The 576,716-nt window shown below is 46.5% G+C and overlaps 2 protein-coding genes across 2 annotated transcripts in view; one reads left to right on the top strand and one right to left on the bottom strand.

The window, feature by feature from the left end:
• The first annotated feature begins 20,728 nt into the window (after positions 1 to 20,728).
• Positions 20,729 to 249,748, top strand: BRI3 (brain protein I3). The gene is made up of 4 exons (XM_069645653.1): positions 20,729 to 20,951; positions 21,100 to 21,329; positions 118,560 to 118,668; positions 248,817 to 249,748. The coding sequence occupies exons 2-4, from the start codon at positions 21,155 to 21,157 to the stop codon at positions 248,947 to 248,949; spliced, it is 417 nt and encodes a 138-aa protein (XP_069501754.1). The 5' UTR covers positions 20,729 to 20,951; positions 21,100 to 21,154; the 3' UTR covers positions 248,950 to 249,748.
• A 209,619-nt stretch (positions 249,749 to 459,367) lies between these two features.
• The window catches only part of BAIAP2L1 (BAR/IMD domain containing adaptor protein 2 like 1), a 1,517,181-nt gene continuing 1,399,832 nt past the window's right edge, over positions 459,368 to 576,716 (bottom strand). The window contains exons 13-14 of the mRNA XM_069645654.1: positions 523,775 to 523,815; positions 459,368 to 460,841 (exon numbers count right to left, since the gene is read on the bottom strand). Of these exons, the coding sequence (XP_069501755.1) occupies positions 460,766 to 460,841; positions 523,775 to 523,815 (117 nt within the window). The 3' untranslated portion in view covers positions 459,368 to 460,765. The remainder of the gene's footprint in view (positions 460,842 to 523,774; positions 523,816 to 576,716) is intronic.

The following is a 576,716-nucleotide window of genomic DNA, read 5'->3' on the forward strand; positions in this document are numbered from 1 at the left end:
GATGAAGATGGGAACAGCATGATTCAGGGTCACCATGAAGACAATGGACATTCTCTATTACTCCTCTTCAAACCGGGTAATTAAGTATACCTGCTCCAGTGGACATACCTTCCTTCTGAATACCATCCAGGTTTTTTTTATGCCATCAGTTTTTCCCCATGGGCTGCGCATGGGAAACGTCATTCTTGTTGCTTACTGTTCCTCAGTGCAACGACAATGGTGAGTTCCCGGAACAGACCCTACCTCTTCAAAAAGAAGAGAACACCTGACAAGACCACTGCAGAGCCTTCTGGGTCTGACCTCTCATCCAGTGACAGCGGCACTGAAGCACAGGTGAGACCTTCGTCGTTTGACACATGGATATAGGCCTCAAGCAAGGCTATATATTTGCCTCTATTTTATTTGACTTTTATATCAATGATATCAGCCTTGCATTTGAAGCTGTATGTTTGTTTCCACCTAAATTAGGCTCTAGAGAAATCTCATTCCTTCTTTACGTTGATGATCTGGTGATTCTAGATAGGACGCCGATTGGATTACAAAGAAAACTACCGCCTTGGATACATACGCAACAATGAATCACCTTACCATTAACGCTGAAAAACCTAACGTAATGGTGTTTTATCACAACATGGTTAAGAATAACTTTAAATTCAACTGGACTCTCGCACAGATATCGCTCTCACAAGTCCACCAATACAAATACTTGGGTATGAATATAAATACTCACATCTCAGAACTTCCATATAAACTAGAACTGAGAGTGAAAATGAAAGTACTCACTGCGCAGGGACAGGCAATTCTGAAATAATATGCCACATTTTCTTATATGCCAGCACGGTTATAGTACAAGCAAGAGGTAGTCCCAAGCATTGTTTAAGGAGCACAAACTAAATTACCAAAAAAATGTCCAAACTGAAATCTCCTTGAAGGAGTTTATTGGAAAAAAATTCTAAACCTCCCAGCAAGCACTCCTATTGCCGTGATTAGGTTTGAGCTAGGATTATCGTCTCTATCATCCATGGTCTCATGGCAAATGCTATCAGCTACAGAAAATTGTTGCTAACGGAGAATAACCATGTCAGGAATCGAACTCACATGCAGGGTCTCGTTAAGGGTCCTACCAGTATTGCTTCCCCTGCAGCAGACGCACAAATAGAAAATAAAATGCCTCCTAAAAAACCCAGTATCTCATCATCCTATTCATTGCAACGAAGAGCCCCATTTTTGGTTTGTTACTTATTGCCATGGCGAAGTGTTAATCTAGTCCCAACACGTCGCTACGCCGGTAGGAAATCACATGATACTGGTACACCTGAGGATGGGCGAATAAAGCCTGCCCCCAGGGCACAATCCGGTGCTTCTGATTGAAGTGCTACGGGCTCGCATTCTGTTTTGCTGTTCTTCGACTTCCCATTTTCGACCTTTGCCTCATTCACTGGATTGTCTTGTTTAGCTCTCCCATCTTGATTTCCCTGATCTGGTTTCCTCCACGTAAGCTGCCCAATCCATTTCTGCTTTACGGACTGCCTTGCTACTCGATTTCAATACCTGCCGCTGCCCGCCAGATCGTAGACCCATTTCCGCATTTCGGACTGCCTTGCTACTCGATTTCAATACCTGCCTCTGCCCGCCAGATCCTAGACACATTTCCGCATTACGGACTACCTTTCTACTCGATTTCAGTACCTGCCGCTGCCTGTCAGATCCTAGACCCATTTCCGCATTACGGAATGCCTTGCTGCATGATTTCAATACCTGCCACTGCTCGCCAGATTCTAGACCCATTTCTACACAATGAAATGCCTTGCTATACACTAAAATCCCTGCCATTAGCTGCTAGTTTCTTGACCTATTTCTGTGAACACAGTTTCTGTAATCATAGACTGCCTTTCCACGCACAACCACACAGTGGATTCATCCTTTCGACCTCCAGAACAGGAACTACAGTGGGAAAACACGGAAAGGACTAGAGACGCTTGCACTGAGTGTTTTTCCATACATAGGCGTCCTCGTGCCATCGGGGTAGGTGGTTTGGATTCCTGGTCCTGGTACTTCAAGGAACTATCAGGTGTCCTTGTGCCGTCGGGACAGGACAGTGATTTACCGGATCTGGACTTCGGACTTCAGGGATTGACCTTGTCAACAGTGGTAAGACTCCTTCTGTACCTCTCTATCTTCTTTAGCCACTATACATTGCTTCAGTTCATTCATTGTTTGTTCTTGTCATTGGGTACTTAGGTGATTAGTCATCAGTGACATCTTAGGGATCATTTACAACTTAAAGGAACACAGACAGTTCTCAGTCTCACTCCGCTGAACAGTGCAATAGTGACAGGTGTTCCAAGTAATTCAAAGAAGGAGGGATTTCTCATGAGTCCAATGAGTTTAATAACGAAGTAGCCTGACACGTGTTTCGAGTCATCACCGACTCTTCATCTGAGGCTGAAAGTTTCCAGACCTTGCCTAACCAATTAAGTATATCGTGGCCAGTGCCAGATGCACTCTCTCACTGCTTCGCAATTGCGGAACTCTGTGCAATGCTGCTGAACTGAATGAAATGAAAGTAAGCCCACTCACCTGGAATAATCGGCTCGGTCCCACAGACCAGGTTGGTTTGCCTTCACGATTGAGGGTGGGTTGTACCCACATTTTTCCATAGTATTTATTGTTCTTTTCTTGTTTCTCTAGTTGGCGACTCGTGCGTGTGTGTCTCCTCTTCCAATTATTTGATCCCTCTGTCTGCTAGTATTACACAGTAGAGGTGTACAATAGTGGGAAGACTTCTTCAGCAATTTACTAAATCATTGTTCAGCGCTCCCTCCACGCTGGTTGCTATCAGTGTTGAGTCCTAACAAACCCCCCAACTCTACTGCCATCAATTAAAGCGATTCTAACCCCGCTTACAAACTCACCCCTTACAACCAGGGAAGATTAATGTAAAAATATCTCAGAAGAGGCGGATATTTCATCTGATCTATTACCTTTTTGCCCTGACAGAGCTAAACTAAAATTATGGCGTTGGGATTGGCAGATAACATGACAATTGTCTATGTCATATGAGTCATTTAAAGCGGGAGCTTTCATAAGTAAGTCTCTAAATGAAGTTCCTGCATATGTAAAAATATTTCCTGATGCCACATATGTGCAAGCTATTTTAAGAATGAGATTGAATCTCTGGCCTACCAGAATCCAAGCAGCTAGATATAATAAAACTCTACCATTAGACAAAACATGCAGATTCTGTAAGCTTATTCAACATGAAGAGACTGTACAACATTTACTAACAGAATGCACAGCGTTATTAGAACTAAGGTTGAACGATTATTGTAAGCACTTAAAGGATTTTAAATTGATGGACAAAGATGATATGTGGAAATATATATTTAACACCACAAAAGTATCAGTAAACATTGCATTTTTATTTAAGTTAAATTTAGATCACCACATCAAAACCTGATTCACAGTAGACATACTTGCACTATATTCAAATTACAATCTAGAATTCTATCCCTTAAATTGTATGAATTATATTTATATTGAACCTAACAATCGCTTCAGGAAATTATTAAGCTGACCAAATTTTACCTTGAATTGTTTTTAAGATGCCAGGTGTATGCACTTTCTTGTACAGGAGATACTAAGCTTCCAAATACAGGGTTTATTGTCTTTTAGACTATAAGAATGATTTTACACGCCTCACCTACTGTTTTAGTTAATATACAATATGAGTTTTTAGATAACTTTGAATGACTTTAGCCTGCATGAGCAATATTCTGTAGACGTTGGAATTTTAAAGATAGGTTTTAGCCAGGGCTCCAGATAAGGCGAGTACTAGGCCTTTTTACGCATGAAAATCTTGTAAATACGCCAGATTTATTATTTTCCTGAGTACTTTACACACAGGTTTAGAGCAGAGGGCAGTGCAAAGGTCAGGTTACTTGACAGAAACCAGAAGGCTTCTTGTGATTTTTATCTACATGGATGTAATTGCAAGCCATCTCTGAAACAGAATGTATTTCTCTAAAGCCTTTCAAAAAAATAAACTGCACACTAATAAAAGGAATGGTTTCTTTCCATTCAGCTTCAGAAGCACTGTGCATGTTTTCCTAGAATTTTAGGATTGTATAATTAATAAGATGGAAAATTAAGCTGCAATTGAGAATTGTTATTTTTTTAACAAGTAATGCTTTTTTTCCAGTGAAAGCAACGCAATATTGCACAATTGTATTTTTCAGAGTTCTGCTGCTGTGTGCATAATCATGCAGAGGCAGATAATTTTTACACTTCTAATTTAATTTACAGTCTAATTATTAAAACAGTGTGTAAAATGATGACTATACACAGTCTAGTTTACATCCATTCAACCTTGCAGTCAATGGGTACATTACTATAAATGGTCAGTGGCAACAGAGTCTTTGCTCAAGGGTGAGTAATTGTCATTACACTGGTCACAGGTGTTCTAGCCTCTCAAATCTTCAATACTACAAATAAAACATCCAAAACCTGACTCTCAAGAAAGTGCAAGCGCTGTTCAAAAACAAACAAATGAAAGTTACATTGGTAATTGAAATAGAAACTCAGCAAAACCTGTCCCTGTGATAATCCAGATAGGTATTTAACTTCATGTAGCGCTTCATAAAAGGTTCGACATACATCTAGGTACTGTGATCATCATACCTGAGTCGATACTCAGTTAACCAACCTCTGAAGGATGTTAGCCAATAAAATAGCTCAGCCGGTTGAACACTCATTGCTGCAATCTCTGCGTGATCTGTGGGTTGCGGGTTCAAATCACGTCAAGTCCAACTCAGCCTTTCATCCTTTCTAGGTCGATAAAGGAGTACCGACTTTGGTTTGGTGGTAATTGTGATAAATATGTTCTATGTACAGCGCTTTGCCAAAAGAGCTATATAAATAACCATTTGACCACTAGATTAGATATAGAATTTAGCATGGAGTCCTTGCCTCTCTGCAATGTTGTATCATAACATTGGCATACCATTAGGTAGTAATAGCTTCAGGATATTAGGACTTTCATTAAACATGAAAAGACAATTCTGCTATCGAATCTCAAAACACACAATACAAATTCATGTTTGCTTTACTATATAATTGGCTAGGTTTTTGTGATTTCACTTTTAAATATATACAGGAGAGATCAAATGGCCAGAAATAATGAAAGGTGTATTCCTTCACAATGCAGAAAGCTGCCGCATAGTAATGATTTCCATACATTTTTTTTACACGTCTGCTGGATGTCGCATACATTTTACTCTCTTGCGAAGGAGACAAGTCATAACTGCTGAACCCATATGCATGCATATTTATAAATTGCCGATCGGATACCCTCACCCAGAATAATTTGTCTCACACATTGTTTGTCAAGTGTTGGCAATAAAAGGCTGTAGGTTTTATTGTACAGATATGGTTATGCAAATACAATAATCACATATCATAGATAATCACAATACTTTTGGGCACCGGGCCTTGGGGTGACCCCCTCTGGCCCGTGCCCGTCTTCTCATGTCCCACGACTTGTTGTGGGCACCGTACAGTGCCCTGTACTTCTTTTCCTTTGTTCTTCTCCCTTATATGTAGGCTGTGAGGGTTTGGTGGTAAAGAAGCAAAGGTTTGGAAGGCACTGAGTAAACAGTGCACCTCCTGTGTGTTTGGGTCCCCGTTCAGGGTCCACAAACTGATTGTGTTTTCTCAGAGCATGCTGCTCTGCATTTATAAGACCCAGGGGAGCCCTGGGTCTTTGATATGTATAGTAGTTGGGGCTGTTATGTTTCAACCCCTGGCCGGATAACCGACTATCTGACCCCCCGGGGGGGCAGGTCTTTGAACCTGATCCCTGCCTGCCTGTTGGTTTCCTTATGTGCCTAGCACCTTGCTGCATGAAGGAAAGGGTGAGGTGATTGCTCACACCTCACCCTTCCTCAGCATTGTGTTGTACAGACTGCGTGTCTCTTTGACTTGAGGGGAGGAGAGGAGCAGAGAGGGGGAGAGGTTGGGCTGCCCCTCTCCGGGCCTGCTGATGGTAACAGCAGTTACCCTGCCTCGCTTTGTGAGGCACTGCAGCATTGCCCATTTTTACTCTCTTAAAATCACATTTACTCTCAAAGTTTAAAAATAGGGAGTACAATACTACCAACTCAAAATCTTATCTGGAGCACTGCTTTTAGCGTTATACTCAAATTCTCACTTTTTAAAATGTATAGAACTTAAGAGAACAATCTGTGATACTACTGTAAAATTCATTCTAGATATTCGGAAAAAATTTAAATAAAAACATTACATTATTACACTGCTTTGAAATTTATATCGCAATTTGAATTTTAACCTTGCATATGTAGTAAGAATCACTCTCTATTTTTATCATATGACTAATCTGTGATAATATTTTGAATCCAATTCATCTACTTAAAAAGGAAAAAATGTGTGAATGTCTAATAGAATTATTGTCGAATCAGAAACCTTGTAAATTGAAAAAGTTTTAATACAACTAAAACAATAAACTTGTTTTTCTTTTATTCAAAATAAAAATAACAAAACCCCGAACTTCTTCCTGCAAAGGATGGACTCGGCGGGAATCGAGCTATGCACAGAGAAATTCACATTTCAGACAGATACAGTGGAACTTCGGGAATACACCACTTCGGCTCAAGGTATAAAGGCGAAGCTTTACCTACTCAAGGCCATGAAAGGCAAACAAAGAGGAACACAAGCCGTTCTTGAGCACTCTGCGAAGTTTGTATCTTTTTTCTCAGAAACAAATGACCCACTTAGAAGGGGAAATACTAGCTCACATGGACCTCGCTAAAAGGGAAGAATTTCAACCCATAAAAGAACAAATTGTGAAAGCCCCTCCCTATTGTAACGCTCACCTGATTCTCGCAGAGGCGCCGGTCTTGACTGGGCGACTACCGTATCTCCAAAGGTGATGTGTAGCACCCGGTTGGCTCTTGGGCTGGACCTCTGTGCACTGTATGCCTGACGTGTAGAGTAAGATGTCTGCAGATAGAAAATATGGGGTTAATGAACTGGGGTTATTGGGGTGTCCCTATCTCTTTCCTCTTCTCCTCTCCTGTAGACCCCCAAAGGTTAACGCTCTCACCTTAGGTAAGTGAATGCCGAGCTCTCCATCTGCCTCGGGGCAGGGTGCTGTAACCAGTTTGTTCACTGGATAGGTAGCGCAGGCCTCTTGACTTCAGAGGACTGCTGTCCGTCGTTTACTGCACGAACGGTAAGTTTTGAGTCATTCAAATGTCTTTAAAGTCTTTAGTAATGATGTCTCTTGTTTTGCAGGGTTCCGACGATGGCGGATGACGGGCTGAAGTGAGTTGAAGATGGAGCCCGTGTGATGAATAGAAGCGCCTGGAAGCACGTAAGTAAGCGCTTGTTGCCTGCTTCACGATGCGCTCTAACTGTCTTTTTATTTTGCAGGTACGAGTTCGGAGCGGCTGCAGGGTGCCGGAATACCCACTGGATTAGATGTGGAAAGGAGTAATGGCACGTGAGTATTAAAGTTCCCCAATGTCTTTAAACGCACCTTGTTTTGTCTTTCAGATGCGGGATGCAGCGCCGAAGGCCTCCGGAGCGTGCGAAGAGTTGGTAAGCTTTTGTCTTTCAGATGCCGGAATGCAGTGTGAAGACCTCCGGAGCGCACGAAGAGTAGGTAAGCCTTTGCCTTTCAGATGCCGGAATGCCAACCTGTTCTTTCTTGTCTTTATAGGTGTTGCTGAAGACTGGATTCAGGATGGTAAGCCTTTGCCTTTCAGATGCCGGAATGTTAACCTGTTCTTTCTTGTCTTTATAGGTGTTGCTGAAGACTGGATTCAGGATGGTAAGCCTTTTTCCTTAGGCCCAGGACCGGATGCAGAAGACACGATGAGCGTTCTGCTGCAGAGGTTGCAGAATAACGCAAAGCAAGATTCATCCACCGGGTGTGGTTTAAATAGCCTCCTGTAGTGATTCGGTGTCTCCTTCCACAGCCACGCCTAGGTAAGAAAAGAGTTCCTGCTTTCCAGAAGAGTTCCAGTGTTCTGAATCTAGGGAGTGGCTCCAGCCCCACCCAACAGGAAAAGTAGTTCCAAACAGAAGGGGATCAGAGGCTCAACTGGCAGGCAAGTAAGCAGCATGGTCTGCTGCAGGTAAGTCCACCCAAGCATTATGAGCCCAGCGCTTCCAGCGCTGGGACTGGGCATATTTATGAGCCTGGTGCCACTGGCGCCAGGACTGGGTCCAAAAGGTCCCAATTGGGACTGGTTGGCACTCGGAACCTGGGTTATGGATCTGCTTCCAAGGGAGTTGGGAAAACCCTGACCTTTTGGAAGCAGAGATCATGACAGTACCCCCCCTCAAGGCCCCTCCCAAACCGGGCTTCTGCGGGGGTTTTGGCTTGTCAGGAAATGTTCGGTGAAATCTTTTGATTAGGCGAGGAGCGTGGACATATTCAGCAGGTTCCCAGGATCTCTCTTGGGGGCCGTAGCCTTTCCAGTCAATTAGGTAGAATAGTTTAGATTTGGAGATCTTGGAGTCCAGAATGCTTTTAACTTCAAACTCGAGTTCTCCATAAACTAGGATAGGTTTTGGAGATTTGGTTAGTCGGGTTTGAGGTTGCACGGGTTTTAATAGAGAGACGTGGAAGACCGAATGTATCTTCATGTGCGGGGGCAAGTCCAACTTGACCGCTACTGGGTTTACTATGGTAGTGATGGAATAGGGACCAAGGTATCTTGGGTTGAATGTGCGTGGCCCTTTTAGAGATAGATATTTGGTGGATAACCAGACTTGATCCCCTACTTGATAGTGAGGGGCTTCCTTCCGATGTTGATCTGCTCCTTTCTTGTATTGTTCTTTAGCCCTTTGAAGGTGAGAAACAGCTTCCTTAAAGGCTTGGGTGATTGTAGAATGCAGGTAGTCTACTGCTGGTGTTTCAAGATCTTGGAGGGGATCCAACTCCGAGATTCGAGGGTGACTGCCGTACAAAAGAAAAAACGGGGTTTTCCCAGTTCCCGAATGGACAGAGTTATTGTAGGCATATTCGGCTATCCAAAGGATATCTTTCCAAGTTTTTTCAGTTTGTTGCAGCATGCAGCGTAAATACTGTTCCAGAGTTTGATTGGTCCTCTCGGTTTGTCCGTCGGTCTGAGGGTGGTGACTGGTCGATAGTCTCACATCAATTTGAGCCGACCGACAGCAACTTCGCCAAAAATGAGAAATAAATTGACTACCTCGATCCGAAATTAGAACCGAAGGAAAACCGTGCAGTCGGACGATGTTTTCGAGAAATTCTCGGGCCAGAGTTGCTGCTGTTGGCAAGCCTTTGAGCGGAATGAAATGCGCCATCTTGGAGAATAAGTCCACGATTACTAGAATCGTATTGTATCCGGAGCATGGAGGTAGATCGGTGATGAAGTCCATAGAAAGCGTATGCCAAGGGCGAGGCGGGATGTCAATAGGGCGTAAGAGGCCTGCTGGTCTTTCCTTTTGACTCTTGTTTTGGGCGCATACTCCACAGGACATTATAAAGTCTCTGATATCTTTCTTCCAAGACGGCCACCAGAAGTAGCGCTTGATCTTTTCTGAGGTCTTGGCCATACCGGGATGACCTTCCATTAAAGAGTCGTGATAACAAGAGATTACTTTTTTCTGTAAATCTGTGCTGGGTAGGTATAATCGTTCTTGGAAATATAATAAGTTGTCCTTTACTGCAAAGTCCTTTCCCTGCAGATGCCAATTCTGTATGTCTGCTGGAGTTACAAGTTGCCTGGCTTTATCCTTAACTTCCTCTATGGATTCGGTGGCGATTACACCCAGAATTCTTTGTTCGGGAATGATTGGTACAGGTTTGGGGTTGATCAAGTGTTCTTCCACTCCCATCCGAGAAAGGGCATCAGCTTTACCGTTCTTTGTACCAGGTCGATAGGTAATTATGAAGTCAAACTCGGCAAAGAATAATGCCCAACGGAGTTGTCTAGAGGATTGGGCTTTTGCGGTTTTCAAATATTGCAGGTTTCGGTGATCCGTAATCACAGTAACGGTGTGTCGGGCCCCCAGCAGGTAATGCCGCCAAGCCTTAAAGGCAGACTTGATAGCCAGAAGTTCCTTGTCAGTAATCGTGTAATTTATTTCAGGAGGCGAGAATTTGCGGGACCAAAATGCCACGGGATGCAACTGATTGGTTACCGGGTCCTTTTGTGATAGAACTGCCCCCATGGCAAGGCTTGAAGCATCAGTTTCCACGATGTAGGGGAGTTCGGGGCGAGGGTGTTTTAAGATTGGTGCAGAGATAAATTTAGTCTTCAAATCCTGGAAAGCTTGTTCCGCCTCGGTAGACCATTCAAAACGTTTGTTTTTCTTTAACAAGGCAGTGATGGGCTGGACTATTCGAGAGAATTCGGGGATAAACCTGCGGTAAAAGTTAGCGAAGCCTAACATGCTTTGCACACCTTTTACGGAGGGTGGTGATGGCCATTTGAGAACTGCATCAACCTTCTTCGAATCCATACGCACTCCGCCAGGTGATAATATGAATCCCAAGAATTCAACTTCAGTCACGTTGAAAACACATTTTTCCAATTTAGCGAAAAGTTTGTGTTGACGCAATCTTTCGAGGACCATTTTCACGTGTTTCCGATGTTCAGATTCCGATGAAGAATAAACGAGGATGTCGTCAATGTAAACAACAACACATACATCTATGAGCTCTCTGAGGACATCGTTCATAAAATATTGAAAGGCGGCCGGGGCATTGCAAAGTCCGAAGGGCATGACCTGATATTCAAATAGCCCATACTTGGTGCGGAAGGCCGTCTTCCATTCATCGCCCTCTTTTACTCGTACCAAGTGGTAAGCTCCTCTAAGATCCAGCTTTGTATATATGCATGCTTTTCTGACTTGGTCCAGGAGTTCAGGGATCAAAGGTAACGGATATCTATTCTTAACGGTGATCTGGTTCAGGGAGCGATAATCGATACAAGTTCTAAGGTCTCCTTCCTTTTTTGGAACGAAGAACAAAGCTGAAGAAGCAGGGGACTTGGAAGGACGAATAAACCTATTTGCCAGGTATTGATCCAGGTATTGTCGAAGGTGAAGGTTCTCAGGCTCGGTGAGGGCATAAATTCTACTACAAGGAGGAGTAGATCCAGGTATCAGGTCTATCTGGCAGTCATAAGACCTATGAGGAGGTAGAGAGTTAGCCTGATCCTTCCGGAAAACATCTTGGTATTCTAGGTATTCGGGAGGTAACTGGGGAGTCTCTGAAGAAATTGCGGCCAGTGCAACACCAGGTGGAGGGTGACAAGTAGAGACACATTCTGGAAACTGGACCGTTCTTGCTCGCCAATCGATCAGAGGATTGTGTTTCTCTAACCAAGGTATTCCTAGAATAATCTGAAACTGAGGGGCCTTGATCACATCGAACACGATCTTCTCATGGTGTCCATCTTGACTTACTAGCGTCACCTCTTGAGTGGTATGCGTTACTGGCCCGGAGGCTATCTCCGTACCATCCACCGTAGTAATGACGTCCTTTACAGCCTTGGGACAAAGAGTTAGATTCATCCTCAAAACCATTTCATGATCCACATAATTGCCGATGGCACCGCTGTCGACGTAAGCTTCAATTGCATGTAATCGATCCGGATTATCAGGGCTAATGAGGACCATAGGTATCACGAAATGCGAGGTCACGGAACTGGTTTTCACGCTCGGCAAGAGGACCTCTATTCTTGTCGGCGAGGTCGTTTCCCTGCTCAGAGTTTGTAACTTTGGTAACTGCAGCTCCTACTGCCTTCTTGGCAGGTTTCACCGGACAGTCTCGAAGAAAGTGCCCTGAGTTTCCGCAATATAGGCATAATTGCAACTGTTTCCTCCTTTCCCACTCCCTTTGTGTTAGAGGACCTTTCAGACCCCCTATTTGCATGGGTTCCCCGGAGTCTACTCCTTTGGAAGGAGTTGGCGGTTTGGAAAATACTCGAGCATCAAACTTGGAACGATCGGCCTTCCTGTTCTGCAGCCTGTGATCTATTTGAACAACCAAGTCTATATAATCCGAACAGTCTTGTGGGGGATTCACTACTTGGGCTAAAACGTCTTTGAGCTCTCCACGTAGACCTCTATAAAACAGCGTAATCCTTTTGTCCTCAGGCCATTGAGTTTCCACTATTAGTCTATTGAAAGATGCAATATAAGCCAAAAGGTCTTGATTACCCTGTCGCAACGAAAGAAGTTCATTGTCCAAGGCCTGCCCCTGTGAATGTCTTGCGAACAGTTTTTCCATACTAAGCTGAAAGGCTTGAAAATCATGGAGAACCGGATCATCTTGATTAACTAGAGGGATCGACCAGTCTGCCGCATTGCCACTAAGGTACGAAAGTACAAAAGCTACTTTTGCTTAATCAGTTGGAAAGGCTGCTGGCCGGCATAAGAAGTGCAACCGGCACTGATTGATAAATACTGCAAACCTCTTTGGGTCACCAGAAAATCGTTCGGGCGGAGCCAGAGGTACATTCCCAGGTAGATTGATCTGCACTGGATTCATAGAGGATGTTGAAGGAAGATTTGCCCCTGATGCGGGTAACGGGGTCTGTCCGGCTTGTGACTGTAGCACTTGTCTAGCAAGATTGTCTGTTCTCTCCTTGGAAATAATTAGTTCCCTTCTTAGAGCATTCGTTTCCTGACGAGCTGCATGCACTTCTGCCCTTAGTTCCCCAAGTAACCGGGCTAGGGGGTCAGTATCCGAGGTTTCCATAGCGCCTGGACGAGAGTTTTGCGGTAGGCTTTGCGTTCTGTAACGCTCACCTGATTCTCGCAGAGGCGCCGGTCTTGACTGGGCGACTACCGTATCTCCAAAGGTGATGTGTAGCACCCGGTTGGCTCTTGGGCTGGACCTCTGTGCACTGTATGCCTGACGTGTAGAGTAAGATGTCTGCAGATAGAAAATATGGGGTTAATGAACTGGGGTTATTGGGGTGTCCCTATCTCTTTCCTCTTCTCCTCTCCTGTAGACCCCCAAAGGTTAACGCTCTCACCTTAGGTAAGTGAATGCCGAGCTCTCCATCTGCCTCGGGGCAGGGTGCTGTAACCAGTTTGTTCACTGGATAGGTAGCACAGGCCTCTTGACTTCAGAGGACTGCTGTCCGTCGTTTACTGCACGAACGGTAAGTTTTGAGTCATTCAAATGTCTTTAAAGTCTTTAGTAATGATGTCTCTTGTTTTGCAGGGTTCCGACGATGGCGGATGACGGGCTGAAGTGAGTTGAAGATGGAGCCCGTGTGATGAATAGAAGCGCCTGGAAGCACGTAAGTAAGCGCTTGTTGCCTGCTTCACGATGCGCTCTAACTGTCTTTTTATTTTGCAGGTACGAGTTCGGAGCGGCTGCAGGGTGCCGGAATACCCACTGGATTAGATGTGGAAAGGAGTAATGGCACGTGAGTATTAAAGTTCCCCAATGTCTTTAAATGCACCTTGTTTTGTCTTTCAGATGCGGGATGCAGCGCCGAAGGCCTCCGGAGCGTGCGAAGAGTTGGTAAGCTTTTGTCTTTCAGATGCCGGAATGCAGTGTGAAGACCTCCGGAGCGCACGAAGAGTAGGTAAGCCTTTGCCTTTCAGATGCCGGAATGCTAACCTGTTCTTTCTTGTCTTTATAGGTGTTGCTGAAGACTGGATTCAAGATGGTAAGCCTTTGCCTTTCAGATGCCGGAATGCTAACCTGTTCTTTCTTGTCTTTATAGGTGTTGCTGAAGACTGGATTCAGGATGGTAAGCCTTTTTCCTTAGGCCCAGGACCGGATGCAGAAGACACGATGAGCGTTCTGCTGCAGAGGTTGCAGAATAACGCAAAGCAAGATTCATCCACCGGGTGTGGTTTAAATAGCCTCCTGTAGTGATTCGGTGTCTCCTTCCACAGCCACGCCTAGGTAAGAAAAGAGTTCCTGCTTTCCAGAAGAGTTCCAGTGTTCTGAATCTAGGGAGTGGCTCCAGCCCCACCCAACAGGAAAAGTAGTTCCAAACAGAAGGGGATCAGAGGCTCAACTGGCAGGCAAGTAAGCAGCATGGTCTGCTGCAGGTAAGTCCACCCAAGCATTATGAGCCCAGCGCTTTCAGCGCTGGGACTGGGCATATTTATGAGCCTGGTGCCACTGGCGCCAGGACTGGGTCCAAAAGGTCCCAATTGGGACTGGTTGGCACTCGGAACCTGGGTTATGGATCTGCTTCCAAGGGAGTTGGGAAAACCCTGACCTTTTGGAAGCAGAGATCATGACACCTATGCATGCAACTGTTCCACCCACAGCTCAAAGGATATACCACAGTAGATGCCAGCGCATATAGTTTGGGAGCTACATTGACTGAAATGCTAAATGACAAGGACAGTGTTCTGGTTTTTGCAACAAAACCCAATAAACGAGCAGTCATTTAGTAGGACATGTTAGTTTGTGCATGGTGGCACAGTACTTTCTCACCTACACTTGGGGAGAAAATTAAATTTGGTCATGATTTCACACACTAGTAGTCCATCTCATCTCCCCAACTCAGGGGGCACCAAGATTTCCGATGCCTGGTTAGCAATTCTTGCAGGAAAGTTACAAGAATACAACTTTGAAATCCAACATGTGCCTGGCTGGTGTTATGGACAAGCAAACTGACTGTCTAGATTACTAGACCCCCAAGAAAGCCGCACAAACATTCCTCACAGATGAACGCATTGTGTACACTCAGACAGACTTGTGAAAAGAAGAGACCACAGTCCTGAGTGAAGGAAGCTGGAGGAATTTATATGAAAACTGCCAAGAAATTAGAGCTGCAAAACAATTGACTGTAAAAAGGATTGCATTGTGAACAAAACTTTTCACCTGCATTTCGTGCCTACCCCCAAATAGCAGCAGAGCTCACTGTTAGGAATGAAATTGTATTCCCGAGACAAGGTAGGACTCCCAACGGGCATGAGGATCATCATAATCGATCAAGGACACAAAGGACCTCAAAACTTCACCTTCATAAAAAGGCTTACAGGAAGCATATTGGTGGGCTTAAATGGACCAATACATAAATACACAATAATAAAGCACAAAAATACAACCGGTAAGTAAATTAACAAGTTTAGCTCCCCTGAAGTGGGAGCAAAATGGCACTTCAGATACTTAGTAAAGGAGCAAAAAGACAAGGTTATAAGAATAGACAGGCCAAATACATTCATAGGCACGGCAAAAGGTTTCAGATAACTACAACCAGCAATTCAATTTGTATGCCTGGCCCAAAGTCAGTGGTTCAGAGTCTTTGAATAGGATAGCACAGTTCTGGTAGATTACGGTTAAGTCTTTGCCTCAGAGTTCAGAAGAATTTGGGTAGGCAAAAAGTTTGATGACTGTTTAAGGAAGGACAAGCCTTCGGAGTTGAGGAAAGTTCCACAAACTTTCGCGATGGCCGAAAAGATTTCCGGACCGCGTTTGCAGAGTACCTTGTTAATGAAGAAAAGCTGTAGCTGAGGCAGTTGTTCCTGGCAGTTCCTGCAGATCTCGCTGTTCCTGAGCTTCAGTCGTGGGGAAAAGAAGGAGGACGTCAGGAAGTTCCTGCACTGCCCAGGGTGGAGGCCAAAAACTTAGCAAGACGTTGGTTTGAGGTGTTAGTGCCTTAAAGTCCACAAGCTGGTTTCCTTCCCTCTGGCTATCCGGTTTTCAACAGCACTCTGATGAAAATTCGACCAGATGGGGAGGGTGTCCAGGTGGCTTGCGAGTTGGTTGTTCCCACCAAACTCAATGGGAAGAAGTTAACCTTGAAGGGCTTCTCTGTCGATGGAGTTTCAGGCAATTCGGACCTGCTGCAGGGCTTCACCGGTCGTCCAGGAGTTGTAGCGTTCCTCTTCCTTCAGCTCGTATTCGGTTCTTTCGTTCCAGTGGTCGACTCTGCTTTCCAAGTCCCAGAGACCTGCTTTTAAACAGTTTCCCCTCATTCATTCCAGCCTGGCTGTCACTCACACAGCAAGGTGGCTGTCCTTGCCGGACACCCAGCCGGCCAATCACGCCAGAGTGCATTCAGGTTTCCTAGGAGACTAAGCACAGGGAGTTTCGGGCACCTCCCTCAGATCCTGTCCACCCCAGACACTCAGGCGCCAGAGGAGGGCTTCAGCACTGAAGCCCGCCAAAGACCAACCAAGAAAGGGACCAAACCTCGTTTGGCGCGCAGAGAAAAACACAAGAAGGACTTTTCTTAAAAGAAATGGCGAAAAAAGATGACCAGAGTCCGTTTTTACAGATAGGTCTCGGGCGCCATATTGAAAAACATGGCTGACCCGATTTTTTAGCTACCGTTGTTAGCGGTCGGAAAAAATCATGATAGTTTGATCTGAACTACTGCCACCAGCCGTTTCAAGTAGGAAAAGGTAACATTTGACTGTTACATGAGTGTTTTACTCAGGGGAATCTAGGCAACCACTCCAGCACTCTATTGGAGGATAGTGTGTGGTGGGTTTGTAAATTTAAAGAGACTAGTAAAGTCAATTTAACTTTACATGCTCTGGGAGACAGTAGTCAGTCCCAGAGAAGGTATTTAAACCTTGGGAAGTCTGAAAGAAATTCCTGTGTCACTGCACTGAAGGTGCTGTGTGACACACAGAAAAAGATGATGCCTATGGAGTTGTTTTAAAACTCCATAACCAAAGAACACAAAAGTAGAACACATTGAAAATGAAAAGTTCAAAGCCCCAAAATATAGCAAAAGAGCTGGAGGGCTCTAAGGTAGAGGGAATTTAGCACTTGTGTGAGAATTCTCCCTAACACTCGCGCCCCCCAGACTAAGGTACAGGAGGTTCTAATCCCCACCAGGATGGATCTCCTGTTGTAAGTCAGTTAAATGGCCTGCTGAGTACACCAGCAACCTTTTGTAACCCTTGCTATGAAACTTTCTATCAGTGGTTTTCCTTTGTAAGCTATATGACCTACAAACCTGTGGTGCTACATCTCTCTTCTTTAAGGTATAGGGGATCTGATATAACAGTCCCTCAGAAGTTGTAACAACCTCTGAACCTACAGTAGGCTTTTTCAAGGGGTCCTTAGAAAGGAATCCCTTAGATCTAGAGGGGCCTCCATGGTTCCTCACCATCTCTCTCACAAGAGCAGGTTGGGTCTCAGGTATCTTGGTTGGAGGGGCTGTGGTCAAGCAAGGTACATGCTTCCACTTTCTCTGAGATCTGGTTTTACCTGGCTTAGAAGTTTCTCTCCTATCATTAGGATTTATACTTGAGTCTTCAGTAGAAGATCCAACAGTCTTAAGTTGTTTAACCTTAGACCTATTGTTCCTGGTTTTCCACCAGCTTTGGGAATTACCAGTTCTCACAGGCCTAGAGACGGGTCCAATTTGTCTATCCACCGATGCTGGGGGGGGTCAGACACTTTACAACTTGATGGGCAATGATGGAGCTTGGTTGGGGCTCCCATTTCCCTACTATACTACCCTCCGATTTGCCTGGGTTAGATGCCATTTTACTGACACCAGGGTTTGCAATGGGGGTCTCTGTAGAGGTTCCCACAGGCTCAGAGTGGTCTCTTAAGGTTGCCTCTCTAGCTATTTTGGTTTGGTTCTGTTTCCTCTCACTGGGAGGCCTGGGAGTACTGGATACTACTCCTAGATTGTAACATTAACAAAGGTTTCCGTATGGACTAGCCAACCACTCAGTGCTTATCCAGTAACAACAGAAACAAAGGAGTGTCCTACCTTGTCTTTGGAATCAGCTTGGAGAGATAGAGAATTCACCTGCGTCACCCTCTCCTCGCCTCTGACGCGGCAAAAAGAGGACGCCGCAGGGAAACCCTCGAAGGGGAAAAAAAACCTGTGTGGCTTGTGAGCGTAGATTGTAGGTTGTGGTCTGGATCCCACTGGAGCGAGGACATGTAGACTAGAGGATTGACGGTTCCGCCTGAGTGACACTAAGACAAAAAAGAGGATTATTGCCGATGTAGTTAGCTACGGCTGGTATCCCGATCTAATAGAAGATATACCTTTCCTGAGTGCAGAAAAAGTTGTCAATGGGAACCGGAGACGAGAACCTGGATGGATCAACAAGCCAAGGGAGTTCTGGGACAAAAAGGGAAAGAGGTAAGTGTTTGTATCGAAAGTGGATAGAAAAAGGAGAGGAGGTTCCTATTTTGTATTACACCTGCCAAGCCAATGTGTAGCACGGCTCGAGACAGAAGTGGGAACCCGGAAGTGTCTGCTGGGAATTCTAGTTCTGGTACATGCCAGATGAAAGAAATGACAACCAAAAAGGTGATAAACAAAGACGAAATGTTATGAATAATGATGTAATGGACCTAGAAGAAGGGTCGATGTTGAAATATAAAGAAATGTAACCATAAAGCAGGATGAAAATATGCAAACTAAGCTAACACCTGTAAATGGGCTAGGAACGCAAGAAGCTAAACAGTACTGCTTGCTATGCTTAGTAGAAGAAAAGAGCGGCAAGCGCCATCTATTTCTCTACCTCAATGAAGCAAATTATATAAGTGCAAAGCCACTTTATATAAAAGCAGATATAACCCAGGCTGCTAGTGGTCAAACAAGCCAGTATTCGTGTACCAGCACAAAGCCAGACGAAAGAGCAGAATCGAAACTTAGCAAGAAGCAGCTCTTGCCTGGGAATTCAAGGTCAACCCAAGTAAGGGAGGAGAGCGGCTACTTCGAAGAAACGAAACTTAAAGAGCATAACAGCCTGCCTAGTGAAGGTTGCGATAAGGAGGCCCAGGCAGGTGGCAAGGCCGAGGGGGAAAATCAAATGTGCAAATAGAAGGAAAATGAAGAAGATTCACGGTGTACTAACACGTGACCAGCCAGGCGCAGGGAGGTACCAAAGTCTGATGTCACCCAAACCCAGAGGATGCCATAACTTCTCCTGATAAGAAGCTACAGTTTCGAGGCCATCCTCTGCCAACTAATTGACGCATAGCCCTAAAGTACTGATTGATGGAAGGGAGGCAGGGTGAATCTTGGGGCATACCTCATTTGGGTGATCACTCTGCGTGCTGCTAATTAAAGTAGAGATTTATGCCTAGGGGTGTAACCCACCGAATCACAATGGATCAAATAATCTAGGGTCCTATAGCTAGCAGAACCAATGAGACGTTGTACTTTTAGTGACGTCTGACACGACTGATGTCGCGGGATGGGCGTAGACGCCCACCCGATAAGAGTTATCCAATCCTCACACTCTGTTACCATATACAGATATACCACCTATACTTAAGTTACCTTTTCCAACCAATAGAATTGCATGACAAACTTTTGAGTGTTACACGTCAATGATGACGAGTTTTGGGTATAAAAGTTACTGTTTGCATGAAGTTCGGGGAGTTGAAGCGAGACGGGCGATCGCATCACTGCTGAATTCCATGTTTCCCCGTTTTTTTGTACTTGTGACTTCCTTTTGCCAAACCATTGAGTTGTCCTTATTGATTGGTGTTGGAGTAAGGGAATCCCACACCCCATCCACCTCAAGGTGCAGCTATCTCGTCTTAAAGTACTCAAGGGTGAGCTCTGATCATATGGGCCCATCAGAGGGCACTCTGCCCTCCTGTACACAGGAATACACCCAAAGGTGATTGGCTGGCTGGCTGTCCTTCGAGGACAGCCACCCTGCTGTGTGAGTGACAGCTAGGCTTGAATGAATGGGAAAAACGTGCATAAAAGGCTAGGTCTTTTGCAAGGAAGGCAGAGTCGACCACTGGACGAAGGAACCGAAGAAGAAACTGGAAGAGTAGCTCCTCCTGGACCGTTGGTTTGCCCGGTGAAGCCCTGCCACAGTGCTGCAGCTCAGAATTTCTAATCAACTAGAGAATCCCGGAAAGGACAACCTCTCCCCTTGGGTTGGTGGGCAGAGCTCCCTCCCAGTGACCAGAAAACATCCCTTGAACATTTGAGGAGTTCAGAATAAATGTAGAGGGGTCTGAGAAGAATGGGCATCCCTCCTCCTGACCCTGAAGTGCCCAAAAGCACACATCCTGAGATGTCATTTTAGAATTCTGAGTGTAAATAATAAAGCCTATGATCAAATAATTGCTTCCAGTCCTAGCCTAGCTATATACATCTAGTTGCATCGTCAACTCTAAAACGTACTCTTTGCACTAGCTTGACCCTATGACCAAGAATACACGTGACTTCTATTCTGTTGCCCCGTGACTCTGGCCTACCACAATTTCATGCGATGTTACTGGGATCCATACTGCGCAGAGCTGTCATTTGTATATTAAATGGCAAGAACTTTACAGGTTGCATTACAACAGTTTCAGCTCATGAATAAGCCGACGAATAAGAAATAAACTTAATTTGGTTATACCACGCGAATATGAAATACACTCAATGTGGTTATACAACTGACGTGTACGTTGTCTCAACAGAAACTTCTTATGTTTTCAGACACTGTTGCTGTTATCCAACACCCTGGGTCATGGTTGTAATTTTAGGGCGGGGATAGGGGTGTTTGTCCCCCCCCCCCCTAACGTTCATGGCACACCATGTTGTGCCCAGTCATTTGCGGGGGCACCTTTTCTTCAGATGTCATGTCCCCTCAACATTTTCAGCAACGTTACTCCACTGCCCTGGGTTAGGTTCATCACCCCATCACACGTGCTGCACGACTTTACGCACACTTGGCGGTGTGCTGGTTGTGTCCTCACATGCTGCAGCGCCACTTTAATGCGAGTCCTTTATTTGAAAGCCCGCCTATTGTAAACACGCACGCTGCTGACCTCAAACACTAAAGTCCCACGCGCTCTGCAGGGTGCATTGCGCCTTTAAGAACGGCTTCCCGACCTGGCAGCCAGCCCCGGCTCGGCAGCCATCACATGACTGCAGTCTTGTGACTGCCTGGGTAGCAGAGCACAGCCGTTTCCTTCGCTAGTATTGGGAGTTTGGTGGGAGTTTGTAGCTGCCGTGGAGCGGGGCAGCGAGCAGCAGGTGAGCGCGGTGGGCGAGGGCGTCCCCGGGGGGCTGCGTGCGGGCCCCAGCGGCAGCTGCCCACTTTGGAAAGTTGCTGAGATGTGTGTGTATGCGCGTGAGGCAGTGCCCTGACGAGTTTCGTTTTCTCTTTGTGTGTCTCTCACAGGGTGAGCCGGGAGTATCCGTGAAGGAGGCAGCAGGTCGGCGCTGCCCGGAGGAGCATGGACAACAAGCCCCTGCTGGAGCAGCGACCCCCTGCCTACAGCCCGGCTGCGCAAGAGGGCTATGGACAGCAAGGCTACGGGTCCATTGCCCCTCCCCAGCCAGGGTTCCAGCCACCTCAGCCCGGCTTTCAGCCACCTCCTCCGTATTCCTACCCCAACGCTGCGGCTTCAGGTGAGCTTGCGTTTCCTATCTACTTGGCAAGTAAATATGTTTGGAGCAACCAGGTATTTCCCTTCTCAGTCTTACTTGACACTGGGACATCTTCAGCCCCAGTCTCTCTTCCCCCCCCCCCCCCCTCCTGCCCCCACCAAGGGCGCCTCATTCCACTACGTCAAAGTACCACCTTCCTCTTTTCAACAATACCCCCACCCCCAACAGGTACGCACTTAAGTCATTACTCTTTCGGGGAACCCTGTTCCCTCAAACCCTTCTTTCACTCCCCCCCCCCCCTCCCTTAGCTTAATTTTTAAGCAGCATCTTTTTTGTCGTTACTCTATTATGGAAAAACTATAACGGCCAACTAACTGCCAGTTTCGTTTTTACTGCAAAAGGGTTATATACTTTTGTAAACTCTTTCCACCAGTGAACACGCTCCCTTTCCCTTTTCCCCCCACTTTTCCAGGCGTCAATTGTTCCAAAGTAAAAGAAGGAATCTTAACTCACTTGGGTTTGCATCACAATGTGCGAAGGATCACAAATGCTTTCATTTAGTGATTGTGCCTGCGTATTTTGTTTATTGCACCTTCCCATGCATTGCATGTGTATGCATTCAGCATGCCACCTTGGGCATGTAAGGGGCACTTGTGAAGAGGCAGGTTGGATTTGATTAATACTTTGGACTTTTTGGCAAGCCTAGTGTCGGATGCTTGCATTCAGAGCTACTTAGACGACCCATGCAATTGACGAGCGACAATTGGGTAATTTAGTGTGGCAGAGTTAAGTATTCTGGTGGTGTCGTTTACTCTTGATGTGTCCTGTGTGTGGTATGTTTTATTTTTTGGGGGGCGAGGGGGGAACGAGACTGATCGCCTAGACCTGTGACTGTTTTGGTCAAACTGTTTCGGTCAGGCTTAATGCTGGTATTGTTGTGCTCATGTAACGGGCAATTGTGATTCTTGTGATATAATATATGATATGGCATTTGTAACGCGCCTATATGTGGTTTTTTAACAACTGTGTTTGAGAGTACAAGTGGTACGTATTGCCACGCCCAGGCTGTTGCATTGGCCATAACGTTTGCACTCTGCGTTTCCAAGCTACAACTTGAGGAACTGACTGTACTCTAGATGGGGGTGTGGTGGACCTCTTTAATGAAGGGTGCCCCATAGTGCGGTCCCCAGGGGGCTGGGTCCTGGCCACGGCTCCCAGGCCGCGCTTGGCATGGCCCGGCTCCCACTTCAAGGCGCCTCCGATGCATCCCTTCACCATTCTTGTGTATTTTTTTTTATTTTTTTCTTTCTTTTTCACCACTGGATAATTTACAGGCAGCAGCGCTGGAGACCCTCGTTGCCAGTTGTTATAGATGCCGGGGGTCTTGGCCCTCCTCATTGATGAAGGGGGGCCCCTTGGGCCCATGGTCTTTAATGCATGTGACCCTGAACATGTGACTAAGCGCCAGCCCTGTGGCTCATTGCTGTGTTGCAACATCCCATACCAAGGGTAAAATTCACACAATAACCGCTAAACTTACACTGTACTTGTGAATCATCTTGAAGCCCTACTATAGACACTCTTTACAGGGGGTCCGCTACCAACGTTTCGGTTGTTCAGTGCATCATCTTGTGAGTGATGGTGGGTAACTACTTGACCCACTTGCAGCTCTGGCAAAGGCTGACATGCTATTTGTTATACCCGGGCCTACTTTAAGCAGAAGAATCATATGCAGGATCACACGTTTGCGGTATCGCTGCATTTTAAACACGCCTCATTGTTGGGATTTTATACACTGGTGTGTAAACGAGCACCTCTGGAACTTTCACTGTCAACTTTTAGTCCAGCAAAAGAGTAGGGAGCGCCCCATTAGCTGACAAACCCACACCGGGATCCAAATTGGCTGTCTTCTCACCAGCCAGTATCTGCCCCCTATGGGCTGAGCGTGCAGGCCACCACTAAGGAGCAGGTGGAGGGTCTTCACAGACCCCCTATTCTCCCATTGCTACCGGATGGTTCTTCCAGCAGGCCTGGGTGGTTCTTTCTCCTTGCGGCAGACAGTCTGGACTTTTTTGGCCCCAACTCTCCCATGAGGGTGGGGGCAAGGAGAGGATGGTCTTCTCGAGTCCCCCACAGGTGGGGGACAGCTGACGGCAGCAGGCAGGACAGCGCCTGGGTTCCAGTGTTATAGGGTTGGGCCCTCCTTGATTAAGGGGGCCCTATCGTTCGGGGCGGCCCGGTGGGCCAATTGTCTTGTATGCCACTCGATGTGGCAATAACCACGCAACACCAGTAGGGGACTGCAACTGCTGAGCAGAAGCCCACTCGGTACCTTCATTGGTGTGGGTCACATGCTCATGCGTGTGGCTCAGCACGAGCTCGTTGCAAACTTAAATATATATATTTTACATTGTGAGAATGTTTTTAGTGCAGAGGACAATTCTAAATTGTCGTTTTCTTTAACAAAATGTTTCTATGAATAAAAAATGAACGTAATTTGTATAAAATAGTAGGAGTTGGGACCCATCATTGGTCTTCAATGAACACTGCCTATAGTCTTGTTTGGGACACCTACATGCAATTCACAGTACAGCGTGCCTTTGCCTTGGAGACCCAAATGCAGAGTAAGTAAAGTAACGTGCTTGGTCTATGCTTTTAAAATGGCAGAACAGTGTGTAAATGCAGCAACACAGTATACCAAATGTAACAAGCTCAGCCCTGGATATTAGAATACAGGCCACAGCATAAACAAGGCAATGTACTCGGTCTGTGCTGTTTTTAAATATGCAGAACGCAATATAAATACAACACACTACGAGCTACGCTTTGTGTGTTCATCTGGGATATTTAAATGGAGAACGTAGCATAAGCAATGTATTGAGCACTGTCGGACACCTGGATGTAGAATGCAGTGTGAGCAATGTAGCGGGCTCTGTCCGGTCGCTAGTGCGTGAGAACAGCAATAAAAACGCAATGACTTCTGTCAGGAACTTGGATGAAGAATAATCAATGCAATGAGCTTAGTCTGGGAACACCTAGGTAGAAAGAAGTGTGCAGGGACTGTGATGCCTAGATACAGACCACAATATAGGCCAGGTGTCTGCATCCTTTGGCTCTCCAGATGTCTTGGATTACAACTTCCATTAGCCCTAGCCAGCACTGTCCATGTTACGGATCATGGGAGTTGTAGTCAGAAAGCTATGGCTAGCCACAGGTTGCAGACCACTGATATAGGCAATGCAAAGGGTTTTGCCCTTGGGCTAGGTTTAGCATGCAGCATAACTGCTGGAGCGCCCAAAGGCCGGCACAGTGTAACCTAGGCAAAGCGCACTGTCTGGTGGAGCATAAATGCAGCCGTTGCATGTCCGTTTGTCGAAAGACGTTTTTTTGAAGTATTTTCCGATGCCAAAATTACTGGGGATGGGAGACAAATCTCATTTGATACATTTTTTATTGGGGGGGAATCCTTCCACCCCTACATATGTTTTTCAAAGTAATATCGGTGTCAACAATGTACTTTTAAGAAAATGATTGTCTGCAAATCAATGCAATACTGTCTGTCAACTTTTGGCTCTCCAAATGTTTTGGACCACAACTCCCATCAGGCTTAATCGGCAAAGTCAGTCGTGGGAGATCAATGGAGAAATGGTCCACAACATCTGAAGAGCCAAAAGTTGCAGACCCCTGGTATAGGCGATGCAATGAGCTTTGTCAGGGACGTCTAGATGAAGTGAACGATTAAATGCAAATGCGGGGAAGCGGTGCAACAATATTTGTTTATTGCATTTGTTATACGCCCAAACACAGAGGTGTTACGGCGTAGGTTACATAAGTCTTGAAAATCTGGTTACAGTACAAAATAAGTTACAGAACATAAGGACAAAGCAATACAATTGAAACCACAGCAAGATAAAGGTACACTTGAATCAGTGTTTCCAGTGAGAGGAGCAGCTCCAGATCATACTGATTTGTGGGTACACAAGTGCGGTTGTAGTAGTGTGGTTGGTGTAGTGTGACTATTCACAATATGAGCTCTTAGAGGAAACGCTAATAAAGGGTGTCCATTGCAATGAGTGCAAGAGCAGTATGAAAGTACAGCATCATCCTTTGTTCAGCCTGGGGTCAGAGACTGGTGCATGGCATGGGTGCCAGGCAAACATGTGTCACCCTTTGCCTGCTGACTGGGCAAGGCTGCCTTGGGAGTTTCAGATCCCTGCCTAAACGGTCACATGACCCGAGGAGCCACCAGTCTTAAGAGGAAGGAAGTAAAGGTGGGGAGGAAGGAGGGGAAACCAATGCACAAAGAGGGGGGTGGGGAGGTGTCCTGCCATTCCAACAGAGACGATGGCACAGTTCAGCCAGATTTATAGGGTTTAACTCCCTGCCTAATCATAGAATCGGCAGAAGAAATGTGCAAGCAACCTTCACAACTCCCTCAGATCGGCCAACCGAAAAACCTGGAGGCAATCCACTGGCACACAGCCAAAGACCACTAACATCCTATATCTCCTGATGCATCACCTGAACAAGCAACTTTGACAAGCCGACAAAACTGCAGACCAGATCGAAATTCAGAGTAAGAGGTCACAACCTTAACCAGAGTCACAACCAACTTGCCACAACCACAAGCTCCTGCGTTCACTAAACCTTTTGCCACAAGATCACCAGAAACTGCAGCAGCACTCCTGAACACGTTGGGGGGGGGGGGATGAATCTGACCCCAAGAAGAGGGGAGGGGGGAAAGATGAGTCTGACCCTGACCCCAAGAAGAATCTACTGAGCTTCTTTGAAATCAAAAGCCCGAACTAGTGAGGCATGGTCAGCATTGGAAAACGTTTTGGGACTTTTTTTTAAAAAATCAAAGATCATTGTCCAAATGTCCTCCGTGCTGCTGGTGCCAGAGGAACGAATTGAGATGGCAAGCGGAACTAGGCGAAACAGTTCCCTGCAGTGTGATTTTTAGGATCAACAGAACACATGAGTTGGAAATGTATCAATCAAAAAACCTTATTAACTTGGTCCAAATGGGTGGGCTGAATACCTATATGGCCCTAAGATTTTCAACTGAAACACAAGGATAACTAAATTGAGATTGGGATACTAACAATTGTCTGGGTGTAACTTACGGGATAACTTCTCCTTCCAGTATTCCCCATCGGGGATCCACGTCCCTTTTTGACGTACGTTTTTCCAACGTAATTTTCTACGAGGAAATTACTATATATATATATATATATATATATATATATATATATATATATATATATATATATATATATATACACCAGCCCTTATCTCGATGTTGTAAAATCGCATTCACAGCTTTTCAAATCCATTAATTCCGACAGAGTTGCGACATGAACCTCACAGTCCAAATTTCTTCTCAATAAAACATTTCTTTATTCCATCTATCCATTAAATAAACATTGTTGCACCCATTACCCAGCCAAGTTTTTCGGGAGGCAAACAAACTGACGCGTTTCGCCACTCCTGGTGGCTTGATCGTGTATATATTTGGGGTTCCCCCACCCCAAAACCCCTTTCCCTATATTGTTACCCCAACCCCCTCATTGCCCCTTTGGACCCCTTACCGCCTATATATGATTATGTGCATCAGTAAAACACAGTACCCTAATTTCACATTCAGTTTCTGATATATAGCTCCCAGCTTGTTTAATTCTCCTACGGCCCCACCCCTTTCCCCACCTTTTCATCGAAAATGTCTAGTTCCATCTGTTTTCACCTATACCTGCGATTGTTTTCCCAAGCCCCCCCCCTCCCCCTCACATCACGGGCCAGATGTGAAACATTGTAATGCACTTGTCCCTGGCTTAAAGGTGTGTGTTTTCTTCACCACACCCCAATTTTCGTTCAGGCGCTGTTATTGTAACCCTACAGCCACTGGTCACCCGCCTGTGCTGTAGTTGTCTGTTCAACAGTAGGAGCTCTTTAAGTATCCCCCCCAATTTGGTCTTCCTTAGTTTATTGAAATGTAGCTCAACATCTCTCCTCCAAGCTGGCCTGTCCCAGTGTCTGAGATCGAACCCTCAGCTGGTTTCCAGATTGTTTCCCAAACCAGTCATCCATGAGGTCTGGTTTCTTCTCTATTCTGAAAGACATTCCTGCTGCTGTAACGCACTTCGCCAAAAGTGTCCTGTTTTTCTTCTAATCTCTCCAAAATATGCATTGTCATTCATGTCAATAGAAATCTCTAGTCGAACCAGGATTTTAATGTTACGGCAACACCTGTGCAACAGGTTGGCTATAAAAAATCTCCCATACAAGTATGCTGTATATGGTTCCTAAGAGAAACCACTTTTGGGCCAGATGCCTTTTCTAAATTACAGTTGTTTGATATATCCTTAGTGGGTTAATGCACCCGATGCAGAGGTCTTTTATCTCAGGTTGGAAACACAGCAGGTTAAACAACCATTCATCCCCCTGAGGTCCTTTTTAAAATATGGTTGAATAACCCCTGTGATACACTGCGGCTTGAGTCATGTAACGCCTGTAGCAAACATCTTGGCATCTAGTATATTCGACACCCGCACCATAAACCCGTTTTTCAGTTTTAACCAAAAGCACAACCAGTTACTTTTAAAACCTTAGCCTATATCTTCACCTAAAAAGTGAAGGCATGGGGTGGGTTAGATGTAGGGTGTAGTAGCAGGAGAGATAATAAGGTGGTAACGGAGAAAGAGGTAGTATCAGAAAGAAAGGTGACAGCGAGGGGATAGCAATAGATGTGCAACAGAAACAGTGTTCGAGTGGCGTTTATGGGTGTAGAGGCAGACATGAATAAGGACATTGTGTCTGGAAGCAACAGAGACAAATAAGGGAAATGAGTATGAAGCTGCATTGCACAAGATCGTAATAAAAAGATACAATCGGTAACAGAGTGCAGACAGCATTTTCGGGTGCTTATCATAGATTGGAAATAAAAGTAAGTTCAACCATTTTTCAGACATTGCAGAGTGAATTAAAAGTGCCATCCTAAATCTATAAAGCTTTTTGTCCAATAATCTTTTGATCTTCTGCATAACTTTTTTTCAACTAATATTTTATGCGTACACTATCCCAAGAAAACCTTTGAGACTTTAGCAGCTCCTGGGTCAGATGAATAACTCCTGGTCAGAGGGAAATCCTTGAGACACAGGAGCTACTTTCAGCTCCTGCTTCTTGAATCTGAATTTCGACCCCTGAACTTTGAGATCACAGAACGTAGTGAGAGTGATCACTGGCCTCTTGTCCTCCATTTGAATGGCGAAAGTTGGCAAATTGGGCTCGAGGACAGGCATAGTAGAAGCCTGGAAATCGGGACAGGCAGGACGTAGTATTACAAGGGTTAACTTGGAGCACAGTACTATGATTCCAAAGATATATAATTTGTCACCGCCATAGAAAAGTTGTGCAATAACCTTGCCAGGCAATTAAATCTTGGAGCAATTAATTTAATTACTTGAAGAATTATCTTGGTGTATGAAAAATTAATTAAATTAATTGAACCTCAGGTCACGGAACCTGGAATAGAGCTGAAAGAAAAGGGCACTTAAATCTAGTTGGTTTGACAAACAATACAGAAAAGATGAAAAGTCTCTTAGGATGTAGGTGGAATATCAAAGGGGCAAATGGGTTAGAACTGCGTACCTGAAACGCCAGCTTTTGGAAGCTGATAACGGGCAGTGCAGAATCGAAAAGTACACTGATACTTGGATGCATTACTAAAAACATCTGGCAAAATAACTTTGAATTTCTATACGAGGAAACTAGCCACTTCTAGATAATGCATTTAAACGAAGGATATCGAACGGGACTTGTCCGATATTGATCTTTCATTTGTTAGAATTTCAGGCTGTAATAACTTACCCAAAAAGCAGGGGAAAGCCTGCAGGCAAAATCCCTGTTGATTTAAATTGGGCACCAATCTTCCTGCCGCTCTTTTAATATTATGACTGCTATAGAGAACGTGCCAGACACATGGAAAATGCCGGAAATGTACCCATCTATAAAAAAGAAAAAGGCGGGTGAGGTGACCCTGCTAATATCACCAAATCTCACTTTTGGGATGCCCCAGGAAAGATGTTTGCAAAAGCACTCCTGGGGCACCTCTTAAGTGTGGTAGAGAAAAATAACATCATAAGTCCCCTAAGTCACCTAAAGGTCGTCTTTCAAAAGGATAAGAGTACAGCGGACCAAAGCTTCCAACTCTTCCTAATCACTGAAGTGTATTACGTTATGGAAGGGCCTGCCTGTATGCTGTATTTGTTGACTTAAGGACAGTGTTCAACAGAGTGCCCAGGGAAGTTATCTGGGGCACACTCATGGATGCAGGCCTACCAAGGCAGCTCCTGAAAGCAAGCCTTTATACAAATAACAAGGCAGCAGTGGGTTGGAGCCTAGTAGGTGAAACAACCAACAATTTCCCAGTACAGGGAGGAGTGAGGCAAGGCTGTGTGCTGACCCTGACTCTTTGTTATCTCATCAACGGCTTCATTAAACCCTTACTCCTTCTTAAAGCTGATCATTTTTAATTTCTTCCCGCAAATTGGGCACCGACTGTATGCCTATTTTATTATTTGCAGATTATGCAATTTTAATCTCCATGACCCCAGTGGTCTGAAGAAGCAGCTTGTTGCCTTTTTAATTAGTGGTGGTGTAACATGGGCCTCAAAATTAATCTAACATAGACGAAAGCCATGGTTATCCCATGCATAAAAAGCCCCCTAAACTTAACATGACCCTAGGTGGTGACAAACTAGATCAAGTGACCAATTAGGATTACCTATGCCGTAAATTTACTAGAATTTGTTGCAGAAGTGGAGCGACCTAGCCATGCTATATCGAGGTTCGCCCAATCACATGGTAAAGGAGCTTTGACCTCAACATTTAGACATATATGAAATGCAGGCGGTAATGGCTGCAACTTTTGGGGCAGAGCTGTGGGGCTATTCAAAAGCATCTGAATTGGCTGCTATTGAGAATAAGAATGTTATATCTCCCTAAGAGTACACCAAATTCACTGCTACACGAGATCAACCTGAATTTGATTACACTGTGTAGCATACTTGGGGTTTCTCCATACCTCCCGAAATATAGAGATGGTAAACTTGATATTCTATCACAGAATGGAGGGTCCATCACTTGCTTGCTAGTTTTCTTCTTCTCTCTAGATCCCTCTGTCTATGCCGGGGCTTGCCTTGTGTTCTTCTGCCCCTCAGGGGAGCTGGTAGTCAGCACTCCTACATCAAACTTGGCCAACTTCTTTGTACCAACTTCGCTTCAGCCTTCTGCACCTGCCCCGCTGCTTCCTTTTTTCCTTCTCCTACAATGATGCACTATGTTTTCCTGAATCTGAGCCAATCCCTTCGCTTCAATCCCTACTACCTGGTCTTGCTCATCCTTGGGGATTCCCTTCCGTAGAATATGATAAAATATTCTTGTTGCAGGGCTCCCCTCTCTCCGCCCTCTGCATTACTTGAATCTGGTTTATATACAATGCAGGGTTTTCATCTAACTTCATGGTATGGGCCATAATCAAATTGATATCTGGCGTCAGCGTATGCTGACGTTAACGCAGTCCATACTCTTGCTCGACAGTCATTACTGTGCTCCATTATGATTCATCTGTACCCCTGGATACCCCACCTTCCTCCATATGTCAGCTGCCTTTTCTCCAAGCAGCGAGGCAAATACCTTTCATGCCCCTCCACTGCTAATGTAATCCCTGCAGTCTGTTTTCTAATGCATATATCCTTTTACCTGCCCCCACTGTAAGTGAGGTTAATGCCTTCATTAAATTGTCTGTCCATGTGTGGCCAGGGCACATATTGTGACCGCCCATGTCCCTTGTGTAGTAACTGAAGTTGTGTTCTAGCCCATTTTAACCTGTACGGTTCTCCCTCCTCTCTTGCCTTTTGCTACAGCCATTGGACCTGGTCGTATCTCGGCCTCCTGATTCTCTCCCTGCTCCTTATCCGATAACCATTTGTCTTCTTCCTCTGCGTCTCTGGCCATTGGAGTCATTATCTACTTTGACGGCATGCCATAGACCCTCTGATGCCCCCCAATCAGCATTGGGGTTATCTTAACTTGCAGATACTTGCACATCCCTAATCGAATGTCACCTGCTCCCCATTCGTCTGCATCAATCGTCCCTCCCCCTGAGCTGCACTTCTGTCTCTGTTCTGTGGAGCGCCATTTTTGAATCTCTGTGCCCCACTTTCTAATTCTAAATGAGACTCGTGTAGCGTTAGCCACGGAGTCGCTACAGTGGGAGCTTCCCGCCTTGGTGCGGGTTGGGGTACATACTAGGGGTTGGTATAACCTGATTCAAAATGCCCATATGCAGGCGCGGCCATGGGGATAACACTAGGTGTAGGTTTTACCTTTTTTTTTGTATTTTTTGTTCCTCTGGGGCATCCTCTAAATCCTCAACCATTCTCCAGAGTTCGAGGAGACCCCGTCTACTCCTCAACCTTCTCCCTTTATGCTTCTCAGCCAGGTATGTATAAATATGTTCCAACCCATACCTGTTATTTGAGCCCTCTTCAGGCCACGGCTTGTACATTTCCCCCTTTTGTATCCGTGACCAACTCGCAATGGTACTTGATCCTTTCCTGGTACCACAGGAGCGTGGTACACCTACTCGAGGGGGGTACTCATAGCTCTTCCTACTTCTCTCCTTACCAAAAATACTTCTTTCTTAGATAGCTGATCCAGCGGCACCCACCCTGCACACTCCCTGCGTCCCCTCTCAGTGTACCCTCAACCCATCACTGCCCAGTCGCACACCCCTATTCAAACAACTGAGAAACCATTGCCCCTCGACAGTTCTATGTACACATTAAGGGTCTGATTCACAGAAGCGTTCTAATGGCACACTCCCATTGGAACACGCTATGTGAATCGGGCCCTAAATCGCAATACCCAAAACATCGTCAAAATAAAAACGTATTTACACAATGGTTTAGACCTTTCCTCTGTCTCCTTGCCTCGACGAGGGAATTTTCCCTCCTCACACCACCTTGCATAGGGCTCTGTGGCCCTTTTTTATATAATGGACCACTACTCGACTTGCAGCGCTGCCTTCCATCTTGTAGGAGGGTATCCCCGTTTCCTTTCTTCTCTTTTGTCACTGTTCTACTACTTGGGCAGTCCTCCTTTCCTCACGTCAGAGGAGATCCCTCTGGCCACTATTATAAAACCAATATATCGCCACGTAGTCTGCTCTCTCCACACACTCGCATACAATAAACTTCACATTTCTTCTCCCCTGCCCCCCCTGTTTTCTCCCACAAAGGTGCACTTACGTCTATGCATTCTCCTGAGCGCCTCTGATTTGGTCCTCTTCAATCGCCTGCACAGCGCCCGCTTCAAGAACAGACCGGCCTTCTGGCAACACGGCGCCTGCAAACCTCCAAGTCACGTACGTGGGACTTATCACTGCAGATGGGCCCCGCCGCCCAGGATGTGAGGGGGGGGGGGGGAACTGCCAGCCTCGCAGAGATTCTGGGATCACGTCGGGGGAGGGGGTGTTAGGCCGAATCCTGTGCAGTGCCCTTAGGGACCACTACACACAATTAGGACTACAAGTGGTAGTACAATTTCACCTTTGGTACAAGCCTGTACTACACAGAAAAAGTGGTAGCAATGGCTGAGCAGCCAGACATATCTCAAGAGCAAATGAGCAGTAGTAGAGATTACACAAAGGACTACAATTACCGTGACTCAAGCAAACACTGACTCAAGGTTTCTGGTTAAAAAGTATAAGTACATTTATATTTAAACCATCTGTTCACAAAACACTTCACTTCTGTTAAATTAAAACCACAGTCCAAATATACTACACACAACCAGTTCCCCTTGTGCAGATCAATTCAAGTTAAGTACATTGGGATTTGACAGACCGGTGTTGTGGAACAAAGACGTTACCGTGGGTTACCGTGGGTTAATATGCGATCACTTTTTGACAGTTCGGTCTTACGAAAGAAAGGAGTACCCGCGAGAAGAAATGTTACCGAAGTCAAACACACTTAGCACATGAATTAACACAAGAGACTAGGGGATAAAAATTATAGGCAATACTTTTGTCAAGGCAAATGGAATCGGAGGATACTTTCTAAAACGTAGATAAAAGTAAATAGGCCTGTGCCAGTGTCAAATGGAACAGGGGTCCTATTGAGGATCACAAGGTTACAACAGTTCACGATTCGAGATTGCCAGAAGTACTTGGATATTGTCAAAAGGGAAGCAAAAGTTATAAGAGGGAAGGAAGACCAGGACAAGCCTTTGAGGAAACAAGGGTTCACCCCAATTCCTCGAAGGTGGACACAGTACCTTATTCGTTTGAAGAAAAGCTGGTGCTATGGCAGTTGTTCCTGGTAGTTCCTGCAGACTCACGGTTCCCGGAGCTTCAGTCGTGGGGACAAGGAGGACGTCTGGAGCGATTTGCACTACCCAGGGATGAGGCCAGCAGCAGCAAAGCAACAGTGAATAAAAGGTGTGCTCCTTTAAAACAGGAGAGGCTCTTCAGATGGCTATCCGGACCACTACAGCTGTGTGCAGCGATTTCGACCAAGAAGAGGATCCTCTGGCTGTTGAAGGTGCGCTGGTTGATCCCACCAGGCTCAAGGGAAGAAGACTCTGGACTGTATCTTCTCTGTTGTTGAAGGGTAGGTAGCTCAGGACTGCAGCAGGGCTTTACCGGGACTCGGGAGTTGCAGCATCTGTCTTCTTCTCCGCTTTTCTTCAGTTCTTGCAGTTCCAGTGGCGACTCTCACTTCTAGCCCAAGAGTCCTGCCTTTTATGCCAAAATCCCCCATTCACACATCCTGGCTGTAAATCACTCAGGAGGGGGGTTGTCCGGCCCGGACAACCACCTCAGCCAATCGACACAAAGTGCGACTTGGGTCTCCAAGAAGACCCTGTGCAGGAGGTGACTAAACCCCTCCTTCACATTCAGCCGACCTAGACGCGAAAGGAGGGCTTCTGGACAGAAGCCCGCCAAAGGTCGGTGAACAAAGAAGGCAAACCTAGTTTGGCACAAAGTAAAACACAAGGACTTTAACAAAAAGAAATGGCGATTAAAACCTGACCGGAGCCAAACTTATTTGGTCCAGCAGGTTTAGGTAGAATAGCCTAAAACAGAACTATATATATATATATAGATAGGGTAGGTACCACTGCCACCAGCCAAGTCTTAGTGTTAAGGGAGTGAAACAAGGTTAAAGGACTACATAAAGTAAATGGCAACTTGACCGGTTTCTGGGGGACAGTAGTCTGCCCCAGAGAAATGGAGTCAGTGGTAAGTCTTGGAGACAACCCGGTGTCACTGCACTGAAGGTGCTGTGTAACGCACACAAAACGTTGGGCTCATGGAGTGGTGTGGCTCCATAGCCCAAGATCACACAAAGTAGAAACACACAATGCAAAAACATGTAAGAGTGGGAAAACGGTTCACTCTTATCAGTTGGAAAAAATAAACCCCAGAAATCCAGCAAAGCTGCTGAGGAACTCACTAGGTAAGGGAAATTAGCCATAAATGAGAATTCTCCCTAACAGGGCTGAGATCACCAATTTGGTAGGATGAATGACCCAAAACCCGACTGATGAAAACCATCCCAAATAGGCCAAATTAATGCACTGTCTGCAAGGAAAAAGGTCTTATTACATGCAAAAGTATCGGACAGTTCCATAGAACCGAACTAACACGGAGCTCCTCCCACCCAAAGAAGTGGGAAAAATGCAAATTAACAGAACTATGCATTAAAAAAAAATATTAGAACATAGTCCTGCACACACCGATACACCATTCTAATTTCCTCTATAGTCCAGTACCCTATTGGTCGCACATTATCTGAACAAGTGAACTACATCATCGTCACTTTGAAACTTAGGAGCGGTTTAACTGCCAGGTACATTGTTACAATAATACATTTCTTGACCATCATGTGATGTCCACACCTGCGTCGGATCCTGAATAGCAAGGTCAACTCCGATTTGATAATACAATGGCCCTCCCTGTTACACAATACACTGTGGCATGCATAAATAGCTCCCCATCTTGGTTGTATTTATTGGTATCACCTCTGCTCCTCCCATCCCAAATCACGGTACAGCCCTAGCATGTCTTCACCATATCTCTCTGGGAGCCCCGGTGCCCATGAATGATGTGATCTGTGCACCACTCTTATGTCTGAATTTTTGTGTATTTTTTCATCCCTAGAATGCAGCGCCTGCAGTTCAAATAGGATGACTGCTCTTTGGGTGAGGCAGTAGTGCTCTAAATCTTCACCCAGCCTCTTGGCATCAAAGAACCCCTCCCCCCCCCCCTGCCCAGCTTGTATGGTGCATATTTTCCAGGCCCCAACATCCCCTTCCCAGCTCCTTTGAGCTATGCAGCTTGACTCGATTAACTGTTATTGACACAGCATGGCTGCCTGTGAACATGACATAACTTGTCTCAGGACTAACTGGACACATTTAGCCTGTTTCTCATACTTTCAAAAAACGCATCCTGTAACATGCTCTCAAATCCAACACGGCGGAACTCCGGATACCTTAGCACCTGTACCTCGCCTTTCCAGCAACATGCCTACCTATGTCTGCTACCTGCTCACACGTCCCTTGAAACAAAACACCATACAGTACCGCTCAACGCAAGATCCATCACCCTAACTTCAACCTCTGCAACCTCAACATAAGTACATTATTGCTCTTTCTGTATGGCTATATGGTGTCTCAAAGCTAACTAAAATGGGTACATGTGCATTCTGCCACGCCCAATGAGAACTGTTAACACTAGGACACCTGCTTATGTTTTTCGGAGTCTAAATCTCTTCGCCTGACTATGACATTGCACTTGCATCCCAACAGAAATAAAACGACAGAAGGTCACCTAACCTTGAGAGAATGACTGAAAACCTGGCTATTCAATGCACAGAGAGCCGCACCCTGGACCCAAGGCAATCGTGGGATGGCACGGATCATGGAACTGTCAATAAAACTACACGCCCTAATCCAAAACCTACTAACCACTCCTTGCTCCTCTCCAGCATACCTACCACATACCTCAAATACCCAGACCAGCCAGCCATACTACACACCAGCCACAAACAACCCAGACGCTGGATGTTACCCCTCCGGACACCACAAACACAGTGCACACAATCCAACCAACCGCACTCGGAAAGCCAATGCGCACAGACCCCAGTGTCTCCAGTTTCCTCAAGCCTATCCCACTTCTCTCAATGATCTAGCCCACCCACTTTGTTTCAGAGCCACATGAGTGCTGTGAGGTACCAGAGGCCGCCTTCACTACTTTTCCCTTGGATCCTCCTCTAAGGTGACCATGGAAAGGCCATCGCTTTTGAATCCTGAGCCTGGGGGTGGATGTGCGAGGGAGGATTGCTGGGGCGTAGGGAACTTGGGGAGTGGACATCCTTAGGTGAGACATGGTATCCCCCTTTCCCTTTTCACAGTAAACACACTATCCCACAAGCCTTTGTAGGCTATTGATCTTTGTTTTAATTCCAGTAAGCCAGAGATCCTTCCTATCGATACACATGTTCTGTTTCCCTCCTTCACTCTGGCTGAACTCGAAGGGCTCGCCCCCCCCCCTCTCCTTCCGTAGAGGCCAGAAACATTAGGGTCATCAACTCCTCCCTCTCCTTTACTCTCACATCCTCGATCTTGCCATGAAGGCCCACTTTTACTTCACCTCCTCAGGGGCATTCTCCCTTTCCTCACTCGCCTTCCACCAGAAGCTCAATGTTTCTAGAGCTCTGGTCCTCTGGCTAGACTACTGTAACAGCCTCTTCCTCAATCTGCCTCTTTCTTCGCTCCATCCTCTTCAACTAAACCAGAATAGGGCTGCAGGATGTATCCTTGGCCTCAAGCCCAGGGACCGTATCTCTCCAGCTCTAGAATCTCTCCACTGGCTCCTGGTTGTTGCAGGGATTAAATGCAAGACCCTCTGCATTATCCACAAGGCTGTTTGGGGCCTGGGACCTCGCTACTTGCAACTCTCACTAAATACCCTCCTTCCAGATTCCTGCAATGTTCTTGCTCCATATCTCTGCTGATCAAATTCTTCTCCAAGCAGAGAGCAGGGGGCATCTCTCTCTATCGTTCTGCAAACCACTTAAGACCTTTCTCTTCTCCTCCTTCCCTATGCCCCTCCTGTGCTAACCATCCCCTTTGTTGCTGTGATTGGCGGCCTGGTCCCTCATGACTCCAATAGGGTCCTGGCCAATCGCCCAAGGCACCTTTCCCTGCAGTGCCCTCTGGGCCCATACCCGCCTGTCGGTTGGCTGCCTCCGCTGTGCACTTACTTGTTGCCTCCCCAACGTGCAACTCTAGCATTTATCCCCACCCCATCTCCCTTTTTTTTTCTCCTTTTTGCACCTGCACCCTCTGAATATCACAAGGCCCAGTAGGACTGCTTTACTTTCTATTTACTCATTGTCAATTTCATTGTTTCTGTTCCCTTCTCTTCTGACTTGTGGCGCTTTGAAAGTATAAGTGCCTTTTATAAATAGCCAATGAAATAGTCGTCCCTTTCCATTTTCTTCCCTCCATTATGTCCCCCAGAAACACCACTGTAGTGCTGGGATGAGGAAGAGACCAATTGGGAGAACACATCTCATTTGACTGATGTACACACATCTGAGAAAAAACAGAGTTCTACGTGCTCTTTTATTAAATCAGACTGGTCCAAACGCCACTCTGGTACTGGGGCGAAGAGGGCTATGGAGGTATACAGGTGGAACAACCGGGCATGTCCACCTATTGGAATACACCATAGTCTGGCAATTGGACCCAACGACCCACACCATGACACCCCTAATTGAATAGAAGGCTTGCCGCCTGCAAGAAGGGAGCTGGAGACCAAGGTGTCGTGAGCAGTGTCGGGCAGGAGAGAGACATGACCGGGCTGTGAAAGGGTCAGGAGGTCCTGCTACCCTCTGGAACGTGTCGACGCAGCAGGAACTGTGGATCTCCCATTGACCCAACTCCCCACTGGAAACGAGGAGAGTGAGCGGTGCTCTCTGTGAATGGAGAGACAGATCGGGGAAGCCGGAAAGCTGAAGGAGTGTTGAGAAGCCTTTGCGAAGGACTCCGAGCACAAGGAAGCGGCCATGTGCGACCGGTGAGTGTAAACCTGGGAAGCACTCATACTGGGGCGCTCTGGTAACTAAGTCCTTTTGAATGCCAAACGAACTGCCGCACAGAATAAAAAAAGTTGAGCATTTATGAATGGAGTGTTTGAAAGGTGATGCAAGTGGCAGATACCACAGAATGTATTGTGTTAAACAAGTATTGGCAAAGTCAAGATGATACCAAGGAGAGTATGACAATAAGAAACCAAGTATCGGCCCAAAGCAGACCCAAGTGCCAGAGGAATATAGAAAAGTATAATATAGTGCATAGTTGGATGCACCCTGCATATTGTCTGACTAATTCTCCATTCTATGCCAATTACAGCTCCCATCTCCTCTACAAAAAGTGCATGCACCTCTGCGTACTAGAAAGTGTCTGAATGTCCTATTGAACAAAACAGAGTACTCTGATGACCCAGAGACACTTATTGAAATTTATAACAAGGAGATAACCAGTATGTTAAACAGCTTTGCCCCATTGAGAACTAGAATAGCTAGAGATACTCCTAATAATCAGAAATGGTTTTCTCCGGCCCTAGTGAAACTTAAAGCTAGTAAGACATATGTCTGGCTGAAAGATAAAACCTCTGAAAATCAGGCAGCATGGAAACTTAAGGAAAAGGAGTAGAAGACCATGATTATAGAAGCAAAGTGCAGTTTTTATAATGATCAAACAAATCAGGCTGGAAACCAAACAAAATAACTTTTCCAACTTCTTAGATCTTTGGGAGGGGGGCACGAAATAGATAGTCCCTAATCCCATTATCAAACCCACAAAGGTGACTGTATAAGAAAGAGTTCAAAAAGCCTTCTCTGATAAACTGCAGCAAGCGCAAAAAGACCAGGGAAGAGCTAACCAGGCAGGAACTACATCCAACAGTCCAGATTTTAAGTGGCAATAAGGAAAATGAGGAGGGCAGTGTAAATGCAAAGGTAGTACCCCAGTGTCAGGGGAAACCCCCTGTGGGTTTCGGGTTGTCGAAAGAGGACTACTGCAGAAATTCATAACATTATTAAATGTATGCATCCCACTAGCTGCCCAGGAGAACTCCTTCCCTCCAAGATAATCTTGGAACGTAAGGAAATCCTTGCACTGTTCCTTTGTAGGTTTGGTAATGCTTCATTTCAAACAGGTGTCATTCCGCAGTCTATAAAAGATGTGGCAGTTACCGGTGGGTTCAGACCCAAATGATGCTGCAAATCTTAGACCGATTACAAATACTCTTTTCGTCCTGAAATTGATTGTAATTGAACAGTAGCAACTTTATCAATCTCTTATTTCAGGTGCTGGCTTTCTGCACAAAAAGCAATCTGGTTTCCGCCGTTTTCACGGTACTTAGAGTGCATTACTGGATTTACCGACAAGTATGCTATCCAAGATAGAGCTGAGTAAATCGGGGCTGCTTGTATTAGATTTATCGGCGGCCTTCGATTTACTTGATCGTAAGATTCTGCTAGATGGGATGGCCACTGTGGGGGGGCCTTTCAGTTGAGGTGATTGCATGGCTAAAATCATTTCTCGAGGACCGTCTCAAGTCCATTGGGGTGAAAATGCTTCTAAAATTGAAATCCCTACATGTGGAGTCACTTAACTACGTAGACGACTTCCATTTGGCACAAGAGATCAGTGGAAACTATGAAATCTATCAGGGAAAGCTGGGTTTAGTCTATCAGACCATCAAGGACTGGATGACAACTAATTGGGTATGCCTAAACGCAGCAAAGACTGAGCTCGTGATCTATGGGTCCCAGCATGCCAGAGATAGGTGGAGTCGGGCTTTTGCGAGTTTTATGATTGATGGCAGTCAGATAGCAGTCATGTCCAAAGTGAAAACTTTGGGCCCTTACCTGCAGGACAGCCTAAATAGTGGTGCCCATAATGAGGAAATGGTGAAAAACACTAATTACCATCTTAAAGTGTTACAACAAGGTGCCCCCTTGGTCTCAAAAGAAAATTGTTAAACTGGTCCGAGCGTTGATACTCCCATGACTGGACTGTTGTAATGCTCTTAGGTGGGGCAAACAAAGAAGACATCCAGAAATTGCAAAAAGTGCAGAATGCAGCAGTACGCATTTTGCACCAGATGAGTCGTGCTGAAGCTACTTCTGTTGCCCGGAGGGAGCTGCATTGGTTGCCTCTCTGCAAGGATCCGGTTTTAGTTGCTGACTGTCTGCCAGAGATGTGTCTTTGGAGATGCCCTGACGTTCCTCAGAATAGGTTGAACGTTTATCGCCCCAAAAGAAATCTTCGCTCCACCAAGGCCTGTTGCCTGGAAGTTGACCGCATAAAAAGAGCCCTTGTAAACGGTCATGCTTTCCATATCCTAGCAGCGCGGGCTTGGAATGACCTGCCGGAACCTCCTTTATAAGGAAGAAAATCGCTTGTCTTCCAGGAAATTGCTCAAGACTAAACTGAGTAACATCCAAATATTGCTGGCTTTATGATCTTTCTCTTTCGGGGCGCCTGGATGCCTTCAGGTTTTGGCGCGATGCAAATTCATTAACACAAGGTAACGCAACCTAGTGGCCAACCAAGCCACGGAACAGTGTTGGAAGAGTGCGACACTGGGGAATCTGCTAAACCTCACTGTCTGATGGAAGCAGTGGCAATTGTTGATGGAAGCAGTCAAGAATGGGTGTTGGTTGCGTGACCTGTAATGGGTGGACCATGTGGTCCGACAACTGCACCTAGACAATGCCCTGCGTGCAAAAGCCAATGAAAGCTTGTGAATTTGAAGTCAAGAAACCAAACTGCCTATATGATCCGGGGGAAAAGTATTGATATGAAAGGAGCTGGGAAGTGTCGCAAGGAACTGTTTTTGAAAGCTGGGAGATATGTCATCTTGGGTAAGGGAACCCCGATATTTTGTGAAATTTTTTGAACCTGGGGGTGGGGGGGGGAAGGGGAAGCTGATAAGCCAAGAGCTGGAAGAAGCACTGAACTTTCTTATGAACACCAATTCATTTTGATGCTGACATCCCTGTGCATTGTATACTGTTAGTAGTGAGTGTAAGTATAGGTTTTGGACACCGACATTTGATCTGGACTTGCTGACACAGACTATACTTGGTTTTCTTTTAGGTAGGGAAATCTGCCTTCACATAAGGCAAGTTAAGCTTTACCCCATCCTGCATTTTAAGTTAAATAAAACTTTTGAGAACAAATTTGAATCTGTTGTCGGTGTCTTCTTCATAATGCCTTCACAGTGCCTAGAGACCATGCAAATAGCAGCGGTGCATGCTGTAAGGAAATCATAGTGGCAACAGCAAAGACAAACACAAGTGATCACACTTAAAGGGTGTTTATTAAACTATGCTGGTTGGAATAACACCTAATCAAAAACTAAATCTAAGATGGGAGTAAGCGTTGACCATCAAATGGATATAAGGCCGTTCTAGTGGAGTTTTCCTATAAAAAGGGCCTATGCTAAGAAACCGATTGCCAAACCTTAGAACAATACAAAAGGGGTGTATGGTGGTTTTCTAGAAAAGAAAGCAGTGTTGACAAATATGTTGGGATACAGCAGCTTGGGTCTCCCTTCCCCACTTTTGAGCCCGGGGCAAGGCGAAATCCTGGAGCACAGTACACTCTCGAGCTTCCCCAGCATGAGACGACAGTTCCACTTGCAGTTATCAGAGCCGTCAATGGCCAAGTCTTGTTTCTCTTGAAAGTCTCTTGCCTTCGAGGGCCTGACTTATTGAAATAATAAAAACAAAGTTTCCTTCAACAAAATGGTTTCACTTGGGCTTCACCCCTGAATCCCCCTCTTCCGGGCGCTGACCCATCTTACTTTCAGCCTCCGTCCACCAGGTTCACTATGGCTTTTCCTTCCTTCACAAATCTTAATGTCTTTTTAAACTGTTCCAGTGGACATCCCTCGACCAGGTTCGCTCTTTCCAACTTCACATCCACATCTACTTTCAATGCTCACGGGATTCTTCCCTGGTTTTCTCACAGTTCTTAGGTCAAAGGCTTTCGGCTGTACAGAGATTATTTTGCTTGACCTCCTGTATGATCACTTGCTCTTGGCGGCTCTCCTATGGCCTTCTGGTATCTGTAGTTTTACTCAGACGGGGATGGACCAGAGTTTCTCAGGGCCACACCCACGTGGTGCCAGTCCCCTTCTGCAGCTGGTCTTCCCTTTACAGTGTTTACAGTTCTTTTAAACTTCTCTCGCTTTGACACTATGCGATATTTTTTTTTTTTTTTTTTACCACAGCCCAGTTCATCGGCTCTCCCCTCGACTCACTGGCTGTGATGAACCGCTTGGCTTTCCTCTTTACTGGAGTCCAGGCCGGTACCACAAAAGCAGGAGTCTCCCTCGCTTCGGCTTATCAGTGTCGATACGCTCTGTGTACCATTCACATCTGCTGCAGCACACTTGGGCTATTGTCTTCTGCCTTATGATTCTTTCAGTGGAGGGTTCACAGGGTTTTGTCGAAGTGCAAGATTGCGTCTCTCCTTATCAGCCTCTCGATGTTTGCCGCCTTTCTCCTCCTTTTGAACTGCTGGGTCTGGATAGCTATCTTGTTGTGTGGTGTGCCTTGCTCGTACTGTGCTCTCCTGCTCCGCCTCGCCTTTTATCCCTGTGGAGAAGGGAAAGGGCCGTCCTATGTGTGTGTGATTCTGATCAGTTGCCTGACCCCTGTATTTGGACATGTCCGGTAAATGGCTCTGGTGTTAGTCCGTTCTGTGGTGTGTCGTGCAAAGTGTATGTGTCGGAAAGGGGGGGACGGAGAGTCGGGGGGATGGAGGGGGTAAGGGATGGGCAGTGGGTTTGAAAATCCTACCTGGTAGGATGGGGAAAGGTGTTTTAAAGAAGGTGGATACCACGTCCCATCCATCAGCGTCCCACTCCCTGTGGAACCCCCCCCCCCCCCCCATCCAGGTGGACCTCCCTCACTGGTCCACCCCCAGGAACTTGATCCAATAGCAATGGTCGTGTCCTGGCCACCTGGATGCCAGATCTCTGGGGACTAGCTTGGGAGACACTTTCAGATTTCTCACAATGGTGTAAATCAACATAACCTTACATTAGGTTTGAAGGGGACTCCTCCAACTAGTTGAATTAAATCCAAAGGTAGCTACTGGTCCCAAGGCCCTTCCAGAAAGGATTGCTGGAGTTGGCCCATGCTCCCCTTACTGCAAGGTGAAGGGGGCTTGAAAACACAGACAAAATGTGTTCAGAGTCTACTGTGCCTGGAGTATAAGTGCACGTTAAATTTCCCATGAAACCATCCCAAGGCAATATACCAAGGCAGAGTTTGCAGATGCGCCTTTCAAGGTGTCATTCCATCGGCTTGGCATGAGAGCTTAAGTATTTGTGCAGAGATACCCGTTACTACTTTAGTCCACCCCCTCATTACAGTGGCTGGAACCACATCAACATGATGGTCCGATCATAGCTTTGTGGGCGAGGGGGTTGATATTGTAAGCCGCTGCAGGCTGAGAGAATTGAACACGCCCTTTGTTTAAGAGTGTTTTTAAGACGCCCTTTGTTGATATCAATGGGAAAGTGATTAGTTCTGGAGCCCTCAATTATCCTATCTTTTCCAGTCCACCAATTATAAATGGAGGTTCAGATTTTCCTCGCCACACATTGAGCCAATTAAAGAAAGGATTGCAATTCTCCATATCTCGTGGGAATGTCCCCATTGTATCTACTCTCCCAAAATCATGACTGTTGGATCAGGAGTAACCGAATATCCTGAAATATTTCGAATGGTGCCCACCACCTCCTAGTAAGTATCGGGCAGGACCACCAGATACGTAATGGGTCACCCCTCCAACACTTGGCAGGGGTCTGGAGAAATACGGCACAGAGCCTACTACGTGATGTGTACCTTCTGTACAATTATACCATGCCTCTTTCCCTGGCACTGATCGATCAAAGGAGTTCATTTCATACAATATCCATGATCACAACGTAGGATCCCATATCCCTTGCCCAATAAGCCATGAAGGCACAGGAATTATTTTCTTGCGTGTCGTAAGTAGGATGTGCAGAGAGGAAATCGGACTTGTTTATGACTGCTGATCAATGAGTTTCTGAAATGGTGTTGGAGCTCTGATGGCCAGAGGTTTAATTGAGGAATGGCAGATGAACGAATCTGCTAATGCTCCATTTGGGTCGGCTTCTGTTATACCCAAGTGTCCTTGCATGTTTTTAAAATGACCAGATCTAGCCCCGGGATATGAAACCCCTCGATCTGCAGCAGCTGCCTTTACCGTTTATGGGTGACCATGGTGGGTTATAACCAATGGGAGTGAGGGCAGAAAAGTTGTCAATGCCGGTTATTTTGTTTTATTTAAGTGATCTATATAGCTCCTGTAAAATTACTCATATGTACATTCTCTGGTCTATTTTTTTTATCCAACCAAATAGGTAATGTTTGTCGGAATATTCCTGTTGCCACTCGAATACTGTTCTAAGTTGGGCAGCCTAGTAACCCATTTTCTCCCCCCTGCCCCTCTAATCCCCCTTATCTTTAAATATTTCAATGCCACATTTCAATCATCTGAAATTCCTTTGTCGGTTATCATTCATGTTTCAATGATTTGCCTTTATACAGTAATATATCGGTAATTAAATCCAGGTGATTTTCACCCTTCAATCCTTATTTTTTGCAGCGTTTACTTCAACTAACATTTTTCCCGGTTATTGCTGCATTAGCAATCCTCCATCTTACTTTTAGGCCCCACATCTCCTAGCTTTTCATGCCTATGTTTCTATACCAAACTATGTTGCACAAATGTCACGTTTGTGGGGGCACTGATTGCATACATTTTCCTACGTGGTGGATCCACAGCAAAGGAAGCTACCTGTTTATTATAATACAGCAAATAGCCAAGATTGTTACCGTGGGTGGGAGGGGTATATTATCCCCCCCAATCATCTGGTTGAGCCATTGGGGCTTGTATGGGGCCAGCAATGAGGCAGGCACATAGTTCTACTGTTCACAACATAAGCCCAATTTATTAAATACAAATCTTCCACTAACCAAAGGAAAGTTCCTCTCTGTAAAACTAAAGTAAGGCTTACCTTGTGTCCAAAATACATCTGACACTCTAACTAATCTGTTAGATCAAAAAGTACAATAGAATATTTGTTTTCACTTCAACCAGATTATGGAAAAACACAGATGTTGAATTTCAACGAAACAGTCCTTGTCTTCAGGGTTCAGCTTCCCTTCCCCTGGACTGGTTCTGCAAAAAGTATTTGAAATACTCTATACTCTGTTTCACCTAAGTTCCAATAAAGGTGTTGAAAATGTCCTGGATATTCTTCTTAAGATGACAAGGCAAATGTTATTTCTACAATACAGGTTGAAATGTACTGAAAGACGGTCTTTAGGATGGCAAAGCAAAATGTTCAGGTTCAACAGGAAACTTGACATCAAAGTTTATTTTAAAAAAAACACTGGATTTCCTGTTGTACGCCCTGCCAGGAACTTCTCTGCTGAAATATCCAATTCAATAAAGACTAATGGGGGGGGGGGGAAACAATTTTCCAACACAACATTGAATTTCCTGGTATAATTCCCTGCCAGGAATATCCCCACTTTTACTCTCACAGATCCCCTGGTCTACTCTCCTGCTAGCTATCTCTTTCATCAACCTTTATTACAGTGGGCCTCATTAGGAGTTTGTCGGTCTGGAAACAAGGGTGCTGGTAAACTCACAATCACCCTTTTTCTGGATTGGCATACTCGAGTCTGCCTGCCGGAGCCGCTGTACAGGTCTGACCCTGCCGGGCGCAGCAGCCACAGTAGGCAGACCGGTCATGGAAGCACCGTTGGCAACAGTGCCGGTGCTTCCGTCCTATGGGACTCTGTGGGAATGGGGACTTATATTTTACCAGCGCCTGACTTCCCGGGCCACCAAAGTTGTAATCTCCCGGTGGCACCGGTAAAATATTACGGGTTTGGCGGCAACCCGCCGCTAGCACCGGCAGGGTTACTGCCGGACCCGTAATGAAGCCCACTGTCTCTGTTCTCAGCAGTGCTTGTTCCAGGTTTGCCGCAACTGAAATCTCAGGTGCACAACTTTTGTCTGTTTCTCTCACTATCTTTTGGCTTATGGCAATGCTGGTTCTGGGATTCCCCCAACTGACTTCTCTTATCACGAGAGTTGTACCATTTGGTTGGTATTAAAAACTACTCAATTGTCCATGTGCCAGTGAGAATGCCCTGGGGTCACCAATAGAAAAGGGTCAACTCACCAGGATCTCCAGGCTTCTCCGACTCTTGGTTCGTTGTAGCGGCACAGGCTTGCTTTGGGTATGACATCGGCAGCTTGTCAAACCCCCTTTCAGGTTCTCTGCCCGCTTCCTGGCTCCTCGCCAATACGCTTGCTGCTTTCGGGTTTGACAGCGTCGTGGACATCCTGTCTGTGATTTCCAGTTCCTTTGCACTTCCTGGAGCCCTACAATCTCCAGTGCGGAGTATATGTCCTGAAACATTTTAACCTTCAAGCCCTCCTAGGCCATTACACCTTTCTTGCTCTTTTTTTAAAATATCAGTTTTGTCACTAAGGGTTCTTACTACTTACTTGGACTTCCTGCTTAGCTGCCTCCCTCCGCCTCATGCAAGTTCTGCAGAATGAGTTTCACTTTAATCATTCTAGCTCCTTAACGGAGTGTTTTTTTTTTTTTTTTTTTTTTTTTTTTTTTTTTTTTTTTTTTTTTTTTTACGGGCCCCCTCTCTTTTTTCCCCACTCTCTATTTTCCAAGACCTTGAGCTTAAGACTTAGTTTATTTGCTTTTTTTGTTCCAGCTCTTTTATCCTGGTTTCCGAGCTAAGCTCGTATTTCTGCTGATGTGCGATTGCTCTCTAAGGCCTCCACGCGTTCCTCTACTTTCTGGACTCTTCCTTTTTATTTCTGACAGCAAGCTTGATCTGCCCTCAAGGGGCTTTAGTTTCATGCAGGATATTTGTATCAATTTGTGTACCCATGTTCTGTACAGAACCCTGTTTATTATTATTAATTATATACATATAATTGGTTATTTATAACTCTCTTAATACTGCATAGGTTTCTAAGTGCGGACCCGGGACTTGAACTTGTGTTGCTCTGCATTGTCTTGCTTCCAAGACAAGCGCTTTGCCACTGAGCTATAATACGTATGCCTTGTCCACCAAAGTGAATTGCTCTGCTATAGTGCGAGGGGAGAGTGGTAAAAAGGTGCAAGAGATGTCAGACCCCATTTTCTTGATGTTCATTGAAACTTTTTTTGAACTATTTCCTCTGGGGCCCGGTCTACTCTCACGTTCCCCCATCGGTACCCTAGACTGAGTGCTTGTTGTGTCCCCCGACAGGTAGATACACCCCTCCCTCCATTTATTTTCATTATTTTATCTTTGGTTTAAACTGCTTTGTTTCCTGGATCCCTCCTGCCTGCTATCCTTCTCTCCAGGCTTGCTACGCCTCTGTTTCTTCGTCCTCCTTTAAAGGGGAAGTTCGCTCAGGAATGTTGTTGTCCCAATTGTTTGGGCCATGTATTTTTGAGCATACATCGATAAATCGTAAGAAATTCCAATGCATCTGAGAGGCAACGGGGGCTGTCTCCACCAGTGACCAAGGCAGCACCGACAGAGTGTCAAAACTGCCTGAGGCTGCACCAGTGCTGCATGGGCAAGGGCTAGGAAGGGACATGGGGCTGGGTCACCCCATCTACAGGGGCAATGACGCACCTGGGTGGGGTGGGGGAATGCGCCTACATGGCGTTTACGGCTGCGGGAACGCCATGGGACATCTGCGCAGCTTGCACTCTGGGTAGCTTGCACTCGCCCGTCCGGAGGTGGAGCTCACCCATACTCGGGGAGCCGTCATCCACGGCGCTGGCTCAGTGGACGCACTGGTGTTGGGAGCCTGAGGGAGGAGTTGTTCGGTTCCTCAGGTAGGGCAATGCCGAGGTTCAGGACGGAAGCTGAATAAGGGGGCAGGCTGATTCAACAGGATCCAAACAAGCAGGGAATAGCCGTGAACATCCCCGATTTGGTCCTGGGACAAGCAGGATGTAAGGATAAATACCATAATGGTAACGGAGGTTTTGTTCACTTTTGCAGAGTGCTGAACAATGGGAGGAGAGCAGAAGCAACTTGTGGGCCTACCCGGGCTCGAGCAAATGGGAGAAGACTAAGACCGTTTGCCCCAAGACTTTTGATAGTGAAGTTACTGTCCAGGACTTTGATTACCATCTTAGTCTGAATACCCTTAATTAAAACTATTATTTTTGGCATCCATCACCTGCTTCTGTCGTTATTCTTATAGCCTCTTACCTTAGTTTTTCTCACATGTTGTGACACTGATGGGTCGGGTACTGCCATCTTGTGCTAAACTTGGCCGTTGATCCATCACCCTAAGCCTCACAGCAGTAATTAAGATCACCCACCCCTCAAGCTTTCATCGGTAGTCAACACAATATGCTCCACCTACTCTCATGACATTCGTGGACAGCGTAGCCAAATTACCTAACGCAAAACCAGGAAGATCCACACACCCATCCAAGCACAGCTCGACGAAAAGGGGAAATCAACCTATACTTTGAAGAAAATAGTAAGGAATGGAACAAGTGGTTATATTTTTAACATAATGCTCAAAAACATTGAAACCCTTTTGTAAATAGAAGTGATAGCCAGAAAACATGGCATGCTTCACATTTTCTTAGAACTGTCAACTTCCATCAAATATTGCCCATTCCCTTAACCGATTAATCCCTGTATTTGCTTTGTGTAGTCAAAGTTCTGTGTGTTTAAACCTAATGTACTCCTGTTCCATCTCCGATGTTTGATCGCACATGGTGTTCCGTTAGTGAGAATAGTCCTTTTACTTTGAAATGCAATACTTTTCGATCTGCACATATTCGTACACTAAAAACGGGTATTACTACCAGCACAAATGGACACACTGTTGCCTGACACTCCTCCCAGAATATTGATGGTTATTGTCCATTTTCTGGCTGACAAACCCGTCCACTCGAAGTTTGTATCCATGACAAACGCACATGCCCAGGATGTACAAATGTACATTTTGGAATGAAAAAATAGATCTGTACCCACTGTCACACTGTAATATATACAGTACATAAATGTTTAACAATTTACAGTAGAATGGTCACGTACGATGTGTAGTCTTTGCGTCAAAATGAACATTAATTCTGTACATCGTTAATCAAGCATACAGCACTTGTCGCAAAAATATTATGTAAAATGTTGCTTACATTATTTGCTGATTTTCCTTTGTATCTATGTAAGCATGTGTAATCTTTCGAACGACTATCTCGAAAAACTTTCTTAAATTCCGTTCATTATAGGGGAAACTTATCAATTGTTTGTCTATTGGACACATTGTGTCCTTCACATTTAGTACTGGGGATTCTAGGTCAAATATAAAAGGGACCCTTAATTGTGTGTTTTTGGCTTGCCAAAGGAAGGTTTAGTTATCGGGAGCAAATGCCCCATAAATGAAAAATGTTGTTTTCTACTTTAGACTGCAAGCTGTGCAGTGGCAATAACGAAATATTTAAACTATTCCACATAACAAAAGATTAATTTCCATTCCAATGGTGTCAATGCGCCCTGCTCCAACCCACTTTGGGCTACTTCAACACATGCAGTTAGGAGCAGTGCGGAACAAGGACACCACACATTGCTGTGTGCTCATGACCGCCACCAGTCGTGTGCCCTGGGCATGTTTGTATTGTTTGTTATAGATCCCCAGGACGAAGGTCATCCTGCAGCAGTGGGAGTGGGGTGCACAGCTGTCTGTTCTGTTTATGACCGGGCTAGGTGGTGATTGCATTACTGTTAGTTTTTACAACACGTACCAGTCTTCAATGTAAAGTCAAGCACTCCCTCGCAGCGACACTCAACAGTATTGTGCCTGTACACACCCAAGTCGTCTCACTTTTCAAAAAACAGAATTCCAATACACACCATGAAAACATGCTTTTCCACCTCGAACCCAATACGACTTCTGAAATTCTGTTCATCAGTTGAATCATTTCACTATTGTGACAATGCCACCTTTTGCAACATTACTCAATGCACCCTCTTCCCAACACATAAGCATGCATTGCTGTTCGCTAACTAGCTATTCACTACCCACCTTTAGTGGAGATCAAACATGCACAAACCTATTTTACAAATCCTCTCGGACATAGAAAGAGATGGTTACAGCATGAAATACAGATGCATGGATATTGATGGATGCAAAGTGGTGGGTTAATATAGAAACTGCATGGGCGGACTGGGAAGGGGGGCACAGGGGCAATTGCCCACCAGGCTGGCTGGACTCTTGCTCCAAGGGCCAGATGTGTAAATAAAATAAACAAAATCTTTCAAATTCCAGCCTGCCTATGATGATCTGAGTTTTAAAAGGCGTGTTGGCTTCTCTTTTAGATGTAGTCAAGCAATCATCTGGATTTCAGCAATGTTGCAGGCACACCTAGCTGGCATCCACAGTGAGATGAAAATTAGCATAGGCCACAGGCGCATGTCCATACTGCACATTGGCAAAGTATGCATTTAAATGACATGTATTCTGTGACCCTGGATGTTAATGTTGGTTAACAATGTGGCCCATAAACCTTTGGCCTATTGTAATCCGCAGCCCCTTACTTGCCAAGGAAGTTGCACTCCAAAGCTTATGAGTTTTTCCTTGCTTTGATTCTGTATGACTGCTTCTCCTCTGCTCTGTTGAGCACTTTTAGTTCATTGCAAAAAAGAGTTTAAAGCACCCTGAATAATAATCATGAATATTAAGTGTGGTAATTTGTGGTACTCACTTTTTGGGCATGGTTGAAAACACGCACAGAAAGATGTAACAGCGGGTATTGCTTATTAGGATAATACCATTGCAGGTCATATTTATGCACAGAAGTCAACACTCTCCCATTTAGGCATTTCCTGTGAATGTGGACATTGGCGATGCCATCCTTTTTGTCCTTTTCCATAGCCCTTTCTAAATAAGTATTTTGAAGGAAAGCGCCAGTGCTTACTTTAAAATACAAATGCATCTAATTGGTCACTGTTGACCCCCCCCCCCCCATTCCCCTCCAACAACCTATCCAAGGAGGACTCCATCACAGTCCCTTCTGCTTCATGAATTAAAATATGCAGCTTACTAAGAAAGTGCAACATGTCAGCACAATAAGTGCCAAGTCCACTCAGTGTCTTTCGGTATGTTGTTCAAGTGAAGTCCCCATAGCTACAATACCATCAAGTACCCAACCACAACTTTTGTCGTGTCTGGCAGAGGATGAATGGCAAATACAGATGATCTACCACGGACCTGTGAACCAAGGCAAGGGAAGGGGGTGATTTACAATCAGTCACTGTGGGCAAGGGACAGGGTTGCGTGCCAGGGAAGGGAAATGAGAAGAGTAAAGGCATGGCACAAAAGAGTAACAGGTATGAAAGTTAATTGTAAGGAAATTGGGTGTTTAGGGGCATCAAGGATGTGGTGCAAAGGAAGAACACCAGTAGTTGATGGAAATTAGGGTAAATGAGACAGAGGTTTAAATCAAGAAAGGTTGGTCAGTAGATTGAGTGACTGTTGCAAAATATCTATGCCTGACTTACTGGCCAGTGAAACCCCCTTGTGTAACTCGCTAGACTTTTTCTTGTTCTAACAAGGTGATGTATGCGTGCATTCTGAGCATATGTTTCAATTAAGACTCCTCTTAATGACTCTTCTTAATGCAATGTGACTGAGAAGTAATGGCCTTCAAACTTTACAATTAAATGCATCTTGAATGCTAAAATCCATACATTGTCAGCCTTTATGCTCTGTGTTGTGAACGGCCAGACCATAATGCAACAAGTCCCCCCAGCCCCACAAAAAGTGAGTGCACTCATTAACTCCAATGGAATGTTTCACCAGAAATTAGCGTATTTAGGTGCGTTCTGAAAAAAGTGGGAGTGTGGCTACTCTCTCCACACACGTATCCTCAACTTCAGCCCTGTCATAATGTTCGATTACTTTAAAGATTGAATTTTGTCAACGCATTGTTGTATTTCTTGTAACAAACATTTTACAGTGACCTTTTACACATTTTTTTTAAATTGAAAATGTAAACAATTTGATCTTAACTGACTTTTCCATGATTTTTCTAAATTGATGATTCTCATTCTATCAAACAATGATATTGAGGCACACAGATAAAAGGTCATTTAAAACAAATTTATGAATACATATCTACATCACAAACATTTAAAAAAAAAATTATATTTCTACTATTATACAATTACATGTTGTGTTTGATAGATTTTCCAAGCATTATACAAACGATTAAAACTTGCTTTGGATACAATTGTAAAGACCACAACACATCATTTGATTCTTGAAGTCCACCTTCCAACAAGTTCTGTGGCATAGACGGGCCCTCGGAGCATAATCTGGTGCTATTCTGTGTATGCATGGCCAGCACAGTCCATGTCAGCTCTTTACCAAATTCAAGGCCCATCTGCCTGAATGTTGCCTTTGCCACCCATCGTTTTGCTGCTTTTTGTAAACGACCTGTTGTAATAATGAATCACAAAGTTCCTGCAGTTTTGGCTTGTTCCCTTCCAACGTTCTCAGTGTGTGCTAGTACAGCCAACCTTGTTCTGGCCTCCATACCGTCTATGCTGCAATGCAAACTTTTAGGCCTGTACGTTAGCCACATATTATGAAAAACCCTCCATATTTCCAGTGTGGCAGAATGAGTCCCTTCATGTCTCTTGCAAGCGTTTTGCCGCACACCATCTGAGTTGTGTGCGGAGGGGAGCCTGGCACCATTACTCTACTGCTCCTTACTCAAAGGTCCATGTTTGCATTCTGTGAGCATTTTTCTTTTCTTCCCATTGTTTGAGCAATGGTGCAGCATTGAGCGTCACTTTGAGCCCTCACAGGTTTTGGAGCTCCACCATGGTTGCTAAAACTGTGACCAATTTAAAACTTTTTTTTTTCTTTTTAAGTACATTTTCAGTAGGCACTTTTCCAAGGATAGGTTGAGCGGACCATGAAAATGTGCTATGTTGGTGGATGCAGCTTCCTGTGATATTCAGGTTGGTGCCTTGACTACACACGTAAACTTCACTAATAACTCGCCACAAATCATTCTACGTAATTTATGATTGCATTTAATCATTTTGATCTCTAGCAGGCAGCAGTCGAATAAAAGGTATTTTGGGTCCCTTAGTAGCCAGTTGTCTTGAAGTACAGTAGTTTGTGATTCAAAGGTGGCGGTCAAGCCCTCCACGTTTGGAACAGAAATCCTGATCATGAACAGCTTAGTCGCTCCATTCCAAAGATGCCTTGGTTATTTCAATCTGATATTTCCAGACTTTCAGAATGTATTGGGAACATTATGGCTTTCTTTCACATTTTTTTGAGGGTGTTGCTTGTATGAGCGCGTTTTAAACTAATTCTGAAACGTGGTCTGTCTCTTCTGTGGGATGTTTTGTGCTGTAACAATGATCCATGGCCACTGTCTTTGGGTCACTGGTGACCCTGAGTCCAAATTGCAGCAACTGGACATCTGCATCCCGACACTGAAGCTTGAGACGAGCATGCTGAGCCTCAAAATGTAGTTGCTCCCAAGTGACATTGGTTTGGCAAGCCACATCAGTAGTTTGTTGTTCCAAGTCTTTCTGCTCCTTTTCTTCCTAGGCCTCTAATCGATTAAAAAAATAAACATGCTTAATTGAAAGCACACTTACCAGAAGATATGAATTTCAGCCTCAAAATATAATATGAATTTAAATTCTGTGCAACCCCTTTTTAAAAGCCTGTTTGTTATTTACCCTTGTTTTTGTAGTGTGCCTTGATACAGTCCATCTTGATTTGATGACGTCATCAGCCAACTGAAAGAGAATTTTGAAAATGTATAAAACAAGCATTTTACTCTTCCATTTCAAGATACATATGTACAATCACAAATTGAACCTAATTTGCATATGAAAAACCATTATCGCATAATGGAAATTACATGAAAAGAAAAATAAATTTGTATACCTCGGACGTATGTATGCGTCTCTTCCGCTTCAGTAGTGCACTACTTGCACATCACAAATTCAACGCAGTACTTTAATAGTTAAACAATGTAATGTTAAAATGTTTGTTCTCAAAAAGTTAGAATTTAGCTTTCATGATTATCGACTTTAGAACATCCGTTATACATGGGGGGGAGGGGGAGTAAATCACTGAAACATTTTTTAGTGTAAACATTTATGGCGATCTAACATTTTAAAAAAATATATCGCAGAGTTCGGCAGTGAGTTCAGTCTGCCCCAGGTCCTGTTGGTGTGAGGAGCTGCAGCGACTGTTTGCATTTCTGTTGGACCAATCCCCATTTGGTTGCTGTACCTTTAATTTTTGAGGCCAACCTACATAAACTACTGCCGGCGCGGAGTTGGGCAGTGAGTTCAGTCTGCCCCAGCAAAATGACACGTGGTGGTCCGGTCATTAATGCTGCCGCGGCACCCCAAAAACGGCGTTTGCCATTGTCATCTGGCTGCCAAACGCGCCATAAAGTGCTACAGCTGCATCGGAATCTGATTGATGGAGCGGAGTCAGAGGTAAGCAACAATTCCATTATTGAAATATGTTGCCCCCTCCGCTAATGACATTTCTGTAATATCAACATTAAAATTCTTAGCAACGGTGGTAGTAAACAAGGCAGCCCCGTTGCATTTCACGAGCCACAGGATGCTCACGCCTTAGATGCACAAGCGAATTATGATCCTCGACAATAGGCAACCGCGAGAACTACTGTCTGCTCTATCACGCGGGCTCCCAGAAACGAGAAACGCTCTCGGTTCCAGTCTTACCTTCGCCGTCCGTTTACACTGATGCCAGCAAGTCTCCTTTCGATGTAACTGACTCTGAACTGCTGGCGTTGCGCCTGGAGAGCAAGCTTGGTGCCGAAGAGGTTACCGCGATGCGCACAAAAGCTGCAGATTCAGTCAGCGTCCCTCACATTCTCAGTTGTCCAACTAATGTCCTAGTTGATGACCACCGCCCCACCAGGCTGCAAGTGGGCGCGTGGTCAGCACTGCAGGCCAAATTATCGAGCCTGACGTCTTCACATTTCCACAACCTTTCTGCTCGAATGAGTTGGCTCCAACGCCACAAAAAAAACATAGAAAGCAATGAAAACTGTTCCCAGACTCCATCCATCTGGAGAATTAACGCCGAATTGATAGCTGACCCAAGACCCATAAAACGGCTGCATGTTGATGGATTAAGGCCCAAGGACTTACCCGCAAAAAAGCTTGCGAGGTTGGATACAAATAATGAAATGCCAAAAAAAGTGGTAAGTGGCTTTGGAAGCTCTGTCGCCCCAGCGAATACAATCTCAAAAAACAAGGAGCTGCCTGCATCTGAGTTAGCCGCGAGAGAGACTTGAAGAGAGCTTCACTCAAAAATATGGAAAGGCTTGTGATATGATCCTCTGACAACAGAATGGGTCTGAACTCTCCGCTCTCAAAGACGAGCACGCCACAAAGGAAAATAATCTGCTGGAGGCAAAATTGCTAAGGAGGATAGAAGGAAAACAACATCATATTCTAAAACAAACGAGACTCCCAAAGTGAGCATGCAATCTTCCAACACCTCGGCTGTACATGACCGTGACTCAGACACAGCTTCTAAAGAATAAGGTCCATCTATCTACAGCTGCCGGCTTTCAAATTCATAACGTTCTAGCAGCAACATCCATTGCCATGCTCCCATTCATGAAGTTGTACGAGGCCATGCATGATTCTCTAAATGACCAGATCTCATTGCTGGCCGCAATAAATAGCAAACTGCAAGAAGGAAACGTTATCGCAAAACATCACCCAGAGACTAGACTATGTAGCCGACGCCTCACGATGCTGGCAATCGCGTCTAAGCGATATTGCCAGACAAGAATCTAATGATAAAGCTGATCTTATGCTGGCTGTCATTGAATGTACAAAATGGATGCCACACAATATGACATCCAAGCACGACTCCACGGCCGTCACGGCACATAGATCAGCCGAAAAAATGCCCACAAAGAAGCCAACGTTAAAATCACATGGGCTACATGACACTCCCAAAGAGCTTCCATCTATTGAGATCATCGATACGCAAGTTGCAATAAATTCTTCTGGCCCCAATATAATGTCCACGAAACCAGTGACATCAATGATCGCTCCTGCCTCAAAAGAGGGAATTGATCCACTGCATTCAGAGAAGACCACCCCAGAGCTAGTTCCAACGTGCTCTGCAAAGGATGCACAATTGATTGATTGATGATGCTGAGAAAGAAAATTCAAATGAAACTATAGAATCAAATACGAGGGACTCTCAAGCATCTCCCATTCCAGGCCTGCAAGACCTGACCACCAAATTATCCTTTGGAATATTCAGAGGGCAAGCAAAAATTATAAAGGTACTAGAAACTACAACTTGAGAACATTCTAAATGAACAAAATGATGTGAACTTAAACTGTTGCAATATTAAGCTTTTACACAGCATACCCACTCTACGTACAATCGAATCCGACGACATTGCAGTCGTTGAATACATGTCAGAGGCACGACTAGACTGAGTTACTCTTCACCTCAAGTCAAAATTAATTGTCAGGGAACTTCTTGACGCCAAAAAGACCTGTTGTTCTTTGGCTTCGATGTACAGTACTTGGAGGAAGGTCCATTTCATCAAAGTAGTTTGAATTCAAGTCAGCTCGTCCAAAGGAGCGATGAACAAAAACGTGCAGATCTACGAGACCAGTTGAGAGCTTCACCTGCGCCTGTCCAAACAGACCCCTCAAACTCATGATGGAACTCTCAAGGGCAGAAGAGAGGTAACCACTAGGATAAGACCCCAGCAAAGACTGTTATCCACCGTTTGTCATCTTGGAACACAAGAGGCTTTGCCCACCTATTCAAAGAGAAATGGCCACAATTAGACAAATGTTCGCTTGTATGTTTACAAGAAACCTGGCTCGGGCACAAACCCACAAGTGATGGATACACATTACTGTTAATGCAGCTGGTAAGAATGAGTTAGGTTGACCGTTTGCTGGGCTAATTACGATGGTTAAAAACAGTCTAAATTGGACCATTGTAAAGGCCGTAAATCCGAACTTGTTTACTCCAGCAACCACAGTAAAACTCCCCATGACCAATGAGAGTCCTCGGTGCCACTTGCTAATCGTGTATTGGAATCCAGCGATGATCTCCCCCCCCCCCCCCAAAACAGACTAATAGTGACTGTCACTGCATCAATTGATGAATGCCTAATTATTTACAACGGTCCAATAATATGTGGTGATCTAAACTACTCTTGGGTTAAGGAGCGAAGCCCACTCTACAAAACACACTCTTGACAAGTACTCAATCATTAGACAGAGGTGTCCGTTGGATGAAGGAGATGACGATAAGAAACTGCACTATGTTAAACGGATGCACAAATGGAGATATCCCAGCTGCTCCCACGTGGCACCGTGGATCCAGTTCCAAAACACTTGATTATATTTGGGTGTCAAATTTTAAAAAGCAAAAATCACTTACTTGACAACAGCAAAAACTTCAAAAAGCGATCATGATGCTTTAGTGATGACGTGGCATGAGATGGAGATGCCAAGCTCTTAGGTCAAATATACGGAACCCATAACAAACCACTCGGGTTCAAGGTTGAGAATTAACACCAAACAACTGAACACGTTTACTGAAAAATACGTGACCATCCCTACACTGGCATCAAACACCAACTACAGCCAGCCGTTGATGCAGTTCAGAGTGGAAAAACAAATCAAAGGACACATCAAATATCCAACAGACATTCCTTTAGTGCAATTCTTTACCAAGCAAAGAAACAATTGCACAGTGATCTAACGAAGATAAAAAAAAGGTAAAGGAAGCGACGTCCAAATGAAAAAACGACAGCTTCAATGTAGAAATTGGCTGAAAGCTTTTAATATCAAGCGTAACCAGGCGCAAGCGGAAACTATGCTGCAGCTCATCATGCAGAAAGGCACGAGATTGCTATGGGAAATAATCCACACTGGCTCAGTAAAAGCTGCCTACAACATGGCAAACGGGGTAAACGACGCAAGATGGGTCTTCTACTACACAGCTGTCTTTGACTCAGAGTACTGCATGCCCCATACCAGAGATTGAAAGTACCTGCAATTGGCTCATCGTGTTTGCCGCATTCCTGCAAAAGAAAGTAGCGCTCTGGGCCGAGTAGGCAAAGGTAATCGACAAACACCAAACAGGTTTCACAAAGGGGGTCGGTGTCGAAGTGAATTTGATCATCTTAAACGCCATAAAACTAGAATCTAGGAATGGCAAAAATGTGTTCCTTGCCTTCATAGACTTGAAACAAGCCTTCGATACATCAACCGCCTGAAATTATGGGGGAAAATGACTATCATGGACATGTCCTCCGGAGATACTGCAACCTATTATGGCACTACATTCTAACACTTCCTTCCGTGTAAGATTGAACGCAAAAGGTGATCTATCTGACGTAATCTTTACAAAGAGGGGAGTTAAACAAGGCTGCCCATTGGCAGCTTTACTGTTCAAACTTTTCATATCGGACTTACCCTTTGCTTTCATGGAGCCAAGGACATTCCCCCCCCAAAGATTAACAACCATCATGTTTCCTGGGTCGCGTATGCTGACGATATTGTCCTGTTGGATACCGCACAAATTGGGCTGCAACGATCGTTGGGTCGTTATTGCAATACTTTTGAAGTGAATCTATCAGTAAACACAAAGAAATCAAAGATCATGTCAATTATCAGAGGATGCTCACGAAGTAAAAAAAACTTCAGCTGGTACTTAAACAAGTACTATCTAGGAGTGCAATTCAACATCTCAATACGTGAATGGAACTGGACTCAAGAGTTAATGCGAATAACAATGTTCGCCTTGCAAGGACTGAAACTGCATACGGCAAATCTGCGTTAAAACCGTTACACTCCTTCCACTTGCAAAAAGTTGTACCGGCCATAACGTTCGGCAGTGAAGGTGGATGGAACATACCTGCAGACATCTGGTGTATGTTAAAGGGTACATTTTGGCAAAGTGCTACGTTTACCACAGAACCTCTCAATAACAGTGATCCGCTATGAACTGGGCATAGATTCATTATACGGCACAGTGCTGTAGAAGGCCATTTCTGCATGGCGTAAAATGAGAATGGTTCCAGTAGCCGGCCCTTATGAAATTCTACAAAAAAGCTCTTAGACCAACACGTCGGATCTAATAAGCATGTGGGAACAAACTTTTTGCGATCTGCAGATCTGACGTAAGAGCTTGTTATAAAAATGCCACAAAGAGCCAAAACAAAATTGCAACGCTGGAATTGGATTCAGATTGAGGACAAGCGAAAAAAAGTTCAGATCTATTCAAGATCTGACGAAACCCCCAAGTACTTATGTAAATTCCCTTCACGACATCATCGCAATCAATTTATGAGACTGCGCTTCAACCTCTACAAGACCAAAGCAGTTCTAATGATGAGGCGCGCATGTAGATACTACAAGAATGCAGTGGAATCAGCCAAACGCCTGATAATTGCCCAGCTACTAAAATCCTAAGGACGTTACATCTTGCAAGCTACGCTCCAATAGACCACAACTTAGAGCGGTGGAGCTATTTAATCACTGGAACAAATGCACGGCCAACATGTGCAGTGATAAATTATATGGACTCCATACTGCCAGAAATCTGACGAGGTTTCGGCCACACACAACAAGCAGCAACATGGACTGTTAAGCAAAGGATACATGTAACTGTGTAAATAAAGTTTGTTCTTTTGTATACTAAACTAAAAATTACAATAAAAAAATAAAAATAAAAGATATTAGAGGTGAGGTTCCAAGATGTCACAGGGAATTGGTGAGATCATCCTGCAAAACAAAGTGTCTACATTCTTGACTATGAACATTATTGACTATGAAAGTATGTTGCATTGTTTTTTTGTATCTATTGAGGTTCAAGGTAGGCAGCAACAGTTTATTAACAAATACACATAGACCTTTCAGCGAGTGGAAGATTCCATGCAATCAAAGTGTTTGTGATGATTACAGTCATTGTTGCAGGTCTGTGGGTGCATGACACAGGGTTGCTGATTGCTTTCTAATTTGTCAATTATTAATTGTAAATAAATTATCACTGTCCTTATTACTTTTGAAAACAAATTATTATTAATCAACAATTTATATCATTCCATGAAGTACAATGCTCATCCTCCTGACCAGTTGCTATAGAAGAATAGTATGTTTCCTGCATTCCCCTATATCAAAATAATTGTTACAATAGTGATGTAAGATAAATATAGCAAGAAAATGTAGTCTATATTGTGATATGATCCTACATGCCATTATATGAGTAGCAAATATAATAAACAATGATCAATATGTTAATTGACCTTTTTTAAATGTGTTGTCGCCTCTGAATAAATAGTATAAAAAAGGAAAGTGGAATGAGGTTGATGTTAGAAGTTGAATCTGTCCTTTTTCCGATTTTATATATTCATATGTGTAAAATAGAAAACGTAATTTAGTATTTAAATTTTATGCACTGCAAAATAAGTTTACGTGCATGCCGGGTGGCTTCACCATTTGGATATTTGATGTGTCTGTTCTTTGCTCCGTGGTAACTGTCTGTACTTCCATCATTGTGGTCTACTTAAAGACAGACGTGGTAATCACCAGATTTACCAAAATGACCAATTTTCAGAGGACGCTATTAAGTTTTTAGAAAAGCTTACATTGCACTAAAGTATTTGTGTATCCTTAAAGTAGGGGTACATGAAAGAGAAAAATGTAAAAGCTACTGCATGTTGTGTTGCAATGGAAAATTGGGCAATAACCTATTGATAGTAATATTAAAAAAAAAACTCCAAACCTTTCATCATGTTACCTTTTGGCACACTATTTCAATAGATTGTGTGATCGTTTTGGTGACCTATGTATGCACCCCCCCACTGAATACATATGAACATACATAGATATTACAACACGCACTACTCTCCTGATTAGGCATGTTTAGAAATTCAGTTGGAACTGCATTGGGAAGTAATTTGCGAAGGCGCCTGGGGCAAGGTTTTTTATTGTACTTTTGATGTTTCGTACATATCTTCTGAGAAGTGCATGCTACAAATTCGGAATCGATTGCCCCTCGTGTCCTCCAGGACGTCCTTGGCTCTTCTTTCAATCTCGGATACTCAAGTCCACAGTTACACAACCATGTTCTTATTAACGTAATGTACTTCGGGAAAACATGTATCACTGTACCAGGAGTTTTAATGTAGGTGATATTGGGGCAACCATAAATGATGCATGACGGCATTGTTTGATTTTTCCAGAATATGTTTGTGTTCGTTCCTACCCACCAAGCCCCCTTGCGATTGCATGGTCACAAGTGCAAACTGCCTTTTGATACAGTCGGGGGAAATGGATATGGCGAGCTCAGAAGGCCCTGAACCTAGTAAAAGGACAGTGACCTATGCTGATTGCAGGAATGGGGACTTCACAGCGGAGCTGGGGGACACTGGGTCTGGGGTGACCATGTGGTCAATGGCCCCCATACTAAAGAACTCTTAGGTGTACATTGTATTCAGCACCTTGTTGGTTCCCACCCAGCCCTATTGTGCGCGCACTGTCATGGGTGTGAACTGTCACGAAGGGGTGATGGATTTGGATGAGGGGAGTGCAATATGTCAGGAACCTTGTTAAAGGACCGCAATCTTGCGTGATCTTCTAGCATACATATATAAATATTCGATATTTGGTTGTGTTGGTGACTTAGAATTTAGTTTTAATTTTTCATATGGCCTCATTTATTTAGTTTGGTATGGTTGATGGTATTGTCAAATTACAAACTGTACTGATGTGGTTGAGGTACTGTCTGTATAAATCCCCTGTGTTGTCCGGACTCCTGGGAAATTTCTCACGAATGGCTCAGACCACACAGGCAGGTATTACTTGCCAAATCCTAGTCTTCCATGAATCCCATGTAAACGCTCGATGGGCCACAAGCCTGTACTATCTGTGTACGAGATACAGAAATAGTTTACTTGAATGAATCCAATACTTGTATGTATTTTGTTTGCGCTGTCTACTTAAAGGTGTAAGGCATTGGTATGCTTAAAAAAAGTGCCTTTTCAAGTACTAGTACTTTGGCTTTCTAGTAAGGATAGAATTGTGAACGCTCATTCCAGCAAAAAAGTTTGGAACATAGGGAAATACATTTTTTCGATTTAAAGTGAAAGAAATGTAATTGTTTGGTCATTTAAACAGAATGTTGAATTCGTTGGCTTGAGATTACAATGAGAAATTTCTTTCAAATATAAGATTCTATCGTCGGTGATCCATCAAGGTTATAATGTTGTAGGAGACAACATAAAATGTAAGCAGTCTAGGTTGTCCAACATACAACTTATAAAGAGGAAAAGTACTCATTACTTGAATTTACGAGACATCATCATTTGCAACACAGATCTTGTAAGGCAGGCTGCCGTGAAGTCATGCAGCTGGCTGATGCATAGTGTTGTCTCTTTTTTTGGCTATGTAGGCCAAGCAGCCAGAGTTTTCTCTACAAAAGCAGTTGGAAACGTCGTCCATGCGACTGGGATCAGGATCCAGTGATTGATCGTCACAAATTTCATCTGATTCCCTATCAGTTCAGCTTCTTTCTCTTTCAATCACTTCCTCTTCTGAATATTGGGGCTCGTACAGATAGGGCTGAATTGTTGCCATAATTACTGAATATTGAAGTATAAAATCAACAGTGAGAAAAATCATGTTTGTTTGTATAAGTAATGAAGGTTTTATCTTGTAAAAGAATATTTAGAAATGGCCATGCTACAAAAACCCATTGTGCAAAGGCAAGAATAATGGCACAAACTTTGAAATTTCGCATTGGCACATGTAAAAATATAATTTTAATATGGTTTGGTAAAGATAAGTGTTTTTACAAATTCATTTGAGGTAGTGCAAGTACCTGTTCTCAGTACGTTGCTGAACAGAGCAAAAAGAAGTTGTAGAGGCTTGGAATGAAATAGACTGACACGAAGGAAAAAAATTCGAGTGTTGTCTGATCAGAAAGGGTTTTTTAATACTTATCGAGGAAAGGGGCATCTTGACGTTTCCTTGAAGACGCTTTATAGATTGCGCACAGAGAAAGTTGACATGAGACCTGCATTAGCGTTGTAGAAAGGGGCGTAAGCCTCTAGTGATGTCGGCTTGAGGGGCGGGTGATCTGAATTACTGCTGAGGGCACTTGAATTTAGGGCGATGGATCAGGTTTAGCACAAGATGGTGTTGCTTGAACAGTCAGTTTCGCATGCGTAAATGAATGTAAGATGTAATATGTTTTTTTTTTTTAATTTTTTTTAACAATCGTATGCTCAAAAATGCATGCTGTATCGATTGGGATAAAACATTTCTGAGTGTACTACGACCAGTGCCTGCTCTGTGTCAACTGCAGAGATGGGCAGGGGGACATCCTGTCCTATCAATGATTCCTCTTTAATGCAATGATTCGGTGGCTGTTTCATTTGGTAAGGGATGGTGGGGGGGGTTATGGTGTCAAGTGTTAACCTCAAAGTGTGCTTCCTGCACCTATTATGCCCCAGTGGCATCTGCAGTTCACATTAGGTGACTGGAGCACGGTCTCCACCCCTGGGACCTACCATGAGTCTCTGGTTGCTTTTGGGGTAATTCTTGTGAGACTTCGAGGCTCCACGTTCAGGCTGACATCTTGTCTGCACCCACTGGTTGTCTTCTTGTCATATTTAAAGTCCTGGAAGCAAAGTCTGCCTTTGCTTTAAGGGGCCTACAATAGCTTAATGGAAACGCAGGGTCTCTTTCAATGCCCACAAAAATTGGATCCTGCAAAGCTGGGAGAAAAGAGGAGGGGACCAGGAGAACCTGAAGGAGATGAGTAGTGTTCCCTCGGCCGCTGTCTGGTATGAGCTAGGCCTCTGATCACTTAAATATCACGTCCTTTGAAAATACTTCTCCTTTTACTATAAAATGTTATGCTCAATGAATGAGCCCTCTGTTTACTAATTTTAATGAGAGGTGATACATTTGTGTGTGCTTACTACTTCCACTGAACCTTCGACTCCATGAATCCCTAACAATCTTTAGGAAAACCTTTAAAACGTACCTTTTTGTTTAGTATACAAGTCATGAGTTTTTCAAACCCCCAGCAACATTGCGACAAATGGATAGAGGAACAGCCTGAGCCCAGATGCATTGGTGCTCGGTCCCTCCAAGGGTATGTGCGGTACAAATCAATCGTACTCTGATCTTTGTACTTTATTACTTTGTGACTTGGGGCTTTCAGCAAGAGAACTTGTTGATAACCTGACAAAAGGTAAAACAAATTCTTTTTAGACCAGACTGGGCTTTAATGACCATTCATATGCTTCTCTTAAACACCCGAGACTTTATTTTAAACCAGCTGGCGCAATAGCCCCATATCTTACTATTTATCCACATCGATCCGTTAGACTTTTGTCAGATTTAGATGGAACCTGATCTTCAGTAGGGAGATATTAATTTGCTATAAAATGTTATCTATTGATCTAGGCCTCAGTTGTTTCTGCAAATTAAGAAATTGTGTTAAGACTTTAGAACACCTAGTCATTTTTTGCTCTGAAATTCAAAGCAATCGTGAACTACTTTTTTTTTTATTTTTTTTATCAGTGTTGGCTTTGGAGTCGCATGATTCTTTGGCAATTTTGCCTTGCTGGCTGAACCATCTCGTTTACAGGCTTTTTAATTTTATTGAAACTGAAGTGTGATCTAGATGTTTTTTAACTGATATTTTTAAAGGTTTTTAGCATCCAATGTGTTTAATGATTCTTGTTTTTTTTGTTTATCTGTTATGCAAAATTGTAAATGGAAGGTTATGTTTCGTTAAAGCTTATTACATAACCATATAATAAAGAAAAAGAAAGGGAGGGGAGAGATAAGTAGAGAAGGATGTTAATTTTAGGGCCCTCCACGGGGCCCACCCAAGAAATTTCAATAGGTCTCCACCGGTGCATTTCAAAATGAACCTACCAGAAGGGTGTTAAAGTTTTCCCCCATACGTTGGTGTTCTAAATAAGTAATCTAAAACGTGAGTTTAAGAAACAATCCTTGCAATGCTGCACCCAAGTTGGGTTATGGTGCTTGGGTCTGTCCCAAAAGCACACGTGGAAAGGCAGAAATGTTGATCTGGGAAAGCCCCTTTATAGGATAACTGAAGTCTTTTCGAATGTGACATTCTCATAGCGTTAAATACTGCAAATTGCCTCGAATCAAATATGACTGGTTTTTACGGTATAAATGGCCCAGTTCGTACTGCAAGACCTTGTATCAGAGGAAGTCCTTATGTTCCCTTTTTGATTCTTTATCTTGAAGCAGCATTTTCACCTCATTCAGTTTTGTTTGGCTTGAGTAGTCAGTCTTGAGTCTTCTGCCTCCAATAAAGTTTGAGGTTATTGTCTCTGAGGTGGTTCTTCTAAGGGGTCCTGCAAAAGTACAAAGCACTGGTAGAACAGCTGCTCTCATAGAACAGCTGCTCTCATCCAACTGGACTCCAAAAGCAACACATTTCCTACTATTTGGTGTGAATGACTACTGCTCTGCAAATTGTACAGTGATGTGAAGTGGTTTCTAACTCTTACTAAAACAGCCCAATCTTAAAGGTAGCATGGGCTGAGGGCAGGCCTGTACGCTCCAGATGGTGAGACAGCTCAGAAGCATCCAATCAACAATACTAGAGTAAACAGATGGAAAAAAAGACCTAAAGGGATAGACCGAGTAATTTTTATAGTAAATAAAAAAAACGTTGTTTAGAGCGCGGTCCAAGCTCTAGAGCAGCGTCGATTGTAATGGACCTTGGTTAGGTGTTTTTGGAAAAGGCATGTTTTGCTAGGTTTGAGTTGTGGGGGCATTCCGAGCCGACACCGGGATATAGTGCCAGAGGGTGGGTGCATGACAAGAGAAGGATGGTTTGCGTGTCCTCTTTGCGTACAAGGTGTGATTCATGCCAGATGTTCGATTTGCTGTGCGAGGATCCAGTGCCACCAGATGTGGTGCTTGCCCACCAGGTACGCTGGTGTGCTAATCATTGATTTGTAGATGGTACATGCAGTCTAGAACAGTATCCTGGCTTGGAGTGGAAGCCAATGTAGTTTGCATAGGATGGGGGTAATTCGGTCAAATCGCTGTGCTCCTGTAAAATGTGGTGGACTGCTTTAGTGGAACCAAGAGAGCAGCTGGGAGCACTGTCAGAAGCACTGTCAGAAGAGCATTTTCTCCATCAGTGTGCGAAACCACAAGGGCCTGCAGTACGGTCCAGAAGTCCTGCAGCGAGATTTCTTTGGGGTTTTTTTTTTTTCTTTGAAGGGTAGAGATTCTGAGCTAGCCAATTTGGCACGCTTTGTCCGTTTCTGGAAGGACTGGCTGCTGTCAATGGTGAAGCTTAAGGATTTTGCAGAGTCTGAGGTGTGGATCAAATCCTTCTAGGTTTATATCATTGAGCCATTGTTGGACAAGTTGCTTTTTAGTGGGCGGACCGATGAGGACGAATTCAGTCTTGGATGGGGTTTAGTTTGAGGTAGGCAGTCGACGTCTAGGACTGGATGATGGCTAGGTAATCGCAGAGACAAATGATGTACTGTGCGCTATTTACTCATGTACAACTGAGGATCATCCGCATATTTTTGGATAGCTTTATTGGGTGCTTTGACTAGAGTGCCCAAAGGTTCCATGTAAAGGTTTAAAAGGATTGGTGATGGGATGGAGACTTGAGGGAGGAGGCCTGGAGGTGGTTAGAATGCAACAAGTTCATTTGTACTGCCTGGTGTCTGCCTAAGAAGTAGGAGGTAAACCAATTCAGGACGCTGCCGGGGAATCCCATCCTGTCAGCAAGGAGGGAGCGAAGGATGCAGTGTCAAATGCAGAGGTCAAGAGGGCTAGGAGGCATGAATCGCACTTATCTATGATTTGGAGGTCATCATCCACCACCTGAATGATGAAGGTCTGAATGCTACACTTGGGGTCAAATTCGGACTGTCGAGTTGTTTGATTCTTGCAAGTAGTTGCGTATTTAACAAACATCCCACACCCCTAAGGAAAAGCGCAGCTGATTACCTTTTGAAGAAAAGGGCACTCTGGGTAATAATGGTGGTCTTGGGTAGAGGTGGTCCTGGGTAGATTTTCTGTTTACCAATTTCAAAAATGTTTTTAAAGGTATAAAGTTGGGTCTTAAATATCACTGTGGCCCAGATGCCAAGGCCAGTGGAACAGTGTCAGCTTAATATCTTCTCAGGAGCTGGTCTTCTGGGTGCTTTCCATTGGGTCAAGGGGGTTTGAAGGGAGTCTGCAACACAGTGCAAAAGTGGCAACGGCCCAAAGGTAGGGACAAGCAGTGGAGCTGGTATTACAGCAGTTTGCATGTTCGGCAATTCACTTCAGCGTTGATGTGCCTTGACTGGGCCAGACCGTGCTTTGTGGTTTGGTACGCGGCAACAAAGAAGGTTGAAATGGGTGGTGATGTGTGGTTCTGCTGGCACGTAGTCCTTCGAACACCCTCAAAGCGGGTCAACACTACAGACTGAAACAAATATAGCTTTTCATGACTCTGGTGGTGGTGAGACCCTTCAGTATGTCTCTATGGAAAGGTGTGTCCAGCGTCACCTTTCCCAGCCAGGAATGTTGCCAGGGACACTTGCAGATGTGCACATTCTGCAGGCAGAGTCCTTAGTAACAATTTCCAAGCAATAGTCCGATTTCTCCAGCAGCAGGTCATTTAATATGTTCCCTCTAAAGTGGATAGGGAGAGGGTATGCACCCTCCTTAGAATTCCTAACCTTCAATCCAATAGCTGGGGTAGCCTTTACCCCATCAAGGTTCCAGCGAAATACTCCTGATTTGTTCCTCCAAGATGATTAAGCTAATGGGCTTGGGGGGGGAATGGGTGGGGGGGTGGTCTCACCCCTTTATATAGTAGTTTGCCACAATGAATCTGTCCATGCCGTGCTGCTTGAAGGCTTGCCTTTTGATGGCACCTACCACAGGCGCTTGTCTGCAGGAAGGTAGTATGGGGTTGCAGCAAGGCAAGATGGCCCAGGCATTTTCAAGACGGTTCGACTCTTGTTCAGTTTACAGGTCCCTTCCTTAGCAACTCCCTGCCCTCAACTGTTTGAGATCAGAGAATTGCCCTTCTGTTGTGACCCTCCCGTCTTATTGCAGAGATCCCTTTTTTTAAGTACCTGGCTTCACCCCTGTCCAGTGAACAAAGGGAGGGGCATCCAGGGCTAGGCCCAGTCAGAAACAGCAATACACAAAAAGATCTCCGACAGCTGGAGAAAACCATATGCATTTTGCCAGTTATGGCTCACATGCCACTATATCAAGCTACATCTAGTTTTAAGATTACATTTAGCAGGTCTGCTACCCAGTCACAGGCAGATCCAGTTGAATAGATATTGAATCATGGAGCCCTCTTTATTTCATTTAATGAAATCCCAGCAGGCTGTTTCAGGACGGAACAGGTTACTGTAACGCTCACCTGGTATCCACGGGGACGTCACTCAGCCTGTTCTGACCTCTTACGACCTCGGACCCTTCCCTGGAGTCTACTCGACTGGAGACTGGGCCTGAAACACAGGATTGGTAGAGTTTAACTCCGTATTGTCTGTGTGCTTGAACCCCTTCTTCCTCGGGGTCCAACCCTTCCCACAGCTCACCTTGTTTTCTTGGAAAGTGTGCTCTCCATCTTGCTTTCAGCGCAGGGGCGCGTTGATTGATGCGGGCTGGTTGCTGCCTAGTTACTTCACTGACAAGAGTCCGACAGGTAAGTATGAGTCTTTTGAACAGTTCTCTAGCTTCGTTATTTTCCTTCCTTATGTGATGGCCGGCGTCTGGGGATGGCGACGTGCTGCTGAGATGAGTAGCGCTCGCTGAAGGTGAGTGAGAGCGTGATGCGCGATGCAACCCTTTTGTATTTGTATTGAACTGAGTTCTTTTTCTGTGTCTTTTAGGTGCCGCGACGTTTTCAGCGTGGATGTTGGTTATGAAGAAATGCGGTGAGTAAGCGAGGTATGCGGCGCCTCTAGATGTTTCCACGCTAACCTGGAGTGTCTTTTCCCTCTTGCAAATGGATGAGAAGTTCCGGAGACAGAGTTCCCCCAGAGCGGCTGGGATTCAGGTAAGCGTTTGAAGCTCGTACAGTCTTTAAAAAATAAGCAAAGATTTGCTGAATGCTTACTAATGCCTTTTTTCTGTTCTTTTCCCTTTACCTTAGGAAGCGGCGTGCCAGGGAGGGAATGACACTGCCGAAGATGCCTGCAGAACAGAAGGAGTGATGAATGATGGGCAGAAGGCTGTTCCTAACGGTGTTCTTGTTCTTGCAGGAGCTGAGCGCAGAAGAAAGATGCAGGCCTACTGTAGACCGATCCGAACACGGTGAGTGTCACGCTGCAAGTGCAGAAAACACAAAGCATGTTTCTCAGCCTGGGTGTCGCTTAAATAGTCTCTGGGTATCCCAGGTGTCTCTGGGTTGAACCACACCCAAAAGACTAGACGGCACATGTAGTTCTGGGAACCGAAATATGTGGGGGCAGCCATCGTGTCCCCATCAAAGCACTACAAGTCCAATCCCCAATGTTATCCTATGGGAGTGAGTAAGTCTGGTGCCACAAGCGCCAAGTCTGACTCCAAGTGGGTCTTTTGGAGGGATGGAGAGGCCCTTGAGGGCCATGTAGGTGATCGTGGCCTTGCTCCAGCCTGACATCTTGGAGGGCTGGGGACATGAGGGGCAGGAATCATGACAGTTACTCGATAGCTGCATTATCATTGGGATATTTAATATTATGTAGCACAGAGCTTTGGGAAGCAGCAGAGCGCTTTACAATCCTGGGGTGGGACTGGGGGTTGAAACAAGGTTATGGAGCAGAGAAACAAGGTAGTGTTGATATAAAAGGGGAGTGAGGGCAATTGCTAGCAATGGATAACAAGTAATCGGGGGAGTAAACCGTGGGTAATTGGATCACCCAGTCTCAGGTTTGGTGGAGAGTGAACTGTGTATGGACCTTGGTGTAGGGGGGTGGTCTTTAGCTTGTTTCTGAAATGTAGATGTGGGGGGGTGCACCTGGTGGGGGTCTTCAGGGTGACCGCCTTTTAGATGATGCAGCAGGATTTGAAGATGATACAGGCTTGCAGCAGGAGCCCATGCAGTTCAATTAGGGTTGGTGAGAAACAGTTTGATCCGTCGTGCTGCAGCATGCAGGACGCATCTCGGGGGAGCCAGGTTATTTGCTGGAAGGCCTTCCAAAAGGGTATTGCCACCATCCAGGTGGGAGAGGACCAAGGCTTGGAGAGCAGATCTTTTTCTGGGATGAAATGCTTGGTTTTCTGTAGGAGAGGAAGTTTGTACCAAGCAGTTTGTCTTCCTTGCCATGTGCTGTTGAAAGGAGGGGTGTCGGGGAAGGTCAAACCTAGGGTACTTGGTGCAGGTAGCCAGCTGAGGTGTGAAGCCCTAGAGGTGCATAGCAAAGAATCTGGTCTGGATGTTTGGGATTGCTGGTGAGCAGTAGGAAATCTGCCTTTGGGCGGGTGGGGAGCTTCACTTCAGCACTGGACATGCTCGATTGGATCAATGAGGCAGCCCTTAAGCCTGTAAATGTCTTCAATGGAGGATATCTTGAAGTAGAGCTGCGGGTCATCTGCTTATTTGTGAATGTTGAGTGGAGAGAGGAGGCTGCCTTTCCATGTATAGATTGAAGGTCAAAGGGGGAGGATGGATACTTGCAGAACTCCACAGGAGATGGGTAGAGTTGGTTATCTGATTGAATCCGTTAATACAAAACATGTTGATTGGGGCTTTGTGTTCCCTGTGTGGCCCAAAATTCTACGGAAATGTCAAATATGAAAATGGAGCCATGCAGTGATCACATACATCACCCTTTTCTGCATCCCTCTACTCCCAGCCATCCCTTTACCCATACATACTTGTCTGCCGCACACCTACCTTCTTTCACCGTGCCTCGACTCTTCCCCTCCCTGCGATGTCCGTTCCCTATCCCTAACGTGGGTGTGAACTGCAACCACGGTGTTTGTGTTTTTTTTTTTTTTTTTTTTTCATATTGTCCCCCACAATTCTTGTAATGAAAGCGGGGGATACCTGGGCAGCCTCTGAACCCATTATACCTTTCAAGGGGAGCAGGGGACACCCCTGTAACCACCGCTCCCCTTGTTCGGTATAATGGGATTCAGTATTTTGGTTACTGCCAAATGCCCAGTAAAAGTTCAAAAGAAATTTCTCTCAGTATTCTTTCCCAATACCTCGATTTGGAAAGGTACGATTGTGCTCTACTGTGTCAAATGCTGCGGAGAGGTGTAGGAGAAAAGGGGTGCAAGAATGGCCATCAGGGATTTTAAGGGCATTGTCTATCGCCTTGATGGTAGCCGTTTGTGTGCTGCATCTGGGTCTGAAGCCATATTGGTTGGACTGAAGGAGGTTGTTGGATTCGATGTGTTGGCGTTGCGTGGCTACTGCTTTCTCAAGGATTTTACCTAGGAAGGGATGATGGGGTGGTAGTTTCTGAGGTTGTCAGGGTTTAGTGTTGGTTTCTGGAGAAGCCAGAGGATTTGTCCGATCTTGAGGGTCGATGGGAAGTTGTCTTGAGTTGAGAGGTTCATGGTTGTCGGGGGGGGCGGGGGGGGGTGTGTGTGTAACGGGTGGAGGAGTGCGGAGTGCTTCAGTTGGTAGTGTCTTGAGTATGGAGGCAAGGAGGATATGTCTGCATACAATGTGGCCTTGGGGGATGCTAGAATGGCAATGAGATTCCCCATAATGGTCTTCCATATCACATTGTAGTTGCTAGCATCAGTAAACTGGGTCCACCAAACGCACGCAAGTATACTATACTTTTTAAGCATGGCGTGTTTGGAAGTGCTGCATGTTTAGCAGGCTAACTTTCTGTAAGAGAATCAACATTTTGCATGGGGAAAACTCAACAAATAAAAGCTCCTGATGGAACACGCTTCCAGATGGCATTCTGTCCCAAGATGTTTGCTGTTTCACTCTGCGCAATTGTCCTGCGACTTATTTTTGTGTGCTTCTCAAACGTTGGGGATGTCAGATTTTCGGCACATCGATCTTTTTGGAACTGTTTTTGTGAGGAATTATTGTCTTGCCTGTAGCTGAAACGCAGCTTCTGGATGAGTACAAGCAGAGGGGCGAACCACAAGGTACCAGCAGAGAGCACATACTCTGCTGTCATCGGTGGGCACTTTTTTGCATCACTTATTAAAGTTAATCAGATGATGGAATGTATCCATTTTTCTTCCCAAACTCGCTCTGCATGCCTCCGACTCTACCCCACTGCCCTGTTTGCTGAACTTTCTGGCTCTGTACCCTTGCTGGTTCTAAGGTTAGAAAATGTTTTCTTCTTCTGAGTCTATCACTTTCCATGCGTAGGCATGTGGCATGAGATTGCAAATCTACTTGGCTGAAGTGCCTCGTGTGCTCTTTGCATAAAATGTAAGATATCACCAGCTAAGCAAAGGCTTCTTGGTACCCTGAATGTTGGGCTGACTTGGAGACACCACATGTTCTGATTGCATTGCCTCGGTGTGGTTCAACAGTCCTGTTGGGAGAAACCATTTAGATTAGGCATTGGAGTAAAGGCCAATGCGGAAAGCACTGGCCTTAAATGAAGGTGTCCCAGTAGTGTGTCCGGCTGCCCGCCCGCCCCGCTGATCCCACAAGGAGTAGTTTTAGCTAGTGGGACATTGTCACACCAGTTGCAGGTAAGGCAATCGAGCATCCACACATTAGTTAACCTTGGGGGTTTAATGGCCACTCCTGGAAACTTCTGCACACATCACAAACCGACCACCTAGTACATTCTATTCTGTCCTAGATTCTGCACACTTCCCTCTTTATAGTCTGACAATCCTGTTTAATTTAAAGGCTCCTCAGCGATTAAGGAAGTTGGAAGCAACGCTCCTCTATTCTTTACTAAACCCAGCAAGTTCCTGTCCACAAACTGTTTCTTTGGTTTAGTCCGGTTCCTGGCTATTTTCTGATTGGTCAGGGGTCCTGGTAAATGGTTGTGGGAGGTGACCTACTCTGAACCTTAACTCATGACTGACACTTTAAAACAGGAACTACAGTAGGGCCGTGCATAAAGTAAATTCTGGATTGGTTGTAAGACCTATATAATTGTACATGAAGCTCTACAAAAGGGGTGTGGTAAGGCAGCTCTAAAAATGTGGCAATGCAGATGCACGCTCACTGAGGGAAAGGGCGAATAGTATGGGCTAGCTTGGGGTAAAATGGATTCTGTAACCTTTATGTTGGTGTCTAGTGCAATGCATAACTTCACCTGGTTGTAAATTGCTGCCATTTTGGCAATTTTCCAAATTCGCATTGTATTCTTTTTGCTGTATTTTATTATATACATATATAGCCCTTCGGGTTTTTCTTTTCCATGTTTTTTTAAATTAAAAGGCACCACGATAGAGTGTTCAAAGCAAGGAGTTGTGGTCTGGTTTATGGCATTGCACATTTCAAAACTTTTTCTACCCCTCACACTTCTGGCGGGGATAAGTGGAAGAAATACATGCATTTGTGTATGGACTAGAGGAATCCAATGGTGAATTGCTATTGCTTTACTTGTATCCTTATCGGTGGCTGAGGACTGCTTTTAGGTCATTGCCTTTTAGTAGCCATAGGATTTTGATATGGGTTTAGCCCCTTCATTTTATTGGGTTGACGATCGCATCACAAGACTACTGGCTTGCCAATTCCGACAGCACTGTGTGAGCATATGCTTAGCTTTTCTGTGCCATATTTTAGATGGCTGTTTGTATTGCTGGTTAGCAGTAAGCTTTCTAATCCTAGAAGTGAATGGGTGAAAGAGTAAGTTGATTCTATTTAAGTCATGCCATTATTTGGTATGTCTTGTTTTGACTATACTATACATTTATTTTAAAGCTTACATTATTGCTACTAGAGAATACATCAGGGCAAATGGGTGCACACATTTTGAGTATAGTGAAACCATTGCAAATACTTGTTTTAGTGCTGTGTATCTGAGTTTTGGTCTTTTTTAATGTTAATAAGTTGCACAAGGCTAATGGGTTTAAAGATGTCTTTATTTTTTTTGGGTGGTTGGCTAATCTATCTGGTGTCTTTTCTTGTCATACAGTGGAGACTCTGGCAGTCTCTGGATGTTTGCCCCAGTATGAAACTGTTGCCTACCGCAAAACCTGCCATCTGATTCTAACCGCCTCTTGTGCTGGAGGTTAAGCTCAGGCAAGCTGGGTATCGTGCAAATCCTTAATCAACGTCTTTCAGAAAACTCTGTAGGAACAGTGTAGCACTCTCAAGGCAATGCTCCAAATGTATGAAAAAAGATATATATATACACATTTAATGCATCAACAGTAATATAGGTCAACAATGTAATGGTTTCAACAAATACATTTAAAATAGTTTAAACATATCAAACCATTCAATGCGAACAAACGTCGGGGTTCAAGTCATGAAAACACATTCATTAATTGTTCAAAAGATTCTGCACACAAAAGGAAGTCTATCCACTTTAGCTGTCCCGCAACACTGCTCAATGTTTTTCAGGAAAGCCAGTCATTGGAAGAACAGGCACCTCCTATAAAGCATAAGACCAGCTCAATTAAGGTATTAGGCTTTCTATCTCTCCTGGCCTCTCTCAGCATGGCATAAATTAGTTTTCAAAAATTGATTGGCAGAGTTTGCTAATTAATTTTTTTTTGATTAGCAAACAGACCCATTTGACTAGCAGTTTTGTATTGCTATTGTTAATGTCACAAGACGTTATTTGTACCCGCGACATGACATGAGCAACAATACAGTAGTTATGCGTACCGCTGAAATAAGACATTAGTGAGAGGAGTCAAGCCTTGCCAATTCTTTACATTTCAACTAGACCTGCAGGTCGGGTAACTTGGTTTATCTATTCAGCCTAAGAGCAATGCACTCGACCCATAGGAACGGAGGACAACAAATTTAAAATGCAATTTCTGTCAAATGGTGCATGTTACTACAAACCCACTATGTTTGGCACACTGCTGCCTCCCAGAGGCCAGTCATGCACAGTGAAACTTTTATTTGATATGTACTGCAAATGAAGATGTTCAATGTTTCAAACTTCTTTTGTAAACGTAACTCGCCCTTCATAAAATGTACTCTACTATGCGAGTGGGCGAAAAGACTTTCCGAGCCATAGATGAGTCTGTAAAAGGTTAGCTGCATGAATGGACACAAATAGATATGATTAAAAAGGCTCTGAAAAGAGTTTGGCCAGTTGTCTCCCACAGGTGGTAATATATAATGCAACCAAATAATACAATCGTAAGCGTAAAGCAAAGCGCGCTCTGGAGGATAACTACAGTTAGGTTGATTCTTGTAAAGTTCAGTCGCCCGAAGGCGTCATGGCGCTGGGAGTGTTTGGTATTGAAGTAGATCTGTAGATATACAGACTGGATTGAACTACTGATCACTACTTTGCATAAGCATCTAGTTCGCTTTGTGTATTCATTAAGTAAGAGGCAAGAAAGAGACTAAGCAGAGTGCATCAAGGAGTATGGGTTCGATCATGGGTTGAGCACCAGTTTCAAGATGTATGCAACCTGCGGGTTAGAGAACAAGGTTTGCATCAAAAGCATTTGAAGATGTGATCATGTGTATTTTCAAAAGTATTCACTCGTCAATATGGTGCATCTTTCCCAACAAAATGAAATATAGTTGACACTATGACATTTGGATACACTAACCTAACCATTACTGTAAAACATGGAGATGATGCAGTGTTTTACAGTATCAATACTGTAATTGGGCATATGTAACCGCTTACATTTTAGGAAGGGAATTGCATGACTATCTTTAAAAAAAAATAAATAAAGTTGACACATCTTTTTGCCAGACAGGATATAGAAAGCTTAATAAAAGTATCATCCTGATTACTTCTTGATTGCAATTATTTGAAAAAGAGAAAAAATTCCTGCGTAGCACTCCCACACATGCCTTTGGCACTTGAGTGGAGGAGACGATTACTGCTGCACTTTCTCTGCATTGGCACTTGAAGTGAACAGAGAAAAGAGGGTGAAGAGAACACCAAGGGTAAGATCGGAATGCAGGGCGAGCTGTGCTTTCATTGAAGAGGGCAACTTAAATAGCTAAATTTGCTACACAAATCTCCATTTGATTAGCAAACCTACAGAATTGCATAGCAAATTGCTAAGCGACACTGCTTATTTTATGCCTTGCTCTGACTACGGCCATCATATACAGGTCACCTGGTCAGGTTGCTCTCTGAATCGGCTGATCTCTCCTTGCCACTACCTCAGGGATTTCAACATTCACTTGGACTCCTCTGACCACTGTGGGCCTTTTCGCAACCTTTGCTACTCTCTTTATTCTTCCCTCTGGTCCGACTCAGCTGGACACACCTTGTATGTTCTCATCTAAGACATCCCCCCTCTCCAACTATATCACTACTCCACTCTCTTGGACTGACCCCCCCTTTTCCTTTCCTCTCACCTGAAGCTATGTGTTCTCCTGACAAAACCTACCCCAGCAATGCCACCTTCCTTCGCAGTCATTCAACCTATGAAGCGGGTGTCGGTTGCTGCTTTTTAAAAAATTTTTTGCCTCTTCTTGCTCCTCTCCTCCTACCCCTTGCAGCTGACTCCCACTCTGGCACAGCCCTCTCCAATCTTCATCTGTCTCTTATGCTCTCAATAGCCTTGACCCTTTCATCAGGATCCACCTGAAGCCTGCTTCAAACTGCAAATATTAGTATGACTCCAACCTGGCCGCTCTGAAACGCAAGTGCAGAGCTGCCGAGCGGAAGTGGAGGGCTTCGGGCACATCCTCCGACAAACTGGCCTGCCACCTGCAATAAAGACTTAATCGTTTCCAAGAAGAGGATACACATTCAAGCCAGAGTCTCCTTGGCCTCTAAGAGCACGGCCAAACCTTTTCAAATCTGCAAGGATCTGGCCAATCTGACTGCAGTCTCTAAATCTCCTGTTCCTTCCCAGGCCCCCTCTGTATGGCCCTGGCATCTCATTTCACTACTAAAGCTCAGGACCTCCTGTCCACGCTATCCTCCTCTCCATCTGTGTCAGGCCCCCTCCGGCCACCTTTCCTTATTCGCTCCCTCCTATCCCTCCTATAACACCTAATATGTTTCGAGACCTGTCTGGTCTAAAAGTTTCATCCAACCCGGTGCTTCTCTTCTCCTCCATAACCATTACTGACAACATTGTTTCCGTTGCTCCAGCCTTTGCTGATTTCTGCAGTAATATCTTTGCCACTGGATCTTCCCCCTCTCTTCACACGCACTCCCTTGTGCACCCCCTTCTGAAAAAGCCTTCTGCTGATCCTCCCTGCCTGGCCAACTATCCCGATTTCTTTCCTGGGCAAACACCTAGAGAAACTGTCCATCTCTCAGCTAAACATCCACACTGAATCTGCTGGTTATCTCCATGATCAGTCTGGCTTCATATCTGCCAGAGGCACGGAAACTGCACTCCTGAACTCGCATGAAGATCTGCTCTCCAACCTTGACTCCAGCTCTCATTCTGTTCTCATGCCCTTTGGTCTCTCCTCTGCCTTTGACACGATAAATCACTCCACCCTGATTAACTGTCTCAGTGCGAACCTTGGCATCACTGGTCAGGCTCTGGCGTGCTGACCTCCTTCCTCCTGTACCGACCCTCCCTGTTCCAACTTGGGTCCTTTCTCTCCACCACCTCTTTCCACATGTGGTGTTCCCCAGGGCTTTATACTCGCCCTGGCTCTTCAATGTCTATCTGGCCCACCTGATCTCTACTTTCTCCTCTAACTTTCAGTGTTATTCAGATGACGCACTCGCTTTCAGGCTACCCTTACCCTCCTCTCCCTCCTCGCTTGTTCCTGACGGTCTATCTGCTATTCGTGGATGGTCCGCTTCTAACAACCTCTGCGTTAACGCCAGTAACACAGAGATCCTGCTCATTGGGACCCCTGCTCCCGCCGTTCCTCTCTCCGTCTGGCTGTCCTCCTTGGGTCTCTTCCCCTCACGCTCCTGTGAGGCAAACAACCTTGGTGTCCTCTTCGATTCCACACATCACGGACCCTGCCAAGAAGGCCCACTTTCAACCGCACCTCTCAGAGGTATCCTACCTTTCTCACCTTCCCCCAGAAGCTCACTGTCTCCAGAGCACTGGTTCCCTCCAGACTGGACTACAGCAACAGCCTATTTTTCAATCTTCCTAACTCTACTCTTTGCCCTCTTCAACTAATCCAGAACAGGACTGCAAGACTTGTCCTTGGCCTCAAGCCCAGGGACCGCATCTCTCCAGCTCTGAAATCTCTCCACTGGCTCCCTGTGGCCGCGAGGATCAAGGCCAAGACCCTCTGAATCTTCAACACAGCTTTCTGGTGCTGTGGGCCTATCTATATCCATCACTCTCTTCCTAAATACTTTCTTCTAGAGCCCTCCACTCTTCTACCTCAAACTCTCTGCAGGTCAGACGTTTCTCCAACAGAGTGGGGTGTAGATTTCACTCCTATGCAGGTGCCTCCCTCTGTAATGGCCTCCCTGTCCCGCTCGTCCTCACTAGCATGGTTGCCCTCAGATTCAGTGTGCCCCCCCCTCTCCCTGACCAGTCACCCTGCACTGCCTGCTGGCCCACCCAGCACTTCCGGTATGGGACTGCACCAGTGTAGTCCTCTGCCATACTTGCACTTAAATAGAGCCCTGCTGCCCTGACGGCAATTTTTTGTTGGTAAGTAATATAGAATCAACCTAATACACCACTTAAAGAAATGGTGTGATCTCAATCGGGTAATGAATGAATGAATAACTGAAGCCATAATGATGCTAACCAAGTCAGTGAAGTATCTCGAGCTTTGGCACATTTCCGACCTTCCAGTGTTTTTCCTGGCTTCATTAGCCTATACCAAAGCCCAGAACCCGGGCGAGACCCAGTTTCATTGGCGCATAGGGGTTGGCATTTTGCAAACCATTATTTAGGGCTTCCACTGGATGCAAGTAAACAGGCTGTATCTCAGTGGAGGAAACCAAATTGCTATTGCTCATTCGCCCAACTGATCACATCTCCTATATACCTTTCCCATGACTATCCCACTAGGACCACATTCTATCTAGCAAGTCTGCAATCTTCTTGCTAAACAGTGAGCAACTCTTCTGCAACATCAAAGTAAATTACCTTGTTCAAAACACTTTTACTCTGATAGGCCACCCTCTGAGGTTCTACTTTCCTAATCTTCCTTGACGTCAAGTAGTTGCCTCCTTACTACTCTAATACAACAATATCTACACTGCACTCAAAGAGAAGTCTTTACACTCACTATAGCAAGTCCCTAATGCTTCTTCCATTTGGCCTCTCACGCCTGAACTGCAGTCCCTACATCATCATGCATTAAAGGAAAGCATTCATTAAAACTGCCATTCTGGAGTCCATCTATTGCCACACCCTTAATGCTACCATCTTCTAGGTGCTGTAGCTCAGGGGGGTCTGAAACCTGATGCTCTCAAGGTGTTCAGAACTACAACTGCCATTGTCCCTCACAGTTGACTATGCTGGCTTTGGATGATTGTTGTAATCCAAAACCTCTGGAGAGCCAAATGTTGGAGTGACCTGCTTTGGATCAACAGATATTCTATTCTTCCACCTGTCCAGGTATGATGATTTTAGCGAGAAATCTATATGTAAAAGGCTCCACCTTATGATACTCCATTCTTCCAACTACCTGTTCTAGTAGACCTTGGAAATTCTGTAGGCGAGTAAGGACTATTCTTTCACTTAATGTACTGTATCTGGCGTTCCATTCACTGGTTAGATGCTAAAGAATGGACACCGGGGTAACACTGCTGATGTTTATTATACGTTTCCATGCCCACCCTCCCCGCTTCTTGATTCTAAGGTTACCTTGCAATGTGGCTAACTATAGTGTATAGCAATGTTTATTTCCCAACTAGATATCACTACGTACCAGAGAACAGAAAGTAATGTGCTTGGGACTCCTCGCACTTGGACAAGGCTGCCCAAATACACTGGACAAAATGACAACCTGTGCTTTTGCTGTTCGTGCATATAAATGGCCGTGGACTCTCGGCTCGTGAGCACTGTTTAATATTAATATCCACAGGCAGGAATCCTAAGCAGCTGGGTTTAAATTTCAAAAGTTGCTGCGTGCGTTGAACTGGGTGCTTGTGCCTCTAGAAGACCATGTCTGATCCAGTCATTTATTGTCCTGATGTCTTAAGAGGTTGGACTCTGCATTTAATCCATTCAAGAATGGGTAAATGAGACCACGCTAGCCACTACACAACCACATCCTAATTCTTTGCCCGCCTCGTGGTACAAAAAGGTGAACATATGTCAGCCATCTTGGGGGACAGGAGTGAAGGAACAACCATTTAGCAAAAGCAGGTAGCTGGTGGTGGAATGCACGACAGTGAGTATTAAAAGGACTACTCATTGTTGGGATTTCTTGCTTATAACAGTGGCTTTCACTGGGGCTAGCCTTTCCTCTTCCTCCTGGCGTAACTGATATTGGGGGATCTTAGGTGATCACTCAGACAGTTTCTCCATTCAGAGTGTACACTACTAAATGATCATGAAGTCAATGGACAAACTGGGCCAAAAACTGGGCCAATAACTTGTTTTGAGGACAAATTTAAATATTTCAGTCCTTCTGCTGTGTTGATCGCACAACTTCAGTGTTGAAGGTCAAGGACACTGTATACCCACCCATCATTGGATGGGCATAGGGACTCAGCAAAAATGCATGTTTGTCAGCGACTGGACCCAGTGTAACCGATACAGATTTAGTGATGGGATGGGGAGGTGGTACAGTGAATTAGATGCCTTCAGCATTGCTGGCGGTAGAACACGCAATAGTTGGTAAGCTTCCAGATAGTATAGCTAACCTAGTAGCTCGGGAGTCAACTACATATAATTATAATTGTTCATTTATAACACGCTTAATTCCAACCCGTGGTTTCTAAGCGCAGGATTGGGATTCAAACCTGTGTTGCGCTGCAGTGTCTTGAGTCCAAGACCAACTTGTTGCCCCGGAGCTATCCTTCCTCAATTTAAACCCTTTCAAGGTCCGAGCTTGCAAAATCTACTTACCCAATCGCGTAGTTGACATTGTATGATGGTAGCTACCGTTTTCTTTGTGCTCTACCTTGCTGGTGAATATGGGTTGTTTGAGAGTTTGATTTGCCGTTTACTGCAAGCAGTCTTTTTTTTGCCATAAATGGCAAATACACTGTGCATGGCTGAAGTCTGGATGGCAGCATTGTGCCAAATGGGAAGTTTGCTTATGGCAACATACATCATTTTACAGAAAGCTCTAGTACATATTTTCACCAGCCGCCAATGAGCGAATGTAAAATAAGGAGCTCTAAAGTAAGGACTAGTGGGATTCTTTTATGAATTTGCAAGGCCTGCTTGCTTTAGTACAAACAGGGTCCTCTTTCTCAATGGGTATTGAGAGATTAATGAATACATTTTCTCTGTCTTAAAACCAATATTTAGTCGGAGTGCCTTATCTTTTTACATGAAAGCTGGTGCACTTGGATTAAGGAACTGGAATGGGGGATGAGAGTAGGGGTATTTTGCTTAATTGGGGCACTTGTTCTATCATTGACCGACCTGCTTACAGTAGCTACAGGCTGTGGGGCTGCCGAGACCTGTTCATATGTGTTCTGCACCCTTCCCCTGCCTCTTATGCTCCACCCTGTCATACTTCCTCTCTGAGAAGCCTTCTCTGTTACCAAATCCCCCTTTTCTGAGAGGTCTGCCTTTGAAGAATTTGATTTTCAACTACTTGGGCGTTTGTTCTTTTCTTCTTGGTGCAAAGGAGTGATTCAACACCTCCAACTCCCATACAGGCGTAATTGCATTTCAACACCTTTTCAGTTGCTGTTGCAGTTTTAATGGTCCCTTGGGCCACATGTTCTTGTGCAGTGTCACGTTTTTGCAGGTGTCCGGTTAAAGGTGTGAATATAAAAGGTTTGAACGCAATAGGATCGGGTCAATAGGACCGAAAACAAAAGGTTTGAATTTTTTTTTTATAGTATATATTTTTTTGGGTTTCCGTTTAGGTAAAAGTGGTTTTTACCACAAAAAGGGATTGTGGGGGGAAGGACTCCCTACCCCCCCCCCCCCCCCGTGCGGGACCCCCCAAAACATTTTTTTCAAACCTTTTTGTTTTCGAACCTTTTGATTCGAACCTATAACCACATTTGCATGAATGCTGGGTAGAAGCAGCCTTCAGCCGGTCCAGGATTTCCGCTGGAGATTTCCCTTTTGTTCTGTTTGCAATTGATGATCCTGCATCTTTGCTTTCTTGGGTTGTACCGCGTATATTGCATTTTAAACGTCCCTCTCGAGCTCCTACCAAATTGGGACCGATCCCTGGATACCAGGGCACTGCCAATTGTGTCACTGAATAAGTTGCTGGGTCACTTTGGCAGGCATAACTGCATGCACAGGTTTGGTCATGTCTGCCCATGAGGGATAATGGCATTGGATAACTGCCTCTGTGGATCTGTTTCAGAAGTCCTTTACAAGGGTTGAGGCCCCATGGTGAACACTGGACGTATGCGTTAACTAGGTCTGTCATTGTTCCCACTTTTATCTCTGAGGGGCTTGAGTCATTGGTATTACTCTGCAGTTGGTTTCCCCTTGAAGCAGAAAATGGATGGGATAGAATCTGGCCTGGGGACGGCGTCTCATTTGGATGATGGCCAGGAGAACCAGTCAAGAGATGCTGGTACTGAGAATGAACATTCTTGAGAGGTTATGGAGAGTGGGGCAGGTACTGGGCAATTGCTGAGCACGGTGGGGCTGGGAATGTGTATTAATAGACTGAACCGTATGGTAGGAAGCAGTGTGCTATGCGCTAGATGGAGTGGACGGAGCAGATTGCTGTTTGGGTTGCTTATTGATGTACACATCAACTTTATTGTCCTTTTTCCTTATTCAGCATAGCTTTAACAATGGAGTGTGAAGCGGAGCGGCAACTAGCCCCTAGTATTGGTCAATTTTTGCCCTTCAATCTCAGATTCTTAATTGTATTTATTTTGTCTTTTAATCCCCACAATTTGGAGGCAATGTGAGTGCCTGTTTCTTCTTCGTACCAGTCAGTTTCCCATTCTTTTGGCCAGCTTTTGCAGTGTTTTTATTTTTGTATTCTTTTTTTTTTTTTTATTGAGGCATGCCATTCATGCAAATGCTTACATGCCCTGTGCTTATCTGTGCGTATATTTGGTGTGCATGAAGTGTGCTGTGTCCCCTTCGGAGGTATGGACAATTTATTGAACTGGACTGTTACCGTCGCTCTTGTTAGCCCTACAACTTGGTGCGACTTCGCCAAAATCTAGAGTGCCCCGTTTTCAACTATTACAACCACACACAGAAAAAGTTGGACTCTTGCATTTCTGTGGTTCTGAGTGGGGGAAAAATTGGGCTGAGCATGGGGAAACTCTTTAGATACCCTGAGAGGAAAGAAAATCCCTGCAGGCACGTAAGGGATGGAAAGAAAGCTGTTTGGTCATAGTGATTCCACCAGGTCCCCCTTGCTTGCAATACCCACAGCCTGGGTGGGTTGTCTGCGTAGATGAAAGCCAAGGTCGTCCCAGACCAGGACAACTTTATACATGCGATCTCCTTGCCTAGCTTCTAGGTATTGGAAGCAGACTATACACCAAACGTGAATGTCGGGGTTTACTCACCAACCTACTGTTGCCACCGACTGCATGCATTTACCTGACTGTGAACCTTCTGCCTTGTGGTATGTGCACATATGTTCCTGCCCCCTTCCCCACCTGGCCAGGCATGACCCTTACAGATCATTCCTGGATCATGTGACTTCTTATCTAGTTAGAATGTCTCTCAAACCCCCATAACTCTGCCTCACCCCACAACTGCACTTGCTACATCATTAAAATGGTCCCCTTTGTGGCCCAAAAGAGAACACTTGTGGTCAGCCTCCCGTTGACTCCACCCCACTTCCCATTCAGTCTGTCATTACTTTCCTCATTAGTCAGTCTTCTCTTTCTTGCGTAGCTATTGCACTGATCATGTGATGGACTGTAGTAGCATTGGGGCTACCAGCCGCCTTTCTCCCATACTGGGTTGAATGTACTTTTCGGCTAGTCCATGTCCATCCCACAATCCTCTATTGTTTAGAGGTCCAAGTACCACGCTGGTTTCCAGCATCAGGGATTTAATGAGGAGTCACTGTTTTTTATCGTAACACCAGCCCCAATGGCTTTACCTCATGGCAACGTACCATTGTAAGGTCTGTGTGTTTCCTCTAAATGTCCCAGCAATTGTAACGGCTGTGGTCTCATTCAGTTAACTATTGTGAAGCCTATTTCAAGTGTTAATGAATGTCTGAATAGAAACTTTAGTTGGAACTCTAGGACAAAGCAACCCAAATCGAAGTAACCTAAAGCGAGAATGAGCCTGTTTCTACTGAAGTAATCTATTTAAATGAAATATAACATATAACGTTAATGATACATTATATTTATGTGCTAAGTGTAATCTTCCAAATCAATAAAATAATCCTAAATACTTGCAGGAATTTGTTATTGAGAGAATATTAGCGGCAGACATTTAAATAGTGTTTAACGAAAAAGAAAAACCGATTTTTTTTTTTCTTTTTTTTTTCCGACAGCATTGCAAGAGCAAAACATTCATATGCTGGATTTTGTCAAATGTTTTTTTTTTTAAAAAAAAAAAATAAAATAAAAATGTAAGCGCATCAAAAGACAGTATACAGCCTGAAACTGTTTTCTGCTGTGAACTCTCATCTTCTTTCGTTTCTGTGTGTCCTTTGTCTCAAACGGGGAAAACCAGCTTTACTCATTTTTCAGGAACGTGGTTGTCACGGAAGAATTTTGCAATATCAAACCTGGTATTTATTTCTGGAACAATGACTTCTTTGGTTAAGAGCGTGTCAAAGGAGGCCTGCAACTGTTTGCTTCTGCTTCTTGTTACGGTTTCTTGGTGCTGCGTTTGAAATTGAGGGAGGTTGGAAGCTATTTAGCTTGGCTCTGGGCCCTTGGGGCATTACTTATGCGGTAAAGGGCTGCAGGCTCGGGACTTATTGTTTAAGTAACAGCTTTTTACCAGAGATCGTAAGCCCATCATCTCACTACAGTTTAAACTGTCCAGTACAATTGAAAAGAGAAATGCTTTATCTGTCGTTGGCTGGCTCCGCCAAACCAGATCTGTGCACCCCCCGCCCCCATCCAATAGCAGTGGGCAAATGTGTCTCCCTTGTAGCAGAAGTGTTGACTTGATGATTACTATATAGAATAATCTGCTGGAATGTTATGGGGGTTCCACATGCATGAACTATTCCATGGGACGACATTCAACCATGTAAACGCCCTCTATGCTACCAATTTGAGCTTCTCTGGTGACCTGATCATAGTTGAAGGTGTAAACTTAATCTCCTAAAGAAATTGTAATAGTGTTTAACATAATTGGAGTCAAATGAATACCCTCAAAAAACTTTACTTGAACCCATTTGCGCATCCCCATACCCACCAGAAGCCCCCTACTGACTGGTAATTCTGAAGTCACCAACACATTTTGTCACTGGATCAATCCTTTATTTAGGACACCAGCAGCAGTCACATAACTGCTCCTTCCTCCGACTCCCCAGCTCTCTGCCCTTCCTCGTACCTCTTTTGGAACCCTCCCCACTTTCTAGATCCCACAACATTGCTAAAATGCCACAAAACATCCACCTCCCCAAAAGCAGAATTTTAGAAACCAAGAAAGCTGCGAAAAGCTAAAATGCAAATTTGTGTTTGTGTTTCTGGAGCAGATAAAACGGAACAAGGCGCACAAGAATGTGAAACGCTGTGATATCTAAAACATCATGAACAGTTTGCTACGAAACATTTTTATGAGAACCTAGAACATATCCAGTGGATATGCATGAAAATCAGATAAATGAACATGATCTGCAAACCAACTTAACAATGAATTTGATATATTTTCATAACATAGTGTCTGGTTCAAACGGGTGCACAATATGCAATAGATTATTTCATAACATCTCTGGTCCATGTATGTGCTCTGCGTATTGTACAGCCCATGTCCCTCACATCAACATTGCCACTGACATCATTTTCTTCCCTCTTACGCTACCATAATCAGCCACACTCTTGACGCCTTTTATCACTACCCACGTTTCTCACCACTTCGTCCAAATCTTCTTCCATCCACACATCAATCTTCCTTTTCATCCAACTTCAATCTGTTTTTCATTCCATCTCCATTTACTTAATCTGTCCATATTGCAAACTGGCAGGTCCGTTAGAATTGAAGACGGTACAAACTCCTCTTATCCTTACTAGATTTTGAACCCCCGTCCACGTGAGGCACCCTTTTTATTATTATTTTTTTTTTAAATGTATTTTACTCGCACAGTCTCCTGGTTTAAACCTGCAACCATTATAAATTCTGACTTTCCTTCAAATCTTATCATATTGATTCATTCAGGATGTAAACTAGTGTTTGGTTCCCTGCCCCTCATAATGGCAAACATTGATTTTCCTAAATCCTTACATACTGATTTTCTCACACACCAGTTTCTCTTAAATTGCTTCTCTCGCATTCTTATTGTTTCTCACTGCTTCTACCATCACCATATTGCATCTTTCCACTCTCCCATTGGTTTGGGGATGATGGAGTTACACACATTTCCACTCAATACCAACTTTGAGTGCATATCCTTGCATTTCCATGCGCTTGAAGTGTACACCATTGTCACTCAGTATTTTCCTCAGATAACTTTATTTCTGTAGTGTCAACTTTCTTGAGCCATTTAGCCTCAATCCACCCTGAACAATGATATATCTTCACTACCAGAAATCTCATTTCTCTCCCAAGTCTGTGATATTGTCCTACAATATCTACCCCCAACTGTTCCCTAACTACATTGGGCCTTCAAACTATCTACTTTCTGAATGTTACAGCTCTTATCTGAACTCTGGCACATCCTACAGTTTCTTACAAATCTCTCCACCATTAAATCCATGCCTGGCCAACAGTACCTTGCTCTCACATTATGTTTAGTTATGGTAAATCAGGGATGCCCCTCATGAGCCTTTTCTATAAAAACTCACCTCAATTCTCCTGATGGCACCAATTTGTTGTCACTTCTTATAACTCCACCTTCTAGGGCACATTCCTCCCTGACTTCCCAAAATGGTCTGCACCCTTCAACAAAGTAAACTGCTCAGCCACCTACTCCTAGATAAAACCTCCTGAACAGCTGCCACCACTTCCTCCTCTTGCTGTACTTCACTCTCAACTAGCAATCGTGAAATTAAATCAGCTATTCTATTTTTAACACCTGAAACATACTTGACTGTGATATCATAATCTTGTAATCTTACACCAAGTCTTACACAAACCCTTCACTGTCAACAATTCTACCAGTAGTCCGTACACAAAATAGACCTACTTCACCACACATATATGCGAAAGTAATTTATGCCCCTTCACCTGGCAAAAGCTCTCTCTCAATTACAGAATCTTCCTTCGCCACCCTTGAAGCATAACAAATGGCCTTATCCTGTTTATCTTCAACCTGAGTCAACACTGCACCCAATCCTACACTACTTGCTTCTACGATGAGTACTGTTTTCCTACCAACAACCCCCTCTCCCCCCGAGATTAATGGCATTACAAATACTATCCTTAATCTCTCAAGCCTCCATACACTTTTCATTCCAATCAACTTTCCTAACAGCTTCCGTATAGGTTCTGTGATGCTCGCAAAGTCACGTACAAACTTGCTAGAATACTCGCACAGCCCTAAAAACGATCTTGCACCATCCTTGTCCACTGGACAAGCAGCATTTCTTATGGAATTTACTGCATCAACTTTTGGTCGATACCCTTTACCACTTACTATATGACCTAAATAATTCACTTGCTCTGAATTTACATTGGCTCTTTTCTACTTTAAGACCCGTATTTGATGTAGCTCCCAAAGATAGTAGTCCTGTAGGCATGTTCAAACGCTCCTCCACTGTTACCACCTCCACCAGTGCTTTGGTAGTTTCAGCACTTAAGAGCGAAATATTTTGAAATTTGGATCGGACTGGTAGGTGGTTTTTTCCCCACACAATCTAGAGCCCTGGGCTTTCCCTTCAGGCCTCCCTCACATACCCGAGCGCCTGACCTGGGATGCTATGAAAGGCACACCTTTTTGTATCCATTTAATTTGCCAGGGCATTTATTTTTAGCTTTCCGAAGATCGTAGGTGGATTGTTTTCCCTGAGCCATTGCAGGCATGACACCTGTGTAAGCTGCAAGGTACTGTGTGTGTGTGTGTGTGTGTGTGTGTGTGTGTGTTTGTGTGTGGCCCTTGTTTGCTAATATCCTTAGTATGGCGTTGAGGCCTTTACTGGTAGTTCTTTGTGCACGCATCATGTATCCCAGTAATGCAACTATCGGAATCCATGAACTGAGCCCCCGCAGGGATGGAATGGCTTCCGCTGCGCCTACATTGTCCTGTTCACTCTGTCTTGTTCGGTTTACTATCGGTGACCGAGACAGCGTGGTTGCGTACGATCTGCAACTTTGACACGCTGCAAACACAGGACTTGGGTTCCCTCCACTGGCGCTCGTCCTGGTTGCCAATTTGAAGGATGTCACTGACACGTTTTGTGACTAAATTAATCCTTTATTTATAATACCAGCAGAAGTCCCATAACTGCCCCTTCCTCCCACTCCCCAGCTCTCCCTTTAAAACCCTCCCCATGTTCTAGATCCCACGACAATGCTTAGCTACCACAACAAATTCCTAAATACTAATACCCTCCATCACCAATCTCAAGTTTGCGATGCATGCCAGGGGCGGAAGGGCTCGACAAGAGCCTCCAGTGGATGTCTCGGGAACCAGTTGCAACCTCCATGAAGTATGTATTCACAATAGCTCAGTAGTTTTCCATTTGTTGTAAGCCCCATGCTGTGCTGACTTTCAGTCTTAACTGGGGAATGACTAGAGGCGCTCTGCTTTGCGCATGTTGTAAGACCGGAGGGGGGGTGTCTGTACTCCTGCTCTCTGTGGTAAAGGAGAGACGCACAGGACCCCAGCCAAGATTCTCTATATTTGTAAACTTGGTGAGAAATCAAAGCCTAGCTTCTCAGGCGGTGATGCAGGCTATTTCTTACGTACAGTGTAGTCCCCAGGCATCCACAAAGGAATGTCCACACACTGCATTAGTTAAAACAGTCTTTTATATAATTAAGGTTCAAGGTTATATACACAATTCCAATAACTCACTTTGTGCTCAGTTAATCTACAATGGCAAATATATACACAGTTCTATGTGGTGCCACAATTGCTATAAGATTTCATTAAAGTGAATCAACTGGACTTAGTTTAAATGTCACACAAATCAAGTAATAGAGAAGCAACACTAGACATAGGAGGAAAGCAGTTGGTTGGAACAGTAGGCAGAATACTGATCCCCCCCCCCACCACCAGACACAGTTCTGTGTGAGGATTCCAAAGATATCTCGTACAAGCCCAGTCCATACATTGTTCACAAGAGTATTATTCCTTGTAAAAAGTTCTACAACCCCAATGTACCTGGAATAGCAGAGTTCGACGTCGGGTCGTCGATGGATCCTTCTTGAGCGGTTCCTTTTAAGGCCGGAGCCACTGATCGTTGCGATCCCCCGAGGAAAAAGGGTGAACGCTGTCATTGCGGCAGCAGCTTCGGTTCTTGCGGTGCTCGTTGACGATCGGTCAAATGTCCTGCAAGTTGAGGCATGCAGTGCACCTCGACGACGAGTGTTCGTTGCCGCAAAGAGTCAGTGAAGCAATTTGGCCGTCACGGCTGGCTGCAGTAGCTTCGTCGTGTGAGGTCTTCAGGTGGTGGAAAACACACCAGCGGATTATCCTCGGTCGTCGGCATCCGTGACTTTCTCCGGCAGGACGAAAGTGGTCGACGAGGATGAGCAAGGGAGTCCTTGTATCAATGTTCTTAGGCAAAGGGAGCACTGCGGCTCCAGTCGGTGACGGTGGTTGGCTCTCCGGTGCTTCTCTTCGTTCTCCTGGCGGTCCCCTTCTCTGTTCGGCAGCCTTTTCTAGGTCTCTGTACCAGGGAGCTTTGGCAAAGATCAGCTGGTACGCGATTGTCACCAGCTCGGGAAGAGGTCTCCTAGCCAGGTCCTTTCTTGGATCAGTTCCTTGAAGGCACAGCAGCTTTCAGATTAGCGAAGGACAGTAGCAGCAGTTCTTCTTCCAGTGGGCTTCAGCTTCTGAACGATTTCTAGCAGTGAGAGGCCCCCAGATATACTGTTGATCTCCCATTCACTCTGCTGGGTCACACTCTGGCAACCAATCATTCAGAAGGGCATTCAGGCAGTCGGGCAGCCAATTAGATGCATGGTGCATTCCGGCCATTCGTCTCCATCCAGACACTCGCAACACAGAATGTGGAGTCGGACAAGCACTCTGCCATTCATCACTACACACTGCATTCATCCCAGTTTTGGGCAGTGTTGTCTAAGTCATTGTGTCAAACACCAGATCCTAGACACTCATAACACAGAATGTGTATTTGTCACACTCCATTCACCCAGGTCTCACCCCATGGGCGTACCCACAACATAGTCATTGGGAAGGCTCCAGCCAGTCTGGCCTGGACTTCCCCCACAATACCATATATGGAACTTCCACCCAACAGCCGTTATGGCTGTTGGGGAAGGGACAGAGTCGGGGCTTCCTGGGACTTCAGGAAAAGTAAGGTAACAGGCGATAGAAAGCAACAAGCCACAGGGGCCATCTTGTTTCCTACCAGGAATCCCTTGATTCCAATGATGAGGCCTGAGCATCCCAAAATGGAGGACGCTTAGGGCACCTGTCAGTTCAGCACATAGCTGCCTCCAGCCCGTACCCTGCTCTGTGGGGCCACACACAAGTGCCCAAAAACATACACTAGGAGTACGGGGTCATACTCGCATCATAGGTGCCATAAGGGTACCCCCTGGGTCTGTTCACCAAACCAAATACAGGAAGAGCCACACCACCAGGAGTCCCACATGAACTCCTGCACGGAAAACAAGACCTAACACATGATGAGCAATAAAGGACAAGGATTCGGTGGCCCTGTCCCTCCGATGCATTTCCAGCATCACACATGTCTCCTTTGCAAAGTTCACAGCTAGTCTTTGATCTGAAAACAGTGATTTCTGCCTTCCCAAATTACTTTCTTCTTTACCTGATTGAGCATGGACTATTGAATTCTGTACTTGTGACTTCACCCCTGAATGCCTTCCCTTGATTTGTGAACCTGCAGGCTAGTGTCTGTCACGTGAGTCTTTATGCAAAGGTTCATATTTCCTTTTCTGTCCTTGCAGGTGGCCTTGGGCAAGATATCCTGGACCCAGTAATGGCAGATGTGTGCCTCGGAGGGGCTCCGGGTGGTGGTCTAGAAGCAGGAATGTGATTAGCATGCTCCGCCAGGAAATTATGGGACATGGGTGGATGACCTTGAAACACTTGCTTGAAATTCTATGAAGGATTCCATCCTGTCAATGCAAATGTACTTGGCAAACCAACAAATACTTTGTTGGGACTGGCCTTTGATATCCTTTCTTAACTATAACCTCTTGTGAAACATAGTTGTGGCTATCCAACATGGTGGTCTACCATACCCTCTATATCCTCTGTGCTTTCCAACCTCAGACATGTGGCCAGTTTATCCACCTGTACAGAGGACTTACCCCCTCACAAGTATAGCATAATTGTGCCTGTATTCTCTTGTAGGGCCCCTGGGATTGTCACACATCGACTTGGGTCTGCTGGCATAGGAGGCTGGGTGAGGGTTGTCTGAACCTGCAAGAGGTGTATTGCTGTTCCCCAAACCCCCCCCCCCCCAACCAACCAAAGCCACCTTTCTTAGCACGATGTGTGAAGCTGTCCATCTTTGCCTGATTTCCTGTGATTTTCTTCTCTGGTGATGAGTCTTCTGGCTGAAGTAGAACGTGGATTGAAGATCTTTTTGATGGCCAAGAATTATTCGCACAAATGAACTGTAAATCTGCATGCAGCTGGAGCTAAAGAGCAAATTGTGGTCTCTGCTTCTGGACGATTGGTCACCACACCAATCCAGGGCTTGACTGGAATAAAGATGAGTTGCACCTCACGCAAGATGAGGAATAGTGCCCTACTCCACCTGCCAATGGTAATTGTGAGATGGTGCATGGGAGGGGGAGAGGGAGTCCAACTCGCTGCGCAAACCTCAAAAACTGAGTCCTCCAGCCATGGCTGTGCCCATGCTGCCCCCACTGACTGAGGAGCCGGGATCACCACCTCTCTTCTACCAATGAAAGGAAAGCAGAAACAGTACTTTACTGAGGCCAGAACCTCGTCTCCAGCTGTGCTCACAGATCGAACCACTCTCGGGGCTTCTCTACCGCCAATCACTGCAGGAGTGGGCCCACTGAACATCCCCCACACACCCCTTCCCTGGACACCCACATCCCAATCAGCAGCTATTGGAAGCATTGCAGCCCAGGAGCCAACTCATCTGTCAGCTATACCGGATAAGCTCAGCTGCTCCCCAGACCGCTGCCATCCTCTGCTCTCGCTGCAGGCAGTATTCTGGGGTGCTGTGGAATGGCGTTTGCTAGTGGCGTCAGGATCCACGCTCTTATTCAGTCAGTCACCTCGATCGCTGCAGACCAGACCACGCCACGGTTGGTTGTTTGTGATTTAAATTCACTGCTGTACTCCAATACTGAGCCATAATGACAAGTTCCTTAGGCCGTACTGGGTGGTAATGGGCCGCTGCCCGAGTTAACTAGGGTGTCTGTAGGTTATCCCCAATACGTTCTGGGTAGCTAATCTTTATGGCCATTATCACCTCTGGTTTGAGTCTCGGGTGTTAATAGGCCATTGTTTATTTGAATAAAATTGGCAAAGATGTTTTAAAAGAAATGCTAGTCTAAGGTGGTTGCCATGGAAATGGTAGCGAGGCTCCCATCTGAGCCCCTTTTCATTTTTCATGGTGGCAGTCTGACATGAGTGGCACTGCTACTTCAGGTAAGTGGGAGGGAGGAAGCAGGAGTGGGGAGGGGTTAGCAGCAGGTGTGCGATGGCAGATCTGATAAACCTAAATCTATATAGTAGCCCTACGATCCCCATAAAATCCAGTCCATAGCCCACAAAGTATTGGAGATTATTTACATAGCTTTCTTAACATCACATGAATTTATTGTGCCATGCTAATAATGCATTAACGATGGGTGAGGGGGAGATGAAGTAAAGCACAGGCCTGCATCATTACTACCTTGATAGTCAGGCAAACATGAAGTGGGAGAATTTGAATATTCTTCAATGGCAAATCTATAGTAACTAGCATTGGCAAAGCAGATTGACCTGGAAATCGTGTCAGGCAAAGTTGGGTACTTTACACTAAATGCATAAACCTGATACCAGTTTGCTCTCCTTACACGAATAAAAGGCAACATCTAAGACACTCTGAGCAAGGCGGAACACGAGTACAAGCAGAATTTCCTGGGGCGAGGGCACAGCTACTGGAGCAGAGCAACGGACCAAGGGACGAGAGCAGGGGGCCGAAAACTCTAAGGGTTCCCTACTGGAAGTCGTTGCCTCCGACAGACCGCGAAAGACACGTGAAGGACAGATCCCACAAGTGAAGATTGCATTGTGTTTCAAGGACGCCAGCGACCCTCCCGGGTGAAAGGCAAAGTTGGGGAGGCGAGGCCAAGCCTGTGGTACGAACCTTGGCTTGTGAATTGGAAATAGCCAAACAAAGACGCGCTCACAGCCGGTGAGTTGTCAAGTGACCTGAGAGACTGGTGTGTGTTAAAGCGAATGAAGTAGCAACATTATATCACAAGTGAAGGCTGTATGTGTGAATGAGACGTGAAGAAAGGCAGACCTGTGAATGAACTTTGAAAAGGCAGCTGTGAGATCAGCGATACCAAGTAACTGAGTGGTCTGCTGAAAGGAAGTAGCCATTTCGAAAGTCTCTGTGAAAGGTAATTGTTTGAATTTATAATATGAACAAATACCAATAGTAAACGTGAACCTTGAGTTGAAGTGGTCCTGCGGTGGTCTGTGAAGAGATCCACGCACATCCGAAAGTCTGACTTCCGAAAGGGGTACGAGCCCGATTGAGGGAGACTCGAAGTACAATAAGCTTGGGGAAGGGAGCCCCCTTGCAAGTTTGTGTTGAACTGTGACGTGAGGGGTCCGAGCACGACAGAAGAGGACCTATATAAACTTTACATTGGAATACATTTTGAAAGTCAAGATAGACTTTAACGTGGAAGGCCAGGTTGGCCTCAATCCACGGTTTGGAACTGCTTAGTTTTATAAACCGAGCCAGACTGTGTTATCCTGCCTAAAAGGACAGCCTTACTCCGTTAGAGCTGGTTCAACTACTTTTATTCTTTTGAAAAGTGTTATATTTTTTTTACTTTTTTTTTTTTTTGTACAAAAGATGGGGCAGGCATTAGGTTTTTGTTAGCATAGGCCGTTTTGATTTGATGGACTCTACTCCAATAGGACAGTTTTTTGTTTATCATTTGATGGTTCAGACTACTCCATCTTGGTTATAGGGCAAAGTAGGAGTTTCTCCAGTCCCAACATTTTCAAATAAAGGTTTCACAAATTGTGTCTGTGTCATACTTGTCATACCATGCTTTCCCTACAGTGGCCACTAAGAAAAAACTGAAGTTCAGATTTCTGAGAAGTAGTTCTAGAGGGAAAGTTAAAGACATTGAGGTGATGTTTAGAGGCAAGAGAATTAAGCAGTTGCCCAACATCAAAGAATGGTACAGTGGGACCTGGAGGGCGATAGATTGAGATGATGCTGAGTGAGGCAGAGCATTAGTAGAGATGGTGAATTCAAAAGAGTAGGAGAGGATGTGGCATTGGAGATTTGTGAGGCATTGAGAAGAGTGTAGGTGTCTGACACCTCCACCTCTGCCACTCAGTCGAGGAGAGTGAATGAAGGATAGTTTGGAGTCTTGTAAGGCCCCCAAGTGGTGGTGTCAGATGGTGAAATTCAGGTTCTTTGAAATCAAGAAGGTCTAGAGGAGGAGAGCTGGAGTGAAAGCAGTTGGTGATGAAGGAAGTTTTGTTACACACAGACTGGGCATTCCAGAGCGCACTGTTCAGTTGATGCGGTAAAGAGTGGAGCAGTTGAGTCTGAGGAAGAGAGGCGAGGTGGATAGGTGTCAGAGGAGGTATAGTTAGCGTCTTGGCTCTGTTTGCTGGAAGAGCGATTGAGTAGTGGGAGGTTTGGGTTTTATAATAGGGATAGGAAAGGGAAGATGTTGTAGCGTGATTACAGAAAGCATAGGGAGAGGCAAGCAGGAGGAGTAAATGCATTTTAGGTGAGTAGCACAGTGTGAAGAGACAGTACAGTAGTTGGGAAGCTCGAGGTGCTTGCAGGTGCAACATGGAGAGAGTCAAAATCGCAGCGTACAGCTCACATTCATAGAGGGAAGATCTGACCTGAAAAATGCGGCCCTAGATTGCCCGCAGGCAAAAGGACTAGTTGACAGGGCACAAAGGTTTGTATAAGGGAGCATTCAATGTCCCTGGCCTCGAACAGATCTGCGTGACACGATGATGGAAGCACTGGTGGCACATTGCCCCGAAATGCCCTGTTGGGAATCTCCTTTTCATTTAATGAGTGGTAGTAGGGCTGCATCTACACTGGTTCCATCATGGCTCTCCAAATTAAAAGAACACTAATCTTATAAGCCATTGTATAGAGGAAAAAAAACAAGACAGACGTCCTTTTTTATGATGAAAGAGGAGTGAATAGAGTTCACTCCTGTGCAGGATGAGGACATGGTAAACCTCTCAAACTATACAATAACAAAAACTACTACAGAACGGTCTGTAATCCAGAGATCCCTTTGGACATAGGAGTTCGCCTTCAGATAACTGCACATGCAGGAGATGGAGTGTTTCTTGTCATAGTTTAAGATCCATCATGCATGGTGAATGTAGGGAGCAGACTGGAGGCCATGGAGGGGCTCTGCACAATACAATTTTCTCTCTGAAATTGAGAGAACCCGAGGCATTGAAATCGAGCAGAAGCCTGTGTCTCCTAAGCTTGCAGCTAGGAGCAGGATCCAGAACTCCAGAGGCTGTTGCAGAATTCTCATTGCATGTATACTGACTAATGCTGCATGTACTTACTGAAATGGATGTGGTGGAGGAATGTAATGCACGTGTTGTATGCACATTTACAAATGGAGACCTGTGGGAAGTCTTTTGGAGAAAAAAAAATAATATTTAAACACTTAATTTTAAGCACTTGGTGGAAGTAACATATGACACAAACCCCTGTGTCAGTGCATATGAAACCACTCTGGTCACATCCTCCTGCTTAATTATCTGCTTCACCCACTATCAGTTTTGGGATTAGCAGGCACCCACAAGTAGTCCTGAATCTACCCATGTCTCCTTGGGGCAACTTTTAGCCAGCACTATTATGTAAACCTCTTCCATCTCGTTTGCCCAAAATACATCTCTCATCCACATCTCCACCGTGGGTGGCACATTCTTCTTCCATTTCTTCAGGATGCATCTCTTGGCTAAGAATAGACCCGTATTCAAAAACCTATGTTTGGTCTGTAAGGAACTCATGGTGAAGTATAAAGGGGGTTCGAACATGAGTAAGTAGGATTACAAGGAAATCCATCTATTGCTTACTACTAAAAAACATTTTATTTTTATAATACAAAAAATCTATATGAATTTAAAACTATGTTTAAACAGTTCATAATCAATAACATAATTAGTTAACTTCTAACCCCAAACAAACCTAACCACACACTTCTTTCAGTCCTTCATCCCTATTGTCTATAATGGCAACAAAAGCTCCTTTCTTGTTACTTTGGTATTATAACTCTTATACCAATATCACAATGATTTTTCAGAATTTCCAAAACGAAATGTCAATAAAGGTGTTTATCAGTTCATGTTTTTTTGGAATAGTTCTATAATCGTCGACATATGTTTTGGTCGTTATGGAGTTTATACTCTCTCCCCCCTCGTTCTCGACCTTCTTCAGGACGTTTACAAAGAACTCGTTGACTTTTTGCCTCAGCTAGACTGACATGGGTTCCTTTCACCTACGCATATAATGTAGGAGATGCTTGAAAGGTTAAGTGGAGTAGATCCGTCACTAGGACCACCTTGGCGATCTCTTCACCTTGGGTCTGGAGCGCAGTCCGCACTGGAGTAATGGCTCACTTCTGCTTCTTATTTTTATTTCCAACAGGTATGTCTCCTTTGCTTTTATATTGCTTCCAGAGATCGTCTGTATCTGGGGATTGCTCATGTGGACACTCCTGTTGTTCATACAAAGATGTCGGGTACGGATTCCTATCACCAATTGCCGGCTCTCGCCTGGCAACTTCTTATTTCTTCCCGGCTCGGCTCCACGTCTGGACTCGCAGCTGTTCTCATGGAACTCATGGTGGCAACAGTAAAGACGGACACAAGTGATCACAATTCAAGGGTGTTTATTCACTGAAAGTGGGTGAGATAAAAGTCTGATCTGAATCTACAGATGGGAGCCAGCTTGGACCATCAAATGAAAATAAGTCGGGCCTAGTGGCGTTGTCAAATAAAAGTGCCTATACTAAGAAAAACCTATTGCCAAACCTTGCACTGATTACAAGAGTGTGGGATAGGATTCATAAGAAAGAAAAAAGTGTTTACTACATCCTGACACATTATTTGTGGTCTGTCTTCCTTCCCCACATTTTGAGCCCGGAATAAGTTGGAACCTCTGAGCACAGCGCACTTCTCGGGCTTCCACAGCACGAGACAACAGTTCCGTTCTCAACCTTAAAGAACCTCGATGGTCCCTTTTTCCTGCAAAATGTTTCTTGCCTTCGAGGGTCAGAAAAATAACAAACCAACCTTTTATACAGTAGTTAGGTTGATGATTCACTTCTGGGCGCAGACCCTTCTCAATTTTCAGCCTCACACTTTCGGGTTCACTATGCTTTTTCTTTGATTCACAATTCTTAATGTCTTTTTAAAGAATTTTTCAGGCTTCGCCCCTTTCTGTCGGCATCCCTCTGCCGGGTTCACTCTTGTCAACTTTTGCTAAACAGTTCACTGTGGACATCCCTCGGTCGGATTCACTTCTGTCAACAGACTGTTCATAGGGACTTCAGGTTTCGTCCCCATTTTATCAGCATCCATCTGCCGGGTTCACTGTTGCCATCTTTATTGATTGTGCCTTTCTCATTCACCTGTCGGTCAAAGACTGTACAGCGGATTTTGCAAGACCCGCGTGTGACCACTTTGACTGTTCCTTTGTGGCCTTCGTGACCCCTTCTGGTATTGGCAGTTTCAACAAAAACGTGTTTGACCAGAGTGTCTCGAGAAAGCACCCACGTGGTGCCGGATTCCTCTGCAGCTGATCTTCCCTTTTCTTAACAGTTCTTTGAACGTCCCTTAAGTTGCTACTTTGTGGCTTTTGTTCAACACAGTTCAGACTCTATTGGTTCTCCCCTCGTCTCGCCGTCTGTGTTGAATCGCCTGGCTTTTCAGCATATCTGGTGCCAAGGCTGGTAGCACGGTAGCAGGCGCCTACCTCGGTCCTGTTTATCAGTGTTGGCATGCTGCGTGTACTGTTGCCATCTGCTGGAACACACTTGAGCTATTGTCTGCGGTCTTGCGATTCTTTCTGCTGCGGTTTCCCGGGTCTGGATCGAAAAGGGGAAGGTCGCGTCTCTCCTTGTCGGCCTCTCTATTCATTTTATTTTTTTTAAACCTTTTTTTTATTGGTTTTTATACTTTACCTCAACTTACAAACTGTTAGTCATCACAAACATTTCTCACTCAATTGTATAGCTACACCCATCCCAGGCCTACGTCGCACCCATCCCTCCCCCTCCCTCCTCTTTTTATCATCTCACTTAGCTACAGTATCTTCATATCCGAGGGTCTCTACTGAATCTGGAGCATCCTGTTCAGAGAAGGCTAGATCTGCTATCAATTGACTCCACATCTCCACTCCACCCTCTCCTTGTTCAGTGTACCTACTTATCGCTTCTTGCCACACCAGTTTCCGCGTTGGCCCATTTTAACAAATCCCTCCACCTGGTCTGCACTGCAGGCCTGGTTTTTGCTTTCCATCCCATCACAATTCTACGTTTTGCTAGTATATATGCTAAGTCCCTGCGTTTGCTCGTGTGTTTAGCCAGCTTAGGGCTTGGGAAGACCCCCAACAGGCAAGCCATGGGGATCCCACATCCAGAGTAATCTCTGCTTTTAGCAAATGTTTGGGCTACCTCTACCCAAAATCTACTGATCTCTGCGCATGCCCAGAACATATGCACAGACCTCCCCACACTTTGGGTATGTCTATCTCTGCTGGATTAAACTTGGCTATTTTATTCAGGGTCAGATATGCATTGAGTCACCTATAATTGGATCTATTGTAGTCGTGCATTCCTCGACACCTTTTTTGATATACCCCAGAGCTCTGCTCCACATCTCGTCCGACATTGCTTCCCAATTCTGCTTTGTCTGTTCTACTTCCTTCTCCACTTTGTACATCAATAGCTCATATATACGTGAGACTTCATGTCCCCCTTCCGCCACATCGTAAAATGTCTCTATAATTTTGTCCATCTGTAAGGACATCTCAATCTCTGGCCATCTACATCTTGGGCCCATCAAGTGTCGGAAATATGTGATGTTGCCCCGGTGCACCCCTGTGTCTTCCATTAGCTCCCAAAAATCCCTGGTCCTCCCTTATTTTAGTATTTCTCCAGCGGTTGCCACCCCCATGGGTTCCCATCTCCTTTTAACGTTTAGCCTAGTTTGTTCATCCACCCCTTTCAGTGGTATCTGCGGAGAGTAAAGTGTTACGTTCCCCATCAACTGACATGCTCTGCGCCACATTGTGCAACCCAAATGCATCAATAGGTGCTCACTGGTTGTGCACGTATCGGGTAACCATATTACCTCGTTTGGAAAGAACGGAGTGCTTGCTGCCCTTAGTAACCGTGATTCAGGTGTTTGTCTATCCGATAGCCATTTGACAAAAAATTGCAGCGCGCTAGCCATAAAGTGTACCTCAAGTTGGGCAGTTTTATTTCTCCTTGCTCGTATGAATTCTGGAGCTTCCACAAAGCTACTCTGCACCTCAAATTGTGCCATATTAAGATCCTGCATATGCTATGTAATTTCCTAAAGGAACGTTTTGGATATCACAAACAGGATATAATGTAAGAGTCTCGGCAGCACCAACATTTTCAGTAATGCTGCGCGCCCCATCATGGACAACGGAAGCCTCGTCCAGAATAAGCAGTTTTTAATCTTGCTAACCGCCTTCTCCGTGTTATGTATATGTTCTATCTTGGGGTCATGGTATAGGTCCACCCCTAAATACCTAATCGCATCTATTTCCCACTTAATTGGTAGCACCAGCAGTTTGTGTATGGGTTTCCCCAAGTACTCTCCCAAAGGGTATAGACTCGATTTCTGGGGGTTAATAGTTATACCCGACAGTGCTGCGTACCATTCCAACATGTCCAGAACATACTGTATATTCTTCCAGGTGCTGCAGGTACAGCAGCATGTAATCCACGTATAACCAGATCAGATGCCCCCCCCCCGCCTCCCCCGAGGTACTTCTACCCACCTCACCATACTCTTCCCTCAAATAGACTGCCAGTGATTCCAACGCTAAAAAGCTTCAGAGACCATGGGCATCCCTGCCTCGTGCCCTTGCGCAGCTGCCACTGCTCCGAGACAGTGGAGCCCGTTTTGACTCTTGCTACCGGCTCATCATGCAGCAGTTGCCCCCATTTAATGTATGTGGGCCCAATGCCATATTCTTCCAGGACCGCTAGCAGCCAAGGCCATCTGACTGAATTGAATGCTTTTACTGCTCCAGTGATACTACTGCTACCTCTTGTGTCTCTCTCCGGGTATAATCTATTATGTGATGAAATCTCCTCAGTTTGTTAGTAATATTTCTGTGTGGGAACCCTTCTAGGATACGCAGAGTACGTTGAGCCCAGGGTCCTCCAACTCCATTTCTGTGCTAGTGTGTCCTGTCTCTCCTTCGTCAGGTGGGTTTCCTATAGGAGTGCTATGTCAATTTTCTGGCGTCTCAAATATGTCATAGCCCAATTCCTTTTAATATAGCTATTCAAGCCTTTCACATTCCAGGTTACTATTCTGAGTTGACCCATATTCTTTAACCCCTTTTACTTCCATCTCCCCCTTAGCACTTCTACCATATGCGTATCCGTAGGCTTCCCTTCAACTAACCCGACACCCACCCCTCCCCATTCCCCAACTGTTCCCGTTCCCAACATTTGCCCAGCTGCAGCTCCAACTCTGGATCTCGGGCATCCCCGCATCTCGCTCCTTTCCTGGTCCAATGCCAGTAATCCGAGTGCAGCAGGAGGATACTGAACTACTAGTATCCTAACTAATCTAACCGAATTTGGGTGACCGTGTGCTTCTTAAACTAAGCAGCACCTGTGTCGCCTGCATTAAGCGAACTGTGCAAAACTCCTTTGCTTTTCGGCTTAACTGTCTGTCAGATTATTCAGATAGCTCGCCTGCTACCCAAGAGTACATTAACCACAGACCGCAAGTTCACTTATAACTTCCACTTCCCATCTGATCTTGTTTCTCCATTGGCATATTCTGCATGTCCATCCACTTGCTCAAGTCCTCCGGTCTCGGAAAAAAAAAACAGTACTTATTTATATAGGACCATCTTTGCTGGATACAACATGTACTTCGGATTAGTGGCGTGTCACCTCCTTTTGACGTCCCCATAGTTCATCCTTTGTTTCTGCACCAAAAGAAGTATAATCTGGGTATGCTGTTATGGATGTCTATGCTCGGCTGATCGTTCCTCCTTTTTGGAAGTGTTCAAGGATTCTTTCTGTCTTTTAATTGATTATCTTTGCAATTATCGGCTGGGGTGGGGCTCCGGGGACTGTCCTCGTCACAGCCCTGTGCGACCTTTCCACTGTAAAGCCTTGGGTGAGTGTTCCAGCTTTTTTGTTTTGTTTGCAGTAACATGTCTTCTATGTAGTTGGTCAGGTTCGGTCCTTCCTTGCCCTCTGGGAGCCCAATTATCTAAGTTATTTCTCTGTGCCCGCCCTTCTGCTGTTTTCGAGATTCCTCACCTGCTGCTTCATTATGGAGACTTCCTGGGAGTTTTCATTGCAACTGCTTGCATTTGCTTTTACCTCCTTTTCCAGCACCCCTGTGCTTTCTGACAATGCTCCGACGTCCTGTCTCAGGAGACTCACATCAATACTAATTGCATTGATTTTGCATTCCAGCGTCTACTTCAGCTTCGCTATGGCCTACAGTATTTTTTTGGTCCATTCTCACCGGTTCTTCTCCTACCTTTTGCCTCTTGCACTTATTTTGTGTTGTCCGTCATCTGGGCCGGTTTGGCAAATGTCTATTGATGACAGTCTCCTGTTTTGTTTTGTATTTATTTAGTTTATATAGCGCTCTACTCAAACGCTGAACATTTTAACAGCATGATACATATAACATTATAACAGTCGAAGCAAATTACAGTTCTGAATCAGTCCAACTAAACAGTAAGAAGAGCAATTAAACTGAACGGAATAGGGAGAGTAGTGCAGTAGGATTGAGGGGGAGGGGTGAGGAGAAGGAGGAGGGAACGGAAGGGGAAAGGGTGAGAGTGGGGCGGGAGGAGAAGGAGATGATCAAGGGGAAAAAGATAAAGGAAGGAGGGGAAGCAAGCAGGGGTAAGGGGTTTAAAGGCGGGGAATTGAACAAGTGTGGAATGAGAAGGTAGGAATGGAACGGATTGAGAGAGGTAAGGGGTTCCAGTGCAGGGGAGCTAGGAGCGGAAACAGGAGGGGGCACAAGGGGATGGAGGAACTGTGAGAAGGAAGTGGTCAGCAGAACAAAGGGAGCGGGAGGGGGTGTAGAAAGAGAGGAGGGAGGAGATAAGGGGGAGCAAGACCATGGAGAGATTTAAAGACTAAGCAGAGGAAATTAAATTTAAGTTGGGAGTGAAAAGGAAGCCAGCCAAGGGAGGAAAGGGAAACTGAGATGGAGTCACGAGAGGTAAGGAGACAGAGGGTACGGACGGCAGAATGGTAGATAGATTTGAGGGCGGCGAGATGAGAAGTAGGTAGTCCAAAGAGTAAGGAGGAGCAGTAGAAGAGGCGAGAGAAGATAAGAGGAGATTGAAAGTTTAGTAGCATGAAAGGTGAGAGAGGGGCGGACTTTGCGAATATTGAAGAGGTGGTAGCGAGAGGTGAGGGAGTTATGGTGGGAAAAAGAGGGAGGAGTCGAAGTGAATGCCTAGGTTGCGAGCGTGGACAGAGGTAGGTAGATTAGTAGGAGGAAAGTGAATGAAGGGTGAAGAGTTGGAGGGGAAGAATACGACTTCAGTCTTGTCAGTGTTGAGGGCGAGAAAGCGGGAAGACATCCAGTTCTTTATGGCAGTAAGACAGAAAGAGTTTCAGGTGGAGGTTGGTAGAGAAGGAAGAGCAGGAAGGACGAGCCAAGTATAGTCAGCATAGAAATGGTGGGAAATGCCGAACGAGGAGATAACTGGGGCAAGGAGGGAGGTGTAGAGTGAGAAAGGGAAAGGGCCAAGCACCGAACCTTGGTGTACGCCGTACTCCAGAGGCTGGGTTGGAGAGTATCGGCCTCCCCAGGAAACAGTAAGAGCGGGAGGAGAGGTATGAGGACAGCCAGTTAAGAGCAGAGCCTTTGAATCCAAAGGAAGAAAGTGTTGAGAAGAAGGGGGTGATCGACAGTGTTGAAGGCAGCAGAGAGGTCAAGAAGAATGAGAGGATTGCTTAGTGTCGAGCGGAGGGAGTTAAGGATGTAGGCAGTTTCAGGAGAGTGTTTAGGACAGAAGCCAGATTGAGAGGGGGGTAGGAGAGAGAAGTTGGTTACAAAGGATGAGAGCGGGGTAGGCGAGGCGCTCGAAAATCTTGGAGAGGAAGGGGAGAGGAGAGAGAGGACGGAAGTTAGAGTTGAGAAGGGGATCAGCAGAAGGTTTCTTCAAAATCGGGATGATAGTGGCGTGCTTGAAAGAGGGGAAGATAGCTGAGGAAAGGCAGGTGTTGAAGAAGGCAGTTAAGTAGGGAATAAGAAGAGGGTAGATCTTCGGGATAAGAAGGGAGGGAAGAGGGTCAGTTGGAGCAGACGTGGGGTGGGCTTTGGAGAGGAGGGTGGAGTCGTCAGAAGGGGAGATCGGCGAGAAGTCGGACATGCAGGATGAGGGGGGGATAAGTGGGGAAGAATAAGAGGAGCAGTTTATTTATTTTTTATTTTTTTTGTTGAAGGGCAAGAATCTTGGAGGAAAATAAGTTAGCAAAGTCAGAGGGAGAAAGGATAGAAGAGGTAGAGGGATCAGGGGTAGGAGGGGAGAGAAGTCGAGAGTTTGGAAGATGCGGCGAGGGTTGGAGGCTTGGGAGAGGAGAAGGTTAGAGTAGTAGGAGTATTTAGCCGAAGCAAGACAAGAGTGGTAAGAGAAATATGAGGTTTGGTTGGAAAGTGAAGGAGAGTCTCTACGTCAGAGGAGACGCCGCATAGAGAGAAGTTGAGGAGAGAGCCATGGTTGAGAGGGTATCTGGGTTGGACGGAAGAAGGAAAGGGGGTAAAGGAGATCAAGAGAGGAAGAGATAGAAGAGGAGAGACTGGATATTGCATCATTGGCCAACAGTGAAGAGAAATCTTGGAAAGAGGGGCGAGGAGAAGAGCAAGTGTCGAGAGGGAGGGATCAAAGTTGCGAAGGTCACGCCATGAAAACATGGAAGGAGAGGGCATAGTAGAGGAAGGGTGAGGAATGGGAGTAAGGGAGGAGAGTAAAGCATGATCGGAAAGATAGATGGGAAGTGTAGAGACGGGGGAAGAGGGGTAGGAAGAGTTGAAGATGAGGTCTAGAGTGGACCCAGAGGAATGAGGAGAAGTAAGAGGGGAAAGGAGGTAGGAGTCGAGGATGGAGTAAATGGGTGACGAATGAGGGGGAGAAGGGAGGTGAAGATTAAAGTCGCTGAGTACAGTTGGAGGAGAGGGAGAGATGAGCGAAAGGAGATGATCGAGGGCATCATAGAAGGAAGAAATGGGGTCAGGGAGTCGATCGATGATTAGGAAGGAGATGGGGTGAGGAGAAGAAAAAGATTTGTAAAGAAATTTGAAGGAAGGGAAAGAAGGAAGAGATGGTGAGGAGCTAGAGGAAAGGTATTTAGGGTGGAAGAGGAGGCCAATACCTCCGCCATGGCCAGTAGCATGAGAGATATGAGAGGACGAGGAGGTGGTTAGGGAAGCTGGGACAGTAGTGTTGTGAGGGGGATCCAGGTTTCAGTTGGACATAGGAAATGAAGGTTGAGACGAAAGAACATGTCTAAAACGGCTGTGGTCTTATTGCAGATGGATCTGGCGTTACAGAGAGCAATGTTTATGAGGCTGGAGGGATGAGCAGTGGTGGGGGGGGCAGTAAAGATTAGGACGGTGAGAGGGTAGGTGTAGGACGGGAAGAGTGGGGGAGGGGATTGAGGGGAATGGGCATGAGGAGGGAGGAAAAGGAGAAGGGGGGGGAGGGAAGTGAGGACAAAACGGAGGGGGAAGAAAAACTAGGAGTAGTGCAGGAAGGAGTAGCAGAGGAAGAGAAGTTAGGTAGTTGGTTTTATAGAATGGCAAGATTAAGGGACTATGTAGGCAAGAGGAGGCCTCTGGGCTGAAAGGGTAAGCGCCCCAGGAGGCAGGTCAGGGACTGAAGCTGGGGGTGGAGGGCCTTGAAGGTGGGAGGCGGCCAGGGACAGGTGATGGGATCAGATGAGACGAGGAGCTGAGATGATCTGCTGCTGTTGAGCCTTAGGATGGTGAGAGCAAGGACCAACGTAGGCAACAGTCTAGGAGATGATGGGGAGTAAGATGGATGGAAGTGGTCAGTAGTTGGTAGTGGCTTTAGAGTCCAGACAAACCTGGACGTGTTACAGCCCTGGCTGAGACCGCTGTGGTAGGGTTGGGGGTGGTGGGTGGGAGGGGCCTAGTCACTGATTAACTAGGCGGCAGGTGGCAAGCAAGGAGGTCAGGCCGGGAAGTAAACGGGACCAGGCAACAAGGACCTAGCAGAGCCCGGGATGGAGAATTGGTGTGCACTGGTGCAGTCAGACCAGTCGGCTGGAAGAAGGCAAGGCCGGGCCGGGTAGAATCGGGAGCAGTTGGATGCTAACTGTGCCCTTGCTGGTGTGGGAGTGGGAGGAGGCTCAGCAGCAGAGGCAGTTTGGTAGGTAGTAGGCAGAGAATCAGGCCATGCAAAATCAGAATGAAGAATTGGTTGAGCCCACGCTGGAAAGGAGGTGGGAAGAGGCTCTGCTGCAGACTGTGCGGCAGGTGGCAGGCAAGGAGCCGGGTAGGGCAGGAGCAGGCTGCGTGTGCATGGTTGAATCTGCTCTGATCTAGGAGCGTATGGGGGTTCGGCAGCAGAGTCTGTGGCAGGCGGAGGCAAGGAGCTAGGCGGGGCAGGATTAATTTGATTTAGATGTCATTGTAGTACCCCCTTGCTCCGCAGTGCCTTTTTTTTTTTTGTGTTTTTTTTGTGCCACCCTTCCCAGCCAGGTACTCCTTCTGTAATTGACACAGCATTACGACTGTACTTAATGCTTGGCTCTGCCCAGAATGCTTTCCTGCCAGGTATGGACTGGACTACTCCGGTGGGAGACGGTGATGAACTATTAGCACCGGGTTCACCTGTCCCATTTCGTAGGCCTGCTCAGCATCACTGGAGCCTCTGTATCCACAAGCACCCTGACAAGTTGTTGACCCCCCCCCCAGTACTTCTGTTTACCTGCTGATGTGGTTGCTGCAAGTCTCTGAAGCAGCTGGGGGCCCTATGGGTATTAGTATGGTCGGTACTACTTTGCCCTTGTAGACTGCCGCCCTTCAGGGCCTGTCTTGTGGCAGCTGTGGTTCTAACAGGCCCAGCTACAGTCTCAAATTGCTTGGGCTTTGGCGTCCGTCTAGCTCTGCAGGGACATGGCTCCATCAGCTGTGCTTGTTGCAGTCGGACGATTTTTTGCTCACTTTTTGATTATTTTCCGAACCGTACACAGCTGCCTTATTCTACACTGCAGTTCTTAAATTGTCTAAACGGTCGCGGCTAAGCCTCCATATTACATCATTTGCCACGTACCCAAATTCAGCTCTGGTCTTCCTTCTGCTCCCACTCGCTGTTTCTAACACTCCAGTGACCTTGCCCCCCCCCAGCAAGCGTCTGGTGTCCAACAGCTCGTGTAATGTTTCTTTTGCATGGCAAGCCTACCCATGCTGTGCCTCTGTCCAGTTCCAGCTGTAAATGCAAATTCCTTCTGTCCTGACTGTATGCCAGTTTCACAGTTTCGGAAGGCCCGCTTGCTACTGTATCACCTATCGCCTTAGATACAGTGTTCCAAACGTCTTCTGTGGGATTACGCTAAATGCAAATTCCTTCTGTCCTGACTGTATGCCAGTTTCACAGTTTCGGAAGGCCCGCTTGCTACTGTATCACCTATCGCCTTAGATACAGTGTTCCAAACGTCTTCTGTGGGATTACGCTACAGTGCCGTATGCTTTCACTGGGCATCAGCTACTTAAGTAAAATACCTCGCTTCGTGTCCATTGTTACTTCGGTCTCGGACTTTGCAAGCTCTATTACGCCTGAGGCCGTGCGCAGATGTCCAACATCCCATATTTCCTCTGTGGTGGTGTGAGCTATATTTATTTTCACTCTATGTAATGCTCATCATGCGCGACACTCCGGTGCTCCAAACCTGTTCTCCCAGATCTCCTGCACCTATGTCTCTGCTTCGGAGCCCTTGATCCGCCTTCCTCTCTCCTGCTGTTGGGGCCTCAGTGCCCTCCAGCTTTATGCAATGCCGCTTTATCACTTGCCTCCTCTGCCGATCCTTCTGTGTTCTTCTGTATTCGCCGGTCGGGGTCTGCTCTTATCTACCTGCGGGGCACCTTTTCTCCTTCGTTTCAGCTGTCCTCCGGCCAATTCCTTTGGTCCTTGTCAGCCGCCATCTTGTTTGTTCCGCCGCTTGGGTTTTGCAATCTTCTATTAGCTGTTGTTTTGCTGCTTTCCACCTCGGATAGTCTATCGTAGCACGCTCCCAACTTCATGCTTCTGTGGTTCTAACGTTGCGTTGAATGGTCGGCTCGGATCATATTAAATCGTCAGGATCATTGGAGGATCCACAGGAGCGCCTCGGAGATGCGACCTATTCTGTGGCCATGTAGCTACGTCCCCTAGTCTCGACATTCACTGCCTCTTTCCTCCTCCTTGAACTGCTGTGCCTGGATAGCTGTCTCGTTTTGCAGTCTGCCTTGCTCGTAGTGTGCTTTTGTGCTCCACCTTTTATGCCTGTCTGGAAGGAAAGGGTTGTCAGGTGTGCGTGATTCTGGTCAATTGCCCGACACTTGTATTGGGACATGTTAGGTAAATGGCTCGGGTGTTAGTCTGTTTGTGGTGTGCGAAAGTGTTGGAAAAGGGCAAGTGTTTTGGAATATCTTATATGGTAGGAGGTGGAAAAGGTGTTGAAAGAGGGGGATACTGCGCCTCACCCGTCAGTGTCCCACTTCCACTCCCCAAGGACCCCATCCAGGTGATCCTCCATCACTGGTCCATCCCCAGGAACTAGATCCAGTAGCGATGACTGTGTCTTGGCCACCTGAATGACAGATCCCCGGGGACTAGCTAGGGAGACACCTTCAGATTCCTCACAAGTCTCTGCCATCTTGCCAGTGTGTCCCAGAGTCATTTGGTGCCAATGAGATCTTAAGTTGCACCATTTTCAGTGCTGTGACGCACATTGGACCAGTAATGAGCCAGTTTAGGACAAGACCATACCATATGAATCAAGTTTGCATTCTCCGAGCTGCATTCTGGCAATTTCCCTCACAATCTGCATTATTTGCGATGGGCACAGTGTAAGCGGTTGAGGACTCTAAATTTTGCTTAATACAATTTAAGGTTAAGTGAGATTCTCTTGGTCAGTCCACACATGCTCTTCTGTTGAGCATCGCAGAAGTCCCAGCCTATACGCTTTTCTTTTCTTAGGGTTATTTACTATGTACGTAAAGATTGACTGACTGTGTGGGTGGCTCTGCAGGAAAGGTCAACCAATGGGCCTTGAATGCGCAGATCATGCGTTGATGATCATTTAGTTGCAGAGGGGCCGATATCTTGAGTCCTGTGTAATCCATGTCGTGAAGTGACCCTCACTGAACATGTCTCCCAAAACACGTGTGTTCGCAGTCTGCCATGGCTTCCTTATAGCCCCGTCCATCGTATGGAGTAACCAGGCAGAGCTGTGGGAGGTCAAAGAAAAAGCCTATTTCTGACAGGTTTCTTTAACCCCACATTTACTTTCTACAGGCAGGGTCTAGAAGCTGCTTCTATCCTCTGGTCCCCACCTCACCTGTTCCTAACCACTGTGCACACCTGCCCCACACAACACCTGCAAACATAAGGGTTGATTAAAACGTCTTTAAAACTAGGGTTACACTCTAGGCAACTTTTTCAAAATCTATGAGGGCAGCTAACATTGGGTGCTGCAATCCGCTTTTTAAAAAAGTCTAGATGGGTTTGGCGTAAGTACCATGTGAGTACCAATATACATATGTAATGTGTTGGGTGTGCTCGTCTGCTTCTGTATGAATGAAATGTTATGTGGCTCGGTGAGCATGGATTGTTGGCGGCAGAGCTTACATGTGTGGTCTGTGCTTGGCAGTTGGGAGAGAAGCTGGCTCTGTGAAAGGCTGTCCTGTATGTGTCCACTGCTACAATCTTGTCTTGTACATGGAAGAAGGCAAACTTGCTAAACAATTAAACGAGTGTCAGCTGGCTTAATCACAAGACTGTTATAACTGTGTTTCTTCTGCTTTTTGCACAGTCTTTTCCCCTCTTAAATGCATTGAGATTGTCCAGGGTTATTTCCTATTCCCTTCTGTGTCTTCATATACAGCTGTTAAAAATCCATTGTTTTGGCAGAAGACCTATAAATTCCGAATGTAAACAGTGTTTGCCAAGGTACATGCCCGGCGTGGGAATTAAGATAGAACCCAAGACATTGGAGCTGCAAGCAGCTCTCAGCAATATATGCCATGAGGACTGCCAAAGCAGGGCCCTCCAAGGAGCATGAGGAAAAAAGGGTATCACGTAAATCCCTATTTCTGAGGCTTGTGCAATCTGCTTAGATTCACATGCTGTGCATAGGCCGACATCTAGTGGAAGCTGCAGAGTATTAGTTTGTTTTTTGAAACTCAAAGGGGCGTCTAACTAGGGCGTGCCAGTAATACTATCCCTAGTGACGTTCCATGTACCCATGATCCCTCATGCGTGTAGGACCCTTAGATTGTTTTTTTCTGCCATACTAGGACACATGTTGCGGAGTTCCCTTGGCATTTGCCTATTACACCAAAATATTGATTAAATGATCTACGTCAGCGAAGATTGAGGGAACCAGCCGGCGAAAACTACACGACGGACCTTGGGCCTTGGAAGGCCTCTGGCCTCGGTCCTGTAAAAGTAGGGAGAGTGGGGGTGGTCATAACTTTCCCACATTTATTTCCTACATATACAGAGCCTGCTGCCAGATTTACACATACGGGGTGTACCCCTTTCAAATTCTGCCCTAAGTGTAACAGGAAGTTTCCCTGGGTAGATTGGCACAATATGTGCAATCTGTGTCTCCCACGAGACCATCCAGAGGCTGTGTCGAGATTGTAAGCTCTTCAAGCCAAAGACACTTAAGGACCGATCGAAGCTCTGGCCCACTACGCCAGGCAGCTAGAGGCCATGGACGTCGAAGGGTCGTTCAGCGATCGCAGAAACGCTGATGTTTCGGACGGCGAGGGCAAAGGGGTGACTTCAAACACCCACGCGCAAGCCCCTGACCTCAGAAGACTGGCCAGCTGCCCAGTTATGGGGACAACACCCAGCGGCAGAAGCGCAACCCATACCACTTCTCTAAACACATCCGCCCCAGCTGTGACTCGACACGCGTGTTGAGCGATCGGCAACGGAAGGCACTGAGCAGTCCAATGATTCTGTGTTCCCTGGGCGTTCACGATTGCCACATAACAAAGACCAACAGTCCGCGGTTTAAAAAGGTGCTGCACTTCCAATAGTTGCTCGATCGTCCAAAGACTCTATGCTCCCAAGTCAGTGTCTAGCGTCTACTCCCGAGATTTGGCGCCCTCCTACTACCTTTGAATCTCGACACAAAGCGTCAAAGACCGCCTCCGAACCTCAATCCGAAGCGTCGAAAACCCTTGCAAAGCCCTAAAACCTTCGGGAAAACATTCCTCTAGTCACGGGAAGGGGGAGAAACACAAACTTCAGAACACCATAAAGAAAAACCGAAGGCTCCCAAAGTGATGGAGAAGTCCAAGGTCCCTGACACTATTCCTAAGAGTAAAATTGTCCCTCCCACTCCTCATGATATGGGCATGGATGAGGAACCTCAACAGGAGAAGTTTATTCCCAGTTCCAGGGAATGGAACTCAGCAGATATTGATAGGGTAATGAGAAGGCAGACCCTGATTATTTCGGTAGCTATGCCAACACACCAGCTACCTCCACCCCTTCGGGGTCCAAGGACTCTGAACCCCCTACTAAAAGGCTCCACCCTGAGGCTCCGGCGCAAGGATTGGTTTCAGACTCTTTGCTAATTGAACCTTACCATCCAGAGTCATATGGAGAAGAGACACATATGCTGGAAGACCAGACAAGGGTTTCTTATTGGGATGACGAGGAAGAGGAACAGGAGGATGAGGCAGAAGCTTACAATATTGACTCCCCAATTCCTAGAGACCCCCCAGTGAATGACTCAGCGATTGATAATTAGCCACTCCCCAATGAGATACTAGCTAAAGCAGCAGCTTGTTTTCAGATAGACACACAGGGTGTCCAAGACGGTGAGGACTTTGCGGAAGAAATCCTAGGGCACAAGAGAGCCATTACCCAGGCTATCCATATATTAAAATCAATCCAGCGAAGAATTGATCCCTAGCTGGTAACCTCAAACCTTACTTGTGCAGTCAATCCACGAGTGGAATAATTATTCCGGGCCGCACCCTCCGATCCCATGTTTATAAGGGGTCAATTAAAACCAGACTCATGGTGGTAAGAACCACCAGAAAGAGGGCAGGTACACCACTAGCTTCTTCATTAGCACCTCCCGATAAGGAGCGCAAAAGGATATATATGTTCTGGGTAGGAAAGTTGCCTCAACAACGTCAGCCTATCTGGCACGTATTGCACCACTCTTTTAGCAAGCTATAACTGCCATCTGTGGGAACAAGTAGGTGCTCTAGTAGCCTCTGCACCTGAACCACTAAAAGGCCAATTGGCTCAAATTGCATCAGACGGAAGGTCCGTATCTGGGTGCATCCTTTAAACAAATTTTGATGCAGCAGATAATGCAGGAAGATTGATAGCCGAAGGCACAGTAATAAAGTGCCATGCTTGGCTAAGGCAGTCGGGGTTCAAACCCGAGACCCAAGCCACGCTTATAGACATGCCGGTAGAGCCGAACGTTCTATTCGGCAGGGCAGTGGAAGAGGCACTAAAGACAGCTAAAGATGAGTACGAGACCCTAAAATCTGTCGCCCAACTCACAAACTCCCAGGTCAGAGGGGAAATAGCTTTTGTCGTTTTTGTGGCCAAAGCTCCCAGAGGGGTTCCAACTAATGCCAAAATCGAGGAACATCATGGGGCAACATTAGCGCAGGGGCCGCACTAGGGGTAGAGGCAGCCCCGCCAGAGAGGTACGCCACCTAGTAAACGGTGACGTTCCACTTTGGGTACCCTCACATGCATCCCTAGTAGGGGGGCGCATTTCCACCTTCACCCACTCATGTGAGGGGATCACTTTGGACAGATGGGTGCTGTCCAGTGTCTGCAGGATACTATATAGAAATATTAGCGCACCCCCACGACCATCCTCCAATAGAGAAGGTACACTTGTTGGAGCACCAGAAAATCCTTCTCGAGTAGATCACCACTCTACTTATAAAGGACGCCATAGAACTCATCCCAGGTAAACGGGGGTATTTATTCAACGTACTTCCTTGTGCCAAAAAAAGATCTAACAATGCGCCCAGTATTAGATTTGCGCCCTGCAAACGAGTATGTGAATTCACAGAAATTCTGCTTGACTACACTCCAAGAGGTAAGGTATTCCCCCTACTAAAAAAGGAATTACATGGCAACATTTGATATGAAAGATGCCTATTTTCATATTTCAATGTTCCCAGCGCACAGAAGATTCTTGCGTTTCAAAATGGACATCCAGCACTACCAGTTCAAGGTGCTGCCCTTCGGTATAGCCTCGGCTCCAAGGGTATTCACCAAGGTACTGGCGGTGGTGGTTGCACACCTATGCAGGGAGGCAATCCCAATGTACCCTTACCTCGACGACTGGCTCATTACAGGGGAAACCCCCGTAATTTTCAGACTAAACATTCAAAGAATAATCGACCTTTTCCAATTGGGCAACGAGAAAAAAATCAAGCCTGGTGCCAAGCACCTCCAAAACAGTTCCTAGGAGCTGTCCTAAACACCCAAGAGGGGTTGGCCTTTCCATCCGAGGAAAGAATTCGGAATCTGTTGCTGCAAATTCCTCTCAGGCCGGTTGCCAAATAAGGGTGCGCAAAGCAATGTGTTTGCTAGGCATGATGGCATCTTGCATTTACCTAGTTCCCCATGCGCGCCTGCGCATGCGACCGATGCAGGAATGGTTGGCAAAATAGTGGTCTCAAGCAAGTGGTCAGTGGGACGATCGATCTAGTGGTCGTTTCGCCAACTCTAGTACAGAGTCTTCGCTGGTGAACGAGAGAATCGTACGAAGGGGAAACTATTCTACGATCCAGATATGCAGGCCGTCGTCAAAACAGACTCCTCCTTGGCAGGGTGGGGAGCTCACTACCTTCACCACACAGCTTCGGGTCTCTATCACACAGTGGCTCAGAACCACATCAGTCTGCAGTGGAGTGCTTCGGGCATTCAAACCACTCCTATCCAACCTGTCAGTGCAGATCCTAACAGACAGCACAACGGCAATGTTTTACTTAAAGAAACAAGGGGGCGCTTGTACGCCAAATCTGTCCAAGCTTGCCCAGAAAATTTGGAGATGGGCACTCAAACGGAAGATTTACCTGTCATCCCAACATGTTCCAGGGGATCTCAACTCGCTAGCAGTTGCTCTGAGCAGGGATCCCCTTCCAGTATAACGCAAGTGACCACTACACGATGAAGTCGTAGGAGACCTCTTCTCTCAGTGGGGTTTGCCCACTATAGACCTATTCGCCACAAGCGAAAACGGGCAATGCCCAAACTTCGCATCCAGGATCTCTCAGCCAGGCTCCAAGGGGAATGCCCTATGTATGAATTGGTCAGGGATGTTTTCCTACGCTTTTCCACCAACCCCTCTGAGGAAGGTGGTCAACAAGATCCACAGGGAACCGATGACGCTCATCCTAGTTGCTCCTATGTGGGCGAGACAACCGTGGTACCAACACCTACCCAAATTGGCAGTGTGTGTCCCCATCAAACTCCCGTGCCGGTACAACCTACTCTCCCAGCACAAGGGCCTAACAGTGCATCCTCAGCCCAACTCCATTAACTTGGCAGCATGGTTCCTGAAGTCATAGTTTGGACATCTCAATTTACCCCAGAGATTTATGGATATCTTGAAAGAGTCAAGAAAACCTAACGCAAGGCACTGTTACTATGACAAATGGAAACGATTCGTCATTTGGTGCCAGAATAAGCAAATCGACCCAGTGGATTGTACTCCTTCCAATATTGTCACCTACATGCTCCACTTACTGGATGCAGGGTTAGTGTTTAACTCACTTAAAGTGCATCTGGCTGCTCTCAGCCTACACCACTTCCCATAACAAAGTGTCATGGTGGAAAGTGCCAGTTGTCAAAGCATTTATGGAAGGGGTTAAAGGACTCCACCCTCCATCTAACCCACCACCAGGTTGGGACCTTAATGTGGTTCTTGCTAAGCTCATGGGACATCCCCTCTCCCCCCTTTGAGCCCATGCACAAATCTAGTCTCAAACACTTGACTTCTAAAACTGCCTTCTTAGTAGCCATCACATCCATAAGAAGGGTCAATGAAATTCAAGCTCTGTCAGTGCAGGATCCTTTCTTTACTGTTCATAAGGATAAAACTGGTTTTAAGCGCTCACCCTAGGTTCTCGCCTAAGTTCATTTACAAATTCCATGTTAACCAGTATAGTGAGCTACCGGCCTTCTTCCAGGAGCGCTGCTGAGGTGAAACTCCACACGCTAGATGTGAGGAGGGCGGTCCTCTGCAATGTAGACAAGACCAGACCGCTAAGAAAGACCAACTGTTCATCTCCATAGCTCCAGGCAGAGAGGGCGATCGCGTCTCTAAGAATGCCATCTCTAAGTGGATAGTCGGATGTATCCAACTGTGCTGTTCCCTTTCAGATAAAACCCTGCCTTTTTTACGCTGAGGGCCCACTCTACAAGAGGTACTGGAGCCACTCTGGCTTTCATTGCAAATGTACCCCTTGACACCATTTGCAAAGCGGCTACATGGAGCTCTGTTCGCACCTTTACTCAGCACTACTGCATTGACACTCATTCCAAGACAGATACTCAAGTGGTTCTAAGACATTTATTTGCTCATGACCCTTCTCACATCCCACCTCCTCCTCCTAACACTGCTCGCTAATCTGTGCACAGCATGTGATCTAAGCGGATTCCACAAGCCACGGAAGGGATACATTACTCACCGTAATCGTATTTCTGATGCTTGTATTCACATGCGCCCGCCCTTCCTCCCCTCTGAGAGAAGGTGCATGGATGCTTGTAGTCTTATCTATCTTATCTGCTTGGATACTCTGTATTCGCGCGCTACTCGATATGCTACCTCATGTCAGAAAAAATACAATCTGAGGGTCCTACCCACGTGCGGGATCATGGGACACACTAGGGAAAGTATTACTGGCATGCCCTAGTTCAGCGCCCCTTTTTCGAAAAACAAACTGTAATACTCTGCAGCTTCCACTAGATGTCGGCCTATGCACAGCATGTGATCTAAGCAGATACAAGCATCAAATACGATTACGGTGAGTAATGTAGCCCATATATGGTCGCCGGGAAAATGTTGTGGCGATATTATATAGGTGACCATATGTATAGGGGTTGCGGGGGTGTCCCCCGCTCCCCATGAAAAATAAAGGGTTTGAGGGTTGCAGGGGTGTCCCCCCACATGTTCCATGTAGTAATGTCCCCACAAAAAAACGGCCATTTTTCAGTGAATTTTTTTATATTTTTTTTATTTTGTTTTGGCATGGCGATATTTTTTAGGGGATTTTATTACATGGAACTGAAAAAGGTAGTCACTGAGTAGGGGGTGGGTATCTGACCCCTTTGTGAATGAGTTACTCCGAAACAAAAGGCAACATCTAAGTTTCTTAACCACCTGGTCGATATCTTGAAAGCGCCTCTCTCAAGGCAGACACAAGACTTCTCTTGACGACCATATGATGGAGGGAATAAACAGACCGTTTTGGTACTGAACACCACTAAAGGGCTTAGCAAATATACCCAAGTGTTTTTTTTTTGTTTGCTCCCCTTTTTAAAAAAACATTCTAGTTGCATAGAGTGCTGTTAGCACAAATGCTCCATGAAGCTGGTAGGTACTGATCTAGAGTTCAGACACCAGTTCAAAAAGGAAAGCCCCACAAACAGTGCCAGAAAATGGGTGCAAGGCAGGCACCCACACATGGCAATGACCAATTGGCAATTGATAGGCAGGCATTCAATTGTGGTGATGAAAATCCCAAAATCAAGACGTTTGCATCAAAGCAGACCCCCAGCCACAGAACTGATGGGAGAACACATATGTAGGGCCCTAAAAAATTACATCCCGACCTCCTGTCCCTTCCAAACAAGGGATTGTTTCATGTTGGAACACAGACAATCTCACACCGACCCAGAGGGTTTTCCAGATTCGGTTTACATACCTTTCTTAAAGCCACTCATAGGCTGTAGCACAAGGCAACATCACAAGGGTCAGCCCCCACCAACACAGGACACTTATCATGCAGAAGAATGGGCGCAAAGACCTGCTTTTTGAATAAATTGGAAAGGTTTTGCCCAAAACATTAACTGCAAACGTGATTGCTTCTAAAAATACCTCACATATGTTCGTAATCAGACTTCGCTTTATCTGGGATTTGAACCTACACACAGGCTCGTGCTACCACCAATTTTGCCAATTTAAAAATGCTTGGTTAAGCTTCTAAACTAAAAGCTGCTTTCATGGGAGGAAATAAGGAAAATGTGACCGTTATGTCATTTTGCCTCTGGGCAGTCCTTGAAGTAAAGCTAGCATCGCTATATGGATGGTTTGCTGCATTCATGAATGCTACAACCTTTCTCACAAGACTCTGCTCAACACAAAGGGCTCATTCTACCCTGGCACAAGGGCTTCACTAGCCTTAATGTCCCAAATCCCCCAAGATGTTTGCATAGCTGCTATGTGGGCTTCAGTACAAAGTGCCATTGTATTGATCCACTAACCAGCGTAGATGCTCAAATGGGTCTGGTAGTTCTGTGCAGGTTTTCTACCAGGTCACATGCACACCCACAGCCTTCAGCACATACTGTTTGCTAACCTTGCTAACCTATGCATAACATGTTATCGAAGTGGATACAAAAGACACAGGACGCATGCTGCAATATGTGTAGTGTGGGATTCTAAATGGATACAAGCACCAAAATGACCACTACTAGGGTAAGGCTTAAAGCATAGTATGTGTAAATATGCTTTTCAGACTGTATAAAAGATGGCTTTTTTAATGCAAGTTTTATTCTTCGTAAATGGGTCCCAGAGGCTGCTTTATTCACCTGACCTACATTAGAGTCCTAGATTTGCAACTTTTTTAACCAGTATTTTTTTTGTTTTGTTTCAGGATATGCTGCTCCACTGCCACATCAGCCTTACCCCAGCACGTACACAATCATTCAACAGCCGGTGACTACGACTTCTGTTGTAGTGGTTGGAGGATGTCCTGCCTGCAGGTACTGCGCAGATGTGTTTTATTTGGCGACTATTCATGTGTTTGCTTAAAGACTAGACGTTTTCTTTTGTTTTAAACAAAATAATCATTTTATTGGTTTTTAAAGGCGTTTAGTGTAGCCTACACATTGAACATTACAAAATAAGCAACAAAGTAAGATAAAGTAAACAAAACACAGATCCTGCACCATCAATTGATGTAATACATTACATTATACCCATAGCATATGACCTTCTCATATTTGGCTATTATACAGAGGTTATTAGTTTGCTGTGCATCTTCGCACTTCCAGCTTTTTTGGGTTTTCCCGGGGCATCCTCTGGCATTATAGATACTGTTCCATTGACCTACAAATGTTCACATCTGTTAACCACAGTTCATATTGCAGGGTTACATTGGACCCCCATAGCTCTGCTATATTGCGTTTGATTAATCCTGTGGTCGTCGAAAGGAACAATTTTTCAAAGCGTGCCATTTCTCACTCCTCATAATCCATCAAAATCAACTTGGGGTCTCTAGGGATTGTGTGACCCACTGACTAGAAGATGGTTAAGCGTGTTGCTTTATGTTTTAATTCGCCCAAGGATACAAAGTTAGGCTCTTGTCAGCGAAACCAAAATGTAGACAATAACTGCAGATATATTTTTCTTTCCAGAAGACTGTATTTGCGGCCTTGTCCACGTCTTGACTCCAGGATGCGTACTTCCTTCTGGCTTTGTGAACCTCCCCTCACCTGGTCTGCTTTCTTTCTTGTTGGCAGTCCAGTGTCCCGCATAGCTGTTCAGTAGTGTGTACTTCACCTGTACTTTTTGTTTCCTTGACCCCTCTGTATTGTAAAGGTCAGACGTGGAACAGGTGGGCAAGAGGAGGGGAGCACAGACTCTGCTTTAGTCTTTGAGCCTGTTGAGGGCAGCTCATCCAAAAAAAAACAATTTTATTTTCCCCCCACCCTGTGCATAGCATGGGATTTCTCCAATCTTCCTTTTGTCCTTGGCTGATATGTTCCAACAACTATCACCATCTGGTCATGTGACAACTATCCACTACTTGACAATCCCTTGTAAGGCATGTGGCTGCTGGACTGCCCATGAGGTGTGCCAAATACCATGCCCTGAAATAAACATACAAAATAAAGGGGCTATTTGCCATTGAGGGGCATTTGCCATCGAGAAAATGTATACGTTGGCACTTTACAATGTAAGAGTTAATAATAGTAGCCAGGTAAGATGGAAGCAAATTGGGGAGGTGGCACTTCCGGAGAAGGTGAGGCTACATGTACTGGTCTTTGTATAAGAGGGGAAAAATGTGAAAGGTGTAGGTGTGGCACGAACAGCAGCAACAGGGTTTATGGTAAAAAGATCAAGGCTCAGGTTCCAGAATGTGTTTTGATATAGAACACAGTTGTAATAAGTGAATGACATGTTGGACCAGGCTAGAAAAATAGGGGATTTAAGGAAAATGCTCTTCGTCGAGGGAGAGGGCTTCCACCAACAGTCTATACCACCACAGACCTACCGTGACAAAACTCTTTGGGAGGTTGAAGATCACTCTTAGGAATTCCCAAAGCACATTAGTAGGAAGTGGCTACAATGGACTGAAACGTGGTAAAGCTCTGTGATTGCAGTCTCTAGATCGCTTTCTCAAAAACCTGATGTAGAAAATGCAGCGCCAGGTTGTGCAACGTGGTGTACGTCCGTTCTCGGCAGAAGCCAGAAGAGACTTTGTGGCCTGGCAAAGTTAAGTGGTGGTGGGAGGTGGATGTGCAGAGAGGACCCTCCCCGAAATAGATGTGTGTGTGTGTGTGGCAAGACTGACCTTACAGGGGGCAGCCTTCATGGGCGGTCTTCCACATCTGTCTTTTGGTTTTCAGTGTCAGACCCTGAACCAAGCACTGTACGCAGTGTGTACGATATGGAATGTCGGAAGTAGCCTTCCCCTCACGCTCCCCAAAATGCAACACAGTCTCCAACATCTGTCTCGACTCTGGTCAAGGCCTTCCTCCAAAAGAGAACTATAGGAGGGGTCCTTACTCAACCTGGATTCTTTCCCCAGAAAAATTAAAGTCTGACCTATCCTGGCCTTGGCTGCACTGAGCAGTGACCCCCCCCCCCTCTAACCTACCTGCTGCCTACCATCCCCTAGCGGAAGCTGATCTCCGTTGTTCTGTGGCCCTGAAACATCACCAATACACTTACTCCGCTCCAGTCACCACATTTGTATTCTGGATGTGCCATTGATGTGTATCGCTCAGGCGGACCTCCATTCGCCTCTCTAGCACAACCTCCTCCGGCCCCAGGCAACGTAGGCTCTCGCCTTACAGAATTGTGCTCTATTGCTGAACAATTGACAGGTGTGCCACTCCAAGCAACGGGTGCCCCCTACTACAACGCCCTCTCCTGGCCCTTGTACTCGGCTTTCAGCTCAGCATTTCTGCACTGGCGTGGCTTGGTGAGACCACTTGACATAGTTCACATTGCACCAAAACTAATAAAAAGGGGAAAACTGTTGCTCCCTGAGCAAGCTTCTCTGACCTTGCGCTCTTATTGCCCACTCTATTTGGTGCACTGAATCTGTGACCTGCTTGTGGCTTGGCTGTATTCACTGCGGTGGAACTATTCTGGCAGTGTATCCACACCCCCTTGACACCTATGGCCTTGCCACCCCCCCCCACTTCCCCCTCCAAAGCTGTCTATGCAAATGCTGATTCCACTGATCTGCTCCACCAACCCTCGTCTCCCCAACTGAGGTGCTTGTGGTGGATCTTCCTCCCTACCTCTACGTCACACAACCTCCTGGTTAGAAATACTCACATGAGATGCCTCCCTGAGTGCTCAGTCGCCATCCTCCATGATGGCCAACAGATCCAGGAACACTAATAAAACTGGAGCCGTGGAAAAATTCGCTAAAGTCACCCCAAGGTCTGACTCGGCCCTCATATCAGGCGATCAGGTGGACGACACGCTGAGGCACCTGCCACAGGCATGATGGTTATGATAGAATCAATGGCTAGAAACTTTGCAGCCTTCCATGAAAGCTGGACGAAATCAACGCTAACGTGGCGTCTCTCAGAGCCAAGCTAGACCAGCAGGGAACGAGAATCACGGAAGCTGAAAACAGGATCGGAACCAATGAGGACAATATTGCTACATTTCAGGGCACTGTGTCCACTCTGGTCACTGATATGAAGTCGGTTAAAGCCAAATGTGACGATCTCGAATCCATATCACGGAGAAATAATATACGTATTGTTGGAGTCCCGGAGAACGCACTGAAGGGACGGCTCGAACTGGCAGTTGAGAACCTTCTGAAAGATCTACTGGGCAATCCTGACATGTCTCCCTTTTTCAACATTGAAAGGGCCCATAGAGCGCTGTCACCGTGCCCCAAACCAGGAGACTTCCCAAGACCCATAATTAAGAAAATTCTAAGCTTCAAAGACCGTGACCAGATTCTCCGTCTTGCACGTGAAAAGGGAGAGCTTAGAATGGAATCGCAAGTGATCAGAATTTTTCCCGACTTCAACTGGAGTGCAGCAGGAGCGTCGCCAATTTCTTGGAGTTAAAAAAAAAAGAAAAAAAAAAACTCAGAGGAACATCACTTGCGCCATATATATTCTCTGCACACTTGAAGTTCATTCAACAAACTGTATTTCTTTACGGTGACATCTGAAGCAGTGAAATTCATAGAAGCACCGTTCCCCTACAACCTCCTGCTGACGACCTCATGGGCAACGATTGAACTCTAAACTTGTCCGTATCCTCTAAATGTCATACTTGTATGTGAATCAAGAATCTTACCAGACATTGGTCTCACCTACAGTTAACCCTGCTTCCTTATTCACCCTGCTACACAGCTCCGCTGTACACATCTCACCTAGCATCCTGGGGATGCACACTACTGAACTAATTCAATACTGATCTGTTTATCCTTTCACACTCATTGTTTGTTGTTTAAAATGCAATGTTCTAATGTTTCGTCGACAGGCCCCTATTTCCCACTTAAAGATGTAGGGGCATGCACTACACGACCGCTAACACTGCTCGTTTTGTAACGGAAACATTTGGTTCCAAGCGTGCTAGTGCATGGCAACGGCGCACTGCACTGCGATTGCACTGTTATTGGATACACCTTTGTTGTGGGTTAGCCCCAGTTGGGCTTTCGGACAGGTTGGGCCAAGTTGGGAACGGCTCAGCTGTCTGCAGTTAAGGGTGGTGATGTTCACACTGCTAATCTCGGGTTGGTGGTGAGGGAGGGAGGGAGGGAGGGAGGGAGGGAGGTGGGTGGGAATGGGGTGTTACTTAAAAAAGGCACACAAGGTTGCACGGCATGTGCATTGAAGGGCCATGATCGCACCTTCAACTCAAATTTTGGGAGCGCTCACTATTGCTGGATCTGGGATGTTCACTAAACATGTATTGCAGGATTAGATATGTCACTGAAATGGCTACCGTCATAATGTCCTGGAACATCCGTGGATTAAGCAATCATACCAAGGCCCGTAAGATCATGGCCTATGCTAATGGGCATAGCTGTAAGGTACTGTTACTACAGGAGACGCACTCCAAATGCCACATGCCAAGGACCATAGCCCCGGCATGGGGCCCCGCTAGATTCTTCACTTCCTATTCCACCCAATCCAGGGGCGTTCTCACGATGATCCATAAATCAATTAAATTTAAATTACATAAAAGCTACACAGACCCTGAAGGACGCTATATTCTAGTACACTGCACACTGGTTAACAAAGAATATCTACTTAACACCTACTGCCCCAACGTAGACTCTCCTCCTTTGGCACTATAACCGCCATACTGCTGGGCTACATAGGAATTCAGATTATGTGGGGAGGAGACTTGAATGTTATTCTAGATACTGTTCTGGACAAAACCTGTACTGCTGCCCGAGCCCTGTCCAGTGCTGCATGCAGGTTACATGGCCACGTTCAGACACTTAACATCTGTGATGTCTGGAGGACGCTACACCCCCAGTGGCGGGAGTACACCTACTACTCGTCTGTGCATGACAGCTCGTCCAGGATAGACCTGTTCTTTGTGTCAAGGGAAATTATGGGCAGGGTGGAGGGGTCCCGGATCCTACCTCACACATTGTCGGACCATGCTCCAATTACATTATCTGTGGGGCTGGGAATACCTAACCCGACATTCAGCACCTGGCGTTTTAAATCAGAGGCCTTCAAAGATATTGTTTTCAAGGCTAAATACTGGCTGACATTGAATCTTTCTTTGAGCACAACTCTCTTCAGGGCACGTCAGCTGCGTTTAGGTGGGACGCCTTCAAAGTGTATATTAGGGGAATGTCTATGTCCTGGGAGGCTGGGGTACTGAAAGCAATCCGTCGCCCTTGGTCGCTCCGAAGCCAAACTGAAGCAATTGGAGCTGCAATGCTCCACTGGTGCTGACCCCGCCATACTCGCCCAAATCAGCGATTAACTCCAGACATACAACGCACTTGCCACTAACTAAGTCCAATAATTTAGCCGCCCACAGGCTGCCAGGAAATATGGCGTGGGGGGGACAGACCGGGGAAAACATTAGCGGCACTATTAAGAAGGGAATCTGGCTGAACTCAGATTGCCTCCATCAAAGATGAACATGTCAACGCACAGTGGGCTGGCAAACAAATTTTAGATGCGTTCACCGAGTTTTACAGGTGCCTCTACTCCCAGCCTGGCGAACACACCGAACAACACATGCGTGAGCTTCTTGACCAGATCCCCACTACAGAAATCTCCTACCCGGGACCAGCTGGACTCCCAATCACATTAGACGAGATAGTAACGGCCATCTCAGACTTGCCAAAAGGTAAGGCACCGTGCTCTGCCGGGCTCACCACTGAATTTTACCAAGAGCACATCGCCATATTAGCCCCCAGGCTGCTTGAGGTCTGGGACGAATCACTCCGTGTTTCTATCCTTTCCCCTTCCATGCGTGAAGCTGTCATGGTACAGCTCAAGCCTGGTAAGCCCGACGACGAATGTGGGTCTTATAGACCTCTCTCCCTAATGAACCTTGATACAGAAATCTTTGCTAAAATCATTGCGTATCACTTTCTGCCCATCATGTCATATCTAGTCCATGAAGACCAAGCAGGCTTTGTCCCTGGGAGTACCACCTCCCACAATATCAGAAGATTGTTTAATGTTATGTCCCGTATAGACCAGGATGTGCAAGCTGTGGCGGTCATGCTGGATGCTCAGAAGGCCTTTGATATGGTCTCTTGGAGTTATATGTGGCTGGTGCTGGAGACAATGGGCGTCGGCCCAAACATGATTGGGTTCATCAAATTACTATACACTTCCCCTGTGGCGCGGGTAAGAGCTAATACAGTGACATCTGACCGTTTCTCACTCTTCAGGGGTACCCGACAGGGATGCCCCTTCTCCCCGATTCTTTTTGCTCTAGCAATAGAGCCGATGGCGGACTATGTCCGTGCACGCCACACCCGCAAGGGAATGAGAATGAAAGATAACCCCGAATTTATATCCCTATATGCGGACAATGTTCTAATATGCATCAGAGATCCCACAGCCCATCTTGACCCTATACTGAGAGATATCAATCGCATCGGCACCCATTCCGGATACACAATTAACTATTCAAAGTCTGAGATCTTCTCGCTTACTAAATCTACCCAACAACCCACCACCGAATACTCCCTTTGCTGGTCCCCGGATGGTGTCAAATATCTGGGTGTTCAGATATCCCTAACCAAATCCACCTTGCTTGCCGATAATTATTCGGCGGTTGCGCAAACAGTCAAGACTAAAATCTCACGGTGGCGCACTCTTCCATTATCCATGGCTGGTCAGCTTTCCCTCATTAAAATGATTTTACTTCCCAAGCTCCTTTACACTTTCAGTAACGTACCTGTATGGCCTGAGAGGGAATACTTCGCCAAACTACACACATTATGTGCACAGTTCCTCTGGCACTCTGGCGCGGTGTGCAAGTTGACTGACATGGCGCTTCCATACAAACAAGGGGGACTCACGGCTCCGGGTCTGATACTCTATTGGACTGCGGCCCAGGCCCAACACGCCACTCATTGGTACCCTGGCTCTCCAATGCGTCTGCATGTCAAATTGGAGCGACTGGCAGCCGCTGGCATCAACATAATGTCCCTCATACTGCATCAGCATTACACACCTGACTCTTAATGATCCAATCAACACAATCCTTCATGCCTGGACACGCTTGCTATATCTGACAACTGAGTCCTCCCCGTACTATAAATGGCTCCATGTGTGGGCCTTCCCCGGCCTGGAACCCACGCACGACACCGCTTTGGCCCGACACTGGGGGGGCGTTGGGGATATCAGGCGCTGTCTGACTTCTACCTCGAAGGCAGGTTCATTGACCCCCAAACATGGAAATAAGGGCACACCAGATCCGCCGTAGAGACCCTAAAATATTATAGACTTGGCCCTCATTTCCAGATGAGGCCCCCCAGATAATCCGGCGATCGCATATATTGCTAACTCTGGCGGCGTATCCTCACTATATAAGATCCTACAGGACACTACCCCATTTAAGCTCTCAAGGCACGCGATGAATGGGCAACTGAACTGGGCCTAGAAATATCCGACAGGGTCTGGGAGGGAAATGTTCCTACACACCAAAAAAGCCTCCCTCAATTTCCGTCACCGCGCCATGAAATAGAAACTTCTAAACCGGCTTTATAATACTCCATATAGGACTTCGAGGTTCACCCACACCACGGTGCACCCCTGCCTCTGTTGCGGGGCGGAAGAAGCTGATCACTTACATATGTTTTGGATCTGTAATACTCTGAATTTTGGGAAAGCATTTTAGAAACACTCTCTAATTACTGAAACTGTGGTTGATGCTGATCCTTTAGCAGTTCTTTTTGGAGCTTGGAGAACAGATACAGACGTTTGGCTAAATTTCTGAACATAAGTTGTATGATAGCCAAAAACTGTATACTCCAGAGTTGGAAATGCTCCCTGCCCCACCAACCCGGTTTTTCAGAAATGGTTGTGCTTGCTCACTTGGTCACGAAACTGTGAGGAAGAATACCTGACCATGGGCCCCCCCAACCTCTCGCCTTAAGAACATCTGGGTTGAATTCAATACGTATCTTAACGTGAAGGTACACCAGGGCCTGGACTGTCCCCACTCCTACATCATGAACTCTTATTTCCTCTCCTCTCCTCTCGTGACCCTCTGTTGACATTGCTGTGATGAATGTATTGTGATCAATGTGTTGCTCCACGTTAGGCAGAAACCTGTGCAGTTCCCTCTGGGACCACTGCAAAAGTTTTAAGACTACAGGTGGTTGGCAGTAAACCCAATTGGTAGCAGTCTGTACCACCCAGATTTACCTGGTGTATACAGAGTATTCACAATAGGTCAAAAGAACACAGTAGAACAAGCAAACACTGACCAGAGCTTGGTGTAAAAGAGATCATTATTTATTTAAAACCACATCTAGTAAAACACACTGGCACTAATATCAAGCAGTTCAAAAACATGGTCATTAAAAGATATACACTCCCTTCAACTATTAGTTAGTTAGACAAGTCTTGAGTAAAGCAACACTTATTTTCAGACAATGCTGAGCGCTTAACGAAGATGGCACTCTAATCAATCGGTTTACAAGGGAGAGAAAGGCAGAGCAAAGATGCAAACAGATCCCAACACTTTCGGAAGAACACAGTAGGGGAAGAAGGCAGGTTAAAACCGTAAAGTCAAAGACAACAAGGCAGGACCCACTTAGAGGCTCCGGTCGAAATGTGTCCAAGGTCACACGGTTCAAAGTGCCCAAAAGTCTCGCAATAAGTTCAGAAAGAGTTGGACCAAAAAGGAAGGAGCCAGTTAGATGGTCAAGGCGGCCAGCCCAGTCCAGAAGGTTAAGGGATTGTTACCTTTTAGCAATCTTTAGAAAGGGAGGCCTGGCGGACACGGTACCTTAAAAATGGTGAACGCTCCAGCGGGGGCAGTTGTTCCTGGCAGCGGGTGCAAGTCAGTGTTCCTTCCGGAGGAAGAGAGGATCTCGTCGTGGAGGAAAGCGGGAGTCCGTTGCACTGCCAGGGAAGAAACCAGCCGCAGAGTTCTCAATTAAAAGGAGCGGTCCTTTTATTCGCGGTCCAGTGGTAAGTGGCTATCCGGTTGCCGGGGTGCTTGGCACGGGCAATTCGACCACAAGACGTCCTGGGATGCGAACAAAGAAGGTAAACTGGTTGTGCCCACCAGTCAGGGGAAGAAGACTCTCCAGCAGGGAGATCTCCTCTGTCGTTGGGAAGTGGTGAGTTGATTCAGCAGGGCTCCACCGGTGGTGGCGTCGTAGCAGGTCGGCTCAGCTTCTCCCTCATCGGATTTTCAGGTCCTGTGGCGACTTCTGAACTTCCAGTCCAAAAATCCCTGCTTTTATGCAGCACACCCCCATTCACTCAGCCTAGCTGTCAATCAAACATGCTAAGTGGTGAGCCGGCCGGCTCACCACTTGGGCCAATCACACCAGGGTGTGACTTGAGTTACCAAGGTAACTCAGTCCAGGGTGCCTAAACCCCCTCCCATACCCCCTGTGGTACCCAGAGAGAGAGGCACCACTTTTGGATGCTTCTGTGGAGAAGCCCACCAAAAAGTGGAACAAAGGGCTCGACCTTTGGTTTGGAGTTACAGAGGCGAACACAAACGCCATTTTAAAACAGAGTTCTGGCAGAAAATACCAACCGGTGAATTAATATTAAATAAACCGGCGGTATGTTAGAGGCTATGTTAAAAAGTATTAGCCTCGAACAATGGGAAAATCACATAGAGATATATTCGCGGTTGAATATAAAAAGTAGTATCCACTGCCACCAGCCAAAACTCGACGAGGGGGGACGGGACAGTGCCCCCTCGAATAACAGACCCCGGGGCAATCGAATTGCCCCTACCAGTACGTCCACAATATGATGGTTTGTACTGGTTCTGTTAGTAATTTGGGACTAGTAAAGCCAATGGTGACTTTACATGCCCTGGGAGACAGTAGTCGGTCCCAGGGTATGGAGTCTATGGTGGGGGGGTCACTAGGACACCCCGGTGTTACTGCACGGAGGGTGCTGTGTAACGCATATAGGAAAAACACATGAGACCCTATGGAGTAAAGGACCCCATAGCCCATAAAACACATTAACATTCAAAGGAACACCACAAATCATGTCCAAAAGTGGGAGAAAGAGTCTCACTCTTGGCAGGAGAAAGAAAAAAAAACTCCAGAAATCCAGCAAAGCTGCTGGGGGACTCACTAGGTTAGGAAATTCAGCCTAAACAGAATTCTCCCTAACCCTCCACAATATACCTGTTATACACATCTGTTGCCTTAATGTATGCGCCTACTGTGAACCTCTGCAGTCAAAAATAAAAGTAAAATGTTTGCGTCCAAATTAATAAGTGCAATGGCCTGATAAGACCCACATCGAGTTATATCCTTAATAGGCTTGGGGGGAAATATCACTACTTTTGCCTCCTCCATGGTCTGGGAAATGCGTCATGTGGCTTCAAAGCAATTAAAGTGAAATAAACACTGGGATCAATATATCACTAAAGGTTTTATAAAATATTGCCGGGTAACCATCCAGAGCTTTATTCATTGGTAGAGGCTGGATAGCTGCCGACACAGCTTACGGGGTAATTTCCCTTTCCCCCTTGATCGACTGTGACAAGCTGGCAGAGCTTAGATAAGCCTCCTGGGATTCCCCGCTGGGACAGTCCGTAGAGTTTAGTGCAGAATAAAACTGTAAAGGTCTGCACAACATCCTCCGAGGAGGAGCTAATGGTACCCAATCTAGTTTGTATCGAGCGCATTACACCCGCTGCTTCTTTCTTTATCTGCCGTGCCAGCATGTGGTCGGCTTTATTCACCTTTATATAATACTGCTGCCTCATATATAGAATCTATTTTTCAGCCTGCTTAGTTTGTAACCAATATAATTGTCCCTTAATATGTCTATATTTCCTTCTGATTCTCTGTTTGAGCCATCACCCCCTTCAATTGTTTCTAATTCGTCTTGTAATAACGTTAATTGCTTGTCTCGCTGAGCTTTCTTTGCTATAAACTCCCCTCTTGGTCGCCTTAAAGGCATCCCAAACCGCCCGTCCTGCTTTCCCAGGGTTTTATCTATATCGGAAAACTACTTAATTTTATCCTGAATTGAATCTCGTATCACTGGATCTTTAAGTAGTTTAGCTGGGAATTTCCAATGCCATAGCCCAGTTCTGTCTTTTTAGTTTTGTATACTTATTGTTAAAGGGCCATGATCTGAGATTTATAGGCCCCAACTCCATTCCCTTTACTTGCCCCAGCAATGTACAGGACACCCAAATCTAGTCCATCGTAGAGGAAAGATCTATGGACGTGTGAATAAAACGTGAACCCCCAAGGCCCTTTTTGAGTTTCCCTCCAGGCGTCCACTAAGGCTAATCTGCGCACAATCTATTTTAGCGCTTCTATTTATTTGTGGGTCCCAAGCAATGTAGAAATTCCCTGTTAATATTACTGGGTCCACCGCAAAATGTTGTAACCTTGCCAGAGCTGCCCGCAGGAATCCATCCTGCCCTGTTTTGGGCGCATTAATGTAGCTATCGTGCAACGCTCACGCCCCCATTGAATATGGGTAAAAATAGATCTACCTTCTCGATCAGCCACCATCATACCCAGTTGTAATACCATCCATTTCCAGAGGGCTAGAAGGACCCCTCCCGTTTTTCCATAAGCATTGACTTGTAATACATGGGGATACCCCCTAATTCTGTCTCTTCCCCCTTTCGTATATGGGTCTCCTGGAAGGTCACTATATCCGGTTCCCCCATCCCAAGAAATCCTCCACATTGCGTCTTTTAAACCGGTGAATTCAGACTCCTAATATTCAGTTTCAGCAGTTGGAACCTTTGTTTACCCCCCATTATTTCATTTTGGCATATCCTGTCCTGTGATTGCTGCTGTTCCTCTCCTGTCCTCCCCAAACTCTCCGATCAGACTCGCCTGCCTGGCCCCATGTGACCAGCCATGGCCCCCGGAGGTAACCAGTGTGGGTCTACTAGGACACATACCATCCCCTAATTCCAAGGACCAACCAGGGTGTTGCCGCCTCCTTCCCCTGTGTCCGCACCCTCTGACCCGCACCCCCTCGGGTGGTAAGATCTACTTTGATGGGATCACATTCCTCACCTTCTCCGTCTGTATGAGGCCCACACCAGATCTGGCCAACCTAATTGTCCCCACAGACAGGGGTCCCCAAATCAGTTTTGTTTGGCCCACTCTGGGCCCCTTTTCCGTGCGATGACTCTGAAACTTTCCCCCATTCCCACTTCTTCCTTTTGACCGTCTCTCGTTGTGGTCTCTGTTCTTGTTGCTCAGTCCAATAATCCTCCAGGTTCAAGATCTGAAGTCCCTTCTCACTTGTAGTAATACAGTGACGACCTTCCCAGGAAAACAGTAGTCCGAAAGGAAATGTCCATCTGTATCTCACTTGCGCCCGGATTAGTGCTTTAAAGACCAGGCCTGTCTGTCTCTTCATAAGGGTGAAGCTGTAGTTCTGTGCCATTGACTTTGATGGGACTTGCCACTCTGGATGCGAACAGAATTTTCTTTGTATTGCTGAAACGCCACCACCACATTTCTTGGTCTTGCACCCGGCTCCCCCCCTTTTAGGTCCGACGTGAATCCGGTCTAGGGGAACCTCACAACCTGCATCTAATTGCTGCAAATCGGCGAGGACTGATTGCATTGCGTCCTAGTTCTATCCCCAAATGCTTCTGGTAACTCTTTAACCCTAATGTTAACTCGCCTTGTGCAGTTTTTGAGGTCTTCAGCTTGAATCTCGAGATTCTGTGGAGCCCCTAGCGAGCTGTTACACCAGAATGTCCCTCTTGCATTTATATTCTGCCAGCTCCTGGATAGCATTTTCAGTCTCATCAGTTTGTTCCCCTAATTCCGTAATATCTCACCTCACCTCAGCAAAGACTGGGACAGCACTGTTCTTGGTTTCAGTTGTGTCTGCAAAGTTTCATTGACCTTATCGCCAAAATCCTTGAAGCATTGTTGGAACAATTCTTCCCGCCTGGGCCTCAATCAGAATCGGCAAAGCCAGTCTTTTCTTGCATTTGGAGGGTCTGCTCTTCCTCTGGCCCAGTTTCCCCTTCCTTTCGCCACACCTTCTGCAGCACACCACCTTGCTGCTTCTTCACCACTTAGGGAGTTGGGATCCCTTCTTTGGGTTCTCTAGCTTTGTCCTGAAATGGGGAGCTTAATCCTTCCCTTCTAGGCAGTAATCTTCAGTGCTAAGCCCAGTTCCGCTGCCCAATACCTTATCTAGCTTATAGTCGGCCTTAAATCACGGGCCATTACACCTTCTCACAGTCTAGGCCCTCCGATGAGACCCTAACGCAGTCTCTGCTTTAGATGATAATGATGGGCACCACACTACTCTCTCCTCTTTCATCTAGCCTTAGGCATGAAGCAGCCAGTAATGGTCTGCTCACTCTCTATCCTGTGGCAGTACATCCATTGAATGTCGGGAGGGGTGTGCGTGAGGGGGGGAAACAAACTGCCAGTCAATCTCTCCTGTTATCTTCTCACCACACCCCCTGATTCAAGATATCCAGGGTCAATGTTACTGACCAAGGTGAGAGCTCTTCCACACCCCCCTTCCCCCCCACGTGCACTTGCCTCTGGGGCCATGGCAGTGATTCAGCTTATTTTAGGCTGTGAACTGTGTCCAGCTAAGCCTTTCCCGACTCAACCTGCGGCCTTCAGTCCATCACATCTCCACTCCGCTGTAAGGGGCCTAAATGTCACAATTCAAGCCCTGTATGCCGGCCTGGATGCAGAATGATACATTTGGGGGCTGTGGTGCAGTACCAGTAATCCCCCCCTGACCCCCCCCCCCCCCCCAAAACGAGGGGAGGGAGGTCCGAGGATATCACTGCCATATCCCCTCCAGCCAGGAATTTGTTGTTTGTGCACAGACACTCAATCTCGTTAAATGGGCAGGGTCCCGTTTCCCTGATTCAGTGCGCCAGTCACGATCCAGTGAGGTTACCCGTAGCTACAAGAGTGGCAATCCCGCTATTCGGACTTCCTCCTGTATTCTGTATTGGGGCATAGACTCTTTGCTCCGTAGATGTGTGGCGGCGCACTTCTTCCTTGCACCTGATCGATGGCTAGATTGGGAGAAATCCCCTGAAGTGTAACATTGCATTCAGTGATCAAGGTAGCCAGCTGCTGCACTTTTGCTTCGTGTCTCGTGCAGGCCAGACCAGCTATGTATTTCGTGTGCTGATGAATCCAGGGCCTGTGCCAGTTTGGGTTGTCATAGGCATCTGTGGCCACCAATGCTCATATAGTATCTTTTCAGTGCTTCCCAATTGAAGCAGTCAACTGAGATGGTATTACACCCCGGGCCGGAGGCAGCATTGTCATCCTTTAACAATGGGGCTTTGTTACTTCCATAGGTAGTGCTTCTACGTCAGTGGATTGATCATTTGTTCCTCTTATAAGGTGCAAGCTGCCGCTTGCAGTGTCCAGCATGGGCAGACACAGTGAACTACTTAATGCCTCAGGAGCCACACCTGCTCCGTTACAGCAGAACCCCACCTGCACGGCCACTTCAGGACCTGCAGACCAATGCACCTGTGCTGCGCACCATCCCCAAGCCAGAAATGATTTTGCTTAATGTGCGGAGATCACTCGGCCTGGACAGGACACTTTTAGCCCGCCTCTCACCGTGGAAATCTGTGAAACGCCCTCTTCTCTGGGCAGTCCCAGGCGACTCCAGCAGCTTCCTGATGCCTCCTGACCCAGGGTCTACCACTCTGAACTTCCCGGACGGGCTGAGTACGCCCACACAGCACAGGGCCACACTGCGCTTTTCTGCCTGCCGTCACTCCTAGGGAACCTGGCATCAGCGGACGGATCCGGACTCTAGTTGGGCTGCTCCTTCTCACCATAGCTCAAAGCTCGATGTGGTCTGCTCTTTCGTGCCACTGCTCACTTCTCCTGCACCGCGGCCGTCACGGGCGAACAGCTGCTCATTTGAAACCTCGGGGGCCGCTGCGATGCTTCCACCCTGAGCGGGGCTGCACACAAGGGGGCGGGGGCAAAGCTACTTTTTACATTGCTGCTTTCACTAGGGCGGGGGGCATGGCTGTGTGATGTTCAGCACTTCTTTCACCGACCAGTCGCCATCTTGCAACTGGTGCTTTTCTCAAATTAAACTTTATGCCAAATCGATGTCAAATCAAAATAATTTGCATAACGATGGCTCCTGACAGAGACCACCTCCAACCCCCCCCCCCCCTACATAGACCCCCTTCCCGTCCTGCTCGTGCTGTCACTACCACCTGACTTCATAAGTCCTCCTCCGGGTATGGCTTGTCCAAATCATTCCCCTTTTCAATCCAGTACCGCTTTGATTTCTTGTGGCAATCGACCTCCATACCTCCTGCACATTTGTAAACATTCAAGCTTTCACCGCCTGCCCCTTTTACCGTCCCATCTTCCTCCAACTCGAGTCTCCTTTGTCCTATATCTGTTCCTGAATTCCCCCATTCCATCTCACCCCCTGCTCCTCTGCCATGTATGGCTGCTGTAATCGCCTCCATCACAGCCAATATTTATTCATGCCTTTTTTGCTGAGAGCAACAACCTCTTCATCGCCAGACAAACCCTCCCGCCAGTAGTAGAAAGTGTGGTAGTTGTGGGAGGCTGTAATATTCCCCTTCATTGCCCTGCATTCCAAATAGTACCAATAATGAGTGTTTGTCCTAGTGACACCCTCCAATTCCTTAATCCCTCCCAGCCCCTCATCCAGGATACTTGGACCCTCGCACAGCCCCACCACATGTGCCAATAGTTTGCCTGCCCCCTCACATTCATACCAGCAGAGAGTACTTGCTGCTGTGGAACATCTTGGAGAGCTGTACTGTCATATTGCCACCTATGGAGTAGTTTAATCGCATGCAGTTTATATTGGCAGGCAATGGAACTTCTGTACTTTCTATACAGATCTGGCCCCATATGTGACCGTCCACTTCCATCTCCAGGTCACCCTTCCATTTCCTGCGAAGCTCCTCTATGCTACCCCTGCTCACTTTCAACAGCCCCAGGTATAAAGACGAGATTAAGCCTCTCCTTCCCTTTTTGAGTCCAAGACCTTTTCCAGGGTGGTGAGCTCCCTTTGTATCATAACCTTCCAGGATACTGCCATAAGCACATCTTTTAGTTGGAGTACGAGAAAAGTTTCCCTAATCCCAACGATACTCCTAGCTCTGGCAACAAGATAAAGCCGCCATCTCTCCACTCCTGGGTACTTCTTGGTAGTCTCGCCTCAACCCAAGTTTGGAACCAGTCAAGGTTTGGGATCTGGTCCCTCACCCATGGAACCCATAGGTGGCTCATCGCTGAGACACACACACACTCTCACTCTCTTCTATTCTCTCACCATTTCCTGGCTAAGATAGAAGTTATCCAACTCCACCCATTGGGAGCCCCGCCATTTCCTCAGATGCGGAACAAGGATCTTGAGTTGTGCCGCTTTGTAATAAAGGTAAACTTCTGGGACACTTATTCCCCCCCACCCCCCTGGTCCTTTGGGAGAACCAGTATTTCGTATGCTGCTCTGGCTTTTTCCCCTGCCACTGGTCGCTGACCCTTAATTTCTCTAAAGAAATCTGGGTTGTGAATCGGGAGCATCTGCAATAAATACAGCATCCTGGGGAGGAAGTTCATCTTTATGGTATTCATCCGCCCCAGCCATGAGATCATCAATTTGCCCCATCTTTCCGGGTCATCGAGTAACCTTGCTGGTAGAGGGGGTGGGGGGCAAATTTGCCTTGCATACCCCCCCTACCCCATTTACCTTGTGACCGTTATCCCCAGGTACTGCAGCGTATCTGTCTCACTCTTCATCCCCAATGCGGCCAAGCTCTGCCTATTGTAGTCCCCCTCCGGGTCTAATGGGCAGAGGATTGACTTTTCCCTTATTGATTTTTAAAGGCTGCAAATCCCCCATATTGCTCTATTTCCACTGCCGCTGGGACCGAGGAAGCTGGGTTGCTAAGATGCAATAAAATATTGTTGGCCTATAGGCCCAACTTGTTTTCCACTCCTCCTATGATAATACCATCCGTGCGGGGGGTCATTCCACAGCTTCTCTGCCAGAGGCTCCAAGGACAGAGCAAAAAGTAGCAGTGAGTGGACACTCCTGTCTAGTGCCCCGAACCAGTGCAAACCACCTTGAGGAATTTCCATTTGTACCCACACAGGCTGTTGGTTCAGAATATAATGCCATGTTGCCCCGCAAGAATCTTTCACCTATCCCGGACTTGGCGAGGACTGCCCTCAGCAACTCTCAGTCCACTCTGTCAAGTGCTTTTTCTGCATCGACTGAGCGTGGGGTTACCTCTGCCTCTGGTCCCTAAGATCAAGTGCAAGGTTTTACGCATTGTCTGCCTCTTGCCGACCCCGAATGCTGACCCACTTGGTCAGCATTCACTAGCCGTGGCATATCGGCATCTAATCTTGTTGCCAACACCATGTAAATGGCTTCGCATCCATGTTGAGAAGCGAATTCGGGCGATATGAGCTACACAGCCGATGGTCCCTGCCCACTTTAGATATCACTGAGATAAGCGCCCGGACAAAGGATGCTATTGAACAGTTTGGCTAGGTGTGGGACAAGGGTGCCTGCAAACATCTTGTAAAACCCTGCAGTGTATCAATCTTCCCCTGGTTCCTTACCCAAGTGCAATTTCCGTATGGCCTGCATAATCTCATCCCCTGTGATAGGGGTCATCCATTGAGCTCACCTCCTCCTGATTCAGTGCTTGTAGGGACACGTCATCCATATAAGGTGTTATCCCATCCCCAGAGGGTTGGTTCATCCCCTTTTATAGCCCCTCAGTCGGCAAGGCCCCCCACTAATTTCCCCAGGTGAGGTCACTAAAGTGCCCCCTGGCCCCTCCAGACCTGATATCCATCTTTCTGCCCTTTGTCTGCATAGGTGCAGTGCCAGGAGGGAATCTGCTTTGTCCACTTTTTCATAGTACTTTTGCTATCAAAACTGGAGCTTCGGAACCACCTTGCTTTCTTCTAATATGCAGTGTTCCTCTTTCCCCCGCACTTCCTCTATCCACTCCCGGCCCCTTTTGCCGTTCCTCGTATTCTTTCCTCCAGTCTCCCAATTTCCCAATGCAGCCTAGTTTCCAACAAGATCTCCACCCTCTTTTTCGCGCTCCCTCCCTGATCAGAAGACTCCTCCATGTCGCCTTGCCCGCTACCCAAACCGTTCCCTTTTCCACCTCTCCCATATTGTTCAGGAGGAAATGGTCCATCGCTTCCTCAAACTTCTCCCTGAAGACTGTGTCCTTCCATAGAGACTTGTTGCACCTCCATGTCAATTTCCCAGCCACAGCTCGAACCAAGACAGATCTAGAGACACCATATCATGATCTGACCAGGCAATCTGGTGCATTTCAGAGCCAGACGTCCCTTCTAGGAGTGCCCTCAGCACACAAAATATGTCGGAGTATATGTCCCATGGGGCGCGTGGATGCAAAGTGCCAAGCGTCCCACAAACTGAGTCCAGACAACCCTGTAGTCCATTTCCCCACCCCCCACCTGTGGGGCCCCTGCCGTTGCTGTTCCAATGATTCTCCTATCCCACTGCATCAGCCCACATGTTGAGATCTTCCCCCCCCCCCCACCCTCCACACTACCATGCATCCAGTTCCCTCCTTCAGGAGTCTTGCTGTCATGGGATCAAGAAAACAGAGGTGACCCTGATTGAGAATCAGACTCACCCCTTGTATGAGATCTGACAAAAGCACTGCCCTTCCCTTTGGGCACCTCGATACTCTTGCTATTTCCATTCTCAAACGCTTGCGTACTAGGATACCAACACCCCCTTTCTTGAAACCACAGAACTTCAGTATTTTTGTCCCACAATGCCACAGGGAATTCTCCTCTCCCTTGGAGTACGGTGTCTCCTGGAGAAAAAGGACATCAATCCCAAATCTCCAGAATTCTCTGGTCACTAAGGGCCTCTTTGTCGGTCCCTTAACATTCAATGTGCAGATTCACAAGCAATCGCTCCTCTCCCCCTTGTTCAGGTCCACCATCTCCCCACCTTTAACACATGCCTCTGAACAGACCACCTCAAGTCCCAGGGAATTTCAGTGTGGATCGTGACCGCGCATAATGGCTTTGCCCCCTCTAGATCTTCCCTCCCTCCCCAACAATATTCCCCCCCACACCCCTTCCTTCACCCCTTCCCCTTGCGGCACCCGGTATCCGCCAGTTAGCATCACTGGATGAACCCTGGACCACCAATAGGACCCAAACTCTGGGCTGTCAAACTTGAACAGTGAGCCCCCAATTCACTCTTCATACTGCATTTTAATTTTTGAACTTTCTTCAACCCCTCTCAACAATCCCCACCGGACCTCTCCAGTTTGAACCTCGTTCCAGACTCAAATTCAATAACCAAGCCTTCTGCAGCACCAAATGAGGGGCCATCTTGTGCCCCTTAGAAGACTCCAAGCCCTTGCCGCTCTCATCCAAGGTATGCGGTAATCTTTCCCCTTACACCCATGAACATTGCAAAAGAACGAACTCCGGGACAGGGGAGCCCCCGGAAACATGCACAAAAGCTCAAGTGTCCCCTGCTGGCGGAGGGTTAAGTTTCCTGAATTTACTTGAGCCCGGCACCATGCGTCTCTTCGGCCCTTGTATGCGGCATCCCCTGTCCTATGGGCCCTTTGACCCTTCTTCTGATGCAGACTCTGCTTCCCCAACAGCTCCTTGGTGACCCTGTTTCGTCCTCCATGACCAGGTTGTAGTTGTATCCGTCCACCACGAAGGAGACGGAAAAGGGGAAGCCCCATCGGTATCATATCCCCTTCTTGTTCAACCATTTTGTGTGGGGTATGCATAAACATCTCTTTGCCAGCGTGAGTGAGGACAGGTCTTGAAAAATTGCAACTTGTGTTACCCAGCGCCACCATGCCTATCCCCCTCGCCCTTTCCAGTTTTTTTTCTGCTTTTTGGGGTAATTATGGAAGTGTGCCAACACAGATCTCTGGCCTCTGCCTGCTCCACCTGCTCTGTGCACTCTATCAATTTTGGGCTTGTTGATGGTGTCCTCTCCAACAATGCTTTCGCTGTTTCATGGACTAACCTGCAGAGGTCTGTTGCACCCTCCTTCTCCGGTACCCCAAAGAATTGCTGGTGGTTCCTCCTTTCTCGGTTCTCAATCATCAATTTTAAGTGTAATTTCCCCCTCTCTCGTCTCCAGTTCCACCATTCTCATATCTGAGTCTCTAATGTTTAAAGGGAGGACCGATTGTTTTCCACTGCTTGCAACCTCTCGTCCATTGCATCGATCCAGACGTTCATCTGGTCCACTTTACCACTGATGTCCGCCCTCATTCCTCGGATCTCCTCTAGTAATTGGGCAATGTGCCTCTTTGTGGACACTGGGTGCCCCCCGTCGTCCTTCCTGCATCTTTTCGTTGGTAGTGTTTTGGTCCCGTGGCTAGTCAAACTGCTCCAGTTTCCCTCTCCAGTCCATGGGGGACTGAGACCCTTGATTCAGGGCAGGGCCCCCCTCCCCCTAGTCACAGCTGTGCTCTCAGTAACTAACAGCCTTCCTAAGCTTCTCTTCAGAACTTGTCTTACTCACTTGGTGCACCCCAAAAGTCCACTTTGTGTCGTGAGCAGCTTGCCCCACTACTCTCAAAAAATGGCGCCTGGAGTCTGCCTACAGGCCTCCACTTTTTAGACACCTCAACTGTTCCGGTAGGCGGGCACATACCCCTGGGACCCACACCTTCCCAGGTAGGGCTGAGGCTCTGTGTAGGTTCTGCCACCGTCCGGGGGCTCGCTCAAAGTCCAATGGCTGACTACTCTCTCTCTTCCCCCGACTTCCAATCCAGCCCCTGCCATGTGGCCCCACTTATCCCATGTTGGGAACACACTTCAGCTGGATCCTTTGGTCTGGGCGAGCGCTCTGTGCTCCAAGGAGGGTGCTCGGAACTCCTCAGTCCCTCCCCGAGGCTTGTCTGTCCCTCCTCAGTGTGTACTTCAGGTGAGGCAGGCACACACCCCTGGTCCCATCCACTGGGCCCACACCTCTCCTTGCTGCTCCTGGCCTGTGGCCCACACCTCCAATTGGGCCCTCGAGGGTGCTCCTCCCCAGGTTCCTGGGAGGGGGGGTCTCGCCTCAACTAACTCCTGAGTCGAACTCCACATGGCGGGGGGGGGGGGCAACTTCCCCCTGCTCTTCACCAGCCCAGATGGGTGGTTTTGCACCCCACCGTGGTCATAATAGTGGTGACTCATCTCACCTTGTGTTGCGCCAGTGCCTCCCTGCCCAAGGCCAGGTCCAGGGAGGGTGGGGGGGGGGGGTTTCGGAGCCCCCGCTACTGGTCCTCCTTGTCCCCAATGCCAGTCTCCACATCACTGTTTCATCAATGGGGGTGGCGGTCCTCGGCTGCCACGGTCACCTTCCAGCTCCCTCCGTCGTGCACCCTCTCCAATCAGCCCCTGAAATCACTTGAGGCCTTCAGGTTGCCGGGCCCACAGTCAAAGCAGCAGTGGAGCTCAGTGTCGGGGAAAGCCCTCTCTGGACCACGTGCCTGCTTTTTGAAGCAAGTGTGCCTCAAATGGTCTCCAACAGGGGGGTCCAAAGGTCAGCTGCCCAGAGGGGGCCCAAGTGGGGGCTCATGCCACTTTTCGGCATGTTGTGCTGAGAGTGGAACGCTCAGGCTATCATGAGCGTGCCCCCCTGATGGCCTGCCCACCAACTGGAGCTTTTAATTGGCTAAAAGAGCCAGGTAACATATGTACATCAGAAACCTGGAGGTCTGTGACTAATTCAACTAAGTATTGCTGCATAAAGACTAAAAGGTGGGTCCTACAAGTGGCACAAGCAGTGTTAAAGAACAAATTTAATATGTTCCCAATCACGCAGACGGCCACCCTCCCCTGCGAAGACTGATTGCTAATCTGTATACACCTTGTGAGTTTGTATGACCGTATTTTTCAGCTTCTATCCTTTTTAGATTCACGTGCATCACACCCCACAGGTTGCTACAATATATAAAGAGGAAACCAGAGAATCACAGAAGCATGTATACACGTTATTTTGAGTGTTCATGCATACCACAAGTGGTGGTTTTTATGAATTTAGTTTTAGTAGAATTGATATTTGTGAAATTACAATATCCTGTACTATACAAGTAAAGCGAGATCGGCTGCAATGTAGAGCCTTAATGTTAAACGCTTTTCCCCATTTGAACCAATGCGTCAATGCAACCCAAAGTGATTCTTTTTCTAATGACTATCACAATACGAAGGGTATCCAAATTACAATTTGGTCTGTGCAAGAACATTTAATAAATATATACAAAGGAAAGGTTTACAGGTGTCCAGTAAATCGAAGATTTGGGTGCCTGTAATAGACACACAATTTGAAGGAGAAAAGAGACTATACATGTTAAATGTGCATAGGGCTATTCTCTACATAAAACTAGGGATGCTAGAAAGAAAATAGAATTTCTATTGCCCCATGGCCAGCAACGTATAGGAAAGGCAAGAGCGAAGGTGGTGTTGGCGAAGTGGACAGTTGAATGTATTTATTTTATTTTTTGTCCTCTTAAGTCTAGGGTTCACTCTTCCAGGTACCAATTGCATACTTATCACATGTATCTCTGCTAAATATATGTAAATGTGCTACATGAATGTTTACTTCCAACTGTACCACTACACACCCACCTATCTAGATTAAACGACTTGGTAGTTTATGCATAGCATGTGAAGCAAAAACTGATTCACACTGCAAAAGGAAACATTGCCTGCATTTATTTTTGCAGCTCATGGTTTATAGTCTAGTGTGACCCATCCCACCTCCCCCACCTTTGCATATTTTGGCTACAAGTGAAAATATTAGACATTAATGTGTGTATGGCTCACATCCAGTCACATAATGGAGTACTATTTAGTGATATTTGTTTATTTTGAAATATCCTAGGGGAAGATGTTCAACTGATGATAGGTTTGTGGAGGGAGCGGGGGGTGTAGATGGCCAGATGGTGTCTCCTTAGTTTTGATTACGTGTATGGGAAATTGTTGGCAAGTCTGCAGAGGATGAGGGGTGGAAGGGGCAGTTCCTTAATAGATATTAATGTGGACTCCACAACCATCGTGGGATATGGAAAGAACAGGGAGAACAAAATGGCCAGTATAATTGTCCAAGATGTCTGCAGGGCTTTCCTTTAACGGGGGCTCCCCTTGGAGAATGGGATATAATTGTTTGTACCCAGTTTTGTGGGACGGGACCTGCAGGTTTCAAAACGGTTTTCCTGGATTTCACTTGCTCCTGGTGCATTTCTAGAGTCTTAGTTCCTGGGTCTTGGATTCAGCTCTCTTAGTGCCTTCGGTATACCAATAGAGGCAGCTGTCCCATCAGCGTTTGTTTACATGTCTGCCCTTCTTCTCAAATGCCTTTTGTAGATTCATTATTCGGTCTAGATTGAATGTGCCTTCCCGGGAAAATATTTAGGTGATTCGCTCTGTGTATATTCGTGCCATTGTTCCAGATACTTGCATGTTTGGCGAGTAGTGAGTAAACGTGTGTGCTGGACTCCTATTTGGAGGAAGTGGCATTTGCCTAGCTTGCCCTGACACCATGCTCACGGGGCAACATATGGCTTATTTTGGATCCAGGTCTGTTGACAGACTGGGTTAGCATCGGGACACTATAGAGTCCCATGGCTGGCAGTTTGGTTACAACTCTAACTTAACCGCTCAGTCACGTCTATCTGGAGACTCTGGTAACACCCCCCCTTCCTCCTGTACAGAAATATCAGAGACGCCCACCGTAATTGGTCAGATTAATGCTGGGTCACCGCCTATATCCCCCCATTATAGCCACAATGCAGAGCAGTAGTTAGTTCTTCAGAGACGTGGGTAGGTAAGGGTGAGACTAAAGACATCATTGGTGGAAATACAGCCTGTTAGAGCTCCCATACTAGAAAAGAGAGTGAAATCTAAAGCGGGGTCGCAACTTGCGTTGCACATTAAGGGTTTTAAGTGACGAGATATGGGTTTGAGACAAGACAATTATGGGGGTCTACTCCCACATACAGAACAATCTTTGTCCCTACTTGGTGCTACACTACTCTGACCTGTGCGACAGTCTGTTTTCTTAAGTCATTACGGAGCTCGGATGTGTTGCTTTTAAACTGCAGGGACAAACGCTTTTACTTTTTATTCAGATAACCCGTTCTGTTAGGCAGGGTACTTTCCTTCAAATTTATTCAAGATTCCCTACGTCTCAAAAGTGCAGGGGGGTAGGTCAGGGCAGTGGGTGGGCTGGGATGAGAGGGGCAGAGAAGGGTGCAGAAGGCTGAGGCCCAGAGACTTGCATTTGTTGAGGGGAGCCCCAGTGGGCGAGTGCCAGGGGTAGGGGACCGGGGGGGGGAGATAAATGGTGCGAGGACAGGGGACACACATGAGTCGGGACTAGTCAGGGAAGGGGGTCTGATGAAAAGTGCTAGTTACAGGGTGCTGGGGTAGACTGAATGACGAAGGGCCTGACCCCAGTAAGGCACATAAGGAAACGGGCGCAATTAAACAGCGGCAGGGGGACATTAGCAAGGGAGGGGCAGAGGGAAGGAGGCGGCGCAAAGGAAAGGAGGCGGCGCAAAGGAAAGTCTTGAGAAGTTTCCGGAACTTAAGGATACCTGGGCCAAGCCAATTCTTAATCTCTAACTTCACTGGTCTGTAACAGGTGGCACATGGTGGCTACACAATACATTTTTAATTGTTGGGTTCAGTCTGAGATGGGGGCACTGCCACATATTTATGCAGTAATGCTCTTCTCTTGGAGCCTTTCGCTTTGTATGTCCTGATTAAGACGTTGTTCAATATACACTCGACGTCGAAACCGGTTGAGTTTACTCCCCAGGGATGTGATCTATACAACACCTTTCTTCTCAGATCCATACTTGCGATAGATTGTTTTAACTATTTCTATTGTATGTTAATTTCTAAACATTAAAATAACCAGACGGGATGTGGGGAAATGTGTACCTCACTCCCGATAGTTAAGCAATTGTCATTTTTAGCTATTGTTGTTCAGTTGAATGTCACTATGAATGATGTATGGTTTGAATGCTGCACTATGAATGGTTGCGATGGACTAATTTTAGCCATATGTTTATGTTTACCCATGTTGTAGTGTTATGTGATATAAAGATGCTCTCTAAAGTAATCTCTCATTAATTGACTTTTGTATATTTTCTGTATCATGGTAAATAAGCAACTCGGTTTTGCTCTCTGGACATTTTTCCAGACTTGTGTTTCACAATAATACTCTGGTCCAGGGTACAGAGTCTTCCTGCTTCTTTCTGCTATTGTGGTGTGCCAAGTCTGAGAGGGGCAGGAAGGCCGTTCAAGAGGGAAGCTCCTACCAAAGAAAGAGATCTACCTCCCATTCTCTGCTTGGAGAAACGTCTGACCAGCAGAGTTGGAATTAGAGGACCGTAGGACTCTAGCAATGAGGTATTTCCAGAGAGCGAGCTGGTTGTAGCGGGGTCCCAGGTCCCAGAAAGCTTTGGGGATGATGCAGAGGGTCTTGAATTTGATCCTTGCTGCCTCCGAGAGGCAGTGGAGAGATTTTAGGACTGGAGAGATGCAGTCCCTGGGCTTGAGGCAAAGGATAAGTCTTGCAGCTCTATTCTGGATTAGTTCAGGAGGGCGAAGGGAGGGAAGGGGCAGATATAGGAAGAGGCTGTTGCAATAGCCCAGCCTTGCGAGAACCGGAGCTCCGCAGACATTGAGCTTCTGGGCAAAGGTGAGGAAAGAGAGAATGCCTCTGAGGGGGGTTAAGTTGAAAGTTGGACTTTGATGAGAGAGGAGAGAGAGATTGCCTCACGGAAGGGAGAGGGCCCAAGGGGGGTGGCCAGAGAGTCGCAGGGAGCAGGCGTCCCAGTGAGAAGTATCTTGCTCTTACTGGCATTAAGGCAGAGCTCATTAGCATAGCACCATGCCTGAATAACAGTCAGGCAGCCTTGTATGAGGGAGGAAGAAGAGGCGGTAGAGGGGGAAGCGTGAAAGAGAGCTTTGTGTCATTCACATAACAGTGTAAATGAGGAGAAAGCCTGGGGATCAAATGGACCAGAGGGGCAAGGTAGATCTTGAATAAGCCACGGCGATAGCATAGAGCCTGAGAGACGCCACAGGTAGAGATTGAGTTGGCACAGAGGAAAGGGCCCAGTTGTACTTGGGGAAGATCAAGGGGTCAGACAAGCCAGTGCCCGGTCATTGATGCCAAGGGTATCAGAGATGAGTTATGAGGATGGCATGATATGTCTGTAGCGAGGCCAGGGATGTCAATGCAACAAACTGCCAGGGGTAGTGGAAGTGACATCAAAGACCTGATGAAATCGCAAGAAGTGGTAATTTTACCTTTGACCCAGATAGCACCAGTTCCCCTCTAACTGTGGTGACATTACTGGAAGTGGCTTGCGGTTGTTTACATACATTTAAACAAAATGAAATACCAAATACGTACTGACGCAGAGAAGAATATTTTAGATACCAACTACATTTGAACAAGGGCGCTGCCTTCACATGCCATGGATGGGGTCATGATATGACCGGGTTAGACCCAATAGTACAACATAGGAAGAGGCAATATTGCTTTCACCATCGCGTTAACTATTTGAAAATATGAATACATCTTTAAGCAATAATTATGATAAAGCAATTTTGGGGAGTGCTGTAACCTGATTCTTGCTGAAATGGACTGAGAAACTTACGTTGATGCAAAGCCCGGTGAAGATGTACAACAAAATGAAAATTGTGAAATGGGGAAAGCTAGACAGAAAATGTCATTGTATAAACTACAATGGGAGCTAACCTCACACCTCGGGAAATAAAGGTGATGCAGTCCTCCATGATTTTCCCAGGGCCGAAATATAGTTACATTTATATGCGCTTTTGTCTTAACTTACTAGGCTCCCTACAAAGATAGGGTCCCAAAAAAGGGAATCCCTTGGCATGAAAGAATCTGTTGGCTATGTAAAAAGCCGGGGGAGTCAGAAATGCTAAAACATTGGCTGACTGGCTTTGGTACAACGCAAGGGCTGAGGAAAATATGGTTGGGGAAAGTTCATAAGGAGGTTACTGTTTAAATCCTTTAAAGTCACGTGGGCTAGACTCTTGTATGGATACTCTATCTCAAAGATCATTGCTTTAGTGACTATTTTAATTGCGATTCAAAATAAAGTTGGGAGAAAATGTTTTCCTCAATTAGTCCACCACCAAGTAGGGAAGGAGTAATTTGTCAGATAGGTGGAAAATGCAATCTTGGGGTTTGAAAGGGAGGCCCGTATGGGTGTAATAATGTATGCTATTATGTTGAATGAATTAATGTCTGTTTTCGAATGCTATTTGTAGTAAACTAAGTTTTGAAGTATGATAAACGAAATGTGTTCAAGTACTCAGTAAACTAAAAACACCCCCAGAAAATAGACCGAGGCACTGCCGCAGATTTGCTACTTCAGCATTGTATCGCCAGTTACTTGCATATTATGCAAATTATAGCTACATGGCGTGTACAGGAGCAGTAATGCTTTAATGATTTGGTATTTTTATACTGCGTTCACAAAATTGCTGGACATAGCACATTTACATTATCATCCCAACCGAAGTCGGCACTCCTGTGTCAACCTCGGAAGAATGAAAGGCTGAGTTGGTCTTGTCCGGATTTGAACCTGTGACCTGCAGATCGGACACAGATCCCAGCAACGAGCGCTCAACCCGCTGAGGTCTTACTGCTCTTAAAAATGCCATGCCACCATAAGAAAACATGTCAAAATTGGGTGCACAATGTAGGCCAAACGCGTAATAACACTTACTATGGCCTAGATGATGCACAGTAAAAACAAATTCCATGCCACTGCTTATTTTAATCATAGATGCCCAAAAAAAGATAGAAAGCCACAGTAAGGACCGGCTGCACCCAGATGCCAGTCTAGATAGGTAATTACTTACGATGGCGTTATCAGAGATGACTAGTACAAACTTTCAAGCCACAGTTATACATGGCTAGTATAGACACTTAAATAACACTTATGATGCTTACTTCATTATAGATGCACAGAAATATATGCCATGACACTTCAGAAATGGCTAGACTGGCTGCATCCAAATGTCAGTCTAGACTGGTATTAACAAAAAATGTCATGCCACAGTAAAATGACTGGACTGGCTGTACCAAAATGTCAGTCTAGCCACTAATAATGCATACCATGCCTGCTTTTTCATGGATGCCCATTACACACACACCCCTCTTGCGCCACCCTCCCAATATATCCCCTCCCCTCCTCCACCTCCAAAATGAGCCTCTTGGCCCAGCAGTACATCCACATCCCTCTTCCTCATACAAGTACTTGTGTATGAGGCAAGGTGCTTCATAGGAAAGTACTGGGACAAGGAAGAGTAACACTAGGAGTACTGAAGATTACTGGTAAGTAATCTAGGCATTGAACACAAGCACACACACATTCACACGCCGTTCTCATGCTCATTTACATGTGTACCCATCCACCATTCACTCACACATACATCATGCACGTACTAGCTCACATTACATAATATACATCTACACACACCCTTTTATGCACGCACACATTAAAAGAAAAAAAAATGTTCTTGCCTTTTCCCAAATCGGTGCTGCCCCGAGGAACTCTTCTGCAGGCCTTTCTGGCTCCCATGTGCCACACACGCAAGGAACCAGCTCTGCTTCCTGTCATGTGCAGGGAGCCAGAACCTTCCATGTCCTGTGGGGTGAGGAGAGGCGGTGGGCTTCTTTTTGAAGACTTTGTGTTCAGAAAGAAATTTCCGTTAAGGAAAACTGTAATGGAAATTTCTTTCTGAAGACAGACTCGCTTAAAAAAGAAATGAATGTAAAGGTGGCTCTTTACGTTCGGTTTCTCTCGGCCTCTGTAACCCTTAACCAGTGGGTTGCAGAGGCAGAGCCAGGGGTCGCCACGAGAGTTGCCAGGGATTTCGAATGTGTCCCTTGGTGACTCCCAATCTATGTCCCTGAGTGACAACAGGTATAGGTGAGCATTATTTTCGGATAAGAAAGCTGCTTATCTAACTGTGACATATGCATTATAGTCTGTCATCTCGCCTCATACAAGCTAGAGACAGTGGTTTAAACATGGCATGTGGCAAACAGAATATAATGATAGTGACAATATAACAGGGGGGTACATACAGAAGTATGTTGCTCATTTTCCTGCTCTGCAATATGTATCACCATGGTTTTCATATCAAAATGGATTTCCACATGCAGGTCCTCTCCTGGGCAAAACTTAAAATGTGCAGTGTCAAAAAACGTTTGTCAAAGGAGTGAGTAGTGATGTGGTTTTTTTGAAGTTCAAAGTTGTGGACTTCTTTCAGGCCTCCCCCACGGTCACTGTCTCTTTAGTTATTCTCTGGTTGCTGGTAGGATATGATCACCTGCCCCACCGGGTCTGGTAGTTGTAGGAATCACTGGGTTTCTGCCATAGGTTTTAGTTGGCCAATTTTCTTGGTACGTGAGACAACTGGACTTTGACTTAAGAGGTCTTTTTAGAGAGTTCAAAAAAACATCTACTCGTCTCGTCCTGGACCTCCTTGCTGGCCTTGTTCCTCCCCATGTGCTTGACCCCTTTAATTCGAGGTATCCCTCTTAACCCCTGCTTTGGGCCAAGCACACCCTTCTGTTTCTTCCTGAGTAAGGTCTTGCTAGTCTACCAATGTTCTTTTCAGCGTTCTGCTCTCTAAAGATACCTTCTTTCTGCTGTTTCAAACCAACCTCCTGTTCTCATTCTGCCAACCCCTGATTTTAGCTAGGCGAGCAGATGGCTAGGCATAGGTTACATTTATGGAGGTGATTATTATTAGTTGCATTTATACATTTATTTACAGAGAAGTGGAGCCTTAGTAATTTTAGATATCTGGCCGTGGACCGTACACTCCAGGAGTGTGTGGTTTCCAGGATGGAGATTAGGGGTGCTCAGGTTGGTAGCATGTTGAGCTGCAGGCTTATCTCAAGAGGGGTCAGTGTGAGCTGCAGGGGAGTTAGAGATTTACAGTGACAAGTATGTATTCAAATAAAAACACAAGGTTTCTTGAATAAACAATTATCAATGTATTTATCAGTCAGTTAGAATAAGCCTTCTTCAAGCAAAACCAACCTTTGGTATAAGTCTGTTCTACACAGTTTCTGGTAGCGGAGCTGAGCAGCCAGGCTGATCTCAAGAGGGAATGTGAGCTGTAATGATGTCTACAATCACAGGTGTTCAAATATACTCTTAAACTCAAGGTTTCATGCTTAAACACTTATTCATTTCTTCAACAGTCAGTTATAAAACATTCACTAGAAGGAGGCAGTTAAATATCGTTCACAAATACACTTCAGTACTATAAGTTTCTGAGGCATTCAGAATACTTTGAAGGAGGAGCAAAAAGGAATAGGTTCAGAACATAAGAATTACAATTTCTTAGACAGTGCAGATACTTTGAGTTCACCAGAAGAGTCAATTAAATAGGCTAGGCCAAAGTCAATGGGTTAAAGTCTTGAATAGGTAAAAACGGTTCTGGTAAGTAAACGGTAACGTTACTGTTGGAAGATGTGGACGCTGAAAGTGGCTCCCATTTATTGCAGTGCAAGGTTGACGTTTAAAAGCTCTAGGGTGGGATTTATCTCCGGGATGAGCTTGAGAATTATAGTATGTGGCTTGGACAGAGCGGAGGTTGAGGTTTGCAGTTGTGGGCACACCCCTTGAATAGATAGGCCAAATAATAAAAATGTTTTGTCATTTTGTATTCACATACTAGAACATGGTATATTCTCTGTGCGGGAATGTGGAATAGACCTAGGTCACAGTGAGGCTGGGAGGGAAGTCTGGATGACTGAGTGGACTCTTGCGCCATTCAAATGTTTTTTACTTGTATTGGTCATTCTGCCCTATGTCTTCTTCCATCACTAGCTCAGTTGTAATGCCTACTGAATCCCCATAGCCGATTCTCCACCTTCCAATTAATGTTGAGGTGTAGACGAATGGAGCGCTTGAATATCCCTGCACTTGAGTACCTTGGCATCATAGTATACTAGAGGGTGTTGCTAGAAAATAACCTTGTTTGTAAGGCTCTAGAAATGCTGTATGTTCCTTTTTGTTAGTCTTACTCTGCAGTAATCTGCCCAGAACTACCAGGACCTCTTGTTTAAGGCAGTCTGTATACTTTCTATTCAGTATTCTACTGAATACAAGGCATAAAATAAGCAGTGTCACGGAGCAATTTGCTATGCAATTCTGTAGGTTTGCTAATTAAATTAGCACTTGTGTAGCAAACTTAGCTATTTAAGGTACCCTGTTCAATGAAAGCACAGCTCACCCTGTATTCCTGTATTGCCTTCAGAGCTCTCTAGACTCTTTTCACTGCAAGTTCAAAGGGGCTAATGGGGGGGAGGGGTGTGAGGGGGGGGAGAGAAAGGTGAGAGGGGGGAAAGGGAATCATTAATAACCTTCACTCATGTGCCCAAAGGCCTCTGTGGAGTGCTATGCACATTTTATTTTTCAAATTACAAACCAGAAACATCGGGATATTACTGTTATTAAGCCAACTGTATCTTGTCTGCCAAAGACGAGTATGTTTTAGTTATTTTTTTAAGAAAAGGCTTTCAATTCCTATTCTAAAAATGTAATAGGTTACATAATGCTAAAGTACAGTATTGGTACTATAAAACACTGCAAGGTCTCCATGCTTTACAATGAAGTGCATCTAAATCTGTGTCAACTAGATTTCATTTTGTTGGGGAAGAAGTTTCATATTGACGAGTGGACACTTTTGAAAATGTACATGACCATGCAACCACATGTTTTGATAGCAAACCTAACCCTGTGGCCTGCTGGTTACACACAGCTTGCAACAGGTGCTCAACCCATGAGCTGATCACATACTCATGTTGGTTTATTCTTGCTACCGTGCAAGTGAAATGGCCGCAAACTACAATATTCTGCCTAGTTTGCCTAAATCTCTGCCTGCTATGCCATCTACTCTGCTTAGTTTTTTACATAATGAATACACAGAGCTAACTTGATATTTACAAACAAGTAGCGATCAATAGTTTCATCCAGTCCGTACATCTACAGACCTACTGCAAAACTGTACACTGTAGTTGGCCTCCGGAGCTCACTTTGCTCTGATTATATATTTGCACCTGCAGTAGGGAGAGCAGGCCAAACTGTTTTAAGATCCTTTTATCAGATCTATGTATTTGTGTTCATTCATGCAGCTAACCTTTTTATAGACACTCATCCAGACCTCTCAAAGTATTTTCACCCACTCGCATAGTCTGGTAGACTTTAAGAAGGGCCAGTACCATTTGCTGGGGGATGTTGGAAACTTTTCTAAACTTTACTTTGTTCGCAGTAAATTTCAAATAAAAGTTTCACTGTGCATGGCTGGCCTCAGGGTGGCAGCAGTGTGCCAAACTAAAGTGGGTTTGTGGTGACATGCACCATTTTACAGAGAATGTGCAAGGCATGACTTATCTCACTAATGTCTTTACTTCAGCGGTATCCAATTTTTACCTTGGATACAATTATCTTCTGGTGGCATTAAAACCATTAGTACAACATTGCTAATGAAATGGGCTTGTTTGCTAATCAAGAAATTTATTTCGCAAACTCTGCTAATCAATTTTTTAAAACTAATTTATGCCTAGTATAGTTCCTTTTTTAAATCCAATCCTTCAAATGTATAGTATGGACAGTAGTCCAAGTAGATCGGGTGGCACTTTATTGTGACTTGGCAAAACCGGAGTAGCCTTATATTTGATCTTTGAGTAGGATTTGCAAAGTAGTTTCGGCACAATCTGCTTACTGTAGTCTGCTGCACCGAAATGAATTGGCTCATCACTCTTTCATCCAATATGTAGGGTTGGTTGTGCATCAGCTGAACCAAGCCTAACACATACCACCCCTTGCTCCCAGGTTTCAAAGTGGACACCCTGTGATCCAGACACAATGGATGAAATTCTTCATGCATGGCACTCCCTCATGAGTCTGTCTAGAAGGGCTTGGAAAGCAGCCGATCTCATACCACTCCTTAGAAAACGAACTAAAATGTGAAAATGAGACCTCAATGTACCCAACAATTCTGGTGGGCAGGCTTCTTAGATATCTCAGGCAGTTGAAGACTTGCGTCACAATCTTTCTTCTCTGCCCTGCTGCATTTTGAAGTGGAGACATCCAAAGAAAAGCCTTTCACAGCTCTGCAGTAGATACATTGGGTAATGGTAACCTGTTTGCAAAAAAATATTTGCATATCCAGCAGTTCTCTCAATGTCTCTTCCTCTCGATTAACCACATGCCATCAGTTTCGTCGAAAGGAGTGGCTAGTGTACCCTTGGTCATGGGAGATGCAGGGAACTTCCACTTCAATCCTAAGGTTTCACTTCTGAAATTCTTTGTTTAGACGGTTGTCTGTGTTCTGTTTAACTTCTGTTCACTTTCCTGATCTTGAATCCGTTGCCTCTAAATGTTCAACTTTCAATTCACTGGGGTGTTCGGGTGGAGAGAAGGGAGCTGCAGTCCACATACACATTATTCTACATAGTTTAACAATGCTGTTTTACTTTTTACGGCCTAGTGTTCTACAGATGCACTCACTACCATGCCAGCCAAAAGAATTTAATCTAAAACCTAGAATTTTTATGTTTAAATACTGTGTGTGGTCCATTTTGACAAGCTGGAATTACAGATGTATACGAATGGACCTTTTCACAATTGATCGTGACATTAAGCTCAATTAGAACATATATGCGGGAGGAACCCCCCGCAATTCCCCTCAATACAAAAAAGCCTGCAACCCCCCCCTACCCAATCCCATTCTATTTATTACACCAAACCCACCCCACCCATATATAAAAGTAAAATAAAGGTAATGGTCAATTAGGACCACTATTGGGTCAATTGGGACAAAAGGTCAATTGTAAAAGGTCAATTTGGGTAATACCTGAATTACAAGCAATTGCTATAATTGGTGGGGTATAGGACACAATTACGTGGATCAAGTGACATGAGCCTGCACTGAGTTGGAGCACGATCACCCGTCCAGGAATGATTCAAAGCCTGCATATGTAAAGGTTTTAGAACAACTTGTGGCCCTCCCAGATGTGTTGGCTTCAACTCCGATCAGTCCTGGTCAGCATATAGCATAGTGATGGATCATAGCCTCTGGGATGCCCACGAAACAAACGGCGTTATTATCCACTCCCTTCTGCTCCGCTTTTATTTCACATGACAAGGTAAGTATCTCATTCTGTACCTCTTTAAACTTGAACAAACTGTCCAAGTTATTTTTGAGTGATCTGCTCGTCAAAAGTGAAGTTTACAATTACGGAGGTTGGCGATGGCGATAAGCCCAGCGTTTGGATGGACAGGGCTGGTAGTGGTTTACTTGTCCCAGTCTATGGTAGGCCCAAGCAAAGTGGGGTAATCTGAGCGTCATCAGCCCTGTCCTTCCTGCACCCATGCTTTTGGCACCCTGTAGCTTTCGTCCAGGATGTTTCATGTTCTATACTGATTCCTAGCAATTGATGAATCTTGTGGCCGTGACTTGTGACAGCTCTATTTCCAATTTTAAAGAAAAATAACATTGAGATGGCTGCCACAGAAAATGGTACAGGGATTGAGTCCCTTTTCTGCTTCCATGTCACCCCTTAGCAGGAAAGGAATACTTGGCTGGTGAGGAGTTCTGGCACATAAGTGGGGCATAGAAGTTGAGATTGGGGGTGGTGGGAGTGGGGGGGGGAGGGGGGGGAGGTTCAGTGTGGAAACTGAAGAGTTCCGTAGAGGAGCAAAGGTCGAGCACAACCTCATGGGCCAGAGGGGAAAGGCACTGGTGACTGGGAAGAGAACATGGGCTTTACTGGAAGATTCCTCCTGCATTCCTGGCCACCTAAGTGACCTGCACCTTCATCAAAGGAGCCAAGCTTTCAGATGCACTTAGAAGTACTGTCGTGCAATATTCCGAAAAGCGTACACCTGAAATTAACTTGGCCCTAGCTGAAAACAATTGCATCGTAGAAGCATTGAGGGTATTGTCCATCTTTTCACTTCATTCACATAATGTGGCCTAGTCCTGGGTTGAAGATGGCGCATTGTAATTTGGTAACTCCCATTTTTTAAGAGTGCTTGTCTATTATTTTGCCAACAATCGTGTTGTACAAGCTTCTTTAATTTCCATCTCCCATGTGATTTGCACACTACTGCAAGGCTCATGGAAGCATTTATTGACACGTTTTTGTACAATCCTGCCAGTGAGCCATCTTGGTGCCAAGGGTTGCAATGTGACCTATTCAGCAATTAATTATGAAAAGATGCAATGGTATGAATCCATTACATTCTTTAAGTGATCAAATCGGTTTTTTTGTCTCCCAACTATTTGAACCGTTTCTTTGGTTTCATTCACGTTCTTGTTTAAAAAGCTTTAGAAATGGTTGTATTCCACCTCGTCTCCCCTCCCAAGCCCCACTCCATTTCAATGTTAAAGTACATGAAACACACTTTTAATCCTCAATTTGTTAATGGACAGTTCAACAAAGTGGGCATGCATGTGGAAAGGGAAGTTACTGGTTTTAGAGTTGCAGCGTGTCAGTTTTATTGACATATATTGGCTGCTTAAGATGTATTCTTTGTGCAGCTGCGGAAGTGCTGATCACGCTTAATTTGGTATTGGCAGTGTCGGCAGGGAGTTTTGGTGACGCAGAGCATGACACTGGATAGGTTTCCAAAAAGCCCATGAGTAATCTGATGTAACGCCAAGTGGTCATGGGTCGCTCTACAAAGGAAGTGTTCTTCCCCCATGAAAAACCTAAATGGAAGGTGTAGGAAACTGATGTACTATAGTGCTGCAGAGTCTCTTTGGTAGAGCTACTTGTCACTGCCTCTCAAGTTTCTCAATCGTTGCAGGGTTCTAGTGCCCTGCAAACCTCTTTAGCACGCCGCGGCTATGGTTCACAGCTTATTATGCCTTTAGGGATATACTTCCTTGCTCACATCCACAGTTCTCCAGCATGGGGTCTGGCATGGATTCACATGCTCATGAATATTCCCCATTGTCAGGCTGGGAATCCTTGGTAAAGAAAAATCAGTATCAGTTTTGTTTCTGATCTGTCTTTCGTAGTAGTAACCAATCACTGATCTCTGCGTCATACTGACCACAGCCAATGACTTCCCTCTACCTAAGCCCCGCCTCTGGCAGCCATCTTCAGATTTTTACCGCACGTTCAAGTGTTGGGAGTCCTCGAGCTTTTACTGCGTGTTTCGCGCTTTTTCAGGTGAATTTTCACATTTTTTCGGTTAATCGAGCCTCAAGCTCCACCGTTTCTACTCCCGTTAACGGCTACCCGTTACGGGATTTTCCTACGCCTCTCAAGGGTGAAGATTTCGTCGAATCAACTTCTTGGAGGATTCCAGAAGATTCGCGGCCTACTTCGAGATGGCCCAGGACGCGAGTTCGTCACCCGGACCCAAGCTATTTCGCAGCTGCCCTGGATGCGGGCTGCATAATGTGTTTAAGGAAGACGAACATTCGCGATGCCTCTACTGTCTTCATGGGGACAAGACTCAGGTAGAGAAGGACTGCCAGTTCTGCAAGAACTTGTCGGAGCGGACCATGAGGGACCGTCGATCCCGTCTCGCCAGCTGGTTGGAGAAGGGCTCAACGGGTGAGAAGAAGAAAGGCTCCGAGCGGGCTTCTAAGTCCTGTGCGGGCGCCCCGGCGACGGGGGCCCAACACCAGGCCAAGCGCCGCGAGTCCACTGGCTCCGGGAGCGCCGAAAGGTCGGGCTCTTCGGTCGGCAGGCAGGGCGCGCCTTACCCGCCACCGTCAACCACGAGCTAGCGCTCCGGTTCGGGGAAGAGGAAGTCCGAGACCCTGGGTAAGCTTCGGGAGAAGCCCTGTCCGATCTCGGAGAGGGGGAGCGAGGCGTCGCCCCTCCCCCTAAGGAGAAGGCCCGGGACGCACCTAAGGTGGTGAAGGCCCCTACCCAGCAGGCAAAGGCCTCTATCGAGGCGATCGCGGCGACTCTGGCCAAGCCGGCAGAGACTGCCTCTGGGACGAGTTTCCCTGCCACCAAGGAGGGAATCCTCTTTTCAGCCCATCGTCATGGCCACCATGATGGAAGAAGAGAGGGGGGGCACGGTAGCCTCCTCGAGCTCGGAGTCAGCCTCGGAGGAGGAACTGACCGAGGCCGTGAGGAACCTCGAAGTCCAATTCGAGAAAGTTCGATCCCGTAAGGAAGATCCTCGGGAGATAACCGAGGAAGACGACGATGGCGAGGAAGAGCAGCCTTCCCTGCCGGCGCAGCCGGAACCTAGGCCTCAGGATGGCTCGGCGGCCATTTTGTCTGCGATCCAGTCCTTATGCTCTGAGATAAGGACGAGATTCCCACGGCCCAGGCCGGAGGACCCGCAACCTGGCCCGTCGGGAAGTCCTCAGAACAAACGACGGAGGACCCAACCCTCTCCTCCACTCGCCCCCGTAAGGCCCACAGTTCCCTCCTCATCCTCCCACGAGTCGGGAGATAACGGTGCGATGGGCTCGACGACGGGTTCTGAGGGCGACGACGGAACGGGTCTCCCGTCGCACGGGCCTCGCCGCCCGACGAGATTGGCTCATTCCACGCCATGATCGCCAGGGCGTCCGAATTGTTCCAGCTCTGCCCGGAGGAGCAGAAAAAGGAAGGTTTCCTCTATCAGCGCCGGGAGGCCAAGAGGAAGACTGTCATTGCGGTGCCTCTAATCGATGACATCTGGGAGGAGGGCCTGTCGGTTCTCAAGAACCCCTCCACGGCACCAGCCAAACGGGACCGGTACGAGAAGAAGTACCGGGTCCCCGAAACCGCTCCCCTGTGCCTCAGGGCCCAGCCAACGCCAGACTCGGTCGTTTCGGCGGCGGCGAAGAAGAAAGCGGCGGGGACAGGAGCCTCGACGTCGAATTCCCCGCCGGACGGCGAGGGAAAGAAGTTGGACGCCATGGGGCGGCGGGTCATTTCGTCGGCGGCGACGATGATCAAAGCGGCCAACGCCCTGGCGATCGTGGCCCGTTACGACAGGGAGTTCTGGTTTAAGCTGGCCCCCATATTTGACTTCCTACCAGACGACAAGAGGTCCGAGGCCCTGGAAATACTTCAAGAAGGCTAGGTGGCATCGGACCACGCCATAACGGTGGCAACCGATATTGCCGATACTGGGTTCCGCCAGCTGGGCAACAGTGTTTGCCTACGACGATGGGGTTGGCTCCGGGCGACCGACTTCCGTCAGGACGTCCAGACCAGGGTGTTGGACATGCCGTTCGACGGCAGCAACTTGTTCGGGAAGGCGGTGGACGAATCCCTCCAAGCCATAAAGACTGACACGGAGACGGCCCGTGCCCTAGGAGCCCTTCAGCAACGACGGCCCTTTCGGCGCTCCGGAGGCAAACAGGGTGCCTCCAAGGGATCCAGCGGTGGCTCGTGGTCCTACCGCCAGGAGGCCTACAGGGGTTGCGGCAAGCAGGGAGCGCCTCGCCGCCGTCGGCAAGGTGGCCAGGGCGGCAAGGCCACCACCTCAAGCAGGACTGAACTGGCCGTGGTCTCGGGCCCCCACCGAAGCACCCCGGTGGGAGGCCGGCTCACGAATTTCGTCGGCGTGTGGAAGTCCATCTCCACTGATCGTTGGGTGCTGGATACCCTGGTAAGAAGACATTCCTGAAGAAGTGCCCTCAAGTTCCACCTGTGGCTAGGAAGGAAAATCACGTTCCGCAACTGCTGTTGGAAGTACGGGCGATGCTCAAAGGCGCCATCGAGCTTGTCCCGAAGAGGCTCCGTGGCTCCGGGGTGTACTCAAGGTACTTCCTCGTCAGGAAGAAGGCTGGCGCCCCATCCTGGACTTTCGTCGTTTTAACAAATACATCAGGTCACAAAAGTTCAGGATGGTCACCCTCCAGCACGTACTGGGACAGCTGGAGGAAGGCGACTTTCTATCGTCGTTGGACTTGGAGGATGCATACTTCCACGTTCCCATCCTCAAAAGTCACTGAAAGTTCCTCAGGTTCGTCGTCCAGGGACGCCACTACCAATTCAGAGCACTGCCGTTTGGATTAAAGTCGGCCCCCAGGGTCTTTACCAAGTGCCTAGCACCTGTGGCGGCGCGGCTGCGCCTGCAGGGGATTCACGTCTACCCCTACCTGGATGACTGGCTCATCCGCTCAAGGACGAGGGAACTCGCCGTCGAACACACTGCGAGGACCCTCCAGCTACTCAAACCTGGGATTCGTCATAAACTACTGTGGTGCCGTCGCAGGTGGCCCTGTTTCTGGGAGCAAAGCTCGATACAGTGAGGCGCCTGGCGGCACCGTCGGAAGGACGGACGAAGACCATTCTAGGCAAAGTGTAGCGCCTGCTAGCCACGGACGTGGCCAGGGTGAGGTCCATCAAGTCCCTCCTGGGGATGATGTCCTCTTGCATCTACCTGGTGCGCCTCTGCAGACTACGGATGCGCCCTCTTCAAGAATTTCTCGACGCCCGTTGGATGCAGGCGACGGGCACCTTCGAAGACAGGGTCCCCCTCAACGAGGTGTTCCTGCGGGCGATTCGGTGGTGGGGTGTTCGAGCGCACCTCACGGCGGGCAAGGACTTTCAGACGCCGGCGTACCAGGAGTCGGTGATGACGGACGCCTCCCTGGAAGGTTGGGGCGCCCACACCGGAGATCTCCACGCAAGAGGCCTCTGGCTCCCAGAGGAGAGGCTCCTGCACATCAACGTCCTGGAACTCCGAGCCGTGTTCTGGGCTCTCGAATGGTTCCTCCATCGCTCAAGGGCAAGGTGGTGCGGATGTTCATGGACAACACCACGACAATGTTTTACATACGGAAGCAGGGAGGCACCAGATCCCCAGCCCTATCCAAGGAGGCACAGGATCTGTGGCACTGGGCGGTCGCCCAGGGGATGTTCCTAGTTCCCTTCCACCTGGCAGGAGAAAGAAACACCATCGCTGACTCGCTCAGCAGGGAGCTGCGCGCGTGTCACGAGTGGGAACTGCGCCAGGATCAGGTGGATCAACTCTTCCGACGATGGGGCAAACCCCAAATCGACCTGTTCGCAACAGCGACGAACTCGAAGTGCAAGAGGTTCCCCAGCAGGTTTCCCCGGCCGAGAAGCATGGGCGATGCGCTCTCGTTCCCCTGGGACGGCCTATACCTGTATGCGTTACCTCCGTTGCTGCTTCGACTCATCAACCAGCTCAAGAGGTCCCGGTGCAGGATGATCCTCGTCGCACCGGCGTGGCCGAGGCAGTTCTGGTTCCCGGACCTTCTGGACTTGTCAACGTCCCCTCCCATCAAGCTGTCGGCAGACGCGGACCTTCTCTCCAGAGAAGGAGGCGCCATCTTCCACCACGACTCGGCGTCGATGAACCTGCAGGCTTGGCTCCTGCAGCGCTAGAGTTTGGAGGCTACGATATACCGGCCGATTGCAGAGAGGTTCTTGCAAAGGCCAGGGCGTCCTCGACTCTCAAATGCTACGGTCATAAGTGGAAGAGGTTCTTTATCTGGTGCCGAGCACAGAAGATCAACCTCCTACGGATTACGGCCCCTCAAGTGCTGCCGTACCTGCTATCGCTGGCAAAGGCTGGGCTAACCCATGCCTCCATTAAGATTCATCTGGCGGAGATCTCCAGATATACCAGAGCCACAGGACGGACGTCCCTGTGGTCCCATCGACTGGTAAAAGAATTTATGAAAGGACTGTTCCGGTCGTTCCCGCCGGTGAAGGCCCCGGCGTGGGAACTTAACATGGTGCTGACCAGGCTCATGGGGCCCCCATTCGAGCCGATGCACTCCGCACCGATGAAGTTTGTGTCGTGGAAGACTGCATTCCTGGCGGCCATTACCTCCGCACGACTAGTGGGAGAGGTCCAGGCCCTATCCTGCAAAGCACCGTACTTGACTTTCCATGCCTCGAGGGTGGTGCTTAGGACGCACCCCTCCTTTATGCCCAAGGTGCCGTCGGACTTCCATCTTAACGAGCCCCTGGTGTTACCTGTTTTCTTCCCGTCTCCTTCGTCGCCAGCCGAGAGGACTTTGCACTCGCTGGATGTGGCTAGAACGCTGAAGTTCTACGTGGACCGCACGAAGAGTTTCCGGAGGACATCACAGCTGTTTGTGAACTTTGTACCTGTGAATCAAGGGAAGGCTCTCTCGAAGTCTTCTATTTCCAGATGGCTCTCCGGCTGCATCATGCACTGCCACCGGTTGGCTAACCGACCGCTGCCAGGCCGTCCGCGAGCCCATTCGACCAGAGCGATCGCTGCTACTACGGCGTTCTTATCTGGTGTGCCCCTGCTGGACATCAGCAGGGCGGCTACGTGGAGGTCGACGCACACCTTCACTAGATTCTACTGCGTCGATCGGGATTCCAGGGAGGAGTCCAGGGTCGGCCAAGCAGTGCTGCGCAACCGGTTCGCTTAAGGTGAGCCTGCTGAGGAGGTAAGAGATGCTTAATGTTGAGTTGTTGTATTGCTTAATGTTGAGCCTTTTGCCACCCCCCCGTGGTTGTGCATGTGTACTGCTATTTATTCTTATATTCATGAGCATGTGAATCCATGTCAGACCCCCATGCTGGAGATGGAACAAGTTACTTACCTGTAACTGTTGTTCTCCAGCATGGGTCTGGTATGGATTCACATGCGAACCCTCCCGCCTACCCCTCTGCGGCTCTTCACTTGGTCATACTGCCACTTCACGCGCTACCAAATCTGAAGATGGCTGCCAGAGGCGGGGTTTAGGTAGAGGGCAGTCATTGGCTGTGGTCAGTATGACGCAGAGATCAGTGATTGGTTACTACTACGAAAGACAGATCAAAAACGAAACTGATACTGATTTTTCTTTATCGAGGATTCCCAGCCTGACGGGGAATATTCATGAGCATGTGAATCCATGCCAGACCCATGCTGGAGAACAACAGTTACAGGTAAGTAACTTGTTCCATAATCCCCCTCTGGTTGGGCGGGCTCCTTTAGGCAACTCTCCTTTGGGTTTGTAGACATCCCAAGACCTAGTATAGCTTTTGGCTTCCGTTTTGGGTTTTTCCTCCACCTCCTCTGCGGGTGGATCAGCTAGTGTAACCTGAACTCCAGGTTACTGAGACCCTAGGTCCAGTTTGTTAGATTTTTTTTTTGTTTTTTTTTTGGGTCCCATGTGTTCTTTTGGGACCCATGTGGGCATGTATCATTGGTTATCCCCAATGCACTGTACTTTGCAGGCGGACATGATTACCCATTTCGTCCTGTAAAACAACCAGGACTTGGCCTTTGTGCTCATTGCCAAGGCTTTAACTGGGCTGGCTGCCACCTTTGGGGTCAGGCTGCACTGCCATCGAATGCTCGTGTTTGTGTGAATGCTCCCTAAATGGGTCCGGTGACCCGAGTCATCTAGTGCAATCTTTTTGCTACTCTAAATCCAAAGTAGCAAACTGGCTTGGTCGGGGTGTAAGGCAGGGTGCAGTGGTCTGGCGGACTTGTGTCCACAATACAAAAAAAACATCCAGAGCCTGTGTACCAATTGGGTAAGAAATAGCATTTGGGTTCCATAGGTAAATATTGCATCAGAATGAATGTTGCAGAGGGCTGCCCAGTAAATGCTGCCCCCCCACTCGGTTTCTTTCTCCCCTTTTTGGCAGAGGTCCCCCTGCATTACTCTTCCCGCCCCGATGCTCTTCCCGCTTGCCGCACCCGCTGGTCCCAAGCCCTACATATTGTGCGTCGGCTTGACAATTACACACTTTTGTGCCTTGCGCTTGAGGTCAGCAGCCTGTAGCTCACAATCTGGTCCAATTGTGCTAATTATCTTTGTCACAATAATTCTAGTTCTCTGGATATTGATATATTGGTTCTGGTTGTTAAAAAAAAAAAAAAATTTAAAATGGGGAAACAGGACTAGGTTTGGGGGGGTGGGAGTTACTTTACTTTGATCAGTAAACAGTGTCGTAATCAGTTGATTAGAGGGAGGGGCTGGGGATGCTATTGCACTGCTGTCACAACTTTGGTAGCTCACGGAACTGGCCCTGATGGGCCACCTTTCCTGCTCACCAGATGCTTCCCTTGCTCTATAGGGTCAGGTCAGGCCACTGACTTCGGCACAAAGCCCAACAAAAAGGTATGGCATCGGAGAACTTACTCCCTATGGATTTCTCAGATGTTGGGGGGGGTTTAGACATGCATTTCATAGCTTCTGCTTGGTTACTGTTAACATTCATGCTTCCTATGTGTTGTGTGATCGCATGTAGGATAGTTGCTAGCTATGCTCAACCCAATAATTGCAGAAGGCGCAACGGGACGGTTTTCGAACCCCCGTTATTTGACTAAACTACAGATTACAAACTGCTAACCTGCAGTGGATGCCCATTACAAGCTACACATACTACGCACCAGGCTACAGTATACCTTCTGCTGAAATAAATGTTTAACCTACAGTGGACGGGTAAGCATGTGGAAAACTTTGTTGGCACCCTCGGGGGATGCGGGAACCAATCGGGTTGCTCCAAACGCAGGCTGAATCTACTATTGCAAGCCCAGGTTCAGAGCAACCAGAGTGCTCTGCACACCTGCCTTCCACTGGTGCTAACTTTCCCCTCCTCCCAAATCGATCCCCCAAAACACCCTCCCACCCCATCCAACTTTACTTAAATGTGCTCCTCTGCCCGGTTCCTCAGTCCATTCCGCCAGCTTGGCTTCTTGGTAACCCATGGAAGAGGTGCTCTGCGCAGAGCCCAGCCTTGCATTTCTGACAAGCCTGACTCTCTGCGGCCGCTACTGCGATGAAGCAGCAGGGCTGTTTTGTTTTTCTTTTTGTCCAATTGCTATTAGTACCTTGAGGGCTTGCCTCAGGGTGCTAAAAGCAATAATACCATGTCCTGTGGGCTTCACCGACCCAGTAACGGCACAGGGGCCCAGCATTGTGAAGCCCACAGAATGCTGTATTGCTTACAAAATCTAAAATGTAAATTGGGATGATCCACAGTCTAAAGCAATTTAATTTGGTGACTCTTGGTTTGGGGAGGTTAGAAGTAAGGACGTTGGTGGTTAGTTCAAAGTAAATTGCTTAATTCAAGGAAAGGTTGCATTAAGGGGGTTACAAACTAGAGGAAACTCCAAATCTAGGTGTGTTCTCACTGATTGCTATATCTAGAAACCTTCCTATTTGGACATCCCTACCATCTAACGATAGATGAGACGTAGGGGGAGGGGATCTCAGCCCCAACCAAATTTTAAGCTCAGGTCTGGTCCTTCCCTCTCCTCCAAACCAACCAACCTCTGAATAAGCTGCTCTCACTGCTGCGCCTAGAAACACAAACCACTCTCCCTTTGGCCCACTTTATACTGGAACACTGTCTCGCCACGTGGGTAACTCCGATACCCCTCTAGCGAGATACCCAGACTCCCCAACAATAACTCTAGAATTCTATCAAGCCTGATATTCCCCTTTCTGTCCTCAAGACAATCTAGCTGAGGGTAAGGACTTCTCAGTCTTTTCGTCCTCCGGCAGCCTTCCAACCCTAGTTGATAACCACCCCACATAACAAGCCAAAAGATTGCCCAGATCAGTTATACCGAAAAATACAAACGCAAGGAAGATGAGAACCACCACAAACCCAACTCGGCAAGGTGCTGCAGTTGGACTACCACCCCTGCAACTGAAACTCAAACTTCAAAACCAACTTGCTCCTAAGGACCACAATATTCCATGACACAGAACAGGACGACGCCAAAGAAAAATAGAAGGAACAAACCAAATGGAATCGCGCCACGTCCCATGTCTCATCTTTTGAATATAACCACTATTGCAGAACACACCCCCCACAAACACGGTGGGCACTAGAACAAATGTCAGAGAAGAGAAAAGGCTCTATACTGAACACTACTTTGTAACTGACCGCTGAACAACTCTGTACCATCAATGATGCTAGACACACCAATAATGTATCGCAACCACGCAGAAAAAGAACAAACGCTCAACAGGAATAATAACATTGATGTACTCATTCCATATATCACAAAAACGCTGGGACATCTCCATCAACTAAAACAAAATATAGAAGAGGATCCAGAACCCAATAAGTAATCTGGCATAACTAATCGACGAAACGGATCCCACAGAACAACGTCACACCCTGAGAGCAACATGGAAGCAGACCAACGGGACAACCACAAAGCAAAGGCGATGTTAAAAACAAAACTACACCAAAAATCCACTGCAACCTAATAAACGCAAGATCGATGTCCAAACATGCCACAGAGGTCTACAACCGAATGTGCTACAGTGGTATTGCAGGATCCGAGTGATCCGACCGCAGCTGATTTGGCCGCGGTCGGAACGTTCGCATGAGAAAGGTGTGAACTACCGAAAGTTTGCACCTTTCTCATGAGAACACACGTACTACGGGGGCTAATGGGGGTGTCCCCCGCAACACCCCACTCACTATACTGTGTGATATAGTGACCGGGGTGTTGCGAGGGACACGCCGCAGCACACCAGTAAAAAAAATGAATAAAAATGAAAAGCGGGGGTGTGCCAACGCCCTGCTCACTATACCACACAGTATCTTGAGCGGGGTGTTGCGGGGGACACCGCCTTTTTATTATACTTACCTGCAACGCTACCACCAAAGGTATGAACTTTTGGTGTTAGAACCTTTTGGTGGTAGCATTTTTAGAACTTTTGGTCATTACGACCATTTGTTTGCGGTAAAATCGACGTAAACCGTATTGACATCCTATTCATCAAAGATACCTGGTTAGATGAAGACTAAAAAAATCAGTCCACAGCTGCCTACCCGACAACTTGAAGTGCTCACCGGTAAATGGGAATGAAAAGAGGAGGACTTGCAATGGTATAGAAGGAGCATCTGAAATTAAAAGCAGACACCACTAAACCTCAAACTGTAAATACCTGGTTTTATTTGACGGTGAACCCCAAAACAAACAAATTCATTCTGGTTTACAGACCACCAATTTGCGGCACAGCTTTCATTGTTGCCTTTAATCCATCGCCAATCTAGCCATCGAACATGAACACTTGATAATCCTCTGGGACTTCAACATTTGGTTTGAAGAAGAAAACGCAATCTCAAAGAAAAAGCGCTAATCGGGCAACTCGGAACAATGAAACTACGTCAGATGGTTAAAGGAACACGACACAAAGTGGGACACACTTGATGCAATCTTCACCAGCAAAAACCTTATCACCACTGCACCTCCACTACAAATACTCTGGAGCGACCACCTCATCATTCCATTTGTGATCATGCCACCAACTAAAGCAGCCAAGTAGCCTAAAAAACTTCAGACTATCATGAAAAGAAACTGGTAGACTATCAAAGGTGGCAACTTAATTGAACAACTTCAACTCACAAAACCATCAACCACAAAACTGGACAAAGCCGACCCCGGTGGAAAAATACAAATTTCGTAAATGGATAGCTAGAAAAATCGACAGCATTTCCGAGGAAAGCCCCACCCGCCCCCTGCCCCTCATCACGCCAGAAAGCAATGAACAAATTGTGTACTCCCCAGCGCCGAGCAGCTGGAACTAGAATGGAGAAAAAAATACGACAAGGCAAAATAAAATCACAATATCAAGGACAAATCCGATCTTAGAAAAAAGGAAATTCAAAAAGGCCAAAAGGAATTACGACAACCGAATCACTAAAGCCACCAATACCCAAAAAGAACTGTTCAACATAAACGCAATGAGGAACACACCGGGTGCAACAACACTTCGGTACCCTCACAGAAATTATGCCACAACCTTGCAGACCACTTCAAAAATAAAATCGGCAATATTCACCGATCATACAAAGCGGACCAATCAACCAAAACACACAAACCACACCAACAACCCGTGGAACCACAGAAAGCTTCCCCCCAAATACCAGTAGAGACCTTAGTCAAGCTTGTAATATATAGCAGTAAAGCTGGCTCCCCATGGACCCCTGCCCTCCAACATCTATGAATGTATCTTGGCACAGGGCACACCATTGGAATGCTACAGAAACCTCTTTAACCTATTACTCGCAACGGGGAAAGTACAGCAATTATTTAAATCGGCATACATCAAACTGCTCAAGGACCCATTGGGTGACGTGGAAGACCTCTCTAACGACAGGCCTATCTCAAACATTCCCTACCCAGCAAAACTACTAGAAACCTACGTCTCCGAACTAACACAGGAGCATGTTGAAAAATAACAGCTGCTGGCCTGGGCACAAGTCGGCTTTAGGCCCAAGAGAGGGACAGACGGCACTCCTCTCTATCTGGGAATGACCTAAAGACAAACACAGACTTCAACACAAACCCGGCGCTGATACTACTGGATCTCTCCGCAGCGTTCAACAGTCAGTCTTGACCGCCTCATCAAGAGACTAGACGACCTCAGAATAACTGGTTTAGCGCTGCTCTGGATTAAAACATTAACTGATAAAACAGAAACATCTGAATAAAACATTTCAAATCCACTCCACGAGACACCAACTGTGGAGTACCACAAGGATCGTCTCTATCCCCACTGCTCTTTAATATCTACCTTACTCCATTAAACTCCAAAAAAAAACCAAATAAAACACGCCTTCATCTGCTACAACTACGCATATACACACATCTACAAAATCAAAGACTCTCAAGAAGAGCACACCATGCTGTAAGACTGTTCATCCATTTGTAGAGTTTATTTAAAAAAAAAACTGCCTCAAACTCAACCCAGTGTAAACAGAAATCATGGTTATACACAAAAACCAGGAAAAGAAAACTTGCATTCCATGGCCCACAGAACTAGGAATGGCACCCACACTGTTGAAAACAGTCCAAAACCTTGGAGTCCTAATGGACAATGAACTAACACTAGAACCACAAGTAAACGCAATAATCAAGAAATGCTTCTTCCTCATAAACGCAGTAAAAAGGATCCTACTATTCCTCTCCTTCACTCATAAAACACAATCACCCTCATGTCCAGAATAATGCTGGAACGCATGGTGAAGAAACTGCAACTAATCCAAAATGCAGCGGCCAGACTTCTCCTCAGACTACCACGAAGGGACGACATCATGGCCAAGGAGCAGAATTCCTACAAAAGAAAATAACCGTTCACCTACCGACAAGAACACTCGGATCAAGCAAGGACATCCGCCTGGAATTTTAACATACACAAGGGAAAAAAACTAGGTGGGGGTGGTGGGGTCGTCATTCTGCCACCTGGCAGCAAAAACCTGGAACAACCCAAAAGAAATATGCAATATGAAGGATCACCTAAAATTATCTAAAACCTGGCTCTTGTCCACATAATCATTCGGGAACGACTAGGAAAACCTACACCACTGGAGATAGAACACGCCTTAACAAGCGTACATGGAAGGAATGAGCCAGGGAGGGAACCAAGGAAAGACCAACTTCAAACAAAACCCCACATTAGGGATGACCTGAGGGACAGGCACCATAACTCTAGATGAATGAGCTTTAACCAATAACTAGCACCAAGAGGGCCCCAATGTATAGCATAGCAGAGACCCACGTTTCGGAGGGTGGGGAACTTGCTCTAGCAGCTCGAGGAGGCAATGGCAGGCGCACCCTTGACCACATATGCGCAGACCCTTAGAACCACACCCATCTCAACACAAAGGGGGGGGTGGATGTCGCCACTTTCCTGCCCACAGACTGCTGGACAGTTAGTCAAGCCACCACTATTCGCGGAGAATGAGTAGAGCATGACCCACCGCAGAACGCCCCAATGCATAGCACAACAGAGTTGCCGATCTAATATCCTAACAATTGTCCTAAGCAATGAGGTAAGAAAAGACACACTAACCCAACCACTAAAACTAACTTCTGCATACACCTCACACGCTAAACAAACGCAACCACATCTTTGCACAGCAATCCACATGCTCTTCACTACACCAAAACAAGAAAAACCACATAGTCCAGCACAACAGCACATGGAAGCCTACGGATCCGTAAATCGCACCCATGCTCAGCGAACGGTGTGAACCGAACTGAAGCTGTCAATAGGACATCGCAAATCTCGCTCTACCTTTTCAGTTGATGAAGGAAAATGATGGATTGTGGGCATTTACAAGGGGAAAGAGACACGCTTCTGAATGACCAATAGATCAGAATGTCCACAACACTCAGCAGTAGGATATCTTGGGTGGGGTGGGGGGGATAAGACTGGTTCTTATCCTTCAGATTTCGCTGAAGCGAGTACGGCCAACGAGAACTATACAGGGGATGTAATGCCAGGAATATGTTTTAAAAGCCGAGGCTAGGTTTTTCGTGGTCTGACCTGCATAAGGCAGTATTTAACTTTTTTTTAGAGGTCCTTTATGGCAGTAGTATTGAGATGGGTAAGAGTAGTGCAGCAAAGGCATGAAAGGTCAGTCACATGTGCCTAATACCACCTTTTCTTATTTGTGATAGATTTTAACTAATGTAAAGGGCAATGGTGCAACAGGGCGAGTTCTTGGCTCCCATGTGGCCTGTGAAAGGCCAGCTGAAAACGAAGGCAAACTGCCACATAAGCTACAAGTAATTATCCTTGCCAATGTCGTTCTGCTTCCTGCTACAGGCAAACAAGACTGACTGGCTGGCAACGGTCAGGAACGTAACATATTTCAAATGTTTGGCGATTCATCCGAACATTATGCCGTGTGGGTTCTGGTGGTTTGAATTTCAGGCAGAGAACTTCCCTTAATCACAGGTTCGAACCCTCATATTGATCAGTAGATTGAATACTACTTGCAAAGATGTGTGTATCATAGATATTTAAAAGGGTAATGTGAAGGTGCTGGTGTTACAGAAGGTAACACCCCTTTAGGTTTCACTTTTAACAGTTGTAGCTGTCCCCTTCCTAGTCCATTGAGCACAGGTGATGTGATGAGGCTAGATGGCAAAGGCAAGTCATTCAAGGCAGACAAGCTGCCGTTTCAAGAGCAGAACCCTTGCGTACCGTGTCCATTTCATTTACGCTATTTTCTCATCTGCAACATAATTAAACATTGGTTTGCAAATGCCCTCATTGCAGTATAGCGCCCTGCTTTTTGTGCGTTCAATCTCAAAGCACAAGCCTCCATCTCCAAAGTGTGCAAATGGCACCCTCTGTCAATTTTCAGTTGTAATCACTTGCTTTTCAGGACCCTATTAAGGCATCCACACCCTCGTTCACCCAAATCCCTGCTCTACCCATGTCCCTCCCAGATAGGATGGGAAATTGGTTACATTTCCAAAGAGGAAGTGTTGCTATACAACAGGCTTGTCTGGGTGGTGGCTCCACCCAGTAACTCGCTTCCTGTACATTAATATTGTCAAAAGCCAATGTTTCAGAAATGTGGATTTCGTTTAGCCAGAATTACATGTTCTTAATCCATTATCTCGGACTCATTGTTTTTTGGGTTTGGTTAATTGATTGGGCTTGCAGAGTCTGAGGGGTCAAAATGTGTACTCTTCCCCTATCTGTTGGCTAGTTTAAATGTGTCTTGGCGAGTAAGAAATGCTGTGCTGTGCTGTGTGTTGACATGAGATGGCGAGTGACCTGTTTTTATGGCTGGCTAATAGCTTGCAACTTACACTTTGTACCCCTTGTCTAATGAGCATCCATCCACTTGCACTCCTGCAAAGACAGCATATTGGGTATAAATGTATAAATGTCAAACTTCTAATGTAGGCGTGCTCTAAAGGAGCGTCCTGGGTCTAATTACCTGCAAACCACCCTTCCCAAAATGTTGGCCTGTGAGCTTGACTTGCAAATGTCTTTCACTGTTTGGGATAGGTCGGGAAGAAAACGGGGTGGCAGGGAGGATCTGGTGTTGAGGAGGGGGTCACACAACACAAAGTCTCCAAATCCGCCTTCATTAAACCGTTTTCTATTATGGAGTGCAGAGAGAAGAGTAAACGGAATACTGGCAGTGCTTCCCTCTGGAATGCCCAGCATGATTACATTGAAGGACATCTTTATCCAGATGCCTCAGCCTGGTTTGTAGGGTAGAGTTTCAGGGAATTCTGAAAAAGGAAAGAAAAACACCTTCATAATAACTGTAGTTGCCATAGAGCAGTACTTTGGAGCTGGGAAGCCCTCTCAAATCATTAAAGAAAGTGTAATACTTGGACCAGGATTATTATAAGAAATGGTGAAGTCTTGTGGTGTGGATGGAATAGTTGGTATTGCTACGCCCAACAACCTCCTCCCCACCTTTCCCACATGCCCATTGGATTGTCAAGTGTGACGGGGGTCGGGGGAGGATGCAAATCACTGTCCTTAACAGGTTAGTGTGTAGCTTTATACTGCTATACCTTCAGGCTTTGGGTTGTTTCAAGCTCTAGTATCGATCAGGACATTCTGCCGACAGTCGAGGAATCTAAGAACTGATGGTGGGTTTGGGGGAAGGAAAAGGCTTGTGGCTCAAATGGAAAGCAAGGATTGAGACGCTCCATTCAATTTTTGCATCAAACGCTGGCTTGTTTAGAGGTCTCTACTATCAAACCTCTGAACCAGGCACTTTTCCTGGTTGCGTGTCAACAATGGGGCCCTCTTTTGAAGGATAATAAACGGTACTCGAGCATTTTACCTCCAAACAATGTGTTGGTTGTATGCGTATTTCAGTAAGTTGTTTGACGGGTCGGTTTTCATTTTTCAGGACCCACTCCCTCACACCCAACAGCCTATGCGTGAGATTAACTTGTGAATCTGCTACACATTCTTTGTGCCTGTCGAGACGATGTTGAATCTTATTGCAGCCATACATTTTACTTTTGGCCTAAATTTCATGACTTGCGAGTTCTCCCGTCATGGGTGAATGTGGTGGGGAATGTTGCTATTCCACTAGACTGCCTGGATAACCTACTACAGCATCATGTAAATAGGGCAATACATTTCCACTTGCCAAGCCTCATTTGGCATGTTTAAATTGACATTTTTGGAATGGTAGACTGTTTTCACGACCAGACTTTTTTTTTTTTTTTAAATAAATACTTGAAATGCTTTTGACCAAAACAGTACTTTAGTTTGTCTCTTCGGGAGCCAATGATGTCCTGCCATCACTACTCTACTTAGTCTTAAGTAACTAGAGTTGCTGTAACCTCTTGACCTTACCCTTTGAGCTAGCCTAACATGACACCAGAATCCTGTTTGTTCCTCCTGTTCTAAACCAATTGGGCCGACAACTTGCTTCAGTTTTCTTTTTAACAAGTTGATCTAGTTCTCTGGAGCCATTTTACCACACTTAACTGAAATGGGTGACTAGAGTCTGTCTCTTGTCCTTGCCCAATGCATCCAGGTCCCTTTCCTTGAAGTGCTGGTAATCTCCAAAGAGGCAGCCACAGATGAGTTGGTCCCAGATGATCTGCAGGGGCAAGAACAGAATGCAGTTTTTGCCCTGAGCATGTAGAAAGTCTGGTTACTCAAAGTATATGTCGCAGGACTATGCTGTTGCGAGATCCTTGAGAATCTTAAATATTGACCTGGATGGGGAGGGGAGGTCTTCTGGGAGAGGATACTTGGGAACTCAACCCTCCCACCCCACCCTTCCCGATACGAACACTTTCTCATGGACAGCTCACTGTGAGAGAATACGGACTAACTAACACCTGAGCCATACACCCGACATGTCCCAACACAATTGTCAGGCAGTCGGTCAATTACTGATCATTACACACACCTGACTTCCAGAACACTTCCTCACACGGATAAACGTCGGAGCACGAAAGCACACTCTTGCAAGGCATTACACACGCTGAAGCAGCAGTTCCAAGATGACAATTTAATGCGAGAAGGAAGACTGCAAGATCGGAGAGCGTTGCAAAGAGGGAAGTACCATTTTCCTTTTCAGAGGAAAACTTACTTTCAACAGCCTTTCGAGAATAAGAAACACGAGACCTGGAATTAAACTGAAGAAACATGCATTATGTGTCGGAGGTACGTGGGGCTTTCCCGCGTTGCTGGCCAAGGTCGGGGGGGGGAGGGGCACTTGCTGCTGTGGTACTGTCCTTGGCTCCTACAACAAAGCAGCGCCAGTAAAGTCTGCACAGCTGGTGAGTCAGGGAGACTGTTGGCAGACCAGTCCGTTAGAACCAAGGTTGCAAACAGCAACACTGTATGAAGAAATCTGAAGCGAACAGTGTGTGAAGTGTATGACGAGCGACGTGACTATAATTGAACATTGAACTTTTGAAGCCAAGGTGGATACCATATAGGGTGTGGTCCGGTGCCACGTAGGTGCTCATTCGAAGGTCTCCGTTAGGTATCCAATGTGAAAAGGAATTGTGAAATCGAAGTGGTCCTGCAAGGGGTCAAGCTAAGTAAACCCTGTGCGCATAGTTAATGCAAACTGACATTGGTCTGAGTCCGGCTGGGGGAGACTAATGTGTCCGAGGAAGGTTCTGAGCCTGGCTGAGGGGCTTCTGGGGTGAACTGCTAGTCACCTGAGAGAGAATATTCCCTGAACATTGGAGAAGGGGATCTGAGCCTGAAAGAGGGGTATCCAAAGTAACACTTGTTGTATAAAAGGGCTCTGAACCCGGCTGAGGGGTATCCAGGTTGAAGAGTGAATCACCTGAATAAAGTACTTGTAATAGGAAAGGAACTCTGTTTTGGTACATCAACCACGCTGAATGAAAAGACTTTGAGAAATAAGGATACTTGGGCACAGAAGTCCCTGATGCTGGTTATAGAACTATATCCTCGTGCCGAAGAATCCAGAGAGTGTGCTATGCTCGAGTGAACCACCTTGTCCCGTGCTGAAAACGTGGGGAAGGCAGGCCAACGGCCTGAACATCCTTTGTGAACACTTCATTCTTTTTCATAAACACTACCCCACACTATTTGTATTTAGTTATGGATTGCCAATAGTGTTTTTTTAGTATGGCCTTTTTATTTTGGCGAGACTCTACTGGGACTTCATTATTATTTGATGATCGTAGCTTGCTTCCATCTGTAGATTTAGGATTAGATGGGGATTTATCACGCTCTTGTTCAAGTTCAATAAACACCTTTGAACTGTGGTCACTTGTCTGTATTACTGTTGATACCATGCTTTCCTTGCAGTAGTGTCCTTTGGTTGGAGGGCTTGAGGTATATATGGAACTTGACCTCTTTTTATAAAGCCCAAAACTCGCAGGCAAAGGATCAGTAGGGTAGGTGCTTCAGTTGTCCCGGAAAAGTGTTGGGGCATGAATGCTGCTAAAATGTCTGCCAGAAATGGACAGATCCACAGGACATGTGACCTGAATCGTCAGTTAAAACTGGCATGCTTAAATGATTGTTTATGCCCTTGTTGCATGGCAGTTAAAGTGATGCTGTTTCTTGGACCAGTACTAGATTATAAACCCGCTGCAAATGCTCGTTCTCGGGCAGTATATCTCCTCCTACACATGGCCTCATATTATGTATGTCAAGTGTTCTATTCTATTTACGGTGATTACAGCTTGAAGACATTAACATTATTGATGGCATACTGGATGGTGAGGGGTTCAAAAGAATTTTATGGCGATCCACAGCCGGCTGTGCCTTAACGGGTGACTTTTAAAATGTTTAATGTATTTAGTCATCCAGCATAGGCTCACCACCCCACGTATTAAAAGGCATCTGATTTCCACAGTTAAGCTTTCACGGTCTTGGTCCCCTCCTTTATAGGCTAAAACAAATGCATGCCTGTCCACTTAAAATGCACAACTGCAAAAGTAAGAAGTATTGTCTTTGCCAGTGTTTTGAACTTTTCTTATGGTTGAGCCAATTCTCATTCGAGATGCCACTCTTTTGCTTTGAATGGAGACCCAAAACGAGCCCTGCGCCTGGCCGGTTTTTCGCGAGTAGGCCGCTTTATTTCCTGGCAGATCGCCTGGTCTACGCTCCACATCCATGCTGCCGACCCATCTTGATCAGTCCCGTGTTCGCGCTAGAGTCGAAAGGTTGAGCAGATGTGTTTACTGTAACTCTGAGACAAAAGGGGAAATGCGTCACGGTCTAGCGGTAGCACATTTCTGCATACCCGGCCAAACATGCAGGCTGGCAATATTTAACCTAGTTGTTGGCATTGCACGGGGGTGTTTTATCCATTGTGAATAAGCCGTTAAAAGTATAGCCTGCTCCCTGGCTCTATTTTTTTAAAACATTTTTTTGCATTTTTAAAGTGCTCACACAGCGCACGGGCATCGAGGCGTTGTTACAGGAATTTTGTTTTTTTACTGCGTAATTGTTTCTTTTTTATCTTAGTTGCTTCGTTGCGTTATTTATAACGCGCTTAAACACCCAGAGGTTTCTAAGCGAGGACCCGGGGATCGAATCTGTTGCTTCCTGTCGTCTTGCTTCCAAGGCCCGCACGTTGCCACTGAGCTATCCTCCCGGGACATAAATGCTTGATGCACTGACTGCCTCCTTTTAATTACCTGCAGGCTAAGGCCACAGCCTTATTTTTAAGTACAGCGATTCTTTTTCTGGAATTCATATTTTTGACAGTCTACTTTCCACAACCATCTTACTTTGTCTTGAACGGTTTAGGGGTTCATGTGAGAAGAGGTCGTTGTAAGGTTGTTTTCAAAATCCTAAATCTAGTTTCTGTCGTTAAATTGCATTTCTGCTGCCTGAACGGGAAGGAGAAATGAGAGCACTGTGGGCAGACCCGATGCCCAATGTGCACTGCTAAAAATGGTTACACTTCCTATGGTTTGGAGGAGTGGTCTGCGTCTGGGGCCAGTGCAGGGCTAGGAGGCAGAGCCATAGCAGGCAAGCGATGGGCTGAGGGGAGAGGGTTCACATTTTTTCTTTAAACCCAAAGTGCATGGGCATGCGTTTGGTGCGAGTGTCTATTGGGTGTGTGCACAACACCTTTGCGGTGCATCCACATAGTGCACTAAATATGTGGAAAATTAAATGGAATATTAGACCAACTAGCACAAACTGGTGGTGGAACAAGGCATACATTTTCAAATTCCGAGGCTTGTTCATCAGAAGGTGCAGAGAAAAAGGAGTAGCAAAAGCACACACTGGACGACAGTTCATTCCCTTAGCAAAAAATAATTCCCGGTTCAAACCTTATTAGGAGAAGATGTAGTATGCAAGGATTGCAGCCCTGGGATGCTGCCTTACTTACAGGGCCGAGAACTTGTAGCAGGGAGCACACCTCCTTATCCATGGGTGAGGTCACGCTTCTAGCCTTGCTGAAAGATGCATTTTATGCTTTATTTGCGCATGCTGTTGAATGTAATGCGTTCTCAATATTGGGCACTTAAAAATCTTAGTGGAACCTAGTAAGCTTAATGAAACAAATGCAGGTTCTTGTAGAAACATATTGAAGTGATGGGGTTAAGACACTGCTGGAAAGCAGTTTCTTTCACTTATGCCTCCCTAAACACGTTTTGCAGCCCCCATCTAATGCCACTGGCTGGCATACAAAGTAACTACTGCAAATAATATCCCCAAGGTTTAAATGGGGCAATGCCCATATTACCTCCGCAAGTTTCATAATGGCTCCCTGCTTTGCATACAGTGTGGCAAATAAAGTCAACATTTTTGGAAATGGTGCAATGTCCGCTGTTCTGTGTTCCTCAAGCTTGTTAATAAATAAACTATTTGAGCTTAGAAGATTTCGATTTGTCCTGTACCCTCACCTTTTACAGTTTATGAACAGTAGTGTCCAACAGGTGTTGGCGAGAGGTGGTACAGGAGGGCTGTCTTCTTAATAGTCCTTAGTTCAAAGTTGACCCTGGTGTCAAAACAGGTCTGTACTTAAGATTTTTAGATTTAGCCTCTCCAGGTATTTGTGCGTGCCTGTACTTCTGATTGTTATTCGAGAGTTCCTCTTCCTAACCCCTTACCAATCGGTCCTGCAATGTGTCCATCCTGTGTTTAGTGGTGGGCCACAGGTGCTTATTTTGTAGTTCAAGATGATGTATCTATGTAAATTCATCCTTTCACAGCAGCTCCTGATGGGTCTCGGGTACCAACTTCCTTATTGCCGTTTCGTGCTTTGGATGAGGTACACACCATTGGATTATCTGCAGTTGTACGTCTTGTATATGTTTGATTCTGTGGGGTTATGGTAGATTCGGTACGGATGTGTTGGCCCATTTTGCAGCTCCTTACATTGGTATTTTTTTAGGTTGTCTGTTCTTGTAGTGGCAATGGTCTTCTGTTCAGAGTATGTGCTAGGTTCCTTGGTTGCTTGTATGAAGGGTGTCTTTATAGTCTCAGTGCATCATTGCTGCTAAATGCGTTGTAGGTCCTTAACAAACCCATTTAGGTATTTAGTGCTGTGTGGTAGTGGAAATGGTGAATACCCTTGGTTGCCAATTGTCACTCTATTGTAGCGGGTTTTCTTTGGGAATATTTAATGCATGCTCAAATTCCCCTCCCCATTTGCCTGGCTGACCCTTTTGCAAGACGATTGTGAGCAGTGTTGAGCAGATTTTCCCTTATCTTTCTGTAAAACAAACTATTTTGTGTGGGTGGTATCAAAACTTGCCATGTGCATTTGTTCCTGGCTGTGAATTTCTTGTATTTTCCTAGGTGGCCGGTGGCCGTTCCTTCCAACATATAGTATTCCATGGTGAACTTAATGGACTGTTTAAAGCCATTCAGTGAATCATGGAATTGTTTGATTTCTTCGCTTTCTCTCAAAATAAAAAATATTTCCTCAATGAAACAGAGAATGTTGGTGGTTTCTGGGGTTGTAGTAAGAAGTCTTATTTGAGGTTTGCCTACTGGGTTGTCATTTTTGTGCCCAAGGATGTTCTGAGCTTTTGTTGTAAATTTCCATTGAAGCAAAAATTAATTTGAGCGTATGAATCTCACTAGATCCGTCATGGCAGTAATTGGGGGGGGGGGGTCTGTCCATGTTGGCATTTTGCAGCTATTCTATCTTCATGTGGGATGTTGGAATAGTGATCACCCCCAGCATGGTCTGGAGTGCATCCAGTGCTACACATGCTATCTCTTGTTTTCCAGAGGATGTGTCCAGTAGAAAGCTTTGTGGTCATCACCAAAGGGTTTTATGTTGGATTCAATATATCCATGCATGATTTTGGCAAAAATATTTACCCCATAGATGCTTGGCTGGAGTTTCTGGGTTGTAGATCTTGGGGTAGCATATAGAATATCCCAGGAATTTTAAATCTGGTATTTGCGGCGTGAACTTGGTAGCTTTTATTTGTACTCCATGGTATAGTCCTCACTTTTTTTCAACTGGTTTCATTATAATTGCCTTGTTTTGAAGTGAGCTATATTTCGATCTATCTTGGGGGTGGAGGGGTTTGGGCACAGGCTGGGGTGGATTGGGGGAGCTGCAATAGGTTTTGTTTGGTCACCTGTTGGTTGATTATGTCCGATCTTGTGCATCTTCTGAGACGGTCTGTTTTGGGATACGCCCATATGGAGGGGCCCTTTTTACCACCATTATCTGGGGGAGCCTTTTAGTCATTGTTCTGCCTATTGAAGAATTATTTGAGATGCAAGCATTGTATGTAGTCTGAAGGGTCCCCATAAAGTTACATTTTAGGTAGTTCTCTTTATCTCCTCTCGCTAGTATAAAGGCACGTTAACCCACATTGCCCTGAGACGTTGACTCACTTACTTCCTAGGGGGGGATTCAAACCGCCCCTAGCCTAGCACAGTTGGAATCACACTCGGTATCATCATTACAAATCCCTAGTGGTTTTCCTTTATGCCTGGGCTGCGACTGGTGTTTTCGGCTGCGGCGCTCCTTCACCCCGAGGCTGTAGCAACCAGTGGTTTTAGCAGCAGCTCTCCCCCTTGTCGGCCCACCCCCTCTCCATTGCGTCCATCAGTGATGTCCTCATGCACGGCATCCCATGGGCTGCTCCCCCGACTACTTTCTCTGCCTGGTGCCCCGCTGCATCCCTCGGTGCACCACCTGCCTCTCCTCGTCAGCATCCCTCAGCAATCTGTGTTTGTGCCACGCAGGCCCCGTGGCCATGTCCTCCAGTCCCTGTCCTGAAGACCTTAGGTAAAGGGATGGGAGCTGGGGGAGTTTGAGAGAAAGTCTGCCGTCTGGCACCCTGAAAGGGGGTAGAAGTCTGGTTCCCACCCTCTCCCTCCCATGCTCAGGCCTGAAAGCAGGACTTCTCACACAGCAAAATTAATCATTCTCTGTGCACCCTGCTTTTTCTGTTCCTGTCGCTCCCTCCATGGTTTTTTAGCTGGCCCCTCTGTGAAGATTCCTTGGTCTACTGCTAAGTTGTGAGGGAGTAGAGGTCCCGGGTTTGTGCCCACCCTTGAATATATATTGGTGCTTGTTTGTGGTGGCACTTGGGCGGGATCTGTCGGGGCAGTGGGAAGCCATTCTGCAAGATGTGTCTGTGCAGTAGCAAATTACATGAAGGGGATGATGCTGCGTTGCCATGGAGATTGGACGTTCGCAGGCCATGCCTCTCCACTTTCCCTTCTATCAGTCTATCAGTCTGCTGGCTGCTGAAGACCCTTGGAAGGAACAGGGTGAGACTGTGGCTACCTCATGTGCAGCCTCACGTGGCTGTCCAGAGTGGGGCGGTTCTTAGCTGCTTTGCTGTCTTACCGTTCACCGAACAAGCTGTGCAACGACCTCTGCAATACTTCCCATGGCGGAGAAGTATTTGAAATCAGTATTTTGGAGAACATTCTTGAACTACTGTCCCTGTATGACGCCTAAAGGGAAAAGGGGCCACAATGTTTAGAACTCAACATGACGCTGTCCCTGAAAATGGTTGTTCTGTAATCCTGTGTGTCTGAACGCGTATAGACTGGCTGTTTAAGCCAACTGATGCAAGGCTTACAAAGGGTAATATCGCATGCGGGCCCACCTTTAGTTTCCAACACTTCATTATGTACCGCCGTGTAAAGAAGGCTTCTCCCCAAAAAAGGTCACATGCCAAACATATATCTGTTCTGAGATGGGCTTCTGGTATACATTGGTAGCACGTGTTATTTTCAAAGGTTATGGCAACCTCAGAGATGGACAGCAGTGATCCAGTATGCAGGGGTAGGTAACATGTGGCTTTCCAGATTTTTTAACCGAGTCCCCTTCATCCTTAGTCAAAGGTGAAGGATCCATGGGTGTAACCTGACAAAACAGCTGGAGGTTGCTGATCACTTCAGGAAGTTCCTATGGAAGAGAAGAGCTGTTTTGCTGTTGACCATGTTGCCATGTGCTCTTCAGTGTCACAGGGGCAGAAGGGGGAGACATAGGATGACTTGTGCCAAACTGAAGAGGGTCAGCCACTGCCCTTTCTCCGAGTAATAGCGTAACAATACTTTTTCATCCTGCCACACTCTGGGTTTTTCAGTCTCCAGTCTCTCCATAAATTACCTCCCATCACCCATACATGAGCTGATGCAAATCTCCACACAAACCCACACTTAAACATACCATAACGAACTTCGACCAGATTTGCGACCTACATATCCACCACAGTGTATTCCCAAACTTCGTGCCAACGGACTCTGCAAAAAAGACTAAAAACCCTGAAAGCTTACCCCTCACAAAGTACAGTTCCTTCCAGTCCTCATGCATCCACACAAAAGCAAATCCAGCTGCAACCCCATGTTTATACTAACCGATTCCAAGCAGCGTTTGAGTCCCAAAGTGTCAAGACACTATGAACATGGCAATATAAAAACCCAGCAACCTGAAGTAGGTGGTGTGTTTTTTGGAAAAAAATAACCGTGATTGATGTGAACCCTTTTGGAGTTTTTGCGGTTTTGTGCATCACCTAGTTTGCTGAAATAGATCTACATGCGAGTCGCTAGCTTCTGTCATTTGAAATATGTGCAACTATCGAAGCTTCAGGATCCATCTAAATATGTAAAAGTAACAATATTCTCTGTGAATTCAGGTCAGGGCAACTGCCTGCAATATCTACTCAGACTGCCCCGAGGAGCTGAATTATACACACCTTTGGTTGGACATTCTTTTACTAGCAAATGGTCACGATTTTTACTAGCAAATGGTCACGATTTTTACTAGCAAATGGTCACGATTTTTACTAGCAAATGGTCACGATTTTTACTAGCAAATGGTCACGATTATATATTTTGAAGAAATGTGATTGGATGTTAAATACCAGTGCAAACCTTTTATTTACAGCCTAGAGCAAGTTTTGGTAATGGGTTAAAATGTGTTGCTTCCAGTTGTGCTCCCTAACTGACTTCATGACTATTCAGAAAACAAAATGTAGATGCCACATGTAGATACCAGATGGTGGCTGTTTAGTGCCTGCTCATAACCTATGCCTGGTTAGCTTGATATGAAGATCCACCAGGAGCTACCTTTGCTAACAGGTGTGACATTTTTTGCGGATTATCGCACGACTAAAGCATGGAAAGCCTAACGTGCCATGTGTAATGGCCATGAGGTTGATTTGCATATCTTGTGGCAACTGGATTTGTCACGCTATGCATTAGCTTCTTGTGCCCCGGGGGTACCTCCTGGTTATTAGTTGATACTCAATACACAGGTGCTGCTTTTAGCTCCAGCTCATCCAATCATTTGTCCCTTGCTAATTTTCACTCGCTTTCCTTTTCTGACTGTTTATTTTTTTTCTTCAACATTATATTTATTGGTTTTCATTTTTACACACTCAATTTGAACCAATAGAACAGGCATTTCCCGCACCTCACATGAAGTATCCTATGATCTAATCGCCCATCTTCCTGTTATCACTTTAAGGCATTTTTGTCCAGTTTAACTTGCAATGAAGCCAAGTAGTATCCTCTGGCAGCGAGGTTAGAGACCTAGCCCGAACCCACCTTCTTGCCATAAACTAATCGTGTCTTTTAAAAAAATATAGAATGGGACTATAACAAACTATGCATTATAGCATAAGATAATCTGATGAGCACCATTTCATTTGTGGTCAGTCCATCTCACACAAGGTACAATCGACCATTTTGGTCCCTAGGTTGTGTTTCGGTCGCATTGCAGCGATTCAATACCACTATCTTTGTGTGCCTTTATTCCCCTTCCCGTAGCATGCATGCAATTATTCCTTCACTATACAGAAGAATTCAAGGGTTTGCATATCCAAGTCCGATCTGAGGACCCAGACAAAAACGGCACCCTCCAGTCCTCCAAGGTACTTCCTTCACCAAGCAGTAAGAATGTAGACTTCTTCAACATGGTGTCCCATTCTTGTCTAGGCAGCACAGTTGCTGCTTTACATCGCTGTTTCAGTGCCACCCTACTCTCGAAAGCACGTTGGTCAGCCCAGACCTTTTTCACATTCTTCTATGCAGCTTTCCAAAGAAAAGTGCGACCGTAATTGGGCAAAACTTCTCCCACAGTGTCCTTCATCCAGCTGAGGGGCCATTGGGAACCCCCACCACATGTGAGTAATCCCTGCTGCACCCTCTTGGATAGCGACTGACGGAGCACACATTTGAGCTAATCTGTAATGCTCCGAGTGCCACACCTGTGGTGCCATTGCATGTGTATTTAATTGATCTCGAATTGTTGCCTCACATTTCATCAAACAGATTTCCCAAGCTCCCTTTCCCAGGCTAACCACTTTCTAGATGTTAAGTTTAAAAAAAAAAAAAAGTATGTTTCTCTTAACGAGTCTGTTCCTCTTGGACTCCACGCAGTCTTTTGGATCTCTGACAGACTTCTTCACTCTCAGGTAGAAACTTTGTATAGGGCATTTGCTCTCTCCGGCTACTCTGGTTGCCGTAACCTCGCCGACTTACCCAGCTTGGATGCAACATTTTTGTATTCAACTTGGTTCACACAGGGTGCTTGCCCATTCGGGTTTCTCAGACTCCTGTAACCTCATAGGTTCTCGTAACCTTGATTCAAAGTGTATTTTCCTTGTTTGGCTTCATACCGGGTGCTTGCCCATTCAAGTTTCTGATGCTCCTGTAACCCAGGCTCTTGGAGCCTTGGCTTATGGTAGTCATGCTTTTTGACACGAAGTCTGTGGGAGCGTCCGCCTCCCTGAAACTGCGTCCCTCGTCAGTTATATCAGTCTGATTAGGAGCTCCGATTTGTCCTCTCCAGCGATCTATTCTGTGTCGATTGCTAGGCGCCCGGCCTACCAAGGCTTTCTTGCTGTCGCGCCACAAGAGGAAACTTGTGCTTTCCCATCTCCTCCTCTCCCTCCACCCCTGGCTTGTCGGTCAGATGGGTCACCAGTGTTCGGCTAGCCTTTGGCTTGATTCCCACACCACCGCCGGCTGTGCGGTATGGTGCGGCTCCACTTCTCCAGGACATCTCTTAGGCAGTTTCTCCTCTGCCTAACATTCACTTTCCTCCCTGCATATGAGATTCCTCCTCATTCAGTTCCTCTTGTGCTTAAGTCATCGCAGTAATCCGGGGTTGTGTCCTTCGACTGTGAGTTCAGGCGGAGGTCCAGCATTACGCAGAGGCAAAGAGATTGAAAACATGTCACTCTTTGGTGGTTTCAAAACACTAAGTGTTTTCAATTCTAATAGACTGGCCCAGAACGCCAGTCCGGTAGGTCCTTGGACTGTGAGTCCCTGTCATCACGGGAGCATCTCCCGGTGAGGTCCCCCTTACAAAGAACCCTGCAGGGTATCTTGCAGAGCAGGCTCGCCTCCCTAGCCTCATGAGAGAATGGGGGTGGAGGGTTGGGCCGAATTGACCAGATTGGTCATAGAATGTTAATCCACCCTTTTCTTTAGGGGGTGTGGTATTTTTCTGGCTATCCTCTGCTTGTTACCATGACAAATTAACTGTTCTCAGTCTCAATTTCCCTAGAGATTCAGGGACCTTGATGGGTTCAATTGTAAAGATTTAAAAAATAAGCCTTGGTAACACATTCTTCTTGATTTCATTCTCCCCCACCAAGCAATATTGGATCTACTCCACCTGGTGAGTCCTTTTTTATAGTGTCTTCCATAGGGGGGGGGGGTGTAATTTTTCATATAAAGCCGGGAAAGGTCCCTTGCAACCCACACAGCTAAATTGATTGGGTCTTTCTTCACCTCTGTCTCAATAGTCTCCCATCCCCCATTAAGAGTGTGCCTCTGCCGCAGAGATAAAATATAGCATTCATCTACGTTGATTCGCAGGTCCGCTACTGACCATACTCCAAAATTGCCTTCATGGTTTCTTGGAAGGAGACTTGTGGTTTCAACATTTAATAGATGAGCTTCAAAGAGAACTTGGATTCCTCCTGCCCTAGCCCCTAGAGATAAAAGCCCCCTCCATTCCCTCCCCCTCTTGGAACATGTTTTATCCCCACCGTCTCAATTGAAGCCATCATGTAAGCCCAAAGCCTTCTCTGAAACTAAATAAACGCTAAATTCCCCCTCTGTTTGTCTTTTAGGTGAATTAAGCCAAAGGTCTTCCTAATATCCATGCCTTGCGACCTCATATCACTTGTCCCTCGCAGATTGATTTTGGAAGAAATATATGTAACCTACTTGCAAGCACATTTGCCAATATCTTCGTACATAATATTAATGAGAAATATTGGTAAATATGATGCACATTCCGAATACTACTTCCCGCTTTAGGGATGACTGATTTATGCCTCCGGCATTTTCCTGGGCATCGACAGACCATTCATTTTGATAAAGGAAGACTTTGAAATATTTTAAGGAATTTGACTGTGAAGCCATCTTTCCCCAACGACTTTCCACTCTTCATACTTTTAACAAATCTCACTATCCTCTATGGAGAGTCTAGGCTTAACTATCCAGTTAAGTCCGTATATTGTCCGTACCTACTCAAGTCTCCATTTATAGAGCTTTATTGATTTCTTGAACAGTTTCCCTGTATCCACCTTCTTGTGCCAGATTCCGCCTCCAGTATCTCAAACTATCGGTTTGATGTTTTAATATTCCCGCAAAAATATCGTCATACAAAAATATTGCCATATTTTTCCAGCGATATTAAGCTATGGAACCTGCAGGGGGACCCCCACAACCCCCATAATTGTTTTAATGGAGTGGGGGACACCCCCAGTACCAATAACCCCATAAACTATCCCCACTAGTATCGCCTATGGCCTTACTCCACAACCATATATGGCTATTATTGGTGGGAATAATTATCACCTGATGCCACCTATCAAGGTTGCTCACATCCCTTCTGCATGAGACTAAGCGTGATTTGCATGCAGTCTTTCCCCTTTCTGTAATTGCTTGGTAGGCAGAGAAATGTCAGTCTGGAGAGTTTCAGAGTGAGGGTGTAAGGGTGCAGAATTAGGGCTCGGACAGAAAGGACATAGATTTGGTTATACACTTTTATTAACCAGAAAAGGGTTGGAAAATCAACCTATGTCCCTAAAGCTAAGCAGAGTTTTCCCACCCTCAAAGAAATTGAAGGAAAATGTCAGGATGTAAAATAGTCACTGTTGTGTCAAAAAACCCTGCGTCTGAACCGAAGACTAGTAACTTAAATCTAATGTGCATAGATTGCTATATTCGGAACTAAAGTGATGACAGTTCTTGCCAACAGAGTTCCCAATGTCTGTGTGGTCAAAAAACAAAATTGAGTGTTCCTTTTCCACCATGTAACATTTTAATGATATGGGATTAGCTCCTTTCCTCTCGATTCCTTCTTGTTTTACTTGATGCTTGTCGTCTTCTTATGTGCTTTCCTTTACTTTAGCAAAATTAACACGAGAGCACAGTATTCACTCAGCCAGGGGACTTGTCTCCACTTTCCAAACTATTGCAAAGATGCACAACAAATGTTTCCAGCTTTCCATTGAACACGTCTTCCTTGTTCAGAGGGTTTGCTCTCTCCAGCCAAACAAACCCCAGGAAATTATAACCGTATCTGTTAATCTCTTCTTTTTATCTCTTTGGGTCACAGATCCCATACATCTTTTGAATGAGCTTATCCTTATTCTTAGACCTTCATATTGATACAAGTCCCAGACTTGCAAGGAGGTATTATACCAGCTTGGTGTACCCTCCTGCAAAGCACACATTTCTTTCTGGACTGTTTCTCTTAGGGTTGCAGACCCTCTTGTTCTCTTATTCTGATTCTTACATCACTGCAGGTCCCAGACTCAAGCATGCAATTGTTTTTTTGTGAAACTCTGGACCCAGTCACTTTTATCTTGTGCTCTGTACTTGTTCACAGATTCCGCTCGGACCTCTAGCACCTCTTGGTCTGCCCACGTACCATTTGTGTGGTTTGCGTCTTCCACGTGGCGGCACTCCGCTGTGAGGCTCTGGTAGCATTCGGCTTATCTCTCGGGTCGGCGCCGGCTCTGCTGGTTACTCCTTTCTTGGGCTGTGCTTTGTCTCCAGCCTCGTTCAGGTGTCTCTTCTAGTCCGCCGTTGCTCTGCTGGTCACTGCTTATTTCTCGGGCTGCAGTTTTGGCTTCCAAGACTTTGAGGTACCTGCACGGTTTCTTGGGCAGTGGTTGCCGTAGTTCCTTTGTTTGCCCCCATTCACCTCTGTTCACAGCGTCTCATGGTGATTTTCCCTGTACGTTGGGTCAGCATTTCCCGGGTTTCCTCCTTGGTGCCATGAGAGACTAGACCATTCATTCCAGCTCTCTGGAGTGATCTTGATACTCCTAGTCCGCTTCTTAACAGTACATTCTTTGGAGCTATATGGAAAGCACATTGTGTTATCTGGTGCCTTAATAAGGTCTAACATACTACGCTGGCTGACTTTACAATGAAAGATTTTGGCACTGGTTGGAAAGAGGGAAGAACAGTTTGGCTTTGGGAAAGCGGCAGGGTGTAACAAAGCGGAGGGATACCATGTTCTCATCAGATTGGTGACCCCTCCCCATGAGATCCTCACTGAGTACCACACCCAGGGAGACAATCTGGTAGTGGCCTCACCTACCTGGCCTCATGAGTAGGGGCTTCCGCTAGGGGAGAAGGGGCAACATCAAAATATTTGTGACAGAGGCCTCTTTTGCTTTGTTTTTGCTTGTTCAAGCCTAGAACCCAAAGGCAATCGGCATGAAATATTTCATATGTGACTTTCCCACAAACATAGTACCATGGTTTGGCCTTATTTCGCACACCTGCTAAAATGTATGTATGTATGTAGGTATGGTCAGGGCTGATCTCTGTACTCTAAAATAGCCTACATCTCAAGAAGTGAATGCATGTCGTCATTGAACCAAGTTTATTTCACAACGGCCGCTGGGGAGAGTCTAGATGACTCCTTGGGAGTTAAACTAACCCAAGTCTCCCTGAATTACAGAACAAATGCAGTAGATACACATTTCCAGAACAGTTGACGCTCTCCCACATTTCGCACAGTCATCACCCAAAATACAAATGGTTTAGCCCTGTACGAGGAAATCTAGTCCCCACAATTTCATTGGCTGCCTTCACTGTGGCACCATACAATTTCATGACATTGCAAATACAAGCTCATCCATCTAACTCAACAGTTCCATACTGTTAGGGTAGATGGATTTGATCTCAATAGAAATAGATTCATGCTGCATGCACAATAATAATGTGAAGAATAGATGTAGTATTGTTACAATGTGTTCGTTTTGCACGTAACTAGAAAAGTTAATTAAGGCTTGTTGATGGTTGCGTTTAGTGTTCTTCTGTCTCTAGTGTGCCACATTTTAGATGTACATACATGTAGCAGCATAATGAAGATTGCGAACCTAATATGGGAGCACATTGAACTACTTGGTGCAATGACATTTAAAGCGCAGAGCTTCATACAAAGTGGAGGATGGCTCTTGGATGGGAAACCCATTTTGAGGGGATGTGGTAGTTTTGAACACATGTACATAAACATGCACACATGGGAAGTGTATGGGGAGATTGAATGCCACTGGGTTGGACTGTGTAGGTTGAGGCCTGGTTTTGTGAAATACATTTCTAGCTTGTTCTGAAGACTGTCTGGCCAATGGGGAAGGTATAGAGTGGCAGAGGGACAGCTGCAACAACATGGGAGTGGCTATTTGGAGCTGAACTAGAATGAAGCGCAATGGGCCCACGGTTTTGAGCTCAAATTGTTGTTAGTGCCGAAAAAACATCTGCCACTTGGCACGGTCGATCTGGGGTTAGTGGCTAAAACTGTAGATGGGTGACTGGAAGCAAATATGACGCCAGGCTATGAGAGGGTCAAGTAGATTAGTAGGAAAAAGAGTATGAGACCAGAGGCCAGATGGATTGATATGGTGTTCGCATGATGAAAGGGTGTGAAATGATGCAAAGAATAAGTATCCAGGGTGTAAGTGTTTGGAGAAATTAGTTTATACCTGATCAAAGGAGCCTTTTGTTATCTCTTTGCTCTCCTATCCGCTCATAAAGTAATGTGCCTATACATAAATCATGCATGTCGGGTTTAGCATTGCAGGTCTGTGGCCAAGTGGAATTGGTGCTAAAACCTGAATTTAATGCCCATGTTGTGGTTGTGTGCCCTGCAAGAATAAACCCAAGAAGGAGGTTGGGCTTGTACTTGCAATGTCATGAAATTGTATGTCTAAGGGGATGGCGCCACAGTAAAGGCAGCCAATGAGATTGTGGGGGGCTGGATGTCTTTGTATAGGCCTAAACCATTTGTATTTTGGGTGATGACTTAGTAAGAGAACATGAGGGAAATGTGGGAGTGAGAAACTGATCTGGAAATGTGCATCTATACAGTACCTGGTTTGTGGTTCAGGTAGACTGATACTTCTGTCTCCAAGGAGTTATCTAGCCTCTCCCCAGCGGCTGTTGTGAAATAAACCTGGTTTGACAACATGCATTTGCTTCGAGAGGCTACAGAGATCGGAGGTCACCCCTGACAATAGGATGACCAGTTTCCAATGTATGCTTTTATTTGTAAATGTTATTTCATACAGGAGTTTGTGGTCCACATCTTCAGATGCCACCTTGCCTTTTCTTTCTGGTCCTTTATAATCTGTAATGTAGTTGCCACTCAGTAGGCAACTTTTTCTTTCTTTCATAACATTTCCACTTTTTTTTTTCTTTTCCATTTTCCAACAACTCCTGACCACTTCTGACACATGAAAATGGTACCAGTGGGTTGACATGAAAATGGTACCACTGGGTTGACATCGAAAATGTCAGTGTTTTTGAGGGCCCGAGAGGCCAAATGATGCACAACCGCAATGCGTTCCTGCCAGCAGGTCTCCATTCACCTGGCTCCCGGGGTTTTCTCCCAGATAAACTGGTTTAAAAAAACCTTTTGTGGAACATGGTGGCATAAAGTTATTTCAAAAGTATCCATTTGAGCTATTCCCTGGCTGGAAATGGAATAAAGTTCAGTCTGTCATAGGTGCAGCTGACTGTACTATTCATCAGTATTTTTGTACGTAGTTTCCTAGTAGCATGCCTTTTTTTATTCGTAATTAGAACGTTTTGAGAAATTCCATAAATATGTATTGGAATAGAAGGGTGTGTCCTGAAGGCTTTATCTACAGATTATGCAACTGATGAAGGTGCAATTCTTTTGATATCGAACAAGGGAACAAGGATGTTGCCCAGTAATTCTAATTTAAAGTGATTATTCCCCAAATGTCAATGCTTTAACCAGTCCACAACCATTGCAGACACTGGCCGCAGATTGAAGACCTTTTAAATATGAAGTGACCAAATGTGTTTCCGGGCGGGGGGGGTGGGGGGAGCTAGAGCTGGCTGGTCTTGTTGGCCCTCAAAGTAACCTGTCATGATTTCAGGAAATTTAGTAGATGTTTGGATGATATTTTGTTTAAAGCTGGAAACCTGAGGGGTTTGTGGCCAAAGGGTCCTTAATCTGCTTCTGTTCCACCTGCTTTAACAATTGGTATGTGTACCCTAAATTATGTCGGTCAAGACAGCGAAGTGAGTTCAGATACTAGCTGATTGCAGCAAATGTGATGTGAAGGCAATGCATATTTTGAGTTGTTTTCAAAGAGCTCCAGGTGTGCCACAAATCCAAGATTGTGAGCATCAGGAGTCCGGAGTATAGGAGTAGGCAACTGCATAACTGGGACATGCTTTTGCAATGGAGTGCTGTGACCAAGCTACATTGAACAGTTATAGCGACCCAAAACTGGAGCGCGCTGCGCCACAGTGAAGGTGGTTTGCATCCATAGGGCTGTGATTGAGTGAACCGCGAAGGGCCAGAGGTGAGAGGAGTGAGTGATAATTTGGATGCAGAAGATTAAGTGCTGCACCAAACACATTTTGTTTGGTTGGAAGAAGAGAGTGGGGAACTGCTGCTACATCCTGTGAATCATAAAAGGGGATGGGGATAAGGATAAGGCAGCTGAAGGGCCCTACAATCAACTAGGCCTTAGGCACTGATCCTGCTTATTATTGCCTGCAAGAATGAAAGGTGTGGAGGGGGAACTGTGCAATGAGCACTGGGGTCAGTGAGGCCCAAACCAGGAGGTGGGAGCCCAACAAGCATTATCCCACAGATCTATGACAACTTAAATCTTCTGAAAGAAAGTATCCTACCTGGATCAGCAGTTTTTATAGGCACATAGTGTAATGGGTGCACTATGCGGTGAAGGAATGCTGAATTGACATTTATCTACATTGGTATTACACAAGGCCTGACCCTCGTCTGGCGGGGGCCTATGGTTATGATGCTGGAGATATACCATCAGGTCTGATTGAAAGGTTCACGATGACAAGAACATAGAAATTGTTCAAAATCCCCTCCAACAAAGCCTCTTTAGAAACTTCAAAGAACCACATCTCGGCCACCTCCTTCTGCTGTCAAAGCCAGTGGCAACCTACATGGAAGTATGGACGGTGCTAGTTGATCCACAGGAAATGAAAAGCTGAAAGGGCTGCTTTTCCTTGACCTTAAACTGTAAATTACGGATTGAAAGTTGAGCAAGTCTGAAATGGCAAACCCTAGAGTAGACTGGAGGGTGTGGTTGCAAAAAATTGAGTTTGCAGATAAACGGGGTTGATCAAACAATGTCATCTATCGGTGTTGCAGAACAGGGCACAGTGGGATTAATTTGAGAATCTGATTTCTTATAAAGCTAAATGACAGTTGAGATTATGTACACTGGAAAATTAACTGGAAAAAATCTAGCTTTTTCCTGCTCGGGAAGACTGAGGACTAGCCATAGGCCAATTGCCACGTTTAGGGTCGAGATGGACAGAGAAATCCTTCCAATATCTGGGGATATACTGCAGCCAATTCTAAAAAATTACTACCTGAAGCAAATACTATGGGTGAGGGATTTGGAATTGCCCAGACCATCCGGGTTACTGAAACTAGGTCCGGACCTGTGGAAAAGAGCCTGCAGACTCCTGGGAGTCCCAGACCCATACTCCAGGAGAATTCCCCTTGCAGGGATCACAGGAACACAGCATGGGGTACTGAAACAGATTCGGAGGCAGTGGGAGACAAATGGGATAGCTACGGTACCTCGTTGAGGCTGGTAAGATGTTGGAATGCCCGACACTGGAGAGAGAAAATGAGATACATAAGGGGACAGTACCTGGGAATAATGAGCAGAGTAGACCAGAGATGGCCGGCACTGGGGAGGAAGCCAATGCAACACTGGACACCCTATACGACATATCGGAGGAGGGACACACATAGTGTCCAGGATCTACAACCTACTACTGGAAGGGACTGGATTCAGGGATCTGGAGGGGCGAAGGCAGTGGGAACGAGACAGATCTCCCTCACAGACACTGAGTGGCAAAGAGTGCTACTGTACACCAAGAAAGTCTCTAGAAATGTGAGATTCAAACATACCCAGGCATGCGTGACGCACAGGGTCGTACCGAACGCCCACAGAATGTCGAGCATTTATAGGGGCACTGTCCAAGCCTCCCCCAGATGCACCCAGGGGAACGCTGACCTGATGCACATGTTTTGGAGATGTCCGTTAATAGCTAGATTCTGGCAGGACATAGCAGAGAGGGTGGAAAGTCTTGTCTTCTGGGGAGTGTTCCAGAGAGGGGGGGGGGGCAAGCAGCCCATATATCTAAAATGAAGGACCTGATTTGTATCCTACCGAAGCGCAGGGTAGCAATGGCCTGTAGATCAGCTGAGGGATCCAGGATATAAGCTTGGTGGGCACATCTGAAACGTTGGTCACTGGCAGAGACAGAGGCGTGGCACAGATCACTGGAAAAGGGAATGCATGATAGGGTTGAAGGTGCGTAAGCATGGAACAAAATGATGGAGAATGTTCTCCATCGAAGACACAGGAAGCCCAGACCTAAGAACTGAAGAGGCTACTTGGCAATAGCACATAGGCTTGCCACCTATATCTTGAGGCGGGGGGATGGAAGAGACGCGCACAACTGCATTAGGGGAGTGCCGTAGTAATCCGCAATACAGAGAGGTAGAATGCCCATGCAGAATGTGCTTTGGAATGCATTATCACAGTGAAGTATTATGTTTGTTTGCATCTTAATTAAAATAAACTAAAAAGGAAGGCTGTAACTGATAGGTTGGAACATTTACTATAAATGAAAATAGCTTTCCTTCCTCCACATTATTAAATCAATGAAATTCATGACTGCTTATGCTTATAGGGGGCCAAATGGTAAATATCAAGGTGCCATCTGGAGAGTAAGCAAAGGCAGGACCATCAATGCAAAGTGGGGCATATGCCCATTCTCAGCAATTGTCTGCTTATAATCAAGTCAAATTAGAGGGAATGCTCAAAGGTTCATAGCTGGGATGATGGAATTTGAGATAGGATCAGTATATGTATTAAGTCTGCCCAATGTTTTGGGGGGTAGACTTTGAGTAGGGATGAATGGAAAGAGTTAAGGATGACCTTTAGCATCACAATGAAGTGCAGTCTTGAGTTGGGCTGGGGAGTGGGCAGTGTACAATATGAACAGTTATGATATGGCATTTATAACGCGCCTATACACAGTTTCACTTAAGCGGATTTTTCTAATCCTCAGTTCTTGGGTGAATGATTTGGTTTACTATGGCCTTTCTAAAGTGTTTTGCCAAAACTGGTATTGATCTGGCATTTAAGGGCAAAGGTTAAAATGCGTTTAGATTCTGGTTGGTTAATGGCTTGAGCGTATCGTATTAAGAGTCTGGGGTTTGAGGGGTATGCAGAGAATGTATTGCAGTAGTGCTTTACAAGAAGCATGCCTTTGTCAGATTGAAAGCATTTAAGGCACGGGGGCTGTGTATCACTGTTCGAATGTGGGGAGGAACACGAGTGGCCTCATTTCCGAAGGCTTTCCCATTCACAGTGACCCATGTTAAGGATATATCCCTCCTGAGTAGAGGTAACTTTGGTGAACCAGAAGTACTCTGACAACCCAATGTCTTTCTTACAGGTTTTATTAAAGTAAATGAATTAAAAGGCCCAACTAGTTTATTTTCCCTACCTTTCAAAGCAAAAATTAAGGGTGTCTTTAAAGTCCAAATTAAAGTTCTTTGGTCCCAATACTAGCCAACTAACTGCCCCTACCACTTTAGAAAAAAACATCAAACTAAAAAAGGGAAATGGGAAGCTTTGGTATAATAGCCTTGCGGTGGCCTCTGCCTGGCTGAGTTTATATTTGGTTCATTCTTGAATTTCAATGTTCCTTTTTCACAGTGGGATAGTCTTCCAGTCTGTTATATCAAATTAAATGTTTCACATCCTCTTGTTATCCAATAAAAGTCTCTTGTGGCACACATTTCCATTCCTCCCATAGGTTTGGTGTAACAAAGAAACACGGCCTCCTTGTGGTTCTCATACAGATTCTTTGTTTTTTTATTTTTTAGCACAAGTTGCTCCAGTAAGAACTGGTCTCCACCCTGTCCTCTCCAGTTCTGTTTTGGTGTTTTCTCACTGTTCATTCAAAGTGTTCATATCTCGGTCTCAATCCCACTTTCAAAGGGTAGTTGCACACTCTGGTTTCTTGGTAACTTTCCCAGTTGTGATTCGAAATATTCATACTTTTCCCAATGACTCTTTGATAGGATATTCGTATGCTTTGAATTCTCGCGCTTCCATAACCTTGATGGCTTCTATTGTCGTTCTTAACAATGTTCATATTGTTTTTGATCCCCTTTTCATAGGGGATTTGCACTGGTTTTCTGGACTCTGGTAACTTTCATAGATTGTAGATCCATCAATCAGTGTCAGTACCTTGTGCTGTAGGCTCTCGGGTTTCTCAGGCTCCCATAAGTCTGTATTCCTCATGGCTACCTGCCTCTGTCGCTAGGGTCTGGTGTATGCAGAGCTCAGACTCTGGCTCCCTCAAATGTTCTTGTATTGGCATCTGTTACCAGCTTCCTTGGCCATCGCTGATCACTCGTGGTTGGGCCACCAGCTGAGAGGCAGGGTTTCCTATCCCTACTCCTTTTCCAACATCGGTTCATCGGTGGTGTAGAAGCCAACCTTCGTTCAGCTTGCCTCTTGCTCACCCTCCTTGCTGCCACAAGCTCTGCAGCACTGCATTCCTCTGCCCCTCCAGGACATCAACTCCATAGGAGTGGTCCCTTGTACACAATACATGAATAAACAGAACAGTGTTCTTAATATCATTTATACGAGTTTGCTTCCTCGTTGGTCCTGAGCCAATCCTTTCTCCATAATTTTCTTTTGACAGCATCAGGGTTATTTATCAATCACTTCTCATGTCATGCTTTTCTAAAATCCCACACACATGCTTGTTTCCAATCTACCAATATTTCTTCGCTACCACTCCTTAAGGACCATTTTAAAATTTGGAACATAGGTTTGCTCCAATATAAATTTCCGGTACACAGTTAAAGATTTCTAACACACCGAGGCCCAGATCAAATCCAATTACCTTAATGGGTACTCCGTTTGGGAAGGAGGGTATCTTCCAGAAGGCACCCTCCAATTAAGGCAATGTCTTCTAAGGAAGGCAGAACGCGCTCTCGGCCCCGTACGTAAGTGTTGCCACCACCTTTTGTTAATAAAGGTATAGCACAGGCAGCAAAGAATACCGGCCATATAACGAGTCCTTGCGCTGCTAGACGTTTTGCCTTGAGGTCTGAAGCTTTGGGTGTCTTCTATACTCTAGTTAATAGACACTCCTAAATACACAAAGTTCTCCTCTTCCTGTATAGCTTCCTGGTTTAAGTACCACCGGTACAATACCCTTTGTTTGCTGAGTAGATTGTAAAACCAGTGTCTTTTATATTTACTATTAGATTTACCACTGCTGACCTATGCAACGCATCCGTCTGGTAGCTGGAAGCCGATGGATGTCAATCAATTGAGTCCATAATAAGCATTGCCAAAAACAGTTGTGGCTTTTGTGTACGCATTTCAAGGCACTGCCATAATTGCAATATATTGCCATATGATTCCAACCGCTGCAAAATAGTGTAATTACCTGGGCTTATGATATCCGTGCCTGGAAAATATCTACCCATACCCAGGCCAAAACTTTTGGCTTTCTCAATTTTTTTTTTTTTTTTACTTGACTTAAGTGCAAGCAACAGGTCAAAATCAAGTGGCAGAAGATACATTTGTCTGAGACATCTTTGTTAAGCCAGGAGTAGATGTACAGCTGCCATTAACACTATTACTGTTTAGAAATGACACTGGCAGGTCAAAAATGTGACTGATCGAGCAAGCTCAGTTTCCAATAGGATGTGTTTAAGGCAGGGGAGGGCAGATAGTGAGAGGGAATGGTTATATAGATTAGCATAGCCAAAGGCAGTCAACGCATGGGTAAATGACACTTGCAACTAGTGTCCCATTTTCATGTCCTTTACCTTCCAGCTGTACCCTAATGCAATAGTTTTGTCATGTAAGTGGCATTTAAATAGCCAAACCTAAAAAAGAATCCCAACCTATGGTGGTCAAATGGAAATGGACCATCTAGTGTGATGGGTTTTCAACAATTGTAGTATATACTGGAACTACTGAAAGGTGATTGATTTAACTTTTATGCAAGTTTGCAAATAATATTCAATTGATGGGTGCAGTGTTCATTTAATTTTTTAAGTTATGGAATTCAAATTGCTGATGCTTGTGAATCTGCTCAGAATCGCATGCTGTGCATAAAGTCGGACATCTAGTGGTAATTGTGGAGTATTGCATCTTGTTTTCAAAATGGACGACCCTGGCATGTCTAACACTATCCCTACTGTGACGTGAAGTGTACACATGATCCCTCACACGTTGAGGTCCCCCCCCCAGATAGTTTTTTGCCACCATACTGGTCGGTCGCGTAATGTGGAGCTTGTAGCGTGCTACGGATATATTGCTAGTATAAATTATCGAACTCGGTCCAGCTTTCCAAGTACTTTCGCCAACCCTTCAACTCTTAACTTAGACTGTCTTCCTTTAGACTGTAGACGACTGGCTGTGGCCTTAATCAGGCTTTGGCCTTTCACAGTAGGGGGTGTGGGGATTGTCTTCACATTCTTCTTAATTACTGAATGCCTTTTCTTGTCCTTCCCTATACTTTCCCTTGTGTGGCTACTCCTTTCTTTATAGTCAAAAATGGTGAGAACTCCTTTTAAATTCTGCCCTTCTTGTAACGGAAAGTTGCAGTAGAAGGACACTAATAAAGAGTTTAACAGCTGTTTGCCTTGTGACCACGACGCCTAAAACCCTTATAGAATGGCGCACTAAGCGGTGGGCGGCCTACTCAATGCAGGCCCAATCCCATTTCCCCACCAGTGCTTTTGCGTCAGACGAGGAACAATCCAGCAGTCAAAGCTCCAGTTTGGATGCCAAAGACAATGTAGTGGAGTCTTCGGACTTCCGCATGCCTTTCTCCAGCCCACTAGGCATGCCGAATGCACTACTATGGGGATCCCACTGTCATCCGCCACCACCGCCGCAATTGGTGGCTTCTTCCACGTTGGAGACTGTAACCCGGACGAAAGGGTTTTTAGTCCTTCCTTTGTTTCTGGTCCGGGCCCATTGGCCGGACACGGGGCTGCCGGGTGTTATCTTCTCTCTCTACCCGGAAGTCGCTGCATTTCAACTGCTCGCTGACTTCACTCCAGCGCTCCTGGTTCTTTCGCTCCCCTTGGCCCCGTTTGATCCCTCCGCTTGCCTCGGCTTACGAAGCGGATCTTGGCACCTTCTAGTTTCGCTCTCCTAGCGATTCTATTTTTCCTGTCTTTTTTCCCCTTCCTCTGCCGCTTCCTTCGCGGTACCCTTTCTCCCTCCGCTTCCCTCGCTTTTGCTGCCTCTGTTGCGTGCGTTTTTTCTTTTCTCCCTTCTCCTCCCTGGCCGCTCTCTCGCTCCGCGGCGGTAAGGTTCTCCTGCCTCCCTTCCTGTTGCCTTCTTCCTTCTCTGGTAACTGTTCTCTTCCCTTCTCTGGGCCGTGTTCCTCGGTCCACCCAGCACCTACTAGCCGCCTTTTCTCAGCGGTCTGCTCCTACTTCTTAGGACTGTCTCACCTTCCTACGGAGTACTTCTCGACCCTTCAGCTACCGGTCTCATCTTCGTTGGACTCCACCGTACCTGCATTTTTTTGGACTGTCTTCTCCAGCCTTGTCTGCGTGGATCTTCCAGACTGCAACTATCACTCTGCATCCTCAAGGGTGTTTTCCCCTGTGGGTTTTTCCCTTTTCCCGGCTTGTTTCCGGAAAAGGAGTCCCGGAACTGCTGTCCATTCAGCGGTAACTGTGGCTTCCTTCCGTGACAGGCAAGTGCCCCTAAAAAGGAAAGAGACTACCTGAGTCAGCAGAACCTACAAGACACAGACAACTCAGGAAGTTCAGGTGAGTAGAGTGTGGAGGTACAGGGGAGAGACGTGGTTCGACAGCACGAACAGTCCCACCCACATGCGGCAGGGGCACTCGCACCAAGGTGAAACGCACAACCCATGAGCAATCTTCAACACTACCGCTGAAGAAGCGGTTTGCACCCACAGGTATGTCAATCTACAGCAAAACCTAAAGAACCTACCAGTTATAAACCCGCTGAGCTGCCGGCTCTACGTGTGGTGCATGGTTCAACGCCTTCGACTTGTCATGGTGCTCCTCCTAAATCTTCGTGTGTTTTGGACACGTTGAAACCTACATCTACAATTAACTCACCAAAAAATTGCCTAAAACAATAACTTGACTCCAATAGTACTGGGACCCAGGCTTGCCCTCCATCTCAATACAAGAGACTTTCACTTCGTCTCAGTCTTTACAGAGTCACAAAACTCCTGTTCAAGAGAGCGTTTTTCCACTCCCTGGAACTCCCAATACAGGGACTTGGACGGGGAGAGGTTTGAGGTGGTCATGGAAAACGTTTGTTTTTTTCCTTTTCAGACAGATTCCCTAAGAGATCTCTTCCCTTAGATTAGGAACCCAGGCCATTTAAGTTACCCAGACTTCAGCTCCCTTTTTTTTAAACTACCCACCTGGCCCTAAAGACATTGATACTGCAGCGGATATTTTTCTTGATGATAAATAAGATGATTTATATTATGTCCCAGAAGATAATGCCCAGGATCCTACTACCCAGACACGTGGCTTGATGATAGATGACCAGGGGCATTGGCCTACAGCCCCCACTCATGAGACTGAACCACACATCATCTTTGCAGACACATCTGTTGTGCTGCCTCGAGACATACCCCGTTTGATTATAAGCTGCTGTTAAATTGTATTAAAAATGCAGCAGAACATCAGGAGGTAGTACCTGACCCGGACTTTGAGGATATCCTTCAAGAGATGAAGCCAGTGAGTCAATCTATCCCTTTACTTAACTCGTTTAAAAGGCTGATTGCCCCCTCACTGCTTACACCTTCTCTGACATGAGCAGTCAACCCGTGGGTTGAAAAAATGTTTAGACCTGCTCCTTCAGATCCATCCCCTCTACATTCGGGGACACTCTGTTCCTGATTCTCTGGTTGGTACTACAACCTGGAAGCAGGCCGGAGTTCCACAGTCTTCAACAGGAGCTCCTCCCGACAAAGAATGTAAAATTGTATGCCTTAGCTTCAGCAGTCGATACCACCCGTATTGCAAACACTACTTTGCTTGTCATTTTTGACGTTCAATGGGGTCTTGTTCAAGAAGGCCTGGACAGTGTCCCAGAGCCAGCCAGGACGAAACTGCTCACTATTGTGCAAGAGAGCAGGCAGGTCACCCAAAATATTTTAAAGAACACTTTTCCGAAACAGCGTGCCGAGTCTTAGCTGAGGCAACTCTACTAAAGCGCCACACGTGGTTACAGAACTCTGGGTTCAAACCAAAGAGACAGGCATCCATTATTAACAAACCAATAGAGGAGTCTGCTTTGTCTGGAATGCAGTCTATGCAGCTCTTCAGACAGCAAAGAGAGCACAAAACTCAACTCTGAAACAAGTATCTAACAAACCGTACCTGCAAACCAGAGTCTTCAACACCCGCTGGTCCTTTGAGGGCAGTCTTTTTCCAGACCTACACAGGGCTCCTAGTCCACAGGAGATTCAACATGGTACTCCAAACAAGGATCCACAGGCACCTATGAAACCACTCAAGTGTTTCACCGTGGCAAAGGGAGGAGTAGGAATTCAGTCGTCAGAGGCTCTGCTGCCAACAAGTGACACTCCGGTGCCCGCCAATGCATCTGCACTAGGAGGTTGGATAACATACTTCACCCACAAATGGGAGGAGATTACTTCAGACTAGTGGGTGATCAAGACAGTGGTTAAGGGATACTTTTTGAGTTCTGCTTGACACCTCTATACCACGTGCCAAAAACGAGATGAATGCCTCCAGACCATCTCCTTATTCAGGTGGAAGTGGAGGCCCTGCTGCTAAAAGGGACACTATAACTCATCCCTCCTCACCAGATAAATTAAGGTATCGATTAATTCTGCTTCCTTGTACCCAAAACGGATCTAACCATGTGCCCTGTATTAGATCTGCATCCTGTAAACCAGTATGTCAAGCCACAAAGTTTCAGGATGACAACTGAAGCACAGGGATTACATGGCACCCTTGGATATGAAAGATGCATACTTTCATATTTCAATGTTGCCAGCGCACAGAAGATACCAGAGGTTCAAACTAGGGAAAATTCACTGTTGATTCAGTCCTTCCCTTCGGCATTGCCTCAGCGCTAAGGGTTTTTACGAAAGTTCTGGCAGTGGCAGAAGCTCACTTACGCAAACAGTCCATTCCAGTGTGACCTTATCTAGACCGCTGGTTAATAACGGGAGAGACACATCAAGTGTGCTAGAGAACACTGAAAAGACTGTAGATCTACTTTTCAACTGGAGCTCTCCATCAACGAGAACGGATGAAGTCTTGTCCCCAGCCAAGTAAAACAATTCCTCAGAGTGCTAATTCAGACACAAGATGGTTTTATCTTCCCCCTTCAACGAGAGGGTTCAGAAGATGCTGTTCCAAATGCCTCAATATGTGGCCGCTCGGATAACCGTATGAAAAGCCGTGTGGCTAATGGGAATTATGGCTTTTGCATTTTTCTGGTAGCAAATGCCTGTCTGCTCCTGCGTCCAATACAAGAGTGGCTCTCGAGCCGTAGGTGTCAAGCAAGCGGTTAGTGGGACAGTCTAGCGGTTACCTCGAAAGCCATTATACTATCACTACAGTGGTGAGCAAGTAAAAACCTTGCGAAGCAGATATCATTCACCACCCCCGCACTGGAGGCCACTCTCTCCACAGATGCATTCCTGTCAGGGAGAGGAGCACACCTTCTCCACAAACCGCACAGCACGTGGACACAATTGGTGGCAAACAAACCTATCAACCTGTCAGAACTTTTAGCAGTGTTGAAAGCCCTAAAGGATTTCCAAATACAGCTTCAGGGGAAGACCATTTAGTTCAGACAGCACCATGTCCATGTTTCTTTATTAAAAAAAAAAAAGCAAGGACTGTTCAAACTGGGCCCAGTATTTGGAAGTGGGTACTCAATCCCATGTTCCTCCTGTTACAACACACGTTCCAGGGGAACAGTCTGCTTGCAGACATGCTCAGCAGAAACGTTCACCTTTAGAACCCAAGTGGCGTTTATATGAACATATTTTCCAGAATATTTTTGCAGAATGGGCGCATCCATACATCGACCTCTTTGCAACACTGGAACGCACAATGCCCAGTATACGCCTCTGGGGATGCCCAGAAAATGTACACCGGGAACAGTCCCTGGATCAAATCTGGGAGATTTACTTAGGCTTTCTCTCCTCAACAAGATAATTCACAAGATGCACCAGGAACAAGTTGCGATGATCCTAATGACATCAATGTGGGCTCGTCGGCATTGGTTCTCACATCTTATGAAGATGTCACTTTGCCCTCTAGTGAAACTGCCTTGCCCCTACAACATGCTATCCTAAGATTAAGGACAGCACTGCACCGTACCCTCAAACTCTCAACTTAGCAGCTTGGCTCATGAGATCATAGTTTGCACATCTTCAGCAGCCTCAAAGATGTATGGACATTCTTAAAGGTGCACGTGAACAAATGACAAGACCTTGTCATTTGGTGTGGTACTGGTAACCTCAACACTATTGACTATTCGCCCGTACACACAGTCCTTTGCCTAACTTACCGCCTGCACGCTGGACTAGTTTTTAACTCGCCAAGAGGCCACACTCTCTGCTTACACCACCTCTCAACGCAAAGGTTTCATGGTGGAAAGTCCCTGTAATCGAGGCTTTCATGGAAGGGGTAAAGAGACTTCTCCTCCCTATTTCTAATCCAACTCCTGGATGGGACTTGCATGCCGTCCTTACCAAACCTTTGGGCCCTCTTTTTGAACCAATGCACAAAGCTAGTATTGGGGTTCTCACCTTTTTTAAGTCTGCTTTTCTGGTGGGTATTATTTCCATTAGGAGGTTAATGGGCCGCTTTACCATCGTATTTATTCCTGTGTGCTGTTATGTTGTTTTGCATTTATATATGTACATGTACTGCACTTCCCCCCTCCCTTCCCCCCAGGCACGTTTCACTCTCTCCCTACCCTTGCGTGATCTGAATGACACTTGGCCTAGTAGGATCGTTGTCTGTCTTTCCACTGTTTTCCCTCCCCTGCCTCGTCTCGCCTTGAAACACTTGTGTATAGGCGCCTTTTAAATGCCATATCATATCAAGTGAACTGCAAGCTTGCGGTTCAAGGCCCATTTGTTAGCATTCATAAGGGCAAAGTGGTTTGGCGCACCCCCCCTCCCCCAGATTTGCAATAAGATTCAATTTAAACCAATCCTTGTTTTCAAAATGCTACTAATTCAGCTGAAGGAAGCGTCCATATCCTAGATGTTAGGAGAGCAGCGATGTACTACCCCAATAAGACAAAACCACTTTAGAAGACCAATCAATTCTTTGTCTCCATTGCCACTGGTAGAGAAGGGGATCCTGTCTGCAGGTTGGCACATTTCTAAATAGATTAATTGTATCCAAATGTGTTTCTAAGTTTTTGACCTTTTACACCTAGAACTTATTCTGCTCGAGGAAAATGGAGCTACTATAGCTTTCATTAGAAATATTATTCTAGGTGCTATTTGCAAAGCTGCTACCTGGAGTTCTATTCAAACCTTTACACAACAGTACTGCTTAGATACACATTCAAAGCTTCGTTCTCAGGTGGGTCAGGCGGTGTTAAGATATCTTTTTTCTGCTGTTTCTTCAAACCTCCCACCATCATCTCCTGATGGTTAGTCTATGCGCAGCATGTGATTTATTTATTTTTTTAAAGCAGATTCACAAGCATCAGAAGACATACATTACTTACCATAATCTTATTTCTGGTGCTTGTAATTGCTTAGTCACATATGCCCACCCTTCCTCCCTGCCTGGAGATGAAGGAACCTAGACATCTTAAACCTTTTCTATCCTTCTGTGCTCACTCGTGCATTCACTTCAGGCTCCCTCATGGCAGAACAAAAACTGTGGGGGACCTAGATGGGTGAGGGATCATGGGTACACTATACATCACAGTAGGGATAGTGTTAGCCACGCCAAGATCGACATCCCTTTTTTGAATTTGGAAAACAAGATGCAATGCTCTGCGATTACCACTAGATGTTGGACAGTATGTCCAGCATGTGAATCTAAGCAGATACAAGTACTTGAAATATGATTACGGTAAGTAATGTATTTATGTAGGGAGAAAAGGAAACCTGTAGCTCTTGAAATTGGAACCTACCACTGCCCATTTTAAATGTCAATTATTCAATCTCCCTTTTTCTAATTGTCTGGATGGCATGTGATGGATCACATTTTTCTTTTACGGTAGTAGAGCCAAGATTTAATTGGGTGCTTTTGACGATTCATTTGAAATAAATTTTAGGAGTGCATTGATGACTGTATTTACTTGTAAAATTCAATTATTGTCAAATTTCACTCCTAATTGAAGGCTGACATTGATACCTGAACAGTGCAACTCGATTCATAATGCTCTATTTCGACAGTATTGTCATAAAAGCAAAAATTCATCATAAGCATTTCATTAAAACAATTCATAGAAAGAAAATTGGCAACACCAGATCTGATGAGAACAATGTGATTAAAACAACCTAAGTAACAAGTGAAAATATCCCAACATCATTCTGTCTGTACCTTCTTCAGTCTCGTCCCGGCCCACAGAAGGTATTTACATGTAACATAAACTGCAAGCACATCACTAGAATTGACAAACTGACATAGCTTCCTTAGTCGTCCAACAGCCTTGAGCCAGAAATAATGGCTTTAATTATCGTTCCCTCAATGACCGTGTCGCTGAACATCTCATTAAAAAGTGGACCATGTTTCCGTTCATGCTACCACACAACAGACACATGGAAGATGCATTTTTATTCCATTTGTGGCAAAGGCTTGCATTGGATGAGATCCCTATGCACAGCTTGATGAACAATTCTTTCATGTTTGGGGTTTACGAAGTCTAGATAATCCTCATAACCCCGTTCACCTTTATGCTGCAGTAGCGTATTCAGACCTATGATCCTGCCGCCTTGGAGCAGTTGTTGCGGTCAACCTTTACCAACACTGCAGCCTTTATCCCTACCTTAGTGGAATTTCATATACTACTTGGATTAGTCCAGTACTCTGAGGCCCAGGTCGTCTAGCATGTCCTTAACATGGACAACTCATGATGAGGAAAGACCCCTGTTTGGGTAATGACATCCATCAAGGCTACTTTGTATTTTAGCAGGGAACCATTCGTCCATAATTGAGCCCAGTAATTGTGATGCTGGAAATGCATTAGAGGGACAGGGCCACCCTGTTGTTGTTCTGCAGTCCTTTTCAAGTATGTTCTGTATGGTTTTCTGCCTAGGAGTCCGTGTGGGACTCCTAGCAGTGCAACTCTTCCTCTTTTTGGTTTGGTGTACAGACCCTTGGGATATCCCTACGGCACCTATGGGTAGGGGTACAACCCTCTGCCACTAGTGTATGTTTTGGGCACCTGTGTGTGGCCCACAGAGCAGGGTATGGGCTCGTGGCAGCTCCATGCTGAATTTGACAGGTGCTCGGAGTATCCTCCATTTTGGGATACCCGGGCCCTGCCATTGGAATCCGTTGATTCCTGATAGAGAGGACGGCCCCTGTTCCTTGTTTCCCACAGACTGTTGGGTAAAGGTTCCATATAGGGTGTTGTGGGGAAGTCAAAGCCAGACTGGTGGGACCTGGGTGAATGGAGTGTGTGACGAATATGCACTTCATGTTATGGGTGTCTAGTTTTGTGTGTCTAGTTTCGTGTGTGTGAGACAGTGACTGAGACAGCCCTGCCCGAAACTGGTATGAATGCAGTGTGGAGTGCAGAATGGCGCAATACTGGTCCTAATCCACATTCCGCGTTGAGTGTCTGGATGGAGGAGAATGGCCTGAATGCACTGTGAGCCTGATGGGCTACCTGCCTGCATAAATGCCCTTCTGAGTGATTGGTTGCCTGAGTGTGACACAGCAAAATGAATGAGAGACCAGACAGTATATCTGGGGGCCTCTGACTGCTAGAAATCGTTCAGAAGTTTACGTTAACTTGATGCTTAACCTTGAGGCCCGCTGGAAGAAGAGTTGCTACTGTTGTCCTTCGCTAATCTGAAAGCTGCGTGACTGTCAAGAAACTGATCCAAGAGAGGACCTGGCTAGGACACCTCTTCGCTAGCTACGATGGACCACAAGGCATAAAATAAGCAGTGTCACGGAGCAATTTGCTATGCTTTTCTGTAGGTTTGCTAATTATTAAATTGGCACTTGTGTAGCAAAGTTAGCTATTTAAGTTACCAAGCTCACCCTGCATTCCTTTCTTGCCTTCAGAGCTTCCTCCACCCTATTTTCACTAAGTTCAAAGGGGCTAATGGAGAGAGAGTGCAGCAGTAATAGTCCCCTTCACTCATGTGCCAAACAGCCTGTGTGGGAGTGCTATGCACATTTTATGTTTATTTGTCAAATAATTGCAAACCAGAAATAATCGGGATAATACTGTTATTAAGCTAACTGTATCTATCACGTCTGCCACAGACCAGAATGTTAGTCATTTTAAAAAGTCTTTCAATTCCTTTTCTAAAAATGTAATAGTTGACATAATGCATAATTGCAGTATTGCTACTGTAAAACACTGCATTGTCTCCAAGCTTTACAGTGAAGTACATTTAAATCTCAGTGTTGATTAGATTTCATTTTCTTGGGACGGTGCATCATATTGACGGGTGCACACCTTTGAAAATGTACATGACCACGCGGCCAAATGCTTGATGGCAAACTGAGTCCTGTGGCCTGCTGGTTACTTACAGCTTGCATAGTGCTCAACCCATGAGCTGATCCCATACTCCTTGACATTTTGTATTACCACGTTGGTTTATAGTCGCTACCCTGAAAGTGAGATGGCCGCAAATTACAATATTCTGCCTAGTTTGCCAATTTCTCTGCATGCTAGGTTTTCCACTCTGCTTAGTATTTTACATAATGAATACACAAAGCTAACTTGAAGTAGCGATAAAATAGTTTCATCCAGTCTGTACATCTACAGACCTACTGCAAAACTGTACACTGTAGTTGGCCTCCAGAGCTCACTTTGCTCTATGATTATGATTGCATTATATATTTGCACCTGCAGTAGAGAGCTGGCCAGACTGTTTTCAGAGCCTTTTTATCATATGTATTTATTTGTCCATTCATGCAGCTAACCTTTTTAGACACTCACCCAGGGCTCAAAGTATTTTCACCCACTCGCATAGTCGAGTAGATTTTAAGAAGGGCCGGTACCATTTGCAGGGGATGTTGGAAACTTATTTCAAATTTACATTGTTTGCAGTAAATGTCAAATACAAGTTTCACTGTACATGACTGGCCTCTGGGTGGCAGCAGTGTGCCAAATTAAAGTGGGTTTGTGGTGACATGCACCATTTTACAGTAACAATTTGCAAGGCCTGACTTATCTCACTAATGTCTTACTTCAGCGTTATACAAACTGCTGTTGTTGCTCATTTTATATCTTGGCTACAAGTATCTTCTGGTGGCATTAAAAACATTAGTACAAAATTGCTAATCAAATGGGTTTGTTTGCTAATCAAGAACTTTAATTGGCAAACTCTGCTAATCAATTTTTGAAAACGAATGTATGCCTTGGACCATCGTGCACCATCTAACCTTTGCCAAGGTTCCCTGGAAAGCAGTCCTTGAAAGGCTGCCGACCGGAGTCTGGGACCACCGCGGAATCACGAAGCGAAGTGCTTGGACATTGAAGTCGATCACAGTTGACGACGAACCTCGTTAACCGGAGACGCGACACTCCATTGCCTTAGAACTTTAGAAACCAGGACTCGCTTGCTCTGCACCGACTGCTTTGTCCCACTGGAGAAAGTCGAGGCCGCCGACGACCGAGGAGAATCCGCTGTTGGGTTTCCCGCCACCCGAAGACCAGACACCGAAGACCACAGATGCCGACGACCCGAACCCCTTGCTGTCCCAAAGTACTTCATTAACTTTTTGCGGCAACAAACTATCGTCATTGAGGTGCACCGCATGCCTCAGCTTGCAGGACGTATTCGACCGATCGTCAACGAGCACCGTTAGAATAGGAGCTGCTGCCTCAACGACAGTCATAACCTTTTTCTTCACAGAATCTCGACGACCCGTGGCTCCTGCCTTAAAGAGTGCACTCAAGAAGGGCCCGTCGATGACTCATCGAAGAACCGAAACAAGGTACTCTGGGGTCGTGGAACCTTTTTAGAAGGAATCAAGACTATATTGAGCATAATTGGACTGGGCTTGTCAAATACGCTTGATTTACAGATTACCCTGGTGGAGGGATCCTTGCACAGAAATGGTCTCAGGTTAGTGAGTTGTACTGTTCTGCCATTGCTTGATTTAACGGTTCCATGTGTTAATATCCCTGCAAAAATATCGGCATACAAAAATATTGCCATATTTTTGCGGTGATATTAAGGCATGGAACCTGCGGAGGACACCTGCAACCCCGCATTATTTTTAAAGGAGCAGGGGCCTCCCCGCTCCCTAACCCCCATAATTATTATTCGGAAAAATATTGCCTATGGCCTTTCCTGGCGACCATATATATGGCAATATTTTTGGTGGGGATAATATGCAGTGATACCGATTTTAACTTGCTTTCTTTCTGTGGTCTACCGTTGATTCGTCTAATCTGATTCATATGCTATTTGGGGCTCTTGGCCCTGGACGCATTTCAAAGGAATCGATAGTTAAGGGTGGTACCACGTAGGCCTGTATATATTTGCCATTTTAGTATTGCCAGAGTACAAAGTGTGTTATTGTGATTGTGTATATAACTTTGAACCTTATTTATATAAAGACTGTTTTCACTAACCTAGTGTGTGGACATTCCTTTGTGGGTGCTTGAGGACTACACTGTACTTAGAGCCTGCATCACCTCCAGAGAACTAGGCCTTGATTGCGTGCCACATTTTACCACTTAGAGAATCTTGGCTGGGGTGCTGAGAGCAGGAGCACAGATACCCCCCCCTCCAGTCTTTACAGAAATAGACAGGCCACAATCGACAGATGAATTCAATATGTTGCCTCCCTGTTTCTAGAACTACAGGTAAGTTGGGCGCAGAAAAGGGTAAACCCAAAATGTTCTTGAAGTAGTTATTATTTTTACAGTTGCTAGGGAGCTAATACTTGCCTGCCTCCATAGCTCTGCCTCGTAGATTGTGGCCTGCGTAGCTTGGGATTTATAGGCATTAACAGACAGACTGCACATTGCCCACTAGTGAACCTTGCAAAGGCGCCACTTTACCAGGCCAATGTAACCCTGGTTTTGTCCAGATACTTGCTCCGGCTACAAGATAACATTATATTTACCCCCAGGTAGTCCTAAGAATCAACCTGTTCGATTGGACCCTCGTCCAACTCCAGCCTTAATCATTTGTACCCTCTTCTGGTTACGGAACTAAATATCATTGATTTAGTCTTTGTAACGTTAAGGGCCAGGCTGTTCTACATAAATGTCCACGAAAATCCCTAATTCCTTGCATGCTCTGATGGGTGTTAATGACAATGATACAGCGGTGTTGGCGAACAATGGGGCCGGGATCTTGTCTCCAACTAACGTGCGGGTATCGGACTGAGAAGCAAGGAGCTTGTCCAGTACTCATTAATGAAAATACAAAACAGCTTGGCGGCCAGTATGCACCCCTGTCGGACCCCTTTATCGATCCTAAAGGTTCTTGAGGTGATGCCATCTATTCCGCATTGGACCACAGCTAGGTTGCCTGAATACAGGTTCTGGATGGCATCTAACAGGTGTGCCAAAATGTTTAAATTCGGAAGACTTCCCGCAGACGACTCCTGGGCACTGTCGAATTCTGTCTGCAAATCTACATAAATCACATACTCACATTTTTAAGTACAGCATACTTCTCACATATCTGAGCCGTAGGCTATGATCGACTGTGCTCAACCGCCACAAAACCCTACTTGCTTTAACGGTGGTTAATATGGTTATCAGTAATCCAAGATTCAAGATGAGAAAGTATTGCTCTGGCATAAAGTTTTCCCCCTGCATCCATTAGTGATAGTGGGCGGTAATTGGCAGGAGACTCTGTAGCTCCCATGTTGTGAATGGGAACTATCTCGGCCCAGGTCAATGATGAGGGGACAACATTGTATTTCAAAACTGCATTAGATAATTTAGTAAATTGAGGCAACCAAATGACTAGCTCTGTAGCCTACAAGTCTATTGGGAACCTATCTGGGCCCCAGCCTTCCATAATTTTTGTATTAATAGGGCTCTACCTACTTCTCACTTGTGAGGCTGAGTGGTGGGTGCTAATGCTACAGTGCCCTGCCTCTGCGATTCCCTGAATTGTAGCTCTCTTCCCTGGTAAGCACAGAAAAGTACTCAACCCAGGTGGATTCAGTAATAAAACCCTGCAGTGTGTTCTGCCCAGTTTTACATCCCTCCCCATTATGGTCCAGAAGCCCCTGGAATGACCTTCACCTATTGCAGTCAGCAATGCCCCCCAAGTATCCTCTGACCAGGCTTTTTCTTCTTAAAGAGCTTTCAGTACTCCATTCAGGCTTCCCACAAATCAGAAAAGGTGGTTGTAAGTTGGGTTCTAACCTCGCTAACCAGCCTGCCTTTGGCCTTCCTGCACGCCATATCATAACGGGTGGTTCTGACTTCCGTGTATTTACGCACAGATTTCTGTTGTTTTGAGAACATGGCGGTCCTAATTTCAGAGTCAGCTTCTTGTGTAGATTGACAGCGCTGCACTATCCTGCAGTGGAATTATATTGTGATACACCATGGGCAGAATTTCATCCAGGTCGAGTTTTCCCCACCTGATGATCCTTCTAGCATGGCCGCTAAGAATCAGCGCGACCCAGCCTCGGATGTCTTGGGTTCTCCAGCATCCATCATTCCCATAAAGGACTCCTTCACCTCAGCACCATGCAATGATTATCACTTTCAACCCTGCACTGGATGACGAAGCTATTCACAAGATACAAAGATGTAGTCTGTTTTTGGGCCAGCTCGTTATCAAAGGTCGGGATCGCAGGAGCATCCCCAGAGAAACGACCATTACAAGCCCTAAGGTCGGCCGAAAGTAACAGAATGGCTCCCTCTTAGGCATTCTTATGTTGCCTTCATGATTTAATGGAGTTACGGCTACCTATGCCCCAGTGGCTATCTAAGAGAAAATATTGCAACCTACAAGAAAATGTTACATTTAATTTGGCACCTCATTGGCAACCCAACATCCACTAGCCTTAAGTGTCCAATCAAGTCACGCAACAAATATGTCACTAACAAGTACATGAATTGCCCAAAGCGGGGCTTAGGGAAGCGAAGAGCACCCCCCTCCCCCTGCCTTAAAGAAATGTCTGCATCATTCTAATGCAGTCAGACTAGTGCTGGGTGAGGCACGCCTGACACCTCGAAGGGCAGCCAGAGTCCATCTCCCCCTCCAACTATCCCTCACCCCCTGTGCCTCCCTAGGAGTCAGTAGTTATCGTACCTAGGGTGCCTGTCATTTTATAAATTGATGGCTTGCGTTCTCCGCCCAACAATGAGTGGTGATTAACACAATTCAGGCTTTGACAAATCCAGACACAGTTTGGAGTGTTGGTACAGGGACAGGCTCCCAATCCACTGGTGGAACTCCTGAACCCCTGCATGGCTGCAAACACCCTGTGGGGCGCCAACACCTGCGCCCTTTTCCCCCGTTGGACAATTGCAAATTTAAAGGTCCAGGTGATGTTGGGCAGGGCAGCAGCCATGTGGAACGGCAACGCAAAGCTCCTTGTAAGAGCTGGATGCCAACACCTGCGCCCTTTTCCCCTGCAGGCTTCAACCTCATGGGGGACAACTGCAAATTTAAAGGTCCATGTGATGGTGGGTGGGGCAGCAGCCAGCACCATGTAGAATAATGTAACCATTGGGCGAAAGGGGTGCCGGCTCATATTTTTGTTGTGCTACAGCTTGAATCTGGTTTGCTTATTTTCTAAACGTCAAGCCCACCATAACTTTGATCACTCATCATCCCGACTATCTTGATTGCTTCTCCTTCAAAGTGGCTAGCCCAGTGATGAAACACTGCATCCTCTATAAATCTCAATTCTTTTAGACTACCACATTTTGCAAATGCTGAATTCCTCTGGTGGTGTTTGTGCTCTGGGATAAACTAGGCAAACAATCCTTTCTGATTGACTCTTGCCATGTGGACATTTTCATTCAAGAGGAGGCATTGTTCTATAACCATATATTAACAGATTCACTAACAAACCTACTGTCTCGTGCATTTCTTTAAGCTCTGGTATAAAGGCTTTCCGGTTTTCCCCTTTAACCCTGCCTTCCCCTCCTGCTTTGTCGCCGCTGACCTAAAGAAAATCTTTCTTGGGGTTGGGAGTCCAGAAATACTTTGATGCATTGGACATAAAAAGTGGTCAAAGTACTTTGTTGAGTATTTTCAGGACCGACCAACCTTCAAGGCTTCCACCTCAAACCGGTACTTCTAGTTGCTTTCCTCCCAGTAGAAGTCACTTCTCCATTGCATTGGTTATCTGCAAAGCCTTGTGTCCGTCCTGAGTGACCGTCTAGGACTATTCCACTTTCCTTCTGTAAACCCTTCTGGGAATATCTGCTGTAGGAGCAACTTGTGTGATCAACTTTTCTTGACCACTTTCTCCCCACATGTTGTGCAAGGGAATTACTCTTCTAACATTCCTTTTTATGACTGCAGTATGTACAAAAAGGAAATAAAATATTATTTTTTTTACAAACCTTGAAGCCCATTGACAGCCCTATATCATTAATCCTCATGGGTCTAGCTTCTGGAGACGTAAACGGTTTGTATTTCAACAGATGCACATATGCGCTTGCTGAGCTTTTGCTCAACAGGCCAGATGGATTTTCCACCTGCATAGTTCAATAGTGAAGCCTTAGAAATGTCCTGTTCCCAACTTTGAGACCTTATCTGCGAGAATAGTTAGTGACTTCATGTACACAAATGATTTCTTTTTCTTCTCCCTGTTTCAAATAATAATTTCCCTGTTCAGAATCTTTCTATCTTAACTTACTGGTTACTGTGGGTCTTATTTATTTTTATTTTTTTACTTTTAGATGTCTATTCCATTTTTTTCTTTTTAACTATTTTTGAAGAAATCTATATTCTTATATGCCAGATGTTCAGTTTGATTTCAGTTTGATGAGAAGGAAATTTTTAAAATTAGCCACGTTCCACTCCAAGATAATAACAGTAATCCAGATGTCGAACCTTGTAAATCCTTGATGCCCAAAAATGCAGTAACCCGTGTCTGCATTTGCTAGTGGTACGATTAGTCAGAGGCGTGATGCCTGGCAATTCGGTACTCTTCTGTTAATGTGGCGGCACCGACTGAAATGTTTCTTTTGCCATGATACCGTGATCTTGGTGTAGTTGTAGACTGTCCCGATTAGGCACATCCAGAATGCTGAGTATTTGCCCTTGTTAACAGAGGGGCTCATGTTGGTTTTCTGCACCCACTGAGGTTCTAAAAAGATTTTCGCTTGCTCCCATCTCAGTCTTTGCCTGCTTAAATCAACATTCAAGGCAAGCTGTTGGGATGCATGTGCCCCCTCCCTTATGTGAGGGGTCATGAATGGGAGGCGGACACAAAATGGTAGTGTTCAACATCAGACATCTCTATTGAAATAAAAGGGTTGGATAAAGGCCCGTCTGTCCCTATCCTAAATTTCCCTTCGTAGAAAACTAAAACTTAAGATCAGTCTGTCTCGTCAAAATTATATACACTGTCTTTGTGCCCAAAACATTAATCTGACCCTCACACGAAGGATGAACAACTAAAAGTGTAAGGAAATTGTTTCTGATGCAAGTTTGATTAAAAAATTGTAAAATAAATAAATCGCTAATTCCAACTAAATAATCCTTGTAATCCAAAGGGAGAATTCCCTTCCCCTGAATGTCGGAGATAGGATAGAAAGTGTCTATTGAAAGTGAGGATTCCTTGAAAATGGTAACCAATGTCTTTTCCAAGTGATTACTTCTCGGGGTTTGCAAACGTGTCTTTCAAATAACCACTTTGCAAGGATGACAAAATTGACTTTAAAGCAGTTACTTTCTAAGGATTTTAATGGTAGTTTTTTAGGCGTGGTTAAAGTATCTATATCTTTCGAAACAATTTCTTATGGAGATCCTCCTGGTATACTCCCCTGCCAGTAGATTTCTCAGATTCCCTGGCATCTCCTCCCCAGGTATATTTTCAAATATGAATGTAGTTCTTATTTCAAGTTACCTGGTGTTTGGCCAAGCAGGACCTATTTTCTTATCTGCTTTTCACAGGTGCCCTGTATACACTCCTGCCAGGTATCCCCTCTCCAAACTGCTTCTGCATAGTACATTTGTATTTACTCACTGTCTATACTCTCTTGGCTTGAGGTAATACTTGTCCCAACTTTCCCCACATTGACATCTCACATGTGGAGACTTGTTCCAAGTTCACCTTTTTAACTTCATTGGTATTCATATCCTTCTGACAATGCTTGCTCCAACTTTCCCCATACCGACGTCCCCTATATGGCGACTTGTTCAAGCTTTGTCATTTAGTTCCTTCATTAACATTCATTGGCTTAGGGCAATACTTGCTTTAATCTTCACCATATTGACATCTCCTATATGAGGATTTGTGGAAATTCTGTCCGTTTTTTAATTGATCTGTATTCAAATAAAGTTCTTGATGGTTTTCATGCCTGTCTGTATGCCCCGGGGTTCCCAACAGCTTTGGGCCAACTCACCGGTGTCTGGCAGTTCCCACAGCCTGTGGTGCGTTGCTGCACTGTAGGTTTCACCTTGGGGCGGTGTTCTCCGCTCTGCAGACCCTCTCTCGACTCCTCCACCGTCTCTGCCTGCGTTGGCTGGTACGCCTGCTGCTTTTGAATTGGACCGCGCTGCTGGCAGCTCTGCTGTTGCTGGTGGCCCAGCGGTCCTCTCCAGATGCCTGCAGTACCTTCTCTGGCCTTGCGCTGCTCAGGTAAGCACAGCCTGCAAGCAGCAGCTTGAGAACACCTGTTCTCTTCAGCACAGTCCGCTTCTGTGCTGCTAACCTCTCCCGTTGCTCTGCATACTTCCATTCGGCTTTTCTCAGCTTTACAGATGACACCATTTTTAAATGTCCCACATAGTGACAGTTCATTAAAACCACTAGTCTGCCTGTTTAGCGGTTCTATTCCATATCTACTCCGTCCACTTTGTCGTCTCATTACTTGAGGCTTTATGGGAGTTTGAGTCCATAAGTTGTATAGGACTTCTAAGGTGATTCTATTTCAGATTTGTATGCAACACAAAAACATCAGAGACCGCGGGTGTTGTGCGTTGTGTACATATGAGGTATGACTGTTACTCGGGCTAGAGTGTCTGACTAGCAGATGTTTGAGTTTTTTTTACAACTGGAGGGATTTGTATAGCATGCCTTCAGGAACTACAGGGTCTTCTTCACATGGAAGGGAAGAATACGGTGTCTCTCCTGATGGAGTCGCCACATCTCCCCGACAGCATCTCCTCCTGTGATCCTCCCCCATAATACCACCCCCAGGGTCAGGATCAGGCAGCAGCTGCTGTAACCTGACCACATGGGAGATGATCTCAGGCTGGGCATCAGTGATGACTCCCAAGGATTCATGTTAATGTTAAAGGTATTTGTATAGCGCAGTGTCACCAACGGAATTGGGCCCCAGACGCTCAGGTGGATCTGTAAACAGAAGGTGGGTTGGGTTAGTAAAATGAAGAGGGAGTAGGATAGTGAGAGGTGGTTTCCTGTTGGCGGCTTCAGTTCGGTGTACACCATGCGCTGAGCTTTGGTGCGAGTATCGAATCTTAAGTCGGGCCTCGTGTGCTATTGGTGCCGCTTTTGTGTTTGTTGTTGCAATGTGGTGAAGTGCATGCGTCTTGCTGTGCGAGAGGTGGTTTGTGTATGTTTCTGTATGGTTTTTTAGATATGCAGAATTTTAGCTTTTTTGGTTAGTGGGTTATATTCACAATTCTATCAAAATGTGGCGCATGCTAATATTCATGCTAGTATTCAGTTCTAGGCGTGGGACTTGCTAACATTCACAATTCCATCCAAGTGTGAAGCTTGCTAACTTTCACAGATTCCATCTAATTGCGGTGCTTGCCAACCTTCAGTCCTATCTAGATGCGACGCAGGCTAATGTTCACAATTCTATCTAATTGTGGCACATGCCAATATTCAGTTCTAGGTGTGGGACTTGCTAACATTCATCACACTTAATCTCCCACTTTTGTTAAATGTTAAAGGTATTTGTACCGCGCACTGTCACCAACGGAATTGGTCCCCAGGCGGATCTGCAAACGATAAAGGTGGGTTGGTTTAGTAGGTGAAGAAGGGAGTAGGATAGTGAGAGTGGTGTTCTGTTGGCAGCTTCAACTCTGTATACACCGGGTGCTGAGCTTTGGTGCGGGGATCGGATCGGAGTCAGTCGCGTGTGCTGTTTCGGATTATGTGTTGCAGTGTTGTGAAGTGTGTGCGGCTTGTTGTGCGAGAGATAGTTGTGTGAGCTTTTTGAGTGAGATAAGTATGCAGAGTTTGAGCTTATATTGGTTAGTGGGTTACCTGATCTTTACCATGCTAACATTCACAGTTCTGTCTGAGTGTGGCACTTGCCGGCTCTCACATTCCCATCCAGACGCGGCGCCGGCCAATGCTCAGGACTCCATCCAGGTGTGGTCATGCCAACACTCATACTCCCACCCAGATGCGGCGCAGGCTAGTGTCTGGAGACCCGTCCAGGTGTGGGCATGCTAACATTCACAACCGCATCTGAGCGCCACGCAGGCTGGTGTTCACAACTCTAGGTGTGGCCCATGTTAGCATTCACGTTTTTATAGGTGCAGGCATGTTCTTCAATCAATCCTATCCAGATGCGCCGCAGGTCAGCGTCTATCTAGATGCGTCTGCCGGTCTGGATATGTTCGTCCGGTACGTGCGATTCGGAGAGTCAATTGGGCTTTCGTGTGGGTCTAGGTATGTGGTCAGTCTCTGCAGCCTTCCTTTGTGGCTATTTTCCATGATGTCTTATGCTCTGTCGAGTGGTTGGTTCTTTGGTTTTAGTGTTTGTCCTATTTGAGAGTGGTCGAGGTTGGAGTTATTTTCGTTGTTTTAATGTCTGGGCATTCTAGTGCATCTCTGTTGTGGTTATACTTTGAAGAGCCATCATTTGAGGAGTTTCCTGAATGCTAGGTGGTTTGTTGTATTCCGTATATTCTTAGGTAGGTCATTCCAGGTTTTAGGTTCCTGGTGAGAGAAAGACGATCCTCCGAGTTTTTTTTTGTTGTAGGGTTTTGGTTCCAGGCGTATGTCGGTGCTTGATCTTAGAGTTCTTGTCGATTGGTGTAGGTGTAGTTTGTCGCTTAGGAATTCTGCGACTTGTTTGTGTATTGCTCTGTGCGTGATGCACATGGCCTTTAACTTTATTCGCTGTTTCAGTGGTAGCCAGTGTAGTATTTTTAGCACGGGTGTGATGTGTTCTGTTCTGGGTAGCTTGAGGAGGAGTCTGGCTACTGCATTTTGTATCCGTTGCAGTTTTTTTAGAAGTCGTTCGGGCATGCCCAGGTATAGGCTATTGGCATAGTCCACTCTGGACATGATCAGAGCGATGATGGTGTTTTGTTGACGAATGACCGAAACGGTAGGATCCTTTTTGCTGCTCGCAGGAGGAAGAAACATTTCTTGATTACCGAGTTTACTTGTGGCTCCAGAGTGAGGTTATCCATCAGGACCCCTAGGTTTTTTACAGTTGATGATGGTTCTGGTTTGGTGCCGAGCTCTCTTGGCCAGGGGATGTAGTTGTCTTCTCCCTTTTTTGAAACAATCATTGTCTCTGTTTTGCCTGGGTTGATTTTGAGATGGTGGAGGTTCATCCAGTTGAATGTCACGAAGGCAATTCTCTAGTGTGGTGTTTTCTTCTCGGGTGTCTTGTATGTTGAAGATTATTTGAGTATCGTTGGCCTAGTTGTAGCATGTGAGGCCTTGTTTTTTGATGAGTTTGATTAATAGGTACATGTAGATGTTGAATAGAAGCGGGGAGAAGGATGATCCTTGTGGTACTCCGCACGTGGAGACTCTGGGTTTGGATTTACAAGGTTTCATCCATATTGGTTCTGTTCTGTTCTGTCTGTTAGGAAGGATTTGATCCATAGTAGGGCAGTGTCTGTTATCCCTAGTCCTTCTAATATCTTTGAGGATGGCGTGGTTGACGGTGTCGAAGGCTGCAGACAGATCAAGGAGAATCAGGGCGGTGCTGTTGTCTGAGTCTGCGTTTGTTTTTAGGTCGTCCCATATTGAGAGGCGAGCTGATTCTTTTCCTCTCATAGGTCTGAAGCCAACTTGTGCCCGGTCTAGTAGGCAATGCCCTTCTATGAATACTTGGGTTATTTGGCAGACGTAAGTTTCTAGCAGTTTGGCTATGTAGGGTATGTTGGAGATGGGTCTGTAGTTAGACAAGTCCTCTACGTTTCCTGTTGTGTCTTGTAGTGGCTCGATGTAAGCCGATTTGAAGGCCTGCGGTACTTTACCTGTTGAGATTGAGAGGTTGAGGAGGTTACTGTGGTATTCCATGGGGGTTCCTTGTTTGAGAATTGTTTTGTATATGTACGGGGGGGCAAGGGTCTTCAGGAGAGCCCGATTTGTTGCTTTGGTTTACCAGTTTGACGAAAGCCTCAACTGATATTTCTGGGAAGCTTCGTAGCTTGTTTGCGTGTTCCTCGTCTATGTTGGTGGGGTTTGAGCTGTGAGCGCTTGGTCTGTTTTGTATGGTGTGTTGGATGGAGGTTATTTTGCTTTTGAAGTGGTCTTGGAGGTCCTCGCAGAGTTTTGTCGATGGGATTGGCATGTTGTTGCAGACCATGGGTTTTTTATTTCATTTATGATTTTGAATAGTTCTTTTTGAGCATTTGGTGCTCTGAAGATTCGGTTGTCGTAATGTTTCCTCTTCGCTTTTTGTATTTCCTTTTTATATGCGCTGATCTGTTGTAGGTATTTCAGTTTGTTTGCGGTGTTGTTATTCCTCCATTCAGATTCTAGTTTTCGGTTTTTCCTTTTCATGGCATTGAGTAGTGGGGTGAACCATTTTGCTGTAGTTTTCTTCCGTGATGGGGTGAAGGGCTTTTCTTTGGCGATGTTGTCAAGGGTTGTTGCGATCCAGGTATGAAGTAGGGCAACTTTTTTTGTCTAGGTCTGCTTCTTCCATGGTTGATGCTTGTGGTTTGCTGAGTACTAGGAGCTCGGTTAGATTGGAGTTTTTTATGGTTCTCCAATTTCTTTTCATCCTTATCGGTTGCTTTTCTTGTTTTCTTTTGTCAGAGCGGGCATTGTGATTATGAACGGAATAATGAGGTGGTCACTCCAAAGTATTTGAATTGGGGGGTGCCGTGGTGATGTGATCCTTGTTGGCGAAGATTGCGTCAAGTGTGTGCCCTGAGTGGGTTGCTCCTTTGACTAGTTGTTGTAGGTTCATGGCTGCTAGTTTGGCGGTTAAGGATTTTTGTGTGGTTGTGCTTTCTTCGTCGAACCAGATGTTAATCTCCAAGGATGATCAGATGATTGTACTTGATGGCTAGGGTAGTGATTGCTTCCGTGAAAGCGTCTACGAAAGTCGCATCGTAGGTTGGTGGTCTGTATATCCGCATGAATTTCAGGTTGGTTTTGGGGTTTACTGAAAGTCGTGGTATTAAGGATTCGCATTTGTCGATGTTTAGTGGATCTTCCATTTTGATGGCCAGTTGTTCCTTGTGGATGATCGCTAGGTCCCCCTCACCCTCTCTTTTGGATTTTCTGTTTGTTTGGATGCATTTGAAGTCTTCAGGCAGGCAGTTGTTGAGGGTGATCTTGTAGTTGTAATCTAGCCATGTTTCGGTTACAAATAGGGTGTCTATGCCTCCTTCTGACAGAAGGTCGTATATTTCCGTTGAGTGTTTGGACATTGACCTTGTGTTTATTAGATTACAGTGGATTCTCTGGGTGAGATTTTGTTTTGAGGTTTTGTACTGCTGCACCTTCTCCTCCTGCATCAAATGCTTCCTACTTTCACCCAAAAGGATCAGGGACGTCATTTGGGGGTCGCCAGAGGTCCCTTGCGACCTCTGTGGTCTCCCTTGCGACCTAAAAATTGTTTTTTTATTTTTTTTTTTAAATGCAAGCTCCTGGGCTGTGGCCAGCACCATGTGGCTCTTTAATTCTGGAGTGGCTAGCTTTCTTGTTCAGGCCCCTTTAAAAATGAGAAATAAAAACATGAGGGCCACAAGTCTAACACTTTCAACACTTTCAACACTGAACCTAAATAAGAAAGAACAGTATTGCCAAAAAATGTCTTTCTGGAAATCTATACAATAATTGCTAGACTCATTTAAAGGTTTATTTCAGGCACACATCAAGAGGTGAGTCACTAATTTAGTCTGTTCTCAAACGCCTCAACTCAGCCTTTCATCCTTCTGAGGTCAATAAATGGGTACCAACACAGGTTGGGTGATATTGGGTGTATATTTGTTCTTACTTAAGCTTAATTGCTATATAATACATCATCAGTTGGTCATGGACGTCTGCTTGCAATCACAGTAATTTGGTAATATGGCCCTATACACACTGATCTTAACGATACGTATGGCGATCCATTCAGGTATGAAATGTACATCACATTATAGTGATATTGTAACCATATTTTTCCTAGTGTACAATGCTATGTGATGCCACTTCCTGTTTTGTCAACGGGTGAAAGGTCGTGTTCCATCGCTTCCCGCGATATCACTTTGGGGTGGGGTCAAATGACATCACTTCCTGTGTCATCAGGGGTCAAGGGTTGTGTGATGTTACTTCCACTACCCCTGGCATTTTGGTGAAATGACGTCCCTGAAAAGGATGCCACCTGCATCCAGAGATGCCACCCCCTGAAATTACCCCCACCTCTCCTTCTCCAGCTTCCTGCAAGTGTCCGGCACTCAAGACAGCCATGCAAATGGAAGAGGGGCTCCAGAAGCATTTGCCTCTGGTGTTGGTGAAAATATGCCTTGAATGTGTTTGCAGCTTCTTTGTGCCACAGTGACACTCGCCTCCCTGTGTGCTAATGACAATAATGGGACAGCCATTACTTGGATTCCATTACAGAGCTCACAGCCAATCAGAATGTTTGCATTCCAATTAGTCAGGCTTGAGCACATCACCCTTGTGGTGTTGGCCTTCTAAACCCCAGGAAGGGTCATGATCGCTTGGGCAATGAATTGATAGCCCTCTGCGTCATCTCTGGCAATACGTTAGAGACTAGTCATGGTGACGCGTCCCTGAGCCTTTTTAAGGGTTAATTACAATGCCAGGGAAAGACTCTGCACTTTTTCGTCAATGTGATTTCATAAGTCTCCGTAGTAGCCTGGTATTGAATGTTCGTGAAATCGAAGTGTTTTACAAAAGGTTTTTTTTTCTCATTTTATTTATTTTTTAAAATAAGACTCCTTATGCCCTCTGTTTAAATGGTAGCATTGTGCAACCAACTAGAAATGGTTTGAGGCCGCGCTATGTGTGTCTCCTGTCACAATGTTGCGCATGACCAGAAGCATGAGGTAGCGGCGTTATGTCTTGTGTTAAACTCGTGATGCGCTGCAAGATTGCAAGGCTGCTTTGACCTTAATTTTACTTCTGAAGAAATTAGGATCCCGGAAATCGATTACATTTGCCTATTAGACTAAAACGGATTTTGGTTGTGCTGAGAAGTTTAAAACCGCAGTGCGTCGTTGCCAGTTCGTACTCGACGGAATTCTGCTTGTTGTGCGCATGCCCTGTTACGAAAAAGTAACCAAGGAAGTGACTTAATGTTCAGGAAGCGAATTCCATCCTCACGTCAGTCACATTCCCTCTGCATGTAGTTTTACCGGTTGGTTTATAGTTTGAGCAATTAGGTGACACTCTAGTGACATCTGTAAGTCGCAAGTATTGCATTAGAGCACAGATGGGGAGAAATGGCATAGGAGGAGGGACACAGCTTGTATGCCAAACCATTCACTGGCCATGCTAATTCCTATGGCCATTCCCAACTAGTTACTGCCACTCCCCCCCCCCCCCTTCCCCCCCTCCCTAAACACCTCCTTATGGGAACTCTTTGAGCTAAATTTAATGAAACCTTGGCATCAAACATTGCACTTTTCTGAGAATTAATTATTAATTGGACTCGGAAACGGGCTGCTGGCGTACTAATATCTGCTTTCAGCCGCTTTATTTTATAAGCACTGCATGTCCTTCAGTGAAGCCCTGTCAAACTAGCATTGACAAATCCAACTGTTCTGGCTTGTGCATAATTAGGCCACTGCTATTGGATGCCCAGGCATTCACACCCTTGTGGACCTGCTACAATCAATGGCCCTTATACCACTATGGCAGTGCTTGGTAAGTGCCATTTGTTATGTTATACTTATGTCATTTGTGTGCTACGTTAGAATTATATTCATTCATATAATCAAGTGGCACAGCTTTGACATCCGTGCAGAGGCTGCTAACGCAGGTTCGAATCCCGGCGGGGCCAAACTCAGCCTTTCATCCTTCCGAGGTCGATAAATGAGCACCACACACCGTGGGTAATAATAAGCAGCGCTCAGATACCTCAGGGTTCGTAGCGCTATATAAATGCCAAATTATTATTATTATTATTATTATTCATGTATTGTTTTGGTTCTGCCTTTTTGCCTAGCAAAATCTCCTGTGTTGGTTCTAGAATGGAATGATGCGTTTTCCTGAGACGGTTGGGAGGAGGAGATGTTGTGAGGCAGAGGATCTGGGGAGGTTCTTTTTACCCGCCTGTAGTTACTACCATGAATAAACACTTTTTATACCTGTGGCTTGGTCTTTGTGCTTCTGTACTGCGTAGATCCCACTTCACAATAATGGTGATGAAGCAGTCCAGGCACGCACCCTCCTGCTCCCCAGCGAATGTCTGTCACCATCAAAGTGAGCAGAGCAGCCTACACTCGCTCATCCACCGGCTGTTGGGAGTGCCCAACTGGCGTAGAGTGCTCCCTGAATAGATCACGGGCGATCTCCTCGGACTAAGGAGACAGGCTGGGGCAGGAGTGTGCCCAAGGAGCCGCATGGTGGAGAAAGGAGGAAGAGTATCAATGGCTGCATGCGAGTATGCCAGAGGCTGCTCCATTTTCATCTACAAGTAAGACATTTCTGAGGCTTGTGGATCTTCTTAGAATCAAATGCCATGCATAGGCTGACATCTAGTGGTAGGTGAAGAGTATTGCATCTTGTTTTTGATCCTCAAAGGGATGTCGACTGGGCGTGTTTGTAATACTATTCTTAGTGTGATATGACCTGTGCCCATGAGCCCTCACACTTCACGGTCCCTCAGATTGTTTGTTTTTTTCCACCATAGTGGTAGGTTGCTTCATGCAGAGTTTGTAGCTTTGCTACATTTTGCTATTTGGGAAAAACAGACCAGTAACTACCTCAAGTTACACTAGGGCAACTGCGTGAGACATTGTCCTAGTCCCTCCAAAGTAAGAATCTATAGACCCGAAGGAAATTGTGTTCCCCCTCCCAGATACGCCTAGAAACGGGTAGATGGACAAAAGGAAAGTTTGAAATGACCATGGACAAAGTAGTGTTGGTCACTTTCATGGAATGATATCCCACTAAACAAGATAATTCTTTTAGAAGAGGAGAAATCACTTCATAAGTCCCCTAGGCTTTACTTCTCCCTCACACAATCATTAATTGATATTAATGAACAAACATATAATATATTTCAAGATGATCTTTGTCACCAAGACCGGGTGGGTGGTGAAGATCAGGGTATGTTGCAGGGGGATACAGAGCAGGGTACGTGTCCAACCACACTCACTCATGATGAGGACGATGATCCAAACAGCTTTACAGAACCTGACCCCAAAGATAAGCCCGTTGACTTATCTTCTATAGATGATTATCTTCTTTTTAATAACTTGCTTAAGAGAGCAGCTGAACACTTCCAAATTCAAACCCAAGTGTCAGTCACAGAAACTGTTTTTGTGGAAGACATCTTGAAAGAGAAGAAGGCTGTTAGCCAATCTATTCCCTTGTTAAATTCAGTCAAGGAAAGAATTGCACCTTCCCTACTTACACCATCCCTTACTGCGCTGGTTAACCCACAGGTGGAGAAGATCTTTAAGCCTGGATTTTCCGACCCACCCCCCACCTTTACATTCGGGGCCATGTAGCTCCTTTCCAATAGTTAAAACTACTAGAAAGCGTGCTCATTCTCCCCTGGGATCCCCTGCTCAGGTGGCCAGGGAAAGGCCATCGCTCTTGATTCCTTACCCTGGGTGTGGAAAAGCAAGGAAGAATTACCTGGGTGAAGGGTCCTTGAAGATTGGGGTACCCTTGGACGAGACATGGTATCCCCTTTCTCTTGTGACAGTCAACGTAACACTCCACCTTTATAATAGCCTCTTATGGGCTATTACAAACAAGTTTTCCCCATTGTTCTACAGAGAGCGCCTGACAGTACTAAGACGAAGAAGAGGCAACTGAGTGATTCTTTTCACCACTTTGGTACTGGGATGAATTAGATTCTTAAAGGGAGCTGTGAGAGTCGGGCATGTCCCTCTAATCATGGTCAGGCAGGGCCAATTTGGTTTTCACCGCTGCAGCCAGTCAAGAGGCTGCAGATGTTTAAAGGGAAAGAGAAAGAAGCAGCTGAACAGGGAGACCTTAGAGCGGAGGAGCAGCAGGAGACACATGTGAGGAGGCAGCTGTGGTAGTCTAGGAGGAAGAACCAAGACTCCTGCAAAAGACCCAGAGGACTTGGACCCGAGGTGAATGGGCTTTGTAATTTCCCTCAAACTCCAAAGCACGGCACAAGCAGCAGGAGCTGCTGGAGGGCGTGGAACACAGAGGACGCGGGCTGCATCTGTGAACAAGCATTGGAGGTGCTGGCGCAAAGGAGATTCTTTGCAGTGAGTGAAGCTCACACCAATGGGCTTGCCTGCTTCTAGAGCTGAACAGAAACTGCAGGGACCATCAGCCGTATGCACAGGCGGATGGTGAGTGTTGAAGGGATGCGCCAGCGTCGGGAAGCTGCTAATGGACCTCCATTGAGTAACGGTCCATGAACTTTAACAATTGAACATGTATTGCACACCGAAATATGAAAACCTTTTAAGACCAACCTACATTGAATACCAAACTCACTCATAGTTTGGCTTTGAAGCAAAAAAGTGCATGGTTCAAACTGAAAAGAATTCAACCATATAAAACCACTTTTGCACACTGAAATGAAAACTTAACCTGAAAGTTGATTACATTGAAGGCTGAAGGAAACCTAAACTATAATGACTGGGTGCAGTGCGGAAAAGCTACAACTTGACAATGGGTATTTGATACACGGTGGCAGAGCCCCGAGACAACCAAGGAGAATCCAGAGGAATATACAGGAGCCAGTGCCAGGAAACCTGCATGTGGGCAAAGAAACCCATGGATCCTAGTTGCACGAGAACTGCCTCTAGACCAGAGAACCCTGAATGGTGAGAAGTAAAGGACACGACAAAGCAAGCCCAACAAAACCACTGCAACACTTTTGAAAAGACTGAAGCAAGTGGAGTGTGGGGGAAGGGGAATCCTGAGGCTTAAGATATTACACTTGTTCTCTTGGGAACGCCGAGATCCTTTGTTTGCATTGTGCACCTTAAAGCCTGGGGAAGGCAATCCCAAGTACTGGTTTTGAATTGGATCACCTTGAATTGGAGAAGTTGAACTTTGAGACTTTTTGTTGATGAAAATTCACCATGTGAAAGTTCCATTTACTTGAGGAATGGGAGCTGAAAGAATCTTTGAGCTGGAAGAAGCTCAGAACTTTGCATTGAACACCATTCCTTTTTACTTTGATATCCTTACACATTTATTGGTTTTAGTTGTGCAAGCAAGTATAGGTTTAAGACACAGACGGATTATCAAGTTAAACTCTTTTACACAGACATTACTTGGATTTATTCAGGTAAGGAAATCCCACCATAGCATAGGGCAAGTTAGGCATTCAACCATCCTAAAATTTCAGTTAATAAATATCTTGTTTGAATTTTAAGTCTGTCTGTGTCCTTCATGATGCCATCACACAAGTTACAATGGTGTTGAACAGGGTTTAATTCAAGACAATTTACATAATATCCCCGAGCCTATAAAGTCTCAATTACAAAACATGACCCTTTGTCAGAGGGTAGGCAGGTTACTCAGAACATTTTAAAGAATTCCCTTGACTTTGCGGAAACTGCAGGCATAGAGAGAACATACTTTATTTCGGTTTTTCATCATTAATAACAAATACAGTACAGTTAACAAATGTTAAAAATAGTCATATTTAAATAGACTCACATAAAACCGGCTTAGCATTTTCTTCCCATGCAATTAAAAACTGCCTTAATATAATCCTCCACACAAGACCAAACAAAAGGCATTGCATCAAAAACATGCCTGATGGTATTGGCAATAAAATCAGCCAAATGCACCTCCGCTCCAATAATTTTGGGCAGATAAATGGAAAATGAATTAGTCTTCATTAGTCCCACATCCACCTGCGCAAAGCTTTGTGTTATACAGCCACGTCATCCGAGCCCTCGGAGGCAAAACATTCATTGCAATAATGCGTCTTTGCGCCAGAGCGCCCAAAGAAAAGTTCTCGGCTAAGGTACACAGCACCCTCATCAAATATCCTAAAGAACGTAGCTTCTCCATACTGGTCATTGCAAGGACAAAGTTTTTCTCTTGCTGTTATTCCTAGTTGATGCTTTGACATCAAACCATCCCTCAAATCATCAAGGACAATTCCCAATTGTTTTACACAAACTTGAACAGTTCTTATACCAGGGGTAAATAGCAAACCTCTCTGCCTTTGCCAATTTCTCCTTCGATTTCACAATATTTGTGTTAATCTGCGGGGTGAAATACAATTTGCGGAAAAGTTCTAAAAACCTAAATTCAGCTTGTACGCTGATTGTTTAAAACCCTGGTCTCCACCACGCCCCCCCCCCCCCACAATTCACTGCCATACAATATGGCAGAATAGATCTTGACTCCAAGGGCTTGAATACATTTATCAAAGCAGAAACCACCAAATATTTGATAAAAGGACCTAGGCCAGGTTGGTCCTTAAGCGGTTCTCCACCAATCCAATGATAGATGAGCAGACCATTGACGATTACTTTCAAAAGTGACACCCAGGTAGCATTATCAATCGATCACACTGAAGTTCATGTTATCTATGCACTAATTTTAATTGTTTCTTTTTTTGGAGCCAAAAACGACTAGCTTGGTTTTCTTTAGATTTAATTTTAAGCCATTGCTACTTGCAATATTATTACATCTTACCCCCCCCCCGCCAAGGGGCTTGCATCGTATGCATAGAGCAGAGAGGGGTACATTGCCCCGTTCAAATGTGGAGGAAATGCACCTGGCAGATGTGAAACCGGCATAAAATCAGATGCTATAATAAACCGAAGCAGAGCCAGAGGGACACCCTGATGCACTCCAGACGAAGTGCCTGCACTAGAATGACCTCCAACAAAAGCCTTCATATTCGATCGGGTGTAGTAAAGTAGATGGAACGCCTAGGTCCTGGAGTTTAGCCCAGAGAAGAGGACGTTCAATGGAATCAAAGGCCTTTGCTAAATCTAAGAAGCCTGCATAGACCAAGTCCCTTGCCCATCCTCACGTATTTATCTGAAACTGTTGAAAGCACAAAGACATGGTCCACTGTTGAGAAACCCTTTCTGAATCCGGCTTGGTAGATGGGGAGAATCTTTCCTCTGCCCATGTCTCAAGCCTGCCAGCACGCAATAATACAAATGTTTGAAATGCTATCTCCCTATCACATTACTATATAGCAATGTGGATCAGTTCTAGAGCCTTTTTAAACGTTGGTTTCATCAAGCTCAGAGACCAGGATTGCAGAATAGTCCCCGATACAGCTATTGCATTAAAACATTCTAGAAGGACTGGTATCCACCAGTCGGGAAACCACTTATATATTTCGGGTGTGATGCCATCCGGGCCCGGTGCCTTGCATGGTTTGGTACCCAAAGTAGCTCAGACGATCAACCTCAGAGGAAAAAAGGTGTTGCAGCATCTTCAAACGTAATGGCCCTAAAATGATGGACCCACTTACTCTGAAAGGGGACGAAACATGTTTTGGGCACCCTCCCTGAAACCACATGCCACAAGATTCCAGAAACCTTTTTGTGTTTTTATTGCATAAGGCGTTTTCCAGTCTTCCCCATTGGGGTGCATAAAACAAATTTTTCTTAGCCTCAGGAGTTTTTTATGGTCTCTCCTGGCCGTATATCTAGCACCCTCAGATCACTAACATTTAACCATAGCGCAATCTTGGCTCTACGGCACTTCGCATCAAACCATGGGGCAACAGACCGCGATCCTACATGGATCGGTGGACAGTTGTTTGAAATGCATACTGGCTTTTATAATAACAGCCGGCTCCTCTATAGAAGACTGCGTCGGAAAGCGATCTCTCGCAATGTGTACCTTGTCCAGAACTTCACCAGCTGCCCTTTGGACAGTTTTCTGAATTTGTGGGCCAGAATCATATTACTGCTACTTATAGGAGATTCTAGGTCAGGGAGTGAGGGTGCGATATTCCATCTAATAATTAGTTGTTGTCACTCTCCGGTTGCAGGCTGGCCTCAAAACTCCTGCCCCTGTGGAAAGAGGCGCAGTCGACCAGGCAGTAGTACATTAAAGAATAACTCCCGGCTCAACAGAACTGAACACAATGCAACCCCTCACTCCACAGGAGATTTTGGCAATCACACCTACGAAGCTGCTTAGATTCATTTAGAAACACTTGATTATCGGACCAACATCCAATCAATTGCATTGAATCGAATGCTTAAATTATCAGTGACAGGCGCAAGCATTATTCCACCCTTGATTAGTATCGGAGCACTTAACTCATATGTCCTAAAAGATTGGCTTCATGCCAGACAAACACATTGGCAACACACGCCGACCTATATGATGAATCCACACCATTGCCGTTCTGGGTGGAAAAGGGACTTCTCGGGCTCACTGATGGAGTGGTTCTAACATAAGACCCTAATCCATAATAAGCGCATACACCACTCTCGAATCACGGAATAGAGATCCTTGGTGTGAAAATATGGTATAGGCTCTGCACATCGAACAATCTTGGGAGAAATATTACACTAGCTAACATGTGGGCGGAAGATCTGGGGACCCCGATGGGTGTAGGAGATGTATCATTTTTTTCTCTAATGAAAGATATCTCCTGAAAGTAAAAAATGGAAATCCAATATAAAATTATACAGCTAGCTTAACTATTAGTCACCTGTCTGTTGGATAAAGTGTGGACATACTGGTACAATGGGACATATATTTTGGTATTGCCCCAAAATTATACCATGCTGGAGAATGGTCCAGTCGAGCGTGCCCCACGTTCAGGGCTCTTCCACCACATACTCGCTCATCCTGTTTCAGATTTAGACGAATGGCATGAAGATATTTTAGTGAGGAAACGTATTCATATTTTGCTATTTGCGGCTCGTAAGGCCATATGTCTAAACTGGAAGACAGAGGCTCCCTTGGAAAAAAAGTTATGGACAGCACTGTTAAAGATTTGAGCCCAGAGAGGAGTGGCCATAGAAAGTGCTAACTCCCCACAAGCAGATAGACTTTGGGAAGCAGCAAATATTTTTCCATATCCAGATCATGCATTGCTTGACGATTACGCTGCCTTGGCTGAAGACTCTCAGACAATATACACATGTCAGCGGTTGGGTGTTGATCTGAGGTTTCCGCCTAAGAACTCAAAAATGAATATAGGTCTAAGGAGACATAGATGATTGTAGATGAATGAGTGGCCACCTGTATGCACACTTTCGTTACTTGTTTGATTGCAGACATGCATATTTCAGTTCGACATGTGACTTTATCTCTTTAGGCATGACAGAGCTTATCTAATTTGGATTCTTTAGTTTGTTTGGCAATAGGCGGTGGGAAGTTGGGGGTGGGGAAATGGGTGCGACAATGATGAATACGGGGAACTTGCGTTGTCCTTGTCTTACCATCCCTGATTTTTGTATCATTTATATATACGAATAAAAAGATCAAATTAATAAAAGGCTGCAGAAGATTAAAAAGCCATCTCGGCCTGTTGGAAATTTGTGTTCGGAGACTGGCCATAGCCAAGTTATGAATGCACTATGCTTTTTGCATGGAGCTTTATGAAAGGTGTGGGGGCCTGGTTAGCAAGCTTCCCTTTCAGGGATACATTTATCTGCGCTGCATCATTTTGATAGCTTTTTTTTAATAAAGGCTTTCATATCATCTCACAAATTAAAGGAGCAAAAACTATCGCTCTGGATAGTGATGGACTGCGAATGTGCGAATACACTTCTCCAGCATGGGGTCTGGCATGGATTCACATGCTCATGAATATTCCCCGTCGTCAGGCTGGGAATCCTCGGTAAAGAAAAAACCAGTATCAGTTTCGTTTCTGATCTGTCTTTCGTAGTAATAACCAATCACTGGTCTCTGCGTCATACTGACCACAGCCAATGACTGCCCTCTACCTAAGCACCGCCTCTGGCAGCCATCTTCAGATTTTTACCGCACGTTCATGTGTTGGGATCCTCGTGCTATTGCTCTCGAGCGTTAGTGCTATTTTTTCGCGCTTTTTACAAAAAACTTCGATTCTTTCGGTCAAAAGAGCCTCAAGCTCCACCGATCCTACATCCGATCAACGGGGACCCGTGTCGGATTCATCTGTGCCCCTCAAGGGTGAAGATTTCGTCGAGCTACACTTCGGAGGACTCCAGAAGCTTCTCAGGCCCGGTCTCGGAGATGGCCCAGGAGAAGGGAAGCTCGACGCCCGGAAAGCTGTTCAGGGTCTGCCCTGGATGCCAGCTGCAGAACGTCTTCAAGGAGGACGAACACTCTTTCTGCCTTTACTGCCTTCATGAGGACAAGACGCACGTGGAGAAGGACTGTGCGTTTTGCGGCAACATGTCGGAACGGACCATGAAGGACCGCCATCAACGTCTCGCCAACTGGCTGGAGGGTAAGAGCCCGTCTGGCGAGAAGAAGAAATCCGAGCGGTCTTAGACCTTTGAGGGCGCCCCGGCGACGGGGGCCCAACATAAGGCCAAGCACCGCGAGTCCGCTGGCACCGGGAGCGCCGAACGGTCGGGCTCTACGGGCGCCAGGCAGGGCGCACCCTCCCCGGCACCATCAACCACGAGCCAACGCTCTGGGTCGGGTAAGAGGAAGGCCGAGCACCCGGCGAAGCTCCTGGAGAGGCCCCGGTCGAGCTCTAAGGCAGAGGAGGAGCGTGGCAGTGCCCCCTCCCTCAAGGATAAGGCGGTGAGCGCACCTAAGGTGGTGAAGGCCTTGATCCATCCGACCAAGCCCTCTATCGAAACGGTCGCGGCGGCCCTGGCTCAGCCTGTGGTGGCTGCACCAGTGGTGGCGACCTCAGGGCCCAGAATCTCCCTGCCTCCTCGGAGGGAGTCTTCCTTTGTGCCCATCGATAGGACCCCCGTGAAACCCTCCGTGGGGAAGAAGAAGGGGGGGCAGGGCGTCGTCGTAGAGTCGGCCTCAACCTCAGAAGAGGAGCTGATCGAGGTCTTAAGCCACGGCCTAGGCGTGGAAGAAGGCCAGCCCGTCGGAATGGACCCCGACGCAAGTGACGACAACGACATCGTCGAGGATACCGACGGGGCCCCTGCTCGCCCGTCGGATTCCCCTCTGCCAGCGCCGCAAGACAACTCGGCGGCCATTTTGTTGGCCATACAGTCCTTATGCTCCGAGATAAGGACGAGGCTACCGTTACCGACGGAGGAACCTCTCCCGTCGGGGGATCCAGAACCGGGACCTTCTGGTGTTCCCCCTACCAAGAAAAGAAGGATCCATCCACCACCTCCTTTTCAACCGTCGCGCCCCTTCAGGCCCTCCTCCCCGTCCACCCGAGGGGATGATACGGGGACTGACACGGCAGCGACGGGTACGGACGACGAGGCATACGACGAGGATTTTCCGTCGTCGCCTCCCACCAGGGCCTCTCCGCCCGACGAGATCGGATCTTTCCACTCCATGATCTCCAGGGCTTCCGAGCTTTTCCAACTCTGCCCTGAGGAGAAGAAAAAGGAAGGCTTCCTTTATCAGCGGCGCGAGGCCAAGAGGAAGACGGTCCTCGCAGTGCCTCTGCTGGACGACATTTGGGATGAGGGCCTTTCCCTCCTCAAGAACCCTTCCACGACGCCAGCTAGAAGAGACCGGTACGAGAAAAAGTACCGGGTCCCGGACACGGCCCCCCTATGCCTCCGGGCGCAGCCTACCCCGGACTCCGTCGTCTCCGCGGCAGCCAGGAAGAAAGCGGGGGGGGGTGCGGCCTCCACATCGACTTCCCCGCCGGACGGCGAGGGAAAGAAATTGGATACTATGGGGCGTAGAGTCATCTCGTCGGCAGCGACGACGATTAAAGCGGCCAACGCCTTGGCTATCGTGGCCCGCTACGACAGGGAGCTCTGGTACAAGATAGCTCCCCTGCTGGATTTTCTGCCGGACGACAAGAGGGCGGAGGCCCTTGAGATCCTGCAGGAAGGTGACGTGGCCTCGGACCACGCCATCACCGTGGCGACGGACATCGCCGACACTGGGTTCCGCCAGCTGGGCAACGGCGTTTGCCTTCGACGTCGTGGATGGCTCAAAGCTACGGACTTCCGGCAGGACGTCCAGACCAGAGTCCTGGACATGCCCTTCGACGGGAACAACCTGTTTGGGAAGACAGTGGACGATTCCCTTCAGGCCATCAAGGCGGATACGGAGACGGCCCGGGCCCTTGGAGTCCTGCAACGACGGACGCCCTTTCGGAGCGGCGGAGGCAAGGGCGCCTCCAAAGGTTCCGGCGGCGGTTTCGCTTCCTACCGTCAAGCGGCCCGCTCGTCGTCGCAAGAGGCCTACAGAGGACGAGGCAAGTCTAGCGGACCCCGCCGTCGTCGCCAAGGAGGTCAAGGTGGCAAGGCCGCGTCCAAGCAGGATTGAACCGGCCGTGGGGTCGGGCCCCCACCGAAGCACCCCGGTGGGAGGCCGGCTGGCGGGCTTCGTCAGCGTGTGGGAGTCCATCTCCACCGACCGTTGGGTGCTGGACGCCCTGGCCCGGGGCCACGCGCTCGAGTTTCAAAGAAGGTGCCCGCGCGTCCCCCCCCCGTGGCCAGGAAAGAACTTCACGTCCCTCAACTTCTCCTGGAGGTAAAGGCGATGCTCAGAAAGGGCGCCATCGAACTCGTCCCAAAGAGGCTTCGGGGCTCCGGAGTCTACTCGAGATACTTCCTCGTGAAGAAGAAGACGGGAGGATGGCGCCCCATCCTAGACCTGCGACGTCTGAACAAGTTCATCAAGGCGCAGAAGTTCCGGATGGTCACCCTCCAGCACGTCCTGGGTCAGCTGGAGGAAGGAGACTTCCTATCGTCGTTGGATTTGGAGGATGCCTACTTCCACATTCCCATCCTAAAGGGGCACCGCAAATTCCTCAGATTCGTGGTCCAAGGGCGTCATTACCAGTTCAAAGCCCTTCCCTTCGGACTACGGTCGGCACCCAGGGTATTCACCAAGTGCCTTGCACCGGTGGCGGCGCAGCTGCGCCGCGAGGGGATTCACGTCTACCCCTACCTGGACGACTGGCTCATCCGCGCCAAGACGAGGGAGCTCGCCGTGGTCCACACGGCAAGGACCGTCCAACTCCTCACGGACCTGGGATTCTCCGTGAACTACGCCAAATCCCACCTGGTGCCCGCGCAAGTCGCACTGTTTCTGGGAGCGAGGCTCGACAGTGTCCCTTCTGGCCTCCCCGTCGGAGGAGAGGACCAGGACCATCTTGGGCAAGGTGCAACGGATGTTGGTGGCCGACGCGGCCAAAGTGAGGTCCATCAAGTCCCTCCTCGGGATGATGTCTTCCTGCATCTACCTCATTCCCATGTGCAGGCTCCGGATGCGCCCGTTGCAAGAATTCCTGGATGCGCGCTGGATCCAGACGACGGGCAGCTTCGAGGAAAGGATCAAGCTCGACGAGAGTTTCCGACGAGCGATACGGTGGTGGGGCACCCGCGCGCATCTGACGGCGGGCATGGACTTCCAGACCCCAGCCCACCAGGAGACTGTGACCACGGATGCCTCCCTGGAAGGGTGGGGAGCGCACACCGAAAATCTGCACGCAAGGGGACTCTGGCTCCCGACGGAGAAGTCCCTACATATCAACGTCCTGGAGCTCCGTGCAGTGTTTTGGGCCCTCAGGTCCTTCCTTCCGTCCCTCAAGGGCAAGGTGGTGAGGATCTTCACCGACAACACCACCACCATGTTTTACATCAGGAAACAGGGCGGAACCAGGTCCCCAGCGCTGTCCAAGGAGGCGCAGGACCTGTGGCATTGGGCCGTCGCCCAAGGGATTTTTCTGGTGCCGTTTCATCTGGCAGGGATAAAGAACACCATCGCCGACTCACTCAGCAGGGAGCTGCGCTCGTGCCACGAGTGGGAACTACGGCAGGATCTGGTGGATCGCCTCTTCCGACGGTGGGGCACACCCCAGATCGACCTGTTCGCGACGGCCACGAACACCAAGTGCCGGAGGTTCGCCAGCAGGTTTCCCCAGACGAGGAGCATGGGCGATGCTTTCTCGTTCCCCTGGGAGGGCCTGTTCCTCTACGCGTTCCCTCCCTTGCCTCTGCTAATCCGGCTCGTCAACCAGCTCAAGAGGTCACGGTGCAGGATGATCCTCGTCGCACCTGCGTGGCCGAGGCAGATATGGTTCCCGGACCTTCTGGACTTGTCAGCGTCCCCGCCGATCAAGCTGCCGGCGGACGCGGATCTACTCTCCAGGGAAGGAGGCGCCATCCTCCACCACGACCCGAAGTCGCTGAACTTGCAGGCCTGGCTCCTGCAGCGCTAGAGTTTGGAGGATACGACATACCGGCCGATTGCAGAGAGGTTCTTGCAAAGGCCAGGGCGTCCTCGACTCTTAAATGCTACGGACACAAATGGAAGAGGTTCTCTGTCTGGTGCCACGCACAGAAGATTAACCCTCTACGGATTACGGCTCCCCAAGTACTGCCGTACCTGCTGACGCTGGCCAAAGCTGGTCTGGCACACGCGTCCATCAAGATTCATCTTGCTGCGATCTCCCGATACACCAGAACCACGGGCCGGACGTCCTTGTGGTCTCATCGTCTGGTGAAAGAGTTCATGAAGGGACTGTTCAGATCGTTCCCGCCGGTGAAGGCTCCGGCCCCGGCGTGGGAGCTCAACGTGGTGCTGACCAAGCTCATGGGACCTCCGTTCGAGCCTCTGCACTCGGCCCCGTTGAAGTTTCTATCGTGGAAAACAGCTTTTCTTGTGGCCATCACCTCCGCACGACGAGTGGGAGAGATCCAGGCCCTTTCCTGCAAGGCCCCGTACTTGACTTTCCACGACACGAGGGTAGTGCTCAGGACGCACCCCTCCTTCATGCCCAAGGTACCGTCGGACTTCCATCTCAACGAACCCTTGGTGTTACCTGTGTTTTTCCCGTCGCCTTCGTCGCCGGCTGAGAGGACTTTGCACTCGCTGGATGTAGCTAGAGCGATGAAGTTCTACGTGGACCGCACGAAGGGTTTTCGGAAGACGTCACAACTCTTTGTGAACTTTGGACCTGTCAATCAGGGGAAGGCTCTCTCGAAGGCTTCCATCTCCAGATGGCTCTCCGGCTGTATCATGTGCTGTCACCGGTTGGCAAACCGACCGCTGCCTGGCCGTCCAAGAGCCCATTCCACCAGAGCGATCGCAGCTACCACGGCGTTCCTATCTGGTGTGCCCCTGCTGGACATATGCAGGGCTGCTACGTGGAGGTTGACGCACACCTTCACGAAATTCTACTGCGTCGACCGGGATTCCAGGGAGGAGTCCAGGGTCGGCCAAGCAGTGCTGCGCAACCTGTTCGCCTGAGGTGAGCCTGGTGAGGAGGTAAGATGCTTAATGTTGAGTTGATGTGATGCTTAATGTTGAGCCTTTGCCACCTCCCGTGGTTGTGCATGTGTGTACTGCTATGTATTCTTTATTCATGAGCATGTGAATCCATGCCAGACCCCATGCTGGAGAAGGAACAAGTTACTTACCTGTAACTGTTGTTCTCCAGCATGGGTCTGGCATGGATTCACATGCGAACCCTCCCGCCTACCCCTCTGCGGCTCTTCACTTGGTCATACTGCCACTTCACGTGCTTCCAAATCTGAAGATGGCTGCCAGAGGCGGTGCTTAGGTAGAGGGCAGTCATTGGCTGTGGTCAGTATGACGCAGAGACCAGTGATTGGTTATTACTACGAAAGACAGATCAGAAACGAAACTGATACTGGTTTTTTCTTTACCGAGGATTCCCAGCCTGACGACGGGGAATATTCATGAGCATGTGAATCCATGCCAGACCCATGCTGGAGAACAACAGTTACAGGTAAGTAACTTGTTCCTTCCACATCAGTGTCATTAGTGGCTCCTTATGTATGTTTGCGATGTTTTGATTTGCTGATTGAAACATTATTTTCTATTGTGCAATTTTAAGCCACTTTATAAAACAATTGTTTCAAAGCGCCACAAGGCTAAATGGGAAGGGAACAGGGGAAACAATAATAAAGGCAAAACAGTAATATACAGTCGGGGCCCTGTTAGGCCTTGTGGCATTCAGCTGTGCATGTGCATTGATGAGAACTGCAGGGGAAGGGGATGGAAGGGGGAACAGAGGAGTGGCTAAGCTGAGGCCCTGGGAGGGAAGTGCAACGGGGAGCCAAGGAGGAGAACCTCAGGCTAAGAGCTGGTGCAGGCGATTCAAGGTGAGATGTGGAGCCACCAAACAGTGGCCCACTGAGCAGTAGAAGTGGGGCGGGGGGGGGTTGTTGGTATTTACTGTGAGGAAGGGCCTGGGAGCCTGTGGGATTCATGAGAATCAGTCCACTGGTTACAGCAGCAGTGCAGTGATTAGCAGGGAAGAGAAATGGGTAGAGAAGAGCAGAGTTTTGAACAGTTTCCAGAACTTGAGGAGCTCCGGCTCAAGCCTGAGGGGCAGGGAGGCTGTTCCAAAGGGAGCCACCAGCCGAGGAGAGAGGCCTGCCCTCCACTCTCTCATCATATGGCTTTTATTCAACAATTAGTCATTTGCCAAAAAACACAATCTTTACATTTACGATAGTTAAATGTAAAACACATCGGATTGATACAAAACATGGATTGAAATATATATATATAAAACGTTTGTAAAGTACAATTGGGCCAGATAGTCACAGTATCGCAACACCATTTAGTTCAAGTTAAGTCCAGTCAATTTATGATCCACCTAGGCAGGAGTAATCTATATCGCTGATATAAATACTGGCAGAGTGGCACGCCAAGAATGGAGCGGTTCACCAATTTCATTATTAACCCTCACTTTTTCCATCTTAGCAATGCACAAAGCACATTTCGCCAATCCACGGTCAACACAAATGGGGGAGAGGGGAATGTATGAAAAGCACAAAGCTCTATGGGTGGTTAGGTAGTCCTCACAAGAGTGTACAAAAGGGTGAGGGTACATTTATGGGTTTTGATAGCAGCATCATTGCAAGGAAAGTACATTTTTCTAACCCATAGGAATGTGCAAAAGTGCAATAAGGTGCATTGTAGAGTATTGGCATCTGTAGGGGAAAATGACACTCCTGGTATATAGACCACATTGTAATGGGGGGGGTTGTGTTCCCCATTTTGTATGGCAGAGCTTTAACTCGTTTCCCCCAGCTTTCAATGTTCTCACTCTTATGCACCATGCCTGGTGAATATAATTATCCACAAAGTAAGCTATATTATAGCTTTATAGGCCTGCAGTGAGGGCCGTAATGGGCCCTGAAGACAGACTTAAAGGCCCAAGCGAATTGAGGGCCTTTTACGAGGTATGAAGCACCATAATGCTGGTACGACCCGAGCTGAAGGTCTATAAATCTGAGAGCACCCTCTATTTAATTAAAGTTGAATAAATGAGCCATGTTTAATTGAAGTACAAAAATTGCAAAATGATAAATGTTGCAGACTATTTTTGTACTTCAATTAAACATGTTTCATTTTGTTTTTATAGGGTGGTGGAAGGTGCTCGGGTGGGAGGAATAGCATACTAAAGTGGAATCAGGTGTGGATTACAAACTTCTCACCCCATATCCAGAGAAATGTCCCTCAAAGCGTCTACCCATCACAACACTCTGGTAACGGATGCATCCTTGACGGGATTGGGCGCACACATAGGCAAGATCTGTGTGAGGGGCCAATGTACAAGAGGTGAGCCTACATATCAACGCCCTGGAGTTGAAAGCGGTAGACTAAGCAATCCATTCCTATCTACCAGTACTCAAGGGGTATAGTAAGAATATTGATGGACAATACGACCACTATGTACTACATAAGAAAGCAAGGGGGTAACCCAGTCCAGAACTCCGTCAAGGGAACTGCAAAATAGGTGGCACTGAGTAAACGTCAACTGCCTCAAGCAACAAGGTTTTTACTTGCCGGGATGCAGAGCACAATTGCAGACCATCTCAGCAGGGCAACCGACCAATGTCATGAGTGGGAATTGTGTGACAAACCGCTAACAAGGGTGTTCAAACAATGGGGCACACCTACCATAGACCTTTACGCAGCACAGGCGAACAAGACATGTCAAACTTTTGCCAGCAGGTACCCACAAGAGGGGGTCACTGGGGTACGCGTTTTCACTCTCCTGGATGCGGATGTTCGTGTACGCTTTGCCTCCCATCCGTATGGTGCACAGGGTCATCCAGATGTCTGTGTATCCCCGCTGAATCATTCTGGTGGCTCCAGCGTGGCCCAGAGAAACATGGTACTCTGAACAACTCCACCTGGCAGGAGTACCTGGTTCGATTTGGGCCAGCGCCAGACTTGTTGTCAGAGAGCAACTGGCAGATATTACACTACGACCCACCATCTCCAAAACCTGCGTCATGGCTCCTGACTTCGTTGAATTTGGGCAAATAGAAATGCCGGATGACTGCAGAGAAATCCTGCACGCGGCAAGGGCGACATCAAAAAATAAAACCTGGCGCCATAACTGGGTTTATTTCTGGAAAAGGTGTGATCTGCATCAACTGAATTCACTGCAAATAAAACGCATCACCTTCTGCCATACCTCCACAGCCTGGCAAAGGGAGTTTGTTGCATGCATCGATCAAGTGAATCCAGCAGCGATTTCTAGGTGTAACAGCAGAAAGGGCAATGCCCATCTGTTCGGCAAAATAATTTTTAAAAGCACTTCATGAAGGGTTTATTTCGTATGTACGTACCCTCCAGCCAAGAAGCTTCCACCTCAGTTGAGTTTTAATACAGTGCGAACTGCGCTCATGAAGAAACCTTTTGAACCGATGGCTACAGCGCACATCGTCTCCTGGAAGGTAGCGTTTCTAATAGCAGTTACTTCATTCGGAAGAATTTCAGAACTACAAGTGCTCTCAAAGAACCGTATTTGAGGTTTAGTAAGGACATGGTGATGCTAAAGACGAACCTGCACTTCATCCCTAAGGTGCTCGGACTTCATCAACATTAATTTCATATGTGGTGTCAGTGATGTCATCTTTGATGTCCTGGGTGTTAGTCTTAGCAGTGCACGGTGGTGGCGTGAGTTATGGTTGCTTAGCTTACCATAACTGGCCAATTTCTGAGGTTTTTCGGTTTTACCTGTAACCATAACTTCCATGTAACAATGTTTTTCCATTGAATTTCATAGGTTTTTATTAGTACAACTTAACCATAACGCTCCTTTTTAACAAAGTATTTTCAGTGAATTTCATGGTTTTTTACCAGTGCTTGCTATTTTCCTTCAACTTACTAATATCATGCTTGGCCAATAAGCAATATTTTAGTCCAATTTACAAAGTTTCACCTTAAAACTGCCATTTCCCACCTTGTAGCATCATTTTTAGCAAGTCTATACACTTAGTTTTTGAAATCATTTTGCAGCTGTAGACGTCCACGAATGTCTGACTTCATCGCAGACCTTCTGGACAGTGCCATGTGACCATAGGCTTGCGCGCGGCATGGTGATGTGTTTGCGAAGGCGTCTGCACTTCGGGATCGGATCCGTGCTTCGAAGACAGTTCGGAACTGCATTTTCTACCCGATCTAGGAACTTTCAACTTCAAAATTTCCCTTGCGCACCTCCTACACCTTTTCGTATTCGTATCCATTACCAATCTAGTACACAGTACATACTTGGAAGAATTTTATCAAAACTGCTATTTATCTAAAAAAAAATGGCATCAGTTGTTGCCATCCCTCCTCCCCAAGAGCCACCACCACCAGCTGGAGGTCCGTCACAACAAAAAAAGCGCAGTACTTTCAAAGACAATGGAGAGGACCAAGAAGATGAGGTAGAGGAAGTGCCTACTTCTAACACCAAGATCGAATCATGGGTGTGCCAGTTCTTTGCTAGTGTTGGGAGTATACCAAAGTCTAAAGCTACCTAAGTGAAATGCATGGAGTGCAATTTTGTACTCAGCCGCAGACTACCTGGACAGTTCTCCTACGGGACCGCCTCCATGCGCCGCTACATCAAATGCAATGACCGCAATGCTCTCGGAAAGGTTGTTCCTTTCTCAGCAAGTAGTAAGCTGTCTTCCTCCACCTAATCTTCCTCAACAAATACTGTAACCACACAGCCTGATGTCTGCGGTCTTTGGTGCGTTTTAAATAAATAAGGAGGGCTACGGACCGTTATTGTCCATTGCAGCCCCTGAAATGGGGGATAAAGGCCATTAGCACCCCTGGTTCCCAAAGCGGAAACCCAGGGTGCTAAAGCATAGATTTTTCTTCCTATAGCGGGACGCCTGGAGCGTCCCGCTGTAGGAAGGAAGGATTATTCTTCCTACAGCGGGACGCTGTAGGAAAGAAAATCCTTTTCCAAGACAGCCAACATGGAAAGAGAAAGTAGGGCTCCGTACATGGCCCTTCTTCACTTGACATGGCAGCCTGCAAAACCCTATGAACATATTACCACAAGCACTTTTTGTCCCCTTTAAACCTATCCTACTGTAGCATCAATGATGAAATAGAAGTTGTATATGTATATAACTAGGGGTTTATTGATGAGATTAAGTATTATGAATATGTATTAAAAGGGGATATGAAAGGAGTCTCTGAAGGAAGATGCTTCAGTCTCTCCAACTGTCTTCTCAGTGTCCTCTTCCTCCTCCACATTCTCCTTCCAGAATCCCTGTAGATTCCACACCAGTGTAGCAGCAGATGTACCATGCTACACATCCCTCTTTCTAGACAAATCTTTACTCTCCATAGTCTGTTAAGTACTTCGGTCTTTGATACTTTCTCCCAAACCTTGATACCGACGATTTCATCATAGGTGGTACATATATGGAATTTACTGGTAAGGAAATGACACTCTCGTTCTCTTTACATTCACCAACATCAATTCTGTCCATACTCTCACCACTAGCTTTATTATTCACTTCCATGATTCTACCATTATTCCATACTCTTCCATCACTTGTTCTTACCGCATATTTAAACACTTGGATCAGACCACCTGATGCCTTTCACTCTCAAAGCTTCCGGAAGCTTCACCTTCACAACCTACTTCCAATGGCTCCTTATACCCAAATCTTTTCCTGTCATGCCGTGCTTTATTCCTACTTTGACTGTCTACTCCTATCTACAGCATTATTGGTTACTACTCCCATATTTATCACTTCACCCATCCATCCAGGACATAATATGGTAGTTGCTTTTCTACCTCTGCTCAATTCGAATGGTGATATACCTGTAGAACTGTGCGGAGTGAACCTGTGTGCTATAATGACATTCCTGACTGCTTCTTTCCAACTCATTCCATTGGCCCATGCCCATCTAATGGCATCTTTGAGAATCCTGTTGTATACTATACCATTAGTCTGTGGGTGATACACCGCACTAGTCATATGCTTGATCGATTTCTCTTTCAGGTAAACTTCCATCTCTCTCGAGACAAATTGGGGACCATTATCTGATAGGTTAACTCCAGGATATCCTTCTCGACCACATACCTCTTCCATGAAATTGATATTTTTAGTTGTGATATTTGACATCATTTTCACTTCTGCCCACTTTGTTAAAATATCAATCATTAGCACACAACATTTGACTTCCTTCACTCCATATCGGGCCCATATCAATCCCTACTTTCATGCATGGTCTACTCGGCACATCAGTTATAACCATCGGATACTCATTACCCACACAACTCTTAACAGACTTATTACAAAGGATACAATTCTTATGATCTTCTCAATGTCTGCATCACACCCCGGCCACCAGTATTTGTTCCTTGTCCTGGACTTGGTTTTGGAAATGCCTTGGTGGCCTTCATGTCCCAGATCAATTTTCTTCCTGACATCTTCAGGTGGAATTAATCTGTCTCCTCTAAGTAAATATCCATCTTGTACGCTCAACTCATCCCTGACACTCCATAAATCTTGCACATCTGCCTCCTTGATCTTATTGACAGGAACATGTTTATTGTTGATATTTTACGTCATAAACTGAAATTTTACGTCTTTATTCATGCCTTCCATCCATTCTTTTTTAGCCATAGCTGTGTCCTGCAACATGCATATCATTTTGTGTTGATTCTCATCTCCACTTCCACTTTCCTCTTGAAAGCCTGGATAAACAGTCTGCCGCATAATTCCTTACTCCTTGAAAATACTTAACCACTACATTGGACTCTTGCATCCTATGCACCCATCTCCGTATCCTTGCCGACACCTTGTCCAGTCCTTTATTCATGAATAGTTCCACATGTGGTTTGTGATCCGTGTTTATCTCAAATTGTGTCCCCCAGACAAAACTTCTGAATTTGTTCACTGCCCATACAATGGCTAAGGCCTCCTTTTCAATTGTTGCATATGACTTTTCTGCTCCCTTTAGCAGCCGTGAAGCAAACACAATGACCTTTTCCTATCCATCATGTGGTTGCGCCAACACCGCACCTAGGCCCACATTACTGGCATCCGTTGTGATCACTGTACGCTGTCCTCTTACAAAGTTCTTCAGTGCCGGCGCAGTTGTCAGGGCATTCTTTATGTAATTGAATTCCTTCTCAAAATCTTCATTCCATTCATATTTGACATTCATCCTGGTGAGATCCCTCGATACAGCTGTGTGATCAGCAAACTTTCTAACATATTTAGAATAATACTCAGCCATTCCCAAGAATGTCCTCGGTTGTTCTTTGTTGCCAGGTGTAGCCATATTCTTGATTGCAGACATCAAGTCCGGCTTTGGCATAATCCCCTGCTCTGATATAACATGGCCCAGATATTCAATTTGCTTCCTATGAATCTTTGACTTCTCTCTGCTCAATGTCATGCCCATCTTATGCAATTTTCTCAATGCTCCATCCAGAATTCCATCATGCTCTGCTTGATCTTTAGCAAATACAAGAATATCATCTTGAAAAAAAATAATGCCCTCATCACCATCAAAAATGTGATGCATGGTCTTCTGAAACACTGAAGCTGCTGATATAAGACCAAATGGCATTCTCCTATATTGATACAAACCCTCAGGGGTTATAAATGCTGTCGGATGCCTTGAGTCCTTGTGCAGCCTAATTTGGTGATATGCAGAAGTAAGGTCTAGGGTCAAACACTTTTGCTGACCCCATCGTTGATAGCAACTCTTGAATGTTGGGAAGCGGATGTCTCTCAGGGATGATGCACTTGTTCAGTTCTTTGAGGTCGATAGTTACCTTTCCAGAGCTCTTCCTCACCACTACCAACGGTGATACCCATTCAGAAGCATCAATCCTTTCAATTATGCCCTGCTCTTCCAGTTTCTTCAAATCGCTTTTGACCTCATCTCTCATGGCTAAGGGCACATTTCTCAGCTTCTGTGCAACCGGTTTACAATTCTCTCTGAGCTGTATCCTGTGTGTAATCCCTTTCGCACAGCCCATTTCATCCTTAAACACCTTCTCCAGCATGGGGTCTTGCATGGATTCACATGCTCATGAATATTCCCCGTCGTCAGGCTGGGAATCCTCGGTAAAGAAAAATCAGTGTCAGTTTTGTTTCTGATCTGTCTTTCGTAGTAGTAACCAAACACTGATCTCTGCGTCATACTGACCACAGCCAATGACTGCCATCTCCCTAAGCCCCGCCTCTGGCAGCCATCTTCAGATTTTTACCGCAAGTTCAAGTGTTGGGATCCTCGTGCTATTGCTCTCGAGCTTTAGTGCTTTTTTCGCGCTTATTCTTAGGAAAATGTTCTCTTTTTCGATCAAAAGAGCCTCAAGCTCCACAGTTTCTTTATCCGATCAACGGGGACCCGTGTCGGATTCTTCTACGCCCCTCAAGGGTAAAGATTTTGTCGAGCCACGCTTTTGGAGGACTCCAGAAGTTTCTCAGGCCCATCTAGATCATGGCCCAGGAGAGGGGAAGCTCGACGCCCGGAAAGCTGTTCAGGGTCTGCCCTGGATGCCAGCTTCAGAATGTCTTTAAGGAGGACGGACACTCCCTTTACCTCTACTGCCTGCATGAGGACAAGACGCACGTGGAGAAGGACTGTGCGTTTTGCGGTAATATGTCGGAGCGGACCATGAAGGACCGTCATCTGCGTCTCGCCAACTGGCTGGAAGGGAAGAGCCCGTCAGGCGAGAAGAAGTCCGAGCGGTCTTCTAAGACCTTTGAGGGCGCCCCGGCGACGGGGGTCCAACAGAAGGCCAAGCACTGCGAGTCCGCTGGTACCAGGGAGGGCCTGTTCCTATATGCGTTCCCTCCTTTTCCGCAGCTGATCCGGCTCATCAACGAGCTCAAGAGGTCCCGGTGCAGGATGATCCTCCTCGCACCTGCATGGCCGAGGCAGATATGGTTCCCGGACCTTCTGGACTTGTCAGCGTCCCCGTCAATCAAGCTGCCAGTGGACGCAGATCTTCTCTCCAGGGAAGGAGGCGCCATCCTCCATCACGACCCGAAGTCGCTGAACTTGCAGGCCTGGCTCCTGCAGCATTAGAGTTTGGAGGCTACAACATACCGGCCAACTGCAGAGAGGTTCTTGCAAAGGCCAGGGCGTCCTCAACTCTTAAATGCTGCGGACACAAATGGAAGAGGTTCTGTCTGGTGCCACGCACAGAAGATTAACCCTCTACGGATTACGGCTCCTCAAGTACTGCTGTACCTGCTGACACTGGCCAAGGCTGGACTGGCGCACGCTTCCATCAAGATTCATCTTGCTGCGATCTCCTGATACCCCAGAACCACGGGACGGACGTCTTTGTGGTCTCATCGTCTGGTGAAAGAATTCATGAAGGGACTGTTCAGATCGTTCCCGCCGGTGAAGGCCCCGGCCCCGGCGTGGGAGCTCAACGTGGTGCTGACCAAGCTCATGGGACCTCCGTTCGAGCCTCTGCACTCAGCTCCGTTGAAATTCTTGTCGTGGAAAACAGCGTTTCTTGTGGCCATCACCTCCGCACAACGAGTGGGAGAGATCCAGGCCCTTTCCTGCAAGCCCCCGTACTTGACTTTTCACGACACGAGGGTAGTGCTCAGGACACACCCCTCCTTCATGCCCAAGATTTCATGCCCAAGATGCCATCGGACTTCCACCTCAACGAACCCTTGGTGTTGCCTGTTTTCTTCCCGTCGCCGGCTGAAAGGACTTTGCACTCGCTGGATGTGGCTAGAGCGCTGAAGTTCTACGTGGACTGCACGAAGAGTTTTCGGAAGACGTCACAACTTTTTGTGAACTTTGGACCTGTCAATCAGGGGAAGGCTCTCTCGAAGGCTTCCATTTCCAGATGGCTCTCCGGCTGTATCATGTACTGTCATAGGTTGGCAAACCGACCGCTGCCTGGCCGTCCGAGAGCCCATTCCACCGGAGCGATCGCAGCTACCACGGCGTTCCTATCTGGTGTGCCCTTGCTAGACATCTGCAGGGCTGCTACATGGAGGTCGACGCACACCTTCACGAAATTCTACTGCATCGATCGGGATTCCAGGGAGGAGTCCAGGGTCGGCCAAGCAGTGCTGCGCAACCTGTTCGCTTAAGGTGAGCCTGGTGAGGAGGTAAGAGATGCTTAATGTTGAGTTGTTGTATTGCTTAATGTTGAGCCTTTTACCACCCCCCGTGGTTGTGCATGTGTACTGCTATTTATTCTTATATTCATGAGCATGTGAATCCATGTCAGACCCCATGCTGGAGAAGGAACAAGTTACTTGCCTGTAACTGTTGTTCTCCAGCATGGGTCTGGCATGGATTCACATGCGAACCCTCCCGCCTGCGGCTCTTCACTTGGTCATACTTCCACTTCACGTGCTACCAAATCTGAAGATGGCTGCCAGAGGCGGGGTTTAGGTAGAGGGCAGTCATTGGCTGTGGTCAGTATGACGCAGAGATTAGTGATTGGTTACTACTACGAAAGACGGATCAGAAACTAAACTGATACTGATTTTTCTTTACCGAGGATTCCCAGCCTGACGACGGGGAATATTCATGAGCATGTGAATCCATGCCAGACCCATGCTGGAGAACAGTTACAGGTAAGTAACTTGTTCCTTCACTGCCTCTGTAGACCTCTTTGGATTCAATCACATATATAGACTCCTCAGCACTGGCATCCAATCTGACCTTCAGCCATGCCTGATGCGTCCAGCTAAGTAGAGGCATTGTTCCCTTTCTTGATGCATACTTTTCCTTTGGCACTTCTATCCTTGAAAACTAATTTCGCCTCGAACCATCCAATTATGTCTATTTTCACGCCACCATAAGCACTAGGATTAATGTCTGATTCATTAAGCCATCTCGGACCAATTCTTCTCCATATCTTTTCAGGCAACAGCGTATATTTCGCTCCTGAATCAGTCATCATTCTCACTGGAGCATCGTTTATCATAATGATTGTCTTGGGACTTTCCAGTTCCGTACCATTCCCAGTATCGCTGATAACAGACACATTCTTCCTCTTCACATTCTTCTGGACCGCCAATCCAATTCATGCTTCCTTTATCAACCCTACAACATTTGGCTAGATGGCCCTTTCCATTGCAGTTTTTGCAGACAATGTGGATAGCTGGACACTCAGGACTGTTAGCCCAGTGCATGGGACTGTCTCACCTAAAGCATGTCCTAATCCTTCCTCTGCCTCTCTGACTCATTTGAGGCCGTCTATTACCCATAATGTGCCCTGTATCCTCCATAACCACATTCAAATCCTCTGCTTTTTACATCATTACTGTATTTGTAAGTACTTTGCATCCTGGGTTCCTCTTTCCGTTTCACCACAGCATTTTGATTGTTCCCATTATCAACTTTTGTCGTTTGAATTGCATTGATGGGATTTTCTGGCTTTAGAGTGGTACTCTTCACCCTATCCTCTAGCGTCTTGACACAATTTTCCATATGTTCAACTTCTTTAGCTATGCGCAGTACACACCCAAATCAGGATCATTTTCAGCCCATAGTCTCTCTAATTTTAGCACTATTACACTCCAGCATGAATTGATCTGAGTCATCTAATTGTGGCCCAAATTTGCAATTCTTTGCTAATTTTCTCAGGACAGTTATAAATTATTCCACGCTCTCTCCACTTTCTTGCGACCTCTTACCAAACTTATACCTTTGCAAAATTGTACTCCGTTTCTTTTCATAGTGTTCAACTTGGCAATATATTTTTCGTATTCATTCATATCCCCTTCATCAGGTAAGTTTGGCAAGTCCTCATACTTTTCTTGTCCTGCTGGTCCCAAACAGTGAAGCAACAGTGATTTATTTCTCTCCACACTGTGGTTTGTTCCACAAACCACTGAAGCATAATGCTCGAATGACTTTAACCATCTCTTCCATCGTAAGTTTGGTTCTCCAGCTTCCAGCAAAAACATGGCTGGTGGTGGGACAGTGTGCATTGTCATATTGCCAACTTCAGACTGGTCACCTGCTCCTCTGTTACTGATTGCTGCAGACCCCCTTGTATTGACAATGTATAGTTCTTTTATTCTCACATATAAAACACTTCCTTATGTTTTCTCTTGTGTGTAGCCTGTACAATATCTCCCTTTTTTTGATGACTGTCACCATATAATCCACTGCTCAATAATTATCATTGGCTCACTTTTGCTCTCTATAATGCGCAGGTACTGAGACGAGTAGGAGCAGGAGCGGATCACTCGATCCTCATTCACTTAATCCTCTTTAATTATTTTTTTTAAATCATGTGCGGTAACGTGCTTCTGTATACTGCAGTTTTTCATCGGAATGCGCATATGAATTACTTTAATTGTATGGATACTGGAACCCTTTGATGAACTCTGGACGCTGTCACAGCGGCCGCCGTAACCGCAATAGCTTTGGCTTGCTGTTGCTACGGTTAACCGACCCAAAATAGTCGCCCGTACGCAACTCGCGTCGTGGGTGCTTTCCTTTAAAGCGATCAGCTTTCCTTCGCACTGTGAGCTCGCGAACAGCTCGGGGCAGTGTTTGTATTCAAAATGCGGCTCGAGGTGCTCACGTGCGTCACAAACCGAAACCGTGAGTCACTAACCAAGCATACATATATGTATATAACAACTTGCTCGTTACGGATGTTAGCTTGCTAATACTTCTTAATCATGCATGAAGGCAAGGTTCTTTCACGCTCACCTGCAAACTTTAATTTCTTCACTTCGACCTGGTGACTGCTGTTCCAAACTTCCTCGTTGCCAAATGTAGCATCAATGATGAAATAGAAGTTGTATATGTATACAACTAGGGGTTTATTGATAAGTTTAAGTATTATGAATATGTATTAAAAGGGGATATGAAAGGAGTCACTGAAGGAAGATGCTTCAGTCTCTCCAACTGTTTTCTCAGTGTCCTCTTCCTCCTCCACATTCTCCTTCCAGAATCCCTGTAGATTCCACACAAGTGTAGCAGCAGATGTACCATGCTACACCTACCTTTGAATAACTTTACCACATAGCCACTTTAACACCTAGCGGTCATGGCCAGTAGCCAGATTGTCCGCGTCTTGACCTTATGCTATTACCCAGACAATCTGGCTACTGCCCACGGCCACAGGCTATACCTCAGTCACCAAAGGTATGACTATTTTTTTTTTGTACCTACATTATGACACTTGTCAAAAAATAAAACACAGGCACATTTGCAAAACCATGCTTTAATGTCCTTGACAATGCTCCTTACGAGTTTACTCGCAATCCGCCCATGTTTTATTTTTTTTTAAGTGTCAAAATGTATGTGCATACAATAGTCCTATAATTTAGCCCCCACTTGACAAAATCCATTCAGTCTTTACACAAACATTGAAGGTTGTGTCTATAATCGTTCTCAAAACTTTTGTCCACATTCATCAAATGGCAACAAAGTTATAAGCCATCTAAAAATGTTAAGACCCCCCCCTCAAATTTCGCCCCTCTTGAGAAAAATCCCACCAAACCTTAAACCGTTTATATCTAGATCCAAAATCGTTTTGCCAAATGTTGTGCAGATTCGTCAAGTGACACCACATTTATGTGCTTTTACAATATTTTGGGACCCCCCCCACCCCCCCTCTAAGTTTGCCCTCTCTTGACAGAATCCCATATAATTTAGCAAAACCATTCAGGATTGGGCCTAGAATATAATTGCAAAATTACATGCAGTTTCATTGAGTGGTGCAAAAGTTATAAGCCATCCAAAAGCTGCTTCTCCCCAACTCTGTAATGCAGAAATGGGTACAGATGTCCTAGGACATCTGGAGTGTTTGTGGACTGTCAGGAGGGTGGGCTGGGGTGTGGGGTCAAATGTAGCTTTTTTTAAAATTTATTTCTATCTTTTCACTGCGCTCTCCACGGTTCCCCAAAAAGTCTCTAAATCCAAGATGGTAGGCGTTTCAGGAAAACTGGTGTATTTCACATTTTCTCACCACCCAATCGGCGGCCGCGTCCCGGTGTCCGCGGACCACGCAAAAGTCTGCTAATTTTTCTGGCCAATCGGAGGCTAGTCCGCAGACCGAACGGGGAAGTGAGTCTGCCTAGCGGACATAGATATCACTAATTTATTTTTCCTTACGCATTGGCGGTTAAAAAAAAAACTACTGGACGGATTTACACCAAATTAACAAAAGCACGTTTTCGGGACCAAACCGCCGCTCCTGCCGCAAATTTGGTGAAAACCCGTCCAGCAGTTTGGGCTGTAGGCACAAGCAAAGTCCCCCCCCCCCTTCACCTCCATTGTGTCTACGGGAAAAAATACATTTTGGGACCCCATATAACTTTGCCCCCATTGATCAAACGTCACCAAACTTTGCAAAGAAATTTAGTGTGGGCCATATACTTTTTTTGCAAAGTTTGGTGAGGATTCGTCCAGGGGGAGCGGAGTTATAAGCTGCCCAAATAGTGCTCTTCCTATGGGATTCGCAACTTAACCATAACTACACGGCCACATCAACACAAGAAAGCTCTCGACCACCCCACAATAGCTTTTTTTTTCATTTATTTTTATCCACATGTGGCGTTGCACACTTTTGCCACAGCTGAGGCGTAATGTCTGCCCTTCATCTTCATTACAGTTAACTCGCTTTGAAGGCCAATATGAGCGCGTTTGGGGAGGAGGGGGTACCAGGGGTTGATCGGTTAAGAAACATTCACTCCCATCAGATGTGCTGTTAGGAAGTGCCGATGAACACAGCTTACTTGCTGGTATTGCGTGGCAGGAAAGGGAATCAAAGCACACAAATCTAGTGGAGCCCGGAGACTCCACGCTCTTCCCCGGAGACCCGTAAAAGAGCATAAAAACCCAGAGTCTGCGTATAAAACTCAAGTTTAGGCATTATGGTGTGCATGTACTTTGTCACTAGTGTTACCACTCCTTCCCTCCTGTTAGAATAAATTGAGTTTAGGTGGAGGCTGATCCGATTTATACTGTGGCATGTTTTGTTCTTCGTTCACTTAACCTAGCATCCGTCTGGATTGAGGTGTACTCGCCCATTTCGCACTTTCTTAAACCAAGCGACCTTGCTTGGAACCAGTAGTGTTCGAGTGCAGTTGTGAAAATGAGGTGAAATGTATAGCCAGTCATAAACAATTTAACACTGCAGAAGCCTTTTCTCAAGTTAAATCCATGCATGTTTGCTTTCTTCTCGGCCTCAAAGCCTTCAGTAACACTACTTGCTAGTCCGAGATAGGACTTGTTTCTAATTCCTTTTTCTACTTTATCCACAGAGTCGGTGTGCTGGAAGACGCCTTCACCTGCTGTGGAATCTTCTGTGCCATCTTCTTCTTCCCCATTGGCATACTCTTTTGCCTGGCGCTAAGGCAGAGAAGGTGCCCAAACTGCGGTGCCACCTTTGGGTAGGCTTTGAGAAGACCAGACAATCTACGGCTGTAGCTTCGGATATACTACTATTCCCCGACGTTCGATGTAAATGTCATGTCCTGTGTAAAGTTTTTATGTGATTAAAGTTAAGATTTCTATTGGGTCGCGTGAATATTTTTCTTGCATGAGAATCCACTGGTTTCACAGGAGCAACAGTGACGCAAAGGAGCACCGCTTTTGCTTCCACCTTTAAATGGTGCCTTTCACATGTCAGAGGCGGGAATGGGATGGAATTGACCTCTACAACTCTGCCCCTGAAAGTTGTTCTTTTTTTAATATATATTTTTTTAAACTTTGACAGGGTCTGCACAATGACAAGATACCATGGTTTTGAGTAATTTTACAACATTCATTAATTGTACAGTAAATCACTTTTCGGGTAGTAAATGTTCCCGCCAGATATCAATGTATGTGTAAAAGTTGGCGGCCACAAACTACATCACAGTTAAAACAAAGGCACATTAATTGGCCGCTGGTTTCCCAGAAGTTCTTGCGAAATGCAGTGTTCATTTTTGAATGGCTGCCCCCCAATACTAGTCACTCATACAGTCACTGGTTAGGCAAAGGGACCAGCTTTATCACGAACAAAGCTGCTATTGTCAAAGAATATTTTATGTGAATCAATGTTGTATCGCAGGTTGACACCCTTGAAATGTAAATTACCTAATCAACAAAAGTAAAATGAATTTTTTTTTGTGCCACAATTCTTTTGCATAGTCTCGTAATTGTTTAAATTTTGTAAATTTTATAAGAATGTTCAATAAACATGTAAACCCGGCATTTTGCATTTTCTTGCAGTTCACATTTGGAGGTACCAGTGCCACGCTTCTCATGCGGCTGCTGGCACACCTTTTTAGTCATGTCTAAAAATCGTGGCAGAATCGTGATTCATTTTTTCCAAATATTGTAGTTTGTTGTAGCTGGCTTTTGCAACACTTGATTGGTGGCATTTGAATTGTTCCTCGTTGCAAACCATGTTTTCAGCTCAGATCTTAAGGGGTTAATCAGCCAGATGGTTGGAGATGTCTTGTTTCTCCTCATTATTTTCCACTTGGTTTCCTATGCAAATGCCTGTAGTGGAGCCACTCCTTTGTCATTTTTGCTTCTCCCTTCCATTTTTAGTTTGGGTGCCTTAGTTGTAGTGCCACACACCCAGAAGAAGCAAAGGCTAGTTTTCTAGAGCAACCTTCTCCATTCTTCTTCGCTCTATGACGTTTGGACGAAGACAGCGGCCCTTCCCTTCATAGTGAATGGATGGTAACATGGGCATTGTAGTCCAAAACAGCTGCAGGTTGCAGAGCCCTGTTCTAGAGTGAGATGGTTCCAGCCTGCAGCAGACCACGCTTGCTTTATTTTATGCCTTTCTGATGAGTGAGTGCCCACACCACCTGCTCTCCGGTGCAAAGGGGTTTCTCCTGCTGCCCTGGTCAAAACAGGATATTGGTATTTGGTAGTGCCGGATTAAACCCTGTGGAGGGCCCCTAGGCAGTCGGAATTTTGGGGACCTCTTTTGGAAATTTCTCCTGCTACCTCTTTTTGGGTGCATACATTATGGGTCTACAAAAGAGCGACGACAAACAATATTTACGCTTTGTTCAAGAAAATAAATTCTTAAGTCTCAGCCAAAAATGAGTACAGGTGCCCGAACAATATAGATTTGTTCTGTTACGGTAGGCCGTGAAGTTGATCAAACTTCATTATAACTCAGAAAAGCTAACTTAGTAACAAAGACGTCTGGTAAATACACAATCGTCTGTATTCTCGAAGCTTCTACTTACAAATATTCTACTAGGGTCTGAGTCGGGAGGAACTCTCGACACAAACTCACAGCAAGCTTTGTTTCGGGAGGCTTCTTGTGCGTTCTACTGGGATAACATTGAACTAAGTAGTTTGCTTGTCAGGCTCTAGCTGGATTTGGTCTTCACCCTCAAGAGTGGCCTCCCTTCCCCTTCGTCCCTGGATCCTGTGCTGGCCTCCAATACTAGCTGGCAGGGCACTGTAAAAAGTGAACATTTGTAGCCGTAAACCACTCACTGGGATATTTGCACACACACACAACACTGCAAACAAAAAAAGGTTCCCCATAATATTCTGGACCATTTAGGATTTCCTGAAGAACCTACCCACAATGATTTGCAGTGCAAACAATTGTTAGCAACCTTCCCCAAACTAATATTGTTGGGTAGGATTCTAGAAATGCTCAGTGAAACAAATTTTGTATAGAGCAGAGACTTACCATAGCCCAATAGAACTCTGAAAGCTTGGAAAGGGTTTCACATGGGGTGACCAGCATTCTAACTGTCTATTTGTTGCCTTAACGCTTTGCTTTAGTGTGGCTAGTGGTAGGGTATATGCCATACCCACAATCCCTTACAGGCAATTAAATGATATTGCAGTGTTGCTCTCCACTTAACGGTAATCCTAGCAATGTAGGAGAGGCTCGGCATGTTCTTTGCATACCCAAGATCCTCGCATGCTAAATTAATATTGGACTTGTATAATGCGTTACCTTGCAAGAGTGGTGCTTGAAAGTGCCTGTGGGACATACAATGTACAAAAATAGGAAGCTTTAGATGAACCTGTCACAGAGGCAGTCATGTATTGCGACCTGGATGACACCCCGCTAACAAAATGTGTGCTAGAAGAGTTCATGAGGCTCGCCCAAATAGATGATCTGGGAGTGGCAACAGATAATCGGATCAATCCCATCGCCTCATTCTCCAATACAATGAAAGAAGCGGTTCTTCCCCAAACATTACTCGAACCTAATTGGAGCAGACGAAATGAAAAGGAGCAATGGATCTCTGACAATTTCAAATGAGTCATCAGGAACAACTGCCTCAACATCTACCCTTCTGGCCAATACAGACAATGCAAAGCAGCCCAGGAAGAAGAAAAACACGAGCAAAAAAAACTTGCTTCTTTAGTAAAATATATTGTTACCTCAAAAAGAACACTAAAATCTGATATAAGAAAAGTCCAGAAAAAAAGGTTAACTGAGGACAATCATAGTAGACCAAGCAGCACAAACCGAACATTATCAAATGTTGGCTGATAACGGAAATCGCACATCAGAAAACGCGTGACCAGAATGCCGCCGCAGACAAAAATGGCAAAATGGGAGCACCTCTGGCTCCCCTCTTCCTCAAACAGAAGGCGTCTCAGCGTCAAGTCAATTACAGAGCCACTGATGCTTCAATTTCATCAATACAGTCGACAGACGAGAGAGAATGGAACAATCACACAAATGGACAAAGGATGGTTGGACAATGAAATGAAAGCAAGGGCAAAAATCTGTTCCAGAAGAATCCGGCTAATCTCTGTTAGGATATGAAGTGTGAAGGAAAGCCCACAATTGATACAATCAAAAACAATCCTTTTGCCATTACAAGATTATGGATGGAAGGGCCTAAAAAGCCCTCAACTAAAGTACTTTCATATCCATATTTAAGAAAATACCGCCATTGTACTGTCATCTCAAGAACCAGACTACATGGGCTTTCCGTACATAAAACATGCACACATTGTAGAACTAGGTCTGAAATTTTAGGTGGGTGCGAGAGCACTGATGGATGCCATCCCTGACCTGAGTAAGGTTGGGATTATGGTGACAGAATCCTTCCCTGTATTGTATAATAGAGATACACGAGAGGCAGAATTAAGTGAGACAAATGAGCCAGGGTGGGGAAAAAAATAAGCATACCCAAAGTAATGGTCGCTTCCAAGAGGGGAGAGGGTAGAGGGAAATTCTGTACTAAAAACAAAGATTTGCCCCTTATTACCAGAAATAATTACTCTGGTTTTAGTGAAGCTGGGACTAGCGATGGATCTCTCCAGCCAAAGAGAAGTTGAGTGTATTATGCTGGAACACACGTGGCTCCAGCTCGTTTAAAGACCCGAATGTATGGGGATTAGTCTTTGGCAACTATGATCTAATTTTATTTCAGGGAACATGGCTGATGGGACGATTGGGAGTCGATGACTTCTCACATTTTAACCAATTGGCACTAAATGAGAGGGGTGAAACTCCGCCATACCGAAATCCTTCATCAGTGATTTTTTCCCTGGAATTTTGGCCATTGGAATGATAACCAAAGATGTCACTGCTCCCGTGAAGATAGCGGGTATTTGCATATACTGGAATCCTGCGACAATACATCAGACCATCTTCCTGCAATCTGTCAGTCCTTCTGACTATTGAAAACATATATAGGGACTTTACACTACTAATTGCTGGTGACTTGAACTCGCGATGTGCCCTTAGTAATACACAAGGCCCAAAAGCAAGTCAAATCGCCAGCAAAGGCAAACGGTGGTCCACTTTCATGGATGACAGAGCACTGATAATGGCAAATTGGAACATTAATGGTGACATGTAGCCCCTCCCCGCCCCTCCACCCCCAGACCCACCTGGAAGCAGGGGGTGAAGGTTTCTGTCATTGATTATGTTTCTATATAATCTGCTATTCCCAGAGTGCACTAGCTTTCAGATTCTGCAGCAGGCAGCCAGTGATCATATGATAGCAGCCAGGTTTGCATTTCCACACTACACAAACGTGAATATGTACACAGGGTAAATAGCGGTCAATGAAGGGGGGAAAAACCAGATCAGAAAGTTCAGAAGGAATGGTCTCTTCCTAAACCAAAACATCACTGGGAGACTGCAATAGACTCATACCAAAGCTATGCTCCCTGAAGTCTTTTGTCGATTTCCTCTCTGAGCTAGACCCGCCAAGATCAGGCAGAGCAAAGAGACACTGCAAGTATAATCATGCATGATGAAAAGACTGTAGAAGGGGAAAAAGGCCCTAAGAAAATCCATTTGCTCTCTCTCAAATGGGAAAGTAACCTTCTCGAATACACAGCTAAGCTAAAGTCCCTAAAAACGGACTATAGGAACTAGTCAAGAAGCCAAAGGCAGCTACGCCTCCATAATGATGTAGAGCTCTCTGCAACAAAGCGACTCAAGGAACATTTGGACCCTAGTAAAAAACGTGTATGCCCTGCAAGGGCTGATACAGGGCACTGTTAAGTAGTCAACATGGCACTGCTTCTTTGGCAATCTATATAAAAAATAAACTCAGATTAATTTAAGGTGACTAATATTGTCCCAGGCATGTTACCATAACAAAAGAAGGAAAAGCAAACTTGATTTAGGAGCTCTTCCTCCTCTGGAGCAGCTGGGCCCAATGGTCTCACAAACCAGATTCTGAAATCGGATACAGACTTGTGGGCCTCAATTCTGGAACGATTGTATGGGGAAATCCTCAGATGAAAGTCTTCCTGACTAATGGAAGCAAGCAATCATTCCCATATACAATAGGGGCGACTGGGCGATCCTCAAAACTACCGCCCTGCTAGATGTTGATGACAAGGTTTTTGCAGGACTCGTACTGAGGGATTTGGAAACCTGGTTAGAAAGCAATGGAAACCTATCCAAACATCAAATAGGATCCAGAAATGGCATGGGCGCTTAAGTAAATGGCCTGCTTATGAGCATAGTAGGTGAAAATCCATGGGCTATTCTGGCGGGTCTGTGGCTCAGTGGACTAATGCATCCACTACAGGGACGTGTTTGACCTCATGGTCAGTTTCGAATGCCAGTTGGTCCAATCATCCTTCTGAGGTCGATACGAGTACCATTAAGTTGGGTAACCAACATCTGTTATTAGCGGCAAGATAACCCATCGGGGGTGAACATGCACTTTACAGATACGCCTGTTATGTTACGTTATGTATGGAGCTTGGGTTGACCCGTTACAGGCATTCGATGCCATCAACAGAGCACACCTGTGAAGTAAACTCAAAGTTTGGGAGAGAACTATGTCCCACTTAGCAATCATAGTCTTGCTTCATGACACCTCAAAGCTACAAGTCTGACTGAATTTGGACGGGCACTTAACCAGTGACATTAACACAGAAAGAGGCGTCTGCCAGGGATGCATCATAGCCTCCCTACTCTTTAATCTATATGTAGCGGACTTGGGAGAGGCATTAGGTCCATCTGCCATCAATAGCCCAAGATTTGGGGGAGAAAGACTTAATTGGATTGCATATGCAGATGATTTGGTTCTTCTAGACCATGCACCAATCGGGCTCCAAAGAATGTTAAATGCCCTGGAGAATTATGCAAACATCACTGACCTATCCATAAATACAGCCAGATCTCACATAGTCAAATTCAAAAGGCCCTGCAAACAATCTCAGAAATTCATGTGGAAACTGAATAAACAGTGCCAATTGCTAATGAAATCACATACTTGGGCTTCAAACTGAGGGCCTTTCCCACACTGGCTGAATTGGAACTTGCCTTAGACACCAAGTCTGAACAGCTAATATGTCAAATGAAAAAATTGCTGTTTTTTGTCGCTTCTCACTTCTTCCGCTGGTATGGTTCCACAAATCAAAGGCGATTCCATCCCTGTTATATGGTGTCAAAGTCAATCCGATGACAAGAATCTGAATTGGGCTTGGTTGGAAGGCCGAATATGGAAAAAAAAAACACTTGGCCTACCCATGAGCCTTCCAAATGAAAGTTGGGTTTTCTATCCATGCAAACACAAGTAGATTGGAAGGTCCTCTCACGTTCTAGATCAATACGTCTTTCCCGTCCAGGATCTCTGTTGGAAAACATCAATATAATGCCCCCACAAATTTTTAACCAATCGTGCCTGCGAAGCTCGTAAAATGCTTAAACGTAGTGAATGCACAGACTTCGCTTATAAATAACCCTCAAAATTGCTATGTTTAGAAACGACTGGATAAAAACCGTAACACAAGCTCGAAACTCTAGGGTTGCAAAACCAATGTCTAAATTGGATAAGTCACTGGGATTCCTGTGAGGCTCACTGAGGGGTAAGGTGGTGCATGATTTGCTGGAGGTTGGTCTGCTTTGGGAGAATGAATCTTCTGGTACTTAGGGTTCCAAATGAACCATTCCACGGCAGACACCTTCCAATATAATGTCGGGAGGGCACTCGCAGGGATAGCCAACAGGATTTCATTCTGGAACAGACTGGCTCTGTCCCTGATGGGCAAGATAGTGATCTGCAAGATGCTGCTACTCCCCAGACTGCTTTATTTCTTTGTGAATATCCCTTATGGCCAGGGGTTCGGTTCAAGCTATTGTACAATAAAATCACTCTTATGTTGGGGGTGGTGGGGAAACAGCACAGGGCGTCACTACTATTGATTCTAAACCTTTCAGTGGCCTTTGATCTGTGCAATCACAAAATCTTGTGCCAGCACTTCCGTTCTGCCGCCCACTTCTCCGATTCAGCCACTGCCTGGATCAGCGCCTTTCTCAGTAACACACATGAGGGTATTCTCCTCTTCAGCAGCTGCTGACCCTGCCCCCATCCAATGTGGGGTCCCCCAAAGTTTGTGCGTGTCACCTACACTTTACAATGTGTTTACCAAACCTCTTTGATGTTCTGGATTTTCTGGGTATCTCCTACACCAATTATGCTGATGACACCCAGATACTCATCCCCATCACTGGTGACCACACTTTGGACACCAAGGCACTGAATGAAGTATATCTGGTAATCCAGGCTTGAATGGCACAGCATGAACTTTGCCTCAATGATGATAAGATGGAGCTCCTCATCTTTGGTTGCTCATCAGCTTAACAAATTAGATCACTCCTATCAGTCAGTCATTCATCATTAATAGCAACGTCATTAAGGTGTCCAAGGACACTAAAACCTTGGGTATCTATCTTGACTCTACCTTGTTGACAAAACAAACCAATGTAGTCAGATCAGTGTCGACATATACCTGCAAACTCATCGCAGCCTGCAGAGCTTTTCTGACTACGCTTAATAGCATCACTCTAGCTAGAATGCTTGTCATGTCCAAAATAGACTACTGTAGTTCCCTCTATCTGGGGACTAGCCAGGATAACCTCAACAAAATACTCAGAATAACGCCATCAGACCGGTGTTAAATATTCCAAGAAACCAACATATCTCCAAGGTCAGGACTAACCTGCACTGGCTCACTGTCAAACAGAGAATATCCTTGAAAACACTTGCCCTCACTCATAAATGTTTGACCAACAAGGCCCCACCCTACCTATCCAACCGCCTCTCCCTCCACACCTCCTCATGACCCCAAAGAATTGCTCAGACACACAGCCTATCTCTGCCGAGGTTTAAACTTCAAAAAGTTTGGGGTATGAGTTTCCCTGTTCTGGCTACCAAGCTTTGGAGCACTCTTCCGTACAACATCAGATCTGAGCCCTCATTCAACTCCTTCAAGCGGAAAACAAAATCTTGGCTCTATGGTCAAATCTGACTCTGCCTCTGCTTGTAGCAGCTATGCAGAGTCTTCTGCTCCTACTGAAACTGTGCCTCGCTTAATTTGTCCCTTGATAAACTGCCTAAGCGACTGACTATGCTCCACTATTTGCCAACTTACTCACTACTGTCTGGTCCTGACACTACGCTCAGGGTGACCAAGCCTTCAATCTGCTGTCTATTTTTATGCTTTCATTGTAAGTACATGCTTGATTGCATATTCCACTCCTTTCTGTAATTATGTTTATTATAATATATTTTATATACACGACTTTTGTACCTATGTAAATTTATGCTCTTCCTGTATATGATGTCACTTTGTAACTTTGTCCTCCAAGTTCGCGCCCGGATGCCCACGGGCCTGTTGCACGCTACCAATAAATAAAATACAAATACTGACCACGTAATGCAGAAGACCGCTGGCCCTCCCATACATTTCTTGGCATCCCAACTGCAACATGCAAATAGATGGAAAGCAGGAGAGGAGGGACTGGACCGGCAGCTGATGGGGGAACCAAAGAGGTACCACACAGGAGTGGAGCTGCTATGGCAGGAAACGAGGGAAGCGGAAGGATCCTGCCTGAGTAAGGTGGTGAGGCAGGCATGGAAAAGAGCATGCATCAGGCTATGTTTGGGAGAAGGCTACAGCCCAGAGATGCCCTTGAGGGCGGTTTGACAGGGTAGTAGGGATAATGTGGGACATGGGAGATGCAAAATGTACACAGGAAGGGTGCTGGGCATTATATTAATGCCATTTGATGTGTGGGCAGGGAAGTTTCAGATGCCCAAGGGGCAGTTTCTAAACTATGCCAGGCTAGCCAGCATGCTTGCAAATACATGGGGCGTAATAGCAGAGGAGCTGCCAACTACCCTGATTGTACATGACAAGTATACAATGTCTAGCTTGTATACAGCGTTGCAGGGAAGTAGCCCCTCATCACTTCTCATAATCAAAGGCAAATGGGAACAGGGCATGGAGACATTTGAGGAATCTGATTGGGAGAAAATATGCATGTGAATCAGGAAGTGATCCTGGAATGCACGTTTTAAATTGAATTTGCATACGGTCCATGAGCCCCCAGAAGCTACACATGATGCGCCCAGATCACTCACGCCACTGTCCCGGATGCAAACAAGAGTCTCTGGGCTACTGACTCATGGTGTGGGTGTGCCCGATGATAATGCAAGAGAACTGGCAAGAGGTGATAGCAAGGGTTAATGCGCTAGTGGAGGCGTCAGCTAGATTGCTCCCCCAAGATATGCCTACTAGGGGTTGTCAGGGGGAATGGAATCGGAGGAAAAAGATGGTTGCTTTCTTACTATTGCTGGTGAAACACAGGTTGGCAATTGCATGGAGGAGTGCAAAGGGCCCCGTGCTGGCACAATAGCTGGCCGACATGCAGCGATGGGTAGCCGCAGAGCAGCAGATAGTGCAAGATCTGGGGAGGAAAGAAGGGAACGAGGGCAAAGGACTTGCATGGAGCATACTATTAGATGGCTTGCAAACTTCCCCAGAAGATCAACCTCCCTGAAACACAGGACTCATTATTGTACTAAGAAGGGGGCAGAGACATGATGAGCATAACCACTGGCTCCTTAAGTGGCATGATCGGGTAGACACTGGGTAGGGGGAACCTTCCCGACTGTTGGAAAGGATCAGGCTGGACTGTGGCGGGAAGTAAGGTGGGGGGAGTAGGCCGCAGCGGTTTGTCGTTTGGTTGTTAAAAGCTCCATAAAGAGATTTAAAACAAGTTTTTCATTTAACAGTGTAGGAAGCAGTTGAAACTTGGGTATTACCCAAATTGTTCGAACACAATTGTTCGAATTACCGAATTGACCGAAAGTCGAGGGTCGAGGGTATTATATATATATAAATAATGGGGGGTTTCATATATGTAACAATTGACCTTCACAATTCGGTCAATTGTGCAAAGGTCAATTGTAATTCGAACAATTGTAGTTCGAACAATTCGTATACATCCGAAACTTGCACTTGGCTGCACTGAACGTTCCCTCAAACAGTAGGCACATTTGTTTGGGGTTTGTATTGTGTGTGGGAGGGGGCATGACAACAGGGTTTGTGTGAAACGGGGCCAGCTAGCAGGGAACATAGCTCCACTTCTTCTTTACGTACACTTTGAGCACTGATAAACTTACTTAATACTGAAAACCAGCCTCTAAGCACTGTACCAGAATTCAAACCTGTGTTGCTCTGCTTTGTCTTGCCTCCAAGACAAACACGTTGCCCCTGAGCTGTCCTGCCGGCCCAAGCTAAAAGTGTGGTAGAGTCAAGTAAAGGAGTTGTCGGTGGGGAGGGGGGAGTTACTTGTTAATGTTGTACAGATGTAAAAAAAAATATATATATTATATATCTTCTGTTCATTGAGCCAGATTTTCATTTTAACACCTTGAGGATATATTCTGTTTTTAAGGTCACACTTGCATACTAGACTAATGCAAATGGGCTAGACCATAATATTGTTTTGTTACTAAAGAAAAGTGGATGTCTTAACAGCTGTGGCTTGTAACACTTTAGTTATTGGGAAGGTGGGAATCGTCTGTCTGCTGAAACGTGGCACGCAAAGTGAAGCTAGGCAAGCACATAGCTTAGAGGCAACATTTGCACTCTACACAAATCCCTTCTTTTATAACTGGTCAGATGTAAACCCAAACGGAGCCCTGAGCCCTTTAAAATTGCCTTCACAATATTGGCCCAATTATGTACTGCTTATCTTCATTATACAGCGTCAATCCATGTCATAGCCCTAACAAGCATGAGGGGGTATCCCTTTTAAAGATTTGCCCTCCTGTTTGTAAACTTCAAATGTGATCTGCAAAAAACCTGGAGTCTCCTTACCCCACTCCCCTAGAAGGGGGGTATACGAGTCCACCTGGAAGTGTCCCCCTTTAGCGGGTCACCTAGATGTATAGCTTCTCCTCCCCCTTTCAGGGAGGGAAGGCTAGTGCAGGACTTTCAAGAAGATGGACTAGATATCATGAAGATTACTGTAAGTAATCAGAACATTACCCCTCTTCCTCAATCGTCCTTGTCATAGGTCTTACAAACATTAAGATTTATCATGCCTTGGGAGATGTACAGCAAAAAGCGTTGGAGTCCTAGCTGATGCAAAAATCCCATTGGTACCTTTATTCTCCATACTGCAGCAAAGGACAAGCAACAAATGTTCTACCTCAAGTGGACGGTCCTTCTGCGGTGTGGTACCTACACCCTTGTCCTTTTAGATTTCACCATGGGTGGTGAGACATGGGGAAAGGTCCAGGCAGTGCATCAGAGGATGGCCCAGTTAAATGCTTGAACCAGTAAACCATTTATAACAAGGCCCTCCCATAAATGTTTTTGCTAAAGAAACTGAATACCCTGACTTGCGTTTGATTAAATTACAAAATATAAACTCTGAATTGGATTTATATAGATAGTTTGTACTAGAGCTTTTTGCGGACATTTTTGTTCTACCCAATTCATTCAGGGGACACTGACTGTACAATCCTTATGGATACATTCAACAAAGACATTGTGGTGCTACATCAAAATGGCAAAATGATTCCTGATTTGTCACTAAGTGAGGCTAGTTCCTTCTTGGAGTTGGGCTTTGACATCCCTCCTTCTGAAGGTTCTCTGGGGTGGGCCTCGTCAACAATGTGGGGGGGGGGGGGGAGTCATTTGGTCTACAAGATATGGCCAACCTAAAGGCTCCCATCACTTGTACTATAAGTAATAAGGAACGATTGGTTAAGATAGGTTTGGGCAAGGAAAAGGCACAAGGCCTAGAGGACTGGTCTTGGTTGGCCTCTGCCCTCATTCCACCTTATCAAGCCTTCTTCCTGGCAACTTTGAGATGGCTGAACTATTGTCCTGGAATAGCCGGAGCTCCAATAGCTTTGTTAACCCAGCAAGTGATGCCCCTTGCTTATCAAACTTTGACATAGTACAAAAAGCAAGTGGCACTCCAAGAGGTCTGATAAACAGACCCTTAAATCGGAGGGTGGCAGCATGTTCCTAAGGGAAGTTGTCAAGGGAGTGACAGGTCACCCGAGTGAGGGCTCTTGTTTGGAATGAGAAACTCCTGCTGTCCAACTGTGGAGAAATTGTCTGTTGATTCTAAAGACCTACAGCAGTCAGACAGACCTGGCAAAATAGGAAGGACCGGTGAGGAAATTAAGTTTTGTTAATTTATATTGGAACCCCTTTAGAACAGACGAAGTAGAGCCTTTTGAATGTGTGAACAATCCCTTGTCAGACTAGTGTATTGCAGGGCAACCTCCTTAAGGGGGGTCCTTATGGGCAACTTAAATTGCCTTGTGAAGGATCAACCTTGTGGGAGTAACCTATGAGGGAAAGGGTGGTCAAGTAAAAAAGAGCTACGAAAGGGAAACCTGAGATTGTTGGTAAAGCATCAGCCTGCTCCAAGGAAAGTGGGACGAAATGGACAGGAAGTATGTCTACTTGGGTCCTGCATAAGATAAATGGAACACTCCGCGGGACTATGCTGGTAACTACATGGAGGAGGGGGAACAAGCAAATCCATCATAGATTACATCTAATATGGTGTGGCATTTATAACGCGCATGTACACAAGGTTTGTCAAGGTGCGATAAAGGTGGGAGAGGAGATTCTCCCTCCATATGTTTCTGAAAACATTGAGGGGTGTGAGCAGCCTGACCATTACACAGTGATCGTGCTTACCTCTCGGTTTCCTTTTCGTTCAAGGCATACAGAGCAGAGACAAGCCTTGGTTTGGTAAATTTACAGGTTAATGTGCATAGGAATAGAGTTAGTTGGTAAAGGCCTATGATACTTAAACTGAATAATTATTTGTTGGGAGTATGGGAAAACGCAGTCAACAGAAGTGATAGTCCAAATTGAGCTAAGATTCTCCAAGGCTTCAGTGACCATATGCTGAATGAGGCAAGAAAATGAAACACAAGGGGTTTATTGGTAGATGGAGCTTTGACCAAACAGTTCAGGAAAAGAAATGCACCTTAAGGCGTGGAATCCGTAATGTACAGAAAATGACTGCATGTATAGTCTTAAGAGAAATGAAGACCTTAAAAAAATAGAAAATGAATGATGTTTTATAGGGTGAAGTTGGACAATGATGCTGCACAAGAAATGTTGAAATATGTTCAGTTCTACACAGCAAAGTTTTGGTCTGCCATTAATAATCTGTATGGGGCGAATCAAATGTGTGTAGAAACATCTGCAAATTTAATCTCTGGGGAGATTTGGAACTAATTTATGAAGGGAAAATTCTACTAAAACAAACAACCTATCATAATTTCAAAACCGGATGCCAAAGTGGTACTTTTCCTGGGACCGTATTGTTAATTAAAAGATCAAAAGCATCCAGAGCATCTGGTCCGGATGGGGTGCCAAACCTGGTCTAAAATGACAGACAACTTTGGGCAGCCATATCGGGACAGGTGTGTACATCAATTGTCAATAGGCAAAATACCGGATTCCTGGAGGAAAGTTTACGTGGTAACGATTTATTTTTTGTTTTTAAGAAGGGATGCGTCGAGCCCTGTAATTATAGATGTATCTCAATGCTCCTTCAAGCTAATCGCTGTCTTGTTATTGGAAGATCAACCTGGGCAAATGGCATTGGAAACCCCATAAAACGTTAAACGAGTTTCCGGAACAACTGCGGTACCTGTTGAATGGACTCATTATAAAGCTATTTAAAGAATGAGCGCTAGCCAAAGAGTCCCCTTCTCTGCACATTGCAAGTATCTACTTCGCCATCATTCTGGCTAAATTATCCTGGTACCGCTCGACAACTACGGCAAACGGAGTCTTCCAGTAAGTACAAATATAGGTCTTAGACATGGGTGCATGCTTGCCCTGTTGTCTTTTTAACCTATGTTTCAGACTTGGTACAGGGTTTGGAAGGTTGTAATAACTTTCCACCTAGACTGGGTGACTTAAAAATTCCATCCTTCCTTTTTGCTGATGACTGTCTTATATTTGATGGTCATTTGCCTTCAGAGAGCTTTTGTGGTGACACTACTTAGAGAGAACAGCCTAATAATCCCGAAAAAAAGCCAATAATGTCAATCGCAAACAAAAAATCCAGGCATTTTGGACCTTTTTGGTTTAGGAAAAGCAGGAATTGCAGATAGTTAATTAAATTAGGTACTTGTAAGAAGTGGGCTTTACTTAGCCTTGCTTGAGAACAAAAAACACAAGATTGAAGCAAAGACAAGCGTATCTGCGTGCTCAAAGTAGAACAATTCTACTGAAGTATTGTAGATACACCCTAAAGCCACTACTAAGATACTATAATAATTGGACGGTGACAGCAAGTTTGCTGTATGGGCTGGAACTCATGAGACTGGACTGGATCAAAATGGAACGTTCAGTAAGTACCTTTTGGAAAAAGTTACTAAACGTACCCATGGCAACATGCCATATGTTTTCATGGAGGCGGCTAGTGCAAATTGTTAAGCTGAGGCGAATTCAGGCTCCTCCCGCCCCCCGAAAGCTCTCTGTTTGAGGATATAAAGATAGTCTTAGAATTAAAAAACTTGGGCCCCCCTACAGAAAGGTTCCTGGGAGTGTGAGCTTATATTGTGGGAGTGTTGGGATGACCAGGAACAGCCTGGTAAATAACCCTGTAAAAGTGTTCCAAAAAATTAAGTTGGATTAGTGGAGTAGTGATCTTGACCTACTTAAACATAAGATGCATTCCCTTTTAGCAAACCAATACAGGCTTTATTTGAAGTTGCCAGAATATATTGTAACATTTCCTAATTAGAAATATAGGTATGTGTTCATGCGATGCAGATTCAACTTATTGGGTACTCTTGAAAGGTGGGGTAGAATCAGAGGCCCACCTGAAACGAAGGGGGTAATTCATGGAATAACTGTGCGCCGAAATTTGTGGCGCAAGCGTGAAAAAGCTAGAGCATGCGTGCGATTCATGGAAGGCCCTGCGTGTGTTTTTCCCGAAATGTGTGCCAAATCTGCGCTTACCTTACACGTCACTGCGACTTTCCAAACGTGTGCGCGACAGGCACGGGGAAAGTGCACAACTTCTCATGCACACACCTAAAAAGGGGGCGGAACACAGGAAATGGGCGCGCAAACAAACGAGCATATACAGCTACGATGAATGTCCCATTCCTCGCAGCAGTGATCGTGGGACAGCGCAGGAGGAGAATAGCCAGGCCCTGCATTTTTTTTTTGCCCAGGACCAACCTTTTTGGGATGCCTGATGACCAGGTCTATGGCAGGTATAGGTTTCCACCTCATATCATCCTAGAGCTGGTCAGGGAGTGGGAGGATGAACTCGCATCACCCACCCTGTGCACCCAAGCATTGAGCCCCTTGGAGCAGGTGCTCCAATGTACTGCATTTTTGGCCACTGGGTCATTTCAGCTGACAACTGCCATAGTGGGGGGTGTCTCACAGCCCACGCAGTCATGTTGCCTACATCAGGTGTTGGCAATCATCACTGTGCGCCCCTCAGTCCGCAGGCACATATACATGCCCAGAACACCTGATGAAAGGCAGGCCGTGATCCTGGCTTCTACAGGGTGGCACACTTCCCCAAAGTGCTTGGTGCCATAGATTGCACCCATGTGGCCCTAAGTCCACCTAGGGCCACTGAGCACATCTATCGAAACTGCAAGCACTGGCATTCCATCAACGTGCCGGTGGTATGCGATGCCAAGGAAATAATCACCTCTGTCTATGCAAACTATCCAGGGTCCACCCATGATAGTTTCATATTCAGAATGTCTGCCCTGAGCTGGGCCCTAGAAGCTGGGAAGCATGGCGACACATGGGTCCCAGGTGAGTACAAATGCATGTGCACATGCATGCATGTCACACACAGACAAATACACAAGCCCAACTAATGACAACCATTATCACCTTACCAGGGGACAGTGCCTACCCTCTGAGCACCTACATGATGACGCCAATACGGAACCCCACCACACCACCCCAGGTAAGATACAACGCAGCCCATATTACAACCAGGGCCATAGTGGAGCGCACATTCCGAGTGCTCAAGTCACGCTTCTGCTCCCTTGACCGCTCTGGTGGACAGCTACTATATGCACCCCCAGTAGCGTGCAGGATCATTGTGGCTGCATGTTTCCTGCACAACGTTGCAACACTGCATGGCATACCGGTGGACATGGTAGTGCCCCCACATCCTCAACCACACGCACGGCCGCTGCGCATGGGAGAGGAAAGGGCATGTGGCGAGGCAGCCCGTACACAGCTTGTGGCCACATTTTTCACCTAAACTCCAACCCTTGCGGAGTGCACACAGGCCTGGCACATACCAGGTCACAGTCGATGATGAGAAAGGGACAGTTCCTGTTACAACCTTACCACCCTGTGAATGTATCCACGGAAGTGCCACATTGTGTGCATCCCTAGCTACTTAAACACAACCAATCCCATGTGACCAAAGGGAACACATGCAAGGTGCATATCCCCCCTGCAAAACAGGGCATGAAAGTACTGGTAATCCACCCAAACCCTCCCAACCCTTATGACCCCAGTCTGCCACATCATAACATGGTATGCAACCGCAAAACATCAAACCATATGCACAACACATGACACAATAGTCATGAAGTGCCACGTGAGAAATGTAAATAGGCACCAGACAATCACACCTGACATGGAATCACTCACCAAAACCTCACACCCTGAAAACAGTGGCACAAATGCATGCCACTAGTGGTGCAAGCAACAAAAGTCAGAATATCTGTTGGCATGCACATTGGACAATCGAAAATTGCCATATCAAACACTGCTCACTGGACAGCACAGTGAGTGTGCATTGCGTTGGTGAAACCCATTGAGCATCATTTAAAAAGAGTGCAATCAACAAAATAGTACCCTGTAGAGGAGGTCCCAAATATGGCCTGCACTCCAACCACCCATTTCGAGAAACCAGAAGCATACTCTCCAAGATACGTGACGTATAAGGATCAAATGAACCAACAGAGAGCCACAGTGGGGCTCTGTCCAGTACCTATCAGAAGGACTTGGACTGCAAGGTACCCATTAAGACAACCATACCAGCAGCTGACACGAAATGAAGACCACTTACAAACTGTCCTGGAAGAGACCCAAAGGGCTCTTAATGGAGGCAAATGCTGATGTCACAATGGTCCAGACAGACTCACAGATGAAAGAAACGAGAACCAAAAAGGTGATGAACAAAGACGAAATGTTGCAAATAAAGATGTATTAAGCGCTTTGAAACACATTGTGTATAGGCGCTATACAAATAAACTATCATATATAATGAACATATACGAAGGAACGATGCTGAACCTTGAAGAAACTTAACCATTTAAGCAGAACAGAAACACATAAGTGGCTGAATACCTGTAAAATAGGCTTGGAACGCAAAGCGGTACTGCTTGCAATGCTTAGTAAGAAGATAGAGCGGCAAGCGCCAACTATATATACCTACCTCAATCAGCGCATTATACAAGTGTGACACCATTTTACAAAGGCAGAATTAAACCTAGGATGATAGAGGACGAAAAGGCCAGGATTAATAAACTAGCTCAAAGTCAGATGGAAGAGCGGAATCGAAACTCAGCAAGAAGCAGCTCATGGCTAGGAATTCGAGGTCAACCCAAGGAAGGGAGGAGAGCAGCAACTCTGAAGAATTGAAACCTAAGAGCATAGAAGCCTGCCCCGTGAAGGTCGAGATAAGGAGGCCCAGGCAGGTGGCGAGGCCAAACAAAGAATCAAATACGCAAATAGATGGAAAATGAAGCAGCTTCGCAGTGTACTGACACGTGACCAGCCAAGTGCGAAGAGGTACCAACGTCTGATGTCACCCAAAACCGGAGGATGCCATAACTTTCCCCGATAAGAAGCTACAGTTTCGAGGCCATCCTCAGCCAACTAATTGACACTTGGACCTAAAGAACTGATTGATGAAAGGGAGGCAGGGTGAATCTTGGGGCACACCGCATCTGGGTGTCCATTCTGCATGCTGCTAATTAAAGTGGAGATTTATGTCTAGGGGTGCAAACTACCCAATCACAATGGACCAAATAATCTAGGGTCCTATAGCGAGCAGAACCAATACGATGTCGTAATTTTAGTGACATCTATCACGAGTGTTGTAGAGGGAGGGGCATAGCCCCCACCCGATAACTTATCCAATCCCCACATCCTGTTACCATATACAGATATAGCACCTATACTTAAGTTACCTTTTCCAACCAATAGAATTGCATGTCAGACTTATGAGTTTTACACGTCAATGATGATGAGAATTTGCTATAAAAGTTACTGTTTGCATGAAGAATTTGGAAGTTGAAGCGAGACAGGCGATCGCAGCTCTGATGATTTCCATTTGTTTCCCCGTTTTTTGTACTTGTCATTAAACAGACTTCCCTTTGCCAAACCATTGGCTTATCCTTATTGATTGGTGTTGGAGTAAGAATCCTGCACCCCAGCCTCCTCAACATGCAGCTATCTCGACTTAAGGTGCCGGAGGGTGAGCTCTGAATCTCATGGGCCCGTTCAGAGGTCGCTCTGCCCTCCAGCACAACCCTCTTATGCATGTTCACGATCATTGACTCGAAAGTGAACATGGATTGTCGGGACACAGCATGCCTGAGAAGGCAATCTGGTGCATGTGTGTGCATGGTGTCAACGTAGTTGGTGGGGGAGGGGCGTTGCTTAAGTGTTTGCATCAGTAGGGACATGCATCGAATGCATGCATGTGAAATGAAGTGAGCCTCAGTGTCCTGTACACAGCACTTGTGAACATTGCACTCAAGGACCCCCCTGTGTGTTAAACCACACCCATCCCCTGAAACCTTAAAATAAAGCACAACATAGGATCATCCATTGACCTGCAGAACATATCATATACAGAGTGCCCCACATTGACAATGGCAGACAGTGACCCATCACTGATTCATTGAAAATTCTTATACGACCTACACACAAAGTTCAGCAAAGTTCCTCCATGAGGGAGGGAACAATGGAAAAGAACAGTACATTCCTACAAGTCCTTCAAACAGTCCACAATGTGACAATGAACTACCAAATCAAAGTACATATTACAAGTGCCTGGAACAATGAGGGAGAGTCCAGGGAGGGATTGTGGGAAAACAAAACTAGCATCAGCATTGCTATGTCTGACGGCAATAGTTGCAGTGCAGGAGTCACATAAGGAGGGGAATAAGGGAAGAGGAGGGAAGGGGTGAGGGGAGTAACAAAACAAGTGACAAACCGTGGAAGGTCGACAAAGAATCAAGATAGGGCTGGGGAGGGGAAGAAGAAAGACAGAAGTGAATGGGGGAAAAGACGACCTGTAATCAGTGGTGGAGGGACCAATGAGTGCCAAAACAATACTAAAAAAGGTGAAGGTGGGGGGCGGATGGACGGAGGCAGAAGGGGAAATTTCTGCAAAGAACAAGCGGCTATGTATCACCATGCCTGATTGTCATTTTCAACCACTACCCCAAATGCCGACAGAGGACAAGGTGGAGGTGAAAGGGTGGTGGAGAGGGAGGAGAGAAGGGAGGAGGGGGCCAAGGTCAAAATACATGAAGGGGGAGATGGGGAAAGAAAGCACACACAGGGGACAGAGGGAAAGAAGACGGTGCAGAAGGGGAGGGGATGTGATGGTGAAGGGGGGAGACAGAGGGAGACAGGCAGGGGCAGGGTAAACAGGGGGACAATCAAGGGACCCATAAGGCTGTGGGTAGGGCTAGACAGGGCCTCCATTGTGGGCTTTTGGTAGTGGTGGCAGGCTCCAGCCTCCTGGTTGGCCGGATTTGTACAAGGGCAAGTGCAACCAATGGAAGGGAGAGCAGGTCCAGTTCACAAACATGACAGTCAAGTCAAAAGCAATGCGGCCATACTTCAAAAGGCACATCAAAGCACCAGCCAGGGCTGCAAGATGACCAAAGTCGTGCAAGCAAGGAATGGGTGGTTGTTAAAATGCGTGGTGACATGGATAATAGCGTGCAGCCTTCATGTGCCATATCCAAATCACTGTGGGGAAAGTGTTCCAATTCAACATTGTCAGCACACAGACCCCTCCCCCCATCATTGTGTGTTACACAGCCAACGGGTGCCTGGTACCACCTACAGCAGGAAGTGCATGAACATAGACATTCAATACATAACAAATATAAGCAACATGATGAAATGCACAGTCAACAGAATACTCACCAAAGTGAAGTGCAGACATGCATTGGAGAATCCATCCGGAATACTCACTAGGGGTGTACACACAAGTAGGACTGCAGGCTGGCCGCAGTTATGACAGAAGCCCAATGCCCCGTGTGAGATGCTGCTACACCGAGCCATCCTTGCGAGCCCATGGAAAGGGCAAGCAGGAGGAGCATATGTGTCAGGACCCCAAGCAAAACACATACACAAGACAAGCCTGAATGGGCCCAGCTGGAACACAAAGTGGATGCCTTCCAATGCCACAAAGCACCACACTGTCACATGTATGCACAATAGACAAAAGAAAATGTGAAAAAGAAAAAAATCAACAGAAAATAAAAATCAATGAAATAATTATTTGAATGAAAATAAGAATAATAATTAAAAAAGTATAATTTCTTGTAAAAAAGTAATAAAGTAATAAACCAAAAATAATTAATTGAAACAAACATTTGCCAGAAAAAAAAACATATTTACCAGAAACTACAAAAATTGGATGAAAAAAAATAAAACAAATTGCAGGAAAAATAATCAAAAATGGCCATATATGACCAGGGGATGGGGGGCACCCAGGAGGGGGGAGGTACAGGGTACACCTCAACACCCACATGTGTAGCTGTTAAGATAAAAAAAACTCACTGGGCTCAGCGCCTGCACGGCCCGACCTATGTGGGAGATAGGTTGTCATCGTCACCCACTGGATGGAAATCAGAAGGTGGACGTGGCTCAGTTGATTTACCACGCCTAGCCGCACCTTGCCCCTCAATGGCATTAAGCATGCGGGTCTGGTAAGCCAGGTCCTGGCTGCCAATGAGACTTAGGTCAGCATGCATTACCTCACGTGTCACACGTGCTTCCTCCTGCAAGGACTGACGTGTGAGACGGAGTTCTGCCTGCATGGCCTCACATAACAAATGGAGTTCAGCTGAGATGGGTCCTTCCAGCTGCACCATCCTGTCTTCTGTCTGCCTACTCTCGTCCATCCAGAGTGCAGCCAGAGTAGATCTAAGGGATTGGTATTCCACCCTCAGGTCCTCTCGGTGTGCCTTGCTTGAGCATTAAGTGCTTGACGCAGAGCCACCATTTCAGTCCGGTGCGCCCTGTCAGACGCCGTCATGCCCAGCCTGAGTGAGCGGCACGTGGACTGCATAGCCCGCTGCTGGAGCACCATTTGCCTTACAGAGGGGAGGATGTAATGGGCCACACTTTCCATACCTTGAGCAATCATCTCAACTGCTCCGCCCTGTTGCTGTGCTATGGCAATCATGGAATGCTACCACTCAGGTGTCGCGGACAGAAGATCATTTTAGACACCCACGGGAGGGTCTCGCAAGCCACACATGTAAGTGTTCCTAAAGGCGCAGAGCCATGACAGTTTGAATTAGCAGCTGCCTCATATTAGAGATGGTTATTTTGGGCATTTCACTCATGCTATTAATGCACCCAGAGTATGCTATGTGTCATGAGGAGGTCACATCTAAATAGAATATAGGCAGTATGTTTACTGTTGATTAGAATAATGTCTCTGGTAGTAAGTTGGTGATTCTAAACAGATGCTAAGGGGCCTTTTGGTTCCAAGTGACCCCATTTGTTGTTTTAGGTGAGGGCACCTTAGAAGGTAGAGCTAATGTTAAGAGGCTCACACCCAAGATTTAGTGGTGAGTTAAGAAAAGGTTTCCTGCAGTTATAGGGGAAGCACGAAGGTGTACCACCACTGTTAATCTACCCGTTTTTTGCAGAGTTAAGGCTGTGTTGTTTCCAGCTGTACGTGAAGGTTGCATGCACAGAAGGCTGTCTTACCAAGAAGACGCGCCTACCACGCCGTGGATAATATTATTCATTATAGTTACCACGGTAAGCCTACCATAAGAGACTTGTAGCTCTTGAGTTGTGTAGTGAAAGGTTTTTGTAACAGCATTACTGATGGCTGTTTTTTATACTATTCCTTGTAGGACTATGGAAGAACACTCTCACCACGTCGAATGCTATTAAAAGAAATTGTACATGTCGGATGTGTTTTCTCCCCTGAAGAAGTTCTAAAAGCATTATAATTGTATATTGTAGAACAAAACATGTTGGGTATTACTGTTGCCAGTGTTTAAGGCAACTTTGCTGAGTAGTTTATTAAATTAACAAAGGACCTTGAGCTATAAGGATTCGCATAACTAGGACACTTAGGGTTTTTGAGAGCGTACCTCAGACTACAGAGGGCACTCTGTATGGTTATATTCGACTAGTATATTTATTCCAGTGAATGGTGATTGGAGTATGGGTATGGTAGCGAATGAATGATGAGTGGTGTGTAAGAGAGCACTTTTAGCACTTTGAATGTTATATGGAATTGTTAATTGCAGGCCAATAGTACCCTGCTTGTATGTTGTTTTATTGAAAGTGATTTAATACTTTAACATTTATGGCTTTAATAAAGAAAAAAACATTTTTGAATACATAAATGAATGGTGTCGCTATACAGTTATTATTGGTTTATGTCTGTTTGGGTTTTATCCCAGAGGTGTTCTTCGTTTGTCCTCTAAGGTTTAGTATTAGGGCCACGAGTTTCCCATGTCAAGGAGCCTCCGCAGGTTGTTCAGGGGGGATGAAACTCGCGGCTGGTAAACAGTTCCCCTCAATCTTTTGATGTTAAAAGTGTGTACCCTGTCAGGCGCTGTCATGCCCAGCCTGAGTGAGCGGCACGTGGACTGCATAGCCCGCTGCTGGAGCGCCATTTGCCTTACAGAGGGGAGGATGTAATGCGCCACACTTTCCATACCTTGAGCAATCATCTCAACTGCTCCCCCTGTTGCTGTGCTATGGCAATCATGGAATGCTACCACTCGGGTGTCGCGGACAGAAGATCATCCAACACCGGATCACTTACCGGCGACGACACTTCATAATGCAGATCCGGCTCAAGATAGTGGTCAGAGGATACATCAGAGCCTGACTCAGAGTCAGCTGTGGACACGATGGCCTGGAGCACCAGTGGGTTCTCGTGGGCTGCCACCCCACGACCACCTCTTGTGCCTGGTTGGTCATGTGAACGGACCACAGTGTCTGGGATGACATCTTCATCCTCTGCCGCCAGTGCGTCATCACCTGCAACATAAAGAAAATAAACAAGGACATGCATGTCAGTGGCACATACCACACACATACAGTTCACAACATTGACAGCCAAATAATGAAACAGCCATGTCACAGGCAACTCAAACCCCAACATGCATCCAGAGGCATTGCAATGCAAGGGTATCCCAAAAGCAGAAAAGCATGTATGCAAAATGTGAAGGCAACACATATATTGCATGTTGCACATCACCTGCATCACACACAACCTCTAAGCAGGCACATATCCAATGCAGAAATGAGAGATGGCAACAAAGAGATGGCACCTAACATAAGCATGTGGGAACACAAATAGCCACAGCTAGAAATCAAACCAAACCACCATGATGCACATGAACATGAATGCTACATGTAACACTCAACTACCATCAACTATGCAGAGGACGTGTCACAGGAGGCACCTACGCTAGTGCCTTTCTATACATTGAAAAGAGGGACATGGGTACATACATGTCAGGTCACCATCACACAGCAGCATTGTGTTTGCATGTTGAAGGGCTGAACTTGGCACAGGAGTGGGTGTGAGCGGTGCACTGCATGTGTAGCCCCCTCAACTTCCAACATCAACACGTACGTAGTGATGCCAATCTCCAAACAGGACGGCACAGTAAGGGCAATTGCAGCCATCATGTGCAAATGGCATGCACCATGTAGCATGGATTACGTGAAACATCCCCTCCCCTTCTGGGCAATAGCAGGGAGGCAATGCATGACAATGAAATGTTCCCCCCAGAACTGTGCATTGCCAGACAGTGTTGGCATGTGTCTATTACATTTCATCATTCAAATGTCACTAGAGCCGATGAGAAGTGGACATGATGGAGGACAGATAAGGAACCATCAATAGTACACCCATGCATGTAGGAGACAACACCAGTTGAAAAGAGGCAGTGGGCCTGTAACTGGGAACATGTACATGATACAGATGTGGACAAACTGAAGTCGTGCATGATGACACACAGACCTACAGTGAGCATGACATGGCTGTCCAAAGGAGATGACACTTGGATCATCCTGGACACATACTACAATGAGCCGGTGGTCAAGGACACCTAGGGGCATACATGGAATGCACATGGAACATGATTGTGCACACATGTGCATGGGGAGCCACTGCCATCAGCACAGTCAGAGTGAGATACACTGCACCAAGGACAAAGGATGTATATGACATGATATAACATCTCACCAAGATTGCACTCGTACACAAGTGGCTCAGAGCGCAAACAATCTAAGGGAGTGGAACAAGGGAGAAAAGGAATTCAAAACAACTATCATACTGGGGACAGTCACATTGAGAACACGCAAGTGCATGGAGAAAGGATAAAGGGTTCAAGACCCTGGAAGGGGGAGAAGGGGAATGTGTCAAACAGAGGAGACCAAAGAAGGAAAATGAAGTACAATGATAGAATAAGCATTCAAAAGGTGGCAGTGCAGCCAGCAATTGGCAAGTTCAAGATAATTTGGATAGGGCATATCTGATGAGTGCAGAAGAAGAGTGGGGACTGTATGGGTACACGCACAGTACCCATTGCAATGGGAGTCCTGGAGGCAGTACAGCAGGGAGGCAGGGTGAGCAGGTACCTGGGCCTGAAGGACAGAGTGTGTGCAGGGGCACAGTGCCAACATAGGAAATTGTTCAGCTGTGGTGAAGAGGGGCTAATGCAGGAGCAAATAGGAAGGTCTTGAGGTGCTTCCGGAAGCAGAGATGTTTCTCCTCAAGTTTCAACCTGGCCAGTTAGCTGTTCCAAATGGATTACTCAGCCGTACACACAGATCTGCCCCCAGTTTATCTATTCAATTTACGAATAACCCGGAGGGAGTGTGAGGTAGAGGAGCAAAGGACTCAAGAGGGGAGGAATTGGCAGAGGGATTGTTGAAGGTGTTTTGGACCCAGTCCCAAAAAATCATTGCGCACAATGCAGAGGGTCTGAAGTATCATCCTTGCATCCACTGGTAGCAAATGAAGGGATTACAGAGCTGGAAAGGTAGGATCCACAGGCATGAGGCCAAGGACAAGTCTTGCAGTCCTGTACTGGATTAGTGGTAGAGGGCAGTTTGTGGAGGCAGGTTGAACATTGAAGAGCCTGTCACGGTACTCCACCGTGAGGAAAACAGAGCATGAGAGACTGTGAGCATGTAGATGAACGATAGGAAAGGCACAGTACACCTGAAGAGGTGAAGAAGTTAATCTATCTCAAGATACGTCAGACATGTGTGTGGAAAAGAAATGTGTTGAGTCAAAGGTGACCCTGAGGTTGTTGGCCTTGCAGGTGAAGGTAAGAGGAGGGCCAAGTGGGGCTGGCTAGAGAGTGAGGCGAAAGGATGGCGAAGGTGTACCGATGAGGAGGATGTCAGTCTTTCTGGCATTCAGACAGAGATTGTTGGTAGTACACCAATAGCAAATGGCAATGAGGCTATCAGAAATAAGGGAGGGAGATGAGGTGGCCAAGGGCAGCCTGGAAATGAGTTGGTTGTCAACAGCATAGCACTAGAAGTCGTAGAAGAAAATGAAAATGCAGTAGGCGAGAGCTGCCAGGTGCTGTTTGCAAAGTGAGGCTGAGAGGTCAGACCCCTAGTGAACACCACAGGTAGAGAGGGAGATTGAAGAAAGGAAGGAGCCAACTTGTAGCTGGGAGGGTCACACATGCCAAACACACATATCATTGAGTTACATGCATCAATACTCACCAGATGATGCATCATAATCCATCCTCTCTCCCGCTCCACAGATTTGTTCTTCCGGGATGAACTCTGAAGCGATCTCCTCATGCTGAGTGAGTTCATCCTCCTCTGGTGGTGGCCCATCACCAGTCACCAGAGACATGGAACAATTGGAGGCACGCTTTTGTTTTGCACTGCGGCGGAGGTCATTCCAATGCTTGTAGCAGTCCTGAGCTGTGCGCACCTGGAATCCCATGGCTGTCACTGTTAGGGAAAATTCTCTTCTAAGGCTAAATTCCCTTACCTAAAGATTCCCCCAGCAGCTTTGCTGGATTTGTGGGGTTTATTTTTTTCTCCTGCTAAGAGTGAGACTCTTTTTTCCCACTCTTAGCCTAAAACACACATCAGCCATCTGTCTATTTCTGTGCTTATGGTCTATGGGTTTTTTTTCCCCCTCATGGGTATCATCTTTTTACATGTGTGTTACACAGCACCCTCAGTGCAGTAACACAGGGGTGTCATAGTGACCCCCAAACATAGATTCCATACCCTGGGACTGACTACTGTCTCCCAGGGCATGTAAAGTCCCCATTGGATTTACTAGTCAATAGTTATGAACAAAACCAGTACAACCCATCTTACTATGGAAGTACTGGAAAGGGTTAATAGTTTTTCCCCTAGTGCTCATTTTCGAGAGGGTACTGTCCAGTCCCTCTCTCCAAAGTTTCTGGCTGGGGCAGTGGTTATTACCATAAATATTCGAGCGTGAATATTTTCCTATGGGATTTCCCATTATTCGAGGTTACCAATTTTACTAACAGCCTCTAACAAACCTGCCGGTTTATTTTATTATTAACTTTACTCCGGTAGGTTTTTATTGCCAGATCTGTGACATTATTTCTTTCTCGTGTCTTTCTCTGAAATCCTAACCCGGGTCGGGGATCCTTTACCCCAGACTCAGTGGCGCAGAGAGTAAGACAGACAGGATGTGTGGGAGGGGGAATAGGCACCCTGGACAGGGTTACCTAGGCAACCCAAGTCACACTCTGCCCTGATAGGCTGGGGGGGTTAACCCACCAGGATAACCACCCTGCTGTGTGAGTGACAGCTAGGCTGTATGAATGGGGGTTTTTCTGCATAAAAGCAGGGCTCTGAGGACTGGAGGACAAGACGTCACCACTGGAACTAAGAAACCCGAAGAGGAGAGAAGCTGTAGACATCTGCAATGACTGAACCACCGGTGAAGCCCTGCTGAAGATCCTCACCACTTTTCTCCAACGATTCGAGAAGATCTTCACCTGCAAGAGTCTTCTTGCCTTGAGCTGGTGGGGCCAACCAGTTCACCAATCGTCCTCCAGGACCGACCTTGGTCGAATCGCCAGTGCCCTGGACTTGGAGACCCGATAGCCAGGCACCCGTCCACCACAACCGCGATTTAAAGGAGCGTACCTTTTATTTCGTTTTGGCAGCACTGCGGCTGGCTTCATCCCTGGGCAGTGCAGTGACTCGAACCTTCCTCCGCGACGAGAACCTCTCTTCCTCTGCTGCATCTCCCAAACTGCAGGAACTGCCAGGAACTACCACCACCACAGGAGCCTCTTCCACTCTCAAGGTACATTGTTCCGCCAGGCCTCCCGTTTCGTTGAGTACTGCTAAAGGTGTTTTAAATCCTTTACTTACCTTCTGGGTTGGCCGCCCCTATCATCTAACATTGTATTTTACCTTCTGCAACCGCCTTTTCAAATCGTTAAACAAAGGCTTGACTGCAGCTCCTAGAAAAGTTTGATCCTGGGCACTTAGCCTTGTACCATTGACTCTGGCACAGGCCTTTTGACTCTGGCTAAATCGGTTACAACTGCCTTCTCTAGATTGCTTTTCAGCAAGAAATGTGTTGGTGCAGCTAAACTCTTATAACCACCTTTACCTTCCCCTTTTTAATATTGTGAAGTGCCATTGGTTTTCACCTAAGAATTGCCTGTGCTAAGGTACTGCCTTGCCTAACTTGTTCACAATCCAACTGGGAAGTGTTGCTGGTGTGTTTTAGAGTCTAAACCTGTATAACTTGTCCTTACCCTCCCTTTTGAGAAATTGTGAGAGTGCCATTTCTGCTTGGTTTACACTGTGCCGTTTTGCTCAGTTTTCACTCTTGCTCAAACTGGTCTACAATTTAAATAGGGAGTTGTGTATACTTTTCCTGACTGTTTTAACTTTGATACAAAGCTTTGGTCAGTGTTTTCTTGTCCCATAGTACTGTAGTCCTATTGTGTAAACCCTGAATACTGTTCATCTCCCTCTTGAGATAAGTCTGACTGCTCAGCCACAGCTACCAACTAAATCTGTGTGGTACAGACTGATACCAAAGGGGATTTATTGAATATACCTGTAGTCCTAATCTTCTGTAGTGCTCCCTTAGGGAACTGCATAGGATTCTGCCTAATAGTCACACCATCTGCAACATGCTGCCAGTGGACCGAACGCTGGTGATGCGTTATATGGCACTGTGGGCCCACTGGCATATTTCGTTGGTGTTCCGACACGTAGTCCACAAGTAAGTCCCGTTCCTGCTTGCCGAAAGGCTTCTTCCTTGACGTGCCGGAGGCCGGAGCCGTGTCTGGGGTCCCAGCCTCTTGCGCAGGAGCACGCTTCCTCCTTTTGGCCGGTGGTACTGACCCTGAGGTGCCAATGTGGCCCTGATCAGTGGGGGCAGTGGTGCTGGTGGACTGGACCAAGACAGTGGGTGTCCGTATGAGGACAGAAGATCTGGTTTGGGTCTGACTCACTGCCGGGGTGGTGTTGGCGGCATCTGCACATGAAGTTACCACCACCCGGCTGCTTGGGGCAGCAGATGTCATAACTGGCCCAGATACGTGTACCTCAGTCACAGACACACTGGACACACGTGACCCGAACCTCCGGAAAAGATGGAAATCGTCCAGGGAGTCCTCGTCACGCAACGCAACATGCGTTGCCTGACCCTGAGCCCGGGTGGTGGTGCCCACAGCTGCACCTGAAGCTACCACTACAGGTGGGCCCGTGACAGCAGATGTAAATTGCTGTTAGGTCATATGGGTGCCAGGATGTGATGCAACAGCTGCATCACCAGGAGCCACAGGGCGTGGTGGTTGTCTGCACCAGCACATGGCTGGGCATCCCGCCCCAGTGGAGCCCCCCTGCCTATTCCCCCTCTGTAGCCACCCTTAACTCCCTGTCCTCCCTGGTCTCCGCACCCACATGCCTGACCACGCCCAGCCCTGGGAGGACGCCCAGCTTTGCCGCCCTTAGCCTTTGGTGGCCTCCCAACCACGGCACAGATGTAAAGTAGCCGATGGGAGGTGCACTCAACAATTGTTCTGGGCAATTGGCTAGAAGGGGGCAGGGTACTGAATGGAATAGGTACCCCAGTGCTCCTGCAAGGCTGTCTGTGACCCCTGGGGAAAAATGACAGGTCACGCAATGCTCAGGCACCCCCAAAAAATGTTTTAAAAAAAAATAATTGACAAAATATAAAAACAATAAATTGTAATTTCACAAAAGAAAAATGTGCACGCGACCCCGGTAGCCCATGTGCATGGATTAAACCTCCAGCAGTACAGTGTGGCACCCAGGGACATAAAAAACACATACACGTGGAACACGTGGGCTACTATGACTTCGATAACAGTATGCGATGCACAGGGGGAACCACAGTGGGAAAAATAGCGTGCACGACTCCCCCCCTGCCTTGCGTGGGAAAAAAAATCAAAAACACACACGCTTGTGTGCGTAGGCAACACCACGCCAAAAGAAGAGGTACAACCTGCGAACACTGTGAAGTAATCGTGTGTGATTCCAGCAGAGTAAACACACGTGTCAGTCTCCACGAACAGAACGTACAATGGACTGCTGGCCCATGCTCACCTTTAACCGGTGCTGAAGGCAACACCCACGCGCATAACATCACTGGTGCGCTTGCGCGCTAAGGCCCTTTTCTCGAATTACACACATTCACACTCAGACATGCTGTTTTTGCATATGCGGATGCACCCGTGCTGAGGGAAAGGCCCGTGCGTGTTGCATCACATACGCGCTTATGCGCTAAGGGCCTTTTCTCGAATTACACACTGACGTGCTGTTTTTTCATGTGCAAAATCACTCTGTATCAAGCTGGCCACGCGACAACACATGGAAGATCACGCTCCTGCCCAGAAGCCCATTTTCCTGCCTCCCAGATCCCCAGACGGACTCCCACCAGCCCTCTGCTGCTGCCTGTCTGCCTGCCTGCTGGCCACGTACCCTGCTATTTGGTGCCTGCACGTCAGCCATCTGCAGGGGTCCAGTTGCTGTGACCACCCTTGCTGGAACAGAAGACTCCCGACTGCAGTTCCATTGCTCCACAGCCCACCACCAGGACCCAGTTGCCCACCCACACCTACCTCAGGGGTTGCCATGTAGGGGGAAACAACATCTGAGACCACTGGCAAATCCCAGCCAGAGAGGCAGAGGGAGTCCAGCTTCACAGCAGGAGAGTTTGACATCCTGGTGGAGCTAGTCCTGGTGCATCATGATGCCCTCTTTGGAAAAACACGCGCCCACAAGGATAGAAAGAGAAGGATCTGGATGGACATCGTGGTTGCCATCAACGCAGAGGGGGTGGCAACTCGCGACCTACCACACGTCTGTAAGCGTTGGGAGGACTTCAGGCCCAGGACCCTCAGGAAGGCCCGGCGCCTCTTGGACGCAGCAGATGCAGAGGGGTGCCGGGTCCGCCTTACCAACGACCAGATGAGGGTCCTGGAATGCATACACCCAGTGCTTCACCTCCAGGTCCTTTAGAGGCAGACCGATCCGGAGTCGAGCGGTAAGTGTCCATGTGTACTGATTGGATGCAGTGCATGTTGAGGTGTGCCAGGAGTGTGCAGCATGGACATATGTCTGGAAAGGCCCATGTATGGATGTGTATGTGCAGGGACATGAGCCTGCTGCATGTGAGTCCAGTCATGTGTGATGCACATCAATGGTGTATGTATTCCAAATTATGATGCACAAATGCATGTGGAGACGCACACCTGTTAGCATTTCTGTGTATGTACCATGCCATGGTTGAGGTGTGACACATGGATGCTGGTTCCACCTTCATGTACGTCCACTGTGTAAATGTGCGTGTGTGTGTGTTTGACATGTGTGCGACTGTGATATGCCATGGATGTGACAGAGACATGTAGTGAGCCGATTGGCAGATGTGACATAGTTGCCGGTGATTGAACTGTGACAGTTGCATGTCTGTCTGGTGGTGTGTGTTCATGTATTTGGCACTCCCTGTGTTGCTTGTGACGTCAGGCTGACCTTTGGATGTTCATGCTGTTGTGCGTGTATGGATGCTGCTGCCTGACGAACCATTCCTGTTAATTTGTGCATGTGTGTGGGTTCAAATGATATGTGTGTTGAGGAGTGTGATGCTATCTGTGAAGGTTGACACTGCCACTCATGTGCAACTGTCATGTGTGTATCAGACCATTGTACAGTGCCCTGATGCCTGTGTTCTGTTTCTCCCTGTCTGCAGCGTCAACTGATGAAGAGGGCGGAGACGGGATCCCTGCCGCTGTGCTCCACAGTACCATCGCCAGCTGGAGATGCAGGGCTCAGCTCCCCTCCTAGGTAGTCATCTCTTCGAGGAGTGAGGAGTCTGGTGCCCTGTCCATGGTCACAGCTGCCGAGGGTACGTCCAAGAGACAGCGTTTGGAGGTGGACTCCTCAGCAGCAGTAGGGGCAGCTGAACCCCCACAGGGGCCTATGGAGGAAGATGGCACAGAGTCATCCAGGTTGGTGGGGGGTTTGGTTGAGGAGGATGCCGCGAAAGTCCTATGAACGGGGACTGGAGGGGGGGATTTCACTGGTGATAGTGGTGCAGTCCAGAAGCATGGACAGGAGGCAGCACAGGCTGCTGCGGAGGTGCATGTGTGTAATCCTGTCCCCAATCCTGTGACTGCCTCATCCGGCACCAGCAGGGATGCCTACGTCCAGACCCGTTTTCAGGGAGGGGATGCACATACAACAACTGGTCTTCCTCTCCCTGCGGACAATGCAATCCGTGACCAGATTGAGCCTGTCCTAGCTGGAGTGGCTTTGCGCCAACGTGGGATTTCGAATCCCTCTTAGGCTGTTTCGACCTACTAGGACAGGTCGTCGGCACTGGGCTTATCCGTGTGCTGGAACTTCTTGCGACCCCCTCCTCAACTGAGCCCCCTATGCCCCAGTCGTTCTCCGTGCCATCTTCCTGCCCAAGTATCACCTGGGCACCCAGTGGAGCTGCCCCTGAGCCAGCGGCCAGGCTGGTGGAGGACACATCCCTGCCACGGTCGGGAGTCGGAGGTCCAGCAGGGGTGGCCACCCCACCAACTGAACCCCAGCAAGAGGAGGATGTGCAGGCATCAACAGGCAGGGCACATGCACGGCAGCAGCAGGCTCAGGGTGGGAGCGATAATGGCTCGGGGCCATTAACATCCCAGGGGCAGGCATCGGCCGCAGGGCAGGAGGACCCAGGATTGGGAGTGTCTTCCATGTGGCACCAGTTGAGCCAGCAGATAGATGCAGAGCGGCGGTGGGCAGAGGAGACACGGTTCACAATGGTCAGGGCGAAGAACTCCATGCGCCGGGATTTGAGGCGGGCTGAGTGCCTCGAGGCAACTCGCAGGGAGTTGGATGAGGCCATGGCTGCATCCCTGAGAGATCTCGAGGCCAGGGAAGAGGCCCGCCTCTGGAACATCGACATGGAGTTCGATGATGCCCTGGCGCGGAACATCAAAGAGTGAGCCGTAGGATTAGCCCGCCGCCTTTGTACATAGTTCTTTAGACTTAGGTTTCATTTGTTTTATATTTTTTTTTAGGAGTTCATGGACTTTGCTCCACTTTATGTACATAGTTTTTTTCATAGGATTTTTGGTAGGTTTCCTTTTGTTTGGGGATCATGAACCTTTCGGACTTGCAGTGTATGTAGTTCCGGACTTGTACATACATTCGTTATTTGAACATCCCATGGATCAATGTTTTTGTATTTTTTATTTACTTTATATGGACATTGGCGATGGACCACTTTTCAGTTTTCATGTTGTGGATTTTTTTTTTTAACATTGGATTTTCCTTTTTTTTCTTATTGCTTTCATTATTTATTAATTTGCAAGCTTGATTTTCATTGTTATTTCATTATGTTTTTTAATACATTTCATATATCTTCATTATTGGTGTTGTGTACTCTCATTGGTTTTGTGCATGTCTCTATGAGCATTACGTCAGTCATGTGTTGCCACTGTGTGGCTCTGTTGTACATTCATGCATGGCCATGCTGGTTCTTTTAGAACTCTCATGGCATGAGTAAATTTGGGAGTGGGTGCAGTGGATGGTTGCATGCTTGTGCTCGGAGGCAAGGGGGATTTGGGTTGGCATTAGGGCCTTGGGTCTGTTTTGTTATGACATGGTGTTTGGTGGGCCATGTTTCGGGGCCTGCTGGCAGGTGCCCGTCAATGGGTGGGGGGTGGGGGACATGAGTCAAAGCCTGCTGGCAGGTGCCCGTCAATGGGGAGGGTGGGGGACATGAGTCAGGGCCTGCTGGCAGGTGCCCGTCAATGGGGGGGTGGGGTGAGGGACATGAGTCGAGCCTGCTGGCAGGTGCCCATCAACGTGGGGGACATGAGTCAGGGCCTGCTGGCAGGTGCCCATCAATGGGGGGGTGGAGGACCTGAGTCAGGGCCTGCTGGCAGGTGCCCGTCAATGGGGGTGGGTGGGAGACATGAGTCGGGGCTGCTGGCAGGTGCACATCGATGGTGGGTAGGTGTGTGGGTGGGGTGGGGGACATGAGTCAGGGCCTGCTGGCAGGTGCCTGTCAATGGGGGGTGGGTGGGAGGGGTGGGGGACATGAGTTGGGGCCTGCTGGGAGGTGCCCGTCAATGGGGGGGTGAGGTGGGGGACATGAGTCAAGCCTCCCAAGTGCATGGTGACATGTGACCTGTCTGCGGGGCATGCCCTGGGGTGATGTGTTGCCTGCGGGCCACGGAGAGGGGGGGAGAGCCACACCCAGGAAGGCCCACACTGCCCAATCGTGTGTAAAACTCCCCGCGCACCACCAGTATACAAGCAAGCAGACCATCCACCATCCCCATGCCCCGCAGGCAGCCCATCCACCCTGGGCATGCCCCATAGGCAGCCCATCACCCCTGGGCATGTCCCGCAGGCAGCCCATCCACCCTGGGCATGCCCCGCAGGCAGCTCATCACCCCTGGGCATGCCCTGCAGGCAGCCCACACCACAGGAGAGACTTTTCCCACGTGATTTCACTGGTGCGAGCGGGGTACGTGTATTCTGGTGTGAGCGGGGTACGCCTATTCCGAGGGGTACGCGGGGTGTTTTCCACATGTTTTCACTGGCGCGAGCGGGGTACGCATATTCGGAGGGGTGCGCGGGGTGTTTTCCACGCATTTTCGCTGGCGCGAACGGGTTATGCGTATTCTGAGGGGTGCGCGGGTGTTTTCCATGCGTTTTCACTGGCGCAAGCGGGGTACGCATATTCAGAGGGGTGCGCGGGGTGTTTTCCACGCGATTTCGCTGGCGCGATCGGGGTACACGTATTCTGAGGGGTGCGCAGGGTGTTTTCCACGCGATTTTGCTGGCGCGAGCGGGGTACATGTATTCTGATGGGTGCGCGGGGTGTTTTCCATGTGTTTTACCAGGCGCAAGCAGGGTACGCTTATTCCGAGGGGTGCGCGGGGTGTTTTCCAGACCATTTTGCCGGCGCAAGCGGGGTACACGTATTCAGAGGGGTGTGCGGGGAGTTTTCCATGCGTTTTCGCTGGCATGAGCAGGGTACACATATTTCGAGGGGTGCGCAGGGTGTTTTCCACGCGTTTTCGTGGTCGGGGGGGGCTGTGTGCTGGTCCACTGGCCTTTGCGCCATGTACTGGATTTGTGCAATGTTTTTGGCGCACAGGGCGGGTTGGGGACGTAACATGCACTGCTGCAGGGTCGCTGGGCCACCCTGCGCCCTGGCTGATTATGGATGTCAGTATCCATGAATACGCTGTGCGTGAAAATGGGTTTTGGCGCACACGGCTGGTGCAGACTGGCGCACGCTCCCTCTGTGCGCCAGCCGCGAGTTCCACTTGTGCGTTAAATTCTATGAATTACCCCCTAGGTGCCCCATTGTCCTGCGATTAAAGTTTTGAGGTTGCAATATCTGTGGAGATTTGTGGGCCAGGAGGATAGCTTGGAATCAGATTGGTTTTGCAATTAACTATTGGAGAGGAAAATTGCCTCATTGATATTTGCATTAGTAACTCTAGGCTAGGGGAAATTGTTTATTTGCAAAATGTGTCTAATACGATTTTATGCAAGGATATTTATGGAGATGAAATGGTATGCGTTTATTTGTTTACATTTTTTTTTATATGGTAAAGGTTTGTAAACCAGGCCCGCTGAGGAACAATGAAAAAATTCAGAGGGAGAAAGACTCAGTAATTCAGACTACCCCTCTCTGGAAGAGAAAATTCAAACATCCTAGAAGGAGAGAAATTAGGACATACTGCAAATTACCCTGATCAAAGCTGGGTGGAGGCAGTATTACGGGAAGGGGAAGATAGTCGAGATTAAGCTCTGCCCAACTGAAGAATCCCTCAATCATCTTTACAAAGGACTGGATGATTTTCTCTCCTCTTTTCACCAGTTGGTTGTTCCAGTAAATAGAGATCTTGTTGTAGGTCTTTATCTAGACTGAAAACCTTCAACAGGTAGGAGGATTAATGTCTATGGATGCCAATTCCCGACAGTTAAATGAACTGGCAGACTTCACAGAGCCCAGGTCTGCTCAATAGACCTAGTCTAATGTCCCATCTCACAGCACCTGCATCTGCCTTGATGTCAACTAGGTCTGGAGGGTTCAGGTAATTAACCCTTAAGAGGATTGGGAAGTGAATCCCTCAATTTAACCAGATGTAACTTGTCAGTCATTGGAATAAACTTCTCCTTTTCCCATTCAGTGTGGGGCCAAAAAGCGCAGGACTTGCCTCGCCAACAGCATAGGTGAGCTCTTTCTCACGGGATGTTGCCATTTTCCCCTTAACTTGGAACACCAGATCTCGAATGATCAAAACCTCTACAATCTCAACTGATGCTTTCCTGCCACTCTTCTCTAAAAGACTGCGCAACAGAATTTCTGCCTATGATTGGGGAGGAGAGATGATTTTGACTGAGCTATCTGAGCTCCATCAAGAGGCAGCAGACCCATTCTGGATTGCCCGACTGAAGGTCTCGGCATGAACCAGCCAGTTGTCCAGATAGGGGTGGCAAAGCGAGAAGGCCATTTCCATGAAGAATGTCCAACAAGGTGGTTGGGGCAGGTCCTTAGTTAATATGTGGGCCCTGATTTGAGGCCAAAAGGTAGGGCCCTCCTCAGACTGCACATGACCCAACAGAGTGTTAAAGGAACTTCTGTTGAACAGGTTAGATGGGAACATGAACATAGGTATTGTCTCGATCTGGCAAAGTTAGAATTTCTTGGGCCAATCATAGGAATAATGGTTTGCAGGAGCTCCATTTTTAATGGGATTGTCCCCACAAACCTGTTGACTCTTAGTCTAAAATGCGTCCAAACTTCCCCAATTGACTTCCCCATTGTCCCTGTCCCTGTTTGGAATGGGGGATCAACCCTTCCATTCGTAACTTCCTGAATTCTATATTCCCAGGCCTTCTTTTCTGGGACTGTTTACCATGACTTAAGGAGAATGATGGACTCTGGAGTGGTGTGGCAGTGTGTGAGGACTTCATCTAGCCTGCCACTGTCACATGCCATGCCCAGGGGTCAAACCCGAACTAGCCAAAGATGAGCAAAGCTCCTCAGGTGTGCCCTCCTCCCCAACACACAGAAGAGCCTGGACCTTTGGGTCCTCCAAAATAAGGACTGAACCATACTTCAAGCTGGTACCTTAGACTTCTGTGGAATGTTGCCACGCCCACCAAGACCTCTCACCCGTGCATGGTATTGAGATTGTGATGGTCGTGTTACTCCTGGAAGGGTAAAACCTAGTTGCTACTTAGTGATTTGTTTCTGGAATGCTTGTTGTCGTTAGGGGATTGCTTTACCAACCCTGTTCTTCGCTGCTCCCCCCCCGTTAACCGGAACATAGTTTGTCCCAGATAAAGCAGCAGGACCCTTTCAGAAGCTTTTCCCTTCCAGTACTGCAGCCGTAATTGACCCCTACCTGGCAATACCGAACAAGTCTCCATGGCCGTGGAGCACAACACATCAGAGGTCCGATGCCAGCTGTAGCAGTTTCTTCAGCATCTCTAGGATGGGTGCTAGATCTGCTAACTCAGCAAGGCCCTTATTGGGGACAAAATCCTTGCGCAAGGACTGGTCTGTGTAGGCCATATAAATGCCTATCTTCAGAACCGTAAGGATTTTCTCCTCCAACCCCTGCTCTGGGTACATTTTGGGGAACTTGATTTTTTCGGGATCTTCACACTCCTGTAGGAAAATCTCCTTCACACTGTGAGGACATTTTGAGAGTGGGGCAGATCTCCAATAGACCTTCTTTAACATGGCAAGATAGCTGTCCCTTATGGCATGGTTGACCTTAAGGTACTCAAGAACTTCTTCAATTATTTCTTTGTTGAGAAATCTACCCGCCTCCAGCAAGATCTGATGTGTGGGATTTCCCCCTGGGCAGCTGCCTCTTGGCTGTACCTAGGTGGGAGGTGGGGGTGCAGCAGTTGAGGTGGCAGGAGAAGAGGCAGCATGGGCAAACACAGCTGTGAGGATCACTGAGAGTTTCTCTGCAATGTAGCTCTCAAGGAGACTCTTTGCCCTCTCCAATAATTCCCCTGGTATTATGAGAAGAGGCCATGTTCCCTGCAGGGGTAGTCCCACCATGGGGCTTTTGAGTGGTAGTGAGGTCTCCTGCTGGTCTTTTCCTCTCCAAAATATTGTGCGCACTATGCCAGATGTCCAGTCCCGTTGATGCAGGAAAAAGGACTAACTGGCGTTACAGGTAGGCAGAGCCAGCAGGGCTGTCCATACCAGCGCATCCGTGCCCTACCAGCAGCACAATAAATGAAAAGGGGGAAATGCCTTTTTGCAATGCCAAAAGTATCCATCCCATCCCCATAGATGGACTCCCATAAGTATGGAGGAAAGGGTGTGGGACGTATGAGTATGATGCCCTTAATTATGTTGAGTATATTCAGATGATCATTCCTTTTAAAAGGGTTATATGTATATTAATCAGTTGTAATTTAATACTTTTCACCTCAGTTTTTTTGTGTTGTGATTACTCCCATTAGGATACTCTCGGACTGGCACTCTAGTGTTAAGAGTATTCACATTTCGCAAAAATAATCAATAGACCACATTTCGGTCTTCCTTTCAGGTCCTTACTGGCAATATTCGGAATAGTATGCCTACCTGCTATTACTAGTGGGTTGGTGAGCCATGTTTCCTGTAATGACACAATACCAAATTTAGATATGTGTGTCATTAAACCCTCATGGCCCATAAGATGGGAACTCCCCCCTTGTGTTCAGTCAAACTGTTAGGGCTGCAGCACCTGCTGTAGCCAATCCCAGTCATTTTCATTTGGAAGAGTAGAGTTGTCAGTGTCCCATGGTGGTAACTCTTCTCTTCCCATTTTGGGGCAAATAAACGGTTATATTTACAGGTGTGTGTGTGTGTGTGTTTGTGTGCATTCCGGGATATCAATGTATTTCCATGCATACCTTCCATTTGTATTTCATTTCTCATACCCTTAAGTATAGTATCTTGGGGATATGTTGGTCCACCATTGTGTAACCTAAGCCCATGGCCTGTGGACCTCCACTGTCTAATATTAATAATAGTCATATCCTATTCTACCTAACTTGGTGGCATATCATTTAATGTAGTCCATAGCCTGTTCAGTGCTAAAAGCACAATCGAAGTGGCCAGTCTTTCAGTCTCTACCATATCAACAAGGGTAATATCCTCTGTTGTATATCTCAGTGGTATAATTGTCGGTAGTATCTCGAGACTCCCAGAACCCCCCCTCGTTTTGCATATTAAGTAACTTTGGGTCTCACCCTAAATTACCAGGGGAATCCAGACCCCTTGCTCACTGTTCTTAGAGAGGCATAGCTCCAGCTCACTGATGAGGCCCAACTATGCTGAAACACGTGTCTGCGGTTGCTGTTGATACTCTTGTTCAGAGGAGAATTGCATTTCGGTGCTGGACTGCACCTGGGCAGTGTTGTGTGGTCCCCCGTGCCTCGGGGAACCGTCATGCACGCATGCACCCACACACACGCACACAGCAAAGGAGGACACGGGACGCGCTGGTTGTCTGTACGCGTCCTGGCACGAACTGCCGCACGGGCGCGGTTTATTGCCACTGCGCATGCGTGGCCGAGAACGAGGCCCACGCATGCGCGATAGTGGCGCTGGGACGTCACATCCATCCCTTCTTTTTTTTAACAACAGAACAAAAACAAACCTTTGGTGTATGGAATCCTTATAGTGAAACAGAACAGTAACATGCCCATGATAACCGGTGACCACCAGTGTGAGTCACCCCTCGCTCAGTCCCCTGAGTCCAGGACATAGTCTTTAAGATGAGCTGGAGGTCTCCGGCTCCCATGCACAGGATATCTCGATGTGACCGTAGGCAAAGGGCGGTCCGCCTCTGGTGCGGGTCCAGGATCCGATGAGGGGACGCTCTCCTGGACCTCCGATGTTCCTTCCTGGCCCAAAGGGTCATTCAAGACCTGAGGTTCCGCCGGGACATCCACTTTCTTGAAGAAGGAGCGATTGCGGGTAACGGTACCCCGTTCACTGGCTGCGGTCACCATCGTGCCCTTCACATGAGTCACTTTCCATGGAGTGGTTCAAACGGCAAGGACAACTTTCCTTCCGGATGTCTATTCCTGACTAGTACGGAGTCCCCAACTCTCACATCCTTTTCTTGTAATCCTCTGCGTTCACTCTCCTTCCGGTTGCGCACCGCTCGTTCTTCACGGACTTTATCATTGTCTATGACCCCCGGCCTCCTGTCCTCCGTTTCTGGTAACATCCCCCTCGGGCACCGCCCGAAGAGCGCCTCAGCTGGGGCAACCCCTGTGGATTGATGGGGAGTTGAGCGATACACTCGAAGAAACTCCACAACTCTTTTGACAAGATCCTCACCTCTGCTGGCCGAGATCCGCATTACCTTGTTGAGCGTTCTCATCATCCTTTCGGCTTCGCCATTGGCTCGCGGCCATAGCGGGGAGACTCTTCTGTGTTGTATCCCGCTCTCTCGTAGATACTGCGCAAACTGGCTGCCAGTAAACGGTGGCCCATTGTCTGAGCAGATGATATCCGGGAATCCATGCGCCGCGAACATTTTGTCCAACGCCGCCGTGGTGAACTCAGTCGCCGTTGACTCAACCACCTCTACCTCCGGGTACCGTGACCATTGATCGACGGCCACCAAAAAGTACATGCCTCGACCTGTCGAACCAAAGTCCACATGGACCGTACCCCACGGCTTCTCACTACGTTCCATCGAGCTAATGGGTGGAGATTTGTCACCCGGTGTCGACGCCTGGCAGACCAGACATCTCTTCACAAAGCTTTCAACTCTCGCCTCCAGATCGGGAAACCAGACTTTTGGCCTTAACCTAGCCTTCGTCTTGACGACACCCTGGTGTCCAATGTGGGCTAGCTCCAGCACACGCAGCCTTAGCTCCCTCGGGATGACGATCTGCTGGCCCCTGAGAAGCAGTCCATCGTCGGAAATCGACAACTCATCTCTAACCCTCCAGAGCGCTTGTAAGTCCTTCTGTGCTTCCTCCTGGCGCCTTGAGTTGTTCCGCAGCACTTCTCTCCAGTCCCCGCTTCTCACTGCTGCCTTGATGATGCCGAAGACTTCATCATTGGAGGACTCCGTCTCTACGGTGAGCTTCGATAGCGCCATGGGAAGTGCACCTTCTACCACTTGACATAGGAGACCCTTACAGTCCACTTCCCCGTTTTCTACTTGTGCGTTCTCTTGGTTAGGGTGACGCGACAAATAGTCTGCGGGGTTGTTGGTCCCCGGCCTATATACAAGCTTTACCCCATATTCCATTAAGGCCAGCATCCACCTCTCGATTCGGGGCGGCAGCTTCGATGATGCGCCCACCAGTATCGGCAGCAAAGGCTTGTGGTCGGTGACCACCACAACCGGCTTGCCCAAAATATACAGGCGGAAGTGCCGACAGCCCCATAGGATGGCCAGTGCTTCCCTTTCTATCTGGGAGTATCTCATCTCTGTACTAGAAAGTGCTTTGCTGGCATATGCAATGGGTCTCATCTCGCCGCGCTCATCCGGTTGCAGCAACACCGCACCTACACCAACGGGGCTGGCATCTACTACCACTTCTGACTCCACGGCCGGGTTGAAGTATGCCATGGTGTCTGCATCTGACAAAGCATTCTTGAGGGCCTGAAATGCCTCTTGTTCTCGGGAATCCCATTTCCACACCGCGTCATTTCTTGTCAGAGCCCTGAGAGGCTCCGCCATCGAAGCTAGTCCCCTGATAAAACGCCCACAATAGGTTACCATCCCCAAGAAGCTCCTTACCTCCGTGGGGGATTGTGGTGCCGCTGCCTCCTTTATGTCTCTGACCTTTGCCGGGTCTGGTGACACTCCTGCAGCCTGAAAGATGAAGCCGAAAAACCCTATCCGGTCTTTAAAAAATTTGCATTTTTGGCGATGTAAAGTGAGACCCAGTTCTTTCAACCTCCTTAGAGTACCTTCCAGCCTTCTCAGGTGTTCCGCCTCCGAGTCTGCGAACACTAAGATGTCGTCACTCATGTTTATAACGCCTTGAAGGCCGGCTAGTGCCCCCCTAATCGTGTTCTGAAAAACTTCAGCCGCCGACGAGATGCCGAAGCTCAGGCGCTTAAATTGGTAGAGGCCTTCGTGGGTTGTGAAGGTTGTAATAAATCTGGAGTCCGGGTGGAGTTCCAATTGGTGATAGCCGGCCCGTAGATCCAGCTTTGAGAACACCCGTGCCCCTTGAAGTTCCCCCACAATGTCGTCCAGTGTTGGCGTTAAATGTCTCTCCCTCTTAATCGCGGCATTGGGGAGGCGCATATCAACGCAGATCCTTACCGCTCCTGGCTGCTTTGGTTTGGGAGCGACCACTATAGGTGAAACCCAGGGTGTGGGTCCCTCCACCCTTTCAATAATAACCATGCTGATGAGCGACCTCAGCTCTTCCTCGACCTTCTCCCTGAGATGAAACGGGATCCTCCTATGCTTGAGGGCAACTGGTCTGATGGTGTCGTCAATGTGTAGCCTTATCGGGGGCGCCTTCAACTTCCCGACCCCTTCAAAGATGCCCGCATACTTGTCGAGCAGGCTCTCAATGTCCACTTGATACACCTCCAATGCAAAATGCACCAAGTCGAGGGCTTCTGACGCGGCACAGCTGAGCAACGAATGGGGACTCACGTCTGTGACAAAAAATCGCGCCCTAATGATACGGTCTCCCTTGGCGACTGGCGTGATAAACACCCCCTTGATGGGCAGTGGGGCATCCCCTCCAAAGGTGAATATCTTTGCTGCCGAACTGTCTAGTGGGGGAGGACCTGGCAACTTCTGATAATGGTCCTCGGCCAACACACATACTGAGGCGCCTGTATCAATCAAGACCTGTGTCGGCACACCTTGAATGTCCACCACGCATTTGGGCTGTCTCTTCTTTCTAGCCCCAGAGGCCAGGTTTGAGATGAAGAACACCTCTTCCTCGTCCTCCTCTTCCTCTTCGGCCAGCTGCAGCCGCTGCATATCTTGTTCAAGTGCCGCAATGCTCCTTTGCCTTCTGGGTCCACTGCCACTACTCCTTGCTGGGCCTCTCGGCACAGAAACGGGAGCTGGAGCATGACACATCCGGGCGTAGTGCCCCGGCTTGCCGCACCGGCCGCACAACCTCGACACGGCTGGGCATTCTTCTGCGTGGGGTAGGTCGTACCCACAAGATGGACACATTGACCCCGACTTGGGAGGATGACGAGTCTCTTGTCTTCTTTGCCCCCACTTGTCCTTTATTCCAGGACGCTTACTTACGGCGAATGCATCTTCGGACGTGCCTGGATGCCTTGCCGCGTCCATTTTGGCACCTCTCAAGTCCGCCAGCTCATGTATTCTGCCACTGTCCAGGATTGTGCCTGGATGCCTTGCCGCATCCATTTTGGCGCCTCTCAAGTCCGCCAGCTCATGTATTCTGCCACTGTCCAGGATTTGCAGAAGAGTCCACCCCGGTTCCCTTAGCACTTGCCTTCTTAACTTTCCGGAGTTACAGCCCTGGATGACTTGGTTCTGTATCATTAACTCATCATTGTCCCACCGACACGTGGTGGCCATCAACCTCAACCTGGCGCAGAACTGATCAAGGGATTCTCCTTCTCTCTGCTTCTCGCCACAAAACAGAAACCTCTCGTAGTCAACATTTGAGAGAGGTATGAAATGGTTCTCCAGCACAGTCTTGACAGTGCTGTACGTCACCACCTGTAGGTTGCATGATTCGAAAATACGTAAGACGTCTAGCCCCGCAGAGTATAGCAGCGTGGCCCTCTTCGCATTGTCATCGGTGATGCCGGTTGCTGTAAAGTACATCTCGAGTTTCTTAATCCAAAGCAACCACCTGGGCCCCAATTTGGATGGGGGACCAGACACATCAAACTCTTGCATTGGTAGCAGAGACCCTTGTTGTGGCATCATTGTACCTGTCGCAGTTCCTGCCTCCCCGTCGCTGTCTGCCATGATTTCAGGTCGCACAGGCACCTCCCGCTGTCAGAGGCCGCAAACCTTACTTGGGGGCTCTCTTGTGTTGCCCACTGTGTCTTGTCTTGGGTTCCTTTCCTGGAAGTGTCAGTTGTCCTGAGAAAAGAGTCGTCCCCGGGTTATGGGGAACAACCAAGGTTCCAAAAATTGATTGTATTCTCTGTGCAGCGGTGCACGAGCACCTTTTCAGGCCGCTACTGCTGCACAAGCATCACGGGATCATTCGCGTCGGGTCCGTGTCTCGCTACGACACGTAGCACTGCCGATTCTACGCTTGCCGTGCGTTCGTGCAAACGTTGCTGAGGCGATATTTCCCCTCGTCGCCAGTTGTTGTGTGGTCCCCCGTGCCTCGGGGAACCGTCATGCACGCATGCACCCACACACATGCACACAGCAAAGGAGGACACGGGACGCGCTGGTTGTCTGTACGCGTCCCGGCGCGAACTGCCGCACGGGCGCGGTTTATTGCCACTGCGCATGCGTGGCCGAGAACGAGGCCCACGCATGTGGGATAGTGGCGCTGGGACGTCACAGGCAGGCCACAGACTGATATGCAGGGAAATGTCTCCTCTATGAAAGGGACAGTGAGCTAAAGACTCCCAGGTGCCATCCACCCAAGAACAGGTCATTGGGTTGTGTTCGTGCTGGTAGAGGGACTCCCAGAACCCCCCTTGTTTTGGATTTTTAAAGCTTGATATTCATGTGTGAAAGTTTGTCACCAATAGGCCAATAGGAATCTATCAAAGTGTCTGAAACAAACTGCTGCATAAAACATGATATTGCCATCATTGGTAGTAGTTTATTTATTCCACACGTCCTTATTCTCAGTGTCATCCAGAATGTCAGAATTCCTCAATGTCTTCGATTTCTCCTTTACCAGATGATTGTGTTTTTATGTTCTGTAGGCCTATGAAAGTAGGCACGAATATCATTGTGTGAATGGATCTTCTCCTGCTCTGCCACACCTGAATTCTTAAAAGATTTATGGCAGATGTTTTTCGCAGGTTTCCTGCCTTTCTTTTTGACTATCGGTTTTTCGGATGTCCCTTCATACAAGCCATTTTCATTAGTAATCAATGTGGTACTCCAATTGCATTTATGCAAATTCAAATTTCCTCTGGTCTTCTTTTATCGTTTCTTCCTTTTTTTGTATTTGCATATAGCTGTGAAGTAGTTGCTGGGCCAATCCTTTGTTTCCCTTTTTGTTATTGATCTTATTAGTAAGTAAACAATAGCAAGCCAAGCTTCAGTATTTGCAGCTGTGGGGACTGGTACCCGGGCTGAGCTGTGATTAAGTCATGTGGATATGGTCACGTCAGTTCTGACAGAAGGCTGGCATAAAACCATATCAAGGTTACTGTACTCTTCAATCTTAGAATTATTGATGCCCGGATATTATCGCTCTGAGCCTTGTCATTCTCCTCAACAATTCCCAGTGGAAACTGGGCTCCTCCTATTCCCTAGTGCGCATAACAGCCAGGTAGATGGGTGAGCCAGGGGACAGGTCTGTTGTAGAAAACCTCACTTCTGCAGTGGAAAACAGCTAATCGGTATCCGCAGTGGGGGTTAAAAGACAATGGCCCTCATTAGGACTCCAGCGCTAAACCATGGTGCTATTAGCACCATGGTCCATGCCAGAGTCCGCCATGGAGAAAGGGGGAATTACCACCCCATTCCAAGGTTGGCGGGGCGGTAATTCCCCCTTTCTCCATGGCCCTTCCCCAGTCCCATTTTTGCCCCATAGGGCTCAATGGGAATGGGGAAGGCGGCAATTACGGTACTGCAAATTGCAGTGCCGTAATTGCCATCAAGGTCCCTTTGCGGGTCCCTACTTTAACGGCTGGTCCAGACCAGCCGTTAAGGTCGGGAGCCGCAAAGGGACCTCAGAGTAAGGCGTTAAGGGGCTAAAACTGCGCCGCAGCCTTTTACGGCGCCGTTAACCCTTTAACGCCTGGGTCGTAATGAGGCCCAATGACTGTTTGGTTTGGAACGTCCAGAGTCTAAGCGGGAGAATTTATTTTCATGAATCGCGTTCAAGGGTTTCAACTATGAATCCGCTGGACTTCAGCAGACCCAATCAGTGCATTTAACAGTTTTTCCACCCGCATCTACTGAGTGGGGAAATATATTCAAACCCTGGCTGGCAATTTCCATAGAAGGAAACCTTTCTCTTGAAGAAGATATCAATTACTGTGCTGAAGGTTTGGGTCAGGCTAGAGGTTTGGAATTACTTTTGAGAAGAACTACTCCAAAAGGCTATGTACCAGGAAGTAGACCTTTCAGTGTTCAGCTGTCACAGTGGATTGTTATATTTGGGATGGACCCGACCCCCAGGACGTGTCTGTGTTGAGGCAATGTTATTATTTCTTTAGGGTATTCATTGAGCACGGGCCTATGTTTGAGAAGAAACTAATTGCTTTACAAGTCTTTGCAGGAATTGCACAGTGAGGGAAGCAGGGATATAAGGGAGCTGGGAGCTAATCACGGGGTAAGGTGAGTACATTGGCCGCACAGGTTCAACAAGCAACTAAGGAAGAAAGCAGGGAGGGGATCACCCAGTCTCAGCCGTTGCTTGAAGACGAGTGTCATGAGCTTCTTCCTGAAATGTAGAAGCAACGAGGCTAGTCCTGGTTGATTGGAAGGAGGTTCTAAATTCGGGGAGCATAGACAGTGAAGACCTCTCTTCAAGTTCTTTCCTCCTGCACTATAGAAGTGCAAGTATGCAAATGTTTTTACTTCTGTTGTTCATAGGCCTGTAGAGATGCAAAGCTTATCAGCAATGCAATAGCCTTATAGATGACGCAGCAACATTTGACGGGGATACATGCTTGCAGTAGCCAGTGCTGTCCAATAAGGGTCAGGTGATGTGGTTGAATTTGCAGAGCCCTTTGATACGTTGAGCTGCATCATTTAGGATAGATCTCAGGGTGCAAGGGTGGTCATTGAAGGCTTTACAAAAGGGCACTGCCAGGATCCAGGTGGGAGAAAACCATTGGTTTGGATAGATCCTGAATTATTTACTGGGATGAACGTTTTGAGTTTCCGCAGGACAGAAAGTTGGTTCCAAACTGTTTGCGTCTTCCTTACTATGTGCTCCCTGAAGGAGAGGTGTCTGCTGAAATAGAAACCAAGGGACCTGGCAACGGTGGTCCGTTGGGGTATGAAGCCCTCAAGGATCATAGCACAGAACACCCTGACATCAGGCTCTGTGCTGTTTGGTCAGCAGTAGGAATTCGGTCTTGGAGGGGCTGAGTTTCAGTTAATCACTGGACATCGAAGACTGGATCAATGGGAGGCAGGCCTTGTGTTTGTGGAGGTCTTCGGTGAAGGCGTATTGGTGGATGTGGATATTGTGTGGTCCCAGGCGGGCTCTGAGCAGATTCAAAGTTCAAGGGTGGAAAGATGGATCCTTGGGGGACTCCATAGGTGAAGGGAAGAGTTGGAGATCTGGAGGAATTAATGTGGACAAATTGGTGGTGGTTACCAAGGTAGGATTTGAAATACCATTGGATGGTCTTACCAGCCTACTACATCGATACACAAGGATCAGTGAGTGTCTGTGTCGAACACTGCTAAGATTTGACTGGCAGCTGCCAAGCAATCTGGACCACAGAAGTGATTCATGAATCTTCCCCATTACAACACCACAACTATCATCCACTGGCTCGTGGAGATAATCACAGACCTCAGGAGCAGGTTGCTGAGGGGGGGCAGTTAAGTCCTCTGCCTAGCTTTGCGCCTTGCAGAAATTGTGACTAATTTCAATAATGGAAGTTTCTGGTAGAACTAGCCACGTCTTTTGCTAAACAAATCCTGTCGGCATACCAATTTCTTGTGTGGTTACATTTGCAATAGATCCATGTACGGCCATGGACCCAGGCAGGATGATGTTATGAGGATCATAGTTACTGCAGTGATTCATTTTCACAATTGTGTGAGAAAGGAGAAGAATCTGAGGAACACATGGAAGAAATATCCTCGCCAGGCCATCAAAAGGTCACTGACCAGAGACTTAGGGCCTCATTACGACCTTGGCGGAGGACCATGGCGCTATTAGCACCATGGTCCATGCCGCTAAGGTCCCAACTCCGCCATGGTGGATGGCGGAATTACCGCCCGATTCCAAGGTGAGTGGGGCGGTAATTCCCCATTCACCAATGGCCCCTTCCCCATTCCCATTTTTGCCCCATAGGGCACCGTACTTGGGACCTTGGTGCTAACGCCTGCAAAAAGCAGGCGTTAAAATCACCATCCCGTAAAGGGACCTTGTAATCAGGCGTTAAGGGTCGGCGCCGTTTACGGCGCCGTAAAACCCTTAACGCCTGACTCGTAATGAGGCCCTTAGTTTTGTGAAAACTTGATGCAAAGTCTGGGCATTTTGCATTGCTTACTGTTAGATATCAAAGATGAGCGATCTGTGAGAGGAACATCCATCATAAAGCACATTACTGAGAGGCAAGTAATTTGTTATTTTCCATTGCCCAGTATAACTGGCGTTTAAAAACCATTCTGCCACCAAAGGGTGCAGTGCAGCACCACATCGGTTCGGTCCAATGCCGCTATGTGCCCCTGCCGGACATGGCATCAGGGCCAGTCTATACAGAGGTGCTGAGCCCTGTGACCTTCGTTTCACCCTTTGCCCCTAGCACTCTGACTGAGAGAGACCGCAGAACCAATGTGTACTAGCTATCTGCCAGGGAGGGGCAGGCAGGGAGGGTGATGAGGAATTTGTTGAAAGAAACATCCATCAGAAAGAACATTAGAGAGGCAAGTAATGTGTCCTTCTGGTCGATTTTCCACCCATGGATTCCACATCTTGTCGAAGCAGTACATCTACCTGGAGGAGGGAGAATAGTAAGGATACCACCTAAACCAGAAAGCTCTGCAGGACAGCTCTGCCAATACGAGCGTTCTGACCCGACAGAATCCATCAGGAATTTTTAGCAAACTTTTGCAATAAAGACCACTTAGCTGCTTGGCAAATGTCCAAAACTGGGACTCCAAGCTGCCAAGCCAATGTGGAGGCCTGTCATCTGGTGGAGCGTGCCCCGAAACCCTCAGGCACCTTCTTGCCAGCCAGATCATAATATTCTGAAATGCAGAGAATGATCCACCTGGTCTGTTTGGTCACAACCCTGCCAGCACGGGCACCAGCATAACCAACAAAAAGCTGGTAATATTTCCTGGTCTCTAACTTTTTATTTCTCAAACGATACTCACAGTAGTGATTGAAGTACTCCTAGCACATAGTCCCCTTTCCTCTATTCTGTAGGGGTGCCCCGGTAAAAAAAACTGAACCATTTTGCCTCGCAAGAAATGCTATTCCCCTTTAAATTTGGAGCTCTCGTAGGCACGTCATGGGCGTAACGACACCCTGCTAGCCCTGCCCTTGAGCACCTCAGTGCAGTCCCCTTTGTAGCATCGGACATAGACTGATTTGTCTGCTAGAGCTTTTTAACTAGTGGGATAGTGGCGGGTCATATGGAGGAAAGGAGACTATGGACTAGGAGTACTCCAGTCACTACTGTGAGTAACTTTGCATTAGTCCTACGTCTCCATCCTCTTTTCCTCCATACTGTATGGCCTATTCCAACGCACCATTTCTCAGGGAGGAGGACTGATTTATTAAGATGTATTAAGATTTATTGGAGAACAGGTTTTTTTAGTACTGCCTGTCCTAATATCGCATCGAACCTTTACTGCCTCAACAAAAGTCAATGTTTACAGAAGGCCGAAGGTGACGCCCATGTGGCAGCCTTCCTTATGATGTTCCACAGCACTTGTTTTTGGAAAACAACTGGAAAGGAGCATTCAATAGTGCCAAACAAGACGTCTGACTTTCTGGAGTCTTTGGCCTAAATAAAATGTTACTGCCCTGCGCACATCTAGACAATGCAACACCTTGTCATCCTCAGATGTGGGATTTGGAAAGAAAGTGGGAAGAACTATCTCCTGGTTGAGGTGGAAGACCGGGACAACCTTAGGCGAAAAACAGGGGTGGGTTTTCAGAACCACCTTGTCCTTATGGAACACTCTGAAATTCAGGGGTTAGCAGCAAAGGAGCCATACAATCACTCTGCGATCATACGTCAACACTACAAAATTGTAGTTTTCCATGTGACTAGTTTAATGTGAGTGGATGCCATTGGTTCAAAAGGTAGATGCGCCAGAGCCAAAAGGAAACAGTGTCCACAGTCTGTATCTTTACAAAACCTAGAGTGTGCTTGGATTGCGAGTACTCCACAAACAATGGTTAGTAAATTGTTAATACAAACTAAGTAAATTGAAGATAGGGGTAGAGAGTACCTCTATAGTATTTTAGTCAAAACTATTTCATAAACAACAATACTTCAACACATGTCTTTGTTAAAAGTGTTTTACTCTCAAAAAGAGGTTTTTTCGAATTGTTGTCACAATATTTCATTCATATTTACAGTATATTCAATATTTCATATATAGTGCATAAAGAACACGGTGGTAGAGAAAAATATTATAATACATAAACTCAATGCGTTTTGGAATAAATCATCCCTTCTTCTTTTTCATAATTCGTGCATTCTGTAGGGGGGCAGAAACAATGGACATAATGTTAATTTGCTATTGGCATCTATTAGTGATTTTTCAAATGTCTCTTAGAGAGATAACATTCTGTATAGTTAATTGTGTCATACCGCTCATCGGTGCCAGTTGGTGGTTAGTATGCTGATCCCTAGTGTAAGGGGTTCTCAGGACTCGTCTAGGGAGAAAGGCGAACTGGCCCCCAATGGGGTTGTATCCTAAAAACAAAGAGGGTGTACATGTAAGACACCCAGTTACGGTCTCTGTGGCAAAATACCAATCCTATGGTCATGACCTGTCTTAAGTGAATATCAAGGTAGACAGTCCTACCTGATGCCAGGTAGGGCTGTAAAAACAAGAACTTCTCTCAGATGGGTCGGGCGATGTCCCTTTGTGTCAGCACATTTGATTAATAACGTGTAACGTTCACTTTTATAATATTTCTTTATGCTCTGTTAAAAAACAGTAATAGGAATCTTACGAGTCCGACATATTAAGCATCTAGTATTCTAGATAGGGCGAGAGTCATATTCAGAGAGAAAGTAATGAGCGAACATTTATCCTACCTGCAGTCAGCAGAAGGAATATGAACACGTTCCAGGTTTAGAAGAACTTCTCTGCAGGCAGATTCACACTGTACCACAAAGTCAAAAATGTTTAAATTGTCTCAGTATATTTGTTATCAATGTCACCAGAGTGACATTCTATGTGTGTATGTCTTAGTCCACTTACTATACCGAAATTCGCTCCTTGGTATCGTGCTACAGTCTTCCCGTCTGGACGCCTACGGTCACAATCACCGGGTAAAGGAAAGAGGTCCGTGAGGTGCTGGCATTTTAAAGTTGCCATGGCAACCGTGTTCGAAAAACACTTAGGGGGACTTGATGACCTCACAGGAAAACGGCCACGTGATGACGCAGTATATGTATACGTCACAAATCCCATTAGATAAATGCATGTCTATTCCCCCATGTTAAGTATTTGATGTTAGCACAAAAGCATTTAAAGGGCATATAAAGAATATATAAAGCAGGAAATATCCACATTCAAATGATATAATGCTTTATGAGAATGTCACATCAGTGGCATAAAGACGTTCAGTCTATTAGATAAAAGAAAGATTCAATAAGAGGTATTGTTGTTGTAATCTGACTGTAGTTATTGTGAAAGTCCTGACTGCAGTTATTGTGAAAGTCCGATCTTTCATAAGTATTGTGGCCTGGGTCTCACCTCTATGGCAATGAACCTGGTTGTGAAGGATTATGTTTAGGAGCACATGATGGTTGCTGGTAATCAAATAAACTGTAAGCATGAGTGCCAGATGGTGGTGAGGATGTTTAGATACCTGCTTCAAGTCTAACTGTTCCAGAGGGTTACACAAAATAATGACATTGCTGTATGTTTCCATTCGAGCCCATTTACAAACTCACAGCAAGTTCTACTAGACACAAATTGATATAACCTATACTAGATATATGTATGCCCATGCTGGATGTGGTCAGTTGTGTATTGTTCTTGGAGAGTGGACATTCTAGGTGTGTCCCTTCTCTTGCACCATGTTTGACCTATATTGTTGTGTTTCCAGTATACATTCACATTAAGGGATCTATCTATAGCTGGCTCCTGTGTACAGGAGAATCTCCCTGCAGAAATATACTGGAGTTATTCATAGGAAGGTTCCCTGGTAGAATTCTTCATTCATTCCATGGGGGCAATGCTGTCCAGTTTGTCAATCCAAAACAATTCCCTTTGGTCAAGTTTCTTAGCGTGATCTCCTCCTCTTGGGGATCTTTGTACAACTTCAAGTATCATGAATCTGAATTGTGCCACCGTGTGTCTCTTCTCTGAGTAGTGTCTTGCTACCAGTGAGTGCATATTCTTTGTCCGAATCTTACTTTTGTGCTCATTGCACCCATCTTTCATTCTCCTTGAGGTTTAGCCCACAGGGGCAGGTTATTGTCAGATTTGGTTTTTCATGTGGCAAAGTCTTGTAAGAGATTTTGTTTTATTCGGGTAAATTCGAGATTTGGTGGTATTTTCTTACCGTAAAAATATTGGCGGTAATTTGGCAGTAAATTAATCTTGCATTTTATATTGGTTTTGGCATCACACTATTTTAGTGACCATACCTTGTTACCTTATATTGGTGGTAATTTTAGTAGTATCTTGTTTTGCAGTTTATATTCCTGTGGTATAGTGGTGAGCATGTTTTTTTATACTATAACCCCATCATAAAACAAACCTTTCCTTTCTATTAGAATACCTTCTAGTTGCCTGTAGAAAGCCCCAGACTTATGCACTTTAGCAGAACCCTATGATTTTATTCAGAGCGCCACCTACAGTTTGTGGCTGGTATTACTGGCTTACGTACATCCAGTAACCTATGTATCAGATCAGACACCATCCCATCAGCATGCAAGGAAGGAAACATTCATCACACCGCACACAAACCTCTGCTTTATAGCTGTTTATTACTTGCATTGGTAAACTTGCAAAAACGCTACTGCACTGATATGAGCCTCCCCTTTATACATCACTTATGTAAATAATTCACAGATGCATGAAATACACAAAAATCCCATTGGTTTTTATAAATACTTCTTGTATTGTATCTTATTTACAAGTCACCAAGTCTTACCATGGGTTAATTATAGCATCATCTGCAATACAAGAAAATAAAACAGAACAAGCAGATATTTTGTAAACTTTGATTAATGTTCCCACAATCTGAAAATAATGAAAAATAAACATGCAATGATTTCCTAACTTCCCTACACTGCAATAAATCTTAGCCACACATACAGCATTTTATCTGGTCCTCACTTAGCACTTATCTTACCAAGTTTGGCCTTTCTTTGAAGTTCCCCGCACAACCTTGTTGTGTTCGCAGATGCAGACCCAGTATCAGCAAAATTCTTCAGTAAGCTTGTGTGGGGAGCGCCAGCTAATTATGTCCCACAACTAGCACTCTACCCCCCTTGGAATCTCTGTCTGTCTCCTCCGCCCAGGATGAACTAACTGCTTTCCCCATTTCTTGTTACTAAGAAAACTCTTAAGCCACGTCAATCGTCAATAAGGGGATGGATGTCTGTCTACAATTTCCACCAATCTTAGTAAAAAAACTGTGATCTGTATCAGCCCTCATTTTCAGAACAATGAAAGCCTTAGGCCTAGAGTTACTGTTGCACTTTGTTTTCTGCCGCTTGCATTTTTTCTGCTCTCCACAAACTGAAGAAAACGCCAGTGTGCGTTTAAAAATGAATCTCAGCAGTGACACCAAAACATGGATTTTATCTAATTTTGCATATGAGACTGCATTTTATGTTGGATAAGTTAGAATTAGTATTTTAGTAATGTTAATAATGTTAGTCGGTTATGTATTATAATGTAGTCTCCATACATGAAGAATCCCAAAAAAATAGTGTGCTGCCAGGCTCAAATAATGAAGTGCACCAAGCTTTTCTATGCGTGCTCTGAATATCTGCAGTTTCAAATTGGGCTTAGCTGTGTTGTAAATCCTGTACTTTGCATACTAACAATAATGCTATGTTATACTGGCAAAAAAAATTGCTATATTATATACTAGCAAAATACTATTATCTGCTGGCAATAAAATGCTATTATATTTTTGCAAAATGCTATACATGTCCTTACAGTCTCTCAGCTTGATTTTTGCTCCTGTTCTTTGATGCCTAACGTAGTTACCCTTCGTCACATTATTGCAATTATTGCAATGTAAGCATGCAGAGGTACCTAGTTTCTTTGAACAGAAACAAACAACATTGCAGCCAATCTTTCTCTCTGCTTTCACTAGTTGGTCCTTGATGTTTCTTCCTCTTTTGTATGATATTAGTGGTGGTTGAGGGAATAGTTTCTGTAGTAGAGGAACCGATTGTATAATTCTCCAGTTTTTCTTGATTAGTCGAGTAGTTTGGTGACTCTGACTGGAGTACTTTCAATCACTCTACAATTTTGGTAGTGTTGACGTCTGATCGCAGTTTTCCACGTGCCTAGTTTAATGACAGTGGATGCCATTGGTTCAAAAGCTTTATGCACCAGAGCAGACATCCATTGTGGGACTTGACTATAATTCTGAGGACAGATCATCAGTGGATACATCCATGTTAGTCCTTGTAAAGTCTTTTGACCGATGGATTAGCTGATGATAGAGGTAGTTTGTCTGAATTTCTATGTCAGCTGACAGCCGCGAAATAGGTTCAAGTATCCACATCTACCCCAGACTTGGTGAGATGTGTTCTCTGGACGAGTTGTCCTCTCATTTTTTACACATCAATGGGTCGAAGTTGTTGTCCTTAGCCCAGAAGCAGAACAATTACCATTTACTTCTATACTGGGACCTTGTTGATTCCTTTCAAGCTTTTTGACTTAGGTGGACCCATGGTCAACTCTTCAGGAACCAGGTCCAGAGGGCTAACTTGTCTGGAGCCAAGTGAATCACTGATCCTCCCTGTTGGGGTATGCTGTGAAGTTGCTTTGTCTGCAACTGCTCGGGACTGTCACTGAGTCACATGTAGATCTGAATACCATACTCTGACAGGCCATTTTGGAGCTATTAATAGCATTGTGCAGTTTGAGGAGTCCTTGAGTTTGTGAATGACCCTCTGAATTAAGGTGTTTGGGAGAAATGAAGAACAACAAAGCCTGTCCCAGGAGATCTGGAAAGCATACCCCAGAGGTTTCTTGCCATGACCTGTCCAAGAGGCACATAGAGGACATTTGGTGTTCTCCCTTGTGACAAAAAGGTCCACATCTGGATGTCCCCAAGAACTGAAAACTTTGCTGAAAGCCATCTGGTTCAGTTCTCATTTGTAGGAGGTGGTTCACAGTCTTCCGAGTCTGCTTCAGTGTTATGCTCCCCCTGGTAAGTGAACAGCTTTGAGCTGAATGCCCTGATTTATAGCCCAATTCCATGTCTTCAACGCTAGTTTGCATAGGGCTGGAGACCTTGTTCTCCCCCTGCTTGCTGACATAGTACATTGTTATTAGGGCATTTACTGACCGCTGTCTTAGCTTCTGGAAGCAACAGAGCGCTTTACAATCATAGCGGGAAGAACAAGGTTAGGGAGCAGAGAAACAAGGAAGTGGGTATCTAAGTAAAGGGAGGGAGGGCAATTGTCATCAGGGGATCTGCAAGTAACCAGGGGAGGAACCAGTGGAGATCAGATCCCCTAGTCTCCGGTATGGTGGGGTGTGGTCAGTGTATGGACCCTAAGTGTTAGGGAGGATCCAACCAAGAGGAGGGTCTTGAGCTCCTTTCCTAACTGTAGAAGCAAGTCAGCTGTTGATGGGGAGAAGGTTAAAAAGTCTTGGGGTGTAGACAGAGAAGTCCTGTCTTCTGGCTTTTTCCTTCCTGCACCGGCTAGGCTCAAGTCTCCACATTTTCTTCTTTCTGGTGGATCATAGGTCGCCGGAAGATGCTGAGTTTCTGTAAAGTCGTTTGGGGGGTTCAGGGTGACAACCTTTGTAGATGATGCAGCAGGTTCTGAAGATGATACAGGCTTGAAGAGGGAGCCAGTGCAGTACAATAAGGATTGGGGGTAATGTGGTCGAATTTGCAGAGTCCTTTGATGAGTCATGCCACAGCATGCAAAACACATCTCAGGGGAGCCAGGGAAGTCACTGGAAGGCCTTCCAAAAGCGTATTGCCACCATCCAGGTGGGATCGGACCAAGGCTTGGACAGCAGATCTGAAGTTGTTTTCCGGGATGAGGGGCTTGATTTTTTTAACAGGAGAGGAAGCTAGTACCAATCCGTTGAAGATTGAAGATCACTGAGGAGATGACGGATCCTTGTGGGCACAGGAGATGGGTAGAGTTGGTGATCTGGAGGAATCAATTTGTCTTTTTTCCAAACCAAATTTTTGTATTGTAATGTCCCTGTTTCATATAACCAGCATTGGGCATGGCGGTGTTACACAAACTTTGCATAATACTCACCTGAGTCCAAATCGCAGTACCCAGCATAATTATATGCATCACATTTCAAGATTCCAACATATACATAACTCCCTTTCCTATGCTACATTCTTCCCCCTCTCAATCCAGTCCTACCATTATGTTGTCTCTTCAGTCTGTAATATCACAGCAATGTATATCTCCTAAGCAATAGCGGTTTCCCCGTTATCAAAGGCATTTTTTCAGAATATTCTCTAAAGCAGTAAGCGGGGAAAATATGAGTGTTATTATGATGTTTGGCTACCATTTAATCTTCTTGGCTACTAGGATTTCCCAAAGATTTACCTACCACATTTGCATGATCAGGCCTTCTGGGTTTTTACAGTTTCAGGCAATGATGATTTTCCCCACTGATAATAATTTTGACATCAAGGCGGCTCGATGGCCTGTCATGGGTACATTGCCCTCTCCTGGTTCTCCCAGCAGTATTATCCCGGGGTCTGTTGGTAGTGGAACACCTATGATCTCTTATATGTGCCAGCACCTCTTTCCAAAAATGATTCACTTTGCTGCATGTCCAGAGTATGTGTATAAGGGAACCTTCCTTTTCACATCCTCTCCAGCAATTGGGGGAGCATGCCCCATCAATTTTGTGAAGCCGTTGCGCGGTTAGGTACCAGAGATAGAGAATGTGTAGTGAAAATGTGCTATCTGTCACACATCTAGATGTCTTATGTATGAGAGCCCAAATTCTGCCCCAAGCTTCATCGTTTATCTCTTCACCCAGATCTCACTGCCAGTTATCCATTCAGTGTAAGCGTACTTGTGGCTCCGATCTGTCCAGCAGCTTATTGTGAAGAATCAGGAATGAAAACGGGACACAAGTTTGCCAAGTTTTGTGTTAAAGACTTATTTTGGAAAAGGCCTCTCTGACCCTGCTCTAAGAGGAATTTCACTACATAAAACCAAATACTAAGGATCTGTCTGTGTAAAGATTTCAAAATCAAAACTGTCCTCATGTCCAAATGTTCTCTTCTGGCCATCACACTATCAACCAAAACTATAAGGTGAAAAGGTAAATGTCTTTAACCTTAGGTGATTGCAAAACATTTTCATGAAGGACAATTGAACAGCTCCAACAAAATGTTCTGCAAGGTCGAATGAGCCTTGTTTCCAGAGGGTGATTCCCTTCCCCTGGGTTCTTTCTTAATGCAAACCATTATTGGTCTAACAGTTCTTTGTAAAACGCTGTATGGTTGTGGGCCAAGAAAGACACAAAGTGGGTTAGCCTTGTAGTTCCACTTCTTTTAAAAGTGTCTTCTTGTTTAGCAAACACATTTCTATATCCTTTCTTGTGGCTTTCTGTAGCTTTGCAATTGCCTGGTGTACACCCCTGACAGGACTTTCTATACACTCCTCCTTGATTAGCAAACATAGTTCTGTATGCTTTCTTGTGACTTCCAGATTTGCAACTGCCGGGTATACTTCCCTGGCAAGACTTCTTATGCGCTCGCGATTGCCTGTTATACTCTCCTGCCAAGGCCTTTGTTATTCACACACACTTGTAGCTGCCTGGTTAACTCCTCTACCAGGACTTCTTATATATTTACAAATGTTCTCTTTCACTTCCACAGTTGGTATCTTACAACTCTTTGATACATAATTTGTTTCAGGTTCTCGCCATATTTGCATTTCATACACTGCTATACGACTGGGGTCCTGATTTTCAAAATGCCTTCTTGGTTTTCAATCAGTCTCTTTATTGTCTCCGTTTCTGCAGCTTTAATTGTTATAGTTTGTACTTGGCGCGGTTGTCAAAAACGCCCCGGGGTCCCCACTATTCCTGGGTTGACTCATTGGCTCTGTTTGGCGTCTTCAGTGTCAACTGTGCTTACATGGCATAGGTTTACTGCCAGGGTTCCACTCCAGACTGCTCTTGCATCTTTCTGGTCTTTCTCACGGCTTGGCTTCTGGACACCTGTCCTGCTCAAGGATCTGGTTGGTGAAACGCTGCTTTCTCCGGTTACCAAACGCCCAGCAGTCTTCCACTGGCTCCTAGCATGTCTTCGGCACATCCTGCCATTGCATCATTTCTCTACTTCCTCGCTGGCGAGCTGTCCGGCTCTGTCACACCGGTTCGTGCTTCAAAGCTCCACAAGACTTGCAGAGAGGTGCAATGACTTCTGCCAAACAGCAGCCGCCTTTAAAGTGTGTCTTCGACCTTTAAATATCCTGTACACAGGTGCATTCCGAAAACAACTACAACACTAATTGAGCTTGAAGTGCCTTCTGCTCTGCATTGTTCTTTCGTTCTTCCTTGTCCCAGTATTTGGGTGATTGTGGGAAAAGGAGTCCATTGATGTTGATTGCTGCAGATTACTCAGAACTGTTGAAATTGATTTTCCGAGTAATGAGCCAGTTCTATATGATGGATAATTAGAACTGAAAGGGTAGTCTTGGAGCTTTTACATTTTAGACCAGGGATGAAAGTTTGGCCTACATGGTTTTGGGAAAATGTTTCTTTATTTTTCCTAAAGGGGGGTATAAATGCATGGCAATAGGCCATTAGGGTATTGGGTATCAAGAGTTCTTCTTCATGGGCAAATGGGGGATACAATGTCTCAGCCTCCAGGGAGATGTCATGGCTTCATTGGATGTCTACTCGCATGTGATCCTCCCTAATAGAGACGCCCCCAGGGTCAGCAGGAGGATACCGCAGGGGATCAATGATGACTACATTGGATTCCTCAAATTATATGGTGTGCAGACTGGAGCCTTTTGTAACCCTGTTTATATGTTTGCTCTAGCGCCAATAACTCACGTGTACTCCTTGCTGTAGTCTGTGGGTGAGAAGCCCAGTGGCACAGTTGCGCATAGCAAAACCTTTGCAAAAATAAATTCCAGGTTCGGGAGACAGCCATTTAAGTGGACTGCCCTCTGCATTGAACTGATGGAGATGTGTTAGAGATAAGGATACATGTAGGGCCTGAATTGAGGGTGTTCCAACTGGTTGGAAGAAAGGGGTTATCCGATATCAGGGTCAGTGGACCCATACCCACTGGAGTACCCCACCTTCGGGCGGCTCTGTCCCAATAGTCTAGGGTAGTCTTTAATTCGCCATACTGTCTTCAATACTCTTTATGTCTCCCCACCCGCAGTGGCGATTAGCAAGGTATGATTTGAACTTGCTGAGGGCAATCTTGCTGATCCCCATGCAGCCATGTAGATAGTTGAACACCAGACACTCACCAACAATGTCAAATACTGCTGAGAGACCAAGGAGAACCAGGACACAAGGATGGCCATCATCAAGGATTTTTAAGGGCATCGTTTATCACCTTGATGGTGGCCATTTCTGTGCTTCATCTGGTTCTGGAGCCAGATTGGTAGGACTGAAGCCGGTGGTTGGCTTGGATGTGTTGGAGGAGTTGTGTGGCCACTGCCTTCTCAAGGTTATTTCGTAGAATTGGAAGATGGGTCATGGGGCAGTAGCTGCTGAGGTCATCAGGGTTCAGTGTTGGTTTCTTAATGCACCTTCCCTTCCTCCTGCTTCTTGAGTTACAGAGCTGTTGATGATTGTCAGGTAAGGGAGGTGTGTGTACTTCTGGTGGGGATTAAACATAGAAAGATTTATGAACCCGCATAATATTACAGTCGCATGTCACCCTACCTTACACACTCTGACCTGCCTCTTTGCAATTCATGGGGCAGGTTCCCTGACACTCCTCTATGGCTCAAATGAGCAATAATCTCACCTTGATTGATGCTTCTAGGTCTTTCTTTAGCAATTCTACACATGGCTAGATGGCCACGGCACCAATTGCTTCCCTATGCTCATCCCAATTGAGTGTGTGTGTAAAGATTGGCAATGTCCACGTTGTGACTGAATCTTAGAAGCACAGGCTATTTGCTCATGAATGTGTTGTGTTTATCAGTTTTGAGCATGGACTGGTAAACCAAGAGAACCATTTGTTGGCAATAATGAATTAAAACAATAATTTATCTTTTGTAATGCGCTACATACCGGAGACCAATCTCTTAGCGCAGGACCAGGAATCAAACCTGTTTTGCTCTAAAAACGAGTTGCCCTAAACCTATCCTCCCGGTCCATATAATCCTGGAAAGGAGTTGCCCTAGACAGCATCATGTGGATATATCTTTCATCATGCAGCTGGGCCACCATTTCCAGATACCCCAGTATTGTATATCCGAAAAAGAGTGAAGACATTGGTTCCTGTATGAAACTGTCACAAGACCAAACTGGAAGATGTAAATCTCAACTATTTTAGTGGGTAAGGGGCCAGTGTATGCTCTCTGCACACCCTAAATTAAAGTTAGGTTTGAGCTGCGTTGCAGACGTCGAAACCAGGCAAACCCACTAATGCCTAGTAACATGGTGAATATGTAACAGTAAGTGACACGCAGAACGCGCTCATCCTGTGGTTCAGTGAAAAGTGTCCTGAAAATATTTAAATCCTGTAGATATTTGATCAACAATTGTTTTTTATTGATTTCACGAAGCGTCAGCCTTAAATCTCAACTACTCTGCACAAACCACATCGAGAGACTCATTCAGAGTTAAAGCTTTCCTCAAACTACAAGTTTAAAGCGCTGTTCCCCCTACATAGATAGTTCCACTGCAATGCTCTCACTCAGTTTCTGTCTGAGGACAGTCTTGTTTCTTACGATGAGCTGGAACGACTTGAGCGCTAGATCAATAGCAAATAGCTTCTGATAGTTTATGTGAAAATCCTTTTCCGATGAACTCCATTTTCCATGAATAGTCAGCTCGCCCAATGGGGCACCCAACCCTTCCATGGAGGCATCTGTAGTAATCATCACCTGATGGTGACTTGCCAAAAGGGAGCCACTATCATAACATTGGAGTCTTATTTACACTATATGAGGTCTTGGTTCAGAGAGGAATGGATAGAAATCCTGTCTGATGGAATTCCTTTTTTCTGATCCCAGGAACTCAATAAGTGTGTCTGGATCGCTTTTCTTCTGAGCCTGGCTAGCGGTACTGTAAGGATACAAGATGCTAGGAAACTTAGTATGTGCTGGTACCACCACGCTGATGTTGAGTCTCTTATGAGAAAGTGATTGACAGTTGAGACAATGAGGCCTCATTCCTAGTGTGGGGGTCTGAAAACAAGGGTGCTGGTAAGTTTACCGGCACCCTCGTTTCCAGACCACCACACTATGAGTCTGCCTGCAGGACACGTAGACCCTACCAGGGCGTTTTGGCCCTGGTAAGGACAACTTTTCACAGAAACACTGGCACCGTTGGCAACAGTGCCAGTGCTTCCATCTCCCCACTCCCATGGAGTCTCAGGAATCTGCCGCCTGACTTCCCATGCTGCCGGGACTAGTAATGTCCCAGTGGCACCGGGAAGTCAGGGGTGGATTTGGTGTTTCTGGGTCGGCAGCAACTCGCCGGTGGCACCAGCGGGTTACCGCTGACCTCGGAATGAGAGCCAATATCTCTAAATCTCTTGAGTAAGAAATGTGTCCCACCTCATGCCCAGAAACACTAGTTTCTGTGATGGTACAAACTGTGACTCGAGGTTGGCTGAAAAACCCAGATTGAAGAGCACTTGAATGAGTGCGACCGAAGACCATCATATTCTCTAGTGAACTGGCTAGATTGAATCAGCCAGTCGTCTAAGTATGGATATATGTCGTGTTCTCCCCATCTTTTCACTAGAAAGCGGCAGCAGGCCGCATCCCACATGGCTCTTGTGTTTCACCCACTTTGTACAAAATATTTACAAAGCCACTCTTTGACAAATTGGACCATCTGGGTGTCACCTACACTAATTATGTAGATGACACCCAGATACTCCTTACCCTCTCAGGCAACTACAATGCTGACGACACCCGTATTAACAAAATCCTCTCCTTCATTCAGGCATGGATGGCCATACACGGCCTCTGCCTGAATGATAAGAAGACTGAGCTTCTCCTGTCTGATCACCCAATAACCTGGCAAAACTAAGCCCCAGCTACAATAGCTTCATCATCGATGGTAATACCATTCCTATTGTTAAAAGTGTGAAAACCCTTGGCTTCTACCTTGATGCCAACACTAACTTGTCCAAACAAATTAACATGATTGCCTCAGCCACTGCCTACACTGGCAACTGATCAGGGCCTGCAGACCTTTCCTGTCCTCTAACAGCTGCCTTACGCTGGCCAGGGCTCTCATACAGTCCAAACTGGACTACTGTAACCTTCTATTGATTATGGATTGGTTTGCACCAAGGTATAAACTACAGGTACTCCAAAACAACGCGCTACGAGCAGCCTTAAACATTCTCACCACAAGAAAATCATGCAAATGGCTCTCCATACAACAAAAAATTGACCTTAAAACCATTTGTCTCACCTACAAAGCCTTAAACCATCTAGCCCCACACTATCTCACCAACAAATCCACTTTGAAATCTGCCACCAGAATTACTAGATCCTCCAATACCTTATGCCTAACAGTGCCTAGATTCACATTAAAAAGACCTCGAGGATCCAGCTTCACGGTCCTTGCCTCCCAACTCTGGAATACCCTACCACTCAACATTAAATCTATCGAGGCCTTTCAGTCTTTTAGGAAACAAGTTATTAGTTGGCTACTGGACAAAAACGAACATTTTCCATCTGCCCTCTCCCATGCCTGACGATACTGCCTATACTTAACTGTACCTACCTGAAAACTGTATTATTGCATAAATGTACAAATGTATAAATGTAAACTGTATATAATGTACTCTGTAACCATCTCCTGATGCGCCCTTTTACCTCCGGGTCTGGAGTGCTATATAAATAAATAAACAAACAAACATCCTGAGCATTGCCAATATGGCATTCATTATATTGGTGAGAACTTGATGGGACGAGTTCAGGCCAAATAGAAGCACTTTGTATTCAAAGTGTTGACCCATCATTGTAAAGCAAAGCATTTGCTTGTGCGGTTGCCAAATGGAGACATGCTGATAGGCTTCCTTCAGGTCCAAGGTGCACATCCACTCTACCATGCAGGGAGCCTCTGTGACACCAGCACACATAGCCATCTTGAACAATTCGAAGGGAAGGGAAAGATTAAGGTATGATAGATTCAGGACTATTTTCAGGCCCACTTGGTTCTTCTTGTGAATTGCAAAGATTTGTGAGTAGAAGTGTAGACCCTCATCTGCTTGTGGGACTTTTTCCACTGCCTGATCTTGAGCCAGCTTTATTATTTCCCTGAGAAGAGCTGGAAAACCTGTTTACGAAGTGGAGGAGATGATAGGAGGGGCTGGGGGGGAGGGCAGAAACCCATGGAAGTGACTATGAGCCACAGGTCCTGAAAGAGGCGACGCCAGATAGACACATGTTGGGCTACTCTGTCCCCAACTGGGCTATCGTGGATCTGGACGCCAGCCTCCATTTTTTTTAGTACCTGAGGCCTGTGAGGAGGGGACAAGAAAAATCCCTTGGTTGTTGTATGATGTTGCTTCCTGTGATGCGTACTAGGGGAGTGGTCAGGTTGCCTGGGCCTCCTGTCCTGAAATCCTATAAATCCACCAAATGATCTTGGTCTTTGGTCAGATCTCGCTTGTGCACCTGAGAATTGCTTTGGGGTATGTTTAGAAAAGAGGGCCAGGGATTTAGTCACGCGGCGCTTCTCTTTTTCGTTAGTTCCTGGTCCCTCAAAGGGAACGTCCAATATTCTGTCCCGACATCCACTGTAAACTTGGTAGCATGCATCCATGCTGATAGTCTCATGCCTGTGCCTACACACAAAGCCCTGCTGGTTTCATCAATGTGATACGCGTCTTGAGCATTCACTTTAGCTTCTGCTAAACCTGCTTTAAAGGCCGCCTGTCATTCTATATGAAGATCTGGAAGAAAATCCCTGATCTCCCTCCACAGCCGCAGCCAGCAATGCATTCGCATTAGCTTGTCTGAGGTGTAAACCCCCATTAAGGTACATCTTTTTGCCAGAAGATTCAAGGAGTTTGTCCTCTCTGAATAAGTAGGAAGAAGACACTGCTGTTAATGAAACTGAGCCTTGGTAACTGCTGCCTCCTTATATTCAAAGCCTTCCCATCAAAGAATGGGGCTATGAATGAGAATATAACAGCAGAGACTCACCTTTATGGACGCCAGTCATTTGTGGCGACCTCATAAGCTGCATAAAGCAATCGAAAAACCATTCTTCACATGCTGCTTCGGGTGCAGATTGTGGAATGGGTCTCTGTGACGCAGCGGCTGCTGCAGACAGAGTATAAGTGGCTGAAGTTCTTTCTGAGGTGTATCTGGCATGGCAGGCACTAGGTTCATTCACATTTCCCAGGGATAAAGGATATGAAGTGCATCATGGCAGCTGAACTTGCTGCAGAAAGGCCATGGGGATACCGCAGCAAGAAATGAATGGCATCATCTGTGATGAGCGTCTGGTTGGTAGAGTAGCCCACTCCGAGGGGGTGAACTCACTCAATATTGTGGCTCATCCTCTGACATACGCTCTGGGGTGCCTACTTGTTTGGCTGCCATATCTGGACATAGCCTCAGGTTATCCCACATAGACCGTTTGCTCGATGCAGAGCCCAAACCTATAAGCCGTTTGTTGCCTTCTGGAATTTTCCTGGTATTAGGAGAGACCTTGCAACAAGACTACCAGGCAAAAACCTGATGGCAACAAGCCTTCCGTAAGTACATGCATTCAGGTACCACCGCACCCCCAGACCTAAGCATGATGTTTGAGATATTCAGCAAAGTCCGGTAGAAGTACCAGTTGGCGTCTCAGTGCCAGACCTTGTACAGTCAGCCGACCCCATTGGTGCATGCACTGGTTGACATCTTCACTCGGCCTGAGGCCTTTAAGGCTGAGTCGTAAGCACCCCTCCCAGCTGAACAACTCCTTGGAAAGGAGTCTCCCCACTGGGGTGCAGAAGAATACATTTGACTTGCCCGTTTTTCTCTTGACATTGTTGAGTGAAGGCCTTGAGATACTCCAGCGGTGACCACAAGATCATCTCCTTCCACCTTGACAGGCAGTTCTTGAGCGACCTTGGAGTAAGTGAGTCACACACGTCGCGCAAGAATCCCACCAATGATAAGCCCCCACACTCTCTAAGCAGAGCGGATGGTGGTCTCAAGCCAGAAAGGATCTCTCACAGGATGCGCACCTGGAAAACCCACCTGGAGCCGACATACACCGGGGAGTGAGGCACCAGGCCGCATGAAGACGAAAAACACAAGAAAACAGTTGCTGCACAGCAAATAATTTGCGCACTGATGCAAATTAGGTCCTATACCATGCAAACGGGGAAAAAGGACTGATGTGAGGTGCCAGAGGGCGGGGCTAGTGGGGCGCAGTTATGCCCGTGCCTCAGTGTGCTCTAGATTTAAAGGGGAATAGCACTTTTGCAAGGCAACATTTTTCTGGTCCTGTCCCCGTTCTGGGGCGGCCATACAGAATGGAGGAAAGGGGGACATGATGAAGAAGTAACGTAGCAGCTGAGGGATCGCAGCGGTTCAAGCAATGACATTTTTCCTCTGCCTTTAAAGGGAGGAGCCGAGGAAAAAAGACAGGAATATGGATCTTTTGTGATAGATGAAAATCAGAGACTACCCTGGGAAGGAACGAAGGTTTCATTCTCAACGTCACCTATCTGGATAAAACCAAATAGGGATGTTTGATGAGTGAGCTTCAGGCATTGTGGGAAGGGAGCACTGCTTCAGAGTTCTCTTGAAAATAGTCCTGCAGATTGGCACTGTGAAGGGATATTTTGCTGCCATTTCTGTCTAGGTCAAATTTAGCAGAAATCCAAAACAGAGGATGTGGAGTAAAGAAAAGGGTCCAGATCCCTCTCCCATGACTGAGATGAAAACATATGTCACCTAGAGGCATAGATAGATTTAGTGGCAAGCATTTTAGCAGGGAGGGACACAACCACAATTTCCTCCAACCAATGCCATTCCTAGGAACTTAACACTTCGGCAGCAGGGCAATAAGTTTCAGACTGTGGTGGTTTCGGTGCAAGACGCACCCATCCAAGTGGCAGAGGAGTTCTGTCCTCTGCAGTAGGCACCCGGGATTGCAGATGGCGATGTTCAGCAACTTCAGGCCCAATCTGGAGCAATCAATATCATTGTGGATCCAAACGAGCATGGAGTTCTAAGATTCAGTGGTATGACAGTGACTGGCGTGAACGCATAGAGCAGGTCAAAGTCCCACTCGACTGTCAAGGCAAACCCCCACAGCTCCCGATGAGGAAATTCCCTAGAGCAGAACCAACTGAACATCCTGCTCATTCTGGAAGCAAAGAGGTCCACTTGAGTTCCTCAATGGGTCTAAATCTCCTCCAGAACTTCCTGGCAGGGCTACCCACTTGTGGGAGACAGACAGCAGTCTGCCCAGGGCATTCGTCTACATGTTCTCCTTCCAGCCCGGTGAACTGCCTTCAGGGACTTGCTTCTCTGCACAGAGGCAAGGAGCCCACACCACCCTGTTTATTGAGGTAATGCATGGCTTCCATGTTGGCCATCAGGATCATCGCAGTCTTGCCTCGACCCCAAATTGATGTACTCCCAGCTCTCTGATGGGGACCACAGGTCAGTCGCTGTGAGGTCTTGGAGGTGAAACCTGTAGTGTCAGTTGCTCGCCTTATCTGTGGACTTGGCTTGGTCTTTTCAGGGAAGAGGCAGGGCCTGTCTCTTTTGGCAGCCACCTCGACCACTAATAGCAAAAGGGCAGAGAGAGGGTGGTCCTAGAGCCAAGTCTAAGCTAGAGGAAAAAGCCTCTGCTGGTATTGATGGCTGCTTGGATGGTCTTGGAACTGCGCTTCCCTTTGGATACCGCCATCGGTCTTCAAGAATGTGTCATCATCTGAAATGACTCCAAGTATAGTAAAGGTAACCTTAGCAAGACAGCACTGTGCAGAATGGAGCATAGGAAACTTCCCAGAGGAAGCATTGATCAGAGCGAGCAAGGTACATTCTCAGGACAGAGTAGCTCAGAAGACAGTAAAAGGAAGGGTTCAAGGTTTACGTAGGACGAGAGACACCAGGATACCTATAGGAAGCCAGGAGGAGCGAGGATATGACAAGGGAAGTAAGGCTTAAACAAAGGAACGAGGAAAAGGAAACAAAGGATAGAAATGAGCATCAATGCAACAGAACGGCAGTTGCAACCTATCTCTTACCGGGACCGCTTCTGTTTCATAGTGTTTCTTTGGATAGGACTTCCGCAAGGAATTAGCTTGTCAGCACGCAACGTGTAACTCGCGGCCATGTTAGTATGGACAAATTAACCCGCCACAGATGCCATGTTGGAATGGGCATTCGGTGCCGCCACCATACCCATAATGAATGTCGGGCCAGTAATCCAACATCATGCCGCCTTCCAGGGCTGGTGGGGCCAGGTTTCTATGGAGGACTACGATGGAACCTTTTCACCAAGGTGGGCGCATGTACATGAGTAGCACCTTCCCATGTTTTCACAAGGGAATACCCTTTTCCATTGGCTAGATATTGTAGTGCTCCACGATAATATCTTAATTCACAAATTGCTCTACTTTGTATTCTACCTGTTGGTCTCGAAATATAGGTGATGGAACCTTTTTCTTTGAATGGTAGGAAGAATCTGATATTCATGGTTTCATTAGAGAACTGTGAAACACATGGTGAATATGTTTCCAGTATGGCGACAATCTGAAGCAAAAGGCCACAGGATTGCCTATTTTGTCCACTTAAAAGGGACCAAAAAATCTAGGAGAAAATGTTGCCGGTGTTAGATGGGTTGGCAGGTGTTGAGCAGCCAACCATACTTTATCAACAATTATTTTATAAGGCACGGACTCCTGGAGTATAGAATCAGCATGTTTCTTGTTGTCTTCTCTGGCTTTGAGTAGGTTTTGTTTGGACTGTTGATGGACAACTTGCTCTTGCAAATCAAAAGATCTAAGGCTGGTACTGATGGACCATGAGGGAAGTTGATGGGAATCCAAACAGGATAGAGCCCAGTGGCACAGTAAAAAGGACTCATTACAATTGATGATTGGAAAGAATTATTATATGAGAACTCTGTTGTTTTGTTAACGCTACTAAAGAAAACTTGTCCCCCTCATACCCAACACAGAGATATTGTTCTAGGGTTTGGTTAACACTCTCAGTCTGCCCATGGATGATAGCCAGAGGATAGTTTGCATTGGATTCCTATATTTTTACATAGTTCAGTCCAAAACTTCGAGGTGATTTGGGGGCCCCTATCGGATATGATGTTTTCAGGGAGGCCACATAAGCAACATTTCTTGCAAAAATATTTCACTCATTTGAGATGCAGAAGGGAGGTTGTCCAGAGGAGTGAAATTAGCCATTTTTCGTGAATGTATCAATGGTGTCTATAAGGATTGTTTTCCCGTTAGATGGGAGTATTCTACAATAAAGTTGGTAGAAATGATCTTCCAAGGTTTGGAAGATACAGTGGATTGTAACAGTTTACCAACCGGTCGTTGTCTAGGATATTTCATTTGAACACAAAGACTGCAGGCCTTTGTATATTCCAATGTGTCTTTGTAGATACTAGGCCACCAAAACTGCTGGTTTAGGGCTTCAGGAGTAGTTTCTATACCCTGGTGTCTTCCTATACATTTATCATGAAACAATGCAAGTAACGTGAACCTAACTGATGCCAATGGAATATAGAGCCATGTTCCTCTGAATAGGAGTCCATCTTTGTATTTCAATGACCATTTGTCGCAAAAGTCATGCATTGGTGGGTTGGTAAGAAGAGTAGAACGGATGCTCTGTAGAGTTGAATCAATGGCATATACAAAGGTAGAATGTAGTAGCATTATTTCATCAGATTATTGCTGTTTATCCCGATGGGGTCAGGAGAATGATAGAGTATCAGCAGCAAGATTCTTAGATCCAGGAAGATACGTCGGGTTGAATTGAAACATAGAAAAATAGTGAGCCCAACAGGCTTGCCTGGAGTACCTACAATTGAATGATTGAAGCATCTGTAAATTTCGATGGTCTGTTCCGATATCTATTGTTTCAGGTGCTCCCAATAATATAGGATTCCATTCCGTCCATGCCAGTTTGTTTTAGAAAAAGAGTTTCTTGCTATCAGTGTAGTTCCATTTCGATTTGGTTAATGTCTTTGCGAAATAAGACACAGGGTCCTTTTGTAGATATTTAAGAACAGCACCAACTTATCTATTCTATAAACAGAGGCTTCAGACAAAGGGTAAAGCAGTGTCAGGTTGAATCAGAATGGGAGCTGTAGTGAAACATTCCTCAAGAAGTGAAAAAGCAGTATCCGCTGTGGAATCATAGTGAAATCGATGGCCTTTTTTTTTTAAGGAGTTCCGTCTCAAGTAAAACTTTTTTAGAGAAGCCCCGAGTGAAACAGTGGTAAAAGTTTGACAGACCCAAAAACGGTTGGATTTCTTTTGCGTTGCATGGTGGTTTCCAATCTAATATGGCTTGTATCTTTGTAGGATCCATGGTAATGCTGTGAGCTGACAAAATATAACCTAGATAGTGGACTGAAGAGGCGCCAAAGACACATTTCTCAGGCTCCACTTTGAAGGAGTTTCTTTGTAGGTGACATAGGTCTTCTTACACGTGTTGTTTGATGATCATCAGGGTTCGTAGAATAAATCAATATATCATCAACATATACAATCATGGTGTGTTATAAAAGGCTGAAAAATAGGTGGTCCACGAACCTCTGAATATTATGTTATGCCTTTTGTCCTTTCCAACACCCCCTCAGTGTTTCAAAGTGTCCAAAGGGTGTTCTAAATGCTGTTTTCCATTCGTCCCCACTTTTGATTCTGACTAAATGATATGCTACTCATAAATCAAGTTTTGTAAAAATAGTAGCTCCTGTGACGGCCTCCAAGAATCTGGGATGGTTCTATGTGTTAAAATCGCGGCAAAAATGGCTGTGAACACAAAATATTGCAGCAAAAAGGGTATGGTTTTGCCACCGTAACCCCCGCTGCCCTTAAATGGTGTAATGGGGTACACCTTTAACGGGTCAAACCACAGCATTTTTGCCGCAATTTTTTGTACAGGCGACATATCTGCCGCGGTTTTATCACTGCAGACCTCTGGGTTAAGAGGTAAAGGGTACTTATCTTTACGGTTGATCTGGTTAGACCTCTGTAATCAATACAGGGTTGTAACTCTGTTTTTTGTCTCTAAAGAGGACACTACAATGAGGCAACTCCAGGGGAGGTAGATTCTCTTATCAACCCGTTTTCCAAATTTTATTTCAAGTAGGCTTTAACCTTTTAACTGCCATGGGTTCCCCCCACCCCCCAGTGCCAAGGCCTTTTAATGGTGATGTTGGTGTTTTGCCATTCAATGCCTTCTAACGTTTTCTGTTTCATTAACCCCTTAAGTGCCAATGACGAGGTATCTCGTCCTTGGCAACAAGGAGGTAATACCAAGGACGAGATACCTCACCCTTGGGACTTAAGGGGTTAAGAGCAATTTTTTCTGCTGGAGAGAGGACATTTATCCTACTAAATGGAGGAGTTGTATCTGGTAAAAGGTCTATTCTACAATCCTCTGGTCGATGGGGTGGTTGTTTTTTACCGTCTTATTTTTTGAAAACCTCTTGATAATCTGCATACTGGATGGGAATAACAGTTGATTGTGAAAAATCACAAAGTGAGGAGAAATGTGGCACAAAGAACTTCCTTTGGAGGAAAGGAAAACATATACCAGGAGGAAACAATGTATTTGCGGTCCAAATAATATACGGGTTGTGGTTAGTGAGCCAAAGAATGCCAAGAATAACTGGATAATGGGCAACTTGAATTAAGTCAAAGGCTAATGTCTCGTGGTGTTGGGCTATTTGCATGTGTAGATCCATGATATTTTCTTTGATCGGACCTCCTTCTTAAGCTCTTCCATCAACCCCTTCAACAGGGAGCGCCACCTCCTTGTTCACACGTGGAGCACCGTTTTTTGGAGCCCAAGTGTGGTAATACTCCACAGGCTCCGGAATCTACCATAGCCAATACTTCCCAAGATTCTGAGTTACTTTTATGAATAATCTAAGGCATCTGATGGGATTGTGTAGGATGCATGGTAGAAAAGGCTTGTAATAAGGGACATGTAACATCCTCCCATTCTTCTGTCCCTTTTAAGAATGGGAGCTGGTGTTTCACTGCCGTCTAGGTGGAGCCAAAAGACAAAAACGCAACAAATGGCTAGAAGAGCCACACTACAAATACAACCCTTTGTTCCGTCGATGTGTTCTTTCTGCATCTGTTAAAGGACCTCTTGCAGCACCAATGTGTATAGGTTCAGATGATTCGGCTGTGGAAGTCGTATTGGCTTCAGGTGACTGTACAGGAACTGTACAAGGTAAGGAAGGTCTTCCCCTCTTCCATTTTGCCTTCCTTACCTGCAAACGAAAGTCAATCTGCAACACTAACTGAATAAGTTGTTCAAAGGATGCAGGTCTTGAAATTCGGGCCAGATCATCTTTTAATTCATCTGACAATCCTCTCCTAAAGAGAGTAAAACGGGCATCATCTGGCTTCTACTGCAAGTTGCTTGAAGCGAGTTTTATATGTCAAAATTGTTTTGTTTGAAATCTAATAATCTTTCATGAGTTGTGTAGTTTAGACCTGGTCTATCGAAATATGCCTTGAAGGCTGTCACAAAAGCATTACAGCTCACATGGGTGATCACAAAACCCACTTTAGACCTGTCAGTCTGGAACATAGCCTGTTCGAAATGAAAAAACTATGGTACATATATCAAGGAAATCTTTTAGCTTTTCTGGATCCCCATTATATTTCTCAACCTGGGGTCCAGTAGCTAGGGAACCCACAGGTAAGCCATCCCTTGCTGCCAAGGCTTGTCATAACACAACATTTTCATTTTTTAGAAGCTGAACTTCTGCTGTTAAATTTTGCACTGCAGAAGCTAGTTTCTGCATCTGGGCCATAGTTTCTTCATTTTGGCATCGCAATCTGTCAGTTGCTCCCCTTACCTGTGGACTTTGTTTTTGTATTTTTAGGGAAGAGGTAGGTCCTGTCTCTTTGGGCAGCCACCTCAATCCCTAACAGCACAGGAGGAGTGATAGGCTGGTCCTAGAGCCAAGTGTAAGGTAGAGGAAAAAACAAAACTGGGGGAAAAACTCTGCTGGGATTGACAACTGCTTGGACGGTCTCTGAATAATTTCAGGTGATGACACAATCTTGCCAACCAATGGCGGTATCCAAAGGGAAGCGCAGTTCCAAGTATAGTAAAGGTAAACCTTAGCAAGACAGAACTGAGCATAGGAAAGATCCCAGAGGAAGCGTTGAGTAAAGCGAGGAAGGTACGTTTTCAGGTCAGAGTAGCTCAGAAGACAGCAAAAGGAAAGTTCCAAGGCTGGCGTAGGAACAGAGGTACCGCAATACATATAGGAAGCAAGGAGTAGCATGGATAAGACAAGGGAAGGAAGGCTTCAACGAAAGGAGGAGGAAAAGGAAAAAAAGGCTAGAAACTAGCATCAATGCAACTTAAAGGCAGTTGCGATGTGTCTCTTACCGGGACCACTTCTGTTTATAGTGTTTCTGGGGACTGGACTTCCAGAAGGACGTAACTTGTCAGCACTCAACGTGCATGTTACTATGAGCAAAACGACCCAGCATGGACGCCATTTTGGAATGAGCATTTGGTGCCGCCCCCATAACCATAATGAATGTTGGGGCAGTAATCTGGCATTTAGCCCTTCAGGCGCGCATCCGTGCCTAGAGTCACTTGTGACCAAGGTTGTTGGAACAATTTTCTTCTCAGTAGATTTTCTTGCTGGGAGCAACAGTCCAGCTCCCTGGACACCCTCTCCAAGACCTGAAGTAGATCGGATGTCTGTCCCTGAAACTGAGACCATTGGCAACTCAGAAGCCACTGAAGCAACCCCATACGTGATCAAGCTTCTGGCACTACAAGGATGCAGGAGGCCATGAGACCCAGCAAGTGGAGAAAAGCTGAGACAGTCAACATTTCCTGTGATTGAAAGCCATGAACCAACTTGGAGATGTCCGTCACCTGGGTCTGGCCTTCTCGCCCGAGGACAGAGTGAGTATCCAAGACTGCCCCCATGAACCGGAGGGACTGGGACGGTGAAAGTTGAGACTTCCTGAAGTTCAGGGAGTAGCACAAGCTGTGCAATAAGTTGTATGTCCGCTAAAGTGTGTCAAAGCCTGGTCTGGGCAACGGGCATGGAGGAGCCAGTTAACCAGATAGGGAAATAAATGGATGTTCACCCTCCTGAGGTGAGCTGCTATCACTGTCTGCAGCTTGGTGGAAACCGCAGAAGAAAGGCAAATGGTAGGACCTTGAATTGAAAGTGGTCACTCCCCACTTTGAATCTCAGGCACTTCATGTGCTTCTTGTGGATGGGCACTTGAAAATATGCATCCAGGAATACCAGCCAATCGTGCAGGTCCAGGGCCTGAAGATTCCGGACTAGAGTGACCATTTTCGACTTGTCCTTGCATAAGTACAAGTTCAGAAGCCTCAGATCCAGGATGGGACCCAGTACTCCAACTTTCTTCAGCACCAGAAAACGTGGAATATCAACCGTTGCCTCATTCCCAGCGGGGTTCCAGGTCTATGATACATTTTCCCAGAAGCTGGCAGACCTCCAACAGTGGTGAGGAGGGGACCAGAGGCAAGTACCAGTTGTCCAGTGGGTGGTCAAGAGGGCAATGATCAAAAAGGTGACCATACCGCTGCTGAAAGACCTGCAAGGGGCAGGCATCGGATGTGGTAAGCAACCATTCCTTTCCAAAAAGTCATAGCCTCCCTCCTACAGAAGAGACATGGGGGAAGTCTGATTCAAAGAGGCTTTGCACCTGAGGCAACGGAGGGCACAGAGGAGGCTGATGCTCCTCCCCATAGGGATTCCTCGACGCCATCCCCTGTTGGGGTGACACTGCTTACCTGAGAATGCCAGACCCTTCCATCTGTGGGCATAGCAGTTGAAGGGGCGAAAGCCCCTACCTCTGCCCGCAGGATTCAGAGGTTTCTGCTGCTGGACAGCCAGTCCCAGAGACTTTGCCGTCACCTTTGAAGCTGGAAGTTTCTAGAGGGAGATGTCGGCTTTTGTACCACGCAGGTTATTGCCATCAAAGGGCATGTCCAGAAAGACATCTGGGGCATAACCGGACATATATATCCAGGAGTATCACCTCATGACCTCGCTGGTAGTCGCTGCTCTGGCCATGCAGTCAGCAGTAACCAAGCCTGACTGGAGGATTTGACGAGAGGCCTCTGCCATCCTTGACTAGGGCCTCAAATCCTTCCCTCATGTCATCTTCAAGGATGCGTTACACTGTCTCTGAGATGATGGAGCAAAGCCTGAATGAGAATTTAGCCAGGTCACAGGATGCATAAATACATCAGAGGCCCATGGTAACAGAGCTAAAAACCCTCCTGCCCTAGGCATCCAGTCGATTGACCCATCCGTGCCCCCGACAGGGAAAGCAAAGGTAGCCATCAGATTTACTGTGGCAGCCTGAACCACAAAGCTTTCTGGTGATGCATGGGTGGACAGACAGAAAGGGTCTGAGGAAGCCAGTCTATCCTTCTTAGCAAGATCCCAGTCATTTGTCAGTAATGAGCACAGCCTGTCTGATTGAAAGGCAACAGTGACTCCTCCTACGGGACCTCATTCTGAAGGTCACTGAACTCGTGTTGAACCTCAGTTCGGGAAAGTGCCGACAAGCCCAAGATATCTACCACCTTGGCAATCAGACACGAAAAACTGCTTGCAGCTTACTAGGGGTAGTGAGCGTGTCCTTTCTGGTGAGGTGTCCAGGCTACTTGCATACTGCAAATAGGCTGCAAGATCTCCCAAGTCCACTTGTTCCCCAAAGAAATCCCACAGGAAGTCTCTAGGTTGGAGGGCTTCCATAATAAAGGGAATGGGATCCCCTTCCTCATAAAGGTCCCCAAACCAAGACATGTAATTACCCCACGGAAGAAGGGCATAATCACAAGGAATTCCAGTACCCTTGTCACCGGTGGCACCTAAGAAGTGTAGTCGAGCCCGGAGGCTGACATCCATAGACTGAGCAATGCAACCACTAGGTGGAATCCTGTCGCCCATGTCAAGCCCGAAGGTGCACATCCGCATGATAAATCTGTCTCTGCCAACTCGTCTGAGTGTGGTGGACTCAGATGGAGCTGAGGCCAAAGCGCTGGCACCAAGGCTGAAGCCATCGGCGCCTAACCCATTGGTGCCAGGGACCTAGCAAAAATATCCAGCATCTTGAGCCTGGAAGCCAGCCATTCCACCAGTGAAGAGGATTGGATGAGGAAAGGTACCGGTGGAGTGTCCTTCATCAGGGATGCCATGAAGTGGTGACTTGTTCGAACAAGAATAGTACCCTCGGAGAAACACCTGGATACTGGGACCTCTTTCGGTGCTGATACTTTTTCTGGTCCTTGCGGACAGGGAACCATTCTTCAGTTCAGCGATACACACCAGGCAAACTCGAATGGGTCCACTTAATACCCTTCTCCTTGTGATATCCCTAATGATATCTTGAGCTCTAAAGTCCATACCCCTCCCGAATGCCAGCACCATCCTCCTTTCTTTGTGGGACCTGACGCGAATGAGATCTGCGAGAAACCCTTCAAACGCAGGCAACCCTTATCCTTGCGCAGCAGGTGGGTCTCCTGCAGAGCTAGAACATCTGGCGCATGCGTCCTAGTAAATTGTTCCAATTTAGCCCGCTTGAGGAGGGAGTTTAACCCCCTCATATTATGAGATAGCCACCTGAAACTGAATTGGTGTTTTGCCCCACTTCCTCGATCTGCCCTTCCTCCCTCAACCCCAACCCTCCCTTGGCCGCCTTTCCCTCCCCCACTCTGAGGTGTTGCCATCGACCTCCCCCGTCACCGCCACCACCCCCCAACCACCTCCCCAGTGCTCCCTGTACTACTGCATCTGGCGCTATGGCTCCCCCCCTTGTCCCTCCCCCCTCTCGTACCCTCCCCCACCCTGAACCCCCAACTTAGGGCTAGACCGCTCCCTCCCCTCCAACCCCCTGCCTTCCACTCCCCACTCCCCAAGCAATCCCGTCCTCGCTTGTTCCAACACGTTTTCTACTCAACCCTCCCAGGCCTTTAATGTAGCCCAAATTTCCACCACCCCCATAGACCACTCGAGCAGCAATAGGATCACCCAGCCCCCGCAACATTACAACCTCCCTCCCACTCAGTACTCTGAACTTTCAACGCCCCCGTGGGGCCCCAGAGCATGCCCTTTCTCTTACCCTGTCCCCCGACAGTTTCCCATTCCCAAGGTCTGCTCCTTTCCCTTTGGCACCCCCGGGATGATGGCTCTGCAACGTGCCCCCCCCTCATTATCCAGCTCCAATGTTATAATGCTGGCCACCTCCTGGAGCGTGGTAGCCCACTTCTGACTCCCCTCCCATTCAAACATTAAGTCAAAAGGAAAGGTCCACTTATATTTTATCCCCTTCTTTGACAACTCCTTCAAGACAGGACCCATACTCCTCCTTTTCAGTAATGTACTCGCAGCCAAGTCCTGAAACAACAATATTTCCTGCCCTTTATAGAGAACCAGCTCGCTTTGCCTGGCCGCCCGCAACACCGCTTCCTTCTACCCATATCTGGGGAAAGCAACCACTACCTCCCGAGGCCTTGCGTTAGGACCTCCAGGGATCCGGCCGACTCTGTGGACCCTGTCCAATGTTATCAATCCCGGGTTCCCTTCACCCAAGAGCTCCGCAAATATGCGATGGCATTCCTCCTTTAGTTGTCGGTCCGTCACTGCCTCTGGAAGCATCTTGATCCGTATGTTGACCCTCCGGGATCTGTTCTCCAAGTCCTCTAGCATTGCCTCCATGTTCCTTGTCGCAGTGTCCAGCCAATCTATAGCCTCACTATTAGCCACTGTTTCCCTCTCGTTTTCCTGGAGGCCTCTTTCCAACACGTCAGTTCTTTCCCCTAACTGAGCTACTTCTTGTCAGATTTCTCCCAGTGCCACATTGAGGTCAGTTCTCATAAGTTGAAACTGTTCTTGAAACGTTTGAGCCAGAGACTCTCTCAGGGCCTGCATTTCTTCCCTAAAATCTTCCCTCATCATCTGCGCTGGCTCCTCCTCCACCTCATTGCCCCTTTGCTCCTTCGAATGGCCACTGCCGTTTTTACTGGAGTCCTTATTCTCCATTGCAGGCCAGAGTGTGGGCAGTGTTCCCTGGGGCTCCCCAGTGGAGTGGCTGTCCTTCCCAGATTTCCCCCTGGACTTGGAAGACATATGTTGGGCCCAGGTCACAGCCCCTGCCTTATTCAGGTCGGCAACCCAAGTCCTCAGTCGCTACTTTAGAGGCCTGAGTTCCCCCACCTCAGGCCAAACTAATCCCCCCTCTCCTGAGGGGATCGTCCTCGCCCCAGCCCTAGTATTTCTTCCTCTGCGGGGGGCGTTCCTCCCTCTCCGGGTTTGTGGGTCCCCTTCTGCACAGCCTCCTATACCGGCCCCACTGTCAGTGGAGAGCTTCTGGGCACTATTCCAAATGTGCCGGCCCCGAGGATCCACTCCGACGCCTGACCCTTATGGCACAATCAAGTCTTCAATTGGGGAGGGAATCCCAGCCCCCCTGGTGGCCCACAGCAGACTTCCCTTACTGTTCACCGCCTGGGCCTCCACGAGCCTCCGGCACCGACTCCCAGGGAGCCCCGATTCCTCCCGCATGGATGCAGCCCGCGCTCCCCCACTGATGGCCGCGCGCCACCTTCCAGGGGGTCCCCGCGCCACAGCTCTTCGTGTCACACTCCCCACCAGTCCGCACACAGGACCGCAGCCGGAAGCCTGATCCCTAGGGGGGGTGGTGGATGCACCAGAGACCCAGGCCTTAAGGCACTGGAGCAGCGGTCGGCACGTCTACTCGCTGCCGTTGGCCATCTTGGAATTGGTTGGTCAATATTTTGATCACATTTGCCCTGTCCTTCTCTGCAATAAGAGGGATGGCTAGCTTTAGAAGTCTCAGGTCAGTCAAATGGTTAAATCAGTCGATTATCAACTCAGAGTTGCGGTCCATACTTGACAGCCAGGTACAGCCCAAAGTTTTTACTGCGTCTGACTCTATTTGGTGCTCTCACCAGATAGAAGGGCACGGGGTCCTTTGAACCGTCTTTCATACCAGTCTCTTAAAACGCAGCACAATACCCTCTTTTGGGATACCTCCCTTACACCAACTTTCATGACGACTAGGGCTAGGAGCGTTCCTTTTGGGACTGAACAGTTTTTCCATGCTATGTGGACAACAAAAACCCGTTTGTCGTCCCTGGTGATGGCTTCAGCTAAGGCCCCTTGTACACAGAGGTCAGGGTCCCAGACTCGGTCCTTCTCTGGGATCAGGGGGTCTCAGGGTCGCTGTGCATGCCGATATGAAACTCCTGTTGGTAGTCCCGCCTTAAGCGGCGGCAGCAGCAGGGTGGTTGGTTTTTCTCTCGGCCGTCAGCCTCCTCTACAGGGACAGGTAATCTCCCTGCCGACAAATCACCAAATGATGTTTTGTCGGTCACACTACACTTCAGTGGGAGGACGAATCTCGTCTCATCTGGAGGTGTGGCAAACCATCACCGAAGACTGGTGGGGTTTGTCCATCGTTTAGGCGGGTTTTCGCTTGCCCTTTCCTTCTACCCTACCCTTCAAACCTCTCTTTCAACAGATCAGTATGCCCTCCCGCAGAGCAGAGGTATAGAAACGTATATAGCTCAGAGCGGTGGAACCTGTTCCCCTCATGGAGCAAGGGAGGGGCTAGTACTGCTGTCCTTTCACACTATCTTCGGTCTTTCTGAGAGAGATTCAAGTTGATCACGCCCTGCCAAATAAAGCCCTCTCTTCGGAAGGTCAGTTAGCTCAGTGTGGTGGTCTTCCAGGATGCATAAATGCACATTCTGACTTGGTGTACGCATATCAAATATCTGCGGTTCTCAGTGGGAGCAGAACACTTCAGATTCGGGTATTCCTTTTGGTCTCGACGCAGCAAGACGCACAAGAAACTCCTCTGAGGGGCCCCACAGCAGTCTCCCAATACCGGATCTTCTTCCAAGGTTCCCTATTTGGGGCCAAGGCTGACCCCAGTTCTGCTGTTACTTTGGATACCAGGGTTCGCCCTGAGGCTTCTCCATCTGGAGCTAACTGTACCGAGTCTTGGCTCAAGGCCCCTCTCGAGGTGGCTATAAGACCAGGGTTAAAGCTGAGGTTCCCCTGCTTGGGGCTAAATCCGTCATTAACAGAATTGAGAGTCCCTCATTGAGGGTCCTGTCTGTAAGGTATATCTCTAAGCCTTTCCACGCGCGGCCGTGGTGATAACAGGTCTGTTGAGGGGGCAAAAGAAGGCGGTCACACACCACAGACCTTCCAGTACCGGCTCTGCAGAGGATTCTCCACTAGAGGCTAATTCTGGGGAAGCCCCTGATGTGTCGCGCAAACACCATAGATCTGCCAGTACCGGCTCAGCTGAGGTTCCTTGTTTCAAGGCTAGGATGGCATGCAGGGCCCCTGACTCCCCTGGGGAGACTATCGCTCCACTTGCTCCAGTGACACTGTTCGCCCCTGGTATGTGATAATGGTGGCCCAAGCTACGCGGGCTACGGTGGTCATTTTGAATACCTCCCTTAAAGCAAGGTTTTACAACAACAAGCAAGGCAACGCAGACTCTCCTCTCCTTGTGGATCTTGCCATACAAATTTGGGCTGGGCCATCCACTATATTGTTTGGCTCCAGGCTCCACGCATCCCGAGTCACCTCAATGTGACCGCAGATTAATTCAGTCGCCAGTCGGCATCAGCTACGAGTGTGAGAGGAACAGCTTTATCATCTCCAACTTTTCCAGCAATGGGTCATGCCAGAGGTGGTCCTCTTTGCAGCTTGTGAGTCCACATGAAAGCTTATGCTTTCCCCTCATTGCCTCCAATCTATTGGTCGCTCTGTAAGCACTTCGGACCTTTGCCAAAGTAGCTACGTGGGTTTTCCCATCAGCTTTTGGTTAGCATTACTGCTTAGACCTGAGCTCCAGACCCGATGCTAAATTCGGCCAGGCTGTTCTTAAAAACCTTTTTCAGTAAGGAGGATCCATCCACCCGTATTTCCCGTGAGGAGTGCTTGCTAACCTCCCAAAAGTATGGAGGAAAGGGGACGGGAAGTAGGAGTATAACAAAGTTACTCACCGTAGTGACTATCTTACTCCTAGTCCATAGTCCTATTTACTCTACACGCCCTCCCGCCGTCCGCTCTAATAAGTATCCTCTATTATCACTTAAAAGGTCTCAAACTTGGCGATAGAAAACGACTTAAGGGTGATGCGCGGGGCAGAGCTCAGGAGGGCAGGGTTAAAGCCACGTGCGGTACCCCGGGTAAAAAAGAGAAGGACACATTTTTCAATTTGATGCTTTTTTACAAAAGGGCTCCGGTCCTGTCCCACTGGACGGAATGTCCCATAAGTATGGAGGAAAGGGGACTATGGACTAGGAGTAAGATAGTCAATACGTTGAGTAACTTTGTTAAATGAAATGCTGACCGTATAAACTGAATTAGGATTTTCACTCTGCTAAGCATTTTTACCTGCACCACCCGACCAGTGCAACGTTCTCACACTGCCCCCTACCAGGGTTGTTCCAGGGTGAGGTGAAGCCCAGGGCAAAACATTTGGTGAGGCCACTTTATTTTTTGCACCTGCCCAGCGGCGCTGCAAACAAGTATGTATGGAAGAACCCAACACGTTTATAACTCCAATTAAGCCATTAACTCTCAGAAGACAGCTTTAAAAATAACTGGTGGGCAGTTTCATGGTAAGGATTGATAAAGCTAGCTCAAAGAGTTCCCATGAGGAGGTGTTTGGTAGGTTATGCGCCCACCCATTTACTGCCCATGGCCATGCTAATCCCAAACAACACATACAGACTGTGTGCCCCTCCCCATGTGCCATTCCTCCCCATCTTTACTCGAAAATAATAGTGTTGGCCTAATAGCCCAAACTAACAAGAGTGTTTCCAAGAGGAGGCTTGTAACCTTCACAACTCACAAGTGCCCATGATGGGAAACTTTGTAATGCTGCTCTTTTCAGGTTTTCTCTCACAAACATTGTTGCATATATTTTTATTGTGATATAGTGTCAAAAGATAAACCTTACACAAGTGAAACTTACATGTAATATAAAAAAACGAAAAACAAGAAAAAAAAGTTAAAATAAAACCGATCACAATAAAATCATCATAATAGATTACAATTCATTAGAAAGTTCCCAGGGATCAAGTCGAGGGTACACGAGGGGGGGACAGAGTCCACCCACTTTATTCGGAAGGTGGGCTCAGTCCCCCAGCTAAAATGATTAACATTGAATGTCCTCTTTGAATTTATGAATTAAAACCGACCTCAGGGATCAAACCGCAGTCGTCAGGTTTGTAGGCCAGACACTTCACCACTGCACTATATAACCTGATGAAAAATTGTTAGGCAGAATCCTGTGCAGTTCCCTTGGGGAACACTGTAAAAAGATTTAGACTACAGGAGTAAGCAATAAACCCAATTGGTAGCAGTCTGTACCACCCAGATTTACCTGGTAGCTGTGGCTGAGCAGTCAGACTTCTCTCAAGATGAGTAGGGCAGTATACAGAGGATACACAATAGGGCCAAAAACACAGTGGAGCAAGCAAACACTGACCAGAGCTTGGTATCAAAAGTATATAATTATGTATTTAACACACACTTTAGGAAATACGCTAAGCACTATAGATCAAAGCAAGTTCAAACACAATCAGAAAAAGTATACACACCTCCCTTAACAATTATTTAGACAAGTCTAGGTCAAAACACTACTATATGTAAAAACAGATGTGAGCGCTTAACTTAGATGGCACTCCAATAATTAAGTTAGAGGGAGAGAAAAGACAGGTCATGAAAATAAAACAGTTCCCAACACTTTTCTAAGACCAGAGTAAGCTAGTGAAGGCAGAGTCTACTGTAGAGCCAAAGTTCATAGGCCAGTGCCGCGCTTTAAATGGAGCAAGGCGAAATGTGCCCAAGATCACACAGTTTAAAAATGCACTCAAGTCTTTGCAAAAAATGTTCAAAAGAGGTTGGTTTGATGCGAAAGAAAAAGTTAGACAGTCTGGGGGCTTAATTAAATATCCTCTCTTGGTTTTGTGTGTGTGTGTTGATTTTATGAAAGGCAAATGCTGCTCGTCCTGTGCAATTTGGGTGGTTATGCAAACTCAATTTAATGAAATGTGCACATTTCCCCTTGATGTGCTAATTTCTGGCGACGTCACATCCCATTGGGTTTGTTGATGAGTCCCCCCCACTTGAATTTTTAGGACTTTTAAGTTCCTCCAAAACCGTACCTCGTGCAATGATCATAGACTTCCACACATATTAATTCCACACATCAATCTTGCACGGAGCACATTTTTTGATACGTCAGTATTTAAACTTTGATCGGTCCGTGGTTTACCCTGATTAGTTAGTTCCTTTAGCTGCTCCTCAGTCGTGTCTCCTCGGTAATTCGTGGGGCTCGCCTTTCTTCCACGCTCCTCTCAGGGTCCTCCCCAGCTTCTTATCCGTGTTTCCGTAGTGTCTTCTCGGCGCGCCTTTGTGTTGGCCAGTACCTCGCAGTTCCGCTCCCCTCCGACACATGGGATGACCCCGGTCTGCGCTTCACTAGACTCGCCTGCCGGCCCTGCCATCTTCCAATGTCGCAGGCCACGCCCCTCTTAAAACTTTGAATTTCATTTTTAAAATGCCTAGATCTAAGCAGGCTAAAATATGGGAAACCCAAAACCAAGTGACATAGGGTTTCACAAACATCAGTGACTGTGCAAAATCAGCAAGTAGAGAAAGTGCTCAGTGCATGATCCGGTTTCCAATGTTTAATGTGATCCTGAGTGGGAAACTGATGAAGTCTGAATCTCATATGCAAAGCCTGCACTTAGTTGCATGGAAAGCGAGTGAGGTATAGCAGAATTGAGTCCTGTCTGTGAGGAAAATTGGTACATTCGGTGTATGAGGAATAAGCACTGTTAAAATCAATAGCCCAATCGTATTTAAATAATTTCCTCTTCATTCCTTCTGTTGATTTACCAACTCCTCCTCAGTGGACCATATGGTCAGAAGTAGATCTTGCATTTTATTTTTGAAATCGTTAATTGAAACGATAGTGGACTTCTGAAGCATCAGACCAAGGTCAATATACAATGAACTATCAGGAGGTTGAAGGAACTTTGCATAGTTCATCAGTTGACGCTACTCATATTTTGCTTGTAAAGATTGAAGACCCACTTCATGATGAATTATTGACGTGGGGATCGCAAAAGAAAGGCCCAGTGTTACTTTCCAGAGCTTCCCCCATGACATTAGGTCTATTTCCTTTCTCAATCAAACACATGTCCACAATTCACATAGCAAGACAGGTATATCTGAGAACAGGTATGACGGTTTATTTGCAGAGTCTAGATATCAAACATTTCATTTGAGAGGTTAATGGTTTCATCTTTTCATCTAATGTGGACTTCCACATAGTAAAAGAATCAATATTCGGCAGACAATAACCAAAATATCTCAAACTGTAAACTCTTTCCAAGTTTACCGTCCCCAGGGTCCAACACATGGGGCCTCATTATGAGTCTGGCGGTAGCCATGCTGGTAAATACTGGCACGACTGCCGCCGGAGTCATGAATTTACTAGCACCCGGCAATGGGGACTTACCGGGGCATCACAGCCCCGATGAGCATGGTAAATCCCCATTGCCAGGTGCCGATAATTATTACTCCCCATCCCCATTTGAGTCCCATTGGACTCAATAGGAATGGGGAGGGCGGATGCTCCAGCACCATTCATGAATGGTGCCGGTACATCCGTCGAGGTCTGCTCACATCTGCCAGGTCAGACCTGGTGGGCGGAAAGGCACCCACGAGCAGAACCCGTAGTTTGCCGGTACGGTAACAATCGTACTTGCAAGCTTACCAGTACCGTTGTTACCGGATTGGCGATCTTGTAATGAGGCCCACGGTCTTAGGTTTAAGTGCCTTAGAGAAAATAACAATCTTTGTTTAATCCCCATTAGTTTCCAAATTGTTCCTATCTGCATAACTAGAAGACAGTTGAAGTTTGATAGAACAGCAATTGGTCTACACAAAGAATATAAAATCATCAGCGAAGGCCAACCAGTGGAGTTTTAATTGACCCCATTTGGCTGGATTTGTGTTAGACAACGGTCATAAGGTTTCCATATCACTGACGTACAAGGTAAAAAGAGTTGGAGAGAAGTGACAACCTTGCTTAAGACCAAATTCAGTTGCAACAGAAGCAGTAACAGACCCTTCCCGTGACAGCCGAACCTTCAGCGATGTATTTTTATGAAATAATGCCAACAAGTGTTTTCCATTGTGTTTAACATCGGACAAGAGATGGGACAAGATCATCGCATTCAGAGCAGTACCCATGCTTTTACGAAATCCTACTTGAGATCATGAAAATAGAGCATTTCTAGATGTGTAATGATTAAGATCTCTCAATAACAACATTGCAAACACATTGCTTATAGCATCAGTAAGAGCAATTGGAGGGTAGCAACAGATCGCCTTTTTTTAAAATTGGTATAATGATGGATTGCGTCCATGTCTCAGGAAGAACACGAGTCTCATAAATTGCTGCAAATACTGGTTTCAGGATATCTGACCACAAGAGAGGGGCACCTTTTAACACAAAAGGAGGAATACCATCAGGACCAGCTGCACGGGAAGGATTAAGTTTACTGACAGCACATAAAATATAGTCCTCCTCCCAAGGGCACTTCCCATATACCACAGGTCCAGCAGTAGATCTTTAATGTTAGAGTGACCTGTCGGAAGTCGAGATTTGTTTGGCATAAAAAGTCATCCAGGTATTTTTCATAATAGAATAATCGGAGGCTCTCTTATTACCTGTACACTGATTAATCAAGGACCATCATTTCCCACCTTCATGCTGTACCAAATTATAAAGCATTAGTTGGTTATCCCTGTTATACAGATCAATTTTGAGGGACTTAACAAAATGCTTCTGACACTGGTAAATATTTTTTTATATCCCAGGTATCCATTGCCTTGCAATTCTAACCCCCTAAATTCAGAAAGTTTGCTATGCATCAACTTCTTTGAGTTGCATCCTCTAATGTCAAATGTATGAGCTTTACTCTTGTTAACCCGACCCAAAGATCTGGAGCTTATATTTTTCAAACAAGCCCTATCACAACGGTACATTCTATCAGAGATGACCATCACACCCATCCAAAGAGGCCATAATCCAAGGCTTCCTCTGAGAGCAGAATGTTAACGGCATATGTTATCATACAATCGAATCATGGATTCCATCACTAAATGTAGGGCAGAGATTGAGGCAAGATCCAGTAACTCAACTTTTTGGAAAGATTTCAGACTGCTTCCTCAAATGTATATTTTTAGGCGTGCAAAAATTGCTGTCCAGAAATGTAAGCACTACGGGGTCCTTACCTCCCAAGTTACTAGGCACTATATTGTTTTTGGTTGTAACATCCATCGCATTACATAATCTAATGAAAGACTCATCCAGTATAACTGAAGTGTCCAGAATGCATGGTCCAGCTATACATTAATTCCCCACCTCTACAAAATCAGCAACATTCTGATCCAAGTGGTCACTCTGTAATGTAAATGATCCTCTCCTCAAGAGGATCAAAGCCTGAACATGGGATTCATTAGGACACAATACCTGCACATATGTAATAGTATGACTATGCATCACTGGGTCAACCTCTTTACAGTTGTCACAGTCGGTAGCTTCAGGTATGAATCCTTCAACAAGGGGTACCTTACTCACTTAAAAATCGGGTGGGCCTGTATCTTAAAGACCAGGTACCTTGGTAGGGATAGAATCTGTACCCATATCCCTTACGATGGCATCACGTAGAGTAGTAGCAGGGTCGACTACCTACGCTTTACTCCGAAGGTCAGCCAGCATAGTCACACTCAATTGTAGAATCACAATATTAAGGTTGACCACCCACTGGAAGACACCAGAAAAATCAGACATCAGTGTACATATTGTCAGTTTTAATAGGCACACAGACACACCCTACTAGATAAAGCCTGAGCAACAAAATCCACTTTTTGAATTTGTTGGCTGGAGATCAAAGGCTCGTAGCCCGCAGACTCTCCAGTTAGAGCAATCATCCAAACTCTACAGACAAATAATCAGGAGAGGTGGCAATATATAAGCCCAAAGGACTACAGGCTCTCCTTTCACGTGAGAACAACCTTGAACAATTATAAGCAAAAGGAGATCAAAAGGTCCTGTAGCCCGCAGTTTCTCCAATGCTTTATTAAATCAAGAATAGAAACAAAACACTCCCACAATAGTTCCCACAAGGAGCTTTGGTAAAGCGCATTAGTTTTGGGATCAAAGATAAGTATTTGTTATGAACCGCCGCTGCGTTCCCCGTCTCCAAGCATCTCCGATCTGGCAACGCTGGAGATTACCATGGAGACGTGGTTTTTCCGCTGCCTGTGTTCCGGGTAGTCACATGACACAACGTTTACGCGCAATACGCGCACAGTGACACCTCATTTCCTCTTCAAATACAAGTGCCAATAATTAGCGTTACTACTTCAATTCCTTTGATCCAGAATCTCTTCTTAATCTGAACTCGGAACGTTTTTTGACCTTTCTATTGGATTAACCCTTGGATTTGACGTACCATCCTGGCTTGCTGCATCATTGCAGCAGCTTTTTCGGCCGCGGTTCCTCCTGTTTGCCGATACTCCTCGCTGCCTTCGTTCCTTCAGGCAAGCCATTTTGCCGGCGCACCATTCCTTGTAGCGGTCTCCTCAACAGCTGTTCCGCCTACTTGTTGAGACCTCACGCTGCCTTCATTTCATAAGGTAAGCCTTCTTTCTGGCCCGCTTCCCTTCACCCGACCACCACTCAGCCTACAACATTCCACGTTTTAGCAGTCACTGTTTATGGGGAATGTATGAACACATGAACAGTCCTTCTTGACCAACTCCTATCATCCTGGAACCATTGTGTGGACATCTGCGTTTGGAACTTTTCAATCAGCAACTGTGCACTTTCTGAACGCTCTCCTGTAGTGCACCATCCTGGATCTAGTTTGCGACCCTCGTGCCGTTCGGGGTAGTTTTCCTTTACTAACCTTCCTGTTTGTTATTTTCTCCTCCCGTTGGTTAGTACTTTCGCTACCCGAAAAACACCTATTGGGTAAGCCTTTAGTCATTTGGTTTGTTTTCTTGATAATCATTAGACTACCATTCTTACCTGTCCCTCCTTATTTTCAGTCTTCTTGTTCCCCGACTACCCATCCTATATTGCCTTAGAGTCCTATCAAACCTTACCAGGTATTGTTTGTTGGTCTGCTCTTGAATTTACACAGTTGTCTCCAAGTCAGTGCCGTAATATTGTGCTTTGTTTCTTACAGCCTGGGTTTGGCGGTGTGGTTCTCCCCGCTCTTTTGATTCCTCTGACTGTTTTTAAGACAATGTACCCCTCTGCTGAATAACAGAGGTCCTCGCATTGAGGAGGTCTGGTTCTGGATCGTACCTTTGTACACTCCAGCTTAGACTGAAAACTTTCCGGAGCTGCTCCCTCTTCGTTTATCCCAAGGTCGAGCAACGCCCCGACCAGTTCAGCAACTGGTGAGCAACAGTATTTATATGTCCAGGTCACTCCAAGCCCTAGTTCAATGATGTTCACAGTTTAGTTAATTACTACCAAGTAGATCCCAGGCCAAACGCCCACAGTCTCTCCCTTTGCATGCAAGCAGTTTAGTACACTTCTGAACAAATGAGATCAAATGCGTGATTCAATCCAAAATAGAGGCAAATTATCCCACACTCAATTCAATTCACCCAAAGACTTGTATCAATCCATCAAACTGTCTTTTAATCCTTACCAAACAACATTGCCCGTAAACTAAAGGCAGTGAAAGGCGCATGCAGTTCTTGTAACAAATAGTACACCACAGCCACTGCCGTCTTACCTCCTCCCACACAGCACGACTGTAATTAGGGAGTGGGGGAGTAGTTACCCACGAAGCAAACAACAGTTGGTTAGCAGGCAGCTATCAGTTTCCACCTTTCACCGCCCATACCGATCACACCAAACACTTCTGTCCACTTCGTGGAGTGGGTGCTTTTTAGTGTGGATTTTAAAGGCTCATTCCCTTAAAGTGACAGCAGGCAATGTTTGAAAACAGCAGAGCTGGGCAAACAATCTTCCTCCTTCACTGAGTATCACAGAGTGGAGCAAACACACCATACACTTCTGAAGTTGTCGATGGAAAGACAAACAAGATGGAGGAGGAACCCCGATAACAGGGGCAGGGTCCTCCTCCTCCTCCCTCCCCCCTGGGTAAGGGGGAGGGATGATCATAAGCGCGCCAAAGCGCTGGGAAAAGCCAACGAAAGGGCGACAAAGAAAAGGGGCGGGACAAGCCCCATATAAGCAGCGGGCGCTAGCTGCCTGGAACTTTGCAGCCTGCAGCAGAAGGACGCCCTCCAACACTGGAAGGAGTTTTGTTTTCCACCCACCCACCCACCCTGCATACAGGACTGCTATGGCAAGGCCTGGCCGTTGACATTGCAGGACGGCAAGGCTGTGTTTTGGCGACCAGTGACAAGAGACAGACTCCGAAAGAGCCATTGCACGGCCTGGAAGGGTCTTCGCTCTTCTTGGACCAATGCCTCTTGGGAGCCCAAAACGGCGAGGCCGCTTAGTGGTAGCAATGAGGGCTCAGCTTCCCCCGAATAAACGGCGCTCTCTCAGCCCAGGAACACCGTGCCTGAGACCCGCCTGCCCCTGAAGAAGGGTTGGTGGAGTTGTGCCTACTATGGACTCTGTTGGAAAAGGGGGGAAGCAGGTTTGGACACGGAGCAGTCGCCACACTTTCGGAACTATTTTCACAAATGTTTGCTGTGTTTACTATTATGTGTGAAAATAAATGTGCAGCCTAAGTCATGTCTCATTCTGCACCTTACTGGTGGGAAAAGAAAAGGGCTAAGAAAAATGAGCAATGAGACTATATGATGGCATAGTAATGGACAAATGCCCATGTTATGTCCACTTGAATTGTCGCATAGAAGTAATTGATATTTGCCATGGGTGAGTGGATGACTTTTACTTAATAGCTGATGAGGTATGAGAACCAGTTGTTCTGAGTTGACTCATTCTGTCAAGTCCTTTCTTTATGACCTGACCTCAGACTCGTCTGTATGCAGCAGTAAACGTACGTTTGTATGTTATCTTCGGAATATAATGTTCCGCTGTCAAGTTCAAGACAGGGTGCTCAGCTAGCACTGCACCTGCATTTAGTTGGAGAGTCCCAAAAATTGCATACCGATTGCCTCACATATCACATTTATTTACACTTGTCTTGAGACTACTATTCATATTAGTGTAATAATAACTTGCTTTTATACAACTCCCACTAACACATTGTTGGTATTTCACTGAACTAAAATGCTTATGCCTATGCCAGGAGCTAGCATGACAGTTAAACAATACTTATTTCGTTGGCCTAATGAGGGTGTTCAATCTAAACTACTGAGATCCGAAAACGTGATCTCAGCACAGGAGCATAACCCATTGAACTACCGGGCATAGTCTGTGTTTTATGAACATAAAAACTATTTGTGCGCAAATATCTAAGGGAAACCCCCTCGAATGTCTCCATTATTGGGAATATCGGGTTTCCCAATCCTTATGCAATCCCAGCGATCATGCCACTCATGCCTATTGCATTTGGCATGTTCTCAGGAATATCAAAGCAGGAACGATAAGGTTGGGGAAAAATGCCTTAAAGTGATTATTTTACTAAGCATCGTAACGTTTACATGAATAAACCAAGATCGCTTTGTTTGAAAACGAACAGGGAGGTCGCAATGGGCTCCCATCAGCAGCAGCCAGCCAGCCAGAGCCCAATCAACTCTGACCAACGAATGGCAGACAAATGGCAAATACAGCTTCCCAAATGGGGATAGGAATCGCCCGATGCAAGTGCAGAAGGCACCATCCACAGAGAGCGGCATGCAGGGCTAATTAGAAAGTCTGGTGCTTGAGATCCAAGATGGCCGGCAGAGAGCGAACACGCACTCTCCCAGCCGGGCCCTTAAACGAGGGGAAAGAAAAGCACAAGAATCTACCCGTAAAGCCCACGGAGAAGCAGCCACAACATCAGCAGCACCAAGCGAGAAAGTGGAGCCCCGGAGAGCGGACACAGCTGACAAAGCAGCAGCCGCGGTGCTGGAGCGGTGTCAGGTGTTGGTGAATGAGGCAGAAGCGGGAAGGAGAGCCGGAGGGAACGCCAGAGCTGTGGCGGTGTACGCGCCGCCGATCCCAAGACACCACCTCACAGGATCATAGGCAGAACATAACTGCCAGCCCTCAGAGCATAAGCGCGGGCTCTGGAAAAGTACTGAACCCAGCCCGAAACAGGGCAGTGAAAGAAACAAAACTAAAGGGAATAACACAGCGAGAAGGGCAAGCAGATGCCCTGGAGCAAGGGAAGGCAGACCCAAGCAGCACAAGAAGGGAAGAAAAGTACAAGAAGGGGTCAGCTGGAGAAGTGTTGGCAGAAACTATTGGAGGACTAAGAGCGAGGCACCCAGAACAGACAGCAAGAAGGAGGGAATCCCCCCAGGGCCTCACAAGAGGGCATGGCCCGTAGCAAAGACAACCTTCTAAATTGCCTTAAAGGGATGGAAGAGAGGCTCACTGCATCTTACCTGGAGCAAATGGGCACCCTGAAAGAAGACATAAAGAGCTAGTTGAGGGAGGTTAGGGAAGAAATCAACCCCCTAGGAAACAGGGTAGATCTGTCGGAGGCAGACAAGGAGGTACAACAGAACTGGGAACTCCTGGAGAAGATTGCAACAGCCACACATAACCTGGAAATTCAGGCTGAAGATCTGGAGAATCGTTCCAGATGCTCTAAAATCAGAATAAAGGGCCTGGCAGAGTCAACCTCTGACGCAGACCTGAAAACAATGGCACAGCAATGTTTCACAGAACTCACGGTAGATCTAGCCCCAGAGGAGGTCTGAATAGATAGAATCCACAGAGTGGGCCCCAAAAGGAACGGCGAGGGGTCCAGACGCAGGGACGTGCTAGCTGCTATGGCCTCATACGAAGTTAATAAGAAGATACACAGGGCAGCCAGGAGCCAGGCCAAGATAATGATCAATGGCTCACACGTGAGCCTGTTTCAAGACTTATCTGCCTCCACGCTTCAGAAAAGAAAGGCAATGGGCCCGGTGACAAGCATCTTAATGGGGGGAAAAAACCCCGTACAAATGGACATTCCCTTTCGGCCTAACTTTCCTATGGGAAGGAAAGCAACAGGGAGCCACTACATGCGTGGAAGGTCTGGCAATACTGTGAGCGGAGGAAGGAGAGGAAGTACACAGGGAGCAAAGATGCTGGGGGCAGCTTTGGCAGAGAAATAGACCATGGGAGTGGACCACAATGCAGGCGAAGAGGTGGCCGAAGCTGAAAGAAGCTCTAGGAGGAATAAGAGGGAAAGCAAAGGAGAAGGGGCTAATACATGACTCTCAGCGCCAGGCAAGGGGTGAGGTACAGTGTCAATTCACCCAGTGCTCCGGGCCGAGAAGAAAAGGTGAAAAGTAAACATCACACATTCGTATGCGGGCCTGTGCCGGGGAGGGGCACAGCTTGGATTACCCTATGGTTGAAGTGCTTTGTAAAATCCGGGTGGAAACGGGGGCCGGATCCCACCCACTAGGGAGGCAAAGTTGGACACCCCCAAACCATATTGGGGGGGGTCGGTGTGATGCTGGAAATGCATTGGAGGGACAGAGCCTCCATATCCTTGTCCTTTATTGCTTTTATAATGTGTTCTGACTTGTTTTCCACGCAGGAGTTCACGCTGTATTTGGTTTGGTGAACAGACCCTTGGGATACCCTTATGGCACCCATGGGTGGGACCATCGTCCACCAGCTGATCTTTGCCAAAGCTCCCTGGTAGACCGACCTACGAAAGGTTGCCGATCGGAGAAGGGGACCGCCGAGGAGAACGAATAGAAGCACCGGACAGCCGTCCACCGTCGACGACCACCGTCGCCGACCAGAGCCGATGTGCTCCCTTTGCCTAAGAACATTTGATCCAAGGACTCCCGTGTTCATCACCGTCGACTGTTTTCGTCCTGCCAGAGAAAGTCAAGGCCGCTGACTACCGAGGAAAATCTGCTGGTAGGTTTCCCGCCACCCAAAGACTGCAGACATGCCGGACGACTCAACGCCCTTGCTGGGCCCAAGTTCTTCAGTAACTCTTTGCGGATACGTCGAGGTGCCCCGCACGCCTCAACTTGCAGGACGTTTTCCACCAATTGTCAACGAGCACCGCAAGAAGTGAAGCTACTGCCACAACAACATTGTTCACCCTTTTTCTTCACCGAATCTCGACGACCAGTGGCTCCTGCCTGAAAGGGAGTGCACTCAAGAAGGGCCCATCGACGACTCATCGAAGAACTCTACGTAACCAGGTACTTTGGGGTCGTAGACCTATTTAGAAGGAAATAAGGCTCTTGAGAAGACTATATGGACTGGGCTTGTACAATATATTTTTATTTACAGGTTGCTCAGGTGGAGGGCTCCTCATACAGAACTGTGACTTAGGCAGAACAGTACTTTAGCTACTAACTGTTCTAACCAACTGTTTTCCTCCTAAAGTCTATTGTTGGTTCACTGGATATACTGATTTGTGTGACATTTAAAATATGTCTAGTTAATGCACTTTAAAGGAATCAAAGTAATTGTGGTACCACGTAGAACTGTGTATATATTTGCCATTGTAGATTAACGGAGCACAAAGTGAGTTATTGTGATTGTGTATATAACCTTGAACCTTAATTATATAAAGACGGTATTTTAACTAATACAGTGTGTGGACATTCCTTTGTGGGTGTTTGGGGACTGTACTTAAGAACCAGCCCGCATCACCTACTGAGAAGCTAGGCCTTGATTGCTCGCCCATTGCTACCGTATAGACAATCTTGGATGGGGTCCCCTGTGCCTCTCCTCTACCACATAGAAAGCAGGAATACAGACACCACCCCCTCTGGGTCTTTACAGTGGGGGATGTGGCGAGGGGGGAAGGGAGAGAGGTGGGGACAGGAGGGGGGGTCAATTGAGGGACAGCAGAAGCAGAGTTCAGTTCTACAAAAGGGGATAGACCGGATAAGGCCAGGAAGGACAGGAGACGAAAACACGCCAATGACGCCACTGCTAATCCTATCACATAATGTCAGGGGGCTAAACACCCCAGTAAAAAGGAGAAATGTATTTTATTCTTATTTTTTATATTTGTATAGCGGACAAACAGCCCTAAGGCATTGAGGCGCTGTTACTTGTGAGGAACTTAGTTAGACAGGTAGAGTACAGGTTAGACATATACATTTATACATTATGCATTTATACAGTCTGTATATGTAGGGAGAGCATAACTTCCCAGCATAGGTCATAGAATTGCAAGGATGTGGTGAATGAGGTGATTAGGTGAAGAGCAGCGTTTTCACAGCTTTGCGAAATGCCATGTGTGAGCTTTCAGCTCGTAGGGGTGGTGGTAGGGCATTCCATTGTAGGGCTGCTAGGTAAGGGGAAGCTGACGCCTCCTGTTCTCACTCTCTTAATTTTGGGGCAAGAAAGGTAGCACAACAATTGAAGGGTGGAGCGGACAATATAGCATTGCAGGAAACACACATGAAGAAAGGGGAGGGCCACAAATTGCATATACATCGATTCTCCCAACTTTACCAGGCCAACGCAAGGAATAAGATGGCGGGGGTGCTAGTGGGACTGAAGGATTCCCTAGGGGCAAAGGTGTTGAAAACTGCAGTAGAACCGAACGGCAGATATATATTTCTAAATGTCCAGATAGAGAGGAAGTGCTCACGATAGGCACCATCTACACCCGTAACATGGGCCAGGACGGGTTCCTACTCCACACTCTAGGGAAACTAGAAAGATTTGCGAAAGGAGAAGTTACAATAACAGGGGATTTCAACATAACATGGGAACCAGAAGGAGATGGAAGCAGGCCGGGCACCACTAGAGGGCAACGCCCATCTAAAGCTGTAAAAGACTGCATGGCGGGTATGGCAGAGAGAGACCTTTGGCAAGAGATAATGGGACGGGAAATGGAGTACACGTGCTACGCCCATGTACATCGATCATTCTCCAGGATCGACTATGCATGGGGCGCCCCCAGAATCCTTGGAGCTCTGTTAGATATCAGAGTCGACCCAATTGCCCTATCCGACCATGCACCCATGTGGATCTATTTCAGGCATTGAAACCAAATAGCCCATTATGGGCCTGGACTTACCCAAGTGAAATGCTAAGAGATAGGGTTGTACAGGAAACAGTGAAAGGCAAAATCACAGACTATTTCAAGCTAAACAACAAACAGGGGTTTCCCCTGGGCACAGTATGGGATGCTTTCAAGGCGGTACTGAAGGGGGAGCTGATCTCCCTGTGAGCGGCTAGACTGAAAGAGAAGGACAGAATGGAAAGAGACCTGGAGGTAGAATTGGAGGAGGCACAGAAAGACTTAGCAGGGGGCAGGAGCAGGGACAAGGCCAACAGAGTGAAGGAAGCTCAGAGACAGCTTAACTTGTTTAGATCCGTCAAAGCGGAGGGAGCCCTGCTGAACCTTAGGCAACGGTACTACATAAAGGGCCAACAAAGCAGATAAGATGCTCACAATGATATTAAAGCAACTGAGGGGGCAGAGTCATGTATGGGGGGATTAGACAACGAGACAGGGCCATAACCACTGCATCGGACAAGATAGTGCAAGCATTCTATGCATACTATAAACCTCTCTACTCCTCGGAACACCCGAATGAGGCAAGGATAAAGCCCTTCTTAGACAAGGGGAAACATACCAAAATAACAGAGGAGAGCAGGGGGCACCTGGATAGGGAAATCAGAGGAGGAGGTGGAAAGGGCGATAAAGAACCTCCCACACAACAAGGCACCGGGCCCAGATGGCTACACAGGGAATGTTTATAAAGCACATTGTAAGGAGTTAAAAAATGTCCTCACCAGGTTGTACAACTCATGCAGGAAGGGAGAAGGGGTCACCCACTCGATGACCGGAGCTAAAGTAGTATTGCTCGGAAAGCCCAACAAAGACCCCACCAACTGTGGTTCCTATAGGCCCATAGCGCTATTAAACATAGATGTGAAAATCTACACTGGGATTTTGGCAGAAAGAGTTAAAAGAGTACTGACGGGAGTTCTAGGACTAGACCAATCATGCTTCATCCCCGGGAGGCAAACATGGAACAATACAAGAAGGGTAAGCCACCTCTTGGAGAAGCTAGAAAATAAATGACTCCCAGGCACCCTGATCTCTCTTGATGCCGAAAAAGCATTCGATAGGGTAGAGTGACCCTACCTCTTCCAAGTGATGAAGCGGATGGGATTTGGCCCAGAATATATTCGAATGGTTGAAGCAAACTATAAAACCCCCTCAATTAGGCTGGCTGTTAATGCACAGATGTCCGACCCACTAAGAATAGAGAGGGGAACGAGACAGGGATGCCCGCTCTCCCCCTATTTATATGCTATCTACCTAGAACCCCTATTGGCCGCAATCAGGCAGAACCAAGAAATTAAAGGGATCCCATTTGGATGGGAGATGGACAAAACTGCTGCTTATGCGGATGACATGCTCTTGACATTGACAGACTGATATTCTCCATCCCGATCCTAACCGAGATGCTGAGGGAGCGAGAAGGCATCTCGGGGTTGAAAGTAAACATGGGCAAATCGGAACTAGAGATAGGCCTGTCCAAGGAGATGGCCGCCACCCTACATAAGTGCTCGCCCTTTTGCCCAGCAGGAGGCAGCATAACGTACCTAGGGATCAAATTAACTAGGAGATATACAGAGCTGTACAAGGCAAATTTCACCGACCTTATTCTAAAGACGAAAGCAGACCTAGCCAAGTGCTCCCCGTTGCGAATATTGTAGATGTGGCACATAAACACGAGTAAGGTGGTGATCCTCCCTAGGCTGCTATATAAATTCCAGGCCCTCCAGATTGTAGTTCTAATGGGATTTTTTAGGACGATGTATTCAATAATCTCCAAATTCACATGGCAAGGTAAATACCCGAGGATGGCACTGGAACTTCTGATATCCCCAAGACAGAGATGGGGGGTTAGGGCTGCCAAATTTTGTTAGCTATCACGAGGCTGCCCAGCTAAGAGTAATACGGGAATGGTTCTCAGGGAGCATAGATAAAATATGGGCCCGTATGGACAGAGCAGTAGCTGGGGGCCCTCTGGAGGGATTAATGTGGCTACAGGGGACAGACAAACCTCCCAGCGCAAGGCAAAGCAGGGTACTTGGGGCGACATGGGAGGTCTGGGACAAATGGATTAGGAGAGGGAACCTATCCACAATCCCCTCACTGTTCACACCTATGTTCGATAACCCTGCCTTCTCCCCAGGTATGGAAAGTAGATTGTTTAGGAGGTTGAAGGAGAGCAGGTGCAGGAAGATCCGGGACATGGATTGGGAAGGGGAAATCACAACCTTTGAAGAATGTAAAACACAGGTCGGGTTCATGGGGAAAGATGGATATGAGTATATTCAGCTGAGTTACTGGCTGTGCCAAAAGGAGATTAAGCAGGCAGCGACCAGGCCTCTTTCCCCTGTATGCGTTGTGATGAAAGTCGCAAATTTGGTTAAACACCTGATCGCGGATTTGTACACTATACTGCTAGAATGTGCAGATAAAAAGAGATGGCCCTATCGGTTAGTGCGGGAGCGTACACTGGGAGGAGAGATACTGGAGGAATCTTGGGAGAGGTTGTGGAGGAACATTCAAAAGTTGACCAGGTGCTTACAAACCCGGGAGACATGGTACAAAATGATGCTCCAGTGGCATTATACCCCCAGCAAACTTTGACATTTTTTTCAAATCCACTTCCAGGGAATGCTGGAGAGGCTGCGAGGGTGATGGGGACTGGGAACATATGTGGTGGGGATGCCCCAAGATTAAGGAATTCTGGAAGGAAGTGGCTGGGGTCACTGCAGGAGATAGCCCCAGGAATATGCCCTCTTACCGTAGGGGAGAATTTATGTGGCCTGATTGAACGGGAGCAACACGACACACCAAAGCCACAGATGAGAGCCCTGGTGACACTGCTGATAACGGCCTGGCAGGTCATTGCAAAGCACTGGAAGCAAAAAGACCCACTGTCACAAATCAGTTGGCTCTGGCAAGTTTGGAACATTCTAGCATCAGAGTGGATCACATATAGGATCCATGGAAACTCTGCAACATTCTCTGCAGACTGGGGAGAAGTACTCTCCTTCCTGAAAAACGACTATGTGCAACAGTGGTGCCCGCAGAACATAAAGGTTCGGGACATACATTGAATGGGCTGAGAAACCCAGATCTATTCATTGGGGAGAAAGATGGGGACTAACTCTACTTAAGAAAGCCATCTCTGCGCTCCTCGGGTTAGGAGGGTGGGGGATGAAGGGTGAAGTTGACAATGTTTTATCTTGAAAATGCCAATAAATATACATTTAAAAAACAAAAGTCTGGTGCAGCCTATCCCAGCAGCAGCACCATGTGCAACATTCTCAACCTGTCACCATACCCGGTGGGTGGCAGTTACTGCCCCCTCCTACTCCACCGCTTCTGGTATCCACCGATTGCACTCTCACTGGATCTGTAGTGCCTTCCCGCAAGTACTATCTGGAAAGAGGTTGTTGGTCAATCATTACAACAACAACAAAAACGTTTGCCTGTGATACATCCACCAGCCACACATGCGCCCCAATAACTCACAAATACAGACTCAATGCCATGCCACGCCCACAATATGACTGTGCACACACGACTCAAACACAATGCATACCAACACTCATACCACAACGATTACATACTAAGCACACGACACGCACAACAAAACCACCTAAACAAAGCCCATCCCCACTAACAAGCTGTCTACACACACACACAAATACTAACGGGTTGCCGTTCACCAACTCTGTGGGGGGGGGGGGAGTAGGTAGGGGTACAAACCTTACTTGCTGCTGGCTGCTGTACGTCCTCAATGCCGTGCTCGTCCAAGGGAGAGAAGGACAATGTCACAACTCCGGTACAAAGCAACATGGCGCAAGTCCAGAGGGCTGCCTCCGCTCCAGAGTCCAGGCACTCATTCACTTCGTGGTCTCCACCGCTTATGTCGGGGCCCCCACTGAGCTTTCCACCCATCCCGACATGGAAGTTTGTCATATTGTAGACCAGTGCCAGCTTCTCAGACTGTTCACCAATGTGACAGTTTCACCCTGCATCATCAGCACCAACACTGCAAGTTTGTCCTCAGATCTCATCGTTAGAATAAAAGGTACACTCCTTTAATCCAGATAATGATACATCTGTGAAAGAAATTGTATGCACTTCACTAGAAAGTGTGGTCAAATCTAATCGTTGCACTAACCTGCAGAGAGCACTGCAAGTCTTCATCTGAAGGACACTGCCAGTCTTCATCCGTGGGACTGTGCCACTCTGAGAGATTCTTGGCATTTTAAAGGAACATGTCAAGTGGCTTCATGTTAAACAGTGGCCCCAAAGCTTCCCAAAACCTTACAGTGGAGCGAGAGGGGAGTGTTGTGCAGACATTTTATCTACACCCTGTCTGTTATGGACAAAAATCCACCCGGAAATCAAACTGGTTGCTTTTGGAAAGGAGGGAGCTGTAAACTGAGTTCTTCACTTCAGCAACAGGGAAAGAAGCTGCTACAGAAAGCAAAACTCATGTGGCTAATGTCAGCTGATATACTCTCCCCCACCCCCCACTTCTCACCTCCCACCAGCCTACCTAGCAACATCCTGAGTGCTAAGGAGAAAGGTTCAGCTTTTTATGTTGCTTTATCAGACTAGCTCCTCTAAACATGTCCTGCTTGTACCTAACGAGGACCTTCAGGGTGCTGCTTTTACCAAGAGGGTTATCCCGCCACTGACCACTGAAGTGTCCAAAAATGAGGATATGCCACTGGGGAGAGTGATGCTTTTGTGAGCCTTCGTATGGGAAGTGGTGTCCAACAGAGAAATGGAACGTGCACTCTCTGTAGAAAGCATTGGCGAGGCCTCATCTAGGACCTTGTATCCAGTCCTGTGAGGTGCACCTGTTCAGTATTTTGCCCAGTTCTGGATGCCTCACAATTGTGGAGGCTTCATATGGGAATATGGCCTCCAGTTTTGAAGGTTGTTAGGGAGAATTCTCACACAAGTGCTCAATTCTCTCTACCTTAGAGCCCTCCAGCTCTTTTGCTATATTTTGGGAATTTGAACTTCATTTTCAGTGCGTTTTACTTTTGTGTTCTTTGGATATGGAGTTTTAAAACAACTCCATGGGCATCATCTTTTTCTGTGTGTCACACAGCACCCTCAGTGCAGTGACACAGGGGTGTCTTTCAGACTCCCCAAGGTTTAAATACCTTCTCTGGATCTGACTACTGTCTCCCAGAGCATGTAAAGTTAAATTGACTTTACTAGTCTCTTTAAATTTACAGACCCAGCACACACTATCTTCCTATAGAGTGCTCGAGGGGTTGCCTAGCATCCCCTGAGTCTAAACACTCACGTAACAGTCAAATGTTACGCTTTCCCACTTGAAATGGATGGTGGCAGTGGTTTTAAATAAACTACCATGATTTTTCCTGACCGCAAACACTGTTAGGTAAAAAACGGGTCTGCAATGTTTTCCAATATGGCGCCCAAGACCTATCTGTAAAAACAGCCTCTGGTCAACCTTTTTCGACATTTCTCTTTGGAAAGGTCCTTCTTGTGTTTGTCTCTGCGCGCCAAACCAGGTTTGGTCCCTTTGTTCGTTGGCCTTTGGTGGGCTTCAGTGCTGAAGCCCTCCTCTGGCGCCTGAGTGTCTGGGGTGGACAGGTGGTGAGGGAGGTGGCCGAAACTCCCAGTGCTTAGTCTCCTAGGAGACCTGAATGCACTCTGGCGTGATTGGCCGGCTAGCTGTCCGGCAAGGAAAGCCACCCTGCTGTGTGAGTGACAACCATGCTGGAATGAATGGGGGAAACTGTTTAAAAGCAGGTCTCTGGGACTTGGAAAGGAGAGTCGACCACTGGAACAAAAGAACCGAAGACGAGCTGAAGGAAGGCGACTGCTGCAACTCCTGGTCCACCGGTGGAGCCCTGCTGCATGTCCGAATTGCCTGAAACTCCATTGACAGAGAAGCCCTTCAAAGTTAACTTATTCCCTTGAGTTTGGTGGGAACAACCAACTCGCAAGCCAGCTGGCCACCGTCCCCAACCTGGTCGAATTTTCTTCAGAGTGCTGTTGAAAACCAGATAGCCAGGGGGAAGGAAACCAGCTAGTGGACTTTAAGGCACTCACACCTTAAACCGATGTTTTGCCAAGCTTGTGGCCTCTTTCCTGGGCAGTGCAGGAACTTCCCGACGTCATCCTTGTCCCCACGACTGAAGCTCAGGAACAGCGAGATGTGCAGAACTGCCAGGAACCATTGCCTCAGCTACAGCTTTTCTTCACTTACAAGGTACTGTGCAAATGCGGTGCAGAACTCTGTTCGGCCGCAGTGAAAGTTTGTGAAACCTTCCCGACTTTGAAGGCTTGTCCTTCCCTAAACCAACATCTAACTTTTTGTGTGACCAAATTCTTCTAAGATTCAAGGCAAAGACTTAACCTTTTACTACCAGAACTGTGCTATCCTATACAAGACTCTGAACCATTGACTTTGGGCCAGGCCTATTGAATTGAATTGCTGGTTGTAGTGAACTGAAACCCTTTGCCCGGCCTGTGAACGTATTTGTGCTGTTCATTCTTATAACCTTCTCTTTTTACCCCTTTCTAAAGTAACTGGTGCCATTTTGCTCCCACTTTAGGGGACCTGAACTTGTTCAGAAACCGATTGGTTGTGTATTGTAGTATATTAGATTGCGATATTGAGCTGCTCTTACTAGTGGAATGTTTTCCAAATGACTGTGTAAATAAATTTTCTTGTTGAAAAGAATATACATTTGAGTGTTTGTTTGAATCACTGTAATTGCTAGTCCTTTGTGTAGACTGTTCTACTGCTCACTTTACACATGAGAAGTCTGCTCAGCCACTGCTACCACATTATGTGTAGTACATGCTTGTACCAAAGGTGACATTGTACTTACACTTGTAGTCTTAATTATGTGTAGTGTTCCCAAAGGGTACTGCATATGATTCTGCCTAACAAAGGCCACACCTGCAATACTACGGCCAGTTCTGGAAGCCCCATTTGGAGATCTATATCCCATTGTGAAAGCCTCAACTATAGTGTTATCACCAGTTTTGGAGGCCACATCTTCAGTGTTGTGCCCATTTCTGAGGAACAAATCAAGAATTCTGTCCAGTGCTGGTGGCCTTATACAAGCTAATGCATGGAGCTCGGGAGACCTTGATTGTAACAGTATTTCCAGTTCTGAGGCTGCAAGTAGTGTGTCCAATTATTGGAGTCCCCCGGTAGATTGTTTGCATCTCTCGAGTTTTGTGGAGCATGGGCACAGAATTGTACCAAGCTCCTTGTGTCTAAACTCCAGCATGTTGTTTCGGCGTGTTCGAGGGCTGAAAAACAGCATAATTGCGAGAGAAAGTACTACATTCAGAAATGGTAATTCAACTGCCCCTGAAAATGCTTCCCTGCAGCAAAAGTATGAATAGCAAAATTACTAGCATAATTCCAAAAGCTCTGGAACAGGCACGGGGTAATGTTGGTGAAAGCAAAGGCTGAGATGCACACTGTAGCAGGATAACAAACAGAATTATACTATACTACATTATAAAGAAATGCCATTAAAACATAAAAGTCTGATCTCCAGACGAGATTTCCCTTGCTCTTGGGCATTTTAAATTGCACATATAGAGCAAGATGCTTCAATTAACGGATCTCGCCAAAGCAAGGCGTTGAGATAAGTTATTTAAGGGATGAGTGCAATAGCAGACGGCTATAATTTAGTTTTTCTAGGTTAAGACCACGGGTTCGTCCCCATTTTGACAGTGCAGGTGTTCAACTGGCGGGGAGGGGACCTGGGCCCGACATATGCAACAGGGAGGCCTGAGCTTGCAATGTATTACCCCAGACGAACAGCAAAACCCAACCCATGATCAAACAAGCGGTCTACTGGATTACACAAATTCCTCCCACCCAAATAATAATATAGGTATTAAATGAACTCCTGCCCATACAATATAAGCCCAATTCTGAGCGTATGTAATAACTACTGCATTATTCGCAGAGTAAAGAAGCGCAAGACTGACAACAAATACCACCGTTTATTGCTTACCCGATTTGACCTCAAACTGCAGTGTGAACTTGGGCACATGCCACTATCTGATCCATCACCGTAAATGGAAGGCTCAGCCGACCAGCTACAGGTGCCACGCAGTGTCCTGCAGCAAATGCTGAACCCACTGTTCTATTCTAGCGACTAAGGCATTGTATACATCTTTGACATATTTACTCTCGGCAACGTCTGCCCAGATTCTTAAAATAGATGTAGAACTTTGCACTTCCCTTCAGAGCTCTAGGGCAGTATTCGCACCATGAAGAGCAAAGGCACCCAACATAATATAAATCAAGTGTCCGGTAGCAGTCGTTCTTTTTATGAAATAATATGAAATCTCTTCAGGGCAGGCACGAATGCTTGTGCAGCTCACGTTAAATCAGACTGGGTACAGTCCATGCCAGGCTTGTTGCTGCCCAGCTTGCCCCTTTCTGCCGGCGGCAGACAGACCGCTCTTTGCACTGCGGAATGCCGTTGTTGACTGTAGGGCTGTCACAGGTCTAGTTTGCCCTTTCCCAAGAACGTGTCAGGGGAAGCGAACCCCGGGGCACAGGAGAGCTGCAGCCTGCGCTGATACGTCCTGCTCTGTGACAACAGCATAGACGTCCTATTCATCACTGAAACATGGTTGGATGAAAACTACAAAATCACACTACACAGCTGCCTACCCGACAACTTCAAGTGAATACGGGTAAACAGAAAAGGAGGTGGTATTGCAATAGCATTCAAGGAACACCTGAAATAAAAACAGACGAACCACTAAAAATCAAAAACTGAATCCATGTTCTTTCACTTAGAAATAAACGCCAAAACAAAAATAAAAGCCATACTGTTTTACAGACCACCGACATACGATGCAACTTTCGTTGCCAGCTCCATAGAAGCCGTCACCAACATAGCCATCCAACATGAACATCTGATAAACCTCAGGGACTTCAATATCTGGTTTGAAGAAAACACAAACTCACAATCATCACTAATCGAACAACTAAAACCATGAAACTACGACAATTGGTCAAAGGAGCAACACACACAGCGGAACACACACTTGACGCAATCTTCGCCAAGTAAAATCTTATCGCCACTGCACTGCCAATACAGATACTCTGGAGAAACCACCTCATCATCCCATTTGTGATCATGCTACCACTAAAGCAGCCAAGCAGTCAGATAAACTCCAAACGATCACAAAAATAAACTGGAAAGCCGTCAAAGCGAGCAACTTTATAGAACAACTTGAACTCACAACATCAACTAGCATTAACCTGGACGAAACTGACCTCAAGGGAAAACCAAAGCTACTTCATAAATGGATTGTTGAAACAATTGACGGCATCTCCCCTGAAAAACCTTTCACCCCTTCGTGAAAGAGCAATGGCAAAATGGTTTATCCCTCTGCTAAGCACCAAGAAAAAGAACAAGAAACTCGAACTGGAATAGAGGAAAGAATACCACCAAACAAAGACCACAATTCCAACGACAGATTCAATCTTACAAAAAATAAATTCAAAAGGCCAAAAAGAAACAATACGACAGCAGAATCACCAAAGCTGCTGACCGCCAAAAAGAACTGTTTAACGAAATGAGGAACTCAACGCAATGCAAAAACACACTGGTACCTTTCCAGAAACTATGCAACGACCTAGAAGACCACTTAAAAAAAAAAAAATCACTTACATCCATCCATCAAATTATACAAAGCAGACATGTCAAACCAAACACACAACCAATCCTGCCAAATGAGGAACCACAGTATAAACTCCAAATCTTCCCACAAAGGAGTAGAATTCCTACAAAAGAAAATAACAATTTACCAACCGTCCAGAAATCCAAGGGACAGGGACAAGGGCTAAATCCAAGGGACAGGGACCACTGCTAGAGATGAAGGAGCATTAAACACTTACACCCTAAAGGACAGGGAGCGCTTAGAATTCATAGGGAGGGGGACCACACCCTAGGAGCTCAGGGAGACTATGCTAGTTAGAGCCCTTTTACGACCAAAGAACCGATAACCTTAGCAATCTTAACCCTGGGTGTGGGAGGCCCTCACCTCCTGTCCCTCCCATGGATCACTAGACAGCCTTATAGATAGGCCATCGCCTCACGCAGAACCAGGCGAATGAACCACAGAGTAATGCTCCAGCAGACAGCAAAGCCAAAGACACTCAAGACAGATGCCCGAAAGAACGAGATAACCCCACTAACCCATCTGCTAAAACCGTAATTCTTTGCACATGCCTCTCAAACGCTAAACACAACCACTCTCCTGCACTGCAAACCACAAACACTTCACTACACTGCAACAACAAGACAAACCACACATAGTCTAGCACAACAGCACATGGGAGCCCACAGATCCGGAAACTGCACCCATGCTCAGCTAACAATGCTAACCAAACAAAAGATGGCAACAGGACACCACAAATCTCGCTCTACCTTTATCTCACTACACCCTACTAACTGATCCTACCCTCTTAACTTTCAGATCCGCCAAAGCACCAGGGGACTCCTCCAGTGGTGATAGTGCGTGGTATAAATATCCTTTACCATAACATCACACTGCATATCCAATCAGGTACTGCTTCATCAGAACACACTAGACACAAACCCACGAATATGTAAATGAATATGTTTACAGACATTTTGCCAAAAACGTATTTATAACAGTAATGTTCAAACCCTTGCTTAAGATTAAGTCAAACTTTTTTTTTGCTCTGCTCCACGCTAGCCGCTTCAACAACATCACTGCAGTCTGCTACGGGGGAACATTTAAAAGATAGTTTGTTTCATGGAAAAGATGATGCCAAAATGGAACATACATTATTTGTCTCGGGGTGACTAGTGTGTTTGTGCTGTGGATAGCTCTTCGGTATGAGTATTCCTCATACATATACAGAGCCCATTTACCAGCATGCCACATGCTCCTGCACAATGTCATTTACCTGCCGCAGGTAGAAACACTTTTTTAAAGCTTGTTACTTTTGGCTAACACTCATGCTGTAATTCTGTGGTCTGCAACCCGCTTCCCTCCAGATCTTTGGACAAATCCCATGATCCTTTGCACATGATTACTCTGGCTGTGGTTGATGGGAGTTTTAGTCCAAAACATCTGGAGACCCAAATGTTCCAACCCCGTGCTTAAAGTGAAGTAAAACTTTTGTTTGCTGTGCTCCCCGCTAGCCGCTTCTTCAAAAATATCACTGCAGGTGGCTTCGGGGGCACATTTGAAAGTTTGTTATGAAGAAGCTTATTGCAAATAAACAAACCCATAGACTAAATTACCTACAACCTTTAATTACAAACCTACTTTTGATTAGCATAACAGGCTCACAATTACTATCTAGATTTCTATTACAAATGTACAAAATAAAATATATTGTTATATTTTAATTTAAAATGTAAATATGCTGAACAATCAATTGTACAATGCAGGAAAAAATGCAAACAAAATAGCCTAAACTATTGGGTTTTGTGAAGGTATGGGAAAGGCACTTGGCTTGGCACTGCACGTAGTGGTATTAACTGGCCATTTATGGTAGCAGATTGAAAATGGTGTGTGTACCTGGCATCTAATGGCACTGCCCGACAATGCCTAACACCAAAACTATTGGCTTTGTCAATGCTTGCTTTTAACAGGACGCCAGTGAAGGACACGCATAGTGCTAGTAAATCGAGTGGCTGAAGGCAGACCTGGTTAAGAATTTTTTATTACACTAGTACCGAGTATACAGCACCAATTAAGTCATTGGGCCTCATTTTAAGTTTGCCAGTCCGGTAACAACAGTACTGGGAAGCTTGCCGGTACTGTTGTTACCAGACCGGCAAACTGAGTTCTGCTCGTGGGTGCCTTCCCGCCTGCCAGGTCTGACCTGGCGGGCGTACCGGCACCCGTGAGCAGAGCATGTCGCATGCACCGGCACCATTCACGAATGGTGCCGGTGCATCCGACCTCCCCATTCCCATTGAGCCCATTGGATCAAATGGGAAATGGGGAGCATTTTATTCCGCGGCCGCGAATGGGCAATTACCTTGGTCCGGCGGGGCTGTAATGACCTGGTAATTTCCCATTTGCGGGCGCCGGAAAAAAATTATACCGGCACGGCTACCGCCGGTCTCATAATGAGGCCCATTAACTCTCAAAAGACTGTGCAAAATTTGATGGTAAGGTTTGATTAAAGCAAGCTCAAAGAGTTCCCATGAGGAGTTGTTTTGGGCGTGGAGGGGAAGCAACTTAGTGGGGATGGACAGTCAATGGGTGGGAAAATAACCAAACAACACCTAAAAGCTGCGTGTTTCCTTCTAATATGACATTTCTCCCTATCTGTACTCTTATTGCAATTGTTTTGGCTTAAAGGTGGTGCAAGCGCCATCTAATAGGCCAAACTAACAAATTATTTAAAAGGGATGCAATAAGGCCATTAATATGAGGCTCACTGCTTGCATAAAGAAGGACCGAGCAGTGCTCGAGCAATATATTTTGCTCCCAGCCTCACAACATTGATTGCAACATGTATTCTATGTGATTGGCAGCGTAATGGCTTCTAGGCACTCCAGGTAAGAGAACTACAGAGTAAAAGGGGTCTTGAGTGTGTGTTTGAAACACAGTTCGCTTGGCGGTTTAAAGCAACAGTCTCAAATGTTTTATGCTGAGTGCTCCCCACACCCCTAAGTAAAATAATGTTGGTCGAAGCTGCAAATGCTGTAACTACCAGTATTTTCCGGGGTACCTCAATACTTCTCTGCCCCATCCTGGATGAAGAGTTGATAAAAGAGGGAATCAGCGCAAGGATCAAAGCAAGAAATTAGGCAGCCTAATGGCCCATCCTGCCACTGAGGGCACTATTTGCCAGCATCATCTATTTTGTGGGGCAAGCACAAGGCAGTATGTCCATTATAACTGAGAACCGCAAGTTAATTATATTGTCGTAACATGTCATTTGTAGAGTGTTCTTCTGCCATGGATATGGCCCTGAAGTGCCTTGTTCAGCCTGGTTGTGCAACATCACAGGTCAAAGTGTACGAAAAGAAGTAGTGGAACTATGTTCCCTGCTAGCCTGCACCCAATCCCCAAAAACCCCATCATCACACCGCCTCCTACACACAATACAAACCCCCAAACACATGCACCTGCTGTTTAAGGGAACGTTCAGTGCAGTGCACTCACTGAAAGTGCAAGTTTGAACTTCTTCCTACAATGTTACTTTAAAACGAAACCGTTCCGCAACGGCTTCTTTTTAAAATAAAAGTATAGGAGCAGTGAAACTTAATTTTAAAAAGTAGAGGAGCAACGCTCCCACTCACTTCGACCACTGTAGCAACATGCCGGTTCTTGGTTACTTTAACACTGTAACCAAACATTGCATAACAAACGACGTTAAGAGGAAGGTGCACCGCTGACATGAAAAGCATACAAAGGGAGAAAGGTGCATTAAAAAGGCATGAACAGTAAATAATTACCTACAAGGTGTATTATGGACATAGAAGGCATACAAGTTGCATTAAAAAGGCATGGAAGTCATACAAAGGCATCGATTAATGGCCAAGTTAGGCATATCAGCCATGGACGATGCATTGAAAGCTCCGGGAGGCATGCAGGTGCATTTATAGGCATGGAAATCATTTCATTTACATTAAAGGCGTGGAAGGCATACATTCAAGGAAATAATAATTTACATTGTTTATTGCTGTAAAGCACAAAAGGTCATAGAGGTACATTAGAATGCACGTAAGGTATAACTCAGCGTAACAGCACACCAAGTGGTGCAAGAGCTGCTTAAATGGTCTGGAGAGCCGTTTAAGTGAGTGAAAGCAAAGGAAGAAAAAAGACATGGGGTGGGGGGTTAAAGCAATTAAAGGCACACAAAAATGAAGAACTCATGCACAGGGCCATCTTAAGCAATTTTGGGGCCCTGGGCACGGACATCTTTGGGGCCCCCCTCCACCAAACCAAAGGAATGAAGGGATCAAGAATACTGGTCACGCCCCCCACCCACACCCGTCGTGCTCACAACAGGCTGTCTCACCGCATATTAGCATAATAAGCAGGTTTACTCCCTTTAAGTCCCCTTAGCCTCTTCATTCAGAATGATAAACAAGTAGCATTTGAAGGCCAACATTAGCAGTCTACAAAGAGGTTACTGTTCTAGTACATACAGGATACCTTTTATCAATAACATCCAGGAAGGCAGATGTTGTATTAACGCAGAACTGTATATAAAAAGGTACATGTAACCCATAATAGACAGATAACTCACCTTACCTGCCTCACAGAATGAAAAAGAGCTCATTCATGGATAGAGACCACCAATTAGAAGGAAGGCGAACACTACCCATGCAGTGGCATGAAGAGTGGAGGCAGATTAGAAGCTACCAGGAACGTGTCTTTATCCAGACAGACTGTGATAAGAAGTGGGATATGGTTTTCAAATAGTGTTCCCATTAGATATCAAAGGAACAAATGCCTGTGGTGTGCGATATAAATATCCTGACTTTTAACACAGTTAAACAATGAATAAGACTTTTATGAAGATCATACCATGAGAAGGAAATCACTCTGAAGGGCTGACAATTTTGAAAGGTTTAGGGACTGGCAATATTGAGAGGTTAGGCAATACAAGATTAAATGAGATGCCCAGGATCACACATTGGTTAAAGGGTGAAGGGGTGAAGCTGGAATGTGTGCCAATTCTGCAATTTCTGCATTTGAACACTTTCTTTCCAGTTCTTACCATGAACTAAAACAATCTCATTTTATAATAAAACGGACTTGGAAACTACACAAATCACATTACCAAAGATGACCATTTTAAACAAAATATTATAGAGGGGTGTTATGCAAAATGGGAATGATTCTAGCCTCATTCTCTCTATCATCATAGAAGAACCAGCATACCAGTCTATGTGATTTAACACATTTAATCTGGGTTTGTATTTTGTATTTTAAAGCTTTAAATACTTCCAAAACAATGGCTTGTGACATTTTAATTTATAAACATACAAAAAAACCTTCTTTTACCAAAAAGAAAACAGTTGTTGTGTCAAACAAGCAACCCTTAAAATATGCTCACCTGAGGCCTGCAACATATGGTCCACTCTCTTCTGTCTACCACCCCTTACACCCAAATGGCCTACATAAGAAGAAAGGAGGATAGCTCATGGGCAACGTGCTCGCCTTGGAAGCAAGACGTCACGGAGCACCACAGGTTCCATCCCTGTGTCGGCACTTAGAAATCTCTGGGTATTAAGCGTGTTATAAATAACCTATCATATATCAAATAATGGGCTAAACTATACCAGCAGCATGCAAGAAGGCAAACCTCACAGAAGACAGCACAGTAATGTAAGATATATTAGATGATTTGACCAGGATCACTGTATCGTCTGCTGGCAAACCATAGTCTTGAATTTGGCTACTTAGTCACCTCTTGGACTAACAATCTATGCCATCGTTGGAGGCGATTGCCAAGGTTTTACAACACTCCATCTGAACAAACCAATTTCTACACTTTCACCATATGGATGATATGGTAGTTTTTATAGCAACCCCTAGCTGGTACAGGTACATGGCTGATAATATCAGATGTTGTTCTGCAAAACCAAGTTCATACAGGCAGGTTTATAAACTTCAGACATAGGAAAGCCTCAGCCAGCCTTGCTGGAATGTGATATTCTAATTGTGCATATGAACACATATCTCTGCAATGGGTGTCTCACACACTGAGCTAACTTCTGAACCACTGTGGCACTCAATTTATCAATATGCATTTCACCATTGCCTATTGCACATGATCAACATAATTCCCACAGGAAGGAAAGAATGCTGCAGCGTTGTGCTGTATGGAACACACAAACTACGTATAACACAGTGAACACAGAGAGCAATACATGATGAATTGATCAAGGCAGAATGTACTTGTCAAAACAGAAAGGCAATGAGTTTAGAGCCTTAGCAGCACCCCATAAAATATCCTGACGTGTGCTATTTAAGACTGGTGAACGATAGAATCTTCTTCAGATCAGCTAGCCGTGTGGGGCCCCTCTCCAAGGTGGGGGCCCTGGGCAAGTGCCCCTTTTGCCCTCCCATAAAGACGTCTCTGCTCATGCATCAAAACATCCTAGAACGTTACCCGCAGCAGACATGCATGCCTTTCCTCCAGCACAACGGAATCACCAACAATTTAGGAATGTCTGTGCACTGGTCACCTAGACCACCGGCAAATGTGTACTACTTATGCTAATGTTCCAGCGCCAATGGTTGCAGCAAAGCCTGTACTGTGCTCTGAGGGCAGACATTATTAATTATAATTGCCAATCGTCCCACCCGCAAGCCGCTACACCACCTGTTGCCCCCAAAGGAGGTGCCTGGTGGCCCGGCAGGTGCGTGCACAGTCATAAGCCCTGACTGCATCAGCAGACCACGGGCCCCCCTCACCAGGCAGGTAGCTGTAGTCCCCGCCTCTGCCCAGACTGCAACATGTGAGAAAACACCCAACCTGGGCAGGAACCCTGTGCCCGTTGTGGGTGGGGCAGTGATGGGCAACAGCAGCTCGCAGCCTTATGTGAAAGCCTGTGAGCCACCCCAATGGTCAACAACAGCCCCAGCCATGCGGGAAAGTCCACCAGTTGGGGTTCACTTACTCACTACAGCCCTAGAGCCCTGCTTGGATTCAGTGAAAGAAAATGGCTGTTGTGTGGGGAAAAAAAAGCACATACTGGCGAGCCAATTACATAATAGTGACATCAATAACAAACTGGACAGCCCCAGCTACTGCTTACATTTCAAAGCACTAGAGCAACCCCCACACATCAGTAAATGGGCATTTTCAGAACCATTTTAAACCAAAACGTAAGTAGTACAGTGCCTTGTTTATTTTAAATACAAAACACAGTGCAAAGTGTAACATAGCTTGAAAGCTGTCATAAATATATTTTAAAGCATTAATCATGTTAAATAACCTTTTAATAACATTAAAACAAATTCACCACACAATAGAAAATCAGCCAAAGAGTGCAAAAAGAGGTGTGTTGTGAGAGGAGATGGGTGGGAATGGGAGGAAACCCCTATATATTTCACTTGGCTCGGGCCATTACGTGAGTGTGACACATGGCCAAACTACCTAATATCCATCCTCATGTGAACATGCATTGAAAAGCATTACAAACCTGCATCCAAAGCCCCTATTTCAAGCTCTCGTGTTAAAGCTCTTATTTTAATGACAATAGGTTCGGCTTTCTAGGTAGAACTTTCAGCGCCACCTAATAGCCAAAACAAAAAAGGGTATCCAGTGATAAACTTGCTGTGAAAATGGCCACCGGGTGGCGACATTTCATTAAAAAGGCACCCGCCACACAAGCAAACACTTTCCCCAAATATTCCAAGATTGGAGGTAATAATATACAAGTATACCCCTCCTAGAATATTTGGGGAAAGAATTTTAGCTGTCAGGAAAAATAAAGTCACCTACCTGGTGACTTTTGCACAGCAACATTATCATATGGAACCCGAAAAAACAAGAATCTTGAAAAATAAATCCAAAATTTCGAGAAAAAAACACAGAAAATAAAATATCAAGCAATGAGGAAACCACTTGATAAAACGTTGCTTTTGAAGGGTCTTCGGCTACTTTTAACAACACAACAGCACAGCAGTAGAAATACTGATTTGAACATGGCTGGTCCGTTTCTGCATTAATCTAGGTTGGGTAAAATAAAGTGTTGTGGAAGTTTGGTCACTGCATTGTGAGGGGTTAAGATCAATTCAAAACCCCAAAAATGACCTTCATGATGATTCCAGTACTCCTAATCCTTGCTCTCCTTTCTTCACAACTGGTTGGGATAGCCTGCACTGCAGACTGGACAGGAGAAAAAGCTTCTTCAAAAGAGGGTACTGTCACGTTAAAAGTTTTGACTGGTGATCGGTACAGCCCGCATCCCTCCACGTGCCTGGCCCCACACCCAACCATATGTCACCAACCGGCACCTCTCAGTAGTTCCAGCGTGGAGATTGTGATACGGCATCTGTGCATAGGGGGCTGGCTATAGAGTTGTGAGGAGCGAGAGCAAGGACCAAGAGTACCGGAATCACCAGCATCCTGCTCTTCCTCCTTCCCAACTAGTTGAGAACTTAGATTGTACAGGTCCATAAAATGGGCAGAGGAGACCACATATGACCTGCCAGGGTTCAGGCAAAGAGATTGTGAAGTACTTGTTGGACAAAGAGAGCATCACTCCTGGATGAAGTGTCTACAGAGTAATGAGTCACACAGGCATTACGAGTGACTCATTACGAGTAGCCCAGGCAGAAGCCCTGCACATATCTGCTATAGGAATAGGTCTCTATAAGAGAACAGATGTTGCCTTAGCTCTGATAGAGTGGGCATGTCTGGAGCCTGGAGACCACTATGCTTGCAAGCCTTTGAAATGCAAGAAGCTATCCTTCTAGACATAGTGGCTTTAGAAGACTTATTTCCAGAGGAAGGCCCCTGTATGTGATGAAACGGCTGTTCGGTTTTCGGAAAGATTGAGTTCTTCCTAGATAAAACATAATGGCTACTAAAAATGCCATTTTCCATGTGAGAAAGTCCAGGTCGCAATAATCAAGTGGTTTGAAGGGCCTACTTGTGATAGTGGCCAGAATCACATTAAGGGCTCACGAAGGAGAAGGTTTTTTAATAGGGGGTGAAGGTGAAGGTGAAGACATTCAAAATAACTTTCAATTTCATTTTTCAAAGAGAAGGTTTCTTCTAGAGAATTAAGGTATGCAGCCATCACAGATAAATAGTGCTTGCAGATTGAATTTGAATGCCTGTATCTGCTAAATGAGTCAAGAAAGGCAAAACTTTCTCTAAACAGGATTTAAGTGGATTGATGTCTTTAGATAAATACTAGGCTCCTGGTGGAGTCTTTTCTTGTTGCTCACATTTTGAGCATATTTTTGTCAGATTCCAGCATTTGCGTGAACTACATTTTCTGTAACGAGATGCTTAATCTTAGTAACGGTAGGCAATGGTGAAGAACAGCTCCTCCATGCTGTACTAGGTGATCTCTGGATGAGGGGAGTAGATGAACAAGTTTTTTCCCCCTGGAAACGTTCTTTTGACTGGATGTTCCTCCCACATATTCTTCATCTTTTTATATTATCTTGTCCAGCATTAGCTGCTTTGTAAAATAATTGCGGCAGAGAGCGATGTGCATCAATTCCGTTGACTCGATGTCCCTTAAGGGCCTCCGTCTCGAGGTCAATGCCATCACCAGTATATAGCACACAATTCAGTTCTGTTTTTCCTGTGTTTTCCTTTGCAGAATTGCCCGCTTAGCATCATACCGTATCAGACTCTAAAAGAGTGTAAAGTGTAATACCTGGAAATTCTATAGCGGGGTAGCTTGGGAGGGGAGATGAGGAATACGTGGGAGGAATATCCAGTCGAAAGAACGCAACCAGGGGTAAGTAGCTTCTTGTTCTAATGGATTGTGTCCTCCCACGTAGTCCTCATCTTTTGATAGATTCTCAAAGCAGTGTTGGTTTTGGAGGCAGGAGTAAGAATATTCAGAATCAATATTGGTCATGGACAGAATGAAGGACTCCCTTCCCAAATCCTCCTTCATGAGGTGAAGATAAGACTAGACAATAATGTTTTACAAATGTATGGATGGTAGACCAAGTGGCTGTCACACAGATGTCCCTTATCGGCACCCCTCTTTGTAGGGCAGAAGATGTTGCCATGTCCCTCGTAGAATGGGCCTTAGGCCTTCTGGAGCGTCTTTCAAGGCAATCTATAGCATTCTCCAATGCTCAGAATAATCCATCTAGACAGGGTTTGTTTAGTTACTGCTAATCCTAATTTATGACCTGTGTATCCAATGAAGATCTGATCTTCTTGGCGAATCTTCACCATTCACGAAAAATAGAGAAAGTCAGAGCTCTTCTTGGGTGAAGTCTATGTAGCCTCTCCTATTCCTTTCCAGGACGAGGGGGCGGGTGAAAAGTTGGTAAAAATAATTTTTGAGATAGATGGAATTCTGAGACTATTTTAGATGCAAACAAAGGATTTACCCTTAGAACAACCTTGTCTCTATAAAAAGTAGTAAAAAGGAGTGTACAAGTTAACGCCTGCAATTCGCTCACCCTGCGGGCTGATGTTAAAGCTGCTAGCAAAATGGTCTTAAATGTCAGAAGTTCTAATGGACATGAATGAAGCGGCTCAAAGGGAACACACAAGACATTTTAGAACAAGATTCAAATCCCAAACTGGGACTTAAAAAGGAGTTAGGGAAACACGTTGGTGAGTCCCTTGAGAAATTGTTTGATTAAAGGAATTTTAAAGTATGACACTTCCTCAGAAGAGCGTTTAAAAATTGAAAGCACTGCCAAATAACATTTAATGGTTCCAATCTGGAGTCCAAAATTTGGCAAATGTAGCAAGAAAGACAACACCATATGTGTATTACATTGAAATGGGTCCACATTCTTATCTCTGCAACAGTCGCAGTACAAAGATTTAGTTGCTGGGTAAAATCTCCATTACATCATCCGGGAGACCCAATCTTGTATCTCAACGTCTCAGAAACCATGCGTGAAGGTCGAGTGTCTTGACCTCTGCATGGAGAACCTGTCCCTCCTCTCGCGAGAGAAGGTCCTCTCTTTGTGGAAAATGCATTGGATGGCAGATTGACATGTCCAAAAGATCTGGGTACCATGCCCTCCAGCCCAATCCGGAGCAAATAGGATCATGTATTTCCTGAACGTTCTCAATCTCTGATCACGTGAGGAATGACAGGGACTGGAGGAAACACATACACGAGTGGAAATTCCCAGCCCACTAGAATGCGTTCCCTAGAGCTCCACTTACGGGGAATTCCCTGGAGCAGAACAGTTCACACTTCCAGACGACACTGGTCGCAAACAGCTCTACTTGAGGGGTTCCTCAAAGGGTGAAGATCTCTTGAAGGACTTCCTGAGCTAAATCCTACTCGTGGAAGACTATGCTCTGCCTGCTCAGATAGTCCGCCGCTGTGTTCTCCTCTAGGTGAACCACCGATGGGGAGATTCCTTCTTGAATTGCCCAGAACCAGAACCAGAGCTGTATTGCCTCTCTGTACAGTGGTAGTAAACCTACACCACCTCTTTTGGTGAGGTAGCACATGGCCACGGTGTTGTCCGTCATTATCAGGACATTCTTTCCCCATACAGAGGGCAGAAAGGCCTTCAGCGTTAGTCTCATCGCCCTCAGCTCAAAAAGGTTGATGTGTAGTTTGGACTCGGATGGAGACCAATGACCGCCGATTGTCAGATCATTGGTGTGAGGCGTCCGTCACTACTGTTATCTCTGGCCATGGTTGCCAAAAAGCTTCTCCCTTCAGAATGTTGTCCTCGCAGGCCCACCACAGGAGATCCTGCGTGACCTGAAAACGGTCTGACATCTTGCCTGAGAATTGAGACCACCGAGTCCTGAGAGCCCATTGGCGAGCATCTGGCACGAGGAAAGTACAGGATGCCATGAGGCTCAGCAACCTTAGAGAGTCAAAGGCAGGAAGACGCTGGGCACTCTGGAATTTGGCGATAATCCGCAGAATGTGTTGAGCCCTCACCTTGGGTGGCAAGGCTTTCCCCGAGGATGAATTCAGGAATGCTCCGATGAACTGGAGTTTTTGTGATGGTATCATGTGGGACTTCCTGAAACTGAGGGAGAAGCCCAGTCTGTGGAGGGAGTGGAAGGGGATGCTTAGATGTTCCAGGCATTCAGGAGGATGTGCCCTGATCAGCCAGTCTTCCAGGTAGGGGTAGACGTGAATCCCCCCTCTCCTGAGACTCGCTGCCACAACTGCCATTAACTTGGTGAAAGCCCCTCAGGCGGAGGTCAGCCCGAATAGAAAAACTCGAAACTGATATTGGGAACTGCCAACCGTGAACCTTAGGTACCTTCTGTGCTTGCGATGGATACGCACATGAAAGTAAGCATCCTGAAGGTACAATGACACCATCCAATCCTGTAGCTGGAGGGCCTGAAGGATCTGAGCCAGTGTAACCATCTTGAATGTGTCTTTCCAGAGGCACTTGTTTAAGAATCTCAAGTCCAAGATGGGTCTCAATCCCCCATCCTTCTTGGGGATTAGAACGTATGGGGAATACCACCCTGTGTTCCATTCGGCTACAGGTACTGGTTCTATAGCACCTTTCTCTAGCAGGCTAAACATTTCCTACACAAGGAACTGATCTGTAGTTCAGAGTGAGTGGTTCCCTACTAGATGATTCAGAGGTCTTTTTATGAATGTGAGACAGTAACCCTGGGCTACAGTTTCTAATGCCCAAGCAGCATCTGAAGTAATACCACACCATTCTGGCAGATGCTGAGACGGTCTGCCTCCCAATGGGGTCTTGTGGATTAAGGCCTCAGAGAGGTTTTGAGGCGGCTGGAACAGTGGCTGATGGTAATGCAACCACTGTTTGGGCGGATTTAGCACCTCTCCCTCGTCCACCACGAGGGAATCTTCTTAGGACTCTCTGAGTAGCCTGTCCCCTCGCTCTACCAACTGAGGAATAGAAGCAAAAGGACCTATCCCTCCAAGAAGATCAACTGGGGTAAGATTGCTGTGGCTGTCTGATTGCAATGCTAAGTGATTTTGCCGCTTTAGAGGTCTGCAGCTTCTCCAGGCTTTCGTCAGCCTTGCTGGCAAACAGTTGAGAGCTGTCAAAAAGGTATATTGAGAAGTCTGTACTACATGTCCAGTGCAAATCCTGACTTTCTCACCCACGCAAATCTGTGTAGTACAGTACTTGTTGCTATGGATCTGATGTTGTCAGCAGTATCCAGTCTGACTGTAGAGACTCGCAATTAGCCTATTTTCCGTCACTTATGATGGACAGGAAGAAGTCTTTCCTTCCACCTCGAGAATATGGCTAGCTGCCATTTCTATACAATCACACAGGGTTAACAAACTTTGCTAGGGCGCAAGCGGCATTGGCAGATTTCAATGCCTTGCTTCCCACAGAAAACAAATCTTACTTGCCCAAGCGTACACTCTCCTATCGTCGCTGTCAGGAGGGATAGTGGGATATGCAGTCTGCTTGGACAAGGACGGCGCCGCCTGAACCACCAGGCTTTCTGGCGTGTGGTGCTTTGCCAAATATTCAGGGTCACTGCTAGATGGCCTATACTTTTTGGTGAGGTTCTTGTTTACCACAGCAATTGTCCCAGGTACCTCCCAATTTGTGTTAAACTTTTTCTGAAGGGCAATGTGAAAGGTAAGGATTGGATCCTTTTGTGGGCTCTGGTCCAGGAGATCTGTTAAATCGTCCTGCTCAAAATGGGGAACAGGCCTGCTCCAACCTAAAAAGTCAACCACCCTGCATGGTCTGAAGGGTCTGGTTTTGCAAATTCCAATTCAGGTGATGTATCCACACCACTGGCTGTCTGGAGGCTCTCATATAAATCCTTCATCCTGGTCTCTTCTGACACCAGGGCCTCTGGCACATTAGTGTTCCCAAACTCCAGACCAAAGAGTGGAGTGTCCGCATCAGTAGGCTCATGTTCTTCATAAATTGATGCTAAAGATTTGAAGAAATCTTTTCCCGGTGCAGGTTTGTAATTCTTCTCCACCTGGTTTGCTAAATGCGTCGACAGTTTCGAGCCGGTCGCCGACGGTTTCTTCGATATCAATGGCGTCAATGTTTTCGGTACGGGAGACATCGATGACGTTGATGGCCTCGACACAGATGGTGTTGATGAATCCTTTTTTGCAGACACCGCCCTCGAAGGACTAGACCCTCGACTCAAAAGAGTCTTCGATTAAATTTCCTCAGGTCGAGGCCTAGACAGCTCTCGATGGGTAGATGGCTTACGTACCGGGCTCGAGGGCACTCAGGATTTAGCCTTTACCTTCACTTTGTCGCCTTTATGCAGCGCAAACAGAACACAGCTTCTCTCCTTGTCCTTCCTGGGGGCTGGGGCCTCCTTCTCGAATATTTTCACCATCTCTCGGCAAAACTCTACCCCCATTGGGCATGGAGTAGAGGATTTGATTGTACATGAAATTCTCTCAGGAGAGCAATCACTAGAAGACTATGGAGATCTGTGATGCCTCTTTTTTGACTTCTAAGTCAAAGACTAAGAAGGGTTAGACCCATTCCTGGAGCGAGATCCTCTCGACTAGTCAGAAGATCGGATTTTAGATTGGGTTGAAGGGGATTGCGACGCCGCTAGTTTCCCTTAACGTGCTATTTTAGAGCCTTACCGGTCATTGCATGGCAGTAGTCGCAATCAGCCGTTCAATGCTCTGTGCCCAGACACAAAGACTGTCACCGCAATCGTGGCATTATTGAAACCGATCTTCATTGTCGATGGAGCCGATGAAGACATTTTTCTCTAGTGTCTTAGTTTTTATTCAAAAACCGAAGTGCACCATAATTCTCTCGAAGGCGATAGCTGCGTCGGCAAAATTTAACAGTTGCAAACTGGCGCTGCGTGTGCTATATATGCTGGTGATGACTTCGACCTCGAGATGGAGGATCTCAGTGGCATTAATTCAACAGAATGGATGCACAGCACCCTCTGTCGAAAAGTTTTGCTGAAGCTGGAAAAGATAATATCAAAATATGAGGAATACATGGGAGGACACAATCCATTCGAAGGAATAATTTCTTCCAGAAGAACAAGAGGTCTGAAAACCAAGTCTGGGGAGGCCAGTAAAGAGCCACTTAGTTCCTGCAAGCCTCAATGAAGGTGCGCAAAGTCTGGCAGATTAGAGGAAAGAGGGAAAGGAGTAGAGTAACTTCCCCGACCAAATACAGGCTGAGGAGTGTCCTAGAGAGCGGGGGCTAAATCCCTAATGAGCACTGGCATAACAAAGCAAAAGCTTCTTCTTGAATTCACTCTGCATTCATAAATAACTAATATTGTAATAGAAATTATTTCTCTATGAAGGCAGAGTGACTACAAAAAGAAACTTTCTATTTGAAGCCCGAGGGCTCCCCCCCGACCTCATTACATGGAAGCCTCTAGGCTGGAGGCCTCCATGTCATGGGTTGTGGGGAGCTGTACGACTTCAAAAGGAAATAGTTTATTTATGAAGTCACTTTGCCTTCATAAAAAAATTTATTTCTGTTATGGTTCAATCCTTAACAGAAATAATGTCTTCATGAAGTCAGAACAAGGGCTCCCTTTAACCCCATGACGTGTGCGTATGTGAGTGTATGGTGAAATGGTGCACACTTAAATGTATAGTTGGCTGTCTGTATGAATGTTAAAGGTATTTGTACCTCGGACTCTCACCACCGGAGTGGTCCCCAGGTGCTCTGGTGGATCTGAAAGGGCGGGAGTGGGGTGGTTAGTAGGGTGTAGTGGGACTAGGAAAGTGAGAGTGCTGATGTCCTGCTGGCAGCTTCAGTTCGGTTTGCACCATTCGCTGAGCTTAAGTGCGCTTTTCGGGTCGGTGCGACTTCCCAGTGTGCTGTTGTGCCAAGTTATGTGGTATTTGTTGTTGCAATGTGGTGAAGTATGTGCAGATTGCTGTACAGAAGTGGTTGTGTGAGTTTTCTGTATGAGAAGTGTATGCAGAAGAACAAGTTACTTACCATCTGTAATGTTCTTTCGACTGGATGTTCCTCCCACGTATTCCTTATCTTTGATAAATCCACTTCAAGCTTGCTGACCTCGGAAAATATTTTCCTAGTAGAGGGCACTGTGCGTCGACGTCCCTCGAGTCGGTGTTCCTCGAAGGCCTCCATATCAGCACCGACATCATCATAGGTATTTATATTCTTGCACAGCGTCCGTTGCTCACTTCCGTTTTGAGGTGCTGTGTTTGTCCAGTATGAGATGGTTAGTACCCTTGAAGGAGCGTAGACTGCAACTACAAGGGAAGTTTTACTGTGGGGTAGGATGGGAGAGGCGATAAGGAATACTTGGGAGGAACATTCAGTCGAAAGAACGTTATAGTTGGTAAGTAACTTGTTCTTCAAATGGATTGTGTCCTACCATGTATTCCTGATCTTTGATAGACTCCCAAAGCAGTAATGTGTACAGGAGGCGGGAGTAAAATTTAGTAACTTTTCAAGAATGCACAGAGTGCAACAAAGCTTTCCCAAATTTTGTCTCCTGGCTAGTGGAGGAATCTAGACTGTAGAATTTGGTGACAGTATGTGCGGACGAACGACCATGTGGCAGCCGCACAGATGTCTTTAATTGGAACTCCTCTTTGGAGCTGACGAGGCTGCAATACCCCTGGTTGAATGAGCCCTGAGGTGTTGAAGAGGATCTTTTCCTGCCAATTTATAGCACTCTATGATAGTTGGTATTATCCATCTTGAGATGGCCTGTTTCGTGATAGGTAAACCTAGTTTATGTCCTGCATACCCCACAAACAACTGATCTGCTTGCCTAATCCTTGCAAGTCTGTTAATGTAAAAACTCAAGGCACACCTTGGATCCAGCCTGTTTTTAGAGTGAGAAAACTTAATGGACAGGAATTAAGAGGTTCAAATGGAGTGCCTATTAGACATTTTAAGACTAGATTTAAATCCCACAGGGGAACCTGAAAAGGAGTTGGGGGAAAGATATTAGTCAACCGTTTCAGAAACTGAATGACTAGAGGCAACTTGAAATATGAGGGTTCTTCAGCCGTGCATTTAAAGACTGATAACGTGGCGAGGTAACCCTTGATTGTGCCAACTTGAAGTCCTGAATTTGCCAAATATAGCAGTAAAGATTGGTGTACTACATGAAAAAGGGTCAATATCTGTATCTCTACACCAGCTGCAGAATTTGTTCTAACGGCAGCGGTATAAATACTTTGTTGCTGGCCTTCTGGCCGAAAGCAACACCTCCATTATGTCATCCGAGAGGTTCCAATCTTTGTATCTCAACCTTTCAGAAACCAAGCATGAAGGTTGAGAGTCCGGATATCCGAATGAAGAACCTGATCTTCCTCTTGCGAGAGAAGATCCTCTCTTTGTGGAAGACGAATAGGACAGATGGACATCTCTAAAAGATCAGGGCACCACGTTCTCCTGGCCCAATCAGGGGCAATTAGAATCATGGGTTTCTGGAATCTCCTGAGCCTCCTTATTACGTGAGGCATGACAGGGACTGAAAGAAACGCATACAGAAGTGGAAACTCCTAGTCCACAACAAACACATCTCCTAGAGCTCCTCTCGGGGGAAATTCCCTCGAGCAGTATCGTTTGCATTTCCTGTTGACACTCGCTGCAAACAGATCAACCTGAGGGGTTCCCGAAAGGGTGAAGATCTCTTGAAGGTCTTCCTGAGCTTGTTCCCACTCGAGGGAGACTATGGTCTGCCTGCTCAGAGCGTGTGCAGCCGTGTTCTTCTCTCCGGCTAAGTGAACTGCTGATAGAGAGATTCCTTCTTGAATTGGCCAGAACCAGAGCTGCATTGTCTCTCTGTGCAGTGGCAGTGACCCTACGCCTCCTCTTTTGTTGAGGTAGTACATGGCCACTGTGTTGCCTGTCATTAGCAGAAAAGCTTTCAGTGCTAGTATGATTGCTCTCAGCTCTAATAGGTTGATGTGTAGCCTGGACTCCGATGGAGACCAACGACCACTGATGGTTAAGTCATTGGTATGGGCTCCCCACCCCGTGAGTGAGGCGTCCATGACTACTGTTATCTCCGGCCAAGGTTGCCAAAACGGTTCTCCTTTCAAGATGTTCTCCCGCTAGGCCCACCACTGAAGGTTCGTGCTACTGTGTTCAGGATTTGTAGGATATCTGACATCCTTCCTGAGAATTGTGACTACTGGGTCCTTAGCGCCCATTGGAGAGATCTCATTCTCAGGCAAGCCTCTGGCACTAGAAAAATGCAGGATGCCGTGAGGCCGAGCAACCTCACAAAATCGAAGGCTGGTATACGCTGGGCATTTTGAAATCTGGTCACCATCTGTAGGATATCTTGTTCCCTCACCTCTGGTGGCAATGCTTTTCCCAGGGATGTGTCCAGGACTGCTCCAATGAACTGGAGTCTCTGTGATGGTATCATCTGTGACTTCTTTAAGTTGAGGGAGAAGCCAAGCTTGTGGAGGAAGTGGCAAACATAATCTAGATGGATCTGAGCTTGTTCTGGGGACACTGCTGATCAACCAGTCGTCCAGGTAGGGGTAGACATGAATCCCTCCCCTCCTTAGACTAGCTGCCACGACCGCCATTAACTTGGTGAAGACCCTCGGGCGGAGGTCAGCCAAAATGGCAGAACCCGAAATTGATAGTGAGAGCTGCCAATGGCGAACCTCAGGTACTTTCTGTGCTTGAGATGGATAGGCACATGAATGTAAGCATCCTGAAGGTCAAGAGATACCAACCAATCCTGAAACTGAAGGGCCTGAAGGATCTGAGAAAGGGTTACCATCTTGAACTTGTCCTTCCTAAGGAATTTGTTCAATTCTCATAAGTCCAAGATGGGTCTCAATCCTTCGTCCTTTTTTGGTATTAGGAAGTAAGGGGAGTACCAACCCTTGTTGCTTTCCGCTACAGGTACCGGTTCTATGGCACCTTTCTCTAGCAGGTATAAAATCTCCTGCATAAGGAGTGGGTCTGGAAACTTCAAAGAGTTGCTCCCCGGTGGATGACACTGAGGAGTGTGTAGGAAAGGAAGGCAGTAACCCTGGGCAATTGTTTCCAATGCCCAAGCATCTGACGTAATAGCTTGCCATTCTGTCAGATGTTGAGTTAACCTGCCTCCAACTGGTATTTTGTGAGGAGAGACTTCAGAGGGGTTTTGGAGCGGCTGACACAGATGCTGAGGGTAAGGCAGCAACGGCTGATGCAGACTTGGTACCTTTGACCCATCTACCACGGGTAAATCGTCTCTGGTACCTTTGAGCTGGCTGCCCTCTGCCTTTTCCGAATACAGAGTAAAAACGAAAGGGCTTTCCCCTCCAGGACGTACCCTAGGGGCGATTTGGAGTTTGACGAATTGGAGCCCCAAGGGATTTCGCTGCCGCTTTGGAGGTTTGCAATTTCTCCAAACTGTCATCAGCTTTCTAAACAAATAGAGAGGTGCCCTCAATGGGCATGTTTAGATGTCTGGCTTGTACATCAGGAGCAAAACCAGACTTCTGCAACCACGCAAATCTGCGGATTGTGGTACTGGCCGCCATGGCTCTGCTGATGCTGTCAGCAGAGTCAAAACCTGTTTGGAAGGGCTCACACATCACATCCTTCCCATCCTTGATGATATTCAAGAATGCGCCTTGTTCCTCCCCTTCTGGGAGACGGTCAGCCGCTGATGAAGCGCACTCCCAAAAGGTGTGGCTGAATCTCGCTAGCGTGCAAGTGGCGTTAAACTGACGTAAGTACCATGCTGCATGCTGAGAAGACCTTTTTGGCCATGGCGTCAAATTTCTTGTCGTCCCTATCTTGTGGTATTGTGGGGTACGCCCATTTACTGCTTGAAAAAGTCGCAGCCTGTACTACCAAGCTCTCTGGGGTCGGATGCTTATTTAAGTACAGAGGATCTGAGGCCAACGTTCTGTACTTCGCAGAGAGCTTTTTGTTTACTGCAGGGGTAACCTCCGGTGTTTCCCAATTTGCAGTTATCTTTCTCTGTAATGCTGCATGTAAAGGAACTATAGGGTCTTCTTGAGGTCCTTTATCTAAGATGTCTTTTAAGTCATCTTGTTGGAAAGAGGGTGCAGGTGCTGACCACCCCATAAACTCCATAATTATCCCCATAAGAGAACTATAAGACATCTCTGCATGCTCCCCAGGTTCTGGTCTGCCGAAGTCAGACTCTGAGAGGTATCTATGCCACTGGCATCCTGTAAAGACTCCTGAAGATCTTTTAATCTGACTTCCTCTGATATTAGCTCCTCTGGAATAGGAACTCTTGTAGTTTGTAAGCCAAACAGCCTTTCATTATCAGAGTCTTCCCTTTCCTCATAAAAAGAAGACAAAGCTCTGAAGTAATCAGAGTGTGGATAAGGGGTAAAACCCATTTCAAGTGATGAGGGCGCCAAATTGGTCGACACTGCTTGAAATAGGGTTGTAGTTGTCGAAGTAGACGTCATAGGTCTCAACAAACTTACAAGCAGCGTTGATATATTAGAGTATGGCCTCGATGTCGTCGAGAGAATCGGAATTCTACTCGATGTCGATGTGGCCAAAGCCCCTATCAACGCCTTCGAAGGATCCTTTGACACCCCGAGTAACAATGCTGCAGTCGGTGCTTGAGGCTTCGAAGGTCTCTCTTTCATCAGGGTCATCGACTGCGTCAATGACGCAGTCTTGTTCGAAAGGCCCTTGTCTCTACTCAAGGGTTTTTATCTCCCTCCTTTCTTCAGATTGTTAGGAAAGATGTCTTAATACTGGGTAATTTTCCTTCCATGTGGCAACCCCTAAACTTTTTGCTGTTCTTTTCACCATGATCTAGACTTTGCCAGAGAAGTGCAGCCTTCTGCCGCACTCCTCTGGGCTTTCGCTCCATTCTTACGGGGAAACTAACATGCCCTTAAGACAGTCAGTACCGGGAAACGTTGTTTTCCGTAGTTTCTTTATCATGTTGCAGCTTTCGCACAACATGGCACAAGAGGGCACTGTAAGCTAAGTTACTGCTCTCTTGGGTCTCTAGTCTTCTACAGGCCCTAGAAACTCTCTTTGGATTGTAAATGAACGGTGCAAGTGAATCACAGACGGGATTGGTGGCAGCGATCGTTTCTTGTGTTTTGGAGCTCCTTTTGGCGTTTTAAGCACATTTCTCGTGCTTAGCCCAAAATGGTGGCCTGGCTCCCAAAATGGCCAGACCACAAGGCCCTTTGTCCTGTCCGCGGACCGTCTTGCCCCCTTCACCTCCCCCAGGTCGAGCCGACCCGGGGCCTTCCTTCTTTGGGCATGTACTTTCCCACGAAACACAGATGCTTTTGCGGGCTTCTACAGGCCTTATGTGTGCCTCCAGGATGGGGGGCTGGGATGTCTGGTCCCAATACACATCCTGGGCACCAGAGAGTCTAGGGTGGTGTGAATGCCTGGGACCCCTGTGGTCCGTGATAGGTCCACATATGGTGTGAGTGTTTTATGAGCGGATCTCCCATTGGGTCCCCTCCGTTTTGGCGCAAAGGGAACCGTGGATAAGAGGGGGTTGGAAACACCACTACCATGTCGATCTCCTGAGTTCTCACGAACAAAGGAATACAGGAGCCAAGTATCCTGCAACCACGAGGCTGAACCGAGGAATCGCTGGTGACCCGCTGAAGGACTGCTCCTCTGCACTGCTGTCCCTTTGTGAAACCCTTTCTACCTCTGATCGAACGAGAAGGCCTGTACTGGTAATTCGACCCCTTGGAATAGTGGAAACAACTATTCTCGGCATCTTCACCATCTCTTGCACATAAGCCTTCGGAAGTGTCTCTGGGCCATCCAGCAGACTGACCAGCCTACCCAGGAGTCTTGCTCTGTAACCGCCATCAGGTTGTGTTGTATTACGAGTCCTTGTCACTCTCACCCGATTCGTACACTTGGCATTCCCAGGTCTGAAGTGAGTAGTGTACATTTGGCTGAAATACACACGGCCGCTCCGTTGCCCTGCTGTGGTAACAAACTGTGCGGGTTCACTGCGTTTGGGACATCCTCAACTCAACTTCTGCTGCTGCGGAATCTACACGACGCCGAGACGTCCCCTGCTCGTATCTGAACCTGCCAGCACTGAAACTGACGTGGAGAAGCCTGGGTCTGCCTGCATCGGGGACCGGTGAGTAGCATCGCTAGGAACTGGTCACCCTCCTGCAGTAGCCCATCGCTTTTCCCTGCTGTGTCTAACAGCATGCCTTTCCGTACTCGCGCTCTGCTTCTGCCCACAGTGGAGGCTGCGCTTGAGTCGCGGAGCTCTGTTCATCTTCATTTGTTCACCGAACTAAACTGCCTGATTCCCTCGACGAGACTCCCCTTTTTGCCCATTGGCACCAGCGTGTGCAGGTACTTTTGAGCACAAGGCTCCACTCTTCGTAGGGCTTGGACTTCCTTTTAGTTAGGTGCCTCTGAAGGCGGACTAGGTCTAATTATTATTCGCACTGCCTGCTTTCCTCCCCATCTAGGTGGTCTACACATTTCGTGCGTCTAACTCGTTAGACTCGTTTGTATTTGTATATATATTGTATTGGTATGTGTTGGTTTACTTGAGTTTTATTGTGATTTCTCGCTACGGTCAATGTTACAAAGGCCTTGTAATAAATGTGTATATATTTTTAATATAGCACCTGCTCGGAGTAATTTGTAAGTGTCCTTGCTTTGTGTGCTCATTGCGGGCTTTCAGTCACCCTCACCCCTCTTGAGACCTAGTCTTGACCGCCGCGATCGCTACCCTGATTGGTCTGGCTTGTCCAGAGGTTACCCTGTTCCAAGTAACTAGGCTGGCCTTCTGAACCTCTGCCCCTCCAGGACAGAGTTCAGAAATCCATCTTAACAAATTGGTGTACAGTGTTGGGATACGACTGAAGGTATCCAGTGTTGCGCACGAGCTAAGGCATTTCAAGTTATTCCTACCAGGACACGTAGTGAATTGTCGTAGTATAACTTTTAAAAGGCTATAGTCCTATCTAACAGTATGGAAACAAATACCTTGTTAACTTTAAATGCTTCTAAATCCGAAACATTGAAAAAGATGTGTGCGGAGAGAGGTGTCTCCTCTCAAACACCAAAATGGATATGATCCAAAGAATCGTGGCGTGGCAAGAAGCGCAGCTTGACGCTATAACTTCTGAGGACAGTGCGGAAGGAGGTGGGGCTGCTCTCACTGGTAGAACCGACGGTTCTGCTGCTGCACTGGCCCACCGCGACCACGAGGAAAGGGAGGATGAGATGTCTAATGTTTCCTCTGCCAGTGTCGATGGGGAGGCCATGCTTGAATTCAAGAAGCAAGAGCTGCTGTTTAGGCAGAAGGAGCTTGATTTCAACATAACCAAACTAAGAATCGAACAGGCCGAAAAACAGAAAGACAGGGATCACCAGTTGGAACTGGCCAAGCTTCAGGTTGCAAATGGATCCAAGGATCCTGGACATGGGTCTGGGGCCTCCTCTCATCCACGGTTTCCAAAAGATCTGCTCAGTGTGTATGAGGAAAAGAATGACATTATGGACTGGCTGAATGCGTTTGAGTATGCATGTGAAGTTGAACAAGTTGACAATGCTGATAAGATTGCCTGGTTACTCAGCAGACTGCCCCATTCTGGCTGTAGTGCCATTATGGAAATGTCGAAGGCTGAGTGAGCGGATTTCGCAATGTTAAAGCAAACTCTCATTTTAAAGTTTGGAAAGACTCCTGCCCAATATTTAAAACAATTCAGAGAGTATAAGAAAAAAGAAGGTGGTACTTGAGTTTCTTATGTAACCGAATCCTTAAAAAACTTGACTGGCTGGGTCGAAGGTTATAAGGTTTCTACCTTTGAAGGCATGATAAATCTTGTCATGCTGGAACATATTTTTGCATCTTCTTCCCCGGAGCTTAAGCAGCATTTGGCCGATTCGAAGGAGATAGATCCTAAGAAGCTGGCCATTGCCGCAGATTTATGGGTGTCACACCGAGTGTCCCATAAGGACAAAACTCATCCTGGTAAGCAGGAGGAAGGGAAAAAGTCCAAAGATAAGGAGGGTGGAGAATTTGATAACTCTTCTTCTCAAAAGGGCCAAAAAAAGAAAAATAAGGGTAAGACAGTACTCTGGTTACAGTAAGCCTCCCTATGTAAACAGACCCAATGGATCTTGTTTTGCTTGTGGAGCAACTGACCACGTGAAGGGGGATCCCCGGTGTAAGGTTAAACCTTTGGGGGTCCACTCTGCTAATCTGGCCTTCTCCTCCTATGAGGAAGAAGAGTTTACAGGAGCATCCTTCTACACACACTCCTTCCCCTGCGCGATAGAAGCTGAGGTAGTTTTAGTTTCCCTGGGTTCCTGGGAGCCTAAAGTTGCAGAGGCTTATGCTAGGATTCCAGATAATACCAAGCACTACTTTAAAGACAGTGTGCTGATCAATGGAGTGGATACTCCAGCTCTTAGGGATAGTGGGTGCAGTCGAACTGTAGTGGATTCTACCTTGGTAGACTCAGAGGAAGTTGCCAGAGCTACTCTGATGCCCACTAAATTGGCTGACGGCCCACCTCGCATGTTTCTAGTAATACCTGTAAATCTTACTTTAGATGGTACAGCAGTCAGGATTCCAGTGAGCATTCAGAGAAACGTCCCAGGAAAGGTCTTGTTAGGCAATGATCTCAGAGATTTAGGGCTCGTAGGAGACACTGCCGACAGACCCTGCACCCTTTCTCAAACACGGGCAGCATTGGCCAAGACCAATACGCCGCCCCAGCCAAAGGGGAAACCCAAGGCGAAAGGAGTAAGCAAGTCAAGACGAGGGAAAGAGAGCATTCCCCCGAACTCGCCTACCACTGCGGTGGAGGAAGTTGGTCAATCGCCCGGGCCTGACGAGGAGGTATTAACCCCCTGAAGTATTTAACCCCAACGACCATCCGGAACTAAAAGACTTGTTAGTAGAAGGTGGTCCTGACAGGGAAGAATTCAGTAAAGGCCAACGTGAGTGCCCATCTCTGGAAGGCCTAAGGAGACAGGCCTGCTCCCAGCTTGAGGGTGAACCTCCTGGGACGCATCAGATTTATTGGGAAGGTGGACTCCTGTATAGTGAGCCCACAGAGTCTACAGAAGGAGACCATAGGAGGTTGGTGGTTCCCCTTGCTGTAAGACCCTTCCTCCTGCAGTTGGTGCATGAAGTACCCCTTGCTGGTCACCTTGGTATTAAGAGGACCAAGCAAAGGTTATCCATGCACTTCTACTGGCCCAAGATGGGGGTGCAAGTAGAAAGTCACTGCAAGAGTTGTGCCTCCTGCCAGTTATCTGGTAAGAGTGGCTCAACAATCCAAGCTCCATTGGTACCACTCCCAGTTGTGGGAATACCATTCGAAATGGTAGGGATCGACATTGTTGGTCCCCTTGACCCACAGACATCCTCAGGCAATAGGTTTATCAAATCCATTATGACAGGATTAGTTTACGAGTCGGAAGCGGCCTCAGCGTGATCTCTACGTACGTACGCTGGAGAGGTGCGGCTTGACTTCTCGATCTGCGACGCTCGAGGTTTCGGACGCTCGAGCTTTTGCAGCTGTGACGGAGCTAGGAGTGAGAGGGGGCCGCGAGTTGTGAGCCGAGAGTGAGTTGCAGCGTCGCGCCGGTCACAGCGGGCTAGCCTGACACGATTGAACGGGCTTGAACGGGCTTGAACGGGCTTGAACGTGTGAGGTGCCCGGAGTGCTCTGGCTTGCTGGAGGCTCGCTGGAGGGCTGGCTTGCCGCGGATTGGCACTCACAATCTCGGACGACTGAAACCGCGGCTTCTGGAGCTTTTGTGGCTCTGTTGGAGGCTTGCCGCGGATTGGCATTCACAATCTCGGACGACTGAAACCGCGGCATCTGGAGTTTTGTGGCTCTGTTGGAGGCCTGAATTAAGTAAGTGAGCTGTTGTGTTACGGGGGGTTATCCTGACACGTCCCACCCCTCAGCAACACTTGACAGCTGGAGTCGGGGCGCGAGCGTGTGCGGCGCCCGGAGAGCTCTGGGCTTGTTGGCAGCCTGCTGGAGGCGAGTAAAAGAGGTACCGCCATAGGAATCTGACTTCAGGGGGGCGGTAAAAACACTATTTAGGGTCCTATTTTAAATTTTTGGATCTTCAGCAGCACATCACAAGCTTTACTTACTTTATTCTTAAGATAAGAGCATTGGGGTCTGAATTTTGGAGAGAGCATTGAAAGTTAAGCGCTCTTATTGTGACCCTGAAGCTATTATTGTGCTGCTGAACTTATAAAACGTCTAGAGTGGATTAATACCAGACAGTCCAGCTTTATATATTAATAACGACTTAAAACAAAATAGCCCTATGCCTCCACGTAAGAAGCTTCAAGCACCCTATAATCTGCGACAGCTGAAAATAGGGAATAGCCCAACGAAAGGCGAGAGAACGATGGATAATGAGAAGCTAACAAAGCTAGCACCGGTCACCAAAGGTGCAATAACAGACTTTTTCCCAGTGAACCTGCATCCTGAAAATAACTCTACCATTATGGATGAGGGGGAGGCGAATAAGACGGACCTGCAGGATCAAGAGAGCTTTGGAGATATTGATAACAACTCTCTATTGGAGCTATGTCTCTCTATGCAAAGATCGATGACACCTGCGGCGATCAAAGCATTACAACCGGCTCCGAGAGATCAAATTGAGGGAGCTACACAATCACAGAAAGCTGGCCTTGTGAGACTATCAACACCACCTAATTTAAAAATCCTCAATGACTCCGAGCCGGAACACAGAGAGGAGGACGCAAGCTGTATTACATCACCCAGCCCCATAGACCTGGCTGAATTACAATCGTCGGTTGCATCTGTACAATTTGCACTCAAGATTTTGCTAAAACTATGTGGACGCATATTGGAAACCACATTAAGTTTACATACACAAAACCCTGCTGCAGAAATAACTATTGTCAGACCTACAGAGGAGAGCTCGGGCCCAATTCCAACAGTACCTGAGATAGTGGAAAACCCGGAAAGGTCTCCTAATACAGTTAGCACATTTGAAGTATTTCTCTCCCGTAAGCAGCGGAGACTGGCTAAAAGAGCTGCAATGAGAAAGAAGGCTGGTGAGGTGATACCCCCGGTATTGGAGATCGAGACACTAGGGAATAATAAGAAAAAACCTAGGAAACCAATTGCAGGTGGGGGCAAACGTAAGAAGAAGCAAGCAGGCTATCTAACAAGCTGGGCACTGTCAGATGATGAAGGGGACCACGATATAGAAGGTGGCACTACTCCCGTACCTGTTAATATAGCTGACACTGAACAGCCAGAGGAAATTTATGTAATGGATGGTGAAGGTAACATACCAGCTGATAGCGATCAAAGCAATAAGGAACCTGTGGTCAATCCTAAGAATAAGGAGGTTCCTCCTAAAGAGAACAGGATATGCCTCATTAAAAATTTGTACCAACAAAGCGAAAACTGCTGGCTTGCTAGAACTGAGCTAATGACTAGATTCCACGCTGTTCCACAACTACGAGTACTAAGATCAGACGACTTTGAATTTGTTGAGCCGCTGCAAGTGCCCAATGCCAATGTCTCCGCCATCCATTGCAAATTTATTTCTTCTGCTCAACTGATACGCAATTACAAAGAAAGTCTTTGAGATGTTGACATTGAAGTAGATACCGATCCTGACCAGGAGGATCCAAATTGGCCACGAAAAATCCCCTTAGTGGTAAAAGAATCCACCGAAAGTCTGCCTAAATTGAAAAGTGATCAGGTAGCGATAGCTGATGTCCAAAATGTGTTAACCTGGCTAGTATCAGCATTACCAAAGGTGGTGAATTCAAATTGAACTTCCTCACTTGTATCATGGAACTGCAGAGGTTTTAAGCATCTATTTGCCACGGCAGGTTCTCTCCAGCTCTTAACTGAAAACACTTGTATATGTCTGCAAGAGACCTGGCTGAGGACATCTATTATCCTTAACGGTTATTCAATTTACCAATCTCTTGCGACGAAGGGAAGGAGAGGGAGACCTTATGGAGGGCTGATCATAGGCATTAGAAACACTGTTAAATCTAGACAGCTGGAGACATTATCCAGCGATAAAGTGATTGCAGTGGAAATGGAGAGCATAAGTGATGGAGGCAAAGAAAACATACTCATCATTAATCTATATAGCCCACCTTATGGAAATGGAACCGAACCTCTTCAAGAAGCTATTCATGAATTACTAGCAGCATGGGTGATCGATCCAATTAATAAATCGGTAATTATAGCTGGGGACTTTAATTGTCATATGCCAGGCGTAACTGTCCCTACGAGTAATCCTCTGCCGAATCCAACAAATAATTTGAAGCATAAAATTAAAGATCCAATTGGTACCTCTTGGCAGTCATTTTTCAATGAATGGGAAATGGAGATGATAAACGGCAGAACTCCAAGTGACAATCCTGGAAACTACACCTGGCATAGTAGGAAAGCAAAAAGTGCCTTGGACTATATATTTGTGAGCCCTCAGATGGCCCTGAATGTAAGAGATTTAAAGATCACCACAAATGAATGGAGTGATCACTCTACTCTCGTGTTAATGTGTAATATAGGTGTGACAGCTACACATACTAAACCCCTGGGGGACATGTCATCTAATCACACAGGCACTCGAATACGCTGGTCGGATAAAAACATTAACGCAGCTGTTAACTCGGTACAAACTATGGACGATAACATACTGTCCCAGCTCCAAAGCATGTCTTTAAATGAGTTGGAGCAATGGGCCACCACTTTTTCCTCTGTACATGCGACATCTGCAGTAAACCAAATAGCGACAGATGATAAAATATCAGTAACATACGACAAAAGTATAAGAGATGCCAAACGCAAGTTGAGAGCTGAAATTCGACAGGCTAAATGTACTAGCACAACCTTTGGAGACTACCATGGAGTATGCAGGACCCTAAAAAACAAATACAGAGGGTGGATTAAAGCCAAAAGGATTGAGCAAAAACTTAAGCAATGGCAGTCAATGGTTCAAATCATATGCTCCAAAAACTCAAGAAGCATATGGTCGTTACTGGACCAAGCAAGGGGCAGTGGTTGTAGGGATCTGATCAACCCAATAAGTGCAAATGAATGGTCAGACTTCCTTACATGCCGAAATATCGCCAATGAAGAGGTGGGCAAGCCGGTAGAAAAGATGACACCAAGGTCCGTCCCATTTAACTTAACAAATGAACACTTAATTTGTAAAATTAAAAAGCTTAAGTCATCCAGGGCTCCTGGGCCCAATGGTCTTTCAAATGCTGTATTGAGGAGCCAGCCGGAATTCTGGGCTAAATTTGTAAGCATATTATTTGGTAAAGTACTAGCAGTCGGGAGGATTCCTAAATCATGGCAACATGCCTATTTAATTCCAATCTTTAAGAAAGGAGTCAAGAAGGATCCCTGTAATTACAGACTACTTTCAATGTTAGACTGCACTGGGAAACTCTTTGCAGCACTTCTATTGGAGAAATTAGAAGAATGGGCGTCCAAAACTGAAATATTTAATACATTTCAAAGTGGTTTCCGGAGAGGATATTCAACAACCCATAATATTATCATCTTGGACACCCTGCGCACAAAAGCAATGAGGAAAGGAAATCCACCTTTATATGCTCTGTTTGTAGATTTTAAAGCAGCTTTTGACTCGGTTCGTCGTGAAAAACTGTGGGCAAAACTTGAACTATTAGGCTGCCCCGAGATCCTCCTGTACTATTTAAAATTACTGCATGAGGATAACACAGTGGCCTGTAGACTTAGTAATCAGGGGGACTTTACAGCGAAGATCCCACAAAACCGAGGTGTTAAGCAGGGTTGTGTGACGGCCCCATTCCTGTACAATTTGTTTACATACGATCTACCAGGTGTTATTTTAAGTGAACATAATTGTCCTCCTGTCGTCGGTACCATTCACTGTGCGGTACTGGCATATGCTGATGATCTGATTATTATGGATCACACATTTAGTGGCTTACGGAGGTCCGCACTGAAGCTCTGGGAATATGCTATAAATAACAATCTAATCATCAACCAGGAGAAAACTCAGGTGATGGCCTTTTCAAATAAGAAGATAGCACGACCCAGATTATTTCTGCATGACATAGAAATTAAATACACCCAACAATATAAATATCTAGGGGTCGAAATAGAGGCCAAGTTGGGTTACAATATCTGCATCCAAACAAGAAAACATCGGGCAGCACAAGTAACGTCATTGATCAGCCAATTTGCAAGGCAGAACTGTGGAATGTCACTATATGGTATCCGTCAAATCTACACCCAGGTACTAACCCCAATGGTGGTCTACGGACTGGAAGCGCTACTACAGATAGATTTAAGCTGGCTGCAAGTGATTGAGGGGAAGTTCTGGAGAAGAATACTAGGTCTCCCTCAATCTATCCCAACGGCACTGCTAAGATTGGAAGTTGGGGTTTCCTCACTGGGGTCTATTGTCCTGAAAAGGAGAGCAGAATTGTATTTAAAGATGTCCAATCATCCAGAGTCTCGGCTATTAAAAGAATTCAGTATGAAAAGTATAAAGGAATCCACCAAATGTCATATGAAAAAGGAGACCGAAGCCCTTCTGAGGACAATATGTTGGACCATGAGTGGAGAGAAACTTACTGATCCTCAAAAAAAAGCATTATCTAAAAAAATCGACCTTTGGGACTGGCTAGAAAATTATGCACATCTTGAGAAGCTTCAAAAATACAAATTTATTCATTACATGCTCTATACATTTAAACAAATGCAGCCATATTTATCTCTCTCCCCCTCTAGTAGACTTAGACGATTTCTACTTTTACTGAGGGTTGATAATCTACCGCTGCTGACTAATAAAAGCAAATATAATGGTTTAATCTCTAGAGAGAGATACTGCAGACTTTGTAAGAATAAAGGATGTAAAGAAACAGCTTATCATGTTCTCTCCAGATGTGCAAATATGATGGATACTTATTTAGTAAATTTCAGCAACTTTGTACATGACACGGAGTACATAAGGGATCCTGCCTTTTGGCAACGCCTCATGAACACTGAGAGTATGCAGTTGCAGATCGCCACCTTTAGAGTATGGTTAGAAATCGAAAGAACCTTGAAGATCTTTATATGAATTACCTAAACAGCAGGTTGATGATTACGGTAGTGGGTTCATGATCTCGGTCATATGTGTTTTAGTATTCTTAGTATGTGCAATCATTATTAAGTTTGAATGATCCGAAGAATTGTAAGTGTAATAAGTCCAAACTATGTTTGTGTTTAATGGTATTTTAAATATTCTCTCTTTTTTTTTTATATTATATTTCTGTTTTTATAATTGATCAGTTGACTAGCTGATTAGAATATGTAATAAGTAATATGATGAACTTATATAATTTATCAGCATGTGTAAAGTTTAAATATAAACTGTAACACATTACTAATAAATAAATAAATAGGTTTATCTTGGTGCTAGTCGACTATGCTACCAGATATCCTGAGGCCATCCCATTGAAAACTGTAACTGCCAAGTCAGTTGCAAAAGCGTTACTTGGCATCTTTACTAGGGTTGGCTTCCCTAAAGAGGTTGTGTCTGACAGAGGCAGCAACTTTATGTGAAAGTATATGCAGGCTATGTGGAAAGAATGTGGGGTCACCTACAAGTTCTCTTCTGCATACCACCCCCAGACCAATGGTCTGGTGGAAAGTTTCAACAGAACGTTAAAAAAGCATGATTGGGGCTCTGGAAGAACCTCAGAGAAGGAAATGGGATCTTCTTTTACCATGCTTACTGTTTGCCTACCCAGAGGTACCACAGGAGGGTGTTGGCTTCAGCCCCTTCGAACTTCTGTTCGGTCATCCTGTACGGGGACCCTTAGCCATAGTCAAAAGTGGGATGGGAGATGCCCACTCCCCCTGTTACCACCAACGTAGTAGATTATGTACTGGGGCTCAGAAAATGGATGGTACTTCTGATGGGCTTGGCTAGTGATAAATTGAAGGCAGGACAAGCGCTGGTGAAACATTGGTATGACCAGAAAGCTTCCCTCATCAACTTTACACCTGGTCAGCAAGTCCTGATCATGAATCCCATAAGGCCTCGAGCTTTACAGGACAAATGGTCAGGCCCTTACACAGTGGTGGAGCCCCTGGGTGAGGTTAACTATTTAGTGGCCCTTGGAAGGCCTGGACAGGCTCCAAAAGTGTTTCACGTAAATAGGCTGAATGCTTTCGTCCCAAGAGTCGAAATCTCAGCACTGCTACTGGCTTCAGATGTTGAGGAAGAGGAGTCTGAACCTCTCCCCGACCTGTTCCAAAGCGGTCCTTCAGATAGCTCCTTTGAGGGTGTCCGAGTGACCCCTCACCTGACTTCTAATCAGCAGGCTGAGGTGAAAAGTTTGCTTAGGCAGTTTTCCCCCCTGTTTTCACAGTCGCCTGGTTTGACACCTTGGTGCAAACATAACAGACACAGGAGACAGTGTACCTACCAAAAGTAGGGGATACAGGATGTCAGACAAAGTATGGTCTTACATTAAGACCGAGGTCAACAAGATGTTAGACCTTGAGGTGATTGAACCCTCTAGTAGTCCTTGGTCCAGCCCTGTGGTTTTGGTTCCAAAGGCGGGCACTTCTGAATTGAGGTTCTGCGTGGATTACAGGGCTCTGAATGCTGTCACCAAGATAGATGCACACCCCTTGCCTCGAACAGATGAGCTGGTGGATACTTTGGGTGCCTCCAAGTACTTCAGCACGTTTGACCTCACTGCTGGCTATTGGCAAATAGCCTTAGCAGAACATGCCAAGGAGAAGACAGCGTTTTCTACTCCAGACGGCCTTTACCAATTCAGGGTAATGCCGTTCGGGTTGAAGAATGCACCTGCCACTTTCCAGAGGCTTGTGAATCATGTGTTGAATGGGTTGGACGAATTCGGTCTTGCATATCTGGATGATATAGCAGTTTTCAGTGCCACCTGGGAAGACCATGTGAAACACCTCGGGATTGTGCTCCAGGCTCTTCAGAAAGCACACGTGACCATAAAGGCTAGTAAATGCCAGATTGGACAAGGCACAGTGGTTTACCTTGGACATGAAGTAGGTGGAGGGAGGATACAGCCTCTTCCCAGTAAAGTACAAGCAGTACAAGACTGGCCTACCCCCACTACACAGACCCAAGTGAGATCCTTCTTAGGACTCACGGGGTATTACCGCAATTTCATGGCAGACTATGGCACCATAGCTGCCCCTCTGACTGCCCTCACTACTCCGAAGAAACCCAAGAAGGTAACTTGGACCGACGAGTGTGAGAAGGCCTTCAACGGCTTAAAAGAATCCTTGTGCCAGGCCCCTGTCCTCAGGATCCCTGATTATCAAAGACCTTTTATTGTGCAGACGGACGCCTCTGACACTGGGATAGGAGCTGTACTATCGCAAGTAGATGAGAAGGGTAAGGAACACCCTATTGGTTTTATTAGTCACCAGCTTAAGGACAGAGAGCTCAGATGGTCCACAGTGGAGAAAGAATGTTTCTCTGTTGTGTGGGCCCTACGGAAGCTGAGGCCCTACCTCTATGGGACCCACTTCACTGTGCAAACTGACCATAAGCCCTTAAAGTGGCTAATGAACATGAAGGGAGAGAATCCAAAGTTGCTTAGGTGGTCCATAAGTCTACAAGGCTTCGACTTCACTATTGAGCATGGGCCAGGTGTCCAACATAGCAATGCTGATGGGTTGTCCAGAATGTTTAACCGACCTGAACACGAGACTCATCCAGGGGTGGATTAGTTCCCCCTGTCCATAGTCTGGGAGGGGCGAGTGTTAGGAAAGATTTCTTAATACTGGGTAATTTTCCTTCCATGTGGCAACCCCTAAACTTTTTGCTGTTGTTTTCACCATGATCTAGACTTTGCCAGAGAAGTGCAGCCTTCTGCCGCACTCCTTTGGGCTTTCGCTCCATTCTTACGGGGAAACTGACATGCCCTTAAGACAGTCAGTACCGGGAAACATTGCTTTCCGTAGTTTCTTTATCATGTTGCAGCTTTCGCGCAACATGGCACTGTAAGCTAAGTTACTGCTCTCTTGGGTCTCTAGTCTTCTACAGGCCCTAGATACTCTCTTTGGATTGTAAATTAACAGTGCAAGTGAATCACGAATGGGATTGGTGGCAGCGGTCGTTTCTTGTGTTTTAGAGCGCCTTTTGGCGTTTTAAGCGCATTTCTCGTGCTTAGCCCAAAATGGTGGCCTGGCTCCCAAAATGGCCAGACCACGAGGCTCTTTGTCCTGTCCACTGACCGTCTTGCCCCCTTCACCTCCCCCAGGTCGAACCGACCCGGGGCCTTCCTTATTTGGGCATGTACTTTCCTGCGAAACACAGATGCTTTTGCGGGCTTCTACAGGCCTTGTGTGTGCCTCCAGGATGGGGAGCTGGGATGTCTGGTCCCAATACACATCCTGGGCGCCACAGAGTCTAGGGTGGTGTGAATGCCTGGGACCCCCGTGGTCCGTGATAGGTCCACATATGGTGTGAGTGTTTTATGAGCGGATCTCCCATTGGGTCCCCTCCGTTTTGGCGCAAAGGGAACCGTGGATAAGAGGGGGCTGGAAACACCACTACCATGTCGATCTCCTGAGTTCTCATGAACAATGGAATACAGGAGCCAAGTATCCTGCAACCACGAGGCTGAACCGAGGAATCGCTGGTGACCCGCTGAAGGACTGCTGCTCTGCACTGCTGTCGCTTTGTGAAACCCTTTCTACCTCTGATCGAACGAGAAGGCCTGTACTGGTACTTCGACCCCTTGGAATAGCGGGAACAACTATTCTCGGCATCTTCACCATCTCATGCACGTAAGCCTTCGGAAGTGTCTCTGGGCCATCCAGCAGACTGACCAGCCTACCCAGGAGTCTTGCTCTGTAACCGCCGTCAGGTTGTGTTGTATTACGAGTCCTTGTCACTCTCACCCGATTCGTACACTTGGCATTCCCAGGTCTGAAGTGAGTAGTGTACATTTGGCTGAAATACACACGGCTGCTCCGTTGCCCTGCTGTGGTAACAAACTGTGCGGGTTTACTGCGTTTGGGACATCCTCAACTCAACTTCTGCTGCTGCGGAATCTAAACAACGCTGAGACGTCCCCTGCTCATATCTAAACCTGCCAGCACTGAAACGGACACGGAGAAGCCTGGGTCTGCCTGCATTGGGGACTGGTGAGTAGCATCGCTAGGAACTGGTCACCCTCCTGCAGTAGCCCATCGCTTTTCCCTGCTGTGTCTAACAGCATGCCTTTCCGTACTCGCGCTCTGCTTCTGCCCACAGTGGAGGCTGCGCTTGAGTCGCGGAGCTCTGTTCATCTTCATTTGTTCACCGAACTAAACTGCCTGATTCCCTCGAAGAGACTCTCCTTTTTTGCCCGTTGGCACCAGCGTGTGCAGGTACTTTTAAGCACAAGGCTCCACTCTTCGTAGGGCTTGGACTTCCTTTTAGTTAGGTGCCTCTGAAGGTGAACTGGGTCTAATTATTATTCGCACTGCCTGTTTTCCTCCCCATCTAGGTGGTCTACACATTTCGTGCGTCTAACTCGTTAGACTCGTTTGTATTTGTATATATATTGTATTGGTATGTGTTGGTTTACTTGAGTTTTATTGTGATTTCTCGCTACGGTCAATGTTACAAAGGACTTGTAATAAATGTGTATATATTTTTAATATAGCACCTGCTTGGAGTAATTTGTAAGTGTCCTTGCTTTGTGTGCTCATTGCGGGCTTTCAGTCACCCTCACCCCTCTTGAGACCTAGTCTTGACCGCTGCGATCGCTACCCTGATTGGTCTGGCTTGTCCAGAAGTTACCCTGTTCCAAGAAACTAGGCTGGCCTTCTGAACCTCTGCCCCTCCAGGACAGAGTTCAGAAATCCATCTTAACACAGATCCAATTATATTTTAAGATCCAACTATAACACATCTCCCTCCTTTCTTCTTCCACATACTTAATAATCAATCCTCCTCACAAGGGCAACACGATTCAAATTTCATACTTGTCCTCCTGCAACCCGAATCGCACCAGGCAAAACAGCCACAACCCTCACTGGATCAGAGTAGAGAGATTCTCCTTTTTTTAAAAAAAATGTTCCTTTCTTTATGCTCACCATATCTCCACATTCAATACTCAAAGACTTCTTTCCTCTCCTTGCATTTTCACGCTTCACCCACTTCTCTTTCTTCCCTTTCAATTCTTTCCTTACGCCATCCACCACATGCTCACTCTCCCTATTTCTTCCCAGCCATGGCAGACTAACAACCGTGTTGGGTTTGCGTCCTCATTAATTCGAAGGGTGATATCCCCGTAACAGAGTGTGGCGACATGCGTAAACCAAATATCCTGTCCTGAATGGCAACTTTTTTTAATCGCACCCTGTCTCATTCGCCATTCGGATGCTCTCCGTGATGCATCTATGCATCCTTTCTACGCACCCATTCGACTCTGGATGATATAAAGTTGTCCTTTTGAGGTTGATTCCACACTCTTTCAGATATTTTCTAAAACATCCACAAGTGAATTGTGGCCCCTTATCCGTAAGGACAATTTCAGGCACACCCTCCCTAGCAAACACTTGCTACAATTCCTTCACCATGGCTTCCCTGGATGTGTCCCTAACCACACTGAACTCACACCAGCGTGAAAACAAATCCATTATTACTACTACAAACTTCTCACGTCCATATCCCAAATCAACTGGACCCAGGATATCCATTGCAATGTCTTTCCACACACCACTCGGTACATCCACTTCCACCAGTGGTTGTTGTTTAGCTACCTCTCCTTTTCCAACTTTCCTGCACATGGCAAATTCCAATAGCCTTCTTTCTATGTCTCTATCAAAACCAGACCACCAGTAGTCACTTCTTAAAACCCCTTTAGTTTTGGTGACACCTATGTGCCCCATATGTGCTAGATCAACAACTCTATTTTGCAGTAACCTGGGAACCACAGCACGTTCCCACCTGAATAAAATACCATCCACCACACTGAGTTCATTCCTGACTTCCCAGAATGGTTCTGTACGTTTTTCTAATTCTGCTTTTCTGGGCCATACACCCGATTCCACATACGTTCTCACCAACGTCAAATTCTCATCCTTGCATGACTCCTCCAACCATTCCTCCTTTGATATTATCCCATCAGTGTTTACAAAAACCATCTCCATTTCCGTATTCTCAACACATAGTTCCAATTTTTCCTCCCTCTTCAATCTTGACAAGCAATCTGCTAAAACATTTTCTTTTCCTTGTATTATCTTGACTGAAAATCTGTGACCTTGCATGCAGGTAATCCAACCCGCAACCCTTCTGGATACCTTGTCCAAGCCTTTGTTTTCCAGAATCTCAATGGTTTATGGTCCGTGCATAGCACAAAATATGTGCCCCAAATAAAATTCCTAAATCTCTCTATGGCCCAGTAACATGCCAATGCCTCCTTTTCCAATACAGAGTAGCGATACTCCGCCCCTTTTAAACCTTGCGATGCATGTGCTATAATGTGCTCCTTCCCTTCATCATCCACCTGAGATATCACTGCTCCAATCCCCCTTTCGGATGCATCCACTGTAACTTTACTCTGGTGACCTGTATTAAAATACCCTAACAGCTGAGCTAAGTCAATTTCCTTCTTTAGATTCTTGAATTCCTCCTCACATTTATGATTCCAAACAAACACACATCCCTTCTTCAACAATTTTCTTAATTCAATCACCTTGCTGGAATAATTACGTACAAACTTCCGATAAAACTCAGTCATTCCCAAAAATGATCTAAGTTGGGCTTTATCTTCTAGGCTCTTAACCTCATTAGTGCCAAGGAAGAGCTATTTCGTCCTTGGGATTCCCTCCCTGTTGCCAAGGACGAGATAGCTCGTCCTTTCAGGCACGCTGTTTTCTGCGATCCCTGCAAAGCAAAGCGTTGATCTCCGGCTGTATTTCAAGCCGGAGATCGAGGTGGGTATCGTTGGAAAGGGAAGATTCTCCCCTTTCCAACGATACCCATTGTGTGGCATTGCTGACCGCGGATCGGGCGCAGGGCGCGCGATCCGTGGGCAGCAATGTAACCGGATCAATAGAGATCTGTTTGTGACGCGGGGGGAGGGAGCGCAGCTTACTAGGTAAGCGGCCCCCTTCCCCCGTGGCCCCAAAGCATGGGGCCACAGCACTGGAGACCCCTGGGGACAGATGATCACTGTCCCCAGGGGTAAAAATGAAAAAAAAAACATGGAAAAAATTCTAGGGATGGGGGGAGGTGGTTTGGGCCCCTGGGGCCCACTAGGCCACCAGGGATATCGGAAAAAGTGGTTTCCTTGGAAAGGCGAGGTTCTCCCCTTTCTAAGGACACCACGTATATGACGCATTGCTGGTCACGGATCAGCACAGAGCGTTCGATCCGTGACCTGCAACCCACAGATCCACCATGGAAATGTTTATGATGTGGGGGCTAGGGGGGCTGCTTCAAATAAGCAGCCCTATCCCCCCATGACCCCCAAAGCATGGGGGCACATATGTGTACAACCCTGGGGGCAGATGGCTGATCATCTTCCCCCAGGGAAGGGGGGCAAAAAGAAAAAAAAAGAAATAAATACAACGGGGATGTAAGGTGGGGTGCCTGGGATTGTTTTGCCCCCATGAAATGGTGGTGGCCCTCCCCCTCCCACACCAAGTGGAAAGGGGGGTCACCCGTTGTAGTCCTACCTGGGGGCAGATATCTGCTCCTAGGAAGGGCTAAATGAGATGACCCCCCTGCATTTGGTGTGGGGGGGTAGAGGGTCACCCCCCCAGTACATTAGAAAATTACCTGGCGGTTTAGGGTGCCCCTCAGCCCGCCCTAAAGTGTAGTGTACCTTTTCCATTTTTTTTGTTTACGAAACTTGCCTTGGTGCAGAGGGGCACATTGATGTGGCACTCTGGCGCCGGGGTGCCCAAACCTTACTGCCCCACCCACTGGGGGGCCTGTCCCACCATTTTGGGGGCCCTCTCCCCCCCACCCCAAATGGAGGGGGGTGTACCCCACACAGCCATTTGTAGCAGGCCCAGGGAGGCCTGCATGAGGTGCCCCCGCCACCCATTTGGGGTGAGGGGGGAGAGGGCCCCCAAAAATGGTGGGACAGGACCCCTAGTGGGTGGGGCAGTAAGGTTTGGCCATCCCGGGGCCAGATTGGCAAACCAATGTGCCCCTCTGTGCCATGGCAAGTTTCGTAAACAAAGAAAAAAAACAGAAAATGGTGGAACGCATTTTAGGGGGGCTGTGGGGCACCCCAAAGGGACGGGGAATTTTCTAATGGGACGGGGTGGTGACCCCGTCTCCTCCACCCGCAATGAAGTGGGTGCCATGTCATGCAGCCCTCCCTGGGACCAGATATCTGCTCCTAGGAAGGGACGCCTGAGCCCAGGGAGGAGTGCAGGACAGCCCCCCCCACTTATCTGCCCCCGGGGAGGGCTACATGAGATGAGCCACCCCTCCAATTGGGGTGGGGGTGGAGAGGTGCATCCCCCGTCACAATAGAAAATGATCTGGTGATGTATGGGACCCCTCTGCCCCCGCTAAAGGGCAGCCTGCCATTTTGAATTATTTTGTTTACTAAACTTGCCTTGGCGCATAGCAGCACATTGGTGTGCCAATCTGGCCCCGGGGTGCCCAAACCTTACTGCTCCACCCACTGGGGGGCCTGTCCCACAATTTTTGGGGGGCCTCTCCCCCCCCATCCCAAATGGAGGGGGGGTCTACCTCATGCAGCCGTTTGTAGGAGGCCCAGGAAGGCCTGCAGGAGGTGCCCCCACCACCCATTTGGGGTGAGGTGGAAGAGGGCCCCCAGAAATGGTGGGACAGCCCCCCAGTGGGTGGGGCAGTAAGGATTGGGCACGCCGGGGCTAGATTGGCACATCAATGTGCCTCTCTGCACCACGGGGAGTTGAGTTACCAAAGGAAAAAAGTGAAAATGGTGGAACGCTTTTTAGGGGGGCTGTGGGGCATCCCAAAGGGACAGAGAAATTTCTAATGGAATAGGGTGTTGACCCCTGTTGCGCCCCCCTGAAACACGTCACCAACAACAGATGTCATACCTTCTCGCGTTCCCACAGGTGTCCCGACGAAAAAGGTACCTAACACCTACTGGGGGTGCAAAAGGAAAAGGGTAACCCGCTAGTAACCCCAAGCCTTTCGCCACAGTACAATTTGTTCATGTGGGCAACCTACAGATTTGGGCCTAGGGTGTCGAAGCCAGCAAGGGAAACAGGGAACCCCATGCATTTCCCAAAAGAGGACAACTGTGGGAATGCACAGAGGTCTGCCTTGCGCGAAGTGGCCCAGAATTTATTACCCAGAACCCCAGACAAAATGAACATTTTGTTTTTTCCCCATCAAATATCACACTTTGTCGGGGATTGTAGCTAATAAAAACTGGGGCAATTTGCGCAAGGCAGACCTCTGTGGATTCCAATGAGTGTCCTCTTTTGGGAAATGCATGGGGTTCCCTGTTTTCCTTGCTGGCTTCGACACCCTAGACCCAAATATGTAGGTTGCCCACATGAACAAATTGTGCTGTGGCGAAAGGCTTGGTGTTACCAGCGGGTTACCCTTTTCCTTTTGCGTCCCCAGTAGGTGCACCCACACATGTGAGGTACCTTTTTCGTTGGGACACCATTGGGAACGTGAGAAGGTATGACATATGTTGTTGGCAACGTGTTTCGATGAGTGGACAAGGGAAATGTCTCTGAAATTGGCTGGAAATGAAGACAATTCTCAGACATTTCGCTCTGGCCACCCACCGAAACACACCGCCAACAACACATGGCCTGCCTTCCCGCGTTCCCACAGGAGTCTCGACGAAAAAGGTACCTCACATGTGTGGCTGCACCTACCGGGGGCGCAAAAGGAAAAGGGTAACCCGCTGTTAAACCCAAGCCTTTCGCCACAGCACAATTTGTTCATGTGGGCAACCTACAGATTTGGGCCTAGGGTGTCAAAGCCAGCAAGGAAAACAGGGAACCCCATGCATTTCCCAAAAGAGGACACCCGTGGGAATGCACAGAGGTCTGACTTTCGCAAAGCGGCCCAGAATCTACTACCCAGAACCCCCTGCAAATTCAAAATTTGGGGGTAAAAAACACAATTTCCAGACATTTCACTCTGCTCAACCACCGAAACACCTGCCAACAACAGATGTCATACGTTCCCGCATTCCCACAGGTGTCCCAACAAAAACGGTACCTCACATGTGTGGGTTCACCAATCTAGCCGCAAAGGGAAAAGGCTAACCCACTGATGACCACAAAAGGGTTTGGGAAGATGACCTACAGATTTGGGCATAGGGTGTCCAAGCCACCAAAGAAAACTGGGAACCCTATGCATTTCTGAAAAGAAGGCACCAGTAAGAATCCACAGAGGTCCAACTTGCGCGAAGCGGACCAGAATGTTTTACCCAGAACCCCCGACAAAGTGAAAAAGATGGGTTTTTTCAGTACATTTCAGACTTTGCCGGGGCTTCTTGGTAATACATTCTGGGCCGATTTGCGCAAATCATACCTCTGTGGATTCCCACAGTGCCTTCTTTTCAGTGGATTCCCACGGGTGTCCTCTTTTCGGAAATGCATGGGGTTCCCCGTTTTCCTTGGTGGCTTGGACACCCGAGGCCCATATCTGTATGTTGTGCTTGTCTGGCGAACGTGTCAAATTCAGGTGTCGAAACAGACTTGGGGTTACCTGTGTTTTAGGCTTTCCCCTTGGCGCCCAGGTAGGTGCACCCACACATGTGAGGTACCGTTTTCATCGGGACACCTGTGGGAACGCGGGACGGTAGGCCATGTGTTCTTGGCGGCGTTTCGATGGGTGCACCAAGTGAAATGTGTGGAAAATGCATTTTTTTCCCACATTTCGGAATTTGCGGGGGTGTCTGGGTAATAAATTCTGGGCCGATTTGCGCAAATCATACCTCTGCGGATTCCCACGGATGTCCACTTTTCAGAAATGCATGGGGTTCCCTGTTTTCCTTGGTGGCTTGTACACCGGAGGCCCATATCTGTATGTTGTGCTTGTCTGGAGAAAGTGTCAAATTCAGGTGTCGAAACAGACTTGGGGTTACCTGTGTTTTAGGCTTTCCCCTTGGCGCCCAGTTAGGTGCACCCACACATGTGAGGTACCATTTTCATCGGGACACCTGTGGGGATGCGGGACAGTAGTTCATGTGTTGTTGGCGGCTTGTTTCGATGGGTGCGCTGTTGGATGTCTCAATCCACTAGTCCAAGCCCTGCAACATTACTGTGCATTGCTTTCAGCAGAACCATCATAATGGCCGCCGGAAAGCATGCTGCTCGCTAAAAATCACCAGAAAGAGCGCAGAAAAATCTGAAAAATAGGCCGCCATCCACTTTTGCCTATGTCAGTGGTAACACAGGAGACCACTGCCAAATCCCACCATTGGGCTACCCACAAAGTAGCCTGAAATCACTTGAAAAAGCAATGCTGACTGCCAAAGAGAAAAACAGAGCTGTTTGGAAATCCTTTTTCTTGATTGTCAAAAATGTGCAAAACCATGGCTCACAAACCACCTAAAAGATCCAACCTCCTTGTTGGGTGTTCCACATTATTCTACTGCAAGAATCCACATAAATACAATGTCAGCAAGAATCATATGTTATCAGAACAAAATCCACTTTTAAAGATTGCTTGCTGAAAGAAATCTGTCAAAAATGGGTGTATTACCGTTACTCACCTCTGTCAGAAGCTGGCGATTTAAAACCTATCATGTGTAAAGTTGAACATTGAACTCAAACTATGCCAAAGAAGAGATTTCCATCAAAATTCCATATAAGAGTGCCACACATTGATTCTCATGTGGAAAAAGGACTGGAAGTAAAGATGGGTTTGCTTATTTTAAATTCATAAATGTATTTTTTTCACAAGGAACTATGTTACAATTGACCAGAAGGTAACCTGATTCAGTTAAAACTTCCAAGAGGCCTTCTTCCCCTAGGAAACTCACACCAGGTTCCTTCCCACCAAAAGGAGAGCATGTCGCATTGGCATGTTAATCAGGAGGGGAGATTTCCTCTGCTGCCCGGAGAAAGAAACAATGGGTTCCTTGGGCTGAATAGAAAATGCTAATATGGGTGTAACTCACAACAACTGCTCTGGCAGGAAGGCAAGCCATGTGACCCTCTGACTCAGCCCAGCTCTGGAGGCGGGCCAGACTGAACTTTGGCATAAAAATATATAAATAAGGGTTTCCATTGGGTATCCCATACTAGGCATTGACTTAGTTGGAGTGCCGGATTGAAATCACTTACAGATTGGGGTCTCGTAGTGGGACTTCTGGATTAGATCTACCACTTGTGCAGCTTAACACAGTGTGCTAACTGACAGGATACATAAATCCTGTTGGGCTACCACGCTGCGTTACGCTGTAAAAGCACCCCTCAAAAGGGAACGCTCTAAGGAAACGGTCTGTTTTGCAAACATAAAAAAACAAACTTCTGTAAATCAGGAAGGAAATTAATATTTCCAAAATGGCGACATTGGTAGACATCAAGATAGCTAGAGAACACCTTTTACATAAGTTATTTGTGAGAGGTGAGTGGACTGAGCAGGACCAGAATGTGTGGTTGCAGGCAATCACACAAAAGATCACTGCAACTGCATATCTGGAGATCAGGGTCCCTTATATGTGGCCCTGAGTGAACTATATATGGCCCTAAGGCCAAGGATGAGCAAAATAAGATTGCCAAGATAGCGGCATATTTATATTTATCTATGGGAGCCATACAGAAGAAATATGCTGAAGGCCAAGATCTGGCAAGTAGGCAACTGATGGCATTAGAGAAGGCCCAATCTGATCTGGACTCTTCTGAGCAGAGGCTGCAGAGGAGCCAGGAGTCAGAAAATGAAAACAGGCAGTATATAGTTAAAATCAAAGAGGATATGGGTATCCTGGAGCAGGAAAAGGCAGACCAGGATACCATAATTCTGGCCTTGCAGAAGGAGTACCAAGAAGGTTTGGACTCTCTACTGCAGAGCCAGAAAAAGTTGGAGCCACAACCTGATTTCAACAAGGCATGCACAGAGCAGGTAGCCACCCTGCAAAGCCACCTAGATAGAGAGAAGGAAGAGAGCAATAAATTGATTTTGAAAGACCTGGATACCCAGGCAGAGTTTGATGAAGAGCGCCAGAAAGCTGGTGCCCTTCAAAGACAGAGGGATGACCTGGCGGCACAGAGGCAGGCTCTTGCTCAGGAAAGGGACACCTTAGGCCAGGAAGTCTGTCACTTAAAAGGGAAACTGGAAGAAAATCACCTGGCCCTCCAGGGACTGAGTGACCTCCAAAAAGAGCATGATAGATTGTTAGAGCACATCAGGAGGGTGGAAGATGGTCTGGCAAGGAAGGAGCAGGCCAGTATGGACAGGACTCGGGAGGTAACCGTCCTGCAGCAAAGACTGCCCAGTACCCAAAAGCAACCCAGGAAGCACAGAGAGAAAATGAGGCTCTCTGTGAGAATAATGACAAGCTCCACAGGCAGGTAGCCATGCAAGAGAGACTGATAGAGACTAGTAAGGCCTTGATTGAGGAACAGAAAGCTCAGGTTCTTGCATGGCAACAGGGAGCAGGGGCTGATAGAGATGAGGTTTGCTTGGAAAGGGAAACACCTGAGCACAACCTCAGGAACCCTAGTACCAGAGGCCTTCATCTCTCCCAGTCCCTGGACTCTGCCACCCGCATGTCCACTGGCGCACATGAGCCCAGGGCCACCGGGATGGCAGATCACTATCCAGTCAGAAGTATGGGGCTCATAGGCCAGTACCTCCCAGGAATGGATGGGCAGGCATCTGGGTATGGGCACCCAAGTACTGTGAAGTTTAGTGGGGAACTCCAGGAGAGTAGGCCCACTCAGGGCATCCTAAAGACCTCTGCCCAGTTAGGACAGTGGGGGGGGGGGTGGAGTACCCATCAAATCCTGGGAGCAAGGAGGAATCAGAAGACTCCTCTGAGCGCCCAGGACACAGGAGACTAGGTCCCCACATTCTGCCAGCCAATCCCAGGCTCGCAGAATCCAGGAGAACCTAGAAGACCAGACGGGCACCTCTGGGAGCAGTGCTTCTGAGTCAGAGGATGAATGGACCAGGGTTACCCGAACCAAGAAGGCCAATAAGGCAAAAAGGGCCTTGCTTAAGGACCCTTTAAAACAGATCAAGGCAACAAGGAGCGTCATCACGCCTTATCATAAGAACGCTAAGTATTCTGTTTGGGAACACTTAGAGCTCTTTGAGCACATGATGGAGACTTTCCATTTGAAAGACAGCAGTAGGTGCATTCAGTATGTGAAATGGACATTCTCCCCAGAATACTCCAGTTTATTTGCGGGGCTGGAGGACCAAAAACATTCAAGATGGTCCACATATAGGGTGGCCATCTTGAAGCATTTTTCTGTTCACAGAAATCCCCAAGAGGCTTGCAAGTCAGCCTACAACTTGCAATGTGGAGAGGATCAGGCCCCACAAGAATTTGTGCAGGAGTTAAAGCATGCCTTTGTGCAGACTACCAGAAGGGTGTGCACGGACAGCTAAGAATGTGTTAATACTTTTTTCCATGCTTTACAAAAATACATCATGACCCAGCTAGTGAGAGATTTTCATGAGAAAAGATCGCTAGACTGGGTCATTGAACAGGCCACCCGGATCTATGAGGTGCAAAAGCCCATAGACAACAAAAATACTCAAAAAAGCCCCAAACCAACCAGCACCCCTGCTGCTGCAAAGGTGGCAGAGGTAAAGGTTGCCCCCCTTTTGGATTTGGAGATGAGGGGCCTAAAAACTTGCCTGCACCGAATAATTCCAAGCCCAGAAGGCCCTCGGGCTAGTCCCACAAATGGGGTCCCTCACTCCCCTGACTATGTAAGTCCCTGCTACAAGGGGAACCGACCCATCCTGGGTTATGTGTGGACTCCTCCAGCCCAAGGGGGGATCCAACCAGGCACCTAACCCAGGGAACTTCCCTCCTAACTTCCCCCAGGAGGGCAGAAACTCCCCAAATCCTGGACAGAACTTCTTCCCCAAGTATCCACAAAACTTTCAACCCCAAAATCATCCATCCTTCTTTGCCCGATTTCCTGAGCCCAGACAACCTAATCCGGTAGAGGGGAGGCCAAGGGTGGAGGGGTACCCAAATCTTCCCAACCTGGGGTATTACCAGAGAAGGGATAGCTACCCTTCTCGGGATCAGCTCCGGGGAGGAAACAAAACCCTGTATCAGCCTGGGCTGGTTTCACAGCTAGAGCGCCAGGTCCAAAACATGGCGCAGGATCTGGGTCACATGCTGAGGGCTCAGCAGAACCCTCAGATGGGCATGCCGGCACAGTACCTCCAACTCTGGACCTGGTGCTCCAGAACAATGACGGGGGCAGCACCCTGGCAACCCACCGGTTCCCGGGCAGGAGGCACAAGGGAAAGGGGGTGTAAAGTCTTGGAGGAAGCTTCCTTCCCCACTTGTAAACAGCCCCTGGAAACCGAGGAACCAGAAACAAAATCTCCTGCCCCTGAAAGTCTTCCACCCAAGGAGCAGAGGGGGGTAGGAGAAACAAAGACCCAAACAGACCCATTTTGAGGAAGAGGTACACATCTTCCAATTTGAAGGAGAGGGAAGGAGAGGGATCCCCAGAGGATCCTGGGAAAATGATCTTCTCCTTCATAGATGGGGGAACATCTCCCAAAGAAAATGAGTCCCAAAGGATTCCAATCCAGACTGGGTACATGTGGAAACTGAGCTAGCGCCGCCCATCATCCAACCCCAGAACCATCAACATGAAAATCCCCTGGTTCAAACCCATCCTGGTGACTACCTCCAAAAAGGGGGCAGCGGCCCAGAACCAGAACCAGGGGAACTCAAAACTCCTCCCATCTCGAGTTGCCACCGTTTTCTTGCAGATTCCAATGACTCTCCACAGAATTCTGCCCAAATCTCTTCTCTCTCAATGTCCAAAACTGAAAAACTAACCCACCAGTTGTCCAAAAATGTACATTATCTGTGCCCCCTTGCGGAGAAGGAGGGAAGATACTATGCCCCGGTTCAGGTACAGGGGCAGGGTACAATTTTGGCACTGGTGGACACTCGATCCCAAGCTACTCTTCTGTCCAAAAAGGCATTTGATCAACTGAATTCAGGAAGGGGGGAGAATTATCAAATTCCCCTCACCTCTCTTCCTGGACAACTTCAGAACTTTGACGGGAAGGAAATTCCCGTCGAGGGGACTGCGGATTTGGACATTAAAATTGGGCGACACAAGGTGAAACACCCGGTCATAGTTGTGACTCCAGAGGGCACCCCTCATTTACTAGGGAATGACCTCCTGAGAAGGTTGACACCCTTAATAGACTGTGTAAACAAGGTCCTCTGGACCCAGACTAGCTGACCAATAAAATTGAAACAGAGCGTCAACCATGTTAGTTTAAACGGCACATGCCACATGGTTGAACAAAAATCTGACCAAGTAGAATTTCACTTCCAGAACAACCAAATTCCAGACGTGACAGTAATAGCAGTAGGACAACAGACTGGTGATGGGGGGGCCTCTCTATTTCTGAAAATCAACCTTCCTTCCAGTCGAAGGTGGCATTCCACACTGGAAGGAAAAACTCTGAAATTCTTTACCAATCCACAATCAGACATTCCCACTCCTATAGTCCAGAAAGATGAGAAATCAGCTCAGAGTCTGGCGGATATTCAGCAAATTGGAGAGCAGTTGTTCATCCCTGTTCAGTTAAATGAAGGGAAGGACTCTGTTCTCGCCCCAGTGTGTGTGAACGGTAAGAGCTTCATCAGCGAAACCATGTTCCGCCAACTCCCAAAAGACCCAGCCATTCCCACATTCAAACTGATAGACAAATGGGAAATGGATCTGGAAACACCCAATTCCAAACATCTCCTGCCAAGCAGGTGTATGCTCAAAATCTCCATAGGCAACAAGAGCATAGTTCATAATTGTTGGGTCGCGCGACATGTCACTGCCGCCTTTTACTTAGGTAGTGACATTCTCAATCGCTTTGCCATTAGTTTGGAACTAATAAACTTCAAAGCTTGGTCCCGATTAGCGGATAATCCCATGGGCTTTGATGATCCAGGGAAAGCATTTAGGTCAGCTCAACTGCTGCCTTATGCAGTTGAAATTCAGATTGGAGAGTAAGTCACCATCCCAGAAAGGACCCGACAATTCTCCCTGGAAGTGAAAGTTAAGAGGACAGAAACTGAAAAACCCTGATGCTTATATTCATCTAAATGCTTCTCTCCAACAGCAAGGGTTGGGGGTAAACCCAACACCACTAGTCAATGTAGAACATGACACCATTCCAATAGAGGTGGATAACAGCGACTTAAAGAGCATCACTCTAGCCGCAGGCACCGTTATTGGAATGGCGGTTGATGACCAACATTTTTCCATTGATTTAGGAAATGAACTGTTAGGACCAATCCCCAAGGACTGTTTTGACAGTGACAGTGATGACAACACAACACCAGACAGGATCTTTACCCGGTATGGGAGGGGGGGGGACTTCCTGGCGTACACTTCCTGCCCTTATGGTAAGGAAGATGTGACCTGTGACTTTAGGAGGGCTGAGGTGATTTTCCAGGTCCCTGAGGGCTGCCTTTCCCACCTGAAGCCACCAGTCCAAATCAGCACTCTGACCAGGGACTTCTCTACCCAGCTGGAGGAGGCTGCTGAGATAGCGAAACCAGTAGTCTTTCCAGGCTTCAGGCAGATGGTTGAAGAGAGAGTCAACCTAGCTGATGCCTGTGAGACTCTGGGGCAGAAGTAAAAGTTGAAACAAGTTTTCTTGGAATTTCAAGATCTCTTTGCGGTGGACTCATATGACTGTGGTCCCACCGACATCCACACAACAACAATTCCCACGGACCCTGGCATGACTCCAGTGTTTGTGAGGCAATATCGCTTGCCTCTCAGATCAATGGAGTCCCTTACTGAAATAATTAAGAACCTTGAGTCCCGTGGGATAATCCGTCCAGTCCACAGCACCTTCAATAATCCGGTGCTGGGGATATTGAAGCCAAACGGCCAGTGGAGATTCTGCGCCGACCTTAGGGAGCTCAACAAACGGGTCCATACTTCCCGATGGCCTCTTCCCTACATTGACCAAGGGCTGGCCCAGATCCAGGGGTCACGGGTATTCACTGCAATAGACCTGACCAATGGATACTGGACTGTACCTGTCAGTAGGGAGGACCAAATCAAGCTGGCTTTTACCTTTGGGGGCCAGCAGTACACATGGACCCGGACTCCCTTTGGATACATCAACTCCGGCGATGAATTTAACATTTTTCTACATAAGGCCATGCCCGACCTGGGTGAAAGGGGTAATCTGGCTTATGTAGATGATGTCCTCATCAAAAGCTCAACCGTGGAGGAACACATAGCGGAGATCTGTTATGTTCTGACACAGTTGAGGGTCGCATGAGCAAAACTTTCCTTCCAAAAGGCACAGTGATGTAGAACCCGTGTCAATTTCTTGGGGCATGAGATTACTCCTCAGGGTCTCTGTCCCCAGGAAAAGAAAGTGGAAGCACTCCAGAAACTGAAAGACCCCATAACTCTGCGGGAACTAAGGAGCCTCCTTGGACTGACTAATTACAGTAGAAAGTTCATTGAGGTCTATGCAGAGATCACCAGACCCCTGATTCATCTTTTGATGGGGGGGTCAAGTGGGAATGGGGTCCAGAACAAGCCGAGGCAGTAAGACAACTCAAAAGAAGCCTCTCACAAGCGCTTGCCTAACTTACCCTGTTAGAAACAAGGAGTTCTTCTTGGAGACAGGGTTCTCAAATACATGCTTGACTGCAGTATTATACCAAAAGCATGACAAGGTCAATAAAGTAATCTCCTATGCGAGCAAAACTTTATCCTCTGTGGAGGAAATATTCTACGATTGTGAGAAGGCACTCCTGGCAACGGTGTGGGCATTGATGAATTACCGCCTGTTTATCCAGGGGGAACACATCATAGTGGAGACTCCACACCAGCCTCTGCAATACCTCCAAAGTGACAGAATCCGGGCCGGAAATGTGAGTAATTCCCAAATTACTTCCTGGATTCTGTCAATGCAAGGCTTTCCTGTAGAGGTCAGATATGGGCAAAACAAGAAGAGTCCCCTCGCGCAAGGTCTGGCTGACTTGCACGATTGTGCCAGAGAAAACTGTCTCGAGGACGAGAGTCTAAAAATCAAGGACAACATGGAGGCATACCTCAATTCCCCACACAAAGTCTTTGAAGAAGACAAGTGTGAGGGAATGCCCACTGTCTATGTGGATGGATGCTCTTACCATGTTCACAACAACGGGGAAAAATAACTTGTGGCCGGCGTAGGGAATGCATGGGTGAATGAGACCCCAGAACCCTCCCATGGGTACAAGATTGGTCCCCAAAGTAGTCAAGTGGCAGAGTTGATGGCTGTGCATCAAGCCATGCTCACTGCTGTCCAACATCAACTCCACAAACTGGTCATAATCACAGATTCAGATTATGTACGGAATGGGTTTGTGGAGCACCTGGTTAACTGGAAAACCAGAGGCATGTTATGTGCTAATAACAAACCCTTGAAACATGGGAAATTAATTCAAAACATTGATGAGCTGGTCACCTCGAATGGGATGACCATCTACTGGAAAAAGATCAAGGGTCATTCCAAAGTAGAGGGACCAGACAAAACTGGAAATGACTTAGCTGATCAGCTGGCCAAAACCAGGGCCATCCAAGGGGATCTAATTGAGATCGAGTCCCTGTTGGGGGAAATCCAGGTCACTGCTATCACTAGGTCCCAGACAAATGCTCACAATGATTTCTCAACTGCACAATGGAGTAAGGGGACCCCAGATGCTGATTTGATTACGGCTCAAAAAGGGGATCCAATAATTGGTAAGTTTTATCAACACATTGAGGACCCTGAGAACTTTCCCCTGATGGATACCGATTACATTGTGAAAGAGGACCTTAGAGCGTTGATGAAATGTCCAAATATGTTCCGAATCCAAGACGGTTTGTTGGTGAGGAAATCCCTAGCTGGCCATGATCAGTGGGCGGTTCCGACCTCATTCTGAAGTCTGATGTTAAGTCACAACCATGATGCGGCCACAGCCGGTCATAGGGGTTTCATACAACACTTGAACTCTTGAGAGGTTGCATACTGGCCACACATGGGGCAGGACCTCGACCAATACTTGAAGGGGTGTCTTGTGTGTGCACAATTTCAGCCAACGTCCCTCACACACCGTGCGCCTCTCCAAAAGAGGGGGATGACACTGCCATGGTCAGATTTGCAAGTAGATTTCATTGGGCCCGTGATTCACTCCTCTAGGGGGAGCAAGCACATGTTGACCGTGACATGCTTGTTTACTAAATGGGTGGAATGTCTCCCGGCCCCAAACTGCCAGGCAGAAACAGCAGCTGCCCTGATGATCAACCAAATCTTTTCGCGTTTTGGACTACCCCAAAGGATTGAGTCAGACAGAGGTAGCCATTTCACCAGCGAAGTAATGACAAAGATGTGGGAGATACTTGGGGTTGAAAGGACGCTACATATTGCTTACCGGCTAGCCTCTAGTGGTGTTGTCAAGAGATACAATAGAACAATTGTGAGCATATTAAAAACGTTTGTGGCAGATTCTGGGCCAAGTTGGGATATTCGATTACCTCTTGTCCTAATGGCCATCACATCTACCTCTTCATCTGCAACTAAAATGTCACCGTTTGAGCTGATGACTGGACACAGGATGGTGCTTCCCCAGCATCTGCTCTACCGGACCCAAGAGCAGACATTGATCAATGCCTCCACAACTCATGAGTATCTTGAAAATCTAAGAAAACACCTTCAACATGCTTTTGCCTAGGCTCAGCGAAATCTAGAAAGATAAACCGATAGCATGAAGACCCACGATGACTTAAAGACTACCAGAAAGGAATAGAATGTAGGTGACCGGGTCTGCTTATACAATTTCCAAAGGAACCAGGCCAAACAACGCACATTTTTGCCTACTTGGAGGGGACCTTTTGGAATTGTAGACAAAATTTCACCAGTTGCCTACAAGATCTGCAACCCCAAAGGCAGTTTGGCAGAGGGGGAAGATAAGTGGGTCCATATTAATCAGCTAAAGTGTTGGCATCCTAGGCACACTCTGCAGCAACTGGAGGAGTCTTCTGGAACCCCACAGGGGGCCACTCCAGATCCATAAAATTCTAACTCTAAAATATTCCACATATAGTCTATAAAACACAACAATAAAAATGTGTCCTGATTTCTCAAAATGTATATGTCCGCCCCACTACTTAATAGTGGTGGGGAAATGTCTACAAATATGTGTTTTCTTTGTCATCCTAGGTGAGATAAATCATGGAGACTAACCAAGGAGGATTACCCGGGGACCGGGAGCAAAGATCCGAGAGGCCCGGAGTAGCGCTTAATACTCCCATCAGAACTGGCGAGGAGAACCGATCGATCCACCGCTGATGGAGGAAAAGATGCTGAACTTTGCCATTTGTGGAATCAGAAGAGATGAGGCTGACATCCCAGTCTTGCGAGTTTCCAATGATGGACGACCAATGCCAATCGCAAGAGGGGGGCTTGTGGGATGTCTCAACCCACTAGTCCAAGCCCTGCAACATTACTGTGCATTGCTTGCAGCAGAAACATCAAAGGCCACCGGAAAGCATGCTGCTCGCTTAAAATCACCAGAAAGTGCGCAGTAAATATCTGAAAAATAGGACACCAACCACTTTTGCCTATGTCAGTGGTAACACAGGAGACCACTGCCAAAACCCACCATTGGGCTACCCACAAAGTAGCCTGATATCACTTGAAAAAGCAATGCGGATTGCCAAAAAGAAACAGAGCTGTTTGGAAATTCTTTTTGTTGATTGTCAAAAATGTGCAAAATCATGGCTCATAAAACCAGCTAAAAGATCCAACCTCCTTGTTGGGTGTTCCACATTATTCTACTGCAAGAATCCACATAAATACAATGTCAGCAAGTATCATATGTTATCAGAACAAAATCCACTTTTAAAGATTGCTTGCTGAAAGAAATCTGTAAAAAATTGATGTAGTACCGTTACCCACCTCTGTCAGAAGCTGGCGATTTAAAACCTATCATGTGTAAAGTTGAACATTGAACTCAAACTATGCCAAAGAAGAGATTTCCATCAAAATGCCATATAAGAGTGCCACACATTGATTTTCATGTGGAAAAAGGACTGGAAGTAAAGATGGGTTTGCTTATTTTAAATTTATAAATATATTTTTGTTCACAAGGAACTATGTTACAATTGACCAGAAGGTAACCTGATTCAGTTAAAACTTCAAAGAGGCCTTCTTCCCCTGAGAAACTCACACCAGGTTCCTTCCCACCAAAAGGAGAGCATTTCGCATTGGCATGTTAATCAGGAGGGGAGGAGATTTCCTCTGCTGCCCGGAGAAAGAAACAATGGGTTCCTTGGGCTGAATAGAAAATGCTAATTCGGGTGTAACTCACAACAACTGCTCTGGCAGGAAGGCAAGCCATGTGACCATCTGACTCAGCCCAGCTCTGGAGGCGGGCCAGACTGAAATTGTTGATTGAAGTTGGTCTAAATGTATGTTTTAGAAAAATGCTTATAGCTAAGTGTACTGAACTGACAAAAATAGGAAACTTAGAGATTGTTAAAATGGAAAATTCACTCACAGTTTAAGACTAAGATGGAATCTGTGCGATGTTCTGAGACTGAACCCCGGACATTATTCATATTGTAACCATGGTGTTTATGTTAGGAACATGAAAGATTACGGGAATGTGCCCGGATGGGATGTGCATGCATGTATAAAAATTGGTGCCGAACTAACATTGAGAAACCCACCAAAAGCGTGAAAAAGTTGTCATTTATGAACCATAGCTCGCAGGAAGATGGGAGTTGAACAGAAGAACAAGTTACTTCTTACCCTGTAACGTTCTTTCGATGGGATGATCCTCCGACGTATTCCTTATCTATGATATTTGTATCTCCAGCTTGCTGGCCTCGGAAAAAAATGTTTTTTCCCCAGTAGAGGGCGCTGTGCGTCGACGTCCGTCGAGTAGGTGCTCCTCGACGGCCACCGTATCGACGCCGACGTCATCATGCCTATAAATGGCCACGCGCAGCGTCCGTTGCTCAGTTCCGTTTTGTAGAGTAAAGTAGTTATTGTATGAATGGTTACTACCCTTGAAGGAGCGTAAACTGCAACCACAAGGGAAATGTTACTGCGGGGATGGATGGGAGGGGCGATAAGGAATACGTCGGAGGAACATCCCATCGAAAGAACGTTACAAGGTAAGAAGTAACTTGTTCTTCGAAGGGATTGTGTCCTCCGACGTATTCCTTATCTAGGATAGACGCCCATAGCAGTGGTATGTGATTGGAGGCGGGAGTAAGAGATGCCATATTACCCTTTAAGAATGAACAGAGTTTAACACAGCTTTGCCAAATCTAGTCTCTTGACTAGAGGAGGAATCCAGGCTATAAAATTTGGTAAAGGTATGTGCGGACGACCATGTGGCAGCCGCACATATGTCTCTAATTGGTACCCTCTTTGAAGAGCTGAGGATGCTGCGATACCCCTGGTCGAATGAGCCCTTAGATTTTGAGGGGGCTCTTTCCCTGCCAGTTTGTAGCATTCCAGAATGGCTAAAATAATCCATCTGGAGATGATTTGTTTGGTTATTGGTAATCCCAACTTATGTCCTGTGTAACCTACGAAGAGTTGGTCTGCTTGTCTAATTTTCGCAAGTCTACTGATATAAAAACTCAAGGCTCGCTTAGGGTCCAGCCTGTGTAGTCTCTCTTCCTCTTTCCCCGGATGGGGAGGAGGATAGAATGAAGGTAAAGTAATCTTCTGAGTAATGTGAAATTCCGAAACTACCTTTGGGAGGAAGTTAGGCTTCACCTGTAGAACTACTTTGTCCTTGTGAAAAGTTGTATGAGGAGGTTTACAAGATAGGGCTTGTATCTCGCTAACCCTTCTAGCAGATGTTAATGCTACCAATAAAACAGTTTTGAGGGTGAGAAACTTCAATGAACAAGAGTGGAGTGGTTCAAAGGGAGCACCCTTTAGGAAGTTTAAAACTAGATTTGAGTCCCATAAGGGAACTTGGAATGGTCTTGGAGGGTAAACATTAGTTAGACCTTTCAGGTATTGTATTACCAATGGAATTTTGAAATACGATGGCTCCTCTGCAGTGCGCTTAAAGATCGATAGCGCTGCGAGATAGCCCTTAATAGTGCCAACTTGAAGGCCTGAATTTGCCAAATAAAGTAAGAAGGATAACACCGCAGGTGTACCACATGAAAAGGGTTCGATATTCTTTTCTCTGCACCAGCTGCAAAATGTATTCCAACAGCAGCGGTATAGAGTTTTAGTTGCTGGTCTTCTAGCCGAAAGCAACACCTCCATGACGTCATCTGGAAGGTCCCAATCCTTGTACCTCAACCTTTCAGATACCAAGCGTGAAGGTTGAGGGTCTTGATGGCTGGATGGAGAACCTGACCTCCCTTCTGCGAGAGAAGATCTCTGTACGGTAGACGAATTGGAGGACAGATGGACATGTCCAGAAGGTCCGGGTACCACGTTCTCCTGGCCCAATCCGGGGCAATTAGGATCATGGTCTTCCGAAACCTTCTCAACCTCCTGATCATTTGAGGAATGACAGGGACCGGAGGAAACGCGTACAGAAGTGGGAACTCCCAGTCCACTACGAACGCGTCTCCTAGAGCTCCTCTCGGGGGAAATTCCCTTGAGCAAAATCTGTTGCACTTCCTGTTGATACTGGTGGCAAACAGATCCACTTGAGGGGTTCCCCAAAGGGCGAAGATCTCTTGAAGGACCTCCTGAGCTATCTCCCATTCATGGGAGACTGTGTTCTGCCTGCTCAGAGCATCCGCTGTCAAGTTCTTCTCTCCGGCTAGGTGAATTGCCGATAGAGAGATTCCTTCCTGAATTGCCCAAAACCAGAGCTGCATCGCCTCTCTGCACATTGGCAGTGACCCTACGCCACCTCTTTTGTTGAGGTAGTGCATGGCCACTGTATTGTCCATCATTATCAGGACGTTTCTCCCCCATACAGACGGCAGAAAAGCCTTCAGTGCCAGTCTGATGGCTCTCAGCTCCAACAGGTTGATGTGTAGTCTGGACTCCGATGGAGACCAACGACCGCTGATGGTCAAGTCGTTGGCATGGGCTCCCCACCCCGTGAGTGAGGCGTCTGTGACTACTGTTATCTCCGGCCATGGTTGCCAAAACAGTTCTCCTTTCAAGATGTTCTCTGGAGAGGCCCACCATTGAAGGTCGTGGGCTACCTTGTCCGGAATCCGGAGGAGATCCGTCATCCTCCCTGAGAATTGTGACCACTGAGTCCTCAGTGCCCACTGAAGGGATCTCATTCTCAGGCGAGCCTCTGGCACAAGGGATATGCAGGATGCCATGAGGCCTAGCAACCTCAAAAAGTCGTAGGCTGGGAGACGTTGGGCATTTTGAAACCTGGTGACCATCTGCAGAATATCTTGAGCCCTCACCTCTGGTGGCGAGGCTTTTCCCAGGGACGTGTCCAGGACTGCTCCAATGAACTGGAGTATCTGTGATGGTATCATCTGTGACTTCTTTAAATTGAGGGAGAAGCCCAGCCTGTGAAGGGAGTGGCAGACATAATCTAGTTGGATCCGAGCTTGTTCCGAAGAAACTGCTCTGATCAACCAATCGTCCAGGTAGGGGTAGACGTGAATCCCTTCCCTCCTTAGACTTGCAGCCACAACCGACATTAGCTTTGTGAAGACCCTCGGGGCGGGGGTCAGCCCAAATGGCAGAACTCGAAATTGATAATGAGAGTTGCCAATTGCGAACCTCAGGTACTTCCTGTGCTTGGGATGGATTGGCACATGGAAATAAGCATCCTGAAGGTCCAGAGATACCAACCAGTCCTGAAGCTGGAGGGCCTGAAGGATCTGAGAGAGAGTTACCATCTTGAACTTGTCCTTCCTGAGGAACTTGTTCAATTCTCGTAAGTCCAGGATGGGTCTCAGTCCTCCGTCTTTCTTTGGTATGAGAAAGTAGGGGGAGTACCAGCCCTTGTTCCTGTCCGCTACAGGTACCGGTTCTATGGCACCTTTCTCTAGCAGGTCTACAATTTCCTGCAAGAGGAGCGGATCCGGCACTTTCAGAGAGCTGTTCCCCGGTGGATGGCTCTGAGGGATGCGTAGAAAGGGCAGGCAGTAACCTTGGGAAACTGTCTCCAATGCCCAAGCATCTGACGTAATAGCCTGCCATTCCGTCAGATGGTGAGTTAACCTGCCCCCTACAGGTGTCTTGTGATGGGAGACCTCAGAGTGGTTTTGGAGCGGCTGATGCAGTTGCCGAAGGTAAAGCGGCTCCTGCTCCTGCTGATGCGCTTTCTTTCCTTTACCCCGTCCACCACGGGTAAATTTTCCTTGGCCTCTTTGACCCGGCCGTCCTCTGCCTCTTCCATATGAGGAATAATAACGAAAGGACCTTCCTCTCCAAGAGGATCCTGAGGAACGAAAATTAGTTTGGCGGATTGCAGCTCCTAGTGACTTGGCTGCTGCTTTAGATGTTTGTAGTTTTTCCAAACTGTCATCCGCCTTTTTACCAAATAGGGAAGAGCCGTCAAAGGGCATATTTAAAAGTCTGGCCTGTACGTCAGAAGCAAAGCCGGACTTCCTCAACCACGCATGCCTGCGGATTGTGGTACTTGCCGCCATGGCCCTGCTGATACTGTCAGCAGAATCAATGCCAGTTTGAAGGGATTTACACATTGCATCTTTACCATCTCTGATGATATTTAAAAATGCGTCCCTTTCTTCTCCTTCCTGGAGGCAGTCAGCCGCTGATGAAGCGCACTCCCAAAGAGTGTGGCTGAACCTAGCGAGCGTACAAGTTGCATTAATAGATTTTAAAGCCATGCTACAGGCCGAGAAGACTTTCTTAGCCATGCATCATATTTTTTATCATCCCTATCCTGAGGAGCAGTGGGGTATGCACATGTACTGCCTGATGAAGTTGCAGCCTGGACCACAAGACTCTCTGGAGTAGGGTGCTTAGATAAGTATTCAGGGTCAGCAGCAGATACCCTATATTTCGCTGACAACTTCTTGTTAACCGCAGGGACAACTTCAGGAGTTTCCCAGTTAGTTAAAATCTTTCTTTGTAAAGCAGAATGAAAGGGAACCACAGGATCCTCCTGTGGACCTTTATCCAGAATATCTGTGAGGTCATCCTGTTGAAAAACAGGTGAAGGTGCAGACCAACCCATGAACTCCATAATTCTTGACATTAGGGTTCTATAAGGGGTATCAGCATGTTCCCCTGGGTCTGGTTTGACAAATTCCACTTCTGGGGAAGTGTCTAGGCCACTTGCTTCCTGTAATGCATCCTGAAGGTCTTTCAACCTTCTTTCCTCAGAGGCAAAAGTCTCTGGTTCAGGTAATGTGGTCCTCGGCAGCCCAAAAGGCCTTTCTTGATCAGAATCTTCCCTTTCTTCAAAAATTGAAGTTAAGGGGGGATGCTCTGGTCTGTGAAATGGTATAAAACCCATCTCTAAGGCAGAGGGAGCCATCATCAGTGGCCTTGAAAAGGTTGATGTTGTCGACGCCGGTAAAAATCCTCAAAGGCGTCGAGAAAACTGGAAGAGGCCTCGAAGAACTCGAGAGAATCGGAATCCTGCTCGAGGATGTTGACGACGTTCTCGACGTCGTGTCGGAGGCTCTCGGTGTAACCGTTGGCTGTGGAGTAGCCGTGGGTTTTTCTTTTATCGGCGTCGATGTTGGCGTCGACTCCATCGACGGATGCGTCGAAGAACCCTTCGATAACGGCGTCGATGGCGCCGATCTATGCTTCGAAGGGGCTTTCAACTATGGCGTCGAAGATGCTTTACTTCCCGATGGCTCATGGCGCTTTCGGGTCGACTCTTTCGCCGGGTGCTTCGACTCGCGGCGTTTAGATTTTTTGGGCTTTTCACCCAGGGTATCACCCTCAGCTGACTTCGAGGGGGTCGAGGCTGCTTTCTCGAAGACGCTTAGCATCTTTTTTTCTGACTTCCTCCCACTCAGTTTGAGAGCTGTGTTTTGTGGGGCAATTTACTCTTTCATGGGAACTAGAAGACGACGATAAAGGGGATCTTCTTCGTCTCTTTTTCGAGTGTCTAGACCTCGAAGAGTGGTGGGAGCCACTTCGAGACCTAGACCGAGAATGCTTTCGACGGTGAGGAGACGAATGTCTCGACTCTACCGTGGAAACTTTCGAGGAAGGTAAAACTGACTTACCTCTCTCGAGCTTCCCCTTGCGCTCCTTCAAGGCTTTCGCCGTCATGGATAGCCATTCCTCACACTCCGAACACTGGTGTTCGATTCCCAGACACCACAAACAGATCCTGTGAGGATCCGTCAACGACATTTTCTTCCCACAGTCTCGGCATTTTTTGAAACCGGACCGAGGAGTCGTCGGGTCGGAGGAGGAAGCCATCGAGTACGAGTCGATTTTATATATATCGACTGACGAACTGAGCAACGGTATTCCCAGGCACACGAAGCGCGGAAAAACGGAACTGAGCAACGGACGCTGCGCGTGGCCATTTATAGGCATGATGATGTCTGCGTCAATACGGTGGCCGTCGAGGAGCACCTACTTGACGGACGTCGACGCACAGCGCCCTCTACTGGGAATTTATTTTTTTTTCCGATGCCAGCAAGCTGGAGATACAAATATCATAGATAAGGAATACGTCGGAGGACACAATCCCTTCGAAATGTACCTTAGGCAATCTGTCATGTAATTATGTATTATGAACAACTTGTGTATCTTGGAAATATGTTTTTTTGGGGAAAATAGATTACCTAAGAAAAAGCAAAGGGGAGGGATTTCCTTTGGGCCATAAACACAGCATCACTCTGACACCTATTGACACACTGTTCCTGTCTCAAATCAGGAGAGGGGAAATTCTCTGACCTATCAGATCCTTAGAGGGTTGGGCATAGATAATCAGCCTCCCCACCCACTTCGGAAATGGATAAATAGGGACAGTTGAGAACCCAAAAACACACATTTTCCACTCAACTGATTTCTTGGCGAAGCACCTTGCAGGAAGATCCAGACTCCAGACATAGATCCAGAGACCAGACTCTAGAACCAAACTCTAGAACTTTGAAGCAGAGAGGCCTAACCCAAGAAGCTGAACCCTTTTTCAGCAGGCCTCAGAATCTTTTGCAACCTGATTCTAACCCCTAAACTTCAAAGGGGCACCACAAAATCCAACAGCCTGGCTGAGCTGTTTTGCTGTTCTAGCTAAGAACCCCGTGCTAGAACCCAAGATCCAGATCCGTCCAGCGGAGCTGTAACCCAGAACCCGTCAGATCCAGTCCAAGAGGCCGCGCAGACCAGAGGGCCTTGCTGAGAGCAGAACCCAGTGCCTGAGACCTGTCCGGTGGTAAGTGAAGTCCAAACCCTTGACCAGATCTTTGACGGGTCCATTCCATTCCAAAGCCATAGGAGTATTTAGTCTAGAACTACAGTCATCTCTTAGTTTAAAGTAATCCTATTCAATCCATTTCAACCTATCTAGAACTCCATTATAGAATCTTGTGTCCATCCTGAATTCTTCTCATTATATTGTCTGTGATAACTGTAGCGATAATCATCTATGCGCTGATATTTTGAAGGAAGTCAAGTGCCTTGGCGCACAGCAACCAGAGTGCAAGGCGCCCTGTTTTGGTGGTTGTCCCGTTGGGTATCTTGTATTTTCATAGCCCCTTAGTATAAGTCCATATTGGTTCTGAATCTTTAAAGCGCAATCTGTCATTTTGAAATCTTGACTCTGTTTCTGAAAAATCGACCTTCACAAAAACCTCTAACTTTTGAACCGTACATCCTAAAAATGTAAATGTCATTGTGAAGCCAACATCCTCAGCTTTCAAACGCACCCAAAACGACATTCCAATTCCTTATAGTTTTTCCGTAGTCGCGTTTCCCGCATGCAGAAAAGTTGCCGCAAATTTGCAATTTGGATACATTTTATTCTATGTAAAATAGCTATTTCTTGCTTTCAACTTCTGTATTTTGTTTTCCATCTGCTAATCATTCTCTGATCATTGCTAGTATCGACCTGAACCAATTCAAAGCAACTCTCACTAGTTCTGAATCCATTTAGTGAATTAAAGTCATTTTCAGCATTTCTCCCATTCATTGCAAATCACATTCAAAAGCATTTTGACCTGTTTTTAAAACCATACCTGTTCTCTCCAAGCTTGCTGGGGGAATTGGGATTGAACTGCATTGTTGATTGTATTCCTGATACCTGTGTGCCCTCATTCCATCTCTTCATATTGCATAGTGGGGGGAGTGAGTAGTCACAGGGGAAAGAGTGATTACATTGTCTTTGGATAAATTCATATCAAGTTTTATTTCTGTGTTGCATTTCTTCCTATCGTTGCATTCTCTTGAACCCATACAAAGTATTCTCTGCTACATGATTCCTCCTATTCCTACTTCTAATTGATTAAAGAGATTGCCGATATTGTAACATTACCCATTGCTGATCATTGTTCATCTTCATAAGTGTGACATTCAGATATTAATCATATTCATAAAAGTATGATATATATATTGTTCAATTCTTCAAATAAATCTTTTAATTTTCAAAACAAACCTATTTCTTGGTTCAGTGAGACCGGGGGGATTCAAAGGGCGGGGCGTTATATAAGGGTACATCATCCAGAATGAAACAAACTTTGACATAAAAATATATAAATAAGGGTTTCCATTGGGCATTCCATACTAGGCATTGACTTAGTTGGAGTGCCGGATTGAAATCACTTACAGTGAAATGTGCAGAAAATGCGCTTTTTTTCCACATTTCGGACTTTGCAGGGGTGTCTGGGTAATACATTCTGGGCCGATTTGCGCAAATCATACCTCTGCGGATTCCCACGGGTGTACTCTTTTCGGAAATGTATGGGGTTCCCTGTTTTCGTTGGTGGCTTGGACAAAGTGTCAAATTCAGGTGTCGAAACAGACTTGGGGTTACTTGTGTTTTAGGCTTTCCACTTGGCACCCAGGTAGGTGCACCCACACATGTGGGGTACCGTTTTCATCGGGACACCTGTGGGAACGCGGGACGGTAGGCCATGTGTTGTTGGTGCCGTGATTCGATGGGTGCGCCGAGTGAAATGTGCGGAAAATGTGGGTTTTTTCCCACATTTCGGACTTTGCTGGGGTGTCTGGGTAATACATTCTGAGCCGATTTCCACAAATCATACCTCTGCAGATTCCCACGGGTGTCCTCTTTTCGGAAATGCATGGGGTTCCCTGTTTTCCTTGGTGGCTTGGACACCCGAGCCCCATATCTGTATGTTGTGCTTGTCTTGATAAAGTGTCAAATTCAGGTGTCGAAACAGACTTGAGGTTACTTGTGTTTTAGGCTTGCCCCTTGGCGCCCAGGTAGGTGCACCCACACATGTGAGGTATCGTTTTCATCAGGACACCTGTGGGAATGCAGGAAGGTATAACATTTGTTGTGTTTGTGTGGTTTTCATAATGTTTTGAACCATTTGCTGGTGCCCTTTGTCACACAACCCTTTCATTTCCCAAATGTGACCTACATTTAGTCACTGCTTTAGGCACTGTACACTTTTGTAACCTGCACAAGTCACCTACCCTTGAAAAGGTCTGCCTGTGCTCTTTTAAAAAATTGATGCTTGCCGTTTCTCACCACATTGGTTTTCCCGATTTAGACATGCTAAGTGTGTCTGTTCAGGCTGTGAGCATATCCTTTGTACCATGTCTCAGTGTTTGGCTTGTGGTATTGCTTGTTTTGTAAAACACTACAAAAAATGTGTGCTTTCCTAACTGCAAGAATCGGGGGAATGTAACAGAGCATTGCTTTTCTCAAAATTCATAGAAGCCATTGCCGTACCAAGCCAACCATGTCCAACACATACCTTTTTTTCTATCATTTTCCTGCTTTTCCCCCAATCTATGGCCTTTTCCCCTACCTAGTTGTTGCCTGACCTACACAAATCATCCCTTCCTAAACTTGGAATTTTGTCTACTTTTCAGAAATATATGCCTTTCTGTCCTCTAATTCGGCTTTCCTACCTTTTTCTTCCATTCCGTCCATGCATGTCCAATTGGCAAAAACGGCCAAAATTGCCTACCTCTCCCAAAACAGTTGATAACCACATCAAAATAATTTGTTTTCGTTTCCACTCAACCTGTTCTTGAAAGCCGGGAAATTGGGGAATTCAGCACAGCAAAGCATTTGTTCCTAGCTCTTACAAGGAAAAAAACCACAGGCTTCTTTGTACATCATTTTATTGGCATTTTTTGAAAAAACCCAAAATATTCGCCCTTTTTGCTTATTTTCTCTCACCCCCCTACAGCAACCTAGAATTCCTGGGTGGCGTTACGACCACTTACATGTGGGAAAAAAAGGAGCCAAACTTGATATATCATGTAACAAAAAAGTTCCAAGGATTTGAATGGCCACATACCGAAATCACCAAAAAAGGCCTTGGCACTGGGGGAAAAACCCGTGGCAGTTAAAGGGTTAATATATTTTATAGCATTCACAAGGCTTTCTTTTGGCCTCACTCCCTTTGCTGTTATTTCATGCCCTAAATATTCAACCTTCTCAACACCAAATTTACATTTCTCCTCTCTGAGCACAATTCTGTTCCTCTCAAATACTTTGAGTACTCTATTCAGTATGCAATCATGCTCCTCCACATTTTTCCCACATACTAACATCATCCTGGAAACAGTAAACACCATCAATGTGACCCACTAGCCTGTCCATGATCTTTTGGAAGACTCCAGAAGCAGATACTAGACCAAATGGCATGCGCTTGAATTGGAAAACCCCTTCATGTGTGATGAAAGCTGTCAATTTACGGCAACATTCCTCTAGTTCCAATTGGTGGTAAGCGGATGCCATGTCTAACATGGAAAATATTCTTCCTTGACCAATCCTTGATAGCATATCTGCCATATTAGGTAAAGGGTGCCCATCTACCGTTAAACATTTATTCAGTTGTCGTAAATCCACACATAAACGTAGTTCTCCCAAGCTCTTTTTCACCACAACTAGTGGTGAGACCCAATCGACACCTCCCGCTCTTTCAATAACACCTGCAGACAACAGTTTAGTGAGTTCCTCCTTAACCTTTTCTCTTACTGCCAAAGGTACTGGCCTCAGTTTTGCTGCTATGGGTATACTTCCTTTTCTTAATATTATTTGGTGTTGAATACCTTTTATTTTGCTGATGCCTTTCCTGAAAACCTTGGGGTGTTTACTCATGACAGATTCACTACCTTGCAGCACGTGTTCATACCCATTGGGATCAAGTTTGATTTTTAGTTTTTTCTGTTCCCTCCATCCCAACAAAGTGAGCCCCTTTTTAGTAAAATATATCTTTCCATCACCTTTTCGATCCTTAAATTCAAATGGATTCATACTGTAACCTAAAAGCTCAATTGGCTCTTGATTATATCCGCCGGGTCTGATGTCAGGTTTAATCAGTTTCTGTATGTCACCTCTTATCTCTCTTTCATATACCTCCTTTGACATTAATGTAATTTTTGAACCAGAATCAGCCATCATGCATACTTGCCTTCCATTCACATTAATATTTGCATAAGGTCGCTCACATTCATCATCGTCATTACTCTCATCATCCACAGCATTTATAGTATTTACTATGACATTTTCTAAAGTAAAGTCATTCTCATCATCTGATGACCTTCTTTCCTCTTAGTTGACATACAATACTTTCTTCTGATTGCTTTGGTAGTTTTTGCAACAATTTGCAAAATGGCCCGTCTCTTGCATTTAGCACACGTCGCTTTTCTTCCTGGACAGACCATGGATGCAGCTAAATGGGAATTGCTAGCACAACGGTAGCATCATCGTTCTTCCTTTTCTCCTCTCATTTTTCTGCTTGTGAAACTTATCGGTACCAGCACGTTGAATTGTCTTTTCTTTCTCCTTATTCTTTTTCTTGTTCTTCTGCTCATTTACACTCAATATCTCTGCTATTGACTCACGCAAGTCTTTTTTGGCTAATTTAGCGATGCATGCTAATGAATGTTCCACCCTGAGGGTGATGGATAACACCTCATCCAAGCTAGGTTCGACCTTTAGCCATAATTCCTCACGTATTCGGTCGGCAGAGCAGTGAGTCATAAACTGGCCACGCAAATGTTCATCATGTGAACCTTGAAATTTGCATGATGATGCCAATTGGCGGAGAGCAGTGACATATTCTTCTACTGTCTCCTCTGGTTCCTGTACTCGAAAGTTGCGAAAGTTGTATCGCTCGAGGATAGTGCTGGTCTTTGGATTGAAATGTAAAACCAATTTCGCAAAGGCATTGTTTAATTCAGACATGACATCTCCTTCACCATTGCTCGCTATCTGTGGTAGAGTTTTAAATATTCTTTGCCCTTCGTAGCCCAGGTGGCGCATTAATAAAGCAAGTTTTCTGTCAGTGGAGAAGGAGTTGCCACCAACAGCTTTTAGGTAATGTATAAACCCCTTTTTCCATTGAGCCCACTTGATTTTCGCTGGGCTTGGGGTCGCCATAAACATAGGAGGACCACAGAGATTTGACATAGCCATAAGACCAGAGTCTGCTGCAAGTTCAAGCACTACTCAAATGTTCGCTTCCTTCTGTGCCTTTATTCTGCTTTCTTTGGTTTATGCTCTGTATTGTCCTTGCGCTTTCTCGCCCTGCTTTTGTCGAGGGACGTCAACGCGCAGCACCCTCTACTAGGAAAAATGTTTGAGGACAGCAAGCTGGAAGTGGATTTATCAAAGATGAGGAATACGTGGGAGGACACAATCCATTCGAAAGTTGAAGTTTTAGAGTTGGTTTAGCAGTTTTTTCCTTACCTTTTTAACTTTGCATTTCTGCACTCAACATCTATGAATATCTTGTGCGTTTGGTGTGGTATTTTGTCTGTCTAGTTGGCACGCATGTTGAGGAGTGGCAGTTTCCTCTGCGTTACTCTAATGGAATGTGTATCTAGCTGATGCAGGCATGTTCTCCGACCCCGGGATGGCAATGTTTGGGTTAGAGGATTCTGGTCACTCCCTGCCTGTCCCGTGGGGGGTCCTTACCTACTTAGGTTTCCTCTGTGGACTAGCTGTATGTGGACATGGGTTGTTGGGGTGTCCTCCCCCACCCTCCGGTTAGGGAAGATTATTTTAGGGGTCATGAGTTACTCCTTGGGATTCTTATTTCCCACTGGGTGTATGCTTCCTAGTTGTTTCCTTCTGGTTTCAGAGCAAAGAGCCACGTTTTGAGTAGTTTTCTCAATTCCAGATGATCCCTTTTGTTGCGTATGTTTTTTGGTAGGTCATTCCAGGTTATTGCTGCCAGGTGAGAGAAGGATGATCCTCCGAATGTTCTTTTATTGTATGGTTTTGGTTCTATGCAAATGTCATTGCTTGATCTGAGTCACCTTGCCGGATGGTGCTCCGGTTGCCGTGACAACCAGCAACAAGATTACAACTGTTTTCCTCACCGCTGCAGGCCTGCGGTATGATTTTCTGCCCTGCCCTGCCCTGCCAGCACCTCCCACCCCGCCTTAAAGGAAGAGGGAGCGGGCCGACAGGCGAAGCCGAGAGGAGAAGGCCGAAGGACAATGCCTCCGGTGCTCTTTGCAGCTCTTCGCTGCTCGCCAGCCACCTGTCCAACTGCCTTTCCAGTTCCGCAAGGTAAGCATCCTCCAAATATACTTCCCCGTCCTGCTATTGATTGGGACCAGACCACTGCACCCCAAAGCCCTCCATCAACGCTGTTAGCTACTATGCTAACACGGCTCTGTGCACGTATCTACACAGCCCAACGTGCCTCCAACCACCCACCTCTGCACCGCAGAAAGGCACGACCAAGCCGACACCTGCCGTGCACAATGTTCAACGCACGCTAAGTGCATGATCAATTCTGTTAGAGTCAGACCAACACCGGGGGTCCGCGTTGAGGCTGGTTCGGCTTCCCATGGCCCTCATCTAGAGGCTACGTGGAATACCCTTATACGCTTATGGCCATTCCATAGACCGGCACCGAGTGTACTCACGCTGTCATGAACTTCAGATCACGCCCCTTTTGGACCGCCTGGTCCTTGTCTCAACGGGGCTTACATTCCGTACTACTTCCAACATGGCTGTCCAGAGCTGAAGCCCTTGCTCGCTCCAGTCGCTGAACGCGGGGTGATCTATTTATAGACCACGCTTTCCGCGACTCCGTGCGTCTCAATGCTATTGCAAAGTAGCCCTCAGACGTGTGTTCGTAGCTCGCGGTATTGTTTCCTTTGTCCCAGTGCTATTACCCACTCCTGACCCTTTCCCCCTTCCTGATTCCAAGCCTTACTAGCATTTCCCAGACTCACGGATTCCTGGACTCTGCGTTCCCGGAACTAAACGCAACCTGGAACCAGACGAGACTCGAGCTGCACTGTTCAAGACCAGGAGCGTTCGCAAGAAGGCAGCGATCGAAGACACCGGCAAACAACGGACCCAGGTGAGAAGGGGGGGAACTCCTTGACAGTTTGAGATGCCACCCGATCGAACCTAAAAACGAGATGAAAGCCGCCGTGCAGGACCTGATGCAACGCATGCAAGAATTATCAACCGAGGTCCAAAATCTTAAGGCGGAAAACGCAGCGCTCAAACAATTGGTCTTATCCCGGGATTCTGCCACAAAGGAGGGTGTCCTGTTGGGCGGTATTGTTGACAAGTATGATGGTTCGGCAAAAACACTTCGCGGATTCCTGGATTCATGCCTGGTCCACTTTACCTTTAAGCCTTATTATTTCTCGACTCCTAGGGCTAAGGTGGGTTTCATCATATCCCACCTTTTTAGCAACGCCTTAACGTGGGCAACACCCTTTGTTAACTCCGGCGATGCCCTCCTAGAGGACTATGATGGGTTCATACAGGCCCTTAAAAGCATGTTTGACTGTCCAGAGCAGGTCTATACTGTCCAAGAACGTTTGCTGGACTTTCAACAGGGCTCCCAAGATATGCTCACTTATGTGACCAGATTTAAACAATTGACTAAGGAAGCAAACTGGTCCTCTGAGGCTAGTTTTACCCTGTTCAGGAGAGGCCTGAACGATGAGATCATTGATGAACTGGAGAGGGTGGCTCAACCAAATTCATTCCAAGCACTAATGGACCTTGCCCTGCAAATAGGCTTTCACATCCAGGAAAGGAAGGCTGAAACGAAGAAATCCAGGGGAAACCCACCCAAGACGTCCTTTGAGAGCACAGTCAGAACGGACGCAAACCCAAGCCCAGCCCCAGAACCAGAACCCATGCAAATTGGAGCCTTTCATGGACCGATATCACCTCAAGAAAGGTTGAGAAGGATTCATACGGGTTTGTGTATGTATTGTGCTTCAGACAAACATTTGGTCAGGGAATGTCCTCTGGCACCTCCTCGGCGTTCGGGAAACGCCAGCTCCCGATCTTAAATGGAGCAGAGATTCGGGAGAGAGATATTTGCTCCACATCAATTCCATCCTTGAACTCTCCTGGACAAAACAAACTGGTCATTCTCCAGACATTTCTTTCACCCTCTAAGAGTAAGATCTGTCCCATTCTGGCCTTGGTTGACTGAGGAGCTATGGGAATCTTCATAGATCAGGAATGGATTGTCAGTCAACAAATCCCATATGAGGCACGAAGCACCATGCAGCCTGTGGAAGCCATCGATGGAAGACCTCAGTTCAGGGCCCATAAGCCTACAGACCAAGGAAATCCAGATCTCAATAAACCACCATCAAGAGCTAATCAGATTCGATATCATTAAGTCTGCCCACTACCCCATAGTATTGGGTATGCCCTGGTTACAAAAACGCAATCCGTATATAAACTGGACAGCAGGATCACTATTCCTAGGCTCGGACTTTTGTATGTCTAATTGTCTATCCCTGGAACCTCCTTTAACACCCCCCTGAGGAACCACCTAAGGAGCAAGAAACTCCACTCATGGTCTCCAATATAATACAGGTTCCGGAGGCCTACCAAGGATTTGCCGATGTATTTTCAACTGCCATAGTTCAGGCCTTACCTCCACACAGACCCGAAGACTGCGCAAATGAAACGGAACCCTCGGCAGTGATCCCTTTCGGTAGGAGGTTTATCCTTTCCGAACCCAAGAAAAAGGCCCTCAAAGAATATCTGGATACAAACTTTGAAAATGGTACCATAAGACCTTCAAAATCACCAGCAGGCGCATCGTTGTTCTTTGTTCCTAAGAAAGATACCCAGGAACTCAGACCTTGCCTCGATTATCGTGGCCTAAATCAATGCACTCTTAAGGACCGATACCGACTACCCTTGATATCGGATATCCTGGAAGCCGTGAGAGTTGCAGTAATATTCACCAAATTGGATCTCAGGGGTGCCTACCATTTGATCCGTATCCGGGAAGGAGACAAGTGGAAGACTGCCTTTAGAAACCCTTTGGCCTTTACGAGTACCTGGTCATGCCCTTTGGACTAGCCAACGCCCCAGCAGTATTCCAACGTTTTATGTAAAGGGGGTGTTCTCTGACATGTTGTTTCTCTTCGTCATTGTCTATCTGGACGACATATTGATTTTTTCCAAGGATCCTCTGAAGCATGAAGGACATGTAAAGGCAGTTCTACAAAGACTCCGGGAACATCACCTCTTAGCCAAGCCTGAAAAATGTTTGTTTCACGTTACCTCTGTGCACTATCTGGGATTTATCCTTAGTCCAGAGGGGATTGGCATGGATCCTTCAAAAGTAAAGGCCATTCTCGCATGGACTACTCCCATGTCCGTGAAACAAGTCCAATCCTTCCTAGGACTAGCCAATTTCTACCTAAAGTTCATAGCCACCTTTTCCGAGATTGTACAACCTATAGTGGCTCTGCTAAAGAAGGATACCCCTTTTGTCTGGTCAACATTACAAAAAACTGCATTCCAGCGTTTGAAGACCGAGTTTACACAAGCTCCTATTTTGGCTCAACCCGATACAAATCGACCCTTTTTAGTGGAAACGGATGCCTCTAATTACGCTATAGGAGCAGTGTTGAAGCAGAAAATGGATGACGACTTGGAACACCCCGTTGCTTATCTTTCAAGAACCTTAACTCTGAGTGAAACACACTACTCCGTCCTGGAAAAGGAACTGTTAGCCATTCGCCAAGCCTTCACTGAATGGCGACACCTACTTTTGGGAGCTAGACATCCTGTCCAAGTCCGTACTGATCATCGAAACCTTCAGATTCTTCAGTCACTGGAGTGCAGGAACAGTCGTCAGGCACGTTGGGCCTACTTTTTTGCCCAGTATCAGTTCCACATCACTCATGTCCCTGGATCACAGAACCTGATCGCTGACGCCTTGTCTCGCCGTCCTGACTACGTGACCACTGAAGATAAGGCATATCCTAAAATGTTTTCTCCCACGATCTTCGTAGCCCAAGCAGTTAACCTCCTGGAAGAAGTCCGATCGCAAACCCAATCGTCGGAAATATGGAAGGACATTTCGAGAATAAAACAGTGGAAATTAAGAGCCAAGGAAGGCTACTTATTCAAGGACAATGTACTGCTCATTCCTACAAAGATGTTACAGCAGAAAATAATAAACCTTTGTCAAGACACACTCCATTCCGGGCACGGAGGTATCACCAACACCCTCCGTCTTATACAGAGACAGTTCTGGTGGCCTAAAATGAAGTCTGACGTACAGCAATACATCCAGGCTTGTATGATCTGTGCCCAAAATAAACATGATAACAAAAGACCGGTGGGTCTTCTTCTGCAGCCCACTCTACCCACTAAATCATGGGAAATCATCGCTACAGACTTCATAGTGGAGTTACCACCTTCCCGAGGATATACAACCATCATGGTCACCATAGATTTGTTCACCCATATGGCCCATTTTACGCCACTGATGAAACTACCTGTCATGATCTCTGCTTCCAAAAGGTCAGGGTTTTCCCAACTCCCTTGGAAGCAGATCCATAACCCAGGTTCAGAGTGCCAACCAGTCCCAATTGGGACCTTTTGGACCCAGTCCTGGCGCCAGTGGCACCAGGCTCATAAATATGCCCAGTCCCAGCGCTGGAAGCGCCGGGCTCATAATGCTTGGGTGGACTTACCTGCAGCAGACCATGCTGCTTACTTGCCTGCCAGTTGAGCCTCTGATCCTCTTCTGTTTGGAACTACTTTTCCTGTTGGGTGGGGCAGGAGCCACTCCCTAGGTTCAGAACACTGGAACTCTTCTGGAAAGCAGGAACTCTTTTCTTACCTAGGCGTGGCTGTGGAAGGAGACACCTAAGCACTACAGGAGGCTATTTAAACCACACCCGATGGATGAATCTTGCTTTGCGTTATTCTGCATCCTCTGCAGCAGAACGCTCATCGTGTCTTCTGCATCTGATCCTGGGCCTAAGGAAAAAGGCTTACCATCCTGAATCCAGTCTTCAGCAACACCTATAAAGACAAGAAAGAACAGGTTAGCATTACTGTCTTCAGTGACAGCGCTTCACTTACCTGGTCCATCGGCTGTCACCAACGCCTCGCGCTGCATTCCGGCATCTGAAAGACAAAAGCTTACCAACTCTTTGCACGCTCCGGAGGACTTCGGCGCTGCATCCCGCATCTGAAAGACAAAACAAGGTGCGTTTAAAGACATTGGGGAACTTTAATACTCACGTGCCATTACTCCTTTCCACATCTAACCCAGTGGGTATTCCGGCACCCTGCAGCCGCTCCGAACTTGTACCTGCAAAATAAAAAGACAGTTAGAGCGCATCTTGAAGCAGGCAACAAGCGCTTACTTACGTGCTTCCAGGCGCTTCTATTCATCACACGGGCTCCGTCTTCAACTCACTTCAGCCCGTCATCCGCCATCGTCGGAACCCTGCAAAACAAGAGACATCATTACTAAAGACTTTTAAAGACATTAGAACTACTCGAAACTTACCGTTCGTGCAGTAAACGACGGACAGCAGTCCTCTGAAGTCAAGAGGCCTGCTCCCCTTATCCAGTGAAGAAACTGGTTACAGCACCCTGCCCCGAGGCAGATGGAGAGCACGGCGTTCACTTACCTAAGGTGAGAGCGTTAACCTTTGGGGTTCTACAGGAGAAGAGAAAGGGAAGAAGAGAGAGACATTCAATGACCCAGTTCATTAATCCCATATTTTCTATCTGCAGACATCTTACCCTTCGAGTCAGACATACAGTGCACAGAGGTCCAGCCCAAAGAGCCAGCCGTGTGTTACACATCACCTTTGAAGATACGGTATACGCCCAGTCAAGACCGGCGCCTCTACGGGAATCAGGTGAGCGTTACAGAACGCAAAGCCTACCGCAAAACTCCCGTCCAGGCGCTATGGAAACCTCGGATACCGACCAGCTAGCCCAGTTACTTGGGGAACTAAGGGCAGAAGTGCATGCAGCCCGTCAGGAAACGAACGCTCTAAGAAGGGAACTGATTATTTCCAAGGAGCGAACAGATGGTCTCGCTAGACAATTGCTACAGTCACAAGCCGGACAGACCCCGTTACCCGCATCTGGGGGAAATCTTCCTTCTACATCCTCTATGAATCCAGTGCAGATCAACCTACCTGGGAATGTACCTCTGGCTCCGCCCGAACGATTTTCTGGTGACCCAAAGAGGTTTGCAGTATTTATCAATCAGTGCCGGTTGCATTTCTTATGCCGGCCAGCAGCCTTTCCAACTGATCAAGCTAAAGTAGCTTTCGTGCTTTCGTACCTTAGTGGCAATGCGACAGACTGGTCGATCCCTCTAGTAAATCAAGATGATCCGGTCCTCCATGATTTTCAAGCTTTTCAGCTCAGTATGGAAAAACTGTTCGCAAGACATTCACAGGGGCAGGCCTTGGACAATGAGCTTCTTTCGTTGCGACAAGGTAATCAAGACCTTTTGACTTATATTGCGTCTTTCAACAGACTGATAGTGGAAACTCAATGGCCTGAGGACAAAAGGATTACGCTGTTTTATAGAGGTCTACGTGGAGAGCTCAAAGATGTGTTAGCCCAAGTAGTGAATCCCCCACAAGATTGTTCGGACTATATAGACTTAGTCGTTCAAATAGATCACAGACTGCAGAACAGGAAGGCCGATCGTTCCAAGTTTGATGCTCGAGTATTTTCCAAACCGCCAACTCCTTCCAAAGGAGTAGACTCCGGGGAACCCATGCAAATAGGGGGCCTGAAAGGTCCTCTAACACAAAAGGAGCGGGAAAGGAGAAAACAGTTGCAATTATGCCTCTATTGCGGAAACTCAGGGCACTTTCTTCGAGACTGTCCGGTGAAACCTGCCAAGAAGGCAGTAGGAGCTGCAGTTACTAAAGTTACAAACTCTGAGCAGGGAAACGAACTCGCCCGACAAGAATAGAGGTCCTCTTGCCGAGCGTGAAAACCAGTTCCGTGACCTTGCATTTCGTGATACCTATGGTCCTCATTAGCCCTGATAATCCGGATCGATTACATGCAATTGAAGCTTACGTCGACAGCGGTGCCATCGGCAATTATGTGGATCATGAAATGGTTTTGAGGATGAATCTAACTCTTTGTCCCAAGGCTGTAAAGGACGTCATTACTACAGTGGATGGAACAGAGATAGCCTCCGGACCAGTAACGCATACCACTCAAGAAGTGACGCTAGTAAGTCAAGATGGACACCATGAGAAGATCGTGTTCGATGTGATCAAGGCTCCTCAGTTTCAGATTATTCTAGGAATACCTTGGTTAGAGAAACACAATCCTCTGATCGATTGGCGAGCAAGAACGGTCCAGTTTCCAGAATGTGTCTCTACTTGTCACCCTCCACCTGGTGTTGCACTGGCAGCAATTTCTTCAGAGACTCCCCAGTTACCTCCCGAATACCTAGAATACCAAGATGTTTTCCGGAAGGATCAGGCTAACTCTCTACCTCCTCATAGGTCTTATGACTGCCAGATAGACCTGATACCTGGATCTACTCCTCCTTGTAGTAGAATTTATGCCCTCACCGAGCCCGAGAACCTTCACCTTCGACAATACCTGGATCAATACCTGGCAAATGGGTTTATTCGTCCTTCCAAGCCCCCTGCTTCTTCAGCTTTGTTCTTCGTTCCAAAAAATGAAGGAGACCTTAGAACTTGTATAGATTATCGCTCCCTGAACCAGATCACCGTCAAGAATAGATATCCGTTACCTTTGATCCCTGAACTCCTGGACCAAGTCAGAAAAGCATGCATATATACAAAGCTGGATCTTAGAGGAGCCTACCACTTGGTACGAGTAAAAGAGGGCGATGAATGGAAGACCGCCTTCCGCACCAAATATGGGCTATTTGAATATCAGGTCATGCCCTTCGGACTTTGCAATGCCCCGGCCGCCTTTCAATATTTTATGAACGATGTCCTCAGAGAGCTCATAGATGTGTGTGTTGTTGTTTACATTGACGACATCCTCGTTTATTCTTCATCGGAATCTGAACATCGGAAACACGTGAAAATGGTCCTCGAAAGATTGCGTCAACACAAACTTTTCGCTAAGTTGGAAAAATGTGTTTTCAACGTGACTGAAGTTGAATTCTTGGGATTCATATTATCACCTAGCGGAGTGCGTATGGATTCAAAGAAGGTCGATGCAGTTCTCAAATGGCCAACACCATCCTCCGTAAAAGGTGTGCAAAGCATGTTAGGCTTCGCTAACTTTTACTGCAGGTTTATCCCCGAATTTTCTCGAATAGTCCAGCCCATCACTGCCTTGTTAAAGAAAAACAAACGTTTTGAATGGTCTACCGAGGCGGAACAAGCTTTCCAGGATTTGAAGACTAAATTTATCTCTGCACCAATCTTAAAACACCCTCGCCCCGAACTCCCCTACATCGTGGAAACTGATGCTTCAAGCCTTGCCATGGGGGCAGTTCTATCTCAAAAGGACCCGGTAACCAATCAGTTGCATCCCGTGGCATTTTGGTCCCGCAAATTCTCGCCTCCTGAAATCAATTACACGATTACTGACAAGGAACTTCTGGCTATCAAGTCTGCCTTTAAGGCTTGGCGGCATTATCTGCTGGGGGCCCGACACACCGTTACTGTGATTACGGATCACCGAAACCTGCAATATTTGAAAACCGCAAAAGCCCAATCCTCTAGACAACTCCGTTGGGCATTATTCTTTGCCGAGTTTGACTTCATAATTACATATCGACCTGGTACAAAAAACGGTAAAGCTGATGCCCTTTCTCGGATGGGAGTGGAAGATCACTTGATCAACCCTAAACCTGTACCAATCATTCCAGAACAAAGAATTCTGGGTGTAATCGCCACACAATCCATAGAGGAAGTTAAGGATAAAGCCAGGCAACTTGTAACTCCAGCAGACATACAGAAATGGCATCTGCAGGGAAAGGACTTTGCAGTAAAGGACAACTTATTGTATTTCCAAGAACGATTATACCTGCCCAGCACAGATTTACAGAAAAAAGTAATCTCTTGTTATCACGATTCTTTAATGGAAGGACATCCCGGTATGGCCAAGACCTCAGAAAAGATCAAGCGCTACTTCTGGTGGCCGTCTTGGAAAAAAGATAGAGACTTTATAATGTCCTGTGGAGTATGCGCCCAAAACAAGAGTCAAAAGGAAAGACCAGCAGGCCTCTTACGCCCTATTGACATCCCACCTCGCCCTTGGCATACGCTTTCTATGGACTTCATCACCGATCTACCTCCATGCTCCGGATACAATACGATTCTAGTAATCGTGGACTTATTCTCCAAGATGGCGCATTTCATTCCGCTCAAAGGCTTGCCAACAGCAGCAACTCTGGCCCAAGAATTTCTCGAAAACATCGTCCGACTGCACGGTTTTCCTTCGGTTCTAATTTCGGATCGAGGTAGTCAATTTATTTCTCATTTTTGGCGAAGTTGCTGTCAGTCGGCTCAAATTGATGTGAGACTATCGACCAGTCACCACCCTCAGACCGACGGACAAACCGAGAGGACCAATCAAACTCTGGAACAGTATTTACGCTGCATGCTGCAACAAACTGAAAAGACTTGGAAAGATATCCTTTGGATAGCCGAATATGCCTACAATAACTCTGTCCATTCGGGAACTGGGAAAACCCCGTTTTTTCTTTTATACGGCAGTCACCCTCGAACCTCGGAGATGGATCCCCTCCAAGATCTTGAAACACCAGCAGTAGACTACCTGCATTCTACAATCACCCAAGCCTTTAAGGAAGCTGTTTCTCACCTTCAAAGGGCTAAAGAACAATACAAGAAAGGAGCAGATCAACATCGGAAGGAAGCCCCTCAATATCAAGTAGGGGATCAAGTCTGGTTATCCACCAAATATCTACCTCTAAAAGGGCCACGCACATTCAACCCAAGATACCTTGGTCCCTATTCTATCACTACCATAGTAAACCCAGTAGCGGTCAAGTTGGACTTGCCCCCGCACATGAAGATACATCCGGTCTTCCACGTCTCTCTATTAAAACCCGTGCAACCTCAAACCCGACTAACTAAATCTCCAAAACCCATCCTAGTTGATGGAGAACTCGAGTTTGAAGTCAAAAGCATTCTGGACTCCAAGATCTCCAAATCTAAACTATTTTACCTAATTGACTGGAAAGGCTACGGCCCCCAAGAGAGATCCTGGGAACCTGCTGAATATGTCCACGCTCCTCGCCTAATCAAAAGATTTCACCGAACATTTCCTGACAAGCCAAAACCCCCGGAGAAGCCCGGTTTGGGAGGGGCCTTGAGGGGGGGTACTGTCATGATCTCTGCTTCCAAAAGGTCAGGGTTTTCCCAACTCCCTTGGAAGCAGATCCATAACCCAGGTTCCGAGTGCCAACCAGTCCCAATTGGGACCTTTTGGACCCAGTCCTGGCGCCAGTGGCACCAGGCTCATAAATATGCCCAGTCCCAGCGCTGGAAGCGCCGGGCTCATAATGCTTGGGTGGACTTACCTGCAGCAGACCATGCTGCTTACTTGCCTGCCAGTTGAGCCTCTGATCCTCTTCTGTTTGGAACTACTTTTCCTGTTGGGTGGGGCAGGAGCCACTCCCTAGGTTCAGAACACTGGAACTCTTCTGGAAAGCAGGAACTCTTTTCTTACCTAGGCGTGGCTGTGGAAGGAGACACTTAAGCACTTCAGGAGGCTATTTAAACCACACCCGATGGATGAATCTTGCTTTGCGTTATTCTGCATCCTCTGCAGCAGAACGCTCATCGTGTCTTCTGCATCTGATCCTGGGCCTAAGGAAAAAGGCTTACCATCCTGAATCCAGTCTTCAGCAACACCTATAAAGACAAGAAAGAACAGGTTAGCATTACGGTCTTCAGTGACAGCGCTTCACTTACCTGGTCCATCGGCTGTCACCAACGCCTCGCGCTGCATTCCGGCATCTGAAAGACAAAAGCTTACCAACTCTTCGCACGCTCCGGAGGTCTTCGGCGCTGCATCCCACATCTGAAAGACAAAACAAGGTGCGTTTAAAGACATTGGGGAACTTTAATACTCACGTGCCATTACTCCTTTCCACATCTAACCCAGTGGGTATTCCGGCACCCTGCAGCCGCTCCGAACTTGTACCTGCAAAATAAAAAGACAGTTAGAGCGCATCGTGAAGCAGGCAACAAGCGCTTACTTACGTGCTTCCAGGCGCTTCTATTCATCACACGGGCTCCGTCTTCAACTCACTTCAGCCCGTCATCCGCCATCGCCGGAACCCTGCAAAACAAGAGACATCATTACTAAAGACTTTTAAAGACATTAGAATTACTCGAAACTTACCGTTCGTGCAGTAAACGACGGACAGCAGTCCTCTGAAGTCAAGAGGCCTGCTCCCCTTATCCAGTGAAGAAACTGGTTACAGCACCCTGCCCCGAGGCAGATGGAGAGCACGGCGTTCACTTATCTAAGGTGAGAGCGTTAACCTTTGGGGTTCTACAGGAGAAGAGAAAGGGAAGAAGAGAGACATTCAATAACCCAGTTCATTAATCCCATATTTTCTATCTGCAGACATCTTACCCTTCGAGTCAGACATACAGTGCACAGAGGTCCAGCCCAAAGAGCCAGCAGTGTGTTACACATCACCTTTGAAGATACGGTATACGCCCAGTCAAGACCGGCGCCTCTACGGGAATCAGGTGAGCGTTACACTACCCTCCTCTTCAGAGCTAGCTGGAATATTTCTGGAACACATATTCCGACTACATGGGCTTCCTTCCAAGATCATATCTGACCAGGGTCCCCAATACATTTCACAATTCTGGAAACACCTCTGTCGGATTTTAGGAATCCAACGTGCCCTCTCTTCAGATTATCATCCCCAAACCAACAGAGCCACAGAACGTGCAAATCAGACCCCGGAACAATATCTCCGGTGTTTCGCCACCAAGGTCCAGGATGACTGGTCTCTCCTGATACCCGTTGCGGAATTCGCCTACAACAACTCCGAACACTCAGCGCTACAGACCAGCCCTTTTTTATTGTAGTCAGGGGTTCCATCCATCGGTTTTATCCTTGGTTCTTCCTTACCCTACACCAGTACCTACTCTTGACTCCTGGATCGAAACTCTTATCAACATTCACCGGGAGGCTAAAGAACACTTAGAGAAAGCCAGATTACAGACCCAGAGGTATGCAGATTCCAAGAGAAGACCAGGTCCTTCCTATACGGTCGGTGACCGAGTGTGGTTGTCATCAAAACTACTCCCCCAACACTTGCGACCAAACAAGCTGGCTCCCCGCTACTATGGTCCATTTCCCATCAGGGAGATTATCAATCCTGTCTCATATTGAATCAAGCTACCTGACTCCTGGCAAATAATTCTTCCAGTTTTTCACACATCCCTATTGAAGCCCTACATCCAATCCTCTCGAAAATACAGTAGACCTCCTCCTCTACTGGTCGACAACCAACTGGAATATGAGGTGTCCCGGATTTGTGACTCCAGGTATAAGCGGGTCCATCTTCAATACCTAGTGGAGTGGAAAGGATATCCTCCTAGCGAAAGGACCTGGGAACCTGTTTCAAATATCAAGGCTCCTTGGTTGCTCAGAAGATTTCACCTAATACACCCGGGCAAACCAGGAGGAAAAGGCCTTTGGAGGAGGCATGCTGTCATGAACTTCAGATCACGCCCCTTTTGGACCTCCTGGTCCTTGTCTCAACAGGGCTTACATTCCCTACTACTTCCAACATGGCCGCCCAGAGCTGAAGCCCTTGCTCGCTCCAGGCACTGAACACGGCTTGATCTATTTATAGACCACGCCTTCCGCGGCTCTGCGCATCTCAATGCTATTGCAAAGTAGCCCTCAGACGTGTGTTCGTAGCTTGCGGTATTGTTTCCTTTGTCCCAGTGCTATTACCCACTCCTGATCCTTTCCCCCTTCCTGATTCCGAGCCTTACTAGCATTTCCCAGACTCCCGGATTCCTGGACTCGGCGTTCCCGGAACTAAACACAACCTGGAACCAGGCGAGACTCGAGCTGCACTGTTCAAGACCGTTCGCAAGAAGGCAGCGATCGAAGACACTGGCAAACAGACCCAGATGAGAAGGGGGAACTCCTTGACACACAGCCAACCCAAACTACATAAGAAGCCCTGACCACTCACCAACTCCTACCGTCAGACCAGTTATGCCAGCACCTTCAAATGGGTACAAAGCACCATGTCCATCACCAGTACCCCTACCACAATGGGAAACTGCCTGGATGGCCAGTTTGCCACAGCTGCCTTCACCTATGAATGACCCAGAAGGCTCTCTTTATATTCAAATGACTCCACTGGCTGCCCATAGCCCAGTACCTATCGACACCATCACCCTGCTGAGACAGTAACTCCTGCTAAGGCTGGCTGCATACCAGAACAAACATTGCCACTTTTTATACAGAGACACCTCCCCTTCTGAGTATTGCATATGTTCCGAATCCTTCTCCTGTCCTGACTGATACTGCTGATGCCACTGTTTCTGATCCTGCTAAAACCACACTGCCCTTTAAAACTGAGGCTACTTGAAATGCCCCCATACCATCGCCGGCTGAGGTTTATTTTGGTCATACCACGGTTGTTGATGTTTTTGTTGATACCACATTGCCCAGCAAACCAGATACCACAATGTATGCTCCCAAGCCAGTATCAGCTCGTGCTCATGTTGTTAATACTGCTGTTGATGATGATACTGCTGTTGCTCATGTTGATGTAGATATTGCATTACCCAACAAATCTAATGCCATTCTGCATGCTCCCTTACCTGCGACGCCTAGGGATGAGCTTATTGATTCCATTGCTGCTGCTAATACCACTGTTGACGATACTGCTGTTGTTGATGCTGATATCACTATGCCCAACAAACCTGACATCACTCTATATGCTCTCACACCTTCATTGGGTGCTGTTGATGACGCTGATACCATAGTTTATGCCCCCAAGCTTTCACTTGCTGTTGCTGATGTTGCGTGTACCATGCTGCTACATGTGATTACCACCACTTGTGCGCACACTGATGTGCCTACTACTGTAAATGATGTCCATACTACTGTAAATGCCATTACCAATGCAAGCAAAGATCATGCTACTGTTGTGCTGCCGCATGGGACTGCTGCAAACTGTGCCCACACTGCTGTCCTCATTACTGTAATTACTAAGGCTGACAAAGATGAAGCCACAGCTCAGTCCACGTTTGTTGACACGACGACTATCCCTCCTCAAAGGAATGCTAACACTGCTAACACCACAACTCTGTCTCCACATGCAACTGCCATGACCAATACCACCTACGCACAGGCAACCATCGCGCCTCTCCACGCCACCGGCAGAAACTGCCCCTTATCCAGCTCGCCCACACCAATCCCTTGCCCTCCCTTCGGCTATTCCATCACTAGACAGGACCGCCCCTCAGAAGGAGGTGGCATAGCTTGTATAGCTAAAGACTCCCTTTCCATCAGGAAGACCTACAAAGACATGAATAACAACAGTGACTACCTCCAGTTGAAACTCAACCTCTCACATCACTGTACTATCTCCCTACATCTTGTCTACCGCCCCCTGGACCCATACGTGACTTCCAGGCAGCCCTCACTCACCTCCTCTCAGACAAACTGAAAGAATCCAAAGCCATCATACTAGGTGACCTCAATTTAGGCCTCAATAACGCCAAGGATCCTGCGGCTATGGCACTTAACTCTGTCTTTGAGACCTTAGGGTTCAGCAACTCCATCACTGGCCCCACCCACACACAAGGCCGAACATTGGACTGGATAGCCCAACAAAAGTGTCCTCTCACCATCACTGGCATCGCGCCCACCAAGTGGTCTGACCACCACATCATCCAGGTCGACATTCCCACTAAAAGTGTTAACACACACCCTACACCCCCCTCTCCCCCAGCACTTGCCAGCTCACAAAGGACAGGATATTACCTTACCTTCAGGTACCAGCCTTCAGGCCTCCCTTCTCCACCAACCCAGAGACCCTTGCACTATCCTATGACAATACCATCAAAATCGGCAATCAACGCCATTGCCCCTCTCAAGCCCCGGAAAACCAAGCCCACCAGCAACACCAACGCCTGGTTCACCCTGACCACCTTGAACTCTGCACCAAGAAACGGGCAGCCCTATCCTCATGGCAAACTACCCACTCAGACGCAGATAAACAGGATTTCCAGAATCGCTCAAAAGAGTACAAAAAAGCTATAATTTGCGCCAAAGCTAACTCATTCGAAAACAGGAACTCTGAAGCTAAATCCAACACCAAAGAGATCTTCTCTATCTTCAGGGACCTAGAGACCCTGGCCCCCCAGCCCCTAGAATTTCACCAAAGACAAGACGTGGTGCGACGAAATCCAAACAGCCATGAGAAACAAACTTAACACCCACCAAACTAAAATCCAAAAGACCCACCAAACACTAACAAACACTCCCATCCCCAACACCCCACAATCCACTGACACCACCACCTTATTCTCATTCAAGGCAATTGAGGAACACGACATGATCAATATCATGAAATTGATGAAGCCTTCCAATTGTAAAGGGGATATATGTCCTGCCGCAATCATTAAGTACTGTGCCAGCACCCTCGCCCCATTTCTGACAGCCTTCGTCAATGCCTCCTTTTCCACAGGGAAGGTTCCCTCTTGCCTCAAGGAAGCTTGGGTCACCCTCTTCTATATAAAAAAAAAAAAAAAAAAAAAACACTCGACCCCCACATCACCGAACAACTACAGGCCCATAACCACCGTCCCATTTCTACTGAAAATGCTGGACAGAGTAGCCTACTTACAGGTGCAACAATTCATGCAGGAGATCAAACTCCTAGGGCTGTGCCAATTGGGTTTCCGTCCTGCGCATGGGATGGAAACTGCCTTACTTGACCTTAAAAATGAGATGGATGATGCCAGAGACTCAGGTAAACCTGCCCTACTCCTACTTCTCGACCTCTCTGCGGCATTTGATCTTGTTGACCATAATGTCCTCTGCCACCACTTTACCACCACAGCCAAATTCTCACCAAACGCTAGTGCATGGATCACCTCTTTTCTTGCAAGTGTTCCATGCAAGTCTTCTCTGACTTAGCCTCCGCCTCACCGACAATCATGCTATGCGGTGAGCCACAAGGGTCCTGCATCTCGTCCACCCTCTAAAATATCTTTACACAACTCCTCTTCCTCATCCTCGACACCCTAGGTATCTCCTACACCAACTATGCGGACGATACACAGATCCTCCTCACACTTACAGGCGACTACGACACGGACTCTAGAACCTTCAACAACATATACACCACCATCCAGACTTGGATGGCGGCTAACGGACTGTGCCTGAATTCGGACAAGACTGACCTTCTCCTGATAGGCTCCACCGACACACTCAAGAACATCGACGCTCAATTCAGCCCCTTCACCGTTGATTCCATCAGAAAGAATCCTAGTTCTGAATCAGTGAAAACACTGCGAGTGTACTTGGACTCCAATTTACCCATGACTAGGCAAGTCCATGCTATCACCTCCTCTGCAGCATACCATGCCAAACTCCTAAATGCAGCCAGACCAATCCTCTCCAAGGACAACTGCACTACCATAGCAAGAGCTATAACCGGCTCAAGGCTAGACTATTGTAATGCCCTCTTCCTGGGAACATCTGCTAAGAACCTGGAAAAGCTGCAAGTCATCCAAAACACAGCACTATGTGCAGCTATGGGCATCCCCAAAAGGGAAAATATCACTGTCGCCAGGAAACAAGCCCACTGGATCCCAATTAAAGAGCGCATAATCTTTAAAACTCTGGCATTGACCCACAAATGCATCCATCTTTCTGCACCTTCCTATCTCTCACAAAGGATACATCTTTCTACATCCTCAAGACCGACCAGAACGCCATACATAAACATGCTCACAGTAACCATGGTCAAGAGGGTGAGAGCAGGAGGTGCCAGCTTCACGTACCTAGGAACCCTACAATGGAATGCCCTACCACCACCGTTATGAGCTGAAGAATCACATGGCACTTCCCAAAGCTGTGAAAACAATGCTCTTTTCCTGATCACCCCCACACAAATCTGACTGCATAAATGTACAATCTGTAAATGTATATCTAACTTGTACTCTGCCCATGTAACTAAGTGCCCCACAAGTAACAGCGCCTCGATGCCTTAGGGCCGTTTGTGCGCTATACAAATGTAAAAAATAAATAAAAATAAATACAATAAAATGGTAGACGGTTATTTTCTCATTTAGGGAACTCTGCTCCTTGGCCGTGGATTGTTCTGTGTGTTATACACATCGTTTTGAACTTACTTTATTTGCTGTTTTATTGGTAGCCACTGTAGCATTTTCAGCAATAGGGTAATGTGTTTTCTTCATGGTAGTTTGAGCTGGAGTCTGGCAGTAGCGTTTTGGATGCGTTGAAGTTTCTTTAATAGACGTTCTGGCTTTCCTAGGTATAGGCTGTTGGTGTAGTCTACTCTGGACATGACTGCGATGATGGTGAGTGTTTTGTGAGTGAAAGAATAGGAATGGTAGGAACTGTCCATCAAGACTCCGAGGATCTTTACTATCGTTGATTGAGTCAGTGCTGTTCCTAGTTCCATCGGCCCTGGGATGTAGTGATGGTTTTCCCTGCTTTTGGATATGATCATTATTTCTGTTTTGCCCAGGTTGAGTTTGAGGCTGCTAGTGTTCATCCAGCCGTAGAGTTCTTGTAGTCAGTCTTCCAGCGTTGTGTTACCTTCCTGTGTATCTTGTATTGTGTAGACGATTTGTGTATCATCAGTGTAATTTAGCATGTGAGGCTGTGTTTTTTTAATGAGCTTGATTAGTGGCGTCAGTTATATGTTGAAAAACAATGGAGATAAGGAGGATCCTTGTTGTACTCCACAGGTGGATTCCCTTGGAGTGGATTTGAAAGGTTTGATCCATATGGTTTCTGTTCTGTTCGTTAGGAAGGACTTAATCCATAGTAGGGCTAGACATGTGATTCCTATTTCTTCCAATCGCCTGATGAGGATGTCATGGTTGACTGTGTCCAATGCTGCAGAGAGATCCATAAGTATTAGTGTTGTGCTTTTGTCCTAGTCTGCATTAGCCTTTAGATCATCCCAGATTGAGAACAGTGCGGTTTCCGTTCCTCTCATCGGTCTGAAGCCTACTTGTGCTTGATCCAGCAGTAGGTGTTCTATGAATTCTTGTGTTATTCTACAGAGATATGTTTCGAGTAGTTTTGCTGGGTACGAGATGTTTAAGATGGGTCGGTAGCTGGAGCGGTCCTCCACGTTTCCTGCTGTGTCCGTGAGGAGCGGCTTGATGTATGCCGATTTGAATGGTCTCTGTACCTTCCCTGTTGAAAGTGATTGGTTGAAAAGGTTTCTATAGTATTCTATGGGTGTTCCTTGTGTGAGGATTGATTTGTGTATGCCTGAGGGGCAGGGATCCATGGGGGATCCAGCTTTGTTGCTATTGCTTACCAGCTTGACAAATGTCTCTGCCGATATTTGGGGGAAGCTTCAGAGTTTGTTCTGGCGATCCTCGGACGGCTGGGTAGGTTGCTTGGTCTGCTATGAATGATCTGTTGGATGGTGCTGATTCTTTTTTTAAAGTGGTCTGCTAGGTCGCTGCATAATTACAGTGAAGGTATTGGTGTGTTGTTGCAGCCAGGGGGTTTCTCATTTCGTTTAGGAGTTTAAACAATTGCGGCTTTGGTGATTCTATTGTCGTAGTATTTCTTTTTGGCCTTATGGATTTCCTTTTTGTACGAGTGGATTTGTCATTGGAATTGTAATTTCTTTACCAGGTCGTTTCTTTTCCTCCATTCTAGTTCAAGCTTCCTGTTCTTTCTTTGTATGCCGCCGAGTAGCGGGGTGAAGCATTTTGCTGTTGCTCTCTTGCGTGATTGAGTTAAAGATTTTTCCTTGGAGATCACGTCTATTGTTCTGGTGATCCATTTGTGCAGCAGTTCTATTTTTCTGTCAAGGTCAACTTCATCCAGAGTTGTTGCCAGTGGTTTCTTGATTTCAAGTAGTTTTACTAAGTTGCTATTTGTGATGGTCCTCCAGTTTCTTTTCATGATAGTCGGCAGTTTGTCGGGTTGTTTGGATGTTGATGTGGCTAGCGTGATCACAATTGGGATGATGAGGTGGTCGCCCGAGAGGATCTGTATTTGTGGCACCGTGGTGATGAGGATTTTTTTGGCGAAGATTGCCACAGTGTATGTCCCGCCACGTGAGTTTCTCCTTTGACTAGTTGATGTAGTTTTATTGTTTTCGGTTGTTTGGCTGGTGATTTTTGTGTGTTAGATGTTTCTTCGTCAAACCAGATGTTGAAGTCTTCAAGGATTATCGGGTGTTCCTGCTCTATCACTAGGTTGGTAATGGCTTCAGTGAAGGCGTCCATGAAGGTTGCAACGTATGTCGGTGGTCTGTACACCAGGATGAATTTGAGGTTTGTTTTTGGGTTTACTTTTAGGGGAAGTATTAGGGTTTCTGAGAGTTTGATGCTTAGTGTTTGTTCAGTTTCAATTTTCAGGTGTTCCTTATATGCTATTATCAGTCCTTCTGTTTTGTTTTTCCTGTTTGCTTGTGAGCACTTGAAGTTGTCAGGGAGGCAGTTATGGAGTGTAATTTTGTAACTGTCCTCTAGCCAAATTTCGGTTATGAATAAAATGTCGATACCTCCGTCGCACAGGAGGTTGTAAACCTCTGTGGCATGCTTCGACATTGATCTAGCATTGATTAGGTTGCAATGGATCTTTTTGACATGGTTAGGTTTGTTTTTTATCCTTGTTTTGTCTTGAAGTTTAGTTGGAGTGATTCTGTGTTGTTGTCCTAGCAGTTGACTCTGTCCTTCGAGTCTGAAAGCACCCACTTGTGGACTGCTGTGAAAATGAGTGGTGTCCTGTTCCCCCTCTACCGTTCCAATCACTCCTCTGGCATGCAACTACTAAACCCACAGCACGATTTCAATTGGCTAATAAAATTATGTATTTGAATGCAGGTACTAACAGTGAAATGATTTATGTTAGTAATTGCTGGGCCTTTGTTAACAGCGAAACACAAGTGCCGTTTAACATCTGTGTCCTGTTCTGTCCTGCAACTGCTCTGTAGGTCAGCCAGGTCGAGTCAACATAGCACAAAATATCAGGGGGGTGGAGGATCGGGGGGGTGAGTGCTGAAGCCCAGTCAGCTCAATGGTGTTGCTCTACTATTTGTGTTTAATGCCTTGACTTCTTATCGGTAATCTTCATTACTCCTAGCCCTATACTTCCTCATCCACTACTAGTATGAGGCATTCTGCTTCATACACAAGTACTGGATGAGGTAGGTACATGGAGTTAATGCCTGATTTAGCAACCTGTAATCTTCATTACTCCTAGTCCCACTCTTCCCCATCCCAGTACTTACCTATGAGGCAAGGAGCCTCATACGTAAGCACTGGGACAAGGAAGAGGGACGTGGAGGTAATTATGGGTCAAGGAGCTGATTTTGGAGGTTGGGGGAGGGGGTTTTTGGGGAGAGGGGATGTGTGGGATTGCAAGATTGTGCGATAAGAGGCATTTTGGTGCAGCCAATCTAGTGATTTGTTAGTTTGGCTTGACTTTTTTTTTCAACTGAGCATTTCTGATAGCAGTCTTGCTAAGTGTAATTACCTGGCTAGGCTGGCATTTGGGTGTTGCCAGTCTAGCCGTTTCTTACGGAGGCATTTTATATTTTTCTGGGTATCTGTGATAAAATAACCATGATAAGTGTTATTGCTTTGACTGTCATTTTAGTGCAACCAGTCTAGATCTTTCTAAATGTGGCCTGGCATGCTTTACTGTAATATGGTATTACGTGCCTACACTGCTCCACATTGTGCAGTCAGTTGGACATGGCACTTTGTAATAGCAAAGCAGTAATGGTCCTTTGCACTGTTGGTGACTTGCATGCATTGGATTTGTGGATTAGTGTTACCCAAAAAAACAATTGAAAACACTCTGGCTTTTTAGCCAATTTTTCTCTGAAAGTATGCTGTATATTGGATAAAAACACATTTATATCCTTCTCTTAGTGCAGTGTACGATATACCGCTGCAGCAGCACGTTAATGCGTATTGCACAAGCGTGGTGATCTAGGCCGGCCCAGAGTGTGGCGCAACCCGTGATTTGGTGCCGAGTTGGGGTAGGGGGGGCGGCCCTCAGGATTGACCGCTGGAAGGGAGAGGCATTTTCCCTCACAAAGAAGTCCACTGAGTGAAGGACTCATTTCCTGAAGAATTGTATGATGGCTGACTTGTTGAACTCCCAATTGTGAGTAGCATGAAACCGCCTGCTCTAAGAGTTTGCTTCCAGGTTCTTCTCCCTTTTGAAGATGGGATGCAACAGGGTGAATGTAGTTCTTGAGACACCAATCCGAAAGCTTGCAGGCTAGAAAACATAAGGAGGGAGATGTAATTCCCCCTACCTGTTCAGTGGTATTGGCCGTTAACACCTGATGAGAGGAAGTAATGAATTGAGTCTCAAGAAAATTGCTTTTAGTTCCAAGTAATTTCTGTGTAGGGCCCTCTCCTGAAGATACTAGAACCTGTGAGCTTGGCAGCCACCACCAAAGGTACCTTTGTGAATACTCTGGGGGATACATTTATACCGAAGGGAAGGACCCTGTACTGGTAGTATTGACAGTCCACCAGGACGAACCTTAAGTACCGCTCGTTTTCTTTCTTGATGTGGATGTGAATATAATTATGGATCTTTCACAGCTCAATTAATGTGAATATATGTTAGCCAATCCCTCACCTGGCGAGAGCCTCCAAAATCTGCGCTTGAGTTGCCATATGAAACTTCTGCTCAGAGCGGTTCATTGAGCTGTGAAAGATCCATAATTAGTCTGATTCGTCCTGACGTCTTCTGTACTATTAAGGGAAAAGGGTAACATCCTTGTTTTTTCTCACTACCTGGGACCAACTCTATTGGTTTGCGGCAAAGATGGTGGTGGGTCCCCTGTACAAGCAGAGACGATCATCTCTGGAACTTTGGAGGGGATAAGGAAGGTTCAGATGGGATGTTTAAGCTCAGGCCTTCTCTGGCGTTGGAAAGTACCCAGGGATCCTGTGTAATATTCAACCAGGCTTCGTAAAAGAAGGAGAGCCTTCCCTCCTGTTGAGGAAGCATGATGCCTGGGAAAAGATAGAAGAGCATGCATCCCCACTCTAGAGTCAAGCCACTTTGGTTGTAGAATCCGGACTACTGCTGGAGGAGACTGCCGATTTGGATCACAAAAGAAATCTGTTTTTGGAAAAATGTGAAAATGAATTGAGGGTCAAAGACTTGCCCTTGGCGGACTGTCTTACTTTAAAAGCAGCAGAGGATTGAACAAGTGTCTAGTCGGCACAGAAATGGCAGTAATGAAACCAATTTTGCAGGTTTGAAGTACCTCATCTGTTCAAGGTGGGAGAAACAAAAGTGTGTTCACATTAAATGGTAAATCAATCACTTTCTCTTGGGTGTGGTGTCACCATGAAGATGAGAAGTTCTGAAGTAGACATGCCTCCTTTTGCAAAATGAAGAGTTCATGGCCCTTGAAGTGGTATCAATAAGGTCTTTATTGACCTGTAACTGCTGCAAGGCTGCTTCTTTCCCTTCTGCTAGCCAAAAGAAGAATTCCTCCTGAGCCTCAACAGAAATAAAATCTACAAACGTAAGGCTTCTGTGATGAATCCTGGGAATTCGTCCCTTCTCCTCAAGGGGGAGCGACAATCTTAACACCCCATAGGGGCCAAGCAATCCCCGAACCAGGATATACGTTACCCTCCCTTGTCTCAGGAAGCTAATATCTTTGTTGGGTATATGGGGCTTGCAAGAGATCACTGTGTAAATATCCTTAGAGAAGTGGCTGTTGTGATTTCTGATCTTTTACTGTTGCCATTCTTGCATGAAGCACAGGACCAATGGATTGCCCCATATAGGAAGGAAGGCAGGGTGCAGAGTAATGCAGGAGGAGGGAACATCCCCCTTTGAGGCGAAGCCAGGAAGTAGCACCACACAGATGGCGTGGAGAGCAGAGGAGCGGGAAAGCCTTGGGCAAGGCCGGGAGCTAGAGAAGCTTGGACACGCCGATGGAAGAAGACACACGACTGCCCAAGAAGCGATCGATTGACACCTGCTGGAATCAACACCAAAGTCCTGTTGAGTCCCTGCGGGAGGAACCATTGCAAGCAAACCAACAAGATCGATCAGAGGTAAACTGGAGTCGTGGTTCTGCACCAAGGCCACCTCCCCAGAGAGGCCTGATCATAGCCCAAGACAGGGCGAGAAACCAGATGCGCCAAGACAGGGCAAGAAACCAGATACGCCAAGACAGGGTGAGAAACTGGATAGCTCAAGATGGGGTGAGAATCCCAATTGCCCAAGTAGGGGCGAAAAACCAGATCATTCAAGAAAGGGTCAGAAACCAAATAGCCCAAGAATGGGCAAGACGCAAGATATCCCAAATTGGGGTGAAAGGCAGGACAGCCCAAGAAGTCAATCCCATAGGTGGGCTGACAGACAGGATATGCCAAGATGAGAACCCTCACACTAATGCAAGGTGTGAGAAGCAGGACCACAAGGCAGGGTGGAAGCAAGAAACCTTCCAGGCAGGGAGAAGGAAGAAATAGCCCAAGTCGGTGTGAGAGAGACTATACTTTAGGAAAGCGTAATTATGAGCTGACCCAAAATGACAAGTGTTACTTCAGGAGGAGAGGAAGAATAAAGAGACATTGGGTAAACCCAATCTTTCAACCATCTCACTGGGCAAGTGGCCTGAGAGAAACTACAAAGACATTTGGGTGGAAGTGAGAAGCCAGCCAGCACTTCCTACGTTCAGTAGAAGGATCTGACCAGTCCTGGTTTGTTTGAGTTTGTTTTATCCTTTTTGTTAGTTGTAGGCACAGGATTCAGCGTAGATTAGGCTTTGGCAGTGAGCCCTTTTGTGTTGATCGGCTATCCTGACAAGCACCCTTTATTATTTTCTTTATAGAGTAGGGTAAAAACCTCCTTAGAGATGGGAACAGAATAGGCCTTACTTTTTTTTATGGAATAAAACCTGATGTTTGAAATGACCTCTGTTTGGCCTCCTGAGTCTGACGTACCATTCTTCCCAGTTCTGTAGGTTGTAACCAGTTAGTACAAATGCTACAATAAAATGTCTCAGGGAAACAGCAGCGTTTTGCTAAACCTTTTGTCCCTGATATTCCCACAACTTTGTATCTTTTTCAAGGGTAGATGTTGGGTTTTGAATGGGGCCTTTGCCATTGCGAAGGGCTGCAGAAACAACCACAGATCGCAGGCAAGCTTTCCATGACGGTAAATGTTTCAACCTTAGGGGTTTGATATTTATATAGCCTAAGGGTCTGGAATAACTGGTTCTCTATGAAGCTTTAACCAGTTGCCTATTGCTTGCTCCATTAATATGGCCGCCATTGCAGTTTTATCTGATGGCAAAGTAGAAGTTTTTAAGTCTTTAAACACCAACATTTTCAGGGCGTAATACATCTAAGGCCTGCATAGCCTTTGACATTACCAAGTGAAATTGTTGCGAGGAAGGAAAAGGTGCCTCTATTTCATCTGAGGAAGAGGGAACTTCTTTGATTCTAGGTACCTTTGGAGGAGGAGGATCAACCGATAAATCTGTAGGTACCAGTGTTGTAATAGTAACCAACAGGTCAGTCGGTAGAGAAGTGACGGAATCAGTGAATTTTTATAAAGGGAGCAGATGGCCTCTGCAGTGCTTATTCATCCAAGGAATCCATGGGGGATGTTGAAGGGTCCACTGCAATGTGTACCACAGCTCTAGTCAAAGGAGGAGCTAAAGATGTATGGACATTATTTTGGTAAACATTCAAAACTAAAGGCATAGGAACCTGAAAAATCATTACCCAAGGTTGAGATGATGATGGAAAACCCTGCTCCAGTGAAAAATGTGGAGAAGAATTCTCCTTTTGCACTGGAGTACCAAAAGGTTCAAGAGATGGTACCATGAATTATTTTGATGGATTGAAATGGTCCGACTCTGCCTCAGAGACCTGAATAGGTTCTGTGGGACAACTATGCACAATCTTATGTGCAAAGTGCTTGAGCTAATGTTTATGATTCTATTAGTCAGAAGCAGTTTTTGGTATTGAAGCCGGTGCCGAATGTGGTCTAGGGTTTTCTCTTGTGGGTATCCATAGAGGACTAGGTCTGCTTTTGGTTTGTCAGTACCAAGGAAACTGACGTAGGAACCACTGCTGCAGACTTAGCAGAATCAGGGCCCTGGGGAGCTACGCTCAACCTCTGAATGGAGTTGGACACCACCTTCTTAGAGATCGTGCTGTCTTTAGATTGGATCTCTGCATGTTTGGGACGGTGCAGAGGCTGAAACACTCCACTCCAGTTCCTTTTGAACCTTATCTGTAGGTTGTCCAGTACTGAACAGCAAGTCTTGTGATCTGGTGCTTTCCCACTAAAAGATACTCACAAGTGCGAGCACCAGGAGTGAAGTCCTGAATGGCCAGGAGGTCAATGGGGTATGAGTTGGAAAACTTCACATTGGTACTAAAAGGCAATGCCTATTAGGAGACTGAGCCTGGTCCCGAATCCTTCTTACTGCTCTGATGCAAAGTCTTCGTATTGTGTCATGATGCCTACCTCCAAGGTGCCAGACAAGACCCAGCTACCCCAGAGGCAGACATGTCTTCAAGGGAAGTCACAACAGCCTCAAGTAGGGGCTCTTTGGACTCAGTCCTGGCGCCTTTGGCGCCAGGCTCATATCGGGCCACAGTCCTGGCGCCATAGGCGCCAGGCTCATAAAAGGGGACTTTGTGTTAAAGGTGCTTAGTGTTAACTTACCTGATGCAGACCATGCTGCAACATCCAGGCCTTCTGAGGCCTGAATGGGACTACTTTATCTTTGGAACTACTTAACCACACGGGTGTGGTCAGGGTAGGAATACATACCTGAGAGGAAAGATACATACCTGGAACTACTTTGAAGGCTATTTAAAGGATAGTTCCGGGACTTTTTTTTTATTGTCCCTACGGGTCGGCCATGTGTTTGTAAGCATAAATCGGTAGATCGTAGGAAACTTTCCTATGGACCTTACCCGACTTTTCGCCCATTATCGCACTCGAAATCAGCCGCCATTTTGTGATAATCCTATCATTCCGCCGCATCGCCCTGGCTCACCTGCCTTTGCGGCACTAAATCAAATCCATCGCCCCTGAAACAGACATTATCAAAACATTCATATTCCCCGCCTCTCTCCGTGACGTTACTGTGCTGCGTAGGCAAACGCGCCCAGGCGTCTTCTACGCGACTCCACACAGACCCCGGAAATCAACACAGATCAGCTCACAATACAGCGCACCACAATTCGGAATATGAAACTGTACTTTGAAATCAAACCGCAAGATTGTAAATGTGGTAAAGTACATTTATTTGACATCAAATGTTTAGAGAATATTCAGCGATTTGCATTTTTATTTGCTCATGTTCCAAAAAGTTCGTATTGAGGAACGCGATGGTCCTTTGGTGTACACAGGGTCTTAGAGCATCTCACAATACAGCGCCACAATTCGGAATGTGAAACCGTGGTTTAAAAGCAAACGGCAAGATTGTACATTTGGCAAAGTACGTTTATTGGACATCAAATGTTTAGAGAATATTCAGCGATTTGCATTTTTCTTTGCTCTCGATCCAAATTAGTTCGTCTTGAGGGAAGCGATGTTCGTGTGCAGTACACAGGGTGTTGTTTTACGATAAAAATAAGCTCTTCGGTCGCACTGATAATCGCATGGCTGTTCCAACAACGAGGCACTAGGCCACCACAACGGTAGGTATGTTGCATCTAACCGTTAGTACCGCGTAAGGGCATACTTGTACTTGGCGATCGTCCCATAAAATGGTCAGGGTGGTAACGTTGTTCACGCGGAGAAGCAACTGGCGGCTGTAGAAGCCGTCCGCCGGTGTCCGGTACTCGTGACACAGACAGTAGTGAACGATGTACCTAAAAACATAAAAAATGAAATTAGTCTCACCATCAGATCCTTATTAAAATCATAGCGAGGACAGCGCTACTGGGTGTACACAAGTGTTTAAAGGCGTGGCGAGGCAGGGAGGGGGGGGAGTGGAGTACAAGGTAAGTAGCATAAAATAATAAATAAATAGGGCCAGCTGGTGGCAAGTGCAAGGTAAGTGCAGAACAAGTGCTGGGAAGGGGGGGCTGTAGGATACTGAGACAGTCCCCCAGTGCAGGGGTTGACAGGGAGGCAGTGCAGGTGGAGAGTGGAAGGGCCCAGGACCGAGGTCGCAGACAGTGGACCAGTTGTAGCAGGGGAGAGGGAGAGAGAAAGCAGAAGCAAAGAGGAAGGTTTTGAGGTGCTTCAGTAAAAGCAGATGTTTCTCCTCAAGTTAGTGCGCGGTAGAAAACAATATGCCACATAGAACGAACAAGTACAACTGAACCCGTCTTTAAAGCCACTGTATAGTAATGAAATTGCGGTATAAACTCATCAAAAGTTACTTACATTATATTTGCATTTTCCATTGTGTCTCTGTGTAGGGCAGACCCGAAACACCACTCCTTCTTTGCCGACGTTACTTCTTCTAATGAACGTGGCTCATCGTTTCTTTTCTGAAATTTTATTCATTATCTTTTTTTTTCAGGATGGTCCCGGCCTGTCAAGGTCAAATCACAATAGAACCTTATACTGGGTCGTGGGCCGTTCCGCCACCCGAGCAAAACATCAAAGCAGCTGACCTTCACTTTGAGCGAGCACACATTTCGAGTTAGCTGCAGTTAGTGTAAGGGCATCTTGTCTGCGTGCCTTTTTTTTTATTGTCCCTATGGGTCGGCCATGTGTTTGTAATACGGAAACATTCTATAATTTTTGTAAAAATGATTTATATTACTGTTTGGTTTAATTGCAATGGGCCTGCAACATGAGGAGACTCGAGAGAACAGACAATCAAATTACAATCATTTAAACCGTGATGTGTATTTCTCAATGAGCTCTGCTTTAGGTGGACATGGAACAGAGGCAATGTTGGGTGGCAATGCAGTTGTCCCCTGCATAGGTTCGTTCACCACTCCATGTATGTGCCTATCGAGGACATCTACGATAAGTCTCTCAATAAACTCATATTGCATATCCTCAAACACTGGTTTGATCACCCATTGTTTACTTCTTTTAGTGAAGGCCTTATTGTAGCGAAGCGTCCCTAAAGTTCCGGTCGTCCTACTTTGTTGACGGCCAACATTATGGTTATGTGCCAAGACCGCTAGAAGAGTCCGATTTATCATGCCTTCCATGCCAAAATGCAATCTTTTGGGCCTGTACTTTAGGCACATATTGTGGAACACCTCCAAATCTCCTGTGTGGCAGAATTCCGTGAGTCCCCTCAAATCTCTTGTTATAGTTTTATCAAATACAATCTTTTCAATGGCCTTGTGAGTGGGTGATGAAGGAATCAACCACTTCTTCTTCCGTGCCTCCTCTGTGGACAAATGGCCATGTTCACATTTGTGGAAATGCTCATTTGTCGACCATCGATGTACGTTGCTACAGTGCAACATTACTGACCGCCATTTTTCCAGTAGAATTTCCAACGACCCTTCACATGTTTTTGAGCTCCACCAAAGATGGTTGCTGATTGACTTGGACCACTGTGAAATACCTTGCATATCTTTTTTTTTTCCTGCAGCCGACAATTTTTTATTGATTGTTTTGCAAGATGCCATACGTCAAATTGGTGATTTATATTTTTGTACTCTTCTCTCATTGTCTTGGCAATTGAAACGTGTCTGTCCGTGGCTATCAGGTCGATCACCATTCCCCGCGATTGTAGTTCTTGCAATGATGCTACAAAGCCAACTTTCTCCATGGCCACTGAGGATGTACTTTGTGACACCTGCACGACCACCGAACTCACAATTTTCTTACTTTCCATGTCCTGAAAGTGGTAGGTGCAGTACTTGGCTGAAAATCCTGGGCTGTCGCACTGTCCATCACCGGCTAGCCTGAACCGTTTGCCCGCGAATGTACCATCAATAGACATTTTTTCCATTCTCCAAGCTTCGCTAATGGCTGGAAATAGATAATCGGTTTGGTATTTGTAGAACTGAGTTTTCGCAATGAAATGGATTCCCACAAACTGAAAGAAAGACTCTAACTTTTTAAAACTTGAACCACTAAAAAGTGCAGCCGCTGCACAAAGTAGATTGCCTGCTGGCAGTTGCCCCAGCATGGGTTGTGCAGACCATGCGAACGGATGATATTGTGTACAGGTGGCATGTATTTTAAGGTTAGTGCCTCGAATTGCACGAGTCACATTAATCAATGGCTCCCCACATACTTCCCCACCAACCCAATGCCCACATTTCATCATCATAATAATATCCATCAAACAGCTATCGAATACAATGAATTTGGCCTCTTTCCTTATACTGACACTCTGCGTCCCAGCTGGTTCGGCCTGTAACGTTGAGGACATGTCACTCGCATGAAAGGTACAATCTCTGATATCGTCTTCCGCTATGTTCAGTGATATTGATGGTGTTTCATTGTCGTCCACTTCATTCTCTTCCATTGCAACATCTGTTCCTTGTCCGGAGATGGGAGAAAAAAACAATGTCTTCAACTTTCGCGCGCTCTTATTTTTTGCGGGTGTGGATTCTGTGAATTGATCTCCGACTGCATCCAAACTACCAGGAGGACATTCACTATCAATGGCTGGTGGTGGTATAGCTCCGTTGTCAATCACTTCATATTCTTCCCATTGGCACGATGCATCTCCAGTCTCAAGTCCCTGCCAAAAGGTTTGACAAGCAACATCTCTCGTTCGCTTCACTGTCTGTGTAGATCTAGTTCTTACACCCACTCGCAACTAGAGGACAGATTAGAAAAGGGATGTTCAGTTTAAACACAACTTACAGTATTGAACTATTGACAGTGAAAGACAACATAATATAGTGAACAGGACACTAACCTTCTTTTGCTTTCTTTTCTTTGAAACTTTCTTGCCTCGAACTTCAACATCTGGACGCTGTTGCTCCGACTCGTGTGTGCATGTCTCCACTTCCTCTCGCGCTGCAACGACTATATTTTCATGATAAGCACATCCATCACTCACTGACGCTCCATCGACTCCCTGAAACATAGAAGTTTCATTAGTATGTATAATAATATTGAAAACACAAAATGTACTTGGGGACCAATACCCATACGTACATCTCAATAGCAAAACACGAATGAACGCATTGTGTAGAACATTCAAACGACAATAGTTCACGCATTGTTGATCTAGTTAGATTGAACTGTCAAGATCCATACCTCGGGCTCCGCATAGACTTCCATTGAGGATATTATTGAAGATGACGCTTCAGCAACTCCCTGAAACACAGTAATTGCATTAGTATGGTTTTCTATTTTGTTTAAAAGAACATAAACTTTCTGCAGGCGTCAACGGCTCATCTAAATAGACCTGCACAAATGATCAGTTGTCTAAAATAAATAATGGATATCTAAATATGATTCGATTTGCTCCATCGTTGGAAGTGTCACCACCCAGAGATCTGCATCAACTACTAGGGGTGATGTTCTTGTTGAAGAAGCTCCGTCAGCTCCCTGAAACATAGTACTTGCGTTAATAAAGAAGGAAGTATAGCGGATGTAATCACGTCATTTGATCTCGCATGATTGATCTGTCAATATCCATACCTCGAAATGCATAAGAACATCAAGGGACGCTGTAACTGCGGTGCACACTTCTGCAAGCTGTTGCGCCGACCCGTAACTGCATGCTCCCCCTTCTTCTTGGACTAATGCTCCATCGACTCCCTGAATCATAGGACTTTCATTAGTAATGAACACAATATTGAAAAAAGAAGACACATAGGAGGGCGACGACAGAAGGACATACCAATGGCTAAAAACGAAAGAAACATTGTGTGTAACAATCACGCTACAAGAATGCAAGATCTGATGATCTCCATCGATGGAACTGTCCGGAAACGTACCTCGAGCATCTGAGTGACATCTACGGTTGTCGTCAATGCGTTGGACTCCTCAGCATCTCCCTGAAAGACAGTACTTGCATTATTTTGGATAACAATAATTATAACTGAAAACAAAGACTAGAGGACGAGTACTGTGGTGTACCATTAGGTGAAATAATTACACGATCAATTAAAACTATTGATTTACATGCCTAAAACAAGTCAGTGTCAGAATAGCTAAGTAAGATTACCCGATAGGCGCTTGAAGTGGCTGATGACTGCAATAACGACACGGATGGAGAATCTTCCGCCTTCATATTGAGTGGATACATAAATGGGGAAATTATTGTTAGCTAATGCTACACACTACCGCAAGGCCGAGAGACAAATACGTAAACTTGACTCACCAGTGGAGGGATGTGGACGAATAGAGTGGGAATAGCGGTTGAGAGCAATTTTCGCCTCGCTCGCGGTGTTTTCTTCTTTATTAGCAATGATGTGGAGTACATGTCTGGGCTAAAGTGCCTGCTGCAGATGCGGTATCGATCACCCCTCTTGTCCGCAAAGACTTCTAGGACTCTACTTTCTAGCTCAGAGGCTGGATATCCGCAATATCGGACCCATTCTCTTATCTGATCTATTGTCTTAGGGAAAACATGCATTATAGTATCTTCAGATTTGTTATGGGTCTTCGAAGGGCAACCGCCAATGGAACAGGCAGGCATTATGGAAAGTTCTGAAAAGTAAAGATCAACAATTCTCTATGAATACCAATGTGTTAAAACATTAAATGACACATAAAAGGTTCAATGCAAGGTCCGTTTTGGTTCTTGGAACTATACACGTTATTCACATGCGGATAAGTATTTCAATAACTTTCAAAAAATAGAAAAAGTAATTTGACTAAACTCAGAACATGTGACTAGTTCCTTGCATGTACTGTCGTGAACGAAAAGAAAACATGGATGCAATTTGATGACTACTAGCAAATAGATATAAATTAAAAAATTGGACGCAAAATGATTATGGTACATGGACTTACCTTGACGAACAAACAGTTAGATGCAGGGATCAGAGTAGTTTCTTGTCGTAGAACAGGGAGCAGTTCACAGGTTGCAAACTGACGAGTTTGCTCAAAGTGGTCACGGAAGTTCACAGAGACGAAGAGCAGATAACCAGCACCTTCACGGGTTGACTAGCAAAGCGCAAAGAAGTTCTCATTAGAAATATGAAGTGGGTTATAAAGAATTCGAAACAGGGGTGTGTTTGTGAATGAATGACGTGTATATGTCGTGGCATTATGCGGATTGCAGGGGGGCGTCCAGCGTGAGGGGGGATGCTTGGCAGGAGACACGGGGCCTGGAGGTAGACATGGGAACAACAACCCATGCTCTATAGACCACTTTGAAGTGTACATGGTCTTTGGCACCTCTTGGCCTTTATCGCTCCCTGACAGCTCCACTTGCCAGCAGCGCAAGTACCCTGGTGCGAACTGCCTTTGATAGGGCGGGGGGTGGATCGGGGCGGTGGTCGTGCAGACAAGACACAGGAAGACTCGTGAATGGAGACACACTTATGTGGATTGCAGGGGGGCGTCCAGCGTGAGGGGGGATGCTTGGCAGGAGACACGGGGTCTGGAGGTAGACATGGGAACAACAACCCATGCTCTATAGACCACTTTGAAGTGTACATGGTCTTTGGCACCTCTTGGCCTTTATCGCTCCCTGACAGCTCCACTTGCCAGCAGCGCAAGTACCCTGGTGCGAACTGCCTTTGATAGGGCGGGGGGTGGATCGGGGCGGTGGTCGTGCAGACAAGACCCGTTTGCCGCAGGGCCTCACCAAGGAGAGGCCATCTAACTGAATGTAAGAGGATGGCTGCAGGATCTACTACATGGAAGGCAGGGGGGTGAGTTTATAAATACCTCACCCTCCCAGGAGAATATATGGGGGTCATCTCTGTACCCGGTGCCCAAAAAGAGGATTTATTATGATCAACCATATTTATTATTTACCTATAACCATGTTTTGTATCAATAAAATCCAACAGCTTTTTATTGCCAACGCTTGATGCCAACCCACAAAATAATATATGTATGACTGCTGCATATATGGGTTCAACGGTTATGTGGATTGAAGGTGTGCGGCCAGCGTGAGGGAGGATGCTGGCCGGAGACATGTGGTGTGACAAGACAAGGCACTGGAAGGCTATTCAACGGAGACACACTAGATTCATTTAAAAAATCAAAACAACCATTGTTAAAATATATGTTGGGCTTTATTTTAGATTTTAATTAAACATAAATAATAAACATTACACATTGTAAAGTTGAGGTTGCAGCACATCGAGGGAAAATCCGCGGTATTGTCCACTGTCACTGGGGAAATGTTGTCTAATGGCAAGTACCGCACAGGCAGGTATTACTCTCCGAACGCGGTGTCCGAGCCTCCCGTGAAGCCACCAAGTGAAGCAACGATAGGCCACCAGCCTGTACCACCTGTGAAAAAAAAAGATGCAAACTGTATTAAACTGACCAAACTTTCTTATCAATGTCGATTCAGGTAACACATGTCATTTTTCTTAGAAAAAAATTATATCTAGAAAATGCACTATATGGAACCAATTTACATGCGTTCGAATGATATGTAAATGTAATTTTATATGTGGGAGACGACCATGAAATAGTGGTGGCATCACTGACATCACAAACAGAGTATACTTACTCGTTACTCGGATTACGCGGACGAACAGTGCCACGAAGTTCGTGCATAAGCACCATCATCATCCTCAACACTGTCCGTGAGAGGCAGGCTTCCCTGAACTCTGGCAGCTCGGTGATGCATTGCGGACTTTGCTCGCCTTCCTGCAGACTTTGCTCGCTTTCCGAAATGTAGGCCAAGCACCCGGAATTTTCACGGCAGCAGCAGTTCTCCTCCTCAGTTGGCATTAGCTCGCACCGATTGCACGTGCACCAGGTGGAGACGCCGTCCATGCGACATGGTCCAGGCTCTTCATCCGTTGACTGGTCCTCCCAACTGCCGTCCGAATCCCCATCGTTTTCGCGTGCTTGCCTTTCCAGTAGTTCCTCCTCGGTGTACTCGGGCTCGTACATATACGGCATTATTGTGGCCATTGTGCGGTAAAGATAGTAAAATAATTTACAGAGATGGTACAGGTGTTCACACGGGCTACAAGCGGCGAAGGTAGCTGACCAGAGCACTGAAACGAGTCACAGAATACTCAAAGTAACACAGAGAGAGGAATGGAATCGAAAATCTGCTGCTGTATGTTGTGAAACGGTCTGTTTATACTTATTGGGGAAAGAGGCGTCCTGCCATTTCCATGGCAACACGTCAATAGCTGAGGCGCAGCGATTGTTGACACGAGACGTGCTTGAAATGGGCAGTACGCGTCTGCTGATGTCAGGCTCAGGGGCGGGGGATTTGATTTAGTGCCGCAAAGGCAGGTGAGCCAGGGCGATGCGGCGGAATGATAGGATTATCACAAAATGGCGGCTGATTTCGAGTGCGATAATGGGCGAAAAGTCGGGTAAGGTCCATAGGAAAGTTTCCTACGATCTACCGATTTATGCTTACAAACACATGGCCGACCCGTAGGGACAATAAAAAAAAAGTCCCGGAACTATCCTTTAAGCCACGCCCAAGCAGCAACTCACGCTTCGCGTTGTTCTGCATCTAGCAGCTGGACGCTCACCGTGTTTGCTCCTGCATTCTATCTTCTGCCACTCGTGCCAGCATCCTGGAACACCTGCAAAGAGAGAAGAGAAGAGAAAAGGGTAAAGAAGAGTCCTTACCTGCTAAATCCGCATTCCGGAGACATCTCGCCGACGGTCCTGAAAAGGAAGACATCCATTTAAAAGCACATCGCATCGATCGCTGCAGCGCCGCATCTCACTCACCTGTACAAGGAACCACCACGTTCTACGGCGACATCTGGACTCGCAGCCACATCACCGCGCCTAGGGAGAAAAAGACAAGAATAAAGGTGAGAGGGGAAATAAAACAAGGAAACCTTAATTTCCATTACAAAGCTTACCTGTTGGGTTATTCCAACTTCTTTTCGGGTCGGTGCCGCATCCTGGCATTTCCGGACCCCGGCCCCTAAGGGGAAAAAGAGACATCAGTGTTAGTGGGCGCATGAAAAGACGTTACCCAACGCCCATTAAAGACTTACCTGATTTCTTCTGGATTGATCTTTGTTTCGGGTCGGTGCCGCATCCAGGCATTTCCGGACCCCGGCCCCTATGGGGAAAAAAGACATCAGCGTTAGTGAGCGCATTGATACAAGGACACTGAGAGAACTCTCATCAAGCTCACCAGAGTCTCAGTCTTCGGTTCCACAGCTCTTCTCGGAATAGTTTCCGCACCTGAAAAAGAGACAACGAACAATTATTATTGCAGAATCATACTCATTAACAGAATCCTTATGGTACTATAACGGGAAAACAAAACTTGAACCCTCTACAATCAAAATCCCAGTGAAGTAACTGGATACAACACGCCCCTGCATGAGAAGCAGGATGGAGAGCTCAACCTTTCAAACCCTAAGGTGAGACTTCACGTGGGGGTCGCAGGAGGGTTTCGTAGAGGGGTGAGAAGGGAGCGGGAGGCTTATACTTTCTCCCGCAGATTGTTAATACTCCCTTTTCACATACAGAAAGATATTCCTGCGAGCCAGACAAGCCAGATACGAATGTCCGGGCCAGTCCATCTTCCAGGTCCTGCGCTTCACCATAGAAGAAGCAACAACACTCCAAACCAGACCTGCGCCTCCGTGGGAGTCAGGTGAGCGTAACATATTGCCACAAAGTCCACTGTGGCTTGTGATACAGGATTCTTCTTCAGCATGGAGACTAAGAGTCTTCTCAGTGACCTAGGTTTTATTCCCACACAGAACTGAGAGGAACTCACCGGATGGAAGTTCACAAGACAGTTGACACAAGCTCTGTGATGTTCCCAGGCCGAGAAGTACTTACTGCATCCAATGCATCACTTCAACACTGTCGTCATCGGCATGTGCAGAGAAGGAGGCAATGTGGACAAAAAGATATCCGAGTTAATTATAAATATGCCCCTCAAGGAGGGGAGACCAGAAATAAGAATGAAAGCCACAAAAAATGGATGCACAGTGAAGCTCTTCCAACACCCAACCACATACGTGGAAAACAGAAACTGTGAGGTGTCAGTTACCTGGCCTCGACCCATCGGTGGGGGCAAGGCTGGGCAATTGGAGAAATGTGTAAGCTTACTGAGCCCCTGTCAAAAATCTTAAAGAGATAGCAACTTCTTACAGAGGAGAATGTTTCCTGTTAGCCTGCGGTGCAACCAGTTGGGGAGGAGGGAGGCAAGACACTGTAGAACTTTTACCATCACATATGTTGGTGATAAACACCAGTAATTTAGCATTTACTCCAGACTCGTGGTCTTTGAATCATATTTTGTCCTAGGTTTACAATGTGCAGAATGTAGCAAGAATATCTGACTGCTAGTCATGCGTACTACAAAGGATGCAATGAAAAAAGCGTTTCATACAGAGTTGTATTGTTCTTTTCAGTGAAAATTACAACTTAACGCTTCAAATTGTAGGAGGGTAAGTAGCTAACCTTTCAGCCAAAATGTGAATTTAATGCTCAGAGACAAACACTGACACTTTTCTTAATATAGTTGTATATGAGTGTGAATAAGCAGAAAGGTATAGGTAAGGATGGCTTGAGTATGCTCTATATGGTTTAAAGAAAAGTTTGCCATAATCAAATAATATTTAAGCAAAATAACAGAAATGTCCATTGTGAAAACACAAACTGCTTTAATTTACCAGACACAGGCTACTTTATTACTACAAAATTTCACAGTAATGTAGGTGTGATGCTGGAAATGCTCTGGAGGGACAAGGCCTCCCTTTCCTTGTCCTGTAGTCCTTTTTCATTGTGTTCTGTATTGTTTTCTGCCCAGGAGTCCATGTGGGACTCCTGGCAGTGCAGCTCTTCCTGTTTTTGGTTTGGTGTACAGACCCATGGGATACCCTTATGGCACCCATGGGTGGGGGTACAACCCTGTGCCCCTAGTGTATGTTTTTGGGCACCTGTGGGTGGCCCACAGACAAGGATATGGGCTGGTGGCAGCTCTATGCTGCATTTGACAGGTGCTCTGAATATCCTCCATTTTGGGATACCCAGGCCCTGCCATTGGAATCAGTTGATTCCTGATGGAAAGCAAGATGCTCCCTGTGGCCTCTTGCTTTCTATTGCCTGTTACCTTGTTTTCCCAAAGTCCTGGGAAGCCCTGACTCTGTCCCTTCCCCCCCGACTGGCTGTTGGGTGGAAGTTCCATATATGGTGTTGTTGTGAAGTCCAGTCCAGACTGGCTGGAGCCTTCCCAGTGACTGTATGTTGTGGGTACACCCTCTGGGTGGGACCTGGGTGAATGGAGTGTGTGACCAATATGCACTTCTTGTTGTGGCTGTCTGGTTTCTGGTATGAAAGACAAAGAATGAGACAGCCCTGCCCGAAATTGGCCTGAATGCAGTCTGTAGTTTTGAATGGCTGGGTACTTGTCCCAATCCACATTCCTTGTTGTGAGTGTCTGAGAGGGAGGAGGATGGCCTGAATGCCCCGTGTGCCCGATTGGCTGACTGACTGCATGAATGCCCTTCTGTATGATTGGCTGCTGAGTGTGACCCAGCAGTGTGGACGAGAGACAGGATAGTATATCTGGGGACCTCTCACCACTGGAAATTGTTCAGACGCTGTGTCTACACTTGAAGAGTAACTGGAACTGCTGATCCTCAACGCCCAGCTGGAAGAAGAAGACTTGCTGTTGCATTTGCTTCGGCCTGATCTGAAAGCTGCCGAATTCGTCGAAGACTGATCCTAGAGAGGATCTGGTAAGGCGCCCTCTTCCCATGCTCCGAGGGACCATCGAGCACCGCTGACCTTCGCCGAAGCTCCCTGGGAGCCAGACCCTCGAAAGGATGCCGACCAGAGACGGGACCGCCGAGGGGATCGAAGTGAAGAACCCGGACTTCGCCGCCGACGAAGCCCATCGCCGTTCACCAGGGTTCGCAGGTTTGTGTAACCGCTGGAGGCCCATCGAAGTTGTGTTGCCCCAGAAGAGGGGACTGCTTGACGCCAGGTCGCCGACGACCGGAGCCGCCCGCTTCTTTGCCTAAGAAGTATTGAATTGAAGGACTCCCTTGCCTGCACCGACGACCGCTTTATCCTGCCGGAGAGGGTCGAGGCCACCGACGTGCCGAGGAGAATCCGCTGATGGGTTTCCCGCCACCTGAAGGCCACAAACACTTCGACGACTCGACACCCTTGCTGGGCCACAGTTCTTCTGAAACTCTTTGCGGTCCAGAACTATCAAATGGCGAGGTGCCCCGCAGACCTCATCCGCGCAGGACGTCGCCGGCGAGCACCGCCTGGATCGACGCCGTGGTCTCGGCACCCTCAAACTTCTCATCAACGCCAAGTTCACCTTCTTCGATGCCGCTCGACGATCCGTGACTCCTGCTTGAAAGGGGGGTCACTCAAGAAGGATCCATCGACGCTTCTTCGAAGAACTCTGCTCCACCAGGTACATTGGTGGGGTAAAAACAATATAGGAACAAATAAGACTATTGATCAATATATGGACTGGGCTTGTGCTATATCTTAATTTTACAGGTTGCCCAGGTGGGGGGATCTCCACACAGAACTGTGTCTAGTGGTAGGGGTCAGAATTCTGCCTATTGCTTCAACCATCTTGCTTTTCTTCCTATTTATATTGCTGGTTTCCTTGTTATTGATCTGTGTGACATTCTGACAGTATAGTTGACGCACTTTAATGAGATCTGATAATATTGGTGGTACCACTTTAGAATTGTATATATTTGCCATTGTTGACTTCTGAGTACAAAGTGAGTTATTGTGATGGTGTACATACCTTTGAATATTAATTATATAAAGACTGTGTTTTCAGTAATACAGTGTGTGGACATTCCTTTGTGGGGGCTTGGGGACTACACTGTACTTAAGAAGCAGCCTGCATCACCTCCTGAGAAGCTGGGACTTGATTGCTCGACCACATACCAATAATAGAGAATCTTGGCTGGGGTTTTCTGTGCCTCTCCTCTACCATATAGAAAGCAGAAGTACAGACACCCCCCTCCAGTCTTTACAGTAGGGAGGATGGAATCAGACATTTTTATTATTACAAAGAAGGCTTCAATTTCAATTTTTAAACATCTGAATGTCTTCAAATAATAGTCCTGACCTAGCACACTGAAAAATGAAAAGTGGCTGTGTTTTCCAAAGAATAAATATTTATTGTGATATGCATCCTGGTACACAATTTACTAGAAAACTAAAACACATCAACTAAGGCTAAACATACAGTTAACATTTTAGGCATCAATCTCAAGGCATTCCTTACGTCGTAATTTTTGGTTTAATGAAACATTGCATTCATACTGTATTTGATGATTTCCAAAATAGCATTTCAAAAGGGACATTTTGGAACAAAGCATTAATCTGCTTTACAATAATAAAATAAAGATTTAAAAAGTATACCTGAACAATTTTAGCAGTTCTACATTTATTTTACTGAGTATTTCTGCATGACATTTTTCTAGAAAAACAAAAAACTCATGCAGAAATATTCACTTGAACCCCCAGCCGTGTAATTAACTCACACATAAAGATAGCAGATATTTTCAGAAAATAACCATGCAGCAAAATGATGTTACTATACAATTATGTAAACATGATAAAAACAATGCAAAACAAAAACATTCTCAAATATAAATATACAGAAAAAGCAAATGAGAGTAAGGTTCATTTGTTAACTTGGTCAACACTTTTCAGTTAAGTTAAACTGTACTGCATTTTAATGTAACACACCATTTAGCTTAGCAAATGACTGCCAGGTCAATGATCCTTGCTAAATTCATCTAACTTGACAACAAGACTCTTTAAAATTACAGACCACCTATCCTTTAGATGTTTAATGGACACTGATTAGACCCTTGTCACTTCTGGGACTAGGCATAACTAAACTAGAACCAAGACTCTAATGAGGCCATTTTGAGAAAAGTGTGCTATGTTACAAAAAGGATTATGTTACTTTCTAAAAAATTATGTTTTCATTTTGCCAACATTATGCGTACCTAAATGATGCTACTAGTGTAATCCCAAACTGCAGGGGTAACCAATGAAATACATATATGTACAGACCGGACACACCAACATGCAGACACACAAACACACATTTAAGACTTGCATTTCTCTAGGAAAAATGGGTACATTTGCAATGCAAAAATTAGTTATGACAGACTGCAAAAAAGGTAGCTACTAGAAGTTTGTAATAACTTATTATGCATCAGTTCAGCAGGTTGTCTACAATCAATAGTGCCATTAGGACAATGGATTTATTTTCCTTTTTCCAAACTGAGGTCCAATACAAGTTACATGTACGTCCACTATGGAACGTATGCTAGTTTGGTATAATATGATGCACAAACATTTGGATTTGGTCATTTTGGAGTTCCATTATAACTCGATAAAGGCATAGGCGCTGTAAGGAACTCCACCGAAAGGGTTGATAATTTGCAATATACAGATTGTGAACTAGTTAGGGTAAACACACGCGCGAACACACATGCACATGTATATAATGGATAAAAACGATCAGAGAAAATCTTTGATTATCGAATTATTGGGGCTGATCTATCATTCGTCACTGTTGGGCGAAGTATCACAGTAGCAAACGGATTTTCCCCACTGTAAAATATAAAAATAAACTCAAATTAGTTATGGCAAATAACATTCTGAACAATGTAACATTATTAATTATAAGAACACACAAAACAAAATGGAAAAAGACATTGTAGTTGTGGCTGTATTCCATTTACTCTATGCACTAATTAAGTAATTTGCAAAGTAGTTATTCTGAAACGTATTTACATTTAATTCTTAACCATAAGTAAAATTTGTATTCATTATTTAGTTTGCCATTCAAAGATCAGTTACTATTAGTGAATTTTGTTTTTCAACAAAAACCTTGTTATCTGGCAACATTGGGAAGCTAATGACATACAAGCAAAACACGTATAAGTTAACGTTAGTGTCCAGGAGGCAAAGAGACTGAAACCAGAGCAAAAATGGCAGATAAAGCTCCCTGGTGTACTGTGGTATACCAGCACTACCACACAGACACTGCTGTAAAACTTGAAAACCTATCTAGCAATTGTTGTACAAGAACTGTTCCATTACAGACAGTGGTAGATGTTGGTTAATATAACTCTCTGGTTAATAAGGTGCTGAAGAATAATACTTATATTTTGCAAAGGAATTATTTGGGTATTGGTGATTCCTGTGTAATGCTTTCTAATAACTTATTCTATAGCAATAGTAACAGACCACACTGACCCGACGAGTACCTTATCTTTCAGGGTTCCTTGGACAACCCTTTGGGTACATAACCATATCACGTTTCATGAATAGCAAAATACTAATTACAATGTACCAATGTCTAAAACTGAGCCTGGGAATCCAAATGCTTGTATTAATCACTGAGAAAAACATTGGAACACCTACTTTCCAAGTAACTGGTATTTCTCCCTGACATGGTCTTTTAGCAAACATTTAAAAACTGTGACATTACTAGATTTCCAAAATAACTAAATTACAAGGTGATGACTGGCAGCAGAGAACAATCATTACAGTAAAACCTGAATTGAAGAGCCTTACATTGTTTGCCATACTGTGTCCCAGGATTTTGAGTCCTTGTGATGCTGAATACCATCTTGTTAAAATACAAATAATTGTAATTTGCCAATATCATATAATTACTTTTGCATGTCACGTGGTCAAGTTTATAAATGTTTAATGATCACCTAATGACATTACACAAAATGCCAACCAAAGTCACTTGGGTAGGTTTTAGGGCAGGGCAATATGCAGCTCAAGTGAGGATCAACAAATTCACAGTACCTCAATCTCTTCCACCTGCCAGTCCCTTAGCCCACATCATATTCGCAAATTCATCCTCTAAATCATCCCCTTGCACCGTCATACAGTAAATTATCTTTACTCCCCCAATCGAAATACAGCATTATGCTCTTAATTGTAGATAGGTTTGCGCTTTAAAAATACCCTTAATAATTAAATGTAAAGACAACAAAAAGGGTTTTCTGAATGCAGATGCTTTGCGTTAACAAACCTAGCACAGCATATCAATCACACAGTATAGCATTCATGGAGTGGTTAATAGCAGATCAAGTTACAGTCTTACACATCTCCAGTAACAAGACAAGTGGGATGCAATAAAAATAGTATTCCAAGTAGATTATGGGTCTGTGGGAAGGTGATTAGAATTGTGGCTGAGGAGGATAATAACCATCAAACGTGCTAAAGGTAAATTTGACATATTTAAAACAATGTTTAACAAATGTACATGTCTATGTAAACAGCCAACCTTTGCGCAGAGCATGGCCCAAACAACTTTCTTTTAGGATAAGAGGATAAGTAGTCCATTGTCTAAACTGGAAAGGGGTGCAATCTTGAAGTATTACCTGTTGCCAATATGTTTGGAATTGCTACACTCTGTTTATTTTTCTTCAAACAGACACCTTGTGCCCATTTATTCCTCATCTTTTGACAGACTCCCAAAGAAGTAGCTTACTACAGGATGAGTGCAAACAGCTTAGGCGGAAAAACATAGTAGATGAGAAAAAGAAAATGTTACTCACCGTAGGACTTGCACACTAGAACGCAGTCAAGTGCGGAGCCCAGTGGAGAAGGTCACTTAGGACCCATGTGCTTGGTGCCCTTGGACCGGTGTCCGGTAGTCCCTTTGTCTGCAGGTGCCCATCTGGCATGGACCTGGCAACAGGGCCCATAGGACCCTAGGACAATGGTCCGGCATCATAACCCGAAGTCCCCATCGAGGTTGTCCTAGTGCTGGTAGCAGCCCTCTAGTCCTCAGTAGGGTGTCTGGTGAAAGTATCTGAGAGCACCCTCCCAGCCACAGACCTCCCAGGGAAGCGTCTCCTTGATGGGGTACCCTAGTAAAGTGAGAAATACTTAGTTTCTAGGTTCTTGTCTTCCTGTAAGCAAAGGATTCCAGGTGGTTCGGGGGTAACCTGGAGAATATCTCCCACCAGCGGGCAAGTCTTTACTTTAACTCTCTGGGTGTTAACGTACAACATGATGCACAGGAATCCATCAGTGGTAAGGTCCCAGACACTAAAAGAAGAATGCAGGTGGATCTGATGGCAGAAGAACAAGTTACTTACCCGTGGTAACGTTCTTTGATTGGATGTTCCTCCCACGTATTTCTCATTTTATGATGTCTTTGTTTCCAGCTTCATCTGCTTTGGAAAAAATGTGCTTCTCGGCAGAGGATAATGTGCATCGACACCGTTGGCCCGATGTCCCTCGAGGGCTTACATCTTGGTTGATGTCATCGATCCATGAGTTTATGTACCACGTGTAGCACCCGTTGGCTTCAGTTCTGTTTTTTACGCCACCCATATGCAGAATTACTGACATTATTAAGTGCCTTTAATTTATCAGACTAAAAGAGTGTGAAGTTTAATTCAGAAATTCTACAGCGGGGTAGGTTGGGAGGGTCGATGAATACGTGGGAGGAACATCCAATGAAAAGAACGTTACCATGGCTAAGTAACTTGTTCTTTGAATGGATTGTGTCTTAGCACGTATTCCTCATCTTATGATAGACTTCCAAAGCAATATTATATTACTTGTCAAGAATGAAGCATAGAACTGCCTTCCCAAATATTCCCTTATTGTTAGAAGTATCTAAACAATAATGTTTTGTAAACGTGTGTATGGTCGACCAGGTAGCTGCTTCACAGATATTCTTTATCAGAACTCCCCGCGGAAGGGCAAAGGAAGTTGCCATGCCCCTAGTAGAATGAGCCCTTAAGACTACTCGGGGATATTTTCCAGCTAGTTTGTAACACTCTGAAATAGCCAGTATTATCCATATTGATAAGGTTTGTTTGGTAACTGACAAACCTAGTTTATGTCCTGTATACCAAATTAAGAATTGGTCATGCTGGCGTAATTTTTCCATTCTTGAAACATAAAAGCTTAGTGCTCTCCTTGAGTCGAGTCTAGGAAATCTTTCCTCTTCCTTGCCAGGATGAGGTGGTGGAGAAAAGGTTGGAAGCACAATTTTCTGTGCCAAATGGTAATCCGATCAAGTTTAGGTAGGAATGAGGGTTTGACTTTAAGGACAACCATATCATTCTAAAAGGTGGTAGAGAGAATAAGCCATGCAACTCACTCACCCTTCCGGCTGTTATCGCAACTAACAAAATAGTTTTGAAAGTTAGTAACCTTAATGCGCAGGAATGGAGTGGCTCAAAAGGAGCACACATCGAAAACCTTAAGACCAAGTTAAGGTCCCAAATTGGGACTTGGAAAGGTGTAGGAGGAAACACATTTGTGAGTCACTTAAGAAACAGAGTTATCAAAGGTATTTTGAAGTATGATGCCTCCTCCAAGGTGCACTTCAATATGGAAAGCGATGCCAGATTGTTCCAATCTGGAGCCCCAGATTTGCTAAATCAGCTGCAGAACTTGCTCCAATGGCAGCAGTGGAGAAATGACCTTACCATAATGTTCATCTCCAGCTTCACTGTTCGGACGGCTTTTTGCCAGGGGGCCTAGTGGACCTCAACTCGGCCGTCGATCGTCTTGTCTAGCTCTCGATCGTCAGATATGGACGTGACATTAGGCGTGTTAGATATACCACATCACTACGCCCCACAAATCAGTTCCTGTAAAATGTCGCTTGTGATTGATTGCTGCAGAAAAAGAAACCACAGGAGGAGGCTAACCAGCCATTAAAACATTAACTAGGGTGCACTCCAGCAGGGTGACCCACAACAATTTGTGAAGAAAAAGCATAGATTTTTTTTTTCATTTTTTTTTTAAACTAACCGTCATCCCAGTGCCATCACCAGATGCCTTCACACTTGGACAGAAGCAACAACCCACAGAACTTTCTGAGCGGGGACGGATACAAGGGTCGATGAGGAATCTGCGGGAGAAGAATCCATAGAAAGAACATTACGGTAATGTAATTTCTCCTTCAATGGATTGCTTTTCTCACGCAGATTCCTCATCATGATAGACTCCCCAAGCAGTTAGGGTAACTGAGGAGGGCAGACAGATTTAAACCAGTAGATTCTGCAGAACCGCCCTACCGAACCTAGCATCACCTCCCCGTGCAACATCCAAGGCATAGTGCTTGGTAAAGTATTGCAAGGATGACCAAGTGGCTGCCCGGCAAATATTCCTAACAGGGACCCCTCTCTGGAGGGCTATAGAAGCTGAGACCCCTCTGGTCAAGTGAGCCTTGATGCTTGCTGGAAGTTCCTTGCCTGCCGATTGGTAACACTCGTATATGCAAAGGATGATCCAACGTGCCAGGGTTTGTTTAGTGACGGCAAGGCCTTCTCTAGACAAGGAATGGGCAACAAACAACTGGTCTGATTTCCTAAACTCAGACATACGAGCAACATAGAAACTTAAAACGCCCACTTGGGATCAAGGTGGTGGAAACGCTCCTCCTCCTTCGAGGGATGCAGAGGAGGATAAAAGACAGGTAAGTCTATAGACTGTGACAGATTAAGATCCCAATCTGGGACAACAAAGGGGGTTGGCGGAAACTTGTTGAGAAGGCCCTTCAGGAACTTGGCCATGACCAGGATGGTAAACAATTAACCTTGGTCTGGGGATCTCTTAAAAACAGACAGGGTCGCCAAATACGCTTTCACTGTGGCAACCTGAAGGCATGAAGAGGCCAGTGACAGAAGGAACTCCATCAGTGTGGTGGAGGGGCAAACAATAGGGTCAGTCTCACGTTCCCGGCACCACACCACAAATCTTCTCCACGTGTTTGCATACAGAGATCTAGTAGAAGGTCTGCGTGCAGCCAGCAATAGCTCAAGCACCTCCTCTGAGAGTTTCCAGTCATCATACATCATCCTCTCAAGAGCCACACATGTAGGTTGAGGGAGTCCGGAGCTGGCTGGAGCACCCAACCTTCCAAATGGGTGAGGAGATCCGGAGGCCGAGGTGGTCAGATCACAGAGATCAGAGTACCATGTTCTCCTCGCCCGATCCCAGGCAATCAGGATCATGGATGCTCAAAATCTCTTCAACCTCCTGAGATCCCAAGGAATGACAGGAATCGGAGTGTAGGCATAGTGGAGAGGGACTGTCCAATCCACCAGAAACACGTCCCCTAGTGCAACGTTTGCTGGGAATTCCCCTCACGCAAAACTTTTCGCACTTCCTGTTGGACTCTGTGGCAAACAGATCCACTCCAGGGGTACCCCAAAGAGTGAAGACCTCCTCTAGGACTTCCGGGCACACTTCACACTCGAGTGAGACCGTGCTCTGCCTGCTTAGAGTATCTGCCAAGGTGTTCTCTGTCCCCACCAGATGAACTGCTGAGACCGAGATCTGGTTCTCTCTCAACCAGAACCACAGCTGAATTGCTTCTGTGCAGAGTGGGAAAGAGTGCACGCTACCCTGCTTGTTGAGGTAATGCATGGCCACTGTGTTGTCTGTTAGGACGAGGACATACTTCCCTCTGAGAGACGGTGCAAATGCCCTCAGGGCTAACCTGATGGCCCGCAACTCCAGCCTGTTATGCCACTTGGCTTCTGAGAGAGACCAAATGCCGCTCACCAGCAATTCCGTACAGTGGGCGCCCCAACCCTTCAGGGACGCATCTGTGACCACTCCGGCCTGGGGCAATGTGGCCAGAAGGGCTCCTCTGCCAACAGATTACTGCACATGTTCCAACAGCCGAGTTCGCGGACTATCTGGCTGGACACCAAAAGGTGATCTGTGAGCACTCCCAGGTACTGAGACCACTGGTCCCTCAGGAGCCATTCGAGGGTTCGCATATGCAGCCTTGCTTCTCGCACTAGAAAAATACAGGAGGCAGTGAGACCCAATAGGCGGAAGAAGGAAGCCGCTGGAAGAATGGTGTGGTTCTGAAACAACTGCACCACCTGGGCGATGCGGCCAACTCTCTCCTTGGGAGGAAAAGCCTTCCCTACCCGGGTGTCTAGAACCGCTCCGATGAACTGGAGCTGCTGGACTGGTGCCAGATGGGACTTCAAGTTGAGGGAGAAGCCCAGCCTGTGTAGTAGAAGACATGTGTCTTCCAGATGAGACAAGACCTGCCCTGCCGACATCCCTCGGATCAGCCAGTAATTCAGGTACAGAAATACAAGGACCCCGGATCTCCAGAGATGAGCCGCAACTACTGCCATGAGCTTGGTGGAGACCCTTGGCTCGGAGGTCACCCAAAGGGAAGCACTTTGAACTGATCGTGCTTGTCGCCAATGAAGAACCTTAGGAACTTCCTATGCTTTTGGTGTATCGGCACATGGAAATAAGCATCTTATAGGTCTATGGACACCAGCCAGTCCTGGAGAGATCGTAGGCATGGAGAATCTCTTTCAACGTCACCATCATGAATTTGTCCTTCCTCAGAAAATTGTTCAAGGCTCTGAGGTCCAGGATGGGACGGAGACCCCCCCTCCCTTCTTGGGCACCAGGAAGCAACAGGAATACCAACCCGACCTGATTGGGAGGTACCTCTTCCATGGCACCCTTCGACAACAGGGCTCTTAGTTCTTCCTGGAGCTCCTGTCCTGGTTGGATCAGAGAAGTGGAGGTCTGTCCGGAGGCAACTTTGGAAAAGGCAGGCAACAACCCCACCAAATCTACTGCAGGGCCCAGGAGTCAGAAGTTATTTTCTGTCACTGGGGCCAATGCCCTGCCAACCACCCACCAACCGGTGCATCGTGGGAGGAGAAAATCAAAGCGTCTTAGAGGGTGCAAGCGACCCTGCAGCTGCTGCTTGTTGGCCTCTAGAGTCCATTCTGCCCCTTCTGGGATGCGAGAAGTGCCTCTTCCCTTTCCTGGCTTGTGGGAACTGCGCCTTCCTGCCATAGGCCACATAACGTCTATAGCTCCTGCCCCTGGAGGCTAAGCTGAAGGCCGCTAGGCCCAAAGATTTAGCAGCCAATTTCGACTCCTTGAATTTCTCCAAGGATTTGTCTGCTTTCTGCCCGAAAAGCATGTCACCTTCAAAAGGCATGTCCAGCTATCTGTCTTTGACATTTGGGGGGAAACCAGAAGTCTTAAGATAAGCTTGGCGTCTCATCACAACTGCTGAACCCATTGTTCTGCCAACAAGTCTGCTACGTCCAGGCCCGTCTGCAACAATTGTTTGGCTACCTCCTTCCTATCCTCCACCAAAAAAGCCATCCCGCATGGCATCCTCAGGGACGTACTCAGCAGCCTGTTCCACTGCTTCCCATAAGCCAAACGAATATTTGGCGAAACCACATGCCACATTAGTGGCCTTGAGTGCTATGTTACCAGAAGTGAATACCTTCCTGGCCAAGGCGTCACATTTTTTCCCTTCTCTGTCTGTAGGCAGATTTGAGGTGGATGCTGCGGGTCTAGTGGAAACAGTGGCAACCTGAATCACCATCCCCTCTGGGGAAGGATGTGTGGCAAGGAAAGTAGGATCTTCTCTTGCCGGCCTATATTTCCCTGTGAAATTGGCATTCACAGGGGGAATGGTACAAGGGTGCTGCCATAAGAAGGCTAAAGGGTCTGTAATGGCAGGGTTGAAAGGCATATTGTTCTTGACTGCAGGGACTCTCGTCCAAAATGTCAGTAAGATCATACCCCTGAAGAGGGACAGAGGACGCCTCAACCCCAGGGTGTCAACTACCCTGTGAACCAGCTCCCTGAACTTCACACTAGTGTGGGTATAGGGCTGTTTTGCTGTAACTCCAAGTCTGGCGAAGTATCGAGACCACTTGTATCATGTAACCCCTGAGACAAAGGCAATAAATCCGCCTGAACGTCAAAATAGTCTATGATACCGGCACCCGTGTAAACGGCGTCAACAGTGTCCTCAGGGTCATCGTGTTCCTCGACTCCGAATATGGAGTGCATGGAATCAAAGAAACCCAATGTCAACAGTTGCACAAAGGAACCATCGCTGACAGTCTGCGCCAAAGGTTTCAGGATAGACTTCAAAGCCAAAACTATTGATGCTGAGGGTACTTTCGGCGCCGGGGGATGCTTGGGCAACTGAGAGACGTCGGGAGCTTCGGCCCTATGGCCTTGGAGTAACACCCGAAGATGCTTTCGACGCTGAAGATATTGAAAGAGTGGCTAGCTTGGGGTCGGGAGCACCGAGCGCCAATTTAGCCGCCAAAGCTTGCTGGTCGAGGGCCAGAGCCGCACCTAAAGCCACATGCGTTTTAAACATTTGCAACATAGAGGTCTTAAAAATAACCCACTCCTCTCAGGTGGTCTGTCCCGCCGAAGGCTTATCTCGTGCCGACGACGAGCTGGACTTGCGTCGATGGTGGTGGTGCCGCTTCCGTGAGGAAGACGAGGAATGGCTCCTGGAATGGGACCGTTTCTTGGTCTTCTTATGATGTCAGTCTTTCCCCTTAACGGGGGGTGGGCTCCTCCATCTCAGCCTCAGAGGACCGAACAAGTGACCGCGCCGGGGACTTGGTGACAGGTCGACCCAAAGCCAGTTTACCGGCCATCTCACGCAGGGATTTCGGCTGCATCTTTGCACCCAACTCGCAGGCCTAGCACACAGACACCCTAGACAATTGTCATGGGGGTCGGTCATAGACATTTTGGCCTTGCAATCGCAACATTGCGTCAATGTTTTTGAAGAAAAAAGCGTACAAAGTACAATAAGAACATCGAGTAAACTCGAGTCATGTTCCCGATGCAGCGTGCGGAAAAAAGGAACTGATTAGTGGGGCATAGTGACGTGGTATATATACGATGCCTGACATCACGCCCAAAGACGACAATCGCAAACCATACAAGACAGAATGGCGACCAACGGCTGAGCTGAGGTCCACTACGCCTACTGGCGAAAAGGTTTAGCGAACAGCGAAGCTGGAGATGAATATCTATCATGAGGAATCTGCGGGAGAAAAGCAATCTATTGAAATAAGGATTTTGTTGCTGACATTCTGGCCGAAAGCAAAATCTCCATTACATCATCCAGGAGGTTGCAATCCTTATAGCTCAACATCTCTGAAACCATGCTGAAGGTTGAGTGTCTTGACCTATGGGTAGAGAAACTGACCCTCCTCTCGCGAGAGAGGGTACTCAATTTGCGGAAGAGGCTTTGGAGGGCAGATGGCGGTTGATGTGTAGTTTGGACTCTGATGGAGACCAACGGCCGTGGATTGTCAGATCGCAGGCATATCTCCGGCACCAGATGAGTGAGGCATCCGTAACTACTGTTATCTCTGGCCATGGTTGCCAAAATGGTTCTCCCTTCAGAATGTTGTCCTCACAGCCCCACCACATAAGATCCTGTGCGACTCTGCTCGGAATCTGAAGTAGAACTGACATCTTGCCTGAAAACTGAGACCGATCACTGGAGGGTTCCAATTCTCAGACAATCCTCTGTCACCAGAAAAATGCAGGATGCCATGAGGCTAAGCAACCTCAGGTAATCGACGGCCGGAAGACGCTGGGCATTCTGGAATTTGATGACAATCTTCTGAATGTGTGGAGCCCTCACCTTGGGTGGTGAGGCTTTCCTCGAGGACACATCCAGGACCGATCTGATTAACTGGAGCTTTTGTGAAGGCATCCTTGAAACTGAGGGAGAAGCCCAGTTTGTGGAGAGTGTGGCAGGTTATGCAGAGATGTTCCAGGACCTGTTTGGGAGAAACTGCCCTGATCAGCCAATCATCCAGGCAGCAGTAGACGTGAATCCCTCTCTCCAGATACTCGCTGCCACCACTGCCATCAACTGGGTGAAAACGGTTCCATGTGTTATATCCCTGCAAAAATATTGTGATACAAAAATATCGCCATATTTTTGCGGCGATATTGACCTATGGATCCTGCAGGGGACACCCCCACAAACCCCAGATTATTTTAAAATGTGCGGGGGAAACCCCTGCAACCCCCGCTCCGGCAAAATATCCTCCCCAAAAATATTGCCTATGGTGAGACAAACAGCCATATGTACAGAGATATTTCTGGTGGGGATATTTTGTAGGGATACCGTGAAAACCCTCGGACGGGGGTCAGCCCTAATGGCAGAGCTCAAAACAGATAATGAGAACTGTCAGTGGCGAAAATCAGGTACTTTCTGGGCTTGTGATGGATAGGCACATGAAAGTAAGCATCCGGAAGGTCCAATGACACCATCCAATCCTGAAGGATCTGAGAAAGGGTAACCATTTTGAACTTGTCCTTCCTGAGGAACTTGTTCCAAGTATCTGAAGTCCAAACTGGGTCTCAATGTACCATGCCCTATTCCTCTCCATCACAGGTACTGGGTGGTTCTATAGCACCTTTTTCTAACAGACTGGAAATCTCCTGCAAGAGGAACAGATCTGGAATTTTGCAGGAGTGACTCCCCGGTGGATGATTCAGCAGCCCTCTTAAAAAGGGGAGGCAGTTACCCTGGGCTACTGTTTGCAAATCCCAAGCATCAAAAGCAGTGGTCGAAGTGGGCGGGAGCGGTGCTCCTCTACTTCTTTTAAATAGGTTTTACCGTTCCTATACTTTTATTTTAAAAAGAAACCTTTCCGGAACGGTTTCGTTTTAAAATAAAGGTGTAGGAATACGTTGAAACTTGCACTTTCAGTACACTGCACTGGATGTTCCCTTAAACATCAGGCGCATGTGTTTTGGGGTTTGTCTTGTGCATGGGAGGGGGCGCGGTGATGCCGTCTGTGGGGAGCGGTGCAGGCCAGTAGGCAACATAGTTCCACTACTTCTTTTCGTACACTTCGACCACTGATCAGAAGTAATACCCCGTCCTTCGTCCAGATGCTGAGTGAGACTGCCTCCCACTGGGGTCTTGTGAATGAAGGCCTCAGAGAGGGTTTGAGGCAGCTAAAGAAGCTGCTGAGGGTAAAGAAGCTGATGCTTGGGTGGATTTAGTACCTCTTCCATGTTCACCACGAGGGTATTTTCTCTGACCTCTTTGAATGGCCAAACCTCTCACCTCTTCCAAATTAGGAATAACAACGAAAGGACTTACCCTTCCAAACCTGTGCTGTGTGGTGCGATGGTTGCGGCTGCCTGAAAGCAAAACTAAGTGACTTGGCTGCAGCTTTTGAGGTCTGTTATTTCTCATGGCTCTCAGCCTTGCTGCCAAACAATTGGGTGCCATCAAAGGGCATGTTGAGTAGTCTGGAATGTACATCAGGTGCAAAACCCAACTTTCTCAACCATGCAGATCTGCGCATAACTGTACTTGTCGCCATGGCTCGCCTAACACTATCGGCAGAAACCAGACCTGATTGGAGAGACTCGCCCATAGCGTCTTTCCCATCCTTCACAATATTTAAGAATCCTTCTCTCGCCTCTCCTTCAGGGATGTGTTCAGCTGCCATAGAAAGGCAATCCCAAAAGGTGTGGGTACATTTTTCAAGAGCGCAAATGGCATTGATCGATTTTAAAGCTATAATACTGGCTGAAAATACCTTTTTAGCCAGTGCGTCGGAACGCTTGTCATCCCTATCCGGTGGAATGCTAGCATAAGCTGCCTGCCCGGATGTAGAAGTAGCAGCCTGTACCACAAGGCTTTCCAGGGTCAGGTGTCTTGATAGATATTCCACATCAATGCTTGAGGGTCTATATTTTTTGGTCCGATTTTTTCTGACGGCTGGGTTTGTATCTGGAGACTCCCAGTTAACCTAGACCCTTTTCTGAAGAGCTGAATGAAAAGGCAAAACCGGGTCTTTTTGCAGATTTTTCAAAATTGTCCGTCAGATCATCCTGCTCATAGGGTGCAGCTGGTCTTCTCCAACCCAGGCATTCGGTTACCTTATTCATAAGCTGCCTGTAAGATGCCTCAGCATGCTCAGACGTATCAGCTTTCCTAAATTCAATTTCAGGGGAAGTGTCAAGGACACTTGCACTCTGAAGATTTTCGTATAGATCCTTCATTCTCGACTCTTCAGATATTAAGGCCTGCCTCAGGAACATTGGGTGTTCCATACTCCAGACCAAAAGGTGGAGCGTCTTGATCTGAAGGTTCATGTTCCTCGAAAATCGAGGAAAAGGATTTGAAAAATTCCTTTTTTGGGAAAGGCTTGAAAGATTGATTTCCTTCGACAGCGTCAAAGGTTTCGACACCTTTTACATCCAGGGTACTGGCCTCAACGGGCTCCACCCATGACTTGAAGGAGTCTTCTAGGGTAGAGGATTGGGCCTCTCCTTGAGTCAGAGCCTTGAGGGCTCTTGATGGGTCAGCGGCTTTTCAACCGGGCTCGAGGGCGCGCCAGATGTAGCCTTTTTTGCTTCTTTTTCGGCCTCAGCAGGCTTGGCAGGTTTGTGGCCTTTCATCTTATCTTTTGAGGGGTTCGGGACGCCCATTCAGCTTTCAAAGCTGACTTACCTGGGCAGGCTACTCTGCGTTCAGGCGAGGAGTCGGAGGATGAGGACGTAGACCTGTGTTGTTGTTTGTACGATTTCATGGAAGATGAAGGCAAGAACCGCTTTGAGACTGTGAACGTTTCTTAGAACGTTTCCTCGACAGCGACTCACCCCTCAATCCTTCCAACACATGTCTTTTGGAAGGTGCCATGGCAGGGGATTTTTGAGGGGGCCTATCCGCAGTGAGCTTCCCCTTTCGCTCCTTGAGCACCTTCGCCGTCATGGACTGACAGGATCCACACAGCCGTCCTGTGGTCGGTGCCAAGACACCACAAACAGATGCGGAGGGTCGGTTATGGACATTTTTGACCCACAGTCAATACATTTTTTAACACTGTCTTCGTGGTAGAGGAGGTAGACATTTTTTTCAATAATCGTCCGAAGATTTGTCAGGAAACAATTGCGCTATATCCAAAGCAAAAGGATAAGTGGAAAAACAGAACTGAAGTGCGTGCTAATACCGTTGATGATGTCGACCTCGATGGGGGGGCAGAGGCCGTTGAGGGACATTGAGCCGACGATGACGCAGAGCGCCCTCTACCGCAAAAAGATTTCTGAAGCAGCTGGTGCTGGAACTGAGATATTATAAGATGAGGAATAGGTGGGAGGACCCAATCCATTTGAACAGTGATATATGATATGATATGGCATTTATAACTCGCTTATACACAAGTGTTTCAAGGCGTGACGAGGCAAAGGCGGGGGACCAAAGGGAAGACAGACAACGATCTTAACAGGCCAGGTGACATTGAGATCGCTGAAGTGCAGGGGTGAGAGGAGGGGGAAAGTGTGAGGGTAATGTGGAGGGGGCATTGCAGTACATGGGATCACACAGTAAAACAAATAAAACAAATAAATACAAATAAATAAAAAGTGGGTCCAGCTGGTGGCAAGTGCAAGAGTAAGTGCAGACATCAACTGTCAAGTGCTGGTAGGGGACTGTAGGGATACAGAAACAGACCCTGGGTGCAAGGGTTGCCAGGGGGCAACCAGTGCAGGAGTGCAACTGGCAGGAATGGGACCTAGGCCCGAGATCAGAGGATACCCAGATGACCAGTGCAGTTTCAATTTCAACCAGGAGTTCAGCAGGGGAGAGGAAGAGAGAACGCAGAAGCAAAGAGGAAGGTCTTGAGGTGCTTCCGGAACCGGAGGAAGTTCTCCCTTCAAGATTCAAAGAGGCAGGGAGGCTGTTCCAGAGGTAGGCCTGAGCCGAGGAAAGATCTACCACCAACTTGTTGCTTGGAGAAGCGACTGACTCTGAGGGAGTTGGAGGGGAGGAGCAAAGGGCTTGAGAAGGAAGATATTTACGAAGAGGGAGTTGAAGATATTGAGACCCCAGCCCCCAGAAGGCCTGGTTGACAATGAAGAGGGTTTTGAACTTAATCCTGCAGCCACTGGGAGCCAGTGAAGAGATTTCAGTCCTGGAGAGATACGATACCTGGGCTTGAGGCCAAGGACAAGTCTTGCAGTCCTGTTCTGGATGACTTGCAGAGTGCGGAGAGTAGCAGTAGGCAGATTTAGAAAGAGGCTGTTACAGTAGTCCAGCCTAGAAAGAACCAGCGCTCTGGAGACAGCAAGCTTCTGGGGGAAGGAGAGGAAGGAAGAATACCTCTGAGGATGTGCAGTTGGTAGTGTGACTTCTTAGAGACGTCCGAGATGTGAGGAGAGGAGGAGAGTGTGGAGTCGAAGATGACCTCAAGGTTTTTAGCCTCACAGATGGGAGCAGGAAGAGGGCCAAGAGAGGCAGGAAAGGAGGGAGCAGGTGTGCCGATGAGTAGAATCTCAGTCTTACTGGAATTAAGGCAGAGATCGTTGCCGGCACACCACTCCTGGATAGCAGACAGTCAGTCAGAAATGAGAGTTGGAGAAGAGGTGGCCGAGGGTAGCCTAAAAATTAGCTGAGTGTCATCCGCATAGCACTGAAAGTTGGGGCAGAGAGCAGCAATGCGGTGGGCAACAAGTGCCAGGTATTGGTTGAACAGCCAGGGAGCGAGGTTAGACCCCTGAGGAACACCACAAGCAGAGAGAGAGATAGAGGAGAGGAAGGACCCAACTTGGATTTGGGAGGGTCGATCAGAGAGAAAAGAGGTCTGCCAGGACAAAGCCTGATCGTTGATAACCAGGTTATCACAGAGATGGTTAAGCAGGATGGCATGGTTGACCGTCTCAAAGGCAGAAGAGAGATCAAGTAAAATGAGGACACAGGGGGTATTAGAATAGAGGTTGGAGAGCAGGTCTTCACAGATATTCAGGAGAGCCCGACTGAAGCCAGTGATGTTACAATAGTCAAGGCTTCTATTACGGCAGGCTGCCATCTATCACCTCGGCATGGAGATCCTCGGGGATAAAAGGAAGGACCTTCACCAGTGGCTTCAATTTAAGGAAGCCCAGACCAAGATAGTTTTTATCTGGGTCTCCATAGCCAGTGACAATGACAGTTTTACCCCAGATTCCTGAATGTCGTGGCTGGGACGGGAAGAGGGCCCAGCGACAGCAAACCGAAAACCAAGGTCCAGCTTTCTGAAGTCATGGCGGGATCAGTGATAAAAACGTTCTTCTCGCCATTAAGTTTTAACTAGTTGGATTACATCCAACCCCCTACGGCCTCAAGGCAGGACCTCAGCTGGACAGCAGTCCCTGACTGGTCTAGATCCATCCTAAATAGAATTTGGGTTTCGTCTCATAGGAAAAGAACTGGAACACAAAGGACCGTAATAACGCAGCCAGGGGTCGGATGTATACATTGAAAAGCAGAGGGGACAGAGCCGAGCCCTGCAGAACCCCACATGTAACCACCAAAGGGGATGACCTATAGTGGGCAGGAAAAACCATTTGAGTATGGCAGGTCATAAAAGCCCAGACCATTCGAGGACAGGCCCCACCAACCCTATGCACGTCAGCCTGGATAAAAGAAGCGTGTGATCAGTGGTGTCAAAGGCAGCCGACAAGTCCAGTAAATTGAGACCTGCCGTGCCGCCCTGATCCTTTATCATAGTAAGATCGTCTAATAGCGAGACTAAAACTGATTCCGTCCCCATCAGCGGGCAGAAACCCATTTGACAAGGGTCTAACATGTCATGACCCTCCAGAAAAGATCTTAACTGGGGGATGACAACTGCTTCCATAACTTCCATTAAGAAAGGAAGTAAAGGGATTGGCCTGTAATTCGAGAAAACTGATGCATCCAACAAATGTTTTTTTAATAGTGGAATCACAAAAGCCTTCTTTAGAAAAGTTGGAATTTGTCCAAAGGCAAGCAAGGAGTTAACAGCTTCTGAAATAACCTCAACAAGGCACATAGGAGCAGCTTTAAACAAATGCAAAGGGATGTCATCAAGAGGTGACACAGACTTCAGACTAATCACAAAGCAGGTGGTGGGTTCAAAGGAAATAAACAATTGATCATCAGGATTATCTGGCGACAACTGATCAGAAAAAAACAGGATAGAGTTGCCTCTGTGGTGTTTGAAAATACTAGCCCTAATAGTCTCGATTTTATTTACAAAGCAATGGGACAAGTTATCACACAGTACCTGTGACGATAGGCCTATGGATACTTTACCTGGATTACAAAGTTCTTTCACTGTTTGAAAAAGTTTGTTAGTTTAATTTACTGCTGATTGACTAGAAGTTGTGTAGTATGGTATAGAGTGTGCTGTTTCATTAACAACTCCTTTAGGAGCAAGTCATAGCCGCTCCTCCACTTACATTCCGCTTGGTGAACCACAGGGCGGAGTGGCGTAATTCTGAGGATATCCTCAGAGCTGAAGGGCACATTGGCCAAGTAGTCCATCGAAACCGAGCCAAATAGTTAGCCGTCATAGAAGAAGGTGTGACAAGCTTGGAGATGGCCGATGGTTCAGGGAAAGGTCCATCTTCCAAAGCCTGATAATAAGAGAATCTGGGAGGCCAAGTTGAAATGCTGAACTGACCTCCAGTTTCTCAGATTGATTTTTGTAGGATGACTAGCCACACCGGATGTTACCAGTAAGTGGAACTCAAAAGGGATCACATAATGATCCGATCATGGCAGGGGGAAACGCACAACAATTGTGAAGGTGCAAGAATAAGATCCAGAATATGCCCTTTCACATGGGTAGGACCCACCACCAATTGCATCAATAGTAAACTATCCATGCCAGATAAAAAGCAGGTGACAATGGAATTAGAAACAGCATCTGCCCAAAGGTTAAAATCCCCTAAAACGCATATATTTTTATAGCGAAGAACCAATTCCGAGACAGCATTGAAAAAGGATTTTTCGAATGTAGACAGACTGAAAGAAGGGGGACGATCTCGACAACAAGAAAGTGACATAAAGATGACGCATTAACTATATTCCTAACCAGCATATACTCCATCGCCACACCTAATGAAACAGGTAGCAAAATACATGTATAGCAGGCCTTATAGATTAAGGCCATCCCTCTGCGAGAATGCAGCAAATCCTGGACTACATGGAGAACTACATAGCCAGGAGGAAGAGTCTGCAATAAGACAGGGACTGAAGATGCAGAGAGCCACGTCTCTGTAACTAATATAAAATCAGGATCATGATTTTCAATGAATGTGTACATTTCAATTCCTTGTGCAGCCATGGATCGAGCATTGATCAAACAGGCTTGTACCTAAACTGCCAGCAGTAGCGGGCCACGATGTCAAGTGGGCCGAAGAAGAGCAGAAGAAAAAAGACAAAGAACAAACCCACGACCCCTGGCGAAACCGGTGAAGAGTTCAGTGAGAGAAGGTAACAGGAACGGTAGTAAGTCTGGGAGAGGGCCGGGAAAACTTGAGAAGGCAAAACCAAAAGACAAGCGAGAAGTATATCTTTTTGTGAGGCAACTCCACAGTCAGTAACATAAGACTGTTGTATTGAAGAGTCAAGAAGAACTCGGGAGCCTCTTCCTCATCTCAGTAGGTGCAAGTTGAAGGACAGTGTTGAAGCAAGAGCAACACTAAATCCGTGGAGAGAACTTAAAGAATTGATGAGGAATCTAAAATTGCATTAACTCACGAGAACATTGATAAGTGAAGGAGAGCTCTGGGAGTGCCTTCCTTGTCCCTGTGGTTCAAGACGAAAGACAGTGTTCAAGTCAAGAAAGGCCTGCTAAAAGCAGGTTATAAACTAGGAGAAAGTAGCCATTCTGCTAGTCCAGTGAAATTTGTGGACCTTTGCGAAATAACTGCGAAAGGAGGGGGTCATTCTCCTGGGTAAGAATAGAAGAACTCTTCTGTTAGCTTAGTGATTTGTGTTTAAATTACAGGGATAGAGTAGGAGTTTTGACTAGGATGGTACCTTTGTTTTGGACATCATGGGCTACCAGACAGACCAGAGTTTGAGTTTAGTTGAGGTAGGGAAATCACCTCTAGCTTTAGGGATAGATAGATTTGAATTTATCTTGATGAATAAAAGTCTATAACCACAACCACGCCTTCACTTGGTCAGACTCCTTATTCTAGGTCCCCATAGAACCCACAACTCTGCGGACAGGGGCAACACTGATCGATCGTCTGTATGCCCAAGAAATTATAGCGCACAGGAACAAGGTCATGGGGATCCCAGACGGGTCTAAGGGCTAACACATGAAATCATTCTGTCATGAAACTGTGCTCCTCTACATGGAAATAGGTGACCACATGGAATTAGACAGAGCTCACAGAACACAGAGACTTTGTCTGAATTTTGACAACTATTACTAGACGAATACTAGCATGCTGCATTTTTTTTGGAGTAAAGGAAAAGATTCTGCAGCTGGTCAGAAAGAAGGGGCGAAATCAGCTAGGAGGGACAATGAGTTGAGTTTTTCCAAGATCAAGCCCCCATCATCCTCAAGAGACTGTGTCCCTTCTCCGAAGCAAAGAAAGTACTCTTCTCATGAAAAATAAGATACTCATGGGGGTTTCCACCCATTTCAATCAGATTCCAAATATGTAACAAACTACACAGCAACATCTCCTTCTGAGTAAAAGAGGTTATACGGGAAGAAGATTTAAAAAAAGCACCAAAATAAACAGCTCACCCCATATTAGCGAAGAGTATCCCGGAAATATTTTCTAAAAACAGGAACGCTCAAAATGATCTAACAATTAAAAGGGTTGTCAAAACACGAAAGAGAGGAATAAAGGAGGGAGAGTATGGGATGGTGAGGTTGAGTGCAGAGGAGGATTGGAGGGAACAGGATGGCAAGTACGCAGTCATACACTTATACAGGTACTGAGGAGCAAGACCATCGATAGCTTTGCAGATTAGGGCAATGAACTTGAAAAGAGGATAGTTGTGTATCTAGAGACAACCAGAACATTGTCATTAGGTGGAAGTGGGGGAGGAGCTGGGTATTTGCTAGAGAGTGTGGGTAGCAAGCATGAGGACTTTGTCTAGACTAGAGTTGTTCAACTCCAGTCCTCAAGTGACGGGCTTGCAAGATACCCCACATTAATTTTCATGAGAGAAAAATGTGCATACACTTAGAATCATTGAATGCAGTAATATTAATGACGGATATCGGAACATCCAATATGTTTCTTACCCTCAAAGCCAAAGCCTGGAGTTAGACAACCCTAGTCTAGAGGGAGGAACGAATACAGAAGAAGGCCAAGGAGTAGGCTTGAGCAGTAAGTTTGCTGAGCACAAGAGTTGAGATTTGATTAGTTAGTATGAAAAGGATGACTGTTCTTACTGTTGATCTTAATACAAGCAGCCGAGGCAGAGGTGATGAAATGTTGCAGTCGTAGGTCACTATTTAAGAGTACCCCAAGATTTCAAGTCTTGGGTGAGGGAGCAAGAAAGTCAGGCGGGCAGGAGATAGGTGACGTAAGGATACGGGTGGCATTGGAAGCTGGGTGAAAGAGGACTTCTGTTTTTGAAGAGTGAAGCATGAGGCAGCTGAGAGCCATCCAGTCGCTCGAGAATATAGCTCAGGGGCAACACGCTCACCTTCGAAGCAAGACTACACAGAACAACACAGGTTCGATCCCGTGCTCCGTGCTTAGAAACCTCTGGGTATTAAGCCCATTATACATAACCAATTACAATTACAGTGACAAATTGTAGTGAGGCAGTTCTTATCCATTCTGAGAACGCTGGGATGAAGGAGGGAAAGGAGAACAATGTTTGTATCATCTGGACACAAAGGAGATAGTGGAAGCCAAAGAATGAGACAAGACTTCCTAGGTCAGAGGTATAGAAGGTGATGAGCAAGGTCCAAGGACTTCTCTGTGGGGGTGCCGACAGGGAAAGGGGTGTGGATCAGAGGTTTTGGGGTTCCAAGAGATTTTAAAGGCTCGACCTTCCAGGTAAGAGGATGATCCAGACAGAAGCACATTTTATGAAAACCCAAGGTACTGGAGAGTGTCGAGGGGAAAGGAGTGGTCAACAGTTGATAGTGGCAGAGAGATCCAAAAGGATGAGTATAGAATATAGTTTGGAGTGATGAGCATTAGAGAAAAACTTGGAGACATGCATGAGTGCAATCTCAGTGTTTACTCTGGAAGCCAGATTTATCTGTGAGGTATTTAGTGACCTGGTCTAACACCACCCGCTAAAGGACTGTTGAATAATGGGAAAGCAGAGATACTTGGGGATAGTTTGCTGGGACGTTTGGGTCAGCAAAAGTTTTTTTTAAAATCGTTGTAAGAAAGTTAAATATTTGAAGGCGGCAGGACAAGTCCAGCCCGAGCTCTTTCCCAAGGATGTATCTAGTACAGCTCTGATGAACTGGAGCATTTGAGAAGGTGTCATAATGGACTTCGTGTGATTGAGGGAGAAGCCCAGTCTGTGAAGAAAGTGGCAGGTGACGTTGAGATGATCCCAGGCTTATTCGGGAGTACACGCCCTGATCAGCCAATCGTCCAGGTAGGGACGTGAATCAGTGACTCTCTGCCACGACGGCCATCAGTTTGGTGAAAACCCTCGGGCGGAGGTTAGCCCGAAAAGCAGAACTTGAAATTGATAATGAGAACCGCCAACTGCGAACCTCACAAATTCTCTGTGCCTGAGATGGATTGGCACATGAAAATAAGCATCCTGAAGGTCCAATGACACCAACCAATCCTGGAGTTGGAGGGCCAGAAGGATCTGAGAAAGTGTGACCATCTTGAACTTGTCCTTCCTGAGGAAGTTGTTCAAGTGTCTCAAGTCCAAGATGGGTCTCAGTCCTTCTTGGGTATCAGAACATAAGGGGAATACCATCCCTTTTTCCTCTCTGCTACAGTCACTGGTTCTACAGCACCTTTCTCTAGCAGGGTTAAAATCTCCTGCACAAGGATCGGATCCGGACTCCTCAAAGACTGGTTCCCTGGTGGATTGTTCTGAGGTCTCCTTATAAAAGGAAGGCAGTAACGTGGGCTACAGTTTCTAGAGCCCAAGCATCCAAAGTAATGCCTTGCCATTCTTCTAGCTACTGAGACAGTCTGCCCCCCACTGGTGAAGTGTGACTCAGACCTCAGAGAGGTTTTGAGGCGGCTGATGCAGTGGCCGATGTTAAGGAGGCTGCTGCTTGAGCTGGCTTTGCACCTCTTCCTCGTCTACCACAAGGACATTTTCTTTGGCCCCTTTGACTGGCCATTCCTCTCGCCCTTCCAACTGAGTAGTACTAGCGAAAAGATCTAACTCCCCCAAGGTTGTCCACTAGGTTGAAAAGGCTGAGGTTGCCTAATAGCGGTGCCTAAAGATTTGGCTGCCACCTTTGAGGTAGTACAAGTAGATGTCTCAAATATTGACTACTTGATCATTCGTATTAGGTACTACACTTTGTATGTCCTCAAATGTGAATGTCCTATGTTTTTGAAAAATACCAGTGTATGACTATACTACTGCACTTCAAAATAAAACCCTTTTGTGCAGAAGAACAGTTTCATGAGAATTCTGTGACCACCCACACAAGGGGTTACCCATTCAGGGTGTAGCAGTGGTTACTCTTCAGCAGAGATCGACCTGACCTTGCTCATTCGTTTGTTGATATTATTGTACCGACCTGGGCAGAGCAAGGCAGTAACCAGGTACCCTTCCAAATACTTTTCTGGTACATTGGGCATACCAAATTGTAGGCCAAATGGGGCCTCTTCATCAGACTGCTCCTCTTCTTCAAACATTGAAGAAAGACAAAGTATTTTCTAGGTAGTGGAGCATAGGTTTTGTCAGGAATCATGGGTTTTGACAGAATTGGCTTCAACGCTGTAGCAGTCATCGAGGTTTTCTTTATCGGCACCGTTGGTTTAAGGGTTGAGGGTTTGGCAGGCGTCGAAGGCGCTGCCGGTATCAAAGGTGTCCATGGCGTCGACATCGACTTGTGTTTATGGCTCGAATGATCCTTCGATGTTGCATTGTATCGAGGCCTCGAAGGCTCTTCGACTTCTTTGAGGATGAAGAAGTGGTGTGAGCCACTCCTCGACCTGGACCGCTTGGCCTTCTTCCTCTGAGAAGAGTCGCCTCGCGACTCGTCAGTCGAAGGTTTCACATATCGGGTAGGGGATTTAGGGATTTTGCCTACCTTCAGCTTCCCCTTCCATTCCCTCAAGGCCTTTCCAGTCATAGATTGGCACTTGGAGCAGCCAGAGATGTCATGGTCCGCTCTGAGGCACCACAAACAGATACGGTGCAGATCAGTCAGGGACATTTTCGATCCACAATCCCGACACTTTTTAAAACCAGACTTCGGAGTCATCGGTGTCGATGATGAAGTCATCTCGATGTCGAGGTTTTAAGAAAGACGTCACAAGATGTGAGGAAGTGTGCCGTATTTCTTCGAAGCCATCGCTGTCTCAGAAAAACAGAACTGAAGCCAACAGGCGCTGCATGTGCTATATATGCCTTCGATTGGCATCCTCCTCAACAGAGGCCTTAGAGGGACATCGAGTCGACGCACAGCGCCCTCTGCCGAAAACATTTTTCTGAAGCAGCTGAAGCTGGACAACATGTATCAAAAGATGAGGAATATGTGGGAGGACACAGTCCATTCGAAAGAGGTAATTTGGGCATTGGGGACATTTAAATCCCACAATGGCCAAAGTACTAGGACAAGGAAGAGGGAATCGGATACAATAGACTGCAAAGTGCAGTCTAGTGGTTTGAATGACCCAAAACTGAGAGGGACTGTTAAGTACATAGGCCCCCTTCAGGTGCAGGTCATTAGGAGTAGGAGAAGGTGGAGTTTTTGCATAGACTCTACGTTGCAGTGGCAGCAGAGGAAGAAGAAAAGCAGAGACTCTGGAGCCACTGCTATTTGCTGAGTGGATGATTGTCCAGAGAGAGTCTCCAATACTGAAGGCCATGCATGCAGAGTTTGCACGGCGGGAAGTGTTATTGTGAAATGCGTTCCTCCTAACTGATGCTCCGGTGGCCGGCGAGCATTAGCGTGTCCTGTGTGCGCACTTTTCCAAAGCGGTCAGGCCGCAGGAAGCAAAACGAAGCAGGTTGCCATGTAGGCAGAGGAAGCAGAAGTCACTATATCAGCGGAGCGAGCAGACGCATATGCAACAACTGTTGAGTTTACTAATAAGCACAGAATGCTCTGCAATCGCCCCTTGGCCATATACAGTAACTTTGAATACCAAACGGATGTAAAGCAGTTAAACTGTCAGAAAAGAAGTACCTTTGAATGACAAACTGGTACAAAGAAGCTAAAGTGGCAGAATACGAACTTTGGCAAGAATGTTATAATAGTATTTCTTATGCTTGTAAATCTGCTTATAATCACAAGCTGTGCATATAGTGCAGTATCTAGTTTCTAAAGATCGAAAAGGGACATAGACATGGGCGTGACTAACACTATCGCTAATGCGATGTGTAGTGTACCCAAGATCCTTCCTGTGTCGAGGTCCCACAGAATGTTTTTTTCCGCCTAACTAGTTGGTCACCCATATGCAAAGCTCCTTAGAGTTTATATTGCTGATCCTGTTCTTCAGCAGTTTGCTTGCCTTTCGACAGCTGCTCGACACTTGATCCTGCCTGGTGACACTCCTTCCTTGACTGCTCGGTGACTGATTTCTATGTGGCCTTGGCCCTCCGGACGGCCCAAGAGTAGGGAGAGTGGGACCCTGTTCTTACTCACTTCTCTTGAGAATGCCTTTTTCTTTACCCCTTCTCTTCCGCTTTTTGGCCTGGCTACCATGTCCCTCTGCTATGGAGAGGATGCTTTTTAAATTCTGCCAGTCTTGCAACAGCATATTTCTTTGGAATGAAACCCATCGCCCTCGCAATCGGGTCCTCCCTCATGATCACGACGAGCGTCACTGTAAAGCCTGAACACTTTTTCAGCCTAAGACCTTGAAAGACAAGCGTACGTAGGTCCGTCAAAGATTTCGGCAGGGCCTTCCGAACCTTGTGGTTAGGCGTCCCCTGCATACCGCCCATCGCGGCCTACGCACAGCGACAAATCCTCTGCTCCATCGGACGCTCCCTCTAAATCCAAGGCCTTGGATGCTGTAGAATCGAAAGATGCACCGAAACGGCTCCATTCGTCGCAAACGCTCCCGGAAAGCCCTCGAAAGCCTTTTTGCACGTTTCGAACCCAAGGAGGCCTCCCTTCACCTGAGGACTATTCTCCGGCCTCTCCTCTTTCCAGTGCCCTGCAGCAGGACCCAGTTCCACCTGGCTGGCCCTTTCCTCCTCCTGATACTTCAGGCTACTCTGAGTGGACCAGTGGACAAAATTGATGAGTTAATTAATTTCTGAGGGTAGTTTGATGACATTTTGAAACGCCACAGGGCTGTTGATTCCTGTCCCTCTGACTGGCTCCTGAATTCAGAGTTTGGGCATATGCAACTCCCTCAGAGATGTATGGACATACTTTGAGAATGTTACGCTCACCTGGTTCCCACGGGGGCGTCGACCGGAACTGGGCCTCTGTTATTTCCACCAGCGTGACGTGTAGCGCCGAGATGACTGACTGGACTGGCCCGCTCAGCCTAGTTTGTCTGGCTCGCAAGAATATTCTTCTGAAAAGGAGAAGAGGAATTAACCACCCGTGGAATTGAGTGTCAACCCACCTTCCCCACTCCCGTTGTCTTCACACTGATTACTCTTGATGTCCCCTCCTTAGTCTCACCTGATGGTTTGGAAGGATGAGCTCTCCATCCTGCGTCGACCGCAGGGGCGCGTTGATGACCAGTTACTTCACTGGCGTAGAGGAATTGGTGAGTTCCAGAATTGACTCTAAAGTCCAATTGTTCATAAGAGTTCAAATGTCTGCTCTTCACTCTGTCGCATTCCTTGCAAGTTGCCGATTAATCCACTTGAAGATTTCCAAATGGCACTCGGTAAGATTCAGGTAAGTCTATTGTGTTTTTCCCCTTAGGGGCCGGGGTATAGCGATGAAGCAGAGTTGACTGCGCCGACCCGAAATGAGGCGAGTACCTCCCGTGGTAAATCAGGTAAGTCCTTGGGGGTAGCTTGTATGGCCTTAGAGAGTCCCCTTGCTCACCTTGCTGTCTTTGTCTCCTTAGGTGTCGGAGGGCGGCCGCGAGATGGAGAGAGCGTGATGGGATGCTGAAGTACCGCCAAGCAGGTGAGTTCAGCGCGGTGCCGTAGGAATGCCAAGCGATGCTTCAAAGACTTCTGTCTTTCAGTTCCGTGGCGAAATGGATCAGGATTCAGGTAAGGATTAAAGTTAAAACTCCTGTTCTAACCTTTATCCTTTTTGTCTTCTTGTTTCAGAAGTCCCAGGACTGAAGCGGGCGTGGCTGAAGACTGGAGCTGCTGAAAACACGGTGAGCGTTACGCTGCAGCAAGCAGAATAACGCGAAGCACGTGTGGCTGTCCGGGCGTGGTTTAAATAGCCTTGGAAGAAGATCCAGGTAAGTATTCTTCCACAGCCCCCACCCAAGTAACAAAATAGTCTCTTCAGTAAAATAGTCCCTCCTAAGCCTCATTTGGCTTGAGTCTTCATGCAGCATGTCTGCCTCAGGTGAGTAAGCAGCATGGTCTGCTTCAGGTAAGTTATCAATAATGAGCCTGTCGCCCATGGCGCCAGGACTGACTTTATCTTTATGAGCCTGGCGCCATAGGCGCCAGGAATGTACCCAAACAGCCCCTAACTAGGGCTTTTGGGCATGCTCCAAGTGGCATGATGCCTGCTTCCGGGGCTGCTGGGCTTGGTCTGGTCTTCCGGGGGCAGGCATCATGACAGCACTCCCCCTCAAGGCCCCTCCTAAAGTCGTTCTCCCCCTTGGCCGTGGTTTGTCTGGAAATTCCCGATGGAACCTTTTCACTAAACGAGGTGCATGCACGTGGTCACTAGGTTCCCAAGACCTTTCCTGTGGACCATAACCTTTCCAGTCAATTAGGTAAAAGAGTTTTGATCTCACTCTTTTTGAGTCCAAAATATTCTTGACTTCGAACTCGGGCTCCCCGTCTATGAGGATAGGTTGAGGTGGAGTGGTTAGCCTTGTTCCTGGTTGCACTGGCTTCAAAAGAGACACGTGGAAAACGGGATGGATTCACATATGAGCAGGTAGGTCCAACTTGACGGCCACTGGGTTAATAATTGCCTTGACAGAAAAAGGTCCCAAATACCTGGGGTTAAAGGTCCGAGTCCCCTTGAGTGGTAAGTGCTTAGTGGCTAATCATACTTGGTCCCCTATTTGGTATTGAGGAGCTTCACTTCTGTGCTGATCCGCATCCTTTTTGTATTTTTCCTTAGCCTTTTGCAAATGGATGGTTGCTTCTTTAAAGGCTTGTGTAATAACAGCGTGGAGATGGTCCACTGCGGGCATCTCTGAATGCTGGGGAGAGTCCAAATCCGAGGTTCGAGGATGGTGCCCATAATTGGTAAAAAAAGGACTTTGTCCAGTTCCTGAGTGTACGGAATTATTGTACGCATACTCTGCGATCCACAGAATGTCTTTCCAATTCCCCTCAGACTGATGTAGCATAAAACGGAGGTACTGTTCAAGAGTCTGGTTGGTCCTCTCCGTTTGACCGTCGGTCTGAGGGTGGTGACTGGTCGAAAGCCTAACATCAATTTGTGCCAGTTGGCTGCATTTCCTCCAAAAATGTGAAATGAATTGACTGCCCCGATCTGAAATTAACACTGAAGGAAAGCCATGCAGGCGGACAACATTTTTAAGGAATTCCTTGGCCAGGATTGAAGCTGAAGGTATCCCTTTTAAAGGAATGAAGTGGGCCATTTTAGAAAAAAGAGCTACAATAACTAGAATGGTATTGTAACCTTGGTACGGGGGTAAATCCGTGATGAAGTCTAATGACAAGGGGCCTCATTACGACCCAGGCGGTAAGTTACCGCCTGGGTCGTAACTTTACCACCATGGCGTAGGTGGTTGGCGGATTTACCGCCCCATTCCGAGGTTGGCGGGGCGGTAAGTCCCCAATCCCCATTTACCCTTCCCCATTCCCATTTTTGCCCCATAGGGCATAATGGGAGTGGGGAAGGCGTTAATTACGCCACCTTAAATTACGGTGGCGTAATTAGCATCAAGGTCCCTTAGCGCCATGGATTTTAACACCTGCTAAAAGCAGGTGTTAAAACCTCCATGGCGCTAAGGGACCTCGGAATCAGGCGGTAAGGGTCGGCGCTGTTTACGCCGCCGTAAACCCCTTACCGCCTGAGTCGTAATGAGGCCCATGGTATGCCAAGGGGTAGGTGGTATATCTAATGGTTGCAATAATCCAGCAGGTTTTTTCTTTTGCCCTTTATTTTGTGCGCAAATTCCACAAGACATGACAAATGACTCGACATCCTTTCGCCAGGTAGGCCACCAAAATTGCTTCCTAATTTTAGCTTCGGTTTTTGCAATACCCGGATGCCCTTCTATTAAGGTGTCATGGTAATGGGAAATGACAAGTTCCTGTAGTTCCTTTTGCAGTAAAAATAGCCGGCCTTGGTAATAAGGTAAATCATCGATGACAGAGTACTCTGGACCTTTCTTTGCCCAGTCCTGTAGGGCAACGGAATCAAAGAGTTGGTGGATCTTGTTTTGAATGTTCTCCAGTATCTGTATGGAAGTCAGGCCAAGGATTCTCTGTTCTGGAATTATGGGTACGGGTTATAAAGTTATTTCTGCTTCTCCCATTCCAATCCGGGACAAGGCGTCTGCTTTACCATTCTTACAACCTGGTCGATAGGTTATTACAAAATCAAACTCGGCGAAGAACAATGCCCAACGGAGTTGGCGCGAAGATTGGGCTTTGGCTGTCTTTAGGTATTGTAAGTTGTGGTGATCGGTGATGACCGTGATGGTATGTCTGGCACCCAGTAGATAGTGCCGCCAAGCCTTGAAGGCGGACTTGATGGCCAGCAGCTCCTTGTCGGTTATGGCATAGTTTAATTCGCGGGCTGAAAATTTTCTTGACCAAAACGCCACTGGGTGAAGCTGGTTAGTTTCGGAATCCTTTTGGGAAAGGACTGCTCCCATGGCTGAACTGGATGCATCTGTTTCCACTATGTAGGGAAGCTCGGGGCGCGGGTGTCTTAATATGAGAGCAGATGTGAATTTAGCTTTTAACTCTTAGAAGGCGTTCTCGGCTTCCTCTGTCCACACAAAGCGTTTGTTTTTTCGCAATAGTGTTGTGATGAGATGTACAATGTGCGAGAAGTCCGGGATAAACCTGCGGTAGAAATTGGCAAAGCAAAGCATGCTTTGAACTCCTTTGATTGAACTTGGCAAAGGCCAATTAAGAATGGCATCCACTTTTCGTGTATCCATCCAAATTCCTCTCAGGGTCAGAATAAATCCAAGGAATTCCACTTCCGTAGTGTGGAAGATGCATTTTTCCAGTTTAGCATATAATTTATGCTGGCGTAACTTCTCTAGGACTGCTCGGACGTGTTTTACATGCTCAGATTCTGATAAAGAGTATACTAAGATGTTGTCGATGTAAACGACCACACAAACGTCGATAAGCTCTCGGAGGACATCGTTCATGAAGAACTGGAAGGCTGCTGGTGCATTGCATAGTCCGAAGGGCATCACCTGGTACTCAAATAGTCCGTACTTGGTGCGAAAAGCAGTCTTCCATTCGTCACCCTCTTTGACACGTACCAGATGATATGCCCCCCGAAGGTCTAGTTTCGTGTATATACAAGCGTCCTTCACCTGGTCTAGTAGTTCTGGGATCAAAGGCAGTGGGTATCGATTCTTGATGGTTATCTGATTCAGTGCGCGGTAGTCTATACATGTTCTAAGGCCGCCTTCCTTTTTCGGTACGAAGAACAAAGCTGAAGATGCAGGGGATTTGGACGGGCGAATTAAGCCATTAGCAAGGTACTGGTCTAGGTACTGGCGCAAATGAAGATTTTCGGGTTCCGTAAGGGCATAGATTCTGCTGCAAGGTGGTTGTGCTCCAGGTACAAGATCTATTTGACAATCATACGATCTGTGAGGTGGTAAGGTGTTTGCCTGTTCCTTTTGGAAGACATCCTGAAAGTCTTGGTATTCAACAGGTAATTGCATGGCTACTGGAATTACTGGGGCCAGGACTGAGTTTTGAGTTTTCCTTGGGTAGCAGGTGTCAGCACATTCTGGGAAGGTTAGTCTCTTCTCTCGCCAATCAATACAGGGATTATGTTTTTCCAACCAAGGTATCCCCAGTATCAGCTGAAATTGTGGGGCCTTGATTAAGTCAAACATCATAGCCTCTCGATGCCCATCTTGACTCAGCAATGTCATCTCTGCAGTGGAATGAGTTACGGGTCCAGAGGCGATTTCCGTTCCATCTACAGTGGTGACAACATCGGCCGTGGTCTTGCGGGTGAGAGATAGATTCATCCTGGTAGCCAATTCCCAGTCCAAGTAATTTCATATGGCTCCACTGTCTACGCACGCCTTTACCGCGTGCATGCGTGATGGCTGCTCTGGATCTACAAGGACCATGGGTATGGTGAAATGCAAGGTCAGAGTGTCCTTCTTTAAGCTCGGCAAGTGGACCTCTACGCTTGCCGGGCGTGATCGTTTCCCGAGTCAGATTTCACATGGTTTTCGTCTGCTGCTCCTATAACTTTCTTGGGTGGTTTTACAGGGCAGTTTCGAATATAAACATAACTGCAGTTGCCGTCTTCTATATCTCTCCTTTTGGGTTAGGGGTCCTTTAACCCCCCCCCGATTTGCATTGGTTCTGAGACATCTACTCACTTGGAGCTTATGTGGGCTTTAACCAACACCCTGTTCTCAAACTTGGTTCGGTCAGCCTTCCTGGTTTGAAGTCTGTGACCACTAGATCTATATATTCAGCACAGTCTTGAGGCGGGTTCACGATTTGGGCCAAAACATCTTTGAGTTCTCCTCGAAGTCCTCGATGGAATTATGTGATTCGCTTGGCTTCAGGCCATTCGGTTTCCACTACTAATCTATTGAAAGTTGCAATGTAAGATAAAAGATCCTGGTTACCTTGACGTAGGGATAAAAGTTCGTTGTCCAAAGCCTGTCCTCGGGAGTGTCGGGCGAATAGTCTTTCCATGCTTGTTCGAAAACCCTGGAAATCTCGAAGAATCGGGTCATCCTGGTTAACTAGTGGAATGGACCAATCCGCCGCACTGCCGCTGAGATATGACAGTACAAAGGCTACCTTGGCCTGATCGTTTGGGAAAGCTCCAGGTCTACATAAAAAGTGCAAGCGGCATTGATTCATGAATGTTGCAAACCCTTTGGGGTCTCCGGCAAAGCGTTCAGGCGGAGCCAAAGGAACGGCTCCAGGTAAATTTATCTGCACCGGGTTACTCGATGGTACAGGAGCTGGACTTGCCTGTAAGTCCTGGTAGAGGTGTTTGTCCAGCCTGGCTCTGTAATAGTTGTCTGGCCAACTCATCAGTTCATTCTTTTGACACTATCAGTTCCCTCCTGAGGGCATTGGTTTCTTGGCGGGCGGAATGCACTTCGGCCCTTAATTCCCCTAATAATTGGGCCAACTGATCAGTTTCCGAGGTCTCCATGACGCCCAGGTGGGTATTTGTGGGTAGGCTTCGCGTTCTGTTACGCTCACCTGGTTCCCACGGGGGTGTCGACCGGAACTGGGCCGCTGTTATTTCCACCAGCGTGACGTGTAGCGCCGAGATGACTGACTGGACTGGCCCGCTCAGCCTAGTTTGTCTGGCTCGCAAGAATATTCTTCTGCAAAGGAGAAGAGGAATTAACCACCCGTGGAATTGATTGTCAACCCACCTTCCCCACTCCCGTTGTCTTCCCACTGATCACTCTTGATGTCCCCTCCTTAGTCTCACCTGATGGTTTGGAAGGATGAGCTCTCTATCCTGCGTCGACCGCAGGGGCGCGTTGATGACCAGTTACTTCACTGGCGTAGAGGAATTGGTGAGTTCCAGAATTGACTCGAAAGTCCAATTGTTCATAAGAGTTCAAATGTCTGCTCTTCACTCTGTCCGATTCCTTGCAAGTTGCCGATTAATCCACTCGAAGATTTCCAAATGGCACTCGGTAAGATTCAGGTAAGTCTATTGTGTTTCTCCCCTTAGGGACCGGGGTACAGCGATGAAGCAGAGATGACTGCGCCGACCCGAAATGAGGTGAGTACCTCCCGTCGTAAATCAGGTAAGTCCTTGGGGGTAGCTTGTATGGCCTTAGAGAGTCCCCTTGCTCACCTTGCTGTCTTTGTCTCCTTAGGTGTCGGAGGGCGGCCGCGAGATGGAGAGAACGTGATGGGATGCTGAAGTACCGCCAAGCAGGTGAGTTCAGCGCGGCGCCGTAGGAATGCCAAGCGATGCTTCAAAGACTTCTGTCTTTCAGTTCCGTGGCGAAATGGATCAGGATTCAGGTAAGGATTAAAGTTAAAACTCCTGTTCTAACCTTTATCCTTTTTGTCTTCTTGTTTCAGAAGTCCCAGGACTGAAGCGGGTGTGGCTGAAGACTGGAGCTGCTGAAAACACGGTGAGCGTTACGCTGCAGCAAACAGAATAACGCGAAGCACGTGTGGCTGTCCGGGCGTGGTTTAAATAGCCTTGGAAGAAGATCCAGGTAAGTATTCTTCCACAGCCCCACCCAAGTAACAAAATAGTCCAGTCAGTAAAATAGTCCCTCCTAAACCTCATTTGGCTTGAGTCTTCATGCAGCATGGTCTGCCTCAGGTGAGTATGCAGCATGGTCTGCTTCAGGTAAGTTATCAATAATGAGCCTGGCGCCCATGGCGCCAGGACTGACTATCTTTATGAGCCTGGCGCCATAGGCGCCAGGACTGTACCCAAACAGCCCCTAACTGGGGCTTTTGGGCATGCTCCAAGTGGCATGATGCCTGCTTCCGGGGCTGCTGGGCTTGGTCTGGTCTTCCGGGGGCAGGCATCATGACAGAGAATAACAGAAACACAAAACCAGACATTGTTACTCCAATAAGTGGAAAGATTTTGTCATCTGGTGCAATACTAAGAACATCAATTCCATTGACTGTTCTAAAGATATAGGGCCTCATTATACGGAAGGCGGTAATGGTTAACGGCCACCGTTAATGGTAACGGTGACCGTTAACCACTACCGCCTTACTACGAGGTCCCTTAGCGGGTTGGTGCTTTAACGCCTGCTTTTTGCAGGCGTTAAAAACCAACCCGCTAAGGGACCTCGGAGCTAATTACGGCACCGCAAAATTGCGGTGCCGTAATTAGCGCCTTCCCCATTCCCATAGAGCCCTGTGGGGCAGAAATGGGAATGGGGAAGGGCAATGGCGGAAGGGGGATTTACCGCCCCACCAACCTTGGAATGGGGCGGTAAATCCCCTTTCCGCCAAGGCGGTGCCGGTATTTTACCGGCATGAGCCATGGCGCTAATAGCGCCATGGTCACCGCCTTCCGTTTAATGAGGCCCATAGTCCATTATCTAGCATACCTTAGACTCAGGACTTGTTTTCAATTCCCTAAAGGTCACCTTGCCACTCTCTCTGCATACACCACATCTCAGAGCAAGGTTTGATGGTGGAAAATTCATGTATTAAAGCCTTCATGGAAGGGGTAAAGAGACTTCACTCTCCTATTTCCAACCTGCCCATGGGTGGGACTTGAATGTTGTTCTCACAAGATTAAAGGCCCCTCCTTTAGAACCCACGCACAAGGCTAGCCTTAAGGCCCTTACCTATAAGACTGCCTTTCTGGTGGCCATTATCTCAATAAGTAGAGTTAGTGAACTGCAGGCCCTTTACGATCAGGACCCATTTGTGACTATTCAGAAAGATAAGGTGGTATTGCGCACAAACCCATGCTTTGCGCCTAATTTCATCTCAAAGTTCCATGTGAATCTATCGAACTTCACACTTTCTTTCAAAACCCCACTTACTCAGCAGAAAGAAGCCTCCATACACTAGATGTTAGGAGGGCAGTGATATACTACCTTGAGAAGACTAAGCCACTGAGAAAGACAAACCAGTTCTCTCTCTCTGTGTGGCAGCTGGTAGTGAAGGGTGCCCTGTCTCTAAATCAGGTATTTCCAAATGAACTGTTAAATGCATCACACTGTGTTACTCACTTGCCAAGAGAGATCTACCCTTACGCCTGGAGCTCACTCTACTCGGGGCACATGGGTTACCATAGAATTCATTGCAAATGTTCCTCTATATTCCAGTTGCAAAGCAGCAACCTGGAGTTCTGTTCATACTTTCATGCAACACTGCTGCTTAGACACACACTTAAGTCTGATTCTCAAGTTGGACAAGCGGTGCCAAGACATCGCTTCACTCCTAGTACTGCATGCTAGTCTATGCACAGCATGTGATTCTAAGCAGATACACAAGCATCAGGAGACCTACATTATTTGCCGTAATCATATTTCTGTTGATTATATCTGCTTAGATTCACATGAGCCCACCCTTCATCCCCTCTTAGAGTAGAAGGTACATAGACACCTTATACCGTATTTCTTCTGTACTCACTCATGCACTCTGTAAGGCTCCCTCACGGCAGAACAAAAACAGCCAGCAGAACCTTGAGGCGTGAATGATTTTGGGTACACTACACATCACGTTAGGGATAGTATTACAGTCACGCCCATGTCGATATCCCTTTTCGATCTTTGAAAAAAAGATTGAATACCCTGCGATTACCACTAGATGTTGGACTTCTAAGCAGATACAAGCATCAGAAATATGATTACAGTGAGTAATGTATGTCTTATAAAGGTGGAAGTAATTGCCAAAGGAGGGCAATACTAAAAGAGGTTAACAAAAGCCATCATTGCCAAAGCTAAGAGAGGGAAATTTAGAAGCAATCTAATTGTAACCCTTATTGTCAAAGAGAGAAACAGGCAGTAGTTGGAAAAGAACCAACAAAGCATTGTCTAAGCCAAAAAAAGAGCAAATGTGGTAGAAAGCCAGTCCCAGTTTTGGTTGATGTAAGAGTGGGAAAACAAGAGTGACAGAAGAGCAGCCCTCCTTATAGAAATCCTTTCAGGAGGAGAGGAGCATAACCTGTATTGAATGTAGCAATCGCCAGAGTGGAACAAATAGCACCCATGTGTATCATGTCTTCTCAGAAGAAGCAGTTAATACTGATGATGTTGAAAGTTAAAAGAGTTTACTCAACTGTTTGAAATAAAACTTTACCACAGAAGTACTTGTAGTAGCATTAGGAGCTTTTAGCCCTGGCAGGCGAGTATACCAGGGCAGGGACTTTGCAGTGGTAGTCCTGGCAGGTTAGGGGACCAGGAAGAAATTATTGAAGAACTTTGTTGTGGTTTCAAACTGAAGAAGAAGAAGTGGTAAGACAACTAAAGTATCTTGTGAAGTATTGTGAAATCACCCTGACAAAACATTGCTATTGACACAGATGAATTGTTGAAGTGTTTTTGTTTCCTAAGAAGAAGTTGTGTTGAACTCTGCTACAAGTGGAGAGATAAAGCTTTGTCATTTATTTGAACTGTTGGTTAAAATCGGAGTGAGACCGCTTTGGAGCAAGAAGAACTTTATCATAATTTTGTTGCAAAACTGAACTTTCCTATTTTGAAATGTTGAATGAAAATCCTGCTTTGAAACTGGGGAAGGGGATCTTACCAGGTTACAAAGAGAAACAGTTTTAGGCATATGTTAGACATAATTGTTATTTCTGTTATATTTAAATTGCCATATATTCGCTTTATAAGTTTGTTGCATGTGCAAGTGTGAGGGACAGATTCCTTTTGTTAGAGTGTTTCCTTTAGTTTATTTTGATAGGCAGGGAAATCCTCAATAGGGTAGGGACAGTGAGGCATTTATTAAACCATTTTGAGTTAATAAAATGGCAACTTATGAAAAACCTTTACCAAGTTGTCTGCCTCACATTTCGGACCCCTCATAGTATGTTCCCCTGGTGGCCTCATCCTCCATTCCACCCCGGTACCTTTGTTCATTGTGGGTGGCGTTTCGGGGCTTGGCGCTTGTATGGGTTTTCTTCTTCGGTTTCTTGTCTCCCTGCTATGGGTTTCACAGCTGCCCCGTTCTCGGCATCTCCGTCAGTTGCCACGCTCTGCGAATGCCTGTTGACAGGAGGTTTCAGGTTATCGGCATAGTTAGACAGTTCCCAGGCCCACCACGGTGCTTCTGTGGTCACACCAACACGTCTGACGGTGCTCCAAGCTCCATCCTAGTTTCAGTGCTTTTGGCGTCTTGCTCTGGCATTCTCCGCTTCTCAGATTGCTTCAGGCTCCGTTCTGCTCCCCCCTCCAAGGCGTAGCTACGTCAGAGGGCTTCCTCTGCGTATGGCTCTCTCTCCTCTTCTCCGATACACTCTTCCTTCTTACATACAAGTTCACTCTTAAAGGGATATTCTCTTTTCCTTCAGGTGGTTGATCCTGCATTGCCTGGAGCCAAACAAAAGGAGGGCACTTTCTTCATTACTGGAGGCAGTCCCATATATGCAAATAAGGTGTCTTGCATTGGGAGTTCCTTGTGGGAATGAGAGTCCTTGGCCCATGAGTGGGATTCACTTGCAGTATTGCGGAGTAGGCTCATCTCCCTATCCTAAAAGGGGTTGGTCCCCCCCTGGGGAGAAGGGGCGAATACTCCCGATTCATCAAAACACCCCCACAGGTGGTGTGGCAAGGGAGTAGTTTCTTACCTGTAACTCCATTTCTCCAGCTTTGGTATCTTTCATGGATTCACATGCTTAGAATATTCCCCGTCGTCAGACTGGGAACCCTCGGTACACATATATAGTCGTTTCCTATAGGAAAAAACTTCCGACACTTGTGTGTCCTATCCACATCTACGTCCTCTCTGGGGCCGTCCACGCATGCCCCGTAGGACGTAGTGGTATAAAAGCCCCGCCCCCGCGGGTCCCGTCAGATTTCGGCCCCTCCAAAGTAGAAAGGAGAACCTGCTTATGCATATATCTTGCACATTGCATTCCGGGGAGGCTGGTGGGCGCATGTGAATCCATGAAAGATACCAATGCTGGAGAAATGGAGTTACAGGTAAGAAACTACTCCCTTCTCCAGCATTGGATCTTTCATGGATTCACATGCTTAGAATAGATTGTATAGCAGTATCCTAAAAGAAGGAGGTGAGAATGCAATGCAACATACACCGCAAAAACACCCCAAAACCTAATTATATAGGCACATAAGCAGCAACATATTTTCCGATATATACATATTCATCATACATACATATATATATATATATATATATATATATTTCTACTCAAAACCTACACACTAAAGAACCAGTATAGACAAGGCAAAAGACAAAAACTTCACCGTTTTTGGTTTACCTCATTGAAACAGATGGCACAGAACTGCCCTTCCCATCTGTACTTCATCCGCATGCTGCCTTTCCAGGCAGTAATGGCGTGTGAACGTGTGTGGGACTGACCATGCCGCCGCCTGGCAGATGTCTATCAGAGGAATTGCTGCCCACAGCACCGTGGAAGAGGCTGTCGATCTTGTGGAATGGGCTCTAGGGTGCCCTTGTAGGGGTCTCCCGGCCTTGGAGTGACTAAAAGCAATCCCCGACGAGACCCATCGAGCCACTCCTTGCTTGGAAATTGCCTTTCCTCTCGTCGACGGACCGTATGCGATGAACAGCTGTCTGGTAGTTCTGAGTTCTTGTGTTCTATGCAGATAAAACTTCAACGCCCTTTTCACATCTAGAGTATGAAGAGCCTTTTCCGCCGTCGATGACGGGGTCGCAAAGAAAGTAGGGAGGACAATGGTCGAGTGTTTGTGATAGACCGTCGGAACTTTCGGGACGAAAGTAGGATTAGTAGATAGCACCACTTTGTCCTTAAAGAATCTCATATATGGAGGGTCTATGACCAATGCCTGTAGCTCCGATATTCTTCTAGCTGATGTAATGGCAATTAAGAAAGCCAGCTTCCATGATAGGAACTGCATGGATGAAGAGGACATTGGCTCGAAAGGTGGCTTCATTAAAGCCGCCAACACCACATTTAGACTCCATGTTGGTGGGAACCGTTTCGTAGGGGGAAAGGTTCGAAAAAGACCCCTCATGAAATGTTTCACCAGTCTGTCGCTGAATAACGGAGAGGACTGTCTCCTCCTCGTGAACCTTGAGATGGCCGCCAGGTGCACCTTTATGGATGACGAGGATAACCCACTCTCCGCCAGGTGAAGAAGATACGGTAAAACCTGTTCTGGAGTTACTTCTAAAGGCTGTATTTCGTGTTGCGTTTGACACCACATACAGACCCTTCGCCACTTGCAGATGTATGACTTGTTGGTGGAAGGAGCCCTAGATGCCTGTAGAATTTTTCGGCAATCCGACGAAACTTTCAAAGTGCCAAATTCCGAAAAGTCAGGAGCCAGGCCGTCAGGTTGAGGCTGTCTGGATTGTGATGCCACACTGTTCCCTTGTCCCTGGACAGGAGATTCGGAACCTTCTGGAATGTTATCGGTTGTTCCAACGACAGATGCAGCAGGTCGGAAAACCAAGGTTGTCTCGGCCAATACGGTGCCACTAGAATGACCCGGCATTTGTATCTGCGTATCCATTGTACTGTTCTCCTTATAAGGGGAAACGGAGGGAAGGCGTACAGGAACTTGTCTGTCCATGGAAAAGAGAACGCTTCCCCTAGGGATCCTTTCTGAGGCCATCTGCTCGCGAACTGCTCGCATTTCTTGTTTTCTTTCATTGCGAAGAGATCCACTGAGGGGTGACCCCATCTTTTGAAGATTTTCTGCAGCTGAATGGCGTCCATCTCCCACTGGTGTATCTGGGCCATGCTTCTGCTTAGGAAATCCGCTTGTACGTTCTTCACTCCTGGAAGATGGTGTGCCACTATAGATATGTTGTGTTTCAAAGCCCAATGCCATACCTTTTGAGCCTCCACGGACAGGGTCCTGGATCTCGTGCCGCCTTGTTTTATCAAGTAAAACATGGCTGTCGTGTTGTCCGTCAGCACTCTTACTCTCAACCCCTTGATATGTGGGAGGAACGACTTCAAGGCCCATTTTACTGCCCTCAGCTCCAGTACATTGATATGTAGGAGTGATTCGGTCGGGGACCATCTGCCCTGGGTTTGGTAGTTGTCCATGTGTGCTCCCCAGCCTGTCAGGGATGCGTCCGTGATGATGGTTCGGTGAAATTCTGGTTCTTGTAGAGGTACCCCTCTGCCCAGGTTGTGAACGCTTTTCCACCATTGGAGGGCTCGGATGACTTTGTCGTCGTCGACGGTTATCCTGTCTGACCACCGACCCGTGGCCTGCTTCCATCTGTCCGCTAGGAATTCCTGAAGTGGCCTCATGAACAATCGACAGTTGGCTACTAGATGGATGCAGGAAGCCATGGAACCTAGGATCGCTACATACTTTCTCACTGAGAGTGTCCAATGTAAACGTAGTTGACTCGTCAGTCGATTGATTTTTGACATTCTGTCTAGGGAAGGTTTCACTATTCCCGACTGGGTTTCGAATTGAGCTCCCAAGAACTTTAAGTTCTTTGATGGCCTTAGAGAGGACTTTCCGAAGTTCACTGCGAACCCCAGCCGTTGCAGAAGCTGTAAGGTGGCCTGTACGCTGTCGTTGGTCGACGCCGAGGAGGATCCCCTCACAAGCCAGTCGTCGAGGTACGGGTACACATGATGCCCTTTCTTTCTCAGCCAGGCTGCCACGGGTGCCAAACATTTTGTGAACGTTCTTGGGGAGGATTTGAGACCAAACGGAAGCACTGCGAATTGGTAGTGTGTCCAACCTACCATGAACCTCAGAAACTTTCTGTGTTTTTGACACATAGGTATGTGGAAGTACGCGTCCTGTAGATCCAGAGACGCCAAAAAATCTCCCACTTGAACGGACCCGATTACTTCCTGCAGCGTGAGCATTTTGAATTTTTGGCTCTGTAATGTCTCGTTGAGGTCGCGCAGGTCGAGAATGGGACGCCACTTTCCGTTTCGCTTTTTTACCACAAAACACCGCGAGTATACCCCTTGGCCTTTCTGCGATGCAGGAACCAATTCTATGGCACCTTTTTGTAACATAAGTGCTACTTCCTGCAGCAAAACGTTCAGATGTGGTTGGGGTAGGAATACCGGTGGACATTTTGGAGGTTTGCATTTGAATAGTAGAGAATGTCCGTACCTCACTGTGTCCAACACCCACTGATCTGTTGTGATGTCTTCCCATTCTTTGACGCAGTTTGACACTCTTCCTCCCAGAACGGTGCGCTTCCCGTCATTGCTGGTCTTTTTGTTTGTTCATCGACGAAGGATAGGCCGGTCGTCTCTTGGATGACTGGAAGTTTCTGCGCCGGCTTGAGTTTTGAGAGGCGCGTCTATATCCCTGGGATGGGTATGCTGATCTGCCAAAAGATCTATCCCTGGATGCAGCGAATCTTGAATTGCCTGATGCCCCTTTAAAGGGACGAAAAGATCGACATTTTTTTCCACTTTGAAGGGCAACCAACGAGCGTGCCGTATCCGAGTCCTCCTTCATGCCCTTCAGGGCCTCATCCACCTTTTCTCCAAAAAGAAGGTCACCTTCGAAGGGCATGTCCAATACTTTATACTGAACCTCGGGCCTGAAGTTGGTGCACTTAAGCCAAGCCTGGCGTCTAAGAACAACCCCGTTGTTTACTTGCTTAAAGCCCGACTCCGCCAGGTCCACCGCTATGTTAATTGCATGATTTGACGCTTCTTCGCCCTCTCGTACCAGAGACATAGCCGTTTTTCGATGTTCCTCCGGAAGGTGGTCCAGTATAGGGGCTAATCTGTGCCACATTTCCCTGTCGTACCTAGCGACAATAGCCAAAGAGTTGGCTGCTTTCACAGTTGTAGCACCCACGGATAGTACCTTCTTACCAAACACATCCTGGCGCCTTGCCTCATTATCCGGAGGGGTAGAGCACTTGTGTTGGGCCCTCGCTTTCCTTGTCGCTGCTGCCGACACCACTGAGTCAGGTGTAGGTTGGGACGAAAGACATTTCGGGGTAGAGTCTGGCACTTTAAACTTCTTTTCAATGCGGCCTTTGACGGCCGGTTCAGAAAACGGGTGACACATGGTTTGAACACCCTCTTTCCAGACATGATCTAAAATGGGAATTGAGAATACTGAACGTCTAATTCTTACCCATATGGTCGAACAGAAAACAGTCCTTTTTCTCCTCCTGCTGGACCAAGCCAAATTCCTTGCATGCCTTTTCCATCATTGAATGAAAAGCGCCAATATCGTCTGGTGGAGACGGGTGAGTGGGGCTCTTCGGTGTTTCCAATTCAACATCTGACACCCAGGATGGATTCCTAGATGGAGACAGGGAGATATCTGATACCGATCCTCAGTCAGATACAGAGTCCGACAGCTCACCCTCCTCGTGAACCACTGGAGTCACCGCAACTCTGGTCGTTTGGGTTGGACGATGTGACGGGCCTGGCTCGTCGACAGGAGGCGTTGACGGGTTCACTGGTGGAAGCCTTTCATCCAACGATTTCAGCAGCGAGTGCAATGAGGACAGGACCTCCATGGACAGGGCCGATTGTGAGTTTGAAAACTGGGTAAACACCTGAGAACAGGTTGCTCCTGATGGTGACTTGGCTCGGAGCCCAAGGTCTTCCGGGCCCGCAATCCTGAAGCCGTCGTCTTCCTTCGAGGAAATCGACGCTGCTTGTTCCTGCAGCAACGTGTCCGGCAACACCAGATCAAAAACCTCTGGTCTCCAGGCCTGAACTTCGGTCGACGAGGACATCGTCGCCGTCGTCGTCAGCGGGTTGATGATGGGGGAAACCAACTGAGTTAGCGGCAGTGAGGACACTGACTGGTTCGTCGTCGTCGACGGTGGGCCTGCAGGTGGCTTAGGCGGTCCCGCCTTCACCGAGCTCTCCCTGCGCTTTTCCGACTCTCTACTCGTGGCAGATCTATGAGGATCGCCCGAGGAGGATTTTGGCCTTTCCTTTCCATGTTTTTTCGACGATGAAGACTTTTTTGAAGATTCTTTTGAAGAGTCTTTGGAAGAGTGGCTTCGTGGAACATCCTTTTCCGCCGGTCGAGTTTTCTTTGCCGGTGGTTCCGACGAGGCTGAACGGCGCGGGGCCCCCGATGTTTTCGTCGAGGCCACGCTGCGCACGGAGCCAACCTCCGACTGAGGATATGCTCCCGCCCCGTCATTTAACCACGACACCAGTCGCCGACTCCGATCTTTCAGGGTTTTCTGGGAAAAACCTTTACATATTTCGCACTGGTCTGCCGAATGGTGAGGGTGGAGGCAATATATACAATCTAGATGGCCGTCCCCCTCGTAAACCTTCTTCAATCCGCACGTGGCGCACGGGCGGAAGAGCGGTTTGCCCGACATCCTGGTAAGACCAATAACCTTACGATCAAAAACGAGTAATTTCAACAATAACGTAGAAAGTAGAGACTACGCGAGGAGAACCCACTATCTTTGGAGACGGTTGAAATCTGACGGGACCCGCGGGGGCGGGGCTTTTATACCATTACGTCCTACGGGGCATGCGTGGATGGCCCCAGAGAGGACGTAGATGTGGATAGGACACACAAGTGTCGGAAGTTTTTTCCTATAGGAAACGACTATATATGTGTACCGAGGGTTCCCAGTCTGACGACGGGGAATATTCTAAGCATGTGAATCCATGAAAGATCCAATGCTGGAGAATACTTAGTTATGACAAATTCTAAAGACATTAACATTATAGTAAAGCAAATAAATAGTACTGGACAGGGAGGATAGCTCAGGGGCCAAGGTATCTGTCTTGAAAGCAAGACAAGATGCAGAGCAACACAGGTTCGAAACCTGGTGCCGTGCTCAGAGACTGGTCTTCGGTAATGAGCGCATTATAAAAGATGTAAGTTTGAGTTGCTTACATCTAACTGTATTTCTCCAGCATTGGTATTTTCCCAGATTCACATATTGGAATTATTCCCGGTCAGTTGATGTCCAGGCTATGCAAGGTGTGCTCTACCGTTGTGGTGGCCAAAGAAGGTTGGGAGAACAGTCTGTTCTGTTAGCGTTATTTGCTAAACTACCTTGGGCAGGATCTTCGGGTGCGTCAAGAGAGTGACCTGATCCTTGTGGAAGACGGTAAATGGCGGGTTTACACACAGTGCCTGCAGTTCACGAACGCACCTGGACGATGTTATCGGGACCAAGAACACCACCTTCCATGAAAGAAACTTGAAATCGCACCTGTGAATGGGCGCATAAGGTGCTCGTATTAATGCAGCTAAACCCATGTTGAGCTGCCAATTTTGTTATGGTCGTGGAAAAGGTGGAAAAGTCCTAAGAGAAAAGTCTTCAATCCAGGGTCTGAGAGAAATTATGTTGATTGCGGGCCTTGAGAATAAGCTGTAATAGCGGAGAGGTGAACCTTTAGGGAACTTGGGATAGGGCTGTTCTAGCCAGATGAAGAATATAGGGTAGCAATCGATCCACTGTTACCTTTAACGGGACCAGGCCTTGCGTGCTGCATCACGCAGTGTAATGCCCCATTTTTTTGGCTTATGTTCTGCACGTGGAGGGTGCTCTGCCACCCAAATGATATCCCAGCAATTTTCCAGTATACTTAGAATAGCGGGTCTCCTTCGTTTTGCAACCAGGCCTTGAGGGATAGGGCTGCAGGGTTGTGGTGGTGTATCTGCTGTGTCAGTAGTGCCTAGTGCATGTCAAGTTGGCCCGACTCGTGATCAGGAGGCCTGGTGGGAGAACTTGAAGTGTAGCCGTTGAGTTCTTCCTACCAATGTGTCCCTTTGTATTTCCAAGTAAAATTACAAAGGAACCAATTAGTCGAAAGATGGTTCTACTGTTGCAGCTGGAGATGGAGACAGACGCCGTGGAGCGTAGAAAAGCAGCTGATCAAGCAACACTGTAATGATGGCTGATATACACTGAGAATAGAGGCTGTAGGGGTTAAACCAGATATCAGAAAACTAAGCGTATAGAGCGGAACACAAACAATTTCAGAAAAGGACAAAAAACGATAATAGGCAGTGAACTTACCAATGGTAGACAAGGGACGGACACTACTGAGCAAACTCTGCAAACCCAACCTATCCTTAACTCACGACGAAACGAGGACGCCTAGACGGAGTTTGGCAGTCTCAAGTCCACAGACTATCCCGTCGAAACGAGGACGCCTAACGACCTGAGCGCCGGGAATCAGTCTCTAGTTCGTTGCGCTATTCTTTTTCGGGCATGCAGATTTGCTCAGGTAGGTGATGAATAGTGCCACAGTGTAAACAGTTGTTGTTCCTTAATCCGGCGTGTTAAGTCTGAAATGTTGAAAAGGACTTTGCTGGGAAGCCAGTGTGAACAGTAGAGGTAGAGCAGGTCCAATAACGTTCCGGGGTTTGGCAGCGTGCGGACAATAGGACAGAACAGAATCAGCAGGCAAGGCAGGTTAAATTGCGTTCCGGGGTTCGGCAGCGTGCGGACAGAGATGCAGATCAGAATCAGCAGGCAAGGCAGGTCAAATAGCGTTCCGGAGTCTGGCAACGTGGAAGCAGTTCAGAAGTAACAAACAGTAAACAGACAAGGAAGCAAGAGTTCAAGAAACACAGACTGCGGTCCAAAAACAAGCCAGGAAAAGATAAGCGCAGTCAAAGGGAACAAGACATGGGTTCAGGAGCTTTCAGCGATTTTGACGAAAATCAGAAGCAGCGAGTGCAGCTACCCGGAAGCGTTATAATGGGTAGCCACGAACTTGATTGGCCCCTCCTCTTCCTTGCAGTGTGATAGTTTGTTTGTGGAGAGGACGCCATAGTTGCCATGGCAACATGGCAACACGGGTTCGGAAAGGGTGTTTTGGCTTTTTATCAAAGGAACAGAATTTCTTTGAAACGGGCAAGGGCCGTCGTCGAACACTTTGGGTTGGATGTTTTGCGGTGATCTTGACAGTGCACCCTGAGGGGTATGGGTGTCTCATACATTATTTTCCAGAGGATCGGGTCCCAGATCTGTCGCGCCCAGGCTCGGGCAAGGAGTATCATCTTGCACGGTTGCTCTTGCACCCGTTTTATTACTCTGGGCAAGAATGGGCTCAGTGGGAAGGCATACAAGAACTTGTTGGTCCAAGGTAGGAAGAAAGCATCCCCCCAGAGACACTGGCTCCGGTTATCTTTGAAGAGGGATGGTTGAATCCTACCCCTGCTTCCCCTCCCACAAGACACATGGTCCAGAAGAACCGCAGATACTTCAATCGCCCATACCATCTTGGACCGATTCCTAGTGCTCCTATTCCAGACAAGCATGATGAGAGGTACCCACTCAGTCAACCATACAGCCCAAGAGCAGTGCAAACGGTATCCAGAGTGGACGAGGAGCCTCAGGATGCAACTAAGGAGACTTCAATTGACGGTATTCATTAAAGCGCCAAGAAGCTACACTACTGACATAGTTGGAGACGACATGACATAGCAGCGTTAGACACAAAGCTCACATGCCATCCGCACATCGGGACACACTCACGCACCAGAATACATGAAGAACACACGCAGATCAGTTCTATTAATTGGAGGACAGATACATATACATACTGCCTTTGCTTTATGATTTTGTCATTAACTTAACCGCAGCAATGCAGAAAATGCAAGAAGCAAGAGATTCTCAGCAAGCTTGCAGATGCTTACATGCAAATTACCTTATGGAACTGCAGGAGCACCTATGGACATGTGGGACCTGACAGAACCAATGTAGTACTAACATATGGAAAACTATAGAATAACACAAACACGTAGAAGCCATTTTATGGGTTAGGAAAATTACAAACAAGCCACAAACCCTCGGCAGGAGCTGAGCCCAGCAAACTCAGGCGGCACAGAGGAGCAAACGTGTGCAAAAGGCCACCAAGATACGAGTGACATTCCATTCCCTGAACTACAGTAACACCAGCTGCAGTAAATGTGAATAATTCTTCATAAATTAAGACTAATTCGGAGCTGCAGAGCTCAGAAACAAGGTCTCTGGACACGTGACCGGTCGAGCCGATGATGAACCGAAACTAGCAGCTGGGAACGAGGAACACTCTCAAGCGCCCAGACAAAGGCTTGCAACAAAGAAGCTACATCGAGAAACGAGTGCGCATGATGAGAACAGACACGCTTTGTCTTTGGTGGTACACACGTTACAATGCAGATATAGCTATACTTATTACCTTAAGAAGGTACACCCCGAGCTGAGAACCATTTCAGATCCCAGGCCTGGCAAACGTCAGCTGTAGCCAATCATATTTCAGGACCCTAGGGGTGGGTAGCAACAGGCAAGAACCAATGTTAAGACCCTCACACTGAAACATTTTAGAGTATTAGATAATTGGGGACGGGCCAGGCCAGCCACCTGACATGCAAGAGCCAGTGAACTAACATGTATATGGTCCAATATAGGTGGACTACCACTCAGTGCGCAATCCCATAGGTTTGCTGGAGAGGGGCCCAGGTTGTGACATCGATGTGATGCAATCTGCTAACAAAACTGGCCTGTGAGCCATAAACCATTGACATGTTCCAGGATTCTCGTCTATCCTTGTACTGAACCCTGTTTGTTTTGGCTGTAATAAACCAGAGTTTGAATTTGCTGTCCATCTGGGCCTGCGTTGCTTTTGGGAAGGGAAGGTGTTGTGCCTTCCATGAGTTCTGAGTCCGCAAACTCCTAGTAGCCCTCGACCCTACCTGAGAGTTCGTCCCAAAATCTTGTTGCAAAGAAAGTACATTTGGCATCTGGTGACCCCACCACGCTCCCTCACCCCATCTGCTCAAAAAAGTTTTTTTATCTCTGTCCTGCTCCCAGTCTTGAGATGCTGAGTACTCTCTGCTTATTTATTTATTTATTTATTCACATTTGTTAAACGCACAGCAGCCTGTGGGCATTGTGGCGCTGGTTACAGTGGTTGTTCATAGCTTAGTTACAGTAGTCACGTAAACTCATTCAGAAGGAAGTGGCCTTGTGGCAAAGTGGCGCTTGTTACAAATAGGTGCAGTACAGACAATGAGCTATCAGTTAGTTGAAGAGTGTTGTTTTTAGATTTTTGTGGAAGGCATGGAGAGAGGTTTCAGCTCTGAGGGCTGTGGGCAGTGCATTCCATAGCTTAGGTGCCAGGTAGGGGAATCCTATTCCTCCTGCCTTGGCCCTGGTAATTCGTGGCACTGTAAGTTGGTTGTGTACCCTAGTCTTGTGGATTGTGTTTTGTCTAGAGTGTCCGATAGGTAGGAGGATGCGGTTAGTTTTTTTTTTTTAAGTACCAGCTGGGAGGGAATTTAGCTCCTATGGTGGCTCTCGCGATAGAGAGGCAGTTGTCTTTTGTTAGAAAGGGCTTTATGGCATTGATCAACTTGGTACTTAGGGAAGAGGCTGATACAATGGTACTAACTTGTTTATCCATAGATAGTGTAGCGTCAATGTGGACTCCGAGTGTTTTAACTGAGGATAGGACAGGGATATCACAGTTGTCAATGCAGAAGTTTAGATAGGTCGGACCTATTTTGGCTAACATGGATTTTTGACCGAGGATGAGGATTTCAGTTTTATCCCCATTGAGGCATAAGCCATTCGTGGCCATCCAGGCTTGGATTGTGGAGTAGATTTGTTGAAGGGTAGATGCGTCTTGGAGATAGCTTCCTGTGAGGGGAACGAGCACCTGGGTGTCATCAGCATAGTTTGTGTATGTGATCCCAAGTGCATCCAATTTATCAAAGAGAGGCTTTGTAAATAGATTATAAAGCGTTGGGGCAGTACAGGATCACTCAGGGACACCAGAGTGTATGATAGTGGGCTTTGCGTTTGCTATATTGGAGAACACTTTCCTGGCTCTGCCTTCTAAGAAGGAATTAACCCAGGTTGCTGCGTGATTGGAGAAGTGTGCTGCACGCGTGAGGTGGTTGGTGAGTGTGTTATGGTCGACGAGATCAAACGCTGCTGAGAGATCTAAGAGCAGGAGTAAGGCAGGCTTGCCCTTGTCAAGGATGGCGATGATTTGGTTTTTCAGATCTAGTAAGGCGGTTTCCGTTCCGTGTCCTTTGCGGAACCCCGATTCTCTCTTTCCTAGGATTGAGTTGGTTTCGAGGGAAAAATGGATTTGCCTGTGGGGAGCCTTATCTAGTATTTTAAGAAGAAATGGGACTGTTGTTATAGGTCTGTAGTTATTAGGTTGAGACGGGTCTAGAGAGGTTTTTTTTTTTTTTTTTTTTTTTTAGGAGTGGACATACCCAAGCCTCTTTGAGGCAGGACATTCTTTGATGATTTTGGGGGGGCATACATCGCCCTTGCATAGTGAGGGTTTAAGATGTTTAAGGATGTCTAAGACATCTTCCCTCAGATATTTCAGAGAAAGAGAATTTAGGAGGGTTGACACCTGTGCGTTTGTGATGGGTTTGCTTCTGATGGTTCTGTTTAGGTAAAGCTTTGTAATGGTCTGAGATTTTGTTCTGGAGGAGGTCTATTTTTTTTAGCATGGCAGCTTGTATGCTGGAACACAAGGCTTCATCTGTAACAATTTCGTCAGTGCAGGTGGGGGGTACTGTTAGTTCTTTAAAAATGGTAAAGAGTTCTTTAGATTGTGAGTTGGCCGAGGAGATTCTATTATTGTAGGTTTCTGATTTGGCTTTGAATATGGAGTCTTTGTATTTTTCGCGATGGTTCGGAAGATATTGTTTGTGGTGTCACTGGGGTTAACCTGCCAGCTTTTTAGTGCCTGACGTTTGGAGTTGCGCAGAATTAGGAGCTCTTTTGTGAACCATGAATTCGCGTGGAATGATTTCTTTTTTATTTTCTAGCGGGGCGAATGTGTTGATGGCATTGGTCAGGGTGTCTTTGAATAATTCCGCTCGTATGACGGGGTCCGGTGAGAATGGTGGCGCTAGGCATGGGAGGGTGAGATAGGCACTGATGTTCTCTGCAGTGAGTTTTTTTGCGCTTCTGGCTAATGTAGCCGGTGCTGGTGTGGTGAGCTTGGCGCATGGAGTTATGGGATGGTGAATTGTAGGCAGTTGTTGTCTGTCCAGGGGAGAGCAGTATTGGATATAATGTTTGTGTCGCAGTTATGTTCTATAACCCAATCTAAGATGCAACCTTTTGCGTCTGTGGGAGAAGTGACTTTCTGAGAGAAGCCAAGGTCACTGAGGTCCTTCGTGAAGGATGTGGGAGTTTTGTCGTTGGCATCGTTGAAGCCTAGATTGATGTCTCCTAGAAGTAGCGTTTAAGTGGATTTTTTGATATTGTTTCCTAGATGGTGGGTGACTTGTCTTATGAAGTCTGACGGGGTTCCTGGTGGGCGGTAAACACCATGTATATTTATTGTATTATTTGGCGACAGAGCTATTTTGGCGGATATGATGTCTACATTTCCTTCTCCTTGGTGGGGTATAGGTCTAGTGGATATGTTCTCTTTGAATGTTAGGGCTACTCCTCCTCCTGTTTTGGCTAACCTGTCCTGTCTGAGGATAGAGTAACCTTTAGGAAGCGCAATTGTAATGGCTGGGCCGGAGCCCTCGTGAAGCCAGGTTTCAGTGATGGCAATTATGTCTAAATCTTGGCTGGTGATTAGATCATTAACTTCTAGCGCATGGGCGTTGAGCGACATTGAGTAGGGCGCATTTGTAAAGAAGGGGTTGGTTTTTCGTTTTAGTGGGCACTGTGGTTTCTGTTTTATGCGACAATGTGGCTTTTTGGTGATAATGTGGATGGGAGTCTGGTGGTGCACCTTAGTGCTGCTAATGCCGGTGTCTGGTCTATGCTCTAAAGATGGTCCTCGATCCTAGGTGGTTGTTTCTAAGTGTGACAGAAGAGGGTATGGTAGCAAGGTGCATCGGTTGAGTGCGGTTCCTGAGTCTGTGTCTGGAGTGCAGTGTAGTAGGGTGCATGGCTGCGAGAGTGGTGTGTAGGAGGCAACTGGGCAGGAAGTCCATGGTGTTGGCGTTAAGGCTGCTGTTGTGCCCGTGGTTGTCTGGATCAGACCTGCGATCGCGTGTGAGCAGGGTACCAAACATCCATATGATTAGGGCTAAGGTGTACATGTTGGATGGGTGTAGCAATCTATACTGGAACAGTCTGACCAGCGTGTATTCCTAGGGCAGTAATAACATGGAGGGGCAGTTGGCTCCGAGGTCAAAATGCAAATACTAGAGGCTGGGGAACAGCGTGGCAGAGCAATTACTAGTGACAAAGTAACAGTAGTGGCAATGCAAACATTTGAGTCTAGGGAATGGCGAAGCAGTGCAATCACTATAGGCAAAGTAATAGTAGTGGCAATGCAAACATTTGAGTCTAGGGAATAGCGAGGCAGTGCAATCACTATAGGTAAAGTAACAGTAGTGGCAATGCAAACATTTGAGTCTAGGCAACGGCGAGGCAGTGCAATCACTATAGGCAAAGTAACAGTAGTGGCAATGCAAACATTTGGGTCTAGGGAACGGCGAGGCAGTGCAATCACTATAGGTGTCATGAACCTCAGATCACGCCCGTTTTGGACCTCCTGGTCCTTATCTCAACGGGGCTTACATTCCGTACTACTTCCAACATGGCCGTCCAGAGCTGAAGCCCTTGCTCGCTCCATGCGCTGAACGTGGCGTGATCTATTTATAGACCACACCTTCCGCGGCTCTGCGCGTCTCAATGCTATTGCAGAGTAGCCTCAGACGTGTGTTCGTAGCTCGCAGTATTGTTTCCTTTGTCCCAGTGCTATTACCCGCTCCTGACCCTTCCCCCTTCCTGATTCCGAGCATTACTAGCTTTTCCAAGACTCCCAGATTCCTGGACTCTGCGTTCCCGGAACTAAACGCAACCTGGAAAACAGACGAGACTCGAGCAGCACTGTTCAAGACCAGGGGCGTTCGCAAGAAGGCAGCGATCGAAGACACCGGCAAGCATCGGACCCAGGTGAGAAGGGGGGAACTCCTTGACAATAGGCAAAGTAACAGTAGTGGCAATGCAAACATTAGAGGCTGAGGACAGGTGGTGGCAGTAACAAACTTTAGATGTCTACACTTACAGACGCTGTATTAGAATACAGAAAAGCATGACGTGCAGAATACAATGATAGTACATTGTTTTGTATTCGTGCATACTAAGACAGGATGTTCGGATGCAGCAATACAGTATATTGTATGTGATTAGACCATGATGGGATATGTGGTAGAGGCTTAACTGGGGGAGTGCCGAGGAGTGGATACACAGAGGCAGAGTTCCAATGGAAGATGTCAATCACGTTGGTGTTGCGAGTCTACTCGACGTGCATTGTTATTGGATGAGCCAGTGAGAGTTTGTGCTACGGGGAGCAGTGCAGCAGGTCAACTTACCTAAGATGGAGCAGTGTACAGAATTCTGGGCCCCAGTTGATCCTCTAGAATGCTGTCTTTCCATGGGAGGTGCTCTGCTCTGACATGTATGTCTTCTTTGAGGGCCCATTCCCACAGAGCCCGTGCCTCTGCTGATAGCTGAACTGATCTTGAGCCCCCTTTCTTGTTGATGTAGTGCATTGACGTTGTTGTGTTCATCTGCACCATTATTATCTAGCCCTTTAGGACCGGCTAAGACAACATCAGCTCCCACTTGATGGCCCATAGCTCCAGGACATTGATATGCAGAGCAAACTCTGCCATTCACCATGTACCCTTTGCTTGCAAGTTGCTCAGCGGCATTCCCCACCCTTTTAGGGTGGCATCTGTCCTAAGGATGAGGGTGGATGTTGGCAACTGGAATGGCATGCCCTGTAAAGGGTTGTGTTTGTAGTGCTACCAGTGTAGGGCCCGGTGGACGGTTCATGTCAGGTGAATGACTTCTTCCCAGGATCTTGTGGCTTGTGTCCACTGTTAGTCTAGTTGCTCCTGAACAGGACGCATCTTTATTCGGCAGTTTGGGACAAACAATATACATGAAGACATCATGCCCAGTAGGGACTTGTATCGTCGTACCATGGTGGTATTTGCTGACATGAACCATTCCACTAGCTGCACTAGTGCATTAATTTGTTCGGCAGATGGCCTTATTCAAGGAATAGATGTATCCTGGTCAGCTCCCAGGAATATGGCCGTTTGTGACGGGGCGTCCGTGGATTTCACAGTGTTGATAGAGAACCCTAGTGTGGTGAAGATATGCATTGTTTGCTTGACACTGTGGATTTTTAAAATGTTTATTTCTTTTGATTAATTTTCAAAATTATAACATACCATGTGACATCGTCACAGGCAGTCATATGGTCCCCAATTGCCTCCGTAGAATAGTAGTGTTCGACCTGATATACAGCTGAATACAACCATCCTCCTCCCCTCCTCTTAAATGGTCCCTCCCCTCCCCTATCCAAGTTGCCAAGTTTCTGCAATTCTTTTTATTCCCTGTGAACAACTTTCTTATCATTCCGTTTCAGCGTTCCCTATAATTATGATATAAGAGGATTATGACTTTTTCAGCATTCACCATGTCGGAGGTTTTCCCCTAGGCCATAATTTAGAGTCTTGAATAGTTCCTAATAAGAGCAAGCTAAGATTCCTTCAAGAGTTCTTGGCTTACTGATTGTTAGCTGTAGGAAATATTATAATAACATAGTCTAAGGTAAGCCTTTCATCACTGATGGGTGCACTTCGGTCTTTCAAGAACAGAGATTCTGCTCTGGTGATAAGCAGTCCAAGCTTTCCCAGTGATTATGAACAAAGATGTTGCACATTTTTCTTATTGCAGGGGAGAGGAGGGCACCTCACAAGTTCATCGGATGGGGTATCCATTTTTCTGGGATTGGTTACACATGTGGATCATCACCATCTCTCCACCACCTTGTTGACAAATGTAAGGGCCTTACTAATGTCTACAAAACTCACAAAAGCATTGGTTCTTGGTTAAGGGGTAACAGTGTTACCCGTTTCACCAATATTGTGGTGCAATAGGTGGTTCTGGAAGCACAGTTATCTGATGGATAGACACAGCTGGAGGGTGCTGCACAAGTCTTTTATCCAGCTGAGAAACTAGAGCCTGTGAAGAATTCAGTATTTGCAAGTGTTAGGGAGAATTCTCGTACATGGCTAATTTCCCTTACCTAATGAGTCCCTCAGCAGCTTTGCTGGATTTCTTGGATTTATTTTTCCCACCTAGTAAGAGTGTGAGCCTTTTTTCCCACTCTTAAATGTGTTTTGCTGTGTGTGTTTTCACTTTTTGTGTGATCTTGAGCACTGGAGCTTCACCTACTCCAGGGCCTCATATTTTCATGTGTGTTACACAGCGCCTTCAGTGCAGTGACACATGGTTGTCTTTGAGACTTCCCACCGACTCCATTTTTTGGGGCCGACTACTGTCCCCAGAAAAGCGTAAAGTTGCCATTAACTTTACTTTAGTCACTTTAAACCACAGACCCAGTACACCCCATCTTACATGGAGTATTGGAAAGGGTTAACTCTTATCCCTTTTTGTCTGTGCCTCTTGGAACACTGTTTCGCTCCCCTTACATTAAGACTTGGCTGGTGGCAGTGGTAACTACCCTAACTTTTCTACCGCGATTATCTTATATAAAAGTGGTGTTGTTTTAGGCTATTATATTATCCTTGAACATAAACCCGCTTGACCAAATACATTTTATTTTGGCTCCAGCTGGGTTCATTCGCCATTACTTTTTGTTAAAGTCTTTCTCGTGTTTTTCTCTGCATGCCAAACCAGGGATGATTCCTTGGTTCGCTATCTTTTCGCAGGCTTCTACATATAAGCCCTCCTTAAGGCGCCTGAAAGTCTAGGTAGGCAGGATGTGAGGGAGGGGTCTTCGGACCCCTGCCATGGGTTCCCTTGGTAACCCAAGTTGCACTCCTGCTTGATTGGCTAAGGGGACTGTCCTTGCCAGGACAGCCACCCTGCTGTGTGATTTGATAGCCAGGCTGTATGAATGGGGGAAAACTGCATAAAAAGCAGGTCTCTGGGACTGGAAAGGCAGAGTCACCACTGGAACGAAAGAACCAACGAGGAACTGGCAAAAGAGGACCCCGACAAACGACTGAACGGCCCTGTGAAGCCCTGCTGCAGGTCCGAATCTCCAGAATCCGCCGACAGAGAAGATCCTCCAGGAAACTTCTTCCCTTGAGCTGGTGGGACCAACCAGTTCGTCCAAACTGCAAGCCAGGACCCCTCCTCTGGTAGAATTCACTGTACAGAGCTACAGTGGGCCGGCTAGCCAGGAAGGTCGGACCCTGCTTGGGTTTTAAGGAGCACACCTTTTATTCGCTGCTTTGATCTGCTGCTGGTTTCTTCCCTGCGTAGTGCAGGACCCTCCAGTCTTCCTACTTCATGTCAGTCCGACAGTCGCTTCAGGAAATCGTGAGCCTGCAGGAACTACCAGGAACGTCCGCATCAGCTACAGCTCCCTCTCTGTTTTAAGGTGCTGTGCAAATCCAGTTGTCCGTTTTGTTCAACAGCGGTGAAAGCGTTTGAAATCTTTCTCCAATCCAAGGACTTGTCCTTCTCTTTTCTTTGAACTAACTTTTGTATCAACCAATCTCGTCCGGAAACCGTGCCACAAACTTTACCGCAAACTACCCTGAACTGTGTGATCTTGAGCAAAAGACTTTTGACCTATTGACTTTGGCCCTAAGCCTTTTCTATCTGATCTCCTCACTGAAGTCCCTCTTTTTCAACTGCCCTGAGTACTTACCTGTTGGTTTGATCTAATTTCTAATAACTTTTGTCTTTCCCTCCCTTTTAAATTGCTGGAGTGTCATTTGCTCACACTTCATTTTGTGAATTTAACTTGTCTGGAATTTAAGGGAAGTGGTGTGGTGTATTAAGATTGTGATTTTTGACTTGCTTATAATAGTGTAATGTTATACAACTGAAGAGTGAAATAAATGTATATGTTTTTTACTTGAAAACCTTGAGTCAGTGTTTGCCTGAATCATAATAATTGCTGTCCTTTGTGTAACTATCTTGTACTGCTCACTTACTCTGGAGATAAGTCTGCCGGCTGCGCTACTGCTACCAGATTAACAGTGTAGTACAGGCTTGTACCAAAGGTGAATTTGGACTGTCACTTGTAGTCTTAATTGTGTGTGGTGTTCCCAAAGGGTACTGCATATAGTTCTGCCTAACAGCAAGGACAGAAAGTGTGCTCTTTAATGAATTGGTAGTTGTGAATTAGTAGCTGTGGAGAATAGGCAACAAGTTGTTGGGGCTTTTTTGATGATTAAGCGATATGTGGCTTCTCTTATGGCTCATCTGCAAAGTTGGAACATAATTGCAATACTTTCAAAATAGAGTTGATTTGATGTTCTAGAATGTCTTTAGGCAAGACATCTGCCTATTGTATGGGTGGGTGATTGGGGAAGAGGTTACATACCATGAAGCTAAAAGGTCTATTATCATGCTGCGCGCCATGATTGCTTTCAAACTTATTTTACAACTAAAAAATAAAACTTCAGTGGCATTAGTATCCTTGGGCTACCGTGTCCTTTGTTAATTTATTTAATTTATCCTGGATAGTGGGTCAGTCGACAGCATAACTCATGGAAGAGGTCATTTAAAACAGTGTTGTGAGCTTGGATAGTGCCATCAAACGTGTGATGGTGACAAGGTCAATGATGGAACGGAAGTAGTGAAAGATGGAGTCGATGGGATATAGGTAGAAGCGGTCGATGACTGCAGTGCGGCTGTGGATGATCATGTTGAATATGGTTTCTAAGATGGGTCTCGAGTATAAAAACATTACAGATATGGCCTGCATCAACAGATGCTTTTTTCAATTTAAAGATTGGGCAGCTATGGCCTATTGCATCTTTGATGAGCACTCCACTGACTTGTGTGTAACGTGCTTTTGTAGATGGTGGCATTGTTTTGTAAGTGCCTGTTGATGTTGGTACCATCAACAAAGGCCTCTTGGGTAGTGAAACTGATGAATGGGTCTTAGATGGCAAGAGAGATCAGCAGACTGTTTCAGTTCATTCCCATTTTAGGCCAGCAACTTTCACCCTTTGTCCACAATGGAGCTCTATTTTTCATAACACCTAATGCTTTGCTCTTAATGGTTTCAAAACCTGGGTAAGAACCCTCATTAAGAGAAGAAATAACATGCCTACCCCTCAGATTTAGCATAGGAAATCTCTCAGTCTTCCGCAATACAGCGTTTTGAGAGTGAAAGCAACAAATACATTCTTTATGTTGAAGCCCCCAGGACTTGCATGCACTGAAAATGTAACTGTCAAAGTCAAAGGAGTTGAAAGTAGCTTCCAAGATGAAGAGAAGAGTTGACATTTGTTTATTTATTTTTGGATTTGTAAAGAGCCTAAACCCTTGGGCATTAGGGCGCTGTTATAACCAGTTACAGACAGTGAAGAAAGATGAAGGTGGTACACTTCCTCCGCTTAACATTATTAAATTTAGGAGCACCCGGTTACATGCTAGATCCAATAAACAAGATTCATGCTTCAATCATGTCAGGACCCCAGCATGAAGCAAATGGGAATAGTTTCTTACCTGTAACTCCATTTCTCCAGCATTGGTATCTTTCATGGATTCACATGCTTTGAATATTCCCCGTCGTCAGGCTGGGAATCCCCGGTACATTATATAGACCCTTTCCCGTAGGAAAACTTTTTCGACGCTTATGCGTCCTATCCACCTCGTTTTGTATCATGCGTGCCCGTGCCGTCAGGACGTCATGATATAAATACAGGCCCCGCCCCCGCGCTCCCTCAGATTTCGGCCCCCAAAGTAGTGGGGGAACCGGTTTGCATGATCAGGGGAGGCAGGTGGGCGCATGTGAATCCATGAAAGATACCAATGCTGGAGAAATGGAGTTACAGGTAAGAAACTATTCCCTTCTCCAGCATTGGATCTTTCATGGATTCACATGCTTTGAATAGATTACATAGCAGTACTACCCCCAAGAGGAGGTGTGCATGCAAACCCCTATACATTCTTCGCAAAAGGCCGTTCCCTAAGATTATGTATACATCAGTAATAGTTTACATAGGGAAAAAACGGACCACATACAGTCATAAATTCCACAGGATGCCACCCCGCAGCCGGGGCTTACCTTACTGGAATAGGTGTCGAAGCACCGCCTGTCCCATCCGGGTGTCTTCGGCATGTTGCTGCGACAGGCAGTAATGGCGGGTAAAGGTGTGTGTAGTCGCCCAGGTAGCCGCCATGCAGATGTCCCCTAGAGGGACTCCGGCCCACAGTGCCGTCGACGATGCCGCTGCTCTAGTTGAATGAGCTCTTGGCCGTCGTAGAAGAGGCTTCCCTGCCTTGGAATGGCAGTACGAGATGGTAGATGACACCCATCTTGAAAGTCCTTGCTTTGAAATGGCTTTTCCTCTAGCACCCAACCCATAGGCCACAAACAGCTGTCTCGTTTCTCTGAACGGTTGCGTACGATGAAGATAAAACTTGAGAGCCCTTTTTACATCCAATGTGTGTAGCATGCGCTCCGCTCCCGAGCATGGCTCCGGAAAAAACGTAGGCAACACGATAGAAGAGTGTTTATGAAACACCGAAGGAGCTTTTGGTATGAACTGTGGGTTAGTGGCTAGGACTACCTTGGTCTTGAAAAATCGTAAGTATGGTGGGTCCACCATTAGAGCCTGAACTTCTGAGATACGTCGGGCTGAAGTGATGGCCACCAGGAAGGCCAATTTCCACGACAGAAACTTCAGAGACGATGATGACATTGGCTCAAACGGAGGTTTCATAAGAGACGTTAAGATCAGATTGAGGCTCCACTCCGGTGGAAATTTCTTCTCTGGAGGGAAACTCCGAAAGAGGCCTTTAAGGAAGTGCTTAATCAGGCGGTCGCTGAACAATGGTGCCGAGTGCCGTCGACGAGTAAACCTGGAAATGGCTGCTAGGTGTACTTTTATTGACGACACCGACAGGCCCATTTGAGCTAATAACAGCAAGTATGGAAGGAGCTGTTCCGGCCTAATCGATTGCGGGGCCAAACCTGGTTGATCCTCACACCATTGACAGAACCTTTTCCATTTGTACGCGTATGAGGCGTTTGTGGAAGGTGCTCTTGCCGCTTGCAGGATACGTCGACAGTCCTCCGGAATCGTTAGCCGACCAAATTCGGCGAAGTCAGGAGCCAGGCCGTCAACTTGAGGCTGTCCGGGTCGTGATGCCAAACGACACCCTCCTGTCGAGACAGAAGGTCGGGGGTCTTCTGGAATCTCATCGGTTCCGCCGCCACTAAGTGTAGTAGGTCTGAAAACCACACTTGTCTGGCCCAGTATGGGGCCACCAGAATTACCCGACATGGGTACCTGAGGATCCATTGCAACGTCCTCCTGACAAGGGGAAAAGGAGGAAATGCGTACAGGAATTTGTTCGTCCATGGGAATGAGAACGCATCCCCCAGTGAGCCTTGCTGAGGCCATCTGCTTGCGTACTGATGGCATTTCTTGTTGTTCTTCGTTGCAAACAGGTCTATGGAAGGGTGTCCCCATTCCTTGAATACTTGTTGAAGTTGTTGGTCGTTCAGCACCCATTCGTGAACTTCGTTCATTTCTCTGCTGAGGGCATCGGCTTCCACGTTTTTCACTCCTGGTAGGTGAAATGCTAAGATTTGTATGTTGTGTTGAAGGGCCCAATGCCAGATTTTCTGTGCCTCTGTCGATAGGGACCTGGAACGTGTCCCTCCTTGTTTCCTCAAGTAGAACATCGTAGTGGTGTTGTCCGTCATGACACGCACCACCGAGTCCCTCAGTTGCGGAAGAAAAGACTTCAGAGCCCATCGCACTGCTCTCAGTTCTAGCAGGTTGATATGCAGGGAGGACTCCTGCAAAGACCACTGGCCTTGTACCTGTAACATATCCAGATGAGCTCCCCATCCGCTCAGCGATGCATCCGTCACCACCGTCTTTTGGAACTCTGGTTCCAGTAGAGGCATCCCTCTCGTTAGGTGAATAGACACTTTCCACCAGCCGAGTGCTTGAACTAGTTGTTCGTCGACGACCAGTCTGTCGGACCAGCGACCTCTGCTCTGTGCCCAACGGTCCGCTAGAAATTCCTGGCAAGGCCTCATAAACAGACGGCAGTTGTTTATTAACGGAATGCAGGACGACATGGTCCCTAGCAGGGACATGTACTTGCGCACAGAGACTCTGGTACCGCCGCTCCATTCCGACGCCTTGTTTTGAAGTTTCTGAATTCTTTCGCTGGATGGTTTCACCAGGCTTGTGTGCGTATGAAACTCCGCTCCTAGAAAGACCAAGGTCCTCGAAGGCTCTACTGAGGACTTGTTGAAGTTTATTGCGAAGCCCAGTTCCTGTAAGATGGACATTGTGGCTCGTAGACTGTCTCGTGTTTGTTCCTTGGATGACCCTCTGATTAGCCAGTCGTCTAGATATGGATAGACATGATGACCATCCTTCCTTAAATGGGCCGCTATAGGGGCCAAGCACTTGGTGAACGTCCTGGGGGAGGACTTGAGCCCGAACGGGAGGACCTTGAACTGAAAATGCTTTCTCCCGACGACGAATCTTAAATATCTCCTGTGTCGTGGGCGTATTGGGATGTGAAAATAAGCATCCTGAAGGTCTAGTGAAGAGAGATAGTCCATGGGTTGCACCGATCTGATAACCTCTTGGAGTTTTAGCATTTTGAATTTTTGGCTCTTTAGCCACTTGTTGAGTACCCTCAGGTCGAGAATGGGCCTCCATTTGCCGTTTGGCTTTTTGACGACAAAGAACCTGGAATAAACTCCTTGGCCTTCCTGTGCCACAGGAACTCTCTCTACCGCCCCTTTTCGCAACATAAGCTCCGCCTCTTGTCGTAGGATTTGGAGGTGGGGCTGTGTCGAGAATAAAGGAGGAAGACGCGGAGGCTTGTCTTTGAATTGCAGCGCATGACCCATGCGAATCGTGTCTAGGACCCATCGATCTTTGGTGATGCATTTCCATCGGTCGAAGTGATGAGAGACTCGACCCCCCAGGACGTTCCGAAGGCCGTCATTGGTTGCTGGTTTGCTTGTTCTTCGTTGACGACGGACCTGAGCCTCGCCGCCTGGAGGCTTGATAGTCCCTGCTTCCACGTGCCGACTGGGACGCTCGTCTGAACCCTTGTGAAGAGTACGAGGGCCTGTTAAATCCACGGTCCCTCGAGGCTCCAAAGCGGGAGTTTCCAGAAGCACCTCTGAAAGGGCGAAAAGAGCGAAAATTTCTACCCGTTTGAAGGGCGCCGAGGGACCTAGCAGTATCCGTGTCTTCTTTCATCCCTTTCAGCGCTTCATCAACCTTTTCGCCAAACAGGTGCTCCCCTTCGCATGGCATGTCCAGGACTTTGTACTGTACTTCAGGACGGAAAGTAGTACATTTGAGCCACGCTTGTCGACGAAGCACTACTCCATGGTTGATTTGTTTGAAACCAGACTCTGCTAGGTCCACTGCGATATTAATAGCGTGGTTCGAGGCCTCCTCGCCGTCCCGCACCAGTAACATAGCTGCTTTTCGGTGTTCGTCTGGCAGGTGTTCTAGGATAGGGGCTAATTTGTGCCACATTTCCCTATCATATCGTGACACGATCGCTAAGGAATTGGCTGCTCTTACTGTCGTCGCTCCGACCGAGAGCACCTTCTTTCCAAATGCGTCCTGCCTCCTAGCCTCGCTTTCCGGTGGCGTTGAACATTTTTGCTGGACCCTGGCCTTCCTAGCTGCTGCCGCCGACACCACCGAGTCAGACAAAGGCTGTGATGTTAGACATTTTGGAGTGGACTCCGGAGCTTTAAACTTTTTCTCGATCCGTCCCTTTATGGCTGGTTCCGAGAACGGATGGCGCATCGTTTTGAGACCTTCTTGCCACACGTGGTCAAGGATTGGGATGGCAAATACCGATTTTCTCCTTTGACCCATATGGTCAAAAAGGAAACAGTCTTTCCTCTGCTCCTCAGGAATCAAGCCGAATTCGGAACACGCTTTCCCCATCATTGCATGGAAGGCTCCCACATCATCAGGGGGAGATGGCTGTGTCTGGCTCCTCGTAGACTCCAATTCTACATCCGAATTCCATGTCGGGTCCCTCGACGGTGACAGGGAGATGTCTGACCCAGAGTCATCATGTATAGAGTCGGACTCCGACAACTCACCCTCCTCCTGAGCTCGAGGACGATCTTTTACCGCCTGGGGAGCCGATGGGTGATTCGTCGACGAGCGAGCCGTACAAGTTTGCTCGTCGACGGAAGGTACAGACAGAAGTGACGATGACGTCCCAGGTTGAGGGAACTGGGTATCCAGCCGCTGTAGTAGCTTCTGAAGAGTATTAAGCACATCCAGAGACAAAACTGTCTGGGGGTTCAGCAACGTGGATGATATAGGTACCATACCCCCGCTCGCACTCGTCGCCGTCGTCGTCGACGTGGAAGGCCGTAAGCCTAAATCCAATGGCTGCAGAACCATGTCACCTTCCCCTTCCGCCGAGCAGGCCGTGTCTGGCTGCAGTAAGACCTCAGGGGGGATCGGGTCATAGACCTCAGGCAGCCAAGCCATAGACTGAGTTTCCGTCGACGAAGGAATCCCAACCGCTGCTGCTTGAACGGTAATAGGCATCGTCAATGACACCGAGGTCGACGAGGAAGTCGTCGTCGTCGAGCCTTTAGACTTCGTTGTCGATTTTGATGCCGACTTCCCGGCTGAAGCTTCTCGACTCACGGAAGACCTGGGACGGTCCCCTGAGGAGGATTTAGACAGCGCCAGCCTCTCCGTCTTAGATGATGAGGAGGAGGAGGGCTTTTTATGAGATGAGGAGGATCCAGCATGTTTCCCCTTATGCTTGTCCTCAGGGCGAATTTCTGCTGGCCGCACCTTCTTCGATGGAGGCTCCGACTTGCTCCTGGAGGCCGTGGAGCCAACTTCCGAAGCCGGGTAGGCACCCGCTCCGTCATTAAGCCAGTCGACCAGCCTTCTTTTACGGTCCTTAAGGGTTTTTTGGGAGAAACCCTGGCATATCTCACATGTATCCGCCGTGTGGTGCGGGTGGAGACAGTAGATACAGTCCATGTGGCCGTCTCCTTCATAAACCTTTTTGAGGCCACAGGTTGCACATGGGCGAAATAACGCCTTTCCAGACATAATTCTCCAGATTTGAACTTCGCTTACGCGAAACAGACAAAAAAACAATCTAGTTATCACTAGTAGTAACACGAAGATCCCACTGCTTTGAAAGACGGTTGAAATCTGAGGGAGCGCGGGGGCGGGGCCTGTATTTATATCATGACGTCCTGACGGCACGGGCACGCATGATACAAAACGAGGTGGATAGGACGCATAAGCGTCGAAAAAGTTTTCCTACGGGAAAGGGTCTATATAATGTACCGGGGATTCCCAGCCTGACGACGGGGAATATTCAAAGCATGTGAATCCATGAAAGATCCAATGCTGGAGAAAACCAGGTTTCCAGTTTTTTGCCTATGGGAGCACCTGTTTATGTGCTTGGATCAAGATTGCACGCTCCATGCTTCAGTCAAGTCAGGACATCATTGTTAAGCAAATAACCAGGTTTTCAATGATTTACGGAAGACCCAATAGGTTTCCTCTGCTCTTAGGGCAGGCGGAAGAGAGTTCCGGTGAGAAGCTGCCACTGTAGGAAACTTGATCCACCTTCCCTAGCTTGTTTAGATTTCAGTTTAGCAAGGCGGTGAGCATGGGCTGCCCTTACTGGACTGGCAGAGTGTGCACTCACAATTTTATTTGAAAGGTATGCATGGCCTGAATTGGACAGGCATCTGTGTGTGATGGACAGAGTTTTGAATATAATTATTTCCCTAATGGGGCGCCAGTGGGGTCCCTTTACCTGCATTTTGCTAATGTTCTGTTTGGAGGTGCCAGCAAAGAGGGCGTTGCAATAATTGAGCCTTGCATCGATGACCGCTCGAGCAATGGTGAGGCAGCTTGAGGGCGAGAGGAAATGTCAGGCAGCGTTAATCAATTTGGTTGTGTAGGTGGCAGAGGATGCAATAGAATTCACTTGTCTTGTGAAGGAGAGGGCAGTATGTAAATGAACGCCAAGTGTTTTCACTTAGGCTAAGACGGTGAGCAGTGTTTCTTCTATGTTAAAGGAAGTATGCTGTTTATTGAGCTTCTTCAGTACTGCTGGGAAGCCCACCAACAAGATCTCTGTCTTGTCGTCATTTAGGGATTTGTGGTTCGAGGCCATCCAGGCCTGAATTGTCAAGCATATTTTGTTGAGGGTGAGGGCGTCATTGTTGGGGGAGGAGAATTTGGGTGCAATTGGTGTGTGATATGCCAATGGCACCCACGATGTCGAAGAGGGGTTTGGTGAATATATTAGAGAGGGTGGGGGACACACAGGATCCTTGTGGGACGCCACAAGCAATGGGAGCTGGAGGTGCGTTGACTATTTCTGAGAAGACTCTCATGGATCTGCCTTAAAGAAATGAAGCTACTCATGTTGCGGCCTCTTGGTAGAGCGTTTGATCATCACTAGAGATAGATATTACCCAGAAAGGGAATGTTGCCAGGACCTATTGTCCACTGCATGGCTGCATGTGAAAGGCTACTTTATCTGTTAAATCCACAAAACTAAAATATATCATATCTGTTGAATTTTGAATTCTATGAACATCAGCAATGCCCACCTTGTTGGCCATGGAAAAGGGCCAACATGAGGTGTATGGGCTAACCATACATACACATTTTTCTCTTTTTTGCTTACCATTAGAGATGTACACATGATCACCACAGAGACTATGGTGAATATAAAGAGACTATGAATCCATAAATAATTCAATGCTGGTGAAGCTTAACCATCAAAAACATCTTTCTAACTGGCAATACAAATTGATACCCCCAAACATTGTAAAGGAACCATGGACGCAACCTTTTTTTCTTCAACATTCATCAAAAGTTGGGTCTTGAAGGTAGATACTACTATGAAATTAATCAAAGCCAAGATCTTGAATGTAAACGCATACCTCAGGAAAGGGGGTTTCATGATTCCATTTGCGTTTGGATTCTGGAAAGGAGAAAAATATAATTGTTTACCGAAATACTGTAAGCCAGATTGTTAATTCAGTTACTCAAAATAGGCTGTGTTTTGATGCATAAGAATTGTGTGAACATTCCATATCCGTACACATTTAGTTTAGCTCTATCAAAATGCAATTGACTTTCACAGAAAGTAAGGCAATTCATTTGCATCAATTCACACAACAGGTATATTGGTTACAACTAGAATCGTTTGTGCATTGAAAACACAATCTATCCGCTTTAATGAGATACAGCCATATTGAATATTTTTATAAGACAGGCGTTTTATAAGAAACTGTGCTGAACTAGCATTTCACTCCATGCCAACAAAATATTACTTACTAATCATGTTTGAAGACCTCAATGTTTACTTTATGCTGCATAACATATTGCCATTTTAACTGCCTATAAGTGCTGACACAGGAGTGATCAAGCTTAGTTGCAAACAGCTAGAGAAACAGTATTCGCTTCCACACTGCAAATGGCAAAGCAAAATGCCAAGAAGCGAGCACAGGTTCAAATCACAACAGTTAACATGGGAACATCTTGAAGGAGAAAGGGCACCTGAGGGGTGAGAACATTGTTATGCTCTGAATTGTAAAAAGAAAAAAATGCAAAGATCAGATAGGTCAGTGGAATCCCTTCTTTATTCTTTTCTTGCTACCCTGTACAGTGACCTCCTTCACTGTCTCTTCCCATTCCCATACCAAATGTGAGTTGTTCAGGGGACAGACCTCTATTGATGCTTTGACACACATTGCACAATTTTGGAGTCACCTACACCATCTTCTCCAATGTCTGATACCACACCTTTTGCTGCATGATCTATTTGGTGGCCTTTATGATCTACAGCCACAAACCACTGCCACAAATCTGTGCAAATGACTATCCAACTATTTCTCAACAAAAGAGACTCCTAGGTAATTGACAGTTCGGAATGAACAAGTTGTAGAGTTTTAAGTTAAAGGTTGACCCTTTACATTTTACCTCCAGTTCCAATGCCCTGTTGAGAGCAAATCAATTGTGCAGCTAGTATGCAGCTAGTACAATGGTGTAATTCCTACTGAACACAATGATTATGTGAACTTGAGTTATGGAAGGGAGCCTAGCATTCTCAGCAATGTAATTTAAGTATTCAGCTACCGAGAGACTGCATACACTCGTGGTAACTGGATACCTTGCGAAGTGTGCAGTTGTTAATTTCTTTGTGCAATTGTCAAGACTGATTTCTGCATCCAATGTTAATATGAAAGGGTGCTACGGATTCATCCAGGAAGGAATAGGACCGGAATAAAATTTTAATTAAATGAGTTACACAATTCTGCGCAAACCTTTTGTGACAAACTTGCACCCTTTGCTTGTCATTTATGCTTGTTGTTATTAAATCATTCTCCTAAACTTTTCTCATAGAGTCTTGAATACAGTTTGGCTTAAATTCCACAAGGATTCAGATTTTGTTTGGCCCGTGTCCAGGTGTACTGCAAATATCTGTACAATATGAAGATCTTTCAATTCATTTAGCCATTCATGAAAAAGACTAATCTGTGCACCAACAAAAGTTCATGTTGAGGTAACTGTTTTTGACAGTCACCTCCTCTCGGTGCTTTACCAGTACTTCCAAAACACAAAATCGTAATTGGGGAAATTAGATTACTGGATTAAAAAAAAATGTTGTGCAACTGAAGATTTTCCATTTCTTTGTGAAATGTCTTTTGAACTTAATATGCATTTTTTTCCTTTGTGAAAAACCAAAGGGAGGATAACCTTGGTGACTGATCTTCAAGGAGTGGGGGTGAAGCAACCGATTGGGAGAGCAGTATTCCCCCCTTTCCCGTGCCCATTCCACATTCTATTTTATAGGATTCTCCAACGTTCCATTCCCCCCCACCCTCTTTCTACACAAACACTGAGCCGACTGAGATTAAAGAGGCTAACACTTACATATCTCATTGGACATGTCCCGTTAATCAGGTCAGGCAACGTCAGGCACTTGACCTTAATCACATACCTCTGATACCTATTAGCTCCCCCCAGATGGATAAAAGGCGGAACAGAGCTACACTGAGCAAGGTGAGACACAAGAAGGAGCAGATCTTATGGGTTGAAGGCAAACCCACTGGAGCAGGACGACCCATCGAGGAACCAGAGCGAGGGATAGAGAAACCCTAAAGATCCCTGCAGGAGGTCATTACCTCCGAGAAACCGTGGAGGATACGCAGAGAAAGCCGAATTCCAGGCAGGAAGAAGCCTGCATTGTGTGTCAAGGACGCTAGCGACCCTCCCGGGTGAATGACAGAGTTGGGAAAGTGAGGCCAAGCCTGTGGTATCAACTTTGACTCAGGAATCAAAGCCACAGAGACAAGAAAGGAATGCACACACCTGGTGAGTTAGTGAAAGACATGAAAGGCTGGTTTGTGTCAAGGAAAGATTGAAGCCGCAACAGTGTATCTCACGATTGAAGGTTGCGCGCATGCTGATCAGACGCGAAAGAAAGCAAACCAGTATTAAACTTAAAAGTTACTGATGGGATTCCAACATGGCCGCCGGCAGCGAGTAGATGCGCCGACGGCAGCTCCTCATACCCGGGCCTGGACCGTTGGAGGCTCCAACTTCCCCCCACTGTGTTCGGGCTCCAGGGCTGCAGCCTTGATTTGCAGAGTGGCAGAGGAGCGGCACTGCACTGTTTTGAACCCCTGTGAAGACAGAGCGTGGCCATCGGTACACAGGAGCGGACCACCACTGCGTGTGGAAAGCTGAGTCCACCCTGGTGTTGGCGGCGGAGGTGTGCGGTGGCCCAGGCGGTCGACCGTGGCAGAGCTGGGTCCCCCCCTTCCCGGGCGGGTCCCAAGAACACACCAGCCGAGCGCCAGCACCAGGTGAGAAGGCGGCGAGCGCCTGTCAGAGCAGTCTTTCCTCTGGTGATGGCAGCGATGGAGGAGATGGAGGAGATCAGAGGCGCGTAGTCCGCGTGCACAGGAGGGGGGCCCATCAGCCCGGATAGTGTGAAGGGAGGGCGGGAGAGCGCCTCGCCCCCCACCCACCAGTGGAGTCGGTCCCGCCGGTGTGCTGCAGCGCGGGGAGCAGGAGAGGCAGAGCAAGTGACCAGCCCGGGCTCGGGATTGAAGAGAGGGTTGCGGGCCGATCGTGGCGGCAGGGAGAGCAGGTCCAGGGGTGGGGGCTCCCCGGGGCACAACTTTGGGGGGCACCGTCCTACAGGGCCATCTGATTGGCGGCGGCATTGGGGGGAGAGGTCTTGCCCTTTTGGGAGCTCCCCCCCCAATCAGAGACTTTTTCCAAGTGGACACTGCGGCATGGGGGTCATAGGATCTACAGTGGCTAGACCTGGCCCTTGCCAGGGGGCAGGAGCAAAAGAAATAACTTGGGACGCAAAGAGGTGGGCGCCAGACAACGTCACCCACTGGCAGGGACTGGCTACAGAAGTCTGCCCCCCCCCCTAGGAGTTTCAGGGCGAAGTGAGGGTTCTCGGGCACTTTAAACAGCAACGAGAGACTTGGGACATTGCCCCAATTACGGAAAGGGCCGCAAGCTGGGCCCCGCACTAATGTCTACCAGGTATAGGCGGAAGTCGGGGAAGGCCAGTCACTCCTCTAGAGAGCCCCAGGGAACACTTCCTACACTCTGGCCCGCAATGGAGAGCAAGGACACCAACAAAACGGGCAGCGGCCACCCAAAGGAGAGTAGGAGTGCTGAGGCGGACGTGGAAGTGGCACGGTAGACAAGGCAAGATCTTAAGGGGGAAATGCAAGCCCTGAGGGAATCCCTGGCTCAAACTTTTCAGGACCAGTTTCAATTTATGAGGTCCGACTTCAATGTGGTATTGGGGGAAATCCGACATGAAGGTGCACAGCTAGGGGAAAGGAATGATTTGCTGGAAAGGGGCCTCCAGGAGAATGAGAGGGATACCATGGCTAATAGTGAGGCCATAGATCGGCTGGACACTGCGATGAGGAACATGGAGGCGATGCTCGAGGACTTGGAAAATAGATCCCGGAGGATCAACATTCACATCAAGGCGCTTCCAGAGACAGTGACGGATCGACTTCTAAAGGAGGAATGCCAGCACATATTTGCGGAACTCTTGGGTGAAGGAGACCAGAGTTCGATATCATTGGATAGGGCCCAGAGAGTCGGCCAAGTCCTGGGTGGTCCCAACACCAGACCCCGGGAAGTGGTGGTCACCTTCGCCAGATATGGTCAGAAAGAAGCGGTGTTGCGAGTGGCCAGACAAAGCGAGTCTGTCCTCTATAAAAGGGGCAGGAAATACTGTTTCAGGATTTGGCTGCTAGCACACTCCTGAAAAGAAGGTTATGGGTCCGGTTTTGAAGGAGCTGTCCAAAAAGGGGATAAAATACAGGTGGACCTTCCCTTTTGGCTTAATTTTCGAGTGGGAGGGGATCCAGAAGCAGGCGACCACACTCCAGGAGGCGGCCAACATTATTGGTTTGGAGTTGGAGAATGAGGGAGGGGGTGGCGCGCGTGGGGGTCCCGGTATCTCGCGGGGGCCAGAGGGAGAGGAGCAGACCCTGGGAGTGGGCTACTGTGGGGGAGCGGGGAAAGAGGAAGGGAGCGTTGCAGGGCCCTACAGGGGGGCTGAATGCACAGAGCCCCAGGGTGCGGGAGGTCAGAATGTGGAGGGGGATGGGTGACCTATCTGTGTGGCACCTTGGAAATGTCTGGGGGTGGTGGACTCATGGGCTGCATGCTGAGCCTGGGGGGAAGGAGTTAAAACATGTTGGAACAAGCAAGGACGGGACTGTCTGGGGGAGGGGGAATGAGGGTGGTGGTTCGGGGGGGGATACGGTCAAGTCCAAAGTTGGGGGTTCTGGGCAAGGGGGGGCATAGGTGGGGCAGGGAAGGGGATGGGGAAGGGGCCTTAGCGCTTAACCGCGATATGTTGAGAATATGGGGACAGGGTCGAGGAGGGGGATGGAAGGGCGGCTCGCAGGAGCAGGGTATATTATCATTTCGGTTTCAGGTGGCTAACTCATAATGTGAGAGGGTTAAACTCTCCCCTCAAGCGGGCTAAACTAGAACAATTCACCCGTACGCATGCACCAGATGTTTTAGCCCTGCAGGAAACCCATCTGCTGCGGGGAGACCAGGGCCGCCTGTGTCTGAAGGGTTTTCCACAGATTCTCTTTGCATCAGGTCCCACAAAGAAAGGGCGGGTGGTGTTGGCATTTGGGAGAAGTATGGATTTTAGGATTCAGGATATCCTGAGGGATTCAAATGGGAGGTTCATCATGGTAAGGGGGGAGCACATGGGCGCTACTTACACTATAGCCACGGTTTACGGCCCCAATGTGGGACAGGACAAGTTTGCGAGGGAGACTCTGGGCGTGTTGGAGGGGTTTGCGAGGGGGCAAGTCATCCTAATGGGGGACCTTCATTTGGCTTGGGACAAGCGGTTGGATCAGACAACACGCAGGCAGAGGTGGTTGCCTCCCCACAGTTGAAGGAGTGGTTTAAGGGGGCAGATTTGAGGGATGTGTGGCGGGTGCTGAGGGGGGAGGAAGAAGGCTACACGTATCTTTCGGATGTGCACCGAACCCAATCTCGAATTGATTATGTCTGGGTCTCGGCGAGCCTGGTGGGAGGGGTAGAGCGGGTGCAGACTGGCCCCATGGGGATTGCCGATCATAGGGTTGTGCAGATGAAAATGCAGTTGGGTAGGTGAAAGCCAAGGGTTTGGAGCTTGCGTTTTCCCGGGGACCTGCTGAGGGACCAGGTGATCAGGGAGGAGATTGGTAACAACATTAAAGCGTTCTTCAAAAGAAATAATGTCACGGAAACGAGTCTCAGCATAAGGTGGGATGCGTTTAAGGCTACTCTGAGAGGGGAACTTATTGCCTTGAAGGCAGAGAGGAATAAACAACTGATGCTGCTGGAGACCCAGCTGGAAGGGGAGGTGGAGGCGGCAAGGGTGAGGCTGAAGGGGTACCCCTCAAGGAAAACGTATAGGGAGTATAGGTTGGCAGAGGGGCAACTGAGGATCTTGAGGTCCAAAAAAGGCAGCGGGAGCCATGTTAAAGGTCAGGCAGAAGTTCGAAGCAAAGGCCAATAGGGGGGACTCACTTTTAGCACGCCTACTGAGGGGCAGTAGGGAACAAAACACGATTTCCGCCTTGAAGGATGAAAGGGGGGAGAGACTTACCGAACGGAGGCGTTATGGAGCGGCTAGCTAGATTTTACGAAGCTCTGTACACGTCTCAGGGCCTGACCACCCAGCGTCAGAAGAATTTCTTGGATGCTCTGACTCTTCCGCGCCTCTCTAGGGAAAGATCTGGGACGGGCCTGTTAGGCGGAAACCTGTGCAGTTCCCTCTGGGACCACTGCAAAAGATTTAGGACTACAGGTGTTTGGCAGTAAACCCACTTGGTAGCAGTCTGTACCACACAGATTCACTTGGTAGCTGTGGCTGAGCAGTCAGACTTCCCTCAAGAAGAGTTAGGCAGTATGTGGAGTATACAATATAGGGCAATCTACACAGTAGAACAAGAAAACCCGGAACAAGGCTTCGGTGTAAAGATATAAAGGTATTTATTTATAACAACACATCTATGGAAAACACTCTGGCACTAATACGGCAAACAACTTCAATTACTATACGAAGAAAAAGATCAATCCCCCTAACTATAGTTTGACAAATCTAGGTTCACCGGCATCACTTATTTGCAGACAGAGGTGTATGCTTTAACCTAGATGGTACTCTAGTATTCGTTAGGACGGGAGAGAAAAATAAGGCAGGTTATGACGTCAACTCGGTACAATACTTTACGGACAAATGCAAGGCAAGTAAGGCAGGGTCTACTGCAGATCACAAAGTTCAGAGGCCAGGTCCACTCGGAGAGAGGCAAGGCGATATGTCCCAAAAAGTGCCTCAGTGGAAATGCGCTTCGAGTCTTTATCGCAAAATTGTTATGGAAAGATTGGACCAGTTCAGAACAACATGTTAAAGAAAGCTTGGAGGCGACCCAATGGAAAGGCGAGGATTAAGACACCTCACTCAATCCGGCAGAAAGGGAAGCCAGGCGGACACGGTACCTTGTATGTGGAGAGACAGCTCCGGCGGGGGCAGTTGTTCCTGGTGGTGGATGCACATCGGGTCTTTGCCAAGAGTAGAGATGATCTCGTCGTCGAAGAAAAGTGAAGTCCGGTGCACCACCAGGGAAGAGACCAGCCGCGGAGTGCTCCGTCACAAGGCACCACCTTTTGGTCGCGGTACAGGGGTAGTGGCTATCCGGTTGCCGAGGTGCTCTGCACGGGCAATTCAACCACTGCACTGGGTGCCTAAACCCCCTCCCACACCCGTGGGGTAACCCAGACAGAATGGCACCACTTTGGAGGGTCTCGGTACAGAAGCCCGCCAAAAGTGGAACAAAGGGCTCAACCTTTGGTTTAAGAGTCACAGAGACGAACACAGATGCCATTTTAAAAACCAAGTTCTGGCAGAAAATACCATCCGATAGACTTATTTAAGATAAGTAAACCGGTGGTATGTTAGAGATTAACGAGGAAAAGTATCAATCTCCAACAATGGGAAGAATCCCATAGGGTTATATTCGGGGTCGAACATAACAAGTAGTTTCCACTGCCACCAGCCAAAACTCGACGAGGGGGGACGGGACAGTGCCCCCTCGAATAACAGACCCAGGAGTAATCGAATTACCCCTACTAGTACGTCCACAATAGGGTGGTTTGTACTAGTTCTGTTAGTAAATTTAGGTCTAGTAAAGCCAATGGTGACTTTACATGTCCGGGGAGACAGTAGTCAGTCCCCGGGTATGGAGTCTATGATGGAGGTCCGCTAGGACGCCCCAGTGCTACGGCACGGAGGGTGCAGTGTAACACACATAGCAAAACATATGAGACCCTATGGAGTAAAAGACCCCATAGCCCATAGAACACCTTGACATTCAAAGGAATTACACACATTCATGTCCAAGAGTGGGAGAAAAACAGTCTCACTCTTGGCAGGATGGAAAAAAACAAACTCCAGAAATCCAGCAAAGCTGCTGGGGGACTCACTAGGTTAGGAAATTCAGCCTAAACAGAGAATTCTCCCTAACAGGGCCATCACGGAGGGCGAGGTGTGGGCGTTCATCACGTTGCTTCCCAGCAATAAGTCCCCGGGCCCCGACGGCTTCCCGGTCTCCTTTTATAAAACCTATTCCTCCATACTGGTCCCACATCTTGCACAACTTTATAACTCCTTCCGCTCCACGGGCTGCATTACTCCCTCAATGGAGACCAAAATTACACTCATAAGGCAGGCAAGGACCCGATGGAGAGTACCTCCTTTAGGCCAATTGCTCTTATAAATTCTGATGCGAAAATGTATACGAAAATCCAGGCAAGGCGTTTGGAGTCGCACCTTCCTGAGCTGATCCATCAAGACCAGACGGGGTTTGTACAGGGACGACAAATGGCTGATAACATTAGGCGAGTTGCTCATTTGGTTGAGAAAACGCAGAAGACCCCCACCCCGGCGATTCTTTTAGCTTTGGATGCCGAGAAGGCCTTCGACCGGGTGGAGTGGTCCTTCCTGTTTCTGGTCATGGAACGAATGGGGTTAGGCACATGGTTTATCAACATGGTGCAGGCGAATTATAGAGCTACCAGCTCATGTTTACTTGTGAACGGCACAATGTCTCGACCCATCAAGTTTGGATGCGGTACTAAGCAGGGGTGCCCCCTTTCTCTGCTTCTGTATGCTCTGTACCTGCAGCCCCTACTGGAGGTGATACGGGAGGTAGAGAATATCCAGGGCATTCCTTTCGGGGGTATTCAGCATAAGGTGGCGGCATTTGCCGATGACATGCTGCTTACTTTGACGTGCCCACGGGAGTCCATATAGGCGTGCATGGCACTATGGTCCAAATTCGGGGAAATTTCTGGTTTGCGGGTGAACTTTCAGACGTCTGAAATAATGAATCTGTCGCTGCAGAGCGATGAGGCAGCATCCTCCCCATTTAAGTGGAGTCCGGGTAGGATACGATACCTGGGGGTTAGGGTCACCCCTCAGTTGTCGGGATGGTACAGAGCGAATTACACTCCCACGTTAACGTTGATTAAAAAAGACCTCAAGAAGTGGAGCTCCCTAAAGATATCGTGGTTGGGAAGAGGCGCCGTGCTCAAGATGGTGGTCCTTCCACAGTTGCTTTATTTATTTTAAGCAGTTACGTTGCCTGTCCCAGCGCCCTTCAAGAAATTAGACAAGGCAGTTAAAGAATGTATCTGGGGGGGCAAGACGCTGCGCTTGGCGAAACGGCTACTGGCAGCTTCTAAGGTGATGGGGGCCTAGCCTTACCAAATTTTCAACGCTACTACGAGGCTGCACAGCTCGGGAGTGGTTTTCTGCAGAATATAACAAACAGTGGGTCAAGATGGATAGAGCGGTAGCTCGGCATCACTTGGGAGAGGTACTATGGCTCCCGCGCAAGTTGAGACCGGCAAACCTATATATGAGTAACATAACAAAGGGGGTTGGTTGAAATTTGGGACAGGGAGAAATTGGGGATCATTACCTTTCCGTCGCCATTCACCCCCATCTTCAATAATGGAGATTTCACCCCATTCCTGAAGTGAGAAAGGGGGGGTGCAGGGTCATTAGAGACTTATTTCAAGGTCAGAATGTGAAATCCTTTGAAGAATGTAAACGGGAGTTCAGGGTGGGCGAGGGGGTGCGGCTCAGATACTTCCAGCTCAGACACTGGGTGATGTCCACGGAGATCCGAAGGGCGGCAACTCGCGATCGGACTCAGTTTGAAAGATACCTCCTGACGCATGAGGGGCCCAGGGGCTGATTTCGGATCTGTATAAGCTTTTCGAGAGTGCAGGCCCGATCATGAAGTGGCCATATATGTCCAGGTGGGAGGGGCTTCTAGGGGCGGGAATGGAATGGGAGGACTGGGAGAGGCTCTGGAAACTGATTCCAAAGATGGCTAGGGCAGCCCAGCTTCAGGAGGCCTGGTATAAGTACCTATTCGGCTGGCATTTTACTCCGGCTCGCCTCCAGGCAATTTTTCCACTAACATCTGGGACATGTTGGAGAGGCTGTGGCGGGTAAGGCACGGAGGCCCATATATGGTGGGATTGCCCTAACATTAGACCTTTTTGGAGGGTTATCTCTCGAGCGCTAGATCAGGCGTTTGGGGAAGGCATGAGTCAGGGTCCTCGTGAGATCCTAGTGGGAAAGTGGCGAGAGCTCAGGGGTTGGGAGGAGGAGGGGACACTATAAGGCAAAAGTAGTCTTCATATTAGCAGCAATGGCTCTCATTGCCCAAAGGTGGAAACCCCAGGATCCCAATGGAACAGGACTGGTTCAGGAAATTGTGGGAGGTTGTATCTCTGAAGTGGGATACCTTTTGCAGTTAATTGCAACTTGAGTAACTTTGCGGCGGAATGGGGAGAGACCCTGGACTGTTTAAAGGGAGAATTCCGGGAGCAGTGGCGACACCACCGACTGAAACTCTTGGACCTGCATACCTAACCGCCAGATGGAAAAGGGAAGGGGGAGGAGGGGTCACGGGCGCTATGGCACTGGGGAGGAGGAGGGGGAGAGGGAGAGGGTGATGGGACAAGTTGTAGGGTTCGTCGTTTCTTCTTGTTATTAAAATAATAAAGAGAAGTTTAAAAAAAAAAGTTAGTGATAACTGTGAAGCCAGTGATACAGAGTAGCGGAGTGGTCCGGCGAAAAGGAAGTAGCCTACTTGAAAGTCTCTGAAAAATGTTGGATGTCTTCTTAAAAAACGGCAAATGAATGAACTCTGAAATGTGCAATGGTCAAGATGAATCCTTTTGAAAGGGGAAGTTAAAAGGTGATTGCTTTAAGAGAAAGATCTCTTTGAACTTTGCCGATTGTGTTATGGAATTACCAAGACCAAGAGACACTTGGGCAAATAACACAAGGGATGGAGAGCTGAAGTGAAAGTCGAACTGGTCCTGCGGAAGCTATGGAGAAAACCTTGAACACTTGAAAGTCTTCGACATCAGTGAAAGGTCCAAGCCCGACTGAGGGAGACCAGGAACATTAAACAAGTTAGGCGAAGGTAACCCCTAACGAATGTGAATGAAGCTTGGGAAAGGGCACACATGCAAGTGCCGTGATGGCAAGGTCAGAGCACGGCTGAGGCATTTCTTTGTGGAATCAGGTACTTCACGCCTTGAGAGGTCCGAGCCTGACAGAGGGAGACCTACGTGAACTTTTTTTGTTGAACTGTGAAAGAACTTTTGGAAAACTGGAATAAGAGAATTTAATGCTGAAGGCCAAGCGGGCCTCGACCCACGTTTTGAACTGTCTTTTTTTGAGAACCTGAGCCAGAGTACGTCATCCTGTTCACATGGGCTGCCTAACTCTCTGCTGTCCAACGTGAGGAGGAGAGCTGACTCAGCCACCTTGATCCTTTATGTTAAAACACTGACTTTCCTTTGCATACACATCCCCCTTTAGACACTTTTTGTATAGGAGATAGGGCAGACATTAGACTTTGTTAGTATAGGCCATTTTGATTTGCCATATATGCTGTATATTTTTGTAACTTCTGTAACTACTGCTTTTTGTAACATGTTTAAGAGTATGCGCCCGGTTGCCCCTGGGCCTGTTTTTTTGCGCTTTATAAATAAAATAAAATAAAATAAAATCATAGACTGATTACGACTGTGTTTTTTAAATTGTTTGATGGTAGAGACTACTCCCATCATAGTTATAGGGCACAGTAGGAGTTTTTCCAAACCAAGAATTTAAAAAAAGGTTTTGAAACTTGTAGCTCTTGTGTCAGTGTCATATGTGTGATACCATGCCTCCACTACACCTTCCATTGTAGTTTGACCAACAAATAGGGAGCTACACAGATGCTTCAAAACATATATAACTTATTTGGTTAAACATGTGACAAATGGGCATCCCCTGTAGGGGTGTGTAATACTATCCACTTTCATTATTTATTTTGCCACTTTAGACATGGATATGCTTCATACATGGTGGCTATAAATGTTGATTGACTGTCCACTATGTCGGCTCATACCAGTATGCCGCAGAACTGTACCTGCCACATGAAAGCTATTAACATTTGAATGGTGAATAATTTGACTAGTACTTAGAAGATGTGGACAAATAAATAAAAGATATTTATGATCAATTATTGAAAACCAAATTGAGAAAATTTAAAGGAAATATGATGGACTATGAATTTGATCAAGTATATTCATGGTCCAAAGAACTGTTTAAAAAAAAAGTAGGTTTCAAAACAAATAAGTTAATTCTAGAATTAATGTTTTGATAAGTTGACTTATACCGCACACCGTGAACATTTGCATGGTCTCCATCTGTTGGTTTTCTGAGTGTACTTCCACTTCCACTGTGTGCACTCAGGTTATTTTGTCTGGAGGGGCAAAGTCCTGTGTTTGGGTTGTTTGTAGCAGTTTGTTCATGTGCCGTATTTGTGGTTTGTGAGTAGTAAGGCTAGCCCGTGTGGCAGCGGGTGGTACGTGGGAGGTATGTGGGAGAAGAGTGAGGAGAGCAGGAGTGGTTAGTAGTGCTCAAGTTTAATACAGTGTGTGGCATGCTGGAGTAAGGAGTCGGACAAAAGTGTGGCATGTTTACAAAAATCTTTATGAAATAATAATGAAAAGGGCCCATTGCCCTCTATCTCTAAAGGGGTTTCTTTACCTGACTAAAGAAGAACTTGGGTGCCCATCGTCAGGGTGGTTGTCAAACTTAAAATGTCCATTCTCTGTCCAAATTAACCTAATCTATTAGTCTCTGATAAAAGCACAGGTTCTGCTCTTGTAGAGAATACCAGGAAAAAGACCCCCTTCTCCTGTCCCACAGTTCAACTTGGTCCGCCTCCAAACTGTGGTTTAGTAACCTTTTTCCTTAGTTTCTGATTCAACAATTTAGGTGCAGGAACCAGGAGAAGGGAGTCATTCTAACTTTGGTAAGTTTCCTGCAACAGTTTTAATCAACCTTTGCACTTCCTTCCAGAATTCTCTTAGGGCTCGTTTAAAAGTCAACCACTCCTGTTGTTTCCAACACACAGTTATTTCTTGTCTTTGTCTGTGAAAACAAGGGAAACTGTTCCCATATTGTCCTTGATTTATTCTAACACTCTGACAAAGGAGATTGTTCTTGTGGCACTCTGTACCACAAATGTCTCTTTTGATGATAAGTGTGTTGGGGCAGAGTACAACCGAAGTGTTCTTCTCTTTCATTCTCTTTGGCACAACTGAGATGAGGACTTCTATCCCAACTCTGGATATGATGGAGATTACTCCAGAGGCTTTCTTTCCTTTCGGCACTTCTGAGACAATTACTTAAACAAGGGAGATTTCTCTCAATGCTTTCTTCCCATTGCTATTCTTGATACAGTGACTGAGACGATGGAAATTACTCACAATACCTTGTTTATATTCGGAACTTTTGATACAGTGACTGAGCCGATTGACATTACTCCTGAGGCTTTCTTTCCTTTTGGTACTTCTGAGACAATTAGTAAGACTAGGGAGATTATATTCGGTACTTTTGATATAGTGACTCAGACCAGGGACATTACTCCCAATGTCATCTTTAGCTTCAGCACCCTTCTCCAATCCCCAACCAGGTCTCCCGTTACCTCTTCTTTGTTGGAGCCAGTTCGCCGGTTCTTCCTGGGGTGCTGGGTCGATGCGTTCCTATGGAACGTTCTCTCTACTTCTCTTTCCACTCCCCATTGCCATGCTTTGGCTCGGCAGGGTCTGCGGCCAGATGGTACTGCGCAGTTAATGGTGCGGTCGGTCCACCTCCTCGAGGTCATGCCATGTCAGTCAGTTTCCAGCTTCCAGTCGAGCCTGCTCTGGATCGGCCTGCAAAAGACTCCTGCAATCTGCTGTTGGCGTCCTCCCGACTGGAGGTTCACTTCTCGGACGTTGCTTCTCTCTCCCAGGTTTGAACTTTCCGGGTCTACGCCTGCTTCCCTTTTCATTGGGTCCTTTCCCTATTTTTATTCCATTTAGTTGGTTCCTCACCAAAGGAGTGTCACAGTCCTTTGTTTCTGTCCTTGGGTAGTCTTCATGCTTCCTTTAGGCCACCTCTTCCCAATACCTTTTGTTCTTGCCAAAGGAGTAGTCTGTATAACTCCATCAATCTTCTTCACAGTACTCCTGGAATATGACTTCAAAGCAGACTATGTCCATTTTAGTCTTACTGATCGTGTTGGTATCGATATTTACAGGAAGGAGTAATACAATAGCATACAGTAGCACTTCCAGATTATTTCTCAGCAGACTTTAGGGGTTTCATTGATTCAATTGCATGAGGGTTAGGGAGTTCATCTTTGTCCACATGAGAGGACACTCTCCCTGTGATGTCCTGCTTTCCGCCACCACTAGGGTGAATGTTGTGTAGTAGGCTCACTTCCCTAGCCTCGCAGGGAAGCGCTCTCCCCTGGGGAGAAGTGACATGATCGCATGAATGAAGTGGCTACTCTCAAAATGCATCTAGATTCAATACAGTGGCTACCCTCAAAAAGCAGCTAAATCCAAAATAGTGGCTACCCTCGAAAATTCTGCTTGGATTTGATACAATGGCTATTCTCAAAATGCATCTAAATTCAATACAGTGGCTATATTTAGCTATGCCCCTAATTTATTTGAAGTGTTTGTAGTACAGCACTGGACATGCTACTAAATGGACATCGATTACCTGGAAGAATCTGCAGACAGCTTTAGGGACCAGGCAGGGTTGCCTAGGGCAAACAGGTGCAAACAAGCGATGAAGGTGCCCTTTGCCATGGCCTTTCACTGGCTACCCGGGCAAGGCTGCCCTGGGACCTCCTGCAAAGTGGGAAACATCCTGGAGGGAAGCACTAGTCACAGGAGATCCTGCTAAGTGGGAAACATCCTGGAGGGAAGCACTAGTCACAGGAGAAGTGGGGCGGGAAGGAGGACAGGGGAGGGAGTTCAGGGAAATGGAGGCACAGGGAGCATGGAAGGCGCAGGGGAGGAAGAAAAGTAAAAATGGACACACCAAGGTGGATGTGGGCCACTCACCCCATGATTATCACCAGCCTTGGGCTGGAGGTCAGCATTTGCTCTCACAAGTCTGCAGCAGCAAAAAGGGCTAAATAATTCTCTACAATATCTGCAGATTCTGGAAGTTGAGTTAAAGCTGTATTTCTCTATTTGTAAGAAACAGGTAATGCAGTACCATCAAACAATGCACAGACAATCGTAATAGATGCTAAAGTGGCAACTACCTCTACTTGAAGCATTTTTTGGGACAAACAACCAGAAGCAGAAAGCGGCCAAACAGACAAAGGAAGCATAACTCTAGCACAAAGAAGACTTAGTAGTACATTTATCGTGATGAGTTTTATCTACTGAAGAAACAAACGTTTTATAAAAGGATTGGGTTTTCTCCAGATACAATTCACTACCAATTGCAAACAGTGGAATTGGATCTTTTTAGGAAAAATCCAGTTGAAACATTGTTTTACAACACTTGATGCACAAACTTTTATTTTTCTTTATTTAAGTGCATACAGTTATGAGCAACTTTTTAAATTGCCTGAGTTAAGAGAATACATTGCTATACATTTAAGATAAGATAGATAAAAAAAAGACCCTTAAATAAGGAAATGAATAAAACAAGAGCTAGTTTCCAAAAGATGAAAGAACATATAAGAAATACCAAACATTACAATTAAAAGGCATTATTTCAACCATTCATTTCATTTAATCTGCTGAGGCATAATTAACTCAGATAGTTCCCGTATTATAGCTAATTAGAGCCAGCAGACAACTTATTTTCCTCCATCGTGGGATTTACCCTTAGCCAAAGGGGAAAAGCAGCAAAGGCGACCACATACGACTGAGCTGCAAAAAGTAGGCTCCCGAATTGGTCGCTTTCATAGAGACTAAAATGTGCGTACGCCTTGATGTAGTACTGACTTAGTTTAGGACAAGATGTTAAAATGTGTCTTATTGTTTCAATATGTGAGCCGCACAGTCATGGGTGTAATTTTAGGGGGAACAAGGGTGTTTGTCCCCCCCATCTTTCATGGCACACCATTTTGTCCCCATTCATTTGGTTGGGGCACCTTTTCTTCAGCTGTCATGTCCCCCCCAACATTTTCAGCAAAGTTACTCGACTGCGCACAGTCAGCAGAATCGTTCGTTAAATGAAATACCCAGCCAGGCTCCCCGAACTCCAAAGACTGGCAAAATATCCAGACGCATTGATAGAACAAATCGTATCAAAGCCGGAAAGAGCCACCTAATGAAGTACTGCCTCGGGCCATGAGAGAAACACCCATGGTGAGTGAACTGTCCATATTTGCGCCTTCATTCTAACTGTGCAATGGTCAAAGATCTGTCATAATTCCGGTTCCCAGCAACAATCTTTCCCAAAAAAACAAGGACTTCTTTTTCACAGCAGCACGTTAAAGCTATGGCTTGACAATGAGCAAGGACCATGCTCTCCAAATTGCTAAACCAGACACTACAAGAGTATTGTTCTGCATGTAACACACTCGCATGTAATAGGAAGGCATGCGTTTCCCCACCAAACTTTATGGCAACCCACAGTTTACAAGCGGCAACAACCCAGCAAAACATAAGAGGCTGAAGGCCCAATTCCAGTCTTACCACCTCAACTGGGGTTGAGCCCTGTACCTGCCTGGGGTCAAGGCTCTTGGCCAAACACCAGTGACAAAAACAGCCATTTGCTCCTGTATTGCGCTCTCGTAGAGGGCTTTCGCGCTGCTTGTATTATTTGCATGTTGTTCTCAGAGAGGTTGAACTGTGCTAATGACCGGAACTCAGGCACCAGGCCGCCAAGCTGAGCATTTATGGGGAAAGGTGCCACAACTGGCGATTGCTCTGGTGAAGAAGGTTGGGTATCTGAAGTAGTCTGATCTGAAAGAACCTTGACAAGTGCTGCAGGTCCGAAAACCAGAACCTGGCTGTCCACCACAGCGCTATGAAGAGGAAAGTGCAGCTGGATGCACTCCTGAGCTGCCATAGTGACTGATGTATTAGTGGCACAGGAGGCAATGTGTATGCACTCATGTCCCACGGAATCTCGAGGGCGTCCCCAAAGGAGGACATTCCGAGCCCGTCCCTGGATGCGTAAAGAGGAAGTTTCTTGTTCGCTGATGTCGCAAAGAGGTCCACCTCTGGGGTGCCCCAATGCTAGAAGATCTCTGAGAATATGCATGTTCAACTCCCATTTGTAACACGCCGTAGATTGACGGCTGAGTGAGTCTGCAGTCACACTGATGTGGCCCGGGATGTGTACAGCTTGGTTCCAGACATTGTGCTGGATGGCCCAATCTGAGATTTGGATAGCCAGGTTCACCAGGAGGGGAGACTTGGTGCCCCCCATGCTTGTTGATGTAAAACATTGCCATGGAATTTTCTGTGCATGTTCGCACCACTTTGTTGGTGATCAAGGGCTGAAAAGCCTTGAGCACCAGAAAAACAGGCAGGAGCTCCAGGTAATTGTTATGGAAGCGCCTTTTCTGGGGCGTTCTTACGCTCACCTTGTATCCACGGGGGCACCACCCAGCCGTAGGGACTCTGGTATCCTTCTCTGCGGTTCCCAGATGTCGCCAGCAGGGGAGTTCTGCCTGTAATACAGGAGGGCTATGTTCAAGACTGGCCAACTGGGGTAATCAGCCCCCCACCACCCCGTATGCCTTCAGCCACTCTGGGTCTCTCCTCACCTTATTGTTAATTCAGGTGTCGATCTAGTTACTTCACTGATGCCGGCCCATTTGGAGTCTTTCAGGTAGGTCTTATTGCTGTTGTATATTATTGTTATTCTTGCATGCCTTTCATGGTTTAATAAATGTCTCTTTCTCTTCCTTAGATGTGTGGAAGTCCAGTGTGATGCATTGGTTGAATTGGGTCTCGCCGGTAAATGATGGCGTTTAATGAGTGCTATGTTGCGGTAAGTAGGCGCTATGCGCAGCGCCGTGATGCCTTGCCTTTGCTAACCTTCTGTCTTTTCTTTCCCATAGATTGTGGTGCTCACCCAGAGTGTGGAATTCCGAGGCGATGCTGGTCGAGGGGCGGCTTGCTAGGTAAGCCTTTCGGCACAGTTCGTTATGTTGTAAAGTCTCTAATATCTTGTTTCCTTCCCTTTTTGCAGATCCATCGGTCCAGGAGACGCGCTGATCCGCGGAAGCTGTTCGCAGGAGCTGTGGGCAGCTAACGATGAAAATTACAGGTAAGCTGCTGCTGCTAACAATGTCCTTTTGTCTCCTTACAGGTGCTGTTTTTTATGAGGTTCGCGGGTATAGCTGAACACGGTGAACGTCATGTTGCAGGATTGCAAAGTAACGCGAAGCGTGTTATCCAAGTCGGGTGTGGTTTAAATAGCTTCAAGAAAGTAGTCCAGGTAAAGAAGTTCCTAGGCTACCACACCCAAAACACTATACCGCATAGCTTGGTTCCTAGGAGCCAAGCTATGTGGATGCCTCCATGTTGGCTGGCAACTTGAAATAAAGTAGTTCCCTAAACACGTCTTTATTAAGTATGAGCCTGGCGCCAAAGACGCCAGGACCGGCCCCAAGAGGGCCTAGGCAATGGATGCCTAAGTTTATTGGAGACCCGAGCCAAGACCGCTCCTGGCCCATGGGCTTGCCAGAGGGGTTTTTGGATGTGGGTCATGACGGGCGTCCACAAATCGGACACTTTGAGGTGGAGCAGAGTGGCACCCACCCCAAGAGCGAGGAGTCTGTGGAAACTGTTACTTGTGGGCAGAACTCCTGGAAGGAGGTCCCCACTGCGAGGTTGTTGGTGGATGACCACCATTGAAGATCCGCCGTCATGCAGGACGGAACTGGAATCTTGGAATCCGGTCCGTAGCCTGGAACCAGCAGCTCCGAAGAGCAAGCTGAGTGCGTTTTATTTTCATGCATGCAAGAGGTAGAGCTAACACGCAAGAGGCCATGAGCCCAGAAGTCTGTGAAACCACCAGGCTGACACATGGGAGGACTGCAGGAAGAGCTTGCACATGGTTGAAAGGTCAGCAATCCTGTCCTCCGTCAGGAAGACTTTGGTACGGACTTCGTCCCAACGGAAATCCATAAATATCAGGTCTTGAGAGACCGTCAAAGTTTTCATGGGAGAGAAGCCACCTATGGGATTAGTGACGACCTGGGGAGAAGGAAGTATCCCCATGACCAGCCTTATCTCAGCACACCTTCCTCACCAACCCCATACAACACCATTCCTAGTGTTCCTCTCTGTTGCCTTAAACTGCTGGGCTATTATGCATGTCTATGCAAATAGGATGAGCTTCCTGTCCTCAGCACTTAACAGGTTAAAAACAGTAATGTAGGAAGTACTGGGACAAGGAAGAGTGTGGACTCCTCAAGGTACCCATATCCTTATGTACTGAGATGAGGGAGAGACCGCTAGACTCAATAGGAGTCCTCAAGATCAGTACTGGGACGAGGACGCAGTGCTGAAACACAAAGAGCACTAATGAAAACCTGAACAAACGGTCTAGTCTTTTCCGACCTCTGAAAAAGAAAAAAAGAAAGATGAAGCAGTCGAGGACTGGACATTTGCCCGTCACCAGAGATATCACTGAGATGTCCGCTGTGGTCTGGCCGTGCTTGGTAGTAGGAGATGGAATTACCAACTGGTCGAGAGAGCTGGAGAAAGTGGTTTGTCTAGAACATGCCACCTGAAAGCAGGAAGCTGTTGTGGAGCCGCCACAGACCCTGGATGGATAAAGAGATACCATAGTAGCGGTGAAAAACTGAGAAGCAACCAAGTGAAACCGGTGAGCACCCAGAGGAGGGTTGGGAGACCAGGAGGCTTGCTGGGAACCCTGTGGGACCATACCACAGTGAGATATAGGGCTGGGACACGCACCAAATAAGGAGTGACACCAAGAGTCATCTTCTTTGTGGCAGTCCCTCACAGACTGAGAGACCAGGGCTGCCTAGACGATAAGCGAGAGAAACCAAATAATACTCAGACCAAAGAGAAGGAAACCAACATGAGGGGGTCTGGGACCCGAAAAAAAGGACTACCTGCATTTCCCTAAACACAAATTGACTGCACTGCTTACTACTTGCCCTCTTTGCACTGCTGAATCAACACAGCGCAAGAGATGCATATGATTAATGGAAACTACCTTGTATAACATTTATTCTTGTTCTTTTTAGTTTTTCTCTTTCTTCTCTTTGGATGGAATATAAATGGTTGGTGGCAGAAAAAGGGATTATTAATTTGAACATATTTGAAAACAAAACTGGAAGCATTACTGAGACAAGGAGAGATGTTTTTGACCCTGAAAGATTTGAAGGGGGTACTAAAAATGGCTTCTCTATTGAGATTGAAAATATGTGGTATGGCCATAAGCATGTAGTGCGCAGAGAGAGATCGAATGAGACTTGTTATGTATGTTCTCTTATTCCTCACAGGCGCTCCCAGACTGTTTATACCGCACACAGTAAAATCAGAAAGAGCACACTGTTTAGTTCATCTTGCCCTATGCAAGACAATAGGCTTATTCCAGGGACATAGGGCACATGTAAAACGGGAAGACAATTCAGTATTTAAGACTTCATAAAAATGAGTAAAATGGCAGACTAAGATCAAAAAATATTGGAGTGCATTATACACTGGAGGCACCAGCACACAGGGAAAGTAACATTTAGGACTATGAGTGTAAAGAAATACACAAGGGAAGGTATGGCCTTGGTGCACACAGAGACCAAAGCTACACATAATTGGAGATGTCTTTCATAGAGGGAAATTGGGAGAAGGGATATGGGATGCAGAGAGGAGGCAATGGTTGGATTGGCAAAAGAAACGGTTGCGCACTTGAACAACATATGTCTTGCTGAATGAAGACAGAATGCAAAATTGTCAACTTGGATAAATGCAGAAAAAGAACTGTTTCACATCAAATATCTCATATACACCTTTCTTTATGTTTCAGTTATAAGAACTATCAAAATAGAAACGAACACTGGGTGTAAAATAATAACAGACATGCCAGCCTTTAAATTGGGGCCAGCAGCTCCCATGCACCATTAGTAGTCCTGCGGCACCCAGCCATACCCCCAGCTCCCACTGAGCTGGAGTGGCTCTTGAACCTTAACAACCCTTCATTCACGAGCATTGGTGGTTCCACGAAACAACGTTGTCTCAATTGCCAAGCACCCCGCCCTAAAACTGATGTGAACTATCGCAAGATAGATAGTAGCTCTTCGCGATTGAAAAGCAACAAGAAAGAACATTATTTTTCACAATCCTCTACTGACAGGTGAACCCTACAAAGTACAGACTTTTTATTAAGGCAGAAGAACAAGTTACTTACCAACTGTAACATTTTTCGACTGGATGTTGCTCCCACGTATATCTCATTTTAGATATCTTGTCTCCCAGCTTTGCTGCTTTGGAAAAGAAATGTCACTAGAGGGTGCTGGGCTCGAAGCCGCAGAGTCGTAGTCCCTCGAAGGCCGTCGTCGATCGTCGATGTCATCCGTAGTATAAAGGGCTCGAGCCGCACCTGTTAGCTCAGCTCTGTTTTTACGGTGTTAATGGTCGCATCACTTGATCAGGCTTTCAAAGACCTTCGGCTCTTAAGGAAGTTTGATTGCAACTGGCGTAAACTGGTTGGTAAGTAACTTGTTCTTTGAATGGATTGTGTCCTCCCACGTATTCCTCATCTTAGATAGGCTCCCAAAGCAGTAGGAATTTGGAGGAGGGAGTACCAGAGGTTTCAATCATGGACTGAATGAAGGATGACTTTTGCAAAGAGATCTCCTTGATAAGATGTCCAAGCAGTAATGCTTTACAAAGTGTGCATTGACAACCAGGTGGCCGCCCCACACATTTCCTGCACCAGATCACCCCTCTGAAGAGCCGTGCCCCTGGTTGAATGAGCCCTCAGCCCATCTGAAGGCTCCTTCCCAGCCAATTTGTAGCACTCCGAAATTGCCAGAATTATCCATCTGGATAGAGTTCGTTTAGACACTCCAAGGCCCAATTTGTGTCCAGTATATCCAGCAAACAGTTGGTCACTGTCAGAAATTCACTAGTCTAGAAATATAGAAACAGAGCCCTTTTTGGGTCCAGCCTGTGCAATCTCTCCTCCTCTTTACTTGCGTGTGGAGGAGGGTAAAAAGAAGGTAAGGTCATTTTCTGTGACAGGTGGAAATCAGAGACTATTTTAGTTAAGAAGGATGGTTTGACGTTTAGAATGACCTTGTTGAAAATGGTGTGACGAGGCTTACAGGAGAGCGCCTGCAGAAACTCACCCTGCGGGCTGATGGTATATCCACTAGCAAAATTGTTTTCAAAGTTAGGAGCCTTAACGGGCAAGAATGTAAAGGCTCAAAGGAGGCACAAATGAGAAATTTTAAAACTAAATTTAAATCCCAGATGGTTACCTGAAAAGGTATTGGAGGGTACACATTTGTTAGTCCTTTTAGAAACTGGGTAACTAAAGGCATTTTAAAATGAGAAAACCCTTCAGAGGAGTGCTTAAAAATAGATAGCGCTGCTAAATATCCTTTTATTGTACCAACTTAGATCCCCAAATTGCCCAAGTGTAAAATGATCCACATTCTTATCCTTGCACCAGTTACTGAACTTGTTCCAACAACACCGGTACAAGGATTTTGTTGCTGGCCTTCTGGCCGAAAGCAAAATCTCCATTACGTCATTCAGGAGGTCCCAATCCTTGTATCTCAGCCTCTCAGAAACCATGCGTGAAGGCTGAGTGCCTTGACCTCTGGATGGAGAACCCGACCTTCCTCTTGCGAGAGCAGATCCTCTCTTTGTGGAAGAAGTAATGGAGGGCAGATGGACATGTCCAGAAGGTATGGGTTCCACATCCTCCTGGCCCAATCCGGGGCAATTAGGATCATGGATTTCCTGAACCTTCTCAACCTCTTGATTACATGAGGAATCACAGGGACTGGGGGAAACGTGTATAGGAGTGGAAATTCCCAGTCCACCACGAACGCGTCCCCTAGAGCTCCTCACGGAAGAAATTCCCTTCAGCAGTATAGTTCGCACTTCCTGTTGACACGGGTTGTGAACAGATCCACTTGAGGGGTTCCCCAAATGTGGGAAGGTCTCTTGAAGGACTTCCTGTGCTAGTTCCCATTCGTGGCAGACTGTGCTCTGCCTGCTCAGAGCGTCTGGCACCGTGTTCTGCTCTCCGGCTAGGTGAACTGCTGACAGGGAAGTTCCTTCTTGCATTGCCCAGAACCAGGGCTGCATTGCCTCTCTGCACAGTGGTAGTGACCCAACGCCTCCTGTCTTGTTGAGGTAGTAAATGGCCACTGTGTTGTCAGTCATCATCAGGACATTCTTTCCCCGTACAGAGGGCATAAAGGCCCTCAGCGCTAGTCTGATTGCCCTCAGCTCCAAAAGGTTGATGTGTAGTTTGGACTCCGATGGAGACCAACGACCGCTGATTGTCAGATCATTGGTATGAGCTCCCCACCACGTGAGTGAGGCGTCCGTCACTACTGTTATCTCTGGCCATGGTTGCCAAACAAATTCTCCCTTCAGGATATTTTCCTTGTAAGCCCACCATAGAAGATCTTGAGCCACTCTGGCTGGTACTTGCAGAAGATCTGACATATCCCCCGAAAATTGGGACCATTGAGTCCTGAGGGCCCATTGAAGGGTTCTCATCCTCAATCTGGCCTCCGGCACCAGAAAAATACAGGATGCCTTGAGTATGAGCAACCTCAGAAAATTGAAGGCCGGCAGATGTTGGGCGTTCTGAAACTTTGTTACAATCTGCAGAATGTGGTGAGCTCTTTCCCGGGAGGTGAAGCTTTGCCCGAGGAAGTATCCAGGACTCCTCCAATGAATTGGAGTCTTTGGCGTGGAATCATTTGTGACTTCTTGTAATTGAGGGAGAAGCCCAGTCTGTGTAAGAAGTGGCAGGTTATAGTCAGATGTTCCCTGGCTCGTTTGGGTGAACTCGCCCTGATTGAACAGTTGTCCAGTTAAGGGTAGACATGAATTCTCCCACTCCTGAGACTCGATGCCACCACAGCAATCAGCTTGGTGAAAACCTTCGGGACGAAGGTCAGCCCGAATGGCAGAACTCGAAACTGATAGTGAGAACCTCCAACCGAAAACCTCAGGTACTTTGTGCTTGAGATGGATTGACTCATGAAAGTAAGCATCCTGAAGGTCCAATGAAACCAGCCAGTCCTGTTGTTGAAGAGCCTGAAGGATCAGAGAAAGGATCACCATCTTGAACTTGTCCTTCCTGAGGAATTTGTTCAAATTTCTTAAGTCCAAGATGGGGCTCAATCTTCTGTCCTTCTTGGGAATGAGAAAATAAGGGGAGTACCAACCCTTGTTCCTCTCCGCTACAGGAACATGTTCTATTGCACATTTCTCTAGCACAAATAAAATCTCCTGCACAAGGAGCGGGTCTGGAATTTTGACAGAATTGGTTCCCGGTGGATGATCTTGAGGTCTTTGTCGAAAAGGAAGGCAGTAACCATGGGTCACTATCTCTAGTGCCCAGGCATCTGATGTAATGCCCCGCCATTCGCTCAGATACCGAGTGATCCTGCATCCCACCGGGGTCTTGTGGATCAAGACCTCAGAGTGGCTTTGCAGCGGCTGCACAAGTGGCTTAAGAGGTAGTAGCCGCTGCTGGGGCTGATCTAGCACCTTTTCCTCTTCCACCACAAGGGGGTTTTCTCTGTTGACCTCTTTGACTGGCCTGTCTCTTCCCTCTTCCAAAAGAGGAGTAGAAACGAAAGGGACAGCTCCTCCAGGAATTTGACCGTGCGTAGGAGTGTTGCTGAGGCTGCCTTATAGTGGCGCTGAGTGATTAGGCTGCCGCTTTAGAGGTCTGCAGCTTCTCCAAGCTCTCATCCGCCTTGCTGCTGAACAGCGTCAAGCCATCAAAGGGCATATTTGTTAAGATTCAGATTACAGAATTTATTGTGGTTACTGAATATAATTAGAACGACACCAAAAAAAAGGATACTCTGATATAAAGGATACAAGTTGAGTTCCTGTAGAGCTTCTCCCGATTGACTATTCTGAGTGTGAATTTGATGACTGAAACCTTCCAACCAATGCCACTCTCAGACTATAATTAACAAACACAGCCTGAAAGAGTAATTAGTGGAAAGGTCCAGATATTGGATGGATACACCAGTCTGTAGGATAAGAATAATAAGTTTTAATCACTATTCAATTTTAACCTAATTAAATGTATGTGTCAGATTCAGGATATGCACTAACCTGTAGTTGTGTGGACTGGAGGATGAAATTGAGTTCCAGGAAGAATATCCAAAATAAAAACCAACGAAGGAAAAGGGGAGGTTAGTAAGGAGACTAACCCGAACGGAACGAGGGCCGCACTAGGGACGGGTCGGTGCACACCGGATAGCGTCCATAAAGTTCAGTGCACAGTTCTTGAAAGTAGAAATAATTTGAGGATTTGGATGAGGAGGCAATCCTAGAACATGAATGTCCACAATTGACTGAGACTGGCTGGGACCTTTGGAATGAAACAGGAGACCAGAAGAACAACAGCGCGGATCCAGCTAGCAGAAAGGAAAGGCAGTTCAGGAACCACCAGAAATAGCAGCGCGGGTCCGGCTAGCAAAGGGTAAGCAGATTGGAAGCTGCTTAGTAGAACCAGGCTCCGGAACGAAGATCCAAGAAACAACGATCAGAAGCGCCGAATAGCGGGAGACTTCCGTTTAAATAAGAGTCAGCTGACGTAAAATGCGTGAGTAGCGCGTTGACGTCCAGTCATGTGATACTCACGCATACTTATCGAGTGGACTGATAATGTGTGCAGCGTGTTTGACAAAGAAGTTCGCCATGTTTAGCGGAAATGAAGGCGTTTACCAGGAATCTTTCCCCAGAGTCGCCACCGAGTATAAAATGGTCTGGCTGATCTCTGGGCTGTAGATGTAGGGTGCTGAACTCGGACGTGAGAGGGCCTAGCAGGCATGACAGTGCCATCCCCCAAAGGGCGCGCCACACCCCTGGAATCGTGGAACCGGCGCAGCAGAGCGGGTGCATGGATATTAGCGAGAGGTTCCCAAGAGCGGTCCTCCGGGCCGTAGCCCTTCCAATCGATGAGGTAATGTGGAACCCCTGCACGTATTCTCATATCCAATATGGCCTGTACTTCATACTCCTCGGAACCCTTTACAGAGAGAGCCACAGGCCGAACAGGCAGCCGAGTTCCGGCCACGAACGGTTTCACTAAGGACACATGAAACACAGGATGTACTCTCCAATGCGAGGGTAGCTTCAAACGTATAGCCACCGGATTTAACACCTTGTTGATCTCATAAGGTCCAACAAAACGTGGCAGCAGCTTTCTTTTCCCCGGCATTCTCGGGTTCTTGGTGGATAACCACACCGACATACCCACTTTATAAGGTGGAGACGGACGTCTGTTTTTATCTGCGTATTGTTTGGAACGTGCCCGTGCTTTCTCCAGATTCTTTTTAATAGAAGAATGCAAGGATGACAATTCCTTCAATTTATCGTCAGCCCTAGGAACAAGGCCGGAAGACTCTAGGTCCGCTGGAATGGACCTTGGATGCTGTCCGTATAAGGCGTAGAATGGAGAAGTCCCTGTTGAAGAATGTACCGAATTATTGTATGCGAATTCGGCTGCGGGCAGTACTTCCAGCCAGGTAGACTGGTACTGTAAGGTCAAACACCGTAGGAATTGTTCCATTGTACCATTAACCCGTTCCGTCTGTCCGTCTGTCTGAGGGTGGTAGGAACTAGACATGCGTTCATCCATTAGGAGAGCTGTTGATAATGCTTTCCAGAAACGAGACGCAAACTGTGACCCTCTATCGGTGATGACCACTGAGGGTAAACCAAAAAACCGGAACACATGTTTCAAAAACAGATCAGCTAGACAAGCCGCAGAAGGAATACCCTGACAAGGCAAAAACAAGGCCATTTTCGTAAAATAGTCCACCACGACCCATATCGTGTCGAACCCTTGGATAGGAGGCAATTCCACCACGAAATCCATGGATATCATAAACCAGGGTTTATGGGGTACTGGCAAAGGATGTAAGAGCCCCATTGGTTTCTGGAGCGATCCCTTACTTTGGATACAAATAGAGCAAGTATTGACGTAGTCTATCACATTTTTGGACATGTCCGGCCACCAGGCCCACCTCCGGATTAATTCCAGTGTTTTCTTCTGACCAGGATGGGCCGCGACTAATGAATCATGACCCCAGTTTAATGCCTTGGCACGGGTGTTTTCTGTTGGTAGATACAAGAGACCATTATAGTATGGGAGACCACCACGAATATCTAGATTCAGACTTTGTACATCTTGATGATGCGGAGATACCCAATCTATAATTTCTTGTTTCAAAGATGGTTGAACAAGGCAACTGCAAATCACTTTATCAGCCAATAAAGTCGGTTTGCTTGAATCCTCGGTAACAACCGTATGGAGCCGGGATAAAGCATCGGCTTTGGTGTGTTCTCTGGCAGGACGATATGAGATCCGAAAATCAAACTGTGCAAAGAATGAATGCCATCGGGCCTGCCGTGCAGTCAAACACTTCATCGTTTTAATGGCTTGAAGGTTCCTGTGGTCTGAATAAACACAAACCGGATATTTGGCCCCGAGTAGATGATGCCGCCATGTCAGAAAGGCATCTTTGATGGCCAAAAGTTCTTTCTCCGTGACTGTATAGTTTCTTTCATAAGGGGCCAATTTTCGGGAGAAGAAAGCCACAGGATGTTCTGCTCCAGTGGATTTGCAGACCTGGGAAAGAATAGCACCAATTGCCATGTTGGAGGCATCCGCCTCCACTATAAAAGGCAAACCAGGGTCTGGATGCTGTAGAACCGGTGCAGTGGTGAAGGATTCTTTTAGCAGATCGAAAGCCTTTTGAGCCTCTGTCGTCCAGAGAAACTCAACCTTGGAACTTGTTAAGGCAGTGAGAGGTGCTACAGTCTTAGAGAAGTCATGTATAAACCGCCTATAAAAATTCGCAAAACCAAGAAATGGCTGTAAGGTTTTGACAGAGGCGGGTACAGGCCAGTCTAGAATGGCCTTGACTTTGGACTGGCTCATTCTAACTCCCTGACTGGTGATATCGTAACCCAGGAACTCGACCTCAGAAGTGTGGAAAATGCATTTTTCAGTTTTTACAAATAGATGGTTTTCTCTCAATCTTTGGAGAACCTTGATGACATGTGTAATGTGATCCTGGATGGAGGGTGAATATATCAGTATGTCGTCAAGATAAATAACTACAAACTGATCGATGTAATCACTGAAAATATCATTCATTAAGTATTGGAAGGTTGCGGGGGCGTTGCACAGGCCAAACGGCATAACGAGGTATTCGAAAAGACCGCACCGGGTCTTAAAGGCGGTCTTCCATTCGTCGCCTTGTCGAATACGCACAAGATTGTATGCTCCCCGCAAATCCAGCTTGGTAAAGATGACAGAAGCACCCAGTTGGTCCAGAAGGACGTTGATTAGAGGCAATGGGTACTGGTTCTTAATAGTTATGGCATTGAGGGCCCTATAATCAATGCAAGGCCTGAGGTCCCCCTCCTTTTTTGGGACGAAGAACAAAGGAGATGCCGCCGGGGATTGAGAAGGGCGAATAAAACCATTGGCGAGAGCATTGTCAATGTATTCTTTCAGGACTGCATCTTCCTTTGGAGTAAGTGAATAAACACGTCCAGTTGGTATCTTGGCACCCTCCATTAAGTCAATGGGACAGTCGTATTGTCGATGTGGTGGCAATACCTCCGATTTACCCTCATCAAAAACATCGGAATACGCATTGCATTCAGAAGGCATTAGGACGGTGTTAGAGCGGAGTGCCCCAATACTGGGAGAATTGTCAAGGAAGGCCAACACAGGAGTGGACACCACATTCGACTCCAAAAAACAGTTTTTATTGCAATAGGCCGATGGATATTGAATGTGACCGGTTACCCAATCAACATGAGGGTTATGCAATCTGAGCCACGATAAACCCAAAATCAATGGGTACTGAGGAGCAGCTATCACGTCGAAGACCAGGTATTCAGTGTGACCATCAGGCAGAGTTACCTTAATAGGAATGGTTTCTTCCGTTACCAAACCAGAGGACAAAGCTGACCCATCAACTGTATTGACAGCTTCGGGTACTGCTTTAGTAACAATAGGAATACCTGATTGTGCAGCGAACGTGTTGTCTATGTACATGTTAGAAGCACCGGAGTCCAACATTGCTTTTGAACAAACGATGGTTCCGTTGAATTCCAAAGAAACTGCTATCTCCATGGAGGAGGCGACATATAAAGCGGAGTCCTGTTTGGTACTCGGCAAAGGAACCCCTGCTATTGCCGAGCTTTGGTGTTTCCCGCTTTTTTGTATGGTTTTTTAGGGCAAGAGGCCAATAGATGCTCAGCGGAACCGCAATACATACATAAGTTGTTCTTACGGCGATTCTCGCGTTCCGCGGATGACAAACGTCCACGTATAACGCCAATCTGCATGGGTTCAGGTTCGCTAGGAATAGTTTGAGACACACCAGGGTGACCAGAAGTTGACGTAAAGGATTTTTTCTCCCCTTTTCTTGCAGATCGTCGTGCATCGATCTGGAGGACTAAATCCAAAAACTCTGAATAGCCAGCAGGAACCACAGGAACTGTTGACAAAGCGTCTTTTAGTTCTTCTGTTAGTCCTTCGTAAAACACTGCCGTTTTCTTGTCTTCAGGCCATTGGGTCTCTGCCGCAAGTTGATTGAAGCAAGCAAGATAGGTCAAGAGTGTCTGGTTACCCTGTTGTAAATTTAAAAGCTCCAAATCTGTCGCCTGGTTAGCATAGCGCATATCGAACACCTTACTCATGGCAGATAGTAGTGCGTCACAGTCATAAAGTAAAGGACTGTTTGACTCTAATAACGGATTGGCCCAGGCTGCAGCAGAACCGCCTAAATGAGACAGCACAAAAGCCGCTTTAGTAGTCAAATCCGGAAAGGAGCTGGGTCTACAGAGAAAGTGCAGACAACATTGGTTTATGAAGGTACGATAGCATTTAGGATCCCCCATAAACCTCTCGGGCGGAGCCAAGGGAAACTGTGCATCAAGATGTAGGCATCAAGACCTGTAACTCCCTGGAGGGAGGAGGAAAGCCCGAACCGGAAGCCACTGGTTCTCCACCTGTCGCTCCTTGTGGTGCAGATTGTATGGCGTCCTGCATAACGTCCATACGATGATGGAGGGTATCCTGAGCAGATATCATCTCATGTCTTAAATCAGCTATGAGTTGTGTGAGGACTTGTAAGGGATCGGTACCCTCCATCTTTTAAGGCTTCTGATTCTGTTAAGATTCAGATTACAGAATTTATTGTGGTTACTGAATATAATTAGAACGACACCAAAAAAAAGGATACTCTGATATAAAGGATACAAGTTGAGTTCCTGTAGAGCTTCTCCCGATTGACTATTCTGAGTGTGAATTTGATGATTGAAACCTTCCAACCAATGCCACTCTCAGACTATAATTAACAAACACCGCCTCAAAGAGTAATTAGCGGAAAGGTCCAGATATTGGATGGATACACCAGTCTGTAGGATAAGAATAATAAGTTTTAATCACTATTCAATTTTTACCTAATTAAATGTATGTGTCAGATTCAGGATATACACTAACCTGTAGTTGTGTGGACTGGAGGATGAAATTGAGTTATTTTGGATATTATTCCAGGAAGAATATCCAAAATAAAAACCAACGAAGGAAAAGGGGCGGTTAGTAAGGAGACTAACCCGAACGGAACGAGGGCCGCACTAGGGACGGGTCGGTGCACACCGGATAGCGTCCATAAAGTTCAGTGCACAGTTCTTGAAAGTAGAAATAATTTGAGGATTTGGATGAGGAGGCAATCCTAGAACATGAATGTCCACAATTGACTGAGACTGGCTGGGACCTTTGGAATGAAACAGGAGACCAGAAGAACAACAGCGCGGATCCAGCTAGCAGAAAGGAAAGGCAGTTCAGGAACCACCAGAAATAGCAGCGCGGGTCCGGCTAGCAAAGGGTAAGCAGATTGGAAGCTGCTTAGTAGAACCAGGCTCCGGAACGAAGATCCAAGAAACAACGATCAGAAGCGCCGAATAGCGGGAGACTTCCGTTTAAATAAGAGTCAGCTGACGTAAAATGCGTGAGTAGCGCGTTGACGTCCAGTCATGTGATACTCACGCATACTTATCGAGTGGACTGATAATGTGTGCAGCGTGTTTGACAAAGAAGTTCGCCATGTTTAGCGGAGATGAAGGCGTTTACCAGGAATCTTTCCCCAGAGTCGCCACCGAGTATAAAATGGTCTGGCTGATCTCTGGGCTGTAGATGTAGGGTGCTGAACTCGGACGTGAGAGGGCCTAGCAGGCATGACAATATTGAGTAATCTGGATTGCAAACAGAACAAACAAAAAAACAAACACGTCCGGTGCAAAACCAGATTTCCTCAGCCATTCAAATCTGCATAGGAACGTGCTAGATGCCATGGACCTGCTTACACTATCAGCAGTGTCCAATCCTGACTGGACTCATTCCTCCATAGCCTCCTTTCCATCTCTTACTATTGCCAGGAAACCATCCCGTACCTCGCCCTCTGTGATGTGTTCAGCCGCTGAGGTCATACAGTCCCACAAGGTGTATGTAAACCTTGCCAGAGTGCAAGTTACATTCGTAGATTTAAGGGCCATGCTGCCCTAAGACTTTCCGGGCCCAAGCATCACCTTCTTTGTCATCCCTATCAGGTGGTATCGAAGGGTAAGCTGACTGTCTAGTGGAGGTTGCAGCTTGTACCACCAAGCTTTCTGGCGAGGGATGCTTTGACAGGTACTCAGAATGTGATGAGAATGGTCTGTACTTCCCTATAAAATTTTTATTTACTGCAGGCCCAGAATCTGGGGTGTCCCAAGTTGGCATCATCCTTTTTTGCAATGCCTTATGGAAAGGAAGGACAGGGTCCCTTTGAGGTCCTTCATTAAGGATGTCTGTCATATCGTCCTGGTAAAACCTTGGGTAAGCTGTTTTCCATCCCATGAAGTCACTGACTCTTCCCATTAGGTTTCTATACCCAGAGCCTGCATAATCTGCAGGGTCTAGCTTCTCAAACTCTACTTCAGGGGAAGTACCTAGGCCACTGGCTGTTTGAAGACAATCATAAAGATCAGCCATGTTAGAGCTTGGGTCTATGAACCCCTCAGGAACATCTTTAGTTCCAAAACTAACCCCAGCTGAAGTAACATCCTCTTCAGAGAATTGTTCCTCGTAAATAGAGGACATAGATCTGAAAGATTCTTGCCTGTGTTGTGGATGGAAGATTTTCTGTGGTGAAAGGGTGGCATTGATCTAGGCTTTGACAAAGGCGTCGATTTTGGTATCGGAATTAAAGAATGCTTCGACAAAGGCATTGAAGGTGTCGATGATATAGACGCTGACTTCGAAGGAGGCTTAGACGTCGTTGCGGAAGGTATCAACGCCATCTTTGGCGGCAGCCATGACGTTGTCGTCAAAGGCTGTGTCAAGTCGATATTCGACTTCGATGTGGATGCCATTTTGTCAGCCGTTACCCCAGATTTATGCACTAGTGGTTTCACTCTTTTTTTCATGAGGTGTCGGAGAGCTTTCCCCCCGATGACACCCTCATTTTTTTGTCGGATCTCGCGTGCCTGTTCTTTGATCTCCCTCTGTCACTTTTGGAGCGAGCAGGGACATGATCTTCAAGCAGCTTTTTCGAGGGGTCTGGGCCACATTCTTGAAATTATTTAGCATTGAAGCCCTGAAGGCCTCCCATTTTTCAGGGGAATCGTGCTTGGAAGGGTAAGATACGACCCTTCTGTCTGACGAGGAGGAAGAGGAAGAAGATCTATGTCGCTTCTTCGATTTTCTGGATGATGGAGGATTTCCTCGAGCGACTCTTAGACCTTGATCTCATCGACCCATGTCGAGACTTTCCGCTCGACCCTCCTGAATCTCTGTCTTTTTGAAGACTTATAAGATTCTTCCCCCACCGCCAGCTTACCTTTCCATTCCCTAAGAGCCTTATTGGACATAGCCTGACAGGAACCACATTCGTCAACCCGATGGTCATTGCCCAAACACCAAAGGCAATTACGATGGAGGTCGGTAATCGACATCTTTTTTCCACACTTTAGGCATTTTTTTTAAACTTGTCTTGCGTGTTGATGGAGTCGATGAAGAGGACATTTCGTCGAAAAAACTGATGCACCATTTTGTGATACGAAGTAGGGCTCAGAAAAACAGAACTGAACTAACGGGTGCGGCACAAGCCCTTTATACTGCGGATGACGTCGACGCTCGACGGCAGCCCTTGAGGGACTATGACTCCGTGGCTTCGAGCACAGCGCCCCCTGGTGAAAGTGTTTTTCCGAAGCAGCAAAGCTAGGAGACAAGATATCTAAGATGAGGAATATGTGGGAGGACACAATCCATTCGAAGTATTCTTCACATTGCTTTTAGCACCTGCAATTCAAGCAGCCACAAACGCAAAGTGGGTGCAGATCACCCAGTGGGAGCTGCTACAGCTTGCAAACACTATCAAAAAAGGACAGAACTCGATCAAAGAGGAGCTTAGGGCTGTCAGATTAACCACTCCTCTGTGCAATCGTCACAAGTTGATGTACATTCGCACCAGCAAATGAGGCACAGACCAGCAGCTTAACAGATGCTATTGCTACCCTGCATACATTGTACACTACCATAGAGAAGGAGAGTGGTCCAGTTTTTGATGAAGACTGCAATCATGTAATGCTTTCCTGGGTGCCCTCTTGGCTGAGCAACATTTTAAAATGTTGGTTCCTTTGCCAAGAAAGAAGGACGCACCTTCAGAACCACCTTACAATACAGAAGAAGTTTTGTGTGTAAAAGGGTCAGTACTCTTATCCCTGCACCAGCTGCAAAATGTGTCCCAGCGGCAGCTGTACAGAGATTATGTTGCTGGCCTTCTGTCTGAAAGCAGCACCTCTATTACACCTTCCCCGAACGATCCAATCTGGGTAACCATTCAGACACCAGGTGCGACGGTTCAGAGTACTGATTTCTGGGTGAAGAATGCGACCTCGCTCTTGCGAGAGCAGCTCTTCTCTTAGGGGGGAAGATAAATTGGAGGGCAGATGGCCATCTCTCGAAGGTCCAGGAGCCACGTTCTCCTGGCACAATTGGGAGCAATCAGGATAATGGATTTCCCGAACTTTCTCTACCTCCTGATGTCATGAAGAATGGCGAGGACTGGTGGGAAGGCATACAGGAGTGGACATTTCCAGTCCACTAGGAACGTGTCCCCTAGAGCTCCTCTCTGAGGAAATTCCCTGGAGCAGAAAAGTTGCACTCCCTGTTGACACGGGACACGAGCAGATCCCACTTGAGGGCTTCCCCAAAGGGCGAAGATCTCTAGAAGGACTTCCTAAGCCCATTCACACTCATAGGAGACAGTGCTGTACTTGCTCAGATGCTTTCTTCTCCATCTAGGTGAACTGTCACCATAGATTCCTTCTTGTAGTGCCTAAAACCAGAGCTGCATTGCCTCTCTGCACAGTGGTAGTGACCCTACACCACATCTCGTTGAGGTAATACATTGCCACTGTGTTGTCCGTCATTATCAGGACAGTCTTCCCCCGTAACAAATGCAGAAAGCCCATCAGCGCTGGTCAGATTGCTCCCAGCTCTAAAAGCTTTCTTGGAAGTTAGGACTCCGACTGGGACCAATGACTGCTGATTGAAAGGTTGCCAAAAAGGTTCTCCTTTCATCACGTTCTACCGACAGGCCCACCGCAGTGTGAACTTGCTCGAGACCTGACGAATGTCCATCTTTCTGTCGGAAAACTGTGAACACTGGGATCTGAGGGCCCAATGAAGGGACCTCATTCTCAAATGGGCTTCTGGCACCAGGAAAATGCAGGATGCCATGAGGCTGAGCAACGGCAGAAAATAGAAGGCGGGAGGGTATTAGGAACTGTGAAACTTTTGGACCATCTGCAAAAGATGTTAAGCCCTCAACTAGGAGGGCGAGGCTTTCCCAGAGGATGAATCCATGACCGCTCCAATAAACTGAAGCTTCTAAGAAGGTGTCAAGTGTGACGTCTCAAAATTCAGGGAGAAGCCCAGCCTGTGGAGTAAGTGACTGAGATGTTCCTGAGCCTGTTCGGGGGAATACGCTCTGATCAGTCAATCATCCAGGTAGGGGTAAATGGGGAGCCCCTCCCTCAGACTTTCTGCCACCCCCATTATGAGCTTGGTGAAAACCCTTGGGGTCGAGGTGAGCCCGAATGGCAGAACTCAAAATTGATAGTGAGAGCCGCCAATGGCAAACCTCATGTTCTTTCTGTTCTTGGGATGAATTGGCACATGAAAGTAAGCATCCTAAAGGTCCAATGACACTAATCAATCCTGGAGTTAACGGGCATGAAGAATCTGCGAAACAGTGACCATCTTGAACTTGTCCTTCCTGAGGAACTTGTTCAAGCATCTCAAGTCCAAGATGGGTTTCAGTCATGAGTCCTTCTTGGGGATTTGAAAATAAGGAGAGAACCAAACTTGTTAACTCTCAGCTACATGTATTGACTCTTTCACATCTCCTATATGAGGAGCAGAACCGGATATTACAAGGGTTGGCCTCTTGGAGGACAATCTGCACTTAGGCAGTAGCCGTGAGCCACTATTTGCAGTACCCAAGCATCAGAGATTTTACCTCCCCAACTCTCCAAATGCTGACTCAGCCTGCCCCTCACCACAGTCCTGTGAACTAAGGACTCAAAAGGGTTTTGAGGTTGTTGTTGAGGGGGCAAAGACTGAGGGAGGAGCTTTTCCTCCTCGCCCTCGTGAACCACAACAAGCCCTTCTCTGACCTCTCTGCACAAACTGGCCTCTTCCTCTTGCAATAGAAGAGTAGAAACCAAAAGGTCGACCTCTCCAATGCTGGGAAGACCATTGTGTCTGTTGAGGATGGCATATCGCTACTCCCAGTGACTTAGCAGCCGCTTTGGATGCCTGTAATTTCTCGAGGCTCTCATCAGCCTTTGAGCCAGAAGGTTGGTTGCTGTCAAAGGGTATGTTCAACGGCCTTGCTAGAACATCAGGTGCAAGGCCAGACTTTCCACAGCCAAGCGATTCTCCTGGAAACAGTATGTGCTGCCATTGCTCTGCTTACAGAGTCTGCAGAGTGTAGACCAGACTGGAGAGCCTGGGACATGGCATCTTTGCCATCCTGTGCCAGGTCTAGAAACCAGTCTCTCTCCTCCCCCCTCGGGAATGTGCTTCACAGCAAAGGCTATTACATGCCACACAGTGTGCGTATATATTTGCTAGGGCACAAGTCACATTAGTGGCTTATAGAGTAATGCTGCCTGCGAAAAAAACACCTCCTTCCCGAAGGCGTCAAACCTTTTATCATCCCTATCCGGGGGCATAGTCGGGTAGGCTGCAGCCTTAGAATTGGAGGTGTCTGCTTGAACCACTAAGCTTTCAGGAGTAGGGTGTTTCAATAGAAAGCTTGGATCTATTGAGGAAGGGCTGTATTTTTAGGTACAATCCTTGTTGACTGCTGGAGTTGCATCTGGTTTTAACAAGTTCTCCAATACGCTGGTTGTCAGAGTTGTGTGAAAGTGCAACATAGGCTCTGTTGGGGTCCTCTGTCCAAGATGTCAGTAAGATCATCTTTCTCTAGAATAGCCACAGGTTTCCCCCAACCTAGGTACTCTGTGACCTTGGCCATCACCAACCTATATGAAAGGTCTGCATGACCAGCAGAGTCCGGATTGATAAAATAGGTCTCTAGGGTGTCCAAGCTACTAGCATCCCTCAGAGTGTCCACAAGATTCTGCATCCTGGGGCCTGAGATAAGCTTATCAGGCACATTATGAGTACCAAACTCCAAACCAAAAAGGCACATCTCTGTCCTCCCTCCCCATCGCCTCGAAAAACGACACCAGGGCTCTAGAAAAGTCCCTCTTAGGTAATAGGTCATCATACAGTGCACGAGCGCATGGTCAAATGGCACTGTGTGGAAGGTCCGCGATGATGTCAGATGTTCGCGGACATCGACGGAAGGAAAAACAGTGGAAAAATTGTAGAAGTGTTCAAAATGATGCTAGAAGGTGGGAAATGGCAGAGTTTGAAGGTGAAACTTTGTAAATTAGACAGCAATGTTGCTATATTGGAGTAAGTATGATATTAGTAAGTTGTAGAAAAATAGCTTGCACTGTTAAAGAGACAGTATGGTCAAGTTGCACTAATAAAAACCTATAAAATTCAATGAAAAAATGTGTTCAAGGGATGTTATGGTTACAAGTAAAACCAAAAAACCTCAGAAATTCGCCAGTTATGGTAAGCTAAGCAACCATAACTCACGCCACCACTGTGCACTGCTGAAACTAACACCCAGGACATCAAAGATGACATCACAAATGTATATATATATATTCACTAACAAAATACGTTGTTAAAGGGACATTATGGTTACAAGTCAAACCGAAACACCCCACAGATTTACCAGTTATGGTAAGCTAAGCAACCATAACTCGTGTCAGCACTATGCTCTGCTAAGACTAACACCCATGACATCAAAGATGACATCAAAAATGTCATTGATGACATCACTGTGTAGTAACTTTTCATGAAAATCCTGCACAATGTAATGTTCGCAGAAAACTATCAGCGGACATTCGTAAAATTATCTTAATATACATAATTCATTGCTATAAACACTATTGCAGTAGAAAGTTCTTTCCAGTGTAGGAGCCGACTCATGCAGAAATTGACGCATTGTCTGCAGCATGTACCATAGAGGATCAATATTGATATTTTTGCAACGTTGGATGGCAAAATGCAGAATGCTTTTGTGTCACAATTTTGCGTATTGTGAAACATGTAATAAGTAGCTAATAGCGCCTCACTTACAACATATGCCTACTATGTCACACAAAACACAAAGATAACACAACTCACACCAATACGCCAATATACAGGGAAAATAACAAAGCAGGATTAGTACCAGAAAGTGTTCTTAACCTAACTTGTAATATTTATGCACACAAATGATTGCTCTGTTGCAGGCCTGCTTCTTCCCCAATATACATGTATCACATGTTGTCACTGAACCCTTATAACATTAGTGTAACATATGACAAGGGTAAGGTCTGCAAACATAGTACCTTTTCAATGTTTACTTCTTGACTCTCTGTGAAGAAAACCACCTGCCCTACATATGTCAGTGAACAAGAAAAGAGAGCCAGACATGTGATGTCATCAATGACATTTGTGATGTCATCTTTGATATCATGGGCGTTAGTCTTAGCAGATCACAGAGCTGGCGCGAGTTATGGTTGCTTAGCTTACCATAAATGGCGAATTTGTGGGGTGTTTCGGTTTGACCTGTAACCATAACGTCCCTGAAAGAACGTTTTTCCATTGAATTTCATAGGATTTTGCTGGTGCAACTTAACTATAACGTCCTTTTAACAACGTTTTTTGTTAGTGAATTTCATAGGTTTTTATTAGGGCACTATAAACATAACGCTGCTTTAGCATAGTGTATTTAAAAATGATGCTATGTTTGTAGTTCCGCACCTTCACCATAACGTCCCTTTAGAATTGTGATATAAAGCTCCTTTCAGATTGTCACAAGTGGCAATGAAGGGAGGCAGTGCGACGCACACTGTATACCCTCCAAACAATTGTATGCTAAATGGAAGTAACCATGGTACTTTGGAAAACACTGCAGTGGAAACAGGTAGAAATCGGTGGTTGTTGAAACAGATAGTTGTGCGGGTTGCAGTGCGTTTTCAAGAGCGCAAATGCGCAACAGCAAGCACAAACATTATTCCTATACTTCTAAAAAGGGCAGCAGAGCTATGTGTGTAGAGCGTGCAAAATTTGGAAATGCAGTAATAGCAAAAGGAACGCTATTTGTGGGGAAACCTGTTAGTGCTGTGAAATGATAGATTCCCATTTGTGCAGTACGACACAAGTTGTAAAAAGACACATACACTTCTTCACAATGTAACGCGCTTTCGCCATTTCCGGATGAAATAAAAAATAACGCGCCTACATGGGTGTCTGCATAATGGGATACACAATCATGCAGGAGATCAGAAACAGAAGCATTATCTGGCCTACTGCCTCCCTCAGCACAAACAGCACTGAAAATCATGTGACATGGTGTTCATTTGTCCCTCCTCAATCAACAATAATATCATCGTGATTAAGCGTCACCAAGTTCTCACACAGACAAACCAAAAGCAATCACTTCATTGTAGGTGCTCTACACGCGTAAAACCCACATGATACACTCCACACAACTCCCACCGGACTCGGTTTTCCATTCACTGTCAAGTAATGTATGTGCAATTCAACCACAAAGCATACGCTGTGCCTCGTACAACACAGCCATAAGCTCACCCTCTGCATTTAGGTCAACAAATATACCATATACCACAGTCTGTGCGTGCACTCCACACCCAGAAAGCTTATTGCGCAATCCCATGTCCTCCACAGTCCCAAATATAAGGTGGCCAAGTGCAAAAGGGGCGTATGTTACATGTACAACCTTGCAACTGTCGCGATTTCCGCTGACTTTTCCAGGTGTGAGCACGCGGGAGTAGGGGAATAAATGTCAACCAGGATAGGGGATGTCCTTTATAGTGTTGGCTCTTAAAAAATACTTTTTTATTTTTAAAAACAGCTTCCATAGTAACTCTTTTTTCAGGATTTTATCATTCTTTTTATTTGTTGCACTGCACCTCACATTTTTACAATACCGTTTTCAGTGCAGCCTGTAGATTGGAAAACCAAATGTCATTGCCACTAGATGACAATGAAATGCCATTTCCATTGAGAAGGTGCACATATCGATCACCAATGTTGCCATTGTCACAGGAGTACATCCCAGCAGTATGCAAAAAGTAACGCATGCTTTTGTTGATAAGACGCCTTCCCACCTCTGGCTGCCGACAACATCATTGGGATGAACAAGTTACTTCTGACCTTGTGACGTTCTTTCGATGGGATGTTCCTCCGACGTATTCCTTATCTTTGATAGATCATCTCCAGCTTGCTGGCCTCGGAATTTTTTTTTCAGTAGAGGGCGCTGCATGTCGACGTCCCTTGAGCCGATGTCCCTCGACGGCCTCCGTATCAGCGCCGACGTCACTACACGTATAAATAGACTTGCGCAGCGTCCGTTGCTCAGTTCCGTTTTGACGTTAGTTTTACATGAATTGGTTATTCACCTTGAAGGAGCGTAAGCTGCAACCACAAGGGAAGTATTACTGCGGGGATGGATGGGAGGGGCGATAAGGAATACGTCGGAGGAACATCCCATCGAAAGAAGGTTACAAGGTAAGAAGTAACTTGTTCTTCGAAGGGATTGTGTCCTCCAACGTATTCCTTATCTTTGATAGACTCCCATAGCAGTGGTGTGCAATTGGAGGTGGGAGTAAAACTCCATGTTTCCTTTTAGGAATGAATCGAATGTAATACGGCTTTACCAAACCTAGTCTCTTGACTGGAAGAGGAATCCAGGTTGTAAAGTCTTTTTAAGGTATGTGCGGACGACCATGTGGCAGCCGCACATATGTTTCGAACCGGAACCCCTCTTTGGAGGGCCGAGGAGGCTGGGATACCCCTGGTTGAATGAGCCCTAAGATTTTGAGGAGGCTCTTTTCCTGCCAGTTTGTAACATTCCAGGATGGCCAAAATAATCCATCTGGAAATGGTTTGTTTTGTTATCGGTAGTCCCAACTTGTGCCCGAGTAGCCCACGAACAGTTGGTCTGCTTGTCTAACCCTAGCAAGTCTGCTGATGTAAAAGCTTAAAGCCCGCCTTGGGTCCATCCTATGTAGCCTTTCTTCCTCTTTCCCCGGATGGGGAGGCGGATAGAATGAAGGTAAGGTAATTTTCTGAGTGATGTGGAATTCAGAAACCACCTTTGGGAGGAAATTAGGCTTCACCTGTATGACAACCTTGTCTTTATGGAAAATTGTATGAGGGGGTTTACAAGATAGAGCTTGTAATTCGCTCACCCTTCTAGCAGATGTTAAAGCCACTAATAAGACAGTTTTAAGGGTGAGAAATCTTAGCGAACAAGAGTGGAGTGGTTCGAAAGGAGTACCCATCAGGAAATTTAAGACTAAATTTAAGTCCCATAAAGGAACCTGGAAAGGTCTTGGAGGGTAGACATTAGTTAATCCCTTTAGAAATTGTATTACTAAGGGTAGTTTGAAATACAAAGGTTCCTCCGCAGTGCGCTTGAGGATCGATAGCGCTGCGAGATAACCCTTGATAGTGCCAACTTGGAGGCCTGAATTTGCCAAGTACAGTAGAAAGGATAACACTGCTGGTGTACCACATGAAAAGGGGACAATATGCTCTTCTCTACACCAGCTGCAAAACTTGTTCCAACGGCAGCGGTATAAAGACTTTGTTGCTGGCCTTCTGGCCGAAAGCAACACTTCCATGACATCATCAGGGAGGTCCAAATCCTTGTATCTCAACCTTTCAGAAGCCAGGCGTGAAGGTTGTGGGTTCTGATGTCTGTATGGAGAACCTGACATCCCTTCTGTGAGAGAAGATTCTCCTTCAGTGGAAGACGAATTGGAGGGCAGATGGACATGTCCAGAAGGTCCGGGTACCACGTTCTCCTGGCCCAGTCTGGGGCAATTAGGATCATGGTTCTCTGGAATCTTCTCAACCTCCTGATCATTTGAGGAATGACAGGGACTGGTGGAAACGCGTACCGGAGTGGAAACTCCCAGTCCACTACGAACGCGTCCCCTAGAGCTCCTCTCGGGAGAAATTCCCTTGAACAAAACAGATCGCACTTTCTGTTGGTACTGGTGGCAAACAGATCCACTTTAGGGGTTCCCCAAAGGGCGAAGATCTCCTGAAGGACTTCCTGAGCTAGTTCCCACTCCCATCAAGTTCTTCTCTCCGGCTAGGCGGACTGCCGATAGAGAGATTCCTTCTTGGATTGCCCAAAACCAGAGCTGCATCGCCTCTCTGCACAGTGGTAGTGATCCTACGCCTCCTCTCTTGTTGAGGTAGTAGATGGCCACTGTGTTGTCCGTCATTATCAGGACATTTTTCCCTTGTACAGATGGCAGAAAAGCTTTCAGCGCTAGTCCGATTGCTCTCAGCTCTAACAGATTGATATGTAGTCTGGACTCTGATGGAGACCAACGACCGCTGATGGTCAAGTCGTTGGTATGGGCTCCCCACCCCGAGAGTGAGGCATCTGTGACTACTGTTATCTCCGGCCATGGTTGCCAAAACAGTTCCCCCTTCAAGATGTTTTTCTGGCAGGCCCACCACTGAAGGTCTCGAGCCACCTTGCGCGGAATCTGAAGGAGGTCTGTCATTCTCCCTGAGAACTGTGACCACTGAGTTCTCAGTGCCCACTGAAGAGATCTCATTCTCAAGCGAGCCTCTGGCACAAGGAAGATGCAGGATGCCATGAGGCCTAGCAACCTCAAAAAGTCGAAGGCTGGGAGACGTTTGGCATTTTGAAACTCAGTGACCATCTGCAGAATATCTTGAGCCCTCACCTGTGGTGGCGAGGCTTTTCCCAGGGAAGTGTCCAGGACCGCTCCAATGAACTGGAGTCTCTGTGATGGTATCATCTGTGACTTCTTTAAATTGAGGGAGAAGCCCAGTTTTTGTGAAGGAAGTGGCAGACATAATCTAGCTGGATCTGAGCTTGTTCCGAAGGTACAGCTCTGATCAGCCAATTGTCCAGGTAGGGGTAGACGTGGATCCCTTCCCTCCTTAGACTTGCAGCCACTACCGACATTAGCTTGGTGAAGACCCTCGGGGCGGAGGTCTGCTCAAATGGCAGAACTCGAAATTGATATTGAGAGCCGTCAATTGCGAACCTCAGGTATTTCCTGTGTTTGAGATGGATTGGCACATGGAAATAAGCATCCTGGAGCTCCAGAGATACCAGCCAGTCCTGGAGCTGGAGGACCTGAAGGATCTGAGAGAGAGTTACCATCTTGAACTTGTCCTTCCTGAGGAACTTGTTCAATTCTCGTAAGTCCAAGATAGGTCTCAGTCCTCCGTCTTTCTTCGGTATGAGAAAGGAGGAGCGGATCTGGAACTCTCAGAGAGCTGTTCCCCGGTGGATGACTCTGAGGGATGCGTAGAAAAGGCAGGCAGTAACCTTGGGCAACTGTCTCCAATGCCCAAGCATCTGACGTAATAGTCTGCCATTCCGTCAGATGTTGAGTTAACCTGCTCCCTACTGGTGTTTTGTGAAGAGAGTCCTCAGAGCCATTTGGAGGTGGCTGATGCAGATGCCGAAGGTAAAGAGGCACCTGCTGCTGCTGCGGCTTTTGTGTTTTTACCCCGTCCACCTCTGTTGAATTTCTTCTGACCCCTTTGAACCGGCTGTCCTCTGCCCTTTCCGAATGCGGAATAGAAGCGAAAGGACTTACCTCTCCAAGAGGTTCCTGAGGGGCGATATGGTGGCTGACGGATTGCAGCTCCTAAGGATTTTGCTGCTGCCTTTGATGTTTTTAGTTTTTCTAAACTGTCGTCCGCCTTCTTACCAAACAAAGAAGAGCCGTCAAAGGGCATATTCAAGAGTCTGCTTTGCACATCTGGAGCAAAACCAGACTTTCGCAACCAAGCAAACATCCTGGTTGTTGTACTTGCCGCCATGGCCCTGCTAATACTGTCAGCAGAATCGATGCCAGTCAGAAGGGATTCGCACATTGCGTCCTTACCATCTTTAATGATGTTGAGAAACGCTTCCCTTTCTTCTCCCTCCGGGAGGCAGTCAGCCGCTGATGAAGCACACTCCCAAAGTGTGTGGCTGAACCTTGTGAGCGTACAAGTAGCATTGATGGATTTCAACGCCATGCTACATGCGGAAAATACTTTTTTGGCCATAGAGTCATATCTCTCATCATCCCTGTCCTGTGGAACACTAGGGTAAGCCTATTTACTGCCTGCTGAAGTAGCTGCCTGAACAACCAGATTCTCCGGAGTTGGGTGTTTGGATAAATATTCAGGGTCAGCAGAAGACACCCGATATTTAGCTGATAGTTTCTTGTTAACTGCCGGGATCACCTCAGGCGTTTCCCAGTTTGCCAATATTCTCCTTTGTAATGCCGCATAAAATGGCACTACAGGATCCTCCTGTGGACTTTTGACCAAGATGTCTGAGGTCGTCTTGCTGAAAAGCAGGTGAGGGTGTGGACCATCCCATAAACTCTATTATCCTTGCCATCAAGGTTCTATAAGGGGTTTCAGCATGTTCCCCTGGGTCTGGTGTGGCAAATTCCACTTCTGGGGAAGTGTCCAACCCACTTGCTTCCTGTAGGGATTCATGGAGGTCTTTCAACCTACCTTCCTCAGAGGTAAATTCCTCTAGTGCAGGAGTTGTAGATCCCTGCAACTCAAAAGGCCTTTCCTGATCTGAATCCTCTCCTTCTTCATAAATAGAAGATAAGACCCTGGAGTGGTCAGGTCTTGAAAATGGTATAAATCCCATTTCCAGAGAGAAGGAGACAGATTTGTCATGATTGGCTGAGAAAACGTCGACGCAGACGTTAAAGGCATCAAAGCCATCGAAAAAGGCGTCGAGAAAGGTGGTAGAGGCCTCGAACTCGAGAGTATCAGGATTCAACTCGAGGTCGTCGACGACATTCTCGTGCTCGAGGCTCTGGGTATGGCCACTGGGTGTAAGGTGGCCGTGGGTTTGTCCTTTCTCGCCGTCGACTCGACTGACCTGTGCGCCGAAGAACCCTTCGATAACGGCGTCGACGACGCCGATCTATGAGTCGAATGGATCTTCGACGACGGCGTCGAAGACGCAACTCTGCCTTTACTCAAGGGTTCATGATGCTCTCGAGTGGCTTCTTTCGCCGGGTACTGCGACTCGCAGCTTTTTGATTTTTTGGGTCTTTCACCCAGGGTATCACCCTCAGCAGTCTTCGAGGGGGTCAAGGCTGCTTTCTCGAAGACGCTTAGCATATTTTTTCTGAATTCCTCCCACTCAGCCTGAGAGCTATGTTTTGTGGGACAGGAGACCCTTTTTGGGGAAACGGAAGAAGATGAAGACGAGGAAAGGGATCTTCGACATCTCTTTTTTGAATGCTTAGATCTCGAAGAGTGATGGGAACTGCTTCGAGATCTCGAACGAGAATGTCTTTTATGATGGCGAGGAGGAGACTAATGTCTCGACTCCGCCGAGGAAACTTTCGAAGAAGTTTTAACTGCCTTAGCTCTCTCGAGCTTCCCCTTACGCTCCTTCAAGGCTTTCGCCGTCATGGACATGCAGTCCTCACACTCTGAACAATGGTGCTCTATTCCCAAGCACCACAAACAGATCCTGTGAGGATCCGTCAACAACATTTTCTTTCCACAGTCTCGACAGCCATCGAGTACGAGTCGGTATTCACGAGGAATATATTGGTATATTTGATGAAGAACTGAGCAACTATTCCGAGGACCCACGAAGCGCAGAAAAACGGAACTGAGCAACGGACGCTGCGCGAGTCTATTTATACGCGTAGTGACGTCGGCGCCCATACGGAGGCCGTCGAGGGACATCGGCTCGAGGGACGTTGACGCGCAGCGCCCTCTACTGAAAAAATGTTTCCGAGGCCAGCAAGCTGGAGATGATCTATCAAAGATAAGGAATACATCGGAGGACACAATCCCTTCGAAAGTTATATACTGGACTTGGTGGTATACATGAGAAAAGCACCTTCTCAGTGGCAAAAATGCGCTGCACTTCTTTCATCATCTTTTTGAGTTGACGGTACACACTTGCACAAGCTATGGAACCCAAAAGCAATTCCCCATAGTGCACTACCACAACGTTTACAGTACCTAAAGTGGCCACTCGTCGACATTCTGCAAGCAAATGGTCGAAAGTACGGACAGCGACACTGCACCACGTCCAAATTCAAATTGCCATTAAGGCCTCATTCCACAGCATACTGGAGCAGATCTAGCACAAAGCGATCACCCACTATGAAAACTGTGCGTCTGGCCATCTCGGCCAGCCTCACTACACAGAGTAATAAAAATAAATATGGTCGCCATTTCCTGTGACGCACTCTGTAACCACCTGATTGGACAATTGCAACAATCGCATTTCCATTGGCCAGCATGTTCAACAGTGTGGAATGTAGCACGTGCACCGCACACAGTATCGTAAGGGCTGCGGCCCAGTAAATCATGAACAGTCCTTCCCTTTCCACCACGCCCTTATTGAATATTGCTAAGTACTCAAATACGCATCCACCAATGCCCTCCAAGACTTCAGCATCTTACAATGTCAGTTCTCCTCAAGACTTCATATGTACGGTTACAAAATCAGCCTGCATGTGTGCTGCTGTTGGAAAGCACGTCCAGTGGAAAGTTCAGTGAAACAATGCATGAGTTATACATGCACATTCATCCATATAAACACCCATCTCCACAAAAGAAAAGTATGAACAGTTTTCTTGCAGTATGTTCACAACTCTGTTTTAAGTGCCTCTGCGCACAATATTTGCCTCTAAGTGTCCACTACATGTTTAAAAAGCATACTGATGTTCCTCCATCTCATACCATAAAGTGGCATTTTGTTGGTATGTGCTTGCAACATTTTAATTTATCCATATCATACACTATATTAGCGTAACAGGAACTCTGTTCTTTCCTTCCGACAATGCTACGAAAATTGTTCCCCACTAACCCACCTACTGAATAAGAAGGCACTAAAGCCACCACTAAATGCATCTTAACCACCTACAGTCACTTTCCAAAAGGTCAGTGTCTTCAGTGTCTGCATGGCTGTGGTGCTTTGTACGCTGCACTGTTGCCACAGGCTCTTTTTAAATCTGCCAGCTTCCACTCGGTGCCCTCAGCAACTCATCCATAGGAGTGCGCAACTTGTCTTTTGCCTGAACGGCAGGGTTCGTATCTGTGCTGCACTAAAATGTCTGCAATAGCTCACAGTGGCTGCGAACAATAAAATAAAAGCCCTGTGCATTATACAGAAGGCCTTCTGGTCCCTGGGACCTCAATACCTTGCACTCTCACTTCCTAAATATCTGCTTGCTCCAGCTCTTTCCTCATCCGCCTCGTACTCCCTCAGGGTCAGTTGCTTCTACACGCAACCAGATGGTGGTAGATGTGTTTCTCTGCTGGGGCCTCCCTGTGGAACACACTCTCTGTCTCACTGGAATTGAGGAGAAGCATCGTAGGGTCTGATAAACACCTGAAAACCTTTCCATGTGCTTCTTCTTTTTCCTCTCCTCTCCCCTACTCACTTCCTGGCTAAAAGGTATTGTGCACTGCTTTCCTACCCACCCTATAACCTGTGCCTCAGGCCACCTCCCTCCCTACAGTTCCACCCCTGCACTGGCTTTCTACCATTCCTCGCCCTTGGGGACTGTTTTCTATAATCCTAACAATCCAGCCACCACTTCATGTCTACACTTATTCTTGACCCTGCCAGCACCGGTCGTAGCTGCATGTATTTCGATTTTTTATTGTTCCCACGTACTGCACTTTGCTCTCCCTCTTTCCATTCACTTGCGTACTCTCAATGTCAGCTGGCCTAGAGGAATCAATGTCTCTGTGTCCTCCGTTCCGCTTCCCTTTCCTCGGTGCGCCTTCACACACTTGTATGTAGGCGCGATACAAAGGTCACAAAATACCATAGCACATCATATAATATGATGCACACACTGCATTCATAACAACATGCCTGCCTGCCACGTACCTTGTACACTTCACAATATGCTCTTACCACTGTAATACATGTACTACAAATGTTGGAAAAGTTATCCCACAAAAGCAGCAGGGAATGTATATTAGCAATGTTACGCAAGTGAGTGCAGTGCATGCATACAAACAGGATGCATGTCCCTTACCTTGCACACTTTCACCATAGCCTCCTACATTTATCGGTGCGAACAGACCTTCTGTGGCAGTGTTTATGTACACACCACAACCATCAACAACATTGCCCAATGGCTTAGCCTCCACATGGCCAATGCCATAGCTGCCATCCTAAAAAGAGCCGGATGTGCCACGTCTAATCCTCAAAGTCCCGCAGAATCTGTGGCATTACCGTGCTAGCAACTGGAGGAGGGTTCAGGGGGTTTTTGGGGGGGGGAGGGAGAGGAATGTGAAACAGGGGTGGGCATTGTGTCTTTAGGATTGTCTCTAAAACATTTAAATATTTTTTTCTTTTTGTTGTGTTTTCATTATGTATGTGCATTCATAAATATTTATTTCTCATGTTTTTCTTTTTTGCTCACTGTCTGTTTGCTTCTCCTCCTTATATTTTTCGTGAGTGAAGATGAACGGTTATCTTAAATTTCTACAGAATTCTCTGCAACGCCTCGGGCAGAGTGGCAAACACAACAGCATTGGCAATGGAGGTAAAAAAAGTGCCATTTCCTTGAAACCACTGGAAATCTGGCTGTTATTAATACTTTCATAGTTGGTGCAGAACATCCCAGCACTGCACAAAGTCACACATTTGTCTGTTTATCCAACATCTCCTGACCTCTGGCTGTGGACATATTACACTGGCATTCTCCCATTGTCATCTTGGTGTCATCAATGAGAAAATCACCTCTGCAGTAGGAAATATCTGCATCACAGCTGTCATCAACTTCTTTAAGTAAGCGAGCAATTGTGAGCACACGTGCCCCAAACGTAGTCCTCCAAAACCACATCTATAGTACCAACAGAGGCTTCACATTTGCAAAGGAGATCCATGCACCCGAAACCCACTCAAACTGTGCCCCAAAAAGCCTGCACTCCTTCCAACTGAAAGTCAGCATCGAAGCCTCTTTCCACGGCATACCTGTGCAGATTGTGCACAAAGGTATCACCGACTATAAGCACTCGCCATCTGTCCATCTCTGCCAACCTCACTGCATCCAACTTTGGGTAAATATGTCACCGCCCCTTCCGGTGAACCACACCCTCAAATTCTCATTGGAGAATCCCAACAGTTCCATTTGCGCAGGCTCTATGCTCAGAAGACCATGATGTGGCATGTGCACTTTCCCAGCTACAGCTAGGGCCATGCTCCAGTAAAGCAGACACAATATTTCTTCCCTTTGCACTCAAATTTTCCAACACTCCCTTAGTGGCGCCTATTGGCGACTATAAAATTTCAAAAACGCCATGTACCAATCACATTCTAAACCTCAGCATTGCACACTATCATTTCTGTACACAACTCCCTATTTCCCATTAAACACTCAGAGCACATTCCCTTTTGCTTCCAAAGCCCCTCCACCAGAAACATTTACTACAGGATGCCCTATTTCAGCATTGATAATGATCCTGCGGCGCACCCAGCACACCTTTCGCCATGCACAAAACAGTTCACCCTTGCCCACACCAAGCACAACACTAGGAATCCATGCATGCGACCATGTGGGCATCTAACATTTGCACAAACGTAACATACGTAGCAGCACTTCAACCCAACTCCCTCACACCATAAAACACCCATTCACGAAAATAGGGTGAAATTAGCAGCATCCACAAACATACCACAGCCTCCATCACCCCCACCCACTGCCATTCACAAAGTATTGTGTCACTACCAACCTAACCACAACATTGGCCCTACTTCAACAAATCTGCACACAGCATAGTAAAGAACCCATACAAGCTACACTTCAACCATACCCTCTGCCATACTGCCTGCCAGTATGCACACACTGCACCCAGTGCCCACACTGCGTGACTTTTCATTGCACCATCTCAAATCACACATCCAAAACGTTACCATGTTCTACCAGAGACCTCACCAGCAGAACCAAACATACACACCTGCCAGCTCACTTCTGCTGCTCTATGGCGCCTGAAATGTACTCCACAACCATTCTTTACAGGTAACCACCCTCTACCAGATATACAGTCAAAATTGCATTAGTGGCGGGGGTTTGCTCAAGTCCTAGGCTCTTCAATGCATGGCCTACGGCCTTTGGCCATGCACCGAACAGGCTAGGCCTTGAACACAGGCACCGCAATGTTATGCCACCATGCATGTGACCATATCACCAACTACGCCAATCCACATACACACCACTGCTACCAGCACTCCTTCCCACCCTGCACACACATTCACCAATCACATACTGAACCTCTGCATTGCACCCATTCACGAAAACAGGTCGCTAACAGGAGAATCCACAAACATACCAGCGCCTCCACCACCCCTACCGACCCCTACCCACACCCATTCACAAAGTATTGTGTTCACTACCAACCTACCCACAACCTTTTCACAACATTAGCCCTACTTCAACAAATCACCACACAGCATAGTAACCAAGCACATTTAAGGTGCACTTCTACCGTATCCTCTTCCATACAGACAGTATGTAAACCCAGCACCCAGTGCCCACACTGCACAGCTTTTCACCTCACCATCGCCAAGTACACATCAAAAACTTTACCATCTTGTAACAGTGTCCTCACCTGCAAAACAAAACATGCACGCATGGCAGCTCACTTCAGCTGCTCTATTGCACCCAATAGGCTAGGCTTTGAACACATGCACTGTAACATAATGGCACCATGCATTTCACCATTTGACCATCTACGCCAATCCACATACACTCCACTGCCACCAGCACTCCTACCCACCCACTACACACTCATCCACCAATCACATACTGAACCTCTGCATTGCACCGATTCACGAAAACAGGGCCCCATCAACAGAATCCACAAACATACCACAACTTCCACCACCAAAACCCACACCCATTCACAAAGTATTGTGTCATTACCAACCTAACCGCAACTTTTTCACAACATTGGCCCTACTTTAACAATTCAGCACAAACCATAGTAACCAAGCACAATCAAGGTGCACTTCTACCATATCCTCTTCCATAATAACAGTATGCAAACCCAGCACCCAGTGCCCACACTGCATTACTTTTCACAGCGCCATCGCCAAGTACACATCAAAACTTTACCATGTTGTAACTGTGTACTCACCTATAAAACCAAACATGCACGCATGTCAGTTCACTTCCCTGCTCTATTGCGTCTGAAATGTGCTACAAACCCATTATTTACAGGTCACCACCCTCTAAGTGCTGCAGAATCCAAAATGCATTACTGCTGTGTGTGTCCTAAAGTCCTAGCCTCTTGAGTGCATGGCCTTTGGCCATGCACCCAACAGTCTAGGCCTTCAACACTCTCACTGCTACATAATGGCACCATCCATTTCACCATGTCACCAACTTCGACTATCCATATACACAGCACTACCACCAGCACTCCTACCCAACCTACGCACCGCCATGTAACTATGCAGCAACAAATTGCACCAGTTACCATAATGTAGAAAGTTACCATCCTGCACTCCTCTGCACTTTCATTCACATACTATGGGCGTCCCCACTTCCATTTCCAAACTATGGTACACTGCCAAACTACCCACAATCGGTTCGAAACACTGCCCTACTGCAACCAATGTGCGCACACCGCACTATGCAAGCACTATGCAAGCACCACCATGTACCGGATGAACAACCACACTTGCGTTACTGCATTGGGTATGCTAAAGCCCTACGCTCTGCAATGCATGCCTATGGTCTACGGCCTTTGCCCATGCACTTAATAGTCTAATCCTTCCACAGACCGAACGCAACTTCCTGCACCCATGCATGCCACCATGTGCCCAACTACTGCATTCCATCCGCATAGCACAGCTCCCATCCAACTTATGTCATGTGCACTTCATTCCCCTTCTGAAATTGTTATACCACTACTCACCACGGAAAGAGGTTGACGCAAACAGGTAGCGGCAGAAGCTATCGGGCCGTTACGACACCTGCCTTCAATCACCAAACAAAGTACTTGCCTGTCTAGCTACCTGTGACTTGACGCAGTACGTGCGAAAACTGCAGGCACTCCTGTGTCATCTTCCACCTACCTACATATGTCACATGAACCACTTCTCACCCCCCCACCCATTTCCTCCTTTCTTGCCACCAACACATGGCGTACAGTACATTTTCCAAAACCTTCCGCCGCCGCATTGTCCTTCGATACACTCTGGCAGCGTTTCCCAAAAACTTTGGCGCACAACACACTTCCCCTCCAGCCAACCACCGGCCGCGTCCAACGTTCGTCGACATCACAGCATACCACAGGTCAATGACACTTCGGTCCACGGAACGAACAGGGAAATGGGTCAGATAGCACAATTATTTTGGGACGTACATTTCAGTAATTTGCAACAAAAGTACTTGTTGGATTTCCACGAAACACACAAAAAGCAAGCTTTCTGACCAAAGCCCCCGATCCTGCAGCAAATCTGGTGAACATCCATCCAGCTGTTCGGCCTGTAGCCATGCACAAATTTGGGGAACCCCCTATAACTAACTCCCACCCCCCTGCACGAAACCTCACCCAAGTTGGCAAAAACCTTCAAAGCCGCCCATATACTTTTTTTGCAAAGTTTGGTGAGGATTCCTCCAGGGGGAGCGTAGTTATAAGCCGCCGAAAAGGGGCTCTTCCTATGAGTTTAGCAACTTAACCATAACTACACGCCGCTACCGCGGGCCGTGTAATTAATATATACATATATATATACAAAATTAGCATTATGCAAATTAGCTTAAATGAAAACCTTTTTCTCCAGGAAATTGTCTTTTTCTAAGAGGGCAGTGCTACTTTATACATAGCTTAATCAACCCAAGACAGACATTTGCATAGCTATATATCAGTTTATTCTGAAAAATGATGAAATGCATCAAGTGTTAATTATAAAGTAATAATTGATTTTAATCCAGACTTTGTTGTACGCTTTGAATCAAAACCGATAAGGGTAAGTGATCCCTAAAGGGAGT

Source organism: Ambystoma mexicanum, chromosome 2p, assembly GCF_040938575.1.
Source record: "Ambystoma mexicanum isolate Mex_15411 chromosome 2p, UKY_AmexF1_1, whole genome shotgun sequence".
NCBI lineage: Eukaryota > Metazoa > Chordata > Amphibia > Caudata > Ambystomatidae > Ambystoma > Ambystoma mexicanum.

Bases quoted from the DNA above. Each gene is read 5' to 3' on its own strand.
- BRI3 (XM_069645653.1), top strand. From the start codon at position 21,155: ATGGACAACAAGCCCCTGCTGGAGCAGCGACCCCCTGCCTACAGCCCG. The intron at 21,330-118,559 runs GTGAGCTTGCGT...GTTTTGTTTCAG, and splicing joins CCCCAACGCTGCGGCTTCAG to GATATGCTGCTCCACTGCCA. The intron at 118,669-248,816 runs GTACTGCGCAGA...CTTTATCCACAG, and splicing joins GGAGGATGTCCTGCCTGCAG to AGTCGGTGTGCTGGAAGACG.